Genomic DNA, 576163 nt, shown 5'->3' with positions numbered 1-576163 from the left:
TTTAAAACCTAGTCAAAAACCAGACACACTGACCTCCCTCAACTCCAGGACTAGTAGGCATCCCCATGCCGGACAAGTGCCTAGTCCGTGATTATGGATGCCTGCTCCCAGATCACACCTTGTTTTCCCCTCATGTCCTGTAAACATTTTTTAAAGCATCAAAGTGCACAACACCTGCCTCAAAAACAGCTTCTCTCCAAAGACCCACTTGGATCCAGGCCCTCTCTAGATTCATGATTTAGAAAATGCGTGCAACACCAATGCTGCAAAAAGGCATGTAACGATGATTTTCAAAGCTTATTTCCAACACTAACATGAACACAGCTTTAGACTGGTATCTATTTCAGCTATTAATTCCTGCCATTTCCACCTCACTTGTTATGTGCACAGGAAAACTTTTATAAGTGTTGATTTACTGTACACAACATTAGCAGAACTTCAGAATGATAAACAATTCTTTGTGTTGCAGAACAGACTGATTTTTTCTCTTCAAATACACCCGACTAAAACAAAGAAAAGGAACGGAGACAACTAATTCTTCACATGCTCTGGATCAGCCATTGTTGGAGGCTGTGAGAAAACGTAGAAGTAAAATTAGATCTTTCAGGTCTCATCTGAGAGGATTTGACAACAGGTGTTAGAGTGGAAACATGGAGGTTGCAGGAATGATCTGATCTGTCACTGATCCCTTTGTTTTCTCCATCGATCCTTAAGCAAATCAGCCCTTATTCCTTCCGGGTGCCAAAGTCTGGCAATTAAGGGATGTTTACAGAGGTCAGCAAGGTCAGATTACCTAAACATCCACAGGGGAGGGAAGTCTAGGACAGCCGGCCAGTGGCCAAAGATTAATATGGCCATAGCAATGAATCTGTGTTTGGTCTGTCGACCCATTGGTTTGTTTGCATGGCTCCGAAGTCGAGGAAATACGGAACAGTCAGTCTGAATCCAAAAGCATTCAGAGAATGCCTGTGAAGTTCTTCAGGCTGAATTACTGCCATTGAGACTCTGATTCAATTAATTTCCTTCAGGCCTGTGGAGAATGGAAAGTAAACCATGTCAAAAATGAGCCGTAAAAGGCGGATTATTAAAAGAGTCGATAAAAGGCTGTGTTCATTAGCAGCGAGAGGGCTTTTCTTTGACCTAGAACATGTGGACTGTTGCTCTGACATGTCAGAATAGCCTTTGGGGATGCAAAATTGATGCCTGACACGGGTACGTTCACTCTCTTTAGAGCAGAGTTAGGAAAAAAGGAGGAAAATAAAAATGTCTTGAAGGCATGCGGGCTGTCAAAGCAGACCTGCCCCCACCCATGTGCCGCTTAGACCACCCGGACTCCAGGAAGACGGCACGTCAATCAGATCGCATATATACACACTGATTTCAGAGACTAAACTGTAGGAAATAAAGATAGAACAAACCTTGCTAGCGCACATACATTAGACCATAGAATCTATTTATCTATCTATGTATATATGTATATATATCTATGTATCTATGTATATATGTGCATATATATATATATTGCTGTGGAAATAATGTACACATATGACTCAAGTAAATCTCTTTTTTTCAGCACACTTCACATCCCTTTTGGCTGCAAGAAGGTCTGGGGACCGTGAGGTTGCTCTAATCTTTCTGTCAGTGACCACACCTTGGGCTGGCGCAAATCACGTCCTGTCGCCCAGTGCCCCTCCTCTCACTGGAGCCCAGCAACAGAGCCTCAGGGCTCAGTGTAATCCTGCTAGCACTAATAACACCTCCAGTGCAGCACCAGCGCCCACCAAGGGGCCCAGCGCCTCCCCTACAGACCCACAACAAAGGCCGACGCGCTGACTGCTTCATATTAGTGTTTAATTAAGTTAAACAGCTCGCCCCTCTCTCCACAGAGCAGTAACCCAATTGAAGTCGTTTATTCTTTCATGGCTCTGAGCTGGCATTCCGATGGACTGCCATCACTGCGGTCCTGCAGAGGCAGAGTCTGCTGTAGCCTCTGGTCACAGAGCTGATCTCTCACTCATGTGATTAATTCAATAAAACCATTAAGTCGGACCCCCTCCCTCTCTAAAGATACACACACACACCCATACATATACATACATGTGGAAGCACACACACTTACAAGCTTGTTTTTGTACAATGTCAGGACACGGGGTCATACATTATATATCATCAAAGAAAAAGCAAATGAACAAAAAAAAACATGCATTCTTATTTTTTCGTTTACATGATTTTACACAGCAGCTGTCCTTCACATTGTAATTATTTTTAATAGCTGTAGCAGTTAATAATTGTGTAAAGGAATGTAATAGTAACATTATGATATACTAAATAGATGTAGTATTAGTTAAAGTAATGCATAATAAACACTTTGTGGAGACCTTGTTAAGCAAATTTTTGAGGCTAAAAAGTGCTAAACAAGTGAATTTTTGTCCTAAATTCTAAAGTAAAGACTACTTCATGACTTGGTAGCCAAAAACATACAAGCCTGTAATACTGTAAGTTACTTTTAACCAATTTTAACTACCAAATGCAGATAAATTGTGGAACTCTTCCAATTATTCAAATTTTCTTCCTTTTTTCTGTCAAAAGATCAAGGATAAGTTTTTTGAACTTATTTGTGATATCATTTGAATCATTGAAAATCTGTTCAGCACTTTTTAGTCTCTAATTAGTGATGACTAAATCTCTACTTTAAAGTACAGAACACATTGCACAAGTCAAGAATTAGAGACTTATTAAACTCTTTTTAGCTCTTCAAAAGCCACTCGGAACCTATAGGAATAAAATGTTACAATATTATTGATTTTAGATGATGACTTCTTGCTCAGTAATTTGCATATCAAGCTTTTAACAAAGTCTATATTGTGCATTATTGCAACTAATAAAGCAATTATTAGTGATTTTCACATAGCAGACCTCTAATTATGCACTAACACAAGTCATAATGAAAATGTTACATGAAAACGTTAAATTAGAGATGATTTACTGAACAAATAACAACACCTTAATAAACTTCTGTGCTCCTTAAAAAGTGTTATCATTATAGTAATATATACACAATACATGATCGTACAAATTAGTAAAATAGTACAATCTATACCTAACCCTGACCTTGACCTCAGTGATCAAAAAGCTATGTTTTTGTCCTTTCAGCTAGAAAAAGGTAATGAAACATGGGGCTTTTGTTTAACTTTATACAACATAATAGCATAGGTTCTCACTGTGTTTTTTTTTTTCTGGTTTTCCTATAAAGTCGGGACATTTTAGTCCTGTAAATGTATAAAAACAAATACCCCCTACACACATGCAAATGCATGCACACCCACACACACACACACACACACACACACACACACTCCACCACACTCCCTCAGGCATTCTCACACTGACAGATCTCTGCTTAGCACCTTCATACATTACAGATAACCTTTTTAGCGCTGACTAAACAGAGCCAGACCTGCTCTCCTGAGGTCCGCTCTGAACCCTGAGGATGGAGAGGGTGGGAGTGGGGTGGGGAGGGGGTCAGATATAATCTCTTTTAAACTCAATTTCTGCTTATTTTACAAGTGCTAAATAAAAGAAGGAGATCACCATATGCAATCTGCCTGCAAGCATTCTCTCTCTTTCCCAGTTTATGCATGTGAAAAATGGCTGTTTTAAGCCTCTTGAGTTACGTTTTATCTGGCTAATGTGCCGTATGTTCATAAATCTATCTCTAAGCTGTAAAAATGACTTGATTCAATTACGCTGCCTTGGCATTATTTTCTTTTTATTGCTTACAAATATTAACATGAGCAAAAGTCTTTTTCGAATGAAAAACAATTTAAATCTATCATTCATCACTCCACTGTTAAAGCCCCTTAAATGTCTGGTTTTATTTTGGCTCTTTGGTGTTTCATTACAGCCTCATTTGAAATCTTGTAACAATATCAGGAGAAACCGCGATGTTTGTACAATGACATGAATCCCTCTCCTGCCTGCGGTGTGCAGTGAGGAGGGGGTTAACTGTCCCGCTCTTACTCAGGGCGCACTCCACTGGGGTCCTCCCTGGGCAGAATGCCACAAAACAGCAGGAGGCCTCATTCTAGGGGTGCCTTGTGCACTGCCTGAATGGAATATGAATTACAGTGGGTTGCCTCTTTGGCTGTATCGTATGATAGCGTCGTGTGTCTGCACTGTAAAAATAAAGCGTGTGTGACACCACCGCTGCTTTCGCTTCATCCGTCGGGCCACTTGTGGGACATTTTTCCGAGGTTGGATAAGAGTATCTGTTTCATCACCTCAGAGACACAGGAAATGGATACATCCAATATCACTTGTAAAAAAAAAAGAGAAGAAAAATTAAAACAGAGAAGAAAGAGATGGAGAAGATGAGAAAATGAAAATGCAGCAGTGTGAATTGTTTGCGTTAGGCACTGTGAAATAATCTGAAGATAAGTGAAGATAAGAGAGGGAGAAGATGGATAGGGGAAGAAAAAAGGTGAACAACGTTTAATATACAAATACATAGTTTAAAAGAGGACACAACCAAAACACTCAAATGATGGGATGATAAGGAGAAAGAGAAGGTTTCCCCTCCTAATTGGAGGTTATTTATCATGTCATTGCCATGGATTTGAGTTACAACTCTTCCAGACAGGACAGCGTTAATATTTTCTCTCGCTGTGCCATGAAACTCTGCCTGAGGAGCGTGAGGACAGCTTGATGGGCTTCTGCACATATTTATTACTGCACTCATTAGCATTGTTACCATTTAGCCTTATTCACCCTTCATCAAAATAACTCATCTCGCATGGATAGTGAACTCTGACAGGCCCAAATTCTCCCCGTATTTCTTTCCCCAGATCCTTCCCATATTTCAGCATCTCGGTAAATCTGTGGAAGAGGAGAGGAGGGCTTCAGTGACCAAGGCCTTTGGCTGACATTTGGACTTTAGTGTGGACCTTAACCCCACATAGCTCCAAGCATTGCACCACAGTGTGTGGATACAAAGGGTGGGAGGAAAAATGGATACAACATAGATACATAATACTTTGAATGAAAAATGATATCAACACATAGAGGTCCAAGTATTGATATTTCATTATTTAACCATCAATATAAGGTAATGTTACATTTGCCTACCAAATATAAATCACCTATCACTCAAACTTTCTTAGATAAAGCAAAAGGCTGATTTTGAAGGCATAATTTGTGGTAAAAAGTAATAAATCACAGTATATGTCAGCTACAACAATTATCATTTCTTTAAAAATCTCAATACAATCATATTGTGCAAACCTCAAAAGGTTGGACAGTATGTGAAATGCAAATAAAAACAGAAAGCATTTAAGATGAACATCCAGGAACAGCCTAGTCCTTTATGAGCAAGAAAGCATATAAAGGGTGCTTTCAAAAATGGCCTAGTCCTTTATGAGCAAGGATGGGTTGAGGCTCACCACTTTGCCAAAAAATGTCAGCCAGTAATCCAAAAGTTTAAAAGCAGCCTCTCTCAACAAGTGATTGCAAGGATTGAGGTGTTTCACCCTCTGCAGTACATAAAGTCCCCAGAATATTCAGGGAATTTGGAGAAATCTCTGCACAAAGAGCGAAGCCGAAAAGCACAACTGAATGGCTGCAACATTCAATCCCTCAGATGGCACTGCATTAAAAATCAGCTTTCGTCTGTGATGCATATCACCACATTTACATAAAAATGATTCATTTCATAAAGTCCATAAAAGATGAAATATCATATTTTTGTACTTTTTTTTTAAATAATATGGGTCAGGCTGAACTTTTTTGAAATTAAGGTTTGTATTGAGTAAGGTTTCAACGTCTGTTAGTTTGACTTTTTTTTTCCTGAACATATGTGGCTTAGAGTATACTTGTCAACTCACAGTTGATGACTATGAAACATTTCCCATGGAGTGAACAGTAGCCATTTTGTCTCTAGGAGCTGATTTTCCACTATGTGTGTGTCCCCTGACTGAAAATTCAACAGTCTTTAAACCTCCTGCTAAAAGATTGATTGGTTCCTCTTTAGGAATAATGATGAGGTTTGCTGATGTCTGAGTTGTACCTTGGAGTTCTCACACATCACCCACACTGTTCAGGCCCTGTGCAATCCAACTCCAGCACACATGGTCAGCCCCAGTCTTGTAAAACACATATATTAAGCACCTGATAATTTGATGGCAAGCAACAGAAAAAGTGGGGAGTTGGATGAGATGCCTAAAATCCAGCCCTTGGTTTATTTGTGGAGCAATTTTATATGATGCTGGAGCTACTGCTGGAGGTTGCAAAGGTGGACTTTTATGTGCTGGTGGTTAGTTATGGCACTGTTCTTTTTTCATTCTGTTAGATTGAGGATTCCATTGAGGTTGGGTCACACTTCTGTTTTCCCTCAATTTTAGTAAAACTTTGGTAAAAGTAATAATGGTGACTGAACATAAACCTGAGCTTGACTTGACAGCTAACAACATGTGCTGATTCAATTGAAAGCCTTGGCTGCTTAAAGGTCTTCCTCCCCAACATTCATATACTGGACCTTAATTGCTTCTGTCATTTAAAATCGCTGGACGAAGAAAACTCACCAGTACTGATGAAGAAAGCAAATACAAAAGCACTGAGCTGAACATCAGTTAAACATGCTCAGCAAGTAAAAAGTCCAGAAGAAGGTTTCAGGACTGCATCATTTATAAGGCAAACAATGAGAGAGTTTACTGTCCTCTCTGTGGAGGGAATTAGGCAGACCACTAATGCCCAGTGCTGAGCCATAAATTTCCACTGGCATGAAATACAAGATGGCTTCCCAGCAAGACTGGGAGGTTTTTCATCACTGAAGCTTTTTAGTGGCCTTCGCCACGACGGCTGCTTGTTGCTAAAGAAGAGGGCTATGTGTGTAGGTGTGCTAATGTGTATGTGTCTGTGTATAACCATCCATCCCTTCATTCATTTATTCATTCATTTATTCATTTATTCATGTACTGTATGTATGCATGTACACTCAATACACATGAGCATTTATGTGTAAAGAATTACATAGATGTGTATATTTCTATGCACAGATGTAAAAGCAGAAACTAGTGGGAATAGGAGGAGAATAAAGCAGGGAGTAAGGAGGTGAGAAAAGGGTCATAAATTTGACAGAGGCCTGAGCTGGGAGTGGTTTTGATGTAAGGAAAAAAAAGACCCTTGGAAATTTCGCTGACAAGATTAATATGCAGTTGATTGGAAGGTTTTCACGACAGGGTGCCAACAAATAAACACAATTCAGAGATGCCACATGCCCCATGGGGTGGCTCCCTTCAATGGATCCTCACCATTCCCAGGATTCCACAAGGATGATCCAGTGTCAGGTGGTCCCAGTCCCTCTCGTTCGCCCTCCAGAGACAGAAAGGTTATTCTATTCTCTGAGAAACCCCAATATTGAGGCATGATAAAGTTTACTGTGGCAGCTGGACACTAATCTCTTGTCCATACCAATCAAAAACAGAACCATACACAGAATTGAGACAGGCCGTATGATACCAGAATGCAAGTACTGCAAAAATGGACAATTGTTTAACAGACTTATTTCTGTAATACACTATCAAATAACATTCCAAAAAGAATTTAGGTGACTTATTTTGTGGTGCATTATACAAGTACAAGGTCTGTCATTCTATACTTCAGCTGTGGTTTCACAATCAGACTAAGATGGAAGCAAACAAAAGGCCATTGCCATTCATGTCATGCCCTGTCCCAATAGCTTGTGTCAGTCCACAGCATGCAGGCCACTTAGGGTACAGTTAATGAGCTGGTAGTCAAAAGCTGGCTTATGTCTTGTCTATATCCAAGGGGGTCAAAACAAAGAGTCACAGCTTGGATCACGCCAATTTTACAACCCAGAAGCCACTAGTGTGCTGGCGGTCTGTCACGTTTCGGCTCAGAACTGAGACACTTTTATGACCTGGTAGCCATCCCTGAGCTCAGCCACAGTCACGAAGCTCGGATGCCATCGAGCCATCTGAAGGCCTGCCATGAAATCCCTCCTGACTAATTTAGTCAAGTGGAGAATGACGACTTCACATTATCTCTGACCAAGACTTAAAGCTGAACCCACAATGGATTTAAAGCAAGGGTTTGGCTTTTGTCACCAAGATTATACTGAGTTTTATTCATGGACCACCACTTCACAGCTGAGACATGAATCACCTAAAACGAGGCACTAATTTTCATTCGCCACATGATGATGATGTAAATTTGCAGTCCTAAAAATAACAAAGGTGCCGAAACAGTTCTTTACTCAATGCTATAGAAGAACCACTTTTAGTTCCATAAAAAACTTTCAATGGATGATTCTTTAGAGAAACAATTGTGTAAATATGATGAAGAACTTTTACAAACAGGCAAAGAGAACCTCTGCATAATGTAATGGCTCTAGGAAGAATCCCTAAACTGGTTTTGAAACTGCAAAGGCTCTGTAAATCAGGGTAAGTCTGAATAATTCTAATACGTGAGTGTTTGATCTGACATTTGTATTGAGTTCTCTCTTTAGTATTTATGATCTTTAGGCTTTTCACATGGCCATTTAAGTAAAAGAGTGCAGACGTCTAAAAAATCATGGGACCACTTTAAATTATTGGACAGTACGAAAAATGCTCAGAGCAAATGTGAAATAAGTGGCCAGTATACCACCAAGGTATGACAAGTTTGATCAGTCACCTCAAATATGTAGTACATATCTGAGTATTACTAGGTGAGGGTAATGCTAAACAACGCTAAAACCTGGAAAGCTTGGAGTCTCGAATCTGTTTGTTGTAGTGAGTTCTGGCAGTTCTGAAGGAGGGGAACACTGGTGCTGCTGGTGTTGTGGATGTTCTCAGGCAGATGACTCTGGGGAGATATTAACTTTAGTCACTTTAGCCAGTGACTGTTTAGGCCGTGACCTCAACCCTGCTATGACTGGGCTCAACCCTGTTTTGAATGAGCTAAACCCGGTTATGACAGAGCTAAATCTGGCTATGAATGCCCTGCCCAATTATGAATGAGCCAAATCTGGCTATGACTAAGGTAAACCTGTCTTTGACTGAGCTAAACTGAGTTAAACCCAGTTATGACTGAACCCAGTTAGGACTGAACTAAATCTGGTTATGAGAGCCCAGTTATGAATTAGCTAAACCTGGCTATGACTGAGCTAAACCCAGCTATGACTGAGTTCAACCTGGCTATGACTGAGCTAAACCTGGCTAAGACTAAGTTAAACCCAGTTATGAGGGAGCTAAACTATAAACATTACTGTGCTGTAAACCTTTAAAAACCTCACAAAATCTCCATATCAGACATGGTTCTTTAGAGAAACAAAAGTGGTTTTCCATGGCAATGCACAAAGAACCCTTTGTGTTTTTTTTTTTAAAGCATGTACTTTCAACCTTGAAAATACTACCCAAGGAAAAAAAAATTATAACCTTTTAGAACCTTTCATAGGTATAATAGTACTTCAGTATGACACATGTCTACAGTGTTGTTTTCTAAAAGTATGCCATTTAAATAGCGACTGCTCGTGCTCATTTGAGCAATATATCTTTTGAACACTGCTGTATGCTCACTATTTGCTGTCCTGCAAACATAAAGCTGTTCAAACACCTACTTAGCATGTGATGTGGTTAGCCACCCCGGTGTGTGTACACTATTTGATTTACAAGGTGGCTTGTATTGGCCACTGCACTATAGGGGGTCCACACAGTGCAGAGTTTTGTAAGAAGGGAAGGCATGCTGAAGTCCTGAAGGATGTGCGATCACACAGCCAAAGCCCAGTGATGGACAGTAGCACTCGGCTTTGGACAGGTTCAGCACGCAGAGAGCTCATCACTTTCTTCTTACGTCTCAGATCACGGCGAAACATCTCCAAGTGCACACTCAATCCCTGCGTTTAAATTTACCCCAAGGACTGGAGGGCCTGGCCTGTCAGAGCTGTCACCGTGCTCCTCTCATCTGTCTGCTCTTTCTCATGACCTGCTGTCTTCCCATACGCTCCCGCTCGCTAGGCTTTCTTCATCTCCTCATACTCCTCATTTCTGCACCTCCGATCTGTTTCTCCAGCCTTTCTCCAGGCCTAGTGACCAGTTCATACAGCTATTTTTACTGTGCTCTTCGTTTGTTTCGCTCTCTGCTCCTCAAATGTAATTACATATTTAATTACACTACGTTATGCAGTGGATTATGCTTCAGTTCTGTATTGACAGGGTTGAGTCTGCACTTCTGACTTTTTTTTTTATGTCAAGGAATTACAAAAAAATTAAAATTTCATGGATGTTTTCTTTCTGCAAAAAAAAAAAAAATAGTTTGTACACACAACAACTTAAAATAGCTCCTCTGCTAATTTCAAAAACTTGCTGCGTCTAAGTTAGGTTTATAAAATACGGGGTTGAGTTTCCTCCTTTCAGACTTCTGATTGCAGAGGACTGAAGCATCACCGGGATTCAAAATCATGATCTTTTGTCTGCTGATGATAAGGCAATAAGTCACATCACTCTGAAGCTTTGAAATTACAGATGTTTCTAATAACACAATAAAAAAAAATTTCAACACTTTACCAACTTGACTAAACTATTTAAGCACAGATCATGCTGCTCTGAGTTAGTTCACCTTTTCAGTCTTTCTTGGAGACAGAAATTTCAGTAACTTTGAGGCTCTTGAGTGGTGCTACTGTCTAACTGCATCACCATCATGATAAATGAATGAGTTTAAATCCCAGTGATGCCACAGTCCTCCATGGCCAGTAGTCTGAAAAGACGGAACACCTCACTCTGCAAGCTGGTGGCACCGTGTGAGGAGAAATCAGGAATGACTAAATTTAGGAGAAGAAATGAGCAAAAATCAAGCCAAAAATGTAATTAATTTCAGCTGAAAGGAGTTCAAATTAACCTATTTTGTTGATCTAACTGAGAATAAACAAGAAGTTCTAAGTTGCAAAAATTACCAAAAAGGAAAAAGAAAAAAAGAAAAGATGGTTGACTAGAAGTTTGACTTACAATTTAGGTTGACTCACCTTTAAATGTTGACAGTGTAATGTTGCTCAATGCAAAAATTTTTAATGAGGTTTCTGAGAGACTGACTGACGTGATGGAGAGGACACTGAAAAGACACTGTTAGATGTAAATGAAGTTGTTTGGGCTGTCTGTCCTGCATCTGACTCATATATCCTTGCAATAGGACCCAATAACCTACTGACCCCTGCGAAAGGAGAAGACCACCATGCTGCTTCTTGTGTGTGTGGTAGATTGCACGTTTCCACACTCACACGTAGCATAGTTCTCCCTAACTATCCACCCAGGACTTCATACTGAAGATCGCAAAGCTCTGTTGTTGAGCAGACAAAATTAACACCCTCCCTCACTCCTCAGGGTGCCTCGATGACATTAGCACTCGCTCTCTTTCCCTCTCTTTCTGCCTCACTCTCTCACATGTACACATGAGGTCATGAGGACCATTGTTGCATTATCACATTGCACTAAATTTAAGAGGTCATAGTGTTCAACCCTTATCTAGCCTAGCAGCTGTACGTTAGCATGCGGAGACCTTCTTTAAACATTAGGTTATATCAAAAATGCATTAACAGATGGTATCGACACACAGCGTACACACGGTCGTAAACATGTGTCCACTAGTGAATTCTAAAAGTAACAAGTATTTGGGGGCAGTCAGAGGATAATGTTCAGTGCTGGCTCCAAGGTCACACTCCCCACTCCCCCTCCCCTCACAGAGAGGATTGTAATAGCTGTGCTGACAGACATGTCTGACCAGCTGGGACTATCAGCACTAACGCATGTTAACCCTTTAAGGACAGATGACTAAAGCATAGGCCTTAGAATCTGAGCTCCAGCCAACAAGGAATAAACCCCTTTGGGATGAAATATTTGTGTATAAAACAGTTACGACAATGAAATAAAACACTGTACATTGTTCTACAAATTGTGGAAATGTAAGACCAGGTTAACCCCTTAAACCCTATGCTATGTGAACCCTATGTTAATGTGAAACAGATCCGTTGTTTTCAGAGCTGTGTGGACATGCAAATCTGATCTTTTTTAAATTAGATCCTGCTCTAATAATGAACAGCTGAGAGCTATTCAGAGCTAATGAAGGCTTCTGCTGGTTAATTTGTTTGTTGTTCATAATGCACGTGGTGCATTCATGTGATGTTATTGATTAGGATTTGCGCATGCAGGCCATTTCAGGACACAGTTTCATTCACATAGATTTGAGTCACACTAATGTGAACCATCAAGTTAGAAAAATTAGATCTGAGCAAAAAATCAGAATTGAGCAATTTGGTTTTTAATATCAACATAACCTAAAAATTCCTTTTGTGGGTTTGTAGAGCTACTCTTCAATTTCTCAAATTTTCTTGATTTTTAAATAAAAGAATTTGATGTAATATACAAGCATCCTTAAAGTTTCAAAACATGCCATTCACTCTTCATTCCATACATGTAAATTTAGCTGCAAAAACAACTTATTTTGAATTAATAGTTTTTGTGATGTCACCGTCATCTCGTTTACATATCTCCCCACACTTATCCTACAGCAGTTTAACCCTGCCCATTCACACTGAAGTGTATCAGCTCTGCTTTTTAAATTAGGTACAATTAAAGGCAGCCAATCAGGACAGAGGTCATTTTCATATATCAGTGTTAAAAGGATAATTCCACCAACTTTTTAAAAATTCTGCATGATTACATGTGTGAGATATGAATAAAGTCATTCAGAGTTGTTTGATGTGAAATGCTCTGTTCTAGAGAAACTTACCAAGTTAGAATTGTCCACAGTGGGGGTGATAGGAACCAGTGAAGTGTCTTTAAAAATAGGAACCAGTGAAGAGTCTCTAAAAGCTACTTCACATGAAGTTTTATGATTATATGATTATATTGGTTGTGAATACACTGTCTGATACCTCAGACATTGTTTTACGAAAGTTTTCAAACATTTATTTATTATTAGTTTATGGCAGAAGTGCACATGCAGGACATTATGGAGCAAAACAGTCCCCAAAGAGAAGTTTGTCATTAAAATGTCATAAGTGAACATCAGGGTCAAAAATAAAATGCAAAAAATGTAGGACAAGGGCCCTTTAATAAATTACTAATAAGCACCCTTTAAAAAGTGGTTCTTCAAGGGTTCTTCAGTGAAGGCGAGGTTAATATATAAAATTGTGACAACTCAAAAAATAGTTCTTCTCTGTGATGGAAAACCTGTTGTGTGATGTTCTTTAACTAATCTTTTAACATATAGAAGCAAAAAGGGTTCTGCCACTGTTACCAGTGAAAGAACCTTTGATTTCTTACTATACAGAACCATTTTTTCTTCAGCAGACATATGAGGCTACATATAGGCAATCTGGGTGACTGGAAAAAGAGCGGTAATCGAAACAGGTGTACTGTGGGATGTATTTGGATGTGCAGGTAAAATAATCTTAAAGACATCTCTGCCTCCCTTGAGTTCTTGGGTCACAGAGTGGAAAGGATGTAAACCTAACCATGAGAGAAACAAACAGGGATGTGAGAGAGAGTCTTTATTGTAATCGTGCTCTGGTGCTAGCAAAGGCCACTTGGGGGCTCTCACTGATCTGAGAACAGCTGGAGAAACACAAGTCACACGGGACCGGGCTTTCCCTCCAAACAGCTGGGAAAACAAACCGTCTGGCCTCAGCCACCTCAGGCCTGCTGCATGATCACACACACATACTGCTACTTCAGCCATGGCCTACACAGTCATTAAAGCAGGGCACTGGAAAACAACATCAAACAGCACACAAAGCAGTCCTTTAAACACTCCACACACCTTCCCAAAGCTCTACACAAACCTCGGCCTGCACATGTGCTGCAGCTTATACAGAGCAACACACAGCTTCCAGCAAACACTAAACAGATCTAATCCACATTCACACATGAGGGGAAGCCTATGGCCCTCAACACCACATCAGCCCACCCGTTCCTAAACATATTAACAGCTCTCGGTGGTTTCATAGCAATATAAGTCCAGCAGAATCCAAACAGAGTGGTCACACATGCAGTGCAGGAACCAGCTGCGAAAGACTCACACAGAGCATTCATTTACTCCTGTTTGAGACAGTATCCATACTCTGTGAAGGTGCTATGACTGAATGCACTAGTTGCATTTAGCTCTATAAACTGAGAGAGAAAGATCACGGAACATACGCCCCTCCAGACTGAATGAACAACCATTGCCCCCCACCTCAGGGGATTTATAGACTGTAAAAACTTGTCATAAACTGAACATAACTGTGATGGATGCCAGAGCTTAAACGATGCTGTGAATTGATGGCATTTCACAGAATGACAGTGAAAGAATACCATAGGCCTATACTGATGCAATGAAACCTCTCATCTCCAAAATGGGACCTTAATAGGAAAGAAAAAACAACTTCTTAACCTTAAAAGGCCCGTGTGCTATATTCTCCTTGTATTTTATTGGTTCACTTGCAATATTTGTGGTTTAATGTACCAAAAAGCTGTCATAATTTGTTTTTACATGGCCATTTACAACTCTCTGAATCCCACAGAATTAAACAGGCTGTTTTGTTACTGTATCTTTAAGTAAACTTTTTCCAAAGAGACTGAATTATGCCTCATTCAAAAAGCAGCCCATGCTGAAACACTCCTTATACTTATAGGTGGAGATAACCTGTAGACTGAATAGGTGGATATATTTAAATGTGTTGGTTTTTGTGACATCACAAAAACAGAGTGTTTATGCAGCTTAGTTACATATATTGACTGAATGAACTGGAGAGTGACTGTTATGTATGTTGAAGAATTGAAATTACATCAAACCCTTTTAATTTTAAAAAAGTGAAGGACATTCAGTTTTCCATGACATGGGCCCTTTAATGTACCTTAATGTAAAGACAAAATTTCCATTGGTCCATTCATCATGAATTACTCATAAAATATCAAGTGCAGCTGGTGCTTTGAAATGAATAAAAAGTGTAAAAAAATAGTTACAAGGTTTTTTTTTTATTGCAACAGCAATGGTATCTATCTGGTGATATACAAGCAGTGAGAAGATGAACGAGTGCTAGGAGGGAATATGTATTGGAGGAAAAGAATATGAGTGAATTAAATCACTCTGGAATAAGTAAGGGGAAAATATCTAGAAACAATACACCTCTGTCATCTTTGAAGATCACCAACATAGTAGGTACATTTCCTTCACCCCAACTGGATAAATAATGTGTCATGTTCCAGCACCTCCCTGGGCCTCCATAACCTGCATACACTGTGAAGGAACTCTCCCTGAGAGCAGAACCCCATGAAGACATTGCCTGTGTGAGAGATACTCCAGAATAGCACTCAATAGACTGTAGCAGTCCCTCTTTTGATCCTGCTCATCCGCCAGCCCTCCTAGCCACATGTCGACGTCTGTGAGTTACGGCCTTCTCTCTCTCTCTGTCTCTCACTCTCTTTGGAAAAAGTGAAATTTGAGCTCCCGTCCTCTCTATATACCAGAGGTACATCTACAGCCGTATGCAAAAGTTTGAACACTCCTGGTCAAATTACATTTTGTTGTTTTTCTAATGAAAATACATTAATACATCAAAAAAAAAACATTTTAGTTCACATTTACAATTTTTATGTATATACAATATAAAACGTGCCAAAACTTCTGCACAGGCCACATTTTATGTTTGTTTGTTTTTTTTTTATCCAGTATGTTAAATTTAGCAAATAAACAACTGTCATGCATTAAAATGTGCAGAAGTTCAACAAAACATTTTGCATGAGACTACATAATCACAAAAAGTATGTTTTTTTGTTTTTGTTCAGAGAGATGACCATGATCATTCTGCTCTGGAAAAGGGGATTTAAAGGGCATTTAAAAGGTACAAAATAGTGCTTTTATACCAGTGTCCATAGAGCACCTTAATTAGACACTATGTACCCCTACCAGTAGCACTTTCTACTCTTCATTTCTGGACCCTTCGTTGGTCCTGTGAAGTAAAATGAGTGCTGGTTTAATTTGAGTAGGGATGCTCCGCCACTGGGGACATAAGGTGAAGTGGGTGGTACTGCTGTCATCCATCATCTTTCTGTGGTGTGGATCATTAGCGCGCAACAACATTGTTCACAGCTTATCAGAAAGTTCATCTGTCTCACAGGAATGTCCACAGCTACAGGAGCCCGACGGATCGTCCAACCAGACAAAGACGGATGAAAGCAGAAAGTCAGCTGGGTGCAGGGGTCTGGGGACATGGGCTGGGCTGGGTGGGGATCCAGGGGAGAGCTCAAGGGGAACTGGGTGGGACGATAGGCGCAGGGTGGCATGAAGGAGCCCAGCTATCTTCTTTCTCTTTGTACTATAGGTAATAAACTGTAATGGGCAGCGGGACAGGATGAAAAACACACTTTGTTGTTGAACAACCTGGCATGTTCAAAGTCCCGGTGCGTGCTTCAGATTAGAGGAGATCAGTGTAGATCCAGAGCGGGGCATTGTCATTCCATTCAAAATGGGAAATACTAAGAACCCGATTGTTAGCCTGGCATGTCAATATATAGCACCCCCACCCCCTTGGTTCCTGTAATTGATTTGATGTGTAACATTACCCGCTGAATCCAAACACGGTTCCCCTGCCAGGTCAGCCTCCAGCTGTCAGACCCTCGCTGTCCCATCCCCCAATTTTCATCATTCCCTCACCCACCCCACATACCCCTCTCCCTCTGTACCCCTCTCTCCATCCCTGTCACACTACACCCTGCCAAATCTGGACTACAAAATTCACCTGCTAAGTATAAGCAAAGCTTGCCTACCTCATCATGTGTGCACTCTTGCAATCCTTCTACAGATCCAGGCCTCCTCTGCTGTAACCTTTCACATTTACACTGCTTTCAGCCACTATAGGTGGGTTATGACTAAAATTGTTGTAAAAAAAAAAAAGGTTGATGTACAGTACAGTGTAAGAGTCAGAACCCACTTTTCATTTATTTAATTTCCAATCAAAATGGACATAAAGTACAAATTAATGCATGAGAAGATTAGATATAAAACAATTCATTTATATAAGGAAGGGGAAATTCAGAAAATTAGCCTCTCAAAAGTTTTATTACACACTTCTATAACCCAATAGCTTCACCAGTTGCATTGTAGTCAGTGTAGTTACTAAATAACAAGCTTCAGCATGCAGCCTAGGATTTTAGAGGTTAGGTGAAAAAAATATTGAACAAAGAAGCTGCTGCTATTCTCAGAACAATGGATTGACCACCCCAGAGTCCAGACTTCAACATCAGATATAAATATTTATGGACATTCGCCTATTCAGTTTACAGCAATTTAACCCTGCCCATTCTCATTGAAGTTATGAGTGTTTCAGCTTGGAAGGACTGTTTCTTGAATGAGGCACAATATAGGGCAGCCAATCAGAACAGAGAACATTTACATATATCGTACAGTAATAAAACAGCATGTTTAACGTTTGGAAAGATAAAGAGATGTTAAAAATGGTAATGACAAAAATGACTTTTCCACTCAAATGTCTTAAATGGACCTCAGGGAAAAACTAAAAATGCAAGAAAAATGTAACAATTCAGGATATATTTCCTTGTGATTTTTTTTTACATTTATGACATTTATTATTTTCTTTTTTTCAAATCTTCAACATCTGTGAGCTCAGAAATAACGCATGGATTTTTCAGAGTAAACCATGCTGTTGCCCTGCCCAGGAGCACTGAGCTTTCATCAGCTCCAAATGATTTACATTTACGTCCACAGACGTTTGTTTTCTGTCAGTCTCCATATCCAAACACAGCCTGACACGAGCCCATGTTTAAGAGGGCAGAGGTCAAACAAGTTTAAACCCATTACAAGCTGAAACAAGAGTAGCATTATTTTCCTTCAGCTAAGAGGAGCTCCTCTTCTAGTCCAATTAACATAATCCGCATGAATTACAGGAACTCTTCACTAATGATACGTCAAAAAGACATCTATAGTGCATATTTAAGCCCACAGTAATATGGTAACAGTCTATTTAACAGCCATGTCTAAGCCCTCCAGACATGGGCAAATTACATGAATCAAAACAAAAGCATTCTGGAGCTATTAGTCTCGTTTCATGTATTTTCTATAACAAAAAAGTCCACTTAACCTCGGCCCCTGACATCCCCCCCTCATGTTCCGTTAACAAGTAATGAATTAATTAAAGTGGCACTTTCAAAACATTGTGTGTGATCGTTAGTGTGTGTGTGGCTAGCCTGGACATTGGCATGCAGGCTGTTCCTGCTGGCCAGATGTGCTGTTGAGAGATGACTTCACCCATGGACAGCAACATGGCATTAAAGGCTGGAGAATGACATGGATCCTGGCAGGAACCTGGCCTACCATGCCCTCTCCAACACACACTGTGTTTAATGTTTAAACACACGTGTGCCGAGCACACAACCTTCAGCTTTCACATGTGTTTAATGTTTTGAACATGAGACAGTGTGAATGCCATCGCGGTACAAAGTAACAAAGTAATTACTTTATACTGTAATGCATTACATTACATCATTACAGAAAAAAGCAATCGCTTTGTTACTTTGTACCGTGTTACCCCTCACAGTGGCATTCACACTGTCCCATGTTTGAAAATGTGTGCCAATCACATAACCCTAGCTTTTACATGTGTTTAATGTTTCAAACATGGGACAGTGTGAATGCCACTGTGAGGGGTAATGCGGTACAAAGTAACAAAGCGATTGCTTTTTTCTGTAACAATGTAGTGTAACGCATTACAGTATACTTTGGGCCTCATTCGCCATTATGTTCCTAAGTTCTGTCTATGTCAGATTCAGCTTGTGTTCTTAAACTGCAGAATTGTTCACACCTTTGTGCTCTTGATTGTGTGTAGATTTTGTTCTTACCTAAAAACAAATCCCAAAAAAGAAAAAGTTGGTGAATCTCAGAATTTTCCTAAAAACTGCATAAGTAGGTTTTAAGAAGAAATTTCTTCTTAAGAACAGTTGGTGAATGAGGTCCTTTGTTACTTGTGTTACTCGTATTTCCTATACGCATGCCCATAGAAAGAAAAAAGAGATCACCTTAATTAACTTCTCTATACTTTTAATTAGACAACAATGAGATCAGATAGACCTCAGTAATCTCACGTCTCCTCTTGAGTTTTAGTAGAGATTTCAATAAAGTCTCACATTGTGCTTAGATTTGCCAAGACAATAACATGCATCTTAAACTGAAACTGAACTCTCATCTCTCCTTTATCTCTCTGGCATCTAATGTCTCTTTTTTGTCTAGCACTATTTCCCCTAAGGAATTTCAGGAGAATCACATAAAGAGCAACATTTGAGCATTAGAAGTTTCCTCAGGGTGCATGCACATGTACTGCAGCATCAGCTGACTGCATGATTTGATTCTGAATTTAATCACACTAATATGAAACTGATTACAACTGCCATACTAAAGAAGAGTGAGACCCAACTTCGCCTACACAGATCAGACTCAGTTTTGGTTCTGCAAGCTTTATATTTGATTCACAAAGATTTTATTTCAAATGAGCTTTTTTTAATGTATCTAAAAGCTAGTTACTTGATTTGCCAACAGATTCTGCCATTATAATTTTAATCAGCATATCTGGCTGTGGCCTGTTTAAAGGCAGCGACATTGGCATGCCTTGAGTAACTACCCCAACACTGGTGAATGCACACAACACATTACATTTTATAAAAGTGAATGACAGTGAAAGAAATTGTTTTATCATTTGTACATGTGGAGGCTTTCATTAAACCGTTTACTTTCTTCATAGGAAGAAAGGCAGACCCTGTCTCTCACTTCAACTGGCCAACACTTGCATTGTGTTTTTGGGAGCACCTTCTGGTTGAGCCAACAAGTTACACATTGATGAGGAAAGTGCTATTTATCCTATGTTTAGTCAACCGATGCTTGTACTTCTATCCCAATGATTCATTAATATCTTTTAGAGGATTGTTTTGCTTGAGGTATAATTAAGTGATGGCCATTCTCACTCACAGTGATATTGGTTATCCTAGATTTAATCAACTCTTTTGGAGAATGAATGGTAATCTAATACTTTAGAGGCAGAGATCTTTCTCACTCAGGGTGCCGGAAAAGATTTGAGTAATATTGTATGTATTATTTATTCATTTTATTTCTATCATTTTTCATATTTAATTTTCTATTTTACATTCTATTTAAATGTTCTTTGTGTATGAAATATGCCATATTAGATACAGTTTCTTTGCCTTGGTTTTGAGGTTCTTTAAAGGTTGGACTAAACTTCATCTTCTTTGGTATGAAGAGCAGGTTTTGCCTAAATAATGATTTGACAGTTTTATATTCCAAACTATTGTTAAAAGCACAGGTTGGCTCTTTTGGCTCAAAGGTGATTAAACACCTGACAGGTATGGAGTATAACATTATTCCTAATGTAGTGCTTTTGATCCTTCTGGCATCAAAATATGGTTTTAGTTACTATGTTTAGTTAGTGCAAACCAGCAAAGACAGTATGATTGAGGCTAAGGGTTGAGTCAAGCACAAATCTATCCCAAATCAACCCCAACCCCAACCCAACCCCACCCCATTTAAAGGAGGAATGAGACAGAGCTGACTGAGGCATGGGGGTAGAGAAATGTAAAGAGGAAAATAGATACAGAGTCCCACAGTAGCACAGTGTCCCATCCTGTGAGGTAAACGATTCTACCTTCAGCTCCTCAGCTGTCTTACTGAACCCCACCACCAAAACAATATATTTAAGTAAAAGCTATGAGTGACAGACAGAGAGTGGGGCAGAGAGAGAAACATACTGAGATAGAGGGACAGAGACAGACAGAGATAGAATGAGAGAGTTACAGATAGATAGATAGATAGATAGATGATACATAGATAGATAGATACATAGATAGATACATAGATAGATCAACAGAGAAGGAGTGTGAGGGGAGGAGACAGAGAAAAAAACAGATAGATAAATAGAGAGAGGAATCGACAGACAGAGATAGAGAGAAAGGAGGCGCAAAGAGAGAGAGAGATAGAAAGAGAGAAAGAGAGAGATAGAGAAAGAGAGAGAGAGGGAGAGAGAGAGAGAGAGAGAGAGAGAGAGAGATTGAGTGCTGCTGTAACTGTGTTTAACAGTGCAGGGTGGGGGTGAAGAGAGCTCGACTGATGGATTTACCAGAGCACAGTAGTTTTGTAATGTAGGCAGTGTGATACTCAAAGTATCACATTTTAAGAGAAGAATACATAAAAGCATAATTTATATAATGTGTTTGACCTGCCTGAGTGTGGGAGTCCATTCCTGCCATTCAAATCTCCTTAAATTTACATGAACTGAAGGCGTGAAAATCGCACAATTACAACATGACACAAGAGCTAACTGTGTAAGCTCCCCTGATATCATACAAATGTCTGGAGGTCTAACCATATCTATTAAACTTTGCTCTCTCTGCCTACAACAAATTCTTCTGAGGCTGCTGAGGGTGCACAGGCCAGCAGGGTGAGTGCGTGTCCTCTCCGGGCCGTGTTCTGTCTCCCCGCTTCTTCACAAAGGCCTTTGGGATATTTACAGCATGCAGACATGGTGAAGGTCAGAGGCGTAAAGCAGGATGATGACTTTCACAAATGGCGACTTGCTTTAAAAGCTCATTGGCTGCTGCTGGACCGGGCCTATACAGCGCTGACTGTGACTCAACAGCGTCTCAATACGTCAGCCCAAAAGCTGTTGTAAATCAGAGGCTTAAAACGGATCCACTGACGTTTCTGAGCGATAATTAAACTATTGGGTTGGGCTGCGGGGCTGCTGGGGGGAGCGGGGCGCAGACAGTCCCCTGACGTAGGAAAAAATGGGGCGGAAACTCATTCTGAGAGCAGGGGGTTAAGAGCCGTAAAGGGATGTCTGGGGCCCAGCAGTCATGTCCACCGAATATTTCAACTTGAAAAGTTTTTTCCTCCCTAATTTTCTGTCTGGCAGCCCTTTCCCCTTTGCATAATTTAAAGACTGCTCCTCGGGAGCCGTGGGCACCAGTATGAATCAGCCACAGAGTCAGCACTGTTACATTACTGTAAAAATACACAAAGGCCTGGTGTAAACGTCTATTATCATTTAGGTGGAGAAACACCTACAATTAAAATATCATTGACCTACATACCTTTCAGTGCTGAAGTGACTTAAAGCGTGTGGAGGGCTTGACTTACAGCTTTGTGTTCTAACTGTTACCCAGTTTGTTATTTTCTATTTCACAGCTCTCAGCACATTCCAGAAACAGACCAGCGGGCGCTGTGTAGAGGTTATGAGATGCCATTGTTTTACCCACCTGCCCTCCCAGCTGGGTGGTCGTCTGACTTCCTCAGGTCAGGTGTTACTGGCATTTATAAAAACTTATTTAGACATGGCACAGTGTTTCTCTTGTTTGACTGTTGTGACCCGTTCAAGTAGATTCTGCTCAATTCACTTCAGTTAACGAAGTTGGTCTTTTGTTATTCTGATTAACCAGTGGTAAGTGGGTATATTTTGCACCATTTAATGTTTACCAAAGTGTCTTAGAGAACAGGTCTTGAAGAGATTGTGATAGAGACTTTCAGAGTTTGGGAGCTGTTGCACTGGAGTTCATTCACGAGAGTCTTGCAAAGAACAGCAAGAAGTCCTGTGCCAGGAAAAACAGGCAGAATGTCACGTACTTGTTCAAATGGATAGTTCTTTTTTTGTTTATTTATCAAAAAACTCTTAAAAGCTAGATGTCTCCAAACTTCTGAAGGGAAGTGTAGGTTGAACAGGCTCCTATAGGGCAGGGGTCACTAATCTTTTCTACAAAGGGCTGGTGTGGCTGCAGGTCATCATTCCAATCAAACAAAGGCACATCTGATTCCACTTGTTTAAACTGTTGGTCTCAGTCTTCACACAAGTGATCAGTTTTATAAAGTGTGCCTCTGATTTGTTCTAATAATAACCTGCAGCCACACTGGCCCTTTGAGGATAAGGTTTGTGACCCCTGCTTTTCTGAACCTGTGACTGATTTCACCTGAGAGTTGGGTACATTTGGATGCATATGAAACCAGGTGCAGCCTAGAGAACCTAAACTGAAGCATTGGCCCTATCATTGCGACTTCGATCCCCAGTGATGCTATAGCCATCCGAGGACTTGACTCTCCATGTTTGACACTCCCCCCCATCACTAGCCAACTCGGGCATCTATTAGCTGACAAAACAGAATTGTCAATTAGTGCTCTCCTCCAAGCATGTTGAGCTGTTCCATGATGCTGCATTAGTGCCAGTTCAAATTGGATTAGATTGGAACTAAACTCTGCATGAAGGTAGATCTCCGGGGGAGGATGGGTGACCACTGGTCTACTGTTTTGGAAAAAGGTGATATATGGAACTGTGCAGTCATTCTACAGTTTGGAGGAAATTCTCCTCTGTGAAAACAACCCTGTGATAATGAGTCTTTCACCAATCAAGGCCAGAATTGATCCCAAGTGCAGACTTCAGGCCATGTGAAAACATCCTTTGTGTGATACTGCTATCCTTATGTTGGCTACAATGTCTGAGTGCTGAAATGAGCAATGTTTTTATTGAGCAGGATTACATTATCATACAGGTAAACTCCAGATAAGTAGAGTAATCATGTTCTTTCCTATTAGACTGACCACTAGAAGCCTGCACAGTGAGCTGAACAGGGTCTGAAAAAAATTGCTGTGGCTTCTGCTCTTCCATCCCCAGGATTGCCTTACAGCAGTGCAGCCACCTGGCCATAGAGACAGCTCACACATGAGGCTAGTAGTGTAGCGCAGTGATGAAGGAAAGCAGACATGTGCTTGTGCTCATACTGTAAGTGTACCAAAAATGCACACACAGACGACATCACAGAGCTCTCTCTCTCTCTCTCTTTCTCTCTCTTTCTCTCTCTCTCTCTCTCTCTCTCTCCCCCTCCCTCTCTCTCTCTCTCTCTCAGTCACAGATGATTGTTTTAGCATATCAGGTCCAGCTTTAGCTTTCTTGAGTCCAAACTTTCCTGCGGGACTCTTGAAATAGATATCACGGAGCCGGAGTGTGTGAGGCAAAGCTGTCAGAGCCAATCACTCAGCTTCTCAGTTTTACTCAAATTCTTCAATCACGTTTTATTACTGCCACCTCAAATGCTGGAGGCAGTATAAACGGCCTTCTACATTACATTAGAGTCAATACGTTCACCATCTTTTTCTCTTCAAGTGTATCTGGGCCCTTTTTTTTTGCTGTGATATTTGAAACATGTATCGTAGCCTCAGTTCCCCAGGCAGATTTAGCTCATCAACCAAATAACGATTAATAACAATTAAATAAATGGAGTCTCTATATACTGAACTTTTGCACAGTACTAGACATTGTGGATTTGTGTTAATATAACTGGCTTTCAATGCATTTAACTGTGTATGTGTAATGTGAGAGTGAAATGTGTGATGTGGGAGTCTCAACATAGGGACATCATGATGACATGAGGAATAAGCACGTCCTGTTGTCTAGTACAATAAGCCACTCTCTGTTCATCGGCCTCACACCTTCTCACCAAAGCAGCCGGACCATTACAGGCTTATAGTGTGATTTGCTTAACAATGTTACAGTAGCTACCGCACCCAGAGAATTTAATTGGGTGCTTCCTCTGGCAGTGCAGCACCCAGTAGGTTTGCTTTTGCAGTTCTTATGACACCATAGCACCCAGTGGGTTTGAATTTGCAGTTCTACTGACAGTGTAGTGCCCAAGCTGTTTAACAGGTGCCTGAACGCCTCTCCCGTTCATTCTCCTGCCATGACTACATCACACCCTACTCCACTGACCAGTTGTCACCAGGCCATAGATATTGTGAGGATAGAGGAACAAATGGCAACAGCAGCAATGTGTGTGTGTGTATGTGTGAATATACATAAACTAGAATTGTCCTTGGCAAACTGTACATTCCACTGTACAAGTCACTCATAAGTCCTGTATGTGAAATACCTGAGACGAGTGTCATGTTTTAGCTGATTCAGTATGTGAGGACTCTTAGCTCCTAAACCTAAAACATACACTTCCTTTGACTCCTTTGTGTGTATGCGTGTGTTAGACCCCACTGAAACAAGAGCCATGTCCAATCTGCTGGCATTCAGTTTGTCTCCCTTTCCCTTTGGCTGTCTGCAGGCCATACTTCTCAGTACTAACAATGGGACTTCTGTTATATTATAGTCTCCACTCTAACGCTGCCACATGCCACACACCAAACATACAGCTGCATCAGATCACACAGACACAGCATCTTCTAATTGAAGTGACTTTCTCTTATAAATGCTGATATGCTTATTATAACACTTAAAGGACCCATCATGAAACAATGAATATCCATACATTTTAAAATATATTTCAATTGACCTATATCAGCCTTAAAGGCACAGTAACAAAAACAACCTTTAAATTATAAAAGAATAGAGTGAGGCTATAAAATGGTCATTACAACTATTTTGGTATGTACTCTTAGAGTAACATCATTTATGGACCTAGGAGAAAAAGAAATAGAATACTAATCAGTATCAGGATTAAATCAGTAAAGCTGCAGAATGCATGCACACCATACAATGAGTGCATTTAGGTTATACTGACATTACAAACTTTATCTCTTCAGTTTTTTGATGTTTTTGTGATGTTTCACAAAATCACTGTTCATATTTATTTGTGTATGCAAGTGATCCATATCTGTCACTAGTGTGAATAAAACAAAACAGAACAAAACACACATCATATATTGACATGTGGATGCACATGTTGTTGATGTTGCCAACATACACATTGTCGCTGCCAAAAAAAAGAAACAAAACATAAAGTATCTCCAAAATTGTAACTTTACAAGCAACAAAAGGCAAAAACATTCTTTACTTTTAATGTAAGTTAATATATTAATGAATTAAAGCAATACATTTATTACATAATAGAGTTACTACATAAAGCAACTTTAGAGCATTTCTGTTGGTCCATTCATCATGAAACTTTTACACAATGTAAAGGGCAGCTGCTGTGATCATGTGGACAGCAACAATATGTATGTTGGGAAAATAATAAATGTTGTATGCATCCAGAATTCCACTTGTAACGCTTAATGATGATGACAGCGATATGCGTATGCGCAGTGAAATGTGCTATCAAAAACAAACAAAAAAGTCCAACCTGACTTTTTCCTTCTCATTACAGCTGCATAGCCAAACATCAAATATATGCCCGATTTAGGAGCAGATATAAAAGCGTCTCAAGTCTGATTTGAAAAGATCAGGTTTTGACAATAATATTTGTGTTCACACAGCTCTGAAAATATCAGATATGGGTCTCAAAATCTGATTTATGCAATTTCAACTTGTAGCCTTACACTATAAATAGTGCAACAGGGCAGAAGTTGATTTGAAGTGTTTTTTGAGGTTTAGATTGAGAAATATATGTATATATTTTATATATGTAAAATATTGCTTTTATTCCTCTAACCTGTTACTTTTGCTTTGCAAAGAGTATTTATTTCACTTGAATAAAACCAGTTAAATCACTTGTTACTACATGAAATATATTTTTTAGGTTGAATTATTTTTCAGTATAGTTTCCATGAAAAAGTAAGAACGAAACTGTCCAAGTCACGCACTGAGCTTAAACGCACACCGAATCACACATCAAGTAAAAAACCCTCTGAAGCCCAGACATTAAACCCTGCTGAGGCCAGAAGTGACACCTTAGTCCAGGGTTTAATTTTGAGCAATAGCGGGTGTTGGAGAAACACATGATGTAGCCAGTTGTTTTGGGGGCAGTTGGGACGTGATCATAAAGGCAGGTTTTATTAGCTGTTGCTTGATTTGTTCCTGCAGGCTGAGGAGTGAGCTGCTAAATCAATGTGTCCAGCTGTTCTACCCGCTCGGCCCGCTCTCTCGCTCGCGCAGCAGGTGTATGGCCTGCAACGCCTGTCACACACACCCGCTCACATAACAAATAATAACGGCCTCCACACACACGGGCCATCCATCACCGTTATGGCCTGGCCCCAGAGACTGCAGTACACACACACACAGTGAGGGAGAAACACATTCACACACTTGGTAAAGGACATAACTACACACCTAAACACTCACACAGTCCAACATGGTCACAGACACACTTACATACAGCCAGAGGAGAACATACGCACAGTACAGACCAAGAGAGTGTACACAAACACATACTCTCTCTCTCTCTCTGTCTCTCTCTCTCTCCACACATACACAGAGGGTCTATCTATCATTGTTATGGCTCAGCTCCACTCAGACTGCTTTTTTTCCCCCCTCTGTCTTACGGTGGAGCTGTAAACGGCTTAAGCCGGCAGAGAAAAATGTTCTGTGTACCACAGCAACCAAGTCTGTCCTCCTCTGCTCACCCCACCGGACACGCACTGCTGCTGGGACGTCCAGTTTAGGGAATTTTTCAAAAGGGAAGAGTAAGTGGATTATAATACATACATGTACTGGAATCCTGAAAAACACAATAGCCAGATTGTGGCAGGGTGAAAATCAATTAGTCTTCCAAACAGCAAGGGTCCACATCTGGTGTAAGTCAGCCTGGGGGCCCAATGAGTGGGAGCTGGAGATGGGGGGCAGGCGGAGGAGAGGAGAGGGGGATCCAGCAGGTGATGGCAGCAAAGCCTACATCACACACACATGGATCTGTGACAGAACCAAAAACAACTATTTAAATGCAGCAGAAAGAAAGAGGGGCAGGGTTGCCATAGCAAGAGAAAACAGAGAGGATGAAACAGTAAAATGAGGAAAATGTGGAAAACTGTAGTGAAATGCTACTGAGAATGCAGAAAAAGGCAGCAACATTCAAACTCATAGTTTACTTTCCAACAATTTAACATTGTCCCAGTGGGGATGTACATTCCAACTTAGTTTGATACTCGACTATTTGTAAGAGTTCATAAACAGATATACAGTTAACAGTGAAGAAGAAAAAAAAAAACAATGGTCAAAATGGAAATTTCGGCTGCAGTTAAATAGAGCTGTGGCTGACCTTTTTAGGTGGTGTTGCACAATAATTTAGCATCTCGCATTTCAAAACGTTTCATTATTTAAAAAATAGCTGAGGGAAACTGGCAGGTTTTCATGTTTGATGAGTAACATAACTATAACAGGCTGCAGATGAGCTAATGAGCTAAAGCTACAGCAAACCAGTTCAACACTGGATGTTGGTGGAGACGTTGTCATCTTGACTCTGAGTGGAGTACCTGTGCTTGTACCTGTGTATCTCTCTGTGCCTAGTGAATGTGTAAAGAGCACATAAATAAAACCATAAATCAGCTTTTGTCCAGTGCAGTTAGTCTGTCATTTATCTTTTGCTTATAAAAGGTAATTTCTGGGTGTTGATTTTGCATGCTAATGACCACTGCCCTCATTGAATACCTCAGTGGAGGAGTGGAGTGGATGCTATGGAGTGGGTGGGGAGTTCAGTAATGGCTGTCGTTTGGGACAGTAAAACGATGCTTTATGAACCAGGCATTCATTTACACTGAGAGCCATATACAATGATAAAATCATGAAAATGCACCAGCCAAGAATGTCACTATGTAGCTGTGTTTAATGCATAAACCTTTAAATTCACTTTATAAAAGCTTTTATTCCGCAATTAACCAACAACAATTACCCAGATATAAGTGAGGGAACATATAATCATAGCATATTTTTAACAGTGGAATTTTACTTGATGAAAGACATGAAGCATTAAACACAGGGCTGTAAACAATACTTATAATTTCAGGTACAATTCTAAGGTCTAGATTTGATCCAATTAGTGATATGTGAAATGTGCTGATTCAAGAGCTCTAATTATGTACTTCACAAATTAGTTAAAAAAATAAGAATTTTTTTTTTTTATCCACAAAGTAGCATGTCCTTCAAAAATAAAACGTTCAGAAAGTTCAAAGGAGCTATAAAGAAAAAAACAAAAATAGATTTAATTGACCCAGATGAACATGTTGTCAACACAGGTATTAATTTCAATACATGAACATTCTTTTTTTCTTTTCTTGAGACTGTACTGCAATTTTCATACCCTTATTAAAGAGAATCAGTTACATAAAGCGTCACAATGGCCTTCTCTAAGAACCACAACAGTTTGATAGTCAGAACGATGCAGAATGCGTGTAAGTAAAATAAAGACCGGCTGGAAATTGTGCACTTCAACTGATAAACAGGGAAAACAAATCACAGTCTTTCTTGTTCTCACTTTCTTGTGTAAGATCTTCACTGGGTTAGATTCCTGCAGGCGCTTTGGGTCATTAACAAATCAACTGATCTCCAACACACTTGAAAGTCATTCTCCTACCATCCTTCCCATGCTTCATCCACACCCTGTGTGTGAACGAGTGTGTATGTGACTGAACTGTCCACTAGATGATGAATCTGTGATTGAGTATGTTGTAGGCCGTAGGGACACTACAGAGGGACGTAGCTTCTGCAGTTCCAAACAGCTGGTCAGCAGTTGCTCACTATAACACATGAAAGCGACACAGTGGAAATAAGTGTGTGTACATGTGTGTTTGTGTCTGTGTGTCTGTGAGTGAGTGCGCAACATAAAAGAGGGCAGCAGCAGCAGGCATCACTGAGAAACATTCTGTGTCCAATAAATCAGTGTAATGTAGTGCATAACTTAGCCAGAGCCTGCCACAACTGTATCTGCAAGTGATTTTGTTCAGCTAGTCTCCAAGTCTTTGTGTGGGAAGGTGAAAAGGCTTGTACACAAATGGTGGGTGTATTTTGTGATCATATCATTAGCATATTATATAATAAGGACTTAATCCTCTATCTATATCATTACTGTTGTAAGACAACCTTGTCTCTAAAAAACGGTCCCTTAGAGGAGAAGAAAAAACATTCTTAACCCCTTTCTGCAGGCCCCTAGTGGCCATTCCATCAGCAGAATGAAAATTGAATATTGTATTGATATAATCAAATGAACTCTGTTATCAGATGAACTAGGACTCTCTTGGCTCTCTGTGTGTGAAATGTTGTAACTTTGTGTTGAGCTGCTAGCGAGCAATGAGGGGTGAAAGGGGAGGGGTGAGACCCCCCTGCTGTGAAACCAATTCACACCTCTCCACAAGGACGGCTGTGCTGAAATAAAACAGATATCTGCAGCTTTCATGATATCAAAATATTATGTACAGCTGCCACATTTAAAAACAATAAAAACACTTATTTATACTTACTTGTATAAATGTTGATTTACTTCCTGACTCACAAAGATGAAAGTCCAGTCCGCATCTGGTTTAATTCTCCACATTTCCATCAAAATATATTCCATGAAATTTATTAAAGAAAAAAATACTGCATAGTTCAACTGCAGGACCTCCTTCAAAATAGGTGGAAACTACAATTTATGGCTAATATGAAAAGGGATTCATTTTACAGAAGTATGCAAAAGTTTGGGTGTCCCCGGTCAAATTACATTTTTTGTTGATTTTCTATTTGTTGACGTCCTCTACAGAGAACACACGTATGCATATTTGAATGCATAATTACTGTTTATGTGCTATATTTAACATACTGGGAAAAACATAAAATGTGTCCTGTGCAAAAGTTATGGCACATTTTATATTTTGTTTATTAATTTTTAGCAACATATTAAATCATTATACTGTTCTCAGCTGGAGCCATTACTGAGTTATCCACCACTGCACAGCATCCACCCTACCCCTCCACTGAGGTATTCAACGAGGGCAGTGGTCATTAGCATGCATAATCAACATTTAGAAAATGACCTTTTCTTCATCGAAGACTAAAATGACAGGGTAAGTACACTGGGTAAAAGCTGAATTATGGTTTTGTTTTTTTGCTCTTTATACATTATCAGGGCACAGGGATTATATATTCAAGTTAATTTTTTGCACAGGATGTGCTGACTTATTTTTCCTTAAAAGATTAACAAGAATATACTTTAAGTGAGAGTGTTTAAATTTGTGCATATGACTGTAAGTCTATTATTGTGATGAGATTTTACTTGGAATAAATTTCTATTGGTCCATTACTTGGTCAATTTGTCCAATTTGTCATGAAATGGTATTAAATTAGTTTTCATACGACAGTGACAAAATGGAAAGTTGTAGTTGTTAACAAAAATTCCCAAACTGCAATATGACACAGTGATGACTCGACTCTGGGCTTTAATAGGGAGTCAAATGGAGGTGTATGGCACAAAAACAGAAGGCTCCATTCACTGCAGTACATAGGCCTTGTGTTTCTGTTGGCCAGCATTATCCCTTGTGACATGAGCACCTCGAACAGGAAATGATATAGTGTGTAAAATTATAGTAAGGGATTTCTTCTTCATTAGATTCCTCTATTAAAAATGTAGGCTATCACACCTTTGAGCATTAACACATTTCATAGATGACATTTAATTTCCTTTCTATAACAATTACACTACTGTCAACTGCATCGCTCAGTGATATGGAATATAGTGGAAGTGATGCTAGGTGTTAAAATGGTACAGAAATCTGAGAAGAAAGGGAAACATTACTGTAATGAATGAAACAGATGAATGAGTACGTGTGTGTGTGCCTGTGTGTGTAAAGGAGACAAGGCTGCACTGAGAGTGAATGCACAGAATGAACTTGGCTGTAGTTGAGTTCAAGGCCGCATGTGTGAACCAGTCTCATGTGATGGTTTTAGAGTGCTCTAGAACATAAAGCTCCGTTAGCATGTAAAACATGATGGTCTCTAGAACTCAGAGCATAATCAGAATTCGAAACTCTCCAAAAAGTCTAATAAAATCGCCAAAAAGTGAGTCTATGGCAGGACTATGAATATCATTAGAAACCTGCAGCAAGTCCACTTACACAGAGATTTCCATTAGATACCCCAGCTCAGTGAGGATATGCAACCAAACAAACACTCCAGTGCTCCTAAGTTCACAGGAGCATCTAGAGACACCTACTTCTCAGCCTGTATCTGCAGTTTCAACATTGTTCATTTTTTCTTCTCACCCTTTCGTCTGTCTTTGGGATTAGATTTTTTTCATAGCTCTTAAGCGGTTTCTTTTCCTGTAGTTAATCAAGACAATGAACCCTGCAGTCAGAGCTCTGTCTCTCTCCATTAATCTCAGGGCCCTGTTTCACACCATCGGAGAAAGAGCGGAGGTGGAGGCAACAAGAAACCAGCGTCCGCTTCACACCCTCATAAATTTCTCTCCATTAAAGAGAGAGCCGAGTGGTGGGGGTCGCTGTGGAGACCTTGAGGCCTTAACACACGGCCTCTCTTCCTCTTTCTAACGAGAGTGACAGGAGGGCAGAGGAAGCCATCAGGAAGGCCATAACTCACAGCTTCTTGAGAGAAGACAGAGGAACCAGCAGGTAGTGGACAACGGACAGCAGAGAGACAGGCCAGAGCCCCAGAGCACTACAGAGCTGCTGATGAATATCCATGGTCAGCAGTAATTCCGCAAGTGGAGAACTACTGAAGAATAGCAACACACATAAATAATGTGCTAACAATAAAAAACTAAAGGTTTGAGAGGTGCAAAAGTCAGAGGCCACTTTTTCATTTGTTCAATGTCAAGTCTTAACAGCTAATAAGCACAAGTTATTCATTTTTATAACATAAGTTTTACAGAAAATGACATGGAAGCCTCCAACACTACATGTAATATAAAATCTATCAGTATTTAATTTGTCTACCCTCCTGTCACTTTAAGTCTTCCACCCTTCCTCTCTTGAGTTACAGCTGTGTCCTCCCAACAAAAGCTGTTACCAAAAGAGTCACTAATGTTATGTTCCCCTTCAAAGAAGCACATTCACACAAGCAACTACCCACACTCACCTTAGCTGCCTTACAAATATCTTTCTCATGTGCAGGAGATATTTCTGAAGGTAGGGATAAGTCAAAGGAAAATATGTTTAAAAACTAGTTCAAAAACGTGATTTGTTTTGATTGAAGACACCTTAATATATCCTGCCATACCCTCTGGAAAATGTTTGACTGAATTGATGGATAGATAGAGAGAGATGAAAGTTTACAGATGAAATTTTAGTGCAATCCTACAATATAGACCAATCAGGCATAACATTAAGATCACTTCCTTGTTTCTATGCTCATTGCACATTTTATCAGCTCCACTTACTATATAGGTGCACTTTGTAGTTCTACAATTACAGAGTAGAGTCCATCTGTTTCTTTATTAGCCCCCTTTTACCCTGTTCTTCAGTGGTCAGGACCCCCATGGACCCTCACAGAGCAGGTACTATTTGGGTAGTGGATCATTCTCAGCACTGCAGTAACACTGACGTGGTGGTGGTGTGTTAGTGTGTGTTGTGCTGGTATGAGTGGATCAGACACAGCAGTGCTGCTGGAGTTTTTAAACACCTAGTCCACTCACTGTCCACTTTATTAAACACTCCTACCTCGTCAGTCCACCTTGTAGATGTAAAGTCAGAGACGATAGCTCATCTGCTGCTGCCCAGTTTGTATTGGTCATCTTCTAGTCCTTCATCAGTGGTCACAGGACACTGCCCACAGGATATTTTTGGTTGGTGGTTTATTCTCAGTCCAGCAGTGACACTGAGGTGTTTAAAAACTCCAGCAGCACTGCTGTGTCTGATCCACTCATACCAGCACAACACACACTAACACACCACCACCACATCAGTGTTACTGCAGTGCTGAGAATGATCCACCACCCAAATAGTACCTGCTCTGTGAGGGTCCATGGGGGTCCTGACCACTGAAGAACAGGGTTAAAGGGGGCTAACAAAGTATGAAGAGAAACAGATGGACTACAGTCTGTAGTTGTAGAACTACAAAGTGCACCTATATAGTAAGTGGAGCTGATAAAATAGACAATGAGCATAGAAACAAGGAGGTGGTCAAAATGTTATGCCTGATCAATGTATAACAATCTGTAGGTGAAACAATACTGTATTATTCTGTTTTTATTCTGTATAATTGGTCATTACAAATAGGTAATACAGACAAGGCCACTTCAGCAGTGTTCTTTCATTCAGCAGCCTCATGGCTCAACTGTACTGATACTACAGTATTGCCTTTGAAAGGAATACTTGGTCAGTGGGTCCAAACCAAATGACCAAATGAAAGCTAGCAAAAATCTAAACATATACTCAATTATTTGAAGACGTATGATGACCATGACGTATTGAATAGACATCCAGTGAAGCAGTAAATAATGCTTGGCGATCTGAGCGTGTTTAATTTTGAGGAAGCATGTGGACAGGCTTTATCACTGCAGGCCGCAGTGCGTGAAGGGTCCAGGCTGGGGTCTCTGCTCCATATGTCAGAGGAGGAAGCTGTCTGCCTGGACCCAGGCTGCAGTATATCTCTGCTGTGCTCTGGGAGCTGCTCCTTGAATCTCTGTATCTCAGGGGGCTACACTGTGATAGATGGAAGGAGCATACCGCACACCCACAGCGGGAGTGCTCAACAGGTCAAAAACACACATTTATACACAGCATACACGCATACACACAGGTGGACACACGGACACACATATGTGGACAGTCAGTCTTGACCTCTTCAGTTCTCTTTGCACTAAGACATCAAAGAGAAATGATCAAATTCAACCCCACAAACCCAAGACTACTTCTGCCTTTTAACATACACATTTTTTATTAACATGATTTCTCAATGCTGTCATTACATTCATTTAAACATGTAAAGAACATATCTACTAAGATCTAGCAAAGGCAAGAAAGTCTTAGTAGTTTAAGTCTTTGTATTTTCTGCTTCTCACAATCCAAGTAATCACAAACAGATTCAATAATGTTGATGGCCTGGGTTCTTCTCACGACAGAAGGATGGACAGAAACACCTGTGGATTGTTTCAGGTCTGGAGCAAGAGCAGAGCTTGATATTCTCCTCTCTCTCAAAGATGAAAGCTTTAAGTACTGTTTTTCGGATGGTCACAGTTTTAATGGTCTTCCAGGTCTTCCAGGAGTCCCATTTACTTTATAAATATTAATCATTTTTTGTACTTCAGTGTTGTCTTTTCACTTATTTCCCTTTGACTGTGTTCTTGCTTATGCAAGTGGGTCATCTTACATCTAATCTCCTCTTAGAATATCTCTTAAAAATTAATTCTACAGTGACAAACACTGTAGAGTATTTTTTTCATAGTCCACTTCACAAGTCATTGTTATTCCAATAAAACAAATCAACAATAAGCCTTCAGAGATCTGACCCCTGTTCTGAATGTGCACACTTGCTCAGATGTCTTGCTGTTGACATAAAGTAGTTAAAAGGGGGTTAAATATATGTGCTGGTTTCTGGATTAAACCCTTTTGATTTATTCACTATGGTACAATGTCTTCATGTAAAGCATTATCTCTCGCTCTCTCTCTCCGATTCTCATACACATTTATACACATACTCACCCACGGCTGCTCATAGTTCATATGCAGAAGCCACAGATGGACTCTGTTATCCATGGGTTTCATTTTCAAAACTGAACACCACCATCCATACACTGGTGAATGGATGATTTCACGATCGAAGCGTTACAGGATGGTGAAGGATTTGATACAGCATGCTTCATGGGGCAGTGAGGGATGGCAAAAGCGGTGGAGGACAAGAGAGCAAGGGAGGGAGAGAGAGGGGTGAGTCTAGTTGGAAACACATTCTGATTGCTCTCATGTGTGCTGGCATTATCTACTGCTCCCAGTGCCATGTACGTGCGTGTGTGCTTACCACCAATGGTTTATGCTGTGTATTTATGCTGGATTGTTATAGACATACAATGAGCCAGGCTTGTGTTTACAGATGCTGCTGGATATGGCCTTTTTGCACTAATATGTTAACAACCAGCAGCCTTGAGCAGCAGCAGCAGTGCCTGGCCCCGGGGCATGCTAAAGATATTACATTAGTTTACGACCAAACAACAGGAGGCAGCAAGGAGGAAGAGACAGGCTGGAGGAGGGAGGCCACGAACACACTCAAAGCAGACACACTGCAGGGGAGAGATGTGTTTGGGTGATCAGAGTCACTTTTAATGATCTTGCTTCTGTGCCCACTTTTCCATCCCACTCTGTCAATCTCATACACAGAGTTTCAATAAGGATGCTATTGAAGGCCTAAGTAGAGGTGGGCAATATAATATATTATCATAACTGTGATAAATTACAAAACCTATTTCTTGAAAATTTGGGACATTTTGTAAAATGCAATAAAAACAAGAATCTGTGATTTGCCAGTTCTCTTGAACCTTCATGAACTTATTTATATTTTACAAATGTAAACAAATTTTGAATTTAATTCCTGCAACACACTCAAAAAAGAGGCACGTTTAACACTGTGTTACATCACTTTTACTTTTAATTCCACTTTTTTTTTAATTATTTGGGAACTGAGGATACTAATTGTTTTGCAAGTAGAACTATTGCCCATTCTTGCTTGATACAAGTCTTCAGCTGCTCAACAGTCTGTGGTTGTCGTTGTCTGATTCTCCTCTTTATGATGCACCATACTTTTTCAATAGGAGACAGATCTGGACTGCAGGCAAAAAGGTCAAGCGCACACACGCTGTGTCTATGAAGCCGTGCTGGTGTAGCACATGCAGAATGAGGTCTGGCATTGTCTGAAATAACCATGGACTTCCCGGGAAAAGACACAGTCATCTTGATGGAAGCATAAGTCACTCTAAAATCCCAATATATGTCCCCATGTCAACAATACTTTCACACGTATGCCATGGGCACTGATGCACCCCCAAACCATGACAGATGTTGGCATTTGCACCTTGTCTGATTTTGGATGATTAAAGTCTGGATGGTCTCTTTCTTCTTTGGCATGGAAAACTTGAGATCCACTTTTCCCAACAACAAGCTGAAGCGTGGTCTCTTCTGACCACAGCACACATTTCCACTGTCCCTCGAGCCATCTGAGATGAGCTCGGGCTCAGAGAACTCTGCGTCGTTTCTGCATAGAATTGATGTATGGCTTCTTCTTGTGTCAAAGATTTTCAAGCTGCATTTGTTGATGCAGGGGCAGACTGTATGAAGAGAAGCCCATGTAGAACAACGGTTTCTCATGCAATGCCGTCTAAGGGCTCGAAGGTCACATTCAACAGTTGTTTCTGGCCTTGCCCTACATGGACTGAGATTTATCTGGATTCCCTGAATCTTTTCACAATATTATGTATAGTTCTTTGCAATCTTGCATTGATAAATGTTCTTATTGAACTGTTTGACAATCCTCTCATGAAGTCTGGCCAAAAGTGATCACCCATAATCTATCTTTGCTTACAAAGACGAGGCCTTTGTTGGATGCTCCTTATGTACCCAGTCATGATACCCTCACCTGTTACCAGTTCATCTGCTTATTGTGAAATGTTTCACAATGCTGTAAATGGATCATTCTATAAACATATCACACTTTTTTGGACTGTCCCAACTTTTTTGTGTGTGTTGGTTGCAGGCAAAATACAAACAAGTTGGTCTGGCAAAACATCACATTTTATTTCTTTATAATTTGTCAGTTGCAGGCAAAATACAAACAAGTTGGTCTGGCAAAACATCAAATTTTATTTCTTTATAATTTGTCAGTTAAAAAGGCTTGAAGAGAATTATCAAATCACAGATTCTTGTTTTTATTGCATTTTACAAAATGTTCCAACTTTACCAGAAATGGAGTTTGTACTTCACAGTATGCTTTTCCTGTGATATATGTGGAGAACTATTTATTGCATTTTTCAGCAGGGCGGTATGGTACACTACAGTACAGAATTTGTTTTTTATGTGAAGAGTCACAGACAGCAATTCTGGCTGGCTAGTGTCTTGTTTTTTTTTAATGACAGTCACCCAACTCCAGTAAAACAGCATGATGATTCTGTGATGATTGTGTTTTGCCATTACTTGGTCCACACATACATTCCAGTCAGTACACTTGGCTCCTCAGACAGAAGGGTAACCAAATTCAGCATGGGTACTCAGGTAGGGTACGGTTCACTTGGCAGTGAAAATACCTGATCCCGGATTTGTAAGTGTTCCGTTCCGCACATGGTGGAAAAATGGCATCAGTTTACTAAACAGAATCGCCTCATGAATTCAGACACTTGCTGATCACAAGATTCATTGTTTGGGTGAAGCTGAAGTTAGCTTTGAAAGTGTAGGATTATCCTCTGTAACCAAATTTGCAATCTTTGAATATAGAATATTTTTCTCATGAATATATTTCTTACACATAATGTCTATGAGGCTTGTAGTATTTTTGTTTGCTTTATGATGTTTGTTCTTTTCATGGACATCATGGTGCTTGATTATTCTTTCAGAAAGTTTTTGGTCACAGCCTTAGACAGGGGTATAAAGTTTGAAAATTGCAGGAGACAAAGTCTGAGAAAAAGAACAAAATTAGATTAGTCTAATTCTGGTCCATGATTGCAGTAAGCTACAACAGCTGCCAGTCAGTGTTTTAGAGCAGCATGATGAACAGCAGGCAGTAATCACATTAGGGTCTTGTGCACTGTAGAAGATACAGACTAGAAACCCATTTTATGACTGGACACTTGGAGAAAAATGGCAGACATATGCAATGCTGCCCTAAAACACAAACAGGGATAATTTTAGTCACAGCCTGAGTGCATCATAACCATTATTAGTACTTCTGGAACACTGAACAAAAAGATTTAGACTGATTACAAATAGCCTGTAAACAACAACTACCAATGAACAGTAACTGCAACTGCATAGTAACAAGAAGTTGATCGGATGTTGGTCAATTATGCCAATTTTTGTTTTATTTATTTCTTTAAAGCTTGTTTTTCTTCCAATTCCATCTTAATTTGTGAATTTTTGCTAAATATTAGAATAAATACAAATAAACAATACATTGTGAGAGTGGGTGTGTTGTCTTAACCATTTCCAAAGCTCTCCTTGAAAAGGTCCAGTATTTGCAGTTACCTAGTTCAGCTAATCAATCCTTCATTAAATTATTTATTAAACCATTGTACTAATAGTTTTTCATTGCCAAACCTAAATATGGTACTTTTCTGCTAATTTTAGCGCACAATTTGTATTTATTGAGTTAAACATATTGGAGAAAAAAACAGAAAATAACGTTTGCACAAGCCACAATTTCTATTTTCTTTATTTTTCAATGTGGTAAATTCAGCAAATACACGGTAACTTATTTTCCGTTACAAATCAACAAAACATGTAAATTGACCAAGGGTACCCAAACTTTTGCATACAATTGTATTATGTTTTCTAAAGGTGTAAATGTGACATAAAAGTGCCTTTGAGAGATACAGATACAGTCTGAAAATCTGATTCTACCAGCACTCAGACAGTTCTCAATTTGACCTCCATTTCAAAAAACAAACATGATTCTGTTCTTTGTGTAAACCACATCTAAGCTGATGGACTTGAGAGTGTGGGCTGAGAAAGCGTATATACAGGCGTCCAGTTTCATGTCCATAAATCCGGGCTACCCTGCAGAGGGGGATGAAACCACCTCCTATAGGGCTGGTATGGACAGGGAAAAAGCGCCTCATATATCATATCAGCACAAAGTGCTCCCTGCAGTCCAGGTTAAGAGATATATCCTCTTGTCTTACTGCGCCAGGGTCGTTACATGGTCCAGCAGAGGCCCATTCCCTCACATCTCCCACTTGTTACTGCGCTGGATCAGTGTCTGAACTACTTTAGCACCAAGTGGAAATTTTACAAGAAGTGTCATCAGCATTCATGACCTGTCCAGCCCAATACATGTACAGTCTACCTACTGCTTGCTACTGGGAAATGGAATGATATGACCACAAATGATTTTGCTCTTTGAATGAATTGTTAACAAAGATGATTGTGTCACTTTGCATGGAAAAAGAGAACTTCCACGTGTAAACGAAAGGTAAAATTAGCAATATGGATCAAACAGTCAGGAATAGTCAGCTTTGTTGCCAAAATTCATGTTCTTGTATAATCAGTACTGCATATTCACAGGCAGAGATCTAAATGAAGATGCAACAGTAATGTGGTGCAAATGTATCCAGACAGCCCTTTTAATTAGTGAATTCTGCTACTTTAGTGTACCCACTGCTAACCCAGGTGTTCACTTGCACACACAGCTTGTATAATCTCCATAGAAAAGCATTTCCAATAGAACGGGACACTTGGGAGCAGCAGCACATGAGCCTAAGGTCACCTTGTCCAACAGCAAGTATCAGAGGGACATACAGCCCCCCAGCTTTGGTCTGGTGCATTGAAAATGTGTTCTCTGGAGTGATGGAGCACCATTTAATACCTTTGGGATGAGTTGTTGCGGCATTTCTGATTAAGAACTAATCATCCAACATCAACATCTTGTACCTGAATGCAATCAAAGCCTTCTCAGAAGTGCAGCAAAGTGGGGGCAAACCCCCTGTTAATATTCTTGATTTCAGAAGAAGTGTTGAGCAAATGAGCAAATATCTATGAACCTTTGGTGATATAGTGCATGTTCAAAGGTGCAAAAATAACGAACGCTTGAGTAAATGAGGAAAGAAATCATATGAAAGCAAGTTCTTCAAATCATTGCACTGCCTGGATCAGTGTCTGAACTACTTTAGCACCAAGTGGAGATTTTACAAGAAGTGTCATCAGTATTCATGACCTGTCCAGCCTAATACATGTACAGTCTACCTACAGCTTACAGCCTGGAAATGATGTGGTGTGAGAATAATAGTAACCATTTTTACAGGCAAAAAAGTGATTATGCATTCCATAAGCCAACGCTGTTACAAATGCCAAGGAAACACATCAATCACCACTAACTGATCCAGACACGGGTAGCAATCAGGCAAAGCACTTCCAAAATTAGTCTGAGTACAAGCCAGCAGACGGACCAAACTGGACAGGTGAATTGTGGTCAGAAGGTCGACCCTGAATTTGAAAGTTCTGTAGGATTTAGTTGCTAAGAATCAACACCAACTTGCCCTCAACTCTTAAGCACTGACATTTTTCATCTACTCTTCTGCATTTGTAGCAGACATTCAGTTACCACAGACAGTAAAAACCATTATCATGAAACACACTTAAAATAGTTCTTGCATCTTTCCACTGGCTTCTATTATAAGCATGTTTAGAGTCAACAGTTTTCTGTCCGTTTCTTAGCATTACAAAATGCATCAAAATTGTTGTCCATGATGTAACAGATCGAGACTATGTAGAAAAACCTAGTCTCTTTAAAAAGAATTTTAGAAAACTAATTACAAAATACAAGCATAAATGCTCCTACATATGACATTAATTATATCTCACACACCGTTTCAAACAAATCCTGTGAAAAAACAATAAAAAGTCTGGGAGCAAATGTGCCAGTAGAACACTGTTATTTAACAGTTATTTCAGTGAAAAACCTTTCAGTGAATTAATTATTTATTTATTGGTTTTTATCCAGTTTTTCCACACTTTGGTCACGGGTAATTCCCACCACCTAATAAGGACTCCCTGGATCACACAATGCTGCTACCATGTGCTCTCTTGGACTCCAGGCCATAGATGGCATTGCCAGGATTTGAACTCACAATCTCCCAATGATGGCGTGAACCCTAGATACTTGCAATGCTCAGAAACATGAATGCTGTTATTAGGAGCTGTTAAATGTATTAACAGTTATTTAATCACTAGATATTTCTGTGAATTGACATGAAACAAGAAATAATCCTATTCAATCTTTAACCACTGTGATATGTTTTCGCAATTTATTTCTCTAATTTATAAAAAAAAGAGAAAAATCACATGAAATGTACAGCACTTTCTGACTTTTTCAGTGTAAAGTGATACATTTTTTGCTTGTAAAAGCCCAAAAAGACACATAAGCATACAACTCAAAGACCACAATCAATTGCAAGGGCTCCTCGTAATAACTAATAAAAGTGGATTTGAACAATCTGTATCAGCAGAAGGAATCAAAAACTTGGAACTCTCAGTGTGTGAAATATCTACTTTATAAGACATGCCTTTACCTTACAAAATACTTCAGTGAGAGAAGGAGAAACATGCGAAATATGCAGAAAGAAAAACAGTAAGTAGCTGTCCGAACGTCAAAATAGGAATGGGCATGGCAGGTCTTCACACCTCCGGTTTATTTTTCTTTCTCACCGTAAGCAGGGTGGGCGAGAGAGGGAGGGCGAGAGGGAAAGAGAGGGAGAGAGCACAGGAAGAGGTGATGAAAAGGGCCATCTGGCCAGGGAGCTGTTGTATATCAGCATATTAATCCTCTATCCCAGAGTGATGAGTAGGAGTGAGAGAGAGGGAACGGCGACAGAGGAAAAGAAGATTATGCATGCCTTACGCCATTGCTCTTTCAATCGCCAAGGAAACAGATCAATCACCGGTAACTGATCTAGACACAAGGCAAAGTGCTTACAAGATGAGTCTGAGTACGGTTCAACAGAGGCTCCATGGTAGAGAGGTTAATTGTGGTCACTGAGAATGTGGATTCAGAATATGCAAGTGTGGCAATGTACACCTGCATTTGTACCTTATCACACTGACATTTGATTTACTGAGACTTTGTCACAGCTCTTGTAGTTCTGACAGTTTTACGGCAACATAGTGTTTATCTTTCCTCTCAAACAATGGTAGACATAACAAGTCCAACATTTGGAGGCTGTTTTTCTAATTAGAATACATTCATGTCTCTAAGATCCTATTAAGTGTATTCTGAAGCCAGTGGCGTAGCCAGAGTTTTATTTTAGAGGGCCAGCTTACAGGTTAGCGGGCCAGCTAGCAAGCACTAAGGCCCAGAGACATCAGTATAGTGAGAATAACGGCCACCAGCCAGCCAACTTCATTATACTGAAAAACATTTTTAGGTATTAAACACAACACACAGTGGTTTACCTCACATTTATCTTGCTAACATTAGTTACTGTGACAAAGCATCCCGCAGTGGGCATTGGCTAATTAACCAGTGCTATACCTTTTACAGCACTAGATTTAGCTGTATGTGGAGAATAGTTAAAGACTGCAGTGTTATTCTTGCTTTTTCACAGTAACTTAGTTTTCTTTACCAATAACATGTACTACTTCTTGCTACCTATGCAAGTAGCCTATAGAAACAAGCACAGCTCAGCTTAGTTCCCGTAATGAGGAGAAACTGTGGAGCAGGCTAATGCTGTGTTTGCATGTTTGTGTAGAAAAAAAAGTCTCTTTCAATGCATGACAGGCTGCAGCCATGTAAACACTATCAAAGCAATAGTGTCTGCCAATAACTGATGATGTACAGAGCGCTCAGTTTCATTTATTTTTGGTGGAAAAAAGTCCAGAGAATGCAAAAAACAACCTATTTGCTCATAACAATTTCACAATTTTATCAACAGAAATCTGACAGCGCCTGGCTTTTAAGTGGGTGCCCTAGGCCCCTCAGGCCCCATGACTACACCCCTGTCTGATGCTTAGACTGAGCAGATTCATTACTAGTCACGGTGATGAGTGATTTTGATAGGTAGACATTCTCACAACAAATATTAAAAATCTTGTGAGGAAATAACTCTGATTCATTACAACCATGTTGACAATGTTTAAGCCCTTAAAATCACAGACTTATTTCATTCAAAGGCTTAATATTAAGTAAATAAACAGACTACAGTGTAGACTAGCTGAGTTATTTTTACGTTGTAGAGGTGAGTAATAAAAGTTTAGACGTGGCCATTCAAAAGGTTAAGTATATTTTTGTGTTACATACACTCTTCCCTTCTGAACTGAGGGTCTGGATAAGGGAAAATAATAGACCACTGAGGGAGGAAAAAATTGTCCACGACCACTGAAAACCACAGAAAAATTTACAAGCTGGAGACAGCCCAAGCTGCCTCAGAGGTCATATGGATGACCTCTTTGTGGCCACAAAGAGTCTGAGTGCACTTTGGACAAGGGTCAAGTCCTAGCTCTTTCTCATCCTGACATCTCTACAACCTTAGAGGTCTTTAGACAGTTAAACGGCCCTAAATTTTCTCTGAAAAATACTTTAGCTCTTTTATTTTATCCAGCAGCAGTGATGCTGTACTGCATAAATAATTACAGTATGTTACAAAGGCCAGTCAGCATTTTCCCACAGTGGAGTAAAGGGGAAAGATCATTTTGGCATCTTCTGCATCCCTGGCTCTCCAAACTCCACGTTCCACCTTCATATCACCCTGTCTCTCTTACCCGGCTTTGGCTCTAGATCCACACCAGGTCCCTCTATGATTATAAACCTGCTCAGATTTTCACCTGCTGAGACTATGAAACTTAAACTGGCAGTAAAAAAAACACAACTCAGGGTATATTACTGCAGGCCGCCCTGTAGGATGAAGCATAAAACATAAAACACGGCCCTCTGCCCTCCTACCTCACTCTCTTCTTATCAGGAGGTGATGCTGTGTGTGAGAGGGAGTCTTGGGGCAGTATTAAGCATATCCATAGCAATCTGAGTGGCCTGCCTGGACCATGCCTTATACCTCTGCAAATCTATCATCCTCCCAATTTTTTATGAGGAGAGAGAAGGATAGAGCTGTACTCTATAAAAGTTTTAAATTTTAAAAGGTTTCCCCCCCTGTCCCTGGCATGTAGGAGCTGCAGCGAAGCATGTAATCGTAACACCATGTCCGAGGCTGGAGAGAACTCACAGGCCAAATTGTCTGTGTCATCGCCCGTGCCTGGCTGTGAAATACTAGGGCTGACATCATCGCCCCTCACAGAGGGAGGCAAGAGTGGCCTGGGAGGGGGCTGCAAGACGAGGAAGAAGGCTTTGAGCGAGTGTAGTATGTGTCGGTTGCGGGAAGGTTGCAACAGAGAACGCTGGGTCTGTTCAAATCGTTACGTCGTATTCCCCTGATGGGCATTTAAAATTATTACCTGTTCCTTTTGCCCTTTAAATGTTGTTTCCACTCTCTTCCCTCCTCTCTTCTTTAGTCTTCTCCCATCTTTCTATTTGTTACTTTTATGCCACTGAGCTGTCCAGGTCTGGATGTAGCAGAAGTGTCTTAGATCTGCTTCCTTCCATTCTATATAAGGCAGTCTATAATTTCTGTATTGTTTACAGCCCAGTTGCGCTGAGCACATGCTACTTTGCAGTCTTTGTGTTTAAAAGAAAACATGCATTATTGTGAACCAAACCAATCTGTGTAGTGTATAATTAGAGCTCTGACATTTTATTTTAACACATAAAATATCACAGAAGCAAAAATGTATTGAACCTGAAAATATGTGTATTGTTACACTCCACTCACACCCTTGACCCAAAGAGTTCAGTACGTTTAGAGAAGCGATGAAAGAGAATCTGTCTCCATCTAAGATTTCATGATCCTTGAAAAGTGGACCTAAAAGTGGTAGTGGAACCGAAAGCTGATGACACTTACTATGATGGGAAGGGCCTTCTGAGGTCCCTGCTGATGGCCGCTTTCACAGGTTTGCCTTGTAGGCCGGTGTCAGCTGTGGCGGCCAAGCACCCGTGTCCATGACGACCGACTCCTTTCCCCCTTTTAAAGTCGGTGACACATAAAATATGGCTTGGATCAACTGCACCTGACCCGCTGGGAAATAGCCAGAAAGAGAAAGCATTAGACATGACCTTGACTTTCAGATGTAAATACATTTCACTGCCCAACAAACACACACAGACACACACACGCATGTGGCAGTATCTCTTTGCCACATCTCCTCCCCTATTTGAAACCTGACCAAAGGACTGACCACGTTTTGACACTCAATAAGTAATCAAATAAATTAGGATTCTATTTATACTTCTTACGCCCTACTTTATGATGAGCACGACTAAGTGGCAAACTTCTCAGACCACTGGTTAAATTTCAGCTGTCCACCAAGGTGCTGTCCAACTGGAGACGCACATCCAGCTTCATTGCTCCATGGTGTCTGTTACATTCTGGACGACCCGCTCAGCCATTGGTTCTAATTCGGACCCCCTGCTGGTCTACATAGCAGTCTAATTTTCAAAAGTGATTCCACCCTGCAGCACTCAAGCCACAGTCAAATCTCACCACCATGCTGTCTCCTCTATCCAGGAATGCAATTAAAGAGAGATTAATGAAATGTGTGAATCAGTGAAGAGAGACACAGTTGAGATAAACATCCTAATAAACTATCTTTTGAATCGGACAAGATTTTAAATGACCTAAAACCAAAACCAGTGATTCTGCCATCACGGTATCATACACTATATATCCAATGATATGTAGATGCCTCTTTATCCATTTCTTCTGAAATCAATTAATTAGGAATTAGTGAGAAAATTTTCTTCCTCTTTGCTGCAGTGAGTCTTCTGGGAAGGCTTTACGCTGGATGTTGGATCATTGCTGTGACGACTGTATTCAGTCAAAAGAGCATTAGTGGGGTCAGATACTGATGTTGGATGATTAGTTCTGAATCACAAATGCCACTCCAACTCATCCCAAAGCTATTCAGCGGTGCTCCAACACTCAAGAGTTTCACTGCTCCACAGCCCAATATGGAGGGGCTTTATACCACTCTAATTCTTGCACTGAGCAAAACTGTAAGCTCATGAAACAATTATCCTAATCTTATACAATCAATAAGACAGCTAAACCATCTGTGGTGTCTTGATTTGCTGATATTCTATGAAACTCTTTTTTAACTAATGCAAGTATCTGTCCACAAGTGAATAATGTGAATTCTATCTAGAACAAAATCTGCAGAAATATCTCTCTTTGATAAATTAGCACTAAATGTCAATTGCAGCCTTTTATATCGGCCTTATCAATCTTCTTGGGGTGAGACAAGCACATTTAACAGTGTCTCTTCCTCAACCATCATTCATCTGGCTCTTCTCTGTTCTCCTGCCTTGTTCTGACTAAGCTCTAGCCAGCTGCTCTGAATTACCTGCCAGTATTAGCAAGAGTTCCCTTGAGAATCTAAACGAGCAAGAATTTCGTGTGGGTTTCATGTTGTCTCAACTCATTTTCCTCTGCTTCACTCCACTATGATAGAATCCGCTACACATTTACGGCAATTTTCCAGAACAGTCCTAAAGCTTAGCATTACTATTGCAGGCCTGAAAAATTAGGATCTCAGTAATTATGTTGAAAAGGAATAAAATAAAATTCTTCATAGGACAAATGCATTGGTTAGTTTAGGTTGGCAAAATTCTGATTGACACACCCCTCAGCCAATCATCCCTCCTGTTACCTTCAAATTTACCAACAACTTTAATCCTTGGAGTCAATTTGACCCCCAGCAATTTAAACCTCTGCAAAATTGTTCTACTTCCACATATGTGAACTGTCAGTGGTTCTAGTGGCACTACTATAGGTATGGTTATGTTAGGTTAGGGCCCTAAAGCAGAGGGATTTTTTTGTGAAGATTAAAAAGTTGCATGTTATAGTGACTTCAATATAATCCAAAACAATCGAAACAAATTTGTTTAAAATATTAATAGTGTTATGTTTTATATAGCTAAAACAGCCTGAGGTCAAATTGATCCCAAAGAACATCATACAAAAAGTGTACAGGACATTGAACACATATTACCATGTTAATTGTACATTTACCCAGTTGTCCCCATTAAATTAGGCAGAATTATAACTTGAAGCAAAAAATGATAACTTGAAGCAAAAAATGATCAATTATTTACAACCCCATTTTCAAAAAAAAGTTGGGATGCTGTGCAAAATGTAAATAAAAACAAAATGCAATGATGTGCAAATTATTTAAACCCTATATTTAATTGAAAATAGTACAACATATCAAATGTTCAAATTTTTAATGTTTATTGAAAAATATATACCCATTTTGAATTTAATGCCAACAACACGTTCCAAAAAAGTTGGGATGGGGGCAACAAAAGGCTAGTGAAGTTGAGTAATACTAAAAAAGAACACCTGGTGGTTAATTGGCAACAGGTCAGTAACATGATTGGGTATAAAAAAGCATCCCAGAGAGGCTGAGTCTTTCAGAAGTAAAGATAGACTGCACAATCAAATAGTGCAACAATTCAAGAATAAAGTTTCTCAACATAAAATAGCAAAGAACTTTTGCTTTTCATCATCTACAGTAGATCAATATCATTAAAAGATTCATAGAATCTGAAGAAATCTTTGTATGCAAGGTACAAGGCCAAAAACCAGTATTTGCTGGCCGTGATCTTTGGGCCCTCAGGCTTTTACTGCATAAAAAACAGACATGATTCTCTAGTGGAAATCACTGTGTGGGCTCAGGAACACTTCTGAAAAACACTGTGAAAACAGTTTGTCGCTGCCTCCACAAATGCAAGTGAAAAACTTGAAAATGCAAAGACGAAACTGTATATAAGCAGGAACCAGAAACGCTGCCACCTTCTCTGGGCCTGAGCTCATTTAAAATGGACTGGGGGGAAGTGGAAAAGTGTCCTGTGGTCCGACAAATCAACATTTGAAATTCGTTTTGTAAATCATGGACACTGTGTCTTCCGGGCTGAAGACCACTCAGCCTTTTATCAGTGCACAGTTCAAAAGCCAGTATTCATGATGGTATGGGGTGCATTAGTGCACATGGTATGGGTGACATACACATCTGTGAAGGCACCATTAATGCTGAACGATATATACATGTTTTGGCAACATATGCTGCCATCCAGATGACTTCTTTTTCAGGGATGGCCTTGATTATTTCAGCAAGACAATGCCAAACCACATTCTGCATGTATTACAACAGCATGGCTCCATATTAAAAGAGTCTGGGTGCTAAGCTGGCCTGCCTGCATCTCGCCCGGTCAGCCACTGAAAACATTTGGCATATTATGAAATGAAATATATGACAAAGGAGACCCCGAACTGAGGAGCAGCTGAAATCCTATATCAAACAAGAATGGGAAAACATTTCACTTTCAAAACTACAGTAATTGGTCTCCTCAGTTCCCCAATGCTTACACAGTGTTGTTAAAAGAAGAGGTGATGAAACACAGTGGTAAACATGCCCCCGTCCCAACTTTTTTGGAATGTGTTTTTGGCATTAAATTCAAAATGGGTGTATAGTTTTCAAAAAAAAAAAAATCTCAGTTTCAACATTTGATATGTTGTCTTTGTAGTACTTCCCTTTAAATATGTAGTTTACACATACTGTTCTTTGTCTTGCTTCATTAAAGTTTGCTGAAAGACAAAGCATCCTCCTCAGCATCTAACATGGCTCTGACTATTGCAGTGGTAGCTTTAGCATTAGCTCATCTGAAGGGGAAGTTTTAATCACTAAACTGCCTCTTTATTAGACATGAAAACATAATGCTTTAATGTTGAGTGACTAAATGATTTCTTTTCGTTTAGTTGTTGATTCAGGTAAAAATGGTTCCTAGAAGTCATTTTTTGCTAGCTTTAAATTGGCCTACATGCATATTTTGTCAGTTCTTAAACATCAATGTCTGCACAGAATATCTTGCAAGTCCAGTTTGTTTTTGAATGAAAAATGTTTAAAATGTATTCCTTTACGTGTTTCTAAAGACACTTAGATTAGACCGTAGAGCTTTTTAGCAACCATACTGTATTACTGTCATTACACCCTTACCACTGCGCGGCAGTTTTCCCTTGCTGCCTGTTCAATAAAAGAGCATTTGTAAAGCGCATTGTTTCCTGTGTCTTATTCTATGCCGATGCCACAAGAAATTTGTCATGGTTAGTGTAATATATATTTAATTTGAAAACAACCATGTGATACATCCTGTACAGTCAGAGACAGACCACTACCGACGGTAGAGGTGGCTAATTGTATATGTTTTTTAGCACAGCATTAGAGTCAAAGGTCGTACCACAGACAGTACTACAGCAGATAATCTTGTTAATATTTTGCGCCAATAAAATCTGTGCAAAATTGAAAAACTGTAGAAGTCTGGAACTGTAGAAAGAGGTTGATTAGCTGTACATAATACTGAGTAATGTCCTTAGAATCAAGCAGTCATTAACACAGCATTAAGTCTCTCTCCCTGTAGTGCAAATGCTGTGGATTATACAGCCCCCTAAACTGGTCTATGTTTATTAATAAAGCTTACTTAGCATTTAGAGATATTACATTAGCAAAAATAAATTGGAAAGTTAAAAAAAGAGGAGGAAAAATTGACTAGTGTCCAAGTGTTTTAGCACCTGAAGCCTTTTGAGTGTAATAAACGTCAAGGGGATATTTATAGCGTAGTAGATGGAGAATGTCCAATTCCCCACTCCGCAATAACACATGCATCTGCTAACCGCATCAGCCTTGCCTCCTCTCTCTCTCACTCTCTTTCTCTCTCTCTCTCTTCTTCAGCAACAGTTCCTCTCTCTCTCTAAAAGGAAGGAGAACCAACAGAAAGCTGCAAAGTTTCAGCCCCTTGACCTGCCTCTCTACACTTTCTATTAACTTACACTTTAAGCTGCCCAGTGTAACCCAAGCCTAGACAACTGCAAGCTTGCAGTGCAGCGACGGACTCTGAGCGCAGGCTATATGTATATATAGCACTCACCTTTAGAGAAGCAGTCTAATGCAATCTGTGCAGCAGTTTTGGATTACTGCGGTTATTGTATAGAATTTTTTCAAACATACAGGACTGGCATCCAGCCTAATATATATATATATATTTCCACTGTTGGTCTCTTACTATTTATTTTAAACGTTTATTTTTACATTTATCTTGAACGTCTTCAAGTCCACAATTTAGACACATTCTAATCTTATCATGTGTACAAATGGACATTAAAAAAGAGAGAATTTAAACATGTTCAACTAAAAGGGGTTCTTTGAAGTACTAAACTAGAGCGGCTTTCACACATTTAAGAGGGAGGCAACCTAAAAGCCCTTGTGGAATATCACTATGGCATTACAGGGTGAGGATTTGGTGTGAAGGAGTTGTTGGGCCACTGTGACCCAGCCAGTGTATCTGACGGTATTTTTAAAGATTCATTTGTAACCACAGCTACTCTTCACAGCCAGTCTGAGCCAAACACATCGGCACAGAGGGAAAGACAGTGTGGAAGACCACCAACTGCAGCAGCTTCTGAAAATACAATTGTTTGACACTGTGTGGAGATTGACGGCATTCCTAAAAAATGGAATACAGTTGCATGTTTTCCCTTTATGTGCGTAAATGTGCAGGAGTGAGTGAGGCAGAGAGCGCATGTGTGTGTTTCTGTCCATATAAATCAATTCAGCACAGCTGCAGCCTGCTTCTCTGTTTTTCCAAAGATAAGCCTTCTCAAATCTCCTTCCGATATCATCTGGCCTTATGCTACACACAGCCAGGCCAGTTATCAAACATCTCAGGTCTGTTTATATGTGTGTATGTACATATTCACATTTGCATACACACTGCCTGCACTTGTGTATGTTAGACCTCATAACATTTCACATTTGGAAAATGCTGAACATTCTGTGACATTTTCTTTTTGAATAAAATATTTCATATTAAAATAAGTTCATTAAAAGTTCATTACTTTTTTGCCTTAAAAACCTTGGTTGCTCTCCTGTTCACAGACAAAAGTTGACCAAAAAAGTTATTTGCAAGATGATGGTTAAAAACACGTTGTTTCCTCTGCTGTCCTGTATCTCTTACTGCTGTTCAAACAAAGCCAACAATCTCCTTAGGGTTGCCAGATTGGGCAGGTACACTGGTTTTGCATTTTAATCCAAATTGCCAAATGATAATTATAATAAAAAGAAGAAGAAAATAGTTTTAAATGTCCTCGTAGGTTTTCTTTACCTTACAGAAAATTTAAAAAGTCAAGATAATATTTAATAGAAAATTTGAATTGAATATATTTGACAACAGCCCTAGTTCCCTTCCACATCGTCCCCTAGCCGCAGCCATTTCATTTCATTTTAAGAAGCGTGGTTATTACTGCACGGTTCATTCTGGTCAGTTATGGTGTGAAGTGTGAACTTTACAGAAAAACTCAGTTTATGCAAGCTTATGAAGTTGAGGAAGAGAACATGACTGCTTTACAGACGGGGGTTGGGGGTGAGTGAGAGAGACATAGGAGAGTAAGAAGAGGAGAAAACAGCAGATGGAGTTTGGATCAGACTCCTGGTGACTTGGCAGTGCGCTTTCATACTCCACATTTACTGAGTGATTATCTTACTCTGTCACACACACATGCATGCACAAGCAAATAACCCTTCACAAACACAGGCACACATGTGGACACAGGCATTATTTAACAAATTCTTATCAAGAATTAATTTACATAATAGGAATAAATAATAAGTGGGGTTAGGTAGAATGCTTTGAAAAAGTTATGACGACTGAATGCTCCATACACTGCCCTAAGTGTATGCAGTAACATATTGCATTCTAATACATAGAAAGTAACATATTCAGAATATGTTTAGAGTACATTTAGAATACATATTGACGAAGACACATAAGAAGAATATTTTTTATTTAATTTATTCTGTTCTTTGCTGTTACTGGTTGGCAGTTTTCTTCTTAAAAAATTATTTAATTAAGCAAAGTGACAAAATTCTTGACCTAATGTTTCGGTCTGTTGCTGCTTCCACAATCCAACTGCTGTCTGAACAAAGCAAACAATTTGTCATATCCCAATATCAAAATCAAAAGCAACTTTGACTAGGAGGTTGCTATGTTGCAGCGAGTTTAATTGTAAGGGATAAAAAGAGGTTGGCAAATGGCCATGTAAAAATGAACTGTTTACACATAAATGTCATAAGCGGAGAAATAAAATACAAGAAAAAGGGTAACACTTTAGTTTACTGTTCATAAGGCTACAAGACACCTACATAAGCTTATTGTGACAAATGACACAAATCTACATAAATGTTTATACATGTTTTTCCAATACATGTCATTCACTTTAAAGGTTACATTTGCCAAATTTAAAGTTAGCTAAAGTAGTCTTTATGACGTCTATGGGAATAAGAATTTAACCCCTTAACAAGCCATGGACCCGCCAGCAAGTTTTATTACACACTTCTATAACCTAAGAAAAGCTCCATTAGGTTGCCTTAAAGTCCCTGTATTTACTGAATAATAAACCTTTGAAATACACCTGGATTGTTAAGGGGTTAATAACAGAACACTCAGCTCTCTGAATATGGGATTCTGATTGAGGAAAAGTAAGCAGTCAGCAGAAGAAGAGCCTCTGCAGTGATCAGCTGCTGCTAGGCAGAACGTGTTGGGCAAGAGTGAGTGTTTTTTGGAGCCTGGCCCCTCTGCACGGCCAATATAGCGCAATAAGGCTACATTAGCCGTTACCTTCTCAGCAGAGATCTCCTTAATGAGCTGGAGACTCTACAGCAAACAGAGCCAGTACTTACACCTCAGGCAAGTGTGTGTGTGTGTGTGTGTCTTTCATAGGAACTTGTGGAGTGCAGAGGCATGAACTGCACAAAATATTCTATGCTGGGGTTTATGCCTCTGAAGGAAGCTTTAAGTGAATGATAAGTATTGGTATAGATTAAATCAGGCTAAACGATGTGCAAGGAAGATAAACGGCCTCATTTCAGACACTTAAATCACTGGACTGCAGCAGTAAAAACAGAACAAATTTTCGTGGTACGTCAACTTATCATGCAATGGCATGTAGTGCCACATCCAATCAGTGTTGTGAAAAACATAACCTTTCTATGGTTACCATTGACTACCATTAGTGTTTTTCTTGATTTAGCTGATAAAGCTCAAAGGGAATCTTTCTGCTATATTACAAACCCATATTGTAAGGCCCTGCCTACTGTGATGTTCTTCAAAAAGCACAACTATTAATGCATTAAAGCTGCCCACCCCATTCCACATCTCCCCTATCACCCATGTGAGAACACCCACTCTCTCTCTCTCTCTCTCTCTCTCTCTCTCTCTCTCTCTCTCCCACTCAACATCAGCCGGAATGCCACTGATCAGCACAAAGTCACCAGACTTATCGCCTCACATTTTTTTCTACTCTGTGCAATCGGGGCTATTTTATTCCTTCCCACAGGTGTTTGGAGTTAATGTGGTCAGCCATGTGATGGCAGAGGGATGCCGGAGATGGCTTGGGGGCTGTGAACAGAACCAGCGGCCTTCAGCTTGGTCTGGAATAACAGTGTTAACAACCTGCGATAGCATCGCAGAGCAACCACTAAAACACACACACGGCACACGATTTAACAGCAACAAACAGCCTGGGTCGAGGCCATGATCCACTGGAAAATTTCAAGCTGATATAGATAGACATTGTGCCAGTAGGTAGAGTCAATATTTTGAACATGTTGTATAAAATACTGTATATATATATATATATATATATATATATATATATATATATATATATATATATATATATATATATATATATATACACATGAGTAATGTAGTTAGCGAACTATATTAGTCTACTTCCATCATTGTAACTAACCTTCTCTAAGAAAACAATGCTAATTAAAAATATATCTCCTTCAACCAAAAAATGGTTTCTCAGGTTACAAACCCTGTAAGTCGTTACTGCCCAGGAAATGCTGAGACGCTATTAAACTCAGCTGTATGATCCTGTGGTTTAAAAACCACTTGCGATCACCACACTAGTATGATTTCCACGGTATTACTTTACTGATTGATATCAAGACCTCACAGGCTCAACAGGAACCCTAACAGCCTGTGGATTAGAGTGCAAACGGGTATGCACAATTGATTCACTTCCCTGCTAACACACATACAGTTGCATATACACAACTAGAAGGCTATCCAGTTCCTCCTGATGGCAAATTCTCACTCTGTTGGGGGTCATAATGGACTTTCCAGATTAAATTAAATAACATGTCTTAAGAAATGCAGTGTACGAAGAAGACAGAGATGGAAAGAAAGAAAGAAATGTGTCTTAGGCTCAAATTAACTTACCTCAGAACTAAAGATCAAGTTTAGGTTCTTCTCATCTTTTGACCTTCTAGATGCATGAATGCTGAATCCTACATATATGAGAGAGGGAGAGATAGAGGGAGATTTATAGTGTCACTATCATATCAAAATCTCCCAACTATTTATTTTTGTTGTTTTTATTTTTAGAAATGCCCTGTACATTGTGCTGTATTTCATGGACCAATAGAAATGGTCCAAATAAACTTAAAATCTTGTTACAATAATGTACATTAAAAATCATATAATATTTTGCTTGGTGACATGGCAAAAAATATAACATCATGATTTTTACACACACATTTTCTAAGCCGCTTATCCTTCTAGGTTGCGGGGGGAGCTGGAGCCTATCCCAGCGGTCAATGGGCGGAAGGGGCAATTTAGTGTATCCAACTGGACTAACTGCATGTCTTTGGACTGTGGGAGGAAACCCATGCAGACATGGGGAGAACATGCAAACTCCACACAGAAAGGACCCTGGTCTTGCTATGAGGCGATAGTGCTACCCACCGCACCTCCGTGCCGCCCAATAACATCATATTTCAAGATATTTTCACAATACATGATATTCATCACACCATTTAGTTTTTCTGAGATTTGATAAGATGGACAAGACAATAAAAGCCCTACGAGTGACACATTTGAAAATAGAATGCAATCAAAAACAGTACAAGAACTCAACGTTTCACACATTGTTCTGCACTAAATGCAATTAAACCGGACTAATTATGCTCTTTTTGTAATGAAACTTGCAGTTAGACAGTATTCTCTAAGTTCTGATATCCACATTATGCTCAGAAAAGCATACTGTGACACAACACAACGTAACTTATTGCAATGATAATAATAGACTAACATTTTAAAGATATGACGTTTTTTTTGAGAGTGACATTATGTGTCATGGTTGGAGGGCCTTGTCATTCCTCATTAACACAACCTTTAAAGAAGCATAGCGGCTGTTAGAGACAAAACACATTATAGGAGCAGAAACTCCACTGATTTAACATCAGTGACCCAGCGGACCCTCTGCTGTAGGGAATTGACCCCCTCTTGCCAAGGGTCAACCTTCAGCCTCATACACAGCAACAAAGACGAGGTAGTCAGTTATACACGTATAAGAGCATAGCACGGGGAGGCACCTGTTGTGACTTTCTAGTGGCCAAGATACTGAGAATTCTGAGTTCTTCTTTTAAGATCAAAATAGGCTTCAGTGTTTAAGAATTCTGAAGGCAGCTGCAGTCTCCAGTTACAGATGGAGGTGCTCTAAGCAATACAGTGCTGGTACATTCATGGAGAAAACTGAGTAATATATGAACAGCCTAGAGACTTTATTATGCATGTAGAAGCATTGAATAATGCTTTTAAAACAGCAATATTTTAGTATTTATGTACAGCTTATGACAGTATTTGCAAGATGACATAAGATGTTTTATGAAGTGAATGAGTTGTATGGGCTGTTATACTAAAGTGACAGGCATTCCTTCTATTTATAACACTGTTATAAAGCATCATTTCCAAGTACTGGAAGCCAGAGCCCTGATTATCAATGCCTTATATCCCCTAAAACTAAAGTCATTATGGAAAATATGTAAGAAATGGAGCATTTCAGGTTTGATGTGTGTGTTCCTAACCAGACATCTGCCAGGTTTCATTATTTATAAATGATTATAAATGTGTTATAAATGGAACAAATGTCACAGCACATGAGCTCTTGTGTATTATCAGAGCTCTTATGTCAATTACTTCATAAAACATCTTATATCATCTTGCAAATACTGACATGAGCTGTTCATAAACACTCATGTACTTGTTTTTTAAATAAGTTTCTCAGTGCTTATGCATGTGCTCAGTCCCTTTGTAGACAGTTTTCAAATGTCTAATGAGCTCTAAGCCTAGTAACTGATGCAATATTAACTGGAAATGTGCAGTAACAAGCAAATCGTCTTTTTTGTGAGGTTTTTATTGTGTGTGTGTTGGAGAGAAAGAAAAGAGGTTATAGGGAAGAGATATTAAGGGAGAATAAAAGCCCTTTTAATGTTGGATTCTGCTGTTTAATCGAGCACAAACCAGCTACAGCACTGAACCTCACAGAAAAGCCCTTTATTTGGGCCTTCAAGTACAAAAATGATTATTTGTTTCACAGATGGCCACCCTTTGCATGTGTCCCTATTATGTCATCTAGTCCAGAGAAAAATTAATTTCCTCTAGAAGAATGAGAAAAGCAGGAAACGGGTGTCTAAAAAAAAAAGAGAGCGCAGGGCTTCATTTACCATACTTTTCACTTGCAAAATAAGAAGGAAGTCTGCAGTAGGAATAGAGCCCAAAAACACAATAAAAGGATAAATTACAAGGCCACAAAGAATCAAGTTAGATTGGGATGGTAATACGCTTTGAACACTCCAGCAGACTGCACATTTGTTCATTTTAATAAATAAATAAATACATAAATAAATAAAATACTCATACTAAGGAACTATATAACAGATATTGTATAGTTCCAGAGAATGGCGTCTGGCGCTAAAGACACCATAACATGCCATTGTTCACACAAGCAAGAATCATGTATATATATAAACAACAAAAGAATTTTCACCATTTTCATGAAAAAAGGCACATTAAAACATTCCACAAGTAAGTTCTAACAAAAGATGTGATAATATTAAAACTATGTTGTAGGTATCAATCAGGTTAGGTACAAACTCCAAAGTACTAGATACTTACTTTGGGTGACATGAACTTCCAAGACAGTTTAACTACCCTGAAATTCCCAGGTTCTAGATATTCACTGAGGAAGTGTGAGGTGTAACGTCACAGCACTGTGTAATTATTCTAAATGAAATGATAGTAAGTATAAAGATACTCAATCAAAATTACACTGAATTAAACAGAGTATTGCTATTAAGACAATAAAGGACATAGTGAAATATCTTTCTTATTTTTTTTAAATAATAAGGAAACAAGTTGATAACTACAAACATATTCATGTTAAATTTTAATGTAATGTCACATGTTTAACTGCTTGAAATCTCAGGCTTATTACGTACTAAGGCTTATTGTTCAGTAACTACAAGGACTTCAATGCAGATTGGCCAATTCCTTATAACCTTATTCTTAGGTTGTAGAAGTGTGTAATAAAACTTTAGGCCCACTGGTGGGCCCTGACCATTTAAGAAGTTAAGCAGGAAAGCAAAAACACCTCCAAGTATTGGATTGTTATACGACATAAAATGGTGACACAAAGTACATTATGTCCTAAATTAAATAATACAGACCCTGTAAAACCAAAGGAAAAAAACATTGCTTTCTTTAACAGCCCAGATTCAGATTCATTTCTATCTAATAAACAAGCACATACTATGTAAGACTTGTACAACCTTTTACACTGTACTGTGGAGTTCGAACTTCACACAGTTAATATATAGAATCTGTTGGCCATTTCAATGTAATTTGGTTAGAACATCACTGAAAGTTTCATCAGTAATACTTCAGACTTTGTACCATACACTTAACTGGTTAACGCTTAGAACTTAAAATGCCTTTTAACTGGTTCATTTTTTTAAACAGAGGGTTTTCATGGTCTGCCACCAGGGGGTGTTTTGAGCTTCTTTTTCAGATTAAAAGAAGCTGCTGCTGAATGTCAACAGTTCTCCTCAGTGTGTGTAGGAGCACTCTAAAACTCAAAGCTTCAAGGAAAATCTTTGAATCCACTACTGTTCACAGTTCTTGAGCCCACTGAGGATATGAGTCCTTGTTCAGTAAATGAGGAAAGCTGAGGGTGGGATATATCACTGTGGCATTAAGGAGTGCTGATTCTTCAGAGAGGCCGGTGGTAAGAAGAATGCCTTAAGCCCTGCATTCAGGCCCAGAGGGAGTGAGGGTTCAGTACACCTGTTGAGCTCTGAGAGCAGCACATGCTATCAGTGAGCACAGCAAGGTCAGTTCAGATGGCACGGGCCCCTGCCTGGCTTCCGCGGACCTCCGGCGCAAATCTGCGGGGATTGCATGACACCTGTCAATCATACTACAGAGGAAAAAAAATATCTCAACCAGGTTTCTGCCGCCTTTCTGTTGCTGTAAGAGCAGTGGCAGCACATCACGCTGAGTGACATTCTCTTAGGAGCACTGTAACAAGATAATGATCTTACAATATTACACCCAGACTGAGAAAACATTTTGCACACTGGCACATAATGAAGGATAAATTCACAACATACTGCTAGATCGCCTAACTCTCCTGGTGACTTGTAGACAATTGTACACCTACTTGTAATGTCTCACAGTTACACAGCACACTCAACACCATCACACACTGATGGATGATAAAGACAAAGAGAAGCCAATGTGATTTGTCACGTTCCTGCTGAGAATGACTTGCGCACACTGAAAAGAACAGAGATACTCTGAATTTTCATAAATCAAATGTGTACATCATTTCTACTTTAATAAAATGTAATATAAAATATAATTCCATAAACACAATCATGTCTTTCGTTTTGTTGATATAAAACATTTTATTCAAGTGCAAATGATGTATGCATTTGATTCAAGTATATTCATTACTTTTTTAATTATTTACTGCAGTAATTATTGTAGTAAGTAAAAAAAATCACAGGAGCTGTGTCTATTTTGTTATATTTACTCAGTCACATATACTCAAGTAACATTTTAATGGATTTGCATTTTCTTGAGTAAATTTATAACACTTTTGCTTATGCTCAAATATATTTCTGAGGAAAAAATCTACACAGTACTCAGTGACATTTTGGTCATTAACATTTTCACCTTTTGCATAAGTCAGTATTTCATGGAAGCAAGAAAGCTTTTACTTGATTAGGTCTAGACAACTATACCCATCTCTGGTGCTGATAAAAAAAAAAAGAAAAAGAAAAGGCTCAGCTCAGGCTAGTGCTGCTGTGGGTCTGGTTTTGAAACCAGCACTGGTTTAGAGAAAAAATACTTGACATCCCAGGAAATCAGAGGCCATTCCTTCAGGGTCTGACAGGTGACCTCTCACTAGGCCAAGCTGGGGGGTAAGAGAGGATAAGGTGGAGAGCAACTCCAAGATGATTGTGTGTTGTTTCTCCATCATTCGGAATGGGTTTGAGGATTAGGCAGAAATCAAACCCCTTCTCCTTTTCTCTTTTTCTATCCTCCATTCTTCCTCCTTTTTTCTCTCATGGTACAGCAGAGCACAGCTGTCTTTTTTCCCTCTAATTTTTCTCTGTCAGATTTCAACCTATAATTAGCAGAAAGGACATCGGTGAGTCCTCACAAATGTGAGTGTGTGCCTGTGTAACCAGAACTAATGGCTCTAATCCCCCTCCTCTTGGCCAACGCAGGACTGACAGGTTCACATGTACACACTCAGTGCGGCTCTTTTTCTCAAGCTCGCAACCTTAAAGGGGAAACCCCACCACATCCCCTCACAATGCACACTGACAAAAATAATGCAATGAGCTTATCTGATTAAAATGTGAACGATTATTATATTATTCATAGCAAAATGATGCGCATATTTGAATAAAGTCAATTCAATTTATTAAATTATAGTGGATTCAGTGCCATGAATACATTGCCACACTCACACACACACAATTTGCAATTTCATGTTAAACAACGTAATTAATACAAAAAATGATTTTTTTGGCAGTGGAATTCCAGCTCTAGTACATGATAGCATTAATGCACACTTGTAAACAGATTTCTTAGCTATGATACAAGACAAGATTATGATTTCAGAGCATTTCTTCTTCTAATTAATACTCAAAGACTTAGGAGACTTAAGGCTATACATGTAATATACTTGGTTTAATTGCCTGTTATTTGTTTAGATGCAAAAAATCACAATTCAAACCACACCTGGCCTGCTTTTCTGATCATCATACAGCATTACACCATTAGAAACAAAGGCAAAGCTTTCAAACATTTTAGATATTGTTCCTAGAACACTGCACACATTTGCATACAAACACATCACTGTGCCTTTGTGGACAAACGTTGTAGAAATTGCAGATTATCCAAAAAAGCTACCCAGAAGGTCAGTGATGTGACAGAATCAGTCTGAAATCCTAGCATAACAATTTCCACTTTAAATACCAACATGTAAGTCAGCGTGAAAAATGTGACAAATGCAGCACGCATTTCATAAGCAGCAACATTTCCGCTGAAACTTGATATTTATCCCTGTGTAAACCATGTGGTTTATGATATTACAAAGTCATTCTTATTCCCCTTGTTTCTCACACTTCATTTGGGCATTATGCAGGGTTACGCTGGCTTTGGACGGTTCCGCACACTTTGTGTGCTCTGGTTTCTCCTGGAGCTTTAGGCCTCAGCTAGCCAGGCTAAATTTCACATTTCAGATGCCATTGTCTACCATGAAGACCACTGGTCGCCATTCACATGTGTTTTCCCACTATAGAGACAATTTTACTTATTACTGACTATTGGCTACTTTATGGCTTTATGAATAGTTTTTTTAGCATATTAATCTAACAAAACTAAAAGTTTATTGCATTGTAATTTTGTATTGATTAGCTCCTGTGTAACCATGGTGGTTGTTGTAAGAGCTGGGAGCTCATGGTTTAATTCAGGTTGCTATAATTAGTAAGGAACGGTTGTAAACAGATAAAGGATCCCCCTCCACTGGTCACAAAAGCAATGCCACCGACCGAGCAAAAAATAAACACATATAGAGTGAAAGATAAGAAAGAAAAAATATATCAGGCCTAGGATACTTTGAGTGACAGGTTCATATGGGGGGACCTTTACCTTGGCAACAAAACTTTGGTTGCTAGGATAACATGGGCAGATGGATGGCCGGGCTGATTTTCCACAGTGATCGGCTGGTTTTGAGGGGGGGCGGTGGGTGCAGGATGGTCTTGATTCTCCCTGCACCAGCGAGAGAGCCCCCTGAAATGACTTGGCACCGAGAAAATGTATTAGATTCAGGGGACAAATAATTAACTGACGTCAGCTGGTGGATAAGAGGAAAGGTTGAGGTACAAATATAGCCATGCTCCCCTCCTCCAATAAATCGTCTGTGGGAGGGCAAGAACGTTGGGAATGATGGAATACGTCGAGTGGAGCGGTCCAGCAGGCTGATTAATGTGACATAGGGGTCTTTTAAGTCGACTCCGAAATAGAACATCAAACTCTGATCTAAAACAGCAAATCATTCTGCTCTCTGTGAGAGAGTGTAATGTGAACACCACACACAGGCTTTATTTGTGTGTCACACTTCAGATACATAATGGCACAGGTCTAATCCTTTCAAAATACTTCTGCTGGAAAAGTTCCTTCCTCTCAGTAATGGTCCACATGAACATGATCATTATTGTGCTATAGGCATGAATGGGGTTGAAATGGTATATTAAAAATTATCTATTTCACTAAGAAATAGCTGTACTTCCTACATAAACAGTGCAACAGGTGACATATTTAGTACCTAGGATCTTTGGATCAGGGGGTTCAGCCACCTCAGAGAGGAACTTGGGAGAAAAATATATATACATAAAAATCCCCGAACTACAGCACCGAAAACATTTAGCATATCCACGGGTTTAAGCTGTCCAATGCTGTAAAATTAGCACCTTTATGGAAAGACGGTGAGTGTCTGGACAGGAACCAGCCAATGCACTGGGGGATATTTTGGCACCTGCCAAAGCAGTGGTTAATGATGGAGCTGATAATATTTCTGTTTTATTGACCTGTCAGTTCTTATCAGGGACTTTCTCTAAAAACAGCCTTCAGCTTACCCTGGCTAGATGTTGAACGACAACGCCAGGGGTTGAGGTCCAGTTGAATTGTTCTAAACCAGCCATCGACGAGACGACTAAAACAGAAGAGAAATGTACAAATCCCAATCAGGGCCAATCTTTTATTTCCAAAGAATTAAGGGGCTAGACCATCGAAACCATCGAAAGAAAAACAGTGTTTGTGACAATGCGGTTTTTCTGCTCTATGCAAGATTAACGTCTGAATACGGAGCAAAAAAAGCCACGTAGCCGCAGCGTAAGGCTCACACACCCCATATGTAAGTTGCAAATCCTGACAACTTTGCACACAAAGTTAGGTTCAATTTTAGCCTCCAAAGTAAACCATCATTCCTTGGCCGGGCCTTGGACTTCACAAAGGCCCAGTGTAGTTATCACCTTAAGTGTGAACACACTGCTCGCTCTGTTTTTATAAACAACAGGACACCGCCAAATAAAACATACATAATTTCACGTATTTCTTTGAAAGATTTAATCTCTTTTGGTTGATATCTATAATTGTGTTGTATTTTTTTGCCAAAATAATAAAAAAGTAGATGTTTTAATTTACTCCTTTACTTTGCAACTCACCCCATTTTCTCCTGTGCATCAGCATTTATAGTCGGCCTACAGTTATTTCCAGTGTTTGCAGGGATAAGATGTTATAACAAAGGTAGGATATTTCAGCCCTTTGATGAATGAGTAATAATAAGAAGAAACATACATAATAAAAAAAATATTCAAATGCCCATCCTGTACCAGTCCTCCATCAATGATACTTTGAACTCAATAAGTGGCTTATTTATGTATTTATTCATTCATTCATTTAATATTTATTTGTTGTTGCTTTGTTTGTTTCTAGCTTGGCATAACTTCACTGACATGAGATGAACTGGAGCAAAAATACTGCTGTTTGGTGCAGCTATAAACCAGCCATGGTCAGTTATTCATAAAATTTACACCTGAACCACAAAAAAATCATTCTTTGATAAGCATGTGCAAGCAAATATTTTTGGCACTTTTACTACCACTGCACCCAACAGATTCCCCTCAGCCTTATGACCCATCTCATCTCTTTGTCTCACAGCCAGGGCACAACAGTAAATCAACCGGCAGAGAGATTGATGTATGCAGTGTGGAATCTTCATGTGATGTGACGATATCTGGAACACGTACATTCAATGACTGCCCACCCACATGCCTAGAGAGGCCAGTGTCTCTGCTTTTAGACTGTCCCCTCACCCAGAGCTTTAATGCGAAAAGCCCCCACCACTGTAATTTGTCTGGTGAAACTGTGAGGAGATTCAGAGACAGAAAAAAAGAAAAAGTTATAGAAAGAGGTCAAGTGTGTAAAATGAGAAAGCAGGAGACAGTGGGGTACACAATATATAGGTGGCTGATATATTAATTATGTGCATGAGTACTTGAGCACTTGGTTAAGTTTAAGCTGCCAGTGTTCAAATACTGAAATCACTATCCCAATATTAGTTATAGTTTATTATGATTGTTATATAGGCTAACAATTCAGTAAAATGAAGATTTTATGTTTAAATAGGGCTGTAAAATAGTTTTAAAAGAGTTTTGCTCAAATTTTTAAGAAAGCAAATGGCATGTGTGCTATACTTTGCTATTATGAAATGAGTGCCTTAATATGAGAGTATTGCCAAGGATGCATTATCAAGGACGAGACTGAGAAAGCATTTATAGTCTCCATTAGACATCAGACACAAAAACCTACTCAGCTATATCTAAATAAACATGTTCAAATGTATTCCTCTGCATGCTGCTAATGTTTTGTGGTACTGAATATAACCTCCCTAACACCAGTGCAATCATTTCAAAAATGTAAGCCTTATGTTAGTTTTTTTAGTTAGTTTTTCTGTGTACTTATACCTGTGAAGTCACAAGTGGTGAAAAATTCCATTCTTCTAAAAGGACAACTGCAGAATGGATAACATCACTGCCCAACACATAGGAGACTGGGATTTAATTTCCCTCTCCATGAAAGTACACCAATACTACACCATAGAGTGTCTGGAAAGACTTCTAATGCTACTTTCACTTACCATTTTTAAAGGCTCAAGTGTCTTTTAATTGCTTAGTATCTGCTAAATGATGACTTGAAAAAAATAAGATACATGTTGACAATAACTTTAATGTCCAAGACATGGTTATGTGAAATGAATCAAAGATCCACCCTTACCTGTCTTGTACTCATTGCACTTTATGTATTAATTTGTGCAAAGTTTTTAAAATTAATAAATCAATAATCTACTGACATTGGTGTTATTTTTTTCAGTTATAATGTCGGCCTAGAAATTCCATATATATGCATCCTTGATACAAAATTTTGGCTGAAATGTCATGGAACAAATCTGTAAGTGAAAATATAAAAAAAGAAACAAAAAATACTGCACTCTGTCGTGCATGTTTCTATTTAATAAATTATAATTTAATTATTTTGTAAATCATTAAACACAGCAAACTTCCTGACAATCAATGCCTTTACGCTCTACAAACATCTTTAGCAAATCATTTATGGTTTCTTTCAGAGCACTCTCAGTGTCTCATGGCAGGACAAACAGAAGGATTTGAACTGTCCAAATTATCATTTTAGAGACTATTTAAGTAATATTACAATATTAATGTAAGTGTATCTCCAGTCACAATTCTGAGCTTTATATTAAAAAAGTTTGATGAACAATACTTGCAATATACTGAGAACTCCAGCAACTCAGCTGTCAACAAACCAAAAAAAAATGACAACTGATAAGCTTCCTACTCATACTGACCACTTACACTCACCATTAGCCCCCAGACCCTGATGACTGGGTCATGGTGACCACAGCTCAACACCCACCGCTGCTCCAAAGTCATCACTCCACAGCTCTCATCACCACAGAGTTGTGAGTAGACTGCAGTCTGAGAGCATACAGGCTTAGATCACAGGTACTGTAGGTCGACTGAGTATCTAAATCAAGGGTCGTGCCAGTACCATAAGTTCTAGGAACAGCAGTGGAGTCATATTTAAACTACATGTAGCATTGGGAGAATTCCTCATTTTGAAAACCATGCTGGCCTCTATGTCCACTCTGTTCAGAGTCTATTCTGACTTTTGATACTTAGCATTTGATAATTCACGGTAGGTTAATCATTTTTAAAAGTCTCATGTCAACGGCCCAAGTAAGATCTCCATTGGTTGATGAACATGTTTCCTGTGATATTTTGATATTCAGAAGTGCAAAATACATTAATTAAACAGAGTGTCATCAGATTGGTGCCATCTGAAATAAATGTAACGACCTGGTGACACACGAGTGGTGTAAACTATCAGATACGTGGCACCAGGACAGAGAGAAAGATATCCCTCTGCTATTAGATTACATTAGCTTGCTCTAAAGTGAAGCAGTGGTCACATGCTTGTGTGTGAGTGAAGTGACACTGCAGTGGTCCTCACTATCTGCACTACTACAGAGGGGAGGTTGTTGGGCATAAGGAGCTATGGGCTGTCTTGCTTTAATTAGGGCTTATGCTCTATCAGGGAATACGGAGGCTATGTTCCCCTGTAATGTTATCTATGCTAAAGTGATTAAAAAATACCCAGGCCAGCAGTAATATGGAGACCACCAGAATGTTCCACTTAATCACCCAGAACATACCAAGTCAGAACAGGAGAGTATTTGGATTTCACTGTTCCACGAAGGAGTACTCTTCTCTGTAATTTGTTTACTGTGTACAACAGTACACAGTATAATCTGTGTTTTGGTTATTTTTACCAATGAGAATGGCACAACACAATTAAGTAACACATATCCATCAATATCTTTCAAACAACTGCAATCTGATATATTATGCACCCGGAGGTCACAGTCACATTCTCTTTTGATAGATAACACAGATGGCCTAACAGTGTTAACACCAGCATCTCTTATTTGCTCCAGCATCAATAGGCACGTCTAAGAGCTTAAACTGCAACTGGACAATTGGTATAATTTATATTCATCTTCATATTCTCACTTTGCCACTTGCATTTCCACAGCTTGTCCTCTCAAGCTCAGTTTGTGTGTAGATCTACACTGATTACTTCATATATATATATATATATATATATATATATATATATGTATAAAATGTTCGGAACAGAAATACATTAAAAAACATTGACTGATCAGGAGCACTATTTAGCTCAGCAAACTCAGGCTTTGTCTAAGCTAATGATGGGACATCAACTGTTTTTCCAGCACCACTGGTGCTGAAATTAAGCACGCTAAAACAAAGCCTTGATTTATTAAAGTACTAATTGCCGGTGTGAATGTCTTTGCTCTAGACTGGACTGGATTACTGACAGTGTCTGTTGAGTGTGAGCTTTTAGCAGCAGGCAAATTCATGGGACGAACCCCTGCTAGGGACAGAATATTTTTTAAAAGTTGCAAAGTTGTTGCCACCACTTGAAAATCACCCCTCACATCCTCAGGGGGTATTGTTTGTTTTTTCCACCTCCAACAGGCCAGAGATTGATGAGAAGGGGCTGTCAGAGGAATGAACTGAGAGACAGGGGTGCGAAGAGAGAGACAGACAGAGAGAGAGAGAGAGAGAGAGAGAGAGAGAGAGAGAGAGAGAGAGAGAGAGAGAGCAGACAACAGTACAGAGAGCAGGATGGAAAGAGTGAGGGAGAGGGAGAGTTAGGCCTAAAATAAGTCTGGTCTGGCCTGGGGTCGGTCAGGGCTGCTCCCAGGTTGACAGTGGAGGTGTGTTCCTGGGCCATCACACAGACCGCATGACTAGGATGGCAGGCAATCGTGGGGAGCCCAAAAAAAGCATGCAGGGCAGGACTATTTACAGAGCAGAAATTCAGCCATGGACACACGCTGTCAGCTCATGATGGATCATGGTGTGGGGGTACAGGGGTGGTGTTAGGGGAAGGCTGTCCTTATTGCAACACTGGGGTATTCGGGACAACATTTCACCATCCATGCACCTGGTTTCCCTTGTTCACTGGTGGACAAACAGCAGCCCATGAGCTGACTGTCTGTGCTGGTCAAACACACCTGCTCCTAGCTCAACATTGTGCTTAAGTCTACCATCAACTCCGTTCAGTGAAATTTTTCATTAGATTTCGTTAAAAGAGACGATTGCTTGTGAGCTGCTTTTTTTTTTTAGTTCTGGTTATGCATCACTGATACATGCCACAACATGCTTAGAGAAGAACACTAAGCACCTAAATGTGCCACATGATCATGGAGACACCTGATTTCCTGTCATGTCATAAAAAGCGGGGAAAGCATCCTTGTGCTATTACTTCTCAGTGTGGATGCTGAGATACATTGTCAGCTGACAATACTGAATCCCATCTGTACACCAACAATTTTACTGGGTGCTTCTTCAGAGGATATGTATCTATGATAGATCATTTTAATTCTCACTGAAACCAGGTAAGGAAACATAAAGACAGAATAAGTATAATAAAAATAATTCTATAAGCTAGCATATGTTTAGCAAATGGAAATAAACCCATGCTCTCTTATCTTTACAAGCACAGTCTAGAACAAAGTGAGGCCTAGAATTACCGCCATACCATGACAGTAATAAGTACAGGTCCTATTCCCATCAGAATACGGTATCATTAGAGAGTCCTTTTCCCTGCAGCTGCAGTAGAGGGCTGAGCATGTTTGACACGAATGGACCAGGTTTGGAATAGCAGTGGTGACCCTGGGGCGAAAGTCTGCAGATCCCGTTTCGTCCCCACTTCCCACCCTGTCCTATGATTTATATATCTGCTCAGAATTTACAGCTTGTGAAATACTCTCAGTTAACAACACAAAGTAAGATGCAGCACAGGGGGGCAAACTGAACAATAGTGTCCGGCACGAATGGCCAGGAGAGACTCAAGAGAATGTAAGCAGTTGATTGCTGGTTGTGGGTGTGAGTGGAAATGTGCATTTGAGAGTAATATTATTGCGAGTGTGTGTATTTAATCATGTCCGATGCACCTGACTCGAGGAGGAGAATATAAATCCAGTGGTTAAGGAGGAGGGGACGTGTCAAATAACTGGGTGTCATTTTTTTAAGATGTGAGAAAACACCACTCGGCTTGATTTCTTTTTTGAAATACAGCAATAGTGGAAATGCTGGTTTGATGAGGTGCAAAAATGTTTTATGGATGAGGCAGGGCCTTACTGTGCTTTTTTCTTCAGATCAATAAAGTGTCACTGGACAAAGTGACCTATTCAACAAAGTTTTGTTTAGGTTTCACCAATATAATAGCTGCTGTCTGATTTCAGAAGACTTTAAAAGACTTTAAAAGACTTGTTTTCAACAAGTGTTTTTAAAGGTTTCACCATATAATAACTATTCCATGGTTTTATATATTTTTTCTGCTCCAAATTTACATTTATGCTAGTCATTCATTTTCTTTTCTTCAGTAAACTGATTTCTTGCTTTCAAATATTACTAAAGGGTAAAGCCCCAGTCTCTTAGGCACACTGACTTGAAGGTGTGCCTGTGCAGCTCTTGTATAATTTCTCCTCTGCATAGCAGCTCTTCCCTGTCCTCTCTGGTATCACTGACATTCCCTGTTAAAACCATGCTTTGCTTTTATGTGCTACATTAATTGGTTGTCAGGATAAATGTTGTAATAAGCAACTGATTATTAGACAAGATGGTAATATGAGTGATCTGTCCAACACAGATCAACAAAAAGGGAACATCAGGTGATTACACTCTGCTCTTTTGTGAAGGACATGAGTTAAATGTTTCTGTTGGTCTTTCTAAGTCTCCGCATTGCTCAGGCCAAAGGTCATAAAGACTTTTTCCTCATAAACGTCTTCTCGATTCTTCTCGCTTTAGGTCATGAGCTCACTGTGGAAGGGGGGGCTGACAGCATCCATTTATTTCATTATAGAGTCCTGCTGACAAATATTTGTCTTTATGTGCTCTTTGACCCTGAAGAGACAGTCGAACAACCATCAGGGGATAAGGAATTTTGGGTTCAATGCTGGCTTGTGCTCTCAGTAGCGAAATATTATCTTTGCTTGTTGGCATGAAGTGATTCTTCATCTTCTAAATTCTGTAAAGATCTAGCTGTAGGCATTTTGTGCTAACTTAAGACTAGGACTAACTTTGAAGTCACCCCTCAAATAGAAGATGGTCACCAGGCAATATAGTGCACAGGCGCTCATTACCAAAAATTAGAGAGAAACAACCTTTCTGGTGAAAGTAAGAGGTAAACAAACAACTCCCCCCTCCAAATGTCATCAACCCACTGTGAGGAGTGGATCTCGGTGGTGGTGAAGCAGGTTCTGAGGAGAGGGTGAAAGGGGGTCTAGAGGGAAACCAGGAGTGGAAATGTCATAAATCAGCCGGATTTTAGAATCTGATGACAAACCTAATTCCTGTCTGAAAAGAGCCGAGCCATCCCCTCCTGACTGTCATCGAAGCCGGCCTATAAACATCGCAGCTGTCACCCAAGCTCGCCAGACTCGCGAAGGACATGCCATCGCACCTCTCGCATGCTCTTTCCCTGGGCCAATTTTGGAATGGAGGGCTGGCAAATTCCACTTTGCATTTTGTCACATTCGACCTCCCGACTCTAACTCCATACCACCCCCTTCCTGGTTGTGTCTGACCATCTGTTGAAGGGCATTACTCCTGTAAAATCACTTTATCCTCCTATCACTCCTAAAACAGGTTGTGAAAACTTAATATGGAAATATGGGTGCGGGTTGGGTTCTGGGCAGAGGGGCAGGGACCATAGACAGGGGAGACACACCGTGCTAAATGTTGCCACTGCGAAAGGTGAGTAGAGGAGCTTTAGAGGCCATTTTCCACTCAACAAACGTTCTCCACCGCTGCCAAACACACTCACAAGCACAGACTGGGGTTATGAGATAGGCCTCTCTGTGTGTGCTCTGAACCCAATACTACTCCGGCTGGCAAGCTAAGCCTGGGCAAGAAAAAAAAAATATATAAATTACCCACAGACACTCAAGCATCCAAAGAGCATGTCTCAATGTTCCTGAGAACTAATCATAAACTTTAATCACTATGCGTCTCCATGGTCAAATGTACTGTATACTGTCTGTTACTTAAAGCATGACTAATAAAGCACAGAGAGATACAATCAGTGAAGCTGTAAAAGCAGGAAATTGGGTATAAAAAAAGCATTTAATCAGTGACTAAATATGATACATATAATTCCATGAAATTTGTTCCAATATACTTGAAACATTGCAAATAATTATATAAACATTGACTACAAACAGACTAAAATTAAAAGAAAAGACACACAGCTGAAATAAATATCCAAGCCATATTGTTTCCGTGCACAGGCCTAAGACTTCACAGAGTAACACTGTTCCCCCCTTACACATATGTAGCTTAGAGTCACGACTAATTGCAAACCTCTACAACATATAGCGGGACATAAATGCTACGAAGAATTATGGCTTGGAATAAATTTGTAACAAACTCCAAAACAGGGGGCTTCCTCCTCTGTAGCCCTTTGGCCTCGTCATTGGGCGTCACACATCATAAATAAGCAGGAGAATGTTGCAGGGTCTGCTTCCTGCCTAATTAAATAAACGTGTGCTGTGTGATGCTGTGAATGCCTAGTGTTGTGTGTGTACCCTATGCATGACAAAAAACACATCTTGTCTCAGCACATATGCTAAGCCTCGCACGCACCAACCCTGCCTCTCTCGCTCTAACTCTCTGTTTATGTCTTTCTAAATGGCCATAAAACAGTCCCCGATTTCTTAATAAAGACGACTCCCGGCAGTAATCCAGCCCCCATTTCAGTTTATTAGGGTTATACTTGACCATGTTTGGAAAGGGAAAAGGTATTTACCTGCAGGACCCACTGTGAGGCCTATGCAATCCACTCTGTACGTAGTTTCCCTCCAGTACCCATGAAAGAAAACTTCAAGGACCTATATCATGAAAAATGCAAATTTCAAAATTAAAAATGTGCCATTCACTCACCAGTTCATAAGGTAATATATGTAAACTAAGCTACCAAACCAATGCATTTTCAAAGCTTTGTTTTTGGCACGTCACACACACACCATTTACATGTCCATTCAGCATTTTAAATTTAGTCCTATCCATTCAGGATGAAGTTATAGGGAGTGTTTCAGCCCAGACTGTATTTTGAATAAGGCACAATGGCAGCTAATCAGCACAGCTCATTATAAATACCAGTCTTAAAGGCACAGTAAAGTAAGTGTTGGAAAATGGTCATGTAAAAATGCATTATGACTTTTTTTGGTACATAAACAGCACAAATGTAAATGTAAAATAAAATATATATATATATATATATATATATATATATATATATATATATATTTCCTTTTCATTTTATTTTGTAAATTTTATCTACATGTAAAGAACTTGTGAAGTGTATATATATATATATATATATATATATATATATATATATATACACACACACTTCACAAGTTTTTTATATATAGATAAAATTTACATTCTTTTCATTTTATTTTGTAAATTTTATCTACATGTAAAGAACTTGTGAAGTATATATATATATATATATATATATATATATATATATATATATACACACACACACTTCACAAGTTTTTTATATATAGATAAAATTTACAAAATAAAATGAAAAGAAAATGCAAGAAAAAGTATATTTTCTTTCATGTAGATTCACATATACTGTTATCACTATCCTGTTAGTTTGTGGAGCAATGCAAAGGACACAGCCATGTCTGTAACTCTATTGTGATCTAATTAAAGTGTAAGAAGCTGCCAGGTGGAAGAGTGAGAGAGTATATCCCTCAATCCCTCTGACCTGAAAATGGCCCCAAAACACTGAGCTCAAAAGCTTTAAATTCACAGCCCACGCTCGGAACCTGTCAGTCAGCACCTTCGCCCTCTCGCCAAAACACTAATTGTGTCCATCATCATCCGCCATGATCAAGATACTGCCGCCACACCGTCAGTTTTTCCTGAAGCGGCAGGAACGGGCAGGGCTGGAGCAAATGGCTGCCATTGTTCTCGTTCTCTCCTGTGTCGCGCTTCCATTGTCATTTTCGGGAGGGCGATCACAGTAATAGCCTTGTAATTGGTTTTAAGTGGATTAGGACCTAGGCATGGCACTGAGGTGCTGGCTTGCACACAGCTACACAGCCAGAACTGAGCACAGACTATACAGACACAGAGTCAGCCTTCAGTATAAAATGTGAAAGACTGTGTATTAGACTGAGTAGTTACTATGGAATCACCCACAGTGAAAATAAGGAACTGTGTGACTGGAGTTCAAAAAACAAATTAGGCATCACTGGCGAACCCTTCTGCCTCTGGATTTGTCTGTAATGCAGCATTACAGGCTGACTTACGATGGAAACTGTACTTCAGAAATGTTTTAGTAGAAAACAAAGAGCAGAGGGCAGTCTGGATGAGAATGAAACTCTGCGGGAACAGGCCCGAGTTTCTACATGAAAGCTTAATTTGGGAATAGTACTGCAACCCAGAGTGATGAAGACACCGTGCTGGCCCCATGCTCATGCACAGGGCTTTAAAAAAGTGGTGTGTCAGTTACCAAACAGTCATTGTAATTTTGGACCATAGAATAAAAAGACAACAGTCTAGTTGCCAGAGTTGCGTTTTCCAGAGAAAACCTTTTTTTTCACTACTACTTGAATGACTTTTTGTGAATGTACTTAGTAATTACACGCTGCATAGTCATTTTCCTATAATTACATACTGACACACATTCTGTTCTCTTCTCCTCTACCTAGAAAGCCTGAAAAAATACATTTTCAATACATTTTCATTTAGCACACTGGAAAATAAAATAAGCATGTAAGGTAATGAATAGTTTTAGTCTTAAGGGAGTTAGTTGGTCAGAATGGCTCAAATTAAATTGCTTTCAGTCCTTTCAAGTGTCTTCCTCTTTTTTTCAAGAATTAACAACATCAAAATATTGCATTAGGCTGTAGCTCAAATGCCATACTGTGTGCATAATTCTTTAGGCAACAAATCTGCAGATATTAATGTGAGGAGTGGCTCATAAAGTAGTATTTTCCCAATGTCTTTTCATGTGCCGTTTGCAGGCAAACCGCTTTTACAGTTTGGCTGGCAAAAACAACTTCACATGAGCAAAGTAACTGGAGCTACCACCCACACTTACCAGTTAACAAGTTGTGAATATAAAGCCTTTATTTGTAATATATGAATAAAGAGTATCAGGGTACTTGGGCAAGAGAAGGCCCTTCAATTAAAAAGCCCTTTTTAACTAGGCTCTCCTTACCGCAGTAAATTTAACTTGGGATTCCTTTGAATAGAGCAGGTGTTAGGGATTACTGAGCAAACCCTGTCTGAGAAAGGAGTTGGGGGTGTTCATAAGGACGCATAGTGGAAAAGGCAGACAGTTGCTGTGGGACATCTGAACTTGAACTTCATGCCATTCCAACAGTAAGGCATATTTTTTCCTCTTTTCTTTTCTACAGTGTTCTTGCCCTTACATATGACCTTGTGAGAGAAGAGAATGCGCCTCTCCTGGAAGAACAACCTTTTCGTACCCTAGAGGTAATAACCTATTAACTAATTATCAAAACCCATGTTAACTGCATCAGGCATCCACTGTAGTGCTATGATGTAGTGCTATGTGCAGATTTATGATGCAGTGGGGTCTAGCCTCAAGAGTGGTACTGTGATTAGCTGCTTGCCCCAGTCCAAATTTTCATTTTTATTAATACTCATTATGGAGCAAAGTTAGTTATGACCTATATTGGTTGCTGACATTAACATGCATTATTGGGCATTTTTAAATTGGTATGCAAACACTAGTGGTTTACAGCATGTACCTACATATCACAACCTCTGATGACAACAATTCCATAATCAAAACCCCTCTCTCTTTGAAGTACTTAAGTCTTATCCATACTGGGAGAAAGTCTCTTTTATCTATTCCAACATTCCTAGTTTTATGTATTGAGCCCACCTGCCACACTTCCCTCTGAGCTCCCTCCACCACCTGCCTTCCATACTGAGGGGACAAGTGTGCAACGTGAGGATGCTAAGCTGGCTGTAACCTTTATTGTTTCCGTTAAAAGCCCATCAGCCTGTGAAACAAAAGCTTCTCACTGAGTCCAAGCATCCAACTGCTTACCGCCACAGAGGACAACAGGTCAAAGGTTAGCCTTATGTTAACCTCTACCATAGACACACACCATGTTGAACATGTTGCCAAACATAAACCCAGACGCACACATGCATGTGCAAACATGGACAAACAAGTGCAAAAGAATGGGTTTGATGTGTTTCTTAGTGTAAGTATCACATACATTATCAACTGTCTACATTTCAGGGACTTACAGGACCTTGATCTACCTTTTGTAAGTAGAAAGCTAGCTGATAAAGTAGGCCTTCATGTACGACAAAGGGTTCTGAGACTGAGAGTTTGCAGCAATGCTGAATCCTGTCAAGGTGGGAGAAAATGGGTTGAGGCTTCCAAAGTTTTCCATAGTCAGTTCACATTGCAGTGTAGCCTGGCACAGAGTGGTGTCCAGGCATGAGCAGCAAGAGAGCTTTCAGCAGGCCTGTTACTGTGGACAAGTGCGAGACCTTTCAACAAGCCTGTTAGAGTGGATTAGAGCTGTTCTGATAGTGTTTTGTGACCAGGATAGAATGCCCAATTTATCCAAGTAATCAGTCAGAGCAGTATTTAACAGTTTGGCTTTTTCGAAAGGCTGCCGTGAAATTTCCATGAAAGCAGTGTGGGGCTTTGGCTTGGACTGCCCAGGTCCAGGTGAGGGCCACAGAAGAACGCACCGGCTGCTCTCCAAACCTGCATTCAGACACGCACCCAACACATACCTACAGGTCACTATACATAGCCTGGCAAAATAACGGCATGGCATTAGCACAGTCCGAGTCATGCACATTAGCTTTAACTTAACGGACACAGTCTTAAGCCAGCAGTCATAGTAACATTTTATGTGACAAGCATTATAAAGGTGATTTATCATACACATGTGTGTTGGCAGAATATTTCCCAGAATATTTAACTGTTGGAAGGAAGGGTGGGGGTTGTGGGTGCTCTGGATTAGCTCTGCATTTTAAAGCAACTTGAATGATGGCTGTTCATCGTCCATCTATCGAGCGTTAAACAAACTTCCTGTGAAAATAACGAGCGTAACGAATGGGGCAGCAGAATGTGAGTGCAGAGGCTTAGTCAAGGACATCGGAGGCACGCTGGATCACAGAGGAGAGAAAAGCGTGCCTCGGGCAATGTGCCGTTTTTACTGGCCTTTATTATTTATGGCATAGGGATTTACTCCATCGTCACTGTACTGTTGACAATTTCTGTTGGTCAAATGCTAACCTTGCTGGTGCAGAATCAACACAGTAAATACTTCAACCTCACAACACATTATAGGCCTAGTGTACACCCAAGAGCCAGTTAGTCAGTCATGATTACTATATACAAGACCATAACATAACAGTAACACAGCACACTATATATCATGGGGTTCTTGGCCACTTTTGTACCATATTCCTAAGACACATTTATGATATATTTAGTTAAATTCAGTTACTGTGCTTCAGTTACTGTGCTGAAAGCTATTGTTCAGCAGTAGCCAGTGGGTCTTGTGGAAAGTGCTTACGTTTTTCTTAAAACATCAATATAAGAGACTTCATCACTCTCGGGTTGTTTAGCCTGAGGGAGTCACGTCTTAGGCCAACCACCAAATAAATGAACCAAGACGGTGTCCAGAGCTTTGTGATCCTTCCTTGAGGTCCTCAGTGCTGTGTGTGATGTTGAGGCCTTTATTAACCATATATATTCATCAATAACAAAGTCAGGTAAAAACTATTCAAAAATTTGTATTTTCATATTGACTTAAGTCACAGATGTGGGAGGGTTGGGGTGCTGAGGCTCTGCGGTTAATTTCACATGTACACTTACTTGCTGCGATGAGCTAGAGAAAGACTGTTAGCTAACTGTTGACTTTTTAAACTTACATTTATAAATAATCCCCAAAATCCTAGCAACAACTACTTAATGCTAACTAGCCAAATTACTTGCATTTTAGCTAGCTTAACACTGAAGACAGCCGTCTTCACTTTGCTGCCAAATGCCGGCTACAAGATAGGCTTACTCAAATTGTTTATGGCCAAAACAAAAACTACCGGTTATAACTGTTTGCCAAGATAAAGACAAGATACTTACTTTAACCCACCTTTATATTTGGTCAAAATTTCAGTCCCACCCAGCACTGTCTGAATGTGTCTCTGCCGAATCTGCTGCTTTGTGACGCCAGTTTAAACCGCACGCCGCACAGGTTCCGGTCTCACACCTTCACCGCGCTCCTCCTCAAATGTTTTCATGAGGCTGAGCAAATTAATAATTTTGTAAAATATATGTAATTTTTAAACGTCCGATTAAAATTGGGGAGGTAATGTACACTCTGGATAAATACCATAGGACCCTCTCTAGTGGGTCGCGAGTAAAACAGTGAGCGACTGTGGTGTCACAAAGCGGCAGATTCGGCACAGATCGAGACAGGTCGGTGGGACTGAAATACAGGCAAAAATATAAAATATAAAGGTGGTTTAAATTAAATGTATTTTCTGTATCTTGGCAAAGAGCTATAACCAGCAGCTTTTGTTTTGGCCATAAATGTGTTTGTGTTATCACAAAATGTGTTTTTTGTGATATTCTGTAAAGTTTATTGTTAGCTGTATCTGCATAATCAGTTTCATAGTGATAGTTGTTATAGTATTGTATTTTGAATTAAAATGTGCTGTTACACCAGCTTTGACAGATGCTGTGTAAGTGCACTGTTTAACTGACATGTTCACCAGTCATTTCCATCTAACTTTGATTCCTCCTGCTAACTCTAATGAAGGTTTAGCACAACATACTGCTCAAAGTACAGTTGGAGATGCAGACACTGTGCTTCAGCCACGTTCTGGTGGATGTAAAGACACCTGTTTCCCTGTATTAGAATCCAACCACCCCTCCACCCCCTTCATGTAACGAACTCTTATCCCACATCTGTGTGCCATTCTCCCCCAATTCTAGACAGCCCTTTCAAGAGCAGGTCTTTCCAGGCATGTGGCTTCATAAGGTCAGAAGGCAATCAGAGACCCAAGTGAAATACCTCAGCACCCTCACACCCAGAGTACATAATCCACCCAGCAAGTCTGCTGTCCTCATACTTGGTCTCGTCAATGGTTTTTGGAGAAGTGAAGGGTCTGGTTCGGTGTTTAGTTCAAATGCAGGGTCGGTCACAGGATCTGTGGGATCTCTCCAGGCCGGACTTCTCTCATTAGAGGGGGAAGCAGCTCAATGGGGTTTCTCTGTACTCAGCAGGTTCTGATCCACAGGAGACACATGCCTGACCCAAAGCAGAGCACTTTCCCTCTGTTCTTATCGCTTTATCAGAACCATTCGCCTTAAGAGCCTCACTATCTCAAACATCTCTCCTCCTCTCTTAGAAACTCTTCATTTTTGTGTGTAACTGAGTTACACGTCAGTACAGATGTGTTTGTATTTATGACAGATTTCTCACTTTGAAACAGAAACTGCTCTGTGCATTTTTTTCCTACACTCAGTGCTTTGAATGGGTCTGCATTTGGTGGAAGACCCAACCTCAACCTCTGTTCTCCATATCCTGCTTGTTCTCTCCCTCACTGCTTCCCTGTGGAGAGAAAAGCCAAAACAACCAGTGCAGAGAAAGAAATGAAAGCATGGAAGAAGTTGTTACATAGATGGGGAATGCGGGTGGGGAAAGTTTCCTAAGGACTAAGTTTGGATTATTAGTAGCATAAAAATAGCATGTACATTTGAAGCAAGAACAGTGGACATCCAATAAAGAAGAATGACAACTAACGAGTAGAAATAATATCATACCCGTCTGCAGAAAACATTGCACCAATATGATTAAATCAAATGTGAAGTAATGCATTAGTAAATAGAAGCAGAAGGTAGATCAGTTACAATTTTGGCTGTATGCAATAACTTGACATCTGCTAATATATTACTGCTATGATATTTTTTCATTAAAATAAAATCTTGTTACTCATTGTAAAAAAGACACAAGCTGTCTGCATGTTGATGGAGATTTATACACACTTCGGAGTTTAACCGAATTGCTGTTTATTTAATATAGCAACACATGAAGAGGCTCAGCTTAAATGGACTGCTTAAGGAATCCCTGGCGAAGAAAAATATAAACACAAGAGGGCAACAGCTTACCAGAAATGTCTGTCAGCCAGCATTATATGGCCATATTTCTGTCCAGCCTTCCAGGCCATCAGAAGACATACTTCCAATTAAACAACTGTTTTATTTTTAAACTCTCTGTCTTATTGTTCCAGAATTGCAGCGCCTGAGACTGCTCAGGACGACATCTGTTCAACTTCAGAATCTGGCTCCAGCAAAGATCAGTTGCAGCACAAAGGTTTAAGGGATATCAGTCAACAGGATGTCACTCAGAATGTTTTAACAGAGTTAAGCAATGTGGAAAGCAGTGCCTTTTTAATTCTAAGAATGATTTGTAAAATACCAAAATTTGTTTGCAATCAGAAAACAGAAAAGTTTCATATTTTACTGTAGGAGATTAAAGAGCAAATACACTGAGCATTTCTGCATAACTCAATAAAGATAAACAAAGTCATTCAGAGTGGTTTGTTGTGAAGTGCTCCATTCTAGAGAAACATACTGATAAGATTTCTTTATGGTGGTCATAGGAACCAGGAGTAGAGTGCAAATGAATCTATTTACTACTCAGAATGACCTGTGAACCTACATGAGTTTTAATTTGTCATGTTGATAATGATAAAATAGTGGTAAACCTGGTAAAAGTTTTCTTTGGAACTGCATGTGTTTTTGTGAGGTAGCTTTTAGGGACGTCTGGTTCCTATCACCACCACTGTGAAGAATACTGACTCTGGACGTTTCTGTAGAATGGAGCATTTAACATCAAACTACTCTGACTTTGTTTATATGTTAACCATTTAGTAATGCAAAAATATCGAAAAATCAGTGGATTTCCCCTGTAACGACCACATTCATCATCTGAACAAAAAACAAAAATTTTGCACTTTTTAAAATGGTGCTTCACCTTAGACATTATTTTGCCTCTCACAGTACTGTCCATGTAATAGTGCCATAGTATTTTATACAGTATTCAATGTTTCAATGTTGAATTTACACATGGGACCAGTCAATTGGCAATGCTGCCAAATCCATATTCAGGGTATATCAGACCAATAAACGTGAATAATTATTGGAAATAATGTCCAGATAGATGGAGATATGCCAAATTGTGAAATCATGCGCTCTTCAACGAAACATCCAGTCATTACTAGAGCGGCATTTGGAAAACAGGTGTTTCTAATACACAGGGATGTCTCCACGGTCCTCTACCCCCTTCATTTTCTGATGACGATTCAGATCTGATATTTCATGGCTGAAACTGAGCACATGATGGGAGGTGATTTGAGAGAGCAAGAGAAAGAAAAAGAGAGAAGGAAGAGGGAAAAAAAACCCACTCACTTCTGAAGACATCCATGTAATGGATGCTGATTGTGCTTCTAAATCACTGGAGCCTGTGCCTGGATAATGAGGAGCATGGCCGAGGCAAGCAGAGTGATCATAAATACATAGCATTACTGTATTAAAACCAGACATATTAAAATGAGAAATGTAAAAATTATCCACATCCAACCAACCCAGTCTTTCCGTACTTTTCTCTGAGCAGGTGGCATATTTATAAGCATCATAAACGACAAGGTTTAATTGTCATTCACAATATATTTCTTTCTTCTTTATATTAAACAGAAACAACAGGATTTATCATTTGTTATTTATTTATTTAATTTTATGTATGTTTTTATTTTCAGATATCCATGAACTTACTCTCTTTGAAGCACATGGCTGAATAGAGACGTGTTTAAGGTAGACATTGATTTACATTCACTGTCCAGTCCAGAGAAGCAATCTCTCATTCATATAGGAAGAGCATTGCCACATCTCATGACTTTCAAACCTAAAATAGCTACTTTGATCTTTCATTATCTGCTGTAAAAGTGTCTTGTACTGCTTTAGATTCTGAGGATAGGAGCGTATTTGTGTTTTCTTAGTCTACATCCCAACAGATATGACTTTATTTAACAAAATCCTAACAAAAATGTTGTTTTAACAAATTGATTTTGTTTACAGGCTTATGACCTTGACTATTTACATTTTCTGCATATCTGCAATCAAAATGTCCACACCCTACTGGTTTATGCACTTATTTCACAATAACTGTCACATCTCACTACACAGGCTGTCCAAGAAAGGTGTAAACAATATAGATACTGTATTGAATTGTTTATTTATTGAGGTTTTGTGCTTGGCACCTGTACAGTTTTAAAGGTCTAAAAGGATATCTGCTCTCATGTGTGTTTTTTTAGGTCACCATTACCTGGCCATATAACTATATCGTCACTTAGTATTAAATACTTTGTTATCTACAGCACTCCAAAACATACTTTTATTACTCTGGTTTCCTATTTTTCCACACAACATGAAAACTTGTCTTGCGTGCACTCACCATTACTTATGTGTTTAAAAAGGTAATCCACTCAAAATACGGATAGGCAATTTCTGATAAAATAGGCAAAGAGGGTTTACCAAAAACAACAGTCCTCGAAATCCAAAAATCAGTCACTGCATGCCAGCGTCCTTCAGGTGAACTTTACAAAAGATGCACTTTCTATTGGTGTTAACTGTATGCTTAAGTTCTTTGGCATCACTGTGTTTCATCTTGTTGAACATTTCTCAGTTCTCCTTTCATCACAGTCCTTTAGGAGACATCACTGCTGACATTTGCAGTTTCCAGTTCTCTGCCACTATTTTGCAGTGAATTAAATGTAATATAACAAAGATTAAGCATAAACAAAACATAAACAAGGGCAGTTTTGAGTGTCTCTTGTGCACAAATACTACTTGAGATAAGAAATGATTCACTGAGTCCATTATTGCACCAAATCTCACTAGAATCTTTCAAGAGCACCCTCATAAGACAGAGACTTCACTTGCACCAATACAGCTCTGGATTGAGGTTGGAAATTGTGAGAGTAAGGAGGGCGGGTCAATATCAGCTTACATATATGCCTATTTGGGCATGTATCATGAAGGAAACAGACATAAATAACATATCTAAAGTCTGATTAGGGAAATTTAAGGCCTGGGCGTATTGAGATGATGAGTTCCTTTTTTTTTAAAGGACTGCTCTGTACCTTTATACATCAGAGATGAATGAAGATGGATTGGGTGTTCAACCACAGGCAAACTGCCTTGCTCTTCAAAACACAGATCAAAAATCTGGTTTAAAAAAATAACGAAATTCCATAAGAGCTGAGAATTGAATTGCTATGGTCTCTTGCTGTGATGGTGCACATTACTCTGTTTTTTTTTTCTTTCAAACCATGTGCATGGACATTTGAGAGGAGGAGCCATACTGGCGGCCATCACAGGCCGCAGCCCCCTGCTGGCTACTGGTGGGATTTCCGATCATGTGCATGCTGTCCATGCTGCTGCTGGATAGGTATTGGCGCTCAGCGAAGGCTCCGGCTGAAGAGGAAGAGCACAGCAGGCCTGCCTGAGGTTTCTCTGGGCTGGCTGCCAGGCGCGGTGAGGCTGGGAAGTTGTATCCGTACAGGTTGTAGGGATTGTGCAAGGAAAAGGCATTATACGAGCCCTGCTGCACATGATGATGGCTCCCAGTGAACATGTGGGTGGAGGAAGGTGAGGTTCCTGGGGAGGAGGAGGAGCCAGAGGCTGAGCCCGCCCCTGCCTGCATCACGTACTGCAGCTGGGAGGCAGGGAAAGATGCCAGCTGGCCTCCATAAGCGTCCATCTTACCGCCACCACCGCCTCCACTGCTACCACTGGTAGCCAGCGAGGCGTGAGTGCTACCCTGCATACCTGCTGCTATTAAAGAGGAAGTTCTTTGAGGCAGAAAGGAGTCTGAAGGCTGGCCGGACGTTACGCTGCCTCCTGCCGTTTGGAGGCGGCCATAAGAGCCTTCGGACAATCCCCCGTAGCTCTGCAGGGCGGCCATGTTGCTCCGGGCGCAGGCAGGATACTCAGACAGACCCAGGTTGCACAGCTGGCTTTCCCTGCAGCCCACATTGAAGGTGTTGGGCGCGAGATGAAAGGTGGGAGGCGAGCAGGAGGGGGACAGGAGGTGGGCGGCGCTCGATGGAGATGGTGTACCAGTGCTGGAGGTAGTGGGAGAGGTGCCAGTGCTGCCTCCTGAAAAAAGGCACAGTTAGCCAAAATAAAAAAGGTCAGTAATACAAAACATGAAACCATACAGTACAAACACAAATGCAAAAATAACACAGGATACAAAGACATACTGTATATGCACATAAGGCTTATATATAGCACATCAGAACACATCCAGAAGGAACCAGGCAATCAGAGCCAGCTCTAAAAACAGCCGTACTAGCCAACAATCATACTGAGAATGATCTCTCATTTCAATCTGGGAAAAACGAGCAGTCGCAGAGTCTCCTAAGGGCAAAGCACTGCATCCTAAACATCCTCCAGGAATAAGAGAGAGCCTGTTCAAGATTGGCAATAAATGCCACTTGGAGGCATATAATGGGTCATATATCTCCAGAGCAGTAATCTGCAAAATCTCCTCACTCATAAATAGCTGACAAATTTTCTTTAATATTCAGCTATTATCTAAGAGCTGAAATGATCTTGAAAAAATACTGTGTGGCAAATGTCGTCATGTGAATGTGGCTTGAGTTTAGAATTGGATATCTGGTCAAAGGCCGCCATATAAAAAACAGTATTCATAATGTAGGCACATGCAGTTAGAGAGAGGGAGAAAAGACGCTTGGCAGATGCATCACAAATAAGTCAAAGTCTTGGAACTGAATGATCACTGTGTTATATAAATCACATATTTCTTTATTAATGAGAATTTGGCCTGCACTCATTTTGCTGTTGTCAAAAAATAAAGAGTGTATGGTAAGGAGGGGAATCATGCATTTCAAAACAATTCAGGATTCGCAGTCTTGGCTGCGGTTTGGGCCAGCTCCATATGCCTTCGATAATCCAGCTGAGCTGTGCTGGTTCTGTTCTGCTGGCGGAGGCAGAGCAGAGCTCAGAGTGATGTCATGTTTTTCCCCCTGTTGTCGAGCAGGGCTGAGAGAGGCTTCAGAGGTGCTGGGGGAATAGCTGATTACTTAGAGAGAGCTGCCTCCATTGCTGGAGGGGCAAGACTGTGGAAGTGGGAGGGGCTCGGAGTACCAAAAGTTCATCAGTGGTGCGAGAACTTTAATTAACATTCAATCTTTTTGGAAGAGTTAGTGATGATAAACAGATGTCTACTCAGACAAAATATTGGCTTCATGTGCCTGTTACTCTGCAAGAGAGAACCAATAATATTGCATTTACAATTGCTTGCCAGGACTTTAGATATTAGCCCTGGCTAAGAAAGGGGGACAGTGACTATTACAGTGCCGTTTATCCAAGACGGGTCAAAAATTGGACAAAAATGAGATGCCATGTCAAAAGTCACAAATTTGGTTTGTAGTGCCACAAAAACTGTAAAGCATGATTGGACCCGTCTTGGATAAACGGCACTGTAATAGCCACTGTCCCGCTTTCTTAGCCAGGGCTGATATCTAAAGTCCTGGCAAGTTTGTTTGTTTTTTTACAGAATTTGAAAATGAATTTTGATGATGAATGATATGGTCCAAAATTACTTGGGGAAAAAAACAATTCAAAGTTAAAAAGGTTTTTTCTTCTGTAAAGTTAGTTTGAAGACAGCACTGCTATATTTGATCTCTGTGACAGGTAACATTATTATCATGATGACACAATAAAGGTGTTTTTTTAGAACTGTATATAAAGTAAAGCCACTTAAATGTATTGAGATCCAAATTGAAAAAGAAAAAAATGTGTTTTCCCCATGTACAAATATACACACCTTGCTGTTTCTGCATGTTAGTGAAGTCCTCAAACGTAAGCGTCCTCACAGGTGGTCTCCAAAAGGCATACGTTTCCATGATGGCCTCCAGACCAGTCCTGTGTAAAAGAATGTGACAGAGAGAATAGTGGAAATGAGGAACACTGGAAATACCGAGGAATACAGGTGCTGAAAAACTCGTGTACAAGATAAAAAAAAACAACGAAACGAGAGAGGTAAAGCAATGAGAAGAGAGGGAGGTAGAAAGACAGTGTGAAACGAGAGAAAGTGTCAAATCGTGTGCGTGAAAAAGAGAAGGCGCGATCGAGAGAAGGGGGAGAGGAAGAGGAGGAGAGAGGGAGTTAGCGGAAATCAGAGCCTGTAAAAAGGAGCAGCTTTTTACTGTGCACATAAATCTGGGTGATGTTTCATCTCGGCTCTGTACACGGCTCTCCTTCCTGTGTGATTTACTCCCGTGTGCTGCTCCCGGCCGAGGCACAGGGAGAGCGGGCCTAGCCCTGTCCCAGGCCGCCCCGGCCCACACCACACCGCTTCCCTTTAGGGGCTGTAACTCTCCACTTACTGCTGCTCGTTAGGCACACACGCTAATAACACGGACCGGCTTTGGCCACAACTGCACTCAATCACAGAGTAATCCCTCCATACCAATGGGTCAGGATCTGATTCATCAAAATAAAAAATAACATGACTGAATGCAGGCCTTCAAATTGATGGAACTGCCTGCACATTTTGGCTAAATAACAACGATTAGACAAATCTACTGGGTTTGATCCCACAAGCAGTAAAGTGTTCTTCAGTATACATGGTGTCCTGGGGATAAATGGAACTGTGGTTACTGTTACTGTGTGTCTAATCTACGTTTTTATTACCCAAGCAGGTTTTATATTTTCAAGCAATAATATGAGTTAAATAAGGATATATGTGTGAGTAAATAAATTTTCTCTGTATAAATATCTTACTCCCAAATAATCTTTTCATCTGTATTTTTCTGCAATGAAAATCTAATGCTAGTTCATAAATCAGGCCCTCTATTGTTTGAAAAATGAAAAAAGATGTCTCAAATATCTGTGCCGATAATGCTCTCCAGATGGCAGCCTGCTTTCATGTGCTGAGGGCCTGCTCCAGCCTTTCCCTCGTTATATGATAATTCAGGCTCACATCTTACAGTGATGGAGAGAAACAGAGAGTGGAGTGAGAAGCTTGCAGGAGAAGAAGGTGGAACAATACAGGAAAATGAAGAGCGGATGAATGTACAAGACACGAGGAGATGGAAATTACGAAAGAGGGTGGGGGTGGGAGGGGGAGCGAGATGGCCCTAAATCAGATGCCACTATCACAGATCAACCAAGGTTTTCTTGGCAGGCAAAGGAGCGAGTGATTTTTTTGTGGCAGGACATATGGGATTAAGAGGATTCCCTGGAGGATTATTTCCATATTAAAAGGCCCCGTTTGCAAAACCTGTTTATTTGGTCACACAGCATGGACAGTACAGTGGAGGGCTCAGTTACACTGAGAGCTCATGAAAATTTACCTATTTCTCCCTGAGTCCCGGAATCCTTTCGCAAACGGATTGCGGTCAATCTTTAGCCGGGTGATCTGCAAGAAAAGAAGAGGAAACCAAAATTAATTTACGTTTCTATTAAGGATAAAATAATATTAAGTCAGCACAGCCTGTTTCACAAAAAGGCTATCACTTTCACTTTAAATTCCTTCAAAACATTTGGTCAGGAAAGTTGCAGAAGTGCAGAAAATGCTAGCTGCAATGTTTGGAAAGTTTCTCTACACTCTTAAACGTAGAGGTTTCTAAATAGTTCTTGGCTTGGACGTATAGCTCCAGGAAAACCCTTAATTGGTATAGAATCTTTACATTATGTGGAGGTTCTTTGCACTTGCACATTGAATGGTTCTTTGGGGAACCAAAATTGGTTCTTCTATGGCTCCAAGGAATCCTTTTTTGGCACCTTAAGAGAGTACTGAAAGGTGCTATATTCTGACAGATGGATACAGACCTGTTGGTTTTGGTAAGCTGTGACTGTGGTGAAAACAGTCTCGGGGAAGCTGAAGGTTTTCACTCCCTCCCCGCTGGGCACTGGTTTTGTCGGAGAGAGCTCGCTGCTGAAGTCCTTCCGGATTACATGGACACGAGGTTGATATTTGTGCATGGAGTGTAGGATGATCTACAGGGAAAAAAAATATGATTTATGTTTCTGATATTTGTCCTATCTGTACAGTACTACGAAAAAGACCACCTTTCATTTATTTAATTTCCAGTCAAAATGGACATTAAGTAAGTTATTTTTAGGAGATACTTTTGCGAGTATTAGATATAAGATCATCTACTTGTATAAGGAAGGAGAAAGTCATAAGAAAAGAAATGAAAAAACAGAGGTTTTCAAAACTTGAATTATAAAAATATATAGAGAAAATGGAAATCAAGCTGCACTCTTGACTGAGATCTGAAAAAAAAAACAGGTGTTTCTGTCCATCATTCCACTGTGAGAAGACAACTCAACACTATGAGTCTGAAGGGATGTGTACCCTCTCAGAAAAAACTCCCTCTGGACTCTTCAGTTTTCAATTCCACTGAAATTATATATTTTAAGTATATACTTTAAACTTGTCTCCATGCTTTTGATTTCATTGTTATGTTTTAAAACATTATGTTACACAGTTAAAAAAAATAAATAAAAATTAAGGGACACGGTTAGACCTTGAAACCATTCCTGTACCTTTGAGGGTACATTTACATTGTTTGTACCTTAATGAACAAAAATTTACCCACATGGTACCTTTTTTTCTGACAGTGTAGCTGTCAAGAAGCCATTAGAAAAGGAAATAAACAAAAAAAGAAAAAATGGCAGGTAAAAAAGAAGCTGCTAATGTTCCAGAGAGAGTCCAGACCTCAACATCAGTAAATGTGTCTGGTATTACTTAGATCATGAGAAGCAGAAAATGCTGCCAACTTCTAAGACCAAACTTTGGAAGTGTGGAAAAAAATAATTCTCTGCAGATTTCTTTGAAAAGATGAAAGCAAAATTTTCAAAAAGAATAAATGCTGTAATAAAGGTAACAAGTGGACACACTAAATATTGAAAAATATTATATTTAGTGCTGGAGATGCAGTAAGTTGTGCAAATAAACATTTTCTGTTTTTTTCCTGACACTGAAAAATAAATAACTTGTACTTGATGGCTGTTTTGACTGGAAATAAAATAAATGAATGGTCGTTTCTGACTTTTGTACAGTGCTATACATTCATCTACATTTGTGTCATCATGTATCCCAATGAATATGAAGGCAAAAATGCAGAGCCCTGAGTCGACCTATACTCAGCCCACGGTGAGTATTTCACACCGCTGCACCGGCGTCAGTGGCTACAGCCTCCCCTCCAGCCTTTAGTCTGTTTTTCATTAATCCCGGTGTCAAAGGGGCTCCCCTGGGCCAGCAACAACCAAGGGGGTCAAGATAGAGAGCAGAGGGATTTGCAAAACAACTCCAAAGATTGGTGACAGTAAATGTAATGTTCCTACCCCACCGTCTTTACCTTATCCAACTGCATGGCCCAGGAGATCTTAAAGCTGCCTCGGGGTAAGACTATACCACCTAAACCCAGGGGAACCTAACTATACAGAGCCAAGAGAAGTGTGCCGAACCGCAATCAAAGCATTAAATTAGACTTGACTGAGTATAAGACATACTTCAGCAACAAGTTAAGAGCATAAGTTTCTATCTGACACAAGGTTGTGCTAGAAACCAGTAGTTGCTGTCATCATAAACCTCATCTCTGAGGTGAAGAAATCTTACACGAGACGGAAAAAACGTTGACAACATGTTATTCCAAGTAGTTTTAGACCATTTCTATTGGTCCATTTGTCATGAAGTGCTCACACAATGTAAAAAGCAACTTGCATTATCAAAAGCTAGAAAAATAATATAAAATAAAAATTAAACAACCACAAATGTTAGAGTTACAAAGTTTTGATACGACGGTGATCAAATGGAAATTTGTGCTTTTTAAAATTTTCAGAAGCTTTCATAAGATCTCCTGATCCGTTAGTACTGTCACATTTGCTGTCTTGTGTGTAGACCACAACGGCAATCGTTGTTAATCAGGACTTATCTTAAAAATACATTTATATTTGTACATGCAGTGCTCCTTAAGAGAATGGTCAGTGTGAGTATGAGGAAGAGGAGGGTAGTTGAGAAAGGGGTGGATATTCCATCATAGCGAGGTGTCCCACACAGGACGTTCCACTGTTAACTTGCACTCCGCCTCTCCGCCTCCAGGCGAACAAAAAATAAAGTCTCTTTTTACGAGGCTGTGGTCGAAGAAAAAAGGCCCTTCTCCCATTTCCAAAAAAACACCAGCCCTCTGGCGCTCTAACACCCATATGTTATTACATTTGTCAGAATGGTAGAGCGATAGCATCAGCCATTCAAACAAAAACATCTCCATATGCACAGAAGATGCCAGTGGAACTCGGCATCACCTTCGTTTCAGACAGCCATTTTAAGCGTCTAAAATGCAGAGCGAGTCTCAATCCTGGCATAAAGAATATATGCCCTGTTAGGCTCGAATTAAGAATGCAGGCCTTGAATAGATGCATCGACTGCTTCACATTTCTGAAGGCCCGATGGTCACAATAATCAAAGCAATCTGACTTCACAGACTTGAAGGAAAGCCTTAGACTATCTTTTTCCCATTGCTGTGTCAAAGCTTGTCATATTCAATCCCAGTCAAGAAAACATTCAGGAACAGAGGCCAAAGTGACTTAAAAAATAATACAGCAACTACTAACTTATTCTCTCTGTGATGAACTCTCCGCAGGCTTTGTAGCACAACACTCAATATCTTTTCTGGAACTGTGAGACAAGCTCAGGCCTTTCTGAAACCATACTGAGCCCATTAGGCATGTTCGCCTTGTGAGTGTTTCTCGCTCTCTCTTTAATGGAGTTAGATGTATCACCCCATTTTTCTACATCTCTGTCATTGTGATGATATATATCCATGACAACCCAGCAGGATGTGCTGGACATCACTGAGTGTCGTGTGATGCTCCCTCAATAAAACCGTCTCTGTGCACTCCAACAAAGGGAATCGCATGCGCAGAGCGCGCTTTATCAAATCAGGGAAAAATACTTTGGACAGTCCAAATTACAGCAAAGTTCAGTCAGTCATTCTCTAAGTCAGGTTTATGACTCAGGCCCAAGGTAATGAGATCTGGCTGGCACGCTTGAGTGCAATTCAAACACATCAGGAAAAAACATGAATATTTCTCCAAACAACACAGCAGGCCCGTACTCTGCTTTGTAGCCAGTGGTCGTTCAATTCGGACACATAGGAAGCATTTGTCAAGTGCATTCGAATCCTTCGTTTTCCATTTTTCGCCAGTCCCCCTGAGAGTAAGTTGAATAACATTTTTCTTATGGAAAGAGGATACAGATGTCAGGAGAGTCCATAAGGCATGTGATCCATCAGCTAGCGTCTGGGTTATGAATTTTGTGGTGTGGAGGTGTGTGCTAGAGCAGGTGCACAGCCAATCCCCTCTCTCCACTCACAGGTGTGAAAACATTCACCAAAGCAGAGATCCATTACACATGTGAGCAGTTTATAGGTGAGTATTTGTCCTGACAGGTACTTCGTAATGTAAACTGCAGAGCAAGCTTCATTAAAAATCATAGATCTGACTAATAAAACGTGGGAGTTTTGATTTTACTTGAGAATCATTTCATATACATACAGCATTTCCATAGCAAAGTAGTGAAAACATTAAAAACTATTCAAATAATTATGCTGAAATGCCCAAAGATGTGGAGATCTAATATTTTTTGCTGAATAAAAAGCACTTAGTACATGTTTTTATGTTTACATTATATCCTTGCAGATTCTGCAGCCTCCACATTTACAAATTTTGTATGTCGTTCTGGGTAAGTGCACTGAAAAAAAGTAATGCATTGAATTTGATTCTAATGTGCACATAATTTCCATATGAAAAAAATATATTACTAGGGTTGCACCGATATAGGAATTATGGGCTGGTGCTGATGTATGTGTTTGCTGTAACATTTATTTCTGTAAAATGAATAAAATTAATTTAGCCTAAATGTTCCGCACTTCCACGGTACAATAATTATGTCATCAAGTATTGGTTAAATCTAAACAGCTGATATTTTTTAACCACTTGTTTGCCAATTTAGACATAATTGCCATCATCGTGTACCCTACACATTACATCAAAATCACATTTATTGGCAACTATAAGTAGACTGAAAGGAAAGATGGTCTTCAAGTACACTGTAAAAAAATGGCTTGTCAGATCAACCTAAAAAAATTACTTAAGGTGGTAACAAGTATACTCACTAGTTTTATTCAACCTAAATAAATACTTTGAATGAACTATTCTTTCAATGTAATTTTTTGAGTTGAATAAAACTAGTTCAGTTGCTAGTTACTACATGAAGTCATTTTATTAGGTTGATCGGATGAGCCATTTTTACAGTGTAATATTTTAAAATATTTTTAAATACTTTCCTTGTATTATTTTTTCCCCTGATGCCCACTTACAAGAATCTCTTCATCCCTTAGAATTAAACAGGCTGTATTTTTGTTACTGCGCTTTTAAGACTGATATATGTAAATGACTTCAGTTCTGACTGTTTACCCTGTAAAATACTTCTTAGGAATACAGCTCACGTCAGCATATAGGCTTTATAGGAGGATACGTGTAAATATGTTGGATTCGTGACATTACAAAAACAATGAATTCAGGAAGGGCTGTTTTTGTAGCTTATTTTCCATATATGGAGTGTATGACCTGAGGTAGGTATGTTTTGAAACTTTAACAATGTTTACAAAAAGTGTTTAAATAAGTGAGGATATGGGCCTTTAAGTAGATATGATGTACCCATTTCAGTAAATTCAACAGATGACTCTTTTTTTAGTGTGGATCTGCTAAATGAATAACAAAACGAATGTATATGTGTTAAACTCACATGGCCTTGGTCATCCAGCTCATTGTTGGTGAGTTTGAGCTTGTCAAAGCTGACCACCTGTCTCATCCACGTGTCTCCAGAGGCCAGTGAATCCGGGTGTATATAGACACGTGGAGGCACAGGAGAGTCCGCATTTCCTGCAACCATCCACTTCGAGCTGTGATACACATACCTGTAAATGCAGAGATATGATATAAGATACAGTCATGCAGCACATTAACCAATTTGATATCCTATGACTATATAATAGACCGAATCGGAATTGATGACCATGGCAGGGACACACTGTGCCAAAAAAATCAGCTGCGTGAAGCTGATGAAAGTGCAGTGCCAGCGTCGATGTATATACACAATACCAAATACCTAAATAAGAAATCAAATGTTCTCTCACTAGAAAGTCCTAAATTAAACCTCTGTTGTAACATCGGATATGCAATTTGTAACCTTTGGGTCTGCTCCCAGCCCTCTCTGTCTAGTTGTTCTCAGTGCATTCTCCATGCTGACTGTTCTGAAGGCTCTACACTCTGCTGCCTGAGGCACAGCTGGTTGCCTTTAGTTCTGGCTATGAGCACAGTTGAAAGTGCTTAGCTGTAACGCCTTTGCCAAAGTCATCACTCAGCCCTAAAACATGGACAAAACGCTCATTTGGCCCTGTTGTTATTGCTTGGCAGCGCTAAACGTCCTCTGCGTCCCCCTTACATCCCCTTACAGCAGCCTTCAACACACTTACACACACACACGTACGCACTCCAAACGTATTCATATACATATTCAAAATATTCAATTCATATACTTTACAGTGCAAAGGTCTTAGGCACCTAATTACATTGTTTAAAATTATTTATCTTGGCAATTCGTGTGTTTTTGCCTTTACAAACACCATGTAGAATTAGAATAAATACAAATAAACAAAAGTACTGTCAAACATAGTAGTAGTTGAGCTTGTTTGAAGAACAATTCCATCACCAGCACACTTGATTTAACATAGTAGTTATCAAATAACCAAGTGTTGGACGATAACTACAATTATTACTGGGCTTCCACACAGAGATGTTTGGAACTGGTTAAATGAACACATTGATATTTCATTGCAGGAAAATTTCATGATGAATGGTTCAATAGAAATGCTCCAAAATTACTTGGAATACTTTTTTCACATTAGCTTCCATGGTAAGTTAAGAATGTTTTTTGCTTCTCTTGCAAAGTTACCGTTTTGGAGATACAAGGTTTTGTTTACACAGTGACGATATGTAAAATTATTACTTATTGTCATTCAATGTATAATGAGTTTTTCTGATCAGATAAACATTTACTACCCAGAATAATAGCCTTTTCATTGGAATTTTCTCAGGTGCCTAAAGCATTTACACAGTACTGTATATATAAACAAAAGTACAGTGATGCATCAATAATAGCGATGTATATATATATATATATATATATATATACATATATACACACATACCAACCACCACCCCCACCCCACCCCCCCACACACAGAATACCAGGCGTTTCTGTAATTTCCTGTTTGGAGTGCTGTTTAGGGTTACGCTCTGTGTAGCAGGGAAAGTGTTAAAGAAAGGGGAAACCTAAGCCCCCAAACAGCGCTGGAAATTTGATTAGTCTTCTTTCATCTTCCATAAATCTGCCATCTGGCACCAACACAATCAATAAAGATCCAACTTTATGTGACACCCTTCTGAGAGCTGTGGAGACATAGCTGTCCAGTTTAAAGCTGTATCTGCGTATAGTGTTTAAACAGGGCAATGAGCAAACTAAAAAAAAGTAATTAAAAAGAGATTGACTGTCTTGCAGTGAGTTCTTGACAGAGCTGTCTAGCATGACTATTACCCCTCTTCTCCTTGTGAATCGACACGCTTGAGTCACAAAAATAAAGGCGAGTAAGACGGAACACCAAAAGAAAGAAAGAGAGAGAGAGAGAGAGAGAGAGAAAGAGGGAGAGAGAGCTAGAGAGAGAGAGCGAAAATAGCTATATATACATTGATGAGGTCCAGAGAGAGAGATCCAAGGAGTTGGACAGTTCTGCACTTTCCTATTTGTGCTTTCGAAAGTAGACCATACTCAACTGCCACATTAAAGAGAAAAAGTAATTCAAGAAACACATAAAGGAAGATTTAACAAGTCTAGCATAAACTCAACGTTCCTTAAAAAAGGCAGTGTGCCTAAGTAAAGTGAGTAAATTCCAATAAAGGCCGCGTTTCCAGACCCAGGCCTCGAGATGGATGAAGCATTCCAGTGACAGCTCTGTGCTCCGTTTGCAAAGCCTTGTGGTAAATTCCCCAGCCAGGGAGAAAATCCCATTTAATTTTACAAGATCTTTTGGCTTCTAAAATCCTCTGCGATATTTGGGGCCTCTAAATGACTCTCTTCAGACTGTGCTGCAGTGTTTGAATGACTGTGATTCTATTTTCAGTACAAGATTAATTCAAGCATAATTTGAAACTTGAATAAAGACAACTGGCTCAAAAACACTGTCACACTGATGTGTAACAAATGTCACAAAGTCATAAATTATTTTCAAGCTACCTGCAACAGCTGTAGTGCTGTGGTGCCACATGCTTATTTCTGTCATTATCAGTCCACCCAAGTACTACACAAGTGGTGGACCATGTTTCATGCTTAAGGCACCCGTTTGGATAACATAAAGCATTTTCTACTTTGTTTAATCCTTTAAGCAACTTAAACACCATAAAGTGACAAAATGCCAATGGAACAGTGAATAATATCCTCTCTCTTATATTTCATCTATAAATGCATGAATAAAATTACGTCACTGTTCACAAGACTTAAAAAACAGCAGGAATTTCAGCCTTCCTGGTGAAGGATCTGTAGTGTGATCCTAAATCCCCTTTACTCCTCTCTAGCACATGGATGAGAGTGGATTCAGCTTTTTCTGGAACTCTGAAACTGGTATAAAAATACACGTTTGAGGCCCTGTCAAAATCAGTGTTAAAAAAATGATGTGTTTATTTTGTCATGGTTGAAAAAAGTCTTCATCATGATCTCTGAAAGCAGAAACCTCTTAAATCACCAATAAGGTCAGTTATGTGTCATTATAATATGACTGGATCAATGTGTGACTAAGGTACTTGTTTTAATCCCTTTACTTAACCTGTTCTTTTTGAAGACTGAGAACAAATGCATTATTATAAAGCCTACATGTGATCTTGGGTTCTGTTGAGATGAAATGGATCTGCTGCGAGTGTGATGGAACGTTGTCATGGTGCAGCCGTAATCACAGAGACACACTAAACCGCCCTCGCTGCTGATACAGCAACTCAGCCGTGACTGCTCTGTGTATCTACTGCTCCTGCACGCCTGCCCTCACACACACACACTAGCACACTGCAGTACAGCTCAGTCCAGTGTAGATTCATCATGTACAGCACCATGCAAAAGTCAGAGACCCCCCTTCATTTATGACATTTCCAGCCAAAATGTAAATTATGAACATATTACTGATTTTTCAGGAGATGTTTCTGAGGAAATTATATGTAAAGTAACCAGAGTTTCCAAAAGTAGAGTTCAAAAAATTATTTAAAGACATAGAGAAAATGGGACTCCAACCAACCATGCCTAACAAAGAGCTGGTAGACCACCAAACCTGTTATCCTCAGTTAAACAGTACTCAAAGCTTTCATCTTTAAAAGTGAGGAGAAAATCAAGTGTCACACTTGCATCAGATGTGAAAAAGTCCACAAGTGTTTCTGTTCATCCTTCAACTGTGAGAAGACAACTCAACACTATGAGTCTGAAAGGGTGTGTAGCTGTCAAGAAGCTGATACGGACCAAAAAAAAAAAAATTCACTAGAACACAGAAACTGGACATCTGCGATGTGGAGTAAGATTATATGAGTCTAAATATGTAATTGAGATTATTTGGGTGTTGAGAAGCAGCAAATGCAACACTGAACTTCATATACTTAAAGGCCATTTTGACTCGCAATCATATGGATAAAGGGTGATCTCAGACTTTTGCACAGAATTAACAGCAGAATTAACCAGCAAAGTAGAGTAACTCTCTCTAAAGATGAAGAACCGATGAAGACAACAGCCTCAGTATCCTTCTTTGACCATTTCCTTTCATTGTCCCTCGTTCTTTGTTCAGGCAGAAAAATCTACACATTCTCACATTCTTATATGCTCACCTGTATCTCTTGTTGTCCACAGGGACGATGTCCATGGCTATGTAATACTGCTGGTGAGGATCCAGTCCCACTATTTTAACCCTCATGGCTGGAAACATTCTCCTGTAACAGAAATGAATAAATAAATAAACGCATATACCGTAGGTCTCAGACTACACTGAAAATCTGGTATTTTTTCATTTAAACCTGTAAATAAATAACAGGAGGTTTTAGAGTTATGAAAAACTTATAATGAAGGATAGATATGACAATTAAAATGAAGAGGAAATGTTTGAAATTCTGCACTATGTTTAGGTCACTATTTAAATCGAAGCAAATTTGTGAAAGTGACCATGTTATGGCCTTTGTACAAAACAGTCGGATATCTCATTCCATCCCTTGAAGCTCAGAAGACTCTCAGGTGGATTTGATCTACTAATCAGAGGCTTTTGCATAAACTGGTGGAGTCAATGCCAGCCTGAACCCACGCTGTCACTAAAGCAAAAGAGGGACACGCCACCAAATACTTCGCAGAAACATTCAAAGATTACCTTTCACTTAAACTGGTAGGCTGATAATATCATTTCTAATAAAAAAATTACATTAGAAAGAAATACAAAATAGTAGCATTTTCACCAGTGGTCTCTGACTTTTTGGACCCCACTGTATATACATTTTAAAGTATTTGAGTGATTATTTCAGGATTATAAGAAAAGTTAAGTTTAACATATCCTAATGTGCTAGAAAATCTGCAATCTACAAAAACTCAGAATGTATATATTTTTGTACAAGATTAGAGCAGTGGTGGCAGAGATTCAGACACTTCAAATAAGACCAGCATCCCTATTATCAATAGTATTTGAATCAGATATGATTATACACTTAAACATGCCTGTAACAGTAAAATAAGGGGAATAAGGGTGAAATGAGGGGAATTGAGGATCTGAGCTGGCGCTCTTTCGCCGTTTCCACTCTCTGAAATGTCAGTAAAGTTGTAGCGAACAGTGAAGAGAAGTTGAAGAGAAGCGAAAGGCAGAGTGAACCGGCTCCACACTTTACACTTCAAAGCGCTTTTTCTTTTCATTTAAACGTCGTAAATCTCCCCGTTTATAATGAGAAAAAACTGCTGCTTTTCCTCTCTCTCCTTCTGTCTCTCTCTCTTTCTCTCTGCCTTTTACTTTCTGTTTTTCTCTATGTCTGTCTCTCTCTGTCTGTCTGTCTGTCTCTCTCTCTCTCTCTCTCTCTCTCTCTCTGTCCGTCTGTAGCTCAGAGCAGACTGAAGGTCTGAGTGGACACAGTGTTCATTGCAGCGGCGGTGTGAGTCACACAGGCGGAAGCTGTAATTAGTCTATTGTTCGTTCAGTGACACAAGCAGCTCTTTATTTCTGTGTTTAATTGTATGTAGTTTTTCCCAATAACGTCACTTCTGTTTTGCTGTCCTTCACTGATGTGTGTCAGACTCTGTGAATATGGATCTGTATTTGTGGTGAGGGTTCAATAACAGTTTGTAAAGGCAGAAATCCGCACTGGCTTGGGTGTAGACTTCTACAGCTCGCCATGTACACTGTGCTTTTATTAACAGGATATTAATAGTCACAGTAATACTGCTGTATTTTACTACGCGTGAACATGTTACAGTTAGCTTATATATATATATATATATATGTATATATATATATATATATATATATATATATATATATATATATATATATATACATAAGGCTGCAGAACAACACCCGTGTTTAACTCAGTTTGATGAAGAAAAAAGCCGTAATTTGCTCTAATTCGTCTACAGTGATTGAATATTGTGAAGAGTTATACCTTGGATGAACATGTAAAATAACTTATTATTATTATTATTATTATTGTTATTATTATTATTATTATTATTATTACGTGTACTTTTTATTCAGAATCAATTCTGTATTTCCTATTAGCAGTCACCAACACTAACCTTAATAAGATAAATTAAGTGATAAACTCATTTTCTAGCCATGCTTTGATCGTTTTGAAATATTTCTTCATATTTCTCTGTACTGAAGCGCGCGCTGGAGCTGCACTAGCTGTTTGTGTTCACACCTACATTTTATTTGAGCGTCTGAAAAAGAACTGATGCACTGAATGTGCTTCATTCACATGTGAGAAATGATTTTCTAAGTGAAAATAAGTTAACACGTCCTCTACAGAGAACACACTATTCTGCGCATTTTAATACACGGTCACTGTTTATTTGCTGAATTTAACACTTTGGGGGAAAAAAAACCCTGTAGCCTGTGCAGACGTTACGGCACAGTTTATATTTTATGTTTTATTTTTTCCAACATGTTAAACTCAACAAAGACATAAAATTTGTGCACTAAAATGAGCAGAAACAGTGCCATAAAAATGCTGTATTTTCACTCGCACTCTTGCAAGCTTTTTTTCTTTTGATGCGTAACAATAGTGGAACCTCTTTTTATTGCTGTATGGAACCATTTTAAAGGGTTCTTTAAAGAATCATATACAACGCTTTTTATTATTATTATAGAGAAGAAACATTTGACCGTGCAAAGAACCTTTTACGCATTCACCTGGCAGACTGTCGTCACTAAAAAACCCTTTGAGGACCACTGTTACCAAAGCGCATTCTGACTAGGGTGCACAAACTTTTGCGTACGACTGTACATCAACACAATTATTGCCAAAAGTAAACGAACCAAAAGACAAAACCGTGCTGATGTGATGGATGTCATTCAGAGATAATGTACAGAATGAGACAAACTCAGTGCAGCACTTATTTCAGCACACAGACAAATAAAAGCAAGCGCGGTGGACAGAGTCAGTCCGTCTGAGCGATTCTCAGCTTTAAGCAGCCTTGCTGACGGTGCGGCGCGTTTCTGGTGCTCTCCTGAAGCTCCGCTCTTCTTTCGGGCTGCGCAGTTCTTTCGGGCTCCGCAGTTTTCGCCCAAAAGAGCCGGAACAGTAAAACCATGTATTAGAGGGTTTAATGAGGAGCGGCCCAGAGTGTCCGGTGAGCTGATGTCCTGTAAGGTTCAGTCTCAGTGTCCGGAGCCCTCGAGCCCATATGCAACGCATTATCACCAGAAAACGCCCAGTTTATTTCCTAACGACAGAGGACGCGAGGTGGGTAATGTGTGTATGTGTGAGAGTGTGTCTGTGTGTCGCCCCTTTTATGCCACCGTCTGTGGGGGAGAAATATGTCTTTAATAATGTACAGCACAGTGCCAGTGTAACTGCTGGCCTCCCGCAGGAGTTTTTAAAATCTGGATTGTTTCACTTTCCAAACAGTGTGAGTTGCTCTCTTACCGTCCCGCTTTGGTGATGATCATCTCTGTGCCGATGTCGTGGAAGCGCTTCCACAGATCCGCGCACTGCAGCTCCACCTGAATCTCCTCCATAGAGGCAGCAGCTGCCGCGGGCTCGCAGCACGAGCCTGAGACCACCCCCTCACAGTCCCCCTCCGAGCCCGGACTGCCCGCCGAGTCTGAGGGAGAGAGAGAAAGAGAGACAGACAAAGAGAGAGAGTTAGAGAGAGAAGGTCGGACTCACATCATCAGCATTAAGGTCGTGGTTCGGAACTGCGGGGGTGAAATAATTATTTGTATACACTTTTACAACACAGACTGTTCATAAATATATAATATATAAAAAATAAAATATGCTTGGCCATTAAAACCATTAAAAATTAAAACCATACAAACAAAAAATAAATAAAAGTATAACAACAACAACAACAACAATAATAATAATAATAATAATAATAATAATAATAAACTGACTGAAGTTATTCCTCCGTGACGGCCGATGATTTTTTTTATTTAAACTCACGCAATGAAAAAACTGTTTTTTATGCAACAGTTTTTTTTAAGTTGCCTGAATTATTTAGATAAATAACACTTGCTAATTTAACTAATAAAAGTAAAGGATCAAACTGATTTAAAATAAGACGCTATTCTTTTTTGGAGCAGATTTACACGTCATCAGTGGCTGTTCACAGTGAGAAAAGCGCGTTAGGCGCTCAGCCGCTCATTACAACGAGATCTTTTCATCTGAAAAATCGCGAACTGAAAATTCAGCAGCATCTCTCTGAGACCCATCACACACAAGACGAGCCCTCAGACTGTCGATGAGATACAGTTAATGTGCAGGACCGAATGATTTCTGAATGAATAGAGTTGGAAATACTTACTGCGCGACACAAATGTAGCACGCGCTCTAAAAACTAAATAAATAAACCGGCTGTGTTCAAACAAACATTTCGTCCCAGTTCAAGCCCTGACAGAATTGAGTAGAATAAACTACACGTTTTTCATGTCTCATATGTTGAAATGTAACCAAAGACTCAGCATTCCAGTACAGAGGACGCGGCCTTGAGTGCAGACCAACATCCAGCCTGGTGTCTGAGGAGCGGCCGAGTTCTGCTATTGGCTGTAGGTGAGCGTTATTTATGCGCTGTATTTCTCGTCCTGCACAGAGGCTACTCACATGGGGCAGATTGTTTTGGCAGTACACACAATGCAAATGAGGCTGCACAGAGACTGGCCAACAGCCCGGGCCAGGGCTCAGTGTGTGTGTGTGGAGCCCTCTGAGGACACGTGAGTGAGAGGTACTGAAGCTCATCATCTTCATGCAGATCGTGCACTTTCCTTATCATCAGCAATGCAGGGATAACCTCTCTCTCTCTCTCTCTCTCTCTCTCTCTCTCTCTCTCTCTCTCTCTCTCTCTCTGCTCAGTATGTTCCCTCGACTCAACCTGCCTCTGATCCAACACTAGATCAAGACCAGCACAGCCAACTCGCCACACACACTAACAGCAAAAACACTGCTTAAAATCGAAAAGCATTTAATCCGAATACATACAACACCATGCAGAACAGGCGAGCTCAAACAAGCACAGGTGTGAGAGAGAAGCGAGCAGCGCTTACAAAGTGTGAATCACTTTCTTAATTAGCGAACAGGAGCTGTAAACACTGAGCGCCTTCAGACACACTCTCAGTTACACCTCAGCGCACTGTGGCTCAAATGTGCTCAGAAACATTTTGAATATTAACAATTTATTAGTAACTGTTAGTGTGTATGTGTCTTCTGCATGTCTTTAATTTACATTAACTTTAAATAAATAAATAAATAAATCAATAAGGGAGACAAAACACACAGATGACAATTATAAACCGAGTCACACATAGAAAGATCAGATCGACATGATTAGACTGACTGCGCAGTGTGAATTAATCGTAAGTAAATCAGCGCTGAAGATGCGCTCTCTCTCTCTCTCTCTCTCTCTCTCTCTTTCTCTCTTTAAAAGCAGGTAGTTTGTGGGAATGAACTGAGTCTGAATCCGCGAATTGAATTTGACTGTAATGCGGTCGAGCCGGGCTGTTTTTTTTAAACTTGGGTACGAGGAGATCTAGTGAGCATGAAATTTCAGAGTAACCCAATGCAGCAGGAACACAGACACCTGTTTCCGCTGGATTCCCTTCAATCCCGAGGAGGAGAGAGGCAGTAAAAATAAAGATTAAAACCCTTTTAGGCTGCACACATCTGTCGTCTTTCATTAGAGCCCCCTCTGTGCGGGGTCTCTAACAAAAAATACAAAAAATCAGATTTAGAACGTCCTGATGACGCCACGCTGTGATAATGTGAGGAGCCTCTTCAGGAGCGCCGTCAGAGTCCTACATCTTCATATCCCACTAGAGTAACATTAATGAAGGAATATTAGAATATTAGGATATTTAAATGATGTTAGATTTATAAAACTGTTGTTTTTATTTATTTATAATATATTTATAACGCTTTTAAATTCTGAAACATTCCATCTTAAAATATTGATATTATTTTGTAGCAGCATTAATAAATGGATTAATGAGGAACATTACAGACATGAGAAACATTTTAACAGATGAACACATAACCTAAAGAGAACTTCTTTTCCTGAGCGTAATTTAATTTTTACAGCACAATAGAAACACCACCGAAAATTAAAATTCAAGCTCATGAATAATTAAGAATTCCGATCAACATGCGCTGTAACACCGCAGCCCATACACTTAAATAAAAATGCGAATGTTTAATAAATTTGATCATGTAAATGAGACAGAGGAAGATGAATAATGACACGACAAAACTACATTTGTTCCGCCACTAATTTAGCGCCTAATATTTTCGTGCGGAGGAACTTCAGTTACACATTTCAAAGGGCGGTAAAAACGGGAGTGTGTGCGGAGTGTGTGAGCAGTTTCAGGCGCCCTGGGGAACAGATAAGATCTACTCCTCATTTTCTCTGTTCCTCGCCGTGATTCCTCCACAGCACTCGACGCTTTATTCTGCGATTCTGCTCATGGATAATAGCAGGTGATGGTTTCACTCTTTGCTCACTGCACACACCAGCGACCTCGTCTGAATCACCCACAATTAAGCTGACGCCCTGTGTGAGGGTGCAGGTCTCTTCTGCGCTTTGTTTGAAGACAGAGCAGCGAAAAACGCAGCTTCCAGAATTGAGGCGAACTTTCAGAGAGCATAGGTGAAGCTGCTCTTATCCGGCTCTGCTCTGAACACGACCCCCCTCAACATCGGATACACTCGCAACGCAAAACATTACATCCGTCTAAGAAGGTTTTAACATTTTAAAAATGTTTTTTTTTTAAAAAAGGCATATTTTAATTGCCACAGTGATTGGTGCGATAAAGGTATTAAACGGGCTGAATGTTATTATGTGTGTGGTAAAGTGTGCTGTGATGAGCTCTGAAAGGCCTGCAGTCACTCCTCACGCACAGCCCTGAAAACGCCGAGCCCGTGCTGTGACACAGCTCAGCGGAGAAGACATTCGTTAAAATAAACACATACGCAGTCCACAGTGACCGCCTCTTTTTAATTAAACGCTCCTGATTAAAATTCAATTGTAATAAAATGTAAAAAATAAACCACACTGTACACTGGGCTAATATACTTCAACTCGATTTACTTATAACGCTTATCATTTTCTTATAGCAGTGCTCATCTGTCTGTCTGTGTTTACTGAAGCAGTATATTAATCATGATACTGTTAAATCTCTGCTTTAATGAAGTGTAATTAATATCCACAGCAGTCTACTCACCTCTCTGAGAGCGCGAGCGCTAATCACCGCTCTGAAAAAATATCGCGCATTGTTTTTATTTTCAGCTTTTCCTGAGATCGATGGCCATGTTATTGTTTAAAAGCAGGCTAAACGTAGGACGTTGGTGGTGAAAAGGCTGGAGTTCAGTCTGCTGAGTGAAATCGGGATCCTACAGGAGGCGGACTGGTCATGGAGAGACTAATGAAGTGCTGACTGGAGCAGCAGCAGTTCAGCTCTACAGCTGAGATACACACAAACACACACACACACACACACACACACACACACACACACACACACACACACATGTGCATGTCCGCCTGCCTTCTTAAACACACAAGCTCAAACACACACGCACGAGGCCTAAACTCAGAAGCGACCTGAAACCTTGGACCAGGCCGAACTGGACAATGTAGAAGAGCATAAAGTGACTAGAGTGTGGGCGATGAAGATGTTTTGGCTTATTTACAACTCTGTAAAGAAGTGTCCTTCCATCTTACAGGATCTTAGACAATAACGGCCCTGTTATAGTTTTCTATGTGTTATAATTTTGAAACTAAACACGTGATTAATGGAGGTGAAGGATGGTGTAATAAAGCTCAGTGTGTCTGGAGTGAGTTCTTCAAAAACACATCGGACACTGCAGCGGTCAGCGCGATCTTACATTTAGAAATTGGACCTCTTTAATCGTAAAGAAGTATTCGTAAAAGTATTCATATTAAAGGCTTTTAGCTTGAATATAAGCTGTTATATGTGACCAGGACATTTCTACAGAACCACGTCTATTTCTATGAATTATGACTAAAACCTAATTTCTCTTCTCTCAGCATTAAAACTAAAATTAAAAATCACGTCGAGAAAGCATCCTCCCTTCATTCCCCAATCGGTGCAATTAATTCTCGCCTTTTAAACTAACATTAATCACTCAAAATGGATTTAAGTCATGGTTGCAGTGATATAAAAGCACGTGCATTAATATAAAAAAAACGTTATTACGTATTTTATGATCTAAAACGTCCGAGTAAATTACACAGTCGCTGTAATGTAACTGTCACAGTGTTGCAGTCACCGTATAGCTGCGTGCATGTGCCCCTCTGTTAGTGACTTTGTAAAACCGCGTTCAGAATTAGAGGGCCCAATACAGGCCTTTTGGGCATAATAACCATTTCTAAGATGATATTTCCATTCTCACTCAGACTAACGTGCTCTTAAACATCGACCCCCTCGCGACTCTATGTGTTCCTGTTCGGGCAGCGCGGGTGCAAATGCAGCTGAGCCGCGGTGGACTAACCGGGGTCTATGTCCAGACAGTGCGCAGGGTCCTCGGCGTCTCCCAGCTGTCCGTTGGCGGTGAGGCTGTCCATGGAGAGCTGCTGCAGCTCCTTGTCCTCCCAGCCCCGCAGCTTGCGCTTCTTGTTGGAGCCGATCAGGGCCTCCACGGAGAACGCGTGCGCTCTGGAGCTCAGCGCTGCGGCCGAGCGCCTGCGGTCACTCATCTCTCCCTCCACTCACACACTCGCGCACACACACACACACCCACTCTCTCTCACACACACACACACACACACACAAGACGCCTGCAAACTCTGAGCGCGAGCCAAACTCTCCGGCGAGCAAAGTAATCCAAAACGAGAGTCTACTTCGTACTTTGTACGCGCCTGAAAGCGTCAGAGGCCATTCCTGAAGAGCAGCGGCGCCTCCACACCTCTCCCTCTCTTTCCTCTCCTCAGTCTGGGCTTTCTCTCCTCTAGCTCGCCGCTCTGTCGCTCCGCTCGCTCTCCGTTTCTCTCTCTGTCTCCCCTTCCTCCCTCTGATTGATACTCACTGCTGCTGAAGTTTTTTTTCTTCCTCCAAGCGTTGAGCCTCTAACTCCTTGCCAGCCCCTCCGCAGCCAATCAGAAGCGCCGAGGGGGAAAGAACCAAAACACGGGGGCCAATAGGAAAAGAGGACGAGAAACTTTCATCTGCGGCTGCAGAGTCGCCCCACAGCCTGGACACGGGGAGAGCACTGTTAGAGCTCATTTAGCTTAGAAAAAGGAGTTTCAGAAAAACCAGGGACTTTACAGCAGCGACCTTAGTGCTGAATCTGATCATTTTCAAAAAAAAGGGGGGATTTCTCCGGGTTTGTGTAGTTGCCTCGTGCTAACATTCATGCTGAGCTGGATTTTCTCGCTGTCAGTGCAACATTTCTCACCTCAAATACAACGAATCGATCATTATCAACAGCTAACACGTAATAATAATTAATTAATTAATTTGCATTAATGCACCTACAGACCTCAGATTTCAAGCAGACCCTTTCTACAGCCCGTATTTAGGATCATGAGCTCCGTGGTTTTGGAGTTTGAACACAGTTGACCGTTCAGGTAAACCGTCCTCTGATTCCTACATGAACTCATTGATATTTGCACTTTAACTGCACATTAACCGACTGAAACGTGGCGTTACATGTGTTTCACATTAGTACAGAAGGATGTTTCATTCAGAAGAAAAGTGTAACGGAACGATGCGCTCAGTATTTCTGTAGATAAAAGACACACGGTTAAAATTTCGATCATGAATTAAATTGAATTTAGTGCTGATTGGTTAGTGTATTATTAACCGTGCGTTACCTTTTGTGCGGTTTCCTGTAAATAAAATATTACGTAGTGGCAAAAAGCGAGGAAAAACTACAAACAAGCAAATAAACACACACACACACACACACACACACACACACACACACACACACACACACACACATATATATATATATATATATATCAGTCGAGGTACGTTTTAATCATATTAATGACGTGTAACGGATGTGAAGGGCGGCAGGTCACTGTCTGATGATAAAACTGGACAGAAGAAACTAAGACCGCCCTCAGAGGAAAATTATTCTTATTTTAATGAAAATACATCAGGAGTAAAAACTATCTGGCCCAGAAGCGCCGCCAGTGCTTCCCCACGCAGCTGTACGCTGTACATCCGACATTTACCAGCTCCAGAAACAGAAACTGAAGTTTGCTGGACTCAAACTGATGTGAAGTTAAACGCTAAAGTGCGAACACAGGAGGCAGAGCAGGTGAAGAACTAACAGAGCAGAATGAAACAAAACACAGTGAAGAAGTCGTGAAGATTACTGCTTCATATAAATAAACATAAACAACATTATTACGCATTATTAGATGGAAACTAGGCCCACAGGTCCCAGTTCTCTGTGGAGTAAATGAGTACAAGTAAATTCTTATTGTTCAACTCTAAACTATCCGGATTGTATTTCGTTACAGAAACGCGGCTGATGATTAACAAACAAAATATAAACAATAATTAATTTGGTACTATTAATTAATTATATCCACGTGCTTCGTTGAAATAATGTAAAACAAGTAATGCCTTATTAATGAATGGCTTCTGCGACGGTCAGCGGCCTGTGAGGAGCGTCTGTAAGTCTGTTTTCCGTTCCGCTGCAGCCCACAGTCCAACACCCCACTACTGCATTTAAACAAACACGGACAGACAAATCCTGCAGCAGCTAGAATCGCTTTTGAAACGTAAAAAAATCGTTTATTTAATCGTATTATCGTTAATTTAAAAATAATTTTAAAATTAAACCCAAGCCTAAAAAAGTAAAAGCATACGCATTCATATTTTACATTAAAATTATGTACAAAATTGCATTAAGCGATCATATTTTACATTACAAGTACGCACAAAATTTCTACGCAAATTCTCATTCTATAGCATGTTATCTACAATTAAAAACTACAACCATACATACAAAACCAACCTGGATCACCTGGCAAGCAGTTTTAGACAGGCTCCTCCAACAACCAGGCAAACCCAACTTTGCAGAAAAACTACAGTTCTTACATCACTTCCGGTGTGCTACTTTTTTAACTGTCCCAAGAACAACATTCTACATTTTCAGAAAATGTAGAGGTTCCCTATTTAAATACTAATGCAAATTGAGAAATGAGAAAAAAACAAAGTGGTTTCTCACAGTAACCACTGTGCCTGAAAGGGTTAAGCGATCATATTTTACATTACAAGTGCGCACAAAATTTCTACGCGCGTTCATGGCTTATATTAAAATTACACACAAAATCAGACTATACTCTAAAAACAGAGGTGTTAAAAAAAACAACACATTCTGTCTCTAACCAGACACATCAGTGTGTTCAGTTAGAGACAAAACATTTTTGGGCTACTTTTTTTTTTAAATGTTTCTGTGCCGACTTATGCATAATACTTTTTGTGTTACTTTCAACACAGAATGTGTTGAATCAAAAAACAATATGATACAAAAAGTGTTAAAATTGCTAACACAAGTAAGAGTGTTGTTATTTAATTGATCACTTTTAGAGTGTAATTTGTACATTTATATTGCACATTAAAATGTACATTAAAAAAAAAATAGGCAAAAACCCAAAGCAGTTTGGCGTCTCTTGTTAAAGCACAAAGGCAAAAAGAAATAAAGACGAAATTCAAAATTTCTCCCCCAAATCATTGTTTAGTGTGTTTTGTTCCGGGTGTCAAATGTAAAGCAGGTCTGCTGTAGTACATCAGACTACGCAGTGCGAAGAGAATAGCTGAAGTAAATCTGTGTTTGTCTGCAGGCGGGACAGTGCAGGAGCGGCACTGAGAAAAAGAGAGAGAGAGAGCTGGACTCGGCCTTCTGCAGAACAGCAGTCACTACGAGAAACTATGAATAAGGACGGGACAGGGTTTTAGCAGTGCCCCCTGCAGTGGCCACAAGTTAGAGCCTCTACATCCCCCCGAGCTGCCTCAGAGCCTTCAGACTGCGCACACTCGCTCACACTGCCCAGGCACTTTCCTGCGGCTTTACAGAGCCGAGCTGAAGTCCTCAGGCTGGAGAGGCGCGCGGGGTTCACACTCTCCCACCCCTCACATCTCTCTGAGCGCATCTCTTACTGCAGCTCCGCACGAAGAAATGAAATCAAATGAAGATGCGCCACAATACAGACAATGCAGAGACTTTGTCCTCCTTCGCTGAATGATAAAGAAAAAACTCACATTTTTACAAAATGAGTCACAGTGAGCTGGTCAGACAGGAAAGGTGTAGAAAATATATACCATCAGGAAAAAAGATACTGTGCAGGTAGATTGTTGTGTACCCTTGAAGTCATCATTAAGGTCCAATTGTGTAAGGTCCAAATGAGCATTAAAGGTCCACGACATCCACTTCCTCAAGAAAAAAAGGGGCATAGATGGATTCAATGTAACTTAATTGCTATATATATATATATATATATATATATATATATATATATATATATATATATACTGTAATATGGTACAATTACATAATATAATTATATAATATACAGTATATTCTGAGAGTGCAGATCTGCAGGTTAGTGGTTTCTAATATGAATATTTGGCACAACGAGTACAACACCGTGATGAACGAGACTCGAAAATCCTAAACAGCTTAGAAATAAGCCCACATTACTTCTACCGCCGTTGTAGAAAGTCTAATGAAATGTGGACCATTTTTCGAACTGTAAATCACTTTAAAATGGGAAAAGGTGGGAGCGACCACAGACTCCACCGAGACACTGCAGCAAGCCCTGAACACCCATCCACCAACTTCTATTAGTGTATGCAGAGTCTCACTATGCATCACTGTAAGAAAGTGTTCGTCGGGCACATTTAATGAACCGGGCAGCATCATCTCAGAGCCAGCAGCGAGATGTCTACCACCTCAGTGCGTCACACTACATCATTATCCAGAGGAAAAACAGACAGACAAATGAATCATTCTGCCAGACTGAAAGGTAATTGCTCAGGAAGATTTACATGCCACTTGCCTAATCCTCGCATGTTTCCTGGAACCTACAAACTATCTGACTTTCCTGGCCGAGGCACTTTTTTATTTATGGAAACTATTTCAATTAGCAGTTCGAGAAATTATGGAACACATGGGCGAGCTGTAATAATGTTTACTTAAATAACTTTTAAATATATGCTTCCTTTAGTCCGTTTCAACACAAAGTGTGCACAGTGCTGATTTAGGATGGAGTTAACCAGCTAGATGTGGCTCTTCACACCCCGCAGAAAATAAAGAACCGTTGGATGAGGGTTTCATTCCTCACTAATAGCCGTGTATATTGTTAAATACATTACAACTGCTGAAATTTAACGCAGATTAATTGCTTCTGAGATTTACTACCGGCTTGGAGACCTTTTTTATATTGCAAGGAGGACTGTTTTCCAGTTGCTGGGATTGATTTATGTATGTATGTATGTATGTATGTTCAAACAACTGAACAGACAGCGTCTGCTGAAGATCATACCAACCTTTTATGGTTCCACTGAGTCCAACAGGTTTATCAGATCATCCAGAGTTGGCCACCTCAGCCCTGTAAAGTTCCTGGACACTCCGTGAGTGACTTGGTTTATTACCAAATTCAGAGGACCGATAGCTGAGCTCATAATGCAATCTAAGATAGATGTCAGTTCAGCTACAGAGCCTAATCGTTTTAGTTATCGTATTGCTGTGCTGCCTAAAACGTCAACCTGTCACTAACAGAGCACTTTTCCCAACCAACTGTCCCCACATTGAGCATAATCTGAGCCAGTTAAACCCTTTCTTTGTGTAAAGATGGCTTACTTGGAAAAAGAGGCAGGTTACACAATTACACATGAAAAATATGTGGATTCCGAGACATTTTGTGTCCGAGAAAGGAATACATTTATAACTGAACAGACAACCAACATCTAGGACAAACTCCTGGTTGCACTGTAAACCTCAACTACTTTATCAAACAAAATAAAAACATACAAACTTATTACCTCGAAAAATCAAGGTACTTAACAGGATCAAGTTTAATTAACTTTAGACAGGAGTTATAATTACTTTCTAATTTTCAGTGATCCACACTTCTGCAGCAAATAAGGTTAACTCCAACTGCCGAATCATTTTAAACGGTGTTCATTAAGCTGTGAGGGCTCTAGTTTAAGTTCTGCTTATTATTAAATTAATTAGGTTGACCTGAATCACATTCTTCCTTGTGTAACGTTTAGGCATCAATTAAAACAACTCTGTTATATTAAATTGACTGATTTTTACAGTAACGAGTAAATGGCTTAGATAAGACTAGAATCACCCATTTCTGAGGACTCTGGAGAGCTTAAGGCATTATTTTTATTGTTTCCAGGCTGAACAAGTCAAACACAAAATCATGGAGAGAATAACAAAAACAAGAAAAATGCAAAACTCAAGAGTATGACACAAAATAACATTTTGTAATGAGAATTTTTTTTAAATTAGAAAAATAAGATTTATTAACTGATCTTAACTAGATTCATCTAAGTATATCAAGTATTATACTAGAAATCATGAGTCAGTTGATTTGTATTAGCAATTTCAGTAAATAAGATAAACCAAAAAGCATTTAAGTTAGTGCAGTTGTTTAACCAGTGTAGGTAGTGACCCTAGTTGGGGTCATTACTTTACTTCTATGTTACTCTCTAAAACCCCTACAGACCTGTACCAACTGGAACATTTGAGAGAAAATCCGATAGTCATTTCAGTACTATGTTAAATGTTTAATGTGTAAACATTTCAAACGTCCGTCACTGTCCCTGTGCTGAGTAAAATGATGAATGGCTAATGCTAACAATTTGAAAACCTAAAAACTAGCCCTTCAAAAACAACTATATCAGAATAAAATAATGTAAAGCTTAAGGGCTGTTACTGAATGTCTGGTCTGTTGAGGTTATGTCAGGACTCTCTCCTCTGCAGCTGAGAATCTTCATTCATCAGTTTCACATGAACATGATTAGATATTTCGATAGCTTGTAGAGTTTACGGCGCACAGACAGGGCTATATATATGTTAAGTAAATGCATGTTTTTAAATACATTATGCATAATTAATATGGCTCTCTGAGAGACATGAGTAACGCAAATATGTAATTCTTAGTTCAGGACCTGTAATGCGACTACAAGACTGTAATGCCTTACACTGCGCTTCTTCTGTTACAGAAAAAAGTAATCACATTGCTGTAATGCATTACTTTGTGCCTTGATAGAGAGACTTTAGTGATAGGGTGTACAAAACAAACAATGTAATTAAAGTTTAAATATATTTTTGCCAAATATCAATATGAAATCATGACAATAGCCATATCCTGTTTAGTCTACACTTCTTTTTTAGTAAAGGGCTTTTCAGTCAGCAAAAAACAAAAGCCTTAAGAGGAATAGAGAGGTTTGAACCCTCAAACTGGAATGTACAGTTTGATGTTTATTTGATCTGCTAGGAAGAAAGTGGGAGAAAATGTGCCGATGAACCACAAAGCATGAAAATATTACCCTTACCACAGTTAAAATGGTTTCATTCCGTCCACATGTGTACAAAGTAAGCTGTACGATCAGAGCTTAAGAAGAGCTCCGGATACTTACTGAACCGTCATCTTCATCACTCTGGTGACAATTACATAATTGTATGCCTGTGACCAGACACAAGTATGTTATTAAGGACTGCACATTCAAAAGGAGAACCCTTATGGCTATAAAAATAAATAGAAGAAAACTGTGAAATTACTACAAGTGAGCATTCAAGTATTAAAAAACAGTGCTTTCCAGTCTCACTATGGTGTATGTCCACCTGTAACACAGATCGTTTACATGGAATGCTTCCCTCTTGACCCTTAGGAGAAGCCCACTAGTTTCCTGACCTCCTTCATTACTGGAGCAGCCAGGCTGCGGGCCTTTGCTCCTCCCTCAGCCAGCACGCTCTCCAAGTGGCCCCTGTCAGCTCTTAGTCTCTGGATCTCCAACCTGATGGGCTCCAGTCTCTGCACCACAGCCTCTGCCACCAGGTTCTTATATTTTCCAGTGTCCAGTCCTCTGGCTAGGCTGACCACGTGCTCCACAGTCTGACCAGACACAGCAGCATGCAAGGAGACCAGATTTGCCACCCCTGGCCTTCCCTCGGGGTCAAAGGTCACCTCAGAGGTGAAGTCCGTCACTGCTCGGCGGATCTTAAAGACTATGTCTTCAGGGGTGTCAGTGAGGAAGATGGTGGCTAAATTCTGAGGATCTGACTTCGACATTTTAGAGGTGGGGTCTCTCAAAGATTTAACCTTTCGTGTGGAACCTAAAAGGGAAAGAGCTAAAGTTGAAATCAGATCCATGCTATTTATAGAGCTGTCCCTGACTAAGGATTTAGGCATCATCTTCAACTAAACATCAAAATCATGTCCAATCATTTGTTTTACATTTTCTATCTGTGCTTAAATAACTACACTTTCAGTTGTAATTCACCTATAACAATAAATACAGTACTGTGTAAACCTCAGAGACCACCCTTCCTTTATTTCACTTTCAGTGTCAATATATCCACCTGGATAATAAGAGGTTTTAAAACAATAACAGCTGACATATAACACAATTTGTCAAAATAAATTTAAATAAAGGTGGAATTAATAATAATGTAGCATTAATATATCTTGCATGGGCAAAGTCCACTTCCAACAAGATTTATCATGAAAAACAACAAAAAAAAATCATGTGGTATTATGCTTTAGAATGAAACTCTTTATATATTTAACAACAAATTGCTCAAAGGTTTCAATAACTAAAAGATGCCTTTAAAGATACCATTATTTAAAGCTTCCAATTATATTTTAGGAGACTTCTTTTTCAATTTCCAAAGAAATCTGCAGAGATGCTTTTCAGTCAAAGTTTAATTTTAGAAGTTGGATGCATTTTCTGCAGTCAATAATGTTGAGGTCTGGACTCTGGGCTGGCCAGGCCATTACCCTGAAAATGAAGGGTGGTCTCTAACTTTTGTACAATACTGAAAATAAGTAAATGATATACATAAATACTACTACTACTACTACTACTACTACTACTAGTAATAATAATAATAAATAAATAAATAAATAAATAACTGACAATCTTAGAGGGGACAGCCCCAGCCATTAGTACTTAATAGTCTGTGAACCAACTAGTATTGCATTACATGCTCAATATACACTCAAAAGTGCTCTGCATTCATAAGAATCTGTTCTGAGTTACAATTTAATCAAACACTGCTACACAGTTACACACATCAACGGATGAGTCATTCCTGAGCTGAATGTTACACAGGGAAAGGCAGTCAAGGGTTCATCTGGACATAAAATGGGTTTCTGGGGGGAAACAAATGTTTTGTGTTATCCACTTCCTCATCCTAGCTGCATCAAAACACAGATGAGCAATGATTTGCGGTACTTTGATACAGTTTCGGATAGGCTGGCTAATAATTAGCATCACTTGGCTCTGGCACTGATATATATGTCCTGTTTAGTGGCAGCTTGAGATTTTATATCAAGTAAATAGAAGGAAGTGAATTATTCCAGAGTGTGCCCCTATCACTCCTGCCCCCCAAACCCAATCCTCCATCTCTGTCCTCATCTCATCCTCTCTGATGTCAGCTTGAGAAACCCCCCAATCTATTATCACTCTATTATTCAGACAGAAGAGGAATGGAACACTCCTTTAATCAAAGCACCATTGCATGCATGATTGGTTTCATATTGTGCTCTTATGATGGCGATAATTACAGAGCATGAAAGGGTGTAGCTCAAAGAAGAGCCTGACGTACTGCTGGTCCAACATGGCGGCCATGTGCGTATATGTGACTGTGTGAGTGGATACGCTGTCCCGAGAGCAACTGAGCATGTGTGAGTGTACAGATGAAACACACGCTGTTCGAGTCACTGAGGGACACAGTGAGCAGCACTTCATAGTGCTGACTGTGCATGTACATGTTCACAGAGTGAGACAGAGCGATTTGTCTTAACTGTCTCCTGTCCTGCCTTTAAGCAGCGGCGGCCTATAGACGTGCCCTTATGAGAAAAACAGGTTAGAGTAAAGTAAATAAGTATGTTATTATTCTCTGGCTGAAAACTGGCAAATGTCCACTTACTGAGCAAGGCACGAGGCTCGGGAAAGAACTCTCCGTATTTGTTGTTGAAGATTCGGGCTAAGTCCTGGGCCAGCTCCAAATGCTGGATCTGATCCTCCCCTACTGGCACATGTGTGGACCTACACATAAGAATAATAGTGAACATGAGGTGAGAATCCTCAGCACTATTTGCACAGTAAGCAGTGAACGGGACCAGCCTTACTTGTAGAGCAATATGTCTGCGGCCTGTAACACTGGGTAGGTATACAGGCCCACACTTCCTTCACTCTTCTGCTTACTCTTCATCTAAACGGAGAGATTAGCAGAGAAGGAGATTTAATAGCAATCCATGTACAGTCATATGCATAAGTTTAAACACTGGTCAAGTGGCTTGTTTTGTTGATTTTCGTAGTGAAGTTAGAATGTTGTCTACTACGAACAAAAACAGAAATTGTGCGCTAAGGTTCGCAGTAAAGTTCATTCTTATTTATTTGCTGAGTTTAACATACTTATAAAAATAAAAGAATTATAAAATGGGTCACATATTTCCCAATATGTTAAATTCTGCAAATTAAACTGTGCATCAAAATCTGCAGAAGTTTGTTCCCTGTACAGGATATTTACTTATTTTCACTTAGCAAATCAATATATTAAGTAATTTAACTGGGGATGTTCAAATATTTGCATATGACTGTAGATACAAAGTACTATTCAAAAAACTGTAGTCATTTGTCATAGTGATAATTGCTGTTATTTTATTCAATAACATGATATACAGTGTTGAATTAAACACTCTAAGCTACACATCAGAAGGAATTTGGAAACAACAAGAACAAACACTATTAGGTAATTAATAACACTGTAATTGTCTATTTGTAGTAATTTCTTGACAAATTATCTGTCTGATCACCACTTTTCAATTCCAACACACTTTGGCTGTTCATTTTATTATTACTTCATTCTTGATGATATACAGTTTTCTCAGTCATTTTACAATCACCTGCAGCTCTGTTAATCATTCTGGACACATCTAAATTTTCTTTATCTTTTACAGCTTCCTAAAGATGAATTGAGGTACATTTCAGAATCATTTTTAAATGTACCTGCAGCAATTAAAAAAAAGTTTTATACTGATGAAAGCTGTGATTCCAAACAATTTGAATGGTGATTCAAGACTTAACATAAATACATAAAATAGGAGCTGAAGTATAAAAATACATGTTAAATAAAAATTATAAACAACTAATTCATACCCATAGAGGGGATTTCACAGTTTAGCTGGGTAATCTGAGCCAAAGCAAGGGTTGTCTTTCTTTTTTCTCTTGTTGGACAGGCCTGACTTTTGGCTCAGAGAAACCCTGCTTTATGAAATATCCCCCTTGGTAAGAAGTGTCTATTTACTTCTCTGTACAACAATCTCCCTCAAAGTGTTTCAGGGCGAGTGTGCATGAAGGAATCTTCTCGCGTTAACACGTGCAGGCCGCATTCAAAGGCCATTTTCCGCCACGTTTCACATGCACTCAGCTGTTGAGTAAACAGCGAGGTGTTTTCCCTGCAGCGACGGGAGGCTGCTGGCTGAGCGCTTCTCCACACACGCGCACTATAAAACTGTACTACACTTTGGGTAAATCACAGTCATTATCACGCCCTCTCCACCGCTGCCAGGTGCGGACACATTTGTGATCAACAATACAGCAGCGCTGACGAGAACAAATACTGAGAGAGGCCCAAACATCAGAGCTCACACTGGACTGTCCTTGAGCCTTTTCATGTTTCTCATTATACAACAAAGCGAAGGCTAGCACAATGAGTCATTTGTTGGCACTTTTTTCACCAAAATAATAGAGTCATGTTTGTTAAAGGAAACTTTGCTGCAAGTAGCTCCTTTTGTTATTGTTTTGGTTTTGATGTAATACATGGTCCTTCCCCCATTACCTTCCACTGAGGTAGATGTCGTAGGCGAGGCATGCTGGTGAGGCAGCCGAGGATCCAGGACAGCTCTGCATGCTCTGAAACCTGCACACAGAGGAACATACTCAATTAGATCTCATCATAAATCCCGACCAACATGCTTTAAATGTAGTTTCATTTAGGGGTTCGTCGATCATGAATTTTCTTCAGGGCTGATTTATGATGTAGCCAGCTTGACTGATGGGTGACTTTTTTTTTCCTTGTCAATTTTTATTAGCATTTTTGTTTTTGCCATGGGTCGGCTAAATAAACATGTTGTTTAATGGGCCAAACTGGCATGTAAAATTCTTAAATAAAAAAAAGTTGGCTATTTAAATATCACACAATAATCGCATGAAGTGCTGTATCTAAAATAAGAGGAATTGGCTCTTTAACACAATGAGTCATACATAATTATGTTGTGATATTTTGGTACAAGTGTAACAGCAGCAGCAAATACAGCATGGGTGCACTTACCTGCCTCAACATATTAATTGCAACATAGATCGGTTAAAATAAAAATAACAAATTATCCGATTGTTAATTACAAGTTTGGGGCCAGTTCCGAACTTGCATCCCTAGATGCCCTCGAAGACTCTACTCAACATAATAAAGACTAAACAAGTTTATTTTGAGCTTTACAACGTCAGCAGTGTAAATATTTGTGACTGTACTACCTTATAATAATGCCACACCCCAGATGTTATAGTCACTTCTTGTGATGTCATTACTCAGCATCACTGAAACGTTCCAAGTGCTTAAACTACATTTCGGCCAAAACATTTTCAATATGTGCTTTTAACAATAGTTTGGCAAAGAAAACTACTGCCAAATAATTTGATTTGAAACAAACGGTCAAATCACTATTTAGGCAAAATCCATTCGTACTACTACAGAAGAGACTTTGAAGCTGAGTGTGGTAAAGAGCTGTCTTATGCTTGTGTAAAAGTCTGACAGGCAGCAGTGCTAGCAGGCTTGTAGTATGCAGCAGTAAGGCAGCCCCTCTATTCTCCCCAACTCCTCTGTGTAGCTGTGAGAAGAACAGCAATCTCCCCCCACACACACCCTCACACACATACCTCCTGACAGGTGCCCACAGCGGCACAGTGAGGGTCTCTCTCTCCATGCTGTCTAATAACATTAATGTCATTAAATATGACCATCATCTGGGCTTCAGCATGGCCAATTAAAGATGGTCATCCTCTGGGGCTTCAGCATGGCCAATTAAAGAGGCCTTTGCCTCACGCTACAACCATGCGAGAGAGGGAGAGAGCACTCGCGCAGGGCTCCGGGCACTCTGTTCTCTGCCAAAAACTCCAGTTGCGGAGAGGAGCACAAAAGGCGAAAAATCCTTCTGCTTCAGAGAATTAAAGTTTATGGGTGCTGGCGACGGGGCTGCCATCTCCCTCACTCACAAAAGGATTCTGAAGAGCCTGACGTAAACCGAAGCAGGAATGAACATAAAAAGCAATTTTTCGCCTTAGCGTGAAGAGAGATATTAGTTACACCCAGCTAAATCTATGTGGGAAGGTACGATAGTGGATGAAATAATGATGGGGGTGATAACTAAGAGAAAGAGTAAGGAATATGACTAGAGGTTAGGGATGAACTGAAATTTCAGTCACCGAAAAAGAAAAAGGCAGAAAATTTTGACCAAAAAGATTGATTAGGCCTACAATGAAGTCTCAAAATCTCAATAAAATCTCAAATAGACTTTATCAATAATTTTAAAGGTAATGAAAACTGGAAATGGTGATTAGATTTTCCTGTGCTGTCAGTGCAGATCTGTTCAAACAGTTAGAGCAGCAGCAGATCAACAGTAAAAATATAATCCATGTTAAAGTATTTAAAGTTTACTCTGAGAGACAAGTGATTTGTACTCACCATTCATACTGTGTATCAAGAGGGGATACAACACACAAGAACTTCTCTATTGCACTTTTGATATCTTTTAAAAATGCACTCGATACGCAGAATAAAGCAAAACAAAAGCAGAAAGGGAAGTCCCTGTGAGCACACCAGCGCCGTCTGTAGCCACAGTATTTGACATAACAAAACGACCATTCTCTGTTGTTGAAGACGCTGGATTTTGTGGCTGTACCCTAAATATTGTCATTTTAGTATGTCATTAGTTTATTTTATGCAAACTGTTTTTTACTAATTGTGAGCTTTTTCTAGCTATCAGTTTTTGGCCCAATGTGACCTGAATTTCTGTTTCGGTTTTCTTCAATGATTTTCATTATAGTGCATCACCACTAGAGGTGTACTTAAAACATGAAAATGCAAAGGTTAAAATGTTCATTCTCATCATATGGACTGAGGAGTTACATAACCTAAAGTAAAGAAGGAGTTACTAAAGATACAGCAAAATATAAATACAGAATATTCTTCAGCCGTATCAACTATTCAATAGAGTTGAGAAGCTGGCGTTATATTTGCTTAGATTTACGCAGTGGTTTCTATCATGTGAAACCACCAGAAATATTCACATAAATCTCTCTCTCTGGTGTGTGGATATTATTCCGGTAAAAGGGGTGTAACCTCAACATATCCCCAATACACACTCACACACATACACAAACATGAAGCCCCTCACTTAAGATCCGACTGATTTCAGCTTGTCACCATTTTTTCAATGAAGTCAAGTGTTTTCTTTGGGCAGCAGTTTTATTTTTACATGTGGAACAGTCTTGAGCTCGTGTGTTCAATGGGAGGTCTTCAGCCCTGCCAAGATATGTGGCATGAAGTTAAACTGGAATAAAAACAGAGGTTTGTGAGTGTGTGTGCATTAGTGCTCCAAGCAGACAGCACAAAAGCCCTACTCACCTACTACTCACTTATATTATCTTCCTCCATCTCAGTTTCTACTACAGTGCAAAAGTCAGAGACCACCCTTTATTTATTTAATTTTCAGTCAAAACAGCTACTAAGTACAAGTTTCTCATTTTTCAGTGTCATGGAAAAGAAAAGAAGCAGAAAATGTATTTAACAGAAAATTACACAGAAACCACAACTAAATATATTTTCTAATTTTTCGGTACGTCACGTGTCAATCATTTGACTTTTATAACAGCTTTAATTATAACTTTCTTTCAGTTTTGCAAGGATATTTTTCCACACCTCCAATGTTCAGTCTTAGAAGTTAGTTGCATTTCCTGCTTCTCACAATCCAAGTAAACCCAAACACATTCAGTGATGTTGAGGTCTGGGCTCTGGGGTGGCCAGTCCATTGTTCTGAGAAGACCAGCAACTTCTTTGTTTGATTTGCAAATTTTCTTATTTTTGTGTATTTCCTTTTCCCATTAATGGCTTCCTTTCAGAAACATAGTGTTGTCTTCTCACAGTGGTAGGATGGGCACAAACACCTGTAGATTTTGAAGCAAGATCTGAAGCAAGAGTGGAGCTTGACTGTCTCCTCTCTCTCAAAGATGAAAGCTTTAAGTGCTGTTTATCTGATGGTGACAGTTTTTGAGTCTACCAGGTCTTACATTGTTCCATGGATGCCCAGTTTTGGAAACTGGACTATCTTAATTACTAAAAAATGAAGGGTGGTCTCTGACTGTTGCACAGTATTGTATCATAAAGAGATACAAAAATACACCAAGTAAGAGAACCTTTTTAAGAACCTTTAGAACTCTGCAGTGAGCTGGTGAGTTACTGCATACAGTCTAAATCTATTATTATCCATCTCTTCGCTTCATGTGGCTTTCTTTTGAAGATGGAAATGAATCTGAGTGTTTTCACTGACCAGAGAATTTGTAGAGCTCACAGTGGAGATAGAGATCAGCTCAGTAAAATAAGCATTTGAAGCAAACCTCGATTAAATAAACATTTAGCGATGGCAACGATTCCAGCTGACTCTTGATTGTTCAGCATGATAAATCAACCTCAGGCCATTTTAGACAGACACTTAAAAGCTGTCTGTCCATTCCTTGCTGACTCAAATAAATTTAATAAGGTAAAAATTCTTCAGGTCTGATGTCTCTGCCATTTTTGTTCTACTCCTGTACATTCTGCAGTGAGTTTTGTGTTCATTTATTAATGTTAAAACATCCTATAATCTCTGTGGAATGCATTTAGACATAGCCATACTGCATGTTAACTGTCTGACTGCACCTTGCCTTCTTTTAAAGTTTATAATTACTGAGTAATCTTTCAGCCTGAATAATGACTGGACAGACTTATTTTCCAAACTATGACTTTGACCCTGACCCTGAAAAGTGCTGATGAGTGGTTAATGATGGCATTAATCTCAAGGAAGTACTGTCACAAATACTGTCACAATTTTTTACATGATTTTGTTCACCTTAAAATAAATCTGGTTTGCCTTTATATGTTCATATGTTTAATATATCGTTGTAAACCAACTCATTTGTATATGCTGTATTTCAGTAGGTATCTTAGTATAATGTAAGTGAAAGGTAATGAGTGTGGATCAACACTGGTGTGACTGACCACAGATTGCTGGAACAGGACGGAGCGTGTGGGGTCGATGCCGCAGGCCAACAGACTGGCTGCCATGTCCAGGATGTTATCGCGGAGCAGCTGAGGGTCCTGAGGCTGGGTGATGGAGTGCAGGTCCACGATGCTGTACAGAACAGAGCTGTACTCATTCTGCATGGACACCCAGCTCTCCAGAGCACCCAGATAGTTCCCCAGGTGAGGCACCCCCGTGGGCTGTATGCCAGAGAACACTCGTGACCCTAAGGGGTCCTACAGAGAGACAGAGAGAGAGAGAGAGAGAGGGAGAGAGAGTTGGTTAAACCTTCAATCAACACCACATTTATGTTTGTAGTTCATGAAAAGTAGGAGTGTCACAATTACTTCATTAAACTCGATTACTCAAAAAATACTGATTACAATTTGCTAAATCTTGATAAACTGACAACGATTTATTAGGCAATTTGCATGATAACAATGCATATTTTAAATTCTCCTACATACAGACTTGTTTCGCAAGTTAAAAAAAAAAAAAACGACACAGGACATCAGAATACAAAAATGTAGAACTGCAGACTCAAACTCTTTGATACTGAACATAAATCTAATACAATAAGCAACACAATAACTCTAGACCTCCAGAGTTGATGGATATCAACCATACATATACTATAAAGCATAAGGGACTGAGAATACTCCTAGAGGACCGAGATAAGGGAGATAAAAATGACAGAAGAGCTGAAAGCGCAGGAAGATAATAAGAGACAGAGAGAGGGAAAGTGAGTGAGGCACCTGCAGTTACTCTAGCTAATAGTGAGGAGGCAGGAGAGGGAAGAGGAGGTCTGCACAAAGTTTTATGGCTGTTATCAAAACGATAAATCTGAAGCATGTCTCACACTTCAGAGTGTCCCGCAGGGTGAGGGAGCACTAGAGCGGAATCACTCCCCGGCCAATGAAAACACTCCACACTCCACCACCAGCCAATGAGAACGTTTTAAGAGCTACACAGTGGAGGGCTAACAGTCACAGTAGCAGTCCTGCCCAAAGCAATGAAAGAGAGAAATCGGCAGCACAAACATCGTAAACCCATCACGCATATCAGAGAATTAGGAGAAGTAAAACAAAAGCCTTATTTTAAAAGCCATGGACTGGGAAAGGAGTTCCCTCTTTTCTCCTATTTCAGAGAACGAGAGAAACCGCTCCTCACTCATGGATCCCTGGGCAAATATTGTGTTACCAGTGAGGCTGGCTGCAGTGAGCGCTGGCAGCAGTTACTGAGAGAGTGCCAGGCCGTGCAGCAGCTCAAACATAGCCGTCTGTGGCACCCAGCCCATACTTCAGCACAGAGAGGTGAGGGGTGCACAGGGACAACGAGAGGGCACACAGGCAACTGGAGATCTAGGCCTAATTGAAGACTGAAGTGCATTCAGGACTAATTTTATATTGTTATTATATATATATATATATATATATATATATACATATATATATATACATATATACATATATATATATATATATATATATATATATATATATATATATATATATATATAAATAAAATTCTTCATGACATAGATTTTACAATATGTTGAAAACATTCCTTTGAGATTCTGGTCCATACTGACATGACTGCATCATGCGAAATAGGCTGTGGCATTCAAGTGATGATTGATTGGCATTAAAGCGCCCAAACTGAACGTTCTGAGATGCTTTTGTGCTCACCACAGTTGTACAGAGTGGTTATCTGAATTACCATAGCCTTTCTGTCAGCTCAAACCAGCCACTGACCTCTCTCATCAACAAAAAAATTCTGTCCACAGAAATACCGCTCACCTTTTCACGATTTCTTTATTGCACCATTCTAAGTAAACTCTAGCGACTGTTGCGCTTGAAAATCCCAGATCAGCAGTTATAGAAATAATCAGAGTAGTACATCTGGTACCACCAATCATGCCACCATCAAAATTACAGAGATCACATTTTTCCGCGTTCTGCTGTTTGATGTGAACATTCACTGAAGCTGCTGGCACATATCTGCATGATTTTATGTACTGCACTGCTGCCACACGATTGGTCGATTAGTTACCTGCATGAATAAGCAGGTGTAAAAGTGTTCCCAATAAAGTGCTTGTGTGTGTGTGTGTGTGTATATATATATATATATATATATATATATATATATATATATATATATATATATATATATATATTACTGAGTTCAGGTGTTTCAGCCACACCCATTGCTACCAGATGTATAAAATCAAGCACATGGACATGAAGAGCTTACTGACTTTAAACGTGGCACTGTCATAGGATGCCACTTTTGCCAAGTCACTTCGTAAAAAACCTGCCCTGCTACATCTACCCCTGTTACCCATAAGTCCTATTATTGAAATGGAAACATCTGAGATCAATAATGGCTCAGCCACAAAGTGGTAGACCATGAAAACTCACAGAGGAGAGCTGCCAACAGCTGAAGCTTGTAGCATGTAATAATCACCTGTCTTCTGTGGCATCACTTACTAGTTCCAAACTGCCTCTGGAAGCAACATCAGCACAAGAAATGTGCATCAGAAGCTTCTTGAAATGGGTTTCCATGGCCGAGCAGCTGCGCAATGCCAAGCGTTGGCTGGAGTGGTGTAAAGCACACCGCCACTGGACTGTGGAGGAGTGGAAATACGTTGTCTGGAGTGATGAATCATGCTTCACGGTCTGGCAGTCTGATGGATGAATCTGGGTTTGGCAGATGCCAGGAGACTGCTACCTACCAGAATAAATAGTGCCAACAGTAAAAACTGATGGAGGAGGGAAAATGTTCTGGGGCTCATATATACATACGTTTCAAAAACACCTTTAAAAAACGATGAATTGAACTGTTTTTATTTAACGTTTCACATACTGACATACTGCACTTCACTAAATCCAGTTAAAACAGGACTAATTATACTCTTTCTGTAATGAAACATGCAGTTGGTCAGCGTTCTTGAAGTACTGACAGTATCCACAATATTATCATACTGTCCACCCCCATCATACAGTGTAAAACATATAAGCATTATTTAACAACTCAATGTGGTTTGAGGCCAGTGTGTTTTGATTTAGGTGTGCAATTTCCATGATGCCAAACTGGTAAACTGATAGCTAAGCTTTCATTCAGAACTAAAATGCAGAAGTAAAGAAGCCAACTTCAGACAACAAATGTGCCTAAGCAGACCGGCTACATTTAGGGTAAGCAGAAAACTGTGTAAATTTGATTTTGCCAAACCATTGCTTTAAGTTTCAATCCATGAATCTATCCATAATCACAAGTTCTCCTCTTTGACATATTCTTACATTATACTCCTGGGAAAGTAAGACTATGTCTAATCACTGGAACAGAACAGCTACATGATTCTGCATTAAATGATAAGTTGTGGGCCCCGTCCTAAGAGCGAGATTACTGTCTGATCTGAAGTCAGTTTGGCTCAAGGCTAGTCTACGTCTCTCAGCATATATCAACTGAGGCAGAGTTATTAACAGGCTGGCCTGTAGGAAGGAACAAGGTATTTATGCCATGACGGAGTGAGTAATGATTGCACAGTGGCCCGGATGCAGAGGGCCTCCCTGAGGTGTCAGCGGTGATTTTAGGGCACAGAGTCTGAGTCTGGCTCATGTGTGTTCTCACCTCGCTCTGACACACCAAACGCATGTTCCCCTTTCCCCTTCAGGCAGCCATTACCCTCTCAGACATGCTAATGGTGTCATTCGAGACAATCGCACATTAGCTTTAACAACGTAAACCCCAACCACCAAAGGAATAATCAAACTGTCACACATTGCATCTGCCAGCACTGAGGAATGTCTTAACTGGTGAAAAAAGTTAACGTTTTTTTCTAAAAAGCTGAGCATTTTGTCACAGTGTCACTGTTATTTATATCGCTGACTAGACTTAGGACATTGGAGAATCTGCTAGGCAAACTGACAATGACTGAAAAGTATCTCCAAAATAGTAACGATAATGTAAAGAGATTTTCTTCCAGTTTTAAAGCAATATTATATATTGGTCCTTTTATCATGACATTTTCACAGAAAATAAAGGCCAGCTGCTGTGCACAAATGGCACAGAAAACAAAAATGGAGATGTTTGTTTTTCTTGGATAGCAATGAAATGGAAACTCACACTCCCTCAGAAAAATCTTTCTCAACTCAACTTTCTCAAGCTCAATCACATTTACAATATCTTTCTCCATTACCTGGAGGTCTTCAAATCCAAACCTTGAATGCAGTTTCCAGTCCTGTATTTTGCAATCACTGGTAGTCAACTGGCCTGTTGATGTAAGTGATTGGCCACCTAGTGTCATGCCTACCAGTGACCGAAAAATTCAGAAACCAAATTCAAGGTCCAGATTTAAAGACCTCTGCCACAAAGTGTCAGAGCTTATCACAATACTGCTCCTTAAGCCCACCTGAATAATTAGAATAAACACTACCTACCAAGGATCAGTCAGTGATGTGATGTTAAGCTTTCTGCATGTCAGCATCTAGACTAAAGAACAATAATGAACTACCACTCAACAAAATTACCACAGAAGGAGAAACTATAGAAGAGATAAGACACACAACCTTTAACAATCATGCACAAATGATTATCTTCAGCATAACATAACATCTGCAACCCCAATCATCATCTTGGAGAACCCCTACCCTGCATATTTGTTCTCTCTGCTCAAACATATCTGACCAATCTAACAAATCAATTAATCAACAAGCCCTTCCTGAGTTGACATGACTGAGTTGGAGCAGGGAAAACATTCAAATATGCAGGACAGTGGTGCAATACACTCTTAAAAAGCGGGTCCTTCACGGGTTCGTTAGTAAAGAAAATGCTTCTATAGATCCATGAACACTCAAAGAACCCTTTGCATGATTAAAGGGTTCTTTTCATCATGAAAGGGCGCTTAAGAATGTGCTGTAGATGGTTCCATATAGAATGTTTCTGAAAAGGGTTCTATATAGCAACAAAAAGCGTTCTTTTATTGTTACAATGTCAAGTTTGTTACAATAGAAGAGGTTCTATATAGAACCATCTACAGCACATTGTCCATCAATCTGATAAACCCTTTCATGATGCAAAGAACTCTTTAATCATGTAAAGGGTTTATGGATCTATATATTCATTTTCATTACTAAAGAATCCTTGAAGAACCATCTTTTTTAAGTGTGTAGGACCAGGGTTGGGCTCCACTGGAAGCCCAGAAGAGCCAGTTTTAGTGAGATGATCTGGCAATATGGTGATACCAAAATAAATTATGTCAAATAAGCTTTTCTACTGCACTGACAGAACTTCTAAGAACACTGACTGAAAGTTTCATTAAAAAGACATTTAGCAGTGGCCCAAGATTTTGCCAATTTGTTGAGAGATCACAAGTTCAAATCCTGACAATTAGACTTGATCCCACTGACAAGAGCATCAATCAAGTAGAACGGTTGAAAGCTGTGAACAACGTATTTTCAATGTCAAAAGTACACTTTTCACAGCTTTAAGATGGACAAAAGTAATTACATTTCTCTAGCAATCTATTTTCTTTTAACAAATTTGCTTTTCATGTGTAATGTTAGTCCAAGTCCTGAATCAGCCCTGATATGTTGTCTGGCTTTGAAACGTACTGTAGCAGCGCAGGGTAGGTCTTTATTTTCTTATCCGTGGTCATACTTGTTAAACTGATAAAACCATGCAGCAGCCTTCGACACACAAACTGGCTTTCCTCATGAAATATGAAGAAGGGCTTCAAGAAGATTTAGACATTGTAATAACATCAGTTATTAAAAATAAAAAATATGCATAGCTGCAACAACAGTAACCTTTAGGCTACTTTACACGGTGAAGTTTTAGCCGTTATTAAAACAAAGTTAGCTACAAAGTTTCTGAGCCGAAAACATGTTTATTTTTTTCCTGTTTGAACAGGCCTGGCTGGAAAGATGGTGTTACTACATAACAAGCCACATGAAATGGGTTACAGGAGAAAAGCTCTGACAATGTTCTGGTGAAAGCAGCTATTTTGGTATTTTTTTTCTTTTCTAAATATGTAAGGACAGTAAAATCATTATAAAAACATTTTCAAGCATCGTGACATTAGATTTTTGCCATATCGCCCACCCCTACTGACATACCCGGACAAGTTTAAATGGCAACTTTTTTTTCAATATCTACTAGGAATGCACCGATATGGGAATTGTGTCCCATTCAAACATCTAATATTTTTCCTGTACATACCTTCCAATGCAGATATATAAAAAAGTAGGAAATGTAGAAACTGAGAATAAATCTACATGGATCTCCATTACGGAGAAATGTAGCACTTGTTTGTAGAGGGTTAAAAATGCAGTAAAATTAATTCAATTAATAAAATGCATATTTTTGTGCTGTAGACTTGCATCACCTAAACGTTCTGCTCTTCTGAAGAACAATAAATAGTTTAGCAAATCTCAGTTTGAAATATTGGTAAAATTTAAACAGTCTGAGGCCGATATTTGTTTTCTGAGGCAAATATCTGCTATTACTGATGTGATTCTGAGATCACTGTGCATCCCTAAAGTTAACCCATCTTTCTGTCTGACCTTGTGACTACATGAGACACTTTCTTCCTCTTTGCTGGTTCCTGATGACGCACAGCAGGAGCAGTAACTTTGTGTGTTCTCTCATCATATTTTACACTGACAGCCACAACATTGCTGTACCACAGAGCAGAGGAGGTGACGAAAGCTTTCTTCATCCACATCTACCATATGGCGTATACATTAGCCTACACAATGCATGTGCGTGTGACACTAATGCTAACAGCTCTGAAGGTTACATACACTTTAAAGACGTTTTCACACTCATGTATACTATATTTTGTCTGTCTGTGTAATACAAGTTGCATGTACATTTGCCTACTGTAGAGAGACCTCACAGGAGCCAGTATCTTGCAACAATTTTGTCTCTGGTCAGTCCAATGCCCTCAATTTCCAATGATCTAGAGTCTACCTTCAAGTCCAGAGGACACTGCAGAGCTTTGATTTCATCACACCACTCCACCTCTCCACACGAAGAAGGCACTGTGGATGGAAACATCAGCAAAAGGAACGGAAAAACAGAATCAGGTTCACCATGATACAAATGATTTTGAAGCAGCAGAATGAGGCTCCCATTACCCCCAGTAACACTAGGTTCCTCAACTACTTCAGATTGAGATAGTTAGGAAAATGGTTTCAAATCTTTTGGTTACAACATTAAAAAAGATTTCCATTCCCAAAAAAACATAGTACATTTTGAAGGAAGAACATGAGTTCCTCTGGCTTTTGAGATGTGTCAGCTAACTGAAAGCCTCCACTGAAAATGTTTGTTTTAACACCAGCACAAAGACTCATTTTCAGATCATTAACCACCCAACAAGAGCTGAGTTTAGACTGATGTGTAAATGTCTACATATGAATAAATGCCCTGTAATGAGTCAAAGAAATTGAAGGGCTTTTAAAATTAAACCCTGCTTCTTGTCCAGTACAGTATTGTGCAAACTTCAGACACCACTCTTTCATTTATTTCATTTCCAGCCACAACAGACATTAAGTACAAGTTGTTGTTTTTTTCAGCATCAGGAAAAAAAAAACAGAAAAAGCACACTATATGGCTAAAAGCATGTGGACAGCCCTCTTAACTACTGAGTTCAGGTGTTTCAGCTACACTCATAGCCATATAATCACCACAGAAAAACACTGGCAGTAGAATGGGTCATATTGTGCTCCATACAGTGACTTTAAATGTGGACCTGTCATTGGACGCCACCTTTGCTAGAAGTGTGTAAAAAATATACTCTGCAATGCCAAGCATCAGCTGGAGTGGTGTTAAAGACACTGGCAGTCCCCTTTCTAGCAGTCTGATGAATGAATCTGGGTTTGGTGGAGACTACTTATCGGAATGCAAAGTGCCAACAGTAAAGTTTGGTGGAGGAGGGACAATGGTCTTGGACTGTTATTTAGAGTTTGAGCTCTGCCCCTTAGTTCCGGTGAGGGATAATGTTAATGCTACAGCATACAAAGACATTTTAGACAATTATATGCTTCCAACTTTGGAGCAACAGTTTTGGGAAAGGCCTTTTCCTGTTCCTGGATGACTGTGAAAAAAGTAAAGCCCATAAAGACATAGTGTGACCTTTTGCTGTTGAGGAACTCGAGTGAACTGCAGAGAGCTCTAAACTCAACCCCATAGAACACCTCTGGGTTCTGAATGAACTGGATCATTGCCTGCGAGACAGGCCTTCTCATCCAACATCAGTACCTGGCCTCACAAATGCTCTTTTGAATGAAGGGGCACAAATTCCCACAGACACACTCCAAAATCTTCCCAAAAGAGTGAAAGTCCTCCCAGAAAAGTGGAGGCTGTTATAGCGGCAAATGGAGGGCACCTCTATATTAATGCACATGGTTTGGAATGGGACGTCCAACAAGCTCATATAGGTGAGATAGTCAGGTGTCCACATAACTTTTGGCCATATAGCGTATACTTACAAGAAAATTACAAAGAAGCCAAACAGATAAATATAATATTTTTTTTCAGTATTCAGTGTGCCCACTCTTTGACTTTAATAAAGTTTTCTGTCAGACTTTCTTTCAGTTTTTCAAAGAAATCCGCAGTGATATTTTTCCACACCTCCAAAGTTCAGTCTTAAAAGTTGAGATCCGGAGATTTCGCAGACCACTGCCAGTCCCAAGGTTGCCAGGCCTTTGTTCTCAGAACACCAGCAGCTTCTTTGAACTGCAATTGTACCTTTCCCTTCTACTTTTTTTGTCTATTTTTTTTTCTCAGTAACAGCTACACATCCTTTCAGACTCATAGTGCTGAGTGTCTTCTCACAGTAGAAGGATGGACAAACACCTATGGATTTTTCAGATCTGAAGTAAGAGTGGAGCTTGATTTTCTCCTCTCTCTCAAAGATAAAAACTTTAAGTACTGTTTATCTGATGGTGACAGTTTTGGTCTACCAGGTCTTGCAAGGTCCATTTTCTCTACATGATAACTTTTCAAACTACACCTTTTATTACCACTTTTATATTTCATATTTATTTTCCTTTGAAATTCCCCTTCCCTATGCAAATGGATTGTCCTACAGCAAATCAAACAGACTATCTCCTGGAAAAAAGAAACAATTGTACATAATGGCAGTTTTGACAGGAAATTAAATAAATGAAGGGTGGTCTCTGAATTTTGCACAGTACTGTAAGTGCAAAATGAAATTACAATGATGAAAGAGTGTAAACAAGCTGAAAAATCCTGAAAAGACAAACAGTATCCAGACTACAAAGTGGCATAAGAAATGTACATGAGAGAGTGCAACCAATTTAACCACTTTTCGTAAAGCAAATCAAAACTAGCAAGGGTCTGACTTTCTGGACAGCCTGGGGTGGACTTCAGCATTCCGACCAAGACAGCAAGCCAATTTCAACACTTCCCCACGCCACCTTCCACGCCTGTCCATCTCTGCAGGGGATCCTTAGAGAGAGAGACAGACAGAGAGACAGACAGAAAGAGAGCAAGAGCGAGAGAGCGAGAGAGAGAGAGAGAGAGAAAGAGGGAGAGGGAGAGGGAGAGGGAGGGAGAGAGGGAGAGAGAGAGGGGGAGAGAGAGAGATAGGGAGAGAGAGAGAGAGAGAGAGAGAGTGAGAGAAAGAGGGAGAGGGAGGGAGAGAGAGAGAGAGGGAGAGAGAGAGAGGGAGAGTCTGAACGGCACCACTGACATTGCCGCTACAATCCATCTGTCCCCCAGCAAGCCTCAAACACACAGAACCCACTGTTAGCGCGTCCGTCAGTGCAGCCCCACGCACCCTATTAAAACAGACATCACGCTGAACAGCAGAAACACGGGCCTCCGACCTGCCACTTCTGTACCCCCCTCTCTCTACCTCACTCTCTCACTCGTTCTCTACCTTGCTCTCTCACTCGGCCTGTTAAACCGGGCTACCAGCGGGGCCCTGCTTTAGTGAGGTATTGAGCAGGAAATCATGTTTAGTGTACCTACTCCTGCTTTTAAAAGGGGTGATACGGTGGGGATTGTGTGTTTTCTCTGTATTGAAATACACTCAGCTTGAAGCAAAGTGCGAATGACCTAAAATAAAAACAGAGTGGCTAGAATGAAAGAGAACCGACCTGAAAAGACGAAAAAAGAGGCAAAGAAAGCACAAGCGGCGAGGCCGAAAAGCGGCGGCCAAATGAGGGAGACTGGAGGTATTTTAGAGGAAAGGAGGACGGCGCTCTGAAGGTGGTGGGGGAGGGAGGGGTGTGCGGGAGACGGAGCATTTGATTAAATCTGCGGTTGACGTTTCGGACAGGTGAGATTGATGAGGTTCCTCTACGCTTCACACTGTGCAGAGAGTGAAGGCAGAGGAACAGAAACGTGCAGTGTGGAGAGCCAGGGCTGGGGGCCCTCTCACACCGTGGGGTCCCCGGCCTGATTAATGGCGCTGGAGTCCCTTCAAAAACAGCGCTCCCAGCGCAACAGGACGGCTAGCCCTCCAAAAATAACCAGGCCAGGACAGGCGCAACCAGTACACACCACTGCTCCACAAACCCACAAGGCCAAAGCCCTAATGCAAAGTTTCGAACTGTTTAGCACCAGCGACTTTTATTACTATAACATTCACCCAGCACTGGTCACTCTACAATAGCCATGAAAGAAATGCACTTACTACATATACATATATATATGTGAATACAGAAATATCATCATTAAATCAACAATAAAGAGCTGTGGAACAGACAATACAGTTTAATGATACAGCAGACCTGTAAAAACAGTACATAGGACAATTTGTAAGTGACCTGTAAACTAGGGATGTATCAATATAGGAATTAGGGGCCGGTGCCGACATCTGACATAGAATAGTTGACTAATTGACTAATAAATCCACCAGGCAGCACAGTGGGCAGTAATTGACTAGTTGAGCACAGGGACTGAAACATGGTTGAGCTTAAAAAATATTACAGTGAACCAGCAGGAGTAGACGACAGTTGTCTGTTAAACACAAAGCCCAAAGTACTTAATTTCTGTGGAAATATAGCACAAAATGAAAACAACTCCACTGCAAGCTGTGTAAAACTTCTGAAATCTGCTGAAATACAGGCTCGAAGCCTGACTGGGTACCAGAACCAGCATCTCCGATAGGAAAGGGCTATTTGACTGACATGCAAAAGGACCAATTACAGACAGTTTAGCTCGGCGTTGCCATGGCACATGACATAAAAATTCATGTTTGTGGAGTTCTGGCCGCGACACGCACAAGGACATCTCGTTTTTTCACTACTTTTGGCTTCAAATAAAATTTTGGAATAACTTCCTAAAATGGGATAGCGTTAATGTTTTCTGGTTTAGCAATTAGGCCTGTCGCTCTGAAAGGCTTGTGAGTGAGCGCAGATGCAACTGCTTGCTACTAGCACTTAGCTTGAGTTTCCCAGAGGACTACAAGTAATGCCAGTGAATGGAAGCAAGGATAACCAGATCCACTTTAAATTCTCTATAAGGCAAGATACTGGGAGCTGTGGGGATTTTAGCGAGCAGCTTAAACTAGACAGTCAGTGTAGTATTGCGAGCAGAGTGCCTGAAACTGAAAGTTACTGAAATACCTAAATAAATAAATAAATAAATAAACAAACAAACAAACAAACAAACCAGTCCACTACTTTTTTGAATGATTAGTAAAAATTAATAGTTATGCTATACCTTGCTGATGATGATGATACTTACCTATCTTTATATATATTATATATTAATTATATATTAAATATAGAAAATTGGACTAGTTCCATCAGTTCCATCATCAGCAAGGGATTGTACAATTAGCATTACAGCGAAAAGTAGCACTTCTATAGAACATTTTCATACATATTTTATTGTAGTAGCCCAGCGTCACCTAAACTTCATCTGCTCTTCCTAAGTAAGAAAAAAGTGACATCAAATATTGGTTTTAAACATGACAATATTTTCTTTCTTTGCCTCCAATATCATTGTCCATCCTTACTGTAAACAATGTACATCAGAAAATGTAATCACTGAATATTTCTACCCATGTCAGCTGACTTTTCTTTTTTAACTTTAACGGGAAAAGGCTGAGGTGCTAGCCTAATAATAACACATTAACCACATAAAACTCACAACGAAGCAGAAATAACTTGCACACACCTCATAAATTTATCAATATATATAAATAATTATGGTCACTCTCAGGCATGGCTCTGGCCAGCATTCTTGCTCTCTCTCTTCCCCACTGCTCACTCCTTCACTCCCTCTAATTTCCTCCAGCACAAGCAGTAACTGTTGACTTGAGTCCAGCTCAAAAGTTAGCCTACTTCAATTTAATTAAAAACGTCAGCTTTTCTGAAAGTGTAAGTCTGACGCAACTCACGACCAACACTCCACAGGAGCTCAGAGCCAAGACACCAAGCCCAAAAAATCCAAAAACATAATGAGCCCCCTGAAAAGTCTAAGGATGTTTTTTAAGGCAATGGCTTCATTCATTCTTCAGCGTGATGAACCTAATAACACCAGACTAGTGTGAATTAAAGTGCTTAACTGACAACTAAAAATAAATTGTGTAATAAGTTAATATAATAAGACCTGGCGCATATGCCTCCCTTCCGCTTGTTACCTCTCCTGTGTGGTGCTGGGAGTTGGGTTAATGGCTTTAGCCGACATGAGAGCGAGTGCATTTGGAGCTCATGGAGAATTAAGAGCCGCTTCCTCTTTGTGAAGGCACAAGGCTGGGATGACTGATATCAGCCATTAAGACCACAGGCGATTAAGGGCCGGATAGGGAACATCATGTTTTATCACACAGTCAGAGGCCTGAGCCTGCTGAGGCCCACCGTCATACAACACAAGGGCAACGTGAACAGTCAAGTATTTACTGGGTACAAAAATTAGCCCATCTCATTATTATTGTATTAAGGGGCCCATTTCCCACATTTTTCCTTACATGTTATTGTTTTCCTTCATGTCCACTTATGATGTCTTTGTAGATTTATGTATCAAAGCCTTAACAATTTTTACATGACCATTTTCAAGCCTCTTTTAATTTATTAGGATTAAACAGGCTGTTTTGTTACAGTGCTTTTAAGACTGATATGTCAATGACTTCTGCTCTGATTGGCTGTCCTGTTTTGCTCCTCATTCAGCAGTCCTGACTGAAACACTCCTTACTTCAATGTTAATGGGCAGAACTAACCTGCTGTACGAGACAACAGGCATTTATATACATTTATGTATACAAATATTTTTGTGACAGTGTTTATATGCTACATCCAACTCTTTCATTTCAAACAACTAAGGAAAATCAGTTTTCCATAATATGGGCCCTTTAAAAACCGTACATAAAAGGGGTGTTTCAGCAATTCCCTCACACCCAACACTGTTTTTCTCAAATAACTGGACTTTAACAACCAAACGTAAGGAAATCTAACCAAAATAGTCATTATTGACTTTAAAAACAAGATCAAGTCATTACAGACTTTACACCTTCACAAGAGAATCTATGTCGCTGCCACTTATGTTGCATGCTTGTGAACACAACTGAACATTCTTTTTGCAAATAAATGTTTATTTACATCAGAGGTTTTGTTACATCAAATTTCCAGTATTGCACTCTCAGACACAAGAAGCACTGCTCACCTTAATATTAGTCCACCAAGGCTAAAATGTCTTTTCATAAACGTTCCACGCCAAGAATATGCTCAATGTTTTGACGCACATCACACCTTGGGGCATTGTGAATGTTCACGTTTGTGCTCAGTCGCTCACATTCGGAGAAAATTAAAACAAATGAAAACCAACACCTCATTCCTAATGTTGTTGCTGGTAATGAAGGGGTGCCGAGACGGTTTGGAGGTTTTACTATTACTTGCCACTAGATCCATGAAGCCTTCACCCCTGCCGTCACGGCACACACCTCTCCGCCGTCCCTGGTGACACCGCTGCCTTTAGCTAACAAAACACAGACGGGCTGGCGGTCAGCACACATTCCATCGCGCCAAGCATGAGGCAGCCATCAGCTCACTCAGCTCGTCAATCACACACCAAGGGACAGGGCAGAGCAGCAGAGGTGGACTTTAAACGCCCCATAGCACACTTGTGGTTCAGTAATTAAGGGTCATTGTTGTACTTAGTCACAGTTGCGATTGTTACAGGTGTCTAGGGAGCTATAGGTCTAATTAACAGTTTATTAACGTACCCAAGACACCCTGTGCATGGAGGTGTATGGCATTTTAAGACAGAAATTAGGCATAATGTACTGGAGTCTGCTGACAACACACTTTTAACCCAGTAACATACTTCAACTGTTAAAAAATAGGTTTAGATCAGCTCAGCATGATGAGAAGGTCATGAGATCACTCTGAGATTAAATGGGCTGGGCTGATCCATTTTGAAGTTAGCATTGTAGTACTCAAGTCTGATCTCGGTATCAGGGAGTGGCACGCCACACACTGCTTAAGTTCATACAATCAAAAATGATATAGAAGAGTCACAGTTACCAAGACAACTCTGTATTTGCTCACTGTCTTTGTGAAACCTTGCTGACTGCTTGGAGGCCTTTTCTTTACCTTCTTTTTGGCAGATCTAATATTTACATCTTCTTATGTTTTTCATGTTAGTCTTTGTATATCTCTTTCTCTGTCTAAGTAAACACTGCAGGACTTTAATACTACAAAAAAGGTCCAAGGGGTTCTTTGGGTGATGCCATAGAAGAAACGATTTTGGTTCTCAAACTGGTACTCGGGGACCCTCAGACGGTCCACATTTCTGCCGTGTTTTGAGTTGCATTAGAGCACAAATCTGGAGCTTCTTGGGCTCCCCAAAGACCAGTTTGAGATCCACTGCTCTAAAGAACCATGACTGAAAAAGAAAATGTGAAGAACTTTTCAAAGGCTTAAAGAATCTTCACATTATGTAAAGGTTCTGTATCAATTTAAGGGTTCTTTCTAGAACCTTTACATGATATAGAGGTTCTTTAAACTTTAAAAAGCTTTTTCTCACATACACATCTCATTTACAAAAATGGTTCTTTAAAGAACCACCCACTACAAGGTTCTTTAGAGAACCAAAAGTGGTTCTTCTATGGTATTGTGCAAAGAATCCTTTTTGGCACCTTTACTTTTAAGAGTGAAGTTGTCAGTATTATGCCCAATGTAATATTTCCTATTTCAACTTCAAACAAACAAAAGAAAACACAAAAATCACGTCTGCCCACAATCTTATTGTTATGATTAACACGGCACCCAGATTTGTACAATAGTGTTGTGATGGTGGATAAGTAAGACGGCAACAGAACTATCTCTAGATTCAGAGGTCAGTGTCCTTGGAATATATTGTTGTAGTCTTGTTTAAATAAACAAACCTTAATAATTATAAACCTTACAAATATGGACTCTAACACTGCGCACAGTCTGATTAAGTATACATCTTACATACATCTTCTAAACCGCTTATCCTTCTTATCCTGGGGTGCTGGAGCCCATCCCAGCTGTCATTGGGCGGCAGTCCATCGCAGGGCAGACAGACAGACATACACAGTCACACACTCACTCACACCTAGGGGCAATTCAGCATGTCCAATCAGCCTGACTGCATGTTTTTGGACTGTGGGAGGAAACCGGAGTACCCGGAGGAAACCCACGCAGACACGGGGAGAACATGCAAACTCCACACAGAAATGACCCCAGTCGCCCGGCCGGGAATCGAACCCAGGCCATTCTTGCTGTGAGGCGACAGCGCTCTTTTAGTTTATCAATATACCAAATTACTACGTCTAAACTACTACAATGAATTAAATTTAACCTTTCAAAAGGGCAATGTCCAAAAGGACAATATGAACTTATAACATCCATATGATATTTCTGGTGACAGGTGGACACAACAGTAACGGTTTAAAAGGAAAAACTTACCTTTTTTTAAAAAGGCTTTTTGCCTCTAGTAATTCACAAGTCTCACACAGACTATGAAGACTGGAGGAGAGTGATGTCTGTTAGATGTTTGTCAGGTTGCACAAGCCAATACGTTTGCATATAAATGAAAACCCATAACATAATTTACAAATTAAAAAAATACTGTTGGCAACTGCTGTTAAACAGATAAGACATGGAGTACGAGGAAGGAAACTTTTTGTTTAAACCACTGCTTTAAGTTTGTTTCAGAAACAACGATAACATAAGGAAAGTAAACCCAATTTCATCACATCTCTGAAAACCGCTGACATGCCGGCAAAGGTTTCTTTCTTAAACTGGAGAGCTGATTTCGTAAACATCCCCTACATTAACATTACTGACAAGACGTTGCAAGTGAGATATATTCAGTGTAGAATCTAACACGTGAATTATTTGTGCTGTTACAACTTAAACTCATGTTATTCATGTCCAGCCAAACTCCCTCTCCTCAGTGACCGATCCTTCGGTACAGAATACGTACACCATGTGACAGTATTTGCCCGGGATATTTAGCGTTAGCAAAGAAGCTTTCCTGGATCTTTCCAGAACATTCCTTCATACATCCTAGTTTTCTATTCATGGTGCAGGTACCATAGTTGAGGACAAAAATGCAAAAACAATGCACAGATACACAAATCTACATTTAGACGCTAAACATCTTTGCAGCAGCTACTTTATAAGTTTGCAAGCTTGTTATGTTTTGGTCTGAATCTGGCGGTTAGCTATCTAGTTACCGACAAGAAGAATATTTTGCAACATGAGCAACAGAAAATACACTTAATCTACAGTATCTAATCCTCTGAATCCTCTCCCTCTGAAGGACGAAGCTGAAGTTAGCTTCTTGTTCGAATTTTCCCGTCCCACCTTAAATGGTGTGGCAGTTTCATTCTGGCGCCTTGGATCAGAATGTGACTTCTGCACTATTTAAGGTGAAACGGGAACATTAGAACAAGAAGCTGGCTAGAAGGAAGTCCACTGAAGGTGAATCACCGCCGCTTCTTTAACGCGTTAAACAAAAATGACACCTAAACAAAAACACGACTAAGTTAAAGTGAATGCATACCTTCGTTTTCGGCAGCTTCTCGTTGCAGAATAATCTTTTTTGCAGAGAGTTTTTTTGAATGAAGCATAAAAGACACTTCACGTTTCTCCTTATGGAGAGCGCCATGTTGAATTCACAAGCACAACATCTATGGTGGCCCATGAGGTCCAAACCGTTGCTACCTCAAAAGTCACAACAGAATTTACCTCGTTTCAAAACGTTTGCAAACCATTTTCTCATTTTCGGTATCATATTTGTATGATATTACATTTATATATGTACAGGTTTGTTTATATTTTACTCGTTTAATTCTCATGTAACTCATATAATAAGCCCAAAGCTAAAAACAGGCTTTCTATAGAACCAGACTCCAATATTTGTTAGGCCTGCATTCAAAGCTTGGTGACAGTTTATTTTGAGGTGTCCTGTTTAGATCTCAGTAATGTCAGTAACATATCAACAGCATAGTAATAATCTGAATACATTCAGTAAATTAACAAGAGTCTTTTAATAAACTGCATAAATAAATTTAATTTATAATCTGCTGAATTAAATAGTTTTTCACTTTATTTGTAGTGTCCAAGTTCATATGAGGGTAAGGGTTAGGATTACGTTTTGAGTCAAGGTTAGGATTAGGGCCAGGGTTAGGGTTAGGTTTTAGGTAAGGATGGGTTAGGTTGGGTTTTCCTTAATAGAAGAAACAAAATAAGTCTACTTTATGTAACATAACAATACATCTACTTAACGTAAGTAATGTATCAACAGTACATCTTCAAGATATTTACTTCAGTGTATCCAGATGCTTCACTACTGCTACATCACTGATATGTTGTTGATGTGTCTGTTAAGAGTTTATTAATCACTTACGAAGGACCACTTAAATTAAGTGTTACCCAAAGCTTTAATACATTTTATGGAACAAAACCCCCAAAACCCCACAGCAACAATTCAGTCACACAATGAATTTGCCCCTCGTTGATCGAAAGGTGTTGTGCTCAGACTTGGCCCTCCTCGGCTGCTTCACGGTCCACCGCCCAACTGTTCGCTCAGCCCTATTGGATTATCCACCATCCCGGATTGTTTTACACATGTTTAGAAGGCTGCAGAGTTCAGGCCCTGCTTCACCCCCTTCACCCACATCTGCTGCTGGTTTCTCCCACTTTGCATCTGGTTGTATTTGCACAAATATAATTCCATATTCAGAATCATCTCCCGCGGCAGTCAGCACTGTATTTCATGAAACCCTGAGCAAGAGCTTTCTAACATCTGTGTGTGAATATACCAGTGGACCTGCCTGTTTGTGCCCCCTCCAACCCCCTCACCCAGTCCTACAGCCTCTGGGCTCTGTTTCCTGGCCACCCAGTAGAGATTCTTCACTTTGCACCTCCATCATGAGAATTTTTTCATGAAAGTGTGTGCTATTTTTCTTTCCTTCATCTGTCCAGAATAGGTGGTTTTATTCCAACCTCTCCTCATATTCCCCATGCTTCTATCTTTAACCTGCTATTACAGCCCAGGGTGCCTGGAAGAGACTGTTTTTGTGCAGTGGTAAATGCTGAAATTATTTGTGTGTGTGTGTGTGTGTGAGAGAGAGAGAGAGAGAGAGAGAGAGAGAGAGAGAGAGAGAGAAAGAGAAAGAGAGAGAGAGAGGGTGGGAATGCATACATGTCATCTGGCTGTGATAGATTTAAGGATAAATATGTGGATAATCTGTGTGTGTGAGCGTGTGTTTTGGAATGTTTGTTCATGTTTGCATGAGAGTGTGTGTTTATGTGTGTGTTATGTATGTGTGTGGTCCATTTGAATTGCATCCTTCTACAAACTAATTTTAGGTGATGTAGTCTGCATTTACATGCATGCATGCATATGCTTGTTACATCAAATATTATAGAAAGTCGGGTGTTGGGTGCTTCTAGTGAATCTATGTTTTTTGGCTATAAGGCTCATATAATAAGTCTCTTAATCTGCACTTTAAATAGGCATTCTGGCCTAAAACTAGAGTTTAATATACTATTTGTCATGGGTCATCAATGTTCTCTCATACAAAAACCAGCATGCATTACACTAGTACATCATACAACCACTTGGAATCCCTGTGGTGTCACCCAATCTTGACTGCAAACCTATGATTTTATTTTTACTGAAATGGACAGAAGAGATATGTTTTTTACAGTTTCTTTCAGATAGAAATAAAGAAAGCAAAACTTAAAGTAAAGTATCTAGATAGCTGAGAAGCTACTTTGCTCCTCAAAAGCCATTTCTGCCATTTGAGAAATGCATTCTCTCCATTGTTATGATCATTTGAAGACATTTACTACAGTTAAATGGCTGCAATAGAAAATTCAGCTTCCTAGCAGTAACATTACCTTGCTGCCTTCTGTTTGCATTCACTAGCTAATGAAAAAATAAAAAACATTTCAGAACAACCTGCCTGCAAAAAGCATCCCAAAGCAGTTGAAGTTTTTCAGCACCTTCAAAATACAACTTTCTCAGTCTTTAAACCAGAAAATCTCACCCAAGAGATGGAGTGTCCCTCTAAGTCGATTAATTCTACTATACTCTCACAAATAACCATGCTGCAATAAGCATGATATGTGGCGTTTTGATTTATGTTTGTTCTACACAGGCTAAAGGAATCTGAATAGTCGTTTAAAACAATTCTAATATGAATGACTTTAATCACATGTTTGTCTGTGTGGCGAAGAAGTAGTCCGCTATAGGAAACAACATCCCTTCACCTACTCCAACTGCATGCAGAAAAACGAAACTCTGTCCGTCTACCAAATGAAAGTTTTCATCACCCTCCATGGTCACTAATTGTTCATCTCCTCACCACAGATCAATCTGCGTGGCCACCCTTGTGGTTCTCTCATCTCTTCTGAAAGCACCTATGAGGTCTCCTTCTTATTCCTCGCCGGAGTGTATTGAGATCAGGGCCTATTGACCGCTCCTCCTGTGCTGAGGAGAGAATAGGCTGGTTGGTGGTGACCGACAGTCCACCTGTGATAATAGAGACAGGCAGGGGGCCCGGGGAGCGCTGGGGCCGGGAACTGGGCCTCAGCCTGCATCAACGACTCCCTGATCCGCCTCCATCCTGACACTGACAGACAGGCCGTCCCCTCTGACACCACGGCCCGCCGAGCCCATGGGGCGCCTGCCACCCAAGTGGATGGATGGATGAATGGATGGGAAGACGGATGGATCAACTGCTTAGATAGATGCACAGTTCCATCTAATTGAAAATTTTGAGGAGTGAGAGCCTAGGGAAATTTCCATAGATTTAACCTTTTTTTGCTCCTATTTCAGTGTGAAAGTCTGTTAAGGAAAATAAACACTTGGAGAAAAGTATTTTGTGTAAAGCAATGTTTGCTTCTCAGAGGAGAGTCTGGTTTTCATTATAGCCGTGCCATGTCTGGCTAGCCTGTAGCCCAGAGCCAGAAACCCAAATGAGCACAAGGCTCAGGGCTAAAGGTGGCCTATAATGGAGTTATGTCCATGCTACACTCACTACAACTAAGAACAGAACTGACTTCATGCTCCATCCAGAAATGCGTCCTTTTGTAGCAACTATTGCAAAATTGCACAAGCTTTATAGAACATTAGCAAAAATTCCATTCAAAATAACGAAAAGATGTATTGCTTTTTGTTTATGTCTGGTACTTAAAGTTGAGTTTTCAGTTTAAAATGCTGTGCTACTACACCAGACAATGTTGTTCTAGCTAATCAAAACTAGAAAGGATGGATATGACAATGATGAGTATGCTAATGTTAGCTCAACTGCACAACAAAAAAACATCTGATCTATACATCTGATCTATCCTAACAAATTACCATTTTTACATGCACACAATAGCCCAACTAAAGCCATGTTTCCAAATAAGTTGGGACACTGTGCAAAATGTAATTGAAAACAGAATGAATTGATGTGCAAATCATTTAAACCCAATATTGAACTGAAAATAGTACAAAAACAATGCTGAAACAGAGAAATTTGATTATTTTTTGAAAAATATATGCCCATTTGGGAAAAGTTGGTACAGGAGCAACAAAAGGTAAAGTTGTGTAATGCTAAAGCAAAACCTGGTGGAACATCTCACAACTAATTATGTTAATTGGCGACAGGTCAGTAACATGATTGGATGTAAAAAGAGCATCTCAGAGAGGCTGAGTATTTCAGAAGTTGGGGAGGGGTTCAGTACTCTGTGAATGACTGTGAAGGCAAATAATGTAACAATTCAAGAATAACATTCTTCACCATAAAATAGCAAAGAACTCAGGGATTTCATCATCTACAGTACATATCATTCGAAGATTCAGAGAATCTGGAGAAATCTCTGTAGGCAAGGGTCAAGGCCAAAACCAATAATAACTGGCCGTGATCTTTGGGCCCTCAGGTGGATTAAAAACAAACATGATTTTGAAGTGAAAATCACTGCCATGGCTCAGGAACACTTCTAAAACCACTGTCTGTGAGCACAGTTTGTCGCTGCATCCACAAATGCAAGTTAAAACTCTATCATGCAAAGAAGAAACCATATGTGAAAAGGATCCACAGAAATCCTGCCAACTTCTCTGGGCCAGAGCTCATTTAAGATGGACTGAGGAGAAATGGAAAAGTGTGCTGTGTCCAACAAATCAAAATTTGAAATTCTTTTTAAAGATCATGGAAGCTGCATCCTCCAGGTTAAAAAGGAGAGGAACCATCCATCTTATTATCACAGTTCAAAAGCCAGCATCTGTGATGGTGTAGGGGTGCATTAAGACATATGACAAGGTGACTTGCACATCTGTAAGGACACCATTAATGCTGAATGATATATTCAGATTTTGTAGCAACATATGCTGCCATCCAGACAACGTCTTTCTCGGGGAAGGCTTTGTTTATTTCAGCATGTATTACGACAGCATGGCTCCATGGTAAAAGTGTCCAGGTGCTTAACTAGCCTGCCTGCAGCCCAGATCTGTTACCCATTGAAAACATGTGGTGCATTATGAAAGGAAAGGAGAACCTGAACTATTGAGCAGCTGAAATCTTATATTAAGCAAGAATGGGAAAACATTTCACTTTCAAAACTACAGCAATTGTTCTCCTCAGTTCCCGAACACTTACAGAGCTGTTAAAAGGAGAGGTGATGAAACACAATAGTAAACATGCCTCTGTCACAACTTTTTTTTTAAACATGTATAAAATTTCTCAGTTTCAACATTTGATATGTTGTCTTTGTACTATTTCAATTAAAAATAGGGTCTTGAATGATTTGCACATCATTACATTCTTTTTTTATTTACATTTTCCAAAGCATCCCCACTTTTTTGGAATCAGAGTTGTAAGTTTTTACTTAGTCTAAGAAACTACACAGAATACTAACATGTTCAAAAGACCAGTCCATTCATAGCCACATTCACATGCAAACTAGGGGTGGTATAGACTAATCGACTAGTCAACTAGTTGAGTAATAAATCCACTAGTCGGCACTTGACTAGTTGAGGACAGTGCCTAAACACAGCAGTGGTAAAAACGGAAGTGAACAAGGAGGAGAGAACAGAAATCAGTTTTTCTTCTAAACACAAAGCCCAAAGTACTTTATAAGTACTAACTCTGAAAGGTTTGCTTGTGAGTAGATGCAAGTGCTCGCTACTAACATTTCACTTGATAAACAGTCTTTTGTTTCAGACCAGTGGACAGACCAGAGCCAGTTTAAATTCTTTGTAAAGTGAGATTCTGAGAGCTGAGGTGATTTTAGCATGCAGCTTACATCAAACAGTCTAAGGGAAGAATGCCTGAGGCTGAAATTTACTAAAATACAATAAAAACTGTTCTGCATTGCTCATCTCACTTAACTGCAACATGAAACGCCTCCTTTATGATGAGCCTACATTTATACGTATGAGACATCTCACAATGTCTGTTTCTGACAAAATATTTAACATGAGGGACATCACTTCTTCCACCAAAATGCAGACTGCTTCCAATTTTTGTGACTTGTCTTGGTGTCATAAAGCCAAAATCACACATGTTGTACTGCAGAAAGTGCTGAAATATGTTGAGTCAGAGGAGCGACCTAAACATTTTGATGTCCAAATCTATAGAATTATCTCTGGCTAACATCAGCCTGGAACGCTTGTGTTAACCACGCCAAAATTAGGTCACTAAGACCTTAGACCACGACAACTGAATCGTTTACAGGATCTTATCATATATAGATTAACAGTCTTAGCTATACCAGTATGGAACCACTGGAGTACATGTAAATGTAAAGTGAGGTCAAAAAGTCTGAATTTTGAGTGAAAAGTTAAATGTTTTAGATTTTTTAAATATTTGATGTGTCTCCCTTTTGCTTTAATGGCAGGGTTCACTTGAGCTGATTCCGTAGATTGAATCCTCATAAGAGTCATCTGAACACAAGCTTCAATGGAAGGACTAGACTATTTTGTTCAAAGGCCTTTACATGGTCAATGTCACAAATTTGCTTAGATTTGAATAGTGACTTCGAAATGCAGTGAAGAATCCTGAATATTTCTTCTTTATTTTTTGACAATATCTCATTATGTTCGATGGGATCTTTGCCGGCGCTCTGTAAAGCTTGTCCTACCTGGCAACAGTTGCTAGGAAAGAATGTATTGCATGCTGTGGGCCGCCATGGTCCTAATATCTGACAGCAGCAGATGTGTGTGTGTGTTTTCAACAGGCAGGGAAACAGACAGCTATGTGTGTGTGTGTGTGTATATGGTGAGTTGGGGGGGGGTGTCCCTCAGGAGAGATGTGTTTCAGCACCTTGTCTCTTTTTCTGTTATAGCGCTGACAGAACAGGAGGGAAGGAGTGCGGGAGGGAGGAGTGCATTCGGTTCTCTCACTCTCCTCCCTTGTCTTCACTCTCCCTCCATCATAAAGCCGGTAATGAGGAAGGTTAAAGGTGGTGGTCAGGGGCTGAGACCAGGGAGCCGTCAAGCCACTTGTCATTTACTATAATTCCAAACCAGGCCTACAGGGACTCGAACTCACTCTCTGTCCAATTTACACACACTCGCAAGACTAAGAAGACATATCATTGAAGATAGTGTATCTGCACCATAGCAGACTACAGGTGTAGAGAGAGTTTCTTTTTAAAAAGAGTTCTCTCACAGACAGAAAGAATACACTTATAGCATGTCTCTTCTTTGACAACAGTATAGTTTTGGAAAGAATATTCGATGGAAAGAGCATTTATCAAACACAATAAAAAAATCTTCCACAAACTCTATTCCACATTTTACTGCATGTCACTTTACTGCATGCCATAGCTCGGAGTAATGGAAGCAAACCAATTCTTTGAAAACAAAGTTCTGTGGTTTATCAGAGAACTGATACTGAGAAAATGAGACCTCTTCTAATTTGACCACAAAGGAACCAGCCCTAGACGGGCTGACATGATTCATTTGGTTCATTTCGTTTGAAGGAAAGAAACAGTCATTATCTTTCTGAATTGGCCGCCAACTTCCTTCGGTGAATTCTGCAGAATAGGGCCAAACTTCATTTTTGATGCAATTATCCCTTTCGTTTTTCTCTGTTTATGTGTAGTTTCCCCCACCACCTTTATTTTCCTCTGATGACCTCAAAAAAACAAAAAAAGAAAAAGAAATGTGCACTCGTTCTGCTGTGGAAATGATGCACTCCACCACTTCCACAAGTCTTTAAACATTATTGTTATTACTGATATAACATTATAGCTCTTCAGATTGTAAATAACAATAAGGAACTATGCTTGAAAAAAAGTTATCTCTGCCAATGCTTGCATCTAGAACCCCATAATCCTCACAATTCCACTTCAAATCCTATAAGGACTTTTCCGAGTAAACGCACATACATACACAGGTCATCAGTTCCTGACTGTGCAAAGAGGGGCAATGGGGTCCCAGTTGGACTGCAGAGAATGAGTTTACTTTGGCCAAATGTGTGGCTGAATGATGATTAAATCATTTATTAGTTCAGGCTATCATTACCCAGCATCAGCACATGTTAGACACCACTAATGACTGCTCCATCTCCCAGCCCACGCAGCAACGTGATGACTGATAGACTGCCAGAACACAGTAAGAACCCTAAGAACTCAACATTCAAGTGTCAATAGCCTAGTGTGTGGGAGTGAGAAAGAGAGAGAGAGAGAGAGAGTTAGCAAGCTGAATTGGAAGATGAAGGTCTACTTGCATGAAAAAAATAAGTAAAAAAAAAAACAACTGGAATTTAAAAAATGCTTAAAAGATATAGAAAAAAATGAGCCTCCTAACAACCATGTAAAACCTAGCAGACCACTAAAACTGCCTCCATCAGATAAACAGCACTTAAAGGTTTCACCTTTGAGAGAGAGGAGAAAAATCAAGCTTCACTTTTGCTTCAGATCTGAAAAATTCCACAGGTGTTTCTGTCCATCCTTCTAGTGTGAGAAGACAACTCAACACAATGAGTATGAAAGGATGTGACAACAAGCTGCAAACTAAGAAAAGTAAAGGTATGAAAAAAATAAAATTTCCAAATATAACAAAGAATCAACTGGTGTTCTCAGAACAGTGGACTGACCACATCCAGTCCAGACCTCAACATCACTGAATGTGTTTGTGGGAAAGGAGGTGTGGAAATATATTGCTGCAGATTTCTGTAAAAACTGAAAAGAATGTAAACTGTAATCAAGGCAAAGAGTGGAGACACTAAGTACTGAAAATCTTGACATTATATTTACTTGTTGAAGCTTCAATGTAATTTTCTGTTAAATATGTTTTCTGCTTTTCCGAACGCTCAAAATGAATAACTTGAACTTAATGGCTGTTTTGACTAGAAATTAAATAAATGAAGAGTGGAAATGAAACAGGAACCAAGCCTGTGTTCTTCTAACCAAAATATGAACTAAAATATTCTCTTGGTAACTTTTTTAAAACAAAAAAATACTGTTATTTTTCTTCATCTGCATTTATTCTAATGTTACATAGTGCTTTTATGGGCAAAAAACACACTTGCTTACAAAATACATAGATTTAAACAATTTTCATGGCTGCCAAGTACTTTTTTACTGTACATGCAAAGTAAATTTCATTAGATACTTTTGTGATACAGTCAACAACCAAAGGCATTTGATGTTATGCAAAGTTTGAGAATGACAAAGTAAACCCACAGCAGAGCGAGGTTATAGGACAGAAGTGATGATACACCAGAGAGCGAGAGAATGAGAGATGGAGGGCAAGTAGCCCCCCAAGCAGGACAGTGATGATAACCAGATAAAGCTGCTGGGCTTGAGGCCTGATTTCATCACTGTGCATCATTACAAACTCACCCTTCTCCCAAATTTACTCTCCTCTTTTTCCTTTCTTCCTTACAGTATCTCGTACACACTGCAAGTGCTGCACATAATGTATGCCGTATGTATGGAAAGTGTGTGTGTGCACGTGTGTGCCCCCTTTAGGCTCTACTGCTGTCAGCACGCTACTCTTCAGCATCTCTAAAGGGTATCGCTTTACATTGAAGTCATAGGCCTGGAACCTCCTCCCTTTCTCTGCACCAAACCCTGTAATTTCAATTTGCATTTCATTCCAGTGTAATCTCTTTACATTCTCCGTGGTAAACACAAACCTGGTGCTGGTGAGCACAGGGAGCAGATCCAGGCCACTTTGCTTCCAGAGATTCCGGGATGGGTCTCGAAATTTGCAGGAGAACATTAAGTGTTCACAATGTCTCCACTTTATTTTTCATACATGACCTGTATTTCAAAATAATGGCCAATAAATTTAGTTAGGGAACAGAAGTGCCACTCATTACAGTTTCATGATAAATTTGTGTTAAATTATCCTTTTATGTCCCATTATGTCTCTGAAGCGTTTCTGGGAGATACAGTTTGTGGCTGTTTCTAGAATGTTAAGAGGATAAACTTCCCAGGAAAGTGCAGAGCTTCAAAAGACATATAAACGTGGCTTCATAATCACTGCTTGAAAAAGTCCAGTTGATGTTGAAATCTGTGTATATAAAATCATGGTTGCTGCAAACAGATTTATTTGGTTTACACTTTCTACACTATATTCTCTGTAAGAATTAACTGGATATATTCTGGCCATTAAAGTAGGCTGAGCAAGTAAGTAGAAAGCTAAAAGCTAACGCTAACACTAACGCTCTAATTAATAAAAGACAAACTTTGAGTTCAAGCCTTCGTAGAAAGAGTTACTGACAAATACATACAGTATAAAGAACGGTATTTACATGCCTGGTTCGAGCTTAAAATGTCTTGATTTAAACTACAGCTGACATCAAAATCCAACATAATGCTGTGCTAACCCTGTTAACTTGAAGCTAATATGCCATTCAAGGAGCATTTAGCACTGGTTTAAGAAAAATAGGTAAATTAGCACATTTTTACATGAGTACATTGATATGTAATGGCACAGCTTTTTGCCTGTACTTGAGATTGTGAACAACATTAAGAGGTTGAAATGAAGTGATTTTATCAGCATAAGTAATTTAGGTCGGCGCTACGTAGAACCTTCTGACTAAAGTGTTTTTCTCACACAGGTTCAGGTTTCTTGACAGATTTATTAGAAACATTGGTACAAAAGCAGATAAGTATCTCAATGACGAATATTATTTACATTTGTATTTATTCCCACATTTCTATCGTGTTAGAATGTTGTTAGCATTTAACAAATATAGACGGTTTGCACTTCGCAGGAAGTTCTGTCCATAAGCCACTCAAAGCATCATGGGGCATAGGAATAAGGTGGATAGGGTCGTCAAAGCACAACATCAGTGGCCAACATGATGATTCAGTGCATATAAAGACATATGAATGTTGAAAATTAAAATTAAAGTTCAATTTAAGATGTCTTAAGTACTACCCAGTTGAAGAGCCTATGGCAATGTGATTCAGAGCTGACAAACAAAGACAGCAATTAGAAGTTTAACATACAGTAGTTCCATAGGCATAATGATAATGCCTCCTCAAAATAGGCATGTAAAGAATCTTATGGCTCATAACCCACTAAGCCACTGAAGACACCCATTCCAGTCATATGTGCATATGTGAGGTTCCTGTCGACTTAACAAATTACTGTTTTGTACGTCTGCAAGGCAGGCATGGAATCTCTCTTGTCCTCTGTAATCCTGTGCCATCATGAAACTGACAAACTCACAGGGACTCCAGAAAATTAGATGGTTCAGTGGCAAAAACACGGCCAACAACAAAAATTTCCTTGAACATTTGCATGTAATTAAGGACGTAATTAAAGTGCACAATAGATGGCTTGGAGACGGGCAGGATCTGCTGGCTGCTTTTATGGCCTGTTGCTTTGCAGCTCTGTTCCTGAATAACGAAGCGGAGAGAAGCTCAGGCATACCCATCACAGCTGGAATCTCTTCTCATATCCTAAATATGGCTGCCCGGAGATTAACAGCTTTTTAAAACAAACCATAAACGTTTCAGATGGATTACTACGTGATCATTAGTGGTGACTGAAGTGGCAGGACTAGGTGATGTATGCTTAGCAAGTATAGTGTTAACATTGCTGTTTACGTTGAATTTTCACACTTTGTTTTTCATATAACCTTCACATTTTTTGGTGAACTGTACAAATTTCATGTTTTCAGATTTTTGTCAGTGGTGTGAACTTAAAACCCAAGTTCAAAGCGGGAAGAAAAATATGCAAAATGAGACTTTTTTTTTTTTTTACCAGTAAAGCATTAACTTTGTTAAACATACTGTGGTTTAAAGTAGTAACAATTCAATGAGTTTTCCAAAACAGTAATACCTTGGAATATTCTTACAATTTTAAATGGAATATAGTACTAATAATAATTTTAGTATATTTTTGTTTTCAGAACAATAGTTTCTTGTCTTGGATAAACAGAAAGAGCAGAAGAGAAATAGAAGGCAATGTCGCTAGGATATAAAGTTTGAGATGAATATAATAAAAGTGATAAAACTTTGTGATTGGGACTGAGCTTGTTGAATTAACATAAACACAGATGCCTTTCAGTGTAGGTAAATGAGCATGACCTATACTTACAACTACTTGCCATAGGGGTCTGAAACAGAAACAACAGATGGGAAGAATTACTTTAAGCTATTTACTCTCACCCTTTAAATACCAAAAGCTTTAACCACTGAGCATTGTATAGAAGATGATCTCTATTTACAAAAACTCACTTTTATTGTTCTGCTAAACTGTCTGACTACGGATGCATTTAATGTAGTGGGGGACTGAGAGTATACTACAAATAAACACCACTAACAAACACTGGATTAGAGATATATTCTGAAGTATAATGGATTTACAAGGCAGGCAATTTTCTCTTCACAAATTTCTGTTAAACTGTTAAACTAATGCTGCCTCCTACTTTTTACAGCGTTCATCAAACTGGAAACCATAGATGAGACTGATTTCTTTTAGCGGTCTGCATTATGGGTTTTTACTAGCCTTAAAAAACCTCAAAAGCTTTATCTTCACAGCCTGTAAAAGGAGATGAGCACACATTTCTCAAACTGATTATATTTAATTTGGTTATAATTGATCATCTAGGTAGCCAACAATGTTCTCAAAAATAACATCTGTCTTAAATTCAGTAAAGGCATTAAAAATGGTGGTTAGCAGCACAGAATATCAAAATCATGATTTGAGATTTTCCACAAGGATATTGGAAAATATATATCACATATTGGCTCAGATATATTTTTTTATAAATATAAATTTTGACAGAACCAAAACTTTAGCTACAAATCAAAATGCTTGTTAGACCCTCTACTGTCTACTGTGTCAGTTCTTTTTACAGCTGGTTGGACTGAGGACAAACTGCACAGTTAGGGGTCCTTGTGCCGCTATCAAGAGATATAAAGTACATCAAGTATATCAAGATGATATCAAGATATCAAGTATGCTCATGCTGCAAAACATGTGTGGGCCCATATCACTGAAAATTGAAATTTCCTCACTTTTTTGAAGAAAACTTTGATGTAGTATCTAAACACTTTTAAAGTTTCAAGACTTATCATTCACTGCCCAATATTTATATGGAAACTTAGCTGCAAAACAGCCCATTTCATATTTTTTGTTTTTGAAATGTCATGAAAATCAACACCTTTACATTTCCATCTATTCAGCCTACATTTATGCTGAACTTATAATGACTTTTTCATTTTGAATCCTCTACAGAGAAGACATTTCTGCACATTTCAATGCACAAGTACTGTTTATTTGCTGAGTTTAGTATATGGGAAAACAAAATAAAAGATACACAGCCTGTGCAAAAGTTATGGCACATGTTATATTTTATGTTTTATTTTTTCCTATGTAAAATTCAGCAAATAAATAGAAATTGCACACTAAAATTTGCAGATGAAGGCCATATTTAAGTTTCTTCCCTGTAGAGGATGTGTTTCAACTTAGAAAATCAACTAAATATATAACTTCACCAGGAGTTTTCAAACTTTTGCATATGACTATATAACAATCTAAAAGGCACTGGAACAAAAACTGCCTGTTTACTTTTTAATTATTTTTCTACATCTTTTGACACGGTGGGTGGCCTTTACATTGTATCAAAACTTCATAATAAATGGACCAATAAAAATGCTCTAAAATCATTTGGAATAAAACTTCTTTATGTGACTTCCATTAAAAGTAAAGAATTAAAGTTCAATTGCTATTTTGGAGATACTTGTTTTTCTTTGGACAGCAACAATTTGCTATGAAGTACTTAAACTTTCTCAGTGGTGCAAGTTATTCCAAAAGTAACAGCAGATTTCTCCTTAATAGGTATTTGTAAAGCCAGGTCAAAAGAACATAGTCCACCAGGGCCAAAAAGTTCATGGGTTAGGCCGGGATTCCTGAGCACAGGCCACCCTCTAGTGGAGAGTCTCTAGAGTGGCTTTAAGGAAGGTCACTTTCATCAAGGTTTACCATGAACAGAACAGACAGATAGAAACAATTAGGCATAATGAAGTAAGCTAACCATCCGTACCCAGGCTAAGACAACCGGAGCGTTATGAATCAGACCGAAACCACACTGCATGGGTGAGTGATGCTGCAGTGCGCTGGCCTAATGGAAATGATAGGAGTGATTAGCCTTTAATGTGCACTGCATGATGATATCAGATATCATAGGCAATGTGTAGGCCCTATTTCTCCAACATGGGGAGGTGCACTTTTAAGGCATCAGCACACCAATGGAAACGATCATCATTCCTGCATAATCATCCTGATGTTAAAAAAATACTACCTCAACAACAGAGTAAGTGTGCAGCATTATAAAAGTGGAGACGCTGTTGCTGTGGGGACTGAATGTAAATAACATGATCTTTCAGTGCCGTCTGGAAAATATCCTGGGTGTCTTTGTTTCCTTTTGCCTGATATTTGAGGGCCTCCATTATCGTATTTATTTGTGATGCTAAACTCTCAGTCCATGGCTTGGATTATGTAGTGGGGGATTGAGACTATATCCTAAACAAACAGAACTATTAAAGCTGGATTTTGGATATATCCTGAACAATAATGGATTTACAAGGCAAAACGGTTTTTTCTCTCTTTCACAACTTCTTCATTTTCCAGATATTGAAACCAGACTGAAGGGGTTAGTGCGCGTGGGGGTGGGACCTGGCTGGCTTCTCTACCATCACTTTAAAAGGCCAGTATGCAAGGGAATGGGGGACACAGAGAGGCAGAGAGTGGCCAAGGCTCTGGCTCATTATACTTACAGATACATAGCCAGAGACAGACAGGAGACAGCCAGAGACAGACTGGGGGACACTGCACCGAAGAGACTGTACAAACGAGAGTTTAAGAGTTTCTTGGTCCAAATCATTACATTGACATCACTTTCTGTTCTTGCTGCTTTCTCCTCTTGTGTCTCTTAATGAATCTCTGGTGACTCTCGTCCGGCTGTTGCTCTCCTCTTTCTGAATGTGACCTACGACATTTCTCCCCTTGTCTTCCTCTGTTAATTGCTGAGCAATGTTTGTATCTTCCCTCACTTGCTTTGAGAAGGAAAAACCTACAAAACCCAGAGCGCCGTGTCGATTCCATGTCAAGTGTACGTCTTGATTAAGTGGAGGATCCCTCTGCGGGGACTAGCAGCTGGAAAGAACCCAGAGCAAAGTTGAGGACTGACAGCAGCCCTGTGAGTGAATCCACAGTGAGCACTGTTTCTCCACACAGCCCCACTGTCTGCTTTTCCCATTCAAGCCTCCTCACAACTGTCTGTCCATCACGCCTCTTTTCTCTCATTCCCTTTCTCTCTCTACTCTCCTTTTTATGCTCCAGGTAGTTAACTGATATACTTTTAAAGCAGTCTGCTGCCATTGTGGTTTTGTTTTGTTGAGTAAAAATTATCTGCATGTCATTCTGTATAAACGGCAGCACTAAATGTAGGGAGTGAGTCAAAAGTCAGGAACCACTGAAATACCTATAAATATGGTTATTAGTGCATAAGGAAGGGGAAAGGAAAAGAAATTTAAAAACTGCAACCAATTTCTGTTAAGTATATGTTTTCTCCTTTTTTGTCCTGATGCTGAAAAATTAACAACTAAATACTAAAATGCTTAATGTCCATTTTGGCTGAAAATGAAGGGAAGTCTCTGACTTTTACACAGTACTGTAGATACTGAATGATTGAGTGTATTGTGTGTTAGTGTGTGTGTGTGTGTGTGTGTGTGTGTGTGTGTGCGCATTTTTGTGTGTGTGCAAGAGTTTAGGGAGACCACAGGAATCCACTCAGTGCGTAGTTTTTAAAGCTCAGTGGCTAGATCCTGTTGCTGTTGAGGGAGTTTGAATGAGAAAACGTTCAGATGTCTTAATGTGAGACTGGAGGCTGAGGGTCGACTCTGGCTCTGAGTGCTATTACTGTGCTGTTGTATTTATTTATCCTAAAGCACTTCTGGGCCAGGAGAAGGAACCTCTTCTCTGTTCAGGTTGCAGGATCAAATCTCACAGTCTTACATCACTGACGCTCCAAGGCTGCTTCTTCTGCTCCAAGATATGGACTTGCATTCGAATTTCTCAAAATGGCTGTACTTTAACTTCACATCTAAAAGCACATATCTGCTCATATTCTTGTTTTTTTACTGCATGGCTCTTGCAGAATATAAACCACTGAAAAACGTTTGTCAAACTAGATTGAATTAGAAATGGAAAGCTTTTGAACAAACTTTAAGTTGGCCCAACAAAGCCAGCTAATAATGTTGAAGCAATTGCAGAACACTGTTGATTGTTTTTGGTAACTTATTTGGGTTTATATAGTAATTCTATGTAGTTGTTCCAGCTTGTTGTTAGGGAATTGCTTGGTGGTTGTTAAGGTGTTGTTAGGCCATTGCTATGGTAACCTAGGTGTTTACTTTAGATGTTGCTAGGCTGTTGCTATGGTATATCAGGTAGTTGCTAAGGTGTTGCTAGACTGTTGATGTGCTATTCCAGGTGGATTTCTAAGGTGTTGTTTGGCTATTGCTGTGGTGTCCCAGGTGGTTGCTAAGGTGTTGCTATGCTGTTGTTATGGTATGCCAGGTGGTTGTTAAGGTGTTGTTAGGTCATTGCTATGGTATCCTAAGTGTGTGCTTTAGGTGTTGTTTGGCTATTGCTGTGGTTTGCCAGGTGGTTGTTAAGGTGTTGTTGGGCCATTGCTATTGTATCCCAGGTGGTTGCTAAGATGTTGCTAGCATTCTTGTATGATGGTGTCATAAGAGGAGTGTCCAAAAACGTTTGACTATAAAAAAGCATACTGGCTGTGGTGGAAAAAAGGCAGAGGCATAAGCAATTTTATTTTAAGTTTCATGATTCTAGCTCACACCGCGACCCAGAAGGATAAGCGGTTTAGATGATGGATGGATGGATTCTAGCTCAAAATTTGTGGAGGGAGTGACGTTGCAAATTTTTTGACTGGACAATAATAACAAACCAAGTTAATTGCCTTACATTCACTGTGGCTGATGTTCTGGATGAAATCATTGTTTTCTTGTGATGTGTTTTAAAGTTACATTAAACCAAATGTGATTTTTACTGAAAAACAAGATCCCAAATTGGGACGATTAAGTTTCTAACTAAAATTTTCTGTCAGGCTGTCAGACACAGGCAATGAAACACAGACATAAAACAAGCTTTTGAAATCATCCCATACTGCGTTCATTGATCTGCTGCCCACTTGAGGAAACACTGCTCTTGCTGGTCATGAGAGGACACCACAAGTCTGTGTTTATGGACCCTTGGCCTGTGCTGAAGGTAATAGTTTTCTGTCATAGAAAGCCAGGGCTCTGAATAGTGTCATCTGTTATTCAGTCTCAGTACATTTTGAGCCAATAAATACCAGGTGATGGACTGGAGAGCAGAGAGAAGCCAGGAGCCCCACTGACACGCTGACACGTCACTCAGATCGCACAGGAGAGATAAGAGAGTGATCGATGGAGGTTGGACATAAGCACCTGCTCTAGCTGAAAGGTCCCATTCAATCAGCAGTTAACTGCTAAGCATTCACAGGCTATTCAAATTAGTCATAATGATGTCCTCTGAGACAACTCAGAGTCTTCTTAACAGCTGAGACTGCTTAAGTAGATTGTTGCGTCAAAACAATCAGTCTAACGAGGACGAAGGTATGATGTCTACTTGGATGTCTACTTAGAATCATAATCTAAATGTGTTTTCTTCTTGGTAACTATCGCTCCCTCTCTCTTCCTCCCTCTCTCTCTCTGTCATCATTCATCTGGTATTGATTTCTCTCCGTTCTCAGCCTCCTTACCCTGGAACTCTTCCATACTCTTCCATGGTAAGAAGAGCGGAGAGAAGCAAAAAGAGGAAGGAGGATGGAAAGAGGCAGGGGGTGAAGAAAAGGAGAAGAGCAGACAGAATGTAAGAGGAGAAAGGGGAGACACAAAGTGGAGAGGAGAGCCTGCGCTAATTAGGCCTCCTCCACAAAGCCAAGAGGAAGTGGGCCTGCCAGCTCCTCTTTCCCCCACGATCGCTCACCCCGGCTGGGCCGAAAAGTGCCTGGGGCTGGGCTCCCCCCCACTGGAGCTCTCAGAGTGTGAGGTGCCAAGTCCAATATCCCCGATTTCTCTTCACTGCTTTTGGAGTCCTGCTCTGTGCTGGGGGACAGCAGGGTTCCCACACTGATGTTTCTCCCCTCCTCCGTCTAAATGAGCCGAGATTACAGTCCTGTCTTGAGTTACGTGCTGACTTGTTAATCGGACTTCCTTTCATAGAGGCAAGGAGAAGGTGCTAGAGGCAACAATTGCAACATTTACTCATTTTACGTCTGTGTTCAAACCAGTAACTTTCCAGTTCCATTTATCATTTTTGATTAACCTATGATATACATACCGTGGCTGCCCAAAAAAAGTACCTCCAAAATAGTAACTTTACAGGAGAATGTAAAACTGTTCTTTACGTGTAATGCAAGTTAATGTAAAGAGATTTTATTACAGTATTTCTACTGGCCCATTCATCCTGCAATTTTCAACCAACGTTAAAGGCAGGTTTTTTGGACAGTAATGAAATGCATATGTTTGGGACAGATGGATGCTGTGGCTTCTATTTTCCTTCGATAATAGCAAACACTTTCCTTAGAGCCTGACATACCTGCATATCAGTTATTACAGCATAATAAGACAGCATATCATCTAAAGTTTTTCATGTATGTAGCAAAAACTAATTAAATCTAGCTAGCCATCTACCCTTGGCACTGCATTAACTTGCTAACTAGCTGCCACATATATCAAGCATCTTTCTGCAGGCCCTCTAGTGGCCATTCCACTGACAGACATGACTATAACAATTGACATGAATATTTTTCATTGACATAATCGTATAAAAATCTGTTACTGGACTACCTAGAGCACTGTTTGCTCCCTGTGTCCAAAATATTGTTTCTATAGCATTTTACAGTGAAAAGGGGCTACACAACCTAAGCAAAACAATTGCTAGTTAGCTATTATCTAGCTAACACACTTTGCTGCAAGATATTGAAATTGTTTATGGCAAAAACACTCAGCGCAGGTTCAAACCCTTTGTCAAGTTAAAGAATATTCACTTTATTTAACCCACCTTCATATTTTGTCTGTATTTTGGACCCACCATAAATGACCTGTTTTGGCCGAATCACAAATGTGCTCTTCTGGGTTCTGTGCTGCACAACAGGGCAGAATCAGATCTCGCCATGATTGCCATGACTGCTGTCAATCTGAAATGAGAGGAAATCAGTTATTTAATAAATAATACATTGTCCTTCCAATACAAAATGGGATCCACAGCACAGCTTCTCTGTGATATATTGTGTATACTGAATATATACTGTTTTTCTCCATGAGCACATTTCTTCAGAATTCCTGTCTTGACTTGCTAATTTGACTTCCTTTCACAGAGCCAAGTAGAAGGAGCTAGAGGCAACAGCACATTTTCTCATATTTTAAAATAAGTCTACGTGTGAGCATCTGTATGTGTATAAATGCACCCAGAGGGTGGTGTTGTGGTTGGCAGCCATGCAGGAATTTTATCAGAACAGTACGAAAGTACTGAAAACCAACATGCAGATACATACAAACAGACACCTGCCAGATGTCTATATGCAGAGTATCACATAACATCAAGTCCCGTCCACATGTAGATACTATAGGCTAGTGCATGGTGCATGCTCTTGTAAGTGCGTTCAATAATATGAAAAATAAAGTAATCTGATCACAAAGCGTACGCACATGTCTGACAGATCGCTGCCCTTCTATTTCAGAGCACCTATGCTCTGTGTGCAATCTGCAGTGCAGATGTGAGCCTGAGTTACAGTCCCTCTCTGAGTGGTGTTCACATTTTTATCTGAGAGCATTAAAAAACAGATAAAAGCAACAGCCTGCTTTAACTGCTTCAGCTGACAGGTTTGTGAGGTTTGCTGTAAAGCGCTCAGAAGGAAATAAAGGATGAGAGGCAGAGAGGGACAAAGTTAACACCTCAGAAGACCTATACGCTGGCCCCTCTGAACTGCTGATGGCTTTAAAGTATGGATACAATAAAGAAAATAATTTTTTTCTTAAAGCGAGCACATGTATGAGTCTGTGCTCTTGAATGGTCAGTCACTCGTCCCAATATTACATTCAGCAATGTCAAATGACTCTCGCTGTCTGACTCTACAGTACTGTCTTAATGACACCATCTTTTCCATCCAGTCTGCAGCTCTTTCATTCTTTCAACTCAATTCGAGCAGTTATTAAAGGCAGTTTCAAAAACAATTCTGTATCTGTTTCAGCTGCCCTGTCTCAGTAGCAGTGCTGCAGACCAGTTGGCAGGACAACAGATACAGGCATTCAGGCTACATGCTGAACAACACAAACACTACCCAATCAGCCGAACCGATCAGACCTATTAATATATCTCTTGTGTATTGTTTTTTTCTTGCTAAGATTTGCTGATAATACCTGCTTTTCCCCTTTGTGCTGGGTAAGATGGAAAAGAGACAGGAATGTCCATTTTCTTGGAGGAATATGGGCTAAGGGCTCTGCTCAATGCCTAGCAGAGGTGGTCAGAGGAACAAAGAAGGGAGGGCACAGCAGATCTTGCATTATTAATGATTTAAACCAGTAACTTTCCATTTCCTTTTATATCTTTTACTCCTAGTGTTGTGGAATATATACTGTTTATCTCTGACCACACATTACCACCTTCCATAAAAATAGCACTGACCAGAAAAAACACAGATAAACACAAGCGTCTGGCTGATCAACCATACCTGTGTTTGATTATAGTAAGACTCTGAATATAGAATATGCATTTATTGTGCTCAAAGCTTTCTGTGGATGGTCTGTGGATGTGGATTAAAGTCCAAACAAAGAACCATTTTGAGTCACTGAAGAAGCATGTTTACTGCAACATAAACAAAATAATAGAATTTAAAAAGTGGCCATTTATATAGTACATAATCTTTTGAGCCATGATAACCTTCTAAATCTTTTTTTATGGTTTTAATTGTACATTTAAAAAATATTTTCATGAATTCCCTTACATGGACTAAAGGAGCCAAAAAGGCTATAGCAGAACGATGAGTTCTTCTTCCCTGAAGAATGTTTCAGTGGAGAGTTTTTTTAAACTATTTGAATGAAAGCTTCTTTAAGGACTAACCCTTTTGACACTTTGATTTTTAAGTCATGTGCAAAAGTTTTGCACCCCTAGTTAAATTACATAGGTTGTTCATTTAACTGAAAATAAATACACACTTCTGCACATTTTAATGCACAGTTACTGTTTATTTGCTGAATATAACATACTAGGGATAATATAACATACTATGTGGTCTGTGCAAAAGTTATGGCACATTTTATATTTTCTTTTTCTTTTTTTCAAATATGTTAACTCAGCAAATAAATACATTTGCAGAAAATTATGACTAAAATTATGCCTTATTTAGGGGTGTTCCCTGTAGAGGATGTGTTAGCTTGTTTTCACTTAGAAAGTGAAATAATCAATAAAATGTACAGTTTGGGTATTCAAACTTTTGCATATGACCACATTAATATTAATATAAGGTTTAGAAGGGCACTACAGGAATAGCCACATTTATTTATTTGTTCATTTTTATTATATGAACAATACCACATGGATATTTTACTTGGGAAACCTAAGTTTGACTTGAAATAAAACAATGGGTCCACAATTTGTGTATATGTCCACTTACACCCCCACCCCTACACCACACACACTCACACACACACACACATACATACCAGGACCAGGCCTGCACTGCAGAGTCAGGCTGATCGAGTGTTTTATATTGGCTCAGACTGGGGTAACACATTAAGTCCATAGCTGTCCCTTTAGCTCCCCCAGCTGGAAGCGTCATCCTAAAATTGCCATAGTGGATGTGGGCTGAAGTTAAAGTCTGCACAAAGTTCTCACAGCTCCATGTGTGTGACGAGACTTTGGAGATTTTTGGAGGTTTGTGAGAAAAGCAGACCAAGATAAGAAGGCCAGGAACACAAGTACATGTGATTGAGAAGGCCAGAGCAGAGTCACTTTATCAAAGGCCTTTTCCTTCCTCTCATAAATACCACATCGATGAATAATAGCCCCACTCCGCATGGTGGCCACTCTCTCCAGCTCACAGATCTGCTCAACACATGATCTCCTCTCTCTCTCTCACACTGTGCTGAAGAGGAGCTCTCCACAGCGTGTACAATATACACAGAACATATACAGGACACACTCCGAAATATAAATAGTTGTGTGAATGTAATTTAACAATACCATCATGAATGAAGGAAGTGGGGTTGCTGAGGCTGCTGCAGCACTCCCACATCTCAGGATTGCAACTGCTAAAAATAAGAATAATGAAATGTTCTGAACTTTATAATAATGTGAGCATGTAATGACACACATTCATTTGACCATACTTGCCAACAACTTCTAATTATTTTATTGTGTTTTACTGTTTTTAATTACCTTGTTTACCTCAAACAGGTCCTTCATTTTCATTATAAAATACACATTTTAGAGCATTTTAAGGGTTTAAATTGCTTATTTGGATGTAGGAACCATATATTCTACTGGATTATCTCTTTCTAGTGTGTATGTATGTCACAGATATTTTATTTGTGTTGATGACATCACATTCTGAATAAATTCACAAATTCTATGTTATGGGTCTAAGTTGATCCTTACAAATAAAACCAAAAGAGTTTTATTAATCTTTCCTGAAGATCTTGTGGGATCTGGGGTCAATCGGATCATACTTTGAGGTGCCATTGTATCCAGAATGATGCACATCAGTTTCCTCGTCAGAAAAGAACTCCTTGTGCTCTGAATAGATTTTAACATTCTCCTCTGTTTCTGATGCCTCTTCTTCTATTTCAGTATACATATTTAGCCGTTACGATGGGTAGACCTTTCAGAGCATGGGTAGACAAAAGTACATGTGCGCTCTCGTACATGTTAAAATTTACAGCATCGTTCCATCACAACCTCTGACCACACTGACAATGACATGCAGTGTCATACAATGAACTCTGTGTGATAAGTCCTAAGAAGCCTCAATGTATTTCTTTGAAACAACAGCAGCGACTAAACTGCAGGCGCATCTAGTGCAGAATATGATGGATTGTTTTGGGGAAACTGGGTCTGTAAAATGCAGCTACAGAAACTCAGACCAATTTATTACTTCTCCTACATCTATTTCAATTATATAAGTTGAAAGTTGGCTTTGACAGTTGGCAGCTGAGGTTTGGTCTGCTATTTCCCAGAAGGCTTTAAAAAGATTTGGTCTATCTCAGTGGGATTTAAGAGAGATTCCTAAAGATTCATCTCAACCAAAAACCTCAGCCATAAACAGCTCATACAAGGACTTCATGTGTGCATGTGTGATTGAGAGAGAGAGAGAGAGAGAGAGAGAGAGAGAGAGAGAGAGAGAGGACAAAACTGTTCAGTTGGTGAGCTAAAACGTCAAATGTTTTAATCACAGATCTAATGCATGAGCATAGAGAAAGCTCTGGTTCTTTAAATGTTCTTTCTGCACTAAGAGAAGTCACATGTCACCTGTGTCTGCACTCTCAGTTTGCTGATGTTCAGTTTTGTCCCTTACAGAATTAATTAATTACATAATGAGATTTTTTCCATTTTCACATGATGCACATTTTTATTTTCCATTTGTGATTTTCTCAAATCATGATTCATTCATTTACTTTTCACTGGTGTAATTTCATGGTATCACATGTGGTCACTTATTATTCACATAATGTCACATGCCTACTTGACAATGTTTTTAGAAACTTCACATGTGATAAAATTCATGTGATATTTCTGTGATGGGTGTGTGTGTGTGTGCGCAAAAACAGGATTAGTAGGGATTTATTTATTTATGTATTGGCTTATTTGCTTCTCTTCTCTTTTTTCCTAAATTAGTGTTCCTTTTCATATTTTTGGATTAGCTTATTTGATACTTTCCTTCTTTCTTTCTTTCTTTTTTTCTTTCTTTCTTTCTTTCTTTCTTTGTTTTGTAAGTAAAAGTGACACTTCTTACATCTCTTCAATGGTAATCCCACCATTTTTTTCCAATTTAATTAACATAATTAAATAGTTGACATGTAAATAAAGTCATTCAGGGTGGTTTAATGTGAAACGCTCTGTTCTAGAGAAACTTACAGCTTCAGAATTGTTCACAGTGGTGGTGATGGGAACCAGACGTCTGAGGAATTTAATGCCCTCTCAGAAAAGTTAATACAGGAAATGGTTATGAATATGCAGCCTGGTGCCTGAGACATTGTTTTACAGTACTTTTAAATTCTGGGTTACAGATTTTTTAATCTATTCATGGTGGAGGGGTACATGCAGTGTGTTTTGAGGCAAAATAGTCCCCAAAGAAAACTTATTCTTAGATTTCACATTGTTTTACCATCATAAATATTATATACAAAAACTCAGAAGACAGATGTTGGTTCACTGGTGGTTTTGGGTGGTAAATAAAACTTGCATTGGGACCCCTGATTCCTCTCACCCCTACTGTGGAGAAGAGTGAGAAAGTTTCTGTACAGTGAAGTCCTTTATATCACACCACTCTGAATGACTTTGTTTACATCTCAACAACTGAATCATACAGAAACATGGAGAGATAGAGAGAGAAAGAGAGAGAGAGAGAGAGAGAGAGAGAGAGAGAGAGAGAGAAAGTTAGCATGTTCACTCTAGTTAGCGTAACTGTGGGTCATCTGTGTGTCAGGAAAAGCTGAGCACAATGGTTAGGAGTCGTCACTCATCCTCATCCTTGTACAGAAATGCCATGTCCTCTTTCAATGTGGCACACATTCTTTCTATCTCTCTGTCTCTTCTTCTGTGTTTTTCACCCCTTAGTTCTCCCCCTAATCAGAGCCATAGAGCAGCTCATGCCATCCACAGACTTTCCCTCTGCCCCATTCTGAGCTCTGTATGTGTGTGAGAGAGAGAGAGGGAGACAGAGAGAGAGAGAGAGAGAGAGAGATAGAGAGAGAGACTGCAGTGGTGAGTGCTGTGACTGTATCCTAGCGCAGGCCTTTCCCCTCCTCACTGATCGCTCCTGTTTTCCATTTGCCATCTGATAGTGCTGATTTTTGCAGCATTTCATGCTTTGTTTAATAAAACAAAGAAATTGTGTAAAGCTAATGTGGCGCCACTCTTCATTCAGCTAATATGCTTTTGTCTCTGTTGCCCTGTGATTCCGCTTTAAAGTGCTTGCTGATTGGCACAGCCAGCGTCGTGTGCATGGGGCAATGGAACTGGGACTCTGGCTAGTGTGTGCAGCATGTGTGGTGAGCAGGGTTTGTTTTGAAAGCAGTAGAGCTGAAGAAGAGATTAACAAATCTTTGTGAAAGCAAGAAAACAAAATTCAGTTCAACATCACTCACATGTACCCAGACACACATACAGCGGGCCCAAAAAGTATTTGGACACTTTAACCATTTAATCACTGGTATTGTAACTGTAATGAAGTTCTGTATGTTACATCATAAAGTGACACTTAGGTCTGGAGAAGAATTCCAACCAGATAGCACTGATGGTTCTGTCAAGCTAAGAGGTGGAAACGTCAAAGTCTGGGACTGTTTTTCTTATAATGGAGTCGGAGTTGTGGAATGGTCTGTTTAAAATAAATGCCACTTGGTTTGACATTTGGTCTCCTAACACAATAATCCTATTACATTCTTAACTATGGCACATATGTCCAAATATTTCTGGGGCCACTGTACACATGTTGCTTATCTAGTGGCTTCAAAAAACAACAATGATTACATATTTAGACTCTGAAGTCTTTCTCCAGTTGTGTGTTCAGCAGAACAGCAAATTCAGACACCACCCTTCATTTATTTAATTTACCTGTGGATTTTTTCAGATCTGAATCAAGAGTGGAGCTTGATTTCCCCCCCCCTCTCGAAGATGAAAGCTGCTGTTTATCTGATGGGCACAGTTTTGGTGGTCTACCAGGTCTTGTACGGCTGTTAGAAGTCTCATTTTTTTAACTTAAATCTTTTTCCACATATTTTTTCGACTTCCTCTTTCTTAAGGAAAGTGGATTATCATATACCGGTCTCCTCAGAAACTACTCGCTGTACTTCATGGCGGTTTTGACTGGAAAATAAATAAATGAAGGTTGTCCCTGACATTTGGTGTAGTGTAGTACTGTAGTTCTATCATATTAATAGCAAACTGAACTGACATAAATGTAGAGAAAAGAGGCTCACAGAGTTACATCTGAGCTAAAATCAAAATGCAGGGGGGTTTCCCCTTTTCACACCCTCTCTCTTACTTTCTAACAGACACACACAGCACACATCTGCTCTGTATCATTAAATAAAAAAGCTCAATAAAAACACTGACTTCTCTCTGCTCTTTGAGCCATATATATATAGCCAGAGAGGTTTGAGTGACTGGGGCTCTAAAGAAATGCCGTTCCTCTCTCTCTATGTGCAGCTGTAACAAATTGAGTGTCTGATTTTGATCAGTAGTGTTCCCTAAGCTCTGCAATGCATTATGATCACACATCATCCCTGCGAAAGCACACAGGAGATGGATGCATCAAGACCAAGCATGCCAGCCTCAAAAACTAATGAAAAAACAAAACATTTACAAACATGAACAAAGTAAACACAAGCCTGTTACTGAATAAACCTCAGAAGTATTACATTTCCATGAATCCAGAAAGAACCAGAATTTTAGTGCTAGCCGACAGTGATTATGTGGCATTTTTCCATTTAGAAATGAAGAACAGAAAAAGAATGGAGTACTGAACACTTCTCCTGCGGAGGGTGTGAGGTAGGGAGCTGGAAAGCTGAGATGAATTTAGATCGGTTTGGAAGCTGAAAGTAGAGCATGAGAGTTCTCTGCCAGCAAACACACACACACGCAGAACAAGACTCAGCTTTCTCCCTCTGTAACACACACACATATACACACACACAATCTTGTTTTTGTATATTTTGGGGCCATTACATATATTTCTATTTATTTCCTAGAGACATACTCAAACCTTAACCAGAACTACTGCTAGCCTAATGCTAACTCTAACCCTAACCTTAACCTTACCCTCATCTTTAAATTTAATGATTTACATAGTGGGGACCACAAGCTTATGGTCCCCACTATGTAAATCATTAAATTTTAAGAAAGGTCTCCACAATGTGAGTGTATGAACAGGTTTTGGTCCCCCCCAGTGTGGTATAAACTCGTGTCCACACACACACACACACACACACACACACACACACACACACACACACACATGCACACACACAAACACACACACACAAACACACACACAACATACATACACACACACACAAACACACACAAAGGTTTGTACATATAAACTTAAAGAGAAAAGATTCCTGAACGAGATCCTGTACAAAACATGCACAACTCTAGGTTTCAGGGCATGATGATAACCTTTTTGTGCATAATTTATTTAAAAAAAATAAACAAAATAAAAGATGTTTTTGAAATTTTTATTTCTCAAAACAGTTGTTCGCTTGTTTTTTGTGATATGCAGCCCTTTTTGTGTCGTCACAAAAGAATATATTTGTGCAAAAAAAAAACAACAAAATAAAAACAAATAAACAAATAATAAATTTCTTTGTGTCAGTGTGTTTCCAAAGCTCTCCCTGAGGTAGTCCAGTATTTACAGTTACCATCCAATATCTTATCAATCTTTCATTACATTAACTCAGGTGTGCAGCTGATAGAATTTATCAAATTGAATTTATAAAGTTTTCAAAAGAAAAAAGTTACTGTATTGATGTTTATTAGCACTTATTCTATACCCTTAAAGAGGTCCTACAAAGAGACACCATAGAAGAACCACATTTGCATTTTTCCTACTGCCTAAATTTTGGAATTAGATTTGTGTATTTGTGTTCTCTGGCTAAACTCTCTATTGGCTTAGTTGCAGCAGGAATAATAAGTGTTGATTAGATATGGCCATTGTAATGTGCAGGGATTGAGTCCTTCCTTCTTCCAAATCTGTCAGGTCAAAAGAACTGAACATAAGGATTGGGCACACACACACACACACACACACACACACACACACAGAGATGACTAATAGTGACCTCATTCTCATGTTCACTACACCACTTGCACTGGAGCTTACATGCTCCAGAGCTTCCTTTCCAGATTACTCCGGATGCAGTACGATTTTTTTAATAAGAGAAAAGTTCATTCTCTCCACTCCCCCTTTTCCCTATAGATCTACATCCAAATTTTCTGTCTTCTGATCAGAAAACGTATCTCTGATTTCACTTGAGCAAGGGCCATACAGCACAGAAACACCTGGCCTTGGGGTCTAATGACTTTGAATTGGACCCTGGCAGTTCTAACAAGGAAAGACACAAACTCAATCCAAGTATGAATGTGGGATGAGGCTGGAGATGCTCCTTTGATGGTAAAATCATCTGGACTCACTTCTAAAATTCAGTTAATTTGCAATATGTTTTCCATGGACAGAATTTACAAAGCTGTACGTAGGGCATTGAACACTAACAATCTCAAGCCTGGCCACCAAACACCTGCAAAATCAACAACTGACTACTACACCTATAAAAATAAAAGGTTCTTAATGGTTTTGATATGAACATATATTTCAAGGAGAAACTGTTAATTGGTGCAGGCAAGGTTGCACAGTTGCACATCTCATTTTTCAAAAATGCTTTTAATGAACCATCCATTGAAAGGTTCTTTGGGGAATCAAAAGTGGTTCCTCTGTAGCAGTGGTAACCAACGCTTCTCCTGAACATCTACCGTCCTGCACACTTTAGCACCAACCCTAATACATCCCACCTGATGCAACCAATTACTGCCTTCAGATGTCCTTGATTAGCTCAATAAGGTGCTTTAGTTTTGGGTTAGAGGTGAAACCCGCAGGAAGGTAGAGAGTTTCTGATCTCTGTTCTGGTCAGAAACCCTCACGGCTTCACAGAACAGTATGGCTGGCTTTTGGGCGTACCAGCCATTCTGCAACACTCACATGGCCCAACTAGGCATGCTGGGCTAGAAAGACTATATTTATCAGGGTGATAGGTTTTGTCTCTACTTCAAAAAGTCTCAACAGTTGCTTTTGTACTCAAATGAAGAAATATTGAAATTTAGTTAACATTATTGCACATCACTGTGCATCTTTTTAAAGTGTCTTATTTAATACCTTAAAAGTGTTTAAGGTAAATCATGCTCCTTGCGAACCACAGCACTGCACAGCTCAACTTTATGAGCTTAATCAGACTCAATGCACCTGATTCAGCTCACAAAGGGCCCAATAATCAGTTGATGAACTGAATCAGATCAGTCTTGACTCAAGGAGTACTTGAAACCGTGCAGTGCTCTGGGGTCAACAGGAGCAGGATTAAAAAAACGCTGTCCAGAGTGCTGAACCACCACTAATAATGCTAATTTTAGCATTTCGGTACGTTTTGGATGCTCCAGTAGAGTAATGAGTAAAATCACCTAGATGGGGTCTGTGGTAGATTATTTCATAGACATTATTTCATACTGCACATTTCTGTCCACTTGTTTCCAAACACATTATGAGCTGAAACAATGTAGACTAGATAGTGAGATTGGGACCAATTTCCAAAGGTATACAGACACTCCTGGTAATTAGTGAATTCAGCTACATTCAGGTGCACTTATTGTTGATACAGGCATTGAACTGCACACACAGAGCTTATATAATCCTGACTGGCAATAATAATAATTGCCAAAAGAATGGGATGCTCTGGAGCAGCTGCACATGAGCATAAGGTCAGTACTTCAAGCTCTAGCAGCCAAATGCAATCAAATCTTTACAACAACGTTCCAATATCTAGTGTAAAGCCTTCCCAGAAGAGTAGAGGCTGATAGAGAAGCAAAGAGAGAACAAACTCTGTATTAATGTCCTTAATTTCAGAAGAAATGTTAGATTAGCAGACGTCTACTAACTTTTGGACATATAAGCAGTTTTTGCTGTATAAGCAGTTTTATGGACTTGATGTCACCCATCTAATATAACATATGTCACCCATATCTAATATAACATCATGAACCTCTACTAAAGAACCCTTGAAGAACCATATACATACACACGCACACATATATTTCTTTAGTAAAGAAAATGGTTCTATATAGAAATATTCAAAGGACCCTCTGCATGGGTGCATCATGAAAAAGCTCTTTAGATTGATGGAAAATCATTTTTAAAAAAGGTTCTATGTAGCACCTAAGATTTCTGGGGGTAATTTTAGTGGCGAAATCTCTTACGATAGAAAATTGTTAATGTCAAAACATTTTTTTTGAAATAGTGTTCAGGGCTTTTTTGCTTTTTTTTTCATTTCTTTACAACACTTGCATGAATCACTCCCTCTTGTGTTATGTTTATAAATATACTTCTGCCTCTGAATCACCATAACAACACATGGCTTGGCTTGTTGATGGGTTGGCTAAGCTGAGCAGCTAATGTTGCTGAGAGACAGCAGAGTAAAGTGTGCGAGTGCTGAAGTAAGGTCTGATCGCTAGTGTAGACTGTGGTGAGTGTGTCTCTTCACACAGGCACAACATCAAAGAACTATATATCCATCAGTGTCCCAGAGTGTCTCAGTCTCAGATTTATGATTCCAGAAAGTGACAGTCTGACAGTGACAGATTGGGAGGGATGGGAGAGGCTCTATTAGTGTATTTTATCTGACAGCCTCTAAATTCTTAGACAATGAAATAGCAGCGCAGTGAAAGCCAAGACGCCACTGTTGGACAATGACAACAAGAAGATTTATAAAAGTTTGGAAGTTGATGATGTGGATGTGTCTGTTGTATGAGAATTACGATGAAAAATATCAGATAATTATCTTAAATAATAATAATAATAATAATAATAGCCCTCTCACTAAGAAGTACAGGAGCTCAAAAAAACCTTATGCAAAGAGACATAATAATTTCTTAGGCACACAGATTAATTTAAGTCTAATCTCCCTAACCTTTGGCTATTTTCAGACATACTCTCTTACAGCAGTGTGTGATAAGAGATCTTATGTGTGACGAACCCAGTCGATGTTTAACAGAATGTCGTGTTTTTGATTAAGTGGGTATATTGTGACCAGGAGCCAGTGTTATTTTGGCTCAGAATGATGTGGAACAAAAGAGCTAAAGTGAAAAACATTCAACCGTCCAAACTGGACTAAATCTACTTTTAATAGTGTGTGTGTGTGTGTGTGTGTGTGTGTGTGTGTGTCTGTGTCTGTGTCTGTGTCTGTGTGTGTGTGGTTGAGTCAAAGACAAAAGAGATTGACCAGGGCAGGAGAACACCCCTTCAATCCAACACACATGTTGTGGGCTAACGGTGTCGTAGCCTGAGGCCAGAGACAGCAGCAGCATGAGAAACATTTAAGATGTAGAATTTTTTAAAAAAGCACTCTGTATCAGCTTTGAGAGAAAGAAGAGAGAAAGTCCGTGTTTGTGTGTGTGGGGGGGGTGATAGGGAAAGAAAAAGAGACACAGAAAGAAAGAAAAAGAGTTGGGGAGAGAAGGACAGAAAGAGAGGGGGTAGTGAGACAGAGATAGAGGGAGAGATAGAGGCAGGAGAAGAGAGAGAGACTGAAATAAAAGAGATGAAAGACAGAAAGCAAGAGAGAGACAGAAGAAAAAAGGAGATGGAGTCAGATAAAAAGAGAAAGGAAACAGAGAGGAAAAACAGATTAAAACAGACAGAGAAGAAAGCGAGAAAAAGATGGAGAAGGTCAGAAAGAAAGAGGGAGAAGTAGCAAGAGAGAGAGAGAGAGAGTGAGAGAGAGAGGGAGAGAGAGAGAGAGAGAGAGAGAGAGAGAGAGAGAGAGACGGACTAAAAGGAAAGATAAAGCATAACAGAAAGCAAGATAGAGACAGAGAAGGAGACAAAAAGAAAAAAGAGACAGAGATGGACAGAGAGAGGGGGTGGGGGGAGGGTGGTGGTAAGATATGATCAACATCAGAGCCAGCTGTGGATTAACCCAATTTCCACCTCAGTGAGAGGAGGACCATCAGCACTGCTGCACGTTTTTCTGAGGAGCAGGCCATCAAAACTGCTCCTCTGGACCTGCACACTGCCCTCAGCTCACTGCTAACCAAAACAAAACAAAACCAAACCACATTCACACACAAATGTGTGGAGGGATACCCCCAGCGACCAGAGCGGTCAGATGTAAGCTGATTTAAACTGAATAAATAGAATAAAAACTGTAATGAAATAAAAAGAGAAAATCTAATTTAGCTTCACAACAACCACTGCATGAAGAGTGTCGAGAGTTTTGTTACAACCTTGTTTACATTCAGTGAAACCCCACACACGCACAACACATGCTGAACCAAATCTGATCAGCTGTTCACTTTGAAATGACCTAGCCAGAAGAAAAAGATCTGAGCATCCAGATCCCACAAGTGCTCAAACTGTTTTTATGTATCAAATCATGGATGTCAACCAACAACCACAGTGTTTCTACTGTGCACCTCCCAACCATGAATACTACCCTTGCTGACAGTGATAGATTATTAATGTAATGCATGGTCTTCACATCTTCTTACAATGAAAGTACTCCTTAATCTCTGTATCTTCATACAGAAGTAGTCTACATGTGAAGTGCTGGACAAACTACAAGCCTAGATCATTCAAAGCTTTTAAAAGATTTCACCTTTGAACTCTAAGCATTTGTTTCACCATCACGGATTAAGAGTAGTCCTGGACTCTATTTTCCTTTCAATGGAGAATCTCAATTCAGAATGCTGAGTAGTCTAGGACTTGGCTTGACCCATGTCCAGGTAACTGACCCCTAAAGGTATATAACTTTGGCTTCACAAGTACATATCTCAATTGGTAATTTTATAGTAGTTTACCCTTTGAACATTAGGCTTATTTTTTCAGTTACTACTGATTGACCAATGTGCAACAATATTGTTTTCAGATTATTATTATTATTATTATTATTATTATTATTAATAGTAGTAGTAGTAGTGATTGCGTCCATGTGCTCCACTTCTGCTTGACCAAAAGACACCATTTCACATATACTATCTCAGGGCAGGCCCGAGCACAAATTCAATGTTGTTCTGACCCGCACTCATCTGTTTGTCTTTTTTTCTCATCCCTTGTTTCTCCCATATATATATATATATAAATAAATATATATATATATATATATATATATATATATATATATATATATATATATATATCCCATTCATTTTTGCCCCCACACAAGGAGCAAGTTTTTTCATCCATTGAGCCATGAACACTCAAAGAACCCTTTGCATGATTAAAGGTTTCTTTGCATCAAGAAAGTTTGATGGAGAATGTGTTGTGGATGGTTCTATATAGAACCTTGTTGAAAATAATTTTATATGGGACCAAAAAGGGTTCTTCTATTGAAACAAGCTTGATATCGTCACAATAGAAAAACACTTTTTGGTGCCTTTTCAAAAAAGTTCTATATAGAACCACCTACAGTACATTCATTATCATTCTGAAGAACCCTTTCACGATGCAAATAACCCTTTAATCACACAAAAGGTTCTATATAGAACCGTTTTCTTTACAAAAGAACCCTTGAAGAGCCATTTTTTTAATTGTGTAGCAGCAACCTACTAAGAACTTAGCAACCATTTGGCCATAACCTAGCAACGATCCAGAATACCATAGAAACCAACTACCAACAGCCTTGCACCCACATTGAATACCACAGTCATCACCTAGCATTCTCCTGGCAACCACCTGGAACACCATCATGACCATCTAACAAGACCCTAGCAATGTTGGGTACTGCTTAAGCTGTGCAATAACTCTGAATATTCTTCAGGAAATGTATTTTTCTAGTCAGTCTTGAGACTTACGTTTCAGAAATTACTATGAATTATTCTGTAACTAGTATGACAGTAATTTATCAATTAATACATAGTTATTCAAGTGATGAAGTGTGACTGACCCTTTAGGATTTAAGGGATTAATGTAATAATTAATAGCAGTTTTTGAATAATAAATCTTAAGATTATATGAAGCCTGTAGTTTAAGGGGTTAAAGACCCACCAAAACTGTGCCAAAAACAGCCCGCCAACATACTTAGGGGGTCATGACTGGGATACGTTTTGAACACAATTGAGACAATAAAGGTAACCAATGGCCCTTTTTTCAGCCATGTACAATGTGAGGACCCACACTACTGACAATGGAGCTTAGATTCTGTGTGTGTGTGTGTATGTGTGTGTGTGTGTGTGTGTGTGTGTGTGTGTGTGTGTGTGGGAAGCCAATTCCGGTAGGGGGTTTGGGCTGCTGTGGTAGGACCCTACCTACACACATTTCCCAGGAGAAGTGGACAGGCCACAGGAGCAAAGCAGAAGCATCAACGACCAGGTAGGACCATCTAACATCATACACCTGCTACACTTTCACTCACCCTCATTAACACTGTGAACAGAGATTACATTACATTCATATATCATCACTGTCAAAAAAATCTGAGCATTTCCATTTTTGGTGATTTTTAGTTCCCTGCACAGCAGCTGCCCTTACATTGTGTGAAGATTTCATGGTGATTGGACCAACATTGTGATGAGACAGAGAGAGAGATGAGACATGATTGGACCAATTATCTTTACATTCACTTACATTAAAAGTAAAGAACGTTTTGGCCTTCTCCTGTTAACTATTTTGGAGATACTTGTTTTTCTTTGGATACTGAATAAGGTATTACTCAAATATGCAGAATCAATGAAACACTCTTAAGTTTAACAAACAATGGCTAAAGATAAGCGATCATCTTCTCCAACATTTTCTCCAAAATCATTTGTAGGTTTTTTTTTTTATTTTTCCATCCTTTGTAAACGGTCTCCCTTCTGGAAATGTACCTCAACAATGTGCCTTTAAAAGTGAGTGAATGCCACTAAATGGTGTCTGTGCAAAGCACCGTAGTTGGGTGCCCTCACCATTCACATGCTGCTGACAGCTCACAAAGCCACATTAACTCAACTTCACCTCCGTCTGACACAGGACTGATACAGCAACACCAAAGAACTTCATTTTGAGTTTTTCTTAAGAAAATAAATTAAGAAATACTTGCCGGGTTAAATAGCAGTGATTACGTTTTACTAGCAGCTATTTAAATGTTGGTTGAAAAAAAATGCTCAAAGTACAAGCAAGTAGAAGTAGAATAAGAATGACAAACAAACATTTTTACATGAACAACATTTAAGGTTTAGCTACATGAAACAGACTCTACTTATGATCATAGTTAAAATAGAAGTAGAGGAAGCCCAGCAAGGTTTTCAACTTGTTTTGGATCTGAGTATTCCAGGCTGCATATGTTTAGAATGCAGGTTTAGTGGTTTAAGCATCCTAAACCCATATTAAAAGAATTATTATTTCTGCGAAAGAATGATTAAGAACAAGTAAAAGTATCTTTACAAACAATAGGAATCTTGAGTAGAAATACACTATAAAAAATGGTCCTTCAAGGGTTCTAGTAAAGACAATTGTTCTATATATAACCATAAACACTCAAAATAAATTTTATGCTTAAATATGTTTTGCATGGTGAAATGGTCCTTCAGACTGATAGACAATGTGTTGTAGATGGTTCTATATACAACCTTTTTAAAAAAGTTCTACATAGCACCTAAAAGGGTTCTGCTATTTTTACGATGTCAAGCTTGTAACATGTAGCATTTTTGGTGCTATGTAGAACGCTTTTCAAAAATGTTCTGTATAGAACCATATACAAGAGCTTAGAACATCCAGCATCCATCAGTTTAGGTGCAGAATTTTGATATGCCCTATTCTTCTATTTTTATTCACTTAAAATAAAATGAAAAAACTCAAAACTCAGATGTTTGACCCATCGCGAAAAGTACAGATACTGTCAGCAACATAACATCATGACATTCAACAGAACAGAGGCAATTATAAGTAAATATTAATGAGTAAAAAAGTGTATTACCTTCCTCAAGAATCTACTTTAGAAGTAAAAATATTATGAATTGAAAATACTCAAGAAAGCACAGCATAATAGTTTGAGAGATTCATTAATTGCTTAACAACACGCAGGAAGTGATTTCAAATCATTCACCACTGCACAAATATAAAGTGTGTCTACTGGGGAAAAAAAGAAACAACAGAGACAGTCAAATGTGCTTTCTGCTTTCTTTCACAGACTCAAAGTCTTTGGAGAAGTTCTTTCTCCTGAGAAGCATTTTTTTTTCCTCATATGAAGAAGGGAACATCAACACAATTGTTTTTCTTGCTTCCTCTACTGCCACCCAGTGTCCTGAGATATTGCTGTACTGTTGCATTTGTAATGTTGGCCTCACAGGACAGTGTATTTTAGCTACCTGGATAGGTCTATTTTATTATTTCATTTCTTCAGTAACAACTCATGTAAAATCTCTCCCTAAACTGTTATTTTTATTGTTGTTTTTCTTTATTTTATCAAGCAGTAACTTATGCAGAATCTGTTCTGGAAGAATGGCCACTCAGTGCTGCAAACGGTAGGTGCCATCTGCTTGAATTACAAAACAATAAATGGTATCATAGTTAGAGAGACTCAAAAAGTGTTCTTAAAGGCAAATTTGAATCACCCTGAATGAATCACTCTAACATGATTTTCAAAGATGCCACCAGACAAACACAGAGATGGAGTAACTCTTGATTTGTCAAGCATGTTGAATGTATTCTGTGACATAAGCCTGAAAATGCCTCTCAGTGCTGAACTAATCAAGCAGCTAAAACCATACAATAAAGCAAAAAGTGAAATATTCCTGTAAACAGTGATGTATTGTAGGTTTATTCAAGTTCAGAATTAGAAATGGGTGTTCATTTTATTTCTGAAAGCACAGTGGATTATAAAGGACCCAGAAAGGGAAGCAGACAAAAAAGTGGGATGTGTATGGACAAAATACATGGTACAGATCAGTTTGATTACTTAGACTCCTACGTATTCAGTTGAATCATAGTAATGTGTCTTGTTGGCCTCTTTTTCAATGTCTCCAAGTGCATGATGAGAGCCGTTGACAGAGTTAGAAAAAAAAGTTAAATTTAAAAAAGCTCTACTTCTTACAGATGGTACAGAATTTTTTTAGGTAAAAATCTGGTGCGTTTCAGATACAATGTAATGAGCATCCAATACTATCAGATGCACACTAGATATTATGTGTACAATGTTTTAGGTGCTCATCACGTAGTATATGGTGCACACCTAATAGTATCTGGTGCGCACCAGTTTTTTACCTAAAAAAAATACAACCCCAGTTCCAAAAAGGTTGGGATGCTGTGCATGTAAATAAAAAAAATAGAATGCAGGGATATGCAAATCATGTGAACCATATTATTAAAGGAAAATACTACAAAGACAACTTATCAAATGTTGAAACTGAGAAATTAGATTGTTTTTAGAAAAATATATTCCCATTTCAAATTTGATGCCAACAACACATTCCAAAAAAGTTGGGATGGGGGCATGTTGACCACTGTTTTTCATCACCTCTCCTTTTAACAACACTCTATAAGTGTTTAGGAACTGAGGAGACCAACTGCTGTAGTTTTGAAAGTGAAATGTTATTCCATTCTTGTTTGATATAGGATTTTAGCTGCTCAACTGTTCAGGGTCTCTTGTCGTATTTTACATTTCATAACCCTCCGAATTTGAAGCCATGCTGTTGTAATACATGCACAATGTGGTTTTACATTGTATTGCTGAAATAAGCAAGGCTTTCTCTGACAAAGACGTCATCTGGATGGCAGCATATGCGGTCAAAACTAGTATATATCGTTCAGCATTAATGGTGCCTTCACAGATGTGCACATCACCCATGCCATTTGCACTAATGCACCCCTATACCATCATGAATACTGGCTTTTGAACTGTGCACTGATAACAAGCTGAGTGGTCTTTAGCCCGGAGGACACAGTGTCCATGATTTCCAAAAAGAATTTTAAATGTTGATTTGTCGGACTACAGGACACTTTTCCACTTTGCCTCAGTCCATTTTAAATGAGCTCGGGCCCAGAGAAGGTGGCAGCATTTCTGGATCCTGCTTATATATAGTTTCTTCTTTGCATTTTAGAGTTTTAACTTGCATTTGTGAAGGCAGTGACTAACTATTTTCACAGACAGAGCCCATGCAGTGATTTCCACTACAGAATTATGTCTGTTTTTAATGCAGTGCTGCCAGAGGGTCCAAAGAACATGGCCAGCCAATACTGTTTTTTGGCCTTGTCCCTTACATACAGAGATTTCTGCAGACTCTCTTAATCTTTTAATGTCATTATGCATGGTAGATGATGAAAAGCAAAAGTTCTTTGCTAATTTATGTTGAGAAACTTTATTCTTGAACTGTTGCACTATTTGCTCGTGCAGTCTTTCACAGAGTGGTGAACCCCTCCTCATCTTTACTTCTGAAAGACTCAGCCTCTCTGGGATGCTTTTTTATACCCAATCATGTTACTGACCTGTTGCCAATAAACCACCAGGTGTTTTTTTGGATTACACAACTTTACCAGCCTTTTGATGCCTCTCCCAGCTTTTTTGAAACATGTTGTTGGCATCAAATTCAAAATGGGCATATATTTTTCAAAAAACAATCAAATTTCTCAGTTTCAGTTAAATGATCTGCATGTCATTGCATTTTGTTTTTATTTACATTTTGCACAGCGTCCCAACTTTTTTGGAAATGAGGTTGTACACCACATGCCTTCAGACTCACCACATAGCATCCAGTGTGCACCTCATAGTGTTGGGCGGTCACCACATAGCATCTGGTGCACACCTGATAGTATGTGGTGCACACCAGCGTTTTACCTTTAAAAAAAAATACATCACGTCCCTTCATGGGATCCATACAGATGGCAATGCTGATTTTCAGGAAATCAGAAATATGTTTTTTTTAATATATAAGCGGCTAAGCACCTAACTGTTACAATTGAAAATTTGTGAAAATGCTTGAAATTTTGACATTTTTGAAAATGTTTTGAGCATTTTCAAATTGTACCACTTCTACCTTTCATATGTCACCACAACACAGACAGTAGAAAAAGTACAACTTGAAAGTCAAAGTACCTCAGCAGGTGGATAAAGTCATCCCTGCAAAGAATCAATATGACTGAAAACTCTGGGGATTTGGTTACATCTAAACTGGGAAACTGAACACATGCCAACTGATTCCAGCTAAATCTCAAATGGCTCCCTACCCTCTACATAGTGTATTGCATGGGTCATAAAACTGTGGCTTCTACACCCAGATAGTGCTTTAAATGGCAGTTGTGCAGCGAACGGCTTACTTGAAATGGCTTTTTATTCACCACATAAAGCACAATTCGCCCTGTGTAGAGAACAGGGAGCCATTTGAGATTCAGCCATAGTCTTTTTTGTCTAAGTGAATGTGCCCACATATGCTCACAGTATAATTCCTATAAATGAGTGCATGTCCGCAGCAAGACTCTATTGAAACAATCATACACAGAAATCTTGAGGCCTGTGTATAGGAAACAGGAGTCAATGAGCCGATTCAGAGCCAAGAGAACCGAATCTTCCCTGTCCATTACTATTAAGTCAGCTGCTGCCACCTATTGTTATAAATCACTCATGACAAGACAAGCAGATTTAATGGCTCTGTGATTCACAAAGCCCAACTTACCTGTCCTGTTTAGTCTTTACTTAAACTATCCTCAACACATTGTGGTGCCCAGAAACAGCGAAACAGCCCATATCTGAGGAGATATGTCCCTTATGGTGCAGTTTTGAGTTATATAAAAACAGCGATACAGTAATTTAGCAGACAGTATTCCGGGGTAAATGGCAGCCGCGCCGCTCTGTGTTGAAGTTGTCCAAAGCGAGCCCCTCCTGTTCACCACACCAGCGCAGTGATCCAGTAGCTACTGCTGGAGCACAACGGATTTTACAGCGAGCGCAGTGACTCAGTCAGCAGAGTTAGCACAGTTAGTTAGCCTTCTGATTCAAAACCAAGGGTACTGTGGATACACGGGGCGTCTGGAAACAACGGAGAAGTTTTTAAGAAGTAGAAACCGCGATTCCCTCAGCTAAACAAGTAAGTACTATAATTAGCTAGTTAAAGTGAGTTTAACTCAACAGGCCTAAATGACGGAAGATAAAATGATGTATACACACATACAGAATCGTGTGTTGGCGGGGGGGTTAAGTGGTATGTAATCTTTAGTATTTATCATCCTTATCCTTTTGTATATATGACTGGACAGAGATTATGAAACCATTTTCCTACTCTGATGTGTACGACGTGTTTCGTGTTGAGTCTTTATTTTTACGGGACAGTGTGATGGGATTGATGGACTTAGTGTCCAGAGTCAGTGTTTTGACCAGCAGTCCACATCGACGGGACCCGCTGTCCTACAGTAACAGCACTAACAGGCTTAAAACCGTTGAAACCAAAAAATCAAGGTGATGGAAGAACTGCTGTAGGTACAAGAAGGCTTGAAAGACTGAAAAGATAAAAACTTAATCACATTAATCATTGTCCCATTAACTATACCATTGTACACTACATGTAGCTACCAATTCTTCTTGTGAAATTGCTTTAGGCCCTAGAGCAAAAATAATGTGGTTTCTTGACCATTTCAAACAAAAGTAGTACAAATGCATAAAATATAAGGATAAAATCGAGAGTGCAAAATAACGTGTCCAGTGTCCATATGATTAATGTTTAGATGGTGTGCACTTTGCACTAGACCTGCATGATAGAGGCAGATTTTGCGGAGTCATTTTGGAGACATGAACACACACAAGCAAACACACATGCCGCACAAAGATGGACTCAACAATCAGCACATTTCCAGTCAAAATAAAAAAAACAATAAACACAATAAAAGCAGAAGTCACCCTGAGGCCACGTTCACTGTTAGTGTTAATCTCTGCTTTAGTTTTATCCGACACAAAAGCTGTGTGTCACAAAGAAGACTGAGATTAAGCTGTCAGTATGTACTCTAGTGAGTAATTCATTAAGCAGATCAAAATTACTTTGTTTGGGTAAAATGCCTGTAGGAATAGACTGTTGGAAATGAATCCTGTTTGGAAAAGTTAATATATGTTAGAGTTCATAGTGCAGATGGTTTCTGGCGAAGCCTGCTGTGTTTTTATGACCCCTTGACTATTGACTTTTTGAAGGACCAAATGTAACTGGATCTTCTTAAAAATGTTCATTTAATCTTTTTTAAAATATACATTGTCATTTTGTCATTTTAAAAAGATACATTAATACAATATAAAGTAGTGCAAATATAAATTCCATTCATATGCATACTGTACCTTCCTAGCTGTACCTTGCTACTTTGGTAATGTTTAAAGACTGTTGATCTTGACCTACTTTTATTCTACAGCATTCATCCATGATGTAACTATAAAAAATTTCATCACGTTAGATCAGTTAGAACAAGTTCAGCTTTTTCCTCACCAGACTAAATTTAGTTGTTTGTCATGAATGAGTAAAGATAACACTTATGTACTAATGGTATACCCTGTTTTGTCTTTAATTAATGATATAGCGTATTACTGTTCACCGAGAGTGCAAAATAATGTGTCCAGTATCCATGTGATTAATGTTTTCACATACCAGATACACTTTGTGTGGTATAAGAACAATAAAATGGTGATTCTATAAACCTATTGGTGTGAAACTCCTATTAAACAAATAAACAGAACGTTACAAGAAACCTGTGAGTAGGCCTGTCACGATCATGACATTTTAGCTGATGATTAAGTGCTATATGAATAATAATTTTTTTTCATTGTATGCAACCATTAAGGTAAAGTCTAAAGTGGCCAAATTGGCTGACCAACTGATGAAACACACACATCTTGAACTCAAATAAACAAACATCAGTCACTGCTGCCCTCTAAATATTAAAGAACCAGCCAGGACAAGTTTTGTTTTTTGTAACAACCTTGATGTGTCTTATTAAATGCATTTTCTGCTTTGTTTACATGCTTTTGCCTCAAAATAAAACAAAACAAGTATCACAATATTATATTTTTGCCATATCGCCCACCTCTAGCAGTCAGCGTAAATAACTGTGATCAGCTGATTATGTAATAATTGTGACCTACCTGTAAGAAGTGAAAGTGGCTTGTATTGTCTGTTGTTTCATTGTCTTGACAAATCCATGTGTAGCTTTAAAAAAACAAATTTTAGATTAGAGTGATGGTGATTTTTACTGTTTTGCTCTGCAGAGACCGAGCCCTCTGTGGAGAGATGGCTATGGTATGTCTGACCGACTTTGAGGAGTATGCCAAACGGCATCTCTCCAAGGCTACCTGGGATTACTATGCAGCTGGAGCAGATGAGTGCTGCACCAGAGATGACAATCTTCTGGCCTATAAAAGGTGACGTGCCTGCTCCCTTTTTGGTACGCTTCACTATGACAAAATTGCAAAATTATGCATATGATGTCTGTACAGTCGCCATATAGAAAACTAAGCTGCAAAAACAGTCCATTTTGAAATGTGATATCACAAAAACACATTTACATACACTATGTAGACACCCCTCCTAATTATTGACTTCAGGTGTTTCAGCCATACCCATTGCCAACAGGTTTATAAAAGCACATAACAATGCAATCTCCATAGACAAACATTGGCCGTAGAATGGGTTGTTTTGAAGAGCTCAGTGAATTTAAACATGGCATTGTTGTAGAATGTCACCTTGGCACACAATTCAGTTTTTGCCCTGCTAGATCTGCCCCAGTCAACTGTAAGTGCTATGATTGTGAAATGGAAGCATGTAGGGGCAACAACAATTCCGCCACAAAGCGGTAGACCACGCAAACTTACAGAGCAGGGCTGCCATGTGCTGAACTATGTATTGCATAAAAATCACCCACAATTCCAAACCAGCTGTAGAAGCAGCGTCTACACAAGAACTGTGCATTAAAGCCAAAAGACAAAGCCTATGATTTATATCCTCACGCTGAACGAAAATGCTTGGTCTAATTGATCTGCTGTATGAAACGCAGCCTCAACAGACAGCTTTGTCTATGATCAATTTTCACAAAAGCTGTTTCATTCAAAATAACATATGGCACGCCCAAGTACCAAGCAGAACTGAGCCACAGCAGCTCAGCTAACCACACTGTGCTGTGTCTCCACCCATATTGGGGAAGCGGTTGTATTTGGGTTTGTGTGTGGTTAAAAATAGGCTAACATCACACAGTGCAGGTCTAGTGGGAATTTGCCAAGGCGGAATGTTTTACGTGACTAACAACATTGCGTTCGACTGCCACAGTCGAGTAGCACTTCTCTTTGCAAGCAGACCTTTGTTCACTGTCAGCTTCAGTACTTGTTCATTAGCACAGCAGCGTACACTAGGCTTATGTCACATGTCAGGTCTTAAGTGGTTTCAGATGTTAGTATTGGTGCATTTTTATGAGTACAAGAAAATGAGCATGGCATTGGGCTGATACCCAAAACCAGTATATCAATGCCTCCCTAGTGCAGGAAGTAAAGTTTGGTGCAGGAGGGATAATGGTCTAGGACTATTTTTTTGGGCTTGTCCCCTTAGTTCTCCTAAAGGGTAGTGTTAATGATACAGCATATAAAGACATTTTAGACAATTATATGCATCCAATTTTGTGGCAACAGTTTGGGGAAGGCCCTTTCCTGCGCCCCTGTGTAGAAAGCAAGGTCCATACAGACGTGGTTTGATGAGTTTGGTGTGAAGAAACTCCAGTGGCCTGCACAGAGTTCTGATCACGACCCCCCTAAACACATTTTGGGATAAATTGGAAACATTTCTGTCTGACCTCACAAATGCTCTTTTGACTAAATGGGCACAGATTCCCACAGGCTCACGCCGAAATCTTGCTGTTATAGTGGCAAAGAGGGGGGAGCCAACTCTATATTAATTCCCATGGTTTGGAATGAGATGTCCGAGCTCATGTAGATATGATGGTCATGGTGTCCACATACCTTTGGACGTAAACTGTATATTTGGCTGTTCAGCCTACAGCAGTTTAATCCCATCCATTATTTTAGAAGAAGGCACAGTACAGGGCAGCCAATAAAAACAGAAGTCATTTGCATATATCAGGCATAAAAGTGCACAGCAACACATGCAAACCCTGTAAATGTTAAAAATGTAGAATATGGGCCTTTAAGAGATTGTCATCAAATATTATCGATATATTGCCTGTCAATAAAGCAATAAAAATCAGCTGTATGACAAAAAAGTCAAACTCTGTCTTTTTCTCTGCTGAAATCACTTCCAGGATCCGACTAAGGCCGCGGATCTTACGGGATGTGTCAGTGAGTGACATTCGGACTACTGTTCTGGGTACAGAAATCAGCTTCCCTGTTGGTATTGCACCCACCGCCTTTCACTGTCTGGCCTGGCACGAAGGAGAGCTGGCCACTGCCAGAGGTAAGTGTGGAATTAGGCACTCTTTCACATGAAGCCACAAGTGCTTTACAGTGAAATATGAGTTAAAAACAGTGTACACTGGTACATGCTCGTGGAACTTCTGATTAATGTATTAAAAGTGAAGTTTATTAATTCAAAGTCAAATGTATTAATGTTTAAAATGGTCTTGTGGGGGCATCGTAGCAATGTAAGTTCTTTGGAACTTTGCTAATGTGCAAGACTTACCTTCAGACAGTAAACTTTAGCCACTAGATGGGGATGTGGTGACATTTTCTATTGAAACACTATTTTTTGCTTAGCCCAAATGTAATCAATATGGAACTACAAGTTAGCATAGCTAATGAGTAACAGAAGCTTGCAACCACCATATATCGCAAACTGCATGCCTAAATAATCACATGCTTGTGTCAAATCATGTTGAGTTGCTAAGTAATCCCAAATGCACTTGATTTAATGGGTTTTGTCACTGTGATGTTATTTTTGAAAAGGGACAAAAGTGTGGACACAGTCTAGTTTTTGAGATAGATAAAAACAATTGAAGCTGCTATGAGGTGTACTTTTGTCCATTTTTACAGAGGACAATATGATTTAGGCTTGCAGTTTGCATGATAGAAAATGCTGGGGTATAAGTTTCCATTCCTTTTTAGCTAAATTAAACTTGTTTTTCTAGTGCAAAACTAAGGGTGACGTTGTGTAAATTTGATTATTCTCTTCTCTTCTTTTCTCACTTTCATTTTCTCACTCCTACTCTCTATACATTCCCCCAGCCACAGAGGCGATGAACACCTGTTACATCACCAGCACCTACTCTACATGTTCAGTGGAGGAGATTTGTGCTGCAGCACCAAACGGTTACCGCTGGTTCCAGCTGTATGTGTACCGTGACCGTAAAATCTCAGAGCAGATTGTGCACAGGGTGGAAGCGCTTGGCTACAAAGCCTTGGTGCTCACTGTGGATGTGCCGTATACTGGCAAACGCCGTGATGACATCCGCAACCAGTTTAAGCTCCCACCGCACCTGAAGGTGAAGAACTTTGATGGGACCTTTCAGGTAATTATGGGGAGGTGGGATGAAATGTAACGATTATGTTAAAATGGGATAAAATATACTCGGGTGCCCAATATACTTCTGGGGTTAGTAAAGTAATTCTGAGTAGACCTGGAACACTCTCTGAATACAATTTATGTCTTGTTTATTTATTATTATCATTTATTCATTTATATCTCTCAGAAAAGTTACAACAACAAGCAGTAACAAGCAGCTTTACTGAAATTATCCCCGTAGTTAATTAAAAACTTAAGTAAGACAAGTAAGAGTACTCAAACATAAGTGGAAGAAACATTAGTGTCTCATTCCTAGTTGAAATCCTCTAGATTGTACAACTAGTGCTCAACTTGGCTTGTTGAATTTTGTCTTTTAGTTGGCCAGAGTGTGGCAGGTTTTGAGCATTTAGTGTCTCTTTCCACCACTTCAGTACATTTTTCACTCCTGACTGTGTAATTTTCAATGTAATCTTCAATCATTCTCACAGACAGTTTGTTCCCAAGAGACAATATTTAAGTTTTATCAGTCAGTATCTTTCAAAATGCAACAACATTGTAACATTGAAGATCTTTGGTGAGCATGACGTTTGTGCGTATTTTTGTGTCCCACAAAAATTTTTTTTAGAAGTAAAATGAGGGGTTAGGGGAAAGTTTTCTAGTTTGCTATTGTCCAGTTGGACCAAAAGTATTGATAAGTTATAATATAGCCTACGGTCATCCATGGCTGGGCGTCCAAGAGAGCACAATTGGCCTCATTCTCTCTGGGTGGGTGAGATGGCTCCCTTATCTCCTCCAATCACTCGGCGAAATGCTAGCCAGCGCAGGTGTCTGTTAGCTGATGTAACAGAGCTGGCGGTTGGCTCTTTCCTCTGAGCGTCTTCAGCTGTCCAGTAACGTTACGTTAGCGGCAGTTCGAAAAGTTGTGGTGGCGCTTCTCAGTTCTCAGAGGAACGCTGTGCTAACTTTTGCCTGCCTAGCGCTGGTGGTATAGTGTGACTGGGGGAGTCCTAACTAGTGCTTGGAATTAGATAGGTCAAAATTGTGAAAAAGTAGTTATTATATAGCTCAAATATTTGAAATACTTTTGTATATGGTAAAGCACAATTCCCATAATAATTCTAAAAAATAATAATAATGATGGGTGTCCTAAGACTTTTAAGCACCATAACAATGAGTAAAACTCTTGACGACAATTTGACACACAGTTTGAGTCCACTTTATTCACAATACCACATCAATGTAGTGTTAGTCTATCAAATTATTATGAAAAAATTGCAGTTACTGATTGTTATAAAGTACACAGGTTGTGATGTCAGAACAGTAATGTAGTTCTATATTCTTCTTTGTGCTATAACTGATACCAATACTGAGTAATGATATGATACCAGTACTCTGTTATGGCGCTCGTATTCTGTAGTAGCAAAGTACATAAACATAGACATAGGGTAAAGTTTAATATACCATAATTGAAATGGTAGTACACCAAAATTCTTTTTAGAACGCAAATCGAAGTATTAACTTTTGATTGTGTAACACTGTGTGACTTGATCCTCCTACAGGACTCTACAGGTCCTGAAGAGTATGGATTCCCTGCCCACACTTTGGACCCATCCATCAGTTGGAAAGATGTGCGCTGGCTGCAGTCTCTCACTCACCTGCCCATTATTATCAAAGGCATCCTGACTAAAGAGGACGCAGAGCTGGCTGTGGAGCACGGAGTCCAGGGGATCATCGTGTCCAACCATGGAGGACGACAACTGGATGGGGGACCGGCTACAGTGAGAAACAAAAGTGTTCTTACAATCTAAAAATCAGTTTGCTTTTTTGTTCTCCATTTTAACTGTCTTTATCTTGTTCCCTCACTCACACTCTCTCCCTGTGTCCTTGTCCCTTGTTCCTGCACACAGATTGACTGTCTATCTGAGATAGTGGACACAGTGCAAGGCCGGATTGAGGTGTACATGGACGGCGGGATTCGCACAGGCAGTGACGTGCTAAAGGCCTTGGCTCTGGGGGCAAAGTGTGTGTTTATCGGAAGACCAGCAATCTGGGGCCTTGCTTACAAGGTAACTGAGGGAGTGAGTGTGAGAATTTATCAGTCAGTGTACAACTTGAAAAGCAAATTGAAATGCTTCATAGAGTAACTTCAGTTATTGATAGTGTAGTTTTAAGTTTTGACAGTCATGAAAAACAGAATTTTCCTAATTTTTGTAAGTAAAAAAGTTTGGTATTTACATACAATAGCATTTTTGTTTCAAAACATACAGAATCACTCTCTGGTCCAAAAAGTCTATGTTTTTGTAGTGTCACAAAATTCAATGTATTTACATCCAGCCGCATGCACACTCAAGGTCGGTTTCCACAAAAAAAGCACATGTATCAAGTTCCAGTCATTGCAGGCCAAACACTGGAATCTTCAGCACACACTGCCTCATTAAACACACCTGATTCAGCTCATCAGCTAATTAGCAAGGCCCCCATTAACTGAATTCAGACCGGTAGATGAGGGTAAACACTAATCTCCATAGCACTTTGGCCCATTTTGATGTGCCTGCTCTACAGAGAACACAGTTCTGCACATTTTAGTTTACAAATAGTGTTTGTTTTCTGAATTTAGCATATTGGGTAAAAATAAAACATTAACAGTGGCAGCCGTATTTAAGGTTTCCTGCTGAGGACACGTTAACTTATTTTCACTTTTGCATAAAACAAAAGCAGTTTAGCCCCACCCTTTCACACTGAAGTAATAAGAAGTGTTTCAGCTCGGATGAAGTACAATATCAGGCAGCCAATCAGAACAGAGTGCATTTACATATATCAGCCTTAAAGGCACAATAACAAAGACAGTCTGTTTAATTTTAAAGCATTAGGAGAGGTCGTAAAATGGTCATGTAAAAATAAGTTGTGACTGGTTTTGGTATATCATAGGTGAAGCTCAGAGAAAAGTTAAAATAAAAAATACAAAGAAAGAGTAGGATCCCTTTAAAGGCCCATCCCTTTAAAGGCCTTCAGCAATTTATTGGCAGTGACATGGATTTCTCTTTCGGTCAGGGTGAGGAGGGAGTGAGGGAAGTCCTCCAAATTCTAAGTGATGAGTTTCGTTTGTCCATGGCCTTATCAGGTATGTTCCAGACACATTCTTGTTCTCACTAATAAAAACAGTTACTATATATCACATCATCTTTTTCAGTTAATCTTCCATTCTCTTTTATTTTATCAGGTTGCAGAAATGTGGCCGAGATTAACAGGAACCTCATTCAGTTCTCTAAACTTTGACAAAAGAGCAGAAAATAACAGCATGAATAGCATCTGAAGATGGGCTTTACTCACCCAATGTGCCAGCAAAGTTCCGTCACACAAAAATGTATTTCATGGCTGTTATCCTACACAGATCAACATGCGGGTCTAAAGGAGGATATGGTTAAGAATCGTTCACTGAATACTAGAATCACAAATGAATCATATACACAGGCAGCAGAAACTCTAAAGATTATACAATATTTCATATTTATGCTATATAATAGAGACTTGTTTTAAAAAAAGAGTTATAAGATTAGAAAAATATTGTCACAATAAGCCTAAATTGGCAAGCTTGCTCTCTGTAAGATCTAGCAATTCTAAATCTATGTGTGATAATGTTTCAAGACTGAGGCACTGGTTAGCCCCAGGGCGTGTTAAAGTGCGAGATTGGTGAAAGTGGCTTTAAGATTGCAGACAGCAAACTATTAGGCTAAGACACAGGTTTGCATCCGACAGTTATTTTTAACATTTTTATCTCTAGTTGTGCAGTGTATTGTGACTAGAGGGAGAGGTTTGGTAAAAAAGAAAGTGTAGTCAGAGGATAAAATAGTGCTTAGTGGGGAACCAGTATTCAATACCTGCTAGTGTGTAGTAATTTAAATCAAACGTCAATTAATTCAGCGTAATAAACACTTACTTGTATAGCTGCCTCTAGTCAATGTCCTGAGTCGTCTTGAGCTTATATATTTTAAGCAGCAAAGCTAGTTTTGGTAAAGATCAGGGTTATTACGCAAGAATAAGAATCTTACAAAACCAGAGCACACACTCTGTTTTGCATGATTTTTTTCATATGTATCAAGATAAAACCAAAATCATATAATAAAGAAATCTCTTTTAAATGTATTGCTCGACTGCATTCTTCTTACACTAGCTATTTGAAGTCAACTTTAAACTTTGGTGTGGTCTGTCACTGTGTGCAGTTAAAAGTGCTTCACTAAGAGCAACATTGAAAGCAAGAGATCAAAAAGTAGGGAAACACCTAAGATAAGACACATAGGAGGTCTGTGTCCCATACACACACACACACACACGTTTGTCTTACATTACTTGTAAGGACTTTCAGTGACTACTGTTGAATTTTGTACTAGTTTTGCCAAGTAATACTTCACCTTCAACTAAACCTAACCCTAACCTCAGTATCCAAAAAGGCTCTTTACTTTTAAAACTTAATTTGTGGTGAAAATAACATGTGCTCAAGTGAGGACCAGCAAAGTGTCACCACTTGGGCAAAATGGTCATGTTGTCTTATCAATGTGAGGACATGGACAAACACACACGCACGCAGAGTACATCACTGTGCAAAAATCAGAGACCACCTATCCATTTCCAGTCAAAACAGCCATTAAGTACAAGTTGTTCATTTTTGGAGTTAACTATTTAGCAGAAAATTACACAGAAGCCTCAACAACAAGTATAATACATTGTTCAGTAGTGTTCAACCTTTGTCTTTTTGGGTGCCTTGCTTTTAGTTTTTCAAAGTTTTGTTAGGGATATTTTTTATGCCTCCAAAATTCAGTCTTAGAAGTTGGTTACATTTTCTGCTTCGCTGCTTTTTGACAGCTACACATCCTTTCAGACTCACGGTGTTGAGTTGTCTTCTTGCAGTGGAAGGATGAACAGTAATACCCGTGGATTTTTTCTAGATCTGAAGCAAGAGTGGAGCTTGATTTTCTCCTCTCTCTCAAAGTTGAAAGCTCTAACTACTGTTTATCTGATGGTGACAGTTTTGGTGGTCTGTCAGGTCTTGCACAGTTGTTAGGTGTCCCATTTTCTCTGTACCTTGTCACAGTTTTTGACCTTCAACACCTGTTTTTGCACTTATTTCATGTGACTTTCCTCTTCCATCATATGCAAGTGGGCTATCTTATATCTAATCTACTTAGAAATATCTCCTTCAGGCATTTTAGATTCACATGAGAAAGAAATTTGCAGGGCTGCTAAGGTGTGTTTGGGTAGTTGCTTGTGTAAATGTGAATGAACGTCTCTTTGAAAGGTAACAAAATGTCAGTGAGAGCTTTGAGTCTTGCTGGGAGAACACAGTAACATGAAGATAAATAAATAAATGCATGGTCTTTTGCACTTCTGCATGGCCTGTATATTAGTCATATTTTATTTTGGGAGTCCCCTATAGATCATCTACAGATGCTTTAATTGTAAACCATCCGGTGAGATCAGCAATGTTAAAATTAGGTTTTAGGTTGAAGGTTTAGGATTAGATTTATAAGAATTTATTACATTATGTTTAGAGTTTAGATGTATTTATGGATGCATCTGTAATCTAATAGATATTGCATCTATTTCTAATAAGTAGTTGAATGTTACTTAAAGACAAGCATCTACAGTGGACTCTCAAAATAAAGTGTTAGCAATATAACTAAATAGGTATGAGCCTTGTTTTGCATGGCACATTAGGAAAGAGGACCATGCTTCCTTTTTTGCCACTATTAATAGTTGTACCACTGAAGTGCATGCACAGAATTCATATGACAAAACTGATGCTTTCATCAAAAGCGTAATGTAAAAAATTGTATGCAACTGTGCATTTGACAGCTGTGAGACTGTCGGTGTGTGTGCGTGTATTTGTGAGAGAGACAGACAAAGATCGAGAAGGAGAAGTGACACAGGAAGTCAAGAGGCTTGCGGTAAACAGCTCATATGCCTCAATTTAAAGAAGCGGTTTGCAGTGCAATGCTCAGTGCTGTGATGAAAGGAAGACTTTGAAGCTCCACAGAACAGATCAGTGTTCGGTAAGCACCCTTTATAGGGAACCCTTATTTCTTACGTTTTCACCAAATTCTATGATATATAAAAGTAGCTGCGTTACCTTCGTAACATGCTTGTTGAGCAGAGAATGTGCCGTGATATGTTGAGTAACTCATAAGTATTTGGGAAAGACTTAATTGTCAGGAATGTGAGGATATGAGGTGTGATCCATGTGCGTGTGTAGTTCTGTAGAAAAGAGTGATGTGTTAGTCTGTGAAAGGGGAATGTTTTAAAATCTACTTCTGCTGTCTGTATCTGCCATGTTTAGTTTGGGAAAGGCCCATATCCTGTGTGTGCACGCATGTCATAAAAAATAACACCTGTTACTGGGGCTTCTTCGTGTGGGGTGCTCATGCTAACCTCCTTTCATTTCCTTTTTCAGACACGTTGTTGCTGTGTGAAAGTGTTTTCTGGGTCATGCCTATAGAATCGCAATAAGGGGAACGACGTTTGAACATCGTATGTGTGCCTGGATTTCTTTGAAAAGGAGTATTTACGACAAAAAAGACTTCATAAACATGGGGTAAGATTAGTTTCTCTTTATTTTGTTCATTATAAGGCATCAGACCAGCTGTTTTGACAGGATAGCTTTTAAGGAATTGACATAAGTTAATAGTCTATTACTGAACTGCAACAGCAGTTTATTAACACCTACAGCTAAAATAAACAGGAACATGTGCAGATGATCTTACTGTGATACCATGGTTTAGAACCTCAGGTTGGGGAAATAATTGCAATGTGCCTTTTTTGAAATAAAATAATCTTCTTTTTCAACTTTATTATTATTATTATTATTATTATTATTAATAATTGTTTTTCCCCATATTATGAGAATATGATCTCACTTGTAGATACTATATTTTCTTGGCATTTTTTCTTACCTTTAGGGAGCCAGTAATTACAGAGAAGACTTTAAGGCAGGGATGACCCAAAGTATGGCCCGCTAGCTTGTGAGCCACATTTGATTTTGTCCACCAGAAAGTTACCTTAACTACCGCTTCCTCACCTAATGAGAGACCATCTGTATTTTTATACTATAAATTTATGAATACTATAGAATTTTTAAAAATGTATTTTTCCTTTTTTTCAAAAACAGTCTTTTTAAGTATTTTAGTAACAAGATATAGTGTAACATTATAGAATACATTTTAAAAACTTTCCTTCTTTATTTGTATATTGTTTTGGGGTTTTTTGGCCCTCAGCCATCACAAACATTGCACTTTGGCCCCCCTAAGACAAAAATTTTGAGGACCCCTGCTTTAAGCTACTGCTTCCTTAAACATTGAGTGGTTTTGTTAATAATTTAATCATTTTCTTTTCACATTTGCATTTGCATGAAAATGTAATACACTGCTATATGTTGATTGTGTAATTTAAACTCCCTATGGAATATATTGTAAAATGTGCTGCATGAATGGCTTGATAAATCGATAACAGCATGGTGTATTAGTGAAGGCAAACACAAAAATATGTGATGTGTACAGCTTCTGGAATGGGAATTGAAAAGAAATGTAAAAAAGTATGAAATGGACTCAATTTGCTTTCTTTCAGAAACAGTGGAGAGGAGGGGAAACTGCACCGGAGACTGTCCCGCATAGGGAGCAGAGGACAGCGAGAACCTCCGAGACCCCCACCCCAAGCAGATAAACCCCCAACCCCTGCCCCACCAGCTGCCACAGCAAGACCACCTGAACCTGCTCCAAAACCCCCAGAAGCAAGCGCTAAACCTTTAGAACCTGCTCCCAAACCCCTGGTAGTCACTCCAAAGCCCCCTGAGGCTGCTCCAAAACCCAGTATTCCTCCCAAACCCTACATACAGGTGTTTAACAGCACAGAGCATGGAAACACCATGCTTCAGGTAAAGTTTTTATTAATGGAGGCATGAAACTCATTAAACTGCTGACGTACATTATTTATTTTGAAGACTTGTTATTTGTTAGCTGCTATAAATGTGTTATATGTTACAGTAGATATCTTTGGTATCCAGTTTGAAATTAGTATGTCAGCTGTATAGTTATGAATGAGGAATCCAAATGTGGACCCTAGCACTTTAAGGGGTTAAAAAAAACTCACTGTCTGAACAAAAAACATATATCTACATTTTTTTTTCTAGCTGCTGTTTACACGGTTCAAATTTAATAATGAATAGACGATAGAACTGGTCACAATGACTGAGAATACAATCTTGTTACATTAACAAACGTAACAAAGTTTTATTACACACTTCTTTAACCTAATAATACTTCAAGCAGTTTGCATTGAAGTCCCTGTTAACCCCAGGCTTTCTACATACTAAGGCTTATTATTCAGTAGCTACAGGGACTCCAACGCAAACTGGTTGAACTATTCTTAGTGTAATAAAACTTTAAAAAAAACTGGTCTTTTAAGGGTTTAAGGGTTGTTTTCCTTCTCCTGTAAAGTTTCTTTTTTGGAGATACAGGGTTTCATTCTGACTGCAACAAAATAAATGTTTTTCATTACATTTACTGGAACTAAACTGTCCAGTCCAGTTAATGGCCATGGCGATGCTTTCTCAGGGGCTTGATCAGTTTCGCTCTGATAAGACGTTGTGTGATGTCACTCTGGTGCCTGGAGACAGCAGCGAAACCTTTCCAGTTCACAGGGTGATCATGGCTTCATCCAGTGATTACTTCAAGGCCATGTTCACAGGTGAGTCTTGAACATGTAATTAGTACTAAAAGTATTAAAATGGACTGAGCAATGCTGAGATTTACCACTCCAAATGCATAGCACTGCTGCCTCCTGATAATGCATTTACTTGCCTTTGTTTGTAAAAACAATTTTAATTTGTTGCTTATAACAATAATAAATGTGAAGCTTTTCTCAGTCATCCTTCACTCAGTCATCCAGTACAAATCTCTCTGTAGGCGGGATGAAAGAGCAGGAGCTGGAGGAAATAAAGCTGCATGGAGTGAGCACCACAGGCTTGAAGAACATTATTGAGTTCATTTATACATCTCATCTGAGTCTGAACTTAAGCACCCTCCAGGACACTCTAGAGGCTGCCAGTTTCCTCCAAGTGCTTCCAGTCCTCAACTTTTGCAACCAGCTACTAAGCAGTGAGGTACGTGAGCTTCACAGGGGCTATCCATACTTGCTGACTTTAACATGGGGAAAAAAAAATCCAATATATTAAACAATTGTGCACTGAATTTGCATAGAAAGGCTGTATTTAAGTTTATTCTTCCGTAGACAATCTGTTAACGTATTTTCCCTTAGAAACAACAAAATGTCATTTCACCAAAGTGTCCAAACTTTTGCATATGACATTAAACATGTTATAATCACTTGTCATGTTAATGACTTTTAGCTCATTTTATAATAATGCAATAATGTATTTTTAGCTGTTCTATTTTTTTCAAAATGTATTTTTAGCTGTTTTATTTAATGTTATATAATAATAAATGATACAATGTAATAGTTGTTTTTTTCAGAACAACAAGATGTTATTAAATGATAAATACTGCTGTAATTATTCATTTATAGTATTTTCTTTCCTTGAGATTTCATCATTACTTTTTAAATAAAATACATTCTTAGTATTAATTGTATACTTAATTCTCCACCCCATACAGTTTTCTCAACCACCTTAAAATCATCTACACCTCTGTTCATTATTCTGTTCATTAATCTGGACATTATTCTGGATATCATTTATTCTTTAGTTTGTTATTTTGCTGCAGTGTCCTAAAAATTATTTGGAACCTTTTGAAGTTTCTCTGTACGCAAATCATATCAGAATCATTTTATACATGTGTATGCGTATGCCATATTTGTTAATAAAATATTATTAACAAAATAGTTTCCAGATATTTAAACAGTAGTGCACATGCCTGGAAGAGCTGGTGTGTATGGGTCTTCAAATAAGCCATTGTGTCTTTTCCATATGGCAGGTCACCATAGAAAACTGTGCAGAAGTTGAGCGCATTGCGAGTGATCTTCTCCTGGAGGACGTTCAGACCCACGTATATAACTTTGTGTGCCAGAACTTCGCTGCTCTGGTGCAAAGTGGACGCTTCCTGCAGCTGTCTGAGGCCACCATAGCATATGCCCTGTCCAGTGATTCTCTGAAAGGATTCTCTGAAATGGAGCTCTATCGCGCTGCCCGTGCTTGGCTGGCTCACAAGCCCAGTGAACGTCGACCTGCTGCATATTCCTTGATGCGCCACATCCGCTTCCCCCTGATGACCCCCGCTGAACTGCTGCAGATATCTCAGGAGGACCAGACAGATGTGGGCAGTGATGGGGAAAAGAAAGCAGAAGAGCCCTTCATGCGTTCCGACACCGCCTGTGTAAACCTTCTTTTAGAGGCCAGCAACTACCAGATGCTGCCGTTCCTTCAGCCGGCACTGCAGACCGAGCGGACATGCATTAGGTCAGACACCACGCACCTGCTGGCTCTGGGCGGGGTGATGAGACAGCAGCTGGTGGTCAGCAAGGAGTTAAGGCTGTATGATGAGGAAGGAGGAGGCACGTGGAGAGCTCTCCAGCCCATGGAGGTTCCTCGCTACCAGCATGGAGTGGCCCTTTTGGGAGGGTTTCTGTACATCGTAGGGGGACAGAGCACTTATGATACAAAGGGTAAGACGGCAGTGGACAGCGCTTACAGGTACGACCCTCGTTTTGACCGCTGGCTACAGGTGGCCTCCCTAAATGAGAAGAGGACGTTCTTTCATCTGAGCGCTTTGAAAGGGAAGCTCTACGCCGTTGGAGGGAGGAACGCCACAGGCGAGATTGGTAAGTTCCAAAATTTTTAGGTAAAAAAGGTTGTAGTTGTCATTCTTACTGCTTCACTGAATGTCATCTCTATTTCCATCATTTTTAATTTTTTTTACTGAATTTAAAAATGCCAGCTGCCCTTGACCTGTGTCCATTTCATGAGGAATGGACCAATAGAAATGGTCCAAAATTACTTTGAATAAAATGTTTTTACATTATCTTCCATCTTGTAAAGTTACCTTATTGGGGATACAATGACGAGATACAATGACAATAAGCAGCATTTACTCTCTAGGATTGGTGCTGTTGTAAAGCAATGTAGGTGAAAATGAAAATACTTAAACACTTGCCACTTAAATAAAAATGCCGCTTGTTCTAATCATACTAATCAACTTCACAGTGGTATAACAATACATAATCAAGGTCAATAGAATTGTCACCCTGTAATTTTTGTATTATCCTACCTACAGACACAGTGGAGTGTTACAACCTGAGCAAAAACGAGTGGACCTTCGTTTCGGCCATGAGTGAACCTCATTACGGCCATGCTGGTACAGTGCATGGAGGGCTGATGTATGTGTCAGGTAAGTGTCAGGGCTTTCTAAAATTAAAAAATAAATACTTACGTTTTCTAATTACTAATGTGCAATGTTGGATATAAAAGCCAAAAAAATCATGCAACTTCCAGTCCGGGGAGAAAAAGAAGTAATGTGAATAGGTAACTTCATAAGCTTATTAGGTCAGATTCCCAACATTTGCTGTGTTGACATGTTTCACTTCTCCACAGCGAGTTTAACAGAGGACCCAACACTGTTATTGTTCAGGCAACAGTAATGCCTGCAGTCTAGCAACCCTAAAAGTGAAACTCATGTTCTCAGAGTGAGAATTAAGAGAAGTAGCAGGGCCTGCTGAAAGTCAGGAAGCACATTAGTGTTAGTAGCATTGCTCTGAGCCCATCTCAGTTTAGTCAGTTATGTCAGGCCTATTCATGAATATTTGATCTGTGATTGCCACTGAAACAGCACAGGTACACAAATTAAACACTGTGACAGATCAGGAGGACTAAGGTCAGACATGGGAAGTTTCATTTCACATGAATATGTTTTACTGTTTCTTTTCATTGTACTGGCCTTTATTCAGAAAGTGTGTTAAAACTAGAACAAACCCCTGAGTGGGTGGGGGCACTTATTGTTTTGGCGATTAGGTCAGGTCCTTCAGTTCCCTCTTCTCACCACATCCTTCCTGCTAGCAGTTACTACCAGTTTGTGCTGTATATTCTCATGCCAGTACGCTGAGCATGTTTGCTACCTGCGCATAACGTGAAACTGTGACAATAGACGAAAACATTTGGAAAGCAACTAAGACAATGCAAACCAATTAATAAGCAAAATATTGGTGCATTGAATAATTAAATAGTTTTTTGAGCTACCAGACATGTCCTCAGTGCCCTGCAGTTCTTTTAGCACAGGTGCAGCATGTTTTAACTCCTTAAATTCTTAGGCCTATTACATCCTAAAGCTTATTATTCTGTAACTACATGGACTAGGCAAAATTGGCAGAGTTATTCTTAGGTTATTGAAGTGTGCAGTAAAAGTTTGGACTCAAGTTAAATTTCTCCTTCCTTCACCAGGTGGAATAACGAGAGATGCTTTCCAGAAAGAGCTGTCATGCTACGACCCAGACACAGACTCATGGAGTCGTCGAGCAGACATGATGGAGCTCCGTGGCCTGCACTGCATGTGCACTGTGGGCGACCGTCTCTATGTTATGGGTGGAAACCACTTCCGTGGAACCAACGACTATGATGACGTGCTCAGTTGTGAATACTACAGCCCTGCGACTGACCAGTGGACACTGGTGGCTCCGATGCCCAGGGGTCAGAGCGACGTTGGTGTGGCTGTGTTTAAGGAGAAGATCTATGTGGTGGGGGGTTATTCTTGGAACAGCCGGTGTATGGTGGATATTGTTCAATGCTATGACCCTGAAAAGGATGAGTGGGAGAGGGTGTTTAACGTGTTGGAGCCTCTAGGAGGCATAAGAGCCTGCACCATGACTGTCCATCGTCCAGAAGGCTCTGTAGATGAAGCTCAAATACAGGAATGTCCCCTCCCAACAGCTAAGAACTGAAATGGAGGACAGATTTTTTATTTTTTTTGGTGGCTACAGAAAAAAGGGCACTGGTAATACACCCTTAAAAATGGTTCTTTAAGGGTTTTTAAGTAAAGAAAATGGTTCTGTATAAGACCGTGAACACTCAAAGAACCCATGATTAAAGGGTTCTTCAGTTTGATGGAGAATGTGCTGTATATAGTTTTATATCGCTGCTGTCTGAACAAAACCTTGTATCTCCATTTTTGTTGTCTTTCAGTTTTTGACATAATTTGAAAATACCTGTTGCCCTTTACATTGTGTGTAAATTTTCATGATCATTGGACAAAACAAAATGGCCCAAAATTATTGTAACAAAAAGTCTGGTTCCATTGACTTACATTAAAAGTAAAGTATATTTTTCTTTCTCCTATATTTTGTAGACACTAGTTTTTGTTCCAACAGAAGTGATACAGAACCCTAGAAGGTTCTATATAGCACGAAGAAGGATTCTTCTGTTGTTACAAACTTAACATCGTAGCAATAGAAAAATCCTTTTTTGATGCTATATAGAGTCATTTTCAAATTTTCACATATAACACGTTCTCCATCAATCTGAAGAACCATTTTATGATGCAAAGAACCTTTTAATCCTGCAAAGCATTCTTTGAGTATTCACGGTTCTACATAGAACTATTTTCTTCACTAAAGAACATTTAAAGAACCATCTTTTTTAAGAGTGTAGGCCTTGAAAACATGGCAGAAGTTAATTAGAATTGAGAAGAACTGTGTTAGTTGCTCTGTATATTTTGGAAAACACATTTTGAATTGTGCTTGAAAAAGTCTCGGGTCCTCGGGAAGTGCAAAACATAATCTGCCTAATCAATTCCTACTAAATTATAATTTGCCTTTGTACCTTGCACTGGTAAAAATGATGTACTTGTACTTTTAGAAGGACGTTGGGAACAAGATGTGCAACAGTGAATATTCTGTGGATTATCATTTTTACATTTTTGTATTGCATTAATGGCAGTGTTCTGGTTATGATACATTTTTGAACTGTGCAGTCTGAGCTGTATTTTCCTACCGAGATACAATACATTGTACCATCTATGTCTTATTTCTCCACTGAAACTACAACTGTGAAAATCAAGAAGAAACAACGGCTATTGTGGTGCGCACTAAACCATCACATTCTTTCCTGAAACCTTGAACACTGATCAGATAAGATGTAAGACAGACTCAGAAAGCCAGAACCAAGGTCTGTACTGTATAAACATGAACATACTGACACAAGCCCTAATTAAAGTAAGTATCTTTCATTAGAAAGAAAAAAATGTTTAAAAAAACTATAGAATCTTAGGTAATGGATGTATAAATCACACCTCTTATTCTGCACTTGAAACATTGTATTAGTTAGGCCTTTGTTAGCTAATTGTATCATTATGATGTTTTGGGGTTTTTCTGTTTTATTTCTTGTAGTTATTTAGATGTTTTGTATGTAAATGTGCCTTCATGTCTGTTATTGTTTTAATAATTTTATAGTGTTCCTTTTTACTCCCTCTTCGTTTATTTCTGGAAGCACTTCTAGTTGTATTTTATGTATAAATAAATAAAGTTTTTCTGATGTCATTGTTGTTGTTGCACAGTAGATTATTAGTTTGTTCAACAAACACGCAAGGCCACAGCATAAAATACGTCATCATGACTGTCTCTTCAGACAAATGTGCTCAGCTCTAACCTTGATCTGTTAGCTGTCACAGGCTGCTTTTGGATTCCTGAGGTGGCAATGGGCTTGTCCTTGGCAGCTAGCTTAAAAAGGTGCCTCCCTTCTGGTCTGTGCGCCAGCCTTTAGATGACATCCTTTCCCCTCTCACAGCAGAGTGTCTCTGCAGACTTCTCCTGCTTTTCTCTGGAACATTCTGAGTGGCATACAGACAGAGTGGTAGAAACCTTGGCTATGTCTCTCAGTGGAGATATATGTGTGGTAACAGGAGCATGTGGCTTTCTTGGGGAGAAGCTGATCAGGCTGCTGCTGGAGGACGAAAAGCTTACAGAGATTCGACTGCTGGACAGAAATATCCGACCTGGCTTTATACAGTCTCTTGAAGGTAAATATCCACCTTAACATTTCAGTTTGAAGTATTGATCCATGGTGCTACACTATTTTTGCTACACATTTCTTGACATTCTACAACACAAATATAGCCATTTTATTTGTTGTCCAGAAATCACCAGTGAACCTACATGTGTCTTCTGGGTTTTTATATGCAATATTTCTGATGGTAAAAAAGTGAAAAACATGACAAAAATAAGTCTTCTTCGGGGACTATTTTGCCTTATGATGCCCTACATGTATCCCCCCACCACGAATGGATTAAAAGAAATCGATCAACGTTTTAGGCCAAAACCATCATGAAATAATGTTTCAGGCAACAGGAAGTGTATTTATAACTATTTCATGTATTAATGTTTTGTGAGGGAGCTTTTAGAGACATTAAATTCATTTTACATCAAACTACCCTGAATGACTTTATTTACACCTTAACCATTTATTTATGTAGAATTTTTGAAAAATTGGTGGAGTTTCCCTTTAAGAACCTTTCAATGTGCAGTTCTTTAAAGAACCATTTCAGTGAATGTGAACATTTTTAAAGTTTAAAAACCTTCTACATAATGTAAAGAATGTCTTAACTATTACAGTCATGCAAAAGTTCTTTTGATTTTCTAATTAAACCAATTTACTGCATCCCCTACAGGGAACAAACTTAAATTTATTACACTTTTTTGCTGAAAGTTTTTTTTTAATGTTTTTTATGCATAGGTTTGGGCACAAGCCATAGTTTAGGCTTTATCTTTTTGAAGTATGTTAAATTCAGCAAATAAATAGAAATTGCACACTGAAAATTGCAGAAAATGTAATATTTAAGTGTGTTCTCTCTAGAGGATGTGTTAACTTATTTTCACTTAGAAATCACCAGGGGTGCTCAAATTTTTCCACAAGTGTCCTAAAGGATTTTTTAACTTCAAGAACTGTACATTCGACTCTAATGACATTTAAGAACCTTTCTTTTTAAGAGTGTATGACTTTGGCGAGATCAACGGTAGAAAGCAGGATTCTGATGAATGGAACTTTGTTTCCAGTCTTGAGAGAAATCTTTAAAGAATCCAACAGATTCTGTACGTTAAACGGTTGTTTACAACTTTTAACACTTGCTTCATGGTTGTTGTTATTAGGTTGCAGGGGTGAGACAAAACTGAGTGAGTTTGGGGGTGACATCAGGGACCGTGAGCTGCTGACGAGAGCCTGTAGAGGAGCAACAGTCATCTTCCACACTGCGTCTCTCATAGACGTCATCGGAGCTATAGACTACAGCGAACTGCATGGGGTCAATGTCAAAGGTAAGAGGTCATCAAACTGTAACATGCTTTGTCTGACCTGTAATTGTTTAGAAATTCATCATGAAAATAAAGCTACTGAATTATATTCAGTCAATAATCTAAGAACTTAACTCTTAACCACATAACTTATATAGTATTTACTGAATAATTTATTATGCTTACTGATTAATAAAAGAATAATAAGCGTGCAGTTTAAATGAACATACCAGCATTTTTCAGCTCAATCTCAATCTGCTGTATCTGTAGTATATTAATGATTATCACAAACAATAAGTTCTCTGGACTTTGAAATCAATGGGCAGGTGCTGAAATCTTCACATTAATTGCTATTATAAGTGTGTTTTAAGTGGATCGGTTTTCTGTTCTTTTACCAAGTGCAATTACATGCATCAAAATGACTGTCCATGGTGAACTACTGCACACTACAGATGCAACAGATATTAGGTTACAAAATACTACAACATTCCTTTAAGGATAAACTTCTAAGAAAATAACTTCAGTAGATCAAGAAACTTGTTAACAGATGACATTTATCTGATACTAACAATAACATTAGTCACATGTAGCCAAAGTTTGTGTAATACTGGGCCACAAAAGGACCTCATTTAAAGCTACACTTAAGATGTAGGGATTTTAAGACCTCTCTGGTTGAAATGTGTAACTGCAAGCAATGTGCAGAAGAACGTTCTGTAATGTTGGTTGTGGGTTCCAAACCCTTTCCCTAAGCAGATGATTGTGAGCGTGTTGAAAAAGCATTCAAAGAGAAATAAAAACTTGGTGAAGGACGTGTGTTCTGAGGATGTAAGTGAATTATCGGCAAGTCTTCATTAGTATAATGTTAATTTTGCTTTTGAGGCCTAAACATTGATCCAGACCTTCTTTATGAGCCTGTGCATATGATGTTAATATGTAAAGATATCTGATGTGGCCCGAAAAACATAAAACAGAGGGCTCTTTAAGGGTTCTTTAGTAAAGAAAAGGATTCTATATAGAACCATGAACACTCAAAGAACCTTTTGCATGGTTAAAAGGGTCTTTGTATCATGAAAGGGTCTTCAGATTGACAGACAATGTGCATGAATGTGCTATAGAACCTTGAAAATGGTTCTATATAGCACCCAAAAGGGTTTTTCTACTGTTATAACCTTGACATCGCAGCAATAGAAGAACCCTTTTTGGTGCTATGTAGAACCCTTTTCAAAAAAGGTTCTATTTAGAACCGTCTACAGCACGTTCTCGGCCAATCTAAGAAACCGTTCATGATGCAAAGAACCCTTTAATCATGCAAAGGGTTCTTTGAGTGTTCATGGTTATATGTAGAATCATTTTCTTTACTAAAGAATCTTTAAGGTACCATCTTTTTTAAGAGTGTACTTCTTTCAGTTTTAACAAAACTGTAGCTTTAACTGATGTGTATCATTGCTATTCAAAGAAAAACAAGCATCTCCAACATACAGCTTTACAGGAGATGTAATTTTGGAGATTTCTTTTGGTCCAGTCATCATGTAATGATCAGCTGTTGTGTGTTAATAATGAAGAAAAACCAAAAAAATGCAAAAAACTGAGATACTTTGGGGTTTTTTTTTGGACGGCGACTATGCAACATGGCTTGGAGAGACTGAATGCTACAAAACATGTGATTTCTCTTTTTTGCCAGGCACCCAGCTGCTCCTAGAGACATGTATCCAAGAGAATGTGCCTTCATTCATATACACCAGCAGCATTGAGGTTGCTGGTCCAAATCCTCGTGGAGAACCTATCATCAATGGTAACGAGGACACAGCGTACACTTTGTGCTTGAAGTTTCCCTACAGCCAAACTAAAAAGGAAGCTGAACAGCTTTGCCTCAGTGCCCAGGGAGAGGTGCTTAAAAACGGTGCTCGACTTGCTACATGTGTTCTGAGGCCAATGTACATTTATGGCGAAGGCTGCCGTTTTACTTTAGGCCATATGCGGGATGGCATCCGGAACAGTGATGTGTTACTGCGGACTTCCCGTCGTGAGGCTAAAGTGAATCCTGTGTATGTGGGAAATGTTGCTCTGGCACATCTGCAGGCCGCTCGAGCTCTGAAAAATCCGCAAAAGAGAGCTGTGGTTGGTGGAAACTTTTACTACATCTCGGACAACACGCCACCTGTCAGCTACTCCGACTTCAACCATGCCGTTCTGTCTCCTTTAGGCTTTGGCATACAGGACAAACCCACCCTACCTTTCCCTGTTCTCTACCTCATCTCCTTCCTCATGGAAATGCTCCAAGCAGTGCTCCGCCCCTTCCTGCGCTTTACCCCGCCCCTCAATCGACAGCTTCTGATCATGCTGAACACGCCCTTCAGCTTCTCGTATCAAAAGGCCCACAGAGATCTGGGATACACGCCTCGTTATGAGTGGGCAGAAGCACGCCAGCGAACTACTGACTGGCTGGCATCTGTCTTAGCCAGAGAAAGGGAACAAATTAATGTGAAGTGAAAGCCTACAGCACTGTGTTTTATGTTCTACTGACAGACTTCAACAAAATTTGGCTGCTTTTATAGTTGCATACATTGTACATTGTTTCAGTTCTCATTTTAACATGTCCTCGTCAACTGTGCTTGCCAGGGGAATCTCTGACGCACCCTAAGAGCAGTTCCATAGCTTTAGCATCAGAAGTGGCCAGAAATCACTGCAATCTGACGTATTTCTCTTTTCGACCCCTCAAAAATGGCATGTTTATAAGCAATAGCAATAAAATAATTGAAAATGGTTAAATATCTCAACAGCTTCAACATTCTGTAGCTTGCTGGGTAGCAAGCTAAAGTGTGGACAGGCAGAAACGCAGAAAGAAACACAATACACCATGGTTTTAAACCGAAGCTTATAGCGTGGCAAAGCAATTACTCACTAAATGTATGCATGTTATGTTCGGACTTCTCCAAAAAAATGTTTTGCATTACAAAGTTTGCATGGTTAGCTAATTAGCTCACTGAGGTTAACCTTGCAGAGGGTGTGCACGTAGCCTTGTGCTGGCCACTTGTAGATACGCTATACTTAGAGTGTTAAGTTGAGGTTGACGAGTGCAGGTTAAAAAAAAATATTGTCTGTAAAAAGTCAAGGGCCTGTAAAGGGAAAGATGAGAGAATTGTAAGAAGTGGAGCAACACCAGGGTTTTAGATGTTTGTCCAACTGTCTCCTTCCCTTACTATGTCAGTTACAAACATCTATAAATGCCAATGATTACAAAAACACACATTTTTAGCCCGTTGTGTTAAGACCATTGATTCTTATGTTATTTTACTTCTCTTAAACAAAGTTGCTTAAAGCAATGCACTGCATGAATTAATGATTACTGAGCCTGTTACATGGTACACCTCATGTTTACTGGCTTTTTCTTTTTAAAATGAGGTAAAACTAAAAAAAAAATACTAACATTAATATTGACTGTTAATGAGCATCATGAGTTAACGAGCATGTCAATAAAAATAAAAAGTTATTCTCAAAATTGTGTCTTTTTTGTAATTCTGACTTGAGTACATCAGCCCTTAGTACTTAGGTATGCCTCCAATGCAATGGAGATTAAACAGGTATGTACTTTATCTGTGGGTCAAGAGGTCAATCAATTGTCAACACTAAAACACCAACCCCCAACAGAAGTAATTCTCAGAGGCACAGAGTAAATACTGCCAAGGGCCAGAGTCCAGCGGCTGGATACAAACAAACATTTAAGCCCAGTGAGGTCATGGATTCACAGCCAGCTGCAGCACAATGAACACAGATCATTTGTTTCACATTGCTTGAGTTAGAGCCTTCGTGACCAGCTGCAAGTTTGTCTTCTCAGAAGCACCCAATGGATGCAGGGGTTTAATACCACACAAGTAATGCTGTAGGTTATAAAAGCACAGCAGGACTGAAGATGAGAGCTTGCCAAAAGCTCCCTCATCTCATTTAATCGGATATTGTAACACTTTTTTCAGTGCCAAGCACTGTGAGGCAGCTTGTTACTTGCTGTAAATTCCACTAATAAGAGGATTCCAGAGCTGCCTTGTAGCGCTGGTTCAAAGAAAAGGACAGAATGAGGTTTGGCCAAATGTAGAAGGAGGGACTAGAGTTTGGCAGAATGTAGAAAGTGGAAAGTTTATTCACACGTACAACAGAAAAGAATCGAATAGCTGTATTTTAACTTGTCTGAAAGGCATACCTTTACTCTGTGGAGAAATGACCTGGAGATGGATTAAACTCTGCACACTTCTTTCACTCTGTACCACTTCAGTGACTGGTAAGTGCACTTATATTCCATAGACTACAAACAAATGAAGCCTAAACTGCTGAAAATCAGCTGATACTAACTTTAAAAACTATGCCAAATGTGGCTAATTACTGTTAGTTTAATGTCAGTTTCACACTTCTCAAAATACTATATAATGCTAATTTAAAAAACAGATATTCTGGCGATATACATAGTGTGATAATCAGAACCTTCTTTACATCATTATCAACTGTTTACCAGAACAAAAGAGCACAACTTAAGCACAACTTAAGTCCCCTACCTATGAGTTCATGTGATGAGTTGATTGGCCTTCATCAAGAGAACTACCATGTGTGATATGATAATGATAAAGTTAAACTGGTCAACTTTATTCAGTTTCAGGGACAATGCACATTAATGAACATTGCTGTAAATAAGCCAGTTCTGCTAACTTGGCTAACCCTCAACTTTCTTCTTTCAAAGCTTATGAATGTGATGCAATAGGGTGACTTTTTCCAAAATGGGAAATATCACAGTGAATCTTGTCTGTTGATAACTGAAACTCCTACAAGTATTTTTTGTGTTGAAAGTTTAGATATGCAAATGGGATGTCATCTACTAAAAAAAAAATGTCTTGAATTTAATTGTTTATATTTCATTATTAAGAAACATTTGAGAAAGTATTCTACAGAACAGATTATTGAAATCTGATTCTTATTGTTTAATTAAGAAAATACCATCCACTTTATTTAAAAACTTTTTTTCCAGGTCATTTTGTAGTATAATATCTAGCATAAATCCAGCTATGAGCAATAGATTACACTATAAAAAGTGTCTCATCAGATCTACTTAAAAATTACTTCATGTGGTAACAAGTAAATTAACTAGTTTTATTCACCCTAAATAAATACTTTGAATGAACGATTCTTTCAGTGTAGTTTTTTTTTTTTTAAGTTGAATAAAACTACTTCAATTGCTTGTTTCCACATAAAGTAATCTTTTAAGTAGATCTGACGAGGAACTTTTTAAAGTGGAAATCCTTTGTAATATTCTTCTAAATATGGTTAGAAATGTATATATACATTTTCATGAATGCAGGTATTCTACAAACCAACATTTTTGGATTCTGAATGCAGATAAGTGTGACAGAGCTTACAGTAAGACATGGTCTGACCAAACACACTGAAATAATCATTTCTTTTTCTATTTCTATTTCTGTTGAGCTATTACAGATTAAGAAAAGACATGTTATAGATGGAAAAAAAATTATATATGCAAAAAAAAATATTGACTGAACTAAAACCGTCATTTCTGTCTGCGCTGTCTTGCCTTAAGGATTTTTTTTTAAATTTCAGCATACTGAATGGTGCAATGATATGTACAAAGTGAGACAGTTTTTGTCAGTTTTAGGACTAAATGTTTCAGTTTCTGCCCGTTCTTTCAGATAATATTCCTCATGAAAGTGTTTACTTTATGCACTATATGTCTGAAAGTTTGTAGACACCTGGTCTCATCCAACATGTCTTCTGAAATCAAAGATATTAATATGGAGTTTTGCAGTAACAGTATGCTCTTCTAGGAAGGCTTTACACTAGATGTTGGAACATTGCTGTGAGGATTTAATTGTATTTGGCCATTACAGCATTAGTGAGGTCAGCTACTGATGTTGGATGATAATAATAATAATAATAATAATAATAATAATAATAATAATAATATAATTTTTCATAGAGCACTTTTCATATCAGCGGTAGCTCAAAGTACTTTACAGACTGATGAAGCTCAGCAGTAGAAGGAACTTTAGAAGTATTAATTTAAAATTGTATAAGGCAATGTCACAGATCAAATCAAAAACACTGGACCTCATTCACCAACAGTTCTTAAGATGAAATTTCTTCTTAAAACCCACTTACTCAGTTTTCACAAAGATTCTGACCTTCGTTAATGTTTTCTTATTCAGGATTTGTTCTTAGGTAAGAACAGAATCAACACACACTCAAAAGCACGAAGGTGTGAACAATTCTGCAGTTTAAGAACACATAATGAATCTGATGTAAACTTTTTCTTAGGACATTTTCTCAATACCAAATTTAAGAAAAACTTGAAGAAAATATTGGTGAATGAGGCCCAATGATACCCAAAGAGGCATAGAATTTTGATAAAACACAAAGTTAAAGAGATATTTTCAAATGTTTCTTAACAGTGTGCTCTGAGCTCTGTCTAATAAAAGGTGGAACTAAGTTCCACAGTTTAGAAGCATAATAACAGAAAGAGGCCTGTCCACATTTCCTTGATTATACAGAAAGTGTTTGCAAAAGGTCAGGATCTGCAGATCTGAGATCACATGTTGGTACATAGACTGACATTCTGTGATGTAAGTGGGTGCTAGGTCATTTAGAACCTTAAAAACAAGAACTTAAAAATCTATCCTAAAAGATACTGGTAGCTAGTGCAGTTCTCTTAAACGGGGTAATTTGAGGTCTCCCTTCTGTTTTTTATTAGGATCTCTGATGCTGCATTTTGTACAAGTTGTAGAGTATAGATTGCTTTTCTTATGAATCCCAGTAAAAAAGATTTACAGAAATTACAGATGATTACTTCTGCAATGTAAGTGTCAAGATTTTTGAAGGTGCCCCATTATTCCAGAGAAATCGGTTCGACTGCTCCATAGCACAATTTTTTTACATCCCTCTATCTGCTGACCCCCCTCTTCTAACTCCCCTTTGTGTGCATGCCCATCATATGGCCATAAGGATGCTACAGATTATGTTCATGCTTCATGCTTTCTAAATAACTATTCATCTTTAATTTTCAAACTGAGGACATACTGTATGTTTTATAGATACAACAGAAATCAAATGTAATCTAGCATCCACATGTTTTGTGTGATGAGTGTGCATGTGACAGCCCTGTGGATGCTGGTATGCTAGTCAGCAGCAATGGAAGCTGTGAGGCTGATCACCACCATAACTAGCATATGTTGTGTTTTGGACACTGGTATGTTGTTTTTTTTTAGCAGAGAGGAAGTAGCTGCTCCTGGTGTTCAGCTACACAGTGACGTTTCGTTCATTTTTATAGCTCACAGTAAGTCATGTGTCCTAAACCACACAGACAAGTATGCATGTCCTTGATGAAGACCTAGATGATGTTTGTGTGGGTTGACAGAAGTTTCAGGGATGTATTTACAGAAAGAATTTGGGTGACTATTGACATCTAGTGTTTGTTAGCAACATTAGCCTCATTGCTACAGCGCAAAATTGTGTAAACTCACTCATCTTGTATATCATTAAACCTCTACTGAGTGCACTATTCCCCTTTCTCACCTGATATGTCGTGTATATGCTCACAGTGAGTGATGAAGTACCCACAGCAAAGTGTGCTGATTTTAACAACACCACCTGGCGAGAATACAAGCAAAGAACCAAGGTGCGGGTCCAGTACCTGCTTCTAACCCGAAAGAATGCAGACTGCGCGAGCCTCTTCACCCAGGACTGTCTCAACCACACTCAGCAACATACCGCATACTTCAACTCCACACTTCCCACTAAAGTCATTGTTCATGGGTACAGGTAAGACACATGACCACATAATCTGCACTCTGGTAATGCTTACAATTACAATTAATGCAATGTTAACTCTGACTCTTCCTTACAAATAATTCACTCTTTGTTCCAATAAATTTACTGCCATCTCTTTTAGGGCTATAGGCACTAAGCCATCATGGGTGAGTGGATTAGCCCAAGCTTTGTTACAGAAGGAGGATGTGAATGTCTTGGTTGTAGACTGGGTCCTTCGGGCGTCCTTTGCCTACAACCTAGTGGTGGAGAACTACAAGGAAGTGGCCTTGCAGATATCAATTCTTATTAATCAGCTGACAGTAAGAGTGCTATAAGATATATTGTATCTTTCTATACTGTCAATATAGTGGACATTTTTCATCACTGAGTCACCATAGAGATTTAATAGTGCCATTTTGTCCATGCAGACCTATGGTAGTACTCTGGAATCATTCCATTTAATTGGGGTGAGCCTAGGAGCTCATGTGGCAGGATTTGTGGGGACTCTATTTAAAGGCAAATTGGGACGAATTACAGGTAAGGAACAAATGTATGCACCACTTAGTAAAGCCAAATTAAAGACTATATGCCAAGTGACTTTCTGAAGTGTATATAATAAGTGAAAATAAACATGATATACCTTATCACTGAGATTGTGTACAAGATTGGCATCTCTGAAGAAGCTTTACAGGGTCTTATCTGTCCAGGATCCAGATAGATGGTCACAATGAATCAGACTGTTTACAAAAACCCTAGACACACAGTGCCTCAGTGCAACTGTTTGAATGGGGCTTTCAGATGGAGTGAGAAAGAGCACTCCAAAAACACAACACTGCATTGACACAACTACCCGGATTTCAAAAGCAGATGTTTGTGTTAGGAGGACAGGCTAATTAAGGACAGCACAACACAGTCTGCTAATGTATTATCCCTGTTGCTTGAGAAAAGCAGAGGACCTAGAGGAAAGTTTTATTGCTCACATGTTAATCCTTGATGAGAAAATTATAATAGTTACTCTTTTAGTCCTAGATGAGTCCTTTAGAGAAGGCTGTTAGGATGAGACAAGGTTGAGTTCATATTAAGATTTTTGTCTTAAGTTCAGTTACAGATAAACATGGGCAGAATTGTAGGATCAGTAAAGTACACAACATATGACAAATGACGCCTACTATATTATAAATTTATAATCCTTGACCTTCTAGCAAGCATCAGGTTTTCTAGATTAGTTAAAACTCAATAAAACATTAGGCTTTCATTGTGAGTGGTTACACTATGATACTTTCACTTATTCATTAATGTGCTTAGGCTTGAGCCCTCTTTCACAATGTATTTCCACAGGTCTGGACCCAGCAGGCCCCATGTTCAAGAACGCTGATCCGTTCAATCGTCTGGATCCCTCAGACGCCATGTTTGTTGAGGCCATACACACTGACTCTGACTGTGAGAAAGAAACAAGACTTTACCTTCCATGACTTTATACATTCCTGCAGTGAAATGAGGATAAAGACAGATTATACAATGCTGCTTTTCCTGCTTATATAATTTTTTACTGAAAGAAATTTGTAAACCAACCAACCAACCACACAATATGTGTATCCTGCTATTTATTCATTGGTTCTATACTTGTTTTAATAATTTGCCTACATTTGGCAGGTTTTGGCATCTCTATTCCTGTTGGACACGTGGATTTTTTCTTAAATGGTGGCAAGGACCAAACGGGATGTGCACAGTCAAGGTTTGCGTCAAGTATGTAGACAAACTATTGAGAGCAAAGACAGCAGCTTAACTGACTAAGAATGTCCTGTCAGAAGTCTTGGGAATGGGCAAGCTAGTTTCCAGCACTAATGGACTGTCACAGTAGAATTAAAATCACTAAACTGTACATTACTAATAGTCACTTATGAGGAAGGGTTTGATTGGGCCTTTAAAACCTCACAAACCTAACAGGTTATTACTAAATACAGCTTTAAAATGACTAATAATATTAATGAACTCATGCATCTGAAGTTTAGGTGCTAGAGGGGTGTCCAGCTCCAGGCCTAGAGGCCCACAGTCTGGCACATTTGAATGATTTCTCTGCTCAAACACTCCTGATTCAACTCAGCAGTTATTTACTAGGTTTATTTGGTACACTATTTGGACAAAAGTATTGGGACACCTACAGGAGCTTTTATGACTTCCCATTCTAAATCCATAGGCATTAACACAGAGTTGGTTCTCTTTTTGTCCACTCTTCTGGGAAGGATTTCTACAGATTTTGGAGTGTATCTGTGGGAATTTTTGCCCATTCATTCAGAATAGCATTTATGAGGACAGACACTGATGTTGGACGAGAGGGCCTGGCTTGCAATCTCTGTTCTAGTTCATCCCAAAGGTGTAAGGCGGGGTTGAGGTCTCTTTGAGGACCAGTCAAGTTTTTTGTACAACAGACTCACCCAGCCTTGTCTTTATGGACATTGCTTTGTGCACTGGGGCACAGTCATGCTGGAACAGAAAAGGGCCTTCCCCAAACTTTTCGCACAAAGTTGGAAGCATACAGTTGTCCAAAATGTCTTGGTATGCTGAAGCATTAAGATTTCACTTCACTGGAACTAAGGGGCCTAGGCCAACCCCTGAAAAACAAGCCCATAGCATTATCCCTCCTCCACCAAACTTTACAGTTCGCACAATGCAGTCAGGCAGGAAATGCTCACCTGTCATTTGCCAGACCCAGACTGGTCCATCAGACTTCCAGATAGAGAAGCATGATTCATCACAGAATACATTTCCACTGTTCCACAGACCAGTAGTGGGGTGCTTTACACCACTCCCCCCACAACGCTTGGCATTGTGCATTTTAACTATAGGCTTGTGTGTAGCTTTCTACTGCCAGTGTTTGTCTATCAAGAATGCAAGGCTATGTGCTTAATTTTATCCACCTGTTGGCAGTGGGTGCGACTGAAACATCTGAACTCAATAATTAGGAGGCGCGTCCCAATAGTTTTGTTCATATAGTGTATGTGCAGAGAAAAGAACTGTGCCCCAGCCCTCCACCCCTGCTCTATAGGATTAATGCTAAAATACATTAGCACTCGGTTAGCTAAGAATGTCTATGTTTTTGAAATCTTATTTATTTTGCCAAGTATCTGCGTTAAAGGGAATTTAGTCAATATGTTTAAAGGGGAAATGCAGTAGAGGGAACATTAGCAGCAGTGTTTAGCTGAGAATCCCTGTTTGCTGTCAGTTCTTATTTACTTTCCAGTGTATGGCTATGTGATCTGCGACCACATGAGGGCACTGCATGTGTATGTAAGCATGCTGAATGGCCCCTGTACCCTGACTGGATTCCCCTGCTCCAGTTATGAGGACTTTCTAGCAGGCCAGTGCACCAGCTGTGATAAAGCATTCAACGGTGCCTGCCCTCAAATAGGTAAGACAACATTTAGAGCCCATCAATGTCCAGCCATGTGTTTATAATGGACACTCTTCACAGTATATATAAGCATATACATTTAGATATCCTGTTGACCTATTAGGCTGATTTTGGTGTATTATGCTATAAAAATAAATCTATATTATATATTAAAATGCATTCAACTCCAAAGAAAATCCAGAAACACTTTGGGAGTCTGCTATTTTTGTGCTGGTCCCAAGCTAAATAATTGCAATCAGATGCTAATAAACTGAGCTCATCTCAGTTTAGGTTATAGGGACACTTTGGCCAAAATGAACGGTTGTAAATATGCTTACTCGCATTACAGTGGTACCACAGTAGTGGAGTTTTTTTTTTCTGAAGATTTTTTTCTGAAGATGATCCATCTTGAGGGTGGAAGAAAGTTTTTTAAAAGCTACAACTGCTTTGGGGTGCCATTTAATTTTTTTTCTGGCTGCTGAATGCAGAAGAAAACCATATAACTAATAGTACTACTAAGAAGCTGAATATCCTTTTGCTGTCATATAACATTATGAAGAAGAAAATGGATTACTTAAATGACAGAAATTCCCTGTCAGATGAGGTTGAGAACAAACTAGCAAGTGAAAGCTAAAGTAAGCGAGATGCTATACCTCAATTTGTCCTCTTTTCTCAGGCATCCATTTTATACTGAATTAGGATAGAATCAATTTTTTCTTTACGAGGTATGATTTACAGTAGTGCTAGCTTGATCCAGTGAGCAGTAGCTAAAGAGATCAGGATTGGTTGACACCTCAGGGATTCCTAAAGGTTGTATCATGTATTTGCACCATGCATGCTGGGTATTGTAGTGAGAAAACACTAATGAATGAAAACATGAAAAAATGTGAAAAAAAAAAAAAAAATTGTGTCAAACAGATGATGGGAAGGCATATGGCGCTGGACTACAGAATACTACTGACCACAACAAATAACATGTTAAACTCTACTTTTAGGCCAGAATGCCCTTTTAACAGAATTGGCAGTGGCCTATGTGAGCACTGGTGCATCCAGTACATCTAATCTTTTAATGGAGCGTAATAAAAATAATTATAGTTTTAGTTAACAGATGCTGCTACTTGTCTGTTTATGTGTCAGGCTTGCTGAAGAACAGTGGGATAACGGTATCACCTCTCCCCAAACAAGAGAAAGTCTACCTCCTGACTACATCTGAAGCTCCTTTCTGTGGTGGGTTATAGACACATGTAGTCTGATCTCAACATGCTATTTTGTGGCTTACATAAAAAGGATCTTTCAGCTTTTCACCTTTGTCTTCACTCTTAGCTCAACACATCCTGATTGAGCTGAAGGTATCTCCACTGGAGAAGAGTGCTGAGGTGCAGGTCACCCTGATCTCCATGAGCGTTGCTGAGACAGAGCAGAGACTCAGGCTGTGTGTGCCACCGGCCTTCAAACAGCTCTCTTTTATCCAACCACTACCACATATTATTGGCTAATAAACTCATGTTATTGACTAAATTTGTGTTATATACTTATAAATGTTTTCTGTGTACACATTTCAGACAGACAGACAAAACTGTTTATAAAAAAGTAGTGGGACATCCAGAGGCCCTCTGTAAGATTGATGCTATTCAAGTGAAGAATACTGGAGCCCTATTATACAGACAAGGGAACATTCACTTTGAATACATCTGTATCTCTGAGATCCCTAAAATGAGGTAAAGATCAGCCTTTCGATCTCTTCCTGAGCTTTCTTTGCATTCCTTACCTCTGACTTCTATAGTACTGTGCAAAAGACAGAGACCACCATTCATTTATTTCATGTCCAGTCAAAACACACAATAAGTACAAGGACAGAAAAAATAGAACATGTCCTCACTGTCCAAAGAAAAACATCTCCAAAATAATAAAATAGTAACTTTACAGGAGACCACAAAAACTGTCTGAATTGGATGCAAGTTAATGTAAAGAGTCCAAATGCTTATAGAGCTTTTATATTGGTCAATTTATCATGAAATTTTCACACAATGTAAAGGGCAGCTGCTGTGCTAAAATGATGCAGAAAAATAAAAAAATCGGCAGAACTGGAAATACATGTGGTTTTTTGGACAGCGATGATATATAGCGGAAAATTCCATGGAAGCACGACCAAATGTAATATCAAATCTTTTGGTATTTAGTATGTCCACTCTTTGCTTTCTGTTACAGCTTTCATTCATTTCAGGAGACTTGCCTTCAGGCTTTAAAAGAAATGTATTTTTCTGAAGTTCATTTTTAGAAGTTGGTTGCATTTTCTATTTGTCACGATCAGGCCTGCACGAAGAAATGACTAGGCCCTGAAAAATTGTGTTGGCTGGACTCCTCCCGCACCTCTACTCAAAGACCCTCCCTGTAAAGGATGTAAAAACAGCTGCTGTATTCAAATAATTCCAGTTAAAATAATAAATGACAAAAATGTGCTGTTTTTTTGCAAAGTGTTATTATGCATAATGTGACAATGTTTTTTTGAATTACCATTTTATAGTCTAATAACCATTTAAAATGAAATTAGATAATGCCAGTTTAAAGTAAATGTAAATGTGGATTTAAACTGGGATTTCAGAGGTGGGTAGTCCTACTTTTTTTCCATGGGTGTCACCAACATACAAAGACTATAGTTCAATTTATGTTTTATTCTCAGCACTGATATCATAAAAATATGATTGCAACTAATAGCCTACTATGTTTCGGTCTTTGGATTTACTTTGGTGTTTTCAGCATTCATTGTTTGTCCGTTTTGGCCTCAAAACTACGTCAAGTGTCATGCTGAAGACGCTGAAAAAGCCAAATAATTATGACCCATCTGACATCAAGAACTTTTTATTTCCCTTTAACTGTGTACTTGGAGAAGCTGTCCTCAGTTGTTCACTGTTTTAGATACAGCACCAAACAGACTATACAGTTATTCCAGAAAACTTGTGAAATCCTTTGTGTGATAATTTCACAGGTTTTGATGTAATGATGCAAGTAATCTTTAACACATTCAGTTATGTTTAGGCCAGTGCACTGTTCTAAAAGCACCAGCAGCTTCTATGATTTGCAAATTTTCTGCACTATCCTCCATTTCCTTTTCTTAGTAACAGCTTCTTGGCAGCTGAGCTTTCAGACTCATAGTGTTGAGCTGTTTTGTCACATTGGGAGGATGGACAGAAACAATTTTGTATTTTTCAGATCTGAAGCAAGAGTGGATCTTGATTTTCTCCTCTCTCTCAAAGATGAAAGCTTTAGGTACTGTTTCACTGATGGTGTCACTTTTGGTGGTCTACTAGGTTTTGCACAGTTGTTTTTTCTATATCTTTTAATCATTTTTTAATTATAGTTTTAGAAACTCCTGTGTTGTTTACTTATTTACTCTGACTTTCACTTTCCTCATGCAAGTGAATTATCTTATTTTTAATTGCACCAAAATATTCTCCTGAAAAGTCAATGACTTGTACATAATGGCTGTTTTGACTGGAAGTGAAATAAGTTTAGCAAAAAGGACAAATCATTTATATTTCTTAAGTACACAGAGTGTATGACATTAACTTATTAATATCTTTAAATATACAATGTATGACAGACTCATTGCGGGTGTTATGTCAACATGTATGTACTTGTGTGTGCTTCTGTTCTTTCATGTGCTTACAGGAGGACCGATCCATTGTGTGTGGAGAACATAAACATTGGAAGGGGAGCACCATGGTCACATGACTTTGTCCAGTTGTGCTGAACTTACTAAGGGAGACAGAATCTCCTGCACAGTGGACAGAACCTACAGAAGCAAGGTGTCAGAATGTCCACTTTTATGTACACTCATATAGAAATTCTAGCAAGGGGAAAAGGGTCCACGTATATGTGCACATGATCATATAATTGTATTCGCTTCATGCTTCAGCAAAAAAACAAATGAACAAACATGCACAATAGGCAGCAGTTCTATAACTTGGAAGAAAACTGACGCACAAACAACACACAATGGAAGTGCTACACTTCAAGCCGTGTAATGTCAAGAGCATTTATTAAAGTGTTCTATTAACATCTCATATTTTACATGTATAATGTGTGAAATACCATGTACAAATGCATTAGTTGTCAATATCGCTTGTCTGCAATTAAATATCACAGAGTAGTACTTAGGACATTTACCACTGGTAAATTACTGGAGCTCAGTTTTGTTGGTTTCTTCTGTTTAATCTCAAATATTGCAACATGGTTAACATGAACACTAACTGTTAATGTGTCAGTAGCTGTTTCTTACATATTGGATTATTCTAACGAGATACCATATACAGTGGCTATATTTAAACCTATATATTGTGCCTACAGAACATTCTGTAATTAAAAAGTATAAAACTGTGCCAAATTATTGACACGTCTGGTGAAGATGAGCAAAAAATGCTATGAAAAGACCATTTTTATTGTTTAACAGTTTAGCAGCTGGATCACACACTTTATCAATTTTATAAGGAAAAAATACCCAAGACAAGTATTAAATATTTGGTTGATGATGTTGTATATCCTTAACAATATTCCCTGGGACCCTGAGCTCCACAGCATCATGCATCCACCACCATACTTCATTTGGGATCAGATTCTTTTCTACCTTGACTCTTTATATGTCAAAGCTTACTTCATATATTTGTTGCAAAAATGCATTTTTTCTCATCTATGGCCATAGAACCCAGATCCAGTTTCGAGTTCGGCAAATTCCAAACTCCCCATGCTTACACCTGTGGTTTGACAACAATAGTTTGTTGGTATACATTTTTATGGTTAAAAGAAATAATTATGCTTTTGAGAAAGACTCATAGATCTGTTTTATTTTAATATTTTCTTTTTTACTGAAAAGTTAGATTTCTCTGATGTTCCCAGTACAAGATTAAGCTGCTAAAACACAAAGATATATTTATTTATAAACATATTTTCCATAGCCTTTCTTGGTAGTCTTTTTTAAGGGTGTCCATAATTCTTGGCAAGGGGCAATGTAAGGCCTTATCTACTGCAGGCAATGAAACTGCAGACTGTGATGTGTATTTATTAAAGAAAATTGGCCCCAAGAAAATACAGTGATTTAATGTGGTAAAATAAAGACAGTGTAAGTCAGTGTATGCTGTTGTAGTGTTTGCTTTCCGCTCATGATTTATCATATGTTGTAAATAAAATGCAAAAGCACACAGTGTGATGTGAGGAAAGGAAGAAGCACAGTGACTTCTAAGCATGTGTAATGTGAAGTGAAACATCACAAGTGAAATAAAGCTACAGTGTCTACAGACCTAACAACAATGAGCAAAAATAGTTGACAATAACAAAAAATACTGTAATGGTAGCATATGGAATTGGCTGTAACAAAACTTTTTGGCTTTGTTGAGCTCGACCAGGAGAAGGGATTATTTATGCTTTACTAGTATCCTCAAATAGTTAAATCCTTTTAAAACCTTCCTGCACTGTCCATTCAATGTGCTTGTACTTGTCCCCATTTAAACATAACCTATGACAACAGAGGAAATGAGGCACTGGTAGTGGATTAAGTGAGGCTTTAGTTCTGCTGCAGACCATGGTATGCTTTGTTTATGGATTAGACTATTTTTAGAGCCTCGGGGTGTCCGTGGGAGCCAGTGGAGCCCGTCCTCTTTGGAATCGATGTGGAAACCTTCCAGGAGTATCACCTTCTGTTAGATTTATGAAGAAAATCAAAAAGGTAAGTGGACATTTACAGTCTTAAATAGATTAAATAGATGCCTATTCATTATATGAGCAATACTGTGGCATATAATAAGATTGTCTCATCGCTTTAATTCAAGTTACCGCCTGATATAACTACCCCTTTCTACTCTATGGTGCATGCTATGACTCCACCCAAACCCATATCTCTCATTCCTCCACAGACCTTGTCAAGGTCAGCATTTCAATGACAGTGGAGCCCTCCTACTCCCTGCAGCTGTCCTGCTATCCAACACCACCCTTTCCTCCCCTTCATGAAATGCAATTCCAGCCGCAGTTGGTGCAGGCATGCCTTTGGAAAGAAGGCAGTGCCGAGTTAATGGAGCTTTGGATCTTTGGGTACGGAGGGTATGCCTTGACTTTCCAGCCTTTAAACAAGTCTCACACACACACAAATGTGTACCTTGGGAGAATGACAAAACTTTTTGCACTCTGCAAATGTAACTAACACAAGAAACAATCCTAATCAAGAAATATCTGAAACCTAACTGCATTTATGTCGAAATAATGGTCTATTGTGCTAATTAGTCATATCTGAGGTAACAGTAATCCTCTGATCCCTCTCCCTCAAATAAACAGTGATAGACCAGGATAAGTTCAGTTCTTTAAATGATCACATATCATTAGATATGTGCAAAGACCGTGACATTAGACTAATACAGAAAAAAACTAATGTGACATTCGACATTGTTCCAAAGCAAATTCCATTTCCACATTTGCCCATTCTCTCAGTTAGTCAAGTGCTCAATGCCAAATTAGTGCAAATGTGCCACTTCAAGCAAAACACACACCTCTCCCCGCTGTACCATTCCCACCCTGCTCAGTTGTGTGTACTTACATGTAACTTAAGAAGTGGCCCAGTGTGTTAGCTTCAGCACCCCATTTTCTACTTCAAATAATCCCTCTCACTCCCATAGTCCACTAGAGAGCCTATCATATCAGCAAAGTCCTCCAGGACTAGGCTGGTTGAGTCCTCACCAGAGGGCATCTCAGTGTCCGAGGGCCAGGGCTGTCGCTGAGATGCCTGAGGTTTGGGCACCGGGTCTTTCTCCTGGCCTTGCTGGGAAGATGGTGCATCTACATGCTGGTTGGCAGGTATTGGCTCCATGGTCCCAGTCATCTGATCCCCATGGCTCCCCCTGGGTGGGGAACTGGCACTGTCCCTCTCACTGCTTGGCGGAGAGGGTGCAAGAACATGGTAGAGGCTCGGCAGGCGGATGTCGAGACGTACACCACTCTTGGCAAAGAGTTTGTCGTTGAGTGAGTACAGCTTGTCTGCAATATCACTACCCAGCATTACCGAGAAGAGACGAGCGATGTAGCGATCCTTAGACAGAAGGAGATAAAGGCGCCGCCGACGCCAGGAGATGTAACGGCAATTTGTCTCTGCAGTCAGGGTCACCTGAGGGGAGATTTGAGGTTTTAAGATATGTCAATATTAAATGCTGGAGATAAATAAAGTTGCCAAACAGGTTCTTTGAAAGTGATTCCATACAAGAAACACTTCTGGGTTGCTAAAAAACATTTCAATTGATGGTTCTTTAAAGAAGCACTGTCATAAATGAGATAAACAAATTTGAAAAAACGCAAAGAACCTCTACATAATCTAAAGGTTCTATACTGCGGTGTCAACTTGGTCCGCGATTCAGTTCAATTCATGATACTAAGTTTATGATTCTGTATACTTATGACAGTTTGAACAAAATTCGAATGACATAAAATGCATACTAGTGCTGGGAGGCAAGTGGAGCTGCTGACCATTTGCAAACTTCGGCTTCAAAATAATGCAGTTGCTTTAGATCACATCTCCAAATGAATACTGTCGTAGTTTTGAATTGCTATATCACAAAGTCACAATGCATTTTTACACTCACATTCAATATCAATTGAAATTGCTTTCCTAAAACCATTTGTTCAAGCCAAGAACCATTTAGGAACCCTTATTTTTATAAGTAAAAAGTGGATATGGAAAACATTTTGATTATACTACACATTAAAGTAGTAAGGCAAAGCTTAGGGAAGGTCTAAAGGGCTTAGGGAAAACATCTATTCTGGCACCTGGAAATTCCCCTCCTCTGTTGGTCTGAGGGATTCCCACTCTGGAGAATCAAGGAACTGGTGAGGGAAGATGTAATGAAGGAACTGCCCTTCTAAAGACACTCGAATCCTACAAATGAGAGAAAGAGAACAGGGTTTGATTTGTAGCTGAAAAGCTTGTGGCTGCGATTGTGATTCTAATTAAGCAAATGAATAAAGCAAGTGAGTAAATAAACACACACACCCACACACACACACACACACACAAATCTTCTAAACCATTTATCCTTCTGCATTATGTTATATGTTTTGTTTATGTTTGCATAAATTCTTCCAAGTTTTGTGAGTTATGTGAGAATAAGACAGCTCTGAAACCAATAATTAGATGATATATATCATCAAAATCAGTCATTTCAGCTATTGAACATCTGACTTTGAGATGTGTAACAGCTGAATATGTCCTGTCTTGGGTAAATGCCTAACTAAAACATAGCATTTGTTAAAAACAAGACAAAGTTTGTGTAATATACAGTTTGGGTATATCTAGTAGTAAAATAATATAAGTAAATAGGTAAGTAAGTAAGTAAGTAAATAAATAAATATTTTAAAAAATCAATGGTGGTGGTAGGTTTTAACAAATGGAGGCAAGGATTGGGGTACATCCAAGCTGTGTAAATCTCAAATATGAATGGAATTGAATTATATAGTAGACTATAGTAGGTCATATTACATAACAACAATATTTTTTGTCTTCTCTTTTTTAACAAATTGAGCCCTGTCTATGTCACACAGTAAAACAATCTTACTGACCTTCCAGAGAGCAGAAAGGAGAGCTGGTCAATAGGTGTTTTTCCCTCTACAGCGTAGGTCTCTTCAGCCTCCAGAGAGAGCACTTTGTTCTCACAGCCCGCAGTTATCTCTTTGAACACCTGCACAGGCACATCCAGTGGCAGATAGACTGCAGAGTAGAGGGCAGAAAGCTCCTCGCTGGCCAAACCATCCTGCATCAGCCGAAATATCAGGTGGCACACCTGGACCAGGCACTGCAGCATCAGCACCAGGTTCCAGATGAAGACATCAAGGCCACACACTGACATCCAGCCCCACAGGGCTAGACAGAGGAAAGCAGGAGCCAGGAAACTGAAAATGTAAAGTGCTCCATAAGCTCCACTTCCACCCATGTACCCCAAAAACAGGATAGTGTTACCCAGGTGGTACATGGCACCTTCTGTGCTGTTGGACCATCCTTCACATGGTGGGTGACCATAGATTATGGTATCGAACACGGTTAAGTTGTCGTCACTCATTTTGCGTATGCTGTGCTCTCAGAACATCCAGTCACGAGAGCTTCACTCAGTATGACTCCAAAACAGGTCTTCAGATGACTGCTCTTGTTTGCTGCATCCTGGAAAAACCCCTTTAAGTAAAGCCAAGGCGTTTGCAAAGAATGCAAAATCAAATACAGGTCAAAGGATTGTTTCCTTATGCCTTCTTGTTCACAGAGAAGGAACTTTTTGCTCCTTATTCCCTTTATCCACAATCAAAAACACAACTGGAATGTAGCTGCTTTCATTCTCTGAGCTTCTCCATCTTTCTTGCACCCTCTCCACCTTTATAATTTTCACTATATCTCCTACTATGTCCTCCTTCTGTCTCTCTGCCGTGTCTCTTCTACAGTGGACTGAGCACTGCTGGCAACACAGGGCAAGAGAGCTGGGGGGAGAGGGGGGTGAGACACCTCTAGTAGGATAACCATGTTTGGAATTGAAACCCAAGGAGGAAAGAGCCAGAGACAGAAAGCAGAGCAGCTACTTAACATAACACACCAGAGCAGGGAGAGAGACGAGGGACGATAACAAGTGACAGCAGGAAAAGTTTCCAAGAGTGCCACACAAATTTTTCAAAGTTGCAGCAGGTTTCACCAGATTTGAGTCTTTCACTCACAAAAAGGTTTTCTTCTCGGCACATTTGGGCAGTGTAAGGGCAGAATCTTGGCATGGAGACTGTGATATGGGTAGTTTTACAGAGGTCATGTTACACTGTTTACTGCCCTCTCTCTGACACTCCCTTCTCATATCTTGGCCCAACAGCTACTATCAGAGGGCTGCACCATTTTACTCCTCAGCAGGGGTTTAGTAGCTTGCTATGATGTTCAGATAATCAAACCTCTGCTGTCTTAGTTGTAGTGTGGGAAACATGCAATACAAGCCATGTCCACACAGTGTGGTGTTTTATAATGTGGAATGTGTAACTGTGTGAAAACAAGGTGATTTCAAATTATTTTAGATAGTATTACATCAATGTAACATCTATTGCTCCTATTTTTAATGTGTGATTAAAGAATATTCCAGTGTTTTTCAACTTAATTGCTATCTGCCACATTTGTGGTATACAACTGATGACCACAAACAATAATTTCCTTTAGAACAGAAAAGAAAATTGACTTAAAACAGGCATCTGTTCATCAGCTTCTACTGTACGTGTGCTCTTAAGCAGGTTTTCTGTTCTTTTTCTAAGTACAAAGAAACATCAACAAGTGTTCCAGGCGTGGCAGACAAACATTAAAAATTACTTACATATTCCATTAATGAGAGTTTATAGTTATTGTTCTGAAATATGAAACCCATACTAGTTTATATAACATGCAGGGTTTAAATAGCAGCTGCCAGCTGGCCATATTTTATCTACCAAAAGAGTATTCATGAACATCCTTAAGAAACACAAATATATGTATGTTTTATGTAACTTGTGAATGCAGACACTTTTGCATATGACTCACTCATAAATTCATCATACTTCACAAGAAAAACAAAATCCAGTACACTTTTTACAAAGAAAGTATATACAACAGGATGTTCTCACTTGAACTGCTTTTCTCCTCACCTACAAGCAATAATCTAGTCACTTTCACTTTGACCATGCAAACACATCTCAGCTCTTCCTGAACATTCTGGAGTATTACTACTTCTGTCAAAACAGTTGTCTGCATACAAGTCCCTCCTGTGGAAGAGTCAAACAGCAAAGGTTACACTTCAGAGCAGTTGAGTGCCTCATCCATACAAGGCACTGCGCCAGAGAGAATGCTAGGGCACACGAGTTTTACACTGCAGTTGAATATGGCACATTAATGTGCCAATGTTTTTGTATAGCTGTGAAAAAAGAATTTTTTTGCATGAACAGAAAGCCCTTTAAGTTGTGCCTATAGGGCTTTTACATTGTAGTTGTCTGTTTCTTACACTGAATCGTGACAAACTAAGCCCTTTTGATTTCTCAAAACATTTTCATGTTTATTTTTTTCTACAGATAATGTATATTGAATTAAGTTCATTTATGAAGTCCACCTAGGGAGTATAAAACTCTTACAGTTCTTTATTGCAGTGGTATACTTCAAAATGAAACAGTGGTGGTGCTTTGTCCCCTCAGAGGTGATTTTCATACTGTACAAAGGAAAGCTGTCCTGTGATCTGATTTTTCCCTTATTCATTATGATCCTAATCACAAAAGCAGATCATATTCCAGCACACGTACAATGAAACACATCCAGCCCAGGTCACTGTACAATGCAGCACAACTGTTGTGAGGAGAATTCAGATAAGCTGAGAGCAGGCCTGGGTGCAGCAACTCTATTTTGGGCATGTGTGCACTGTTAAGAGGAACAGCTGCCAGCAGCCAAACTCTGTGGAAAAGTATCGAAAAAAATCTGCAAACTAGACACTTTCACACTTTCACTGTGTATTTTGCTGTGATACAGGCAGTTTTTTTTTTATTTGTCTCACCTTAAACACTCAATCATTTCTAAGGCAATCTAACACACTAATACTTTCAGCCAGGCCTGAAGTTTTCACAAGTTTGTGAACATTTTACAGAAAAGAAAGTTCTTGCACGATGCGGATACTACCTAGAGCAAATTTATCAGCCTTGTCTTAACCTAAGCACCAAGAACATAAATTAAGTGCTGAAGACTCTCCTTGATATTTAGGTTTAAAACTCACGACCGTGGGCAAAAGTTTATGTTAAAAAAATTCACCCAGGGGTGGAAAATACATCCGTGATTGTACCTAGTTACTAAAGTATTACTTTGAAAGATTTTACTGTACTCAAGGATTATTGAAATTGAATATTACTTGTACTTTTATTTAATTACTCAGTTACTTCTTACATTTTCATTTAGACCTTCCAAGTCCTCATTGCAAATCTCAAAGAGTGTAGGATTTCTTTTCCGAGTCAAGTTACCATGCATTTGAACATTTTCCCACAACTATGCTAACTTATCTTTGTGCAAGGACATGCCGTGCAGTAGTCACTCAACACATTTATTCCCAGCACCGTAGAGCAAAATGGAATATCATGTATGCATGTAAAGTTGGTCTAGTGTTTAAATGTGATTGTTACATTATAGACATTTAAGAGACTGTCAAAAGTGTTAAGACAAGGCAGACAAGTTAGAAGAGTGATCAGCTCATGCCAAGCATTGCATTTTAAGTTAATTTAACATGAAAATAAAGCATCATTCTTAATTATCTCTTGAAACATTTGCTGTTTTACTTTACCATACTGGTGTTTGTTTAAATGATACTTTTTGACTTTTTAGCTCCATTCGTAGGATACCATTCTACACAGTTGCATAGGATCTTTATTCAGTGTCATTTACAGCAATATCCAAACAAAAGGCAGAATAAGAAATTACATTTTCCAGAAACAATCTTCCCTCTGTAGAATAAATAAAAGTACTCCAGATCCCCATCCACAGCCAGCCCCGTCCTGCAAAAGCCAAGATATTTATTAACCAAAGACCAGCAGCTGTCAGAACAGAATGCAGGCAAACTGGACAAAATTAACAGTAGCCTGAACAGGTGGCAGCAAATAAGCTGGCATTGCACTTAACTGCAAAGAATACTGTGGTAAGCAGACAATAAAGGCCAAAATCTAAAGACATTAAAGCCCAACTAGTACTGAGTAGCAATTTACTTCTAAGCCTTCACACTTAAATATTGTTCAAGTGTTCTTCAAGAGTAGTAAAGAAAGTAAAGAAAATGGTTCTATATAGAACCATGAACATTCCAAGAACCCTTTGCATGATTAAAGGATTCTTTGCAGGGTGAAAGAGTTCTTCAGACTGATGAGAAATGTCCTGTAGGTTCTATATAGAACCTTTACGAAAAAGTTCAAGAACCCTTGGAGAACCATCATTTTTAAGTGTGTATGCATAAGCTTTGCATCTGTACTACAAACTACAGAAGCATATGAGTTATAGTAATAGACAACTGAAGTCTTGCATCATTTTGTAGTCTGTGTTATGCCCATATTTGGAACTCCGGGTCTAAGCTTGATTTCTCTATGGCCAAAATGAATGGGGTTTTTTTTCGAAAAATTGCATGGATTGCACCCTGTGGTAAATAAAAATGTTTAGAACCCAGTAAGTTTTTCCTATGTACATTTTTCTCCCACGTATCACTGAACCCACTGAATTATGAAGCCATTAAAGAGTAAGGCAAGTGTTCTGACTACTTTGTCAAAATGTTCTATCAAAGCACATATTTACAGGTAGCTTCATACATAAAACATCTAGGTATGATATTTTGCTAACTTAAAACACCTTATAAAATAATGAAAATACTACTGGCATTAAAACTACAAAGGTGAATTTAGAATTTTCCTGTTAATGATGTAGCAGTTATTATAACGCTTCAGGAGCCAGAACAGAAAAACTGCGCCATTTAAAGTGGAACAAGAAAATTTAAGCAAGAAGCTGGCGCTTATCGGAAAATGTTTCCAGCATGAAAAGAATACTTAGCATATTATGATAGCCTAAATCACCTTTTCAGGGGGTAAGTATTAATACAAAGCTGAGTCTGTACTGAATTAAAATTAAAAACTAAATAAAATGTTTAAAACGCTGTGTTACTACACTGTACTAATGACATTTGCATACTCAGGAGGACTGCTCGATGGGTAAGATGAACTGTAAGAAGACTGGCTATAGCGGTCGTATAACTTTGTAGTTTGTCAGCCTTCTTCAAGGGTGACCAGAATGAGCACTAATAGGTGAAAACCACTTTCAGTCTGCTCATGTTGAGCAGTGTATCCTGAGAGCAGGTCAGTGTAGCCTGAGAGCTTGTAGGGCTACCACACCGGCACTAACACACAGTGCTGTTTTGTGCATTTTTTTAAATGAGTCTGCCTATCTAATGACATTGATTCAGCGCACAGTAACATTAGCTTAATTGTAGCAATATTCATATTTCGACTCTTTAACCACCTCATAAGGATCCAGTGATATTCGACAGAAAAATGTTCATAGGGTAAAACATATCAGCTTTGGAACAGTTTTAATTACCACAGGATGCAACTGAGGCAATTGTTCACTAAATTCTATAGATTTTCCCCATAGAGAAATTACTTTCAGACCCAGAGTTTCTTGTATGGGCATAAAACTACAGCTGCCAACTACAGAGTGATGACACGACTACAGTGGTCTACAGGTCCCACATTTATCAACTATGCACATCGCCTAATATAACTGCTTTGTATAGCATTATTTGATCAAATTTAAGGATCACCATGTAAATATCTTTATAACACCGTCAGCATCATATCAGCTTTATCAATATCAGGTTTCTGTGCTTTCCTCTCCTAGTATCAAAACCACAAAACAGCTTCCAGTAATTACTGGCTCCGTTCCAGAGAACAAACCTAGCTCTCACCCAAAAAGAATGATTGAGTCTAAGGTTAGGCTTAATTTGGAAATCTGGAAAACCAGCCCAAAGAGAGCCAAAAACATAACATGATGACGTTTTTGCGATGATAAATACAGATAACACACTCTTTTACAAAAAAAGACTACACAAGTTCTAAACCAGGGGCGGCACGGTGGCGCAGTGGGTAGCGCTGTCGCCTCACAGCAAGAAGGGCCTGGGTTCGATTCCCGGCTGGACGACCAGGGTCCTTTCTGTGTGAGTGTGTGTGTGTGATTGTGTATGTATGTCTGTCTGTCTGCCCTGCGATGGACTGGCAACCTGTCCAGGGTGTATTCTGCCTTCTGCCCAATGACAGCTGGAATAGGCTCCAGCGACCCATAAGGATAAGCGGTTTAGATGATGTATGTATGTATGTATGTAAGTTCTAAACTGAGACAAGGGCTTATTTAAACAGTAAAATGCTTTAACAAATAAAGCCTTGGACTCATCACTTGCAGGTTTCAATGAATCCCAATATTTTACCCCGAATTATGTACCCATATTTCAGTGTTGATAAATGAGGATGGCAAGCTACATTTTCAGATCTTCTAGCTTTTCATGCTGGTTATTTTGTATTTTTTTAAAATATCAAAAACATAATATTCATTTATGTTTTGCACACAAGGATGTACCTTTATGCATCACATCACCTGAGAGTGGAAGTGAAGCGAATTGGCAAAACTGCTTGTATTTAAAGACACAGCTGCTTTCTGAAGCAGTTTTGTGGAGAACAGTCAAGAGCCCGGTTGAGTTCAGTAAGCAACATGGAAATTTTCTTTTATAACATAACGGTAAAATGAAACATGGTAACATAAAGCCATGTATGCTGTTTTCTTTATATGTAATGGAAACAATTTAGTTGCTGCATCATAGCTATATCATACTTGACTCATATACCAAAGTACATACACTATATATCCAAAACTTTGTAGACACCAGTTCACCCCAAGTTCACACAGGCACATGTTAATGCCAAGTGCACATGAGGCCTTAGGGAGGTCAGGTACTAAGTTTGGATGATTAGTTCTTGATCACAAACACCACATCAACTAATCCCACAGGTACTGGTATGGTGACATTAGGCTCATGTGTAGCTGCTCCAGAGCATCCCATTCTACTGTCATTGCTTTTCCATGGAAACCACACAAGCTGTGTGTGCACAATTCATCACCTGTGTCAGCAGTGAGTGCACCTTAAAGTAGCTAAATTTAGTAAGGCAAGGTAGGTGTCTGGATAGTTTTAGACATAAAGTGTATCTTATGGAAACAATTTCCTAAACTGTCTGGAAACCGTAGGGGTGCTAAAGGAGCTGTTCAAAAACACAGATTTGTGAAATGTGCTAGTTCCCCAAGTGTGGTTGATTTGGAAGGACAGTTCCTGCTGTACTTTGTCAGTTTTCCACTGGAGCTACTTAAGCAACCTATCTGATGAAAGTTTACAGTCATGCAAAAGTTTGGGCACCCCTGGTCAAATTACAGTATTGTTGATTTTCTCCTCTACAGAGAACACACTTCTGCACGTTAATGCAAGTTTACTGTACAGCACAACAGCACTAAAGTTATGGCACACCGTTTATGCTTGAGGTTTTCACCAAATTACTCCTTTAACCTGCATCAGACATTAGTATAACACTATCTAATGACAAATAATACTTACAATTTAATTTCACGCCTTTATATCTTGAAACCAAGTGCCCTCATACACTCCTTGTGAGCTTCAATAAGATCTGTGCAACGTTCTTCACCCTTTTCAATGATGCTGCAAACAAACATTAACACAAACAGCAAGAAAACAAAATTACACAAACAATCTGTGGACAGATACAAATGCTTTGTTGGAACACCTAGCTAATACAAAATGTCTACCGAAGGTAAATGCACTCATTAAATTGGGCCTGCAGTTTTTTCAAAGGTTGATGGACTTTTAAAATAATAAATATGATGAGCATGACTCTCTTTAACAGTGAATAACCACATTATAATGAATTTTGTGGTTTTACAGCACTACAGAAGCATGGCAAGTGTAATGAACTTTATAAAGGGCCTACTAGTACAAGTTCAATTTATTATCCCATTCGTGTGAATTGTGAATCTGCAGTTGTTCACATGTATTTCTTACTGCTATATTTGATGTAAACACTTGACAACAACTGTTAGAAACATCACATGGAATAATGTAGCCCAGGCTTGTATGCAAATACACTAATTGATATCTACAGATAGTACTCATGGGGGGCTTGGACCTGGATTTAGTTCCTTACGTCTATACATGGACTCCTTTTTTCTTTTGATAACACTTCCTTCTATAAACTGTTCTTCTATAAAGCTGCTTTGAGACAACACTGGTTGTAAAAAGCGCTATATAAATAAATGTTGTTGTTATACTCTTCTACAAGATCTCCGTACCAAGCATCCCTTGCTTTTTTTGTTTCGGGGCATGCACAGCATGGTTTCAGAGGCTTCTTTTCTTGTGCCCCCTCGATTGCAGGTGTGGCCTCTACACTGGCAGCCGATATGGTTGACATTATTTTGCAGGAGCAGCTGTAAAAGCAAAGCAAAGCAAAATTATAATAGGAATTGTATAAACACAAAGCCGGTTCAAAGCTGGTCCACAATCATGTCAACATTTACAATTGCATTTACATTTACAACTACATTTAATCCAAGCCCTTTAAGGTGCATAGCTCATAAAATGTCCTAAAGCATTTAAGCCCCACACTGATGGGATTCATTCATTCATAAACTGTAATGTAAATATCAAAAGCCCCTACTGTTTTAAATGAGCATTTTCTAAAATAGCACTATGTTTTAAAACTGTAACAGTCAGCATTGTTAAATAAGAAAAAAAAAACAAGTTTATGGTGTGTGTATGTGTGTGTGTGTACACTGCAGCAAGTCACCTTGTAAACCTTGAAATAATGATTTAAAAGTTATAGGTGTCAGGTCAGATTTTGGGTAGTAGTTTTCATTTGTCAGGAAGAACCAGTTCTCAAATGCAAAATCAACATTACGCTGATGAAGATATCACGACAATAGTAACAACAGTCAATTAAGTCCTTGGAAGACAAGTCCTTCACCATGTTTTGACCTGCTTGGGGCGCAAAGCACAACCAACATCAAAGCCAAATGAGCACCCAAATGACAACAGAGGCCAGAAATAATATTTGTCAGTAGGAAGACAAATACTGCCTTCCTCCTGCCTTCAGTTAACAACTAAGGTTTCTAATGAATTTAAGGCAAAAATTACAGACTACACTGAGTAGCTCACTGGGTTTCACACTTTTGGGTCCACCTATTTTTACCTACATTCTTTGGAAAATTAATTAGAAACCTAGCAAACAGGTAGACTTTGTAGCCTTACAGTTACACATTATAACCCATTTGTAGCTACACTGTTTGTTTATTTATTTATTCTTTCATACATTTATTTCGTAAGTCTTTCTTATTTATTTATTGTACTGTACTGTCTCGCACTTCCCGTGTTGCACCATGTTCCTGGAGGAATGTTGTTTCGCTTCACGGTGTACTTGTATATAGCGGACATGACAAAGCCTGACTTGACTTTTTTACTGTATGTCAGCACACTGCGGCACCCAGTGTCAGAATTAAAAAAAATCTCAACATCTAAGCCAATTGTGCAATTGTGTATATCACTTTGAAAGTATTTCTACAGATTCTTCCCTTAACAAAGAACTACAACTAAGAACCAAAGGCAACTGAATAAAGAGAATGATTTGTCAGCAAGCAGGTTATTCTAATTCTAACGTGTCACAAATAACGTTGAACTTATCACAAACAACAGTCAGCAAGCGAGTTTACCACCAAAGCACGTCATGTATCGACAAAAATACAGTGTTTTATCAAAACACAGCTAAAAGATAACAAACCCCTTAAATAAGAAGATACCTAACATGAGGAAGTTAACCTCTAGCACACAGCGGCTAACGCGGAATCGAGCTGTCTGTCTGCCGTTCAGGTTCAACTCGCTTCGCAGCTCACTAACTCTGTTTCTGGGCTTGACCAGGTGAGAGAACCTGAAGTAACTGTGTTTACAACATTTATGAAATGTGTTTATAACAGTTATGAATTCAGAGACCATTTGGAAAAGGTGGTACTTGTCAGACTTACAGAAGGAGCAGCAGAAAGTTAAGGTCAGGTTCGTCCTTCCTCTCACAGCGTGGTGGAAACCAGACAGAACAACACGCGCTTATGTAAAACATCCGGGGCGTACGTAAAACAACGTCAAAATAAAAGTCTGAAGCAGGACGTTAGAATAGGAAACGATAAAATTGAAATAATCTCTGGATTTATTTATCCAGCCTGCTTTCTCGCCTCTACAACATTATTAAAAATAAAGTAATGAAAAATAATTTTAATTATATCAGGAGGAGTAAATGTCAGTCTACCGTATTTGCTTTATAACGCACTAACCTAGGTAAGTTATAAAACTTTGGGTTCTACACACAAATAGTGCACGTTGTGTCCAGTAGGGATAATCAGAAAAGAAAGATAATAGGTTCTTATGTATTTAAAAGTGTTAATATCAAATTCTCCCCAAATATGATAATGTTTAATTATCTTAGGGTAGCATTTTCCAGTTAAGATATATGTATTGTTACACTGTACATCCTGAATTTTATATTGACAAATACATCACGATAATGATAGAATAACAGAATCTTAAAAACGGTTGGTGATTTAGGCTCCTTGTTAAACCATAAATATTAAGTAAAATAAAAAGGATGTTTTCCACAGACAAAATAACTTCAACCCAGAGACCTATAAACTAGTAGTACCAGCTTTACCAGGAACGTTATTAAAGAGAATTGCCACACTAGAATACTTTGTAGAACGATGGCTCAAAATAATTCTATCACAAGACTGATTTATCTAAAACTGTCATCTCAACATCTGGCCTGGACTGTGTTTCCTGCAGAAGAATGCAATCTGAACCTTTGCAGAACAGGAAGATAACTTTTTGTTTTGCAGCATTTTAAACACAGATATACTAGATGTTGCACTGGGTTCAGCCAGGCACGTCAATACAGCTGTCAGACTGCATCCAATTACAGAGCAGCAGTTTAAGAAAGGTACTGTCCAAAATTTCATTAGCATAGAACTCAGGACAGTGCCTTCTACAAATACTCGCTCCCTGGTAAACATCAGCAAAATAGGCTATAAAAATATTCTTTATTCATTATTCTTTTGTGCAATGATTGAAAGAAAAAAAAAAACTGTATCTTGTTGTGAAATAAATCTATCTGGGCCACAATTGTTGGCACACCTTCATTTAATGCTTTGTGCAGCCTCCCATTCCTCCATACAGAACCTCTCTAGATCCTTCAGATTCCAAGGTCCATGCTGTGGACTCTCCTCTTCAGCTCATCCCACAGGTTTTCTGTGGGGTTTAGGTCAGGGAGCTAGGATGTCTATGGCAAAACCTTGATTCTGTGGTCCATTTTGTGTTGATTTTCAGGTATGCTTTGGATCAATGTCCTGCTGGAAGATCCGGCCATGGCCTAGTTCGAGCATCCTGGCTGAGGCTGTCAGATTTGGTTTAATTTCTTAATGAAGTCCATGATACAGCATATGCAAAAAGGTTTTCCAGGGACTTTGGAAGAAAACCACCCCCATGCATTACATATCCACCACCATACTTCACAGTGGGGATGAGGTACTTTTCTGCATAGCTACATTTGTGTTCACGCCAAACTCACCTCTCGTGCTTGTTGATGAAAAGCTCTACTTTGGTCTCATCTGACCGTAGAACACAGTCACACCTAAAGTTCTAGTAACATCTGTCAAACTATAGGCACCTGAGTTTGTTGGTCCTTGACAGCAGAGCCTTTTATCTGGAGGGCACTGTGTGTAACCATGTAATGTGCAGTGATTGATGTATAGATCTGGCCATGTGGTTGGTAAAGCACAGAGAACTTGTTGGTGTAATTGTTCTTCATCTAGTTTTAGATTAGCACCTTCTTACTGTGTCTTGGGTGTTTGCATTTATCTGTGTGTGTAGTTTAGAAGTGATTCATATATTCATATATAGATTTGCTGTCTGTTGTCTGTTGTTTGTAGTAAAATTAAAAGCTGGATGATGTTATGCGAAAATTCAATCTATACTGAGACATTCATTCACAGATTTGCTAAAGCTCAGAAGTTGTGATGTTTTTTCAAAGTGACGTATTTTGTAATTCGCAAAAAGCGCACAAGCACTCGTTATGACCACCACAAATGCGCAGATAGACGTCTCTGTGAAGCAGAAGATTCAGCCTTTGCTTTAATGCAGCTTAGTACCAGAAAAAATAGTACTAGTAGGAATTACATTTTAGCATGTAACTTATCACTTTGACTTAAATTAGCTAGTAAGAATTCATGGCTTTTCCCAAGCCAGTATAATGATTAAGTTTCTCACATTTTAAAAATTCAATTATATTTTTATATGTTAAAATTCTAGTTACTGCATGCTGAAATTTCTTGTTACTAAAGATTGATTTTTTTTTTCCTTTAACACAGAATTGAATTTGCACATACAATACATTACATGTAATAAATAATGTAATAAACTATATTTTCACTAGTGATTTTCACTAGTAGTAAATCAACTCTAACAGAGCTGCAACATGGGATTTTTTAATTTTACATTTACTTGTTGCATTTAGATTAACACATGTTAAAAGTTTGTTCATACTGGAAAAAATCCAATAACTGTGGGATGAGTTAATGTGGCGTTTGTGATTCAGAACTAATCATCCAGCATCAGCAACTGAAGGCACTAATGCTGTGGTGATTGAAGGCAATCAAATCCTCACAGCAATGTTCAAACGTGGAAGCCTTCCCAGAAGAGTATGAGGCTGTTACTGCAGCAAAGGGGGATAAACTGCCCTTTAAAGGAGAATTTCACTGATTTTTCAAAATCTCTGCATAACTACATGGCTAACATATAAACAAAGTAACTTAGAGTGCTTTGATGCAAAATGCTCCATTCTAGAGAAATTTACGGTCAGAATTATTCACAGTGGTGGTGACAGGAACCAGACGTCTGAAGAGTTTAATGCTTCTAAAAGCTCCCTCACAGAAAGTTATTAACAGTTATAAATACACTGCCTGTTGTCTGAGACTTTGTTTTATGATAGTTTTGTGATAAGATTTTGCCTTTAGCTGTAAGATGTAATTGCATCTGGTTCCTATCACCACCACTGTAAAGACAATCAGTGTTAGTACATTTCTCTACAGTGACCCATTTTCGCACCAACCCACTCTGCATAATGCAGAATTTTTGAAAAATAACAGAAAGGACTTCCAATTGTTCACGCGCCGGGAATCCACTAACGGTCACTGAAAAACAGACGAAGGGCAGAACGTCTCGGTCTGATTAAGTTAGCTTTGCGAGCCAGCGAGCTGTCGAAATGGATTAATTTAATGCCGAAATACGAGAACCAGCACCCCATCAACCCGGAGGAAAACAAACACCGAAAGTCCCCAACAGCACGCTGAGAACCCTACTGGATCTGCAAACGCTGGCAGAGAAGAGAACGGGTTTTCATACAGTGTACTGAAAAGTCTGCAATTTCCACAAGTTAACAAGATTACTCTGCATATATTTAGAAGTAAAGCCGCAAAGTAAAGAGCGTGCTCGTCAGAAAAAGACCGGGAAGTGGGTTTTACATCCTCTGAGCCCCCTGAGGTAACCTTATCATTGGCTAAGTAACGTTAGCTTAGCTATCTAAGCTAGCCGTTAGCTCTAACTCTGACTAGGCCTTTGACTCACTGTCCCGGCAACGCGACGGGGAGCTGAGCCAACTTCAGATGAGCGGATAGGGCAAATAAAACAGCTCGTAGACGTCTAGATAAAGTATGGTTTCGGTTAGCTTTGCGTAAGTTATACACAGCTACTTAATTTTAAGTTTCTGTTTTAGCTAGTTGGATACAGACAACCAAGAAAGTAACAAAAAACAACAAAAATATCACTCGGTTGATATTGAGTCACCTTAACGTTACCTCTAAAGTTAGAATTCGATATATTTGTACCTAACACTAACATCACTAAATGTAAACCAAATGACATATGATGATGAAAATAAATGAATTTTAAAAGGTAAACGTAACACAAATTTAATGATTTATCTCGCTTCCTTGATTGACTAATGATCGGTATGGATTTTACTTCACAGTTAAATGTGTCTATTTTATATTTCTTCTTAACTAAACAGTTAAAAGTTAACAGTGTTGTAAAGTTTCAGCTGTCTGATTTAGTATTTATTTTGATCTTTCAATGTGATCCAGTCCTTTTCCGTTCTTTTGTTAGTAGTAGTATTTACCTAGACTGATATTGATCCAGTGCAAAGTCATTAAGCCAAGCCATCATGAGTATTCACTGGAGATGCACACCTGCTCAAAACGTACGAGTCTTTCCACACCAACTCACCTAAACTCTTATAGGTCACAAAATTGACTTTAATGAAAAAAATCAAGTAAAAAATGCATGTAATTTAATTTATGCAACCATTGAATAAGTTAGAAGTTATGCTCAAAATATTATTTTTTAAAGTTTCCCCCAGCAAGCTCTAAATCACATTGTTGCTATCATGCAAAAATCCTTGCATCTCCATTTTTGTCCATTTTTACTTTTTTGCATATTTTAAAGCTCCACTTACTCTTTGCAATGTGTTAAAATTTCACTGTGAATAAATCATTAGAAATGCTCCAAAATGAACAAAAAAATATTGTTCCATTAACTTCTCATAAAAATGAAGATATTTTCCTTCTCCTCTAAAGTTGCCATTTTGGAGGTTTAGTTCCAACAGTGACAACATGATAATGTTTAGTTTAACTGCCTACAAAATGACAGGAGTGAGGTGAAGTATTAACTGAGTGCCTGAGGTCATGGGGTCAGAATGTCTCTCAAACTACAATCAAAGACCACCTATATAACCACAAGTTGTTTTTCTTCTGGGTTGCCTGAAGAAAACCTCTACTGTCAAGGACCGACAAACTTAAGCACCTACAGTTTGTCAAACATTACTGGAACTTTAAGTGGGACCATGTTCTATGGTTAGATGAGACCAAAGTAGAGGGTTTTGGTAACAAACACCAGAGATGAGTTTGGCATGAACACAAAGGTAGCCATGCAGAAAATTACCCCATCCTCACTATGAAGTATGGTGGTGGATCTGTGATGTTGTGGGACAGTTTATTCAGATACATAGTATCACAGACTCTATCAAGTACCAGCAAAAATAAAACCAAAAGCTGACTCCCTCTAGCCAGGAAGCTTAAACTGGTGCAAAGTTTGGATTTTCTAGCAGGACAGTGATCCAAAGCATGCCTCAAAATGTCTCACTGACCACAGAATTAAGGTTATGTCGTGGCCACCCCAGTCCCCTGAACTAAACCCTATAGAAAACCTGTGGAATGAGCTGAAAAGGAGAGTCCACAGTGTGGACCTCAGATCTGAAGGATCTGGAGAAATTCTGTTATCCTCATGCCAATATTTGTGGAGGGCACTGTATGCATATGCATATGTGACATCATGCATACTGTAAATAAAAACAATGCAATGATGTGCAAATAATTTAAATCCCATATTTAATTGAAAATAGTACAAAGACAACATATCAAATGTTGAAACTGAGAAATTTTATTGTTTTTTTTAACCATATATGCTCATTTTGAATTTGATGCCAGCAACACGTTCAGACAAGTTAGGACAGGGGAAATAAAAAACTGGTAAAGGCTGAGTCTTTCAGGAGTAAAGATGCGACATATTCAATAATACAATTCAATAATTCAATGTGAAATAGCAAAAAACGTGGGGATTTCATCATCTACAGTACTTAATATCATTAAAAGATTGAGAGGATCCAGAGAAATCTCTATATGCAAGGGACAAGGCTGAAAACCAATATCGGATATTGTTCCTATCCAAACTTCTTTGAAATGTGCTGCATGCCTAAATTTGAAAAGTTAAATGTTTTTGTTCAAATACAGGTCAAAGTAGATTTATAAATCACTGCTTTCTGTTTTGGCGGCACGGTGGCGCAGTGGGTAGCGCTGTTGCCTCACAGCAAGAATGGCCTGGGTTCGATTCCCGGCTGGGCGACCAGGGTCCTTTCTGTGTGGAGTTTGCATGTTCTCCCCGTGTCCGCGTTCGTTTCCTCCGGGTACTCCGGTTTCCTCCCACAGTCCAAAAACATGCAGTCAGGCCAATTGGATGTGCTAAATTGCCCCTAGGTGTGAGTGTGTGTGTGAATGTATGTGTATGTCTGTCTGCCCTGCGATGGACTGGTGACCTGTCCAGGGTGTATCCTGCCTTCCGCCCAATGACAGCTGGGATAGGCTCCAGCACCCCACCGCGACCCAGAAGGATAAGCGGTTTAGATGATGGATGGATGGATGAATATGTGAAGCTATATGAGTTTAAAGCGACATCACAACTAAAAATCCATTTTTGAGACCTTTTGCCATATATACAAAACCAATTCCAAAACCATTGGGACAAGGCAGGTAAAATGCAAATAAAACAGAAAGCATACATACATCATCTAAACCGCTTATCTTTCTAGGTCGCGGTGGGGTGCTGGAGCCTATCCCAGCTGTCATTGGGCGGAAGGCAGGATACACCCTGGACAGGTCGCCAGTCCATCGCAGGGCAGACAGACAGACATACACATTCACACACACACACTTAGGGGCAATTCAGCATGTCCAATTGGCCTGACTGCATGTTTTTGGACCGTGGGAGGAAACCGGAGTACCCGGAGGAAACCCACGCAGACACAGGGAGAACAGGCAAACTCTACACAGAAATGGCCCTGGCCGCCCGGCCGGGAATCGAACCCGGGCGACAGCGCTACCCACTGCGCCACCGTGCCGCCCGCTTCACATATTGTATGCAGAAATTAAAGTAAAAAAGGAAAGCCTTTTCCTTCCATACTGTGATGTCTTTCACAGTGAAACATGGTTTTGGTGAGGTTCTCTGGTGAGTTTAATGTATGTGCTTGATGGTGGGTGGGGGTTGTGGGAGGGTGGAATGAAATGTGATATTATTGGTTAATATTATTTTTGGTTTGGATTTTTTCCACTGAGGCACAGTGATGGAATCAGACAGTCATTTTCGAGCAGAAGTCATTACACCTCAATTGAAGATTATGAGAAAGCAAGAATTTTTTCTTTAAAATGGGATGATATCATGAATTGTGCTTAATATGACTACAGACATTAACTTGAAAGGTAGAAAAGGGTCATTTTTGCAATTTTGATTGATTTGTTTGATAACATTTTAGAAATACTAAAATAAATGACTAACTGACTCAAGGAACCAAACACAAACAGTTTGACATTTTGTGACAAAAATGTATCTTCAAAACATGAATCTGTTGTAGAGTTATATTATCTTTAAACTATGTTATTTAAAGTGATTTTTTTTTCTTAGTGTTGGATTTATATCCAGTTCATATTTCAGGTCAGTCCTATCATTCTGTAGTTAAAATGAGTACTTAAATTTGTAACTTGCCAGAGTGAACTTCAAAAATTCAAAAGTTGAATATTAAAAAGAAAGATGTAAATAGACTGGCCCTAGGTGAGTTGGCAATATCCAAATATGCTTTAACTGTCTGTAAAACTGAATCTGTGTGTAAGAAGGTCAAAGGAGTACACAGCCAAAACAAAAACATCTCTGTCCAAATACTTGTAAGTGAGTGATAAATGCAAGTGAGTGATTAGTAATTGTGCTTAAATTGTACTATTCTCTTCTATTGCTTATTCCACAGGCACTACTATGTCATGTTTATACTGCTCTTGACAGTCACAAACCTTTTCTCTGTCCCACAGGAGCTGGCATTCTCTGAGGAAGCACAAGGTGTGGTTTATGATCTTTGGCTGGCCTTTAATTTGTTTTCTGACACCCTGTTTGCAATTGATGTTGGACTTAATTTTCGAATGGGCATTCTCAGAGATGAGAATGAGGTAAGAATGTTTCTCCTCTCAAGTCTTGTAGCAAAATATTACATATTTTTTAGAAACAGATATATGGTATTAGCATTTAAAAAAAAAATGTTAGGACTTATGCTAACTTATTTGTAGAGGTCTGAGTGTTTTGAGTATACTGTGCACTAAGATGTTGTGTATACGCATAATCAGCAAGGGTGAGATAAAACTCACCAGGAGCTACGCAATTTGCTATGAATGTATAGGTCAGTACATTTTTTCAAAGAAAATAAACCCATTTTTCTTTAAAACGTTTTGGCTTCCTCAAAATTTTCATGAATAAAATACTAAATGCAGTGCTAGACATGACACTTGTTTATGAATTTGAATTTCTGTTATTCATTGAAAGGTTAACTTTTTCTTTCTCTTCGTGTAAGATCAAGTTGATAAACAACAAACATTTTTTGCTGATCTTTACCAAGAATGCCAATATTTGTTCAGGGCACTGTGGTGGATGTCTGGATGCACATCACGCCTTGCACCAGTTAGTACATCTTCTATTTTTTGTCTGTGAAATGTATTTAGTAAGTGCTGGTGCAAGGTGAAGCGCTAAATGAAGTCCAGTGAGCTGGTTTCACTCGCAGTCATACATGCTCCTGCCAACATGTATCACAGATGAGATGGTAGATCGTGAGCAGTTATCTTTTTCTAAACTTTTCTGAAGTTAATCTCATATTTCCATAATGCTTTGCCCAGAACTTTACAGTTTTATGTACTTTCTTGCCAACTGTTATGATATTACTCTATCCTAGAGGGCTTAAAGATTCCTTTTTTGTATCGAAGTAACAATTGAAAAGACTGAAGTTTTCAAATTGCAAGAACTATAATTTTCATTATAGCCTGCGTTATCAAGAAGTATTAAGGGGAGAAATTTAATTCAATAGCACGTGAACTGCCTGTCAGACCAATCAGAAGCAACCAAACACCCGTGGGCTATGTACATAACAACAGAACTAAGTAGCAATCTGATGCACTATGTTCAGTGTTTAATGGCCGCTTACCAGTGGTGTGCATCCTGTGCTAAACCCTCTGAAGCAATGTTGGTGTATTCTTCTCTTCATCTTCTTTTTATGGTAGAGTTTAGTTTATCTTACATCCTGGATAGTTCAGAAAATGCATACCCTTTAAATAAATCAGAATGTTTGCACTTTAACTTCAGTGCAGAGCCAAAGATTAATTAGGGAGCAATACAGACCAATAAAACAAGTTTTTTTAATAAATTGTGGGCCTACCTGTCAACATTTTGGGAGAAATACAGGTTATCTGAAGATAAGACTAATACCTCCAGAAATGTAGTTGCAGAACAAGGTTAAGCTTTAGTCATAAATACCATTTCAAAACATGTGAACATTCACTACATATACTTTATATTTTTGTGTCTCATTTTCAGTCTGACAAATGTACATTCTCTTATGAACTACAGGAAGTTTGGGTTAGGACAATGAGAACTAATGTAAAGTGCAGCATTCCAAAACATCAGCAATGGCTGATTCAGCCACAGAAAGAATTTTGCTCACTGGGTGCTTGGAATACCCAAGTGCCCAAAAATTGCAAACGTCCAGATTCACCACTTACTATATTTGCAGTATTGCAAAGTTACAATATATTGTATTTAGCCCTGACCTTTGCCATTTTTATTTGGCTGAGGAATATTTTTGACATTGCTTTACATGAAATGCATCTGTCTCTCTGTAGGTGGCTATTCTTGACCTGAAGGTAATAAGGAACAAATATCTGAAGACTTGGTTTATACCAGATGTACTGTCTTCTCTCTCCTTTGATTTGATCATCATTTTAATGGTAAGAATAATACGAATGTTTAATTATCGAACACAGAACAGCTTTCTTGAGATCTGAGAAAAGATTTGTAAAACTATGTATCTGGGCAGTAAGAGTTTGTTAACAAAGCGCTTACATTAGGATAAATACATGAACAATATGTGTGTCAATATGTTAAATTAACCATTTACAAATCTCTTCTCGAGGAAATCCAGTATTTAATTTTACTATCCAAAACCTGCTTCTGATGTGTGCTGTTGATGGAATTTACAAACCCAATTCCAAAAAAGTTGAGACAGCAGGAAAAATAAATCAGAATGTTTGCACTTTATATAAACAGACAGCAATGATTTGCAGATCCTTTTTGAAAACTATAAAAATCCAAAATATTTAATGTTTCAGCTAATCTTCATTATTTTTTGTATATATCCATTTATTTTAAATTTGATGCCTCCAAAAGCATTAAAACAAGGGCATGTTTACCTCTATGTTACATTACTTTTCATTTATTACAGTGTTCAGTAATCGTTTTTAAACTAAGAACACAGATTTTTGTAGTGAAAGTGGTATTGTTTTTTCCCATTCTTGGTACAACACTTCAGCTGCTCAACAGTCTGGACTCTCCATTGTTAAATATTGTGCTTCATAATGCGCCACTTGTTTTTAATGTGAGACAGGTCTGGACAGCAGGCAGTCCAGTTTACCACCTGTACTGTTTTACTGCAAAGCCGTACCATTATAACGTGTGCAGAATTTGGCTTGGCATTGTCTTACTGAAAGAAACAGGGACGTCCCTGAAAAAGACGTTGTCTTGATGGCAGCATTTCGTCGCTGTCCAAAGAAAAACAAGTTTGTCCAAAGTAGTAACTTTACAGGAGAGGGCGAAAATGGGGTTCTTTACTTTCAATGTAAGAGATTTTAAAAATGCATATATCTTTTTTGTTTTTTCTTTTTTGGACTGCAACAATATCTTGAAAGTATGAATGTCCTCAGTATTCATAGTGCCTTCACAGATGTGCAAGGCTACCCCTATGATTCGCATTAACACACTCCCATACCATGACAGATGCTGGCTTTTGAACTAACAATCAGGATGGTCCTTTTTCTCTTTGACCTGGAGAACACCTGAAGGTCCATTATTTCCAAAAACATGAAGATGGATTTGTCAGACCACATGCTTCCACTTTACATCAGTCCATTTCAGATGAGCCTTAGCCCAGAGAAGACAGCTGTGTTTCTGCATGTTGTTGATATATGGCTTCTGCATTGCGTAGTAGGGTAAATTGCATTTATAGATGCAGCGAACTGCGCTTACTGACAAGGGTTTTCCAAAGTACACCAGAACCCATGTGGTTATAGTCATTACAGAAGCATGCCGATTTGAGGTACTGAAGGTCACAGGCACTCAGTATTGGTTTTCTGCCTTGTCCTTTATGCACATTCGTCTGGATTCTCTGAACCCCCTGAACTGTAGATAGTGAAATCCATAAATTCAATCGTGCATTAAGAAATGTAGTTCTTAAACTGTTGTGAATTTTTACTCACATAGTTTTTCACCTTTTTCGACTAATCTTTCCGTAAATGTTCCTTTTATATCCAGTCATGATAGCATCACCTGTTACATGTGGAAAGTTACAAAACAGATGTTTGTGATCATTCCATAAACTTCCTAGTCTTACATCTCCCTATCCTAGCTTTTTTAAAATGCTATTATATTAATTTCTGAATTAACGATAAAATATTAAATATCATTTTTGTGCTTTCTATTAAATAACTGTAAAAGACAGTTTACAGAGCACTGATTTTTGTTTTTATTTGCTTTTTACTTGCTGTCCTTTTACTGTATTTATGTTTATTTTATTTATTCTAGTATTATTTAGCATTGGTATGAAAAAAACACACTGAGATAAAAATTGCTGAGATAAAAAAAAAGTTTACAGCACAGCACTGTTTCTAAAATGAAATGTAATGGAAGTGTTTTAAGTGTTCTCAGAAAGCGTATCACCAAAGCATCACAGCTACAGTAGCAGCTGGAAAAATTCTGAGGATTGTTATGTTTGTGAGAGTGCTAAGTGTCATCCGTCTCCTCCGCTTGCAGAAGCTAGTGAGGTTTTATCTTGAATTTGAGCGAGTAAGTATTTTCTCCCATTCATCACTGTGAAACATCAATGCCAAATTTAGTTGCAAGTCTCCTCAACAACTGCCATGTTACACGGTTATTAATGGAATTATGAAAAAGTTAATTAAACCAAGTTAACTGATTCCCAGCAAATCAGCTGCAGTTATTATTTCTTTAAGAATTTTAAAAGGAGAATTTTGCCTGCACATTTTATGTAACCACGCTTGAATCAGGTCTTGCATTTTGGAAAAGAATAATTATTGTATTTCTTCAGTATGATGACGAGGACTGATTTATTACTAAAAGCCAAGGCCTTTTCAGTCAGTTTTACTTGTATAACACAATGAAAGTTTATCCCAATCCCATATACCCCTTATTTAATAAGTATACACTGATCAGCTGTAACATTAAAACCACCATCTAGTTTCTATACTCGTTGTCCATTTCATCAGCTCCACTTAATATATACGTGCACTTTGTAGTTCTACAATTACAGACTGTAGTCCATCTGTTTCTCTGCATACTTAATTCGCCCCCTTTCACCCTGTTCTTCAATGGTCAGGATGCCCACAGGACTACCACAGAGCAGGTGGTATTTGGGTGGTGGATCATTTTCAGCACTGCAGTGACACTGACGTGGTGGTGGTGTGTTAGTGTGTGTTGTGTTGGTCTGAGTGGATCAGACACGGCAGTGTTGCTGGAGTTTTTAAACACCTCAGTGTCACTGCTGGACTTGGAGTGTAGAAACAAGGATGTGGATGTATTGTTATGGCTGATCACGGTGTCTGAGACCACATGTGAAAATGATTCTATTGTGCATTCTTCTCTGCTTTAATACAGTGTTATTCATCACAAATTATATTATCAGCATAACAATTTCAGTGACAAGTAGGGTATTTGAAATATTTACATGAATTTTAGTATTTCTTAGTGTTTGGTACAATAAATGCTTCTTTTACCGCACACTCAAGCTGGCAGTGGACTCCACATGTTTGTGCAAAAGCCTCAGATGAGTTTATCTAATCCACCTGAGACTTGTCTGAACACGAGCTTCAGTGGAAGAGATACACAAAAAATGTGACCTTTTTGTACGAAGACTATATCCTGGTCAGTGTCACAAATTTGCCATAATTTGAATAGTGACCTTGATATAGTGCAGAATCTTTTATATTTCCTCTTCGTTTTACATCCCATAACTTTTTTTGTTGTTGTTTTGCTTGTTTGTTGTTGCTTATTTCCAGGTTTTGAATGAAAAAGAAAAAACATAAAAAGATTTTCAATGTGGTCTCAGACTTTTGGACAGCATTGTTTTTGTGTCTACATATATATATATAATCCTCCCTCTTTTGTTCCTTTGCAGATTTCAGATGGGAACCTTGTGAAATTTAATATTTTTTTCAGAATTGTACAAATATGGCTGGCTATGTTTTTAATAAGCCATTGGAATGATTGTATGCAGTACTTTTTGTTTTACCTCGAAGGATTTCCCCCAGACTGCTGGGTTGTAAAAGAGAAGCTTTTGGTAAGTAGTGTTTGTGCTGTGCTATTATTTGAGTTCTTGTTTTCAAAGAATGCAAATGTAGGGATATATGGACAGACTATTCTACTCACTTTCATAATGTCAGCTCAGGTTATGTGAGGTTGCATGTGCACATTTTTGTTTTTTTTTGTGTATTACAGAATGCCACAGTTGGGGAAAAATACTCATTGTGTGTTTTTCGAGGGCTGTCTCATACGATCACAATATCCTATGGATCAGACAACCTTCCTACAAGTACGTCAGGGGTCGTAACTTAATTTGCCTGGGAAGCCTGTAGGCCTCTGCCTCTGGCTTGAGTAGAAAACATGCAAATCACTCTTGAGTCAGTTCATTGTTGGTACAATTTATAATGTATGAGTTAGCAAGTAAAAAGTCAGGAATGCAGGTTTACAGAACAAATGGCATAGAATCCCATTTTGCATTTTGAAACAGTACTACAGTGTAAAGCCATGGCTCAAAGCTCAAATAGACCATGACACTCTTAAAACTCTTTCAGATGAGAATGAGATGTGGATTGTTATGACCAGTGTGTTTTCTGGAGTCTTAATGTATGCAATGTTAGCTTGCAACGTTGCTGCAATGATCACCAGCCTTGATGGGCCACAAAAAGCATACAAAAGCAAGGTATGTAGTGCTGCAGTCTTTGCAAAAGCAGTGGAATTAAAAGGCTTTCCATCTTGTTCCATTATTTTAAAACTCTTATAAGAGTTTCATAAGAAAGTAGAGAACACCAATCACGACTGAATCACTGTGTCTGAAATTTCTGAAGGCCACCTGCCCTGCTCTCTCTAGTGGTAACACTTGCCTAATTACTTTCACAAAACTTGCGATTGTAGTAAAGAGTCATGCTCTCAAGCAAAATTCAGTTCCAGCTGTAGAATTTAGTAGTATTCTTACTGATGTTTTTGCACTGGAGTGTAGATTTAGAATCTACGCTCACAAAATAACAAGTGAATGTAATACCGTGCCATGGCCTCTGCCTTATAGTTGGACCAAGTAGAGGAATACATGAACTACAGAAAGCTTCCTAAAGCATTGTGCCTTCGCATCATTGAGTATTACCAGGCTCGCTATGGAGGAAAATGGTTTGATAATGATATCCTCAGTCTGGTGTCAAAGTCTTTGAAAGAGGTATTAATAAATGTTGATTGAAAACTGAAAATTCTTTCTGGATTATTTTTCTATGATATTGAAAATTAGATTATTTTTCCTTTATATTATGTCCTTCTAAAAAAAATCAATTTTTTCTACTCCATAGGAAATTCTGACAGCCACCTGTGGACAATTGCTAAGAAATTCTCCACTGTTCCAGAATTGTGATGTAAACTTCATCAATGTGATTCTTCCAAAACTGCAATATGAAGTTTTCCTGGAAAAGGACATTATCATCCATCAAAGTGCCCCTATTGACCGTATGTTCTTCATCCAACGTGGAGAGGTCATCGTGGAGACAGAGTCTTTTCAGAAACAACTATGTGATGGCAAGTACTTTGGAGGTTAGTCATTGTATAGTAAGACAGGCATGCTACAACTTTACTTGAAGATGTTAAGAATCACAGGAGCAGCTGGTGTTGTTTAAATGGCCCAAATCTTGCATTTTTCTTTTTCTTTTTTTCCTTGAGGTCTCCTTATGAGGTTTATGTACCAGAAACAGGAGTAATTCGTTTTTACATGACCATTTTAAAACCTCTCTTTATCTCAGGGTTCGTACGGGTGCTTGAAATCCTTGAAAATGCTTGAATTTTAATGTTGTATTTTCCAGGTTTGAAAAGTGGTGGAATTTTGGATAAAGTGCTTGAAAATGCTTGAAATTGTACCTGTATTCCTTTCATGACAAATAGCTATCTGACTGAATAGTTTGGTTATTAAATAGAGAAATAAAATAAGTCGCAGCCTAAAATGAAAAACTGCTCCACCTGGGCTCGCTTGCGCATCTGTGTGTGTGATAGTGATGGGAATTTCGTCTGTTGTTGGTGAACCAAGATCATTTGGCTTGGCTCACCCAGAAGTGCCAAGTCTTTTGGCTCCCAAATGGCTCTTCATTATACCACCACGAAGAGGATCACCCTAACATTCTGCCTTATATTAAGTTACAAAAAAGAAAGAAAGAAAGAAAAATGGCTCTTGGACGGGAGCCGGCTCCCATTGTTCTTTTAAAACAGGGGTCGGCAACATGCGGCTCTTTTACTGCACTGTTGCGGCTTCACAGCAGAATTAGATTTTTAGGTAAAAATAAAATATTTATAAGCGCTCCAGTTGGTTTCTGGATATGTTTAATCTGCAACGAGAAACTGTCAAACACTAAAAAGTCGCGAAGCTGATTCAGATTCTTGTTAGAATTGTCCCGTTCCACCTTAAACAGTGCAGCAGTTGTATTCTGGCGCCTCATGCACCATTTAAGGTGCAACAGAAAAATTCGAACAAGAAGCTGGCGAATGAGAAGCTGAATTCAGCCTTGTAAGAAGTTGAAAGTTAAGAGATATTTTACAAGAAACTATTCTACTTTTGTTGAAGAGTTTCCTGCCTAAGATGCGAGAAGCATGGCTATAGCTAAGCTTAGGCTTAAAGCAAATTAAGTCTGTGTTTTGTATTATATATTTTTTAGCCTGTACTAGTACCTTAGCACATACTGAGTCATATTTACAGCCAAGATGTTAAAATGGACATGAAATATTTGATTTTTGTTGAAAGGACACTATGGCTCTTTTAAACATTTGGGTTGGCTCTGACTTAAAAGACCTGGCTCAAAGAGCTTGCTTGCGACCCATACACCGCTGGCTAGTGTGTGACTGCGATCTGCCAGTCTGGTTTTAAGTTGTAACAAGCCACTATTCCTATTGTTTTGATTTGCACAAGACTGTGGGAAAAGGTTATAGAGCTGATTGACTGCCTACCACAAAGGTGATAGTTGTTATTTTTGACATTTTCAGTAAATAGTATTTGTTGGAAGTGAAGTTATTTGTTGAGTGATTTTTTGGGATAATTGTTTTATCTTGACTCAGCAAGGTTAAATAGCAAGGAAAGTCTGCTTACAAACAGGTGACACATTTTGAAACATAAAACGTATGTGTTTTTCAATTATTTCTTATCCTTCTGCTATTACCAAACACAGTTCTGGTTGTTTATAGCATAATACCATCTCTTTTAATGTGATAAAAAGTGAATGAACTATTTTGAGTGTGTATGTATTTGTATAAATGTGTAATTTACTACAGCTGTAAGGTGCTGGAAAAGCTTGAAAATGGACATTGAAAGTGCTTGAAAAGTGCTTGAATTTGACCTTGGAAAAAGTGTATGAAGCCTCTATCTTTATAAATTAGACCACAAAAAATAATCTATGTTGAATGATAAATTGTTTGATGTTTTTATGTATTATTGAAATGCCCAGAAGATGCAAGACTGTGCAAACTGTAAATACCCCCTTGCTGCCCTGTTTCTTGAGCCTGGTGGCTTTGCATGAGTGCTGAGGCAACAGGTTGAGGAGTTCTCTCTGTCTCTCTCGGCTCAGGTGCTCATGCTGTCTTTAATGAGAGCCAGCTGACACTGGTTTGGCATCAGCAGTGCTTCCCTGGCTGTCATTGGCGCTTGGGCCTGGCCTCATGTTGCCTCTTGTGGCTCTTGTCGGCGCCTGGCAAATCCTCTCATTAACATATTTTAGTATGTTGAACCATGATAGGTTCAAGCTCATTTGTGACATACAATACTAGGCTGCTTCGTAGTCCCCATAAATAGAATTTTTCACATGTACTGAGAAAGTCTGTTCTGTTACAACCACTGAATGCAGTCTAACTGGCAATTGGCATATATATATATATATATATATATATATATATATATATATATATATATATATATATATGTGTGTGTGTGTTGTGTGTATATGAACAGTACATTTTGAAACTTCAGCAATGTTTATATACTATATCAAGCTGTCTTATTTTAAAATTTTAAATTGCAACTTTAAATTGCAGCAAATTAAATTGAACTGTTATTTTTGCAGAAATTGCTCTCCTGACCAGAGGAAAGAGACTGGCCCTTGCCATGTCTTTTCCTTGTCTGGGAATAACTTTAGACAGGTTCTGCAGGAGTTCCCTGATGCCATGATGGAAATTGAGAAAACATGGCAAGGAGATCTAGGGGGAAAGTTTTAGGCGACTTGCAACTAAGAGAATTTTAATATTAAAAAGGGAAGTCAATAGTGCTATTGATCAGTGGTGTTCCTAATTTTCTTTTTTAAAATGTTTGTTTTTTGAAACAAATATTTCTGACAAATCTCTGTTTGACAATTTTCAGCTTCAACATGGGCAATATAAATCTATAAAGCTTCACCATATTTTTGCTTTTATGTAGTCTAATTTCTTTACAAAAATAAAAAAAGATGAAAGGACTAGACAGAAGACCTCTGCAAAAAAATGTAAATTGCCAAGACACATATGTTGATCTTTGCTACACAGCAGAAGCTTTGGTGCTAGAAAAAGTCAGACAGTGCTGGAAGTCACACAGGCCCTGAGATTTAACGTTTAACAGCGTAAAAAGTGCCCCATGTGATTATTCAGAATTCACTCTGGTCTTTCATCCATGTAACAGACTGGCTTTGAATGCACAATGCTGAACATCTCTGGTGATTCAGAATGTGTATGTTAAAACTGTCTAACTGCCTGTGATATAGTGGCTGTGTGACTTGGAAGTTCAGAACTTCACTAATCAACAATTCACCTCAACTGCACTGTCAGAGATTTATTGACAAGTGAACTGTGAGCATGAGCAGTAAGACCTTGCATTTGTAAAATGAAAGTTATTCAGTCAGCCTCAAGTTACCATACCTACTTGTAGTCTTAAAATACTTTTTAATCTTTAATCTTTACTGTGCAATATTAAAGATTCACATAGAATGTGGCAGTGCCTGCTACAAACCTTTCTGAATGTGATGAGCTTTTACTTTGCTTTGCACTGCAGATTTAAAAATGAATGTGGCATGTTTGTTTTTTTATTGAAGATGCTGGGTTGTAAGATAATGCTTTCCCACCTGATGCTGACCTAGAAGGAAAATGCTGAACTACAGGGATGGCGCTGAACTAGAGAGATGATGTGATGGAGGGGGAAATATCTGAACTGCTAAAGTGGTATTTTTTTGTTAAATTAAAAGATAGTTATGCTGCTGTAAAAGGGACATGTTTGTTGTTTGTTGTATTTTCAGAGTTCATATAATTTACTCGCAACCTGTGATTTATTATTATTTGCAAATAATAAATAACTTCAATTATTTCAAGCAGTGTCTGATTTCTCAGCAACACTAAATGATGTTTATAACCCTCAGAAAATTAAAGATCAGTTACCCATTACATTATTTTGAATGCCACACTGAAACTTGGCCTTGTATCATGACACCCAGAACATTTACTGGGAGAATAGAGATGCAACATCAAGTCTGTAATTTAACACTGTAAAAAAAAAAAGCTAGAGAATCAGTGACCTGCATCTGTAGTGCAGTAAAGCACAGTATATTTTCCTGCATTATGTATGTTATGGAAATCTAAATTCTTTCACAAAAATACTATAAAAATATTTTTTTTTATCTTTTTGATGAAACAAAAACTAAAAATACTGTTTTGTACAGATTTTTAAAGATTTTTGTGTCTTTGTTTATCCGTTTTCATGAATATTTCCAAACATGCATGCTTTACTGTGTAGGAAAAGTATAATTCACCCGAGCATCAGACTTGTAGGTGTTTACTTGTCAGAATCACCTGTCTGGTTCAGATAACATGTGATCATGATATTCAAAACCACCCATTGTGATGGTGAGCCAGTCTACATTTCAGACGTGCCTCATTCATGTGTGCATGAAGCAGAGAGGCTGAATAGTTGATGAGACTGTCGAGGGAGAATGACAGTAATGAGGTGAAGGAGATTAGAAAGTCTGGCACTTGATATCTCTTTGCCACCCTGTTTGAACAGGGCAGGAGAACTATACTGGAAAATTACTGTGTGTGTGTGTGTGTGTGTTTGTGTGTGTGTGCGTGAGAGAGAGAGAACAAGTGAGAGAGTGTAAGGGAGAGAAAGAGAAGATCAGCATAAAAGAAGTCCCGAAATAAAGTTGTCAGGGCGGCACAATGATGTTAAAAGTGGCTCCCTGATCACAGTGCTTAGTCAGGGAGTAGAGATGGAGAGGGCAGCACCTGGAGGCAGGGAACGCTTCAGCTGGGATGGCTGGAAAAATTTGCTGCTGCCCCAGTTAAACAGACAGTCTCTTTATGTGTACGGCAGTGAAGTGGCTGTGGAGAGGGAGTGCATCAGACAAAGAGAAAGAGGAGTCTTCGTGATCCATCCCTTCAGTCCTTTAAGGTACTGTATGCTTCTAAATGTTTTTTGAAAGTTACATTAATAAGAAGATGCTGTAAAACAGCTCTAACTCTTGCTTATTCAGGAGCTACTACACGATGTGCATGGTTGCCATCACTTTTCTGAACCTGATTGGGATCCCGATAGAGATTGCCTTTTTAGATGGCCAGACAGGAGTTGGCTGGGAGGGTTTCAATGTCTTCTCAGACACACTGTTCTTGATTGACGTTGGGCTCAACTTTCGGATGGGCATAATTGCAGAGGACAGTGAGGTAACCATATCAACTCAAGACCCTCACTAGCAGCTACAGAAATATTCCACATGTTCCTGTCCAGAATGAATTAACACATTCTCTCCATCATCCAGGCAGCAATTCTTGATCTAAAGTGCATTCGACAAAATTATTTAAAGAGCTGGTTTATACCAGATGTGATAGCAGCATTTCCAGTTGGTTACATAATACTAATTGCGGTAAGGTCATATTCCTTTATCTATGGCCAGTACCCAAAAAACACTAGAACTTTTTGTAGTTTTGAGTGTTTTTCATGTAGTTTTGAATGCTTTTCAGGACCTACAGTATCACAGTGACTCTTCCAAAGCCAGTAAAATGGTACGTATCCTCATGTTTGTGAGAATCCTCAGCCTTGTCCGTCTGCTGCGTGTATCCCGGCTCGTCAGGTTTTTTAATGAAGTTGAGAAAGTAAGTACTTTTTGGAATAATACCTGTAATCTCATTGCACAAATGTGCACTCTTCTTTGCACTGCTGAACTTTCATGAAGCGACTGTATATTTTTGTGTTCTGTTGTATCCTGATCGTTTTTTATGTTGGATTTTGTTGCTCAATAGGTTTCAAATGCAAATCTGGAGGTGGTTCGAGTGTTCTTTAGAATTTTGTCTTTGTTTATGATGATTTTTCTCCTGTGCCACTGGAACGGCTGTGTGCAGTATTTTGTTCCAATGCTGGAAGAATTCCCTTCAGACTGCTGGGTGCGGCGTGAAAATCTTATGGTACTTAGTTATGCAATGTCACAGCATGTCTAATGTGCCAGCAGCGTTGGAACTAGATAGATGTTTGCTAGAAGTATTTAAAACATCTTTTAGGTTCATTTACTTGCTTCTTATGTCCACAGTTGAGCCTTTTAGTAAGTCATAATAATGAGAAAGACTCAATATCTCATAATTATGAGTAATTATGAGAACATAATTGTGTGACGTTTTCTCATTATTATGAGATAATGAGCCATAATTCTGAGAAATCTTTTTATAATTACTAAATTGATTCATTTATTATTTTCTAAGTTACATTTTGTTGAAATGGGCTTCCATACCTTGTTGTTTTAATATACAGTGCCCTCCGCAAGTATTAGCACCCACTGGTAAACATGAGCAAAGCAGGCTGTAAAAAACATGCTTTATTGCTTATTCTTTTGATCCTTCATTCAAAATATTAACAAAAATCTAACTTTATTGAAGTGCAATGATTGACAAAAAAACTCAAATCTTATCAGGAAGTAGATATTTTTCTCAAATCTGTGTGCAGAATGTCCTCTTCCCAGTAAATGCTTACCATCTCCAGTTGTTTAAAGCTTTTTGATCATCGACCTGATAGTGTTAAAGGGCCTATTCAACTGTTCAGATGTTTTCTTGTAGCCATTTCCTGATTTGTGTAGCTCAACAACCTTTTGTCACACATCAGTGCTGTTTTATCTGGTATTTCTCTAAATGATGGATGACTGAAGGAATTTGGCCTGTGTTTCATCTCATATATATTTCCCAGTGATTCAGGACGTCATGACTGACCATCTAAACGTTCCTAATCACTCAGGTGAACTTAAAGACATAAAATATGAATGGGAATATACTTCAGTTGGATTTCACTCTTAAGAATTTCTAGGGGTGCCAATAATTGTGGCACACAAAGATTTAAGAGAAATATTTTTTTCATGAAAATATATTTTTTCTTTCAATCATTATATCTTAAATAAACGTAGGATTTTTGCCAGTATGTTGAATGATAGATCAAAAGAATAAGTAATTTTTTTACAGCTCATTTCACTCATGATTTCCAGGGGTGCCAATATTTGTGGAGGGCACTGTATTCAACAACGTTAATGAAAAAGTAAAACATAAGTCTGTTTTGCAGAATGCCACAGTGGGGGAGAAGTATTCATTTGGCATCTTTCGTGCACTCTCACATATGACTGCAATATCCTATGGTTCCTCTGAGACACCAACAAGTAAACATCATAATTCTAATCAGTCAATAAGTACTTGGCTTGGTTTGTTTTAAACTACTGTGTAATAAGTATCTTATGTAATATCTTTTTTGTTCTTATTGCTTTAGATGAGGTGGAGCTGTGGATTGTCATGACTAGCATTGTGTCAGGGGCACTTATGTATACAGTCCTGGTTGCCAACACTGTTGCCCTATTGACTGATGCAGACATCCCAGCAAGAATATATAAGAGCAAGGTACAGGAAAACACAGTCCATCAGAGATGGATAGATATCTATCCATGTCCTGGAATGCTGTTTGTACATGATTTTTTAATCTTCCATTGTAGATGAATCATCTGGAAGACTATATGGTCTTCATGAAGCTTCCTAAAGCCTTGCGTCTTCGCATAAGCAATTACTTTCAGGCTCGCTATCAGGGGAAGTGGTATGAAGAGAAGGATGTTCTAAATTGGGTGTCTTCATCACTTAGAGAGGTACCATTTCATGAATAGTGAGCGTTTAAAATCATATTTATTTCACATTGAATGAGTTCTTTCAACTTGTGTTAATTTTTAAAGGAAATTTTGATGACCATGTGCTCGGGCCTTGTGAGAAAAGTTCCCCTGTTCCAGAACTGTGATGTGAACTTCATCAGCTCGATTGTCTCAGAACTACAGTATGAGGTTTTCCAGGAGGGTGATGTCATCATGTGTCAGAACACTCCGGGTGATCGCATGTTCTTCATTGAGCATGGACAGGTAGTTTTGGAGACAGACTCTTTTCAGCAGGAGCTGTGTGATGGTGACTATTTTGGAGGTATGATATAAGACAGATTGTCTTTTCAAATGTAGAGACTTCAGAATAAGATGCTGTATGTTTTGAATTAACACATTAAACTGAAAAGCTCTGTATATTAGTTTCATAGGAATTACTAATTAATACATCTTAAGACTAAAAACTGTTGAGATGATGGTGCTGATAAAACAAAGATAATGATAAAAATGATGATGAAAAATGATCATTTGTGCTTCATGAATGTTGTTTCTTGCCTTTCCCAGAGACTTGTCTCCTGACCAGAGGAAGGCGTTTGTCTACAGTTCAAGCACAGACCATATGTCAACTCTTCTCTCTGTGTGTGGATAGTTTTTATAGAGTCCTTCGTAATTACCCAGAGGTTATGACAGATATCTACAGAGAACACCTCAGTGGCGATTGAACTTTGGGCTCCCAACCTCAAGACCATAATTCATAATTCCTGAGGCCAAAGGACATGACATGTACATAAAGCATGTACAATGCTCTTCAAAAGTCAGAGACCACCTTTCATTTATTTGATTTTATATCAAAATGGCCATCAAGTGCAAGTTATTAATTTTTCAGCATCAGGACAATGCAGACAACATATTGTTACTGTCCAAAGAAAATCATTTTCTGCAGATTTTGATTGTATAATTTGTAATTTGTAAAATGTTTTCTACATAATTTGAGCTCAGCAGCCACACTTCACCAGACTGGACCAATAGAAATGTTTCAAAATTGCTTGAAGAAATACTCTATACATTAACTTATATTGTAAGTAAAAGCTGTTTTTGCAGATAGTTTTTTTTTTGTTTTGTTTTTTTTTTGAACAGCGACAATTTACTTATCAGAAAATTAAAAAGGGGCCTCAACAACTAAATATAACTATTTTCAGTATTTTGTTTGTCCACCCTTTGCTTTAAATACAGCTTCCATGCTTGTCAGGAGACTTGCTTTCAGCGAATTCTGCAGGAATATTTTTCTGTATCTCTGAAGTTCAGTTTTGGAAGTTTTTTTTGCTTATTACTATTCAGGTAATCCCAAACACATTCATGGCTGGGTTGGCCAGTCCATTCTTCTGAGAACAACAAACCATTTTTCCCCAAACTTTCTTCTTCATATTAGATTTTATTTATAATTAATCTCTTCAGAAATATCTTATTTATAAGATCACTTGTACTTAATGCCCTTTGTGACTGCAAATTAAGTAAATGAAGGGTGGTTTCTGACTTTTGTACAGTACTGTGTAGACATATAATAAATGAAATCTCAATTTAACACTCAGATTCCTCAGGGACTTTTAGTATGATAATTTGTAGTGGAGTGCATTCTAAATAGAAAACTGCCATAGTCACCACAGTCATAATTCTAATGCACTTATCAGTCTGTGGTAAATGAACATTTGGAAATGTTTAGTTTAAACAATTACACAATACTTTTTTGGATGTTCAGCATGATTTACTTTAATTAAGTGTATTACTTATTTTTGCACACAAGTTTAAAGTAACATACATAGGAATTGTGTTCCAAACTGTTATAGTATCCGGTAATAGTTCATACAACATCTAGCCCACTATATATATATTTTTTTGAGCAATACAGAGATACACTTACATTCAGGGAATTCATTACTTGATGTAAATACTCATTTGAATGTAACATGAATCAATTCTGGTGATTTACCCAAATACACAAATTGTTCCAGAGGCCAGCCTGTGCTTGTATTCATATTGGTAATATGAGGCCTGAGGAAAATTGCACTTCATCTCCATTTTACCTGGTACAACATGGATAGCAACACCTGCGCCAAGCCCTTCCTGCAGCTTTTTTAACATTCGATTGGCTAGGTAGAGTCTAGCCTTGCCTGGATCTTCTTCTATTGCTGCATAGATTTCGGGTGGGGGGTTTGGAATCTTCCACTCCAGGTCCACTATCAGCTGATGGATGCGAGCTTTATCCAGCGAGGAAGGGGTGTCCCTGTAGCAGGCGACTATATTGGAATTGGGTACTTCTGAGCAAACAGAGATGAAGTTCTCAGAGGCCAGACTGAGTTGATTGCTTTGCTGTTCAGTTCCCTCCTTGGCTTCATCTGCTGCCTCCTTCCAGGAGCCCACAGGGGGGTGTACCATCACAGCCCAGTGCAGCCAGTCATAATTTCGCTCTAAAGTTTTTAGGATCTCTGCTGCTTGCTCCTCAGGCGTGTGTGTGTTCCACCGAATCTCCAGGATCTGCTTCCTGACATCCTCTTCTGCCTGCTCGCGGAAGTATCCAGAACAGAGCCCTCCAGTGTTTTTCATTTTCCTGTACAGGGCAGCCATCCTATCTGACCAGCTCTTTATGAGAAGGGCCTGATCTCTGCCTGTCAAAGAGGACTCTACAAAAAGACACAGCAGACCTGTTCCAAGAACAAAATTCACCTGTAATGAAAAAGTCCAGATTTATATGAATGAATGAATGAATGAGAGAAATTATTACATTTGTCAACATATGAAATTATATTATTGTTACACAATAATTATTTCATTGTAATGCTATAGGCAGTGCTTATTCACTGGCATTAAAAGATAAAGGTCAATGCAGTTCCTGAATAAACAGCCAAGAGTTATCAGCTGTCATTGGCTTGTCCTTGGTATGTAAGCACTGAAATGTACTTTACTTGTATGCATATCAAGGTCAGCATGCATCTTGGAAATAATCTTGCCTATCAAAGGTGCCTAATTAATTGTCCATTAACACGTTCCTAACTTTCTAACTGCTTACATTAGCCAGCAGTCCCTCTGAAGCAACATGAGATTAAGTGCCTTGCTCAAGGGCATGGTGGGGGCACCATCAGCTGAGAATGGAGCCATGACTTCTTGAGTCATAGCCAAGTGCTCAGCTACCACCACCCAGAAACTGAAGTTTATTTCACTGTAGAGATTAATTTTATACAAACGCCCATGCACACAAACTTGAAGTACATACAGTGCACTGACCTTGACACAAAACTCCTTAACCTGCCAGCGTTTTGGTTTACGGTTTCGCACAAGCTCTTCTAACAGGGTGGGCTGATCAGTCAGGACAGAAATGCCCATCATACGACTGTACAATGCTGTCAGCTGCCTCTCCAGACGATACTCCTGAACATAACTCAAAAACACTTCCTTTTCCCGCTTTGTAAACTCTGGCTGGGCTCTCACAGATGCGCCTAGCTGATTGTACACCACAACCAAGTCATATTCAAGACGGTGAACCTCCTGATCGGTGAGCAGGCCTGGTCCAAAGGAGCTAAGCTGATTATCAATGTGATCCAAGTTCTTCTTCACCAGGTCCATATCATCAGATGTAGCACTGCCACTTAGATAAGTGCAGATTCCCTCAACTAGTACACGCATGGACTGCATGAAGCCGACAGGTTCCAGAACTTTCCCAAAGAGCGCCATGGTTTGGACCAAAAGGATATTAAAGAACTGACCTGGAGATCAAAGCAGGCAAAAGAAACAAAGTAAACATTTACATTAAATAATTGATCATATACATAAATAAAACAGACACAGATTAACAAAAGGGATGTAACTCTGACAGAAATGCATAGAAGCTCACCGAAGTGCAGAGGAAGTGGGGTTTATGTCACCTTCACTTTGGCTCTAGAATTTATACTCACGCACCAGAGCAAATAAGGGTTTGATAACATTTTTCCCTTAGATGCCCTTGAAATAACATTTACAGCCTGAACAATAGCATTGTGGTATTTGCTGGGAGATTAAGTGAACTAACATGTTCACAGTCTTGGTCATTTCATTCTGTCAGTGATGAGTTTTGTTACAAAAAAATGCTGGTCATGAATAGCTCACCCTCACATAGAGGATCAGACAGGAAAAAATCAGTGCTTAAGAGCAAACAGAAAGGAAGACGAAAATCCCCTTATTTTACATTTACCCAACACATACAAATGAACGAACATGCAACACGGTGGTTCAAATAAACGAATAAATAAATAAATAATCACACAAACCATCACTGCACAACTGCACTTTGAATTCTTCAAATCTTAATCTTTGAATGCTTCTATGGGAAAGCTGCGTGTGAACTGAACACAACTGAACGCCTACATCAGCAATGGGTGCACCTTAACATGGCTGAATTCAAGGTATCTGGATACTGTGGCATTGGTGTAAAACGAGACAAGGGAGAAGCCACTGTTTCTGCCACAAGAAGCACCCTTTTATTTACACCAGCAGAAAAGGCACATACAAACACAGTTGGTGACTTCTAGCCATAAGTTTTCTTCCAATTATAGGCACACAAACTCACCACTATCTCACCACACCCCAACACGACATAGCACAAACAACACATCACTGTTGTCGGAAGAAAACCTTATATCTCCAAAATGGTAACTTTACAGGAGAAGGAAAAAACATACCTTACTGTTAATGTAAGTCAATGGAACCAGACTTTTTTCCCCAAATAATTTTAGGTAATTTCTTTTAATCCATTCATCATGAAATGTATATACAATGTAAAGGCCAGCAGATATTTTCAAATTTTGTCAAAAACTGAAAAACATTAAAAATGAAGCTACAAGGTTTTCTTCTGACAACTGTGACATACAACATATGTTAAAGCAAAAAATAACAACAACAGCAACAATTCCCCCTTCAAGGAGGGGGAGACAGGGCAACCCGAAGCAAGTGGCAGCTGCCACAATACTTTTGGACATACAGAATGAAGGCTGTTAATGGATTAGAAGGGAACCGTACGCACAAATAAAATAGTCTTTGTGCCCTTATTTCAAAGTGAATTTTTTCAGTTACATACTAAAGAACGGACATAATGCAGCATTCACCGCTATTAAAGGAGACACAGCTTTCGCACAAGTCGTGGTGCTTTGTTTATCAGCTGTTGAGGCCACAGCCACATCGTACATAAGCACAATGTTCTCTAAAGCTGTGGCCCAAATGCCACACTACTGTACTATACATACTAATGAATGGACTTCTAGTCGCACTACAATGTAAGTCATCTTATCTCACTCTCTCAGCCATTAGCGCTGGACTGACTCTCAGTTTTTACTCTACACATAAACACTACAATAGTCCAGTGAATTAATGCTGTAGAACAAATAACCTAGAATTGACATGTCAACAACATTTCTTGAACATGCCATAAACAATGAGCAACAACAACAACAACAATAATAATAACTTTAAAAATCAGTTGCACATATTTTAGGATACTGTATTAATACTTTATACATATTAAAAACACACAACACATTCTGTGTAGATAGTGGTAATTGCTTGTTCAAAATAAAATAAAGAAGTTGCTTATTGTTAAATCTACTTTTGTGAATTTGAAATTTTGAGAAACGCATAATGTTAAAACTCTTCATATTTCATATGTTGCTCACGTTGATCGGAGCGGAAAAGAAGTCCAAAGCCGATTGGTTGAATTTGCATTTCGACATTTCCGCCAAATCGCGGAAGCGCCGAATTTGAAACGTCTCTCCTGAAGACTGAGCGGTAACTTACAGCACCATAGACCTCCATTTCACACGTGATAGAGCATTTGAGTTCATTTTTATACATTTAATCTGGTAATATCAAAACAGAGGTGTGACTGTCAGCTACATTAACTCTTGTTTGTAGTACGTATCTGCGCTTTTGCTAACGTTGTTTAGCATTCGCTGCTAACTGGCCATAAACATACGCAGGTAGCCAACCGTGTAAACTGATTACGCTGTTGCATTTAATGTGTTCTGAATTGCTATTTCAGAAATTACCGTTATCAGTGAGTTATTTCTTTCACCCAGTGTGGATCTTCTGGGTATAGCTAGATGTCTACAATGGATACATCCATACGGTTCTTCGCAAAGCTGCGGAGCCTGGCTGTGCGCTTAGAGACGGAGAGAGCAAACCTGGAGCAGACTGCCAGCCAGAAACTGAACGAGGAGGACGGTACCTGATGTTATATTCTTCTTTACGTGCCCTGTTTACAAAGTAGTCGTTTATAGGGAATATTCTGAAACGATTAAAATGAGAAGAGCTTAATGTAACAAAACAATGACAAAGGATTTCTCTTATGCCAAAATAATGAAGCTGTAATCCAAACAAGGTGATCATTTTTTTTTCTTTATTGAAACACATTATTAGGAGAAAGTTCAACGTGCCATAATGTAATGAAACAATGATCTGGGAATAACACCTTAATAGTCATAAACATTTGCTACGAAATGCACTCTTATTGTAAAGAGATTTTTAAGAAATATGTTATTACATTATGCTTTTCTGATTTCATTATAATAGGTTTTAACGGAGAGGGAAAACTTAACGTAAAAATTTGTGCTTTGTCCTGACATTACAGCATCATCTCTTTGGCAGTTGGTGTTGGACCAGTAAGATGTGAGAGAAGTTTGATTTCTTTCGGTCACTTGGTTGTTTTAATAAATTTGGCTAACATTTTTATAAATTAAGAATTTCAGAATGCCCCACACACAGCATATCAAAGCGGCCCTTTGATGTGCTGTGTGGGGCATTAGCACTTGTCATATTAAGCTATTTTAAATGTATGACTTACAGTTTTAATGTTTTCGATTTGCTGCCTTTTTATAGACGAGACAGAGAGTGGACCTGTCCGAGCACTACATGAACTACATTCTGAGGTTAGAGGACTTAAGGTAAGCAATTGATTGAGGGCTCTTTGATTATTTTACTTTGGTCAAGAAGCTTGTTGGAAATATCTCAGTTAATCATGCTAATAACTGACTGATAAATGACATCTGCTGTTTCTACAGTGACCTAACAATGACCGTCTTGTATTTGCAGAGACAGCTTCATGGCCAGGTGGCATCTCAAGAGGGTGGGAGTGGTGAGCTGAGGAGCTTCATTAAAGCCTGTATGGTGCTGAAACAGCGGACCACAGAGGACATTGAAAGAATTAGGAGACACTATGAAAAATATGGGTACAGACCACGCAAAGCCTTCCAGAAAAACTCAGGTGCAAATCTGTCACGACTGTAGTGTTTTCAATATAAGTGCATTGATCGTAAGTCCCTAAAGTGGAAAAAAATCTACAATTTGTTTTTTTTATTATTTAATATAATTTCAAAACAAACCCAAAATCTGCTGACTTGGGCTCATTTATGGTTTACCTTGTTTTCTAGAAGTAACTGGTCAGGCTGAAGCAGAGACCAAGCCTATCATTGAAAAACAACCAGAGAGAGAGCTGGCTGTCGAGATGGCAGAAGATGGAGAGGAAGCGGAAGTTCAGGAATCTAAAACACCTGAGAGAATGCCACTTCCAGCTGTTGACCAAATGCGTACTCCGCAGCTCGCAGATTTTGGCCTGTCTGCACTCCACCTGCAGATGGTGCTTTGCAATGCAGAACTGTCTGCATGTGAAGTACCTCCTATCCCAGCTGTGGCTCTCTCACCACCACCACCACCACCACTTGTAATGACCATGCAGCCATCCCTGCCAAAGACACCCAGATGCTCTCTGGTTATGGATGAGGATGCTCCTACCCCTCGATTGGAAGACTTTGGTATTACAGAGCACACAATGTGCTTGAATAATGATTTCACCATGGACTTGTTCCGCAAGAAACCGCCAAGGAACAGGCAGACTCACAGGTAGTCACACATCATTAGTGTGCTACAGAGTGTGTACTTGTGGAATCATATGTGTATATATGAGAACACTGCAGCTCTTTACAATCTAGTACAAAATATTTGCATTGATTTCATGTTTTTTGCGTCTTTATAAGTGCAACAGAAGAGACTTCTCAGAGATCTCCTCCAAATAATTCTACTCCACCATCTTGTATCCCTCAAGAGAAGCTAAATGGTAAAAACTATATTTCTTATATATAATTTTGACATTCAAGCTAGACTTTAAGTTACTAGAATTTGGTAGTACTCTTGAGTTCGCCCAATAGATTCTTCAGTTTGCATGACAAATACATAAATTATTTTTTAATGATTATTATTTGAGGCTAAAGTGCAGAACTGTGTGTGCTTCACCTGCTTGTAGATGATGGCATTTTTGTGGAATTGTACTTGACTTTTCCCCAGTGCTAGGCTCCCTCTAGTGGACAAAACTGAACTTGAGCATCTTTTTAAGGAGAAATGTTACTCATAATTCCATTGATCAGATTTTCCATTAATTTACAGATTTTTTTTAACTTACCTGTAAGTTAAACCCATGTCTTGCCCAAGATAAGCCATAAATGCTTGTTTATTAGCACCAACAATTCTCTCCTGACTAATTGGCCATCGCGTGTTATTCTATTATGTTACGCAGAGAGCATGGAGTCCCCAGAACTGCCTGCGTTTTGTACACTGGATCTTAAGATGAATAAACAGCTGGTCTCGTCCTCTGCTCAGCCAAGCAGTCCTCATTCCCCCCCTCACCCTGGAAATGCTGCTGCTACGCCTGAGCTTCCAACGTTTGAGACGCCTTTCATCAGCAAGCTGATTAGCGCAAGAAAGGTGTGTGTCTTAGATTCAGATGTTTGACATTTAACAACACAACAGTATGGGCCAGAAGTGTAGTCTACAGTTTAGGCCTGTGAGCAAAGACTAATAAAGTAGTGAGCTAGGGAGTGTTTGACAAAGCAGGGTTTCTCAGTTAACCAGATAACTTTAAAGTTGAGGATCGGATCCAGTAGGAATATTCTTTTTGTTTTGATGAGCTTGACTTTAGCTTGGCTTTAGTTATTTGGCTAAACAGAGAAATCATATTTTGTGAAATACTCTTCTGGTGAGTGTGCATGTATGTTATCACAGTGATTATAGTGATGCCACCAGTGATCCACTATACCTTTCTTAGGAGACCAGACAGGATGAGCAGGATGGTCTCACAAGATCACTGAATAGCATGTCCAACTCTTCAGAATGCCCAACAGTCAGAGTTTCATCGTCTGACATGCCACAGATGTCAGCCAGCATGTATCAGACAGAAGAGAGTACTCCTGAAATGCCAAAACTACAATCTTTTCTCGGCCGTTCTTTACCTTGTGTAAGTAGATATCATCTACCTTAGAATCACTTTTTAACAATTTTTAAGCACGCAATAAAACCAGATCTGCTCACCCCATGATTGACTTCATGGGATGTAGATGGGAGGAAATAAGCAGTCAGGAATAACTGAGCCTCCACCCACCGTATTACACCCGAATGATGACCACACTGAGGACTGGTGTCTAGCCACCCCTCGTGTCCGGATGGAGTTCCAAGTAGAGCCGCGCACACCAGAGATGCCTGATATGAGTTCCATTACCCAGGATATCCTTAAAGTAAGATACCTTTGTTACTTTTGCACTCACTATGACGCTGTCCTGAGGTGTGCTACAATAAAGAGAAGCCGTGCATATTTCTGCTTTGAGTATACTTATTTAATCGAGTGGGTGACCACTGTTTTACAGCATAGAAGTTCATCAAACGTGTTTAACATACACAAAAGTATTAGAACAGTGTTCAGGAAATTGAAAAATGCTTTCAAAGCTAGGATGTCTCTGAATAGCCACTCTTTGCCCTAATAATATGTTCCAACACATGCCATTTAGCTCACAATTTTTGTAAAGGAATTACTAGGGTTAGGGCCACATACTGATTTAGCGATAATTATTGATAAAATTGGCGTTCTATGCTCCAATCTGAGATCTGAAACTCCAGTTCTGGTTTTGCTTTGTTTATGCACGCAGGAGTATGTTGTCTTTGAGCCATCGCATGAATGCAAGTCACTGGTGTGCTGCCACACTGGGAAAAAGAAGCAGTATTTTATGGTATTGATTTTTGTCGTGAGGTCTTTTCATACCAAGACAGTTTTTATGGATGATAAAACAGGATGTAGTTTTTAACTCACTGAAACCTTTGCGTGAATTCTGATATGCTTCAGTTATTAAACAAATACCCTGAAATGGATCCTTTGAGTTGTAACGGCAACAAACTTAGCATTTTTTGACTCAAGCAGGCGCTGGATAATGGGCCATTCTGCTAAAAATATCTAGCAGCACAGGGAGTTGTGCTGATTTAACTGACTTGAACTACATTGCAGTTTTGTCTAACCATGTAATTGAAAGGTACAATATTTTCTCATTTGCTTATTATGATATGCTTATATAAGAATGCACAAATAATGATTATTACATGATTATAAGCATGTTTATACAATTTAAAGCACACACACACACATATTCATATTCATTCTTAACCATTAATTTAGTGTGTAAAAATGTATTCATATTTTTTTGTCATTGGCAGATGTTTATCTTTTTTTCCTGTATGAACTAGTAGTTTGAGTTATCCACACTTAATGAATGTTTTGTATTTATTTCTAAAGCTTGTATCTCAGGGTAATTGCAAACCACTTCCCTCTGCATCAGTGCAACAGGGCTCAAAAATGAGTTTGCAGACAGTGGCAGCTGGGAAAGAGAACAGGTAAGAGCATTTTACTAGACTAATCCTGACTTTTATTTCCATCCAAATAGTAGTCTTGCTTTATACATTATGCTCTCGACTGAACTGCCCAGACTGGTTTGAACTATTACCTATGGCTTTAAATAAACTATTGTTGCTTTTTGTTGACAAGAGCTCAGGTTCTCAATCACGTGTCTGAGAAAGAGTTTCATGGACTGGCCTCTTACATGAAACAGATCCCCCTCACCAGTCTGAACCAAGCGATCAATAAAATTAACCTCGTGGTTGAGGAGCGACACAGAGGTCAGTGGAAACTCAGCCTTTATAGCTCACATTAACAATTAACCAGAACCTCTTTTTGCCATTCTTTGTTATACTACATTAGAATAATAAACCTTCACAACAGCTTAAATATTTAACTTTGCCCTTTGTGACAGATGGTGACTCTAACTCTGAAGCATTTCATATGGAAGATTTGAGGAAGATATTGGACGTGGGGCCTCAGGCACCAATGTACATCTTGTCTCTTGTTGAACTGAAAAGGTTGGAGAATGTGCAGGGGTTTGGGAGAAATGCAACTTTCAAGATCCTGACTAACACATAAGAGAGACTTTTTAACAGTACTTGATGTCATTTGTTGTGTAAATACAGATTTTGTATTTTGCTAGAAATTTGTCATACTACTTTTTAGAAGGTGCTAATATTTGTGTTTCACTTGCACAAAGTTTGGCATCATCAGAATAGGAAGAACAACCCAACCACCTGGCTTTATTTTTTTGCTTTTCATTAACTTGTAGTGGAACAATTATTTAATTATTCTGCCTTTTAAGTGAAACATGCACATTGTTTTGACAATAAACTGTACTTTATATAAATTGTATAGAAATTACTCCTCTTACACTTTTTTAATTTATTGTTGTCTATTATTTTATGCATCAAGCTAAGGAAGTGGTCAGTAATGTATGTTTATACATAATGGTCCAGATATACAAATTAATAGTAACTAATAGTGACTAAATGGCATTTTAAAGTCTGATTCCATTCTTTGTAAATTGCTTTTGCCAGAAGAAATTTTGTTAAAACAATGTTTTGTAGTGTGGTTAAATACTTAAAGTTAGTAAATTGCAAATCAGTGTCACATTTGTGTTAAAGAGGAAAGGTCTTGTTGCCAATATCTTTGAGTCTTAATTACATCATGAAGTTGACAGACAACGTCTAGGGAAAAACAACTTTATTCATCAATAAGTGTACATGGTGGTGTTAAGTCTTAAACTCAAAGCCAATGAATGTGATAAAAAAAAAATTAAAAAAAAAATCTGTGAAGAAACTGACAACAACAAAATGTAATCATGTAGACAAGACTGTGCAGGCACCCAGGGTTCTAGTGTGGAGAGGGTCAGTAGGGTCTCATGCGGCCTTGCAAAGGCGGAGCACGGTTTGGAGGAGTGATGGCGATGTCCAGGTAGTCTCCTATCTGAAAGCGCTGAGACTGCAGGGTCATGGAGTCATCTGCACCCTTACGGCCTGATATTGTGTTCCCAATGTCTTTTACTCTAACAAAACAAATGTATGGGATGAAGTAAGTATGCATGTAGTAAAATGCAACTTTTCCCCCTGTCCATTTTCCTAACTTTGCCTGACCTGAAAGCCACAAAGATACAAATGCTAATCTGCTTAGCCAATGTACGCTACATGTTCAAATGTCTGTAGATACCTGATCATTCGACACTGCTTCTGAAATCACATGTATTAATTGGGAGTTTGTCCTGTGCTACAGTAACAGACTACTCTTTCATTAAAGCTTTACACTAAATGTTGGAACGCTGGATTTGACTCCATTCAGCCATAAAAGCATTAGTTAGGTCAGATAGTGATGCTGGATGATTAGCTCTGAATCACAAATGCCACTCTGACACATCGCAAAGATATTTGTTGGAGCTCCATCACTTCAGGTAATGCAGAGTCACCGCTCCACAGTCCACTGCTGGGGGCTTTAATTCCTGACACTCAGTATTGGCCATGGTAACCTTGGGTTCATGTGCAACTACATTATATTGGCAGTGCTTTTATATGGAATATGTACACAATGGGTATGAGCAAAGGAGCAACCTTAAAGTAGCCGAACTGACTATTTAGAAGGGTCTGCATGCTTTTGTTCATGAGGCCATGGGCTACAGATCAGGCATAATTAAAGAAAAGCAAATAAGAAGTAAAGTTTCATGCAACTGTTTGGACATGGACAACTTACTAACGTGTATTGGACTGAGAAGAGAGATATTCTACGTTACCTGTAGCCTTGCCGCTTGGGGTCTGGGTACACAATGGCAAAGCCGAAATGCGTGCCTTTTTTTCGAGCCTCAGGATAAACCTCCTTCACCAGGCTGGTCAGCTCTTTCAGGGTGGCGTCCATCCTATTACACATAAAAATACATCAACATGTAACGCTAGCTATCATATTTCCAATCCACAGAAGACATGAGAAGTGGAAGAGCCAGTGAAGTAACATTACCAAGTGTAAATCTGAAGCTCGCTCGACGGTACATTTCCCCGGGCAAACTCATCCATTCGGTGATGCCTGCCATTATTTGTGGTGAAAACTCTAAGCAGCAGCGGACATGTCTGCAACAGAAATACAGCACATGTCCAACAACATTCTCCATCAATCTGAAGAACCATTTCACTATGCAAAGTACCCTTAAGTATTAAATGCTTCTATTTATAACTCATGGTTCTAAACAGAACCATTCCCTTTACTAAAGATCCCTTGAAGAACCATTTTGAACGTAAGTATAACGTTGTTTGGTTAGCTAACAGGCTAAGCTACTTTTTTTTCTCCACCATTTACGGAGCTACTATCAGTGTAACGTTAACTGATGATCAGAACGAGATCAAAACTTCGACAGTGTTTCAGCACCAACGACAGATGGTTAAATTTACCCACAGATACGAAAAAAGCTTTACTCATAAACGTCAGCTAGTATGTTAGATAACAGACTGTGTAGTTAGCGTTAGCTTAACACGTTCGCTACTGCTAGGAAACCAAAGAAATAACCGGTGTAGCTACCTTTTCTCTATCAACTGGCTTCTCTGGCTCTTTCTTGATTTCCTCCTGAGTAACTCTCGATTCGACGGCCATCGCAATCCCTTTTTCTTCGAGTGAAAATACGGACTTAATCTCCACAAGACGCTGCTTTCGCCGACCTAAAGAAATCTTGTCCAGCAGGCGCATTAGGGTGACGTCACATGTAGCGGTTGTGCGAGTCGACCAATCGCGGCTCTCAAAACGTATCCCAACTGATGACGCGCTCTGGAGCCGTCCATGCATTTCTATGGCAGTTTCCCCCACCGCCATTTTGGGAGTCAGAATATTAACAGTGGCAGTGAGGGGCTGAAGACGTACATGCTTTTGGTGTCTTTAATATGGTTCACACGTGTGTGGTGGCAGGTTGTCGGAACAGGAGGACTCCCGGCACCGCCTTATCCTTCTACAGGTTCCCGCGGGACCCGGAGAGAAAGCAGCGCTGGATCGCTGCTGTGAATCGTGAGGGCTGGATGCCAAATGAGGGCAGCAGACTCTGCAGCACTCACTTCATTTCAGGTAACGGCTGTCTTCGTTAAAAAAGTTATATAACATTAATATACCATCCACAGAATGTGATGGACCAGTCGTCATGTAGTAGCTGACCATCAGTAAGCTTACATGGAGGGAGGAACCAGGCAGGAATGGTCTCAGTATATTTATTTATTTATTTTATTTTCTTTCACTGAGCTTGTTCATAACTCTGTCCATTTCTTGCCCATGTCACAGGTAGACAAGTGAAGAATCCTAGGTCTCCAGACTATGTTCCTTCGGTTTTCACCTCTGCTCCCCTCTCCTCAAATATAAAAGAACCCAATCACTTTGAGCCTTATGACAAACAAGAAGCACAAGTGGAGGCTGCCAATGCATTGCTTTTCCTACAAGGCCAGGCACGTTTGAATGCAGACCTTAGCCATAACCACTGTCAAGGAGATCTTGAAAGTGCAACCTCCTCCCTAAACAGTGATGACGAAGAGGATGATGATGACAATGATGACGACGACGACGACGACGATGATGATGAAGTAGAGGAAGAAAGTCTAACGGAAACTGAAGACCGGAACAAAGAGATGCCACTCAGAAACAGTTCCACACAGTTAGTTAACTATGAGGCCAGTCTCAATGCCCTGAAAAAGGAGAACATGGAACTAAGGGAATCGTTAGAGAAGATGTCTCTCACTGAAGCCTCTTTCAGGAATGATCCAGAAAAAGTTCAGTTCTATACCGGATTGCCAAACTATTTTGTGTTTGAGACAGTAATGTGGCTGCTCGTGCCCCACATGAAGGGGGACAGAAATGCCAAGCTTTCAAAGTTCCAACAGTTACTTCTGACATTAATGAGACTTCGACTTGATCTTAGGAATCAGGACTTGGCCTACCGCTTTGGAGTTAAAGTTACCACGGTAACCAGAACTGTTCATCGAATCATCAACATAATGTTTACCACTCTTGTACCCACTGCTGTGTATTGGCCATCTAGAGTGGAACTCCGGAAAAACCTTCCTGCAGCTGTGAAGTGCTCACATCCAGACTGTGCCGTGATTATAGACTGCTTTACGGTGTCCCTTGAAAAAGCAGTCAGTGTAGATGTAAATCCTCAAGGTGCCACATCAACAGCAGAGATGGTCACTCAGTCACCACACCCAGCTTCTGTCAGTGAGCTCAAATATGTGATTGGTGTTGCCCCCCAAGGTGTTGTCATGTTTGTCTCCAGGGGGTCACCTGGTAATGTTAGCGACAAGACTCTAGTACAGAGTTGTGGTCTTCTTTGCAAACTCCTTCCTGGGGATGTGGTACTAGCTGAGCGAGATTTTGACATTGGGGACTTGGTGGGCGCTCGCAGAGCTGAGCTCAAAATCACTAGTAGTGATCATGGTGAGATTGGCCGAAGTGACCAGAGTATGAGAGAGCAGGCCTCACTGGTCACTGCAGAAAGAATGAATGTGTATAAGCATGTGGGGAGGGTCATACAAATGGTCAAAAAAAGATACTCTATGCTGACTGGACCTGTGGAGAGCCCTTTTACTGTCGTAGACCGTAGCTCGGATGTGACCACTTTTGACAAGATAGTACAGGTTGCCTGTGCCTTAAACAACCTGTGTATTTCTGCTGTCCCACTAGAGTGATTTGCATCATAGAGCATGTGAAATACCTGGATGATGGGTAATGACACTGAAGGGATTACACTTAATAGGCCTTGTTATGCTTGTATTGCGCTCATGCATTTTTTCCATATATTTCAAGCCTATTATTTTTTCATACCCAGTTCAGTTGGTTCTATTCACATTAAGTCTCTCAGCATCCTTTGATATAATTACTTTAGGAGAATGAAGGCTGCACATGCTCCAGTTCTCCAGGGTGTCTTGTCATTTTCCTTATCAAAAAAAAAAGAAAAATTACAACATGGTGAACTGTATGTTCTGTTCTCTGAATCACAGACAACAAGGTGCAGCTGAGGGGCCCTCAAGTGGTGCAACCATCCAGGTGTTGGCCCTATCGTTAGGAGATTGTGGGTTTGATCCCAGGTGATGCTATAGCCATCCGTGGCCGGGAGTCCAAGAGCACAATTGGCCTTGCATTCTCTCACCTCATCACTAAGCGCAGAGGTAGCCAGTGCAGGTGTCTGTTAGCTGACACAACGGAATTGGCAGTTAATGTTCTTCAAGTGCGTTCAGCTGTCCACTGACGTTGCGTTAGAAAAGGTGCGGTGGCTGGCTTGTACCTGACCTCACAAATGCTCTTTGTGAATTCTTGAATTTGTCAATACTTTGGTTTGAAATGGAACATTCCATGCATACTTTGTTTTTAATGTGTTGTATCGATGGTAAGATCTTATAACCCAACATTACCTCCATGCTACAGAACAAGCCCTTTAGTCAGAGATGGTGTTAGCTGTCCTCATGTCTTAGTGCCTTAGCCTATACAAAGGCAATACAGTGGTGTCAAAACAGCTGTTTTTTTGTGTAGGTCCATTTTACTTGGACCTGACTGACAGTCTTGTCATTCAACTGTAATGACTATTGGTTCTATTGTTTCATAACAAGTTGCCATTCTGTGTTAGTGCCATAAAGTTATAAGACAAAGGCATAATAAGTTATTATTTTTTATTATACCCTGTATCAACACTAGTAACCTCTTGCATGCTGTATTTACTTCTAGCTGTAGTATTTTTATATGTTTGTCTCTCAGCATATGCTGAGTTTGGGCATTATGCGCAAATAAGCTGTAGGAGCGTCCACCTTTTCACATTGCTGGTGTTTCTCACTCTTCTGACGTAATACCTGTTGCTGCATTTGGCTGTGTTTGTACATGACTGCTGGAAAATGATATATGGTGCATTCAAATACACTAACTGTACACAGACATGTGCAGTTTTGGGGATCTAATTATTGTTGCCTGGAATTACTGCATATGTGATGTGTAGATTGTAGGATTTGCACAAAGTCTGCATTGCTCAAAGACATCTTAGTCCTTCTTTTTTTAGTCCTGCTTTACAGATGTGAGCTTGTATGGAGATACTGCTATTCTTCAATGTAGCATCCTGTTCATTAAATATACCCTATGGATACCCTATGGCCACAGAGTGATACTCATTTGAAGTCCTGTTTTTTTCTACTGCTTCTGTGTGGATTCAGATTTTTCCACTCTTTAAGGTCCAAGTTATGAATTTGTACATTTTCAGGAACAGATCTTTGTCATTTTGTTCAAGTCTTAATTAAAGTCATATCAGTGTGTCAAAATACATCTGAGAGGGGAAGCCATGTGCAGAATGTTGCACAGGAATAAATAGTGAAATCAGATCATCACAAGTGGGCTATTCTGTGTCATTTGGTTTAAAAACTGAATGTGTAGTCAATGACATTGATAAGCTGAAGAACATCTGTTGTGTTAAATATTGTGTTTCTAAAACATTTATACAATAATATTGTCATGAAGGTATTATTTTTATATCATTTATACAATATTATGTTCTCAGAAGACCAGAAAATCTGATAAGAAAAGGAAAGTTAGGAATGGTCAGTAAACTTCATAAGATAATCATGCCTACCATTTTTCTTATGACACTGGGTAAGCTGCTTAAAATAAAGAAACAGGAAAATACATTTTATCCATGTTATAATGTCTTAAAAATAAAATGTGCAGTTTATACTTCCTTATTGAAATGGAGTCTGGCTTAAAACTGAATGCAGTGATGCCATTTGTAAATCAGTTTTTTTATAAATCAGAAGTTTATTTGTTTATTTAATTATTTAAATACCACAATACATGCCTCACACTACAAACATAATAGAAGTGTACTGAAAATACATGGCATACAAGTTTCAAAGAAAGATCTTTCATTTTGTTGAAGAATGTATCTGTTTAAAACAGAAATGGTTTAAACTTACAAAGGTTGTACAATGTTTTGCTCTGAAACTTGGACGGTTATAACCACCTGATTTTTCTACTTGTGATAAAAAAAAAACAAAACATCATTTTTATGTTCTGAACTTTGTGACTGAGAACATTTTAGAGCCTAGAAATCAAGAAGACCTGATTCCCAGTCCAGAAACGCCCACTGCCTGTGCTCCAACACACTTCATCCCACTTATCGGTTAATTATCAAGCTCTTCCTGAGCAGAAGTGGGTGTGTTAGAGCCAGGAAAACACTAAAGCATGCAGGGCAGGACTGCTCCTCCAGGGCTGGGAACCTGTGTACGACGGCAAACGACAGCACCCTAAACAGCTGACTTAATCGGGCTAATGAAGAACATAAGTTCATTTTGGACTGGTTTCTCTTATTCCCTCTGCTGGGGTAGCAGTAGTGCCCGCTGCCCAGCCTGCCCTCAGCAGTGCTGCTGAATAGCGTTGTAAATGGAGGAAGCCCCGCCCAGACTATGTGCAGTGCTGACGTGCGTCGGTGCCTCACGTGACTCCTGTGGAATGTTAACAATGCAGTAAGTGTCCAACTTTGTACTGCATTTCTAAATCTGCCGAGAGGAGCAAGAAGAAAATGGAGGACGGGCTCAGCACATTTAAAGTGTGCTTTTTATGAGACGAATCAGCTCTTCGGCACTCAAGTAACCGATGTTGAAAGTCCACAACTCCACTTTATTCCCTGTACAGGATTTACATCTCTTTCACATGGTAAGTACCTCAAAAGCTTTGTCACTTTTCAAGAGGTTGGAAAAGGAAAGCGAGTGAAGACGAAATGTTCGTGTTAGTTTTTTCTCCGTCGTGTTTTTGTGTGTGTGTGTGTAGATTTGGCATTAGAGCTGTGGTCGGTCTGTGAGCGCAGCAGGCTGTAGTTTCTCCCTCAGCTGGAATGTCGAGCTGCTTCAGCGGATCTGCGCTCCTCTCGCTCCATTCGGCCACAGAGCTCAGACTGCAGGCTTCAGGAACAGGCCTTTAACCAGCTCTCTCTCCGCTCAGACCTCTGCACTACCTGCAGTGTTGGAGAACCACTTTAGTTGTAATTAAAAGCCGTTTGTGATTTTTTCTGATTTAATGATAATTCAATGCTTTCACGCCTCTGTATATCAGCTGCCAAAGAGTTTGAGATTTTTCACTTCAGTTTGGCAGTAATAGACTCAGTTTAGTGAAGTTTGTTGTAGTTGTACTACTGTATATGTAGGGAATTGTGAAATACTTGTCCCTCCATCTGAAGTAAAGTTTTTGAGAGTTGTGGTTTTACTCAATGCTTGTGTTTCATGTATTTCTTAAACTTATTAACTAAATATGTCATAAAGGGTGTAATAAATGAACTGCTTAACAGTTAAAATCAGGTTAGGGGTTGCTACTAAAATGGGGCTGTATGTTGAAACCCTAAACCATATTAGGTGTAGAACAGACATTATTATTGTTATTAGTGTTATTATTATTATTATTATTATTATTAACAATAATAATAACAACAACAATAATAATGTTTTAAAATAATAATGCTACATACTTTATGCCTAATAAAGTCCAGGTTTGGGGGTCTTATTTGCAATCCCCCAACTAACAGTGTAGCATAATAACAATAATAATAATAGTAATAATGGTGTTATTATCACAGCATTTTCTGGGAATGCAGAGTCCTCCATAAAGAGTGTTTCATGTGTGGAGGGTCTCATTTGTGCTACTTAAGGCGATTACATGCTGAACTGTATTAACAAATGAGTAATGGCGTGTAAATACTGTGTTATTCTTTAATAAACACTTCGTGGTGTGCTTACAATATTATAGCACTTTATAGCACAACCCAGTGCACCTCAGTATTACTTTATTCTGGATGGAATTTGTCTGCCTTACCTAGTGAAACTAATGTAATACTGTTATTTCCACTTTCTACCAGTTATTTGTTGTGCAGGCTGTTTCAGCCCTTGTTGTTTTCCACATTGGTTTAGATTCAGCTTAAGTGTAGGATATATTTCTCATGGTGAATTTCATGGCTTTGGGTGCTGACTGATGTTACCACTGAGTAAATGGTAGCTCTTGTGCAAAGTGAGTCTTCCTGTGCTCACTGCCCAGAGAAACATGATTAGTAAAACGACATAGAGTAATGTTTTTAGTCTTTGTTTTGTGAAAATACGTCGTGAGGTCTTACAGTAATATATTAATATTCTCAAAAAGGGAGAGTTTTTTCCAGCAAGTAAATATTGCCCTTGTTGTAAAACAGAGTTTTTAGGTGGACTGGGATTTGATGAGCCTTTTTCAGTGAATTGTGGTCATTTGATTGTAGTCCTTGTATTTGTTTGAAGTTCTCACCTCAGCTCCGTCTTGTTTTGAATTGATTGAGTTGCATTATATAGAGTTGTACATAGCTTGTATTATTGAATGGCACACCTGATTCTACATGGCTTGTCTTCGTATCCATTAAAGTGGTCAAGAGATGGTCAACGTTGATATTATACCTTTTGTATATTTCTGGTGACGCCTGAGGATCTTAACATCATCTCAGTCATGAGAATGATCATGATGATGAGAGCCAGGTTGAGGCCTGAGTTTTTTCAGACTGGTATGCCTGTTTGTGGCTATCCAGCAGCCACTTTTTGAAGGCTGCAAGCAATGTTATGTTTTGGAGAATAAAATGATATCATTTATTGATTCCAGATGGAAAAACATGAGTTTTCAAGACGTTTTTCAAGACACCAAGACGTTTTTGACATTTTTTAAAGGTCTCGGTTACACAACTTGAAATAAGTTACTAGACGTTACTAGAAGATGGTGCTTTGTGAGTTTGATACTTTTGAAGAGAATAACTTTGTCACACCTGATGAGATTATTTGGATCTTGTTGTAACTCGGATACATTTGAGATCATGTATACTGTACATGCTTCATAAAGCTCTCTTTGAGCTTTGGTTCATTACTATACATACAGCCATATGGACATTTTGGCACCCCAGGTTAAATGACACTTACGCACACTTAAATGCACACTTACTGTTTATTTGTTGAATGTGACATTTTGGGAAAAATATTAAAAATGTAACCCGTGCACATTTTGCAGAATTTGTTCTTTGTAAAGGATTAACTTACTTTCACTCAGCAAAACATGTCATTTGACTGGGGGAGTGTTCAAACTTTTGCTTGCGGCTGCACTTAGCTTACAATGACTTGAAAGGATTGGTCACAGCTTTATGGGAGCAACTCAGCAATCTTGAGTGAAGTATACTGGACTACTTTTGTGTGTCAAAGCAGTGAAGCATTCAACTACAGATGGTGTATATGTGATCATATATGACAAGTCCAGAAGGAGAATGCATTCAAATCAGCTAGTCGTGGTGAGCGATGTACACAACTAAGTATGATCAGCAAGGTTTTATGATTCTAGTACATTTAGTGATTTATGGCATAGTTTTCACGGTCACAGTTGAAGTCAATTAATTGTCAATTCAACTTCAGTTATAGCTTTGTGAGGAGACATGCTGATGCAGTGAATTACTCACTACAGTCTCAGTCATCAAGATGAATGTCTGGGACAAACTGCCGCATGCCACAGAAGATAATGTCTTGGTATTTAAAAAATAAAGTGAAGTGAATGGTTGTTCACTTCCTTGTGATTGAGATTTCTCTGAAATGTGTTTATTTATTGGTTTATTTTGGGATGCTGGTCTTGTGATGAAATGGTATGGGTTTTCATGTTGTTACTTGTGGAATGGAATGTTTTGTATTTTTACCCAGTCCTGGAAGCATCACAAGAATGGGAGCTTAGGATAAAGATCCTGGAGATTGAGCAACGTGCTTGCATCGTGGAGCAAAGCACCACCATCATGCTTGTTTCAAAACCTGTTTGTGCTTACACTGTTCTGCATTTTTGTTATCAGTTAACCAGACTTTTTACCAAAGGTCTGATGCACAACAAACACATTTGCTATTTTTAACAGAATCAGCAACAGATTACACCTAGTTTTTCAGTATAAAGTGATTAACACTAATTTAAGATGAAGGTTAGACCAAGGCTAGGCAATATATATGTGATAATGAAATACTGTAATATTGTTTTTCAGTTTTGAGTGATATTTTTAGCAGTGTATTTGACAGATAATGTCCATTATGTCTGTGATATAAAGCCATCTCTGTTGCCAAGCATTTTTTATTTATTTGCTATTCTTTTTTGTACACATGGTATTAAAGATCTAACATTTAACTGTAACGTATATCATTTAATGGTTGCTTCAGATTGTGTGAAAAGAACACTTTAAAATCCCTAAAACTAAATAAACACCTTTTCTCTCTGGAAATACTTAATGTTCCTCCTTAAAGGTGTAATTTTAAGAGAAGCAATGCCAAGTTTTTAGGACATTATTTTAGCAAAATGTAGTAGTGCTCTGGACATAAGGGTTCATTAACTGTATTATTGCTAACTGAAATATTATAAACATCAGACAATATAATATTGTATTTTTATTAGTACTGTTCAGATTGGACTTTAAAGGTGCAGTCCGGTGGAGACACTAATTTGAAAGGGAGCAGGCAAGGTGGAACTGATTTTACTGATAGTTGATATAATCAAAAGGATATGTCATTAGAATGATGCCTTGCCAAATAAAACATAGTTATGTCACAGATTATGTCTGTTTTGTTATGCACCGTCTGGATGATATATTCTGTTCAGGCACTGTTTGTTTTACAATTTTTTATTGTCTTGCTGTCCGTCATGCTAAAGACTAGTTTCTGTAAGCCTCTAAATGTCCACCAATTACTAATCCTTTTATAATATTGATCTGTATGATTAGTGTAGCTGTTTTGTGTCATGTTATGCCTGCTTGTGTTTTACAGACATGATTCGATTATGAATAATCAATGTAGTTTATCTCTTTTGGCATGAAGCTCTGCTTGCGTCAGAAAGACATGTGCCTTTCCCCCTCATCCTCCTATCCTCCGCCTCAGGAGAGTAGCAATGCAGTGCTGGAATGCACAAAATGTTCTTTGAAATAACCAGTGCAGAGGTGCTAATTTCTGACCAGTCTCGGGTATTTTGCACAATGAAAGGAGTAAAGTGTTGAATTTACTTTCAAGTGTGAACAGTTTTGTCTTTCAGTGTGAAAATGATATAATTTTGATATGTAATCAAGTAAATTCAAAGGATCACATGTAGGGATGGAGGAGAACTGTACTGTACCACACATCCTGAGCCTTTATCTCACCTATATTTACCTGCTCTTCCTCCACAGGCAAAGATGCAAACCAGGACAGAATGGAACCAGCCCTCTTGTATGACCCCTTTCATGTTGTGGGAGGAAGGGGAGTGTGACCCCTAAAAGGGGGCGATGTGATCCAGTAGGAGGCAGAGCTGGACAAAGAAGATCTGCTACAAATTTCCAAAAGAGTCCCAATCTCCTCTCAGATCTACCCCACTGCAGAGCCTTATCTATTTAGGTCAGACCCATTCATAGCTGAGCTTTGTGTGTGTGTTTGTGTTTGCTGTGTGTTTTTGTAGGGGTCTTTGATTTTATTATTTTTGCTCATACACTTGAGATGTGTAAGTGAGTACATGTGGAGTAAATTTGCCGTTGTGCAGTATTGGGGATTGCTTGTGAGTCAGTGTTAGCAGCCCAGTTGATCAGGTTAGATCCACTCATGAGGCCAAAAACCTTCCCCGCTGCCCCGTATGTGGGCAACACGCGTCAGCGCCTGCAAGAGATCAAGGAGGGACTGAAGCAGCCAGCTAAGCTTGTGAGCCAGGCACTACATGGGGGGAGTTCTCGAGGAGAAGGGGGCAGAGGTGGGGACTGTAAAAGTAAAGATCAAGCTGGAAGACAGCAGCAACTCCGACAGCCACAGAAGTTCAACAACTACCAGAACGCCCTGCGAGAAATCCGCAAATCTTTGATGCCTTTCGCCAATGAGTCTGGTCCGGCATCAAGCTCAGCACACCCCAGCGGAGATGTCAACAGACAGATGCTGCAGGAGCTGGTCAAAGCTGGATGTGATCAAGTAAGATGTGTGCGTGTGTGCATGTGTGATTGTTTTTATTAAAAATGTATTGAATTTGTAGGAAAAGCAGAGGAAAACACTAACCACCATATGATCTGGACTGAAACCAATACTTAGATCCAATTTTTGACTCAAAGGTCAAGATTTGATTCTATTTTCTATGTTGTAGGTGTTAAAAATGTCTTGCTTCTGCAGAACTCTATGAATTTGCACCAGCCCTCTGACAAAGTAACTAAATTTTTGGCACCAGAAAACTCAACTGTGGTTGTTGTTTTAGCGCATTCCTCCAGGTAAAAAGTCACCAAACACTATTAAATGACAAATAAGCACAAGAATGTAAACTAAAATGCTGTGATGTGTCAATTTTTATAATTATTACTTTTATAATTAGTTGGCTAAGAAGACATGAGCCAGTCTGGAAGCTAGCGCTAATGCTATGAGTTTTTATGCTGGCAGTCACAGAACAAAAATTTTTGTTTAGATTTTCACACTTGACAGAAAACAGTATGAGCTTTGCTTGATTTTGCACATGATGTAAATTAGTAAATGTAAATTGGATATTTTTGCGAGTGTGTAGGCGCAGAACAGTGCAGCATGTTGTTTCATAGCAGCCAAGCAAGATAGCAAATTAGCCAAATTTGACGCTATAAAGTGGTTATGGTTGTTCCAGCTGTCTCTCAGCAAGGTGGGAAATTAGCTAGAACTAGAACTGTATGTTCTGCTGGTTTCTGTTTGGTTCAGTTCTTGTTTTTGATTGTGTGATGGAAAAACACCCAAAACAAGCCTTAAGAATCGCAATCCGTAGAATTCATCAGTGACTTCTAGGAAAACAGCTCAGTTATTTGAGCATATAGTATGAGTGCATATAGTAAGCCCCTCCCCACTCCCCTCCTACTTTACTCTGATTATGTTTACCCAGATGCCTAGTTTGAATTGTTGATGGTGGTTTCGACAGTAAATGAGAGACCCTCGGAGGAAAACGGGACAAATTCATAATATAGGTTTAAATTTCATTCAATTGATTTTTTACTATTGTCGATATCGCTACATGTGTATGACTTCATGTCCTGACAGCCCATAAAAACAAAAATGTGTGTGTGTGTGCGCGCTGTTTCTGTCTTTCAGATGTCACACAGCGGAACGAACATTCATTTAGTTCCAGTTGCTCTGTTTTTTTTAGTTTAAATGTGTTGTTAATGTATGTGGCAAGAAAACCATTTGTGTCAACAGGTGGTGTCTGTGGACTGTTTTAAGCATATGCAGTATGTGCTATAGCAGCACACATATAGACACTATAATATTAGCAGTGTACTGTACAGTACTATGGGTAGACAAAATAATGAGCCTGCATCCCCTTGAAGTGACAAAATCAAAGTGTTTCTTCTTGTTATGTTAATAGTAATATAAACATGAGTGTTTCTGTTGACGAAGACATTTTGAAAACAGTATTTTAAGTTTTTTACATTTTTGTAGAAGATTATAAAACATATAACTAGCAGTGCCCCGATATGGAAACTTTGGGCTGAGGTTGATATCTGAAACATTGTATGTATTCTCATATATAACATTTAAAATATTTACAATTTGGGACTTCCATCTTCTTGATTATCATTACAGAGAAATAGAGCATATTTCTTTAGTGTGTCAAAAGCAGTAAAATTTATAAAATTCAGAAATTTTGTGCAACAGCCCAGTGTAGCCTGAACATTCTGGTCACATTCTGGAAATATTGGTCACATCTAAACATCTGTACAATGCAGATGTTGTTTTTTTTTTTACATTCGTCTGCCAGTAGAGAACAGAATGATCTAATATATAATGATCTAATACACATTTTCAAAGCTGGATGAGGTTTTAATATGGAGAGGGCCTTCAACCCACATTGTTCCCTACCATTTGATATTATGTTTTTTTGATGAAGGCTTGTAGTAGCGGCATTTCTGGAACAGTAGACACTTACTTCTTAAGAATGTATTATTTTATATTGACTAGCATTCACATTCTTCATGTCTGCCTATAGTATGTTGAAATCACAACCTCTCAAAAGGCCTTTGAAATCGGACATGAGTACAGTGCTGTGAACTCTTCTTAGTTTAATTTGTAACATACAGTGGACATTCAACACAATGAATCTGCTCTTTGCCAAGTTTGAATCTGTTACATAATATTGACTACAGAAATGTTGAAATGGCAGTCGGATTTCACAATCTACCTGGCATTTCTTTTCTTTGGGAGTTTTGTGGAACATCTCCACCCCAGAGACAAGAGGAGGATAAGGAATGTTTCCGACAGGAAGTGAAGCCAATCACCTTTCCCCTTGAAAAGCAAAAACGTTTGGGCATATGTGCTTTTGCTTATTGTGAGTATTGAACTAAATAATGAGGCACCACCAGTTAAACCACCACTATTTATGTACAGTAAGGATGTTGTGGCACTTTATATATAGTAAAAGAGTTTGTGTTTAGTAGTAAGTTTAGATTTGAGGGCCTAGACATTTGCCCTGGCCCGTATTTGTTCTTCAGGAGTTTATGTTGTGCTTCATACTGTATTACAGACTTTCTGAAACAGGCCTGTGAGCAGATCGCTATGGCATTGCTTAGCACTGAGGCCGTATGTCTAAAGTGGCGCTACAGGCCTGAGAGCAGCCCTGTGATTGTGAGGCATGTGAGGAATGCTGTGCTCAAGCCCATGCACAACACCACTGAGAAATCCACCACCGCACAGTGGAATTATGAGGCCTAGCCTGAGGGAGCCAAGTTGCCTCTGTGACAGGCTTTATGACATGGCTAAATGGAGACTGGAATGGGTCTTTTTCATTCTCCAAGATTTAAAACATACTATCAGATGGCTTGTAGTCTGAAGTCAGACTTGATTTGGATGAAGACGTCTGGATATATTCTGTCCTTAGCTGCAGTCTTATTTTTATGTCTTACCATGGTGCTTATCGTCCAGATGCAGAACTTTCTTTGAATTTTGAAATCTAATGTTTGAATTTTATTTAACTCCTCATATGTTATGTTATAAATAAGATAAACAATACTTAAAGCTTTCATCTTTGAGAGAGGAGAAAATCAAGCTCCACTCTTGCTATAGATCTGAAAAAATCCACAGGTGTTTCTGTCCATCCTTCCACTGTGAGAGGACAACACTAGTCTGAAAGGACTATAGAAGCTATTACTTAGAAAAAGAAAAAGATGAAAAAGAAAGAATAATTGCAAATTAAACAAAGAAGCTGCTGGAGTTCTCAGGACAATGAACTGCCCACGCTGGAGTCCAGACTTCATCACTGAATGTGTTTGCGATTACTTGGATCTTGAGAAACAGAATCCAGCCAACTTCTCAGACTGAACTTCGGGGTTGTGGAAAAATGCAGCAATATAGAAAAAGGCTAGATACACTAAGTACTGAAAAAATGATATTGTGTTAAGTGGTTGAGGCTTTTTTGTATTTTTCTATTAAATATGTAGTACTGTGCAAAAGTATTGGGCACCTGAGAAAATTACAGTGAAAAAGATGTTTATCTGGGCAGCAGGCATTCATTTACTCAGAAAACACTAACATTAGAAAATATACAAATAACATTAATAAATAATACAAATAGTAGTGATTTTATGCATGTCATTTGATCAATTTGATTGTTTAACCCTTTCCAACCCTCTCCTCTTTGCAGCCCTGTATTATCTGTTGTAATTGTCCAATACCTGATTCAACTAATCAGTATTTCATTAGGTTAAATCTAGTGTGCTAGTGATGAATTTAAACAAATCCATGTGATGGCTGAGGATGTCCAGTGGACATCTGGAGAAATCTTGTGAACTAGTGTGAAAGAGTTATCAACTACTTTTTTCAAAATAAGAAATTCTCATTACTTGTTATTGTATTTCTGTTTACTTGTTTCTATTCTAATTATATATTGTGGTTTTACTGGCAAAAACACATTATTGCCAAGATAAATGGTTTTAAACAGTATAATTAGGTGCCAAGGACTTTTGCACAGCACTCTGTGTTCTCTGCTTTTTCCCTGAAGGTGAAAAAGCAGTGGTCAGTTTTCGGACATTCTAAGTTTTGTGTAGGTTTTTAGAAGCTGATTTATAGACACTGTTATGTGTTTGGTGGTCACTCAGAAGGCTCTGGCATGGTGTTACTTCATAGAGACAGCTGAGAGAATTCTTTATTGGGAAAGCTGGAGACTGACTGGCTTATACGTCCTCCCTGCGTGTGGGTAAGGATGAATTGGGACAGTCTGGACACACACAGGAAGTATCTCCATTCAATAGCGGCTGGGTGGAACAGTTTCCCCAGTGGGCGTGGCACATAGCCGCCTGGGACAGCACACTCTCTGTGACTGTGTATGTCTTTCTTTTGTCCCTGTATTTGTAATGGTCAGCCTTTTATGTAATGTTTCCATACTTCAGGCACCTATCAAGCCCTCTGTCTGTTATGTTTTTAAGCTTAACCTCTTTAATCCTAGGCCCATCATAAGTGATTAACCTTACGGCCTATTATTTAGTAACTCCTATAAATTGTTTACTATGATACCATGAATCAAATGTGTAAGTTGTTTTAAGAGCAAGGAACTGAGAGTTTAAGTGGGTAATGATAGTTTCCCCATATAATATTGATACTACAGACCTATCAGCCAAATGCAGAGCATACATTCAACAAGCTTCGCTGTTATTAGTGATAATCATTATTATGTAAAGACTCAGCCGTGGTGTGTGACTTGGTATTTTTAGTTTTCTCTTTTACTGGAGCATATGGACTTCTATTTTTTACGGCACATTCCAGGAAAGTAATGGCTGCCTGTGCTGCCCCGGGTCCTTTCCTGGGCTCCTTTGGCCTGATCTTTATCACGGCTCCTTGCTCCATGAGTTACACAGCGATGAAGCGGTGAGTTACATAATCACCTTTAAGGAGGAAATGTTTTGCTGGGGGAGGAGGGGGGGGGGTTAAATGAGGAGATGAAGAGCACTTTAAACCCCATCCTTCTTTTGACTCTCTGCCAGATGTAGATGAGTTACAACATGTTTGCTCTGTTTATATATTTTTTGAATTATGAGGCATGAAGAGCTGCTTTGGCCATGTGCATGGCATTTGTTTGTCTGTTTGAATGTCTGTTTGTCTGTTTTGCTGAAATACAGCTTTAAGATCAAGAGCAGTTTAATGTGAAATGGTTCATTGTGTCTCTCATTTATTTAGAGTGGTGGTGATAGGAACCAGGGGTCATAATGTCTACAGGGCAGATACTGTCATTTTACTATTTTACCTTTACGGTTCAGAATGATCAGTTTTATATGTAATGTTAATAATAGCAAAATAAGGGTAAATCTGAAAAAAAAAAAAACGTTCTTTTGGGACTATTTTTGCCTTTCAGTGCCTTTCAAAAATTACATTTTAGGCTGAAAGCTTCACTATCATGAAACAGTTACTCTGACATCAAGCATTATATGCGTAACTCTTTAATGAAGTAGCTGTAAGAGGCATTAAATGCTTCAGATGCCTGGTTCCTATCACTACCGCTGTGAACAATTCTGACTGGATGAGAACAGAACAGATCATTTTACATCAAGCCACTCTGAATGACTTTGTTTACATCAATATTTCCACTTACAGTTGAATCAGCTGTAATTTTTCATTACATGCATTTTGGTACAAAGCCATTTGACTATTGTCAGTAAAGTTCCAGTGTACAGAAGCATAAGCAGAGCAGATGTAAAGTCAAAGCCTCCAAGCACTTGCAAATAATGACTTTCCCATAATTGATGTTTACTGTGAAGTGGCATGTGACAATAAATTGTTTTGCTTATTTTTGTTTCCACTTTCGACAATGTCTGTCTTTCAGTACATCCATTTGCACACATCTCTGAGGGTCCTCCATATGGCTTTCATTTTCACATGCTATGGAGGAATGTGATTCAGAATCAGGTCAAAGTGAAAGCTCATATAAGAAAACAGGCTTTAACACTGACTCACGGCAGCGTATCCAACAATAGTTATGTCACTCCAGCCATGGAGACAGTTTGTTTTTATAAATATTCACTCAAGTTGAGAGGACTGCTCGCCCCGGTCAGGAATGCGCATGTGTGACTGTCATTGCAGTACGAGATGGCTGACTAAATGTCTGCTGTTGCAATGAGACGTGTGGCGGTGACTATTATGACTGGAATATGAATGTGAATGTGGATATTTTGGGCACAGCCCATATGAGAATATGTGGTACAGAAAGAAATAAAGCAAGAATAAACAAGGCAAGTTGAATTGACAGATGTAGTACTGTGCGAAAGTCAGAGACTGTCCTTTTTGTTTATTCAATTTCCAGTCAAAATCAGCACTGAGTACAAGTTATTAAATTTTCTGTGTGATAAAAAAGCAGGAGACATACGTTTAACAGAAAATTACACAGAACCTAACTAAATATATCAAATCTATCAGTATTTTATTTGTCCACTCTTTACTTTAGTGCACCTACGGCCCTTTTATCGCTTCCATCCTTCCACTCTTAAAACCAACGAGTTCTAGCAAGGTGAAAATGAAAATAACTTCTAAGACTGAACTTTGGAGGTGTGGAAAAATATCCATGCAGATTTTTTTTGAAAAAACGAAAGCGAGTCTCCTGAATGTAAAAAGTAAAAAAATGTAAATTATATTTAGTTATTTAGACTTCTATGTAACCGCGACCCAGAAGAATAAGCGGTTTAGATGATGGATGGATGGATGGATGGATGGACTTCTATGTAATTTTCTGTTAAATGTATGTTTTATTCTTTTTTCTGATTCAGAAAAGTTAATGTCTGTTTACGGCCGTTTTGACTGGAAATGAAATAAGTGAGATAGTGATCTCTGACTTTTGCGCAGTACTGTCTAAGTACAGATTTTCACATAGCTGGAATTTTTCCTTCTTGGCTTTTGGAATGTCCTGAACATCTGTCGCCATGACAGCAGAGGTCAGGACTGTAACTCTCTTGGTCAAACCAGATCCAACCTCTGTTTAAGGGTTGAGTGTGTGTTTTTGTATGGCGCCTTTAAATCTCAAGAGGGAACTAGAAGGCACACCGCCTTTGAGTAGGCAACCCTGGAATTTAATCCATAACCCCTGAAGTTTTCAGAACAATAGAGATGGACAGACAAGAGTATTTCCCTCATATATGTGTGTGTGTGAGAGAGAGAGAGAGAGAGGGAGGGAGGGAGTGTGAGCTGTGTGTGTGCCTGGAGAATCTACCACAAGTGTGAATCACACACATACACACGAACACACACACACACACACAAACAAGAGGTGTTCTTGATCAGTAACTCAGTCACACTGAGGGAATGTGTGGAATTTTTGTGGCTGTGGCACATGTTTCAGTTTGAACTGTGTGCCTTGTGTGCCCACATTTGCTCTGGCTGCCAGTTCATTTCTACACTTACCTTCTTGTAATCCCTCCAAGACAACCACTGGACCTTTGAAGCTGTTTAAAGTTAGATTCACATGTTGTTATGGAAAGGCTGTCAATGCACAGTATCATAAGCATCAAAAACTAAAAAATATATATATTTTTTCTGTGGCATTCCATGTGCAATATCTTTTCTGGCCACAAGAGGCAGTGTGAGGTAAAAAACTTGATTTGTCTTGGTAGAATGAGGTTTAGGCAGAATGTCTTCTGAATGAGGTCATATGCCATTTGGGGGATTTCCTCATATAGGTGTGGGTCGCAGAGTTGTTTTTTATTTAGAGCACTTAAGTTACAGATTATGACAGGGTATACTTCATTCCTGTCTTCATTCTAAATAAAGCTCTCAAGTTGCTTGGTTTTTGGTGCACGTCTGTCGGGAGGATAGTGAATAGTGAAAGAATAGTGCGTTTATATATGTTACAGTTTGAACCCAGGTTTCTAGGCCTCTTTATGCAAAATGTATTACTATGTATTTGTTGTAGTGTTGCCTGCTGGGCTGAAAGCACAATATGTTCTATGAGGAGCTAGCTTTTGTTTGTGTGCTGGCACAGGAAGGAGCTGGTCCATGACCTGCAGAGGAAGCAGGTGCATGGAATGTTATCTTTACAATTACCTGCTGTGTGTGTGAATATGTGTGTGTGTGCTCTATGCCTGGTTGGGGGAGTGGGAGGTGTAGCTCTGTTTAACTAAATACATGCCCACTGAAGTTCTAAATGCCTGACATAGAAAAAAAGAAGTAAAACAAAAATACGATTTCAACATTTCAGTCCCCATGGTTTCCCTGTGCATCCTTTCAACTTCTGTTTTTTCCATTGTGAAACAGGAAATGGCGATACGGGCACTGAAACAAACTGGCAGTCGTAACATAGAGGCAGCATTGGAGTATATCAGTAAGATGGGCTACCTAGACCCTCGCAATGAGCAGATTGTACGCGTCATCAAACAGACCTCCCCAGGTCAGTCAAGTGCATTCTGTGCTACTGTGCTATAGACAAATAAGACTAGTTTTTCAGTTAAGCACATTAAGCATGTTTTGTGATATAAATAGCTATTCATTGCTAAATAACATGTTTATTCCGCCATTGCAGGTAAAGGTGGCATGCCCAATTCAATAGACCACAGACCACCGATGGAGCCCTCCAATGAAGGAGCAATGCCTCCTTACCACCAGATGGGAACACCGCTGTATGAGGGAGCTGGCTATGGGGCAGAGGGGGAGATGGCACGTCCCTACATGGGCGGTCCACCTGTCATGAATTTCATGATGCCGCCCACCAGCTCTGCACAGGGTCCTGCAATGGGGAACCCCATGGGTCGTCCTCCCAGCATGGGTGCCTATCCTTCGGGCATGACTTCTCAAAATGCCCAAGGTACACCCATGTACCCCTCTGGCCCTGCCCAGCAGAAAGGGTATGCAGGGGGCATGGATCAGGCCATAATGGGCTACAGTGTGCCTGGTCCACCCATGCAGCTTCAGTCCCAGTCACCAGGAGGGCCCAGCCCTCATTATGACTACAGACCTCATATAATGGAGCCAAGCAGCTATAGTATCAAACGGAGTGCTTCCTTCCAGAACAAGATGCCCCCTCTGGCACCAGACAACTACGTCAATATGCAAGGCAAAGGGGCAATGGGCCAAAATGGTGGCGGCTTCCCTCCTAACCTTTACTTACCTCCCCACTCACACCCCCGTCAGGCCAGCCCAACCTCACACCAGGTCCACATGATGTCACGCTCCCCCGGAGCAGCTGCAGCAGCTATGGGTGCTGAGTTCTCAGATATCCCCCAAGGTCTTCTTACGCCTTCCAGGGCCAGCCTCAACCTTGACCTATACGACCACCACTGGGCAGGAGCTCAGGGCCCAGAGGCAGCGCCTCCAGCCAGGCAACCACAGGGGCCCTTCAGGGGGGAGGTACGTGTCCCCAGCAGGACCAACTCTTTCAACAACCACCAAAAGGTCAATGTAAGACAGGCCATGCCTGCTGCTACCAGTGTAGCTGGCAAACAGGAGGCTGGCATGGGCCCACCAAACACCATCACTGCAGTGACGTCTCCACCGATCCAGCAGCCTGTTAAGAGCATGAGAGTAATGAGACCAGAGCCCAAGACTGCAGTTGGCCCGTGCCACCCAGGCTGGCTAACTGCACAAGCCCAGGATGCTCCTGAGACTCATGGGTACTTGCCTGATGAAAGCTTTACCTTGGAACACACCCAAGAGCTCCGGTGTCCACCACCACCATACCCCAAAACACTGCTCCTGTCTGGAGCCACAGCAGGACCAGAAACAGCACCTTTGGAAGGTGGGGCTATACCCGCAGCTTCAGACCACAGTGCCCCAGGCAGGCCCGCCCCGAATGCTGCAACAGTAAAGCAAGAAGAGCCTCTCACCAAAGACAAATCTAAGCCAGGAAAAGGAGAGAAAGCTGTGAAAGATAAGAAGCAGATTCAGACCTCACCAGTACCGGTGCGGAAGAATGCCCGTGATGAGGAGAAGAGAGAGTCACGCATCAAGAGCTATTCTCCTTTTGCCTTCAAGTTTTACATGGAGCAGCATGTAGAAAATGTTATGAAGACCTACCAACAGAAGCTCAATCGCAGGCTGCAGCTGGAGCAGGAGATGTCCAAGGTAAGAGATTCTTTACCTGCTCAACCGTGAAATATCTGAAACCACTGATCTGCAATTCTAACTTAAGGCAAATCCCAAATCAATAAATGAATACAAAATTAGTGTTAAATTAAATTAGCATATTAATTGCCTTATTTTTTTTCCCTGTTCTTGCATTCTCTTACACCATTTGCTTTCTTATCTTTTTTATTAGGCTGGTCTATCTGAAGCAGAGCAGGAGCAGATGAGAAAGATGCTGAACCAGAAAGAGTCCAACTACAACCGACTGCGCCGTGCCAAGATGGACAAGTCTATGTTTGTGAAAATTAAAACACTTGGAATTGGAGCCTTTGGTGAGGTATGTCTGACCCGTAAGGTGGACACAGGAGCTTTGTATGCCATGAAGACTCTCAGAAAGAAAGACGTCCTGAACCGCAACCAGGTGGCTCATGTTAAAGCAGAACGAGATATTTTAGCAGAGGCTGATAACGAGTGGGTGGTCCGGCTGTACTACTCATTTCAGGACCGGGACAGCTTGTATTTCGTTATGGAATACATTCCTGGGGGAGACATGATGAGCCTGCTGATCCGTATGGGGGTTTTTCCTGAGCCGCTAGCCAGGTTCTATGTGGCTGAGCTCACGCTAGCCATTGAGAGCGTGCATAAGATGGGCTTTATCCATAGAGACATCAAGCCTGACAACATCCTCATTGACCTGGATGGACATATCAAGCTGACTGATTTCGGCTTGTGCACAGGGTTCCGTTGGACACACAACTCAAAGTATTACCAGAAAGGTGAGAAAGATAAATGGTAGTTTATACCTAGGGTAGATACCTTTTGTGTAATCAGGCTGCAGTAATTAAGAACTGATCAGTCAGATTTTAGATGTGTTTTAGAATCCTACAAAGAAGCGGATCTTTTTTCTTTCATTTAACTTTTTTTTGTCTCATTCTACTTCAATAGGGAACCATATTCGGCAGGATAGTATGGAACCAAGTGACTTCTGGGATGATGTGTCAAACTGTCGCTGTGGTGATCGGTTGATAACACTGGAACAGCGGGCAGCCCGTCAGCATCAGCGTTGCCTTGCACATTCTCTGGTGGGCACTCCCAACTACATTGCACCTGAAGTGCTACTGCGGAAAGGTACCAGAAATATTGCTTTTTACATTGTGTCTACTTTAGTGTCTCCAGCATTTCTCTATCTATATAATGTCATGTTATATGTATGCAGGATACACCCAGCTATGTGACTGGTGGAGTGTGGGAGTGATTCTGTTTGAGATGCTGGTGGGCCAACCCCCCTTCCTTGCTCCAACCCCTACAGAGACACAAATCAAGGTCAGCAAAATTTCACAGAATAAAAACACATCTTGAAAGAAACCAAGTATATATTGGAATGCATTGCAATTCTCTTGCCTAAATTTCAAGACTGTATCAGTGTTGTGTTATTTTAGCCATTAGTTGTGTAATGCTGGTCATCAAAGCACAAATGTTGTTAGGGATGAAGATCTTGGTTAAGCTATACACTCACCGAGCCCTGTATTAGGAACACTATGTTAACACTTTGTAGGGTCTCCCTTTGCTCTCAAAACAGCCTTAATTCTTCACAGCATTTTTTCCACCAGATTTTAGAAACATTTTTCTGAGATTCTGGTCCATGTTGACATAATTTTTTCAGGTGCACTTTCATGCTGCAAATCTCCTGTTCTACCACAAGTTTGTCAAGAAAACATTCCCCACACCATTACACCACCTCCACCATTCCCCACACCATTCCACCACCTCCACCATTCCCCACACCAAAACACCACCTCCACCAGCCTTTTGTTGAGCTTATGCCCACTGCAGCCTCAAGTTTTCTGTTCTTGGCTGACAGAAGTCTTCTGCTGTTGTAGTCCATCTACCTAAAGGTTTGACGTGTTGTGTATTCTGAGATGCTTTTCTGCTCACTACTACATTTGTACAGAGTTATCGGAGTTACCATAGTCTTTTCTGTCAGCTCAAACCAGTCTGGCTGTTCTCTGTTGACCTCTCTCATGTACAAGGCCTTTCCCTCTAAACTCCCACTCATTGGATGTAATTTCTTTATTACTCTACAGACTGTTGTGTGATGGTTAATGTGAACATTACCTGAAGCTGCAGTACCGTATTTGCATGATTTTATGCACTGCATTGGTATCACATGATTGGCTGCCCTAGAAACATTGCTGAAGGCCTGGAGATTAGCTATGCACTGTTGAAGTGCTATATAACCTACACTACATTCTTAGACTAATCTCATTATACTGTTTGTGAAAAATGTGCAATATGATTTCTTACCATGCTTTTAGTTAGTAAAGATCTATTCTTGGGGCAGCTGCAGTGCTGCTGCAGTAGATCTTGATTGGGCCTTACACAGCAACTGCATCTGATTTGTCTGCTGTCCAAGGGACACTCAGAGCAGGATTGCAGAATAGAACTGCAGGCACTTACTCAAGCCTGGACTTCAGGGATTAGACAGTAGAGCACAGATTTTCTGTAATTTTGTTTTAACATGACATTGTCTCTTTATTCTCAGGTGATCAATTGGGAGAGCACGCTGCAGGTTCCCCCGCAAGTGAAACTCAGTCCCGAGGCTGTTGACATCATCGGACGTCTCTGCTGCTCGGCGGAGGAGCGTCTGGGGGGTAATGGTGCTGGAGAGATCAAGGCCCACCCTTTCTTTGTCCAGGTGGACTTCTCCAGTAACCTTCGCACTCAGCTCGCTCCTTACCGGCCTAAGATCACCCACCCAATGGATACTTCCAACTTTGACCCTGTGGAGGAGGAGGGAGCTCCGGGGGCATGGAGTGACAGTGGAGACAGCACTCGCGCTTGGGATACCCTCTGCTCTCCAAACGGCAAACACCCTGAACATGCCTTCTATGAGTTCACCTTCCGCAGGTTCTTCGATGATAACGGCTGTCCGTTCCGCTATCCTAAACCCCCTGAAGAGATACAGGGACCCCCGGGCAGTAGTGCGGCAAGCAGCGTGGGCCCTGAAGAGGAGGAGGAGGAAGATGAGGAGGACGAAGAAGAAGAACAAGGAGAGGGCTGTGAGCCTGTGTATGTGTAGATGTGGAGAGAGGGTCCACATGCTGCTTTAGCATTACCCAGTGTAGACTTCAATAGATAACACACAGGCCATTGTGCTTTTTCTCCATGGTGTGCATTTATGGTGTGGATGAAAAGAAGAGATGACAAAAACACCAGACGAAATGCATTTTATTACTCTAACACAATCCTGCAGGATCTTTTACTTGTTCAAGGATTTATGCTTCTAACTGAAACTGCAATCTGGGACCAAGAAAGCACGTCACATAGTCTAGGGACATGGATTAATGAATCTGATTCTACAGATAGCAGAGACATGCCATCTGTGGATATCAGTCAAAGCACTCCATTCTTATGGTCTACTGTGTCCCATTCCTTGATTCTTCAGCCCTATGTGTGGGCTGAGACAGCTCCAGTGTGGCATAGGATGCTAACGCTTCCTCCTTGTCTCTGAGCCTGGTGATGCCAACACAGCCATTCCTAATTCCAGAGGAGCAACTGTGATCATGTCACTGGAAACAGTACAAGGCTGAAATTGCGATGGTTGTGTGTTATTAGGTTGATAATTATTAACTCATATGACCAGACAGTTTCAACAAAATCCAACTACCCTGCTTAATCTAAAACCATATGAGCCCACATATTTATAGATATAGTTCCTGTTGTCATGTTTAGCCATGTCAACACAAAAGCCTAGGAGATCTAATAAAAAGTCTCTATGGAGCCTTCCTAATAACAAAAGCAACAATATACATGCATTAAAATAAGATATGGCTCAGGTTATTTCCCTCTTTGTTGTGAGGAAAACTAAAAAGTACAGAAATATCTTGATTCAGAAATGATTTTCTGATGCCTCCTAGTGGTTTCAAAACCACAGTTACAATGAAACACTGACGCTTGATGCTTTTGAACGTCCATCAGCAGAATTGGTGCCATCAGATGTTCTTAAGGCACAAAATCCTAAAGTTAGAAAAGCAATGAAATTCATAGGGTAATACATTAATATTGTAACAGATCATAAAATGTTCTCAGCAGAGAACCAATCAAAGAGTTTTTTTCAGCTGTTTGCTATATGTTTGTGCTATATATTCAAATATGGATGCTTTTATCTGCATCTCACACTTTTCTCAGATATTGGTTCTGAACTCAGTTCTGTCTCTGTCTCCAGTTACCTTTAAAAGTAATAACTGCTTTTCACATCCAGCATGTATTAGTACTAAGCATCAAAGAATCTGGGCCTGTCCTGTTGCTTAATATCAGCACCTGGGCATGTTCTGCATGCCAGCTTAAATACTTTTCATCAAGTTATTTGCTTTATGGTTCAAGGTAATGTATTTAGTTGAATAAGGAGGTCTTAAGAATCAGGGGATTTATTGTTCACCTTTCTGGGAATATGTCTACCCAAAAAAGTAACCTATTCAACATATGAAATGTTGAATATTCAACAGTAACCTATTTAACATGTGAAATGATGTTGGCAACCTCGGCGAAATTTGAAGTCACTGCACCATCGTAACACATATCCACACACATACACTACACAGTATTATACACAGGCAGTCTTTGACTGAAGTACGAACAGTATCTTATCAGGCAGTAATGGAAAGGGTAATGGACAACAGTGAAACAAAGTGGCAGAGGAAATAAAGAAATGTATGTGATGGTATGACTATGTGCAATACAGAAAATACATAATATAGTTTTCTAATCACACAGATAGCCTGTTCCACTTTAATACTGAGATACACTACATAAAAGTAAATATATATCAGTTTATGTATTTTCAGTATAGTTAACTGACCCAATGCTGCTCATTGTTATTGATGTTACAAAGTACATTATCCTCATACTTTCATATATGCTTTTTCATTTTTTTCTACTCTTTTTTTTTTTTTTAAAGTGTGGTATTGGTTGACAGTGTAATTGTTGTGGGATGTGACAAACTGTGTGCCTTCTAATGAATGTGTGGGTGTGTCCACCACATGCTGATCAGTATTGAGGATGAGATGGAAACGTGCCTTCTGCCTTCACTCAGGCTGGTCCTGAATGTTTGGGAGAGGGCATTTAGAAGAGAGTGAGGAAATGAACGAGATAATAAGATTGGAATGAAAATGAGTTATGAAATGAGTTTTTCACATGTTGAAGGAGTTGTAAGAGGATGAGGAGAGGGTGATGATTAACAAATTTAAGTGCTTGTTTTTAATCTTGTGTAAGATAATGAGGTGGTGGCCATATTGAATTGTATTAATAATGTCCATTTGATTTGATCAGTGATAAACCAATTTGCAGTGAGTAACTGTACAAAACGTTCTATATACCAGCATTAACTTTTATGCTAATTGACAATCGTTGATATACTTAACCGTCTAATTTGTTCAGACCAAGGAGTTACATCAACCATCCTTTACGGTATCTGATACACTGACTGGAAGAACCCAAGTCTACAATCCATGATGGCCTCTTATATATTGTCAAGAGTATATTTAAGTACAAATCTTAGTGACAATTTACAACAAATTGTCTTCTATGTGTTATTTAATATTGACATCATACCTTTGGTTCAAGTGAAACTAATTTGTGGACTTTGAAAACTGAAGTGCTTTGTAGAGCTTGACAGCAAATGTGGCAGATGTTCTGCTTGCCCATATTCATCAGGATGGACCACTCAGTGAAGAATTTAGCGTTTTAGGAGACAGTCCTCATAGAGTCAGTTTTAGAGGTCATGTGTGAGTGTTTGTGTGATGTTTTGGATGGATTTTCTGTACTTTACTTTTGAAAGTGCTGGCTGACAATCTTCGATTGACTATTATGTAATCTGATAATGGGACTTTTTCTTTTGTGTGCCTTTTTTTGTATTTCAGTGCTTGAGTGGGGTGGGACTTCTTTATGACTTCTGTGATCTTCCTTAATGTATTATATAATACAGTTACTATTGGATATATATAAATATATATTTATACAGATATACATATTTTTTGTATCTATTATTTTTCATTTTTCTGAGCTAACTTTTGAACTTCCGTGTCTACAGTATTACAGACAATAAACATTTGGATTCATATCTTTTTTTTACATATATGTATGAACCAAGAATTTGTTAAAAATGCTTTCACTGTTCTCACGTGTAAATGTATATGTCTAAATTAAATTAAATAAATCATCCGGTTGTTTTCATTATTGCTTAATATGAGCTTACCCATAAGAACTTACCTTTGCAAATGGATTCTTCTGGAATGGAGGGTTTACATCAATGTTCTGGTATCAGTTTTCACCTGTGCTCCATTTAAACCATCAAAATAAAGACACATGGTAGATGCAGATTTCAGGGGAGAGCGAGCGTAGATTATAGAGCACCTCATTAGTTATTAATAATGCTATAGAACCTTTCATACATAGAAATGAGTTTGATGAAAGTGTGCAAATATTAATGAAAGGAAAAGAAAAAAGGCAAAACTACTTGAAAGCTAAGGTGAACACAATAAGAGTTGAAAGTACTTGCTTTTAAATAAATGTCTATTGATAGTAGATTTTAGATGTGTCTCATTTATTGCTCCAGCTGTTTGACTCAAGTTGAACTCCACCCATTACGAGATGTTCATATCCTCTTTAAAGGGCTGATATCCTAGATTTTTCTTGAATTTTATATTTCCCCCCTGAGGCCCACTGATGATATTTGCATGGATTTATGTGCAAATAACAGTCATAATTTAATTTTACATGACCATTTTTCATTCTCTCTTTCTTTCCATTATCTCTTAGTATTTTGTTGTTGTGCCTTTAAGACTGATATATGTAAATGTAAACGTGTAGTGTGGCTTATTCGAAAAGCGGTCCAGGCTGAAACACTCTTTATAACTTAAGCATTAATGGGCAGGGGTAAAATGTTATAGGCTGAATAGCGTTGTGACATCACAAAAACAGTTCATTCAAAACGGGCTGCTTTGATATAGAGATTAAACCTACTGGGCAGTGAAAGGTACGATTTACCTTTCACATTGTTTGTGTACCATATCAAACTCTTCACTTCGTGAAAGTGGGGAAAATTGGATTTTTATTTACATGGACCCTTTAAGCAGATGCCGCTATTTGTGGGAAAACAAATAGCAATATATTTCCACATTTCAGCATAAATCGTAGATACGAAGCTACTATCAGTTGAGGGCTGTTGATGGACTGTTGTGATGTTTGCCACTTTGTTTGAAGGCTCTCTGTTCTCTTACATAAACTCAGAGGCTGCAGCTGAACTCATTGGCCTGCGTTGCTGCTTCATCCCAGCATGCAGCGCATGGCGCGTCATTGAAGAGAGACCATGATGGCGGCGGTCGGTGCACCAGAAGTGATTTCACAGCTGGAAAGCGCTGCCAAAGTTTTAATGGTGAGAAATAATGGCGCTGTTTTTTCGTCCGTGGTACTTTAATGTTGTCTGTCGTTAGCCTGGTCATGAATGGCGGAGGTGTGAGGCTGTTTAGTGAGGAAGGCTGGCGGCTGGAGAGCGATGCGTGGCGGACTGCTGTGTGCTCTCCAGCCCGCAGAAACGGCTCAGCCGCCCGCGGTCCCTCCACCGAGAGCCTTAATGGAGGGGGACCTGCCTAGTGAGAAGAAGAAACACACCAAAAACTACGTTCCTGAGCCTCCGTGGCCCGTGTTTACCACCAGCCGTACTCGATATCGACACGAACGGCTCATGAGAAATGTGTAAAGTGAGTAAAGCAGTTTAGGAGGAGCATCCGTGGCTGGTCGGCTAGCGCAGTGGCGGCACGCTGTTGATTCAGTCCCGGGCTCGTTCATGAGTGCGACGAGGCTGAAGTTGGATTTTTATTCGCCAGCTACTTGTTCGAATTTTCCCGTTCCACCTTAAATGGGAAGCAGTTACATTCTGGCGCCATTTAAGGTGGAACGGGAAAATTCGAACAAGTAGGTTAGCTGACTTAAGCTTCGTATGATTGCGCATGTTTTTAACGCAAAGAGTAACCTGGTTCAAACTAGCCAGTGAAAGATAACTCATAATCGCCATAATGTGTCCGATGAACTTCACTGTATGTTGGAAAGGCTCGTTAATTCTCCAGCGGCTGATATAAACACTGGAAAGCTACAGCTAAGTTAGCTGAAAAGTTGGGAGCCGAACAGCGTGGATAGTTGTAGCGTTGCTAACAAAACCAGTGACATGAGCCGCTAGCCTGGAGCTGAGGCTCAGATCAGCTTTCTCTCCTCATGTGATCTTGGTCGATTCCCGCCGTAGATTCTGTACGAGAAACACGTCGTTTATGTAGGTATGATTAACCTCCGAGATCATTATAGTCACTTTGGTTTTGTGAACTGAAGCCCGTCTGTGGTTCTCTGCTCCCTCCATATCGAGCCACAGATGAGGCTTGCTCATACCAGTTTAGGCCCACCATGTTCAAATCAGACCCTTTTTACATCGCAGGTTACTTTGCTAATTAAGAAGCATTGTGCACCTCCCTAAACATTGTTTATAGGGGTGTTTTCGTTCCTCATTGTGGCAAATGAAGGTAAATGTGATACAAATCACTGAACCGATATGTGATTTTACAAAAATATAGTCTACTCCCTCACTAAATGGTCCATTACATTGCATTAAACTTTGATGACGAGTTAAAAGTCTTGAGTAATGCAGACAAAGCCAAACATGCCCGCTCACTACCAGCCATGGCAAAATGTGTACCTGTACCTGAACACTGGTGCTATTTTTTTTTAAACCTTCAAGTATGTAGAGCTCCTATGATGAGTGTTTGGCTTTAAGATCCTCTAGACAGGTGAAATTGTTGCAGAGATTGTTTTGCTGTATGTGATTTGCCATTGGGATTTTGTTTGAATAGCTTTATGTGGATATGTGGACAGTAAGTGTAATTTCTTGTGCTTGTAAAGCTGGAAGAGGATGTATCAAAGCTTAAAAAGGCGATTAATGTAACACTGGCTAAATGATCATTCGGATGATTTTGACTTGGGCCGAATTTGTTCTAAATTACATTCCACTCGTTCTCCTCAGTGGGCTGTTCATAGGGTGTGCTCTATTATAGGGTTTCATGACTGGGTTATTAAAGTGTTTTGTTTTGTTTTTTTTTCTTTACCAAAGCCCAGTAAAAGCTGCAGTGTGACTCTTCCCTTCTTTCCACTTTAATTTTCTTGAAGGTTGTAAACAGTGCATGAAATGCCACAATACCACTTTTTTTCTGATACTGATCCATTTTTTTTTATATTGCTTTAAAATAATTTGCTTTAAAATAAACCTTTTAAGCACTTACGTTAAGATAAGCTTCTAAAAATAGTTTGTCAACTCACTACTTGAACACTACAAAACTGTTTCAGGATAGAATTTTTTTTCTCAGCTGTCTGGTCCTGCGTTTTCTGCTGATATTGGCCCAATACCATCTCAGTACCCAAAAATACCCATACGCCATCTTAAAATAAATAAATAATTAAATAGTTTTTGTTAATACACTGTTTATTAAGGATGCACCATAATATCAGAATATCAGTACCTGCAGATATTTGCTTAAAAAAATACCAGGACAAATGTTTAGATTTGATCAATATATAAAACCAGTTTCTGATGACAGATTTATTGTACTTCAGAAAAGCAGAATGTTTAGGCAACGCTGTGTTACTGTGCTAAAATATCTACTTTATTATTATTAATTGTAACCCTCTAATAAGTATTACATTTATCTGTAATGCTCATCTAGGTGTACCTGGTTCCAGTGTTTACAGTTTACAAATGTTTGTTTATTGGTATCAGCATTGACCAATATGTAAAGAAAAAAAAAAAAATCAAATATCTGTATCGGCTCACAATTCCCATATCGATGTGTCTGTACTATTTAGGCAATATACGCACAAGACGTTGTGTGTTGCTTTTATACAACAGTTCTGCAAAATAAAGAAAAAAGTAAAGCAAAGAGTTCCTGAACAGTGCAGCGGATGCTTTAATATTGGCAGTTCTTTCCAGGAAAAGAGCATTTTACCGTACAGATAAAACTATCGCAATATCATGTTCAACTCACCTTTCTCAGTTCAGCCTGTCTGTAGAATGCCTGTATATTTTATCGTTAAACCTAGCTGTTGTATTTACATTTCACTTAATGCTTATGTAAATGTTGTTAACATAACTTATTGAATAATTATTGCTCCTTAGTGTGTGTATCTGTAAAGATGGACCATTGTTCAACATTATACAGCTAAGATGTTTTTTAACAAATTAAATTAACTTTATTTTCTCTGACGATTTAAAATGATTTAGAGGACACTTTTATTTAGTCATTCACAACAGTAAGTGAATATAACCCTTGATCAAGGACTTTCGTTGTGGCGTGCTCTTACTGGTATAGCTGTGGTGTGCTTGCCTGGAGGAGGAATGGAACATCTCTCTCTTGTGTGTCATGGTAATGTTGTCCATTATTTTCCGTTTGTGTGAGTTTAAAACAAGGGAAATCCCCACTACTGGTGACTACCCATGTAGGACTCTTAATTAATGGCAGAAACATCAGCTGCTGATGTATTGCGCAACCCTAGAAATGATGAGCGTTTGGGAGTGTCAGTGACAGGAAACCCAGAGATGCAGCTGAAACTAGCCATATTTTCTTAACATAATACTGACAGGTGGGTGGGGATTGAAAAACCAACATAAATTGTCTTAGTAAGCAGTTGAACAGCCAAAACAGTTTTAGTGCACCTTGACGTGTATTCTGTAGCTTTTTGGGACTGTACTGGTGGTATGGAGACCATCCTTCCTAAAAATACTGTTTCAGTATTAAAACCATCCCTAGGTGTTCAGTTGAGTTGAGATGTGGTGACTACAAAGGCCAATGTATATGATTGACATCATTTTCATATTCATCAAAACCATTTGGTGACCATTTGTGCCCTGTGAATGAGTGCATTGTTATCCTGGAAGATACCACTCACATCAAGATGGAAATGTTTGATCATAGGATAAAGCTGATCAGTCATAATAATTTTGTATTGATTTGCACATCTAAGGGGACAAGTAAACCCAAACTGTGCAAGCAAATACTCCCCACTGCATAATCGAGGCACCAGACCACCTCACTGTTGGGGTTAAACATTCAGGCCTGTACCATTCTCTTGGTGAATGCCACACATGCGTGGTAAAGAATGAAGAATGATGTTTCTCCACTTATTTATTTTAGTTCTACCTTTAATTTTTCACTTGTCTGTATGTGAAAAGTAAGATTTGATTTAATCAGATCACAGGTTGTCATGCACAGATCATCTATTAGATCCTATGAAAGATTACATGATGACCGGTGTCTTCTTGGTATGTATTTGCCACCTAGCATCAGGGTTTCTATCATGCTGAACTGGGCTTAACTCTTCACAATGTGTATGTGTCTTCAGGTCTGCTGGAGGTTTACGGTGTTTGCACAGTTTAATGTAGCCGTGCACCAAGCTGGACTATAAAGGTTTGATTTGTACAGAGGAAATGTGGTACGTTCCTGTGGTTGGAGTTTGGCTTGGTGTATCTGTCTAGTGGTCAGGTGAAGAGTGTGTCTGTGTGTAGAATTTAAGGGAGAGAGATTTTCACTAATTCACTGAGAGACAGTATGTTGCTGGGTTTTTAATTTGGGGTGGAATGTATTTCTTCCCTACAGCGTGGTAGACTATACTGTCAGTACTCTTCAGTGTTTAAAACTAAACTTTTATTGTAAAACCTGCCGTGTGTATTTGTTTTAATGTTACCTGTATGTTCATGCATGTGTCCTCTGGTTGTTTCAGGCACCGCCGTCCATGGTCAGTACAGAACAGAGGCAACACGCAGAGCACATATTCCTCTCCTTCCGGAAGTCCAAATCACCTTTTGGTGTCTGTAAGCACATTCTTGGTAAGTGTTAGTGGTCAGCTTAAAACATTTCAGATCTGTTTGCAGAGTTTCCCTTTTCAAGGTGTCTCAAGGGATATACTAAACGTAGTCAGGTTGAAATCTGGTTTCACACCGTTGAAACTAGTGATGCACCGAATGAAAATTCTTGATTGAAACTGAAATTCAGGACGCACTCAGCCGAAAAGTGAAACTGAAAACTGAAAGAAAGGGCTCTTTTATATGAAATTTGCCATTTTATTTATGCTTTAAAATTATGTTGGTGCAGCTTCAAAGAGGATATTTCACATGTTGGGAAAGAGATCTGACAGAGAACTAGAAAACTAATTACATTTTAAATAGCTCACTAAATGATAAAAGCTGGAGAATTATGAAAATGTAACAATTCATGGTTTTCCAATGGAATCTAAAACAGCGGAAAACACCTTGGTTTTTTTTTTTAATTATATGAAGCATGCGGCTTGGGAATTCCTGTCTAGCAGGCCGAAGTTTCTCCAGCAGGCAAGTCGCCTTCACTTTAGTGTTCATCATTTAGAAAAGAAACAGCCATAAACCTCAACAGGATCTGGCAAACGCATATATTGCAGGAAAAACTTTCAAATCAAGAGGTGAAACAGTCCATCACCAAAAGATACTGAGTTACTTGGTATGATTTATGTGATTTCTGAGTCTTGTTAAAGCAGGCTAAAAGGTATTTAATTTAAAGACTGAATAAAATACAGCTGACCGTGCCTGTTCAGTTTTTGCTGCAAATAAAAAACGACACTTGCATTACTTGGTCAATGCACACAACAGTTCTGCCCAGCTGCTTAAATCGTGCTGGCACTTCCTTTCAATTTTCTGTTTCATGTATTTGTTATGACTCTTCCTACTAAATTAACAAAATCAGGTATGTTAATTATGTGAATAAAAGAGTAAAGGAAAATATTTTTTCATGTGTAATTTGGTATGGACTGGCAACCTGTCCAGGGTGTATCCTGCCTTCCGCCCAGTGACAGCTGGGAAAGGCTCCAGCACCCCACCGCGACCCAGAAGGATAAGCGGTTTAGATGATGGATGGATGGATGGATGTGTAATTTGGTATCATTGCTATAATCAAGTCACCTGGCATTTTCTCTCCAGTTTTTTTTTGTTTAAGATGAACCAGTCTTTTCTCAATTTCTTGAGTTGAACTACACCATGATTTGCAGCAGTACACATTAGTTGAAGAGATTAAGTTGCTGTAGTATTTTAACATAAACAGAGTTCAATCTAGAGTTAGTTCTCTAACCCAAGAAGTGCTGTCTTTGACTCTGAAATATCACATAGCCTGATAGAATCCATGGGAATTTTTTTTTTTTGCTTCTACAAGTGAGATTTCACTTTTTAACAGGAAGGGGTTTCAGCAGGGTGGTGGATCGAGTTACGAGAAGGGCCTCAGTTGAGACGCATGCATAGATGTTTTGTAGGTTGAAAACTGTCTTGGGTTGGGATCAAATGGAGGAGAATTTAATTGTAATGCTGGAGTGTATATACTGTAATGTCATTTCTTGTAAGTTGTGGGCAGGGATAATACCAGTTTGCTCATGCAGTCAATTTTCTAGAGAAATGCAAAAGAGGAATCAAAACAAAAAGCTCCTTTGTTTCTTAGAGCTGTGTTGTTTTAGGTTCCTAATTCATTGTCCTTTGTGGCTCAGAAAAGTGATAATTTGCGCCCAACGTGGTTTAGAATTTTTATGCATTTTTTTGACAGGGAAAACTGAAACGGTCTGGCTTGAGTGGAAAGGGTGCTGTAGTGCAGATTAAATTATGTATAGAGGCGCAACAGTGCACAAATGTGATACAATGTGTATAACCTAATAGAAAACTTTTAATACAATGGTAAAAATGAAATGGCAATGTTCATATTACAGTAGCTGAAACAAGTGTATATGTCTATCATAAATATTGTTTATAGGATCTGCATATTGCTTTGCAATGCCTGAACATGCGTATCTTGAGCTATGTGTTAACTTAATGCACCTCAGTAGTTCATTTGACTAATGAACTGGTCTGACTCTCTCTCTTTCCCAGAGACCAGTAAAGTGGACTATGTGCTGTTCCAGGCTGCCACAGCCATAATGGAAGCTGTGGTCAGAGAGTGGGTTCTGCTGGAGAAAAACAGTATCGAGTCTCTCCGAACATTCCTCCTCACCTATGTCTTACAGAGACCCAAGTAAGTGCACTGATGCGCGTGAAAACTGATTGTTTCGACTAGCAGGTGCTCACTGGGTCATTGGCTTTACTCTTGAGTTATTCATGTTTTCTTTAAAATGTGCTCATCACCTCTCCTGTGCTTTCTGCTGCTGCAGTCTACAGAAGTATGTTCGAGAGCAGATCTTATTGGCAGTTGCAGTCATAGTGAAGCGTGGCTCCTTGGATAAATCCATCAACTGTAAGAGTATTTTCCACGAGGTCAGCCAGCTCATCAGCAGTGGCAATCCTACTGTGGTAAGAGAGATAAATTCAACCTCTGTAATTACATTCAAGAGAGCATAACGTGTAAAAGTGCTGCAGATTTGACTGATACAGCAGTAATGGAAGTGTGGAAAGTGGAAACTGACTGTTCTGTCCACTAGAGGGTGCCGTGTGTTTGCTAATTGTTGGATGAGTAGCAGTTATTATGCTTTACAGAAGCATTACCGTCCACAGGGGCTTGTAGAACCTTGTCAGTTATTGATGTTTGTAGGGTAAGAGCCCTTTTGGACTTTAATTGTGAATTATGTCAAAAATGGTAGCACTTGCTCCCGAGTGGCGCAACCGTCTAAGCGTTGGCCGTGTCATCAGGAGATCGCAAGTTCGATCCCTGGTGATGCTACAGCCATCCGTAGCCGGGAGTCCGTGAGAGCACAGTAGGCCTCGCTCTCTCTGGGTGGGTAGGATGGCTCCTCTTTCTCCCCCCATCACTTAACGTGATGCTAGTCAGCGCAGGCGTCTATTAGTTGACGTAACAGATCTGGCGGTTGGCGCTTTCCTCCGAGCGCGTTCGGCTATCCAATGACGTTGCGTGAGCGGCAGTTCGAAAAGATGAGGTGGCGCTTCACAGGTCTCGGAGGAAGCCTGTGCTAACCTTCGCCTTCCTAGCGTTGATGGTATCGTGTGATTGGGGGAGTCCTAACTAGCGGGTGGAATTGGAGACGACTAAATTTGGGGAGAAAATTGGGTAAAAATCCAAAAAAAAAAAGAAATGGTAGCACTTAGAAAAATGCTGTGAATTACATTCCAATAAACAGATATTTACTGTGAGTTGAGCCAATATCTTTTAATTTTGAGAGTTATGTCCATGTGGAGAGACAAGTCACCATGAAAACTTTGCTTTAAAAGAAGGTCTTAGAAAGAAACTCTTTTAAAGCCCCTGTCTGCTCATTTTTATGAGTTTCTTCTAACTATTATCTATAGCTTTTGTGATGTCTTTACAGCGAGCTGGCAGAGAAAGAATGCTGCTTTTCTGTTGAGAGATTTTTTTTTTAACTAATAAACCACACTCAGTAAAACAGAACAGTGTTTAAACTTTTGAAGTGACTTTTTCACTTTAGCAAACGCTGGCGTGCTCCATCCTGACAGCTCTGTTAAGTGAGTTCTCCAGCTCCAATAAGACCAGTAACATTGGCCTCAGCATGGAATTCCATGGCAGCTGCAAGCGTGTCTTTCAGGTCAGTCAGCTCTTCTGTTTCCTAATTTCCTGATTAATACTTTGTGTGTATTACGTTAATGTAATATATGTGTGAATTTGTTGTAGGAAGATGACCTCAGGCAGATCTTTGTACTCACCATGGAGGTTTTGCAGGAGTTCAGTCGCAGGGAAAACCTCAATGCCCAGATGTCGTCTGTATTCCAGCGTTACCTAGCACTGGCCAATCAAGTGCTGAGCTGGAACTTTCTCCCACCCAATCATATCCTTTTTCTGAGAAGATAGCAGCTGCTGCTCATCATTCCGTCGACCCTGAAAGTCCCGCCTCCCTTACTGTTGCTTTGTCAATCAGACTTTCAGCTCAGGTCTTGTGCTAACAGACTTAGAAGTTACATAGCAGTAAAAGTTAGTAATCCAGGTAAATCTTTGTCACTGCCTGTTAAAGAGTCATGTTTCCCTTTTAAATGAGTTAATACTAGAGCTACGTGTTGCAGCTTTGTATGCTGAGGACATCATGTGTTGTACCTGAGATTATAGCAAACCTCAGTGATGGCATTGCAAGCAATGGCATTAATAGTTACAGTGCTCAAAGGTAGTCTTGACACACTCTCTGAATACCATTTGTATCTTGATAATTTATTACTTTCAGATAAATTTATTATGTATTCATTCTTGTTCATCAGAAATGTTTTAACGACCAGCAATAACCACGTTTACTTACTGACGTTCAAACTTATCGCAGAAAGTAACTAAAAATTTAAGAAAGGCTAGTGAAAGTATTAAGACATTAGAGGTACAGGTATTAGTTTATTTTATTTAGGTTAACATTTTGTTACAGATCCTTTCTTTTGGATGGCAGCTTAAGGTCTTCTAGGCATAGTTTGCATGAGTTTGAACACCTGATAATCAGCCAGACTTTTTGGGTGTTCTCTTTTGGGTGGTCATTATGTAGCAGATTTTTAACACTTCTATCTCTTCCCAAGATATTAGTGCATTTTTCACTCTTGATTTTGGAAATTTTAGCATGTCTGTAATCTTTGTTACAGACATGCTATTACCAAGAGACACTTTATATCAGATTAATTCAACTGTGTTCTCTAAGTTTTCTTAGTTTTCTGATGTTTCAGAATGAAATTTACCCAGCAGTCAGGTGTGTTGAATGGTACGTTGGGGATCTCTGGTTTGAACATGTGTGCATTTGAATTAGTGTCCCAACATTTATTTTGAAGTAAACTGGGGGGGTTAGATGAATGTTTTCTAGCTTGCTATTGCTCAGTTGGGCTCAAAGTATTGATTTAGTAATTATAATAAAACATAGGATAGCAGTTTCCTAAACCTGCTTTTGAGCATTGTATGTGCATTTATGTATCATTAATGCACAGTTAAAGCTGGACAGCCCTTGCTTCAGGATTTCAAAAAAATTACCCCATACCGGGGCCGTGTTTAATTAAATGCTTACAAGTAACAACTCTTAGCATAATAAATTCTGACTAATTTACTTCCGCTGCCATTCTAACGGCAAGTTTGTTCTGAAAAGATGTGTCCCGTTACTTGTTACTTCTGTCTTGTATGACAGAACAGTCTTTATGCTCATGATTGTGTGCGAGTGGGTGTGTGTTAGCTCTCTGAGGTGCTAATCCCACTCAGGCTGGCCGTGTGCCTTTCTGTCTGTTTACAGGGATCTGGGCTGGCGTCTGTGCCAACCAGGGTCACATATCACTTTCAAAGAAGAACTACGCCTGTGTCCTTATCACTCCCAATAAGTGTGCCTTCAAACGGCCAAGTCGTTGAGTATCTACTGAGAATGTTGAGCAGGGGCATATGTGTCAGTGTGTTTGTGTAGACAGACTGAGATCACAGTAATTGCTGCCTTGGTGGTATGTAGAGGAGATCCTCCTTTGGGACAACGAGCAGATTCATTAAGGACAGTGGTGGGGGGGATAGTATGCGTTTTGTGTGTCTGTTCGTGTGCATGCACATATGTTGACTTGAAGGTCTGTGCTTAAAATTGCGTTCCTGACAGCCGCTTCTGCTTTACTCCTCTCAAAGTGCCGCTGTGTGTCTGTATCCTCTGCTTTGGCATGTAGATCATCTGTCTCCACCCCACCTCCCCCTCCTCAGCTTCTGGTGTGTGCGCGTGTCATGTGTGCAAGGCCAAACATGCGCTTACCCTGCTTCATTACCACTACGACTGAAACCAAACCACTCCCTACTCCCTTTGTAGTGAACTACCTAGGCCATACAACAAGAGTTTCTTCCAGTGGCGGCTGATGCTTTCTGTCACAGAGGAAGCAGAGATGGCGATAATCTAATGGAGTAAATTGAGTATAGAATCGATTGTCATGTTAAGTTGGTGTTATTTTATATTCAGTAATTTGCTTATTTTTCTAAATAAGTATGTAGATTCAAATATAGACCAGACAACGAAAGGTATTTAACTTGTTAAACTCAACATTGAAAATATTATTCCTTAATGTAATTTCATCTGTTGAGTTATCTGCCTCGACATTTGATCACCACTTGTGACATGACAATTTTTTTTCTTCTAGATTAATTTTTAATGATCATTTGAAACCTGTGAAGGCATTGACGGTATTAGCAGTATCTGTCATGCTACTTCGAAAAAAGCTATATATGCAAAATTACACACAAACGCTACTTAATACTTTACTGTTAACTTGGCAAGCAAAAGAATCACAATTCAAAACTATATTTATAATTTATTATTTTCCAAATGGCAATGAAGAAAGACCATGAAAAACCTTCAAATTATATTGAACCAGCAATTGTAATGCTAGTTTTCGAAAGACTCCCCTGCAGCTCTGAGCATGTGTTCAACACCTGCCTATTTAGTTTAAGTCGTTGTCGGTCATGCGCATTACAATGTCTGTATTGGCAGGTTGTTTTTACATACTGAGTTTATGAGTCAGGCAGTAATCGGATTGCTTCTTTGAATCCGACCAATAAACTCACAGAATAAAACATAATTTAAATGTAATGTAAAACACGAGCTTCATGCAGCAGTTTTTTTTTTTGTAACACATCACGCCCCTTTACCTGAAAAAATGAACGTACATCTTCTAGAAGATGAAGAATGTTTAAGTCCTTCATTTCATCATGCATGTAGTTTGTTTCAGTGTTGCTGTGTTAATCACTGCTTGTTTATTTCCGCTACTGCGGTCCATTTTTGCATATGTGAGGACTGAGAAATCCGAAAGAAATCAGAGTAAGAGTATACATGCGCTGAGAAATCCAATTACTGAGATAAAATCCAGCACTCTTGATTGGATTTCCTAATTGGATTTCTAGATCTTACTCTGATCTAAGGGATCAGAGTATGGTATTTACATGACTATTTGAATAATCAGATAACTGCTTATGCTCGTGCATTAGCACATACTGAGACATATTTACAGCCAAAGTGGTAAAATGGACGTAAAACGTTGAGCTGTCCAAGGTGGTTTTATGTTTGTTGAAGGCACAAAATGGGTCTTCTTAACATTTGGGTTGCCGACCTCTGCTATAGGCTGTGCTTCCATGTGCACTTTCAAGTAGACAGACACAGCTTACATTAAAAAAACAGCGTCAGAGTGTAGTGGTGTGGGGTAGCTATTTCACATTTTTGTATTTACTAAAAATATTGAATTGCAGTATGAGTGAACAGTTATATAGGCATGTTAACTGTATTATATATTATTTTAGGGAAGCCATATTTCCTGTGCAATTGTAAAACAACTGACACTGATTTTATCACTCTCATATGGCAGTATGCTTACAAATGGAAGCCAGCTAGCTATTGGCTGTAAGCTGGCCAGCTCCTCTTTTCCTATGAATTGCCCTACATAATTCATGAAATAATGACCTGAAGCAGTGATCTATAGACCTACAAGGCTGCCTTTTGAGATTCATCCCAGGTCTCTACAGCTTTAGCCACTTTAAAGCAGGTCATGACAGGACCTTGAGCTGATCAGGTGCTCTGAATGGTTGAGGGGGTTGACAGACAACTGAAATACTGCCCTCTGTTTCGCTCTCAATACTAAAGAAGTGTTTTTTTTACCGGGGCATGTGTCCTTGGTTCATAGGGGCAGAGGCTAGTGTGTAGAGTGGGGGAAGAAAGGGCATTCCCGGAGAGTTACAGTGCACATGCTGGACCATTGAGAGAGTTTTAAAGGGAAGGATGTGATGCTTAAACCCCCTCTAATGGCCTGCACATATATCTTGACTATCTGGCGTTGAGCCCCACTCGGCACTCTTATAACCATTATGCTAACTAAATGCTCCCTCAGTGTTTGCAACACTTAATCTTTCCTAGAGCCCATATTCAGCGTGAACTTAATTACCCACCAAAGTAACCACATACTTCCTCTTCAGCCCAGTCCCACACCACTCCTACTGCTAGATAAGAGACTTTATATTTAACACATAATACATCCTCAAAATATATCTCACCCACTTTCTCCTCATAATCATAGTTGCACACTAATTCTGTCATGGCTTGTTCTGCGGGCATCCGCTTTGTCACCACTTAGCTTATCCAATGTTTGCTAGGAGAGGGAATCTTGTTTGGTGAATTTAGACCTTCCTCTAAAACTGCCTACGCAGTCAAATACTCTGTCTGGTCTTGCACTGTTCTTTAGTCCGTAAATATTGCTGTACCGTCATCTATGTCCGTAGACTCTATAAATCAGGCCCTTAAAGACTTTCACACCCCCCCCTCTTCCCCAACCTTGCAGCCTTAAACCTACATCACATAACCTACATTACCTTTTTTAATCTGTTTCTTGATTGTCAATAAATCTGTATTTGCTCTCTCATATTCTCATTCGCTAGATTGTTCTCAAAGTGTAAATCCATCTTAAGCGTCTTCCTCTGTATGTACACCCTGCATGTAGCTCCACACCCTTTCTGTTATCCTTTTATCTAAACTTAGAGTTGTCTGTTCAGCAGCTAGAGGGTATGAGATATGAGGTTGTATGACTTATGCCCAGTGCTGCTGCAAATAAGAGTCATGAATCTCCAAGCTGCCTCTGATATAATGACAGTATATTCTTAACGTTGACCTACTGTTTCTTTTCTTTGATGATCTGGTGTCTTTTTCATTACTAGCTCACATTAATTTGTATGTTTTATGTAAACTTATTAGTGATTTTGTGATGTAGAACTAGTCTAGAATTCTCCTTTTCTAGAATTTCTGTGCTTGTTTCTCCCATTTAGTCAACATCGTGTTCAGAAGTAAACTTTGTTTTCTAAATGATTCTTGATTGGGCTGTCAAACAAGTGGGTAAAGGAAGTGGTGGATTGAAAAGCTACTTGATTGCTAGGTCTTCAGTTGTTCTGATACATGTTACTAGTTGTAAATGCCAAGTATGAGACCGGTAGTAACGTTCCCACCAGGACGAATGGGAGCAGATAAAAATGCTGCTGGAGAATGTGTGTGCATTGCATATCCCTCTCTGATACTGGAGTTTTCTACTTCCATGCCTCTGTGTGTAGACACAAACGTGTGTGTGTGTGTGTGTGTGTGTGTGTGTGTGTGTGTGTGTGTGTGGGCTTTGCAATGTTGTGTTTACTTGTGGTGGCTCACGTGAACATTTTATGACGGCTGTAGATGAAACATTAAGGCTGCAAGAAATATTCCATAATACTCAATAAATTAGAAAAGAAAAGCCATTTGAATAACTGACACATTCACCATTTTTATGAACCCAGGCACTACTGTGGGGAAATAAATATTTATAAAGCCAATCTTTATAACTTTATAACTTGCTCAGGCAATGTGCGTGTACAGTTGCTTATTTAGGTCAACAGAAAGAGAGAGTATTAGAGTGCGCTTAATGTGGATAAAATCAATATTAGGGAAAATGAAGATTAATATACTTTCCTGTTTTCAGAATCAGTGTGTGTATATATAGAAACACTACATTACTAAACACCACTCTCCATACCTCTCAAACACTGGCATCCGCTCTAAGTGATCTTCTCATCCATTTTAAAAGCTCCTCCCTGTGTCCCAGTGCAGCTAACCTCTGAGTGGTTTGTTTGCGTTTGTCTGTCTCCCCTGTTCTCGTACAGGACGCAGTGGTGCTGTGTATGTGTGTCTGTGTGGCTCCAGGCTGCTGCTGGCGGTCAGGCATCGGCTCCAGGCTCACTTCTCCTCCCTGAGTGGCCTCCACTCTCGTTCCCCTCCTTAACTCAGGTCATACAGAGTTCCGCAGCGCCAGAGCTATTTTTAAAAGGCCATAAAGCCAAGCCTGTTTAACGGGGGGAGACAAGAAAGAGGGGTGTGCACACACCACACACGTGTTTGTCTCTCACTCACACTCACAGTCTGTCTTTATCTGACTTAGTAACACATTCATTGTTCTTGAACTGGCAACTATCTGTGTGCATCAGTGCTTGTGTTGTGGTATTGTACAGTATATTTTGTATTACATCGCATGGCTTGTTACAGTATTTGTGTAGTAGATTTGCATTTATAGGGGTGGGAAAAGTAATGAATTCTTGTGACTTTTACATAGGGTTATGCATAAATTGTTTGCTGTAAATGGCCCATATAGAACAGTTTTCTTAATTTTTTCACCATTTTCCATCCTCACTTTAACCCATATGGTTAAACAGGCTGTTTTTGTGCCTAAGAAAGGCCCATGTTCTGTTTTTGGTAGGTGTGTGTTTTTGTTTCATTTGTTTCATTTTCTCATAATGATTATGTTCCTAATCCATCATTTACGACCATTTCCAACATCTCTTTATTCCTTAAAGTTAAACAGTTTTTGTTACTGTGCCTTTAAGACTTCAAAAAAAACAGTCCAGGCTAAAACACTCTTTATAGTTTCACCATTAATGGAATGGGCTGAAAAAAAAGATTTTCCATGATATGCACCCTTTAAGACTAATATATGTAAGTGACCTCTGTTGGCTGTGCTGTTTTGTGCCTTGTTTAATAATAATAAAAAAAGGCTGCCCTTTAACAGCATGAATGGGTGGGGCTAAATGGTTGTAGGCAGTTGTATATAAATTATTTGGTTTCATGACATGACAAAACCAGTAAATTCAAAACAGCTTGTTTTTGCAGCTTAGTTTCCACATATTTAAAGTGTATGGTCTGGGGAGTGAACAGTAGATTTTAAAACTTTTGAAACAAGTGATGAAAATTCAGCTTTTAATGCTGTGGGCCATTTAGTTGACATGAGTCAAAAGTACCAGAAGTTTCTGATAAAAAAAGTAAACACTCTAGACTCGTGCTTATAACACCTAGAATCATAACAAGCGTGGTTTGTTGGCCGCATTCAAAGTCAAGTAAGCTAACCGTACTTGTTAAGGTAGATAAGGAGGGAAAAAAGGCAGTTGGATCGAATTTTGAGATACAGCCCTACTTACGATGATGTGATGAATTAGTTTTAGTCTGTGTGCCTGCATGTGTGCTTGTGTCTGTCTGCAGGGAGTGACTGTAGGTCCAGCCCAGAGGAATGTTTGGCCTTTGCCGGTAACTGGCCTTGATCACACATTCCTGTGGGAGTCTCTCTCTCTCGCTCTTCTGTCTTACTGTTGCTCTTGCTCTCTTGCGCGCTCTCTCTCTCTCTCTCTCTCTCTCTCTCTCTCTCTCTGTCTCTGTCTCTGTCTCTCTCTCTCTGTCTCTGTCTCTCTGTCTGTCTCTCTGTCTTTCTTTGTGTCTCTTTCTTCTCAGTGGGTTGTTAAGTGAGTGACCTTGAGGTTCAGATGAGGTGGGAGGGGACAGTTGGGCTTAACTGTAGTAACTCTCTGTGAGGGACAGAAGGAGGCAGAGGAAAGTGGGAGTGAATTATAGCAACTTTCCGCTGCAAAAAGGGAGGAATTGTGACAGACAGAACAAACATTTGAGAGGCACAGAAGGCGAAACTATTGAGGTTAGAGGAGAGGAAAGTTGACATTTTAGCACCGGTGCCTGTCTGCATGATGATGCTGCTGACCTTAACTGAGACGTCACTGGGCAGACACTACATTGCCATGTTCGAAGCTACTCAGAACGTCATGCTGAAGCCTACTGAGTCATGGAGGGAAGCCCTTCTAGACCACAGAGTGATGGACCTCTTCTTTACTGTGAGTACAGAATCTTTATCTCCATCTCTCTCACTGTGTGTGTGTGTGTGTGTGTGTGTGTGTGTGTGTGTGTGTGTATTTTTCACTCCTGTTTCCCTCTGGAAAGATGCTGATTCTGTTGTCAGTTGATTGGCCTGTAGAGGAACCCTAAGAGATTTTTTAGGTGTATTCAGACATGCTGCAAAGACATAATTTAGTGTCTTGCTTAATATGTAAATTGCTAAGAACAATTAAAGATAGCAAAACTGGATGCTTTAATTAGGATAGTGATTGGCATAGAATGAGAGAACAATTGCTTCTTCAAAGTGCTTATACAGTGATGCATTTATACCTGTTTTCTGGTATTTCCATACCCAGGAGGAAAAATGGCTTTGTGTGTGTGCGTTATTTCCATATAATAAGTAAACCTGGATAAAGAGCAGGACATATTTAATCTTACAGTCTAACTCACCTAGCATTGCTATTGGTTTGTATTCATGTTCATGTAGAATAGGCAGTTAAATTTATTTTTTTCTACATCCATTAAAGTACTCCACCGTAATTTATGCCAGGTGCGTCAAAGTGGGTTACTTCCAGGTCACAGCTCTGCAGAGATTACCGTTTTCCCTCCTCTAGCACTGAAGAGTTAAACTCAAGAAGGCCTTGCTTGTAAGTTGATTAGGTTGAATCAGGTGTGTATTTAATGAGGAACGATGCTAAATTCTGCATGGCTGTGACCTGGAACAACTCACTTTGCATGCATGAATGTGTGCCATGTTTGTACACTTTTACCTAAATTACCTCCCCAGTGTGACCAGAAGAGATCTAGTTTTATTTTCCTTTTTTAGTTTTGCTAAAAAAAACCCTACATCACCTTGTACGATAGAAATTGACAAGCTTGGTTTGGACCCTTTCATCGGCCCAGAGTGTAAGGAAGCATTTGGTTTGGGGATAAATCCAGCCTTGTGTATCTAGCATCCATTGTTTATCATCTCCCTTGCTAGCTTTCAGCAGACACATTTCCACTCACGTAAATTTATGTTAATATAGAAAACATTCCATTTATGCTTGTCTTGAATGTGGTCAAGATTCGTCTCTGGCAACATCTAAGTGTGGTTTCAGTGATCTCATCATAGTCCTGTGTTTACACCTGGCTCTTCATGCAGTTCGGAGAGTAAGATAACGAAGTGTGATCTGAGTACTTCAATTACAAGTTGATGCAAGCTGTAAACAGCCTCTTTGACATCCCCAATATATTCGATAACCTGAGGTGTTGAATTGTCGTTGATTGGCTGCAGTTTTATGCCCCATGGAGATCTATAGGAGGTTGTTTGTGCATTATGTCTTGAATCACTAAGAAAAATGAGAAACTAGTACAAAAATGTTTGAGGAGAAAGATTTGGCTACTCTTGTAGGATGGATGAAAAGTTAGATGTAGTTCAAGATAAGTTAGTTAAACAGAGAATGCTGAGTGCTCTGAATAAAAACGTATAATGAGGAAACCACTCACTATGATGAAGTTGCCAGACCTATCAAACTAAATGAGACAGTGAAAGTTTGAGAGTTTTAGGATAGCCGTTTTAGGGTAGAAACCATAGGCAGCCTTGGCTGATCAGAGAGAGATCTTGATGTGTGGAACAAATCAGTCAACTTTCCTTCACCGTGCAGAGCATAGCTGCCAAATACTGCTCCACTTTCTTCCATTACATATGCATAGTCTACTTGTACCATCTGCTGCCAGATACTGCTCTCCTTTCTCCATCAGTACCAGCGGATTCTGCTTTTCTTTCCTTATGGGCTCCTGAAGAATTTTGTCTACGAGCTGCCAGGGTGTCACTGTGTTATTGTGCATCACCTCTGAGGAGCAGCTGTTAACCAGAGGCTCCTGATTAACACTGCTCCTGTCTTTTAAGTGGGACTGTTGGAGGGTCACTCTGCTCACCCCCAGGGTCAAGATGGGTCAACAGAATCATTAAGTATCGTGGGGTAACCTGTTTAAAGCCCGTTGCAGCATTGTGGAATTTGTGCTCTGCTGTTGGTATTTGAGTTTGACATATCTATTCATCATGCCACCATGGACATGTAAGGGCTCATTGAGAATCTGGCTTTGTCTGGGTGGTATATGATGGCATTTACCGTGGATGGGGAGATTGTTTTTGTTGGGTTAAAGTGTAGTCAGCTGTCTTTCTGTATATCTTGGTGTGTGGTGTGTTTTTCTGTGTGTGTGTATGGACCCATCAGCTGCTTGCCCTCACTCTTCAGCTGTGATGGGGGCAGGTGAGGCATGCAGCCATGCGCTGCAGGGGTCAGAAGTGACTGTGGTCGAGTGGCTGGATTAGACCCTGGCCCTGGATTAGGAGTCCGTGTTAACAGCCACTAATCCCTCGGCCTGTCGGTCAGGGACTCAAGCAGGCAGACATGAGGCTCTCCCTTGTGCCCTGGAGGTTTAGAAAGAGACAACAGAGTCAGAGAATGAAACACAGCCGAAAATAAATCCCCTCTCTTCTATTCACACCTAATAAAGCCATGGCTACGCTAACATTTTCCTACTCAAACCCAACTGAGGAGTGTTTTTGTTTGTGGTTTAGGTTTTTTACATACACATGCGCACACACACAATCCTCTCGTTCTGCCCCATATGTTTATATATATTTCTAACAGATACATACATATAGTTGACAAATGATGGTTATGTGATTTATTTATTGGTTTGTTTTTTTTTATTTATTTTTCTCTTTTTTGTTTATTTATTTATTTATTTTAAACCCTTCGCCTCAAAAGCTGGTGGTTAATGCTGGAATCAGATCAGTTTGTGTTCTGTCCCATTATGCACATGTTGTATGTTTAGGATCTAAATGCATTGTGCAGTTGTTATGGAAGATTTGGCTTGATTTTATACTGATGACTCTTTGCGTTAGTAACTGGACCTGAGTGAAGGTAGTGATGGAGAGATGAAGTGACCAAGAACAAAAGGCAGGAGAAGATCTGATCTGCCCAGGAGACACACAAGGCTTTGTCTTCCTCCTAAAAATACTCTCTCTCTCTCTCTCTCTCTCTCTCTCTCTCTCTCTCTCTCTCTCTCTCTCTCACACTCTCTCACTCTCTCTCTCACATTTTCATTTAGATGCCCCCTTGCCAGTCTCTAACTATAGCTGGACTCGAGGCAGTTGGAATAGTTTGCGTCGTGCGGATGTTCTTCGGCGCAGCTGTTTTTACAGAGCGTGCTGCTCACGTAACTTTGGCCTTGCGCTTGCCTTTCGCTCTCTCTCGCGCTCTCTGTTTAGCTCTATCTTATTCTGTCTGTGTCTCATCTACCTCTCAATCCCCTCCTCCCACTTCATGTCCTCCCTCCCTTCTTTCTCAGCTCAGAGAATGATTTCACACTGTGGAAAGAGCTCAGTTCTCCGGTAGTCCTGGCCTATATTACAGCATGTAAGAGAGAGTGAGTTAGTCCCGAGGTGGTGGATCGTCTGTCTAGCTGGAGGAGATGGAAAGTAGTGGCTGGGTTGAGGCTCTAGACCCAGCCTTAATGCACCAGCGTTTCTGTCTTTTCCTTTTTGCATCTTGCCAGAACGTTTAGACACAGTATGTGAGCAAGAGAAAGCAAGAGATTGAGCCGAGAAAAAGAGAGGCAGTGAGCAGGGAAGAGGACTATGTGCCAAACATCCGCTCTGCAGTGGAACCACATGTGCTTCTGGTAGGGGAGAGCAGGAGTCAAGTCTGGACTACACACACACGCTGTTAGCCATGGTGCCGTGCCACTAAGGCCAGGCATCCCGTGCTTGTCCCAACTTTACTGGGTCTTGGCTCTTGTGAGCGTTTCCTTGAGACTGAATCTTTTGATTGACTAGGACCTGATTTATGCTTTGGATCGGATTGTGGTGGCATTCTTGCTCTGCTTTTTGCATCTGGAAAGTGACCATAAGGACGTGACATTTTCACTTTTTTTGCTGGCTCGTCAGTTAAAGGTGAGCAACTTCTAACTTTAAATCTCCCTGCTTCGTACCTGTTAACCTTTCAAAGCCTTCTCATACTTGCGTGAGCTGCAAAATCAAAGACAGATTCATCTGTACGAGCAAGGGTGAGAGGAGGAGACGGGCTAGTGTAGAAGGAAGAATGTGTATTTGTGTGTGTGAGAGAGAGAGGCTTCTCTGCGTAATTCAGAAAGACTGTGAGAGCTCCCCAGCCGTGTGTTTGGTCAGCTGCCAGTGAGCCAGTCTGCAGTTCCTGCTGGACTCTTTGAGGGGGCCTGTTTGGCTGTATCACTACAGAAAAGACTAACGGGCTATATGCCCTCGCACGTTCATTCGCTTTGTTTCTGTCTTTTGTTGTGTCCTCCATTGCACTGTCTTGAATATCATGCCGCCTGATGTAGGAGGTTTCAGGCTCTTGGTGGGGCAAGAGCATTCTTTGTATCTTTTTTTTTGTCTTCTTAAATTGGAGACTATGTAGAGATCAAACAATATTGTATATGTAGTCTTTTTGCATACTTGATTTTATATATATATATATATATATATATATAAGTTCATGTCATGTGTGTTAATTTTCTTAAGTGGCCCGTTGGCCAGTATAAGACCTCACATGTAGATAGATTTCATATTATGGATTAACTGGTTGCCCATACAAAATTTGCTTGCTTATGACTCAGGATATGCAATTTGTTTGTGTTCTAATTGACAGACCGTCTCTCTCTGTGGCTTCCTCAGGTACACAGGAAGATCCGGGAAGACTCTGACATGGCCCAGGACTCGCTGCAGTGCCTGGCCCAGCTGGCCTCCATGCACGGGCCCATCTTTCCTGACGAGACTGCTCAGGTCACCTACTTGGCCCACATGGTAGAAGGGCTGCTCAACATGATCAATGGGTGAGTGAGAAGCTGATTATAATGCTCTTACTAAGACTTTTAGTACAAAGGTATTCTAATCAAGTTTGTCGCTGTTAAACAAATGAATGATTTGAATGATGAATGAATGATACACATGTTTTGTGCAGTTGAAGTAGTTCCTTATCTAATTGTAGAACAACTGCACCATGTTTTGGGTGCTCATGTTTTTAGGTGTTGGAAATGACATGGTGTTCTCACTTTTGAGCATGTTGTAGAGGTGTCTGAGGTTTTATGTTAAAGACAGAAAGACGGCTTTGTCATTTAAAATAACACATGCAGCCCCTCTTCTGAAATTCAATGCGATGTAGGTGGAGTCATTAGGGTCTTTCTCCATCTCTATCCCTCCCTTTCCCTCTCTGCCTCTCTCACCACTCTGTAATCACCTATTCTTGGAGCTTTTTTCCAGTTGCATCATCGGAAAACCATGCGGCAGGTCCGCCAATCTGTCGTGATTGAACTGTTCTGCTTGCAATTTAAATCCATCTGATATGGGTTAGAACCTCAGTAGGGAGCATAAGGGAAGCAGACCTTGAGTGCTCCTCCAGCGCTCCTGAGGGGAAGCATTCCGAGAATCCAGGTGGTGTTCCAGCACTGTGCTGTGTGCGTTTAAAGTGATAATTGTTCCAGATATTTCCTTGCCTCTTTGGCCATTTGCATGTACACTTGAAAACACTGGAATTTAAATAAATATGGATTGAAGTTCTCTTGATTAAAGCTTTTCCTGGAGTATTGCTGGTTCACTCAAGGTTTCCAGCCTCTGGGACAGATTTTAGAAGAGCTTTGTGGGCAAGAAAAACTACACCACTGGCCTTGAATTTTGTATGAGCATATCATGTGAACGTATTGTTCTACCATACTAATATTAGCTGTAACCTTTAGGAAAGGCAAGGTGGTTACTAATTTCATTCTAGGGGATCAAACGCAACAGTTGAATAATCAAGACTAGCTCACTGGACGCTGCAACTTTATGATGGAACCCATGCATCTCTCTTATTCAATTTATAGAGCATACTTTTAGTAGGATTAAATTTTGGGAGGAGGTGATGATAAATAAAGCAGGCTGTGTGGTCTTTTTCCACAATGTTTTGCTTGTTTCTTTTTGTGTAATTCATACTGACTGTGCTGGTGGATGATTGTCCAGAGATAATACTGTTTCTGTCTTTTAAAGGATTGAGATTGAAGACTCTGAGGCAGTGGGCATCTCCAATATCATCAGTAACCTGATCACCACTTTCCCCCGAAGCGTTCTTACAGCTCTCCCCAGCGAGCTCTTCTCCTCCTTCATAAACTGCCTCACACTGCTCACCTGTTCCTTTGGCCGCAGTGCTGCCCTTGAGGAGGTGGTGAGTAGAAGAGCTTGACTAAATGTGTTTATCTGTATAAACCTTAAGGGCTGTTCACACTTTACTGTGGAAGTCTAGTAATACTGCATCCTGAAATTAGTCTAGAGTCACAAGGAGCATCATAGCAGTTTCACTGTCCTATAGAATTAAAATATCCACATCTAGTGGACAGCTGCTTGACATGCAAATATGCTTAGAAGTTGAAGGGGCAGTGTTTCCTTACCCTGGTCCCCCTGCCTTGCTCGTTTTAGTGTTTTTCCTACTCCAACACATCCATTTTAATTGAGAGGATTTATTAATTAGCTGATATTAACGGATAGTAATTAGCTTCAGTGTTTTAGTCACTTTATAAAACAGGAACGAGGCTTGTTTTCTTGTTGGATCCACCGTGTGTGTTTCTTAGCATGCATGTCAGCTCATTCAAAGCACAGTTGGAATCATTAAGCGCTTATTATTAATTTGTTTAAACAGAGTAACAAAGTGTGACTGTGACTTTTCCTAATCATGGGTTTACTTGTTTAAAAGGTAGTTCTTAGAATTTAAATTTGTTAGATCACATTCTTTAAATTGCAAATAAACGCTATTACAATACTGGAGAATCGCATGATTAACAGAGAAAAGCAAATTAAATGGCAGAAATCATATTGGTTTCTTACCGGTTTCTCACCACCCAGCCCTGCCTCCCCACACACACCAGTATACAAATTAAAGAAATTGCCGAAGAATAATCAAATAGTAAGTTTACTCAAATACTAGGCCTGCATTCCTTAGCACTTTGCCACAAACCACAAATCTTTAGCCTGATGCTGAAAAATGCTTCAGTAGTAGTCTGTGAAGACTCTCCCTCAGTAACAAGCTCACATAGAAATTTGACATTAGCCTGTCTTCCATGGCCTGCCTGTAGGTAGAGCCATTCAGCAGAGCTTGTATGCACTTGACAGAATTGTTTTTTCTGTGTTTGACAAGGTACATGTCCTATAGCATGACTCTTGCGATCCCCCTGGGACCATGTTGTGACCGTCAAGTCAGTGTTGACTATGGGCATTTTTGCTGTATGCCCTTAGCTCTTACACTTTGATATGGGGCATATATGTGCTTTTTCTTATAAAGTATACTCAAAAGTGCACTGAAAGGTATGGCAGTATGAGCTGTCCTTTAAAATCATGCTTCATTTTATACAGCTGGATAAGGATGACATGGTGTATATGGAGGCATATGACAAGCTGCTGGAATCGTGGCTGACGCTGGTGCAGGAGGATGAGCACTTCCCTCGTGGCTGCTTCGTCCAGCCAGCTGTGCAGGTCTTCAACTCCTACATTCAGTGTCACCTTGCAGCCCCTGATGGCACCAGAAACCTGGTCAGAGCAACTCCACACATCTGTCCACAAACTACATTTAAGACCATTTTTCCATTTGTCTTATGACCGTTCCTTTCAGACATTTCCATTGAAATATGCCTGTTATCTCTTTCCACATGCAAATCTGTCAGATGTCAGTGACTATCCCCCCATCAGTTTTACTATAAGCATCTCCCAGTTGTGACTTTTTTTTGTATCTGTAGACTGCAAATGGTGTGGCATCTCATGACGAGGAGGAGATAAATGAGTTACAGGAGGACGACAGAGAACTGTTTTCAGATCAGTTAGCCAGTGTTGGCATGTTGGGGCGCATTGCAGCAGAACACTGTATCCCTTTGCTCACAAGGTATAAACACATACTTGCTCAACACTTTTAGAGTATGTTATATGAAGAAATCAATTTTAACCACTGATGTGTGTTGCTGTTAGCTTACTGGAAGACAGGGTCACACGGCTTCATGGGCAGCTCCAGAGACACCAGCAGCACCTCATGGCCTCCTCAGATCCTGACTCAGTCGACCGGAAAGTACTAGACGACCTCTATGAAGACATTCATTGGCTCATATTAGTCTCAGGTTAGTCTTAAAAAAGATCCATAGTGGAAAAAATGAATTTTAGATTTAGTTTAGATATGTATGTATGTATTTTCAGTTGTTTTACTGTTGAAATTACATAAATTTGTTTTTCTGTTTTTCTGCTTTTGAGCTCAATGTAAAACAAGAGCACGCAACCTTGCTCACCAAGTCTAGCTGTATAAAGGGTTGATAATGTTCAAGTGGTTGTATGGGGAAAAACAGTCTCCCTTTTTGGGTGTTTGGACAGGCTACCTCTTAGCAGATGACCCTCAGGGTGAGACACCACTGATTCCCTCTGAGGTGATGGAGTACTCCATAAAGCACTCCACAGAAGTGGACATCAACACCACCCTGCAGATCCTCGGCTCACCTGGAGAAAAAGCCACCTCCATCCCAGGCTGCAACAGGACGGACTCCGTCATCAGGTGAAAAGACTGCAAGCATGGGTTTGTAGAGCATGAGGGAATTTGAAGATGAGATACTAGAGATGTTAAGATATGCATGTTAATGATAAAAAAATATTATGCTCCTTTTGAGTGCTCATAATTTTATTTTTGGGATCTATTAAAATAGATTTACATGCTTCAGTGTTTCCGAAAACAAATTTTTCTCATGTTGTACATCTCTATTCATTCTTTGTTTGAAACGCTCTGTTAGAGCTCCTGTGTCTTTAAACCTGGCCTCCCGATGAGCCCAGTGTGCTCTGATTGGTCAGCTTACCCACTATGTTCTGATTGGTCAACTGCTAGAGCAGTTCTGTCCCTACAAGTTTTATCCCTGACTTGCAGTCTGCAGACAGACCCTTCCCTCCCGAGCAGATGTAAACACCACTCTGGCTATTTTTCCACTGACATCGATTTTGCCATATCAGTTTGAGCCAGAGTCCGATCCTGAAAGTCAGGGCAGCATCTTCTCAACATGGCTACAAAACTGAACAGGCTCTCCTGGCCTTCAGTGGTTGCTGTGTGTTGTGTGAGGGTGTGTCAAGCTTTTATTTTTATTTTGGCCAATTTGTTTCAGTGTGACCCTGATACGTGTGTATTTAAGTGTGTGTGTGTGTGTGTGTGTGTGTGTGTGCGTGTGTGTGTGTGTGTTACAGAGCAAATAATGCTGTTGTTTGTTGCAACTGTGACTAAGTGTTCGTGTGTTTCATGTGTTTCTTTAGCCGACAGTATGAGCTTCATGTGTTAAGAAAAAGAAAAATAAATAAATAAAAAATTGGCCAATTTAGCTGTATAAAAATTTAAATTAACCGCAAAACTCTTAAACGGTGACTTGTGTTAAGTATGCTTTCACCTGGTGCTGGCGTCTTGCTTTGGCATTTGTTCTTTGACCAAATGTTGGCTTTTCTTTCTTTTTTTTTGTATTGAAAATCATGGTGTCATGCTTCAAAAAACATGAGAAATGTGTGTATGGCTGCAGCCTTATGAGTAAATACTTAGATTTGGCAGATTGTGACTGGCTCTGCATTCTCAAGGAAAGGTGGAGTACATGATGTCTGGATAGTGTGTCAGGCACGTATGTCTTTCAGACTGAATTAAGATTTTTAAGAAGTTGTGTTTTCTTCAGTGTGTAGACCAGCGTGATGTCTTTCGTGGAATGTATATGTGCATAGAGCTTAAATGCACATAGTGTGACCTGACTTAAGTGCAACCGGTGTGTAGCTGTCAGCAGCTTAACTATCTCTGTAATGTCAGATGAATGCTATTTTCATGCCAGACAGAGTCTCTAGTGATCAGCTGTTGTGCAGTGGGATTGCTACGGCTGGCTCTTCGCTTGACTTTGTGGTCCACAGAAGCGGCCAGTAAAGTATGCTGTAAGCCTCTGGTTACTTGAGATTTGCCGCGTTCAAAGTCCAGCAGCGGGAAATGGGTCCTGTGTGAGCAGGCGTGGTGCAGCGCGGAGTGTGTGATCCTCCCTGGTAGCCGCAGCTTCTTTGCCCAGCGGGGAATGTCCTGGCCCTGCACCAGCCAGAGCGGCCACGCGAACAGCAGCCCGAGCCTGGCGCCAGCCAAGGCTTTAATGCCACACCCCGCACATTATTCAATTAGAGCCAGGCCAGGTGCTACTCAGAGCTACAGGCAGGGGATAGGAAGAAGTTTGTGAATGGAGGGTAGAGAGGGTTTGTTAGTGTTAAGGGAGATGGTTGAATGATTGATGTTAAATTTTAACAAATCTGGACAGTGAAACACTGTTTAAATGTAACTACATAATTGTATTACTGTAATTATGTGATATAAATACATAATTGCATTTTAAACTTGATATGCATTCTCCTTTGACAGGTTTGGTCCTGCACTTTTGACTTTTTCTGTTTGAAGATCAGTTCTTGCAAAATATCTTGCACACCAACTTTTTTTTTATTTTTTTTATCAAATTCAGGTAATTAAATAATACATGAAAAAACAGGAGTGTATTGTTTGCAATATCACCGCTCTTTAAAAAAATTTTACAATATCACAATATTTATTTTTTTCTGATAAGGTGAAATGGACAAAAAAGTACCAGTGGTGCCACATTCAAAACATACTATTGAAAACTCAGTACATATTATTTTTATTGAACGTCACACACTGCGCTGCACTAAATCCAGTTGAACAGGACTCTCTTTATAATAGATTATGCAATTAGTCAGTGTCCTAACAGTACTAAAATATTTGATATGCTCAGAAAAGTGTATTGTGACAAAATGTGATATCATTTATCACAATAACGATAAATATTGTCCAACCCTATGAAAAAATATCCTCTATCTCTTGTGCAAAGGCAAATGTGACATCTGTTGATCTATTAAAATTTTACAATCTGTACTTCCAGTTTGAGAATTTATCTGCTTGTTCCAATGACCTAGGGGTTAAAATAATTTATATAAATTAAATGCAATTTATTTAAATTAATTAAATGATATATATAATTGTAAATGAATAAAGTAAGAATGATAGTCACTGATGTAAATTGAATCAGCAAGGATAGCTATGATGTCTAAGGATTAAATTTCTTTCTGAGGTTTTTCTTTTTTTGTTTAAGTTGTAAGAAAATAATGGGCTATTTAATAGTTATTAAAATGGCAGGAGACCTTTGTCAAACATCTCAGTATATGTTTTATATTATTTCACATACAGTCAGAAACTGTCAGAGTGATGGTTTTGTTGGAATAGCAGCATAACTGTAGCTTAAGAGTTTCAAAAGATCGATGGAGATGAAGTGTAAATGTGGTGGATGAGTATTGCTGAGTTAGTTGGCTATATTCTGATAGGGCTCCACAAAGGTCTCAGGGCTTTATGTGCAGACCTTTCTGACAGTGTCATAAACAGAGGGGGCAGAACATGGCGTTCTATTATAGGAGAGGATATGGAGGTTGGAGCTCAGACATTGAGAGGATGCCGTGTTGATGAGTTCATGATGGGTTAGGGAATAGGAGAGCTTTTAGAGACAGTAGGAGGACAGGAGAGGGGTGAAGGATTTGGAGAGACAGTAGGTTGGTGGAGGGGGAAGGGGGGGGCTTGGGGTTGGATGGAGGTTAGAGGATTTGGAAAGACAGTGGGCTGAGGGATTGAGTTTCCTAATAACAATGTCCGACCCCGCAGCTCTGAAATGTCAATGGGGTTTTGTTTTTGCAAACAATGTGAAACATTCGGCTGCACTGTGCTGGCCCCACAGTGAAGGGATATCTGTCTTACAGGCCAGTAATCTGCAGTAATCCCTTTCTTGTGTATCCTTCTGTTCTTTCCACTGGAGGTGTGGAAGAACGAAAGAATTTGTTAATGTGGGATTTTGTTGAGTCTTTGAGCATGCAGAAAGAACTGCTGTGGATTCTGTTCCATATCCTCCTCCTGCTGTTTCTTCCTACCTTTCAGGCTTTCTCCTTACTTATTTCCTCTGCACATTAGCCCATCTTCAGAAGTCAGACCACCATATCCCATCCACTAAAAGGGAAAAGAAACCCCACTTTATTAAGACAAGCACTTCACGTTTGTCCTTGTTATTGGTGCCTGTTCTATCCGTTGAGCTGTGCTATGCGACTAGCAAAATTAATTTAAACATGTAATCTGGTCTGTTGTCAAAACCACAGCTTCCATCGTCAGGTAAAAAGACTCTGTAGGCACAAGAGACCATCTGCTAGCATGAGAGAGTTTGAAAATGATAGATCAGGAGTCTTATGAGACACACTGACTGGCTACTTCTTTAAGTGCACCTATCTTGTATCTACACTTTGTCCACTTTTCAACTGCTAGAAAAAATGTGGAATCACCACATGTTGTGGATGTTCCCCCAGGCTTTTACTTTATAGCAAATAAACAAATCACAAAAATTACGTAAAATATTTTCTGTTTAATAGCTGAACTTTCTGGCTTTGTGAAACATGCGTCAAATAAATGAAATACATTTTATTTTAATTAATGACACATTTTTTTCCAGATCATGTAGAGGAAAAAATTATGGTATCACTCAATGTTGAGGGGGAAAAAATATGGAATTACCTTGTAATTTGCATTTCTAAAACAAATACAGACAGAAGTCTAAAAAGCAAATCTGTTTGTGGTGAAAAGGGAGTGTTTACAGACTTTAGAGCTGTTGGACTTGGTTAATTGAAAGAACACATGGCTTCAACAAGTGTCTAAAATTTGGTGCAAGTGTAAACAAAACGGCAAAATGCCTTGAAAATAGAAAAAGCACAACAAAACATGGGCAGAAACAGGAGTCAGTGTTTGTGACAGAACTGTAAGAAATTGGCTGAATGAAATGGGATTTGCATATAGACAAGTCAAACACAAACCAGCACCAACACCTAAACAGAAGACAGAGAGAAGCAATCAGTGTAGATGATTGGATGAAAGTGATATTCAGTAATGGATTATGAATCTGCCTTGGCCACGAAGATGATGCTGGAACTTTTATCTGGTGCTGTTCTAATGAAATGTGTAAAGATGACTGCCTGAATAAAAAATAAATAAATAAATAAAAAATCTAATTTTGCCACTCTTATGATATGGGGTTGCATGTCAGGTTAAGGACCAGTGGAGATGGCAATCATTACCTCAACAGTTAATGCGCAGGTGTGAACTGAAAATTAGAAATTTCTCATTCCTCATTCTTATTCAATACTTTTCTATAACATTATGACCACCTCCTTTTTTCTACGCTCATTGTCCATTTTATCAGCTCCACTTACTATACAGGAGCACTTTGTAGTTCTACAATTACAGACTGTAGTCCATCTGTTTCTCTGCATACTTTGTTAGCCCCCTTTTACTCTGTTCTTCAGTGGTCAGGACCCCCATGGACCCTCACAGAGCAGGTACTGTTTGGGTCCAGCAGCACTGCTGTGTCTGATCCACTCAGACCAGCACAACACACACTAACACACCACTACCACATCAGTGTTACTGCAGTGCTGAGAATGATCCACCACCCAAATAGTACCTGCTCTGTGAGGGTCCATGGGGGTCTTGACCCCTGAAGAACAGGGTAAAAGGGGGCTACAAAGTATGCAGAGAAACAGATGGACTACAGTCTGTAATTCCAGAACTACAAAGTGCACCTATATAGTAAGTGGAGCTGATAGAATGGACAGTGAGCATAGAAACAAGGAGGTTGTCATAATGTTATGCCTAACAGGTGTGATTTATAAAATATATGGATGCGCCTTAAAGAATTCAGGCTGTCATAAAAGCCCGAGGAGGAGCAACAAAGTACCAACTGTGCTTATTTGTTGATGACCCCATCATTTTTTCCTCAACATTGAGCGATTCCATAAATATTTCTTCTACTTAATCTGGCAGACGATATGCTATTAATTAGAGTAATTTCATTTGCAGTGACACTGACAGCAGCACTGCTGTGTCTGATCCACTCGTACCAGTGCAGCACACACTAATACACCACCACCACATCAGAGTCACTGCAGTGCTGAAAATGATCCACCACGCAAATAATACCTGCTCTGTGGTGGTCTTGAGGCAGATTGACCATTGAATGTATGCAGACAAACAGATGGACCACAGTCCATAGTTGTAAAGCTACAAAGTAAATGGACAATGAGTGTAGATGCACATATATGTGTATGAGTGTTGAAGCCAGGTTGTAACTGTACTGAAGCCTCAAACTGCCTATTTAAATATGCTGACTGCTACTGTGCGTGGCAGAATAAGGAATGATGCGGATTGAGTCCTACTTCCACACTAGAGCTTATGAAGATTCTATGCATTTTGCAGCACTTTGTCAGTCCAGTAAATGGGGAGATGGAGTTCAGTTGGAAATACCTGAATATTTGACACAGGAAAAAGATGTTAAACAGTTTATGGAATAGTTAAAACTAGTGTAACTAGCTCCATATGGACAATGTGTCATTTTGCTACTTGCACTGGAAAGAAATGAGGCTGTATTGTCTTCAAAAAGACCTGTATACAACGGTAAAGTAAATTTTAAACAGTAAATTTTTTCCTTTCGTTTCGTTTTTCTTTTCTTTCTTTCTTTTTTTTCTCACTTTCTCACTCCTCTCTCTCTCTCAGATTATTATCTGCAGTGTTGAGGACGTCTGAGGTGGAGTCTCGGGCAACGCGGGCAAGTCTAATTGAGCTTTTGAGTCCTCAGATGGGCAAAGACATTGTGTGGTTTCTGCGACGCTGGGCCAAAACATACCTGTTGGTGGACGAGAAACTGTATAGCCAGGTGAGCGCATAATACTAACACTGTACCAAAAAGGGAGAACACTGATTTTTTGGCAGTACGTATATAGTCATATGCAAAAGTTTGGCACCCAAGTCAAATTGCATGTTTTTGAAAGTACACATCCATGAAGAACCCAATTCTGCACAACTGCTGTTTATTTGCTGAATTTAACATATATTTGGGGGAAAAACATCAAATCCAGCCTGTGTTGTGCCAATACAATGTGTTCTTGTAATCATGATGATTTATGTCGTGAATCACATCTGAGTGTTTTATTTATGTGTCATAAAAAGACCATTGTATAGTAAAGTAACTGACTGATAGTTGTTTGGGGGTCATGTCCTGATCTTATTTAATTTAAACTGTTTATTTTTGCAAACTTTTAATAAAAAGTATATAGCTTTTTTTTTAATGCGGCACTGTTTGCTAGTTCATTTTATATGGTAATGCAGCTCGTGAAGGTCTGTTACCCACCCTTTATGGTGAACTTTTTTCTGTTGTGCTCAGTTTCTGAATTTTCACCTTTTTCACTTCATGCATTCAGATCAGTATGCCACTAAGCACAGCGTTTGGTGCAGACACTGAGGGGGCACAGTGGATTGTGGGGTATCTGCTGGAGAAAGTGATCAATAATCTTTCAGTATGGAGTTCTGAGCCTGAGTTAGCCAATGACACAGTGGAACTACTGGTCACTCTGGTGGAAAAGAGAGAAAGGTAGGTGTTTTGAGTACTTGAGTGGAGGAGGTTGAGTACTTGAGTGGAGGAGGAATGTGTGATAATTATGTGGCTAACTGGTCAACAGTTCCATAAAGCTGTTAGTTACTAAAAAACAGGTTGTCTGTTGAAATGTTTGAGACTTCAGTTGATGGAGTGTTTTCTTTTTGCACCACCTGTTGGTGAACTGGTGGTATTGCTCTGAAGAGCATTAGTGAAAACCAAATCAAAAATCTCTGCCATCCTTCTGTTCCTTTGTCCATCAGTTTACTTGTTCATGAAATGCTGTACTAAATTTGAATTGAGGCTTCTAGTGGTTATAGTAGTTCCAAAGAGCTTGGCTGTGGAGACTGAGAGGTTCAGAAAATACTGTGTAACCTGGGCTGCATGCACTGCAACAAATATCTAAAAATATTAAAATTAGATATCTAAAATGTAAAACATGTTTGATGGTGTTATTGATTGATTGGTAAATTCATTGCAGTTGCCCTTGTGTAAGAACAGAAAAATATACATTTCATTCGATTTATACAAGTTTCAAGGTTCACGGTTCATGTGAGGAGTGCTTTTACTCATTAAATCCTCCAGATTGACAAACTCCTTTTCCAGTCGGCTAGGAAATGAGTTAGCTGTTTCTGTTGTTCACACAAACAATAGCTTTTTTTTTGGAATGTTTTATTACAATTGACAGAACCTGAGCCATGTTATACCAGTGAGCATATACGTACAGCCAGAAAGAACCATTTACAAGTTTTACAAAAATGTAACATCTTGTGACATTAAACTGCTGTAGTTGATTTACTGGCAGCTTGAAGAACACCTCATGTATGATCTCTAAACAAAAGTGGTTACATTTAAAGAACATTTTGAATGTGTGTGAGTACCTCATACCTGTAATGTAGTTGGGGTAATTAAAGAAAATGATGGCGCATATGATCTTCCTCATTCTGCCATGTTCAGTAATGTTATTTAGCTTTATTTTTAACAAAGCTTTGTGAATCACCTGGTCACGTATTCAAACTTATGTCTTCTGTTTCTGTCCAATCAGGGCAAACATTGTGGTACAGTGTGAGAATTGGTGGAATCTGGCCAAGCAGTTTGCAAGCCGAAGTCCTCCCCTTCACCTGCTGTCCAGCCCCATCCAGCGCACCCTAATGAAGGCCCTGGTTCTTGGAGGTTTTGCACACATGGACTCCGATACGAAACAGCAGTACTGGGCAGAGGTGTGCATACCAGCTCTCTGGCATTCTGCTTTAAAGTGTGTGATGCCTGGGTACCGTGTGGTCAGATTAAACATTATAAAATGAGACCCAGTAATCAAACCAACCAAACCAGTCACGAGCAACAGAAAGGTTTTCCCTAATTCTGTTTCTGGACCTGCCTCTTTTCTGTCCCAGGTGTTGCACCCACTCCAGCAGCGCTTCCTGAACCTTATAAACCAGGAGAACTTTGCTCAGATCTGTCAGGAGGAGGCAGTGAAGCAGGAGATTGTGGCCACTCTAGAAGCACTTTGTGGCATTGCAGAGGCTACACAGATAGATAACGTGGGCTCCCTCTTCAGCTTTCTCATGGATTTTCTGTCTAGCTGCATTGGCCTTATGGAGGTCTACCAGAACTCTCCAGAAACCGTAAACCTCATCATTGAGGTGTTTGTGGAGGTGGCCCATAAGCAAATCTGTTACCTGGGAGAGGTGTGTTACATTAGATTATGAGTGTAAAATTTGCAGATGCTTGAATATCATACAATGTCTGTAACTGAGAGATCCTAAATAGCTATGTGTGTCTCTTCCCCTCCAGACTAAGTCTATGAAACTGTATGAGGTGTGTCTGACGCTGCTGCAGGTCTATTCTAAGAATAACCTGGGCCGTAAGAGGCTTGACGTGGCGGCAGAGGAAGACCAGTATCAGGACCTGCTGCTTATCATGGAGCTCCTCACCAACCTCCTTTCCAAAGAGTTCATTGACTTCAGTGACACAGGTAAGAGCATTAAGGAAGGGTATGAAACACTCATAGATTATCTTTCAGTGCAGGAATGTTTCATGTTACCAGCATGTTTACATGAGCTGAGGTGCCTGTGTTTGTGAATTAGATGAGGTGTTTCGGGGGCAGGAGCAGAGTTCTGGAGCTGGTCGCACGGTATCAGCTGCTGATGTAGTGCTGTTTGGGGTTAATATTGTGCTACCCCTCATGTCTCAGGACCTTCTAAAAGTAAGTCTGTGACCTCACATCAATAACAATTTTGGTCTGTGATTTGACATTTTTCCATAGACACATCATGTTAAAAAGTATGTAGACACCTGCTCGTCCAATGTTTCTTGTGGAATAAACAGTATAATAGATATATCCTTTTGTTTTCTAATATACATCATGCGTGTGTCCGATGATTATAACTTAACTGCTGTTCACATCCTGAAACAAGTGTTGTTGACCACATGAAATTATGAGGACACATGCTTTTTTTCAATTAATTTACATTGTAATCAGTGAACTTCAAGATTTTCTTGTTTTTTTTTTCCTGGTGACAAAGTTACAGAGACAATATTTTATAGTTGCGAGTATTTTGCAGTTGTGTTTTGCTTGCTGTTGTTTTATGGCTAATAGTGTTTAATGAATTAGAATTGGGCATTGTGAATTGTGCCACTGTTCAGTCTATGACCAAAGGTTTGTAATTTATTATTTGTTGGCCAATATTTCAGTGCATCCAGATAAATTACACTATTAAGCTAACATTACACTGTTCTGTTTTTGTACATAACTTTTTGCTTGTGTTATTTCAGAAATGCTTAAGTATAGACTTACACTCCAAAAAAGTATGACTGTATAAAATCTCTTTTGCAGTTCCCTTCCCTGTGTAACCAGTACTATAAGCTCATCACATTCATCTGTGAGATTTTCCCTGAGAAGATCCCACAGCTACCAGAGGAGCTCTTCAAGAGCTTAATGTTCTCTTTGGAATTGGGCATGACCTCGTATCCTCTCACTAATTAGTAGAGAACCTTCACTTCTACTTCTGACCAACTGTTAATAATTGAAGCCTTGCTGCACTGCCTGTTAAGTAGTGGGTTGCTGCATGTGGAGGACTTGGGGAATGTTTGAGTGTGATGTGCCTATATATGATAGTGTCTGGGGAGAGCGTGACAGATGGTGGATTGCCATTGTTATTTATTGTTGATATTAATTACAGTTAATGGTTTGGTGATGATGCTGTCAGAAGATTTTGGTCGTTTTGTAGCTTTTACCTTAACATATGTTGCGCAGGATGAGCTCAGAGATTAGCCAGTTGTGTCTGGAAGCTCTGTCCCCATTGGCTGAGCAGTGTGCAAAGACACAGGAGAAGGACACCCCCTTATTTATTGCTACTCGACATTTCCTCAAGGTGAGCGTCTTTTAATCATCACCCTTGAAGTCTTACTATGTTGTAGTCGTCAGAAACTTGTACCCCTTTTTCTCTCTCTACTGCTTCATCTCCAGCTGGTGTTTGATATGCTGGTACTGCAGAAACATAACACTGAAATGACTGTGGCAGCTGGAGAAGCCCTCTACACCCTTGTGTGCCTGCATCAAGTAAGTGTTGCAGTTGAACAGAGACTCATATACCACTTAACTAAAATGAACCATCAGAATTTGCAAATAGTTTGTCGAGCTTTAATAGAATTAAGTGAAAATCAGCATAGGCACATGCTGTCCAAAAGTTTGTAGCTATCTGCTTGTCCAGCGTTTCTTTTGAAATACATCCTTTGTGTGTCCAATGATTATAACTTAACTGCTGTTCACATCCTGAAACAAGTGTTGCTGACCACATGAAGTTATGAGGACACATGCTTTTTCATTTAGATTTATGAATTTCCATAGTAATCAGTGAATTCTGTGATTTTCAGAGGTTCCCCACCACCAAGCTGTGGGTCGTTTGATACTGGGCTAACAGTGCAGTGGTGAACAGAGGGAGTTAGTAGTTCAGTAACTGTCGAGCTCTGCTATTTCTATTAACATTGTATTTTATTTAATTCTTTCTAGTATTTTACTGTAATTAATAAATAGGCCCAAATATGCCTGTGACACATCTCTATGTGAAGAAGTCAATACAAAGAAACTGACATCATTTGCAAAATTTTTATTGGGGCTGCCAACCACAGAAAAACTCCAATGGAGGCTAGAATGAAAATGATACAAAGATGAGGGGAAAAATTATCAAAAAATAAGGCTATTGGGACATAAAAGACTGGCTTATTATCACTGTGGAGGCTAGTCCGAAATCAGCAAGAAGTGAATGGGCTGATGAAGTTGTTTGTTTTCTTTGTCATTTGGAAACAAAACATTCCTTGATAACAGCAAAACATAGGCTAATTGTACACTCCCCTCCATTCCCCTGTCAGTCCATCCAAAACATTGTGGACTGTGGTTCGGTCCACATTGTTAGTAAGGCTGGGAACCCCTGAACTAGATAACATTGTATTGTGCAGAAGAACTGTTTTGAGTCTCTTGTTCTGTGTGTCAGGCGGAATACTCTGAGCTGGTGGAGACTCTGCTCTCCAGTCAGAGAGATGCTGTGATCTACCAGCGCCTCGCCGATGCCTTTAACACCCTCACCGCCAGCAGCACTCCTCCAACAATGGACCGCAAACAGAAAGTGGCCTTCTTGAAGAGCTTGGAGGAGTTCGTGGCCAATGTCGGAGGGTTGCTATGTGTCAAATAACCACTGCCTCCAACTTCCTCTCCTCGCTGCCTCCTCATTCCCACCTCTCTACCGCCTATGGAGAAGCCCAGCAGAACTGCACTGTTGGAGCAGAGCACTGATATCAGGTCATCTGAGATGTTGCTCTCATTCTCTCTTGTCCTGGGCCTCCTAGCACACATGCCTGTTGGAAGCAGAGGAGGGGGACGTTGGGGAAAGCAGAGAGGGAATGACTCCTTCATATTCATCTCAGTCCAAGCTGATCAGCATTTGCTTTGCCAGTGGGAGGTCCTCAGATGAACTTATAAAGGTTAGGGGGGTAACCTTTTTGACAGATTCTCCTCCTCTCTCGACAAACACTCACTTAATGCCTCTCCTTGAGTGCCTTTGTATTTTGTTTGTCATGTCTCAGATCCAGCTGTCTGTACGGCAATGAGTAGAACTGTCTTAACTGCAAAGCCTATACTCACATCAAGTGTTGGCTCTTCTAGCTGTCACCGCCTTTGCTGTAGGACTCTTGATAATTTACTCATTTACATGGGAGCAGTTCTTTCATTTCAGTGAAACGCTTGAATACGGGTAGCGATCAGCAAGAAAATAGGATGACAAGTTGGACTGAAAACATGCTCTGGTCATATGGTCATTAAAAAAACTCATTTAGGCTTTAAATAGACCTTTTTTTAAAAAAAAAAATATATATATATATATATATATATAACTTCTGTACCGGTGTCTGCAGCCCCAAGACAGTACTGAAGATGTTCAGGTGAGAAGTTCAAGACCGGGGTCTTCCAATACCATGCCATTTTAATGTGCCAGCATGGTCTTAAATGCTTAGGTTATACCATTGCTTATTTTTTACCATAAAAAAGCAGAAGTGAAAGCAGTTGAGGTGCAATCCCTATAAGTGGGTAAATTATCTAGAACCCTGTAGAAGGTGTAGCTAGAGAAGCCTTAGGAGATCTAGACTAGTAAATACTTTGAGCGCTGATCGTCATTGCCTGATGTGAGAAGCCTTTCTTGCTCCTAAAATGTGGGAAAGCAGTCACAGAGAAAAACCAAATCATTTTGTGTTTATTAAGGGTGTACATATATTTTCAAAAAGAAAAAATGGAAAAATGTATGTTTCAAAACAAAAAGGACTGAAGTTTTATAAAATTGTAGATTACAGACATTGCAGCTTTTTATGACTTCACCTGAAGGTAAAAGGGGCTGTTTGTTCTTTATGATCACTTTGTAGTTTTACTCTTTGCCATCATTTCTGCCCATCATAGTCATTCTAAAAAACCTTTACAGAAATCTGTAGGTCTGATGAAATTTTGATAGACATTTCCAACAAACACATGGGGCCACGTTTGCCCCCTTGCTTTTATTTTTCTACTCTTGTATTCTTTTGGTGCAACACACACAAACTAGCACATGCACACACCCAAAACAATTGTTAAGCAGCAGAGTGGGCTAACATTGCTGTAGCAATAAAATACCAAAAATTACAGAAGTCAGTTTTTTTTTCCTCAGTTGTTTAGCACTAATCCTGATTTTTTGTTTTTTTTTTTGTTTTGTTTTGTTTTTTTTGGGGTTTTTTTGGGGGGGAATGCCTAAAATGTAATGTAAAATGTACATAAACTTATTATATAAAACATGTCTTGTGTCTTGTATTTTCTTTCACCTCTTCAGACTGTTCCTCTGGCCAACTCTGATTTATGAAAGGTTTTGTAGCAGTGCAGTGTATCTGTATGTATGTTTGGTGAAATATGTAAATGAAGTTAGGCTGTAGCTGTTATGAAACTGTTGCGTTTTAAAATGTGTCTGTGTAAATTACCTTACATTGGATTGAGCTAGGTCAGTTTGACGTCAAGTGAAAGTCTGTGTCATATAACTTACCCAGACATTGTGTTTATAGTATGTTCTAATATACTTACCTTTAAAATAGATTTTGTCCTAAAGGTGGTGGAGGGACTGTGCTCAGACTGTCAATCGCTTTCAGTGGGTATTTTCAAGTATGTATTCCTGCAGGCTAGACCAACTCCAAATAGGTGGGACTTAGAATGGGTCGGTCTGAGCACCAAATGGGTCTGCTCCCCCTATCAGTTTGGCTCTCCTAAAAATAAAGATTCCCCTGGACAAAAAAGACGAAATTAAGGCTACAGAACAGAATGACTAAACTACACTCAGACGTGCCCCGACGCCACAATGTAAATAGTTTTATATACATCAAGTATGAAACATTATGCTTGAAATTGCAGTATTTTCTGATGTAAAAACGAGTCTTGTCTGATCTTTTCCATCTTTGATGTGACTTACAACTCGTCTAGGTGAGAGGTAGTGTGGCATGATGAATAAAAAATGTTATGATCTCACGAGCTCTTTGTTGACCGGGGCTAAAGGATTAATTTAATGAAATAATATGAAAAAAAAAATTGCTGTCGGTGAAACATGAATTTGTTTCTGATGAATGACAAGAGAAACATATCGGCATCGCGTCATCACGCAGCTTAGACCCTCATCTATAAATGATTAACTTATTGTAACGTTACTTACTTTTTGTCTGAAAAAAATCCTAAGAGGAAAGAATGATATTAAGCTATGGATCAGACTCGGATGTAGCCCATTTAATTGCTCTACGTTTCAGATTATTTAAAAAATCAAATGGTCATCGCGATTTGTTCATGTATTTCGTGCACAGACGATACAAAACATACATTAATCAGCAGCTGTTTTAGAGCCTGCAGGAGCACCGGATTTGTGCCACAGAAATCACAACAAACTTCTCAACAACCCAATCGCGAAGCACTCCGAGTTATGCCCCGTCCATTTTGAGATATGCCCCCCCCCCAATTTGGAGATATGCCCCTCCCTTTGGAAGGTCTTCCAGTATGCAGTAATACGCTACTCGGTATTCTCACTGTTATGTCCTATGAAGCGATAAAACAGTCAGAACCCTCAGCAAAGCGAATCATAGCTGATTAATGCCAAATTAAACATACAGGCTGTTGGACTCGACTGATGACGTTTTTGGGGCTGATGGGTTCCGCAGCTTTCAGCAGAGCTCACTGTAGAGTTGACTTTCACTGGTAGAGTCGATTTTCACTGTACAGTCGACTTTCACTGGTAGAGTCGTTTTTCACTGGTAGAGTCGATTTTCACTGGTAGAGTCGACTTTCACTGTAGAGTCGACTTTCACTGGTAGAGTCGATTTTCACTGTAGAGTCGACTTTCACTGGGAGAGACGATTTTCCGATTCCAGACGTTTTGGGAATCGAGTATGGAGTTAGTTTTGTGCCAAATGTTTGAGAGAAGATCCTGATATTTGAGAGAGGAATGTTCCGGTTTGAGAGGACAGCGCTGCTCTGAGCGCAGCTAATGAACTTGAACGCACTTGTCAGCACGAAGTTCGCAGGTAAACGTCCTCGGATTTGCTCAACAAAACACTGGTTTCATTCAGAACTTGAAAATCTGCACGTGCGCACAAATCATTTCTGCTCTCAGCTCCGCAGCGCGCGCTCAACTTTCACATCTGCTCGCTGTAAAATGTCTGAATGTTTGTGCCAAAACTCCAGCCAATCAGAGCTGCCGAGGGGCGGTTCCTGCCAGCGCACCAATCATGGCGTCTTTTCTTAAGCAGCTTTATGCCAATTGGTGCGTTCGTGGATGTGGTATTGAGTCGGCTAGTGTGCTTGTAGCCTCGACATTAGATAGATGGTTTATGGCTTTCTAGTATCAAATTCATAGAAATGATTTATCAGTAATACTCATCATAAATAATAACGTATTAATATAACTAACATTGGTAGCTCGGCCATTTGTTCCCTACCAGAGGCTTAACGGTAGCTAACTTCAAATAGCTTAACATTAATCGACTAAGCTGACGTTAGCAAGCTTCCTTTGACTGTAGCTAACAGTGTCCAACTGTGTTCTACTGAACTCTCTTATAGCGCTTGTCTTCATAGGCTCATCTTGTTAATCCTGTATATTTATCTTCTATAGTGGCGTCATCAAAAAAACAATACTGATGTCGTACAGTTTTATATGCGCGAGAACAGACAGTGGATGTCGCGAGATGGCAGCGAAACACTTTTGGAGAGGCGCTGAAACCAAACACGAAACAAAGGATTTGAATATTCTTCATCTTCTAAATGGTTTTTGTTCATATTTTCAGGTAAAGTGGTGCGATGTTTTAAAAAAAAAACAACACCGCATAAAGTTTGAGTTACGTTTACGTTATGTTTACGTCACGTCTTCTGTAAGTTTATTGGTTGATTGTAAAGCAGATATCTGATTACTTCACCACAGACACGACTCAGAAATCTGAAGTACTGTTAACTCCGTACAGCTAGACTAGCCGTGATAGCTGAAGTTAGAAAAGATCCAGACAAGCCAACCTCTCCTTCATTCACTGAGCAGAAAATAACCTATGGGGCTTATATCTTACGGAACAGAGAATCAAGACCGTTATTACAGGAATCGACTTAAGAAGGTCTGTCACTGAGCAGCTCTGCTCGCGCAGACACTCGGAGCGCACGTGGGAATTTTCACTACGAGAGTTTGTCCCTTAACGTCTGCCGTAGTTGACAAAACGTGCAAGACTGAAAACTGGCTAACTGCTAGTTACCGTTCCTGATGCCCAGACTGTGACAGTTGCCTGGGGCAGGCGTATTTGTTTTATATTACGGTAAGCTGTATTTCAATGTCCATTTAAATTTCTCCCAATTTCCACACTGACATTAGTTTATTAATCAGGGCAGAGCTGTGATGCCTTAGCCAGTCTTGCTAACTTCGAGATTCAGCACTGAATTTTCGCTTCAAGTCCACACAGAGCTGAGAGTCACATTGTATCTCCAAAAATATCCAGACTCTCCTTCTAATCGGTGAATTCAGTTACTTTAATTCGCTCTCATTACTGACACAGGCGTCCAACTGCCCACACACAGTTTGTATAATCGCCATAGAAAAGCATCGCCAATAGAATGAGACGCTCTGGAGCAGCAGCACATAAACCTAAGTTCTCCGTCCAGTACCTTTGGGATGAGTTGGAGTGGGGTTTGTGATCCAGAACTAATCATCCAACATCAGTATCTGACCTCACTAATGCACTTGTGGCTGAATTCAATCATATCCTCACAGCAATGTTCCCATATCTAGTGTAAAGTCTTCTCAGAAGAGCAGAGGCTGTCACTACATCAAAGAGGGTCAAGCTCTCTATTAATACTATTGATTTTAGAAGAAAGGTGGAATTAGCAGGTGTCTACAAACTTTTGGACATGTAGTATACTTGCTGTGCTGTCTCTGAAATGTTTATCTGCTCTCTGTAGAGTTTCTCCTTACCATGAGTGACAGCGACGATGACGTCCCTCAGCTTTCAGCTGCTACTCTTGCAGCTCTGCAGGAGTTTTATGCTGAGAGAATGACTGAAACAAAGCAGGAACAGCCAGCAGTGACGGACAGCTACACCGTCGGTTCCGTCAAAGAGGACTGGGTACATGCATGCTGTTTAATGTCTTTAGTGTTTAAGTTCAGTAGGTGGCTAAAGAGCTTATATTAGTGATTACTAATTGACTGACTAAACTAGCCGTTTGTTGTCACCATAACCAGCATATGAGCCAGTTTTGGTACAGTGATGAAACAGCTGCCCGCTTAGCTGAGGAAGCCATCCGGCAAGCAGGAAAACAAGGGAGGTTGGTTATTTTTACAGAATTTCTCTTTTGAGTATGATCTGTGTGCAGTACTGTTCTCTACTAGGCAGTGACTTATAACCTAATTTATTTCATTCAGATCTGCTCATCTAGAATAGTGGTCTTCACTTCCAGTCCTTAAATTCATCTTCCAGTCCTGGATTTTATGATTACTGATAGCTATGACACCAGGTGGCCAATCATTTACAGTTCACTACCAGTGATTACAAAATCCAGGGCTGGATTCAAGATCCAGAGACCCCTAATCTAGAGTGTACCATCCTAATCAACATACATTTCTGTTTGCTCTAACCTGCAGGATAGCCTGTGTCAGCACACCTAGTGTGTATCAGAAGCTGAAGCAGCTGGAGTCCCAGAGAGAAGATGAGTCACACTGCGTATCATCCGTCCTCTTTGAATTTGACCGTCGATTCGCAGCTTATGGCAACGAGTTTGTCTTCTATGACTACAACAACCCACTGTGTTTACCTGAACACGTCCTTCCACAGAGCTTTGATGTTGTGATTGCAGACCCTCCCTACCTGTCAGAAGAGTGCCTCAGCAAGGTGGCACTGACTGTGAAATACTTGACCAAGGGCAAAATCCTGCTTTGTACAGGTTGGTGGAAGCCACAATACGCAACAAAAAATCCATATTTTCATATTTCATTATTGCTATTACCTTAATGTCTTTGGAGATGTACATTGTTGGTGATACATACGTTGGTGGTACATTTTTTGGTGATTAAAAATGGTACCTTGACATTTTGAAACTACATTTCTGTGATGTGTTATTTGTGTGAAGGTGGGAAAAAGTGGCAAGTTTAGATATAGTGAATTTTAAAGACTCACACAAAGTCAGAAAATTCATTGTCTGATTCATGCTTTGTGTTTGTCTGATTTCAGGGGCTATCATGGAGGAACATGCAGGGATACTCATGGGCTTGAAGATATGCAGTTATCTACCAAAACACAGTCACAACCTTGCCAATGAATTCCGATGCTATGTTAACTATGAGTCAAGCCTCCTCTCCTAAGGGGTAGGTTTGGAATAGGACCTTAAAACATTTAGGGTGTGATTACAGAGTTACTCTACACATGTGGAATGAACAGCATGCAGACAAATTGGTCATTTATTCGCAATGGATGATTTTGTCTGGAATATCATATCTATTTTTAATGATTTTTCTTCCAAACTATATGGAGCTGCTTTTGTCTTTATTGGTTATTCATAACTTGTACATATTTAAAAAAAAATGGCTTTTGTAAACAGTCTACACTGTATGCAAGCAAATAAAGTTATTATACATAATACAGATATTTAGGCCATCACTGGGAAAATAAATTGCTACTGCATTTTTGCTTTTTATGCAATAATTAAATAATACACATCAAGAGCCTACCTTTATCCTGCAAGGATAAAACACTATATAAATTCTTTAGCAGCACAATACTAGGAATGTCAAAATAGATTAGATCACAACTGAACAAAGGTATCCCACAGGAGACCACATGCTCTGCACAGTTTAAAGCCACATCATTCACTTAATGATCTAGTTCTTGGACTGAATCCTGTGCGTCTGGAGTTGGGAAAACACTGTAGGGGCTTCCAGGATAGGAGTTGCAAAATATTACTTTAAATGTTTGGCCTAGAAGCACCACAGGCTTTATTGGTTTAGTCATTTCAGTTTGTCCGTTTCTTGGCCTTGCTCTGTTTACTGCTGAGGCTGTGTGTGTCTTGCAGTGCTGGCACACAGGTGCAGCCCACTGGCACAGACACGTAGCTCTCGATGTAGGAGTGTCGCCCCCCCAAACAGGAGCCTGTTCGCTTCAGAACTGCTGTGGGGATGTAGACTGGCACACTGCGGAACTGCTCACTCTCTTCACCGTTCGGACCAGTCAGGCAACCCCTACACAGACAGTAGGCCTCTGGGAGAGACCGGGGATACCTCGCTGGGTCATGGTTGATCCTTCAATCAAAGAAAATGGAATTTAATCACCTTCTAATAAATACAGTTCTGTGACTTGGTTGGATTCAGGCATTCTAGGACATTAGATCATGTGAAATGAAATGTGTTATGTGGTAAAATATCAGAATCATTTTATACAGCCCTATGTGTCCAGTACAGGAAATAGTTTTGGCATACACTACAGCAGGGATGTCCAATCTTATCCACAAAGGGCCGGTGTGGCTGCAGGTTTTCACTCAAAACAAGCTGGAGCACACCTGATTCTGTTTGTTTAATGCTGGACTCCAGCCCTCCAGGACCAGAACCGAATACCCCTGGTACAGATGCTGAACAATAAAGCCTTTTTTTCCTCCTTTAATTTACCACTAAAATTACTTTGGTAGGCTTTTGGTAGTCTGTCAGCTGAAAGTGGAACAAATAAGCTTTATATTACCTGATGGCCTAAAATAGCTGAATCCAACCTGTAATGAGGTGATTTGGACAGGCTGGTATAGGAATGCTGAAGGGGGGTTGCACTATATGACCAAAAGTTAGTAGACACCTCTTCATTTTACGTTTCGTTTGAATCAGCTGTATTAATGGGACCCACTGGCTGCAGCAACAGCCTCTACCCTTCTAAGAAGGTTTAACACTAGATGTTTGAACATTGTTGTGAGAATTTGATTGCATTCAGTCACAAGTGCATTAGTGAGGTTTGATACTGATGTTGGATTACGAACGGCTCTCCATCCCAGAGCTATTCAGTGGTGCTGAATTATAACTCCAGAGCACACAATTCCACTGCTCCACAGCCCAGTGCTGGTGGGTTTTATACCTTTCTAGCAATTGGTATTGGGCATGGTAAACTTAGGCTGCTGCATAGTGTCCCTTTCTTCTCACAGTTCTTCAAGCCGAGCGCGCAGCTCATCGCCGGTGTCGGCTACAGCTGCAATTGGCGCATCTTAAAGTAGCTGATCTCACTAATTAGAAGGGGTGTCTAGATACTTTTGGACATGCAGTGTATTTTCATGTCTGCGTAGTACCTGTACGCCCACGGAGAAAGGCTGAGGAGATTGACGGGAGTGCGCGAGACTCCGTTAGGACTCCGGCGTGCCGTTGAAGGGCAGCTCAGGTTCTGAGTACCCGGGACGAGCTGCAGTGTGTGACTGAAAGCGCTCAGGACCCCCACCGACATGCGCCCAAACATCTGCTCCAGAAGCTCCTCGGGCAGGCCAGCGCACGGACGTGTCCTCCACGCTCTCCTCCTCACCTTCATCCCATTCAGTCCCTCCGCGCTCCACACCAACACCAGCAGCAACAGCGACAGCGAGACGAAGCGGCCAGCGCGCATATTCACTCAGAGTCCCAGATCGAGGGATCGCAGCTGTAAGCAATAGTTAACGCAACTCACGCAAGCTCTTCTCCTCCAGATGTTGCACAAAGCTTTTACTTCGCTCGTCGGCCTGTGGGTCGGTAGCCTGCATTAGATACTATGATAATTATTGAATGAATGCTGTCTATTAATGCTGTATGGAGTGTCCTTTTCCAAAGCCTGTGCTCGTATGGCTGTGGGAAAATTCCCCACACTCCTGTGAGTTTGTGTGGGTGGCGTCATCTGCGATGATCAGGCCAAGTATTTAAGGGAAAGTTTAGAGAGCGACGGAGAATCCTGGATCCTCTTGGTTACTGTCTGTTCACAAACACACTGAGAAAACGGGCTGTGCACTAATGTAATTAAACTTTAATCTTGTGAATCAAAACATTAACGTTTCAAATAACACAAAGCAAAATAAATGAAGACAGAGGAGGAATTCAACTGTATAGCATTTATTTAAAATACAGTAGTATATTACAGTATATAGTACACTAGAGTGTGTGTGGTGTGTTTAAATATTTAAAAAGTATATTGTATGTTTTGTAGTTTTTCAAATAGGCCATATGTCTGCGGGTGTTCCACACAATCATATGGAAAAACATTTCCATGTGAAATCATATGAATAAAATACCCCAGAACTACATATGGAATCTGTATTAGTCAACGGTGTGTTCAGGTGAGCTGGAAGCACAAAATGCTCCCTGTAAGATTCTGGCCTCATAAGAGCTACATATATTATACTTACAGATTTACCACAGAAAAAAGTGTATGGAATGTTGAGAGAATTCAAGAAAAATGGGTAATCACTCTGGCAGTAAGTCATCCCCCAGCTCTTCATCTGCAAACTCGTCTTCCTCTGTGCGCTTCTTCGCTGCAGTCTTTGGTCTCTCCATTTGCGGTCCCAAGGGATCAACATAAGAAGCATCTGAAAAGATAATAACAGAAGAGTCTTTTTGGCCCATTTAACAAAGAGCAGCACTGCTCTGGAGTGAGGTGTTTTTCCACATCACACCTAACCTGTGAAAAACTTGCAGACACATGTTAACAGAACGATGCGATTTTTAAAATGTGACATTGTAAGAAGGAATGTGTCACGCTCGGGTCAGAATCAGCACTGTGACAGGCTCTCACAGCAAACAAAGCTGTGACTACAGCACAACTCGTATACTTTTATGATAAGACACAGAGGATTTACAGACAGCTGGGATATGAAATGACTGAACAGTACAGCACTCATGTAAAATCTAGCGGTGTCACAATACACAAATTTCACAGTAAGATACATATATTGTTCTTGAATCAAAATACATTTTTGATATAGAATTAGAAATGTTTAACATTTAATTTCCACTGTTGCCTCTAAAACAGGGGTGCCCAATCCTGGTCTTGGAGATCTACCATCCTTCACAGTTCAGCTCCAACACACTTGGAGCTCTAATGTTCAGATGCCCCTGAAGGCCTTCACTACCGGGAACAGATGTGTTAGATTAGGATTGAAGGTAAACTCTGCAGGGTGGTAGATCTCCAGGACCTGGATTTTGCACTCCTGCTCTAAAGGATAACAGTGCTTGCTGAAGGGGTAACTAGCACGTGTCATTTTCTTAGAAGATATAAAGAAAAAACAGCAGCTACGGTGGTAGTGAGTTCATTCCAAATTTGTAAAATATTCTGTAAAAAAACAAATGTGTTATACTCACTAATGTTTTCATTTGTTAGCGTTAGTAAGAATGGTGTAGTATGTTAATATTTTGTGTACTAACCTGTCAAGCTCTTACTATTAAGATTAGTACGCAGTATATACACTGTATAGTATTAGTGTGTGGTACATAATTGGGATGCAGCCAAGGTGAATAAAACAGTAACTTACAAGCTAAAGTTGTTCTCAGTGGAAAGTCCACTCAGTATCCGTTTTTCAGGCTCATGTGTGGAGTCACACCTTATTATTCAGTCAAACTAGGTCATATTACCAACTATGAGTTTAATGAAATTGAAATGACTCATAAACGGTTAAAAAAAAAAAGTGTGTTTGGGAACCACACAGGTTTACCACACAAAGTTTATTTGTGGCTTTAGAGACGGGTAGAAAACTAAACCCACCACTCTGTCATGATATGGGGTGTCTTACAGTCATACAGACTCTTCTCTTGACCAAAATACAAATGTACATGCTGAAAAGCTGCTAGCAACGATTGCTAAGCAGTGATTAAAGAGATGAGGAAAATGGGGTGGGTCTAGAAATTGTCTGATTGGCTCAGCCCCTAAAGCTGGCAGGCTAGTCGCGACCCTGCCCTGTTGTACAACACACGGCTTGTGTCACATACTGGATGCTATCCATTATATTAGTGATGAAGAGTAGCATGCAGTATTCAGAACTGATGCAGTATGCAGTATATAGTACGCAGTATGCCATTTCGAATACAGCCAATCACTGAGCACTTTATTAGGAACAACTGCATACCTACTTATGACCGTGGCACTGTTGATGCCAGACAGGCTGGTTTAAGTATTTCTATAAAAAATCATCCAGTGAGTGGTAGTTCTGTGGATGGAAATAGCTTGTTGATGAGAGGTCAACAGAGAATGGCTAGACTGGTTTAATCTGGCAGAAAGGCTACCATAGCTCAGACCATTCAATACGACTGTGGTAAGCAAGTCTTCTTCTATCTTGTGATGCACAACATAGCCTGGTCTAATGAATCTCAGTTTCTGCTAAGGCACATAGATGATTACACTCTCAGAAATAAAGGTACAAAATTGTGAATGGGGCAGTACCCCTCACGTCACTGGGGTGGTACCCTCAAGGGTACATCTCAGTACCTTTGGTCAGGGACCAATATTGTATCATAATCCATTGAAATTATATTTTCACACCCCGTCTCGTCGCCAGGCTTGTTATTTTATTGTTCTGTTTTAAAACATTAGGTTACGAAAAGAAACAAATACATACTTTTTACCTGGAAAAACTTTTTTACGGTACACAGTTGGACCTTAAAACTCCTGTTGTACCTTTCAGGGAACATTTACACTGTTTGTACCTTGATGAATGAAAAATGTACCTGCACAGAACCTTTATTCCAGTGTAGGGTCAGAATTTGGCACCAACAGCATGAATCCTGGGACACAATAGTGTGTCAGCAGTCCAAGCTGGTGGAGTTGGTGTTATGGTGTGGGAAATGTTTTCTTGGCAAGCTTTGAGCCCGTTAATACCAATAAATCACTCCTCGAAAGCCATGGCCTATTTCAGTATTGCTACTGACAATGTGCATCCCTTCATGGCCACAATGTACCCATCTTCTATTGGCTACTTCCAGCATGATAGTAAAGGAATGTTTCCAACATCTTGTGGAAACCATGCCACAAAGAATTACGGCTGTTTTGAGAGCAAAGGGAGGCCCTACTCGTGTAGAGGTGGAGTACAATGTTTGACTTAGTTGATTAGGATTTTATTGCACAAACTGTATATTTAAGATGACTTGAAAGTCTCTTTTCCTTCATTTTCATGCATTCGGTTGATTTATATTTGTGTGTAATTCATCTAAACATGACAACCACTCTTTATCTCTTAGAATTAACCAGGTTGTTTTTGTTACTGTGCGTTTATTTATAAATGACCTCTATTCTGTATTGTGCTGCATTCAGAAAGTAGTCTGGGCCGAACCACACCTTATATGGATGGATATATGTAATTGTGTTGGTTTTAATGAAATCACAAAACCAATAAATTCAGAACATGCTGGATTCAGAACATACCAAATTAATTCAGAACATACTTACCGAGCCTTTTATTAGGAACACTACACTAATATTGGTTAGAGGCTCTAAAAGTGCTGCTGCTCACCTAAATCTCTTTGGGAGCTTGCTTCATATGGTTCATTGGATCCTGGAAGTGACCTCAGCTTCACACTCAGCCGCTCACCCTTGGCACTGGCACCATGACTGCTCTGTCCACTGTCTGAAAAGCACAACCACAGATGATGATGTTAGAAGCATGACCATTTTCAATTTTACATCATTTTAGAATGGGAATATATGAGTCTCAAGAAGTATTCAAGATTTTGTTTATATAACTCCAGCTTCAACTAAATCACAAGAAAATAGTTCGATCTACAATGATAAAAGAATCAAGCAAGTCCAGGAATGCAGCAGCTTCAATTTCTACTGCTGGGCACATGTAGTTATACAACAAAGATATCCCCCTTAATGTATTATGACAAGACTTTGAACAGTGTCCAGGGTGGTTTCTGTGTTTTTATGGAATTCATGAGGCAACATCATAAAGTTTGTCATGCAGCTGTATTTCACCTCTTGGCTACACTATAATGACACTACCAGAACACAGTGGACAGATGTGAGACTAGACCCACCATCTAGTAGCCAGGTAACCATGGAAACCTTCAAAAGTCCCCAAAACAATAAAAACATGGCGAGTAGTAAAATAAAAAATCTTATCTCCCCACTGCACAGTAAACATTCCAAAAATAATCGGACAGCCTCTTTCCCTAAATCAAGTTCTTGTAACCTGTTATGATCAGTATCTTCCAACCAGAATTCTGTAAATCACACTGTTTGAATATTCATAGTCTTTTGAAATGAAAATCTACACTCACTGAGCACTTTATTAAGAACACCTCCTTGTTTCTACACTCACCGTCCATTTTATCAACTCCACTTGCCCTAGATGTACAGTGTCATTGTAGTGCTGAGAATGATCCACCACCCAAGTAATACCTGCTCTGTGGTGGTCTTGTGCGGGTCCTGACCTTTGAAGTACAGGATGTGATGGAGCTAACGAAGTATGCAGAGAAACAGATGGACTACAGCCTGTAATTGTAGAACTACAAAGTGCTCTGTTTGTTAAGGGGAGCTGATAAAATGGACAATTAGTGTTCACATCAAGATATTAACCAATGAATTGAATTTCTGTTGCAGATTTCAGTTATACTGTTACCTTATACAGGACGCAGCTGCACTCAGTTCTGTGCAAACATTACATAAGCGTCGAGGCAAACAAGTGTTTCACACATTTTTTCATTTTGGCAGCAGCTGCAAATCATGTCTGCATCTCATTTTGACATGATTGAGTTTATGGGTACTGTCATATTAAAAGCTAAACTAGGCCATGCCTCTGAGATGATGTTTATGCTTAATTTCACTTCAAGCTTTTCAGAGCACGATTTGACAGGGTGGGTTAAGAAGCTTTAGTTTATTTGTATGCACTGTGCCATGGATTGCTCCTATTCAGTGACTGGGAAGCTCAGTGCACAATGTGCAGCACAGCACATACCTCTAGCCCGCTCCAGTGCAGGGCTGCGGTTCATCTCAGAGTGAGAGACTGCAGGCCAAATGGAGAGTATGTAAACAGGGAGAGGATACATAGAGGATAAGTAGAGAATAGCAATGAGGAAAAAGTCTGCATAGAGATTCTGAGGATGGTAAAGTGCCCTAGGTACTACATGCTCAACCAACTAGGCAGGTTTAACCCCCTGAACCCTAGGCTTATTATTCAGCTATTAATCCTAATTATTATTCTGTAACTACTATGAATTGACAACTACAATAAAACAAATATGTATGTTTTGTAGTTATGAGTGAGAAAGCAAAATGCAGGCCCACATCCAGGCCCATAGGGTTTAAGGGGTTAAGTCATACAAATCCTCTTTTTGTAATTATCCGTCACTGAACCTGCTACACTTGCTGCAAAAACACGTTTAGACTCTAAGTTTTTTTTTTTGCTGCAGATGTATTCATACCGCTGCTTTTCATAGGTGGAGTATTAATGGGGCTTGAGATGCTCCCTGGGAATTTCACAGCCATGTTCAAAGCACAGAGAGATCAATGAAAGATGGGAAAAAAGTGTTTAAAAGACAACAAGATTGGAAGGATATATAGATATTTGTACAAAGTAATGCACAAGTGATGCTTAGGTGCACAATGTGTTCTCTCACTTCATAATCTGAGATGAGAACACTTTAAAGCAGAAAGAATTTAATGTCAGAAGAATAGTCAGCGCTATAACTAACAAAACAATATAAGCATCTACATATAAAAATCTCCAAGTGGTTTCTCCATGTTTATATAGTATGTACTCACTGGAATTAAACATTTTTATATTCTCTTTATTATGTACTCAAGAAAAGCTGTAGATGGAAAATGAGACGTGATCTTAAAAAACAATCAAAACAACTTGTGAAAGCTAGTTTCTGGCTTTGACAGCACCACTCTGTTTTCTACAACTCCTATGATATTCATAACTAAGGTAAAAGCAGGGCTACCAAAAACATTAATGATGTATCTGTTTACACATAAGTCTTTCATTTGCCCCTCTCAGATAATGACCACATGAACAAATGTAATACATTTTGCTCTGTGAGTGTACATGTGTATAACACACACTACTCTACTACCAGGCTGTTTGGGAAAAAACAGACTCTCTGCAATCTTTTGGTACACACTCTACACAATGGCACACACTTGATTACATTCCTGCATGGTCACCAAAGTTACATTAAGGTTATACTACTATTTGTTTGCTGTGGTGCTCCTGGAGGATGAGTATTGGTTTTCTATGCTGGTCATCATAAAATCAAACCAATCACCTTTTCACTTTTCCACTCAGAATAATCCTTCTAAGAAACAGGCTAAGGGTGATGTATAAATTCCCTTCCATGAGCATCATAGCATCTCTACTCTGTTCTATTATGAGAAGTAGAGTCATACCATTTGGCTTCTTTGGGGGTGTCTGGATAGGGCTTGAGCTGCTTCCTAACATACCGGCACAGAGTGCAGGAATGATACAATAACAGAAGATACACTGATACTGTATGTTAAGTATGATGCTAGATATGGCATACAGGGTCTGACATCTGACAGCCTGCTAATACTGAATTACTGGACGTTTATCTAAAACTTTCGCACATCATCACATCTGATGTCCCATGTGGAGTGAAAAATTATAAAATTACTATTTCCCAGTGTCTACAAACCTAATTCCAAAAAAAGTGTGACAACAGGTAAAATAAAAAAAAGAAAGCAATGACTTGTCTTTTACATGTATTTAACTGAAAACACCACAAAGGGGAGAAATTAGTATTTTACCTTTTCAACTTGCAAATGTACTGTAATTCCAAATTTGATGCCTGCAACGCATTCCAAAAAAAAATGGGACTGTGGGAATTGTAAGACTGGGAATGACCAAAAACACCTGTTTTAGAACTTTCCAGAGGTAAAGAGATAAAAAGGTAACATGTGATGCTTACGCTAGCCTGAGGTGCCAGAATGTAACTGCTGCACCATTTAAGGTGGAACAAAAAATACAAAACAAGAAGCTGGCGAAAAATAAACTAACTTAAATTTCATTGAGAGCTGAAAGGCATGAAAAGGGATGAGGAGGTCGCTATATATCTGCTTGAAAGGTGGGTAACCTTTAGGTCAGAACTGGATGGGAAAATGTAGGACTGCAGAATAAGAAAGTGATGGCAGCAAAAGCAGCAATTGTAGCGACAGTTTGCTACATTGCAACATAGCTAACTTTAGTTACATTACTTACGGTGTCATTGTTCACTCCAACATTATACTGTGGTGTTTGTCGGTACAATGTTTGCAACAGGTTTTACAGCCATGAAGATCTAAACAAAAGTGTTGTTTGCACATCCATGAAAGCTTCTGAAGGAGCACTGATGGGAGAAGTGTACTTGTTTTGCTGTTGAGTTCGAATGTCAACAATCATTCTACAGAGTCTCTTACTGTGCGTTTAAATGTGGCATCCAGCCACGGCCTCAATCAGTATCGATGATCCTACTAAAAGGCAGCCTGCGATCGGTATCAGCCCCAAAAACACTGTCATCAGTCCATCTCTGTACAAATAACCCAGTGAAAAACACACCCCTGTTCCAATTTTCTTGTAACATGTCACAGGCATCAAATGTAGAATACATGTATTTATTCAGAAAAACAGAAAAAAGTTTTAAAAAATTAACATTAAATATCTTTTGTCTTTGTACAGTTCTGAATTGAATGAGTCAAAAAGAAAAATGCAAATCATTCCTGTCTGTTTTTATTTACATTTTTACTACTGTCTCAGCTTTTCTAGAATTGGGTTTGTAATAACATATTCTAATTCATTCCTCTGAAAACTCTCTGATTCTTATTAGAGAGAAAGATCAGTAAAAATGATTAGTTTTCATTCCCCTGTCTCCTAACTTGGATACTGAATAAGATGTGCTCTTCTTCAAAGAAAAATACAGGAGAAACGGGAAATACTGGACTGTCGTTTCAGCATTTGAAAGGGAATGAACGGAATGTTTATGTACTAACTTTGATTATGATCTAAGGTGAAACTGCCCCACAGCCATTTTCAGGGAGGGTTCTGGCAGAAGCATATCTCAGATAAAAATAGATTCAGGAGGTGGGGAATGATGAATTAATCATTTTTGAAGACCCTCATCAAGTTCCAAAAGCACTAGATGAAGACTACAGCTACTTCTTTACAACTGATTCTAGAGGACCGCTGTGTCTGTTTTAATTATGAAGTTTTATTTACATGGGCTGTTGTATGTTTTATTTTTGATCTTGACCAATCATGCCATGTAAACAACCACCACAGCTAATGTTGACATTGTCAGCGCTTCAGGAGCTATACTAATGAAGGTGTAATGATCATACCACTGGGTTTGTAAGGTGGAGTGTGTATGGGGTTTGGGCTACCACCTTTTTGATACATTGCCAGGGTCAGCAGATGGGGAAAATCAAAGAGTAAAGTGAGACATGGTTAAACCTGCACATTATCGTTTAGATACTGACAAGTATGGATAAAGTATAGTCCACTCACCACTGCTGGCACTGCCTTCTCTCCGACCTCGAGCACTGCTTTCTCTCCCCGACTTCACCCTCTACAATATGGGCAAGATGCAGGACAAAAAGAATGAGCTGAATGTAACATGAGCCAGACAGAATAATGGAAGCATGATTCTGGACTAATATCACAGAGAGTCAGACGAAAATGTCAGCCTGACATTAATGAACCAACATTTCTTTAACTCATGACTTCTAACACTTGCAGTTAAATCTTCAATGCTTCACGGAAAGCAAGCCGTTAGTAAAACATCTGGTAGCTCACACAATAATTTTTTATTTATGTCTGATGCAAAGTTTCCAAACAAGACGAGCATAAAACAGCGATACAGCAAGACAGAGAAAAAGATTGTTCAGCAGGAAAGGGGCTGATACAGGGAATAATTCCTGTCTCTTCAGTTATTTCAGTTACTGATCCAAGAGCCCCTCTTGATTTAGAAACAGCTGTTTCTTATTGAAATACAGGCTCTTTGTTTCTTGCTTGCTTTCTCCCTCTCTAGCTAGACAAGTCAGTACTGAAGTATTATCCTATCGTAAAATCCAGTGTAATCAAGACAGAATGAATAGACAATTTACCTGCTCTCTGATCTCCTTCATTTTTTCCACTTTCTTCAGTTTGGTGGCATAATCCTGCACCTCCTTTAAGCCCATATCTGTGCATAATCTCACAAGGAATCGAAGACCTAACCAACACAAAAACATGCATGAAATAATGCCATTAAATAACTGATACAAAAGTGAAAAGCAAAGAGAGAGAAATCATCCAAATCGTGAACATTACATTCTACATTTTCCGGGAATTTCCGATGAATGTCCTTATACGTCTCAAGTGCTTTCTGATAATTTCCTAAAAGAGACCATAAATATTACATTATACTATATATGTTGTATTTGTTTACAGTAAAATAGAATTGGAAAATGTACTTTAACAACAATAATAAATCACTGTTAGATAATTAAAAATATAAATTTTCATACCACTCCTCCTGTAGCAGCTAGCTACCATCAGCTGCCATACAACGTGGTTGGGCCTGGAATTCAAATTAACATAAATTTACTTATTCACAAAATAATCATTCACCTCTTTATGTCCACACATGGATCCAACAGTGATGTCAAAATGAGATAACTACTAACTTACTGTATGAGCGTTGCTCTCTCAAAGTACTGAATTGCCTTTTCACAGAACTGCGTATCAATATAATATGCTCCCAACCATTCAATGACCTCAATGTTTGAGGGAAAATATCTAAAAGACTAAGAAGAAACATGACTTCAGTAAATGTTACCAACATGGGGTGGTGCACAATAAATATGTGGAAATGAAATGTAATACATTTAAATGTGCCATATAAATGTGACAAATACATTCACTGTTCACTGATAAGATTATTAAATAGTATTAAGTACAGAGGACGTGCCTCATAATAGTACTGAAAGGCTTGTGACTTATCGCCCTCGTTGTCATACAACTCTCCCAGTTTCGCCAGCACATGAGGATCAGTGGGAGTGACACTGATGAGCTGCATGAGCCATTCGATAGCCTGGTGAGGGTCCTCCAACATCTCATATCTACATGCTGCTTAAGGAGCACATATTACGAAACATAAACCTACTGTCTGTTCATGTTTCTTCATTATTACATGACATCTAATGTGACATAACATGTAATATAACAAATTCACCAGTTACCTCATACTGTGCTCAGTTTATAATAATATTAATTACTGACCTACTGATTTGAGTAACTGTGAGAAAGGATACAGGTTGGCCAGCTGATACATGACTTGAGCACTGTTCCTAAGTATGGCGTGGAGCTTCAGAAAGCAGTCCAGGGCTTCTTCCAGCCGTCCCAGTCTCTTATAGGTCAATCCTAAAGGAACATACCAGGGCACTAATCAACAGGATGCGACCCATAACACAGAGACCAACATACAATGAAAGCAGGTGTCTGAGGAAGAAATTTGTTTTAATTTTTACAAAATTTCGATATTTTCCTATAAGGTCTAAAAAAACCTATAAGGCATAAATAATTATATGGTCAGGTCCTCTGATCACTAATGGCTGACCTAAGTTATAGAGAGCCTCTGTGCAGGAAGAGTCATTCCGCAAAGCTTCTTTATAGAACTCAGCTGCTTTCTCATAGTCCTCCTTCACAAATACTGTGTTGCCTTTGTTAATAAGTGCAGCAGGGTTGTAGCGGTCAGCATTCATGGCCAGATCTGCATAGCGGTCAGCTTGATCATAGTCTTTCTCCTGAAAAAAAAAAACAATAGCAACAAACTACATGTTTAGTTGTGAAAATAATTTAACACATCCTCTACAGAACTCAGATAAACTCATATCATCCTGAAAAAATAAAACATAAAACAAATAATGCATCATAACTTTTATTCTTTCTTTTATTCCTGTAGATGTGTACTTATTTTTACTCAGAAAATCAACAAATCATGTAATTTGAAGGGCTGCCCAAACTTTTGCATATGACTGTATATGTGTATAATCTAATCAATGTCCAAGTCAAATGCACAAGAAGCAATTCAATATTTTCATGTACTAATTACATCTGCTTATATGTGTATGCAAATATAATTTAAAATCAGTCAAGTTACGTTTAAGCTTTCAAGATACAGAGTGCAATGTGAGATTGGGTTTTATGATTTTTCGCCTTAAAAGTGAATCCCAGATTTTTCAAACTTTTTGCATAATTCAATTGTTTACATGTAAACAAAATCATTCAGAGTGATTTGATGTTAAATGGTGCATTGTAAAGAAACTAATTTAAAATTCTTTATAATAGTGGTAATGGGAACCAGGGGTTGTCAAGAATGCAAATATAGCCATGCTATTTGCTATTGCTATCCAAAACAATCACTGAACACACGGATGAATTTTGAGTTATTACACATATACACAGATAATGGTAAAATAGCAGTAAATATGGGAAAAAAATATTTGGGTACTATTTTGCTTTACAATGTCCTGCGTATACCTTTCTGCCATAAAATGCTTTTAAAAAATATTTTTAAGGACAAAAGCTAATCTCAAAACTATCATAAAACAGGCAACAGTATTCATACCCATTTCATGTCATGTCTTTTTGTGAAGTAGCTTTTAGAAAAATTAAACTCTTTGGACATCTGTTTCCTACCAACACCACCATAAACAATACTGACTCAGATAAGGATTTCTAAATAAGGATTTAACTGGCTGAAATTTTGAAATTTCACCCTGCATGGCACTCATACTCACCAAAAAGTAGAGGAAGGAAAGGTTAGTAGCAGCAGCGCTCTTCACCCGGCTGTCTTTCTTCTCAAAAGTCTTTAGCGTCTCCACAGCCTACAGCAGACATTTGGTGCATTTCTTAAGGCTGCTCAGTCTGAAGCCTTTATGTGCTATCTATTCAACCCTGTAAGCACTGTGCTTACATATTTCAAGAATCTTAAGGGGAAAAGTTTTAAAAATACATTTCAAAGACCATGATACTACGATACTGGGCAAAACTAAAGTGTAGTGAGAGAATTTCTGAAACAAATGTTGCACTTGGGACACCATGACAGTACATCTTCACCTTCTATTTGTCTTGATAAGGCCTGTCCAGCACATTTTCATGTTTTTCCCTGTTGTAACACATTCACTTCAACTCAGGAAGGCTTTGTTAATTAGCTGATTAGTTTGATGTGTTTCTGTTACAGCAGTGGGTTAAAAAAACAGCAATTTATGCAGAGCAGAAAGACTCCAGGACTAAGGTTGAGAACTGCTGCCTTAAAAGACAGTAACAGTGAAAGAGACACAATAATCAACATAAAGATCACTCATTCAAAGGTATAAGCTGTGACAGGACACACATACCTCAGCCTCACGAGGCAAGCAGATGGAAATGTGGACAAAGAACATGGAACATGAATTTGTGAAACATTAAGGTGACAGACAAAAGGGGAATATGAAAATACAAAACCAAGGGCAAAACAAAACATTCACATGCTTTGTAGGTAAGCACACAAAATATGTCAAAAGCAATATGCCAGAAGTGCATTAGGATTTGCCTCACCTGGTTGAACTCCTTCTGTCTCAGATAGGTGATTGCTTTGTTGATCTCTAGATCATTCGCCAGCTCCACATACTGTGAACTTTTAACCATATCTACACACCTGCAACAGTGGCACTACTTTCAGGATTCACTACCAAATGAATTGTGTTTTGTTCATTTGGCAGTAACTGTCTCTTTGCATTTCACATTTATTTAATTCCTTGTGAATTAATACAAGCTTAAAATGTTATATTTGGCAATACATCTCTGTATTCTATGTGCAATGGAAACCCACCAGTCAAATCCAGCTGCAAAAGTGGACTCAATGGCTGGGGCAATAAGCTTTGCTGAGGTCATGATGTACTTCTCAGCTAATGCTTTCCTACAGTAAAGAGAGAAACATGTTACATTTGGGAGGTTGGGGGGAGTGATATTTTCATTACAAAAAATGACCCCTGTTTAACTGGATTTAGTGCGGTGCAGTATATGAAGAGTTTTTCTTTTTTTTATGCATTTATTTTCATTTTAAAATTAGTAACAGGAGGATTACATCGTACAGGAGGAGGAAAAAAAAAAATCTTACAATCCAGGGTGTAAGCTTTTAAACATACAATTACATACAACAACAGGTATCTCACAAGTTGAACCAGGTTAGTCTTGGTCCTTTGTCTGTTCCAACTTATCAATTTTCAGAAAAATGCTTAACATGTACGTGAAAATGTCTTAAAGTACTGTAATGTTATGTTATTGTCATATCACCCACCTATTGTCACACTGCAATAATCACACTTAAGATCATATGAAGTGTTCATTTGCAAATGAGATATCTCCATTTTAATGAATTTTCATAAATCATGTTTTTTTATTATGCATTCCAGTTTATATCAATCAAACTGCAGTTGGGTTGTTCTGACTAAGTAAAAATAACTCAATAAAACAGAGGTGACTTACAAAATTAAACTTTATTGAAAAATCTTTTTTTTATTTAAATTTGTTTTTTTTTGGCAAAAGCAGATAACTCCAATGGTCATTTCATGTTTCTGAGTTAGACAAAGCCATGTAATAGATACAAGTTCCTTTTAAGTGCAATATTTAAAATTCTTTAACATAAAACAAGTAGGTAAAATTCTAAAAATTGTAACAAAAACACACCATTAATGAGCAATATTAAACATTTATAAGATCAGACCTCAGAAAATACTAAGGCTGAATCTCAAATGGCTCACTGCTCTCTATATAGTGCACTATGTAAGCTATAAAAGTTTGGCTTTTACACCCAAATATTGCACTTTATGACCAGTATAAATTGTGCACACATAGCTGAATCCAAAGTGCTTCTTTGTTAGACTGTGCACTTGAAATGCCTTGACAGTGGACAAGAACGTTTTTGTGACAAAACAAAAGGAATAACTCATAACAGGCAGCTTATTTTTTTAAAGGATAGCGTTTATCATTTTTTGCAAATGAACTCTTCATATATTCTGCAGTTTTATCTTAAATGATACCTTTCTCGCTCCATTTGGTGCAGCTGATCATTCTTGATGGCTTCTATCAATAAGTTTGCATGAGGGTCATCCTGTACAAATGTTTAATCAGTCTGTTAGCCACAAATTTGTGAGATCTTGGTGAAAATTCTCTTCTTTCAAGTACAAGGCTGAGCTATATATTCCCTTTAAACTCACATTTGGAGAGATATACTTGTCTTCCTCATCAATTCCAAGAGGTACACAAATCAGTTTCTGGAAAGATTTCTTCATCCTCTCACGATCTCCAATGGCACAGTAGCAGAGGATTAGGTTGAAGCCTGTCTTTATGTTGGGGCTCTCACTCATAATATGATCAAAGGAGGTAATGGCATCTGAGTACTGGCCCATTCGTATAAAAGAAACACCGATGTTCTGCATGATCTTGATCCTAACACAAGACAACGACTATCAACAAACCAGAATTTTGAAAAATGTGCTATTTATTCACTTGGTATTACGAAATATAGATGCCACAGCAGGAAGTAAATTAAACTTACCTCATCTCTGTGTGTGCATTGGAGATTTGGTCTAAAGCCATACGGTAAAATTTAATTGCCTTTGGATAGTTTTTCTGTTTAAAGTAGATGTTACCCATGTTGACTTTCAACCGTCCTACATTTTAAAAAGAGCATAAAAACAAAAACTATTATTTCTGAACAAATATACTCCACATCACCTGTGGACAAGAGGAGTACAGTATATTCCAAAATACAGTAAATCAAGCTTTCTACATAAACCACCAGTATTTTAACTGGGGGCTTCAGCAGTTGACTGCTACACTGTGTGGCCCAAAGTTCGAAGACATCTGCTCATCCAATGTGTCTTCTTAAATCAAGGTTATTAATACAGACTTTAATCCCCATTTACTGCAGCAACAGCCTTTTCTCTTCTAGGGACTTGATTCTTTGCTGTGAGGATCCAATTCTTTTCAATTAAGAGTGCTCACATATCAACCACCATAAAATCTATAATGTCTGTGACATAACAGTACCTGCATTATTGAACATCTTGTTCTTCACAATGACCTGGTAAGTGTTCAAGGCCTCTGTGTTCATGTCATTATTGGCATACTGGTTTGCCAGATTAAACAGCACCTGAAAAACAAAAAATGTATCACTCAATAAATAATCAACAAATAAATAAAAATATTGACTTTGACAGGCTCTGTGGTTATTTGATAAAAATGGACTCACTGAATAGGTCAGATCCAAAGTGATATGGTCTGCAGTACCAGTTTGTTCTCTTTGTCTCACCAATGCCCGCTCTTTTCTACCTGCTTCTTTGGCCTTTTCTAGAGCCTGAGTGAGTAAACCAACATGAAGACACCAAAAACCAAAAACAGAAGGTGAGACCAATGTACATAATCACAAGCTTAAGTTAAATTCCACCTTCACAGTACACAGGACCAAAGTAGGATTCTCTTTAACAGCTAATCAATTTGAATTAATAATTCAATGCTTGCACTTCTTTACATTTACAGAGATCACAGGGCATAAGAGCATTTGACTCACCAGTTGCAGATCCCCATTTCCTTGGGCTAAGCAACTTTCTTCTATCAAATCATTCACCTTCTTTTCCAGAATCTTAATCTTCTCCTCTGGACTGAAACACAAATTAAAAAAAAACAAAAAAAAACAAAAAACAACAACAACAAAAAAAAACACAATACTTGTGGTTGAAAAAATGAGTCGGTAAAGTCAACGAATTTTGGACTGTACGTGTGATGTATAAAATTCACGTGTTATTAGGAACATACGTGTCTTCATTTTTTGCTTCTAATGGAGGAGCTGGTCCTCTTGATTGACCAAGTGGATCAAATGTTGAACCTGACAAAAAAGTTACATGAGAAATGTACATATCTTTGAATAGTAATCAATAAATGAACTACTGTTACACCACAACATGACTACAATGACAAGGGACAATTTGTCTTTATAATGGCTGAGAAACAAGTTACATAAAAGCTGTAAGCTGTCCCCAGATCAGCATTTTTGTTCTAAGAAGTTTAATAAATATGGGCCAAGGAATGGACGTATGTCTCATGCACACTTACCTCTGGTCAAAGAGGAGGAATATCCTGCTGCCCGCACTGCAGTCATAGGACGAGCAGCCCCATCCTTTCAAAAATACAAAAGAAACAAACACAAACCACACATAGACAGATAAATTCACATTATTACTTTGTCATATTGTCACGGTCATATCAAAAGCTTAGTTTGTGATGGCATTTGAAGACACCAGCTGTCCTTTACATGAATATTTAATGAGGAATGGACCAATTAGATGCAACATTTTGTTACTACAGCAAATATGCAGACAGATGACAAATTAAAAGGAACAAAAAAAGTGAGTGGACAAACATAAGCGCAGATGCTTACAGACAAGTGTACCACACGATACTACTAAGCAATTAACATCCTACCATGATCTGTGGCATGCCTAAAAATGCTAAGTAGACTCTGACCTTGATGTTGGACAAAGATGGCAGGAGGAAAAGGTCTCAGTGACTTTAATTGGCTTATTATTAGGGCATGGATGGCAGAAGCTTTTATCACTGCTCAAATGGCTAAAGTTTCACTAGGAACAGTAACTAAAGTGAAATTTGCATTTAGATTTATGGAAAAGACATCAGTAAATAGGGTTGGGCATCAGTAAACTGGTAGTTGAAAGCATACATTCAATAACCATGATGCTCAGGCATTAGTGCGATATGTAAGAAAAAACAAGTGCAACTGCTTCTCATGTGACTGAGAATGTCAGTGCTGGACGTAATCAGAATGCGTCAGCAAGAACATTCTGTCCACAACTACATAGAGAGGGATATTATAGTAGGGCTGCAGAGCATAAACCCCTCATTATCAAGATGTAACATACTGTTTATTTACACAACTGTACAAATGTTCATTGTGTAGTACACTGTATATACTATTTTTGTAGTATATTTTCTAGTATATATCTGCTCAGACCTGCCTATGTACAGACATTCATATCGGCATACGTACAGATATCCACATGTCTTTAGCTCCTTTCTCATGGTCCTTCTTTATTATTTATTCTATTTTATTGTATTTTCCTCTTAGTTAAATACTTGTTATAGGTCTGTTTAGTATGCTACATGTGATACATGTGTACGCTCACCAAGACAAATTCTTTGTATGTGCGACACACTTGCCAAAATAAAGCAATTCTGATTCTAACATGTGAGTTCAGTTGTGCAAAAAACATTGATGTACATAGGTGTACATCTCTGTAAACACTGATGTACAGAGATGAGGAAAAAGAGGTATGGCCAGATGAGTCATTCTTTACCATTCTCTACAAGTAAGTGAGTGCATGTTTGCCATTCACCAAGAGAACAGTATGCTGAATGCTTGACCCCTACACTGAGGTGGTCCAGTGACTCTGTTATGCTGTGGGGGGGGGTTTGCTAGCATGGTTTGGGTCTATTTCCCTTAGAACAAAGGGTCACCGCAAAGCAATACAATGTTATTCTAACTAATCGCCTTAATCTTATGATGAAACACTTCTATCCTGATGGGAATGGTATCTTCCAGGATGGCAATGCCCCCATTCACAGGGCACAAGCGGTCACTGAATAGGTGAATGGGTACAAAATTATGTAAATCATATGTTATTACCTTCACAGTCAACACATTTCAACTTAACTGAACACCTATAGGAAACTGAGCAAATATATTTTGGAAAGATGGTGTTCCAAACCTCCAGTACAGTTCCAGACTTTTAAAATCTATGCCAAGGCACACTGAAGCTGTTCTGGCAGTTACTGATCTTACTAGGATACTCATGTTTTTTCCTTTAATTGGTCACTCATCTGTTTATTTCCCAATGTGTGGTCATTAAAGGGAAAAACATCATTACAATTCATTACTTACCTTTTTAATCATTTTAAGACAAAAGGGAAAAACATCTTACCTGTACTGCTCCAGTTGTAGGTCTTCCCATTGAAGAGCCCATGGGCATCCGTGACTAAAGGACAAAAAATAATTCACTGAGACATCCTATGAGCTGCTATGACCTAGTATTACATAGGCAGTTATTCATATTCATTTAGCAAATTAAATTATGCTTCTTCCCCATTTTGTCTGCTATTCAGTACGTATACAGTCTAGAACATAACAGCATTTGCAAACCTTTGGGAGTCTGCTACCAACCTTGCCCTGACTGCTCTCTCTCAGAGTTTTTGAAACAGCAAAAAGCTACAACACTCCACTCTCTTTTTTCTCTCTGTCTGCAATAGATCCACCTGTCACCATTTTGTGTTTAAAATGAAGCGGTTAATATGGGTTCAAATGCACTACATACACCAAAAGAGGTTCCTATGGGTCTTCCACCAACGGCAGTGCCAGGAAACCTTGCAGTCATCTACGAAGAAAAAGAGAGCAGTTATGTTCAACATTTTTAAAAAGAATCTGAAACTAATTTTTCCAGTAAACTGTGTACTATCTATTTGTTCTGTTGCTTAATGTGCTGCATCTTACTGGAGGTCGTCTGCCATGACTGGTCCTGACGGCTTGCTGAAAGCCAACATCATTGTCCAGCTCCTGCACACGAAGAGAGTGATGAATGGTAATGTTAAGAGGTTCACATTTTCAGGGTGTTCCTGCTGACAGTGTAGGTCACACGTACCTCTGAGTCAAATGTTGGATTGTAGTCATTGTAACCCGAGTACAAGTCATCTTCGTCTTCTGCGGCAAGATGAACGTTTTCCATCCTTTACCTTTTCAAAAGAACATACAACCAAAACGATATGATCCGAGTCCAAAACATGCATGATATTCAACAGGTGCTAAAACACTTCTTACAGGATACGGTTCGGTGATTCTTACGCTGTAGTTAGCTCAAAGTACCTTTTTGTAACTTACAAGTATTAAGTATTGAAAAGTAAAGTACATATGGTCAGTAGCCATTGGTTAGCAAGTCACGAAGCTGAAGTCAGGTTCTTATTAGCTAGTCAACTTGTTGTTCGACTTTTCCAGTTCCACCTTAAATGGTGCAGCACTTAAATACTGACGAGAACGCAACTCCTGCACCATTTAAGGTGGAACGGGAAAATGCGAACAAGAAGCTGGCGAATAAGAATCTGACCTCGGTCTCGGAGTCTATGCATTGTCAAATTAGCTATGAAGTAAACAAGGTTACCAGCGTTAGATATTATGTACGTTATCTAGTTATATGTGAATAGCCTGGCTAGTCTAGTCTAGTTTAGCTTGCTAATAACAAACATTAACTAGCTTTTTACCCACCACAGCTACATTAAACATTGCATAAAACAACTAGATTGCAAGCTGAACTGCAGCATTGACTGTTGACACTACGGTAGTTTTTTGGTAATGGGAGAAATCGCTTTACCAAGAGCTTTATCGGTTCTTATAGTTCGCAAAACGAACGTACCTTGCAACCGTAAACCGATGCTAGGCTAACACAGTAAAGCTGCGTCGCCAACACGGCCGTTGCTAGGATACAGAATGTGTGGAGCTTCGGCCCTCTGTTTATTCCGCTACGTTAGCGTTACCCCCAACTTTTAAAGTCTTCCGTTCATGCAGACATTTTAAACTGCACTTACAAATATTACCGCGCCAAACAATGACCCGAAAAACGGGTTCTATTTTTTCGGACGCTAACAGTAAGCCTAAGCGCCTCTTCCTAAACTAAGCTAGTTTGATATGTGTAGGCTGCCGTAGCTGCCTGAATCTCCGCCCTTTCTGCGCATGTTTTTTCCAAGTTCAGCCTGTGTTTAGGATTCTTTGGCTTCAAATGAATTGCGAGTAATTTTTTGGGTTCGTGGTAGCAGAACACCACAATGGCTTCGTCTAAAGGGAAAATAATTACAATTGTAGGAAGGTGAGCAGATTTGTGGCATTTAATCTATCTACACGAGTAACAGTTAAATACAGCTTTCAGCTAACGGTGCAGGCAGAGTACAAACTGCTGGACTCGGATTCTCTACGGTTCTGCCTGGCAGTTACTACGACCTTTGATATATAGTAGAGATTTTAGCATCTGGCTAACAACACAGGGCAGCATTTCAGGCGTTGTTCAACTAATGTTTTAAGGTTTAATGTTTCAGCACTTTCTTATGGGAGTCGATTAGAAATTCCACAAGTTTGCACTCTTCCCCTTTCACACCTTTCTGTCTGCATCAGCATTATGTAACTTAGGTTGTCTGATTTTTTCGACTGTACTGACACACTGTCACTTGACAGCGTAGCTCTAAGCAAATAACGTTACTGTAAGATACATATTCATAAGGGTTCTTATGTGTAGCCTCAGGATTATCTAATATCTCTGTGTTCAGTACGGTCTAAAGAGCTTATACATCTTTAGCTATAGACCATTAACGTCTAGTGATAAAGGTTTTATTTTCATAACATGATGCTTCATTATTTTTTTCTCTTTTAGTGGCCTTATTGGACGTTCCTGGGCCATGGTGTTCTTGAGTGGAGGATATAAGGTTAAAATCTATGACAACCAACCGGGACAAGCATTAAGGGCCATCACAGATATCAGGTCTGTGAAAAATTCAGAACTAGCCCAGTTACTTATAGTTGCTTCTAATGTTGTTTCTTTTAGGGCCCGCAACTCAAATGGTCTCCTGTAAAATGGCAGAATATAGCCAACACAGACTGTGTAATCATTGACATCCTGCTTATGTTGAATGCGATTATATATTGTCTATTTTTTACTTACATAAAATTTTTTTTTGTTACCCCTCTGGCCCTTTTCCTTTAATGTTATTGGTATGCAGAGAATGTTGATTGTATGTTAACTACGGGAAAAAAAATAAAAAGTTAATAACAAAAAAAAATATATATAGCTAAGCTCATTTTCAGTTGAAAGACCAACAGACTAACAGTTTAACAGAAGGCGATTTGAATTAATGTTTTACTTTACTTAATATGTAAATTACCAGCCTTTTGATCAGAAACTTGCTTTCATTCTGTAGACTGTCCAGATTCTCCAGTCTAGTACCTCTAGTGTGTGCAAAATATTGTGTTTGGTTGCAAACTTGAGGTATGAGTCACTTCTATTCACTGCAAAATAATGTACTCTGAAATCAGTTTGAATCGTAACTGAACAACCAGATTCTCAGCCATTAACCTCACCCTGCCCTGTCACTCAGCATGTTCACAAAATGCCATTCATGAGTAGCTGAGTGTATCTGTTGAATTCAGCTTTCTGTCAGTAGAGGGGGTTACAGGACATTTTGTCACTTGAATGTGATTCATCTTGCTCATTGTGGCAAAAGATCATTACAGGCCTTAGATTAGAGTGGTCCAAAGTATGACTTAAAAGCTTATAGCAAGGGGTGAAGTTAAAATGTAGAATCAGTTTGGATAAGTATTGTCATATTCATAGATACTCAGTAATCCAGTATCTTAAAACAGACAGATTATATACACAATAGTATAATATTTTAAAAATGCTGAATGAAATGTTCAGGAGCTCATGTCGTGAGTATTTGAGATTGGAAGTATAAACTCTTTGTATTTGTGTTTGAGCAGGAAACAAGTTGAGGAGCTCCAGGAAGCCCAAATGCTCAGAGGAAAGCTCAGTGCCGCAGAGCAGCTGAGTCTGCTCAGCAGTCATGATGACCTTTCCCAGGCACTAGAGGGTGCATTTTTTGTTCAGGTTGAGTATTGGCTCAAAACAGCAAGCTGTGTTTGAAGTACAGGTTTGCTGGCCTTGTAGTTTTATAATTTCAAACCTTGTAATCTATAAGATAATATAAAATAACTTTTATGTGTGTCTTGGATTTGTGCTCTCGTTTGAAGTATAGTTTTCACTTTTCTTTCCACTATTTGTGTTCTTTTACAATGGATCCAAGAGTATAATTGGTCATCCAGGCAAAGACACCACAGTGACACCCTTTAGTTTGAGAACAGTTAGAACAGTTGTTTTCATGCTCACAAACTCAAATATTGGGTTTTTTAATACAAATTATATTATCAAATTACCAATTTGAATGAAAAGTAAAATCTTTGAACATGAATTTCTTAGTATTTTGGTGTGTACACTTTTTACATTAATGATGTTGTGCACTCAAGCTGGCATGAACTCCACAAGTTTGTACAAAAGCTTCTGATGAGTAGATCAGATCTACCTGAGAGTCATCTGAACATGTGCTTCAAAGGAAGAAACAAGACTAAAAAAACAACTGACCCTTTTTACAAAGGCCTTAACATAGTCAATAGCAAAAATTGCTTAAATTTTGTCACAACCTAATAATAAAAAATATGAGACTTTTCATTTCAAAATTCGAAACTTTTTTGTTGCTGATTTCCAGGTTTACGTGGGTCCTGCAACGGATCAATTAATGTGGTCTCACTGTATGTTCAGGTCATCACATCCTACATTAATTATTATAGTGAGCTTCTCACTGTTGAGGAAAAGTGGTGTTTTATATGAAACGTTTCATTCAGTCATTCTGGTCTGGGTGCAGTATCACCACTGTTGGTTCTGTGGGGAAAACCTACCTCATAGTTTCCTGTCCAGATAGGAAATCTGTCAAAATGATTACATCAGCAGTGGCATGTCACCACTCTGGTTTGTGTAGTGTCATAATTAACATGTTAAACATTCAGAGAAGAGCTCAGGAAAATTAGGCCCTTATGTTTTTTTGAGCTTGTGACAGTAATTTATAAAACTGTGGAAATTACTGCCTCAGATACTAAAACATTCAAAACCTAACAAAATTAGACTTAAATGTCTTATTAGAATTTCATAATTGTGAATTTAATCTTTAATAGTACTGTTAAAATACGTTGCACTGGTGATTAAAAATCATATATTTACACTGTTCCTCTGAATTATTGACACCTTCTGTTAATATCAATATGAAATGCTGGGTAAAATTCATGTTATTGTTCACCAAATGTCTTTTAGCACCTTGATAAAGCACAAAAGTGATTTTGTTCTTATAAGCACAAAACCATTATACAAGCATAACAGTTATTACTTTCCAAATTTTAAAGGGCCTATTTCATGGAAAACTGATTTTTCCTCACTTTTTTGAAATAAAAAACACTGCTAAAGTTTCAGAACATACCATTCACTCCCAACTCCATACAGTCTATATATGGAAAATCATCTGTGAAAACAGCCTGTTTTTATTTTCTTTGTTTCAGTACATTTACATCTGCCTATTTAGCCTACAGCAGTTTAGCCCCACCCTTTCATGTTGAAGTTATAAGGAGTGTTTCAGCTTGGACTGATTTTTAAATGAGGCACAACGTAGGACAGCCAGTCAGAGCAGAGCTGATTTACGTATATCAATCTTAGAGGCACAGTCACAAAAACAGCCTGTTTAATTCTAAGGGACAAAGAAAGGTTGAAACATGGCAGTGTAAAAATGAATAATGATTGTTTTGTGGTGTTTTGCAGCAGTACAAAGTACGTATATAAATAGAAGAATTTCAATAAAGTGATCTATCTGGCTATAAATACTCACATAAATGTTATAAGTGGACCTCAGGCAGAGAAATAAAATATAAAAAAAGTTTAGGATATGGGCCCTTTAAACATACCTACAGCTTATTCCATAACCTTTAATGTGCTAAGAGTCCTAGATATGTTTTACCCAATTGTGTCTTAAGGTCATCTATTCACAATGTTATCTAGAAGCTGGTTATCTAATTATGAATTTTCTTTATCTCTGTATGAATTTGATTGACAGGAATGTGTGTTTGAGGAGCTGGAGGCCAAGAAGAGTGTTTTTCAGGCAGTGGAAAAACTTGTGAGTGAGGATGTCGTCCTCAGTAGCTCCACCTCCTGTTTGATGCCCAGCAACGTCTTCTCTCTTGTCCAGAACCGCACTCGCTGCATTATATCCCACCCGGTTAGTGAGGCTTGTGTTGTGATTTTAACTGTTGTATAATTTATTCAGTATAAATGAGACACAAATCATTGTGTTTGCTCCTGATCCTATTTCCACCAGTTTGAATTTACTTGGGATTGGCAAAAAGATATTTAAGTATTTATAATTCTGATCCTGATATTTCCTTTTGAGACTCAATCCTTGCATTAAAATATCATTACCAAGTGTTTTCTTGAAACAGTTATTTCATAATGGTCATTTACTTTAATTAAATGAAATGTGCATTTGATACTGAAAATATTATTCACACATTATCCAGGTAATAAAAAACGGGCCTAATATTAGGCTATTTTAAACATTTAAGGCATGTATTTTTTTCTGTAGTGCAATTTTACAATAATGTGTCAGTGAATAGACATACAGGCTAAGAAAGGGAAGTTTATTTCAGTTTACTGATGTGAGAGCTTTCAGGGTGACACGGTGACGCAGTGGGTAGCGCTGTTGCCTCACAGCAAGAAGGGCCTGGGTTCGATTCCCGGCTGGGCAGCCAGGGTCCTTTCTGTGTGTGCGTGTTCTCCGCATGTCTGCGTGGGTTTTCTCCGGGTTCTCTGGTTTCCTTCCCGAGTCCAAAGACATGCAATCAGGCCAATTGGACAAGCTAAATTGCCCCTGGGTGTGAATGTGTGTGTGAATATACATGTCTGTCTGCCTGCCCTGCGATGGACTGGCAACCTGTCCAGGGTGTATTCTGCCTCCCGCCCACTGACTGCTGGGATAGGCTCCAGGTGTGGAAGATGTGTGTGTGTGTGCGTGCGTGTGTGGAGTTATTAATTTGCATTGTATAAGTCAAAGATTTCCTTTTTATGTGACGAAGAAGACATTCAAAAGTATTGCCACTGGCATAGGATACTAGCCTTGGTCTTCTTTTGTATTGGATTGTATCACCCATCCCTGGAGTTTACTACTGAAATATATGTCTTTTCTTGAATTTGAGGAATAGTTTCTAGAAGATTCATGCAAAATATGTTTCTGCCTGTGTGCACTTGTTAGCTAGCTGGATTTTGTTGGCATTTTGAGAAGAATCAGTGTGGTATAACGTGGTAGAAAAATGCAGAGCAGTGGAGTGGCAGGACCAGGCACAATGGGGGGAAGTTTAAGATTGGACTTTGACTCCATCTTTTGCCCCTTAGAGTAGAAATTATTGTCCTATCACATGAGCAGTGAGGTCTTTTTTTCTGCCCATTCCGCTGGCCTTCACTTGCTCATAGTGAATGGTTGACTGTTACTTGTGCACTGGGTAAATGTTTAATCCCTAATACCAAATATTAGGGACCAGCAAGGCCTTAAAACTGCAGGAGGGGAAAGACATCAGCATCTTATCTGTAGCGCAGCAGGTAAACACCAGTGTATGAAATGTAGCCTTTTCCCTGAGTGAAGTCATGGGGAAATTTTGATGTGATTAATACACACAGGTGAACCCACCCTACTATGTGCGTTTGGTGGAGCTAGTTCCTCACCCTGAAACCCTTCCTGTGGTTATGGACTTGGCGTATGAACTAATGACTGAGGTGGGACAGGCTCCTGTACGCATCAGGAAGGAGATTGATGGCTTTGCACTGAATCGAGTCCAGTATGCTATCATAGCTGAGTGCTGGAGGCTTGTTAAGGTGAGTTAAACTAGAATTGTGAACATTAGATCACTTCTGTATGCTATTTTAGGTTTATACATTGTTTATTACCTCCAAAAACAAAAATCTTGTCAAAAGGTTATACCATCTGTGTAGAAAAACTTTAGGCCTAACCCACTGTATTATATTCATGTTATATTCAATGATGCTGATAGATTCATATCTGGAGGTACATTACACGGATGTCATTGACAATTCTGTCATGTATTTAACAAACATTTAAACATTGCCAAATCCTTTAGTGTACCAAGCTCCTTTTTGCCCTTCTGCTGCTCATGTTACAAATGAGGAGCTTAGTTATGCATGAAAGATCCTGTCATGGGTTCCTGGACGTACAAACTGGCTGCAGTTTTGGGCTTATGTCCATCAGTGTGTTCTGCTATCTCAAAGGATGAAAGAGAAAAAGAGTAAGACAACTCTTACAGAGTAAGTTCAGACTCTCCAGTATTTGTTGCAAAGCACACAAGTGTATCATTGTACACCAAGAGATGATAGATACCACAACGTCTTTTCACTGTTTTTCTCTTGTTATATTTGCCAAGCTTTCGGCCTTTCTTATTTGCACATTTTTTGTTCAGGTTGAGTATTGGCTCAAAACAGCAAGCTGTGTTTGAAGTACAGGTTTGCTGGCCTTGTAGTTTTATAATTTCAAACCTTGTAATCTATAAGATAATATAAAATAACTTTTATGTGTGTCTTGGATTTGTGCTCTCGTTTGAAGTATAGTTTTCACTTTTCTTTCCACTATTTGTGTTCTTTTACAATGGATCCAAGAGTATAATTGGTCATCCAGGCAAAGACACCACAGTGACACCCTTTAGTTTGAGAACAGTTAGAACAGTTGTTTTCATGCTCACAAACTCAAATATTGGGTTTTTTAATACAAATTATATTATCAAATTACCAATTTGAATGAAAAGTAAAATCTTTGAACATGAATTTCTTAGTATTTTGGTGTGTACACTTTTTACATTAATGATGTTGTGCACTCAAGCTGGCATGAACTCCACAAGTTTGTACAAAAGCTTCTGATGAGTAGATCAGATCTACCTGAGAGTCATCTGAACATGTGCTTCAAAGGAAGAAACAAGACTAAAAAAACAACTGACCCTTTTTACAAAGGCCTTAACATAGTCAATAGCAAAAATTGCTTAAATTTTGTCACAACCTAATAATAAAAAATATGAGACTTTTCATTTCAAAATTCGAAACTTTTTTGTTGCTGATTTCCAGGTTTACGTGGGTCCTGCAACGGATCAATTAATGTGGTCTCACTGTATGTTCAGGTCATCACATCCTACATTAATTATTATAGTGAGCTTCTCACTGTTGAGGAAAAGTGGTGTTTTATATGAAACGTTTCATTCAGTCATTCTGGTCTGGGTGCAGTATCACCACTGTTGGTTCTGTGGGGAAAACCTACCTCATAGTTTCCTGTCCAGATAGGAAATCTGTCAAAATGATTACATCAGCAGTGGCATGTCACCACTCTGGTTTGTGTAGTGTCATAATTAACATGTTAAACATTCAGAGAAGAGCTCAGGAAAATTAGGCCCTTATGTTTTTTTGAGCTTGTGACAGTAATTTATAAAACTGTGGAAATTACTGCCTCAGATACTAAAACATTCAAAACCTAACAAAATTAGACTTAAATGTCTTATTAGCATTTCATAATTGTGAATTTAATCTTTAATAGTACTGTTAAAATACGTTGCACTGGTGATTAAAAATCATATATTTACACTGTTCCTCTGAATTATTGACACCTTCTGTTAATATCAATATGAAATGCTGGGTAAAATTCATGTTATTGTTCACCAAATGTCTTTTAGCACCTTGATAAAGCACAAAAGTGATTTTGTTCTTATAAGCACAAAACCATTATACAAGCATAACAGTTATTACTTTCCAAATTTTAAAGGGCCTATTTCATGGAAAACTGATTTTTCCTCACTTTTTTGAAATAAAAAACACTGCTAAAGTTTCAGAACATACCATTCACTCCCAACTCCATACAGTCTATATATGGAAAATCATCTGTGAAAACAGCCTGTTTTTATTTTCTTTGTTTCAGTACATTTACATCTGCCTATTTAGCCTACAGCAGTTTAGCCCCACCCTTTCATGTTGAAGTTATAAGGAGTGTTTCAGCTTGGACTGATTTTTAAATGAGGCACAACGTAGGACAGCCAGTCAGAGCAGAGCTGATTTACGTATATCAATCTTAGAGGCACAGTCACAAAAACAGCCTGTTTAATTCTAAGGGACAAAGAAAGGTTGAAACATGGCAGAGTACAAGATTCCCATGAGACATTTGTGTTGTTGTCCTTGAGACTGTATTAATTGTTACTTGAAGCATTTTATGTATTACTTGTAATCATGAGTAATAAAAAAAATTGCAGCCAGTGTGCTCTGCCAACAACACGTTCCAAAAAAGGTGGGACGGGGGCAACAAAAGGCTGGTAAAGTTGTGTAATGCTAAAAAAAACACCTGTTGGTTAATTGGCAACAGATAAGTAACATGACTGTGTATAAAAAAGCATCCCAAAGAGGCTTAGACTTTCAGAAGTAAAGATCAGGAGGGGTTCACCACTCTGTGAAAGACTGCATGAGCCAATAACGCAACAATTCAAGAATGAGTCAAGAATGTTTCTCAGTGTAAAACAGCAAAGAACTTTTGCTTTTCATCATCTACAATACGTGATATCATTAAAAGATTCAGAGAATCTGGAGAAATCTCTGTACGCAAGGGACAGGGTCAAAAAACAGTATTTGCTGGCCATGATCTTTGGGCCTTCAGGCAGCACTGCCTTAAAAAACAGACATGATTCTTTAGAGAAAATCACAGCATTGGCTCAGGAACACTTATGAAAACCACTGTCTGTGAACACAGACAGTTAAAACTCTAAAACCTAAGAAGAAACCATATATAAACATGATCCAGAAATGCTGCTACTTTTTTTGGGCCCGAGCTCATTTAAAATGGACTGAGGCAAAGTGGAAAAGTGTCCTGTGGTCCGACAAATCAACATTTAAAATTCTTTTTGGAAATCATGGACACTGTCCTCTGGGCTAAAGACCACTCAGCTAGTTATCAGTGCACAGTTCAAAAGCCAGTATTCATGATGGTATAGGGGTGCATTAGTGCAAATGGCATGGGTGATGTGCACATCTGTAAAGGCACCATTAATGCTGAACCATATATACATGTTTTGGCAACATATGTTGCCATCCAGATGACGTCTTTGTCAGGGAAGGCCTTGCTTATTTCAGCAAGACAATGTAAAACCACATTCTGCATGTATTACAACAACATTGCTCTGTATTAAAAGAGTCTGGGTGCTAAACTGACCTGCCTGCAGTCCAGAGCTGTCACCCACTGAAAACATTTGGAGAGTTATGAAATGAAAAATACGACAAATTAGCCCCCAAACTGTCGAGCAGCTGAAATCCTATGTTAAGTAAGAATGGGAAAACATTTCACTTTTAAAACTACAGCAATTGGTCTCCTCAGTTCCCAAACACTTACAGTGTTGTTAAAAGAAGAGGTGATGAAACACAGTCCAATTTTTTTGGAACGTGTTGTTGGCATCAAATTCAAAATGGGCATATATTTTTTAAAAAACAATAACATTTCTCAGTTTCAACATTTGATATGTTGTCTTTGTAGTATTTTATGGTTTACATGACTTGCATATCATTGCATTCTGTTTTTATTAACTTTTTTGGAAATGGGGTTGTAGTTCTGGATCAAAAGCGCTACTCTGGCTCACCCCAAAAGTATTAGATAGTGCTCCATCACTCAAAAGTTCCACTGCTCCACAGCCCAGTACTGGGGGCTTTACACCCCTCTCCTTGATGCTTGCCATTAGGCACAGTGATGTTAGGTTCATGTGCTGCTGCTCTGAATGCCTGGGTAAATGTTTTAAATTGACGAATTAGAAGGGGTGTCTGGATACTTTTTGATATTTTTAATCCTTTTAGGAATTCATCGTGTGTAAAACCCATGAGAAATGTGATGGTGTCCTAGCACTTTTCTTGTTGTGGTTTGTACAGTGAATGCATATATCTTGATATGGTTTTGAAAATTTAATGCAAATCAAAACAATCATATGATGCTAATTGAAAAATGAAGCAACAGCATCCCTTCTTTGATAATTGTACATTGTACATAATTGTCATTTTTATCTGATTGTATTTCACTGACAAAGTCGTAGTAGGACTATGTTTATTGGACATACTCATCATGATTTCTTTGAAGAAAGAACCCTTGCCCTAAAAAATCTAAACTTCAAGTGTTGTTAACCCCCAGTGGATCTTTCTCTTTCTCTTTCTCTTTCACTCTCCTTTCACAGTGAGTCAGCACTAGTCTAGCAAACCATGCGGGGAAGAAAAATCTTGTTTTGCTCGTAGCACTATTAATGCATACAATGGCTCTGCTTCACTGTAAGCATTTTGCGGGCTTTCATGGTAAAACACGTCTCAATTACCTGCACTGGGATATAAGTGTTTCACAGGTCTTCTGAGTACATGCTATTTGTCTTTGTGACATTGGCATTGGACATTTAATGGTCCAGTTAAGTGTTTACATTACTTGGTTATTTTGATTACTTACTGTCTTTCTAGAAATATTTTGGGAATATGTTCTGAATTTCTTTAAAATTTGGTTAATCATAACTAGAAAAAGTATGGGAGTTTTTCCATGGTTGTGCTTTTTTAACTAAACAAAAAACAACTGAATGTACTCCTCTTGTAATTTTGCTGTCCAGGAACTAGTGACTTCCTAAGTGATAAACTAAAATCATTGCCATGACCTCAATGGAACATGAGCCTATGTTTGAATGCCAGTAGCTCCATTTAGAAGTTCAGATGTGGATTATCCAAAGTTTACCCTTTCAGCAGGCTTTTGTCAGGTGCCAGGAAAGATGTGTTCCTGTGCTTGTTTATGAGACTGTAGACTATGTTTTTTTTTTTTTCTTGTTGCTTTTAGTGTAGCATCCTAATGTGTAGTTGTAAATGTTATTTTACCTTTGGAAAGCATATGATTTTACTGAAGGGTATCAAAGGAAATCAGATAACACTTTACTGAAGGGTAGCATTCGCAAGGCTAAACGACATTTATATGTCTTTCATGACAAAATAAACATTTATAAAGGCTTATTTCAACAAGTATCAGTTGTCATAAAGGCTGTTTTTGTCAATATTGATTAAAAAAACCTCAGTATGTGGTATGATAACTGACACTTATCGGAATAAGCCTGTATAAATATCTATATAGATCAGTCAGTTGTCGAGAAAAGTGTTATGTAGGTGTCGTGTAGTCTAATGAATGCTGCCCTTCATTAAAGTGTTACTGGAAATTAAAGTATGGATGTCCTTCAGCCACCCAATGTTTTTAGTATGCGTGCACGATTGAAATCGCTCTGAACATGTTATCAGCAATTGGCACATTTCATTTTTCCCAATCTGTTTTGCAATATTATGATATAAATAATGTGAACCAGCTAAGTAGAAGTGTGTGAAGAGCCTGTGGGTTTCATATCATTGTATTTGTTTTGCTGGCTTTGTGAAAAGAGCAAATAAATAATGTTATTGTCTTTGTTGCCTGTTGCTTGAATAAAAAACTTGGCTAATAAGTATTGGCTTGGCCAAAAAACATAAATTATCATGCAGTTTAGCTGTAAAGAAGTCAATTCAGGCATAAAAGTTTATCCGCTCCGCACATGTTTTATGATGAGCTGTATTTGGATGTTCTAAGTGTAACAGATGGCAGACACTGTTTGAAGGAAGCCCAATTATAGTGATACTGATCAACTTAGAAAGTGACAGAAAGCTGAAAGGTAGAAAAAGTGAAATAACTGACACACCCAGGCTGAATTAGCTTCTAGGCATATGCTGAGAATGTAGTTCAACTGGATGGTGAAGAAGATTCCACATTTTTGAAGTCGTAATGCAGTGGACAGACCTGCAACACAGGAATGTGTTGGTTAAAAGACACTGTGGTCAAATGTGAAGAATGAGTTAAATGTGGGGTCATTTTCTTTATTCTTTATTTCTTTATCTGTCTTTTGAATGCTTTGCCTTTTTACCTCTTGAACAAGTTCTCATTTAAAGCAAATCTTCAACTTTGCCTTCCTTCCACAAATAGCTGGTCACATGCGTTATTAGTCAGAAAAAAAGTCTAATTCAAAACAGTTTCAGTTAGGGATGAACTGATACCACTTTTCCCTTCTGATACCTGATATACAGTTACACTTTTTAAATTTTGTCAAAACCTGTCACAAATACATACAACAAAAAAAGCTTGCATATTAAACATATATAACTATTGTTATATATGTATATATTGTTATATAATAGTTATTGACTGTAACTATTACAGTCGTTCACACTGTCAGTAGCAGCAGTTTTTCCACTTTGGTTAAAGCAACAGGCTGAGAGACCCCGCTGTCCTGTCATACAGTCTGTCATTATCCGAGATCACAGGATATCATTATCCAAGAGAACCAGCAGTTCCTTACGAATGTCTCAGCCATTCAGGAAAAGAGATACCATTAGCATAATTTATACTGTGTCTACATTGTTAACTGGCTTCTTTGTGGCACTAGTGAAACGATTGCCTTAGGACGAATTCCTACTGGTCTGTCGCCCACTACCACTGTCTTCCCACTGCCTTACACATTCTGGCATGAGCATTTTTACTGCTGGTAATTGACCCACACTGCGAGTGTATTGTTCAGTTCCGTCTGCTGGCACACATGCGCGTCATAAATGGCTTCGTGCTATTGGTATCGTTCTTGGGAATGCCAATACCACCGATACGTTTTAAGTGCCAGTATCAGTGCCGATACTGATACAGGATCAGTATCGATGCAACACTAGTTTCATTTGACTGTAACTGACTGCATGTGTCTACTGCAAGTCAGTTACATTAAAATGCTCAAAAACATGCAAACAATGAAAATACACATTTTTGCTTACCTTAATTTGTTCACCAAATTGTCTTTTGTAAATCAACAGCAAAATATGACAGAATAAAACTAATTAATTAAACTAAAAAACTGCTCAGTTAAGTATATTAACTTTTTGCCATTGTATTTGCCATTATTATAATACCATTGTACAGTACCAGTGTTTCTAAGAGTATTAAAGTGTGGTTTGGTGTATACAGTATTTTTTATTTGAACATTGCTGTAAGTAAGCATTGTTGGCTTCTGTGATGTCATTAAGTAAAGCAATAAGCAGTTATGTAACAGCCTTAATTTTTTTTTCAGCACCACTTGAACAAACTCGCACACACTGGCTGGACTTACAGCTCGAAATACACACACCATCACTCACACTCAGAGTTCAGGTAGGGCCGTTGAGAGAGAGCCAGTGCTGGAAAGCGGAGCAGCTGAGAAAGCTGCTGCTTGCCTCCGGTGATTACCGCAGAGGAAAGGCCTCTTTTCAAAACTCCCGCAGCCAGTGCGCCGCCCGGGCCACGGCCAGATAACGGCCTCGTTGTTGCCCACAGGAAACGAACAAAGACCACCCTGTCCCCCTCCCTGTCTCTCCCCTTCTACCAGGTCTGTGTCCAAGCTTTGATTTCAGGCCGGTCAGGTACTAGGTATCTGTAGCCTGAGGTAATGTGAGTGCAGAGTGGGCCCAAAGCCTGGCACTACCAGCCCAACCCCCCATACCGTCCCATTGTTCCCAGGGCACAGTATTGGATGATGAGGGAAATCCAATACAGTGGGAGCAGTTTTAACGCTCTTCTCCTGGGATGAAAGGGAAAGACTGTCACTGTTTTCTGCTCAATCTAGAAAACCAACCTGAATGTGTTGGACAGAGAAAATAGCAGGAAGCTCTTATTTTAGGATGTAATCCTGGATAAAAACAGGAAGTCACTAAAACAAGTCAGCACTAAACTAAGGATGTGCATTCTGATTAATTTTGATGTTTGAGTATCCGCAAGAGTTTGAAAGAGTGAAAGGATATTCAGTTAACTGCAGGGGGGCAAAAAGGACAATTCAGGATACCATTTTAAAAAATGGTTCTCCAAGCGTTCTTTAGGTAAAGCAATAGGAACGTGAAAACTCATAGAACCATTGGAATGCTTAAATGGTTCTTTGAATGGTTCTACTCTATGATGGGAAAACCTGTTGTTCTTTTAGGAATCTTTTCCAAAATTGTTCTGTGTGGCACCAAAAAGGGTTCCACTATTTTGTATATTTTCCCTGACAGATGAGGCAATGTAACACAGTATTTTAGCATTCATACTGGCATTTACCAGCACCTAGAACAGTTAACTGAGTATTTGATAACCCACTACACTGAACTACTCTTGATCACACATTATTTCATTAAAAGAAGTTTGTGGTATCTGTGTTTCTTCAGGACGGAGTGATCTCTGTGAAGGACATTGATCTGGTGATGTCAGAGGGTCTGGGCATGCGCTACGCTTTCATCGGCCCCATTGAAACTATGCATCTCAACGCGCCAGAGGGCAAGTCACTATTTATTTATTTATGTATTGTAATTTTGTCATGAAAAAAGTTACTCTCGTGTGCATTTGGAATGGCCAGATCAGAATAGGGATGGGTTTCTCAAAAGCATTCAAATGTTTAGATCATTACTTTAGATAGTGATGATATGCAGTATGATATGGTTTTGTGGATAAGCTGCCTTCTGGTCAGTATGTTCAACCAGCCTTTTAGAGCATATGACTGTTAGCATTGTGTACCTCAAATGACCTGTGTTGATAAATGTCTATGTGTGAAATAGAAAGTGAGAGAAAGTGTGTGTGTTGAGGAGGCCTCATGTTCATGGTGAATATCAGGAGGCAGTGTGAAATCTGTGGCACGGTCCTGCTCTGTAAGGTTATGTGAAAACAAGGCTCTCATTTGATGCCTACAAATGATTTACTGTTTTTGCTGCAATTGCCCAGTTCTTGAGAGCTTCTAATACACTGTCTTAAAAAGGGTACTGTACCAGTAAATTTTAGGCCCCCAAGGTATAAACGTTGTAAGTGTACCCTCAAAGGCCTAACATTGGTCCTTAAGGTCCAACTGTTTGGCTTTAATGAGCTTTAAAGGCACACTGCATTCACTGTCCCAGGGGGAGTGCACATATGTGTACCTTTTTATAACTAAGTCAATGCAACCTAAAAAAATGAAAATAATTTCAACAGGATCTGGTACAGTTATGTTGCATAACTAAAGGCACTGAAGATATATTTTTGAAGGTACCACCACGGTGACATTGTACCCTAAAAATACAATTTATTTTTTATAAGAGTGTAAGTATTTGATATCCATTTTTTATATGAGGCTAAATATTACCAATAATGCCATTGTGGAATAAAGTCAATTGTTGTTTAAGCTTTAAGTGTCACATGCTATTTGTGAGGGCTGATGTTTTTGCTCTTGCTGTTGCCCATTGCCTCTCTGTGAGAGGCTCTAGAGAGCACCCATGCCTATCTGACACAAAACCACTTAAGTTACACTTCAAGGCTCTGACCATAAACTGAAGAAAACAAGGCACTAAATACTTTACTCTGAATAACAGTAGTGCCATCTTGGACGTAAGTGAGTCCAAGGTGACTGACAAGCCAAAGCCTTTTTGTCAAACCTGCTTGGGATGTTAGGAATTCAAAGTGTTTTAGTAAAATGGCTACCACAAGAACTGTATAACAATAAAAAGCTAGTCAGTTGGCTAAGTAAGTCTTTGTATGCATATGCTGATAAAGATGGCCAGATATGCTTATGCACAGTAACACCTGATATAGCATATAGGCATTTAGACTCATATGTGTGAAAACTGTGTCTTCTCAGGTCTAGAAGACTACCTAAGACGCTACCAGGAGGGCATGAAAAGAGTGCTGTCTAGTTTCGGGCCTGTTCCTGAGTTTGATGGAGAGGCGGCAGCTAGAATCAATAAAGTATGTCAGTCTATTTGTGTCAAATTTTGGAATGCCATAGAAAGTTCATAGATGTATGCAACTTACACAAAAATTGCATGTAATTATTTATTTATTTTTAATCATAAAAAATATATATAATGGTATATAATAGAAAGAATAAAAGTATATACCATGAAACATGGGTGGGTAAAAGTTAGTTTTACATTTCTTACCACTATAGGAGATCTGTGAGCTCATCCCCAATGACCAGGAGCATCTCTCTGCCAGGAGAGAGAGAAGGGATCAGCTGCTGATGGGACTGGCTAAACTGAAGAAATGAACCACTCCTCCCCCAACACATGCACAGCCTGAGCTGGAGGAGCATGGATCATCAGAACTGAGCCTGAGCTGCAGCTGTGGTTCAGAAAACAGAGTACAGGCTAATCCTTGTTGCTCAGGAATGATGTTTTGACACTGGAATATCTGTACTTTTTCAAGCAATAGGGCCTCTGGCTAAAATGAATACAGATTTATAAATGTTTAATTAATTCATTAGGGACAGTGATTTTCAGAATTTCTGAGTGAATGAACTGAAACTGTGTTTTATAACCTCAGATATGAAATTGAGTTTTGTTAAAATGACATTTACATGGCCCAACAGATTGAGCTCACAATTAAAGGGAAATAAATGGGAATTAGAATCAGTTGGTAAAGTGTTTTTGTCCTTTGTACTCCATGGTGGGTTAGACTCAACATAATGGAATGTCAAGGTAATGACCCTCAGTTAGCTATAGTTTATCTCTTTTCACTTGTGACTGCCACATGATTCATTTGTGGGCTACAGTCAAGAACCAGAACATCAATACCACAGTTACATCCTGATAGATGATTAAGCTAAAAGGAATGTTAAAGGATGCACTATTATTATATATACTACAGCTGTTGTATTTGGTGCTATTTAGGCAAATCTGTCAAAAATAAACACATTCAAAACCAGTTATTCCTCGAAGTAATCTTCAGTAGTCAGAGGGTTTGTCTACAAGTTGTCTACAAGCAAATACATCAGAAAGGTGTGCAGACAAACTACAAAATAGTTTAGCATAGAATAGCCAAAGTACTACTTAAAATGGTGACAGTAAAACAGTAAAAATTGTAGAAAGGTCATACTAATAATATTTGAATGTAGAAACTTGAGGTCAGTAATAGTGTAATTGGCATTAGTCAAATTTATGGTGGTTAAAGATGTTAAATCTCTCCCAGCAAATGGTTAAATAAGCATATGTGCTTTGATACACAAACTTGATATCTTGTAGAAGAAAGGCTGGGATAAGTCTATTTGTGTGATGACAGGACATGACGTGCTTTTTCTCCTGAGCTCAGAGTTGTGTTTTAAAAGGAGGATTAGGAGTGTGCGCGGCTGGAAGTGAGTGTACACCTGCCAGAGGAAGGTCCAGAGTTGATTGTGGCTCCACCCTGAAGAGCAGGTACAGCCTCCAGAGTCAGTAAGGCAAAATCTCACTTAGCAGCTCGCCTCACTTCTACATTCTTCATTCCACAGTGCAGAGAAACAGAAACGCTACACACAGGTTACAGGTTTCACTTTAACGAAATATGACGAAGTCGTTTAGGTGCTCATAACCTAGCTATAGATGCGTCCTGCTTAATCCTGTAATAAGAGGTAAGTTGAGATTTATTAAGCACTTTGTGAGTCGTGTTCACTCCCTCCACACTTTCTACATTATCAAGTCTTATTCTCAGCTGCTAATGAAAAACCTAAGCGCTTTATCGGTGAACGATCTTACAAGCGTTTTATGTGGCGCCTTTTTTCTTCTTTTTTTTTTTTATTTTAAGCTGATTTTTTATCTGAATCTCGCTACTGAATAGTGTTTGGTGTTTTCAGTTGTTTTTTTGTGGAGTTAATTGGTGCTCATTTTTTGGTCGTTGTGCTACGTTTAAAAACTGAATTAGGCTGTGTGGGCCTGTATTTTAAAAGTGTTTGATCTTTCCAGATTTTTTATAATTTTTAAAAAATTGCTCATAATAATAATAATGATCATAATTTTGTTATAAACTCAAAATTTTGTAAAGTTATTTACTGACTCGTGAAAAAAAAGAAAATTAAAGGGGAACATTAAATGGTTGAGATGTAAAGTCACTCAGAGTGGTTTGATGTGAAGCGCTCCGTTCTAGAGAAACTTACGAGTTAGAATTGTTCACGGTGTTGGTGATGCGAACCAGATGTCTGAGGAATTTAATTCCTCTAAAAGCTGCATCACAGAAAGTTATTACATTAAATGGTTATGAATATGCTGTCTGATACCTGACACATTGTTTTAAGGTAGTTTTGTGTTAAAGTTTTGGTCTAAAATGTCCTGTTAATCCATTTATTTTAATCCATTCATGGCAGAGGGGTACACGCCGGGCATTGTAAGGCAAAATACTCCGCAAAGAAAACTTATTTCTTTCAGATGTATCACTATTTTACCATCATCAACATTACATATAAAACACAGAAGATACGTGTATGTGCACTGGTGGTTTTGGATGGTAAATAAAATAGTTATATTTGTGTTGTAGACCTCGGGACCCCTGGTTCCTATCACCACCAATGTAAAGAAATCAGAGTCGGTAAGTCTCTCTTCAACAAACCACTTTACGTGACACCACTCTGAGTGACTTTGTTTAGATCTCAACCACCGAATCATACAGGATTTTTGAAAAATCAGTAGCGTTATGATTTGAAGTAATTTAGTAGTAGCCAACTCCACTGCATGTACAGCCAAAGAAATTAATAAATAAATTTAAAGAATTTTAAAATTGTTTTCTGTGTGCCTCATTCTAGGAAAAGTCACATTATGTGCTTGTATGTAGGGGGGTAACGATACACCCAGTCCGCACTGGATTTGATTCACAGTGCCAGGTTCTCAATTAAGTATTCTCATAATATTTCGAAAAAAATTCTAAATATAATCACTTTGCCCATCTTACTAATGACACTAGAGCTGGGAGGCAGGAGGGGTGTTGGAGTGAGTTGTTGATTGGCGCTGATAGTGTTTAAACAATGCTGTTATATTAGATGACAGAAGTAACAATGTCAGTTTTCTGCAATGCGTTGTCTCATCTTCAAAATGCACAGTATCACAATATCACAGTTTATTATTACACTACCAGCAGGGCAGCACATATATGAGCACGACTGTGATCTTTTTTTTGGCTACTTATCCTGGGACACATTAACTTCGTTGGAAAATTCTACTTCTATTATTATTCATTTTATCTGTCAATTAATTAATTAATTAATTAATTAAAGGTGGGGTGATTGCACAGTTACTGGAGTTGACTACATACTAGATATCTTTATTGCAGTGCAGAAAGACTCAGTTCTGTCAGTGCTTGAACTGGTTTTGCTTTTCCCTCTGGTTTGCAGGTGCTGTTATCAGCAGTAGGCAGGATGAGTTGGGGAGCGCTATACGCCCAGCTGGGAGGAGTGAACAAACACTCTACCAGCCTGGGAAAGATCTGGCTGTCTGTTCTCTTCATCTTCCGCATCACCATCCTGGTATTGGCTGCAGAGAGTGTCTGGGGGGATGAGCAGTCAGACTTCACCTGCAACACACAACAGCCCGGCTGCAAAAATGTCTGTTATGACCACTTCTTCCCCGTCTCACACATCCGCTTCTGGTGCTTGCAGCTCATCTTCGTGTCCACCCCAGCTCTTCTGGTGGCCATGCATGTGGCATATCGCAAGCGTGGTGTCAAGAGAGACCTCATTGCGACTAGGGGTGACAAAGCAAACGAGGAGGACCTGGAGAGTCTGAAGAAGAAGCGCTTGCCTATTACAGGCTCACTGTGGTGGACATACACCTGTAGCCTGTTCTTCCGGCTCCTTTTTGAGGGTGGCTTCATGTACGCTCTCTACTTTGTTTATGATGGTTTCCAGATGCCGCGTCTTGTCAAATGTGAGCAGTGGCCCTGTCCAAATAAAGTCGACTGCTTCATTTCACGACCAACAGAGAAGACGGTTTTCACCATTTTCATGGTGGCATCTTCTTCCCTCTGCATTGTTCTCAATGTGGCAGAGCTGGCCTACTTAATCGCTAAAGCATTAATGAGATGTTCAGCTAGAACCAAGCGAAGGCACTCGTACGCACATCCAGACCATATGTCTAAAGACAAAACTTATATGCAGAACAAAAAGAATGAGATGTTACTATCACCAGCCTCTGATTCCTCAACTAGCAAGTCTGTATAGGACATCCAGTGCTGTATGATTATCAGTAAAGACCCCTGAGGACATTTTATGTTTTCAGTTAACTTGTTTTATGTTGCCTATGATGATATATATACACATGGTATTGGTCATAAATGCCTAAAAACAGACCGCAGTTGTAAAAATGGCATTGTTTCTCACATTCCACACTTCATTAGTTTTCTAGTTCAGGCTAGAAAGACCAATGGTGACACCTAGTGGTCAAAACAAATAAATGTTCATGTTGACTTTGTTCTCGAATGTAATGTAATTGATCTGTTCTGTTTATGGGCTACCTGACTGACATTCCTTTTGCATTGTCACATAAGGCAGATGCCTATGGTTATGCTGGTGCTTTAAGATGTTTTTATCAATACAGCCAGTCACTTTCACTTTAGTCTAGCCTACCTTACACTGTCTGTAGACTACTAAGGATGTGATTGCATATATCGGTTGCGCAGGCCTCTGTTGGTTCCTCCTTGTCTTCATCTTTTTAAATAAACTTCTTTGCGTTTTAGCTTTTTGAATAAATATTTTTGATTCATTGAGTGATATTCTGTTTATGGTGGATCCATGTTATGTCCTAATCATTTTGCTTGTGTCAGATCATGTAAAAGGAATTGTCAGCCCATTCCAGCCTACAGAGTGCCTTACTAAACTGACTTTGTCAAAGTTGGTGTTGCTTTAGCCTGCAATTATGTACTAAAATGTTTAAATACCAGAGAATAATTTTGCACATCCTGTTCTAATGATCAAGAAATCCAGCTTCTCTTGGTGTTGTTCTGTGTAAGCAAAAGTTACTGACTGCTGCTCCACTGTCTAGTTTTAGCAATGCCCTTGCACCGACCCCTACAGGACATGTCATAGCTATCGGTTTACGACTGTGCCTTATTATAGTTTGTGAATTTGCCTCCCTGTTCTCTGTTAATGGTGAAGCTTTAAGATGTTTTAAGCTTTAAGATGTAGTATAATGTGATGCAAATGTCTTGAGCATTCAAAAGTCAACATGGGGCCCTGAGGGTCAGCCTACCTGTGGACAGGTGAGAGTGAGCAATAGGGCACATAGTTAGCTCTTCTGTTGCACGTTCTTTTTCACCACCATTTGAGGTCACTCAGAAACGTCTTTGTACATGTTCTGCATTTTTTGTACAATTAGATTGCAGGAGAAAATTAGCTGATACCTTTATATTTTGCCAAAATTGAGTGTCATTTGCACAATTGTGTTCTTGTAGTCTATGTTTAACACCATAATAAATTCTTACACACTAGATTTTTGTGGGTGTGATTATGTTTTATTGTTTCAGCTGGGAAGCGCTGGTGTTCTGCCTGTGGAAAGCCGAAGGAGGGCGGTGCGTTTCCATGCTATTTTGGGGAAGGGCTTCATCAACATTTAGCCTGCTGGTAACTTTTTGAATTTATGTATAGTTGGTCGGGCTATAGGCGTGTCTGTCAATCAATCAATAAATGAGTGAAATACTGGCGGATAGGACTGTAGATGATTCGGCTGTGAGTTTTGGGGGGTTTCTGAAAGCTGGCGGACTGCGTGTTAGCCCTGGGTGCTAGGCAGTGAGTGTGTGAAGGCCCGTGTGAAGCTGAGTGATGGGCAGAGAGGGGCGTGGCGAGCAGCGTCCTAAATCCGCTCCTGCATGGCCACACAGAGGGAGAGTGGCGATGGCTGGGATTGGGAGAGAGCTGCGCCTCGCCACAGCCGGTCTCCACGTCCGAACCGAATAACTAGCTGTTTTCCCGCAAACGGCAAAAGGTCGCCCTCGGGTCCACGTGTGAAGAAGTTTTTTGTGCATGAATAAGTTGGCTGGCTGCTTTCAAAAGAGTTTGGTAAGCTGGCAGAGCTGCCAGGATTTGGGGACGGGGGGAGAGGGGAGGGCTCCTGCTGCCTTGGGAGGTCTGTATCCAGCGCACTCAACTTATGGCAGCAATGGCCGCTGGACATTACTTTCTGTAACTATGTTTGGCATCTCCAGTCTAAGGTATGCTTAAAGCTAGGTTGTTACCAATACCATCTTTAACCAATTTCACAAATCCTGGATGAATTAAGGTCTGGTTGCCTCAACTTGGAATTCCTACAGGTTTTCCACTCTGATGTGTTGGAATATCACTGGTTAGTATTGATAACTAACTAACACTGTAGGCATCTTTCACACCTACTTCTGTTAGGTCCATAAAGGACGGGACAACCAGCAGAGGTACAAAAGGAAATCTGGCACCTTCCCTATTATCACACAGGCTGTCATCTCACCTAACCTGAGACAAGATTTTCTCTGCACTCTTGACATTTTTATATTTTAACCTATCATTTTAGCAACAAGTAAAAAGAAGCATTGTGTAGCTAATCGACTTGGTGGATTTACAGTTAAAGAAAGAATATCAAAACATTTATGTATTTATGTAATAATAAGGAATAACCATTTGCAATACAATAGTAAATGTAATAGAAATTTCAACTATATTGAATCATTTTCCCACACTAGAATCAGCCTCAGTTATTCAGTTATTTGCCCAGTGGGACCCACATATTTGGGGATGAACAGATTCACATTATTTAGAGAAAAATATTCAGGAGAATTACTGAATCTGAGTTGCCTAATGTATATTTGCAAGTATTTTTATAAGGATATTTCCATTTAGGAACCATTTAAGAATGTTGTGTATATGTTACCATTTGTACTAATAGAGGCTAAGCACAACAAGACGTTTAACTTTCCTCTGTTTTATCCGTTCAATTGAAATACTAACTATACCTTTACAAGCTCTAATTAAACTACACTGATTCTAATTTTAAAAGTATGAGCTCTAATTGCACTATAATGCTTCTAAATTTCTTTTTTTTTTTCTTCAGGTGTCATAAATAGCGAACCTTAGTCGATGGATTTACCACTCTCAATACAAGAACATTTTAGTAAGTAACATTTTTTCACCTCTGGTTATGAATAAATGCATGTTTTTCTTGCTCTTTTGCTAACTTGTTTCATGTACTGACAAATAAGTTTACTGCTGTTCCTTAGAAATTTGTGTTTTACATACAATGTTCAAAAGCCCAGAGCAATATTCAATTAGTCATTAATGGCAATGGTGTTAATGGTTACATATGTGGTGTGGAAAAAAAGTATTCCTAATTAAAATGGACAAGTGCAGAACTAAAGCAAATCATGTTTGTGCACCTGCTAAAACTGTTCATTTTAAATGCCGATGGGGAGATATTACCCATGAATTTATTTCTGGAATGAAATAGTGGCCTTAAGTGACAGTAGGTTGCGTCATTGTCATTATTTAAATGAAATCTCCATATTCTTCTCTTAAATGTTCTTAATTTGGCTCCATTAGTAGGCCTAACTATGGGAACAGGGTACATCAGGGCCCTCGACATCAGTGTCCACTCAATGCTCTCGGCTGTTTTTGAACATTATAATGTTGATCTCAGCACATGCCTGCTGGGCAGTGGAGCGAACAGGTGAGAGAGAAAGAGACTGCGTGTATGAGTGTGGTGATACAGTGTGTATGAGTGTATGCGTGAGTGTGAGGGGAGTGAGAGAAAGAGTGTGAGAGAAAGAGAGTGAGAGAGAGTTTGCTTACACTGTGCATGCCAGGTTCATAGCAGCCAGTTAGATGACTAAATAGAAAGGGCCAAAACATCTCTATAAAGTTTACAGTTAAGGACGATAACCTACGAAGCTCATATATCAGTATTTGTTTAGTCCTTTTTTTGTTCTCATCATTTGTTTGATTGTTCTGAACGACGGCTGCTTGATCAGTGCTGGGTGACTGGATTTTCCTCAGAGACGTGAAATGCTGTGTGAGTTAGTGTGGGATGGTTGTAAAAGTCAAGCTTGTTCAGTGTATTTTAGCTGTATTGCCATAATCGGTTCAGTTTAAATGTGCCTCCGAGTTGCGAGTCAAGGCAGGCACCACCGTTTGGATTGTTTTGTTGGTGATGCTCCAAACAGCTGTTGCTCACTGTGTCCTGTTGGTAGTTTGTGTTTCTAGTAGTACTTTTACGACAAGACCTCTGATCATGTCCTTTTTCTCCTTCTTCCTCATCTGTTTTTCCCCCTCTCCCTGGCTACATGCCCCTCCAGACTGTACTTTCTCCCTAGGCTAGAAATCGTGAAGCATGGGTGACTGGAGCTTTCTTGGGCGGCTGTTGGAGAATGCACAGGAACACTCGACAGTGATCGGCAAGGTCTGGCTGACTGTCCTCTTCATCTTTAGGATCCTGGTGTTGGGAGCGGCGGCGGAGGAAGTGTGGGGTGATGAGCAGTCGGACTTCACCTGCAACACGCAGCAGCCCGGTTGTGAGAACGTCTGCTACGACGAGGCTTTCCCCATCTCGCACATCCGCTTCTGGGTCCTGCAGATCATCTTCGTGTCCACGCCCACTCTCATTTACCTGGGTCACGTACTGCACATTGTCCGCATGGAGGAGAAGCGCAAAGAGAGGGAGGAGGAACTGCGAAAGGCCAGCAGACTCCAGGAGGAGAAAGAACTCCTGTATAGAAACGGAGGGGGAGGGGAGGTTGGCAGAGGAGGAGGAGGAGGTGGGGGAGGCGGCGGCGGCAAAAAGGAGAAACCGCCAATCAGAGACGAGCACGGCAAAATCCGCATCAGGGGAGCCCTGTTGCGTACCTACGTGTTCAACATCATTTTCAAGACCCTCTTTGAGGTGGGCTTCATTTTAGGTCAGTATTTTCTCTATGGCTTCCAACTCAGGCCGCTGTACAAGTGCGCGCGGTGGCCCTGCCCCAACACCGTGGACTGCTTCATCTCTAGGCCCACGGAAAAGACCATCTTCATCATATTTATGCTTGTGGTGGCTTGCGTGTCTCTTTTGCTGAATCTGTTGGAGATCTATCACCTTGGATGGAAGAAGGTCAAACAGGGCATGACCAACGAATGTGTCCCTGACCACGAGTCGCTAGACCACACTGAGGCGGTGGAGACAGAGTCCATGACCACTGCCCCCAGAACTGCCCCTCCCACCCTTAGCTACCCACCCAACTACAGCGAGGCCACGGCCGAGTTCAAGATGGATCCTCTGCACCAAGAGCTTCAGGAGCCCTCCCCTTTCTACATTAGCAACAACAACCACAGGCTTGCTGCTGAGCAGAACTGGGCTAACCTGGCCACCGAGCAGCAGACTCGGGAGATGAAGGCCACTGCTCCCTCTCCCTCCTCTTCCTCCTCCTCTTCCTCCTCCATGTCCTCCTCCTCTGATAACAAGCACCAGCCCAGAGAAGATGCTCCCCCCACCAGTGTTCCCAGCTCGAGTGGTGGCAGCTTGAATGGCGGAAAGTGTGAGTTTGAGGAAGGAAACGTCACAACTGTGGAGATGCACGAGCCACCTAACACGCTCACTGACCTCCGGCGGCTGAGCAGGGCTAGCAAAGCGAGCAGTGTAAGAGCAAGGCACAATGATCTGGCTGTCTAGTGACCCTACTCACAGCTCAGATTTTTATATATATTAAAACATAAACAGGAGAGTTTAAATGGGAGGAAATGAGAGGCAGGTTGCTGGATATAATTGGGGAATTAAATAAAAAAAAGTACCCTGACAGCTGTGCAGTCAGTGAGTTGTAGTATTGTAGTATTGTAGTATTGAGGTTCAGCACGTGAATGGTGTCTGATGTTAGGTGGTAGTTGAGTGGATGGATAAAAAGTGAATCTGTTCAGATGTTAAGTGTTTAAATGTATTTCACAGTATGACTGAAGGCCTGTCTGTACTTAATATTTAATAAAAAACATATTAAGTGCCTGACAAAATAGATAAAAATCTATTCTATTACAAAGAGCGTTCATAGGTTGCCACTGTATGAGCATTAAAGTTCCTAGATTGTTACATGTAGATACTATGTGGACAGTAGCCTTTGTATCATAAAGCTGTCTTGACTGAACTGTCCTATTAGTGAAGTTAGTTTGTAATTTCTTTATTTTTAGCTCCATCAGAGTACACTGTATCATTTAAATTTCATGGTACTAATTGTTTGTATGCATCTTAGGTTTAATGTTTACTTTGTGTTCAGGAAAAATAATAGAAAACACAAAAAAATACTGATGCACATGCCAAATGCACATCCTCAGATGAGAGAAATCAAACTGTGAAATACTGAAGCACAGTGAAATATGTCTTGTTTGATATATTTCCAATCAATATTATTACTTACATTAGTATAAATACAAATACAGATGTTATTCAGAGGCTATAGCTTTTAGCTAATGGGGACTGACATACAGGAACTACAATTCACTGATTCACAGCTTATTTCTTTGACCTGGTTACCCGCTGCTCAGTCTGAAACTGAAATCTCCCCTGAAATTGTAAGAGATTGCTTTTCAAGGTGGGAAAATGGAACAGGGGAGGCATTTCATTTTGAAATAGTGGTCAGAAAACACTGCATATGCAATGAAGCTTCCTGTCTCTCCTTTTTTGAATTACATCCCAATATACTATCTTAAATGTACTTTTAATTGCCATGATTCCAGCTCCTGCCTCTACATTTGACTCACCCAGAGTGAAAAAATTGCATATAGGAAGAACAGTGAAAGGTTTTTCTACTCAAGTTAAAAAGCACATTGCCAAAGCACCAACGTCATCATGAAATATATAGAATCCTCAAAAAAGCAGAAACCTAAAAAAAAGCTCATCAGTTGAGTTTTTTTAATCTTACAGGTTGGCTGATGCAGAGATTTTGGTTCACGATCTGAACTTATTCCCACAGGCCCCTTGATTTCAACTTTACACTCCTAGATTAGATTTGAGAGTTTTTAATATATAACTATGTTTCATTTTGCCATCAGATACACAAGATCACTTTTTAATCAATTTAATGTAGACAGTAATGTGAATAGGAAAGTACTGACTCTCACTACATGTGCTATTGGAAATTTCTATTAGTTCTATTTCTAAAAGGGCTGCTTTTTAAGGAATTGGTTGATAACTAAAACAAAATCAGTGCTTTACTGTAGTCAGTTTGTGATTACCAAAATGATGTATTTGCTTTTAATACATCAAGGATACCACAAGTGTCTTTATGCCATTATGAAGACTATCCCATCTTTCCTTCTTGTCCACTTTCAAGTTACTATTGAGGCCCTTACCATTACTGACTACTACAGCTGGAATAGGCAAGAGAACGCTCAGTCCTTTGTATGAAATACAGCAAAAATAGGCCAGCCTTATAAATCACACAAAATCAATGCAAAACAACTACTCTAAAGACCAACAAGCTTTCAGACATACCACACCAATCAAAGGCCAGAAGATGCGCTTTTACCCCCGAAGCTGAGCAGACGTTTGCTTGTGACAGCACTAAAAATATTTTACCTTTATCAAAACACAGTATTTAAAGATGTATGTTATTTATTTTCTGCTATTTTAATGTACTCAAAACAAAAGCGTGTTGTCATTTTTGGTTCTTAAAGTTTACATTTTAGTAAATAGATGAAGATTTGCACATTTAGGCAAAACATGCTGTTCAGTTAATTACATATTGGTAGAAAAGAGGAAAAAAAAAGACTCTGCTTTGATATTTTTGATCCTTAAAGGAAAATGTCTTAATGCTAAAATAGTGACTCTTTGTGTTAAAGACAGTATTATTCAAATAAAATGACATCAAATGTGATTTGTAAACCCACCTTGTAGGGTACAGGAATAGGCTTCCCATGTTTGGATTTTAAGACTGTTAACTTTTAAGCCTGAATGGAATGCAGAAAGGTTGGACATGTATAAAAATATTTCATCAGTGTTGAAAGAACTGTACTTCTAGACCCATGAGTAATGTTCTTAGTTGCAGCCTTTTACCTTACTGTAACACTCATCTCTTGAACTACTGATTTATCTCATGCAGAGCAAGACTACTCTGACCAATCAGGGAAATGAACCATCTACATATGCTCAGAACAGCAGCCTGTTTAAATGCTGTCTTAAGAGAAGTGCCTTGTGTATTAAATTTTGTAAAAACACGTTGATGTAAATGTTCATTTACCTCAAATGTTTACAAAACTGTTACTAAATAAACATTTTGTACCATAAAACCATTTTTCAATTTGGTCTGTGAGATTTATCTATTGTAAAGGAACACTGCCTCCCGGTGATATTCGTTTTAGAGATTACGGCTTTTCAGCACTGAGCTCCAGACCTACTAGGAATCCACTCTCACATGGAGACAGAACATATCAGCTAACTTTTCAGTGCATACAAAGTGTGAGATGAACCAAGCCAGAAGAGTCCAAAAAGTGCTCAGGGCAAACAACTACGTAGTTGGCACGTGATATGCATAATCTTTTGAGATGCTCTCCATTTTACCTCACGTTTCCACAATGAGCTATATATGCTAAGAAAAGCAACGGCCAACAATACCTACAGAGATTTCTACAAAGAACATACACTTAAGGACCTATGACCTTTGAACTTATCACTACCTGACAGTAAATTCCTCATGGGGGTGTGAAGATGTGATAGTGAGCTGGGAAGAGGCAAATATGACACTTCACTCACACTTCACGACAGCATGCACATATGCCAGCAAACAATTCAAGTGAAACCAAACAGTGATATTTTCATCCTCAAATGACAAAAGTTGACTGTGAATACCTCACAAAAACAATCTCTAACATGTTGGCAGCAAGCTCAAAATATCAGGTGAACCTCCAGCCCTACATCCCTTTCCCTGAAAATAGTAATGCTGTTACTAAGTTTGATGAATTTTACCAAAAATTTAACACATGCTGCAAATGCATTGCGATTCTGTACATTTTTGTTATGACTTTGTGCTGCCCTCACTAGCGACAAGGTCAGCAGACACACAGCTTAGCTAACAGGCCAATACAAGCTCCCCCAAGATAGAATTTTAATTCCCAAGAGTCATTATAGAAGTTCAGCATAAAAGTACAAAAATACTACCTGAACGTTACAAACCTCAAATGTCTATGTTTAAGTTAGAGCTTCCATAAAATGTAAATATAAAATACTGCTAACTTGATGCTAGCACAACACTGCACAACAGAAATTACCCTTAGCATTATGCTAGCAGCGGTAATTAGATTTTAAAAAAGGCTATAAAGAGAATTAAGGTCTCTGCTTTAAACATTGTAATGTAATGACATACACAGTATGTATCTTTATCAGGAGTGTATCTTTATCATTATGACAGTATCTGGCATTCAGTGAAACAAAACATCCCACACTTTGCCTCCTTCACCATCTACCAGTTAGCTCTAGTGCTAGCTCCTCTCAAAGAGCAGCCTTTGTCACTCAAACCTTCAGAGCCTCAAACACAAAAACCAACACACAAAAATCACCAGTGATTGTCTAATTACATTTCCTCAGTTACATGTAACTTGATGGTCTCTTTTTTTGTTTACTTTCATTGTGTTTTGTAGCAGTATGTGTACTACGTTGCAGTTGCTCACATCTCTGACGTTTAAGTTTTATCATTTTATGATGATAAAACTAAGTATTTAAGACGTTTGTTTGACCTGTTATTTTTGCATTTCTACTCAAGTTGTTTTTTGGAAAGGTACTTTTACTTTAATCATTTCACTGAAGAAACAATACTTACATGAGTATGGGTTTTGGGTACTCTACCTCTGCTTACTGCTTTGCACTTGAATATGAAGCACGCTTGACTATCATGTGTTTAACACTAACCCAGTTTTCCCAATTAAGTTTTCAGCTCCGCTGTTTCTTAAAAGTAGGCAGAATAACCATTGCAATGACAAACAGCTTTACTAACATAACCCCAAATTAATTTTAAATTGATTCAATGCTATTACAGATATTTTAAAATTTATCTTAATGTAAGGTTATGCTGTGTTTTTTCTTATAGAAAATTATAAGACTTGTATAATCTAATATACTGTAGTATAATCTACAGGGCTGCCCAAACTGTGGCACATGAGGACATATGTTTTGGCCTGCCAAAAAGTTATCCTAATTCCAACCCGCTCAATCAGTGACAGAACAAACATATTTTTAATGATATATCCTATATTACATTAGTTTTCTTTTTAAAAATAGATCTGTGATGGAAATATATATCTTGGAAAAACACATTGTGTTGCTAATAAATACATTTTAAAAACTTGGTTTGAAACCTTCCCTCTTTATTTGTATATTTTACACTTTGGCCCCCCAAGCCAAAACAGCAACCCTGAATGATACAGACCTTCCATTCTAAGTACTTCTAATGACGTTACACTGCCCTCTTACCCTATAATATTTTTTAAAATACAGTGAGATAATTTCTAGATCTGCTTGCCTGGACCATTTAATATTTCACTCTTAAAAATAAAGGTGCCAAAATGGCAATGCCATAGAAGAACCTCTTGTGGTTCCCCACAGAACCTTTCAACAATGGTCTTCTAAAGACCTATTTTTGTAAATGAGATATGTGAGTGTAAATAATCCCTAATAAAGTTTGAAGTACATCCACATAATGTAAAAGTTCTACACCAGATAAACTTTTTTCTAGCATCTAAAAGACTTAGCCATGTCAGATCAGCCTGAGCAATAGGCTCTTACTCGTGTTTCATGTGGACCGTGTCTAGGAAAGGACAAGGGTGTTGGGTTATTTTCGGAGTGAGGGATTAGGAGAACAATGTCTGTATTACACAGACAAACTTCCTGTCATAGTCATGAATGTTTGCTCTCCTAAAAGCTCATCTTCATGTTTTGAATTCCAGAATTTTGAGCAACAAGAAAGAAAACTAGAAAAGCAAAGAAGAAGGAAAACGGACATCACTGAAACAAAAGAGCTCATTGTGGAAGAGAGCAGTGGAGCAGGAAGCATGGAGGGTGGGGGGAAGGAGCTGAGCTGTGGTGAGGAGATGATAGGAGAGGATAGGTGGTTGGTGTTGGATCCACTGGCTGCAGTGTGTCATGAGATGGCCTGTCTGCTGGCAGAGGGCTCCAGTGCTAGCTGTGAAGGGCAGGTCTGTGTGGGGCCCAGCAACATCAGCTCAGAGGTGGAAAACACACAGGCGGTTATTTATAGCCTTTAATCACCTAGCAAATTCACCCCGGCCCCTGAATGCCTCTGTTTCCCAGTGTTTAGTCCAGGGGAGCCTTTCAATGTATTCAACCCATTTACCGATCTAAAGCAAATGTTTTACGCAGCCATGAAAATAGTTAAAACAGTTTATCTCTGTAGTAAGTGTTTTTGCCAGTAAAACACTATATAACATTAATGAATACAAATAAACAAATAATAGTAAAACACTTTCCTTTTTTCAAATATCTTTGTTAGATGACTACAGTTAGAAGATCACAAATTTTGTTCCTTACTTCTCTGCACTTCAGCTACTGTAGGAATTTTAGCTCCATTAGCAGCACACCTGATATAATATAATGAAATGAGTTTGTTGATGGAAACCTCAAAGCAAGGGTATCGTTCCAAAATACATTATCAAACACAGGAGAATTTTCTTCTTTTTATGATGTACATCTTTACACATACAAGAAATACATATGCTAATATGATCAACATCACCCTTATTAGAAATTAAAATATGTTTTCCAGTATGTATCAGCTCAAACTTGTTATATCCAAAATGGTAATAATTGAATAGACAGAATTTTGGCCTAAAACTTTTGTATAACACTGTATATTGGCATCCTAGGCCAATTTAGTTGAAACATACAGTTTAATGCAGACTTAGCCTTCTTTTTACTAAGTACCCGGTCTAATGATTATTGTCTCATTCTAAAGAAAGATGGTTAAGATTGTATTTAGGTAAAAACAAGCGAAGATATCTACTGAGGTGCTGTGGCAAACCCCAGAGGCCAGCGTCAATGAGCGGAAGAGCCATGTGAGTGAAACGGGTGTACACTACAGTGACACCAACAGGTTTGGTGGACAGTAATCCATTAGATAATGGTCACTTCTATATCTATGTATGTATGTATATATATATATATATATATATATATATGTGTGTGTGTGTGTGTGTGTGTGTGTGTGTGTGTGTGTGTGTACAATCAGTCTGGATTTTCCCCTTTAATAAACTGGATTAACTAAGCATGTTTCAGTTTGAACTAAAATCTTACATACACTAACATCTTTTGCAATTTGATCAGTGAACACCCAGTGGCTAGTTATGTTTGTATGGCATTGAGAAATTACTCACACAGCTAAACAGTCTGTTAAAACAGACATTTATGGCATTTATCTTATCCTATTTAACTTAATCTACAACAGACAAACATTGAGGCAATCATGTATAGTATGATAAATTATACCCTCTTTTTTAAATAGAGTTATTAATTAAAGTTTTCTGAGATACATCTCACACTAAACAATCACATCTCCAAACACACATGAACTGCCATAAAAGAACTGCCAAAAAGGGGTCCAAATGTGGGTTGTAACAAAAAAAAATGTGAGAAATGCAGTTGTCATCCATTCTGGTGCCCCTCTATACTGTGCAGCTGGACACTCTGCTCCCCATCCAACACACACTGGCACTGCCCCTCCCCCTCCCTCACCCACCTCTCTGTTGTTTTATAATTAAATGGTGACATTAGTTCATATCATGTGATTCTGAAGGGATTCATCAGACATTAGAGAGCCTAATCGCCACCTATAGTCTGCCCCTCGCCTCTGCCACGGCTCTATCCCAGATGACCCTGCTGAGGGCAGCACTTTCTTTATGCGTCCTGAAAGGCCTGGGGATTGAGCCCAAACAAAAAAACCCACGAGGGTGAAAAAATGTTTTTACATCCGCCTGCCCCTCTCACTAGGCCGACTGTGTGTGTGCTCAGGGTTGTTTTAACTTTAGATCAATGGGACAAGTTATTGGAGTCTGGCCAACTTTAAGGGATAGAAAAGAAAGAAAAAAGCTGTCTCTTCAAAAAAAAGAGGGTTTGTCATACTTGCACAAATGCTCCTAAAACAGCCTGCTATTTCTCCCCACTCGATAACAAATTCAAAGATTCAACTGTAAGCACACCAACTTTAAACAGAATATTTCTCCCTAAATACTAGAGCAAACAGAACACACACATACATAGGTAACACACACACAGTGAGGCTCTCGGGTCCATAGGCACTCTGACACATAGATGGGCTCAGCTCTGGGCTCATACATGTCAGAGGAAAAAACACAGCAGCCACTGCTCCGCTCTCCAAACCTGCAGTACACAGCCCAGCCACCATCGAAATGATGGGTAGTTATCATAAGACAGACAAGTAGGCATAAATGTTAATGAATTTAATACCACTGTTCCATCCCAGTCCCACCCCTGTATGATCACAGTGCCCATATCCACACCTGGCAAAGAGCGCCCCCTGACGGACACATACAGATGCCATTCTTTTAACGGATGCCTTTCTAATTGTATGTAGACAACTATATAAAATCTGCTTATTTATCAGCATTGTATAACTATTTAATATTAAGACATTAAGACATTTACTGCAGATTATGCAGCCAAAAAATGATCACAATGTAAATATTTCATTTGAGTTTAATTCAATAATGCTGTTTATCCATTTGTAACAATTTTGGATATACCAGAAGGAATAACAGCTCACATATAATGGAAAACACATTTTTCTTTCTCTTCATATGAGATGTGTACACCCAGTTTACAGTGTAAGTAATTGGAGAGTAATCAACACTTGCTCTGGTTCTGTGTTCCACCACATTAAATCAAAAGTCAGAATAAAGTTATGATTGAATTTACTTAGCTTTCATATCAGGTGAACTGTCTGTTTTTATATATATATATATATATATATATATATTTCTTGGCCAGCTCTATTGTTGCATCATTAGTTCATGTACAGGAAAGATAACAAGAGGTCTAGAGCTGATGTTAGATGTGTCATTGCCAATTGGAGACTGTTACTGTTGTCTCTCCAATTTAGAACTAAGGAAAGACCAATGCGAATAAAGCAGTTCGTTATAAGAAAAAAATCGAAATAAATCAATTAGAGACTTAAATAAAATTTCAGGCATGGCAAAATTAGCTGTTCGGTATGCAGGGAAGGAGATTTAGGAGAGGAAATATGGGAAGGGGAGGTCCCAACGTAATATATTATGGAGAAGAATTTTGTGTAATTATTACATTACAACAAATATAGATCTTTAACTCTGTTACACTCACCCAATTGGGGCAATGTGTGGCTGGGGAATATCTAGGACTCCATGAGTCACTGTGACTCCAATATTCAGACTCATCTTCTGACAGACGAGCAGCTCTATTCTGTTTTGTGGACCAAGAGGAAGTCCAGCTGTCAGTTAGGCTATCAACTATGGACAAAGCCCAGGCTATTAAAGTTGAAGCTGCCGCTCTGGGAAGAACTGAATTATAATCATGTTCACAGCCAGGAATACTTGTACATATGGGTTGGCTTTCGACACTATCACTGGCTGGAGACTTCACTCCGCGGCTTGTCTATGGGGAGAAAATTGACTGGTAGAAGTAATTTCCATCTTGATCCCAAACTTTGTTAATGTGTAGCGATGGCTTGCAAGACACAAAAGTGTAGACACATGGCTTCCACTTATCAGTGAGTTTGCATTTCCCTCTGCACCCTTTGTTAGTCACAAGGACTTGATCACCAACAGACAGAGGGAGATCTTTGGCCTTTTTGTTATATTGCTAAGCCTGGTGCTCTTGTTCTAGAGCTGAGTTTTTCTGTGCTAATAGCATGACTGACTAAAAAGTCATATAGGAGTCATAGTTTTAGACCCTCTTGTCTTAGAGCACATTCTTAAACATCAAGTCATGAAGTATTCTGGGCACTCTGCCAAACATCAAATAGAAGGGTGCAAAACTGGTGGTGTCATGCCCAATACAATTGTACTCAATTGTTAATGTTTGAATCATTTGGGGCCACTTCTGCCATGATGGAGGCAAGGATCTTGTTGCCCAGTGTACTATTAAACCTCTCTGTGCTTCCATTGCCCAAGAGGTGGTATGGGGAGTTCCTGAACAACGCCAGCCAACTCATGAAGCTCAGTGATGAATTTGCTTTTAAAGTTTGCAGTTGTCCCAGAGCTTTTTCACTATGTTCTTGGCTGTTAGGTCCCAGCAGAGAAAAGCATGTTCTAACTTAGCTACGTTTTCTGTGAATACCAAGACATCTACTGTATTGTTGTTGTTGCCTTCAGCTAACCAAAGATCTATATAGAACAGTTCCAGTGGAGCAGTGGTTTTAATATTCTCCAATGGGGCTCTTGCTGCAGGCTCTGGAATCCTGCTGAAAACACACTTCTGACAGAACTTATCATTTCTGGTGTCTTTCTCAGGCAAGAAAAAGCATACATGGCTGACCCTGGTGTCCAGCCACAACCTGGCCCGAATTTGTGGCTGACATGACAGATGGAAAACATTCATCCTCTTCTCTGCATGCCTGGTCTAACAGTGTACTGTAAGGCTCTGACAAAAGTCTGCTGTCTAAAATCTACACTACATTCTGTGTACCTGGAACATGCTTGATCTCGAAGCAGTATGGAGCGAGTTTGGAAATCCACTGCAACTTGCATGCATCCAGTTTTGCTTTGGTCATGATATATGTGAGTGGGTTGTGGTTTATCCAAACCATGAATCTGTGACCTGTGAACCAGTGACTAAACTTGTCACATACAGACCACATAAGCCTCAGATACTCCAATATATGTGTTGGGTAATTAGACTCATGTTATATTAGAAATTTACTAGCAACTGCTAATGGCCTAGCTCTGTCTTCGCCATCTGGAACTTGTGATAAAACCATGCTGAGACCATCAAGAGATGCAGCTATGGAAAGGATAAAAGGCTTTTAAAGATTTGGATGGGCCTACACTTCACAACACTTCATATAAGTGCTCTCTTCAGTCCCTCAAATGCTGCCTCACAAGCTGGTGTCCAATCGTCAGGGTCAAGCTCACTGAAGGTTCCTGGTCTCTTGCAACCTCTATCGCATTTACCTTTGTGCTTTTGTAGTTAGGGTGAACAAAGGGTTTTGCAATTGATGGACAACTTTAAGATGTTTCAATGCCTCATCCCCAAAGGTGCCATCAAAAGCAAGTCATCTAACTAGCACAAAAGAGTAGAAAAATTCAGGTCTCCAAATATGGAGAGCATCATCATGCACTTCTCTCAACTTGTGATAGTGAGTAGGAGGAACCCTGTGATAAGGAAGTCTAACAAGGAACAATCAACAGAGCAACAAATCTGATGTAAAAAATCTTTTGTCTCGCCACAGCCCAGCTTGCCTTTAGTAAAGACATCTTGGAATCTCACCAGCAGCTCAGCCAGCTTAGCTTTCCAGTTTCCTGAAACTTTGCACGCATCAATGTCACAGTCACCCAATACACAATCCAGCTGCTTAGTGTCAGAGGGTGACACTCTTTTTTGCCGGTAAAAGGTATGAAGGGTCAGAGTGACTTTGAGATAAACCCTGAGTGATTTGTAGGTCTTCGACCACAAGACAAATAGACACATCGGCCAACTTGGAGTTGCATCACAGCTTGATACATGAGCGCTGTGACTCTACCCACCAAAATGTCACTAGGACATACTCTAGAAGATAGGCTCAACCATGACAGTGGTTCCTGGTGACACAGTGACCATGTGTTGCGCAAGACATAGAACCTGAATCCAACAGTCCTTTTAATGTAGCATGGCCACTGACTGTCACAGAGGTTCACTGGCTCCTTTGTGTTTCTGTGAACCTACACAAAGTTCTGTCTTCTCTGCTGGTAAACGTACACAGCTGTTAACATAGATTGATTCCCAGTCTGACTTAATGAAGTAGCAGTAACTCTGCCCATGTTTTCTCTCTCACCACATGGGCTAATTAGTCCAAATGACAGTTAGAAGTCTGCACATTGTTGACCTGGGGCTAGGCAGTGTTTGTATACTCAATCTTGAAATGGCCTGGCTGTGGGCAGTGGCCACAAAGTCAGTGAAGTTTACAATAATCATATTTTAAGTGTTATTGTTTTCCACACACTCAACAAGGCTGGTGGGTTTGTGCCTGAGAGCTATAGGGTTGCTTGTGTCGCTCCTGACATGCAGAGAGATAAAGTAGAATCAGAAGATGGGGTTAACTGCACCAGTGAAGCAACGTAGGGTTATGAATGACTAGGGGTTTAGACAGGTTGTTGAGACTCCTGTCTGATAACAGCTTGGGTGATTGGTTTAAGGCCCATCTGACATACTGTTAGGCTGATGCCTGTGAAGCATGTGCTGTACCTTTTCTTACATCCAGTTTCTTATGAACTTGAAAGAGAAAGACAAAGCAAGATCAGGGTCTGGGAATTGAGAGATAAGCACATGATAACTTCAGCACTTGGGTCCTCCAGACCCTTACCTCACCTCCTCAAACACTGGTACACCATCTGGTACATCTATGGCGTTTTTGAGATGAATCCATTAATCTATAGCAATAATCCATATCAGGCACAGGAACAGTGTTATAAAAATCTCTCATTGGCATATTGAAGTGTGTTAGCTTACTGAAATGCCTCTTCAGAATGTTAAATTACCAGTAAGACTACTGAGCTGTGAATTATTGCGCATTCCTCAGCATGGTTTACAGGGTGGAGATAGCTCATCATCATGTCTTCTTGCTCATGGACTGAAATGATATAAATATCTGATAGTTTCATTGTTAACAGATGTAATTTAATTGATTAATTCAAAATTAAGGGCAAGTTATGTTGGAAAAAAAAAGTAGTCTGACTCGAGTCACATTAAGAAAAAACCTTCACAGAATAAATCACTGTTCCACAGATATAAGCACATAACATGGCTACTTGAATAATTTACAAAGTTAACTTGAAGCATAGTAGAGAAAATCTGTTAACAGCACAGGCTCACTCTCACACACACCACATGGTGAGAAGGGTCAAACTGCAGAGCCACAGTAGCGCACTCTCAGAACCAGGCTGTCAGACCCAAACTCTCAGCTCCGGATACAATGTAATACAGTGGTTAAGGCTAAGTGACTACCTGGTTTTGTGTTTTATTACATGTAGGGCATAGAAGGCAGCATTAGTGCACAACTTTTTCAAAAACCCTCAAATTCTATGGCTGAATCACAAATGGTTCCCTACTTCCTACATAGTGTAGGGAAGAGGCATAATCTGGTACCCAGCACCCAGTGGAAGAACAAAGAATACTTTCAATAATTAAATGAATATTTTAATCTGTTAAGCAGATCAAGAAAATAATGTATGTGGACATACAGGATGTAGGCATATACAGTGCCTTGCAAATATTTTACCACCTTAAGTCACCAGATTCATCTGGATTACAAGGCTTAGTATTTTTTACAAGAGGTAAGTATTTTTATTGCAAACCAGTAAGTTCTTAAAGTTAATTTTTAAAGCCAAAATTCAATGTCAGCAGATCTTAAAAAAAGAAAGAAGAAAAAATGCTGCTTGCATAAGTATTCAAACCCTTCAGACTAGTACTTGGGACAACCACATTTTGATGCAATAACAGCTTTACGTCTGTTGGAGTAGGTTTCTACCACCTTTGCACACTTTTTAGGAGAGATTTTCACCCGTTCTTTCTGGCAGATTTGTTCCAGATTGTTCAGGTTGGTTTGTGGACTGCAATTTTTGAATAATGCCACAGTTTTTTGATTGGAGTGGACTTGGCTATTATAGAACATTGCCTGTTATTTAACCACCTATCTGTCCTTCAGTTTTTACAAGATGCCCAATCTCTGCTGAGGAAAAGCATTCTCACAACATGATGCTGACAGTCCTATACTTCAGTGTTGGGATGGTGTTTGCTGAATGGGCAGTGTTAGGTTTGCGACATACACAGTGTTTTGAATTTTGTCAGAAAATGTCTATTTTTGTCACAACTGACCACAAAACCTTATTCCACATTTTAGTTGGAACACTTGCTTTCTGGCAAACTTCAGGCACGCTTTGATGTGTTTTTTCTATAGTAATGGCTTCTTTCTTGCCACCATCACATACAGGCCAGTTGTATATAGAGCTCTTGATATCGTTGACTGGTGCACCTTCATTCCAGTTTCAGCCCCTAAATTCTGTAGCTCCTTCAAAGGTTGTTGTCCTCTCTGTGGCTTACCTTTTTGCTCTCATGCTGAGGTTTGCGGGACAGCCTTGTCTAGGCAGTGTCTGGGCAGTATGATGCTGCTTCTATTGATCCAGCAGTGCTCACTGGGACATCCAATACTTGGTTTTTGTTTTATAGCCTCTTCCTATCTTGTTCATGTCTACAACTTTTTCCTCTAATTTTCTTCCTCCTTTAAGCATTTTCACAGCTTTCCTTCAAATTCACAGTCTGGCTAATGGTACTAGAATTAAGGGAGTCTTTCATCCAGAAAAACTTTTTTAATGATTCTCAAGTAGAGGCCAACTGTAAGTCAATTGTGTCCTTATTAGGGCAAAATCTTTTATCTGTGCAAACTTGGAGCTTTCACAGCACAGGGGTTGAATACTTATGCATTTTTCAGGTAGTAATTTTTGTTACAGAATATTGTCTTATATAAAACCAGTATAACTTAAAATGAACTCATTTTAAGGGTCAATCTTTTATAAACAAATATGACACAGCACAAAATATCAAAGTGTCATTTGTAATCCAGATAATCTGATGACCTTGGGGTTGAATACTTTTGCAAGGCATTGTATGTGTTAAAGACTATCATACAGAGAATACACCAGCATGACCTCAAAGGGTTTACAACAGAAGAACCACTGGCACTGCTCAAGAACCGAGAGGCCAGGTGACGGCTTCTTAAAATATACAAATATGTTCTGGGACAAAATCTTACAGGCAGATGAGACAAAAAATAACTTGTGATGGAAACAGGACAGTGTGGAGAAAAAAGGAACAGCTCGATTTAAAGCACAGTACAGTAAAGTACAGTGCTTAATTTAATTGATTTCCAATCAAAACAGTCATTAAGTTATACTTTGTTCAGTGTTATTACCTTTTTTTGAAGGACTGCAGGGATCTTTTTCCAAACTTCAGTCTTATGAGTTGGTTATATTTACTACTTCTCATAATCCAAATAGACACATTCAGTGATGTTGAGGTCTGGACTCTGGAGTGGTCAGTTGACTGCAGTGAGACCACCAGCAGCTTCTCTGTTTGATTTGCCAATGTTCTTCTTTTTGTTTGTTTCCTTTTCTCAGTAACAGCTTGCTGAGAGCTATACATCCTTTCAGACCCATATCATTGTCATCATCTTACAGTGGAAGGACGGACAGATCTCAGATCTGTTTCTTGTTTCAGATTTCAGATCTCTCAATAATGAAAGCTTTACATGCTGTTTTTCTGTTGATATCAGTTTTGGTGGTCTACCCGGACTTGCACAGTTGTAAAAAGTCTCAATTTCTCTATACTGAAAAATAAACTTTTAAAAAATTATTTATTATTTTTCTTTTCCCTGTTCGTATGCAAGTGTATTATCTTATATATAAATACTCTGAAATTTCTCTTGAAAATTAATACCTTGTATTTAAAGGACTAGAAATTAAATAAATGAAAGGTGTTCTTGGATTTTTGCACAGTACTGTACATCATCATGCCAATCAAACAGAATCACTTTTTGCATTACTTTATTACCTAAGGCAGCAGCAGCATGAATTCTGAAAGTGTAGGCAGAGAACATCTCCAAACAAGCAGGAAATCAACAATGGCTGTGTTACAGGCCTGGCAGAACATCACCAGTGAAGATACCCAGCATCTAGTGATCTTAAGGAGTCCTGGACTTTACGCAGTCATCAAAGGACAAGCAGCCAAGTGCTAAACATGAAGAATGTTGTCCAACTACTTGTAGCTTTAAAAAATTTAAGAATCTATTTACAACCCTGTTCCCTAAAAAGTTGGGACACTGTACAAAATGCATTAATGTGCAAATAATTTAAACCCTATATTTAATTGAAAATAGTACAAAGACAACATATCAAATGTTGAAACTGAGAAATTTTATTGTTTTTTGAAAAAATATCTAGTCATTTTGAATTTAATGCCAGCAACACCTTTCAAAAAAGTTGGCACAGGGGCATGTTTACCACTGTGATTTATCACCACTTTTAACAACACTGCAAGCATTTGGAAACTGAGGAATTGCTCTAAATGTGAAATGTTTTCCTGTTCTTGCTTGATATAAGATTTCAGGTGCTCAACAGTTCGAGGCCTCTTTGTTGTACTTTTCATTTCATAATGCTCCAAATATTTTTAATGGGTGACAGGTCTGGACTGCAAGCCAGTTTAGCACCTGGACTCTTTGGGGCCATGCTGCTGTAATATGTTCAGAATGTGGTTTGACATTGTCTTGCTGAAATAAACAAGGCCTTCCCTGAAAAGGACGTTGTCTGGATGGCAGCATATGTTGCTCCAAATCCTGTATATATCATTCAGCATTAATGGTGCTTTCACAGATGTGCAAATGCACTAATGCACCCCCATACCATCACGGATGCTGGCTTTGGAACTGTGTGCTGTTATCAAGCCGGATGTTCCCTCTCCTCTTTAGCCCAGAGGACGTGGCGTTCATGATTTCCAAAAAGAATTTAAAATTTTGATTTGTTGGACTACAAGACACTTTTCCTCTTTGCCTCAGTCCATCTCAAGTGAGCTTGGGCCCAGAGAAGGCAGTGGCGTTTCTGGATCCTGTTTATATGTGGTTTCTGCTTTGCATGGTGGAGTTTTAACTTGCATTTGTAGATGGAGCAATGGACTGAGTTCACAGAAAGTGGTTTTTGGAAGTGTTCCTGAGCCCATGCAGTGATTTTCACTACAGAATTGTGTCCATTCAATGCAGTGCCACCTGAGAACCTGAAGATCATGGCCAGTGCTTTGCATACAGAGATTTATCTTTATTTGCTGAATCCTTTAATGGCATTATGTACCGGAGATGATGAAATCCCTAAGTTCTTTGCTATTTTATGTTAAGAAATGTTATTCTTGAATTGTTGCACAGTCTTTCACGGAGTGGTGAACCCCTCCCCATCTTTACTTTTGTAATACTCAACCTCTCTGGGATGCTCTTTTCATACCACTAACTAGTTGTGAAATGTTCCACTAGGTGTCTTTTTTTTATTATTGTACAACTTTACCAGTCTTTTATTACTCTTGTCCCAACATTTTTGAAATGTGTTGCTGGCATCAAATTCAACATTTGATATGTTGTCTTTGTATTGTTTTAATTAAATATAGAGTGTAAATGATTCGCACATCACTGCACTTTTTTATTGACACTGCACAGCGTCCCAACTTTTTTTAGAAATTCCTGTGTGGCTCACTTATAATATCCTGAATTATAGCTGACATTCTGCACTTTACTGTTATACTTACTTCAAAATCTAGTGTGTTGGAGTACAGACCTAAATCGCTGTTTACAATACACTGTTCATTAGTGAACCCTGAAGTGACCATTTTAGTGTTGAGTTCAAGTGCATGTTCAATATGTGTGGGATGTGATGGAGTGCTAAAGAGATTCAGTATGGTATCTCACACCTGCACTGTTCGCACACTGACCAGGACCTATCTGGTTTCTAACTCATCATTGCTGTCTGTGATCAGCATTCCAGATGTCAAAGACTTATGCCAGTCTTCCACTCTCTTAACATTCAGTCAAGAGGAAAAATAAGGTTACATTTGAAGATAAAACTGTTGTTGGAATAAAGAAGGGCTGTTGGAAAGGCTATGACAAAACCAAGTTAGGAGTCAATGTGTTGTAGAGCTTACCATAAAAGAACAGCTTCCCTTCAATAAATGGTGTCAGAGGGGTTCAACAGTTCATAAAGATGAACAACGCAAAATGTTTTTTGTCCTTTTAGTGTGAAGAGATCTCTCACAATAAAGTCTCAAAAGTCACTCACACCACTTCAAGGTCACATACCAGCACAAGCACGTCCACACCTCCTTCCCTTTTTTTGCTCACACACTTCAGCAGACTATGAAGATCTATAAATAACCCAATACATATCACAGCTTGCATGTAAACCAAAGAGGTGGATGTGTGGCTCATGCCAAACCCCCCAGAAACAAACCAAAAAAAAAAACCCCCAAAAAACAAAAAAAAAACAAAAACAAACAAACAAACAAAATAAAACAAAAAAACAACAATGGTTGGGCTTTGTGAGATGAAGAAATTATCTTTGCATTTTTATTGGTAAAAAAAGACAAATAAAATAAAATAAACAGCCAAAACGCCCAAGAAAACATAAAAACACTTCTGTCATGCTATGTCATGTCATAAAGCTGCTCATACCTTGCATAATCTGTTAGGATACTACTCTTACTGAAGAGCCGCACTGTCCTTTGCAGCCCCACAACGAATTCCAAATGTTAAAATTTGACGTGCTCTACCAAAAACAGAACGTGACTGTGGAATCAACACTGCACTTTTTGAGAAGTGCTTTGTTTATTTCAAATGAAATAAAGAAACAGCCAAAAGTCAAAAAGAGGGAGGGAAAAATAAAACACATTGGGAATAAAAATAAAAACTGACTGATAAATGACTGTTGAAAGGAACAGCTTAACACTAGGAGGTTCAACACCAACAAAAAACCCTGCTTCATATAAACCTGATCTGCAGTCCACCCAAACTCCAAAAGACCGAAGCAGAAGAGAGAGACAGACAGACACGGATGGGCGATCCAGGGCTGCAGCAGGTTTTAATGCTCTTCAAGAAGGTGAGAGAAATGGCACAGCGTCCACATACACACACACATACGCACACACACATACGCACACACACATACGCACACACTGTCCTCTCAAAAAGGACTCGACAATCAATCACAATCCGCAATAAATAAATATTTTATCTTAAGAAGGCTTTCATGGGTTTGTGTCCAGGATGATTTTTTCCTTTTTGTTTATTTATAGTATTTCAGCTTGTTGTTAACGCACACACTCTCCACTTCTCTCTAACCCACTACTTTCAGAAATATTTACAAACCACAGCAGCCCAATCTGGGCATAGTAAGTAATGCTACATCACATACACGCAATTCCTAACAAATGAAATGAAAAGAAAAAAAAACAAAAAAACAAAAGCAGCAGTCTATGGGTCGCTCTTCATGTAAAGCACCGCTTCCATCGTCCTAGGACTTCTGGAACCACTGATGTAGAAATCAGCATTAGGCCTTAAACCTCTTCAAGACCTGACGTACAGTATTCTCTTTGCTTATAGCTGTACTGGGATCAGTGTGTTTAAAGGGACAGTGAAGTTATGTAATGCAGAGGGTGCTATGGTGGCGTAGGAGTCCTCAGTTCATCCAGCCTTAAATACCCTCCTCTTCACGGACGCTCTCTCTGTAGATGTCTTTCACTAGGAGGACTTGAGTTAGAAGGCCCTCTAGGACACACTTTTCTAGAGGAGTTGAGCTGAACCACAAGGGACTGTCTGATGTGGAGGAGACGTCTGGCTTCACATAGAAAAAATCTGTCCTTTGCCTCACAGACTCCGGGCTGAAAGGAAAGAACAAGAAATGTATTATTCAATGATACTCATGAGTTGCAGGACCAATTAAAATGGGTACTGCTTTTCTATAACGACCATGCACTGTTTCCCAGAATTAAGGCGAAATGGAGTTGGTTTTAGGCAACTCACCACTTAGACAGGTATAACTCATACAAGCGACACTCTGGTTTCTTAACAGGACAGCGAGTGGGGCCTCCCGAACCATCGTCCAGCTCAAAGTTTGAATCGCTACCCTCTTTACGTCTTCTCTTACTTCCTGTTGATTCTGTTAATACAGATGGAGAGAGAGAGAATTATCCATTAGATGGTAGACAGTAGGGAGGCCAAAATTAATGGTAGGTAAACCACAAAGAGGTCATGGGGTATCAGGGGCAGAGGCCAATTCATCTAACAGCTAGCTTTCTCATCCATGTTCGATTCTCTCAGAACAAATTTCACTGTTCATTACAAATACAAATAAGGGTGTCAAAAAGGGTTCTTTAGGGCATTGGCATAAAAAAGAATTCATCACATTGAAAGGATGTTTTGATCAAACATTGTGAGATAGTAACCCTGGCACTTTAGGTCAATAATACGGATTTATGGATGTTAGGTTTTCCATTCTGTAAGGTAAAATGCTCAATTTACAAAATAATCAAGACTTTAAGATTTTAAGAGAGCAACCCTGTTTAAAAATTGAATTAAACACTGAACTGGAATTCTCCTTCAAACTTAAATATGCAAAATATTCTGCTACTATATTTAAGAGCTCAACACAGTAAGCTGTGGGGAAAAAAAAAAAACCTTACAAGGCAGTATATATGATCTAAGAGCTCCAGTGATTCTCAAAGCAGATGTTTCATGTGGATGGAGCAGAACGTACCATGCTGATCCTGTGAGATGGAGGGGATGCGTATACAGACGGTGGTCTCGTGACTGTGAGGTTTGGAAGTGCTGGGGCCGTAGACATTGCCAAAAGAGAGGCGCAAGTGCTGCTCGACAGTGCGCAGGCCAAAGTATTTAGTGTTGAGATAGACGAGCGAGCGCAGAAGAACGGAAGCGGAATGCTCTCCCAGCTGCCGGCTGCTCCACAGGCACAGCTCTTCTACGCGACCCCACAAAGAACCTACACATGGAATCAGCACCATGAAATTTTCTTGGTAAAAATTGCAAGTGAAGCGAAAATGAAAGTCATGACAGACATTAAACATTAATAGTAAGCAATGAAATCATCAATGATTAGTTTCTCAAATAACAAACGAATAAATGATAAACAATATGAATGTGTCCTCATAATTGAATTGAGTCATCACCTTTTGTTCAGAATGTGAACAGCAATAATTATAATCATTGGACACTTTCAAACACAAACAATAAAAAAGTACACAAACAATAACTACATAACTGCTGAAACAGAAAGCATTTTTACCATCAGGAAGAACACTGGGTTGCCAGTCTTTCAGAACCTTATTAAGCTCTTCTCCAAACATTTGGTAGCAGGAGTCATTGAAGAGGTCATCTGTTCTTCCTTTGTCCTGCAAATGCTTTAAACAAACCAAGACAATTTTAGAAAAGACAAATACAAAAAGGTCTGTACCACTCTGAAAACGCTGCTGATTATGTACAAATGTGTAAAAAAAAAAAACTGAGGCGATGAATTCTTGGCCTTTCTCTTCTTCCCTTTCATCTTCTGTCTCTTTCTATCTGCTCCTCTGACTCTCCCTTAAGAGCCAGCTTTCTGAGAACTAAAGGAGTCTCCTTCCTAGGAGCATCCACTTCATGCCACAGTCTGGAGCCAGACTTCAATCAGAGCAGCCATTACATGCCAGTGATGAATGCCAGAGCTGACTAGCAGCATATGACTATGAATGCAAGTCTGTGCACTTGAGCACAAATAACAATGCTTCCCAAGCCTGAATGAAATGTAAATAAAAGACCCAAATGACAAAGTGCTACACCAAATTAAAAAAGCATTAGCAGAAAGAAAGAAAAAAAGACAACAAAAAAACAAATACACAAAAGGGACATGAACAGTCCTGAACAGTTTGACTAACCTTCTGGATGCCAAGGCAAAGGTAGAGAATGCTATCTGGAGCATAGCGCTCCCCATTGGGCCGACGCACTTCTTTGACAAATTTAGCCAGAGCCTGGTTCAGCTCTGCTGAGCTCAGAGAGAGGAGACTGCCTTTCAAGCGAGCTGGAGTCACTGCACAGACACAAATGAAAAAGTTCTAAATAAACTCTACTATTTTATGCTTAACAGAAGCAATCAATAGAGATTAAGCCTACAAATATTACTTTCACAATTATATTGATACACAATATTTCCAAAAGTATCCACACACCCCCTCTAATTAGTGAATTCACAGCACAATGCAGTAGAACTGCATTCTCTGGAGTGATGGAGCATCATCAAATACCTTTGGGATGAGCTGGTGGTAGTACCTGACCTCACTAATGCTCTTGAGGCCAAATACAGTCAGTCAAAGCAAGGTTTGTACAGTTAGTCTAAAGCTTTCCCAGAAGGGACTTTAGCAAAGGGATGACAAACACCCTATTGATACACTTGATTTTAAAAGAAACTTTGGATGAGCAGATGTCTACTGGACATATCGTTTCCAAAGCACAAAAGACCCTGATTACAATGCAAAGTCATTGATCAAAAGGAAATAACAGGTGTCCTCATAACTTCATGTGGTCAACAACACTTGTTTCAGAATGTGAACAGCAGTTAAGTTATAATCATTGGACACGTGCGTTGTATTTGCAAAACTTATTGTCACACTGTAAGATACTTTTCAAACAAAAACTAAAAGTGGTTGTAATAGGGTCCATCATGATTTGGTGAAAGCTCTCACCTTGTTTGAGGGAGTCTTTCCCTTTCAGGCCAGTGGGCTGTGCAGCTGATGATGCTGTCCACCTTCTCCAGGCGTTAAGGCTATACCTAGAAGTGAGGGGGAAGGAGCCATCCGCTGCAGTGGGGTCTGCTGATAAGGAGGAAGCTGGTGAGGACTCCTCTTCCACAGCTCGTCGCTTGTTGCCCTAAGCCATTATTAAAACGCAGAAATCATTAATGTTAGGATTAATCGGATCCAAGTTAGATTTCAGTCTTATAAGTCTATAAGCATAAACATTAAATTGTGTTTAAAGGTGACCATAACGACGTGTAATGTCCTCATATAGAACCTTAGCAATCACTTCAGATCAGCATGTGAACAGCATAGTGTTTATAATCATAGGACAGCTTTTAAGGTTAATGTTTAAAATGGTCATGGCATGTTCTGAGTACCCTTCTCCTGGTTCTGGGGCGGGGGGTCTCCTCTTTCTCTTCAGCAAGGACAGGGGGAAGCGTGAAGCCCATCTCTGCATCCAGCCCCTCCAGCACAGGTACAGGCTCTGAGGCTGGGGAAACATATAATTAAAAGAGTTAGAGAGTGCACTTGCTGCTTCACTGTTCAACAGATTCACTAGATTATAATTGCCTACTTGTTACTCAAAAGGGGATTAATTATTATTACACAGGCTTGTTTGAATTACAGGAGAATGGCAGCCTCATAAACCAATTCATTTCTCATGCTCACATACAGACTCACACAGACACACACACGTCCCACTGCATGACTGACAGGGTAACGACCACAAATAGCCAAAGAAGAATTTAAATCCAAGTTGCTCTACTCTGTAGTTTTCTATATATACACGTACACATCATCCATGTGATCGTAACATTATGCAACATTCAATGACAAGCAAGAAAAGATAGCAACACAAGTAACACATGTGAAGACACCAATCCAAAATGGAATGTAAACAGTGAGCCAAATCAACAGTAATCCTTCATAACTAAGTTACTGTTCTGTCACTGCTACTTTAAGGATTATGGGCCTGACAAGGAGAACATGATCAGAACGTTGCACAACTGACATTTGTACTGCACATGTTCTGTGTTATAACGGCTCACAGTGTACTACCTAGAGGAAAGTCGTTTTCCAGGTCCAGGTCTGGCTCGTATTTATCTTCCTCTTCTTCCTCTTCTTCTGAACTGCTGCCACCACTCTCACTCTTTACTCTCTCTCTTTTCACTGCACCACTCTTTTCACATTTGATATCTGAGAGGAAAAAATAGACATCACAGTAAAATGTTATTTTTGGAATGTTGATCAAAGAACAGAAAAAAAGATTTTTGGATCAAAAGTCTGGATCAACAAACTGTACTAACTGTATTAATAAAACCCAAAACAACAAACCATGTGACAAAAACATAATGAATTTAAATGTTTTCTATAAAATCCTGAACTATTTTAAAAAGGTTAGATTTTGTTTCCCAATATTTAGGAGACGTTATTCTGACAAAATTGTCAATGATAGTATTTCAGACTTGTTCCACTTTGCTACATCATGTATGAAATACTAAATTTATTGCTTAAGTTTATTATTTATTTAGAGACTGAGGTATTGCCAACTGGTGCTAGATCGACTAAAATGGAGAAAACAAACCTACAGACCTGTAAGATTCTTTAATCTTTGCTGGAATTAGGCTCCATTAAGATTAAAACACAACAAAATGCAGAGAGGACAGAGGTCCACAACAAGGTCCTCTAAAATAAGTGTTGACTTGCATTCAGAAAGAGTAAAAATATTACTAACATTCCTATAAGTAAAGATCTGTTAAATCTTCTGACAGAAATTACTCAAAACAACAACTTGCTAACTTGATAAAATAAATGGTTTCTAAAAGGAGCTTCGCACCAGAGCAGTCAGGTTTCTTTTCATCCTCTGTGATCATTTCAGCCATAGCTAGTAAGTCAGCCTCCAGAGGATCAGGGGGGAAATTAGCTTTGAGCTCATTGATGGTCTTGACAATCTGCTCAGCACTCTGTAGTGTAGTGGGCAGGAACACTGGCACAGGCACCTGAGAACAGAACAGGGATGGCACAATTCACCTTCATTTCATCAGGTAACATTAGTATATATCAGCAGGGCGATCTTGTCTGTACTAAATGGTATTAGATAATCCAATAAAAGCCATTTCAACAGCAGGGGGAGTCTTGCCTGATACAGTGTCAGTGATTGAGATGAAATCTCTTACCGGTACAGGTACTGGAACAGGTGTGGGTGTGGCCTGAGCATAGAGATTCATGGGTAATGGGACATAAACAGGAACAGGTATTGGGACAGGGACGTACTCCTTCACCAAGCCCTCTAAACCTTCCTCTTCTGTGGAAACACAATATAACAACTGTATCAGTCTGTGTACACAATATTATAGGACATGGTGTATGTGCGCTTCTCACAGTAAGAAATGCTTTACCTGTCTGCAGTGGTTTGCTCTGCATATGAGGCTTGCAATAGGTGGCCTTGGTCATAGTGAGGGGTTTACAAAGCACAGCTTTGTTCTTCACATCTTTAGGGATCCCTCCTCCAGCATATGACACAGGTCCCTGATTAATTAACTGCATGAAAAGAGAAATAGGAATTTATAGTAAAGAAAGTCAATAAAATAGAGCAGATCATTCTGACTGTTGATGGGATTGTTTCTCTTGTTTTCCATCCATATTAAATAATACACCATAAAACTTACTCACCGTAAGCTTAGATGGATGGGTCTGTCCTCCAAGTCCTATTATTAGACAAAATGACATTTATAAATAATCTTAAAATGTACATATTCTAATATTCAAAAGGAATCCACATTTCCTGACTTTGTTAGCATCGCATCTTACCTACAGCTGCGTTTTCAGGGCCTTTCTGTGTTGCCATATTTGGCTGATTTTGTTGGCAATAAAAGCGGAGGAGACACTGCTGATCACAGAAGTGCTTCATCTCTGCACGCCACTGCACAGACTCTGTTAGGTTCCCCTGTACCTTACAGCAGTCGCAGCGCGCCGCCTAGTGGACAAACAAGAGAAGCACAGATTTTACACATTTGAAGTCACTCCCAATACAACTGGACTATGTCACTTCTAACACAACTGGACTTATATATATTGAAAACTGGCAGTGCACAGATCCCAATTTTTGTGTCCTCATACAATAAAAAGGTATCAACATGATGGTTCAGAATGTGAACAGCAAATAAATTATAATCACAGGACACTTTGGAAACAGAAACTCTGTTAGCACTACTGCAAAGAAATGAATATGAATTGCAGACCTTGTAGTACCACTCGTGAAACTTCTTTGCACAAGCCTCACTGCAGAAGTCCCTGCTGACCCCGTCTATCTGTTTGGTAATAGATTTCTTGCACATCTGGGTGCAGTGGTTACAGGTAACACACTTCAGGCCTAGACGGCGTGCAAAGTCCTGCTTGAACAATAGCTTGCAACCTGTGCAAAGAAGGTAATGGGCAAGCAGGATTAGACTGTAATTCCATCACACTTGCAATACAACCACTGATCTGACCCTACAATAAATAACAAAACTAGCTTACAAGCCTAATATAAACTACAACCCCATTTCTTAAAAAAGTTGCAACACTGTGCAAAATGTGAATAAAAACAAAATGCAATGATGTACAAATAATTTACACTCTATATTCAACTAAAAATAGTACAAAGACAACATATGAAACACAAACTGAAAAATTTCATTGTTTTCAAAAAACAAAATCACTTTGAATTTGATACCAGCAACAAAAAAAGTTGGGACATGGGCAACAAAAAACTGGTAAAGTTGTGTAATGCTAAAAAACACCTGGTGGAACATCTCACAACTAATTAGGTTAATTGGCAACAGGTCAGTAGCATGACTGTGTGTAAACAGAGTCTTTTAGAAGTAATGATGAGGAGGGGTTCACCACTCTATGAAAGACTGCATGGGCAAACAGTGCAACAATTCAAGAATAACGTTTCTCAACGTAAAACAGCAAAGAACTTGGGGATTTAATTGTCTATAGTACATAAGATCATTAAAAATTCACAGAATCAAGATAAATCTCTGTATACAAGGAACAAGGCTGAAAATCACCACTTGCTGTCTGCGATCTTTGGGCCCTCAGGTGGCAGTGCATTAAAAACAAACCTGATTCTGTAGTAGGAAATCACTACATGGGCTCAGGAACACTTCCGAAAAGCCACTGTCTGAACGCAGCTTGTCACTGTATCTTAACTGTAGTTAAAACTCTACTATATGCAAAGAAGCAACTGCATATAAACAGAATCCAGAAATACTGCTGCCGCCTTCTCTGGGCCCGAGCTCAATTAAGATGGACTGAGGTAAAGTGGAAAAGTGCCCTGTGGTCTGATGAATCAAAACGTGAAATTCTTTTCAAAGATCACAGACGCTATGTCCTCCATGCTAAAGAGGAGAGGAAGCCTTCAACTTGTTATCAAAGCACAGTTCAAAAGCCAGCATCCATGATGGTTTGGGGGTTTAGTACACATGGCATAAGTGAACTGCATATCTGTGGAGGCACCATTAATGCTAAACGATATATTCAGGTTTTGGAGCAACATATGCTGCCATCCAGACGACGTCCTTTTCAGGGAAGGCCTTGTTTATTTCAGCAAGACAATGTCAAACCACATTCTGCACGTATTACAACAGCATGATTCCATAGTAAAAGAGTCCAGGTGCTAAACTGACCTGCCTGCAGTCCAGACCTATCACCACTGAAAAGATTTGGCATATTATGAAACGAAAAATATGACAAAGGAGACCTTAAACTGTTGGGCAGCGGAAATCCTTGATTAAGCAAGAATAGGAAAACATTGCATTTTCAGAACTACAGCAATTGGTCTCTTCAGTTCCCAAACTCTTACAGAGTGTTGTTAAAAGAAGAGGTAATGTGATACAGTGGTAAACATGCCCCTGTCCCAATTTTTTTTAAACGTGTTCCTGGCATCAAATTCAAAATGGACATATATTTAAAAAATACAATTTCTCAGTTTCAACATCTGATATGTTGTCTTTGTACTAGATTCAATTAAATATAGAGTTCAAAATTATTTGTATATAATTGTATTCTGTTTTTTTCCACATTTTGCACAGTGTCCCAACTTTTTGGAAACAGGGTTGTAGTAGCTTTCACCTCTAAAGATAATTAAATGGCCTTATTTAAAAACGGCAGTGGAGTTCTAATCACAGGACAGAAAGAATTAGAAAAATGACAAAAGTACCTTCACTACAGAAGGGTCTTTTGACCCCTGAGAATTTAACCGTCTCATGAAGCGTTTTCTCCTCCTGACAATACTCGCAGAAGGTGACAATGCAGTGGAGCTTCTTATAATCCTCACAACATGTCTTACTGCAGAACTGGTACACTTTATCCTGAAAAGAATGAACAAAGTCATATTTGAACCTACTTTTATGAGTTTGATCAAATGTAAAATAAATGCCACATTAACTGTATAAACTATCCACATGATGAAACAGTAATGATTAAAAATCATGATCAAACACATTTAGTGAACAGAGAAACAACTCAGTTTTTTTAGTCCTCACCTCCCACTCCAGAATCTCTGGCTTTAGACTGAAAGAGCCACGGCAGTAGTTGCATTTCAGCTGTACGCTGGAAGCTGAGGCAGGAAGCTGACCATTGGCTGATGTTTGAATAGTGGCACTCTAAAACAGAAAAATGTGTGTGGCTATCACAATCTCTAATTGTAAATGGAACCAAAAGAGCCTGAAAATGGCTTAAAGATTCTTGTATTTGTGATAACAAATGCAAATTTACTCAAATCAAAAAACTTTATAGGTTGTTTTAAGTTTATATACTGAGAAGTAACTACATACTCAGTTACATATACACAGGGATGTTGTTGTAGTGCATGTACCTGGAATTTAGTGACACACTGAGAGCTGCAGAAGTTTAAGACTTTCCCTTCAGGCAGTGTTGCCTGATACTGAGGTAATGCATTTCTTTTACAGAAATGACAGGAGGGCTCAGCAACTACAAAAAAAAAAGTTAGAGGTAGAATCAACATAAGTTAAATACATTCCAAACACTGCAGTCAAGTAGCCATGTTTGACTATGACACCGTTTCTAAAACACTGCTACTATCTAAAGAAAATCATCTGCACTCTTTACCTGACATGAAAACAAACGGTGTAGTGTCTGGCATGGTATGCTAATGTATATCATAGGAAAGTCTGCATAGTTGAAGGCAGCACAAGTTGCTGTTTTTAGGTCATGTACTGAGAGTGAGTCAGCACAGCTGTTTATGGATAACTCCATATGAATGATAAACACATAGTTTAAATTTTTTTGAAAAAAGGGGAAAAAATGGCATTTTTTTTTTATATTTGCAATGGGCAAAAGCAAAAAATTGGCATACAGATTTCAAGTGGTTCCCCTTTAATAATTTCAAAATCATGATTTAGACTCGACCAACCTTACATCTGCAAGGACTGATCTCCAGACACTGTTAATTTAACATTCAGGGACATTCAGCTGAGACCAATGTCTTATTCACAGTGGGGCCTTACGAATATCACATAAAATAAACACGAAAATGACAAATTTCAAAAGAATTGCAATACAAGTAATAAAATTCATCAACCTTCATACATGTTTAGTCTTAACCAGCATCTGAAAAAAACAAAACCTTCTATATCTTTCATGGTATAGAGTATATAATTTTAATTCATATATTTACTAAAATGATTATGCTAATGCAATTTATTCATGTCTGAACACTGAAAGCACTAAATACACGTTTTCATCGAAGTGCTCAAACATAACAGCTTCATTTCCTTCTGTACATTCTGGTGCAATAAGCAGTACAACAGCTGGTGTCAAAACATCCTTATTCTTTGTTTTTCTGGAATTGCTAGTGTAGTATCACTGGGCACTTATACATCTATGCAACCAGAAAATGTACACCAAGTTAGTGTATTCATGGTAAAACCTGCAGTTCTTTTCATATGGACACCACTACAGTTACCTTACTGAATAGCATTCATTTTAAGAGATTAAGAAAAACCACATACATATACAAAACACTGGCTTTATTATGCATCCCAAAACACACACTACACCCTCAGCACGATCACAAGGCTGCTCTGTGCACACCGACAGGGAGATCACTATGTGTACTGACTATGAGATGGAAGCAGCGGAGTTAGATCTTGTATCAGTACTTACTCTGAGCAACAGCGGCGACTTTGCTTTTAGTCAGACAAGCTGCAGAACAATAAGGCTCCATGATTCCACTGGGTCCAATTCCATGAGTGACATCAAACGACCTGCACATCACTTTACAACCACTACACTGCGTCATCTTTCCATGCGTCTGGGGTAAACACAAACATTTAATTCAGCTTAGCAATTAAAATTTAAGGGGTTCAGTCTTAAACCCTGTTGAAGGAAAATCACTGCCTGCCTGACCCTGACAAAATGAAAGACAATGGTGAACTGCATGGTGGGAATAAAGGGCCCATATCATAAAAAAACTGAACTACCCTCCCTTTTTTTGTAAATACCAAAGTTTGACGTAGCATGTAAACACTGTTAAAGTTTCAAAGCATACCCTTCACTCCCCAGTCCATACATAGAACTAAGCTGGAAAGACAGTCTGTTTTGCATTGTTTCTGTGATGTCACATAACTGCATGTCTATATCTGTATTTATTCTACAGCAGTTTAGCTCCTCCAATTCACACTCAAGTTACAAGAAGCGTTTCCGTCATCATCACAGAGGTCATTTACATATATCAGCCATAGAGGAAACAAACCAACCAGTTTAAATCTAAGGGGTTGGAAAGTGGTCATGTAAAAATTAATGTTTTGGTGCCTTAAACCACATAAACATAAGAGGATCTCAAGGGAAACTTTAAATACAAGAAAATGTAGAACATGAACACATAACTGCATGTTCTACTTTGTCCAAATCACAGCTAAGAAATGTATGAAGTAAATGATGCAGCCTTTTAATTCATGCTAAACTGACAGTTTCTGGACTCTGAATATTCACAAGGAATCTAATTTAAACACGTTTTCATGGATAATATCAGCAACACTACTATTCAATAGGCACATTTTGGTAGACTAACTTACCTGCTTGTAGTCCCTGACACAGTTTTGACAGCAGAACCGCTTCTGCTGCCCATCAATTAGTAAGAAGTGATTTGCTGTAGCACGACTGGGCAGGTAGTTCCCACACTGCTCACAGCAGTTCATGATGAGCCCGTTAGCCATACGGTAACGGTTAAAGCAGGCGTCACTGCAGATCTTATGGGTGACGTTTTTGAAGCTAACCTCATGTCGAATCTGAAGATGATATAAATGAGACAAAGCTGTTTTAAGGTTACACAGCATTGATTATATTATAATTATATATTTACACTGCCCAAGTACAAGCTGAGAGTTGATAAGAGAAACTACAATGTTTTAAAATAACTAAAAATGTGTGTATTAAAAGGGGAACTCCACCGATTGTTTGAAATTTCTCCATATTGAAATGGTTAAGATGTAAACAGAGCCATTCAGAGTGGCATCTATATAGCACCAAAAACAGCTCTTCTATTGTTACAAGCTTGACATTGCAACAATAGAAGAACCCTTTTTGGTGCTATACAGAACCATTTTCAGAAAGGTTCCACACAGAACCATTCACAGCACATTCGCCATCAATCTGAAAACCATTTCACCATACAAAGAACCTTTTAAACATGAAACGGTTCTACATAGAACTCATGGTTCCTTTATAAAGAACCATAAATGGACCATCTTTTTTAAGTATGTACATCATATACAAGGTGCTGCAAGGCAAACTAGTACCAAAATAATTTTTTTTTTTATTTTCTTTTTTACGTAACATTATATTTAAAAACAATGTAAGACATTGTGTGCTCTAGTTTCTATCACAAGTACAACTAACCATTTCACAAACACTCTAAACGACTTTGTCTACATCTGGATGATTAAATTATGCAGAATCATCAAAAGTAAAAAATCATGCAATTCATGCAATACAGTATAAATCTCATCCTTAGAGATGTACAAAAAAAACAAAAATCATGCAAAACTAGGGATGCATCAATACCTATACCGTGCTCATTTACTCCTATTTGACTTTGCAAATATCCAGATACCAACATCCTATACCAGCTGAAGCCATGTGACATAAGCATACACCGCCACACTAATGAACAGACGACCGAAGCTAGCAGTGAACGAGGGTCTGTGCACACACTGAAGTGTTACTGACTGTGTGGCGGTCGGACACAAAGCCATCAGTCACATTCCGCTTTGGCGTTATATTCCCACCAGGAATACACTGTGCAATTTTAGCTCGTTTTAAACACTCACAAACATAATCACAACCACTTCACCAATTTGGGTGGAAACACATAGGCTAGCAAAATGGAGGAGGCTGACATTTGTGGTATTAAATCAGGACGTGCTGTCTTTACTCTGTTTGACTGAATAGAACATAAACGTTAATACAGTGATAATTTTTATGTAAAATAGGCTGCAGAAAGACTGTAAAGTCCTACTGTCTATATTTCTCTGCACAGTACGGTCAGCCGAGCTGCTGTAGCTGAGTTTCTGAGCGTGTTTCCTCAGTAGTCTGTGCTAAGCGTGTTATTTCGAATTACACAGCTTCCTTGATAATTTGCTCGTAGACAGAGCTGTATGTAGAGGTTGTGTTTTGTGTGGCAGGTCAGTTGGACAGAACGTTTTCATTTAGTGTGAATATATAAATTGTAGGCTTTGTCCATATATGATGGTCTATTCAAACATACAATGCGAGTTACCAGATAGGATTTCTAAAACACAGTGCATGTCTGGCTTTAGAGGACATTCCACTACAGCTCATCCAGCTAAACAAAAGGCTTCAACATTCACGTAAAACTCTAAGTGAGCTCCTTGGATACATTTGCCTTAGATGCGATTCCAGCTACAGAGGCTGTGGTTGAAAGAGACAGATGAGGAGCACAAGAACAAAACTATGAAACGCACTTACAGCTGTACAGAAGCTCTTTTCTGGCGCAGAACAAAATTCACTCTTCTCCTCTGAAATACTACTTGATCCAAGATACTCAGTTTAACAAAGCTAGCTAATGCACATTATTTAAAATCAGCTAGATTTTAAAGATTTAATTATTAAGGTACATTGCACTCGCACACTAACGACTACTTAATTCCAAATTGGTTAAGCTTAGGGTACGGTATGGGGTTCGTTACTACTTGGTCTGAAAAAAAAAAATGGTATTGATGCATCACTATACATAGAAAAAAAACCCAAACACATCAAATTAAAACCGTTAAGACCTGCTACACTCTGACCTCTGTGAGCTTTCCGCAGACAGTGCACTTGGTTTTGAGAGCGTTCTTCGGGGGGTTCTGTTTATTTTCATATGCAGCCAGGCAGCCGGTGCTGCAAAACTCCTGAAATGATTCACTCGAGTCCACCTGAGCCACAATTGTTCCTTTCATACTAGTTATGTCCCTGGTTTAAAGGAAAAATTATAACTAATTAAATTAAGCATGTTGGAATCACAGCAGTCAGTTAAGAGAATACATTCAAAGACAAAAAATTTCACATTTCAGATCTTACTTCTTGCACATGGTGCAGCTCTTCCTGGGCGTGGGCTTATGGGAGAAGGCAGAGAGGCAGGTGGTGGAGCAAAACAGGTGGGAGGAGCCTTTGCGCTGATAGGCCGTTTGGCCTTTCTTTAAAGGCTTCTTACAGTTGGCGCAGGTGACCTTCATGGTACGTGTGGGTTGTTGGGACCCTGTGGAGGACTGACCAGGAGGTTTGGGAAGAGAGGCTGCAGGAGAGGGAGAGTCCACCCCTGGCTGTTTCTGATTGCGAGGAAAAGATGCTGACTGGGAGATCCAAGAATCTGAGGAAAAATTCAAATGAAGTTTAACTGTAATTTTTTTTCTCCCTATTCGAGAAGGTGCAATTCCCTAAAGACATCACAACTACTTATAAAGTTCAGTGAACTTCAAGAAACAAAGAGCAATTTTTCAGTTTCACACTACAAAGACAATATAATTAAGGGAGTATAACAATGAAGAGCAAACTGAAAAAGTATGAAATCTAAAATTGTCTACTTATTCTGAACAAAAAAATCTGAAACATGTTCAGTTTTATATTTGCCTACTCTGGTTGCCTATTCTAGTTAAGTTAGCAAATACGAACACTCCCAGTAGATGATCTACTGATCTTTCCATGTGACTACTGAACCTCATTTGGATATAAATATTTTAGAGTACATATGAGCTTCAAATAAAACAGGTTCAGCACATTTCAAGCAGCACAAACAATAAACAAAAATGATGACAAAAACCAAAAATGGTGTCCTGTGCTCAAAAATGCCTTTGCTTTGGGAACATATGCTCTTCATTAATGTATTATTATAGCAGCACTAAACCAATAAGCAGGTTTAAATCAATAATCTTCCAACATCAAAGTGACAGACACCCTCCATTTCCAGTGACTGCAGGGCTTTGCTAGAAAACAGCTATAAAAATTGCAAAAAGCCAAAAACACAAGTAATTAACATAATTTACCACAGCACAGAGAGAGTGAGATAAACCAACATTACCAGATCTCTGGTGGGTCCCCGTCTCTCCATTTTGAACTGGCTGGGCGGCTGAGCTAACCCGTCCTGGGTTAAAAGTGGGTGAAGGTCTGCTGGCTGATCCTTGGCTCTGCTGGGCCTCTAGGTTCAGGCTGAATGCACTGCTGATCTGTAAGCCGTTTTCTGCTGTCTCCACCTCTTCCATGCCAGAGTCTGCTCCACCATCCCCCTTCAACGATGTCACACTTGTGATCTTTAGGTTCATACCCTCCTGTGTACACGGGGCTACGGACGTTACTGTTGATGTTGACATGGCAACCTCTGATGAACATGCCACTCCTAATGTGGTAACGCTGGCAATTTTGATTTCTGAGTCAGGTTCTGTGCTACTCAAGGCACCCCTGGTCTGACTGACCACCAGTGAGGAAGATCCTCTGTGTTCAGAATCTTCCTCATCGTCTATAACAATGGGCTCACTCTGGCTTTTGAGCGCCGTGGTAACGGCTGCCGCAGAGGCAGCAGCAGCTGCAGAGGAGGGAGGAGTGGGAGCTTTGGAGGATGCTGTTGCTGTGGTAGCTGACTCCACACAGTCTGTGGTTTTGGCAGCAGCGAGGGTCTCGACAGGTGTGGGGGTGTCGGAGGGGGTTGGCGGCTGCGTTCCCCCTTGAGAATGTGCAGGAGGCCCCTCTACTAGCACAACATCATCATCATTATCCTCTGGAGCTTTGGGCAGGTCTGTTGTCATGGCACCAGCTCCACCTTGATGCTGCCCATCTGAGGACGGATCTGTTGAAGGTGTGGTTTCCATGGGCTCCTCCTCCTTCCTTAAGGCCTCCTCTGCATCTGCTCTGGGTTCCAACTCCCCATCCATCACTTAGGTAACCACCTGTTGGCACAAAGACAAGTGAGGAGAATGACTAGAAAAAAATGCTTGTCTGTAAGAATAAAAATGGTCCACACAAAATCCAGTTATTATGATAAAGCCCAACTTATCCACACCTCGTGAGAAGAACTCAAGTTCCAATTTGACAGCAGCCATTTTCTTTAGCATCAAGTGCTAAATTTCTGCAAAATAATATTATTGCTAAGGTGGTTAATAGGGCTGTACGACAGGTCATAATTTTATTGTTATTGCAATACGACTTTTTTTTAAGATTAAGAGACACTTATTAGTCCCACAATGGGGGAAATTTCACCTCCACATTTAACCCATCCGTGCAGTGAAACACCACATACACGCTAGAACACACAAACTAGTGGGCAGTGAGCACACTTGCCCGGAGCGGTGGGCAGGCCTATCCGCAGCGCCCCAGGAGCAGTTGGGGGTTAGGTGCCTTGCTCAAGGGCACTTCAGTCACGTACTGTCAGCTCAGGGGATCGAACTGGTGACCTTCTGGTCACAGGGCTGATTCCCTAACCTCCATCATTACAGCAGCGATGCAGAACATATCAAATGACCTCATACACGCAGCTCTAGAGAGACGCCATTACATTGCTGGCACAAACTGTTAAAAGCCTAATAAGTGCTTCCCTGTGCTGGGATTAAACGCAGTTCTCCCATGCGGGGAACTTGTAACTTAACTATTTGGCTATAGAACCCATTACAAAGCACACACGTGCACACCTTAAAAACTGCTCTATTCTGAACTACAGCTGGTAAAAAGCTAAAACCCAGAGAAAAACAAACAGATCCAAGCTAGTCTGTGTGCCTTAGTATAAATCAGGCCTGACAAATGTGTAGTTTAGACGAGCAGTTTAAACCAAGAGTTTCAAAGTGCATCTTTGTCCAGCCACTGCTGCTTATTCGCTCTGCTAAACTAAAACAGAATTAGCTAAGGAGCAGACAGAGATGCACTTTTTGACTGCGATTTTAATGAAATATTAGTGTCTAAACATGCCGAGTTGTGAGTAGTGTTTTTTCTCTCCTATACTTGCACCTGACTGTGGCGCTGCCTGCTGGGCTTGGTTTTACATATCACACAGGAAACCGTCTTCTTAGACAACTGTTTTTATAGTTTAGATTTTTTTTGTTTTTTGCATGATCTGGTAACATCCCGCTATCTGTATTTCCCTCTTTCAGTCACGATGTAAAGGAAGAACAAATGTCATCAGGCCAAATAATCGATAACTTGATTCACTGTCAATTTTTTTTTTATTATCAATGTTATTGATAATGTAGACAGCAACCTTGGTTACTTGGCACCTGTGGTAATAAATGCATCAAGAGGGAACCCTTCAAAAGACTATAAGCCTAACTTTACTATGGAACACAAGTCATATGAGTAATATATGCTAGATACACAAGGCTGACCATCTGTACTGATCTGTGAGATGTACTCATGATTACTGAATGATTACTATCATCTATCAAATCTGGTCACAAATCAAAGAAACAAAGGCAGTTTCAATGCAAAGTGCTCGATAAAGAAAATCAGAATTTAGCATTATAATATGCCTCAGTGCATGAACACTGGATTGATATATGCATTGATCAGAATTAATATATATATATATATATATATATATATATTTTATTATTACTCCTCAGCTGCTGAAAAACAATCACAATCATACAAGACACTGACATATACACACACGCCATCAGCCATGGAATGGTTGGTCATCCAAGTAAATGAATTCCACTAGTTATACTTTATACTTTGGCAATATCATTTGTGAATTTCTTTTGGTCATTTCATATACTGTGGCTACAGATGGCCCTGGCACGCTCAATGGAATTTGCTTTCTGCTTCTGTTTTGCTGTATTCTACACATTGAGCCTGATGTGTTTTCAAATGGTATCAGACCTGTACTGGAAAAGTTACTGGGTGCTGTACCCGTCTTAATACTTGACATGAACAGAAACAGTAAATATCTTATCTAATATTCCTTATAGAAACCACAAAATAGTTCCAGGTGGCCAAAATTTTTACTCTCACTCTCATTTGAACACGTCTACAGTGACCGACAAGAACAGAACAAACGTTTTTAATCACTGTTTCTCATTTTCATTAACATTAAAATTATCTGTAAAGTCCTACATTTTGACATCATTGTTCTTGGTCAACATTCAGGTGAAAACTGAAAGTGTCATTTTTGATCATTTCTGCCAGAAATCTTCCAGTGCTATCATGCTACAATCCTAACTCATTACAAGACAGCTAGGGTTGCATGATGAATATCGCCCACAACAACAAACCGCCAAATTATTTCACATTGTAGACTTGTGAATGACAGATTAGAAGAGAGAACTGAGAGGCAGTGAGCTACAAAGAGAACACATATGAACAAATAACTATGCCAGGTTCTCTTAACCCACATTTTTGTTGACATTATTACACTCCATCTTCTCGATTTCATAACTCAGGAATAGCTTATTGCACAGAATTAAAACGCACCCAGTAACAATCGGTAACACTTACCCTTTCTAAATATGGCAGTGGCATCATCATGTAGCAAAGCATCTGTAAATAATGTGGTTTAGAAAAAGAGACCAATGTTCAGCATTGCTTCAAAGCACATGTACACGTGTGTGCGCGCACAGTGGAGCAGAAAGAAAAGAAAGAAGGATTAGTGCTTGGCGACAATGATAAAATTCAATATTATAATATTTTCCAAATTTATCTCATACCACAATATCCAGTTCATTTTAGTTTGCATTAAAAAAAGTCATCAGTAAGAAACTCATGCCTCCTGAGTACTGATACTAAAAGATTGTCTTGTAATTGTGAAATATTCCGACTAGATTATTTTGTATTTGTCACACAAATGCTGGTTTTACACAGTGAAACTTTCATGCAACTTAAGTCAAACCTACATGACACTAAACAGCATAAGTCGCATAACAAAGCGCCCTGCAACACACTTGAAGCTCAGCTGCAATAGCTGCAAGCATCTCAACTTTGTGAAACAAGTTTCACGAAACAGCAACATCACGCTGACACATACTTCAAAACAACCAATTTTACAGAACAGACAAGAAAATAAAACAGAAGATAGTTTATTGAATTAGTGAATGAAAGCCCCCCCCCCCCCAAAAAAATGACTCAAAGTTGGTAGTCTTTAATTTTGTCAGTTATCTGATCTATGACCATGAGATTCTCAATGCTAATGTATCTGTAAACAGCTGCATTAACTAACCAGCAAACAGTAAGAGCTGTTTAAATGGCTCATTGCACCACCATTTATTCTTCTTTGTTAGCTTGCTGTTGTCATGATGTACGTATCTAGACTCATTCACAACAGATGGAAAATTATATATATATATATATATATATATATATATATATATATATATATATATATATATATATATATATATATATATATATATATATATATATATATATTGTAAGGACCCTGGGTAGACAGACAGACAGACTACCTAGGGTCCTATGTACCCTATATATAACGATTCTACAAATCTGCAGTTCAGTTCAGACCTTCACTTTTGAGCAACCGTTCGGTTTCATGCCTTGTTTTTTTTTTGTTCATTTTTGGGGGGTGGAGGTGGGAAGTAAATAAGAAAAAAACCAAAAAAAAAACAGGAAAACCAGCATTTATCAAATCGCCAACAATTTGGAACACGATTCTCCAAATCCACAATTTAGAAACATCCAAACAAAACAGTGATAACACTAAAGAACACTAAGGAACTAAGGCTTTCTAAACATAACGCCATTCTTTAAGTGAATTCCCCAATGACTAACAAACATCTTTAAGTGATGCATAACTCTGAAAAGCTTAGAATAACTTCTCAGACTTAAAGCTAGTGTGTCTATTCAATTTGAAATAATATTGTCATCATGGCTCGTAAAAGTCTGTTAACCATGTTTTCACACCATCATGCAACACCTAATGCACCTTTTAAAATGAGACTAATGTGCTTACTGAAGGGTTTATTGTAGTGTTGCACTAATACCGATACTGGAACTTAAACACAGTATCAGTATTGGCGATGGCGATAATGATACCTTTGACTGACACCACGGAGCAGTTCCTGACCTGAACGGCTGAGCTGCTTCTTTCAGTAATCACTCATCTGCCACTGCGTGGTCACTTACAGTCTGAGTTAATGTTCCTGATAGCGGAAGGAACCGCCTGATTCTAGGTGTAATGATAGCCTTTAGTCTCGATTTAGCATTTAGCATAGCAGCCCTCTAGCCGGGCCTGTGAGTCCAATAGCCCCACCTGCGGTGTACCTCCATTGGACAGCTGCATCGCTCAGCAGCGGGGACTCGTGGCCCGTCGTTTTAACCAAACCAGAAAAACACCGAAAGTCGCTAATCCTGACAGCGTGAACGACTGAGATATTTACTGAACTGACTCTATAATCCAACAAGTAAATGTCATCTAGCCAAACTGAGTGTGTTTTATTTGTGACGCAGAACACAGATTTGCCCAAAACAAAATATTTAAAAAAATGTAATTGTGTAAATATCAGGACTATCTGTAAGTGAGTTTGATTAGATAGAGTTAGTATCGGTACTCAATATTGGCCCATACTAAAGGATCAGGTATCGGTATTGGAAGAGAAAAAGTGGTATCGGTGCATCAACAAGACCTACTAGTAGAAGGCTGCAAAGAGTCCTGCAAATATCATTGCCAGTCACACCCCAAAAAAAAACAAACAAACAAAAAACAACAAAACTAAAGGACTCTGATCTAGAAGCCCAATCTTTCCTAACTGTTACTCAATTACTAAAAGCTTCTTTATAGCTATATACATCTATTGATGCAGCATAAGCAACGACTCCTGGTGGCAAACTTAAGGCCTTGAAGACACAGGCCCACTAGAAAAAAGCTCTGCAGTCTCTGGCCTTTCGCACATCCTCGGGCTGAAGAGGAGATAAACTCTGGCCCTGTGAGCGGAGTATCATAGACTCATGAAGGCAATATAAGCACATGCGCCATGCGCCTACAGTCTCGATGCATGTGCTAATGGAGGTGACTGGCAGGCAACCCAGAATGAGTCTACCAATACGGAGAAATGCGTACATTTCACACAGTCAGCGAAGTATGGCAGTACGGTTATTGATGAAAAAACGCAGATGTTCAGGCTGTACCGAGTTCTTTAATTCATGATGCGGTCGAGCAATTCTAGAAAATGGTACCAACACAGGCTGTATGGACTCAGGAGAACCAGGGCTGTGTCCTTGACTATATACTCGAGTAAAACTTGCTCAATTTCATACTGGACCACACAGGCTCCTCTTACTGCTGTCCAGGGACCCGGAGCACGACGTCAACACAGCTTTCCATTTTTAACTTCATTCTGAAAACTTGGGGCTAACTTACTTCGCCCTGAAAGCACAACCTGCGACACACGGAATCAACGTAAGCCTATAGACGGAGAAAGACTGCAATTTAAAAGCAAGAACTATGAAGGTGTTCAGTGTGATCCCTGTTCCCACCCCTGGCCTCTCTTGCGCATGCAGCCATTGGATTAGCGTCGAACTGGAGGGAGGAGAGCCTACCAGACTGCGCCATTGTTATTACAGGAAAAAAAAATGTCGCAAGTTATTCACAAATAATCGTCTCACCGATACAGCTGATCAAGTCCACAACAACACCATGAAAGAGCAAGTCCAAGGACTTCCATTTTCATAAACCATGACAAATTTAAACTCTTTTTTTCATGGTACTGAGGCCACATTAGTAGCCAACCAATCAATGCTACAAAACCATAACAGCACTCTTATTCCTCACATTGTGCATTTTACATTACTTCAGATTGAGTTAGCTGTGTTCTTACACTTGAGTGAACGTTTAATTGGGAAGTTACCCCAGAGCTTTTACCCCAGGCAATCAAAAGTCCATACACGTGGCTACCTGAGGGGGCGCTATACAGCTTAGAGCATCAACTATAACGCCTAGCTACATAAATTTACCAAACGGTCAAAGCATTCTCAGCAATATTGAGTCGAGGAGGCATAAAAACAGTACACAACAGTCAACAGCAAAGGAAAATAAAGGCTGCTAACAGAGCAGAAAATTGCCCCTCAGTGAGTAGCACTGCCTCACGTCCGCCATTAGAGAGCGAGCGAAACAATACGCGAAAGCAGAGGAGGCAGCAGCACCCAGCCTGCCACGGCGGAGAGCGAGCGAGAGAGAGACACAGAGAGCGAGACAGAGAGAGAGAGAGGGGGAGAAAATCTCAGGCGGGGTAAAACTGCCTGCCTCTCTCCCCCGGTTAAATTAGACCCGAGAACAACGCAGGTGACTCAAATCATTCCTTTAGGACCGGCTACAGAGTGCAGGCAGTTGTGGAAACTTTGGCCAATTAAGCAGAGTATAGCATCAAAACGCCAGTGAATTTCTTACCGGAGTAGAGCTGGAAACGGTAGAGCGCCAGTTTTGTGCCTTGACATAAATTCAGAGGCGCATGCGCGAAAACGTACAGACGTTCCAGGCGCGTGGGAGGAGGACCGTGCCCGCGAGGGCCCTCGCTATCGCGCACGCGCACTGGGTCCGATCAACTTAAAAATTGAAACCCCACAACTGGATATATAAGTGTAGCCTGTCTAATGTGTTTCTAGTGCGCTACAGGCACACACTGTTATTATTATCAAAGATTTCATCACCACCACAAATCAGCCGAGTCCAATTACAGCTCCAGTTTGTTTTACCTGTAGGTTATAACACAAAATTAGACTTAACTCAAATCGAGCCTTCACTTTTAAGTGTTATACTGTTATTTAGTGCGCTCTAGCAGCCGATGATCAGCAGCCTTCTGCTGAGACACAAACCTCTGGAACAGCATTAGTTAAGTGTTTGTTTGTTTATTTATATATTTATTTAACAGAAAGAAGCTACTGCTGAAGTGCACTACTTGCGATCAGCACTTGATCAGAAAATGCTAAAAATATCTTTCTTTGAAACACACTAGCATCTATCATGAAAGCACGAATAGTCAACATGACTAACTACCTGACTAACCAAAGTCTCACATCTCAATAAGATTTTAATCTACTGAATGGTGCTGAGAGAGGAAAACCAACGTGCACGTGCACTCAACCACTAAACTGTAAGGGGGTGTCAAAACATGGCGACTGAGGTGCAAAACTGTGAAAGAGGTTAAAGTAAACACGAAGCTGAAATCGGCTTCCTATTGCCCAGCTTCTTGTTCGAATTTTCCCGTTCCACCTTAAATGGCGCAGCAGTCGGTCTGGCGCCTCTATGTAACTACTGGCGCCAGACTGTAACTGCTGCGCCATTTAAGGTGGAACGGGGAAATTCGAACAAGAAGCTGGAGAATAGGAAGCCGACTTCAGCCTCGTAGAGTAAACGGATTTAGCGAGTCTTTCACGTCAGACACTGTTTTGTATTACACGTACATACCTTATAGTTTTCTCTAAAAACGATGGGAGGTGCCTCAAGGATGAAATCTCTCACGTTCAACAGGCTGTAAGACTTTCACTCCAAACCGAACTGTCGCAAAATCATTAATCAAACCTGACGAGCAGTCACGGACACTAACGAGAAGCTCACTTTGTGGTTATATGACAATTCAAAGACGGTTCAATGCCGTCTTTTTGATGGAAATAAGAGTAGCCTACCGTCTCTGTACAATATTTTTTACATGCTACATTGTACTTTTGCCCTTCTCCGACTTAACCACGAGATTAATACTTGCCACCCGTTTTCACTTAATTACGCTATATTGTCTATTTATAGGCCTATATGCGTATATAGCCTATGTTAATCGCCAACACATCAACACCAGTATCGTTTAATCAGTCATATGGTTTGGGACTTTTATTTTGACGACGCAAAGGCTCATTCACGGAGTGTGTCGAAGTGGTTTTGAACGGCTCCTTGAACTTAACAATTAGAGCCGATTCATTCGGAAAGAGCGGTTCAGTTCTTAAATCACCTAGTTTGGAAGGCTTTGTTGATGACTACCAGATTTTTTTACTTTGCTATCTGTGGTGATGGTTTCTAGTAACGCCAGTTTAATCTGTGCGTTTTCTTGTCTGCACAGGTTGCTGTTTTGCGTTGATTCAAGCTTCTAATGTTACTACTTCCACATATGCCTTTGCGAGAGAAAAGGAAGCTGAATGTCCGATGTTCTCGGTATACAAGATAGGTTAAGTGTCATTTGTAAATCTCAGTTTTGGATACGAATATAGCGTGTACAGAAAACACACACACATGCACACATTTACTAAACCGCTTATCTATACAGAAAACAGTCGTGTTCAGAATCACTGAACATTTTCTGGGAAAGAGGCTAATGTCGGCACACCGTTTATATAATCTTGTTTGTCTAAGTATGCTGATTTTTGATTAATAGTAGCAAATACTGCACACATGCTCAGAGTAGACGAGAAAAAAATGGAGGGAAACATGCACTGCAATTTGGGCCTCAAAGAGTCGACTCAGAGCCGAAAGAACCGACTCTTTTGACTCCCCCATGAATAACCAGCGCTACTGCACGGAGCAACGCAGGCCTTTCTTCTTCTCTGTGTCAGACTCAAGGCTGTGAGCTCTACTGCCACCTACAGTACCGATCAACCATACAATCATCTAAAACGAGTCCCTTCAGCATGGCATACAAAGAACTGGTGAAGATAACGTACAGTACGAGATTTTAGACTTCTCTTTTCCTAATCCCTCCAAAATGATGGCGAGCGAGAAAGAGATCACACCAGTCTTTGATGTATTGCTGTCTTTCTACCGCGTGGAGCTTTGCAACTTAGTAGGCTAGCAGCCTACAAGAGCAAAGGCCTGCGACCACCATTTTGATGAAACAGATTTTCCTGGTGCCTGTTGCATATTTATTAACTTATTAAGTTAGTTACATTTCACAATTAATCAAAATTAAAACACCGCTCTAAATGCGCATCAATTTAACTGTTATTACATTGCAATATCCAATTAATTCATTCTGTACCAAAGGCGTGCTACAACCTGAACATGCACGTAATGGATGCTTTCCATCATTACATCTCCTTCATTTGGAGATTCAGCACAGGTGCCCAAATTTCCAGGCTGTTACTGATATGAGCCATGATTGTAAGTTTTATTTGGACTTAGATTTACTTGTTTAAGCTAAGACAAATTAGTTTTACCCTCTCTATGATATATATATATATATATATATATATATACATACATGGGCATTACTTTACCAATGCACATTACTGCTACGTGGATGGCCTGAGTTTATATCCCTTATATCACCTCTTATCTGGATGGACAATAATCTGTTCATTCATAGCATTTCAACTGCAGTTCAACTGAACATTTTCCACACTTCTATTGTTTTGTTCTTTAAGATCCCTTCTATAACCTGTCAAATTATTTTAATGCATTGCCTTAATTTCCAAAGATTTCCAAAGATTTCTAGGAGTATAACAATGCATCCTGACATTACAGTGCAAATTGGTGGCATGTCTACTGCAAATGTACCAGTTTGTAAACAGTTAGCACAAATTAACAACTCACTCCAGAAGTACTCCTGCCTCCCAGCTCTAGGCTAGCAAGTTGTGCAACGTTTAAATTTTGGTCAAGATGTTGTGAGAATATCTAATTATAAATCAAATCAAATTATGGACTGAGTGAATCGTTACAGGGAAAACAGTGTTACTGTTTCGTTTATTGACTGTAATCAGGATGCCCCCTTTTGTCTAATAAATCTTAAGTCTCTTCTGTCTGTGCTTGTGCTGTTGTGAGGTGTGCTGGGGAAGTTTAACTGAACATTTAATTGAGAACAAGAAATAAGAGAGAAAGTGTAGGGCTCATGACTCTGAGTAGCACCTTCATATCAAAAGAGCTGAAGGGTCTACATAGAGTACTGTCACTTCGATAAGAATTCAAAGTCTTTTGTTTTTCTTGGGGATGCTTCAGATGATCACACCCACTTGTCCATTTTAGTATCCAGTAAACTTCCACAGAGTCAGCGATGCTGATACTAATGTTCTAAATTTAAACGTACAGTCATATGAACACCCCAGTTTGAACACCCCTGGACAAATTACATGTATGTTGATATTCTATGTGAAGTTAACACATCATCTACAGGTAACAAACAAGTGTTGCATGTTTCTTCAGTTTCTCTAGTGCACAATTTTTATTTATTAGCTAAGTTTAATATATTGAGAAAAAAATATATAAAATGTGCCGTAACTTTTGCACAAGCCACGTTTTATGTTTTATTTTTTCCCACCAATATGCTACATTCAGCAACAATATAAACTGTGTATTAAAATGTGCAGAAGTGTGTTCTGTGTAGAGGATGTTTTCAGCAATACTTGTAATTTGGTGCTAAAATGTTTGCATATGACTATAAACAGGGCCAACTTCAACAGGTCCAGGACAGCTAACTCAATACAAAGACACATAATTTGCCTGATCCAGCCAAATTATGATAATTCCACATCTGTGCTTCATATTCCATATTTTATTTGGAATAATATAGCACAATATTAATAAATTGTATAATGTAGTGTGTGATATTGTGAGGGCTGCACATCTTCAGAGGCATATTATCATCATTCTGTTCTTTTCATTGACAGCCATAAGATCAGGCATGTGCTAGTCTCATCGCTCATGGACGAATTTAGGTGAGATAATATTTGGTTGTGTCCAAATATAACACCACCAGACCCCTGATAGCTGTGACCAGTAGAGCGCTGTATCTCAACTGCAGTCCTACAGAGCCCCTTCTTAGCACAGTTTCAGCTATTCTATACCCAACACACTTAATTCAACTCACAAAAGGCTTGATAATTACCTAATGGGCTGTATCAGGTGTAAACAAGAACTGGAGTTGAGAACCACTGCAATGGAGAAACCAGTCTTACCTTTTCCTAGATTAGCACTTTTACTTAGAGAAATGTTATAAATATTAGTCAAAGCCCACCAAATGTCCTGACCACAACATGGCAATTACATTAGACTCTGTTAAGATTTGTTTGCAAAGTGTGTCACTTATATATCATAGAAATACATTAACAAATTCTGGTGTAAGATGATATAAAACATCTACTAATATACCCTCTCACATTTGCCATGTTGGTACCAGCATTAAATTCTTCCAAAGAGCACCCACAGTAAAATCTCACATTTTAAAATAAGCATCATTTCCAAACTCAGTTTTAATGCAAACTCAAACATCTTAACATGTGTAACATCAGATTAAAAACAGGTAATGAACATCGCAGGATTGCTTGTACAATCTAGGGATCTCTCACCTCACACACTTTATCCAAACTATAAATGATTGTCATACTTAAGAATTTAAACATTTCTTTTGAGAAGCAGGATCATATTCATAGCTCCTGCCTTAATTCCTGCCTCTATAGAGAGAGTGGGAGATGAGGCCACAGAAATCCTACCCACATCACACAGAGAACCCCTACTGTATTGAATCCTTTGGTCTGGCGGTGTGCCAGCCAGTCTAGATCCACAACTCCTCTCACCTCTTTCACTGTTGAGTGTCCAGTATACAAAGGTCTTGCATAATGTTCAGTTTAATAATATAAAAGTAAGATGCAGATCTGCACTATTCAAGTAGTAACTGTGAGAAGAAATCCATCAATACACATCAGTGAAGACATTTTCTTGTGACAGTTCAGATTTTTTATCATCCTAAGAAATTACGCAACAAAATCACTTAAGTGTTATGGAAACATATGTACAGTTTATTTGAAGAGGAAGCCAAGCTACGTGCATACTCTCACTCTTTCACGTTATCACACACAGGCCATATTGTAAAGACAACGAGAGAGGTGAAGGAAAAACAACAAAAAAAAAAAACAAAACAGGAATGAAGTTAAAGCGATAATGGTAAAAGGATATGCTGAGCAGCATACTGATTCCAGATGGATTTCTGGTAGAGTAACAAACCTGACTATAATCTTAGCTGATAGCTAGGAAATGAGGGGGGAAAAGTGATGACCTGTTATCTATACAACCAAACTACCTGAGCCGATAGACTATATTCTCTCCTCTCTGTCTGATCAGCCACCAACATGACCAATCATGCCATTCAAACAGATGACACAAAAAAGGCAGCACTGAGAAATGTGCATGAAGGAGGAAAAAGAATATCACTTCATAAATCAACACCGATGGATATTATGATCTCAATGGGGATGAAGTTGTTCATTTCTAAACAAATTGCATCTTTAGACATGGTTCCTCTCTCCTCTCAGCAGATACTAGCCCTTAAAATAGATATCCCAAACACACGTACACTTCACCCGTAATGTTGAACAAATCCAGGATTCATAGGTATATTAATATCCTACACAAACAAACCTACACAGACTGCCCAAGAGATCTATGAAGTTCAGTGTAAAATAGCAGAAGATTCAAAAAAGGCGAAAACAATGGGCAGGACTAAAGAATCAACCGTGATGGTTAAAAGGGCTTAGGTCCTGTAACATCCTGGTCCCACAAATACAAATCAACAGAGGGGCATAAACTAATTTCTCTCATCCTTTCTCACACACTCCTGCTCTCTTTCTCTCTCACACATACATACAGCACATGAGGCAAGTCCATGGTGATAAGCGCCAATAACACAAGAAGAACTACAGGTGAATCTGGAGTGATAAATTATTCTATTTAAAAAGAAGAAAAACCTTTACAAACAACATTTACAAATGACCCTTAGATCAATAATCAATATTGACTCCTCCCACCTTTTTTTTCTACATCTGCAGGAGTTATCCAAAATGTTTTGGACAAAAACAGATTTTTTTTCAAACTAATAAAACATTTCTGACACTTTTGCTGAACATGTACCCAAACTCTCCATAGTTTGCTATGAAAGACTGTGTAGTGTCTTTGGGCCTTCATTTCGAGGCAATAAAACGGAGCAGACACTGTACATAAACCGCCTCTTCTGCCTGGCATGCCTTGTGACACAGAGAGTACAGGTTTGAGAAATGACTCTCTCAGTTCTTAGAGTGGCTGAGATTCTGCGCTGAACTTTGACCTGTACAGGAGCTCTGGGCATCACTGTTGCTGGACTCTATATGCACAGATGAGAAGTTTAACCTGTGGAGATACAGAAAGACACAGTCTCTGATTAACACAAAGCATCTGCAGTAGGGATTAGAATCTCTAGGAACCTCATAATTTAATCTGGGGTGCAATTATAAAACAATTCTTTATGTAACTGTGATTCGTAATTTCTATAAAATGTCAGGTCTTCAAACCCAGAACTTGAATCAAGTTTGCAGCCCTGTTTTTTTCTAATCACTGGTAGTTAACTGAACTGCTGGTGTAAGTAACTCTACTGCCATACCTACCAGTGATTAGAAAATCCAGGACCAAAAAAAAAAAAAGGATTCAAGGTCTGGATTTGAAGATCTCTGGCCTATATTATGTTTATTTCTTTTACCTTCATTTATCAAACTAAGTAGTGGTAGCTGAGTTTACTCCAAATGTAGCTTACACACAAGAACCACACTTGTTATATCTACAAGACTACATCTTTCACCATCAAACAGATCTGAACTAAAAACTAAACTAAAAACTCTGGGGGGGTTAGTTGATATTTTTGGTCCACACATCACACAGAGGTCTTAATTCTGTAACCCCCCCACATCTATTCTATAGCGTGTGCATCCAAGTTACATGTGATCGGCATCTCCCCACCAGTACAGCTCCCTCACCTTAGCTGTGGGTGACTCAGCCAGACGAATAAAGAGTTTGTTGGCTCCTGGAACAGGGCTGAAGGAATAAATAAAGTGGCTATCCTGTTAAGAGAAGAGCACAGGCAGGTGAATGGAAGATTTTGGAGCAGCTCACTATTACTATAGAGCTAATCAGAGCAAGCACAGAAGCAAAAAAAGGGAGCAATGTAATGGCCACAGTATACTTGACTAACCACATGTATGCATGCACAAAGATGGCCTCTTATCCTGCATTCATTTGAAGCGTAGTTTGTGCGCGTCTTCAGAAACTAACATAATGCAATGCACTGTGATGTGAGGTCAGCAGCAGACAGAAACCATGACTACTTTCTGCTGTTTTCTCACGTAAAACCAGTTGCAGTGTATCTTATCAGCTAAAAGCCGTTGTGGCTGTGGATTTTCTTTCCACCAGTGCAAGAGCACACATGATCAATTGTTTGAAGACAAAGACTAAATTAATCAACAAGTACAATCAGGTGTGCCTCTGTCTTTTTTCAATGTAAACCTGGAGCCACATCCACCCTTTGCAGATGAGTTTGGACACTCCTGCGTTAAACAATAACACAGTCTGCTCAGTGGTTATGCTTCTCATTGTTAACTTTGTTGCGCTACATGAGAGAAAGTAATTATGGAAGATATACTTGTGCCAGCACGGGATGTTTTATACTTGACTTGCCCTCTAGTGGATGTAGCTTTTAGTCGCCCAGATAGACAAAAGGTACGCAGACTAGTATGAGAACATTGTTGCTCAAATAGCCACTGAGTACACATACATATGCATGTGATTACAATTAAGTATACTGTGGCAGTGGAAAAACCCTTTAGTGATCATATGCTCAAAGAATAAGGTCTGAGTCTTACAAGGAAGATGGGCAGCTGGAACTTGTCATTAAGGATGACAGCATGGACGCTACAAGGCCCGCAGAGTCTGGCTGTGATCTCACTCATAAAGTTAGCATGGAAGATAAAGAGCAGGATACCTGATCCTGGGACATGAAACAGAAAACACCAGCACTCAGAGGTGCACAATATATTGGCAGCTGATATACTTCTCACTGATAAGTGGGAATATCAAATTATTGTTTCGATATTAGAATTACAGCGATATTACACCTGATAACTTGGCATTATTTGAGATAACAAATGCACTGACGCATGGATGAATAGTTCCACCACCTGTCTTTACTTGTTTTAGTATAGTGATTTCTTTAAGCTGTTAGTGATTTGTGTCTTACCTTCTCCAGGTGTGGGTTGTGGAGGTTTGTAATTGAATTCCAGTGAAAAATCTGGTCCCTCACACAGGCGATGGCAGGCCAGAGGAAACACCGGCTCCAGCAGAGCCAACCGTGACTCAAAATACGCTCTGATCGTCTCCTCCGCCACTGTTGATAACCTGCAGACAATTAAGTTCACAAGGTTTTCCACAATGAAAACATCATGAATGCTTAAACATTTGTCTAGTTTCAAGCAATATTTGCATAAAATCTAAATCTAATGGTTTATGCTGTGGAGTCAGAGTCTCTTTTAAAGGGCACTCACGTCTGGATATGGTCTTTGATGAGGTCATATACCATGAGGTTGTTGCTGAGCTTGGCAAAGTGCAAGGCTGTGTTCTTGTGCTTAGAGAGGATGTTGCAGTCAGCTCCATATTCCAGCAGGAGGCGAACTACATCCGCATTTCCCCTTTTACATGCCTAACACAGAAGAAGCAATCAGCATTCATGGCAATTGAGCATTAAAATGACCAATCCATAAAAGACAGTGGAATTAAAACACAAACACTGAGATTTGCCTTTCCTCACCTTCATAAGGGCTGTCTCCCCACCCACTGTTTGAGCATTTAGGCACGATCCTGCCTCAAGGAGAATGGCCACCGTGGTCAGGAAATTCTGGATAGAATAAAGTAAAAGGTTGATGCAGACCATATTTTTACAACCATATTATCGTAACATTGAGTGAATGACATGAATGGATGTCTTGTGTAAGGCGAGTCTGAAGGACTGCTTCATCAGTGTGACGCTAATTACCTTCTCAGCAGCGTGCATAAGGGCCGTGGTACCATTCTTCTGCCTTCCATTCACCTTCACTCCCTTCTTAATCAGCAGCCGGAGAATGTCATCCTGTCCGCTTGCAGCAGCCAGCATGGAGAGGGACATACCACTGGAATCCTGCAGAGGGCAGACCATTCCCATGTACACAAGCACGCATGGAAAGCAAAATGCAAGTGGATGAAACACACAAGCGTAGTGTGTTGAAGTTTTTTGGATCAACAGCATGATTACAGTTGCAGGCTACTTTTTATACTATGAACAGCAACAAGAATTAACATATACTAACAATTACAAGCAGTAAACTTAAAGCTAGTACAATGGCTGCTTTGGTACTGTTTCAGCAGGTACTGATTGAGGTTAAATTGACAAAAGCAACACTTATCACCCAATACTGAAATACAGAAACCAGGCAGAGATGGCGCATACCTCCTGATCCAGATTGTAGTCCTCTTTGGAACTGAGTGCACGTTTCACAGCCATGTAATTCCCATTTTTTACAGCTTCCCGTAGTTCACCTGTGTTTGTGAACATTTGTGAAAGTTTTTGTTATTATTAATGTGAGAGGGTTAGTGTAAAAATAAATAAATAAATATATAAATAAAAAAAAACCCTCACCAGGAGTTAAGGCTAGTGGAGAAAGATTCTCATCCTCTCCATTCAAGTGTTTTTGGAAGTCCTCCAGCGTCATCCAGTCCAGCTTCAGTTCCACCCCAAGGTTGAGAGAAGGCGGCCCCCTGTCTGCTAGACATACAACCACAGCGTTTAAGTATGGCTGCAGCGACCTCTTTTTGTGTGCTGACTCTACTATTTCACATTTGTTTGATCATTACACCGTAAAGCATGGTTAATGAAAACATCTGAAAACAATGTTATCCCATCAAGACAAGAAATGAGTATGTGAAAATACATTAGGTCAGCTGGTGAATTTATTGAAATTATGTGAGTAACTAATGAAACTGATAGAAAATGCACTGGCATTTTGAGGCAGTTTGATTTGAGGCTTACACTGTGCTCGTATTTTAAAGCATCATCTGACCAGATTCCATCCACACAAAAACCCAGTTTAAAATGGCTGTACAGAAAAGTAATGTATGTCTACACAGCAACTGCATTATAATAAATTAAAAAAAATGTAACAAAAAAAGCAAAAAGAAAATGTGACAAGCATCTCTGTTGAAGGCAATACAAACCAGGAGTTTTATCAGAGCGTTCCAGGGGGTCCTGAGAGTCCTGATTGTCATCACAGGCAATGAGGAGGCGTGACTCACTGTCCTCTCGCCTTCTCCTTCTCCTCTCCTTCCACCTCGAGTCCTCTGTAGACTCAGGTGATGCCATAGCCTCCACCACAGACCTCCGGTCCAGACGATCTAACCGTGCCTCCTCTGACAATCTCTGTCTCTCTCTCTGTGCCTCCTCTGCCAATCTCTGCCTCTCTCTCTGCACCTCCTCCATCCTCGCTTTTCTTTCTCTCTGGGCTTCCTCAATCCTCTCCTTCCTCTTTCTCTCCTCCTCCTCAATCCTCTCTTTCCTTCTTCGTTGCTCCTCTTCTTTCTGTTCACGCTGTATCTCCTCCTTTGTCTTGGTGGGAGGCTCATCTGACCTGTCACTCCTCTCCGACTCTGGTGTGGCTTTTTCCTGTTTCTCCTCTGCCTCGAAAGAAACAGGACTCTGACTAGCTCTTGGGCCTGGAAATGAACAGAAATTGGAGAAACATTAACACTGTCAAACTAACAGGCAAAACAATTATATAAATAAAAAGGGAAGAAATCGGTTAGGAGCTCAAACAAAACTACAACTGGATAAATCACTAAAACACACACACAAAAAGATTCCTCACCCTCCTTTGCCTTTTCTGACTTGTCCAACTCAGTCTTCTGTACTGGAGACTCCTTTGTCAGCTTCATCTTTTTATCAGTCTTGCCTGAATTCTGAAACAGGACACAAAATCAACACATTTTCAATCAAATCTGATTGAAAAATCTGATTGAAAAATGGGCACTCCCATATTTCACTGACAATGTTGTGATTCATCAATTTAATCTTTGACAGATCTGTATGATCAAACTTGAGTCTGGTAGGATTGTGTGTAAATTAACAACCTGAAAAAAATGCTTGACTTGTGTTTAACCAGCCAAATCAGTATCATTTATAATAACCAATAAGAACAGAAATACAAAATAACAATAATATCAATAATTTATGCACATGGCAATGTAGATGTACTTATTTCACATGTGCATTAGTATGAATAATTGCTGCTATTCCATGTTCCATTTTATTACATTGTGTTTTTTTATACTACAGACATTGCCAAAAAAATAAAAACCACAGCTAGTGCAGTAGCATCCGATATACTGCGATACTACAGTGTTATTCTAGGAAAATAATGACATTACACACTCACATCATTCTGCCTTCTTAAAACAACTAAGACATTTTGTTTATTTCACATTTTATTCTTTCCAGACGTTGTAATTTTAACACCATAAAGTCTGTTTGGTAGGGGGAGCAGTGCGCTCACTGCTTGAGTACAGATGTGGTGACTTGTACCTTTGGTGTTGTGTGAACAGCCTGCTTCCTGGGTACACGGTCCTTGGCTTCACATGTCAGCAAGAACTTTTCAAAGAGATTGTTGGGGTTCCCCCCTTTCTCCCCAGCTTCATCCTTTGGCTCCTCCTCTCTGGACTTGTTGGAAGGAGCTAAAGCTAAAGTGGACGAAGAAGATGAAGACACAGAATCCTTCTGAGGAGGACAATTTGATTCCTGGCCTTTGCCCTTAGTTTTTGGTTTTGCCGAGGCTCCCGTATCACCAGAGTCAGGGTCATCCTCACTACGAGATGACTTACTGCTGCTCTTACTGCTAGTCAGACTCTTCAGCTTGTTTAGGCCGCTCTCTTTGAGTAGGGGAACTGGGCTGTCTGTCTTTTTGGGCTTTTTGTCCTGAATAAGATCTTTGATACCTTGCAACTTCAGTTCAGATTTTTTATTCTTCTGTTTTGCCTTGGAATTATCACCACCAGAAGACTTCTCTGTTGATTTCGGGGTTGTCAGTTTTGCTGCAGTGCTGTTGAGGTTGTCTGTAGCTGTTGTGTCGTCAGTGTGTGACTCTGATGGTACGTCGCTCTTGTCTGTCTCGTCCTCCGAGGACTCGATCTCCTTTTTTGACTTAGCCTTTTTTTTCTTTCGCTCTTCAACACTTTCCTTTTTTTGTTTTCCTCCATCTTTAGCTTTGCCATCCTTCTTGTGTTTCTTGGCTAAAGCTGGACCATCATCGTCATCGTCATCATCATCGCTTTCAATGGCTCTCTTTTTTGCATCTGGGGTCTTCTCTTTTTTGGGAGGTGGTGGTGTAGAAACACGATCTTCCTCTTCTTCTGACTCAGGAGCAGGCAGTGGTTTGTCCTCCTTCCATTTCTTGTCCTTCTTCTTTTTCTTCTTTTCTTTTACTGACTTTTCATCTTCTGATTCCTCAGCGTGCTTCCTCTTCTTTTTCTTCTTCTTAATAGGTGACTCTTTTGACCTGTCTTTGTCACTGTCACTCTCAGAGTTTGCATCGAACAGGTCACTCTTCATAGGCAGCTTCTGGGAATTAAAAACAACTGCTATTAACCACACACTGGTCACATGGTCTGCAGTGCCTAGCTACTATCACCCCAGCCGACTGGCTGTTAGCATCCCTGGCTATCCTGAACCAACTCGGATATGCCTGGACGCTAGTCCTGACTGAATCTGGCCTTCGCTGTGATCTGTTTCACAGAGCAACACAGTATAATAATGCGACCTCTCTCTTGCCTTTGTGTATTGTCCTATGGTCTGCCAATGCATCTATTAAATGCCCTGATATTGCTGCTAGCTACTCCAGTGTTCCCTGGTTTAGTTTGTCCCTACCCATCTATGGAACCCCCGTTTTAGTCACACAATCCGTCTTACACCGCAACAGAACTGCATAAATATAGTCACTCCTATCGACTTCCCAAAATTAGTGCAATAGTGGCCAGTAGAGCTGGTATTCCCTGTCGACGTTATATTTACTCTGAAGGTACCAACATTTGTTCTTTTTGGACTTGCTCTCGCGTTTCAGTTCACCCTTTTATCCACTCCTCTAACCTCAGTAACCTGCGCTTTCTTGCTCCTGCTCCTTCATGTTCGCTCTCTTTCTAACAAATCTTCTCTGTTTCAAGAACTAGTATTGCCTACTGATTTGCTTTTCTTAACCGAAACATAGCAGCAAGCTGGTGACTACTATGCAATTAACCAAGGTACTCCAGTCAATTTTAATTATGTTTGTAAGACTCGCCCTTCTGGTTGTGGGGTTGGCTTGGCAATAATCAACAACAAATTAAGCATTACTGAACCTAAGTTTTCATCTCCGGTTTCCTACAAATATCTTGTTATCAAACTACTTTCCATCATTAACTGGTCATTATCTTCTGGCCATGTTCCATCGATGTACAAAATTACCGCAGTTACTCCAGTCCTTAAAAACCTGGCCTTGATCAATCTAGCTTTAATAACTTTCTTCCCATCTCAAATCTTCCATTCTTATCGAAAGTTCTTGAGCATGTTGATGCAACCCATCTCAAAGCTTATTTGGAAACAAGTAATCTTCTAGATCCCTTCCAGTCTAGTTTAAAGCAATATCATTGCACTGAAACAGCTCTGGCTAACGTTGTCAATGATCTGCTGGTGACAGCTGATGCTGGTGCCATTAGCATTCTCGTGCTACTCGATTTAAGCACTGCCTTTGACAGTTAACCATTCCGTCCTCCTCTCTAGACTGAGTGAGCTGGGTTGTAGGCTCTGCTCTCGACTGGTCCATTTCCTATCTAACAGATCGTAAACAATTTGTTACTCTCTCTGGGAATCATTCCTCCACTTCCACTGTCACTCAAGGGGTCCCGCAAGGGTCTGTACTTGGACCTTTATATTCATTATTTACATGCTCCCTCTTGGCAAGACTTTCTCATTGGTTCTAAATCTGCTCTCAATAAAACCGGCCCCCTCACTCTTTCAGTTGATTTTCTCGCTCCTGTGGTCCGTAATCTAGGGGTCATCCTTGACTCTTCACTTAAACTCGACTCATGTCAGCTCCCTTGTTAAAACCTCCTTCTTTCACTTGCGCAATACAGCTAAAATCCGACCATCTCTCTCCCAGTCAGCTGCTGAAACTCTTATTCATGCTTTCATTTCTAGCCTTTTAGATTATTGCAATTCTCTTCCTGCAGGCATCAGCTCATCACTTCATAAACTTCAAATGGTTCAAAATTCTGCTGCTCGTCTCCTGACTTACACCCACTCACATCACCACATTATACATATTCTCCAAACCTCCACTGGCTTCCCATAAATTACCGTATTCAGTTTAAGATCCTTCTCCTCACTTACAAACCTCTCAACAATCTTGCTCCTTCCTATCTCTCTGACCTTCTCCAATCCTACAAGCCTATGCCCATTCTTTGTTCTTCTACTACTGGTCTGCTCACCATTCCCTCCTCTAACCTCCATAGCTTTTGTGATCATGCATTTTCCAGAGTAGCTCCGCACCTCTGGAACTCTCTCCCTTCTATATTCAGCAGTCAAATTCTCTGTCCTCAATCAAATCCAACCTTAAAACACTTCTATTCTGTCTTGCATTCAATCTTCCTCTATCCTAAACTATTATAGTTCATGTCAGTTCATCACCTGAGCTGTGATTTTATTATTATTATTCTTATTCTTATTATTATTATTATCATCATCATCATCATCATTACATGATGTAAAAGTCACTCATGGTTTTTCTCTGTTACTCTTAAGATACAGATTAATCTCATGATGGGCATTTTGCTGACTGAACTCAATCTGCTGGGGCTGTCTCACCATGCCGGAGTCTTTCTTAGGTTTTCTTTCAGCCAGGGCCCTCTCATAGGCCAGCAGCACCTCACTACAGTCCTCAAGGTGGGCCTTGGGCTCCCAAGTGTCATCATCCGATGAGTAGTTCTTCCACCGCACACGGTACAGCACTTCTCCCTAAAGGGACCAAAAGACAAGGTCAGTTCACTGACATGCTTACATTTCTTTCCAGCAAACAAATAGCATGTGTGGCACAGGACACAGCAGCTGCAAAAGAGACTGCCAGAATGAACCTGACTTCAGCGCTCTTGATGTGAAAATGTTATCAAAGGGTACTTCAGTGTTGCACTTTTGATTGGCACCATTCATTAGTAGAATTAATACTCAGTGGACAGTTTTTGAGAGGCACAGGTGAATTTCACGGATGCTCATTATTCACCATGTTGCTAAGTAACAGTAACAAATGGAACTGCCTGTCTGCCTGTGTTTCTTGGCAGCACTTAAATAATCACAGACTCTGAACACAATGATCTGCATTCATCTAGATCAGAGCGGGTGGGACTTCTTCCCTGTCCATCACTCTGCTGTTTCCTCTTTCTGCTTATCACTCCAGCCCATGTTCAAAATGGTGATTCAATCTTTGCTTTAATAATACCCTTCATAATCTTCTCCTTGAATATCAAAGGTAGGCCCCAGCATCTGCCGTCAGCTGAAACCAATATAAGCTTACAGATCAGTGCTATGCTTGCTAACAGTGCGCATGCTGTGTTGCGCGTATGCAGACATCACTCTGTCAGAGAGCGCCAAAGTTAAGTACTAAACACAGTCTGTCTATCACACTCAGAGTGACTGAACTGGCTCGCAGCCCATACTGGCTGTCTCCTGTTTCATCACTCGAAACACACAGACACACACACGCAAGTGCAAGAGAAGACTCTGATAGGAAGGTGGCTGTCACATGGGATACCTACTGATTTTCTATCATGACAGGCCTTCCTGAAGGCTTTGCTAAACCAGCACTATCACTGTAACTCACACAGAAGAGTCCATGCGTACTCTTAATCTGTGTCAGCGATTAAGGCCATGTTACGGCACCTGAAATTTCACTACCCACCGAATAAGACGATTCAAGTATACCAATATAAAATCTCTTCTAATCAAATTAAGGGTCTTTGGTAGCATTGTGTCATATATGGTAGAAGTTAGGGTTAAACTATTTGACAAATGTTGAATTGTGATTTTTCTGACCAATGTTGTGACTGTGACTTAAACTGCGATTACTTTCTAGAAATTAAACTGTTTTTGGTCCTGAAAACCAGCATATCCATTTTCTCCAGCCTGAGGCTTGAATGGTGAACACAGCGTGCCAGACTGCCAGTTAGTTGTGGTTGTGTTGGCATGTACACAGCACATGTGTGTTTGGATGATTGTGAATGGTCTAACTCATTTACTGGCAGTTCACAAACTCGGTGTCAAGTTAAATTTCCTCCCTTAAAAATTGTTAATAACGGTGTTGATACTGTAAGCTATAAGAATTGCAGCCCTTTAAATTTGTGATTTCAATTCTAAAACGATTAATCTTGCAGCCCCAGTATAAGTATACCTTGACATGGGCTCGGTGGTGAGATGTCTATGCCTAAAAGACATGTGTAAGTCAGATGTAATCAGTGTAGACAGACAAACATTTGCACTGGCCTCTTGGGCCACTAAGCCAACAATAAGTGTGGCCAAAATTAAGATTTTTTTTTTTTTGGAAGAATTACAGAAACACGTTCATTAAATACATGTTGTGGGGGGTTCATATCCTACAAAACAGGCCCTTGATCTCGTGTGGGATTGTAAAAAGAAGTTATTATTTTATTGTTAAGTGGTGGATATTTATGTATGTGTGAAAATTCAACATGTGAACCCTGGCCACATGGATGTCTCAAATTACTGAAGGAAAAAAGAAAGAAGTCCACAACAAAATGACAAAATGACCACAAATGAGTAATGTGAGATGTTCTGTCAGTTACCTTAAAAAAATGTATTGTAATCCTCCAGAAGTCCAAAATTACATAATAGCAAAAGTAGCCAAACACACACATGCAGACATGCACAGTCATGCATGCCTAGACACAAACTCACAGTCAATGCATGAGAATGGACAGTTGTTAAAAAGACAGTTCACTGACTAGCAGCACTGCTGTAGATAGACTATTGGGTTTTACTGTCACTGTACCTTATCTCTCACAGCACACAGCTCTAAAGCACAAATGCTACTGCGGCAGGAATCGGTGGAGCTGGAGCCCACACATGATAAGAGAGGTAACGCTTTTATCTCCAGCAAAGAGCTTCTTCCTCATTTACACTCCTCTTGCCTCTTGCTTGCACTGTCATTTACTCACTCAAGCATTTGATCTACTCTGACCACATTTTACGCTCTTTCCTCTAGCTGTCTGCCACTCCTCTTCCTTTTCCCTGTTCCTCTTCATATCTCTTACTCCTTTATAGTAAACCTCTTTGATACAGCACCTGTGCATGGCGATCCTCCAGATAGGCACAGGCTAAAACAGTGGACCTCCTACAACACTCATGACATGCTCAGCAGCAGCTCCTAATGCACATGACTTTACGACACCAAGCCTGCACTCTGTTACTAGACAGTAACAGAGACAGACTATAATAATCCGACAGCAATACAAAAGGCAGCTATACATTATCAAACTGTTAACAGCGCAGACTGAATGCACCTGTGCAAGAACAAGGCTGGATTCAAAGGAGCACGCAGACCCACAGCAATCTGTCTGCATTTTAGCACCGCTGTAGTAAACAGAGCACTTCAGGTCTGCACGATGATGTCATCAAGCTGTAATGTAATAGCCCTCTATTCACCTCCCAGGGGCGCCTGCATGAAGCCAGACACAGTTCATAAAGCTCCACAGCAGAAAGAGATTCTGACAGGAGCCGGATCACAACACGCCTACTCAAAACAACGACAGGCTACACCACGAGCTTCTGAAACGGTTTCCACTATTGCAAAGCTCAGTGAAACAGCTCCCTCTTACACAAACAGACCTCCCTGTTTAAGTGCAATTGTGGCTTTTCTTAAGCTAAAATGCTGATTCACTGCTAAGCAGCGCTTAAGAAAAAAGTTTACTCGTCCACTTGGAAATGTTTCGCGCTGATCTCTGATGCATGAGTCCGAGTGGTCTCTGAATGAATCCCACCTGCTGCTGGTTTATCCCTGTGTGCTCCGATCAGCGCTCCTTTCTCATCAGTGATACAGCAGCTAAGGCTGTTCTGCGTGTTTGTCATCGCACATCTCAAACACACGAGGACTGAAAACAAATCTGAGTAAGGGAAGGTGGGCGGCTTATGATCAGGCGGCAGGGAGCACCTACGACGGATACTGCAAAGGTTAACCTCAGAATAACAGCCAATTATTAATCGAAATCCTAAAACTTTTCCTGACAACTTCGCCAGTAAGTGACTGAGGCGCCGGTCGGAGTGGAGACTGCTTGACTGCGGCCTGATTTCTAATGTCAACAGTTCAGTGAAAGCTGGAGGCGCCTGGATAGTTTCCCCCCAGTTAGTTCAGGATAGTTCCTCCCAGTTAGCTCAGATAAAACAACTATTTTTCCAATAGTGTCTATAAATAAAAAAACGGAGTACACTGCATGTTTTAAACTACGTAACCTACGTCCAGCAACAGCGACACAGCTGGCTCCGTAGTAACAGCGCTAGCTTAGCTTGTTCGCTAACCCAGCAGAGACGTGACCCAGCTAGCAGCTAGCCAGCGGCTAACGAGAGGAAAGTTAACCTAGCTAGCTAAGCTAACTTGTTACCCTTTTAGCACGCGTTAGGAGTGCTGTGCATGGGAGAAAGCGGGCTCGCGAGCCTTTTCTCGCCATTTTAACAGCTTGCTCGGCGAACGCACGTGCGGACAGTTCATCCACTTTTGATTTCGAAACGGCTACGTGGCTAACATTAGCTTTGCTAACAAGATGGCATCCCAGCTTGTCTGATACAGATAGCCGACTAGCAACCCCCTCCACCACACTCACATCTTCCACTCGCATGTCAATGATCTTCTCCACTTCGTACACGTCCTCTTCTTCATCTTGCTCGCTGTCACCGGGCTCCGCTCTCTCGGCACCCGAAGCCATCTGTACGTGTACAAGGCGCAAACTTTAGTTTTCTAACTCAGGATAATTTCAAGCATTGCACGAAAGGCCTGGCGCAAGAAAAACTGGTCCGGAGCTGCAGCGGGCTGTTCTGGTTAAGGTGGAGGGAGCGCTGGGCGGGTCACGGTGGGAGGAGAAACGTGTTAGCGCCTCTACACAGAAATCAAAGGTTACACAGGGACGACCCCAGTTCACCCACGCTCGCCCGCCAAGATTAGTCGGACAACAAAGCACAAACTCGTGAATGAAATAGATGTTTGGAAATCCACAAACGCAGCTTACTATTGTTTTTTTAACCTTACCCCCAATTCGTTGTGTATTTTTGTCATGTCCACTCATTGTTGTGTAGGTTACACACAACAGTGCAGGTAGTTAGTTGTCTATATTTGGTCCAGTTTTTCAATAATCCTACTGGATTTCTTCTCATGAATTGGATTACATTTCTGTAAATAATAGGATTGTAGGATTCCATCCTCCCGGAAGAACCTTTTAAAGCCTTGTCTTTTGAACAATTCATTTAGGGCTACTATAAAAAACTGCAGAGATTTTTGTTTACAGCTGGCAGTGCATTACATTTTTTATTAATTTTTATATCAGTGCCATGGACTATACACAAATGGAGTCAGCTGGTCAACATGAACTAAATGGGTATTTTTAATTTAAGGATAGTGAAGGAAACATTGTTACCGATGTCAATTTCAATGTGAAATGACACATACTGAGTGGAGTTGCCTTTAGATCTATAGCGTTACTCTAACCATTATTATATAAATCTGTTAAGAGTCCACACTTTCATAAGAAGTCTTGCACAGATTTCACACAGTGCAGTTTGCTGACTACATAAAGAGCACCACCACTGCATGCACAATAAAATGACAGACCACACATGGTTGCACAAAAACCTTTATAAAAAATCAGTGTTACAAACACACATTGACCACATTTACAGTGCATTTAAAAGACATTATAAATGCACTGATAAAAAGTTACAAAAATATGAAAACTTAAAAGAGTGTCCTGATCACATTTGTGTCATTTGTTGGCGAGCTACTGGAATAAAACACTTCACTATGGTATGTGAATGATATGAAGTATAAAAAAGGAAGAATGAATCATCTTTTATAAAACAAATGTGGCACGTTTGGCAAAATAACTTGTGTACAGAAGTAAAACAGTGTGAAATCATTATAGACATCCTTACTGTCTTACTGCTTAAATACAGAGAACAAGTCTCCACAGCCTTCTGCTTTAACTATGGGTTGAATGGGTTGAACTATGGATTATGTGAAAGAGCTTGTACACATGAAAAGGTTCCCTAATGCCTCTTAAGTGTGACAAGGAAAGGTTAGCAAGAACAGCAGCTCTTTTACCAAATCCACTATAGCCTCTGAAGTCTTCTGGCATAGTGTTTCCTAGCTCCATTCCTTTAGTCCACCTGCTCTACAGTTTTATGTTTTCTCTGCATCCGAGTCTGATTCAGAAAGTCCTTCTTGAGCTGAATCAGAGCAGATACAACATGAAGCTGTGCATTGCTTGTGGGCCTCTAGACCCGGAGGTATGAAACACTATTCTATCATACTGTGCACATGTGACTTTTGTCCAGGTGGAGGACAGCGTAAATGCTAAAACCAGATGCATAGAAAACTGAATGACTTTTGAGTTCCCGTTGGCTGGTAAATCTGATTGTAGGGCAATGTCCAGGTTACAGCATGTAGTACAGTAGAATCCTGAAACACCATGTCAAGGCAGTGGCTGAGCGTGAAACTTAAGACAAATTGGCACTGATCCGTATCCACTGCAGTCCCTGTCTGGTGTACTGGACTATATGGGCCATACTGCTGTGTAGAGTCAATGGTCCAGTCAGTGTGTTCAAGTAGTTAAAGAACTCTAGTTAGAAAGAGAGCGAGAGAGAGACAGATAGAGAGAGAGAGATGTACATTGTTCAGTTGAAATTTAACATTTTTGAGCATACTAAGCGCATCATTGTATAGTGGTGTTGTACAAATATAATGAAAATACTAAGGTTATGTTATTTTCAAGCATTTACTATTCTGTGAACAAAGGTGGCACACAAGAAAAGAGTCAAAGAACTAAGAACCAAACACATAAGGCCATGATAGACTAGTCCAACATCTGCCAACAATCAATGGCATTCTAATGCTGGCAGTCAGCTTTATAGTACTTCAGAATAAGAACTGATAAGCCAAACGAACCAGAGTGAAAGGGACATACTAAAACAGTGTGAATGTGAATGCAGGGAGAACCCTCTAAAACATTGGGAATGGAGAGGACATTGTGAAATGCTGTGAATGTGGAGAAAACACTCTAGAACAGTGGGAATGGGGAGAACATTCTAGAACAGAAAGCACGTGGGGAGAACAATCTAGAACAGCGTGTACATGGTAGAACATTCTAGAACATCTAAATGTTAAGAGCATTTTAGAACAGTGTGAAAGGTAGAGAACACTCTAGAACAGTGTGAAAGAAAGAGAACATTTTAGAACAGAGTGCATGTGGCAAGAACATTCTAGAACATTGTGACAGGGGTAGAACATTCCAGAATACTGAATAGGGAGAACATTTTATAACAGTGTGACAGGAAGAGAACATTCAACAACATAGTGCATATGGAAAGAACATTCTGGAAAAACGAGAAAAGAGAGGAACATTAAAGAACAGGGAAAGTGAGAGAACATTTTAGAACAGTGTGAAAGCAGAGAACAGTGAAGAACAATGTGAACTGCAGATAACACTGAAGAATAGTGTGAATGAGGGGAGAACATCACACCAACGCAGTGTGTTTAATGTTTGTTGAAGAACACTGGGTTAGTGTACTCTGGCCTTTGGAGAGACCCCGAACACTGCGGTTTTACTGACCTTTGTTTTCCCTGGCCAAGGAGTCAGCCAACTCCCAGTACTCATAACTGTACAGCACACTGTTGGTGATATTGAGGTGGTTTGCTGCCATCTGGTGGATGCGATTGGGAATATTAATAAAAAGGGAGGTGGGAGAGCCGCCAAGGTGGGACCCTATGAAACCAACAGGGGATATGCAAGTAGGAGGTACATTTCCCCTAGAGAAACACACACATACACAGTGAATTTAGCATCAGCTTGATCTTTTATACAAGCACTTATTCAGTGTCTGAATATAATTAAGCTTTACTTTGTGGTATTGTTCCAGGAAGGCGCTGTGTGAGGCACTTTTGGGGAACTCTGCAAGAACATTCAAGCAAATATAAGTAAAATGTAAACAAAATAGTGGGCTTCTGTGTTTTGAATCATACTCTGCGCAACTGAGGTGATGACTGGTAGAGCAGCAAATTCAAACAAATATCTCTCTTCAGTGACACTTCACCAACTTTCATAAAGTGTGGCTGTCATTACTGTTTATCATTTTTGTGATTAATCGAGTCGCTAAGATTTTAAAAAGGCCGAACAATTAAATGGACTTAACTGAACAGTAACAAATCATGTGTAGCATTTCAAACATTCCAAAATATATTACGGAAAAAGGCTAAACAAGGAAGCCTCTAAAACGACTGCATTAAAAATATACAGACACTTAGAGACTATGCTGAAGACTGATATAAATGGGTGTGTCCATTAGGCTCTGTTTCACACCGTGATTAACTTTAAGAAATGCCAATCTAATTTACACAATTTTCCACTTACCCTGATTCAGTTTATTAGCCAAGGCATATTTGGTGTTCAAATTGTATTTCTTTGGCTTAGCAATGGAGCTATGGGGCTAATGTTGTTAAACAACACTACAAATAAAGTGTCACCCAAATCTTTTCTGTAAAATATATCCTCAAAACCTCTCTCAACCCACTCAAACCACACCCAAGTCTTCAGTATGACTTACTGTGAGCTATAAAAATGAACAAATCTTCACTGTGTAGATGGACACAATGGGCAACCACTTGAAAGTGGTTGATGTTGAAAGTGGCTGCAAACAGCATTCAGCTAAAGTGTAAAGTTTTATTTATTTTTATAGCTCAAAGTAAGTCATAATTTTCCTAAACTACATTGACAAGTCTTAGCGACCTTAATAAAGACAGCATGTAGCACAGTAGAATCCTCCAGTTTAAAACTAAAGAAGCTACATTTAGACACCAAATGTGTCTCAGCTGATTGACTAAATCTGGGGTAAGCAAAAAAATGTAAATTAGATTGTTTGCCAAACCAGTCCTGTAAAATGTTGTCGCTGTTGTGCATAAACCTTGTTTTATGATGAACAGACCAATTAAAATGGTCCAAAATTTAAAAAAATGGAAAACATGTTTTGGTTACATTAACTTCCATTACATGTTAATAATGTTTTTCCTTCTCTTTTAAAGTTATCATTTTCAAAATACAAGGTTTTGCTCCAACAGTGACATGAGTTATCAGCATATAAATTGACTAATCATTGCCAATTTTATTAGAGAAAATACGTTTTAATCAGTGATTTCCTAAAACATTTAGTAATCAATTCTTATCAAGCAATTGTGACAGCTCTATGTGTTACATTTCATGAATGTTTCTTCTAGCTTTGAATGTTTCCAGATGTAAGGACATACCTTGAAGTAGTCCTGCAGGGCTTTGGAGTATTTCAGAGCGTTGTCTTTTTTCAGTCTGAACATTTGCCAATACAGAAGAGCAAGACAACGGAAACTATAGTGCAAAGACACAAAGACATTCATTGCTTTTAATCATGTCTACAGTGCAGACGTTTTGTAACCAGTTCTTCATTTATTCACAAGCATGCCCTGAGTAGCTCATTAAGTTAAGGTGTTGCTTCCAGGGAAGACAGCACATCAATGGATCCTAAGGCTGAGCAGATATCACAGATAGATGGTGCTGTTGTGCAACTGATTAACCCTAACTACTAGTTTCAAAAAGGTTTTCTAATGAATATTCTGCTAAGTACACTCAGATGGTTACAGAGTGATATTTACCAAAGCACAGCAAGCTGCTGGTCCTCCTGCCTGGCTCCAGAACCTGTGTGACTCTTTAGCCTCATGGCGTATCTGTCAAAAACACAGAATAGGCCTATATCAGCAAGAAATTAGTGCCTGCACTACAGCGTGTACTATATGTGTGTGTGCTGGGGGGAAACGGCTTTAAAATAAACAGAAGAAAGGGAAAAAAGATAAAGATGGGGGATATAGGAGCACAATGAAAGAGAAAGAACACATAAGCACCTTATCAGCTCCACAGTTTCTGCATACATGGCATAAGGGGACTTGGCCTCCAGAGGTCCTTCCTCCATGGCTTTGCCACACTCCATAAAGGACAGAGCAGCATCCACATAATTCACAGCTTTCCCTAGTTTATCCACCTGAGAGCAAGCAGGGAAAGCACGGGCATACGCAGGTAAAAGCTCTGAATGGAATGAAGATGCATTGTTTAAAGAAACAGTGTGGTGTCACATGGTTAATTGGAAAGCATTCTCTTTAGATTGCTTACTTATCTTCTTAGCAAAAGGGGTTCTATATAGTACCAAAAAAGATTCTATGACTTGTAACAACACACATTTATTACACATAAGTTCTTTAGTAAAGAAAATCATTCTATATGGAACCATGAACACTCAAAGAACCCTTTGCATGATTAAAGGGTTCTTTGCAGCATTAAATGGTTCTTCAGATTGGGGGAGAATGTGCCGTAGATGCTTCTGTACAGAACTTTTTTGAAAAGGGTTCTATACAGCTGTCAAAGCCTGTAAAAATAGAAGAACCCTTTTTGGTGCTATATAGAGCCCTTTTCAATAAGGTTCTATTTAGAACCATACAAAACACATTCTCCAATAATCTGAACTCTTTCATGATGCAAAGAACCCTTTAGTCATGCAAAAGGTTCTATAAGTGTCCGTGGTTCTATATAGAACCATTTCCTTTACTAACTAAACTTAAAAAACATTTTTTCCGAACTGCAAATAACTATGTAAGCATTCAGATGGATCTTTTAATTGTCATGGTTTTATATAAAACCGCTGCATTTACTAAAAAAGACTTTAATGAAGTGTAGGCATGTCTTAATCTTTAAAAGTACCCCAACAGCAATAAAAAGTTCATGCTACCGTTCAAAAGTTTGGAATCCATGTTTTCAATCATTTAAAACCAATTTGGTTGCAGATAAATGTATAAAATAAGACTCATCCAGTGCAACTTCACTGGTTTCAAACTATTAAAAGGAAACTAGGAAGCTGTGAATAAAAATAAAGAAATTTTAGATGTGCGCAGAATGATGAATGGTGCCATAGGATATTATAGAAGGACTAAGTAAAAATAAAAACAGTCATATTTTTAGTTATAGTGGCAATAAAATATCATAAAAATTGGTGTAAATAAATTATTATAGTATATTAACATTAATTAGTGTTGTCACTTCTTGTTTACAAAATTCTTAAAATATTAAATAGTCTCATGTTGTATACATTTTTGAAATTGTGCATGAAAAAAACTAAATTATTAAAATGGCAAGTGATCCCAAGCTTTTGAACAGTAGTATTGTTATCACAGTGTCTGTGTTAGCACTGCTGACATACCATAGCATCTGCTCGATGTTTCAGTCTTTTCGCCTCGTGCATGTAGTATTCAGCATGGTGTGAACTGAAGTAAGAAAGGGTGGAAACTGTGAGGGAGCTTTTACGGGACATGAAAGGCATTTTCTAGGTCCTGATATAGATATTTGCATGAATACAACAGTTAACTCACACATCAGTGTAAGGCACGGTTCCTCTGTAGTATGCTGGCTGTTTGGTAGATGGAACCCAGGACCCAGAGGGAGGCTTAGTGTTTCCTGATGCTCCAGCACACTCTGCCTCTATCTTAGGTTGAGTTCTCTGTATCTATTATAGGTGAGGGTGGACATTGTGATAAAAACATGAAATCACAACACACGATTTAATATAAATAAAATAAGGACATTCTAGTCAGACAGTCAATCAGCTACTTGTTACATACACTGTATGCTGTAAAATGGCTGTTGTTGTGAACAGTCTCTCTATAATTAACCTAAATATGTCTTATCTATGATACATGCTGCTATACAATATCCAGGATACACTTAAAGAAGTATAATATGAAGTAATTTACAGCAAGAACAATATTAATACTGCCATAATGCCAACCCATAATTACAGGTTACCTTGTAGTTGCATTTATGAAAGTTAAGATTTTAACTTTTTCTTAATGGAAAAATGATTTACATTTCTAAAATACCACAAGAGCTATGAAACACCTCTAAAATGGGCATAACACCACTTCAGAGGGTGTACAGCTATGGAGTCAGTAAAACCCTAAAACCTCAAACTAATGAAATGAAGCCTTAGTGGAGAGTATGGTTATTACACCAAAAGTGAGAGACAACTGAGGCATGGCCTACTATGTCTGTCTTTTAGTCTGTGATAACATTTATTGTTTCTGCTAAAGCTGTTCTGTCCTATTTTCCGAGCGCACAGATGTTTCTGTGTTTCCTTTGTGGTAGTGTGCAATGTAACTGCATAGAGTGCTTTGTGTACCTGTGTTTTTTTCACTGCAGAGTCTCTGTCTTTCTGTGGGTGTGGGTGCTGCTGGTCTGAATGATGCATCTTCACGGCAGATGGAGGAGAGAGTGGCGACAGTGGTCTCTTGGTGTAAAAATAGTCCTCATGATGTCTGAATATAAAGTAACCAAAAACAAGAATTGCTCATCATGATAGAACTGTACATTGAATGTCCAAAAGTTTGTAGACACCTGCTCATCCAGCATTTCCTCTGAAATCAAGGGTACTGACAAGGAATTTGTCCTCCTTTTGCTGCAATAACAGCCTCTACTCTTCTAGGAAGGCTTTACACTAGATGTTGGCTCATTGCTGTGAGGATTTGATTGCATTCATAAGTGAGGTCAGTTTCTGATGTTGGATGCTTGGTTCTGGATCACAAACACCACTTCGACTCATCCCTAAGGTAGTCGATGGTGCTCAATTTCTAAAGAGAACGCAGTTACATACTCTTAGAAATAAAGGTGTCAAAAAGGTTTCTTTGCATGATGCCACAGAAGAACCACTTTTCATTCAGTGGATGTTTTTTATAAAAAATGAAATGTGTAACTGTGAAGAACTGATTTAAAGTTTAAAGAACCTCCACATAATGTAACGATTCAAAGAAGAATCCATAAATCAATGAAGAACCTTTACTTTTTATGTGAAGGATTTTTAAACCCTTAAAATGTTTAGACATGGATCTTTATGCAACTAAAAGCGATTCTTCTATGGCATCATAGAAGCCCATAAGAGCCCATAAAATACAATTGCCACAACTGCAGTAACTCTGCTCAAAATCTACAGATAACCAGTCAATGAATGAACACATGAACACATTATTATCTTTCATGAACAGAAACTTCCTAAATACACCATATTCTGTTATGCTTGCAGCTTAATTGTAAATCAGAACTAATATGATTTAGGAATTTTGATAAACACAGGTGCATCTGACAGAAAATGTTAAATAATGGAAAAATGTTTCAAATTGAGACACATGAGGTGGTAGGTAAATATCCAGGCCACGCATTTACAGTTCAAACAATCAATGTTTATAAACCATAAAGTGCAAATAATCAGTAAGACACTTTTACTTTTACTGCCACGAATTAAATATACATGTGATCCATGTAAAAAAAAACATATACTAGCATACAATACTATTTTAAAGCTTGGAATCACTTGTCATATTAACATTTATGCTATTTTATATGCAATAAAAATTACAGAATGTGGAAAAACATAAATAACATACAAATATTTTTAGATGTCTTATTTAATATTTCAAGAATTCTGTGAACAAGAAATAAATAAAACTATAAATACTGTCTTGTAATTATTTACACACATTATTTGTTCAGGTTTTCTGCTTTGAGATTTGATCTTCATTTTTGAAATATGGTGAATTCTGAATATTAACTTTATTATAATATCTTTCTCGATACTATACAACTTTCTCAGTCATTTTAGAATCCCAATTATCAACTGGCACTTAGTACAAATTTGTTTACAATAAAAGAGTTTTGTTCAGTGTTAATGTCTTGTCTTTTCACTAATCCTTTGGCAGAAATACTGGAACTGAAAATAGTAAATGAGGGTTTGTGTTCAAACATACTCATTCTGTTTGTTGCTGGAGTGGCTTTCTTTATTGTCACTGCTGGCTGAGTGTGAGGGAGGTGGGAGCTTTTCTGTGTGAAAATGGCTTCTCTTGCTCTCTCTTTGAGTCTCTCCATTCTCAGCCTGATTGAACACAAAAACACACACTTTAGAGAGCCAGTAGAGGCAAATTCTGTGCAAAACCTCTTTTTATTCTTATGTTCTCACCTTCCGTTTACTCCTTGCGTCTCCAGGCTCTTGCTCTTGGTGGTACTGATGTTTCATGGAAGGCTTTTCTTTAGTTTTAGCTGACAGTGAAGAAGAGGATGAAGATGAAGACCGTCTCTGTGAGACCTCGCTTGCACTTGGAACTCTGGCTAGAAGAGAGAGGTCTATCTTCACCACCAGGTTCCTCAGTCCTCGGTGGGAGACAGCAGTAGACTTCTCGGTGCGGCCAAAAGGCACCAGGGTGTAGAGTTTGTGTTTACCTCGACGCTGTTGCCCTTCGTCTGGAGATGTTACATCTGACCTGGAGGGTTGTGTTACTCCAGACCTCGGCTCTGTGGGTCTCCCATGTTGTCTCTGCTTTTCTGCTGGCCGCTGGCTGGATGTAGAGTCTGCGGGGACTTTGGCAACGTTCAGGGGCCGACTGGGCTCCGAGTCCGATTCTGAAGAAGATGATGAAGAAGAAGAAGAGGAGGAAGAAGAGGATGAAGAGGAAGGAGATGGCCTTATGGGACAGACGACAGGAGTGGGAGAGGGTGGAGAGAGTGGAGGAGAAGGGTTGGAGTCTATCACTCCAGCGTGGGAGGATTCCTCACTGCTCCTCCTTTTCTTTTTCCTCCTCTGCTCCTCACGCTCTGGTCCGCTGCGTTCGCTTCGTGTATGATGCTGGCTGTTGGTGTGGGGTCTCTGCTTGGGCTGTACTGCCTGCCATTCAGTGTTTGGCTCCTTCCTCCTCCTCCTCTTCCTCTCCCTCTCTTCTCCCTCTCTCCTCCTTCTTCTCTCCTCTTCCTCGTCCTCTTCTTCAGAGCTGCGGACCCAGCGGCGCCTGATCAGCTGCTCCTCCGCCAGCCTCCCCTGTTTCTGAGCTTCTGCAGCCTGGACCAGGGGTCCTCCCTGTGCCTTCCTACGGCTATGACCCTCCTGCTCTCTTTCTCTAGGCTTCTGCTCAGACGGCCTGTTGCTGGGTACCTCCCTGGATTTTGCTTTGGGTTTCGAGCTGGGGCTGAGTCTAGAGCTAGGCTTTGAAATTGGCCTAGATGAAGTCTGTGGGTCAGGCTGAGGTGGAGGTCTAGAGCCAGAACTGTGGAAGGAGCCACTGCTTGATTCAGTGGGGGCTAAGTGCTTGGATTTGGACGTGGGGCTGTGCTTTGGTTTGGAGTTTAAACTCTGGTTAAATTTGCTCCTAGGATCACCTGGCCTGTGGTTTCCCTCAGTGCTGGGGTTAGTGAAAGACAAATGCCTGGGTTTTGCTTTAGGGCTGAGGTTTGGTTTGGATCTGGACTGAGACTGATGGTGAGGACTTGATCCAGTGGGACTGGACCTGGATTTGGACCTTGAGTCAACGCTCTGGGCTTTGGGCCTGCGTGGAGTCTCTTTGTGTTTAGAATGATGTTGCGAGAGGCCAGGTGGTCTAGAGTCTTTGAGTCGAGAGTCATTAATACGTTCAGTGTTTTGGTTTGGAGGCACCCATGGCCTTACTTTAGGCTGACGCACAGGACTGGAGGTAAGCTTTGGTTGTGTAGGACGCCTGGGGCTTTCCTGGTGGTGAGCAGAAACCTGAGGATAAGAAGTGAGTCTTGGAGAAGCAGAAGCAGGGACAAGGCTAGGGCTAGGGCTTTTGGGTGGATGGAGGGGTAAAGGACTTGGGGTTCGGCTTACTCTTAGGCTGGCACCTGGGCTGGGGCAAACACTTGGCACTGGGCTTGGCACAGGGCTAATTCCTGGGCTTGGATAAGGGCTATATGCAGGACTAGACGGAGGACTATGCCTGGGGCTGTAGTCAAACCTAGGGCTAGGAACAGGGCTGTGGCTTGGGCTGTGGTCCCGTCTCGTCACAAGGCTGGAATCTCTCTCCCAGTATCGTCCCGGAGATGGTCCTCGGCCAGAGTCAAAAGTCACACTAGAGTTCTGACCTCCTCCTGGGTCATGATCCACTGATTGTTGGTTCCTACGAACAAGCCACTTGTCCAGCTGCCAGTGCGTGAAGGATGGGTCCTGGTAGTGGAGAGGCTAAGTGAGTGAACACAGATGTCCAATTTTAAGATTAGAGCATATATTATGGTTTCTTATCATACTGTTACATTAGTTACATGTAATATGTTGAATTCACTCAACTACTTTTAAGAGAAGTGATAAGGATAGCACAGCACTTCCATGCTTCAATCCAGAATTGTTTTAACTGATACTTAAAGTTTTAGTTCAGCGGTCACCAACCCTGCTCCTGGAAATCTCCCTTTCCACCATACCTGCTCCAGATAAATAATTTTTCAATGCCTTGATTGGCTGGATTGGATGCAATAGTGTTTGTATGTGGAAGGGCATGTTAGATGTAGGAACTACAATGTGCAGGAAAGTAGATTTTTAGGATAAAGTTTGGTGAAAATTGATTTAGTAGCAAAGATACGAAACATAAGAAAAGAGAAATTTGTCAAAGGTTGAGAAAACTGGAGCATCCATACTATTGTTCGATTGTATAGTTTAAAATGGCACCACAGACTATTATGACATTAAACACTTCTCAAACACTTGAGACAATCATGAAGCTAATTCAAAATCTGGAACAAGAACTTTATTTTATATTGATTAAAAAGTACAATTTTTTTATACTCTGTAAAATATCTGTAAAATAAAAACAAAATCTGTTAACAGTAAAAGTATGTTTTGGTAATAATGGTACAAATCTGTAAAACTGGAGTCATTTAATTTGCTAGAAATACTGCCTTTTACTATCATTCATCAGTTTCACTAGTTCAACTAGTTGTTCTGACATACAGTATTTTACAGTAGTAATAACAGTATCACTTATTAAAATAAATGTTTGTGAAATAAAAGTGGTAATTTGTTTTTGTGTATTTACATTCTTTTTGTGTAAATTAGCAATAGCAGTGTTCAAATGCAGTATATGTGTGGTTCATTTACACACACTTAACCTTTTTTTCAAAAAACAGGAATTGACCATTACATTTTACAATACTTTGAGAGTAAAAATATCTTTCTTTTTTTACAATATAGGCTAGACGTTTTGTGACCTACACTGAGAGTAAAAAAATTAGGAAGAATGTGGGTGAGTGGACTAAAATGAGACTATTGACAAAACAGCATGGGCTTTAGAGAGGCTGACTGAAAGAGAGCAAAATGGACCTGAGTTTGAACAGATAAGATTAAGATTGAAAGAGACAAGAGGGAATTGAGTAAACAGTTGGTGTGGGACAGAGAGAGAGAGAGAGAGAGAGAGAGAGAGAGAGAGAGAGAGAGAGAGAGAGAGAGAGGGGGGAGAGAATCTGGGGAATCCACCTTGACATAAACATCACTCACCCACCCCTTTCATCACCCTCTTTAAGTAACACATCAAAACAAGGCCTTTACACTAATACAACAGCATTCATCATACAAGATTCCATACGCCAATTTTCCAAATCTAAACCTATTGTTCACAGGCTCTACTAAGTTAATGATTCAAAATTTTACACATTTCTACACAAATTTTAACATCTGAACTAAATGAAGATAATGGGAGAATACTCACTTGCAGGCATATATAGGAATGAGGGCAGTCTACTTTTCCCTGCTTTCTCTCTGCTAGCTGACCAGTGCTAATTTAAACCTCCACTCCTCTACTCAAACATCCCCCCCTTCCCCATCCCTCTCTCTTTCCAGAGAAGACACTGCATCTCTTGTGCCCTCTCTCTCTCCCTCCCCTCCTCTCCCTCTCTCCCACCCCTCCACTCCAACACCCCTCTCCCCACCACATCTCTACCTGGAACTGTGCACTCTTTCCAAGCTTTCCTCCTCAGAGACACTTCCACGGCTGCACATAGATGAAAAACACATGGTGCTCCCTCCTCCCCACTCCACAGGCTGCCTTATACTGCATGTTCAGTAGTAAAGCCAGCTATGTCACACAGGCACCTTCATTCATACAGTACTGCGGGTCTCCGCCAGCGGAGCATGCGAAAGCCAAGCCTCCTGCCTTCCCCCACTTTCTCTGACAATTACACTCCCCTCCTCCTTAAATAAAGACCTATTCCACTCAAAAGCACTACACGTCAGCTTAAAGTGAGATGAAAACAAATCTACTGTGTATTGGGATGGGTGATATGGCCAAAATATAATATCCTAATAACTGAAGTCATTTGTGTGATTCTTGAAATGTGTCACAATATTAAATTTTTTCTGAACAAACACAATGCACGGCAAAACATTCATTCATTCATTCATTCATTCATTCATCTTCTAAGCCACCTATCCTCCTGGGGGTGCTGAAGGCCTATCCCAGTGGTCAATGGGCATAAGGCAGGAAACACACTGGATAGGCAGCCAGTCCATCGCAGGGCAGATAGCAGTAATGTTGCATTTCAAAACAAAGTGAGCTGATTTTTAAGTTGTCTTATTTGACTTATTTTTTACATTTATTTTATCATATAACACTGTGCTTCAAAAAAAAAAAACATAAAAGTATACATTTTTCTGATTATTATTTTTATACTTCGTTTGAGCAGAGTGGCTGTTCCTTACATTGTGTGGAAATTTGACGGTGAATGGACCAATAGAAATGCTCCAAAATTGCTTGGGATTAAATATCTTTACATTAACTGACTTTAAATATGAAGAAGGTTCTTTCTTCATATGTGGAATGACATTGTTGGGATTCAAACTCATGAACTCCTGACAACAAAGCGCCAGTGTTCTTTAAGTACTGATGACATGTTCAGAAAAGCTCAAAGAAATAATTATCATAATAATGATATCATATTGTGATATTGGCCTCCCTACACTGTGCATAGATTTTATTCAAGTCATTTAGATTTATAGTAAACAACTGCTGGAGATTCAGAAATTTCAGTAAGTTTGATCTTGAAGAGACCACCACATATTCTGTTTATTGGACCACTACTGCTTCCTATCAATTTGGTCCACAGGGAGTCCGCATGTTGAGGTGACACTGAAACTCTAAATTCTCAGTGGCCTGCAGACCCCCCCCCCTTCACACGCATTCCTAATCCCCCACACACTCCTCCTCCCAGTGCTTCCTCCTCCACTCTCCACCAAACCGCTACACCTCCTATTCAACAACAACCACCAGGAGTTTCCCCAACAATCAAGGGAAAGCAGAGAGAGACATGATGAACAGTGGAGAAACTGAAGTGCAAAGGTGAAGATGTACCTCTTTGCTGCAGAAGCTGGGCTGTGCCTGGCTGGCTGCCCCAGGCTGGGAGTGCGTCCGTGGACTCGGGCTGAGCGACCGCTGGCTACTGCTCTCTGACTCGCTAGAGGAATCAGATCCTGAGGAGCCCGAGCTGGAATGTCTCGCCCTCCCGCCATGTGTGTGTGTGCGCTGCCCCGACAGGCTGTCAGTTAATGTCCGCACACACACACACACACACACGCACAGACACACACACACACACACACACACACACACACACACACACACATACACATACATAAATACATATACACACATCAGTTATGGATCAACACAAGGACACATGCACATGAGTTTCATGTGTACATATAAGTAAGATACATGTACACAGACAAATGAAACATATTAACCAGATAGAACAGGATAAAAAAATAATAAACCTTGAAGGATGGAAAAATATCAAAACCTACACTATAAAAAAGGTTTGTCAGTTCAACCTAAAAACATCCATATCATAGCCAAATATTCCTTGCTTCCTTGAAGTAAAAGAGTTTAATGTAGTATGTAAACACTTTTGAAGTTTTAAAATGTCTTATTCCTTACACTCCATCTATGGAAACAGTCCGTTTTGAACTTACTGGTTTTGTGATTTCATGAAAAGCAATACATTTATATAACCATGCAACATTGTATATGCTGCTCTTTGGAGGGAACAAAAGTTTACACACAGGCAACAGGCCTAAACTGGATTCAGAAGACTACTGAACTAAGCTCACATGGGTTGCACTGCTGGCACGATAGTCTGCACCAACACTGGTTATTTGGGGATTCTATGGGGAAGTTTCTGCACCCTCAGCTGAGCTTTGGGGTAAACACATTTAGGCAGTCTAACATGTACCTGAGACCAGTGCTGTAGTTTCAGATAACTTTTTAGGCATGTAAAATGGCTTCAGTACACTCTTTATAAAAGTTCTAAAGAGTTCTTTAGCAAGGAAAATTGTTCTATTAAAACCCATGAGTTTTATATAGAACCATCTCATGCTTAAATGGTTCTTTGCATGGTGAAATGTTCTTTAGACTGATGGAGTATATGTTGCATATGGTTCTATATAGAACATCTTTGAAAAATGTTCTATATAGCAAAAAAAGGGTTCTTCTGTTGTTACACGCACATTCTCCATCAATATGAAGAACCATATCATCAAGCAAAGAACCAATTCCTTTACTAAATATCTTTAGAACCTTTTTAAGAGTGTACTATATTGTGTAGTCTTACTGTAGTGTATTATGAAGACTACATAATGCTTACAGCTATGATAAAGTATATAGTGAAAGCATTAACAGTAACACTTTCTGTGAATGTCATGTCTATGAAAAACTATGAATACATTTGTGACACATTATAATTTATTCATATGACATTCTAAATTGTTAACGTAAGTTGTTCTAAGTAGTATTCATAACATGTTATGTTGTGAAAACTCAGTCCCAACTTGCAGAGTGCATTCTAATAAACCTGACTAGTCATAATTGTCTCTTAAATATTAGCAATGAATTTACCTCCCAGTAGGTGTTCTTATTTTTTTAGTTTTAGCTAAAGTACTACTTTACTTTGCTACTTGGATTGTAAATTTCCTTTACTCTATATGTAAATAGATTGGAGTAATATGTCATATGCAACGGTTTAAAGCAACCCCCAATCAAATTACATGTTTGTTGAATTTCTAAGTGAAAGTGAAACTCCTCAGTTAAAACTGAATTTTCCTCATTTGTTTTTTAAATAAAATTGATGTAGCATGTAAAAATTATTAAATTTAAACATGTGCCATTCACTCCCCAGTCCATGCAGTCCATATATGGAAATCAAGTGGTAAAAACAGCCTGTTTTAATTCCACTGCTTTCATGATGTCACTAAAACTAACGTGTTTACATATATCCACCGATTCAGCCTGCAGCAAGAGCTAGGAGTGTTTCAGCCCACACTGCTTTTTGAATCAAGCAGAATACAGGGCAACCAATCAGAAGAGTTGTCATATATAGTTACATATATCAGTCTTAAAGGCAGAGTAACTAAAACAGCCTGTTTAATTCACATTAAAGTGATAAACAGAGGCTAGAAAACGGTCATGTAAAAATAAAACCACACAAGTGTGGACCTCAGGGAAAATAAATACATGGAAAAAAAGTAGAATATGGGCTTTTAAGCCCATCTTCTACAGGGAACAAACTTAAATATGGCATTTTTCTGAAAATTATGCTGCACAATTTCTAATTATTTGCTAAATTTAACAAATTGGAAACATTTAAACATAAAATATAAAATGTACCACAACTTTTGCACAGACCACATTTTAGGTTATAAGTTTTTCCATGGGACATTCAACAAATAGCAGGTAATTGTGAATTTTCTTTATCTATAAGAACAAGTATAATACTTTATTATAACTACTTTATTATACTTTAGCACATTACAATACATTAAAATGACAAAAACTAATATTCAATTTCAGATAAATAAAATTCATAAATTGTTAAAAGAAATTAAGGCATGGCTCAGCATGACTAGGCAGGTTATTCACAATACACTATGCAAGTTGGGAGTTTTTTCGGCACTGACAATATAATGGATTATGAATACTAATAAATCATTATGTTAACAATCCATAATGCATAACAAACACGTGTATAAAGTGTAATGCATTTTAATGGACGTTTACAGTCATTACAGCCTTTGCTCCTTATGAATACACTATGATGTTATAAATATGTTTGTGGTTTCTTATTGTCATGATAGTCATGGCATACATAGAAAGTGTTACAACATTAACATCTCTGTCACACATACACTGTTCACTCTCACATGCTAACTATAAGATGGCATATGTAGTCTTACAGACACACAGGAGCAGCATGTTTGTTTATTAATCCAGTACAATATTAACATACACATGCACAAACATGCATACTTACTTGTGATGATCAGCCCAGGATGCCAGCTGATGCCCCTTTTGAGAAGATAAAAACAAATAACTGAGTTTTAAAGGTTTTCAACCAGATGTCCATCACAAGCAACACACAGTCAGACGTACACTGAACGCAGCAGCACAACAACTTCAGATATACTGGTACAGAAAGGTCATGAGCTCAGAGAATAATACAGCTGTGACTCAACCTGCTATGACTCATAAACAAGAAGCCCGACAGCGAGCTAAAGACACTCATATACATACGTAAAAAAGCCCACACACGTTCACGAAGAGCTGATTTTCTTTGTACTGCCTCAACAGTCTGACTCAACTATTAGACTCGAATAATTACCTCAAGATGTCCAGTTCACACACACATATACACACACCCATGGAATGAACATTACACAGCCCAGAAGAGGAGAGTTAATAGCTCTGCTTTAAAACTAATCAGCCACGTTGTTATAGACTGAGAAGGACTTTTAATGAAAGATGAGAGGAAGTCGTGTACATGCTCTCCAAGAACTAGGTCAAGGCTGAGAGGTGAACACGTGTGTATGAAAGCACATTTGAGGCTGGTCATATGCATGTCTGCACAAAGGATGCCGTTTATGTCTCACAGACAGTCCATAGAATTCCTGCAGCTGAACTCCTATTGACCTCACGCAGGCCGAAGGGAGGCACTCTGTGTTCACACAGTCACACACGCACACACTCCCCACTTGTGGGCATGTGAGCAAGATCAACTGAAGCCTGAGCAATCACAAATAAACATGCACAAACAGCAGGACAGAAGAGGTGGGTGACCACCAAGGTGGCAATACTTGATATGGGTGAAATGACACACAGATCTTTTTTGACCGGTTTTTATTAGAGTTTTTTTTTTATTCGAACCTCACACTATGTGGGGAAAATGAACATGTGGAACACCCTAGCACATTTCCAGCACCTTCTATTAGCCAAAGTACACAACATTACTTGCTCACATTTGCTCAAAATATTTACGTCATAAAATTGCAACACAGACCTGACGAAATAAAAACAATAAATTGGCCGACTGCCAGTTGCATGCCACGCCACCCTCTAACAAAACAAACCCCCAAAATCACAACCCTTAGAATTCATAAGCTCCTTAGAACCAAAGCCCATACATTTGAGTCTGTGTGTTTCCATTGCATAAGCCCCGTCCTCTCTGCTTACTACACTCTGATAGGATGAACCCAGATGCCTAATTTTGATCATCAGTTTATGCCACGAAAGACAGTAAATGAGAGAAGAGAAGCCTTAAGAGTCTCCTAGGAAGCCTTGGATGAGAAGCCTTAAGAGTGTTAATACTTGGCTACTTGAATTCTGTTTGTATGGAATCATGGAGGACTTCATAGGCCCTTTATGAAAATGTAATTTCTATATTTAAAACCTACATAATGTACATAATTTCTCTCTCTCATTAGTGAGTCTAGTATCTGAACTACTGATCCAGTATGACCACTAGTATCACATGCGCTTTTTTAAATACTAGAATCGGAGTACAAACCCAATTTCAGAGAAGTTAAGACAGTAGGTAAAATGCAAATAGAAATAGAAAGCTGTGATTTATAAATCTACTTTGTCCTGTATTTGAACAAAACAGTACAAAGACAAGATATATAATATTTTACCTTATCAACTTCTTTGTTTTTGTAAATATATGCTCATTCTGTAATTAGATGGGGTAATGTAAGACTAGAAACCCTGCGAAATGTTCAGAAAAGATCTTAAACAGGTGATGCAATTATGCTTGGAAATAAAAGGAGCATCCAGGAAAGGCCTAATCTTTTATAAGCAAGTATGGGTCGAGGCTCGCCACTATGCCAAAAATACACGAGATTGAAAGAATTCTAGGTATTTCATCATCTACAGTATATAATATTATCAAAAGATTCAGGGAATCCTGAGAGATCTCCATGCGTAAAGTAAAAAGCCAAACACCACAACTGAAAGCCTGTGACCTTTGACCCTCAGAAGACAGTGCATCAAAAACCAGCATGCTTCTCTGATGGATCTTACCATATCGGTTTGGGAATACTTTGATAAACCACCACCTGTCCATCCACAAATGCAAGTTATGTACTATGCATAGTGGACGTTATATGCCAACAACGTCCAGAAACGCTTCCGACTCATCTCAAATGGACTGATGTACACTGCAATTGTGTATTGTGGTCTGATGAGTCAACGCTTCAGATTGTTTATGGAAATAATGGATGAGCCAAAGAAGAAAAGGACCATCCATATTGCTACCAGTGTAAAGTTCAAAAGTCAGGGTCTGTCATGGCATGGGGGGCCATTAGCGGGTCACCTGCACATCTGTAAAACCACCATTAATGCTGAACACATTTCGGAGCAACATTTGCTGCCTTTCAGATGTTGTTTTTTTCAGAGACACCAATGTTTATTTCAACATGACAACATTAAGCCACATTCTGCATGTGTAAAAACAGCATGACTGCCTAATCACTGCTTTCGGGTTTTATTAGCATTTCACATACTGACCCATACAGCATTTCACATACTGTTTACAAAACTGGGTTTGTATTTTCTACTATACAAATTGTATGTACTTCATGAGTACATGCACACAAACACATAGTAGAGGCGTATGTATCAGAGCTGAGGTGAAAATACACCATAATTCTTTTTAGGACTTTGCACATTTTAAATGATATTGTCCTTGAATGTTTATATAATTACACTTTTATAGTTTTATACAAACTGCAAGTGTAAGAAACAGTGTTGAATAGTAGTGGTAAAAATAAATGATGCTTGGATGCACTGTTTTTCTCTCTTGAAAGACTCAATTCACAAAACATTGTAATCAGATTGTTTTATAGGCTCTGTATCTCCATTAATGTAAATAAACTCCTGCACACCCAGAGAATTTATCAAGTAGAATCCTTTGGCACAGCTCAGCTTGGAAGAGAAAAGGCTGATCCAAAAATATTTCAAGGTAGGTTCTACATAGTAGCAAAAATGGTTGTTCTATTGTTACAATGTCAAACTTGTAACAATAGAAGACCCTGTTTCGGTGCTATATAGAACCATTTTCAAAAAGGTTCTATGTAGAACCATATACAACACATTCTCCATCAGTGTGAAAAAACATTTCACCATGCAAAGAACCATTTAAGCATGAAATGGTTCTTATAGAACTCATGGTTCTAAATAGAACCGTTCTCTTTACTAAAGAACCCTTGAAGAACCATCTTTTTAAAGAGTGGACTGTAATAAAAACATACAGATTCAAATCACAGAAAATAAAGGATCCTGAAAAAGATTTAAACAGAATTTGTGACAAAAATAAAACTTCACAGGGCCCTACTTAACCAGAGGCTAAGTTCATGTAGATGACTTTATTACTGAACTGTTCTAGAAGGTTCTGAAAAGCGTTCGTACCTTGTCGCCATCGTCTTCATCACTGCTGAGCTTCAGGTCATCAGCGAGCATGCTGGAAAGTCAAAATGGAGAGCAGGAATGATGAAGCCTGAATATTGAACCATGTCACACACACTCAGTCAGACAGCAGAATATCACTATGTGAGTGTGTGTGTGTGAGGTGGTGAAGTAAACAGTGCATGCTCCGTTAGTTCTATACCAAAACACACTCATAAACACACCCTTCAGAAGCAGAACGGCAGTGTGGTTTGATTGTCGTGCGGAGCTGAGCTCTCTCTGGTTGTGTTAATTTCCTTTTTAATTGGACGCTAACTCCATGAAGTTTATGGACTTAATGAAGTGTGCGTGGAGCGAGGGAGGACACAGCCAGAGAGAATGCCCCAACCCTCCGTATCAACTCAGCCTTAAAACAGCAGTAGGGCTGAAGTTGTAAAATTCTAGCTCTCCTCCTCCTCCTCTCTCTCTCTCCCTTGCTCTCTGTCTCTCTCTCTCTCTCTCTTTCTCTCTCTCCCCCTCTATCTCTCTCTCTCTCTCTCTCTCTCTCTCTCTCTCTATTATATTCACTTCTTTACTCCATCTCTCCACCATGTACCTTATACAGTCGCCTCAATGCATTTGGATGTTTGTGCCGTATTTAAAAATGTATTAAGTTAATTACACAGTTATTTTAAACAGAACATTCCAAGTCTGTGTTCCTCTTTTAGGTTAAGTGTCAAAAGGAGGCTGGTGTGTTTCAAATTTTGTTGTATGACACATTTCTTTGCAGACTTCTGCAGGTTTGGATCCAAAATGCCTGTGTACACTTCTGAGTTCCTGATCCATCAATGAACAAAACCATTATTACAAACAGTCCCAGACTTTGTTGTATCCTCCTCTGTGCTTTACAGTATAGTCTGTTTGGATTTGTGGAAAGCCAAATGATGTTCAGTGATGCTCTAATGCAGTGATATACTTCATTTAAACATTCAATCATTTCCACATTAATGAAATATATTACATTGGCACAGTTATTGCCAAAAGTAAAATGAGATACACAATTGTATTAATGTAATGTACAATACTGTGTAAAAGTTAGAGATCACTTTTACAGTAAGTAAAAGTCATTAATTTTTCAGGAGATATTGCTGAAGAGATTAGATATAAGATAATTCACTTGCATAAGGAAAGTCAAAAGAACTTTAATGAAAAAAACAGGTGTTTCCAAAACCTAAATTAAAAAAATTATTAATATCATTCCTAATAACATTGCAAGACCTGGTAGACCACCCAATCTGTCACCATCAGATAAACAGTACTTAAAGCTTTCGTCTTTAAGAGAGAGGAGAAAATCAAGCTCCACTGTTCCTTCATATCTGAAAAAAATTCACAAGTGTTTGTGTTCACAGAATAATGGACTGACCACCCCAGAGTCCAGACCTCAACATCAATAAATGGGTTTGGAATAAGAAGAAAATGCAACCAACTTCTAATACTGAACTTTGGAGGTGTGGAAAAATGTCCCTTCCAGTCTTCTGGAAAGAATAAAAGGTGTAAAAAGGCAAAGGGTGGACACACCAAATATTGAACATTCTGATATTATACTTAGATGTTGAGGCTTCTGTGTAATTTTCTGCTTTTTCCCTGATGCTGAAAATCAATAACTTATAATAACTAAGGTCTTAATAGTCGTTTGGACTAGAAATTAAATATATGAAGGGTGGTCTCTGACTTTTGCACAGTACTGTATTTTATTCATTGATTTACATACACCACGCAGAGAAATTGTGTACACATTTGAATCAAGCAAATTCAGTTGCTTTTTTCAGTGCTGGTTTCAGTGCTGGTTTATACAAAACCAATTATCATCTAAACAACTTAATATCTGACAATCACACTGACATGTCCACTAATGGTAATCCAGCACAAATCTAAGCAGTTGAACCCAGAGGGGTGTGCGTGACTATGTGTGTGTGTGTGTCTGTGTGAGCCGCTCTTTAATAAAGCTCACAGTCAGAGGCAGTCCAGGCATCTACTGCTGGTGCCTGGTTACCACTAACAGATCAGGTGTCATGCGTCCCACTTACGATTTGTGAGGGGCCACACGTGGCATCCTCATAGAGGCATCATCCCTCACTGTTTCAGAAAAAAAGAGAGAAAGAATGAGAGAATTAGAGTCAGAAAAGACGTAATGTTACGGAACATCTGAACATTTTATATTAAAGTGAACAACAAGATATAAAGACATACTCTCTAATCACACATACATGCACATCCACACAGATACACACACATAAAAAAACCAAAGCGTACATCTTTACATGAAGCTGTGTGCAGCATTACCATGTTTGTGCTGAGAGCTGTGTCGTTTCCCCTCCTGCAGCAGACACACAGAATCAAACCCATCAATCACTCTGCAGGTAGCTAAATAAACACTATTTCTTCTGGTATAAAAATGAGCTGAGTTTTGTACCCACTGGCGCTGGCTCATTTGTTCGTGCTTCTGACAACCCATCATGTCCCTTGTACTCACCTTGGAATCTGAATACAGGAACCTCTCAGTGCCCCCTCCCCCTGGGGGCTGCTGGGAAGGCCAGGAGTGGGTCATATCCTGAAGGGAGTGAGAGAAAAGATTGAAGGTTAAGGGTGGAAGGTCAAAGAGATTTAAGGATTCAGTTTGGAATACATGCAGAGTGGAAATGCAAGAGTTTCACTGTTTGAGGCGAGGCACTGTTTGGGGCGAGATGCCCTCTGACATTACATACTTCTTTTATGGTTTGCATGTCTCAGGTCATGTTCACTTACACCATGCCATTATGGTTGCTGGCCACTAGGGGCCCCATCAGGTGGTTTGAATTACAATCCCGAACTTTTCACAGACTCATTTTGAGCAGAGAGGCTGTGATGAGGTTTGAATTAATGACACTTGACTTTATTGGAATTATAGAGTTCTGTGCTAATTCTGTACTGCACCTGCAATTGGGCATGCTCTTCAGTTCCTTAGTCTCTGAACTACATGACTTTAATGGTCAGGATTTAATAACTGAACAGGGAGCCTGCAGTTTAAGGGGTTAACACGTACTTCAAATTTGCTCATGGTCAAGAAAAAATAAGTGACTAACCAGACCTCCATCATGGACCTCTAAGAACAGGGCTATATACTCTTAGAAAAAAAATATAGTTTTCAGTGTACAAACAATGTCACTGGGGGAGAGGGGGTATCGTCAAGAGTACATCTTCAGTAGCTTTAGTTGTTAATCATAATTGTGCCATAGTCCATTAGAGTTATATTATTTAAGTTGCATTGATTCCATACACCTTGCCTGAAAAGGTACAAGTATGCAGGTTCCCCTGGGAAAGTGAATGTAGTGCACTGTTAAAACTCTTTTAATTGGAACTTAAGGACCATTTTGTACATTTGAGGGTACATTTACATGTTTTGTACCTTGAGGGACTAAAATATAACTGAATATGACCATTTATTGTGACCGTGTAGCTTCAAATGACTAGAGGCCTACAATTGGCTTTTAAAATCCCATGGTGCAAAGCTTATATTTCTTACATTGAGGTATACTACATAAGTTGATGCACATTTTTGGTCACATGAAGTTTAGTTGAATTTAATAAACATTTATTTGAATGCCAATTCAAGGCGAATATCTATTAAGCATTCACAGCACACTATCAAAAAAAGGGTTTTTTTTGGATGTCATCCATTCATCCATACATACATTCACTAATATATCATATTCCCAGAATGTGACTACGTTAAGACTTATAAGCAGACTCAAAATTAGAGTATGAAATTGTTTATTTGAATCATATTATGCTCCCTATAATGGCGTTCTATATAGTGCTCCTGTTTTCCCAATGTTAGGAACAGTGATTAGAACCAACTTCAGGCTACAAGTACAAAGCTATTTTAATGCAGTCAACCAAAGAATCTTACATGCTTTTCACAGTTAAAAGAGGATATTTGAATATTTTCATGCAATCTTCCATAGCACTGCTGACTAAAGAAAAACATGTATCTCCAAATTAGTAACTTTACAGGAGAAGAAATAAATATTCTAAACTTTTAATATAAGTTTATGTAAAGAGATTTATTCCAAGTGATTTTGGAACATTTCTATTGGTCCATATGTTCAAATTTACCACAGGATGATTGAGATAAAAAAAAAAACACCTATTAATCATTTCTGTGATGCGATATATAGTTTGAATTTTAAAAGTCAAATAGATTACAAAATTTGACTATGACAAATGATTTCAGAATTACACGAAAAAGGAAACATAATTAAAACACAATGTAAATGACAACTGCCATGTTCAAATGATGCAGAAAAATAAAAATCAACAAAAATGTAGATACGGTTTCCTTTGGAAGGCAACAATATGCTTTCCTCAGTTCTCATAAAATAAAAACTGACAAATGCTGCACAGATTCTAAAAAGCAGCAGTTACTGATTTCATGTTAAAGACAGGCGATATTTAGATGTCCTGAAGTTTGATTAGTTAAAATAGACAAAAAGCAGTAGGAATTACACATTAAAAGAAATACTATCAAAGACTGTGAATACAGTTATTTTTATTCACATATGGTACTGCACTAGATACAATGAAACAAGACTAATTATGTTCTCTTTGAAGATGCAGTTGGTCAGTTCTTTTGTGACATAATTTATCATAACAATAAATTTCATCATGCTGTGCACCCCTACTCCATGTGTCATGCTCTACCTCATGTCTGACACTGACGTTAATGCAATAAGTAGAATAAATTTAGGAGAGAAATTTCAAGGGCTTTTTAAGTGGAGCTTACGGGATATGTAAGTGTGTGTCAGTGTGTTCTGGTATGTGTCTCAGCAGATTAGCCTAAAAGAGTTTAGTGTTGTCTGTGACTGATGCTCCGTGTGTATGTGTACATGTGTGTGTATGCGTGTGTGTGTAATGAACAGGAAGCAGTCTGCAGTAAAGGTCATGTGTTATCTGCTGTGACGGTTGTAGGCTGTCAGAGGAACAGATGAGGATGTGTGATAGGGCAGACTAGGATGGAATGTTGTCTGTGGCAAATGCCTGAAATCTAATCACAGAGAACACGAGGGATACTCACTATGACGAGCAGCAGGTCGTTGTCATGCTATTTAGCCAGACATGACACAGACGTGCACGTAAATGCAAATGCAAATGCACACAGAAGTACACACGTACATTCTGCATTCGCATCCTTGATACTTGATTGCTTGATACTGTTGTTAGTGCTTTGCATGATTTATTAAAAATAGAGCATAGTTAGTTATAGTTTAGTATAGTAGTTTAATTGGATTTAGTGCAGTACAGTATGTGAGCAATAGGTGACCAATATACACATTTAGTCTTTAAATATACTGATTGATAATTATTTTTTCGGACCATCTCAAAAGAAGGTGAAGGTCGATGTTTAGGTCTCAAATACAAAATCAACATTATATGGATGAAGATATGATGACAACAGATAATTCACTTATATCCCCGGAAGACAAAGTTTTCACCAAGTTTTGACTGAGTTCTCTCTGAATGCTCTTTCAATGCGCTCACAATCATCGGATTCATCCACTCAGTGAAGGGGGTCCGCACATAAAGTGCAGTTATAATTTTCTACTAGAGAAGTCTCCAAATCCACAAGTCTTACTAGTGTAGCTTTAAGGATGTAAGGATATAGCCAGTTTTGACTATTGTTTGTCTACTTCACAAATAAATTCCCACTCATAGTTGACCTCATAGTACTGTGATAACAATGTATCATGGGGCCCAGGATTCCCACTCATAGTTGAACTCTAATTAAAAACAAATTAAAAAATGTTTATCAGTAAAATAAACATCAGTGTCAAAGACAAGAACACTTGTTTTAAACACTGGTATTTAGATGATGTTACAGTCATGGTTTTCAGCAATTGGATCTATACTGTAACTTACTGTATAAGGCGTTATTTTGCTACTACAAAAAAATGATGACCTTAACAGAACACTGGTGTCGAGTCTGTACTCAATATGGCTGATATCAGTGTATCAGAGCTCAGACATCAGAATCAGTGTTGGGAGAGAAAAGTTGAATCTGTGCATCTCTCCCAGGATCACCACTTTCAATATTACTCCTAGTTAAGACAAACCATTTCACCCCTTTAATAATCTCTATCTTACACCCTACATCTCTATCTCTCTATCCTCCGGCCATCTCTTTCTCACAAACACACTTCTCCCTACGGAGCATAAGCTTCCCTCTTTCCACCCGTCCTCTGGCTTCATTATATCTCTCTCCTCTCTCAGTCACTAAGGACTTGAGCTCATCCCTCTCTTCCAACAACAAGACTTCCCAGGTGAGCCTGCTGCTATCTGCTGTGTGTCTTATTCTCTCTCTCTCTGTCTCTCTCTCTCTCTTCATATCTCTCTGTGCCTTGCTTGCACAAACAACGCTCCACATCCTAGCATGACTGCGTGGCCTACTTATCGTCCACCCTTACAGTCTTACCTAATATATTTGTTTCAATGATATGATGAAGCCAGAAGAGCAGTCGAAAGGGGGATTGCCAACTGGAGTATATCTATAAATGTAAAGCACATATATGGCATCAGAATATTCTTTGTAATTCTATTGTGCTCATTTATCTGTACGTGTGTATTTATAAATATAAATAAAAAAATACTTAAATGACAACACAGTGGTAGAAAATTGCATTGCAATGCACACTGAAACCGCTACAAGGAAATAATCTCAGTCTAGTGCTGGTTAGTATCGATAAAATTTGGTATCACTATATTTTCTAAATGTTTTCAGAGCATTAAAAGATATTTGAGTTTGCATTCAGAAAGTTAATGAATGCACTGCTACTCTATGCTAAAATAATGTCTTGCAAACTTGATATATACTTGATTACTTGATTTTACTTGATTTCACTTAGTAAAGACATTCTGTGTATTGAAGTTAACTGCATACCATGAACACAGTGTACAAAATAGAATTAAACAGCTAAAAGCAAACTGCCTGGCAACAGAGAAAATACTAATTGCTGGACATTAAATCATGGATTATCTATCAAATATATTGCTAAAATTAGTCTCCAGAATAGTATGTTTATAAGAAAAGGCAAAAACATTCTTAAATTACAATGATTACAATGTAAGTTATTGTAACAAGATTTTATTTCTACTTGTAGACAACTATCTTAAGTGATGTCCTTTAATTGAAATAACTTGATTTAAAGATTTGAATTTTTTACCCAATTTTCTCCCAAATTTAGCCACTCGCTAGCTAGGTGTCCCCCAGTCACATGATGCTACAAAGTTGGGAGGTGAAGGGCAGCACATTCATCCTCCATGAGGAAGCACCACCGCATCTTTTCGACTGCTGCTAACACAGCGTCATTAGACACCCTTGAAGAACACTAACAGCCATGTTCATGTTAGCTTGCATTGTGCTGAGTGATGAAAGGAGAGGGTCAGCCATCCTACCCACACAGAGAAAGGGGGGCCAATTATGCTCTCCTGGACTTCTGGCCATGGATGGCTGTGGCATCGCCAGGTATCAAACTTGCAATCTACTAATGATGGTGCCAATGCTAACACAGTATTTTTAAAAGAAAAAATTTTGGTTGGTATAGACTGATGCTCACTTTTTCAGAATCAGTCTGAGGAAAAGTAGCATCATGCCGTCTTTACTAAAAAGATTATTAAAACTGAAAAGCAATATCATGCTATGCCAGTATTGCTGTATACTAGTACAGACAATACATTGCTAAGCCCCCATCTCTCTCACACACACACACATCATGAAATAGACGTTCCTAATTTTGCACTTACTACCAAAATATTCTCATTTTACCTGTGTGAACAACACAGTAAGAGACTTAATTAACAGAGCTTTTGTACACATACACACACACAAAGTCACACACAGTGTGTACAAAACCACAAGTTCACACACACATGCAGCTGAGTAACAGAGATGTGTGTGCAAGGTGAGTGCTGGTTAGTGGTAGCAGTGTGTGTGTTTGTGAAAGAGGTGATAAGCACATGCGTACAGTACCAATGCAGCACCCACGCAGCCTGAAACCACATCCAGCACACTTATAGCTCAGCATCTTATCACCATTCAAAGCTATAGCTATAAGTTCCTGAAGCATTTTCTCTGTTGAACTTCACACTCCTCACTGAGGGTTGAGGGGAGGTGGCACGAAGACTAAACTGGGCTGGGCTTACATTTCAAATCATCCACTCATCAGCTGTTGTGATCACATGTCCTGTCTATACGTTCTCTTAAAGTGAACGCACAGCAAGCAGCCACCTATTTGTAGAAGCAGGTGCCTCTGCATAAGTAAGAAAGTTTGAAATCATAAGATTATTTAATAATGTTGAAGAATGGTGGTGATAGGATCCAGGGGTCACATGGTCTACAACACAAATATGGCCATTTTATTTACTATCCAAAACTACCAGCCAAATCTGAAAAAAGTTTTCTGTGAGGACTATTTTGCATTACAATGCCCTGTATGTACCTCTCCACCATGTACCATGTACCTTTTAACAGCACATTTTTGACTAAAACCTTATCGCAAAAGTATTGTAAAACAATGTCTCAGGCATCAGGAAGTGTATTCATAACTATTTCATGTAATAACTTTCAGTGAGGGGGCTTTTAGAGGTGTTAAATGCTTTGGATGTCTGGTTCCCACCACTGCAAACAATTCTAACTGTAAGTTTCTCTAGAACAGAACATTTCATGTCAAACTGCTCTCAATGACCGTTTACGTCTTAGCAATTTAAGGTCCTACGCCTGGCATTTAAGGTCCTACTTTGTATTACTGTGCATTTACTTAATAAATATTGATGTTTTACAAATTAAGAGCCATACCAGAGTACACTAGAGATGCAGTATACTACAACAGAGTATACACAGAAGATAGCTCACAGACAGCGCGTGTGTGTATAACATACAAAAACATACACTGTTCAACAATGATAGGAATGAAGCTTAGTTCAAAGCCTAATTCAACACACCTCACTCATATGTCTGAAGACACTGCTTCACTGAATGTAATATGAAATATTAGATTTGATTAGATTACTGCAAGGCAACAGGATAATTTAACCTGACCCACTGGTAAAAAGGTTTGAAATGTACGGTTAACTTCCTAGTTCATACAGTACTTATTTGGAAGCTAAGCTGCAAAAAAACAGCCCATTTTGAATTCTTTGTTTTTGTGATGTCACAAAGAACAAGTTTAAACATTTACACACTACCCTGTTCAGTGTACAGCTGTTCTTCCCCACCCATCATGCTGAAGGTATAAGGAGTGTTTCATCCTGTGCTGCTTTTTGAATGAGGCACAATTTAGGGCAGCCAATCAGAACATAGACCATTTACACATACCAGTCTTAAAACACAGTAACAAAAACAGCCTATTTAATACTTAAGCATAAAGAGAGGTTGGAAAATGGCCATGTAAAAATACATTACTTATTTTTAGTACATACACGAAACATGTTATGACTTGTTACTTCCTGTGGTGTCTGTTTAAATCTGTCCTGATGTTGACAATCACATTAAAGGTCCAAAGAGCACACTACATTGAATAACTAGCCCATATCTACCACCACCATCTCTTCATTCAGTCAATCTGTGCTTATCTACTATAAACACACCAGCGAGTCACACATCATGCACAGCAGTGGTAAAAAAAAGCTGAAAGCAGGCCGACTGCAATTCAAGCAATAACAACAGATGATGAACCTCATAATGAGGAAGTTAATCATAATATTTTTGGGCACTGCAGTGTCTCTCCTAGCGTCTTGCTACAAGTGTGCCAAGCATGCTGATATACACTCATCTTGTTCCCTCTCTCTTACACACCTCCAACAGCTGTCTTTGTCCTTCTCTGTATCTTTTCCTGTCTGAAAGAATGACTCATCTGTCTTGGTGTCACTACAGTTGTGAATGTGTATGTGTGAGAGAGTGAGAGACAGAGAGGGGGAGAGAGAGACAGAGAGAGAGAAAGAGGGAGAGATAAATATGCATTGCATTTACTTGATTCACATCATTTGAATAAAGTTTGTTAAATCAACACAATTTTGTCTTTCAGTTCTCTCACTTTGGGCAAAAATTGTGTTGATGTAACATATTATTCAGTATGGAAATGATGCCTCTTTCAGTGTGCATTAAACTCAGGGTCTTTTGGTCACTCACTCATTCAAGCAGGTCCTTTTCAGGAGTGATGGTGTGATCCAGCACCTTTCGCACCCTTCTTCAGCTTCTTCTTCAGCTTCCTCTCACTCCAGCCAGCGCCTGCCTGCATATCCAGCTGTCCACATCAGCCTGAGCAAACTTCCAGTCCAGTCAAGTCCAGTCCAGAGCGCAGAAAGTTGCTCTGCAGCCCGGGCTCTCTATGGTAAGGTCCAGACTCAGGCCAGGCCAGGCCGCTAGCGCGCTGCACTGCTGCTCATGATGTAACCCCTCGAGCTGGGGCTCATAACGGCGCACACTGAAGCAGCCCTGCGCACGCACAGCAGAGGAAGTCTCAGTTTGAATATTGTGATTTGAATATTTCGCGCATGGCCACAAAAGCAAAACCGAAAAGACTGAGGCTGCAGCGACCGGAAAACGGTTCAACTGCCAAACCCAGCAGCGACACTTCAGCCCCCCCAGACGACAATCACGCAGCCCCATTCACCATCAGCACAATCAAGCACTCAAGCACTTCTGTTGAGCTTTACGCAAGTTAAAAATGAAGCAACTGGTGTTACGTCAGCGCTCTGATGTAAATGATATTTAACGCACGGGGAAAGTGCAAGACTAATAAATGCCATAATCAATAACTACATGTTCTAAAATAACCAAGTCATTTCAGTCTCAGCAGCCAAAAAAGGTAGTCGAACTACAGTGAAGTAAAAGAAGTTCTGCGCTTACCTGGTTCGGGTATGAAAACATGTAAAAGAGCTTTTCCTTTTCTTCCAGCAGCAGCGCGCATGATGCTGTTAGTGCCTTTACTTCTCCATCGCGGTGCGTAAAGGCGCTCCAGGGCAAAGAGCAGCAGCGGAGCGCGCGATGGGCGGAGGCATCTCCTATTAACTCCAATCACTTCCAACCACCTCCTCAACTCCTCTTAACTCATCACCTCCTCCAGCTTCTATCAGCTCCTCCTATCTCCTCCACTCCTGAGAGAATCCTGCACCGTCAGAGCGACAGGACTGTAGCAAATAGAGCTGGAGGGGAGGAGGCACTGTTGGGTAGCGTCCTCCTCTCTTCTTATAATTAGAAAAAAAAACAAAACAATATTCAGTCAGGAAAGTATGGCTTACTTTTTAAGATACATGTGAACAAATTCTATTAAATATTAGTAAAACTAGAAATTTCATGAAAAAATTTCATTTAAGTTGGTTTGACAAAGCCAGCCAATAACGCTTCAAAAGTTAAAGCAGCTGCAGAACACTGTTGATTGCTTTTGATGACTAAATTGGGGTTTATGTAGTAATTCCAGGTAGCTGCTATAGTGTTGCTATGAGGTTGCTATGATATTCCAGCTTGTTGTTAAGGTGTGGTTTTAGGTGGTTGCTAAGGTGTTGCTAAGCCATTGCCACTGTAATCCAGGTGGTTGCTAAGGTGTTGCCAAGCCATTGCAACTGTATCCCAGGTAGTTGCAAAGGTGTTGCTAGGCCATTGCTAGCACAACTTAAGAGGAGTGTCTAAAAACATTTGGCTCCAGAGTGTATTCTGACTGTGGTCAAATAAGAGTTACAGGTATAGGTATTTTATAATAAATAAGTAGAATGACTCACTACTAAACCACTAAAATAATATGATAGGTATATATTCTTTTTTTTAAAAAACAAGATAATATACAATCAGGGAAGTAGGGCAAAGGAGTACAGACAATACATGGATACGTTAATATGGCACATAAGAATAATGATAATAATGTGTGTTTGTATGTCCAAGATTGTATAGGTGCCTGCTCATCCAAAGTTTTTTTCTGCAATCAAGGGTATGGATGATTAGTTCTGGACCACATACACCACTCCAGCTCATCCCAAAGCTATTAGATGGAGCGCCATCACTTCAGAGAATGCACTTCCACTGCTCAACAGTCCACCATTGGGGTTCTTTATGCCCCTCTAGCTGATGTTGTCATTGGCATCATGACCCAAGACTCATGTGCGTCACATTCTATTGTGAATGCATTTCTATGGAGATTATACAAACTGTACTAATACAATTGAACACTTGAATCAGCATTTTAAAGCAGCTGAATTCACTAATTAGACGAGTGTCTTGATACTCATGGACATAAAGTGCATCTAGGAATCAGTGGGATTTACAATAATGTCGCTTTGCATAAAAGCATCTCCTAAATGCTGTGAATGTAAATGTAATGTAATGCGAAAAGTTAAAGAATTTAAAGAAAACTAGGAAAATATAAAGTAAGAAAAGTAAGTAAAAATGAGCAAGATATTCATGGGAATGCAGATAAGATGGTCAGAATCTCACACCTCAGTGAGGTAATTTAGAAAACTGTTCAGATACTCTCACATTGTTCTGGGTGTCTCAACAACTCACCAGATCTGTTGCTCATTGCATCCTCTAAATATGGCAACAACTTTCAGCTTCAGAGCTCTTGTAAAAATGACCCAATAGGAAACAGGCTGCCAGTTACAGAAAAACAGAAAATAAACCTGAGAGAAGGGGATGGACAAGAACTAATCTTCTGTAGAGTGCATACAATTTATGTCAAAAGTATCCAGGCATCTCTGCTGTTTAATGATTTCTACTTTGAGGTGCATCCCGTTGCTGACTGTTCATTTGCACACATGGCTTGTGTAATCTTTACAGAAAAGCAACGCCAACAGAATGGGATGCTCTGAAGCAGCCACACATGACCTGACATCACCGTGCCCAATGCCAAGTGCCGGATAGAGGGGTATAAAGCCCCTGAGCTTTGGGCTGTGGAGGAGTGCAATAGTGTTCTCTGGAGTGATGGAGCTCAATCCAGTACTTTTGAGATGAACTGGAGTGGCATTTTTGATGCAGGACTAATCACCCAGCATCAGTACCATATCCTCACTAATGCTCTTGTGCAATCAAATCCAAGAGGCTGTTACTACAGCAAGGGGCTCCCTATTAATAACCTTGATTTCAGGAGAAACATTGGATGAGCAAGTGTTTACAAACTGTTGCACATATAGTGCCTATGCAAGTACTTGAAGAGTCTTCTGGTCTATGGGATGTTGTCAGGCATTACATGTATACTGTAACTCAAATGGAAAAAGAAAAACAAGTAGCAAACAGAATACTAATGCCTGGAGCATATAAATGTGTCAGGAGAGGCTGCAGAGGATTTATAGAGATACTGTCTGAGACACAACTTGCTTGTCTGTGTATTGATTTCTCACTGACTCAGAGTGAAGCTGAAGAGGAGTGGGACAGTGTGAGCCAGTGTGAGTCCTGGGAGATGTTAAATTCAACATAACACCCCACAGGACAACAAAATAAGGAGAATATGAACAGTTGATCCCAAATTTCCCCTTTTCTGCTTGACATCTTCATTTCACTCTTATTTTCTCTGGAAATCACTCTGGAAAAGTGATGCTTTTTTGATGATTATGAATTGATTCCATCTGAATGAGCACTGGTGCCTTGACCTGTTTATACTACTGTTGTCATGGTGCCATGATGGCTTACTATTGAAGACACTTGTGAACAAGTTCTATTAAATATTATTAATAACTAGAAAAGGAAAGTGCATGAACAAACTTTGTCAGGTTGGCTTGACAAAGACAGCTAATAACACTTCAAAGGTTAAAGCAAATGTAGAACATTGTTGATTGTTTTTGATGACTAAATTATGTATGTATACAGTAATTCCAGGTAGTTGCGATGGTGTTGCTATGAGGTTGCTATGGTATTCCAGCTTGTTGTTAAGGTGTTACTTGATGGTTAAGGTGTTGTTAGGCCTAACCTATGGTACCCCAGGTAGTTGCTAAGCTGTTGCTAAGCCATTGCAGTTGTATCCCAGGTGGTTGCTAAGGTGTTGCTAGGCCATTGCTATGCTATCCGAGGTGGAATATATGTGGTATGACTCACTACTAAACCATGAAAATATGATAGGTATGTAGTTATGAGACTGAGCAATAGTACAGTTCCTAGAAGTTAAATGACTTAATCAAACCAAACCACCTTAATCTGAATACATTCACTTCTACTACATCACATTTCATGCAATAACTATGAAATTACAGGAAGAATAGTTTCATTTTTACAGTTAACCTTAATACACTGATGTGAGTGAGATGCTAGAATTCTATCCCAGAACTCAAGCAGGAGCATGCGTGATTTTCTCGCCATTACCCAACCTAATTGTACAGATGTTATGTTACAATGTTCCCCTTCTCTTTGGCAGGGTTTCATAATTCAAATACAGGTTCAAATAGAGCATATGCTGCTTTTGACCTCAGAGGCATTATTCACACTGCTGAGCACAGAAGAGAGCCACACCTGGGGAGGAAAAAAATCACATAGTGAAACCAAGAAACTGTGGTCAAAAATGATTAGAGATAAAGAGAGAGAAAGCTCTCAGAGAGACCATATGAATCTATGAGAATGGTAGAAGAGTGTTGAGACTTGAGTAAAGCAGCTTATTTGAATGCAAAGCGAGTTTGCAGGATGACACATCTACACCAGAGAGACTGCATCAAGCCCCTGACACTGTGTTAGTGTTCGTGTTTAATGGTGCATGCAGGTTTATATGTGTATTTGTTTATGGGAGTCAGTAGGAGATTTTGAGTTATGGTGTTATTACATCTCCTACACATGGTGCAGAAGTGGGGCACATGCATACTGCATTATGATAAATCAGAGAGAAGAGCAGTCATAAAGTAGTGCTAAAAATCAATACCGATGCTCACACCCTCTCAGAGGCTTTTACAAATGGACATGTGCCCACATCACATTAAATCACAGAAAAAAGTACATTCTTAAAAATAAAGGTTCCTAACTGCACTGAAAGGTGATTGGTGCTTTGAATTCATATGATTCAAACATGTCGAGATTATTAAAAAACTTATAATCTGCTATAGAACCTTTACATTACGTGGAGGTTTTTTAAACTTTGAAGAGGATGTTTACACTGGCACATCACATTTACAAATGTGATTCTTAGAAGAATCTTCAGTTAAAAGGTTCTTTAGAGAACTATAGGTAGTTCTTAATTTCAAAATGACCTCCTTATTTTTAAGAGTGTAGGCTCCTGCTAAAGTATTAGCTACTTCCCACCCATAGGCTTGTCACTGTTATAACAGAAATAGATGATCACAATTATTTGAACTGATAGCAGTCTCCACAGTTATTAGCTTTCACAGTCATATGTTTATGACACAACAAACAGAATGTGTCATCCATTGCGTTGAGGCAAAAGGCTGTAAGTGGAAAAAAATAGAAGAAAATGTAATTAATTACAACACAACATGGATCTCATGAAAACAGTTCTAACTACTGACTGATGCTATAAAACCTTTAACATTGAGTAATGTTTGTTTATTTGTGCTCAAGCTGTGTCTGTAAGCACTGACAGCTAGAAAGCACACAGCTAATCAGTCAATTTGCCCATTTTACACTTGTAATTCAGTAGTTCAACCATAAAAAGATAGACAAATGCATTTGCATTTATTTATATACCGAATAATCATCGGCTAAAATTTAATGATTGTGACAAGCCTACTTACACACAACCAGAGTAAATGCATGCATTCATTACTGATACTCAACTAACAAAACATTCAAATACAGTCACAAATACAGTCCAACTATGTAGGAATAACAGAATATATAAAAAGGGGTGTGACTGCTCTTTAATAGCAAGGCAGACATATGTTAATGAGTTAGTAGATGAGGTTAAACAGTGAATATGACAGGAAGCTTCTCGAGCATACACGAAGAGGAAGTCTTTGCAGGAGCGCTCTTGGTTACAGCTCCTGGTGATGACTGACCTGAGGGATTGTGGGTTGTCCCATGGCAGGCCTGTTAACACATGATGTTCTGCATTGCCAGCCTCCGGAGTGCAAGCTCTCCCACCTCAACACCCCAGAGATTCTCCTTGAACCTCCACTGGTATCCATGGTGACCCGCTGGGACCTTAGATTCCTCTAGGTAGCTGGTCAGGTGATGCTGTGCACTGAAAAAAGTAATGCACTGTATTTGCTTGATTCAAACTTCATCTTCACACAAATACAATATTACATCATTATGACTTACTTTGGGCAATCATTTTGTAGTTGTAATACAGTTAAGTATATTTTATGTGGAATCGGTGTATACATTTGGATAAAGTAAATTATTTATTATGCACTTCATTCACTTTTCTCATCTTAGAATCAAATTTACATCAAACCGAGAGTGCTAGTTTGCAGACTCCTTTCAAGGATATAGTGTGAAAGGGAATTCCAATGATTTTTCAAAACTTCTGCATCATTAAATGTAAACAGAGTCATTCAGAGCAGATTGATGTGAAACGCTCAGTTCTAGAGTCAGAACTGTTGACAGTGGTGGTGATAGGAACCAGGCGTCTAAAAAGTTTAATGCCTCTAAATGCCCCCTCACAGACAGCTATTAAATGAAATATTCACAAATATGCTGCATGGGCCTGAGATTTTTTTTTTGTTTCAGTTTTGAGATAAAGTTTTGGCCTAAAAGCAATTTTTTTGTCCTTTCATGGTGGAGAGGAGTTGTAAGGCAAAATAGCCCCTAATGTAAAATCACTGGTTGTTCTGTGTAGCATGTAAATTACACTATATAGTAAACAAATGGCTGTATTTGTGTTGCAGACATCGTTCCTATCACCACCACTGTAAAGAAATCTGAGTCAGTAAGTTTCTCTACAGTGAACTATTTCACATCAAACCACTCTGAACGACTTTTTAATTTTTTAAATCCCTTTTAATTATTTTCTTTAAGTAATAGATTCAATCACCATTCAGCCTATGTCCAGGTTGATTTGAGATTTAAGCAGGTATTGTCCGTAGACTCAGTGGCATAAACTGTACTGAAAGGGATTTTCTCAGGCATTGATTCCATGACGCTTTTATGGATGTTTTTCACTTAAAAACGCCTCAGCCTGTTACATTCAACACAGCACATTTAGCATTAGACAATTTGCTGCTGTTCAACACAAAATAAAGCTAATCGAAATAATATTTATGACCGCATGCCTAGTGTCTAATGTCCCAGTATATAATAGTAGGTTACACAGCACCACCTTGCGGACAGCTGTCGAAGTGCAGAAGGATCAATAAAAGAAAAACAAAAAAGACCTGTATAATAAGGGCAGGAAGAGTGAATCTGTTTATTCTGGTAGGCCTATACTTGTTCGCTCTGTTTATTAATTAATTAATTAATTAATTTTAATTATAGGGCCAGTTTTGCATCCGGGCTGCTGTGCAGTGGACACGAATACTAGCCCGTAGCTTGACAGGTGTTTTCTTCAGCCCGCACCAGCAGACTGTTCATCACGTCTGTCTTTGTCGTGTGAATAGACTGTAGGTGTGAAATCCTGAACACTGAGGCTGTGAACATGCAGACGTGCCTCCAGAGCGGAGTGGTCGAGCAGGCCGGCCTGTGGGAGTGATGTCATCTGCCGGAAGATGCGAAGTGGCAGACGATGCAGGTCGAGTGCAGCGCAGTGGTGGGTTTCCCGTGAGCGGCGGACTGACAGCAGCGAAAACGAGAGCGTCAATCTGCTTTAGACACGGCGAAGGAACAGGCAGCCGGAGACAGGCTGCAGCCCGGCGGCACTGCGGCGCCTTCTCACTGATGGAGGAAGAACATGGTGCTTCATTCAGCGGCTACTGGCTGATACACCGCGGCTTCCATTTTCCATAGGAAAAAAAAAGAAAAACACACGGCTGGAGGAGAAACCGACGAGTGCGAGCATGAATCCAGCGGAGCAGACGGTGACATGGCTCATCACGCTCGGGGTCTTGGAGTCGCCCAAAAAGACGGTGTCGGACCCCGACGGGTTTCTGCAGAGCGCGCTAAAGGACGGGGTCGTGCTGTGCCGGTTACTGGAGCGCCTGCGCCCGGGCTCCACCGAGAAAGTAAGCGCCTCCGCTCCATCTTTCTCTCTCTCTCTCTCTCTCTCTCTCTCTCTCTCTCTCTCTCTCTCTCTCTCATTATAACCTAACGCTTAGACAACACGAAGCGCCCATGGCACATTGTCTCACATCTGGCCAGTGTATTGGACCTTTTATGGGCTAACCCGCCTCACATTTGGTCCATAACATTGACAGCGAACAGCGCGCGCTCGTCGTGTGTTGTGCGCGCTATATTAACGCTGTATTACCAGCAGCGGCGGCGAAAACACACGCACGCTGATAAGCCGCGTCCTGCAGGCCTGTATGTGCTTCTGCTTACGTTTCTGTTATGAAAAATAGGCCTCTGTGTGTTGACCGCCAGGTAGGCCGGCTGGGCAACGATAGATTAACCTACATTATCCTGTCTAGTTATAGAAGAACGACATGCTAGAAAATCGCATTATGAACATCGCGGACATCTGTTACTGATGATCGTAGTTATTTATCCCGCTTGAGGAAGAGAACCGTCGTTAAACTGCAAAGCGACCGAAAAGAACAGGTGCAGCGAATAATTAAAAACGCATATTGTATAGATCGAGCTGTGTATGATCTGTGTGCTGGAAGTGGCGATATATTAAAAGCCGATCTCTGGTGTTTTGTGAGTGTTTGAAGGAGCTCGTGCTAAGGCTGAGGCTGAACTGACACCTTATTAAGTGTGTGTATTGCTGTGGTGTCGCTAATCTGTTTAACCACTACACTGCAGCACGAGGAGCACAAAGGAGCACTGAGACACCAGCGCGCAAACAGGGTACATTCTGAAAATCTGGAGGCCCTACGTGATCTACACCCCCCCAACTTACCCTTCACTTTTAGCAAAAAAGGGTTCCATATAGTGCTTAAGAAAGGTTCGTTGATTCATAACAATACACCCTTTTTGGTCCTCTCACCAAGCACTTTATTAGGAACACCTGTACACCTACCCATTCATGCAGTTATCTGTTCAGCCAATCGTGTGGCAGCAGTGCAGTGCATAAAATCATGCAGATATGGGACAGCAGCTTCAGGCAATGCTCACATTAACCACCAGAATGGGGAAAAATGTGATTTTGACTGTGGCATGTTGTTGGTGTCAGATGAGCTGGTTTGAGTATTTCTGTTGCTGCTGACCTCCTGAGACTTTCACACAAAACAGTCTCCAGAGTTTACTCAGAATGGTGCAATAAAGAAAAAACATCCGGCGAGCGGCACTTCTGTGGACAGAAACACCTTGTTGATCAGAGAGGTCAACAGAGAATGGCCAGACTGTTTGAGAATAGACAGAAAAGCTATGTTAACTCAGATAATCACTCTGTACAACTGTGGTGAGCAGAAAAGCATTTCAGACTGCGCAACACGTCAAATCTTGAAGTGGATGGGCTACAACAGCACAATGTCGGATTCCTCTTCCGTCAGCCAAGAACAGCTGTGGTGGGCACAGGCTCACCAAAACTGGACAGTTGAAGACCGGAAAAACGTAGCCTGGTCTGATGAATCTCGATTTCTGCTGAGGCACACAGATAGCAGGCCTAGAATTTGGCCAGGCTGGTGGAGGTAGTGTAATGGTGTATGGAATGTTTTCTTGGCACACTTTGAGCCTGTTAACACCAATCAATCATCGATTTAATGCCCTAGCTAATTTGAGTATTGTTGCTGTGCATGTGCATCCCTTCATGGCCACAATTTACCTATCTTCTAATGGCTACTTTCAGCATGATAATGCACCATGTCACAAAGCAAAAGGTCGTTTCAAACTGGCTTCATGAACATGACAATGAGTTCAGTGTTCTTCATTGGCCTTCACAGTCACCGAATCTGAATCCAATTTGGGATGTGGTAGAACGAGAGATTCACAGCATGAAAGCTCACCTGAAAAATCTGCAGGAATTGCCCTGATGCAGTCATGTCAAGATGGAACAGAATCTCAAAGGAATGTTTTCAACATCTTGTGGAATCCCTACCACAAAGAATTAAGGCTGTTTTGAGAGCAAAGTGAGGCCCTACCCAGTATTAGTGTAGTGTTTCTGATAAAGCGTTCGGTGAGTGTATATAAGAGGTTCTAGGAATGGAAAAGAATTAATACTTCATTAATTTTGATGAGGGAAAAAATATAATAAATGCTAAAGTTAAAAAAATAGTGAATCTAATGAAGAAATAGAAAAAAACACATGAATACCACATGTGCATAAACACGTGGTTTTTCTACACTCAAAATGCAAAAATGTTACAAATGTGTTATCACGTGAAAAAATGTGATCACCTGTTAAATTGTGTGCAAAGGTAAAAAAATTGTGCAATCACTTGCAAACACATGCAAAAAGCACACTTCACTTGTGAAGTATATGTGACTATATATATGTGAAGGGCTATTATATAGAACAACTGAAGTGTCTATTTAAATAAATAAAAATAAATAAAGAAAGAAACACAAATAAAAATATATGTTTTTCTGCTACTATCTTAGACACAAACATTTGAATTGCATTGATTTGTTTTGCTAACCAAGGAAATTCAAATTCATAGACAGGACTCTAGAAACTGCTTCCTGACTAACAATCCACCAACAGTCTCTAAATGATTCATCCACTAAATGTTTTGTTCATATAGTTTGTATAACAAATGGATTTCAGTGGCCTGATTTTCCTCCTTAATGAAAAAGAAGTAATATTACAGGATTTTTACAGGATTCCTATAAGAATCCTATAGTAGATAAAAATACTATTGTTTACTACATGAACCCACAAATCTATAATGGATTAATAAAACAGTACTACAAGATTATATGAAGGTATTATGTAATTATATGTAATTATTATTGTTTTTCATAAAGGTAAGATGTATTATTGAAGTCATCCTGAAGGCTTACAATTGCTAATACTTCATTATTTTTTTAATTGGCCTGTTACTACAATCTACTACTACAATCTGAAAAAGTAAGTAACAGTGTTGTTTTTTGACAGATTCACTAGCTTAACTATCTAAAATTTATAACTTTATTTGGAGAACAGGTGTTCATTCCTAAATATAGACAAGGCTAATATGCAGGAATTTATACCAACACAATAATATCTATCTATCTATATATATATATATATATATATATATATATATATATATATATATATATATATTTTGGAAGACTACAGCCTACAGCGTATCTAAATCTTAATCCACCATCTTACAGTGAATGATTTATCAAATCTTATCACAGTGAAGCAAAACAGACACCAGCCACTGTCCTCCTGCACTAAGAGGACTTCTAGTGAACATTTAGGCTAATGAGCTAAACGCAGGGTCCACACATCTTTCTAAAGAGATACTGTGATCAAAAACAAATTATTTAACCATTCCTACATCTGTTGTAAACATGCTTGCCCGCTACAATAATCTCACAAGTGTTAAAGACTAGCGCCATGTCCGAAATGGTCCCCTAATCACTACCCTCTACATTCTAAAATCTGGATCACTATTTAGAGCACTATTATAGGGAACAGACATGTGTGATTGTGGTTAATGAGTTTTGACACTAGGCTACGTCATACAGGTTTGCCCATTACTGTTTTGGACACCACTACAAAAAGGCTGAACCCCAAAATAATGTTAGTGCAATATAGTGAATAAGGCACAGTTTTGAACACAGATTAGGACTCCCTTCTGATAATGTATCTTGAAGGTGGGAAGAGCCTTTAAAAAACTACAAGTGATTTGGGGCAGATACTTGAGGGCAGACATTTATTTATTTTTTATTTTTTTGGTATTTTTTGCTTTCTGGAGAATGCAAACTGAAGACAGATAGCTTTAAAGTTACTGCTAGAAAGCTGACCATCACACTTATATATGAATAGAATTCGAGTGGATTATTTTATGGCTGCGGGGGGTGTATGACGTACTTGCGTAATGCATTTTGGGTATTGTAGTGAGAGAACACTGACAAACAAACACACGATAAAACGATATAAATCCTGAATTCTGTCAGGCTGATGAGTCTGAGGGGTTCCGTCTCTCTGCGCTAAAGGATACTGCCTTACATAACAGCATATCAAATTATTTAGGCCATTTAGCAGGCCGTTAAATGCTCCTTTAATTGCCGAGTCTAGTTTAGAGACTGCTTATTGACCAGAGAAATCCTACCAGTGTTTTTATTTTGCCCGCCAGATCAGCGGTGCCCTGCGCCCACTCTTGGTCGTCATTTCCGGTCTCTGCTGCTCTCTCTTCCCGCGGTGTGTGTGTGTGTGTGTGTGTGTGTGTGTGTGTGTGTGTGTGTGTGTGTGTGTGTGTGTGTGTGTGTGTGTGTTTGGTTCAGGCTGAAGCTGCTGGTCGGGCTCTGGGCAGCTCGCCTCCTTACACTCATGTCCAGCCAGTGTTCAGACTCCTCATTCCGCAGAAGCTAAAGAGGGAGAAAGGCTCGACCTCGGCTTACTCGCTCGCCCACTCCCCTCACTGTGTTGTTGTTTCTCCCTCTCAGATTTTTCACGACCCCAAAAGCGACAGCGAGTGCCTGAGCAACATAAAGGAGTTTCTGAAGGGCTGCGCTGCGTTTCGTGTCGAGGTAAGCTGATGCTCTTATACACACTAAAAGCAATAAAGTGCCACTCAGGCCTGCTTTTTTGCAACTTTAAGAAGACAAACGGGCGAATGGTGCTCTGTGGAAAAACAATCAACAAAGGAGACTTAAGACTGACTGACTGACTGACTGTAGGAGGCTCAACCGTTACGCTTAGCATGTCGCTACGAAAAGCAACTACAAAACTATAGTTTTACAACAGAAACGTGTAGAGATCGTATATTAAGTCATTACAAATTGGTGAAGTGCTCTTACATTTTGTTAAGATATTTTCACCTCACTGTTGTTATTGTTATTATTGAAGTTGATAATGTCTTGGTTATGAACAGCCGTGCTTTGTTCATTCATGTGATGCTTTGTCCCTCTGATACGGATTTGATATGATATGTGGACTCTGTAGCAGCCTCCTTTAAAACCTGGCTTCTTCTGGTTCATCTGGTTCACCATAGTTACGCTTCTGCTTCTGTGATCGTGATTTGTCGTCAAATAACAACAGATATCTTCCTAAATCAGAGTATTGACGTCCCTGTCAACATACTTACAAAAGCCCATTAACAGTGACTCTCCAGAAAGGCTGCACCTTCCATGTCTTTCAGATTTAGCTTGTTGTTTAATAAAGAGCTCTTTTGGGGTTATTTTGTACTGCTCAGAATATCCTCCTAAGTGCAGAAACACCAATAATAATAGTCTGCTGCAGACATTGGCTGATGCATTTATTTTCACAGATGTGGTAACATTGACATTTTAATAACTAGCTGGACCTACTCCATTTACTTAGGTAGAGTTTGTGTAATTAGATATTGTGAAATATACCTGCAGTCTGTTATATGAAATCCTTTCCCAGTGTTTGTTTGGATATAGGACGCCTAAAAATTTCATGGTGAAATACAAAGGGCCAGATTGGAGTATACTGAATTATGCGCATTTATTATGGAGCCAGATGGTTTTGGATGAAGCCCAGCTATAGGAGGCAAGTGCACTGAGAAGAGAATTCGTCTAGTGTGTGAGCACATGTGGGATATCCTGTGCTAGCTGTGTAATGACCACAAAAGCAAGTGGTGAATTTATTTTTTGGTGGCTTTCAGCAAAAACACTTTGAATGCTTTTTATGGAAATTAATTGATAGCTTGCATAATTTCTTTAGTAATGCAGGCATTGCTTTGTTTTTTCATCCTTCTCTTAATGAGTAACTTTTAGTCACAGTGACACTCTACAAATGTATATTTGTAGGCCCATTGATTCTGATTGTGCCTCCTCTGTGTAGCTGCTACATTTTTAACTGTGCAGCATGTGAGTAAGATACTGCAGTATTCTCCTCACATCCTACAGTAGAGTGCTCACAGAAAGATGCCCTGGCATTGCCCATGTCCAGCTGGGACATGCCTGCACAAGCCCCTCTTTGTCCACTCTGAAGACCGTGTTTGAGGGGCTAGTGCATTGGGCTTTGCATGATTGCTGCTGTGTTAGATCCCAGCTGAGCACAGTTAACAGTCCAGCTAGTGAAAACTGCTGCTGCCATCACTACCATAGTCTGTTCACTCTGATGCAAAAAGCTTTTTAAACAGTTGTTTCTGAGTATATCCAAGATTATCTCTCTAAACACTTACCATAACATAGTTCTGGTCCTCAGGTAAGGTGTCTGGCATGGCTAGTTACTTTCTTTGTTCATTTGGGCCTGACATTGCTCTGTACTGTTCATCCTACTTGCATATCACTTTGTCAGTCAGTATTAGTCAGTATTTCAGTATTCTGTTTCTGTATTTTGAATTCTTATTTTCATACACATGACTGCTTGAGCCCTGGTGCCAAAAGCTGCTTATTCTCTGGCGTATAAAATTGTAATTTATCCAGGACAGCTTACTAATCTTCTCAAACAGCAGTTACTCCACTTTACAAACCTCCTAATGCAGAAACATGGAGCAACTGCATTTTAATTTTAACTCTCAGATATGTCAACTATGCTATCCGGTGAAGTTTGTGTTGGAGTTAATTATTTTATCCAAGTTACTAGATTAACTGACTTTGCTTGTTGTTGCTTGTTTGCTTGTTGTTGCTTTCTGCTGCATGTCTTTATTGGCTTTCTGTAGTGCAGATTCAGACCAATTGATTGTCTGATTTGGTGCAGTACATTTTTGAGTGATTTTGCTGGCCTGGATGACCACTGGAAGTTAACTTGGAAGCTAATGTAATGTAATTGTGTAACTGGGGCAACACCGATGAACACACACAGAATAGCAGACACACTGGCTGGTAATGCAGACATACATGTGTATGTGTACATGCACACAGCTCACTCATTCTCCCCAGGCATATCTGTAATCAGAGCGGAAAGTAAAAGGGAAGTGCTCTGGGACTTGTCCATGGTAATCACTGCCCTTTCAAAACTAGCCATTATTTTCCATCTAATCAACAGTCAATACTGGCAAAAGAACAGAAATATTAGATTTTTCCTTTATAACCAATGAGACATGGAGCATAACGCCTAGCTTTACAAACCCAGGTTTGTGGTTGCACAATAAAATCGTTCTTATTAGATTTTGTAGATGAAGTGCCTGTAATGCAGGAAATGCTGTTACTGAGATTTAAAAGATCAGTGACTGACTCCTAGCAGTTGGTTGCTAGTTAAATTGACAGCAGTGACCGGTGATTAACACACAGCCTAGCCAGCTTGGCTCTGGAGTATGATATGAATGTGACATAGTGAAATTACACTGCTGGTAAGAGCGCTGAAATAGCCACAGCAGACAGTGAGTGGGCTGGCTGGTGTATGACGAAACTAACTAATCTTTATAAAGTCCACATCCCACATTTTGCTCATACACCTCTGTAAAATAGAATTCTTGCAAATTGGTTGTGTGCTTTATGAGTCATTGAAACTGCTGAGAACCTGTACACATTGGTTTAAATAACTGAAGTAATTGAATTGCATTGTGTTTTCTTTCAAATGGATTAGTTTTGTGTTGTTGAATTTTGTTTTGTTTGAATTTTCTACAATGCTGTGCAAAAGTCAGAGACTCTTTTAATTTCCAGTCAAAACAGCCACAAAGCACAATTATTCATTTTTCAGCGTCAGGGAAGAGACAGAAAACATACATTTAACTGAAAATTACACAGAAGCAAGGAATTTGCAGTGTTTTTGTCTCCACCGTTTGCCTTATTACAGCTTCTTTGAGGAGACTAGCTTTCAGTTTTTCAATAAAATCTGCAGGGATATTTTTCCACACTTTCAATATCAATCTTACAATTTGGTTGCATTTTTTGCTTCTCACGATCTAAGCAGTCTCAGTAATCCCCTAGGATGGTCAGTTCATTGTTCTGAGTACACCAGCAGCTTGTTTGTTTTGTTTGTTTTTGTCTATTTCCTTTTTTCAGTAACAGCTTCTTGACAGCTACACGTTCTTTAAGACCCATATTCTTGAGTTATCTTGGACAGGAACACTTGTGGATTTTTTTAGATCTGAAGTAAGAGTGGAGCATGATTCTCTCCTCTTTCCCAAAGAAGAAAGCTTTAAGTACTGTTTTTCTGGTGGTGACAGTTTTGATGACCCACCAAGTGTATTAGGAGTCCTATTTTTTCTATATCTTGTAATATTTCTTTTAACTACCAGAGTTTTCAGAAACTCCTGCTTTTTCATGTATTTTACTTTGACTTTCCTCTTCCGTATACAAACGCATTATCTTATATCTAATCTCCTCAGAAAGATCTCCTAAAATATAGCAATAACTTATTAGAATATAATAACTTGTACTTAATGGCTATTTTGACTAAAAATTAAATAAACAGTGGGTGACCTCTTTTTTGCACTTTTGCACAGTACTACGTATGACTTGAATTCAGTATACTGTGTGTGGACTTGATGTGAATTTCTTTTCTGTGTGAAGGTTAAAAGACTCATATTAATACAGATTTGTTTCTCCTTTCTCTGTAGCCGTTTGAGCCTACTGACCTACTCCAAGGCCAGAATTTTAGCAAAGTCCTCACTACACTGGTTGCACTGAACAAAGTGACTGCAGGTGAGCTAAACAGAGAAATGCAGGATAGGCAAACATTCTTCAAGGATGGAGAACTTCTACTATTTAAATATTTTATTGCCTGCCGGCCACTGAAAGGAACTGTCAGATGTTAGCAGTGTGAACTTTGGTAGCAGGTTGACTGCGCACTAACATCACAGGCATCCTGTTGCTAGAAACCACCTGAGTAACTTCAGCTGTTATATTTTAAAATATAGCTTATTTGAACTGTTAGTAAGTACTCGACCATCGCTATTTAACTTTTAATAATTTTAGAGGATTATGATGTATTGTTAAATTAAAGTGTTTTATTCACTGTTAAGTACATGGTACATGTGCTGTAGTCAGCACCTTTCACTATGTCTGAGTCTCTCTTGTTTTCCTGCACTGGTAAAGATATCGGCGTTGGCAGTGACTCTGTATGCACGCGCCACTCTTCTGCCCACCGCATCAAGTCTTTCGAATCCCTGGTGTCCCAGACCTCACTGGGCCGATCATCTAAACTGCTCCATAACCAGTTCCGAAGCCTGGTGGGTAGCAGAAGTCAGGATAAAGCTTTGATATCATTATCAGTAGAACTGCATCTTAAAACAACTTTACACTTTGTATTAAAGGTAACAGCAATTAAAATGTCTTTGTTTATAACAGAAACGTTAAAGTTTGTCTTGTCTTTTGCTTTAGGATATGACCGAGAACAGTAACGCCCAGTTGGTGGTGAAAGCTCGCTTCAACTTCCAGCAGACCAATGAGGATGAGCTCTCCTTCAACAAGGGTGACATCATTAATGTCACCCGCACGGAGGAGGGGGGATGGTGGGAGGGTTCCCTCAATGGAAAGACAGGATGGTTTCCAAGCAACTACGTCAGAGAGGTCAAAGGTTGTGGCAAGTGTCAGTCATGTGAAAACAGCCTAAATGCTTTTTTCTTCAACAAAGTTTTATAGTTCTTGAACTAGAACATGTAGCTGACTGTTGATTTGCTTAGATAAATTTTGAGCTCACTTTGAAGACCTGATTGTGTTCTTTTGCTTAATCGCAGACAAACAAGTCTCTCCCAAATCTGGAACACTTAAAAGTCCCCCGAAAGGCTTTGATACAACTGCTCTCAGCAAGACATACTACAACCTGGTGAGAATTATTTCCTTTGTTACTTGCAAACTTTCACAACTAATTATGTTAATATTTAAATTTTGTTGTTATTGTTTTCATGAAAGTTGAATTTGCAACCTGATTAATATTATTATATTGTCGAGTGAGTGAAATAGGGAATATTAAAACCAGCCTAAATACAGGCTTTTCAAGAGCAGAGTTTGTGATATGTAGGTAGCTGACTGTTCTAATGGTGAAGTTTCACTTGCCTAAGGGCTTTGATGGACATTTATGTAAGCTTGTCCTAGTTCTGTCTGGCTAAGATTTTTTCTGGGCATTTTAATGTGTGCCTCTGCTCCTGGTTGTTGAAAAAAGAAAGTGCCAGCTCTTCACTTTGGGAGGTGGATATTAAATGGAGTGATATATATATATATATATATATATATATATATATATATATATATATATATATATATATATATATATATATATATATATATATAATAATATATATATATATATATCTCCATTTAATATCTGCTATATTCTGTGCACTTCTTACAGATTTATTATTGTTTGTGTGTTTATTCCTAGAGTCTTTGTAGGTAAATGAGTCGGTGTAATGTCTTGTGATTGAAATTTAAACTGACGTCAGGCTAGGCATGATGTGCATGATTGCATTTTTTTCAGTGTAATCTTGAGTTTTTGTGAGAAACACATCGCAAAGGGCTGCCATGACAAAACTGTTGTGTTTTGAGTACATATGAATGTTTCTCAGCACAAATGCAGTTTGGGTTATTTATAGCAGCAGTGACTTTTTAACTGTTACCTCTTTCACAGTCTTTCAGCTGTGTGTGATAAAGGCTGATTTTTTTCATGTGCTCCTTTCAACAGCATAAGTTGGCATACTGACTACTGAAAATAAAAACTTTTGTTAATTCCACAGAAATGGAAATTACCTGGCTGAACAGTCCATTGTATATGATGGGTTCTAAAAGAGCCACTCCCCCACTAGCTGTAACAATCTAAATGAACACTGGGAGATGTAGGAATCAAGTTTTATAGATTCTTTAATATAAAAGCTCAATAGCTCTAGAAGCATATCCCAAAATGTGATGATTTTTGTGCTGTTTATTTATTTAGAGAGCTGGAAAATTGATGAAGACTGTTTGACAGTGTGACTGTTCCACTTTTTAAGCAGTAGTTAAGGCATGAGAATGACTGAGGTCAGCTACCAAAGGCGATTCATGTCTGCCCTGGTTATTACTTTCATTTGTCTTGACTTTGCTGAGCTTTAAAATGGCATGAAAAATGCAAAACACAAAAACGCAGGTCACAAAATTCAAAACCATTCAAATATATTTACCTATTAAGTACATTAAGATTAGGCCAGAGCATTCAGGTTGAGGTAAGGACTGTTTTAGTGACTTTTACTACTTTTAACTACTTTTTCAATGAGGCACAATACAGGGTAGCCAATCAGAATAGAGGTCATTTACATATATTAGTCTTAAAAGCACAGTACAAAGGATAAAGAGAGGTTGGAAATGTTTGTGTGGCATGAATTGCAACTAATTTCGGTATAAGAAACCACAAAAATATCATAGTGCTTTGAAAAAGTATTTGCACCTCACCTTATTTCTTCTATTTTTGCTAATTTGTCACATTTAAATGTTTCAGATTGTCCAGCTAATTTTAATGTAGGAAAAAGACAACACAAGTAAACACAAAATGCAGCTTTTAAATGATCATTGTATTTATTGAAAATAAAAATGTAATCAAAACCTAAATCACCCATGTATTGCCCCCCCTATACTTAACAACTGTTTGCGCCACCCTTGGCAGTAACAACTGCAGTCAGACGTTTGCAGTAACTAGCAGTGAGTCTTTTACATCACTGTGGAGGAATTTTGGCCCACTCTGCTTTGCAGAATTGTCTTAATTAGGCTACACTGGAGAGTTTTTTGAACATGAACTGCCTGTTTAAGGTCTTGCCACAACATCTTAGTGGGATTCAAGTCAGGACTTTGACTCAGCCAATCCAAAACCTTAATTTTGTTTCTTTTGAGCCATTCAGAGGTGGACTTGCTTCTGTGCTTTAGATCATTATCCTGCTGCATAACCCAACTGTGCTTGAACTTTTGGTCATAAACTGCCAGGCAGACATTCTCCTTCAGGATTTTCTGATCGGAGCAGAATTAATGGTGCCGTCAATTATGAGAAATCGTCTAGATCCTGCAGAAGCAAAGCAGCCCCAGACCATCACACTACCACGCCATATTTGACTGTTGGTATGATGTTCTTATGGTGGAATATGGTGTTAGCTTTACGCCAGATGTAACAGGAAGCATGTCTTCCAAGAAGTTCCACCTTTGACTTATCAGTGTACAGAATATTAGTCCTGGAGGTCATCTAGGTGTTTTTTGGTAAATGCGAGACAAGTCTTTGTGTTCTTTTTGGTCAGCAGTGATTTGCAAAATCATATACATTGACCTTAACTGAGGCAAGTGAGGCCTGCAGTTCTTTAGATGTTCGTTTGTGTTCATTTGTGACCTCTTGGATGAGTCATCAGTGAGCTCTTGGTGAAACTTTGGTAGGCCGACCACTCCTGGAAGGGTTCACCACTGTGCCAGGTTTTCTACGTTTGTGAATAATGGCTGATTCGCGAATCCCAGAGCCTTAGCAATGGCTTTGTATCCCTTTTCCAGACTAGTAGATTTCAATGTCATGTGTATTTGAATCTCTTTAGAATGTAGCATCATGTGCTGCCTTTTAAGAGCTTCTAGCCTGCTTCACATTGCCAGATAGGTTCTATTTAAATGATGTTTAGATTCAACAGGTCTGGCAGCAATCATGCCTGGGTGTCGCCAGTGAAATTGAACCCATTAGTCAATTCAGTTTGGTTAACCGGTTGATTTAGTAGCTAAGGGAGCAGTTACTTTTTCACATAGGGATAGGTAGGGCTGAACAGCATTTTTCCTTCAATAAATGAAATCATAATTTACAAACAGCATTTTGGGTTATCTTTGGCTATTATTAAAAGTAGTTTGAAAACATTCAAGTGTGACAACTATGCAAAAATAGAAACTGAGAAGCGGCAAATATTTTTTCACAGCACTGTAAGTGGACCTTGTCTAAGGTATAAAATACAAAAAAATAGCTTTTGTCTGTTTGTCCTTACAACAGGTGCTACAAAACATTTTAGAAACAGAAACGGAGTACTCGAAGGATCTTCAGAATCTACTGTCAATCTACCTGAGACCACTACAGAACACAGAGAAGTAAGCCATTCTGTTATCCCTCCCCACCTCCTTTTTGTGTCAGCTGTTTTAATGATCCCTCATGTACTGATGGAAATTGAATGCATACAGGATTTTATAATGCCCTTTCTTATTGCCTGTACTATGATCTGTATTTACACGTAATTAGAATGTGGAGGAGGCATTTGAATATTGTTTGAATTCACATGGTTTACATGACATTCTCTCACAGTTGATTGTAGGATGGCAGATGGCTGTTAATTAGAGCTTAGCTAGAGCAAACGCAAATAATAGATCTGCCATGTATATTACCGATCTTGTGTAATCCTGGATTATCTTGTTATAATTGGTTTACCCACAATTATCTATAACTCTCTCTCTCGCTCTCTCTCTCTCTATTTCTCTCTCTCTCTCTATTTCTCTCTATTTTTTATCACTCCTGCTGGGAATCCCTCATTCCACCTTAGACTTAGCCCTGCAGATATCAGTGTCATTCTGGGGAACCTGGAGGAAATCAGCACCTTCCAGCAAACCCTTGTCCAGTCACTGGAGGACTGCACCAAGTAAGTGTTAATAATCAGCTCTTAACATCCATTGATAATTTATGACTGAAGTGCTAAAACACTTGGCTCAAATAAAGCTCATAAGTTTGGGTACCTCTACTCAAATTACATGTTTTGTTGTTTTTGTAAGTAAAAAGAAGTTGGTACATCCTCTACAGAGAACACGCTTTTGCATATTTAATGCACAACTACTGTTTATTTGCTGAATGTAATATAATGGAAAACAATAAAACATAAAATTGGTCAGGTTTTATATTTCATGTTTTTTCCATTGTGTTAAACTCAGCAAATACATAGAAATTGTGCACTGAAATTTTCAGAAAATCCCACATTTAAGTGTTTTGTCTGCAGAGGATGTGTTAACTTATTCTTGCTTAGAAAATCATGAAAGGATGTCATTTGACCAGGGGTGTTCAAACTTTTCCATGCAATTGTATATGTTGAACTAACGATTTGATGATAGCTATAGACGAGGTCAGCTAAATGCATGTGAGGTCTGTATTGTGTTAAAAAGGCTAGCATTCTGAGAGCTTTGTTGTGCTTATACTGACCTCTACAGGAAAACAGTTCAGTAGGTTTGGAATTCTGCTCTATCTGTACGCTAAAAATGTATGTAGGCCTAAATAGTCAGGACCACTGCAGTGAAGTTTGGGGAAGAACAAGCATGTTCTTGTTGCAAATCAAGTTGTCAGAAATGAAAAAATGAGGGCCTTGACTATCTTGTTCCTTTGCTGAAGATAGTGGCAAGTTCCTTTGCTGTTTAGTAGTGAAATTGTGTTGGTCATTGTGTATGCTCTGACACCTTGGACTCTTGTGAACACTATACTGACTTACATGGTTCCTCTTATTACCTCCACATCTACCACAAGTGCCTAGCAATGTTTTAGTGAAACTTTGAGTGACAAAAGGAAATTGTGAGAATTGAGACCTAATCAAACGCTTTCTCTCTGTGTTCAGACTACCTGAGCTGCAGCAGAAAGTAGGAGGCTTCTTCCTGAACCTCATGCCCAAAATGAGAGCTCTGTATATGGGTTATTGCTCCAACCATCCATCAGCTGTCAACATTCTGACTGATCACAGGTACACCACTGCTGTCTGCGCTACGTGTATGTCAAAAAATTCCACAAGTATTCCTTAAACAGCATTTCTTGTGTGTATCTGTTTAATAGTGAGGATCTAGGAGAGTTTATGGAGGGGAGAGGGGCCAGTTCTCCAGGCATCATCACTCTGACGACAGGCCTTAGCAAACCTTTCATGAGACTAGACAAATACCCTACACTGCTGAAAGAGCTAGAGAGACACATGGAGGTAAGAAAGAAACTCAGTACTCTATTACATCTTCATGATCATGATTGATCATCTTCATGATTGTGTATTTATTATTTATGTGGTAAGCATTAAAGTGGGTGCTATTGTATTCTTCGTTTGGTTCTCCACAGGAAGGTCACCCAGATCGGACAGAAATTCAGAAGTGTATGACTGCATTCAAGAATCTTTCTGTGAGTTAGAAATTGAAGTGGCCTCTATGCTACAGCTTTTACTGTGAACTCCTTGTTAGTATGCTACGTAGTGCTCCCTGTATCTCTGCTCACACACTGACGCCTTGGTGCTCTGCCTTGCCAGTCAGGTGTGGACCATTCCCATGGTAACCAGCCTGTTTTTCACACTGTGTTTCCATGGTTACAGGCCCAGTGTCAGGAGGTGCGGAAGCGTAAGGAGCTGGAGCTTCAGATTCTCACTGAGTCCATTCGGCTGTGGGAGGGGGAGGACATCAAGACTCTGGGCTCTGTGCTCTACATGAGTCAGGCCATGGTACAGAACCATGGTTGTGAGGTAAGACTGCACTATCTCTCCCATACAGTCTTGTGAAATAGTCTCCAAAGCTGCCCTTGTATTGGTTATATTGGCAGTAATTTGTGCTCATGAATTATGCATTCTCTTAAGTAGGGCTGGGATGATAAACAGTTTTGAAAAATCAATGAATCAGGACAAAATTATCAATAAATATTGTTGTCTTTTTTAAAACCATGGATGTATTACAGTTGTGTTCAGTATATCTAGGACAGTTTCCAGGTGACAAAGCCTTAATAAGGCCTCTGTTATACGTGTGCAGCCGTAGTGCAGAATGAGCTATAATACGACTGCAGCATGCCCCCCACAATGCGCCTGAATTTAACGTTCAGTATACACAGCTTATTGTGCGAAGTGTGTGCGGCCCCTTCCACTAACAGCGCTCTTTTGAGGTGCAGGGAAAAGCCGCTGTGAAATAATGCATTAGTCAACAAAAAGAGACAAAAGAGAAACTGAAAGTTCAGTCATGAAGAGATAGCGATCTTAATAAATAAAGATCTTTTCCATCCAAACATTCTGAAGAACTGGTCTTGTGACACATGGTCTATGCACTGGGTAGTGGTACAGTTACAGACTGTAGTCCAGCTGTTTCTCTTCATATATTGATAGCCCCCTTTCACCCTGTTCTTCAGTGGTCAGGACCCCCAGAAGACCAACACTGAGCAGGTATTATTTGGGGGTTGAATCATTATTATCACTGCATTGATGCTGACATGATGGTGGCGTGTTAGTGTGTGTTGTGCTGGTATGAGTGGATTACTGTCTGCTCTGTGGTGGTCCTGAGGAGGTCCTGACCATTGAAGAACAGGGTGTACCTATATGGTAAGTGGAGCTGACAAAATGGACAATGAGTGTAGATACAAGTGTAGAGTGTACCTAATAATGTGACGTGTGTGTGTGTGTGTGTGTGTGTGTGTGGTTAGTCATGTATGGAAAAAGTCTAATGGCAGCGATGAATGTTTTTCAGGAGAGGAACGAACGTTATCTTATGCTCTTCCCACATGTTCTACTTATTCTCTCGGCTAGCCCAAGAATGAGTGGCTTCATCTACCAGGTCAGCAAATAAGCACCTTCAAAAACATACTACAACATGTTCAAATAAGCAGTGATATCGCAAATCCACTCATAGCCTTGCTATTCATCATAGACATTAAAGGTCCTTGCTTGCTTTGTGTAAAGACAAAATGTCCTTTTTTTTTTTCTTTTTCTTTCCCTTTTTTTTCTCAGGGCAAGCTACCTTTGAGCGGCATGACAGTAACTCCATTAGAGGACTGTGAAAGCCACAAAAATGCTTTTGAGCTCTCGGGTGAGAACAAACCTGCACTATTTCTTTTATTTTAAGTTAAGATAGCAGGGAGGTTTTTAATGTGTTTATATGACTGAAATGAATGCAGGAACTGAGCTGGTTTGTTTAGTGTGTTTTATTCATCCTTGCAGGAAGCATGTTTGAAAGGCTGCAGGTTGTCTGCTTTAACAAGCAGGATCAGCAGGACTGGCTGGAGCACCTGAACCGTCAGACCAAACACACCACCATGACAGCGCCCAGCATGAAGCCTCTCACAGTGCCCTGCCACACGGTGAGTGTTTGATTAGACAAACTCTATTAAGGGCTGTGGTGGTCATGTGTGGTGTTTTTTTTTTTTTTTTTTTTTTTTTTTTTTTTTTCCCTGCCCAATTTGGGCATATCCATTTCCACTTGCTAGTTAGTGGACTGCCCCGATTGCCACAAATGCTAGGAGGTCAAAGACAAACACAAGCTTCTTCGGAGTCACGTGAAGCCAGCCACCGCACCTTTTGAACTGCCGCCAACATCATTAGACAGCTAAACTTGCTTGGAGGAGAATGCTAACTGCCAGTTCTGTTACGTCAGCTAAGAGATGCCTGCGCTGGCTAGCATTGCACTGAGTGATGGGGGGAGATGGGAGAGTCATCCTGCTCACCCAGAGAGAGCGAGGCCAATTGTGCTCTCTTGGATTCCTGGCCATGGATGGCTGTAGTATCACCAGGGATTGAACTCGTAATCTTCTGATGATCGGCCCAACGCTTAGACAGTTAGGCCACTCAGGATCCCCTCAGTTCAGTGGGTTATCTACTAAGAACGTTTGTGCACATGAACTCAGGTACATCATTGTTGTTGATATAAATCCCAGGTTTACTTGTCTTTTCTTTGTATGGAAACCAGGTAGGAGGAAAATAATAGTTTTTGTAATTTTTTTCCCCTCTGTTTCTAGCAGTATGTTATGTTGAAAATTTGACTTTGAATCTCAGAATAACAGTCTTTCTCAAAATAATCTCTTCTTGAGATTTTGATTTGGTATAACGAAATAATTTGTTATTAAGAATTATTACTTTTCAAGAAAGTATCATTTATTTTGACGAGTTAATATTTTTACAAAAGACATTATTTTAATATACTAAGTCGAAATATATTGTAATAAGTCATTATTTTGCCTTAATAATAAAAAAAAAAAACAATCAAGAATTTTACACACTGCTGCCACAATCAGGGGAAAAAAACAACTAAGCAACAAAGACAGTCAAAAATAGGACAAGCTTTTTACAGGTGTTAAATAGGACACATAATTATCAAGTCAGTGTTTACTTTCAGCCTTGGTAAATTGGAGTAGGTGGTTTGCGATGGTGCACAACAGTAGATCTGCCTCTTCACTTTTTGTGCTACGTTTTAGGTGAAACACATTTTGTCCAAAATGGCATACGTTTTGTATTGAATTTACCAAAACAGTTGCTCCTGTGCTTAAGATAACACTTCTTTCTCATTACTGTAATCCTCCAGCTCCCATCTCACCCTCTTACACCGTCCAGACACGCAGAGAGCCGGGGACTGACTGTGGCTCCTGCCTACCACACCCTCCCCCACCCCTCCTCTCATGGAGCCCCGCACAGCACCATGATGTGGGGTCCCCTGGAGCCGCCCAAAACCCAGAAGCCTTGGAGCCTTAGCTGCCTGCGACCTGCGCCTCCACTCAGACCATCAGCTGCACTTTGCTATAAAGAGGTCAGTGTATGTTCTACTCAAGGAATTATCTTAAACCACTGCACCTTTAAAAATTTCTTCAGTTGAAGTGGGTGTATTTAGAGCACGGTAAATACTCACATTTACAGGACATAGTTCATTCAGAACTAGATTTGAAAACCACTGCCTTAAATAGTCTTCTTCATTCATAGTATCTCCCTCTCCCTCACACTCACCCACTTTCTCTGTTTCTCTTACTATTCTTTCAGGACCTCAGTAAAAGTCCTAAAAGTATGAAGAAGCTGCTACCGAAGCGAAAGCCTGAGAGGAAGCCGTCTGATGAGGAGTTTGCACTGAGGAAGAGTAAGTTTGCCTGTTTGCTGATGCTAGTGATAGTAAGAATTACTGTGGAGACGCTCCTCTAATGCTCTCTAACTGGAACAGGTACTGTAGCTTTGGAGGAAGATGCTCAGATCCTGAAAGTGATCGAAGCCTACTGTACGAGTGCCAAAACCAGACAGACTCTAAACTCAAGTAAGATTACTCACATGCTCTCTTATTAGATGTTCTTTCTATATGTCTCTAATGCTGCATAAACCTGGGTCTACTTGATCTTAACAGTATCATTCTTTGGGCTGTGGTAACAATATCCTCTCTTTCTCTTTCCTCTTCACTCATTTTTGTTTTTTGGCGTCATTCGTTTATTCATCCTTAATCCCCTGCTCATTTATCTAATCCTCTTTTGGGTACTTTCACCACTGCGCATTCGTATGTATACCTTTTCCCATTTCCATAATACATTTCCATGATTTCTCCCACTTGGTTATTGTTTTTTTTATACCCCCCCCCCCTTCTCTTTTTATTCATACGGTTTATCACCCTGCAAACACACGCCCGTGTCTTGTGGGGAAATCGCCCACTGTTCATTCATGATTGGACTATCATCTCCTGCTGTGACCGGCCTGCCCTTCACCTGTATCAGCATGGCAGGGTACTGACCTGATGCATAACCACGTGTTGGATCAGTCCAGCGTGGACTCTCTGGGTCGCCGCAGCAGCATTTCACGGCCTGAGGCCACATCGGATCTATCAGAAGACTCGGACTATGACAGTATATGGACAGCCCATTCTTACAGGATGGGCTCCGTTACCCGTAAGAGCTGCAGCTCGTACATCTCCCACCAGAACTAAACTCCCCCCCCACTGCTATTTAACTTCATTCAGTTTACTTTATTTATTAATTTTTTATTTATGTATTTATTTATATTTTCTATTTATTGTATTTATTTATCTGTTTGTTCACATGCCTGTATTGAACCTCACTCCTGGCTCAGTTTTTTTTGTCCTTTTTGTGCACTTATCCAAAGCAGTTCCTTGTTGCCTTGACAACTTCAAGCCCCTTTTTGCCTGTGTTTTTGATGTCCCCTCATGTAATAATTGGGGAACATGCCTTTCTCTCCCTCTATGCTAACTAGTATTTCATCATTAAGAGTAATAAGAAGTAATTTGTGGATCTTTTGAATCAATCTCGATTTCGTCCTGCTAAAAACTGTAAAATCTCAGACTTTGTAAATATTGTAGCATTGTCATTTATTTTAGATGTGAAGTATTATTGAAAAATGGCTTTGTTTACTTAGGACAAGCGTCGGGCACAAAAATTCCATTTTCAGTGTTTAAAGGATGCAAGACAATAGAAGAGTTAAATGTCATGAAAAAAAAGCTTTGGTGAAAAACTAGATCATGAGTTATTACTTTGGACAGTATTAGTGGATTATTCTGTATCTCTGTCTTATATTTATGTATTTATTTTTAGGTTGTACAGAACATGCATTTTGAATTTATTTTGACATTTAAAAGCTTATATATAACATGTATGTTCATAAAAAGTGTCTACATATGGTATGAATGTCTGCCAAAAGTTGTTGAATTTTAATGTCAGTTCATGAATTCCTTTGAATGAGTTTAAATCAGGTATGTTGTTGGAACTGAAGGCTTCTTTGCAACTAATATGAGGCGCCGTGAATACCAGTAGTGTTTAAGTAAAGATGAACTTTTCCTCTTTTATGTATGAGGTGTTTAGGTAAAAAGAGAAAAAGAGTGTTCAGGTAAAAGAGAAATCTGTCTTGCCAATTACAATGTTAGTACCTGAACAAAAAAACAAGACTATAACTCTTCATGTTGTGTAGTATTCCTTGTGACCAAGTTCTATTCTGTGGTTAAAACAAAAAATAGACAAGAAAACATGAACCAAATGGACGAACTTACTGCCCTTTTGTCTGTTGTACTGTGCAGGTATTCCAGCTCTCTGTATAAATCAGAAGTCAGTGATGTTTACGTGGTTTGAAATGAAGATATTACTGATGTGTTATATATATATATATATAAATATAAATGCAGATCACACTCATTGTAATATACATTTTCAATAAATCTTGGCTTTGTTAGACTTTTTTTGTACAATATTTTGTCCTTTCTGGGGCAGTACCTGTGTAATAATTTAATGTGAATATGTAATATTCTTATTCTTTAAATATAATTTATATCACCTCTGCCTTTTTGTTACATCTGTAACTAGAATTTGCTGTTTTTCACATAGAATGAAAGTGTAATAAGGAACTTTTTGTTGGTCCTCTCTCTTTTGTCTTCGATGTTCCCTCTCTGCATGACAAACTTGTCTCACTCCTGTCTCATGCACAGTTCTTTGGACGTCTGATCCAGTCAAATCACTGTTTCTTAGCATCTTTGTCTCTTTAACTGATCTTACCAGTCAGTCCAACACATGGCGATGTGCAGAAACCAAACTGCAGGGCTTTGGCTTTTCTTTCGGAACAGGACAGCGGCGAGACACTGCTCCAGCACTGATCGTTCCGGCTGAGGAGAAAATGATTGTGGAGGAGATGAAGAGCAACGGGCAGACAGTTATGGAGGAGAAGTAAGAATAAATGCTTTATTTCTCACTTGTTCTTAAAACTTATTCAACTGATCAAGGTATACTAAATCTTGTTGTAGGGGTATTTTTAACATTCATATACTGTGAAGTATATTTTTATGGTATCTTCCATTGTAATTCATATTACAGGACTCTGGTAGATGTTGTTTATGCTCTGAGAGATGAAGTGCAAGAGCTTAAACAGGTAAGTGCTGGAAATATTTTCCTCAGTGGACTTCTCTGCCTCTCCCATACATTTTTGAATGTACATTAATCTCTTATTATATATATGTATCCATGTAGTCATATGATTTCATCTACAAACAGGACAATAAGAAAATGAAACGATCTCTTGAAGAGGAGCAGAGAGCTCGCAAAGACTTGGAAAGGATTGTACGGAAAGTTTTAAAGAATATGAATGACCCCTCCTGGGATGAGACCAATTTATGAGATCGCTATGACTTGTTTTTATATCTGTACGTGTTTCACTGTGTGACTGATTTTGAAAACAAATTTGATGGGTTGATGATGATGATGATGATGATGATGATTTATTTTTATTATTATTATTATTATTATTATTATTATTAATTTTTAAAGACTGATTTCTTTGATTTCAAATATATGATTTGTGGGGCTTGGTCAAGTTTCACATATCTATAATATGACTCACTGTTGACTCCTCATGAAACCTTTCAGGTACTGAGGTACGTGCCCCCCCCCTTCTTTGCTCATGCTGAATTATTTTTTATTTATTTATTATTTTTGATCACAGAGAGAAATCGAAATCTTATAGCATGAAGTCTCATCAGATTTATCATATACTCCAGCATTATTTATTTCTGAGAACACTACCTAATTAAAGCATTCCAATGTTATGCTTTGTTATTTTCATAACCAATTAACAATCAGTGATGTAGAAATGGATGTGTTAATGCATTTTTTGTGATTTCTATTTAGTTTCTAATAGAAATTCAAGTTATTTCTGAAGGGCAGAATTTACCAGCGTTCCTTTTTAACATGATTTCAATATGATTTGATTGAATTAACTGAAACACTGTTGTACTGTTGAATGAATACATAATACTTAGTTGTTGAACTGTTGAATCATAGAATCATGCAAATTGTAAGCTGAAATATTTTGAAGATTCTTTTTTTAACCCTTAAATCTGTAGTCACCTTCTAAGAGACCATGCAACCTCATGACTAACATGACCAAGCAATTTTACGCTGGGAGAGAACTTATTGTGTTACAGTTTTACCCTAATAGGAGGTGAATTGTCCTCTCAGTCTTTAGATCTCCCTGGTGGTGGTATAGTAAGAAGCCTAAAGGAACCATCCCTGGTTCACTTTAGCTTCTGCAATGAAACAGGAGAAGTCTTTGTATTTTACTATTCTGCATTATTTTAATTGTGAACGTTTATTCAGAAATACTACATACGGTACCACTGTTGTACAGAAACATGTACATTGTGAATAGCAGAGAGATATGGGCCTCAGCAATTGTTCTTTTTTCCCTTTGTTATCCACAAAATAAGCTGCAGTTTTGCACATAATGACTTATTCAGTTATATTTCAAAGCAAGTCTCATGCTGACAACTTAAATATAGATATGAATCAAATGTCACATTGAATAACAAACAAATCTTTGGTGACAGTTTTGTGAATATTTGTGTTGACCTTGCTTCAACTTGCCATATTTTTAACATGTGGAAAATTCAATTTTGCCATGCCCTGTATGTTGTAGTGTAGTTGCACTAGAGCATGTAAAGACAAGACAAATGCAAAATCCTTATTTATGGACTGATCTTTCTGTAAGTGCTCACTGAGGACTGTGATCTGCATCTAACTGACTTTCCTACAAGAATAACCTCATCAGAACTCTGTAGGTATTCATTAAGGAGTCTCCTTGACCTCCAGATGGCTGCCCTTGTACAATGTTGCCAATGTTACCACAAATTAATTATGTAAATAAAGATATCTGCTTGTTATTTTCTTCTTTGTGTGTGTGTTTAGGATTTTTGGAGAATGTATTGCAGTCTAGAATCTTAGCAGCAAACTCCAGATGATCTGCATTGTCACTGTGTGAGCTGCAGCATGTCAAAAATAAGGCCAAATTTTAAGCTGGAAAAATTCCAACGTTTGTTCCTGTAAGAGAGGCTGATGATGAGGATGACTTTGTGCCCTTGTCTTTCTTCCCCTTGCAGCAGTGCTGCATGAAGGTTGCGCATGCACCAGGACCTATTACAGTGACAAGGCAATCTAGGCCCTTTGTGGGCGATGATTCTACTTCATTGATTTACAATGGAAAGGATATAATTTTGCTGGTGTTGGCAAAAAGCTCAAATGTCAGCCTTTTCAGAATGCCAGCATTGCCTTGTTCGCGGATGAATAAGGAGAAAGTCACCTTTTGTCTCCCGTTAAATATTCCTGCATAAATACAAAGGGGCATAATGACCTCCAGATAAAAGGAAGCCCTGATTTATCCCAATTTATCCTTTAGCGTATAGATAAAACCCACAGATAAATGCCAGGCTGGCCTTTTCATTTTTGTGCACTTCTATTCTTTTCTCTGTTTTTTTTCCCCCCAACCTTATTGAGTTTAGAAGACAGCAGCACTGCTTTCATTTGAGATGCTGACATTATGTAGAAGACAACTGTCTGCATCACCCATCGCCAAGAACCACTGAATGTCTTTGGGGAAAAAAACTGCAAACAATATGTGGACCCTTTGAACAGCTGAACAATACAAATGATCTGTTCACATCCTTTTTTTGCAACATTGGATCCTTTCCTATTCTCCCGTAAACCGTGCTGGTTTTTGGGGCTCAGGGCCGAGTCGTCAGGGAAGTAGACAGTTTGGGCCAAAGCTAATCACACCTGTAGAGTGTAATGGTCCTCTATTTGACTCCAAGTGTCAGGCCAGGTATTAATACCTCCTCCACTGTTACTGACAGTGAAGTATAATAGCTGTCTTTGAAGGCCCGAGTGAAAGGGACAGCAGGACTCTGTGGACATTGAATCAATTAGCTTTTGACCAACCTATACACACACACTCATGCACATACGCACACACTCCTCTAAGACCCTGTCTTTTCCTTTCTTCCCCTGGGTCTATTCAGTAGCCTGTGATCATTTAGATTTGACATGCATTGTGGCTGAGCTTGTCTCTCTCTTTCTCTTTTGCTCTCTCTCCCTCTTTTGCTACTGTCTGTCATTAATTTCCAGGCTTTACAATTTGCCAAAAAGAAAGAGAAAGGAGAGTGAGGGATGGATGGAAGGATAAGAGCTCAGTGTCCTTTTGAAGGGGTTTGTTATTGCACAAAAAAACAGCCGCCCAATAATTTTTCGTCAATGTTTAACTCTAAAAGCTTTTCCCCGTCAGCTTTTGAAAAGAAGAGCAATAAAGCCCTATTGAAAAGGATTGAATAAAAACAGTCCTCTGGGGCTTTGACCGAAGGGCTTCTTTTCTTCTGCCTCTAATCAAATAGGAACTGAAATGAATTAGAGTTTTCTTATGAAAATAGCCTTTGTTGGCAGGGAGGCCAGTAATTCATAAACAATAAGCAGCGTCATTGTGTGCATAGTAATATATTCATGCTGTGGAGAGGCTAGAAGGCAGTGCTATGGCTGTGTGGATGAAGAGAGGGATGGATTGCCTCTGGACTCTTTAGAAACAGCCTCAGCTCAGTGAGCGCTTCTCTTCCTAGGGAGCTGAGCCTTTCTTTCTCATCTTCTCTCTGTTGCATTTGTACCTTTTTGCTTTTTTCATTTTCTACTTTCTCTTTTTTCTCCTTCACTTTCTCTCATCTGCTTCATTTCCTTTCCTTTCTATCATTTTCTCACTTTTATCTCCTCCAGATGTGTCTTTTGGATGTCACAGTGATTTTCCTGGGACGATGGACCTTACTCTTTATCCTCCGCCCTCCTTTCCTCTCCCAGAGTCAGTGGATCTGTTCTTCACTCCAGTGGAAGTTAGACACAGTGCTGGATTTGGCTCTGCACTCGCTTTTCAATTTCTGTCTATCCTCCCTTGGGGAAACTAATGGACTAATAGGATCGTGCGGTTGGGAGACAGTGACTGGTGAGCTGAAGGGCTATTTGATGTCTGTCATCACGGTGCAGGCGGAACATGAGGAAGGAGAGCATATGGGAGAAATCAAAGAAGGAAAGGATATTTTTTACCTCTGTGCCTTAATACCTGTAGGAAAAGGAGTCAAAGTTGGGGAAATGTATGAAACTATGTTGCTGTACAAGAACTCGTGAAGGAACTACTTGACTAGGTGCAACCAGCAGTCTTTTTCTTCAGCATCTCCATCAAAAAGTGACCAAAATCTTTTGCCAAGTGTGCTGTTGCTCACATCTCAGTGCATTTTCTTACCCACAGCTTTTCCTTCATCTGCTCTTTAGAGTGTGCAAATCTTTCGGATCACATTGGATTTATCAGTTTCCTGCTACCTTGATGTCCTACTTTCTCATGGAAACTTTTAAACTTCATTGTTGACCTTGTGGAACCAACCAGAGAAGATAACATTAAAGATTTTTTAATATTTTAATATTGCCCTTGGGAATTGTCATCACAAGCTTTTTCTAAGGATCATCAACATCTACTCTTCAGTTATATCTAATGAGTTTTGGTGGTATTGTCTAAGCAGCTGACAGTAAGTACTATATCAGCTACAAGTTTAGGCTTCACAAGCAGTCCAGTCTATAAGGAAGAAAAGAGCTCCCAAGAAAGACTTCCGTGCTGGAAATAAGCTACTGTTTTAATGAAAAAAACCTGTTGGAGCAGTGATGCGTCACTGGTAAATAACCAAGTAAGTGTGTTTCTTATTGAATAGAGTCCGTTTGGGAAATGCCCCTGTTTTATAGCTGTTTAAGTGTTTTTATTGCAGAAGACCCATGTGCAAACATCTAATCACAGGCAAATACTGTTGCATGGTTTGTTTTTGCTAGTTTTCAAAGAAGTTGATTATTTCTGTAAGAAATGGTCATTAGGAACGCTTCAAAAGTTAGTCATTACTTCATTACAGGTGTATAGTTGTCAAGTTATTAGAGGCCTGTGCTGGGGGTCAACAGGAACAACTGATTTTTCATTTTGAAAGAGGTATATAGCTGTTTCATATAAGGTATATCATTTCATAGAAATATGTGTACTTTATGTATTGCAATGTGCTTTAAATTGCAGTCTTAAAAGTGAGACATTTCTTAGACCATAAAACTAGAGGAAAAATAGGGCAGAGCCTTTAAGCTTTGATGTTCTGTAGCCTTCATATTTTGGTTTTTATGGTAGATGAGTGCATCTGTGCTTCATTAGCATTTAAAGTTGCATAAAAACTCAACTGCAGCAATATCAACACTATGTTTGTCATAATGTGACATTTATAGTGCTGGAATGTTATGTTTAAAGCTGGTAATAAGCAGTGAGGTGGATTAGGAGCACTGTGTAGTGCATCATCCCAGCTTTTGCTACAAATAATAACACTGCTGTAGTGATAATTGTAATTCTTATTCAAATTCTAATTCTCTTTCTTCTGAATTCAATGCTATTAATAGGGAGTTTGCTGCAATAACAGCCTCTACTCTTCTGGAAAGGCTTTACACTAAATGTTGGAACATTGTTGATTTAATTGCATTAAGCCACAAGAGCATTAGTGAGGTCAGGTGCTGATGTTGGAAGATTAGTTTTGGATCACAAACGCCACTTCAACTCATTGATGGTGCTCCATCACTCCAGACAACACAGATTGTTCCACAGACCAGTTCTGGGGGCTTTATACCCCTCCAGCGGACGTGGTATTGGTGTTGGTGACCTGTGGCTGTTCCAAATAGTTCCATTCTATTAACAACGCTTTACTGTGGAGCAAGTTGGATATGAGCAGTAGACGCTTCGCTAAACCCCGCCCCTAAATACCAACTGTTCAATCACAGCTAAGCAACTGTAATACCGCCCAGACTTCTCGGCCAAGATTTCAGAACTGTACAGTACAGCGTTGTGTGGGCGGTAACTTATAAACTGACACCCCATATCAAGAGTCTGGAGGGGGAGTGACATTTTAATCGTTTCCTAAAGCACACAAAAAAAGGCATAGGCATAGGATCTGGATTAAACGGTGTGAAGACCGCATTCCCAGTTCAAATTGTCAAAAATCACAAAAAACGCACCTACAGCAAGGTAAGTTACGTTGCTAGCTAAGTTAGTTTACTAGCACGTCTGACTCTTTTTTGTTATTCTCTTTAAATTTAGAATAATGTTAAAACTAAAGACAAGTTTTAATAGAACATATCATTGCAGCACTTTGTGAATTTGCTGTAGTATACAAAACCATGTTTTCATTAGTGTATAATCACCTGTAACTACGAATCATTGTGGTTACGTTAGCTTAGAATGAGCCCTTCGTATCCACGTAGGGAGCGGATCCTCTTCCAACAGAGCCCACTGTTTCTAAAATAGTCCAGACAAACCAAACACTGGCTCTAAAGAGATCCTTACACGGCTTTACTTTAAAGCAGCAGCTTGAATCTGGTGGCTCTGTAGCACCGTTTAGAAGATGTAGAAAGAAGACGAGTTTTTTTACGTCTTTCTGCTGAATCTTTCTGCTGGTGCTGGCTAACCATTTTGTGTAATGAGAGGTTTGAGAACAACTGACAAATAGAGGGTCATACCTAATATTTAGCACAAGTAAAAGCATGGGAGGATGAATGCTCGTTGTCAAAGAAGTGAAAACATGACAGCCACTGGAGTTTTTACTACATGCTTGGAAAGGAAAGGGTGATGGAGGGGTATTCAATTGGTTGCAATCTGTAACCTCACCACTAGATGCCACTAAATCTCACACAATACACCTTTAACAAGACAGTGGGATGCACACTTAAATATGTAGTCTGTATGTGCCTACCTCACAGTACAGAAACAATGCTACTCTTTTATTTTCGACTCTTATAACATGACATGGCTCACTAGCTGATGAGGCTTCTCTCTTTTTGACCTTTCTGATCTGTAGCTTTTAACTTATCTTTATCGTTTTAGTGCTGCTGCCAAAAGGTCACTGTGTTATGTAAGTCCTTCAGATACAGAAAGGAGCCTTTTTGTCTTCTGATTTCTGACATTTTGGATGTTTTACAGGGCGATGAGGCTTAGTGAAGGGTTTTCCTGTTCAAGCACCATAACAGGCCTATATCGTACATTTATGTACCATAAACAGTCACAATGTTTTTACATGACAACTTTCCAATCTCTTGTTGTCCCTTAAAATCCCAGGCTTATTACATACTAAGGCTTGTTATTCAGTAACTACAGTGACTTCAGTGCAAACTGGCTAAGCTATTCTTAGGTTATGGAAGTGTGTAATAAAACTTTGGACCCATTGAGGGGCCCTGGCCACTTAAGGGGTCAAACAGACTATTTTTGTTACTGTGCTTTTTTTTTTGAGACTGATTTTGTGTAAACAACATCTGTTCTGGTTGGCTGTCCTGTATTGTGCAGTCCAGGCTGAAACACTCCATATAACTTCAGCATGAGTGGGCAGGGCTAAACTACCATTAGTTAGCTACCATGGGTTAGTTTCCATATATGTATTTTATATACCGGGGAATTGAATGGTACATTTTGAAACTTTAACAATGTTTAAATACTGCATCAAACTCTTTTAAAGTAAGAAAAATTCAGGTTTTCATAATATGGGCCCTTTTCAGTAGCTTAGTAGTTCACTAATCATAAATAATTAGTCTGGATTCTTCTGGACAAAAAGTGGACTTTCCCATAGGTCATAACTGACCTAAAGCGCTGAAGTGTCTGTTTTAGGAAGCAGCTCTGTGAGTACTGAGCACTATGGCTACATGTAAGGATACATGTACCTGAGCTTCGGTTACTCTTACAAGCTAATTTAAAGTCTTAAGGTAGTAGGTTGTTTTGTATCCCACTTTTGAGTAATGGCATAGACTAACACAGGGTCTCCCAATTCCAGACCCCACACTATGCACGTTTTTTGTGCTTTAACAAACCTGAGTCAGTTAATCAGTTAATTTACAAACTCCTGGTGTGATGGATTAGGAGCATAAGAGTAGGAAAAACATAGAAATGTGCAGAGTATGGGTGTCGCCAGGACTGACTTAGGGAACCAGGTAAACACTGAGGCAGCGTTTCTAAGGAAATGGATGGGAAAGTGGAAAATTGGTAGCAGTGTAAGCATCTGAACAGCAGAGGGCAGTGTTGTTCTGAAGAAAAAGTGGGGAGGACGAAAAAGGAAAAAGAAAGAGAAAACTGAGCGCACCCTAAGAGCAAATTCAGAAAAAATTGTCTTTATGAACATAAACGCATATGATGCACAGAAATCAAAAATTACAAATGGGCTATCACGCCGTGGACGCTGTGTTAAAAGCAGAATCTCAAATGGCCTCTAATCCCTAATTTAGTGCACTACGTAAGGCTTAAACACCCAAATAGTGCACTAAATATTAAATAGGGAGAGTCGTATATCCTGTGGCTGAATCTCCAATGGCTTTCTTTTTGACACATAATGCACTGTTTGGGCGTGGAAGGTCTTATTTTATAATCTACATTGTGCATTACATTAGGGATCAGGCAGCTATTTAAGATTCAGCCAAAGATTTCCAAATATTTCGTACTTAAATAACTAAATCTAAAAACACCGGCTTAGAATGAAAAATAGGACAATATTGGGTTGGTCTATGTGAGCCGGACATTTACTGTAGTCAGCCTCTAGATGGCGCTTTTGGTGCACTTTCGTCTTACAGTCTGCACACAGTACGTCCTATAACCTGTGCGCGTAGAGAACTATGGATAACATGAAGACAGAGGCCTATATATTGCGAATCTCAGTTATACAAGTAATTTTGTATTGGAAACTCTTCAAGCGGTGATGAACAGGTATGGCCTGGCGCAGCATAGTGACTAATTTATTATAAAGTAAATGTAACTGTTTGCAGAATTTACACCTACATCTGTGTGCTTAATTTCTCTTCTACTTCCTTTCCATGCGTTCTGTCGTGTGCAAGCAAGTGCAGCTGATCAAGGCAGCAACAGGCTAGTCAGTGTGTGTCTTTGGCTCATAAGAACTACTTAGCTGGGCACTTAGCTAATGTGTCATGGTGGCACAAGTCTGAGAGCAACATGATCCCAGCTTATCCCTGAACTGACACAAATAGGAGAGAGGATCCAAATTTTTAAGTCGAGGCTGCTAGGCACACTCTAAATGAGGCTTAAAACAGTGTACTTCATGTCACGCTTTATGATCTTGTAGTTTCTGTTTGTTTGGTTAGATTCTTGCCTGTGGAGTCTAAAGGCATTGGGTTCAGAAGTGAAACAAAGGCTGTACTCATGATCAGGAAATAACCTGGCTATTGTTTTCAGTAATGCACATCCGGTGGCCTTTAGAACAATTGGTACCTTCGATTAGCATGAGCAAAAGTTCCTAGATTAAATTTCTCACAAAAGATGCCTATAATTTGACAGTATACACTCATTGGTACACATACAGACGTGCATTTGAACAAACAGATCAATATAACTCGAAAACCATATTGCACGCAGGTTTCTAGAGGAAGGAGCAGTCGGTCAGGAAGTAAAGATTTTGAGCAGCTGCCCTTTTCTCCTTACCTGGCTTTGCACTTCACCGGCAGAGCAGCGCTGACTGGGCATCACACCTCGCACAGCGGTCTGAATAGGGAAGCAGGGCCTTTTCCTTTCATTTTAAGCAGCAAGCCAGCAAGCTGTGCTTTTACTCCAGCTGTATCCATGACGACAACATCCCCTTGCCCTCTCTCAGGCTCAGTTATTGAGTATTTGATTGACAGGTGTCCAGATGTCACCCCCAGGTAAGCAGTCCTGCAGATAACACATTTGTGAATATTTTTTATTTTCTCTTTCTCCCGCTTCCTTTCTTTTTCCGTGCGTATTGGAGGGCCAGTATGCAGTTTTAGGATGTGTGTGCTTGTGTAGGCTTTCACCCTTCCACTTCATCTCAGTCCTGATTGCTTTCTTATGCATTTACTTATCTAATGCTCTTTTATAACTGATACACATTACCAACGACAGGCTTTCTGTGCGGTGGCCAATGGCAGAGATGGCAGACCATCAGTTTCATCTTAAAGAGTCTATTAATCCATCTATCTGCTCAGCCCAAGTGGAGTACTGTACCTGAGTTTCTGCCATATGCGGACATCACAGCAGAGATTCAATCAGAGTAATGGTCAGAGTCTCACAGTGCATTTGTATCGATCCTTGGGACATTGTATTGGCTGCTTTAGTGAAAAGGAAATTGAGTGCTATTTTCTAGTCGTCACAGTCTATTTGTCATTTAGAATTTGGACATCTACGTCTGTATTTTAAATATGAATTGTAAGGTCAGCCTTGTTCGTATCCTTGCACACCAGATCCCATTTGTATGCCTATATTGCCAGTGCACTGTGATATATAGTTTGGACTTGAGGTTTGTAGAGATGTTTAAAATTCTGTCATGAAATATTCAGGAGAGACAGAGGGAATGCGTTCCTGCAGGTCTCTTGATTTTCAAAATAAATTAAATAATGGGAAGTTATGAGGCATAGACGGTTACTAAAATGTGTGTGGAATCTTGATCTCAGTCTGCTAATCAAAGAAAAAAGTTCTCAATTCTAGCATGTTCCTGTTTGTTTAAGGCAGCCCATCTTAAACGAAAGATTATTTATTGCTTCATAGTGTTAATTTGGAAATATACAATACTGTGTAAAAGTCACCCTTCATTGATTTAATTTTCAGTCTAAACTGCCATTACGTACAAGCTATTCATTTTTCAGCATCAGGAAAAAAGCAAAAATATATAAAGGGTTTCATTCTGAAACACACGACCACTTTATAGAATTTTAATTTTTTTCATGATCTACATACAAGAAATATCAGTGATGTATTATAATTAATACAACTTTTATTACAAAAATAAAAATATGTTTTCCATTATATATGTTCTTCTTTTCGAAAACATGTTATATCCAGAAATGTTAGAAATGGAAAGGTAACATTTTGGAATGACACCCTTCATATATTTAACAGAAAATTACAAAGCAGCCTTGATAACTAAACATAATATTTTTTGCAGTATTTATTGTGTCCACCCATTACTTTTATGACAGGTTCCATTCTTTTCAGGAGACTTAAGGTTTTTCAAAGAAATCTGCAAGGACATTTTTCCGCAGTTCAGTCCTAGAAGTTGGTTTTCTGCTTCCGATGATCCAAATAATCTCAAATTATTCCCATGTTCAGGTCTGGATTCTGGAGTGGTCAGTTCATTGTTCTGAGAACAACAGCAGCTTCTTTGTATGCACATTTTCTTTTCTTAGTAATGGCTTTTTCGCAGCTATACATCCTTTCAGACTCATAGCAGTGAATTATCTTCTCACAGTGGAAGGATGGACAGAAACGTGAATTTTTTCAGACATCAAAAATATCTCCTGAAAAATGAAGAGCTTGTACTTAATGGCTATTTTGGAAATTAAGTAAATGAAAGATGAATAACGTGTACTTAATGGCTATATTGGAAATTAAATAAACAATGTTCTTTGACTTTTGCATAGTACTGTACACTTTATTCTGTTATTTTATATTTGTACGTTATAATTCTATATTCTATATTCTAATATTAGTAATATTCTATATTTTTTGTTCAATGTATTTTTTTGTTTTAAAGCAATAGGAGAGAAAATATGAAGGAACAACACATACAAATCCTTTTGTTGTGAACCATTATTAGGGTTATAAATTTTTTTTTTATCTCCATCTCTGATAATCCATTCATGATCTAGCCATAAAGAATTTGATAGGCTAATTGAATAGGGCTTGGCCTCACACTTTTGTAATAGGCCATTATGCATCAGGAGCGAAGGTGACAGGGAGACAAAAGCTTGTGTTTTAGGGCGAGACCCCCACCCCTTTCTGCTTTCGACTTTACAATAAGTTTTGCAGCTTTTGACTGTGAGGGAGTGTTACCCTCATGCATCGATTGTGCTCTTGCTACCCCTTTCTGTTCTCTTTCACGTAAGGAGAGAGTAATGGCTCTATTGAGGGCCATGATACAGAGCCCTAGCTCTTATCTAGATCCTTCATGTGCTGCAGGGACATGTGGGCCATTAACCTCCGTTTGTTTTATCTAACGCTAGTGATTAGTGCCGAGACCTACAGTCCTATTTGTGCGTATGTGTGTGCATGTCATTGTGTGTGGTGTAATCTGGTTTGTGTGTGAGTTCGTGTGAAATTGCTCTTAATCTCTGTAAATTTCTGTACTTGTTTGGATTTCAGACAACGTGATGATGCTGGAGTGCCGATGCATAGTGAGCTTAGTAGAATATAAATTCTATTAAGCTCCGTAAGTGCATAGTTTTATTACAAATTCACATGTTCTCTGAGGCATTATCAAATACCACTAGACAAAGCATTTTATATGACCTGTTTGTTTGTGATATGTAAATATATTTAACAGCCTTAAGCAGTCTACCAAAGAAATGGACCCAAACTAGCACGCTTGCCCTGGAGTTTTGAATGATACTTGCCTTTTGTATTGTCATCATCTTTTTCAAGGACAGTAAGATTGTAAGAGCTCAAAAGAAAAAAAACGAAAATAGTTTTCCTGTTCATTCATGCTATTCTTCACTGTCATAATGTGTTCTCCTCCTGGGAAATGCCCATAATTCAAAAAAATGATGAGGTTGAGGGAATAGAGGTGATGAATGTGTTGATGGGGTGACTTTTTGGGTATTATTATAAAAATAAAACATACTTTTATTGTTGACTTTTAACTTGTGCTTTCAGTCTATCACTATCAATCGAATGGAACAGCAAATTGTGCTGTAGTGATTTTCCCAAACTGTGGAATTTGCTATTGACTGATGCTCCATAGGGCCATCATGTTTAAATTACAGCCAATTAATTATTCCTGATGATGCTAATGATTGTTAAAACTAATCAATAAATCTGATAAAAGTGGTCTATTTATAGCGATTCTGACCCCTAAAGCCTGAAATCAAAGTGTATTAGCGTGACTTAGCATTTTACATTTTAAAACAACTAAAAACGATCTTCTAACAATTAGGCGTAACATAACATAAACGTCCCAGCTTGTTCTTATTCCAAGCCCTTCTTTCTTATTACCTTTTAAGCCACACTTAAGCTTCAATGCCAACTCAGGTTGCTTTATTTTTTCCAATCCTTTGATTTGTCCAGAGGTGGGTAGAATATCTTAAATCTAAGCTTAGGTAAAAGTGGAATAATGACATGGATAAAAGTAGAAGTACCTTTCCAATAAACAACTTGAGCATAAAAGCAGGTCAAAAAACAACTTAAGTACTGATTAACTCAGATAGCTATAGTGAAACTTCATAGTACATCCAGCATCTATTTGCGCAGTGAAGCTTGTTATGAGCTGTTCTTCTCTGTTTGATGTACTTTTGGTGTAAAATAAAATGATAAACCTCAAAGGTCTTGAAAGAGTATCACCAGTGTAACATATTGACATTAAACAGAACAAAATGATTAGTAACTAAAAGCAAAGGACTAAAACGTTCTTCTCTTCATAAATATGTTTGAGTAGAAGTTTTAGCAATAAAAATACTTAAGAAAATACAAGTGCATCACAGTTGTGCCTGAACACATGTAACTGAGTAAACAGCACTGGTAACTAGTCCCCCCTCTGGTTTCCTTTACATACGCATTAAGTGTCCTTGAACCTAACTTGTTTAAAATACCAAGAACTCCTTCTTGTACATTTCCAGGCTAAAGCCATCAAACTTAGTATTTAAATAATGCATAACTTGGCTATGTATATATTTTAAAGTTGTATTTTTTCTTCTGCTTTTTCATAGTAATATCCGTATTGCCGGCTTTTATGTTTGGCTTTGTTCATTTATGTGCTCATACGTCTTTGTCCATTCCTCCTTTTCCTTCCAATAATACATTTTAAATCATTCTTCTTTCAACTCCATTTACTGCTTCCATTTCCAAACTTCAGTTATGATGTTTAGTGTTAGGCTGTGCAAATGGTGTATGGATGACCTACATTTCTGTGATTATACTCTTCTCTTCTTTGTATTCAGATTTTATATTAATCTAGTTTTCACCTTTCCGTCCTCCACATGCAGCGTCCTTTTCCTTTTTTCCTCTTTTTATCTCCCATATGCATGCATAGTGTAGAGTCATCTAACAGGCCAAATATGCTAACTGTATTTATCCTCATATTTCTTATTTCACCTTACTCTGGTGCTGTGTCGTAGTTTGTCCTACATACTCAGAATGATTGGAGAAAACTGTGGACTGTTAATTAGGCTGGAGTAGGCATACTTATTTTTTTATTCCAGTGGCAAAAATATGTATGTGTTGTTAAAATATGTACTGCTAATATTGACTTATGAGCAAATTGCACCTTAAATGATTTTGTCTTATTTATAATTGCATGCAGAGGTAATTAAAGCCCTTTAAAATCTTTTTTGGTATTAAAATTGGTGTTAGTGTTCAAATGTTGAATAATTAAAGAGGGGATTTGTTTTTTTTTCTTTTTTAATATCCCCCCGAAATTAGGGATGAGAATTTGCCAGGTATTTTGGTTCAGCTGGAAGTAGCCAATTCTTGACCCTTAACCCCAGGGCTGGCTTTGTGTTTTGGGGGGCCCCCATCTTGCTAGCTGATGTACTGTAATTGTAAACTGCTAACAAATAACAATAACCACCACAAGCTGTCTAAATGATTTACATTTATAACTGGCTACTTTGTGTACTGCCGATGATTGGGTGCTCATTTGGAGTTCTAATAAATTACAGTTTAAATTACAGATAACCTTCTCAGCATTCTGGATCCAGGGGTCTGTCTCAGCATGCAGTATTTCTTGGTTACCCACCTGACCTGACTTGACCCTGGTGGCGGTGGTGACTGTGTTGCTTTTTTATTGTTATTAATGCTTTACTTTCTACATATTTAGGTAGTCTAATTATTTTTTCTTATTTGGTAATGGCTTCTTATTTTTCATGCAAGTTGCTGTTCAAACATGCTATTTAATAATAGATTTAAAAGAGAAAGTGCTGTACAAGGGAAAAGAAAACTAGTCTGTGCAGCAGTACTCTGTTCAGAATTTTTAAATAGAAAGAAATAGCCAATTACAGTAAACATTATTTAATAGACATGTCAGGATCACTGCCTGTGCTTTGAAGAGTACCAGTTATACTTGATTAAAATCATAAAGGACTAATGCTGAAAACCGGCCGGTGGTAACAGTTTGAAAACAGTTGCCTCAAAATACAGTCTTTATGAATATTATATAAATGTTCCAGAGGTGTTTCTGAGCAAACATTGAGTCTGGTCTGTTTAGGTGGTTTTGCCCATGTTTTGCTGCACAAAGAGTATACAAAGAGGGTAATCTATACAGAGAAAATCTATATTGAAGACATTTATTTATTTAATTACTTTTGAATGCATTGAAGTTGTTATCTTTTAAACACAAGTAACATGATTAAAGTCATTCACAAATGTGATTACAAGAATTCTGTAGTGTAAGGCGTTACACTTCTTCACATTATCAGTATCACATTACTGTACTGCATTACTTTGTACCGTGTTACACCCAACCTTTAGCCCCACTTCAACCCCATTTATGTGTGAAAATGACATCACATGCTGTTCTGTATCGCAATTAGCTGTTTCTCCTGGATTTTACTGAAGTGTTTTGTTTCGACTCAGCGTGGTCCGTCCAGCTCACTTTTTTACACATATTTATGCACCCACATATATATACACACACACACGTACTACACTGCACTAATATTTATGTACTTTATCTGCAGTGGTGTTTTAGTGTGCTCTTGAGCGCTGAGTGTTGTTGACAGAGGGAGTGGAGGTGTGTGCTGCTATCACTCTACCTGTCAGAGAGAATACACACACACACAAACCTGTCGGAGAGGACGCTCCAAGTCAATAGTGCTGCATGGAGAGGCTGGTAATGGCGTCTATTTCGGCAGAAGTGCGGCTCTCTTCAATTGAGTGACACTTACTAATGTGTCATCACCGTCACCGGAAAACGGTCAGCATCATTTATGTGATTTGGTTGTTTTAAGGATTTTTGTTTGTTTGTTTGTTTGTTTTGTAATGTGAAGTCTAAAATATTCAGGTTTGTTGCACGTCTTCTTACAGCCAAAGGACTTTAAGTGCTGAAACGAAAGAAATATAGTCCCGACACTGTCCCTCACCTTGGAGCTGTTTCGCTCTAAACACTTTTTCATTTTACATTAGCTTCATCTACATCATATCATAGAGTAAACCACTAGCATGGGTCACTGCTGTGTGCACAGCCTAGCTTTGGGCTCTGAATTCATCATTATATTTCTTGTTGGCATGGATAGTGAACATGGCCATGACAATAAGGGCCTGAGGCAGTTCTCTTTTTTGTGTATAGGTGGCGCTTTGGCTATTCACTAGAGCTTGAAAAGCATTTATAATTCACTCCATTATAGAACATAATCTAACCCTCAACCAACTGAAATCTAATTTTGAGTAGGCCTTAATTTCAGTCAGGTTTTTTTGTCCTTACCCCGGATCATATTTTCTCCCTATTGTTTGTGCAGATGTAGTTATTTCCACTGGTCCTCAATTTTTTTAAGTGAATCAAATTCAATTTGGACGTCAAAGAAGCAATGCACTTTTTAATGTAGGCTTTTTTTCCTTTCTCTTTTTCTTTCACTCTCATTTTCTTCCGCTTTTTCTCTCCCTGGTTCCTTTCGGTTGCGTAGGTGTGTGTGTGTGTCCTGGGTGTACGCAAATGTAGGAACACATGCGCATGTATGTTGCTTGTATGTGTGCGCAATATGCATGATTTTGGCAATTGCTGAAGTGGAATGTGGAACTCATCTTACTTAGCAGAGAATGGGCCAATTAAGGCCTAGCAGGGAATGAGTAGTGGTGCAGGAAGCCCACTGAATGTTCCATTGATTAGCAATGTTAGCTTAATCACAGAGTGTCATAAGCTCATATGCTCCAGTCAGCAGGGGCTCGCTTGCTGCTCTCCTCTAAGAGGGCAAGGTTTGGGTGGCAAAGTGGAGGTGAAACAGGCCAATGATTGCACTTCCGTCGCCTCAAAGACGTCAGGATGTCATCCAGAAAAATGAGCGGCGATTAGTGCCTGCAACTTTTCCTGCTCCATGAAAAATTTCCCACTTTACAGGAAACGGGAAGATTCAGATGACTGGAAGGTCTGAATGTGAGCTAATGTTGGTGTGCGTGTGTTCTTTATTTATCATGCTTAATGGATGGTGTGAAATATCAGTTCATATTCATTTTCATTCACATAAACTCCCGCTTAGCCTTTTTTATCCCTGCCTAAATTTTTGCAAATTGAAAAGCGATAGAGAAGCAGACTCGTCTAATAAGCATTACTTATCATATTAATTAAAATCGGATGGCACAATATGGCTGACAGCTGTGGGTTTTGATTTGTTGTGTTGCTAATGTGACACTCATTATACAGGTCATGGTAAGACAAAGCCGCAGGGGTAGCCGTGGTAACATGCAGATGCGGAGACTGAGGCCTGCTACACAAACACGGGGGGCTCGCCTAAACGGCCCATAATTACCCTAGCGCACAGCCCCACAGTAACCATGGAGAGGTGAACAGCAGTTATGACCTCAGACATGGGACACGGATTCAGATGTGTAATTGTTTTTAAAATGGAATTAGTTTTAGCTGTGGAGATGATCCGTATTTCTCGGCAATAGCTTGTATTCAAAGGCAGGGCCATTTAAATGAATAGTGAACTCAAGATGTGTCTTTTTGTCCTGCCTAGCTCTCTCTCTCTCTCCCTCTCTCTCTCTCTCTCTCCCTCTCTCGGTCGCTGTCTCTCAGCGAGATCTGTTGTGTATATGGAACAGAACAGTGCTTTGACCCCCAAGGTTACTGTATTCCACTGTTTTGCACCTTTCCTTTTATTCTCTTTTTGCTATTCATAATGAATATTTAATAAAGAATATGTAGGACAGAGTTATTGCTCTGAGTATGTGTGTGTGCATGTGCGTGCATGACTAAGTTGTGCTGTTGGGGACTATGTTGGGGGGTGTCATTCTGAGTTTGAGTGAAAGCTGAATGAGGACTGTGTGATCTGTTCTCTCTCTCTTCATGCTCTGAGCATGGCCGTCTCAGCATGGTCACTGCCATAACTTCTAAAATATACCGCAGCATTCTGGGCAAAGCACTGACCTACTTACACTATGTGTTGTCGCTGTGGGACAACTCTGCATCTCTAAAATAGTAACTTATAAAAGAAAGAAAAAATGTTCTTGAATTTAATGTACATTGATGTAACATGTTTTCATTCCAAGTACTTTTGGATCTTTTCTCTTGGCTCGTTCATCATGAAATTTTCAGGCAATGCAAAGAACAGCTGGTGTTGATTTTAATGATCAATAAAAATGATAATGGAGTTTTTGGTTGACAGGCAAAATCCTTTGTTAATGCATTCTGATTATTAACATTTCAAGACTAATGTTACTGCTTTATGGATACCCAATGCAACAAATTAATTCATTATTGCAGTTCACAAAACATTTAGTGGACTTGGTTTGGTTGCTTTGTCTGGAAGATGTAATATATATGCACACACAGTACTGTACAGAAGCCACCCTTCATTTATTTAAGTTCCAGTCAAAACAACCATGAATTACAAGTTATTAATTTTTTCTGTCTAGAAAAACAGCAAAAAACAAAAAATTATACAGAAGTCTCAACGAGTAAATATCATTTTTTCAGTATTTAGTGTGTCTACACTTTGCCTTTATTACAGCTTCCATTCTTTTCAGGAGACTTGTTTTCAGTTTTTCTTTGAAATCTGCAAGGTTATTTTTCTACACCTTTAAAGATTAGTCTTAGAAGCTGGTTTTACTTTCTTCTTCTCACTATTCAACTAATCCCAAATACATTTAATGATGTTGAGGACTGGGTTCAGTCTCATTGTTCTGAGAATACCAACAGCTTCTTTGTTTGATTAGCAAATTATCTTCTTATTTCTACACATCCTTTCAGTCTCATAGTGTTAAGTTCTCTTCTCACAGTTGAAGGATGGACAGAAACACCTGTAGATTTTTTCAGATATGAAGCAAGAGTGGAGATTGATTTTCTCCTCTCTCTCAAAGATGAAAATTTTAAGTCCTGTTTATCTGACCGTGACAGGTTTGGTGATCTACCACATTTTGCACGGTTCCAGTTTTGGAAATCCCTGTTTTTTCCCCTTATTTTTCTTTGACTTTTCCCTTCTTGTGTGTCTCCTTTCTCTATTATATCTAATCATCTCAGAACCGTCTCATGAAAATGAATGAAACTTGTGCTTAATGGCAGTTTTGACTGGAAATGATGAATGGTCTCTGACTTTTGCACAGTACCATGCATATTAATATACATCCACACAAATTACTTCAGTATGTGTTTCAGTGTGATATTTTCTTCTTAGCAGAGAGACAGAGACATCTTTGTGTGTGAGAGAGAGACTGACTGTGACTGGGGGTTATGGAGATTTGGCTGGCAACAGAGAGGAGCAGGGTGAAATGCGGGGTCAGAATTGGTCGTCCCGAATGCTCACCCCAACACCAGAGGGCACAGAAAGTGGGGCGTCGCTGTGGTAGGGTCAGCGCAGGGGTGATCCAATTCCCCCTGGCTGCAGCGCGGCTAGATTGGGCTAGATTGTGTGCAGGTCCTTTTGAACCCACTCCATGCAAAGGTCAACAAAATAAGATGAAGAATCATAACACGGAGAACAACGCTTGTGTACACCAGCATGCTGTGTCTGTGTTCTGAATTGCGCGTGCGCGTACACATTGGTGTATGCGTGGCTGTGCTTTTGATGCCACGTTAGTGTTTGTGGCAGCAAATCTGAATGACATTGACAGGGCCAGACTGTAATTAGTGGTCTGATCGGAGGCTCTCAGGAAGCAATGCATTGTGGGATGTTTCCTCTGACACTGAGCATTTACCAACAGCTGCCTGTCAATGTGATCTCCCTCTCTCTGAGAGAGGACGCTTTAATTAGTTAGAATCCCAAGAGGAGCCTCTCATTTACAGTCGTGGCCATCTTCATTTAAATCAGCCCCTATCTCTCAATCCCACATCGCTTTTTCTTTTTATCCATCTTTTTTCCCCTCCGTCGCTCCAATGGCGATTCACCTTCATATCGAGTTCTGTTTTCCCCAACACACCTGTCTATTCTTCTCTGAAGTTCATTCATTGTCTCTGCCTTCTTGTCCTCTGTACCTCCACCCACTCTCCTCAGTCATCCATGATGTTCTGTTTTTCTTCTTTCTGATAGCTGCTCTTTTTAATGTCATCTCACCCACCATATACAGTCTTCATTTTCTTTTCTTTCTCGCTAGTGTGCTAATTCTGTTTTCCTGCGCCCCCTCATTCCCCTCCTGGCTGTTTCATTCGTGCAGTGTGTCGGTCAGGCTGATACTTTTTGCTGACCACTGCGAATGTTCTTGTGTGGTGATGACATTGTCCTCTGACACTCAGGAGGCTCGTCCGTTTTGACCGCTTTCTTCCTCTCTCTCTCTGTCTCTCTCTTTCTCTATCTCTTTGTTTTACAATAGGACACTATATGTCTCTCTCCATCATGGCACGCCCCAGCTCACGAGAAGCTTTTTCACCTTGAGTTACTGTTCACGAGAGCCATGTTTGCGTTCACCACATCCATGCTCATTCTCGAGAAATACAGGTCAGCTAGGGGTCAGCGGGCTTCTAATGGCCATCTTTAAAGGCTCCTTATGCCGCACTGGGAATCTTTAACTGAAAAGTGTCCTGCCTGCGGACAGATAATCAACACTTATGGCTGTCTTGTTGAAAAGTACTGTTGCCTTCGCTCATTTGCTACCTTGGTTACTACCCTGAGATGTTTTCCTGTTTTTTTTTCCGTTTTTTGTGCTCTGTCAATTTTATTCCATTGTTCATGTTCCTTTGTGAGCTCTGTGAATGGAACAACACACTGTTACTTGTTGCCTGTCAGTCATGTTCGTTTGAAAGGATTGGGGGGACTCAGTGTCTGTTGGATGTTGTAGTGCTGTCAGAGCTGGCTGTCTATCTATGTCAACCAGTGAAGTTGTCATTTCAGATGTCATTGTGACATGAGGATAATCAGACGAGGCAAACTGGCTGTGGAGTTCTGTTCCTGCTCTTCTACTGTTCCACTACTACATGGAGCGCTTTGCAGCTTTTAGCTCACTGCCTCTTTTCCTGCTTCAGTGGTAAGCTGTCTTGGCAGTGAACAGATACCAGACTAAGAGGCAAACTTCAGCAGTATATCAGATCTAACTTCCTATCTAAGAGTGATTTTGGGCTGGCAATTACAACACTGTTGCTAGATCTGTAAATTATTTCATTTATACCAAATCTGGACAGTATGCTTTTGGAAATAAAGGTTCCAAAAGAGTTAACCCAAAGAACCACTTTTGGTTCCTTAAAGAAGCTTACATTGGATTTTTTTTAATGAACTGTATTGAGGCTGTCGGAAGAAAACCTCCTTTCTCCATTTTTGTTGTTTTTCAGTTTTTGACATCATTTAAAAAAGCCTGTTGCCCTTTAAATTGTATGTAAATTTCATGATGAATGGACCAAAAGAAATGGCCCAAAAGTATGTCCAAAAAAGTTCCGGTTACAATGACTAGGATGTTTTTTCCTTCTCCTGTAAAGTTATAATTTTGGACATACAAGGTTTGAGTTTGAAGAACATTTTTGAAGTTTGGAAAACCCCCATATAATGTAACCCTTTCAAAGAGAAATGTTGTTTTTTGGAGGTTTTTGGACACTTGTTATTTTTATGTTATTTCACACATAAATGTAAGAAACAAATGATTGTGTGAAAAATGCTAAAAAATGTGTGATTGCGTGCAGTCAGTGTGTGACAAATGTGATCATGTATTACTCACATGTGTTTACTTGTGATCACATGTGGTATTTAGACACATTGTGTATGAAATATATGTAATTTTTCTTTTAAGGAAAGCTTCTGTATTAGTTTTTGGTAAACCATACATTGAAGTCAAGAAACCTTTAGGATCCTTTATTTTTAAGAATGTACATCTCTGTGTACTTGTCCCACCACAAACATTAGCTGTGTCTACTATGCTTCTCCTCCCTGTCTTTTTAAAAATTCATCTCATGCTGCAGAGTTAGATGCTCTGTAATGATATATAATTATCCCATTTAGTGTGTCTGGCCCTGTTGCCAGAGCGAGTCAGTCTCACTGTCTGTCTTTCTGCTCTTCCATTTCTCTCATTACCTGCACTAGGGTAGTGCCAAGACAAATGCCAGTAGCCATGCCAAGCGAGTGAACACTTTGGACGCTCGTGTTATGTGTCCACTCTCCTCTCCAGCCCATAGAATTGGCCAAATTAGAAAGATCGCCACCTTTTCACAAGTGGCATTTTTCAAGTGGTGTCCATTTTGGCTCCTCTTGGTAGTGTAATAAGCTTGAAATCAGTGCATCATTGACAGGATGACATGGAGGCTGACTCCAGATCATCTCTAATGGGCTTTGATAACATGGAGGAGAGACTGTCTGACTCATACAAAAGATAGCCTTCTCAGTTACATTATAGTACCGCCATACCATGCAATTACTGGACTAGGGTCAGCTTTACTCAAAGAGTTTTAAGAGACGTCCCTCTAGGCTGTGGGGACAGAGGTGGAAGGTGACATACAGAGTGTTTTTTTTATCCTTCTGAGCTACAGTAGACTCTTCATCTTCAGACTTCAGCTTAGAGCTTGTCCGGTTTGGCTGCCTGAGGGATTATTGTCTGCGTTTAGTTTTGTTATGCCTCCTTGATCCCTGTTTTTGTTCTGAAGTGTCCCCCTGAGCCTTGTGTCAGATGTCTGAGAGTAATGGAAACGGACCACATTTTTATTGATATTAACGCTCTAAATTTGGCGACAGAATCCACTGACTTAATCACCTCTGACTGGGTGAGTCAAGCAAAGGCCCTCAAACCAATCATTCAAAAACATTGGCACATTATAGATAGTGACCCTGTTCTTAAGAGCTGTTTACAAAAGGCCTCTACACATGGTTTACAAGAGACCTCCTAATCTGCGAGATACGCAAGTGAAAGCAGATTTTCCTTCTCCCACAACTCAGAGTTTGTTTAGTGAAGTTCTTTTTGGGAGCTATCCTGTTGCTTACTTTCAACAATGTCATTTTACATATGAAACCAAAACCCTTAATCATCCACACATTGGGAGGATTTAAAAGATTAAAATAATCATCACTGACAATGTGATTCACACCCTTAAATATGAATGAAGATGCCAAACAGGGTTCTTTGGAGCGATTCTTCTGGTAACCTAAAGAACCTTGTTGTAGGTGGTTCTTTAAAGAGACGTTTTTGTAATTTAAATGAAGAGTATAATGTAAAGGTTCTATAGAAAAAAGTTTTTTTGGTCTAGAAGAATCTTTTTTAATCTGTTTTTAAGAGTGCACACGTTCTTTTGACTATGTATAAATTAGACAACATTGCAACTTTTAACAAGCATTTCAGAGTGGAGAAGTGCAGACATCTTTGTTAGAAAGAAGAAGGTAATGGCACACGTCATTGAAGTCCAGCATCCAGTTTCCTCTCTGATTTACACTGTCTGTCCAAAAGTTGGTAGACACCTGCTCAACCAGTGTTTCTTCTGAAATCAAAGGTATTGCTGCACTGACAGTCACTACTCTTTTGGGAAGGGTTTACACTAGATATTGGAACATTGCTATAAGGATTTGATTGCATTCAGCCAAAAAAAGCATTATTGAAGTATTGATGATTGATGGTTAGTTCTGGATCACAAATGGCACTCAATTCCATGTTGAGCACTGGGCATGGTGACCTTAGGTTTGGGCGCAGCCGCTCCAGAGTGTGCCATTCTGTTGGCAGTGCTTTTCTGTGAAGATTATACAAGCTGTGTGTATAGCTGAATGTCTGTGTCAGTAAGCACTTATAGCAAGTGGTGTACCTTAAAGTGGCTGAATTCTCTAATTTGAAGAGGTGTCTACAAATGTTTGGCCACACAGTGTATGTAGGTATTAAATCCATAAAATATACACAAAGATAATAACCTGTTCTTTAGTAGGGATGAGTCAGAATGTTGGAATATTCAAAGAGTCATGAAAGAATCAAATAGTAAATTAGGATTTTCAACATGCAAGCTTGTCTCTAATGTTATACATTCTCATAATAACCATAAGATTTCTGAAACCTGTATTCCATTGTAGTTGAAGAGGCTGTGTCTCACATTTTGGTCAGAGTTTCTCATCTGTTTACTCCAAACATAGAAGCTTAGAAAGGTGCTGTCTGGCACTGGGTAGGAGACAGCATAGGAAGCGATGCAGAAAAGATTAAACACAATAAAATAGTTAAACACAATAAAAAACACTTTTATAGATTTTGACTTACTTACTTACCTGTAAAGAAGAAAATTAAGGTTTGCGTCCAGTTTTGTAAATCATTTCCATCAAAGTATAATCCATCAGTCTTATAGAAGAAACAAATGCATAGTTCAACTGATGAACTTCTAGAATGGGTTAAAATTGCATTTCATTGCTATTGTGCAAAAAGCTTAGCAAGACATGTCCTCTAGTAATACATTTAGGAGTTTCATCTTTCTCTACTATGATATTCATATGTCTTTTGTATTGTCACACAACCTTGTATCTTCAAAATGGAAAAAAAAAAAAGACGGAAAAAGTATATTAATGTAACAAGACCATATTCAAGATGTTATTTTCAGTCCATTCATCATAAAATGTCCATTTTGAAATAGTGGATATAGCAGTGCGAATATATATATATGTATATATATATTTTTTTTTCTTATTTTACAGTCTGGGGTTCTTTCATGGGTTCTTTGGGTCTGTGGGGATTCAGGGGTATTTAAGGACATTTTTTTTTTCCTTTGTGCAGGATTACATTTCAGTTTTTGAAAGTTACAGACAGTGGACAGATCTTATTTTGTGCACCAGTCAGAGCCTTGAGTGCTCCTTTTGGCATGTAATGGTTGAGTATAAAGAGGAGAGATGTCTAAGGTCAGCTGAAACAGAATGTTTTTCTTGGAAAGATAACTGAAGGTTTGTCACAGAAATAGTGTGTGTGGATACGTGAGTGTGTGTGTGTGTGTGTGTGTGTGTGATTCTTTGCTGTGAGGTTGGGTGTTGTTGGATGTTGTCCAGTGTTGCCAGCTGGAGGTGACGGGCTGAAGGCCTTAGAGTGACATCATGTCCCCCTCTGTCATCCCCAGCTGCATGGCTGTGCCCCCACCTGTCTCAGCCATCACAGGCTGATGGCTGCTTGTTACTAAGCCACAGAATTCTCCTTATCAGTCTCTTATGAGGTCAACTCCATTTCACTTCACTTAAACCAGTTTCATTTGAGCCATTTCAAACGACTGTCTGAAGTTCAAGTCATAATTAACTCTGTTTTAAAAGATACAGTTTTAGGCAGAACAATCAAGCTGTCTTTGACAGCTGTATTTGTTGCAGTTTTTAAACATTTATTAAACTTAAAAAAATACAGTTCCACTAAACTGGTTCGAAGTCAGAGTTGAAAACACATTCCAGACTTTTAACTTGGACTTTAGACTAAAATCTGTTTGCTTTGAATGACCCTACACCTTAATGATGTATATTGTATTAAAATAAATGATTAAACATTCCATTTTGTCACAAGCAATACGATTATAACACCTCAGAAATTGTACAGAATGTTTCAGTAGTGATAATCTTAGATAATTTTGAACAGAAGCGACTACCTAGCCACTACCTGACAAGCAAACACAGCAGGACTGACCTTGGTGTAATTTAATGGCCCCAAAATGTTTGGTCATCATGAACTTTTCGTGTAGCATTAGGTGGGGAATGTATCAAAAAATTGCTGTTTGATCAAAATGGCACACGGAAAATCTGCTTCTTTATAGTGTATTAAGCACAGATCTTTTACGACTTAAATATTGTATCTGTCCACTTACACACATCACAGATCAAACAGGTATTAAGGTCAAGCAATGCTGCCTCCTCTCTCTTAGATAAACTGCAGGTCCTAAATATTCAAATACACAGATTATAGATTAGTACAGTCTCACTGTTTGTGCCACATGATAGAATGTGATTTTATTCTGTAGTTCTTACATGTTTAATAGTCTAGTTGACATGGTCACAGTGACTTTTCACAGCTCAAAAATGATACTTTCTCATTTTGTTTTTATTTAGTCTCACAAATGATGATATATTAAGGGAAAAACATTTCTACAAATTCAGTATTAATTTTAACTGAAAGCATCAGCAACACACTTGCTTTTTAGTTAATTACTGATCTTTATTAGACCTGCTCCTTCAGCTCTGTTGGTCTCCTTTAGCTTCTTTCTCTTGCTCTCCTTGCCTGTGTTTAGTAATATATAATTTTATTAAACTCGGGTTTACAAGAACTCAAGGATCAATGAGTTCATTTTTTGTTTGAACTGGCAAAAATCTTCTCACCTGACTGCCACCTCTTAATTACTTCCTACAGATTGAGGAGTTCAGGGATATAAAACTGTGTCACGATCAACGCAACACCACCATTAGCTATGTAGATAGTAATAATACATAACTATTACTGATGTGATTGTTTCAAAATACTTAACAGAAATGTAATAACAAATAATCTGTGAAGAATCTTTGAAGATCTTCAACTAGCTAATGTTCATGCTTTATGGGTAAAACCCTGTTTTTCCCTTCATTTTCATATGCTTTTAGCTAAGATCCTGTCACAACTTTAGTGGTTGCTGACTTACATTACTTTGCAGTGGGAGCAGCACCAGAGCCCCTCACCCAGGTCTGATATGATTGGCTTACAACTTACAAGGTCCAATATGATTGGCTGAGCTGGCATTACACTTTTTCCCAAGTCTTGCAGTTTCCTGTTGTTTTGTTAAAAAATCTCTGGTGGTGGATTAGAGCAGCAGCCCTTCTATTATTATCATACTGCTGATGATTTGAACTAATAACTACATTGAACTACATTCATTTTGGAGGCTAAATTATATTCAGAAATAAAACTGGTATAGTGACACCCTGGAAACACAGCTTTGAACAGTTATACATACATGTTATCATAATGTTTTTTATTAAAACATGAAAGAGTTTGCATAATTGCAGAAAATGTATTTCGATAGTGACAGTTCTTAAGGTTGATTTTCAGATTTTGGGATACAGTTTCTTCAAAACAATGGGATCTAACTGCTCACAATGTGGCCATGAGAGACAGGGATGCAGTCTCATTATAAATGACGATTAAAATTTAACATTTATTACTACCTCAATTACTGCCTTGAGTTTAAATAGATCATAACGTAATCTTTGTAAATATCTAAGGTCTAAATAATGTTTTTTGAAAAGCCTTTATACTGTGGGACTGCAGTTTGGATTATTTTGGTTGAATAGTCCATACAGACATTTATAAGGGTTTATTAGAAAAGGTGTCAGTTGTCAACACTTGCTGAGGTGATTTGACATCAACATTGACAAAAGCAGCCTTTAAGACAACTGATGCTTGTGGAAATAAGCATTAATAAATGTTTTTGTAGGTTTGTGTCAGATGTCATGAAAGAATTATGTAGGTGTCATATAGCCTTATGAATGCTGCTCTTCAGTACAGTGTTACCTGTTCTGCTTATATTTTAAACACATCTCCACACACTTCAGGTGGAAGTTTGCAGTGATGCAGTGGACCCAGGCAAACATGGCCAGTGCAGTCCACTTGCCCTGCATATACATACAGTTGAATAAAAATCATTATGTTTGTTTTAAGTCTAGGAGTAAATAGTGTTTTTTAGGAGTCTGCAGAGTTTTTTTCAGTCTGGGCAATGTTTAAGTAGATTAATCTGTTATCTTGCTTAAGATGATCCAAGATTCCTTAAGACATTATAGTGATTGTTGATGTATGTGTTTGAACCCTTGGAGAAATAAAAGCTCTTGCAGACTTTTTGACCCCACTGTTGAGACCTTGAATTGTGATATACTCCCTCCCTGCATATAGGCTCTTGCACATGCTTTGCTGTCTTTGTCCAGTTTAGTCTGTGTAAGAGCTGCAGAAAGCTGTTGCTGAAACACTGCGCTGTTCCAGAGAATGGTATATCTGCATAATCTGTTAAATTGCTGGGTTGTTTAGCGCTGATGTCCTCTGGGCTTCTGTACCAAGCCGTTGCGCAGATGAGATGGCTTTATTTCTTTGCCCTGCTAAGTCATTTTTAATCAACCCTCTGTTTGCATGGGGATGGCCCAGGGGAATGGGATGAGGGGCTGTGATTGAGATGCTGGGCCCTTTCTGGGGAGGGGAGGGGGTGGGATTAACCCATGTCTGAGCTGGAGGGAGAGTTATATTTGTTTTAAATTTTTAAAGATTTACTGACCGAACAGTTAAACTTGTCGGAAAGCATAAGATTTCCTGTAGCTGAATGCTGCAGTCATACATTTTAGATAACAAATGTTGTGCTGAATTCTGCCCCCATTCATGTGAATGCACTTCACACAGACAAGTGGATGCTACAAATTATGATGTTTGAGATTTGTGTTGTTTCTTTCAGTAAATAACTGTTAATTGACTTCTGTTGACTTTTAGTGTTTATTAGCAATGTTATGGCACCCTCATAGGACCAGCGCTAAACTAAGAAAAAGCAAAATATGGACAAAGCAAAATATGGACAACAAACATATTTAAGCTGATTGACTTTAAGTGGAAAATTGTGTAAATTTGATATTTTGCTAAACCATTTCTTTAATAGTGAGAAGATGGGTTTACTACTTTAATGCACAGTGCCATGTAAAAAAAATAATTTTATTATGCTAACATATTGTTGTCAAAACAAAACTTCATATCTCTAAAATGGTTTTCATGAGAAGGAAACATAACTTTGAGCAAAGTGATTTTATACCATCTCTGCTGGAATGTTTGTCATGAATTGTTCAGACAATGTAAAGAACCAGCAGAAGCAGTTTTAGGTTACAGGTTTAAGTCTTATTGTTCAGTAACTACAGGGACTTTAATGCAAACTGGCTGTTTATTCTACCTATTCTTAGGTTATAGAAACGTGTAATAAAACTTTGGGCCTGCTGATGGGTCCTGGCCATTTTAGGGGGTTAATGAACACCATCATGTACAAAGCAAATTTTCTAATGCTAACATGCCATTGCTTTTGGAACAAAACCCTGTATCTCTTCAATGCAGAACTCCTTGTTTCAAGCTATACTATGGGTAGTGTTCGGGGATTGTGAGACCTCTTTGATGGAAACATTTTGTAACATTGGTTATGCTTCAGACCTCTTCACCAAGTGGATTAATCTGATGAGTGTGAGTGTGTTGAGAGAGTATTCAGTGAGAACTCAGTCAAAACTTGGTGAAGAACTTGTTTTTTGAGCATGTCAGTGAATTACCTACTATTGTCATCATCCTTATCTGTTTAATTCAGAGCTGGACCTTTTTTTTGGAGCTTATGTGTGTGTTGTTCATACGTGAAGATGACGTAAAGTAAATAATACAAGTTAGGTTACATCTGTACGTATGTCTATTTATGCCCCATATAGCATTACAGGAAGGCTGATTTTTTATAGCCAGCCTTTTAAAAGCTCGTGTCAACTTAACAATCAACATCAGTATAAAATAATTACTTTTTAAGTTACTGTTTAAATCACAATTAGTCACAATTTGCTGTTTAAAACATTTATTGATCAAAAATGACATCCGGCATGGCATGGTCCAATAAACTCCCGTAAAATCCATCTGACTTTCAAGTTATTCTTTTAGACTTTACAAGGTGACTTAGCAGTGCACAGAGCACTGGTCTGAAGTCTGATATGTCAACATTCTTGAAGGCCTTGTGGACAGATGCTACTTTCTTACTCACTAAGTGACAAACATAACCTCTGTGGGAAAGAAGAGGTGACTGTATTTCATTTTTTCCTTCAATTCAACTGTAGTTAAACACTCAGGCAGACATTATCAAGGGCCTGTTTGTGAGTGTGTGAAGGTGTGTGTGTGTGCAGGGATGTGTGGGTGAGAGAGGAGATGAGGGCCAGCGCTCTTTCGTCTCACTCTATTGTGCCGCATGCGCTCAATACACTCAACTGACCAAACCCACATGTTCCCCTCTCACAGACGAGCAAATATAAACCGCAGAGGCTCCTGTGTGAGGTTGAATGCAGGAGTGGTGGTGGTTGCTGTTCTCTGAAGGACCTTGAGTTCATTGTGTAAGGGGACACTTATACGTTTGCGTCTGGCTCCATTATGATGTGCCGGCCTCAAGATATAGTGCCGGATAGAGTGACATTTAAGAGAAGTTCTCAAGTTACACATACACAGTTATATATGTTATACACCTACTCTTTTGTCCAGGTTCAAAATGCCTGATTCGTCCACATTCTAGAGGCAGTACAGTGAATTGCATGCACACCTAGCGCTCGTACTGTCACTCCTGCCTGTGCGGAAACTCTCTTGCACGCATGGGCTCACGAATGCACACTGCACACGCTCAAAGACAGCAGCAGTGAGATAACTTCTAACTTTGTTTTGACACTTTTGATTAAGGACCATTGAAGGGACACCTGTACTGTGGCGGTGAACAATAGCCAGGCCCCAGGAGAGATTGATTTTCTGCATGAGAAAAGGAGTCTTTGTCTAAAGCCACACGCTCCTTTCTTATGCTAACGAGTCGTGGAAGATTTCCAATTCAATTTCACCTGAGCGCTGGTCAGCTCTCCGCTCTTTTGTGTGCTGTCCCTCGAGCCCCTCTAACACACACGCTCAGACACACACATACACACACACACTCTCTTCTACTCCCCCATCTTTTAAACTCCAATTTAGCAGTGATGGGTGGGTAGTCCAGGGGGAGGTAGATGGAAGATTGACAGGTGGTGGGGAGCTTCCTCTGTGATATCTCTGAGGCTCACCGCCACACAGGAAAAGAGTGGGGTATGTATGTCTACTTCATAGAAAAGGCCAGTAGGGCCGTGCCTTAAAAAGAAGATCAAACTGAGCTAGAGGATGATCTTAAATGTTCTTATCCTTATAGAATAATGCATAGAATTGTGCATCTGTGTCTCTCAGTTTTATTTAACAGAGGTATTAATGTTGATTCAGATTTAGCACTATCCACTCTGATCTGTGCCTCCTTTTTAAGCCAGATGATCCTGGAATTCAAACAGATATTCAGAAGCAAATAAAAAAATGCTATTTGCATATTTTTGACTTCTCTGTACATTTGGAATGCGATATTTGCAAGCTTTTGCATGCATAGGTACAGTGATTTTTTGCTGTGACAGTGTAAATTAGTGCTGAGATGCTTTTGGTTGCTTTCTTTATGCATGTTTACAAACCAAATGCCATCCCCTTATTCCAGACTCACAAATCAGATGAATGATGTCTGTAAAAAAGTAAAGGTCTGTAAATGTATCTTGGCTTGGATGTAAAGTTCTAATGAAAATGCTAATCGGTGTAGAAGCTTTACATTTCAAAGAGCCTTGAAAAAGGTTTAGGGCTGTCAGTATCAAGTACAATAGTGATTGAATAATCTACTGATTATTTTAACAATCAACCAGTCTTTGTTTTTTTAAGCCAAACATTAAATAGAGGCTTAACTGAACATATCATTTCAAAGATTCCAAAGCACTTTGCTGAGAAAGATATAGAAAGGAAGGAAGCCTTTGTCCATACAGCCCTGTTTCTTACCGTAAGAAATGCTAGTAGCAAGTGCTATTTTAAATAAGATTAATAATAATGATAAAAACTTTATTTAAGTTTTCAGATGGCAGCGACGATTCAAATTGACACAAGTGAGGTTTTATCTGTATGTATGTGTATTTGTGCTCTGTACAACTTCACAATACAACTATAGCCCAAACACATAGACAGGCTATATGAAAGCACATAACTAAACCACAAAAGTCTGTGCAAACAAATGTCTAAATCTCTTTTGAGCTGCTGTTTCCTATTTTGAGTGCAGGGTCAGAGCTCTGGCCTGATGTCTGATATGTGACCACTCTTAAAGGCCTTGTGGACTGATGCTACTTCCTTACTCACTAAATGACCTTTACTTTACTGAGGTTACTGTGTTTCATTTTTGTTTTCAATTCGACTGTAGTTAAACACACAGGCAGACATTGGGAATGGCCTCTGTGTGTTTGGGTGAGAGAGAGGAGATGAGTACCAGTGCTCTTTGTTTCATTCTGTTGTAAGGCTTTATTTATTTTAATACTTTGAGTAATTTTAATGTCAAACTCTGAGAAATTTTAAGAAATCATTAATGCTGCTTTAGTCCACCTGTGATAAATCTCTTCTATGGGAATGTCCATGTTATGTTGGTTCCACGCTTTCACTACCTCACTACTTCAGCCCACTTTAAACATGGACATTTGAAGCATTTAAAGCTTGTAACAGACATTTGGCATTCTTTACTTTGTATGTTGCAGTTTTCCTTTGGTAAAACTGTGTTGAGCTGTTCATCTTAGACCTAATTGAACAATGCCTTTTAATTCATGTACACACCATTTTTGACAGCAAACATGTAATTTTAATCATATATATGCAGTTTGTAACTATAAACATATTGTATTCCTGAAATCTTGCTGTTGTGGGTTTCCTCTTTTTCAGTGATGCACAAAAATGACTTGATCACTAATAGCTTCCCCTTGTGGAGAATGTTGACACTGCTGAACACAGCTTTATAATGACCTGCGGATACTCTGTTTATCATTCAATAGGCAAATTAATTACTAAACCAATTAATTGAGGATATACATTTTAATTGATAATTTTTTTTAAATAGAGTAATTCATTTTAATTGAGGAATCATGACAAGGGTCATAAAGAGGTTCATAACAAGGTCCTAAAAAGATTCACCACACTACACATCTCATTTACAAACATGATTCTTTAAAAAGCCATCCATTGGCAGGTTCTTCTTGGAACCAAAAAAGGTTAGTCTGTGGCACCACACTAAAGAACTGTTTTTGAACCTTAAGGAGTGTAAAAGGATTCACACGCTAAACAACACCATGTCTCAGTATGGTGCAGCTTTCACCAGACTTGGTATTGTGGTGTCTGAAATATGTATTAGCGCCCAGTGAAAGATATAAGGCGTTAAAGTGTACTGAGGAATTAGCTGAAAAGAACAGATGTTCTTATTCTCCTTGCATATTATATGTATAGTCCTGTCCACCCAGAGGCTAGATCTTCACATTATAGCTCACGTTTTGTTCTGCATCTTTTTTAAATGTTTATCAACAAAGCCTGGGCAAGCATAGGCCCTTCATTAGCCTGATTAAGCTAGATTGACTCGCCTGCTAAAGCTAGATTGGTAAACTGTATATTAATTAGAACAGTTGCAGGGCTGGGTTGTTTCACTTTCAAATGACTGTTGTGGTTGATTTAAAACTTGATTTTTTCAAAAAGAGCAGAATTGTATTTCATCACATTAGATGTTCAGCATTCTGAAGACACACAATGACAGAACATTAACTGTAGCATCCTACTTCCATAACTAAATTTCTTAGTGGGTTCTGTGCCCTCTTAAATGAATAGGTCTCCTCATAAAGCTGACCATAATTGAAATAACATAATTGAAATTGCAGTGAAGGCGTTATGCAAGCAAATGCTGTAATATTTTATTAAGATTATTCTAATGATTTGAGTATAGGCATAATATGGAGAGAAAGTGCTGATACTAACACAATGCAAGCACTAAATCCAAAAATGAATAAGTGAGATGAAATACTTGAATAAGCTTTTATTAGGCCCACTTTATAGCTGTATTATTTCTATGGAAATTCACCAGAGATTCATGCTGTGTAGTTCAATAAAGCAAATAGCACTTAATTAATTTCACTCATTAATGAAGTTGATAGAAAACCATACAAAAGTAAATGAGCAAAACTGCTTAAACAAATAAGCCGTAGTCTTTTGCAGTTCTTCATTTTGGGTTTACAGAGACAAAGAGTTGTCTGCTGGACTGATGCTGAACGGCACCAAAGAAGCAGAAAATTGGCTACTCAGATAAACCAAATGGCATCATGCTGCAGATATAGTCACTGTATGATGGAAAATCTGCTCTATTTTTCTTCAAGCTCAGCTAATATGTAGTTGTGATCAAATTTGAGTCGTTTCTTCTGAGGTGGTCTAGAGCTGATGGTCCCGACTCAGCTTACATGACCCTTTTGACTGTATCGTGTGTGTAAGTGTGTCATCAGGGAATCAGGTCATGTGATTTTGATGTGTGTGGTTTCAAAACAAGTTCTGAAACATTACACTTTCAGTTAGCCTTAAATCACTTGGCAAACCATTTGACCTTAAAGGGCTTACATGGTTGATGATGCTGGCAAAACAGGAGATTTGATGCAATAATTTGCAATTATGTTGCTACAGCACGCAAGAGTGAGTCAGCCATTGAGAAATTTCACTCTGACGCATTGCTAATTTTTAATTAATTTGTCATTTATCTAAGCTTATGAGGAGCCGTTTTTGTTTTAGATCACACGTCTTTATTAGGTAATGTGGTGCCTCTGTACAGGCATCACGTAATCTTGGCCTGAGGAACTGATATATTTAGTGGCGAGGGTATTGTACAGGATGTTATAGTAAATATGAAAAATAATTAAGGTTGTTTGATCCTGAATCAGTGCATGACTGTTCTTTGAGCTGTGCTTTCTTTAGACTCAGACTGTAAAATCGTTTGAGTGCTGTCTCCTGTGGCTCTCTGTTCCTTCCTCTGAACTGAATCTGTGACATGCTCACCTCTAGCAGATACATAGCCCCGCAGGCTCCTCTCAGTGCAAAAGCACAGGGAAATTATTTAAAACAATAAAAAAAAAACAAAAAAACAAATACTCTTCCTCCTGGGTTTACTGTTTTTGGTAAGGACCCAAATCCCTTAAGATTTTTTTTTTATCCAATGCCGATTCTACGCTTGCCAATCTCAAGAACAGGATTTCCTTGGTCAGCTTCCCATATCTCCCCTTCTCTTCCTCTCCCTCTGTTTCTCCATACTGCTGGAGGCATGATTAGGGGTGTCCAAATTCTGCCCCCACATGTTGGTTACAAGGCGCACCCCCTCCCCAAAGCCTTCCGACGCAACACCCTCTAACACACATCAACAACCTACATTTATCACTTTTGAAACCAGCAGACCTTATTTTTCTTTTTGCAATGCAGGGATTCCAGTGCAGCCTGTCATTTTTAGCCATAAGAATATCCTCCTTCCTTCTCCATCATCTACCAGATCAGCCAGAAGATTTCTGTTCTCAGAACTATGAGATGCGGTTGAGTTTGGAGCTGCACTCAGTGGTGCCAGAAGAGTAGGCATGCTGAAAATGAACAAAAAAAGGAGGAGGTTAATTTATCATTTGAGATATTCTGTGTGCAGCAACCTGAGAAAAATTCAACAATTTTATTCTGACACAATTTCTCACCATCCTTGGTCCTCACTTGTGGTCTGCTCTCTTGGCCTACTTTATAGATTTCCTGTGGTTCTGTGGTTTGGGGGGGATAGCCATTGTAAAAGCTTAATTAGCTTGATTTTTTTGGGGGGGGGTGGGGGATTACTGGGCCCTTCTTGGTGGAAGATCCAACAATGATGTGATTTTACATTCTGGTAGACAGGTAGATGTTCCATTTTGAACTGTGCCGTATAATTATCCCGAGGAACCAGGGCCTTTAGAAGTTAAATGGCTCTGCAACATCACATCCACTACCATACTTCACTGGGCTAGTTAATGTGTGTTTTCTTCTTGCTTAACCATAGAATATGGTTACACTGAGCTCTCCCAAGCAGCTTTTTGGCCTAGATCTGCCATCTTAACATAGTTTTGGACAATCCAGATGTGCATCCAACATCTGCAGTTATTGTGATTCCTGCAGACCGTCGTGCAAAACCAATATGTGGCCATCAATGCACATCTATTGTTTTTAAATTCTTGATTATTAACCTAACAGTACCTGAGTACGTGAGTAGACATAATTGTAGATGTATTAAGACATTGTATAGCCATGATTATGAAGCTTAGACAATTTTGCAGGTTTTATTTTACTGAGTTCATCATGTTAGACAGATGACCTGTCCAAGGCTCTTTTTGCCACATTTAAGGCTTTAATATTTGCTGAAGCTCTCTTAGACTGCTACTGATGTTCTCCAAAGTCAGATACCTTAACCATTCATTTTCCTTTGATCTCTGGCAGATGGATGTACAGCTGATATGTGATCCCCCTCAAGTTCATGTCTAAGGTCAGTAGTTACCTGAAGGTCTACCTGAGAGTGAGTATTATGAAGACAGGTCAGGTAGAGTTACACCTGCTCCTGTTCGAGGTTTCACCCCTACCTCAGGCATGACTATGTATCCAGACCTCTATAACCCTGCTGGCATTTATGCTTTAGATGCTATAATCCAAGAGGTTTTGATTTTGCTACGTCTTCATGGCATATGCGAAGCACTGTATGAGAATATTGCTGATAAATTACAGTTAAATTTGTTTTACTTTTCTCTTTTACATGCTGTTCAGGTAACATAATAATTTACTTTTGCAATATCAAGAAAAAGGCAATTCTATCCATGGTCAGTCATATTCTGTGTTATTCTTTGTTAGTCAGGAACAACTGAGTGTACTGTGCTGAGAAGAAGTATTTGCCTCTTCCTGTTATTTTCTATTATTGCTCATTTGTCACAGTGAGTGCTTTTAGATCTTTAAACACACTATAATATTAGACAAAGAGAACATGTTCAAACATAAAATAGTGTAACTTTTTGGACAGTCCCTATCAGCTGTAAAACAAGTTCTGCATTTCACAATAAGGACATCATACCAGCACTCAGATATGGTGGTGGTAATGGGAAAGGTGTGAGGATGTTTGGCTGCTTTGTGATCTGGATGGTTATTGAAATCTTGCTGTTATTGAAGGAACTATGAATTCGGTTCTCCGTCAGAGAGTTCTTGAGGACAACGTTTGCTCATCTGTCCATGAGCTGAAGCTGAAACATAATCGGGTTATGCAGAAAGACAGCGATCCAAAACAGAAAAGCAAATCCACATCTGAATGACTGAAAAGAAGCAAAATTAATATTTTGGAGTGGCCTTGTTGAAATCCTGACTTAAACCCAGTAAAGATGCTGTGACAGGGCCTTAGAAGCGCAGTTCACACTTGAAAACCTAATAAAATATCTCAATTAAAGCAGTTCTATAAAGGAGAGTGGGTTCACATTCCTCCACAAAAATGTAACAGGCTCATATTATATTATAAAAAAATGTTGATTACAATTGTTGCTGCTACTGTCCATGAAACAAGCGATTTATATTAAGGGGTTTCTTTTTCACATGGGATGTCCTTGTTGCTCTCTGGTAACTGCTGATAAGTTAATATAACTAGAACTGATGCCAGTAAGATGATAAAATAATGTAATTCTTTCACTGGTTGTACACTAGAAGAGTCTTAATGACAACGTTTCCTGACACAGTAATATACAATGTCAAACAATTAACATTACTGAGACTTACTTTTATAATAGGATTCATTGTACTAAAAATGTAAACTCTGGAGTGAAGGGAGGTGTGAATGTGGCATGTTAACATTCATCTTTTATTTGTTTAGTTTTATATTTGTATTGTTTTATTGAATTATTAACATACATCTAAATTTATTTTAATTCATTCTAATTGTCCATTTGTGAATTAAAATTGGATTTGTTTCTCTACGTTTTTTGGTTTTGTACTTCTTTGCTCATTCAAAGACTAGTGAAGCATAGCCATATCACACTTCACAGTGTAGAGTTCAGTGGAATTATGTAACGTTATGCATGTGGTTGGTCCTCTACAGTGAAATGTGCTTGCTTTGTGTGTTGAACATGTATTGCAGAAGGTTTGGTTAGTTATGTGCAATGAATATGAATGGGCTTGTAGTGTGTAAATGGTATGCTAGTATTATGTGCTGATGGGGGGGTTTGAAGTTCTGTTGTGGAGTGTAGTGTGTTATATTGGGTCTGTGGGAGTTGTGTATTGCTGCATTGTGTTGTAATGGTGCACTGTAGCGTTTGTGTGTATTGGCGTTGGGGTGTTTATTGGCGTGTAATGAGATCATCCCTCTGTGCTGTTGGATATCAGAGAACACCATCAGTGGAGAGAGTGGATGATCCATAGGGAGATGAGAGGCCTAATCCTCCTTCTCCCTCTCTCTCTCTCTCTCTCTCTCTCTCTCTCTCTCTCTCTCTCCTTCTCTCTCTCTCTCCCCCTCTTGCTGTCTTTTTCTGCTTCAGGGGAACTAACTAACTCTTTCTCACTCTCTCTCCGTGCCTCTCTCTCTCTCATTCTGCATTATTATCTGCTGCTTGGCGTCCTTCCTCTGCTTCTGCCAGTGCCAGTTAGTGGGAAGAGGAGGCATCAGGGGAATTTAGAGTCTAAATATACTCACCGTGGGTAAACATGTCCGCTCACACTGAGAGAGAGCAAAATAATCCTAGAGGCCTGAGAGAGATTAGAGATTTTCATTTATAATCCACTCTCCCCCTCCTTCAGGTTGGCTCGAACAGTGAAGGGACTGTGCTGCTTGTCATGTTCTTTTTTTCCTCACAGGAAAAAGCTCTTTTGTATAGTTTGATATTTTACAGTTAACAGCATGACTTAAGATAGACCGTCTCCACCGGTGATAGTTTCCATTGATGTTGAATTGGCACTCTATGATATCATGAGTGCATTTCTCAAAAGATAGTTGACAGATTTCTCAACAGATAGTGGCCATTAAAAGAAAAGATTCCATTGATCAATAGATATGCAGTGCATTCCATGAGCATTGAGGCAATGTCAAATATTAACTAAACTTTCAGCTGCTCCCCAATAAAAACAGTAAAGCTACAGCAAAACTAATTTTAGAATTAATTGGCCACTCTAAAGTGCCTCACAATATTCTATCGTTAACAAACTAGGTAGAAACTTTTTGGTGGTGGCATCACCAGGATGTGAGCTTGCGATCTCCCGACAACAGTGTGAAACCTTGTGCCACTGGGGAACCTGACATGAGACACTCCCCTAAAACTAAATGACAGCAACACAGGCTGAACAGCTAAATTTTAATATACAGTTAACAATAAAATGTAAAATGTATCCAGAATAACATAACACAAAAAAACTTTTTCTATGAAGAGAAGAGATAAAAACTAAGAAAAAATAAGGGGTCATTTACTGAAACCAAAAGAAATGTGGCTACTGAGAACTGGCAGTTATATTTGATGATTCACTGTAGACCATCATATCTGTCAATAAAGCACGGTTTATCTTGTTAGAGCAAGTAACAATAAACTGTTAGAACATAAATATGACATTTGATATATAAATATAAAAGGATTTAATAATAATTTAATCAGATTTTGTAATCTCTTAAAGGGGAATTCTGGTTATTTTTAAAAATTTGTTCGTAATTAAAGGGCCCATGTATGTATGTGTGTATGTATGTATGTATTTATTTATTTATTTATGTCCCAAGGTCCACTTACAACATTTATGTGGTCTATGTACAAAAAAAACAGATATTTTTCTTATGACCAATTTTAAATCCTTCTTTATCCTTTAGAATTAAACAGATTGATTTTGTTAATGTGCATTTAGGGCTGATATGTAAATGACCTTTGCTCTTTAACACTGTTTACATACAATAACTGTTTTACTTAAAAAAAATATATATATATAAATTTGGTTTTCTGTATTATGTGTGAAGTATTCAGAGTGGTCTAATATAAAATATAAATTTTATACAGCCTATAAAAGTTACCCCACAGAATGCTGTTGCATGAACTGGCTAAGAATGCACTGCCTGATGTTTGAGACATTTTTGATAGCAGAGAGGTTCATGCAGGGCATTGTTAGGCAAAATATTATATATATTTTGGATTTACCATTATTTTAGCATCACTGACATTGCATATTAAATAAAATGTCTGTATTTGCACTATAGACATTGTAACACTTGGTTCCAGTCACCACCAGTTGGTAAGTTTCTCAACCATTTCACATGAACCCACCCTGAATGCCTTTGTTTACATCTCAAGAATTGAATTATGTGGAAATTTTGAAAAATTTGTGAAATTCTTCTTTAAAATAGGTTTCATATTAACCACAAAATGCTTGTATTGGTTGAGCCTTACTCTGAAGGTGTACTTTATGAGAAAGAATACTACATCTTACTGAGTAACATTTGAATAGATCCTTTACATCATGTGGACTTTTAGAAGGCTATCATTCTCATACAGCTCATTTACAAAAATGGTTCCTCGAAGAAGCAAAAAAGTTTCTGTAGTGAACCAAAAGTGGAGGTTCTCTGGCACTGCTCCAGAGAATTCTTTTTGGCACCTTTATTTTTTTTAAGAATGAAGTTGTTCATGCCCAGGATTTGACCACTGAAAATGAAAGCCTGGAGTTCAGTGCTGTTGTTTACCTGATGGACTTTACAGTTTCAGCTATAAATGCTTCTCTGAATTTATCTCATGTGGCAGCTTTTGATGCAGTGCCATTTAATCTAGATCAAGAGCCACTGTACAAAGTGGAGGAGACAGAAGGGAGACCCTCTGCAATATCACACAATCTGTACTATACTCACAATGTGGCTGCTTATGTTTGCTTTTATTTTAATTTAAGTAGATTTTTATAAATGTGATAAAAGTTCATCTAAGGACAGGTCTTACAAACAAACAAAAACACTTCAGAATAATAATAATAATTTACAATATAGTGCAATTTTATTACAGCCTACCACTGCTATTTTAGTGCTTATTTTTCTTTGTGCCTGTATCTTGTTCATGTCCACTAATAAGTATATTTAGTTTTATGAGGCAAATTTCCACAGAACTTGTTCTGCTAGGTCTACATATAATTTTTACGCTTATATTTACAATCAAATTTTTATTTCCTGTTGTTTTCTGAGAAATCACAAGACCCATTTTTTAGCTATACAGTTTGACTGATTTGAAGATTTGTGCTCAGAGAACAAATGAACCAAATAAATGAGAAATTTCATATGTGGACATTAATGAATTAATAACTACTAAAACCAAACCTGAGGTATGAAATTATGCAGTTTACACTTAAGTCTCAGTGAGAGAATAGAGTTGTGTGTTTGTATCTCTGTGTTGTTCGAACGGCGGTGTCTCCACAGCTGAGCTCCACCGTCCCTGTTTTCACGCAGCCACTGATTAGTTTACTGTCGCCTGATTAGAAATTAATTAAAATGATGAAACAGACTCCAGAGGGGGGGCAGAGGGACGCTTTTTAGGAGGATGTGGCTGATGACTTTCATGCAACCATTATGCCTCAGTCCGAAGGGATGTGTGTGGACGCGTGTGTGTTTGTGTGTATGGTAATCATACGACCATTTGTGCATTTTGGAGTGGGGATAAAGACTGGGGGTGCCTCATAGAGTCCCCTCCCCCATCGCTCGTTTTCACTGCTGTCTCTTTCCCACTGTCTTCAACAACAGTTCCTCAGCCACCCTCTTCATTACTCCATCTCTTCTGCATGCTGTCCTTCAAACCTCCTTCAGCTCTTTCCCTCTTTTTTTGCCCTCATAGATCGATGCTCTACATTATTCCCCCACATCTCTTTGTGTGTTCTTCACCTGTGCTTGGTAGGCACACTTAACTATTAAAACTTCAGTTCAAAATCTATGTGCACATGCACACTGCCTTAGGGCCATCACAGTTACTCTATATAAAAAGAGTCAATTAAAACTTATCATAGTTGGCAGTTTGTATTGTTATAATGTATGTTTTACATTCTTTTACTGGTCTCTCTAATAAAAAGAAACAGGCCTGATAAACACATCCATTTTTATGCATATTTGCCCATTTTATTCACATTTTACCACATATTTTGTGCCATATATCCATCTTATTCCACCCAGTGATGCTTTGAGTGGCTTATGGACAGAACTGCCTGTGACATCTAAACAGGTTATGTATGTTTTATATATATATATATATATATATATATATATATATATATATATATATATATATATATATATATATAGATAGATAGATAGATAGATAGATAGATAGATGCAAGTGTTTTTCTGACAGCAGCAATATATATTGTGGTGGGTAACACATCTGGCCTCCCTGCCACAGGCTGGAATTCGTTCTCCCGCCCAGGCAAGCACTGTACTCTATACCAATAAGAGTCCTTGGGCAAGACTCCTAACATGCCTACCTCTATAAAATGATCAAATTGTAAGTTGCTATGGATAAGACCATCTGCCAGATGTTAAATGCTAATAACATCCTGACAAAATAGAAATAGGGAATAACTAATGGTCCGTTCTAGATTAAATACAGACATTTTAAGCCTGTATTAGGCATGTACCATTTTCATTACTTTATTTGTCACAACTTTTAAGTAACTCCTTCTGTGAAGGCTTAAAGTCAAAGTCTTTTATTATTGCAGTACTATTAGCTCTCTGCCTTTCTGTTAGCATTCTGCTAACCTACTGAGCCAATATAATAGTGAAAGCAGAAGATATCTACTTACACAAAACATAGTATGCTAACCAGTTAAGGAGTGTCTGTTCGCAGCAACCTGTGATGTTTATCTGCCAGTTCTTCATTTGGTTAGATTTTATGGTCATGGATTTCAACAGTAACAACTGGGATTTTTCAAGCAGTGCCACATTTTGTACTCGTAACACTGCTGCTCTTGCCATACTTTCACTCTGCTGTAGTGATATATGCTGTAGCTGTAAAATGTGTGTCGTCCCAGAATGGCTCAGAGACATTTTTACAGGGGCATAAAGCGATGATTTAACAAAGAAGCATACATTCCTTTACTTGGTATAAACAGTAATAAATGACACTTCTGTTCTAAACCAGCTATTTTTTCCATAATGTTTGACCATAAGTGGTCACAAGAAAAATAAAATGCATATGTGTTTATTTTACAATTAATTATGTCTTTTAAAGGCTTCATAGTTTTCCTTTTTCGGTAAAATATTTTGGATTTGTTAAAGGGCTGCACAGGGTTTGTTATTGCTCACTTAATTTGATTTATATTATCTGGGATTTTTTAAAAGCTTGAATTACTTGATTAATCATCAAAGTAGTCTGTGGATTGTTCATTTACTAATTTACACTGGCTCCAATAAGTAATGGGATATTTTAACCATTAAGACATTGGTACACTTCTTTGGTAAAAAATTTTTAGGTTCATAAAATAGTGAAAATAGTTATATTTGTTTTAAACAAACAAATATTAGCACAACATCAGACCAGTAGCAGTGCCAGGGTGGTCTTTTTGGACTGGGGGGTGGGATACAACAAAAACAAAATATAACCATAACTGAGATGTTCGGTAAGTTTCAGTCAAAAACTTTTTTAAAAGGAGACACTAATATTCTAGTCTACCAGAGCACAAACCTGGAGCTCATAATAGAACACAAATAACTGCCTTGCTTTGCTCACAGGAGCAGTAATGACCAAAATAACTACAATATGCTAGAGAAGATGAACTGTTTGATGATTGTGTCATGGTCAGAGATCTGTTTGTAGTTATTCTGTTTATCTAATACTATAAGGTTTGCTTGAATATTTTGTACCTAAAACAAGTCGTGTCCATCCACTCCCAATCCTTACATCTACGTTATGGTCCTCCCCACATTTATCTTGGAAATGTTGACAGCATCACTATCAATACAGGACAGTATAAACTCTTTCAAATTTTCATACCAGCATGATGTAAAGCTCCTTGATTAATTGCTGAAAACTACAGGTGTTTAATTGAGAGGGTGTTGGCGGCTGAGGACTGTTTAACAAACCCTCCCAGTTATTGTTATTGGTTAAACTGGGATTTTGTTTGGTTTATGTCAAAAATTAAATGAAGTGAAATGAAATGAAAATGAAAGCAAATGTCTTCTTAAGAAATGTACTTCTTAAGATTTTAATATTGAAAGTAAATCTGCTCTGTTGTTTTGGGTGGACCAGTGATAAAAGTGGGTGCCACAGCATCAAACTTCGTTGAGAAATCCTGGAGAAGAAGTCCAGCCAGACTGCACTAGGAGTAAAACACAAAGTCTCAGGCTGTTTTTCTTACAATGGTGTGGATCTTTCAGTAAGATAATGACCTCAAACACACCAGCCACTTTTTAAAAGGATGGAATGATCTTTTTAAAGTAAACATCACTTGGTTTGGCAATGTACTTTCTAACACTGCAAACTTAATACATTTTTAAATAAGCACAGTTGTCCAAATACTTTTCGGGGCCACTGTAATTGATAGTGACAACCCTTAAGTGCATATGTAGGAAGAGAATATGTACATTGTTGAATGTCTAAATCCACATTGCTCACAGGAGAAGGGGAATTGGCATCCCTGCAGCAGTGCTTAAAAAATGAACTGAAATTAATTACCTGAATTGTTGTAGACAGCACAGTTAGCATTATGTAATGATAAATGCTATGTCGTATTAGGGCCTGATAACATCAGCCTTATGGATAGCGGGCAAATTGCTACTCCGTAAGCGGTTTATACAGCTGTTGCATTTCTGCGTTTCACAGCTGAATGAACCTGTAATTGGAGCCTAATGAAGCCCAGAGGGGCTGGGTGGTGGCGAGCGAACACGGCGGTATTTATTTAACTGTGGACTCTTCAGATTAAAAGGCTTCAGTGTTTACCCCATGGCTCAGTGGATCATCTTTTCAATTTAGCCTGACAAGCGCTGAACAGCAATCCCTCAGAGGCACACTCAATTTCAAATAGGTGAAGAGAGAGAGAGCATGTGAGTGTGTGCAGAGAGTGTGCCATGGAGAGGCAGAGAGGAATAGAGGCAGGGATGAGGGATGCAAAGTCGTGAGCTGTAGTATTTGACAAGATTATTGTTGATTGAAATACGTTAAGCATTGTTTTAATGTTAATGTTGTATAACAAAGTTTTTTCAGACAGTAAACATTCGGGACTTTACACCCACCAACACGCACACACACACACACACACACACACACAAGCATATATATATATATATATATATATATATATATATATACATACATACATACACTATATTGCCAAAAGTATTCACTCACCTGTCCAAATCATTCCAATCACTTTCATGGCCACAGGTGTATAAAACCAAGCACCTAGGCATGCAGACTGCTTCTACAAACATTTGTGAAAGAATCGCTCACTCTCAGGAGCTCAGTGATACTAAATACTAAATACTAAATATTTCACGGTCAACTGTCAGTGGTATTACAACAAAGTGGAAGCGATTGGGAACGACAGCAACTCAGCCACAAAGTGGTAGGCTACGTAAATTGACAGAGCGGGGTCAGCAGATGCTGAGGTGCATAGTGCGCAGAGGTTGGCAACTTTCTGCAGAGTCAATTGCTACAGACCTCCAAACTTCATGTGGCCTTCAGATTAGCTCAAGAACAGCGTAGAGAGCTTCATGGAATGGGTTTCCTTGGCCGAGCAGCTGCATCCAAGCCTTACATCACCAAGCGCAATGCAAAGCGTCGAATGCAGTGGTGTAAAGCGCTGCCACTGGACTTCAGAGCAGTGGAGACGTGTTCTCTGGAGTGACGAATCATGCTTCTCCGTTTCGCAATCCAATTGCCAATCCAACGAGTCTGGATTTGGCGGTTGCCAGGAGAACGGTACTTGTCTGACTGCATTGTGCCAAGTTTGCTTGAGGGGGGATTTTGGTGTGGGGTTGTTTTTCAGGAGTTGGGCTCGGCCCCTTAGTTCCAGTGAAAGGAACTCTTAATGCTTCAGCAGACCAAGAGATTTTGGACAATTTCATGCTCCCAACTTTGTGGGAACAGTTTAGGGATGGCCCCTTCCTGTTCCAACATGACTGCACACCAGTACACAAAGCAAGGTCCATAAAGACATGGATGAGCGAGTTTGGTGTGGCCTGCACAGAGTCCTGACCTCAACCTGATAGAACACCTTTGGGATGAATTAGAGCGGAGACTGTGAGCCAGGACTTCTTGTCCAACATCAGTGTCTGACCTCACAAATGCGCTTCTGGACGAATGGTCAAAAATTCCCATAAACTGCTGAGTTGAAGCTGTTATAGCTGCAAAGGGTGGGCCGACATCATATTAAACCCTATGGATTAAGAATGAGATGTCACTCAAGTTCCTATGCGTGTGAAGGCAGACGAGCGAATACTTTTGGCAATATAGTGTGTATATATGTATATATATATATATATATATATATATATATATGACTACTTATTTGTAATAATAATGGCTCATATGTATTGTATTTATGTAACCACCTACATTTATATATTCCAAAAAAGCTGCGATGCTGTGCAAAATGTAAATAAAAACAAAATGCAATGATGTGCAAATCATTTAAACCCTATATTTATTTGAAAATAGTACAAGGACAATATATCAAATGCTAAAACTGAGAAATTTGTTTTTTGAAGAATGTATGCCCATTTTTAATTTGATGGCAGGAACACATTCCAAAAAAGTTGGGACGGGGGCATGTTTACCACTGTGTTTCATCACGTCTTCTTTTAACAACACTCTGTAAGTGTTTGGAACCTGAGGAGACCAAGTGCTGTAGTTTTGAAAGTGATATGTTTTCCCATTCTTACTTGATGTAGAATTTCAGCTGCTCAACAGTTCAGGGTCTCTTTTGTCGTATTTCTTATTTCATAAACTACCATATGTTTTCAGTGGGTGACAGATCTGGACTGCAGGCAGGTCAGTGTACACCTTCTTAATATGGAGCTGTGCTCTTGTAATATGTGCAGAATGTGGTTTTACATTGTCTTGCTGAAATAAGCAAGACCTGGTATAGGAGGTATATTGTTGGCCCTGATATTGTAGATTGTTATTTCTACAAAATGATGGACATTATACCCTAAGAGGTTCTAAGGCACAGTTCAGCTAAAACTGCTCTGCACTGGCCAACAACAAAGCAACCTAATTCTCTGCTAGATGTTTATTTGTTTATCCTTGCTGATATTTCTGTTTGTGGAAATTTTTTCCATTCTGAGTAGATGTATCACTGGGGAAGAGGCTGGTGGATTTAAGGTTGCTGCCCAACGCAGGCATGAAATTGGATTTCAATAAAGCACTTGCAACCAACTTGATTATGACCTCCTCTATGACTGTACACACACACACACTCCCACGGTACGTTATGCATGGTGGTCTAACCAAACGAGCATGTGCAGGCTAATTGGAAAATGCTTTAAATAATTTCTAATTAGAACAAGTGTGATAGTAATTGGCTTGGTAATCTCAGGATTAATTAGTGTTTCTGTGCACTGAATCTGTGTGTGTGTGTACGTGTGTGTGTGTGTGTGTTCGAGTGAATGAGTGAATGAGTGAATGGCTCCTGCAGGTTTCGTATGGACCTTGAGCCACTCGAAGGGGTCTTTGGGGGTGCAGACAGAAGCATCTTTGTTTGGTTTGTCATTCTGTGGGTGGCCCCTCTGCATGGAGAAAGACACATTTGTTTCCAAGCAGATAATGAAATAAACAGAATCTATTAAACAGGCTGTCCACCCTCATGCCCTCATCGACCACAGCCCCCAGCTCCCCCATCCCATACCCTCTGCACTCTCTCCTTTTCTAATAGACCTAACAGTGTGTTATGTGGGTCCATCAAAAATGCTGTCACCGTACCAGACTGTAACTGAAAGGCAGCTGTCCACAAATAATTTCCCTTTACCCTTCTTTCTCTCATCCTGTTTCTCACTAGTCTCCCCAGCTTGTCAGCTGCACTTCACTTACACACTCTTTCTCATCTCTTTGGTCTTTCTTATGCCTGCTTCCTCTCTCTCTTTCTGTCTGGCTCCCTCTCTCCCTCTCTCCCTCTCCCTTCCATGTCCTCCTGCCCATTGCCATGCTAAGTGGTCTCTCATACCGGGAAGGGAGGAAGTGAGGTGTGTTCTGACTCTTTACACTGACCTGCCCTCTCATTACTCTATTCTTACTCCAGTAAAAAAAGAGGGAGTGAGTGAGAAAGACAGAGAGAGGGAGAATGAGGGGGAGAGACAGCGGGAGAGAGGGAATGAGAGATAGCTTGTGGGTCTTTCAAGGACGTGGACTACGAAAGAGTATGATTTTCTATATTTAATGTGATGTTATTTGTGTTCAAAATGCACTCGCTGCTTTTTTGGTTCAAATGCCACACTTCATTCATTTTCCCATTTTGTACACAATGATGGACGTTATGTCCTAAGAGGTTCTGAGGCTAAATTCAGCTAAAACTGCTCCACTCCTGAGAACAGATTTTGTTAATGTTTCTGCATAGCTATTTTCCATTCAAACGATTTCATCAATTTGGCTTAAGGACTGTGCTCTTATTTGAAAAGATTTCATGGCTAACTCCTTAGGCTGCAGGTTTATTATTCAGTTATTAACCTTATGACTTATTATTCAGTAACTTGAATAAATTATTTGTTCTCTAGTATGAAGCTACTGTGTAAGTTAGGTAGTAGGAGGAATGAAAGTGTGGGCCGACATACAGGCCATTACAGGGCCCTTAATGGGCTGAGCAACAGCTTTCATATGAGATTTTAAATGGTATAAGCTAAATTTATATATAAATATTTAAATTATTTTTATTGTATTGAATTAATGAAAAGCAGCAATGTAATATCTGTATCCTGTATAGTGGGTTCCACTGCCCTAACCTGTATTCTCAGTGATAACTGATGGAGGACGTCTGTGGCCATGTTTCGTCCCTCCGTTGCCCTCGTTGGTCCTGACCTGGATTCTTTGTTCTAAATTCTAATGTATATAAGGGTATGGCTGGTCCCATGGCCTTTTCGCTGACATTTATTGGGCCTGTGCAAGGACATGCCCTTTTCTCCGTCTCCCCCATTCCTCCCCGTTAATCAGGGGGGTCTGAAAAGCAGGCAGATAAGGCCATTGTTTGGCCTGACAATGTCCTGATGATACGGCCAGAGAGGATCGCTAGCCTGCGCCTTCCCCTTTCAGAGCTAGCCTGCCACCAGAGAGAACTCATTACTACAGAGCAACCAGGTTAATTAGCTCAGAGAGAGAGAGAGAGAGAGAGAGAGAGAGAGAGAGAGAGAGAGAGAGAAGAAGATGAAGAAGAAGAGATCGACATCTGTATTTATTCCAGAGAAAGTTTTTTTTTAATGGCTTTTCCGATGGTTTGGGAATGAGGAGGAAGCCACCAGCAACAGTGCAGTCATTTCTGTCTGTCATCTCACCTTTTATATCAATGTTTATTACAGTTAAAGATGCAACTATTTCAGTACAGTATCAAAAAAAAGTAAACAAGGGTGTTTGCTTGAACTTTTGGAATAAAGTGGCCATGTAAGACCTAGATATTTTACTGGGACACTGCCTAAAAACACTAAATAAAATAGTGTTGCTCTATTAAAATGACATGAAAAGTGGTATGTTGGTTTTTCTGTGAAGATAACTAAAGTAGTCCATCATTTCCACATGAATAAAATATTAAATCAATACAACTATTGCCAAAAGATAACAGAAAGGCAAAACTGGTGTGACATATTTTAGTCATTCGTGAGGAAATTATATATTTGAATCAAGTAAATTCAATCCATCACTTTTTATAGTGCACAATGTTAACTTTAAGAAAAACATTTCATATGGACAGGCCATAGAAGTTATTAATTTAGGTTGCATTCATTACAGGTTATACATCTAATTAGAAAGCTCAGCACTGTAAAAGTTAACTACAACACATGCATGTATTCACCTGTAAAAAGAGATTAGTTAGCCTGACAAACGAATATAGCTGACTTTTGATTGCATTGCCTACTTCATAATATGGCATACAGAGCAGCCCTGCTGAAGGGAGCCAGCGCACATTCATTCGCCTGTTTGCTGAGCAAATTACTCTATCACAGCAGATACACTCATTATTAAAAGCAGCATCATCAGACCTTTACAACTGATTGGTAACTGATTGGCAGATTTTTACCATAAAGCATAATTGATGCTTTATTGATGATGGCTGACTGATGATGGCTGACTTTTACTAACTAGTCTGTGCTTCATTCCAGGAAGGCACTGACCACCTCTGGCCACCCCTACATTTAAACCTCACTGATTGTTAGTCTCTGGGTTCATTCTATCTATTTTGTATAGTAATTAATTGTACTTTATTAATAAAACCACTGTTTTACGCAAGGAAAAGCTATTTTGCTCGCTCAGAAAACATAGAACTGGCTCTTGAGCATGTTGAGAAAATAAATCAAGTTGATATTAATTGACTTGACCTATTTTTAAAATGTACTTCCCAAATGTGCATTCTCTAAATAAACTAAGTCTGTTACATAGTATAAATCCAATATATCTAACTGAACTCTTGGCTCTATCAGTTTGGATATTTGGTGTGCCTTTCTGTTTGTTGTACTTACCATCTCTGTGTTGTCTTTCCTCAGAGGCTATGTTCCCTCAGGTGTATGCTTATATTCTATATCTAAGTTAATTGCCAAGCTTCATTGTTGTTGGTGATGCCACATTCTCTATTACTGAGTGTGGTTCTAAACCCCCTAGGCATTACAATGACTGCTTTTAAACCAACTGTTGTAAAATAAGTTGCATAAACATAATTTGAATAAATACCATTAAATCAAGTTCAACAACATTTAATGAATTGAGTTAGAAATGTGGGAGCAGATTAAGTCAATTTAAGTAAATTATAATGAGCAAAAAACTGCCTTATCTTGATAGAAAAGTATGTAATTGTGTGGAAATACTTGCCATAATTCAATTAAGTTCAGGTAAATAATGTTTTTTTTATGCAGCGGGAACAATCTGTGCAGTATATAATTAGAGCTCTGAAAAATCACATGTTAATACCTCATATATCAGAAATCAAATGAAATCCTAACCTCAGTGTTAAAATTTGAGAAATGTGCATCATTACCCCCTACACATTTCTTAAGAAATTACAATGTATTTCCTTAGGAAAAAGCCAGGTAGGTGGATCATAAATATTGGTCAAACTGGTCAACAGGGGGAGCTCTACAACCCTGCAACTCTCAGTTCCCAATGCCATGACTGATTTGATTGGAAAATGCATTAGATGATATTTTGGAGCTCTGTACTGCAGCAGTGTGAGTGTCACTCTGTGCATTTTGGGCTTAGGTGTTTGTACCCATGCTAATAGTAGTTTTGGTGGTCCTTTGACTAAAAAAGGTTTTATATATGGTGGTTTGTGTCCTCCTACAACAGAACAATGATTCATGTTTTTGTTATAAGGCATAGAAGTCCTGTCATATCTGCCGTGTTGAAGCAGCTGTGTGGTAAGTGTTGCATGTCTTCACTAGCTGTTCTGTAAGACAGCTGAAAGTGAGGCTGGGGTGGAGATGGTGACAGTCAAACCTGTTTTTGTAGCTTATCCCTTTGTGCGGTTTACCACTGAAACTTTATACTCTGGCTGTAGGCGGCTGGACCGATCTGTATGTGTGTGTGTGTGTGTGAGTGTGCATGGCCACATATTTTCTTTTTCCTATTTAATGTGGGTTTGATATCAATGCTGCTGAATTTCAGTATTTCCGCAGTGCTCTGGTTCCTGTGAGCCTTTAGCCTTGTCATTCAGGTAACAGTGGGAAGGGCCCCTTTCAGTCCAGTCACCTTTTAGCCTGCATTAGAGTACATCTCTGAAATATGGCACCATGAGGGGCACCTGTTCAAGTACTCTGTAATCTTCATCAGATTGACTCTAGCCTCCCTCTCTTATACAGCGTGATCAAGATGAGAGAGATCCAGAGGAGTTCTCCTATATCATTACCGGCTCATTTCTGATGGGCCTGTGATCTTCTTAAGCTCAGCTAGAGATCTGACACGGAGTCAGAGCCGCTGCAGATGGAGGGGTGACAGGGCTGCCAAGCTCTTTTCTGATTTCTAGCTTTTACAAACCATTAGCTTTTATAACCCACAGTCAAAAAATAATCTTAAAATGCTCCAAGATGCAACGCATGTTAGACTATACTCTTAAAAATAAAAGTGCTGAAAAGGTGGTAGAAGAACCATGTTTGGTTCCCTGAAGAACCTTTCAGAAGATGGTGAAAAAGATCAGCTAAAAGGTTTTTAGGGAACCAAAAAAGTAGTTCTCTTATGGCATCACTGCTAATAAGAAAGTGGCATCTGACATTAAACGATGATGAAGGTGATGCTCTGTTGGTGTGAGTATTAGGACCACTTGTTTGAGTCTGTTTGTTTGAGCTTTTTAAATGGAAAATGAGCTTCTGAAATCCAAGGCTTATGTGCGTGTTTGTGTTTACCATAACTACATCAGTATCATACAGTGGTTAAGTTACAGGTTTGGCTGATCTCAACTCTTCCTCCCTCTCTTCCACCCTTCTGCCCTCCATCGTTTCCACCCTCCCTCCATCACACCATCACTCCCTCCCTTCCTCCCTCCGCTGTCTCTTCATTTTCCCTTTTCTTTAGAAAGAGCGAGAGGAGATGAGCAGAGCGAGAGAATCCGCGGCTATTGTGTGTCAATCACAGTGTGTGTCATGGTCTCTCCCCCTCCTGGTGATTAGCTCTCTTAGTGCAGCTCTGCAGTATCTCCCCAACAAATAAACCCAGCCTGCAGCCAGCTGCTGAGCCCTTGGGCATGAGTTCACACACACACACACACACACACACACACACACACTCACACTCACACTCACACTCACGTACACACTCACGTACACACAATCCAATTACTCACCCCCTTTGTCACACCCAGCTAACGCTATACAACACGCTTACTGTGCTATAAATGATATTACTGTGAGCTACTGCTATGGTGATATAACATTTCCACAGTTGATGGCTATGAAGTGAAGAAATAAAATATTATGACTTAAAAATATTGTGGTATTTACGCAGAAGCCTCAGCAACTTTATAGAGTATCAATTTTCAGTATTAGTGTGTCCACATTTTGCCTTTATTACAGCTTCCATTCTTTTCAGGAGACTTGTTTTCAGTGTTTCAGTGAAATCTTCAGGGATATTCTTCCACACCTCCAAAGTTCAGTCTTAGAAGTTGGTTGCATTTTTTGCTCCTCACTATCTGAGTAATCCAAAATACATTCAGTAATTTTGAGGTCTGGACTCTGGGGTGGACAGTCCATTAATCTGGGAACATCAGCAGTTTTGTTTGCAAATTTTCTTCCTTTTCGTCTATTTCTTTTTTGACAACTGCACATCCTTTCAGACTCATAGCACTGAATTGTCTTCTCACAGTTAAAGGATGGACAGAAACACCTGTGGATTTTTTTCAGATATGAAGGAACAGTGGAGCTTGATGTTCTCCCCTCTCTCAAAGATGAAGCTTTAAGTACTGTTTATCTGATGGTGACAGTTCTGGTGGTCTTGAATGCTTGTTAGGACTCCCATGTTCTCTATGTATTTTAGTAATTTTTTAAACTCCAGTTTTGGAAACTCATTTTCATTCTTATTTTTTTCAGTTATTTTCTTTTGACTTCCCTCTTTTATAGCAAGTGGGTGATCTCATATCGAATCTTCTCGCAAATATCTCTGCAAAAGTAAATACTTGTATTTAATGGCCATTTTGACTGGAAATTAAATAGATGAAGGTCTGTCTCTGACTTAGGCACCTGTGCCTAAAACTTAAAAATAAAAAGCCATTTATTTTAAAAAGCAAATTATTTGCACAGAAAACACTAATATTAGAACAAATGCAAATAATAATAAATATAAAATAAATATAGTGATTTTACATATGTAAATGCGTTTAACCAGTTCTAAAGCTTTCCTCTTGGTAGCCCAGTATTAGCTGTAATTATTATCCAACATCTGGTTTACCTAATCAGATAACTTAATTAAATAAATCAGGTATACTTGGGGGCATCCAAGAGACATCTGGAATCAAACTTTCTTCTTCAGACTAGCTCAAATTCTTGTCCTTTTTACTGTATTCATATATATGCATTCATATATATGCTTGGTAGACAGTATGTAAGACAGTACAGTACTGTGTATACTTACTGCTTTTGCTCCATATTATCTTCTTGTAAGATGAACCATGCCTCATGATAGATGTATGTAGGGAATTCATTATTATTTTTGTTATTTATTTCACTGTATGTCATTAATACTTCGTTTGGAACCATGTGTAGATAATCTTTTAAATATCTGCTGTCATTAAATATTATAACATATTGTTATTTTTCTAATTTTACTGTGACATTTTACTGTAACAATAAGTTTGTATCAAACATAACTTCTACTATAACAGTAAAGTGCACAAGATGTTACTGTAAGAAACCACACAGTTAAAACACTGTACATTTCTGTGCTGAGAGAGACATTGTGAATACAAGACAGCACAGACCATGTAGTGAAGCACACATTCTGGGAGCATGCCCAATAGCATGTACCTTAAGGGATACGAAGCAAAGTGAAAACACAATCCATATATTGTTTATTTTGCTGATCACATAAAACAGCATAAATAAAGTGTAACGTAATGTTTTCTTTAGGAAAACAGGCACAAAACACTGATTGAAATTTCAAATTATATGCTGGTCAAGACATAATGTGCTGTTGTAAAAGCCCATTTTAATGTTTTCCATGCTTCTTTTTCAGGCTAAAGAACATACTGGATCGACTTATGTTTATATGTTGCATTCACTCATTAAGTGATTATACATATAGCACTTTTTTTTTACTATTTGAACATATCTGGACATGCACCTGGACATTTATATGGAAAATTACACTTTTTTAAATTACTTTTAATGCAGGCTGCCTCTGCTGGCATGTTAGCAACACATGGCAAAGAGCTACATTTCTGTTTTGACCGGTGCATAATAAGGCAAACACATGTACTGTTCAACCTTCATCCCTCTAATCTGAGCTTAGTCTTCTCTCAGTATGTGCTGGAGCTGTTGTAGTCTTCAGTAGCTGTTTTCTGTAAGACAGCTGGATGAGATACTGGGGTGGAGATGGTGTCAGTGGAACCTGTTTCTGTAGCTCGCTCCTTTGTGTGGTTTGTCATTGAAACTTTACTGTACACTCTCGCTGTAGGCAACTGGAATGTATCCTGGTCCCCGGCAGGAAGGGGAGAAACAACGGAAACGTTAAACGGGTCCCACTGAATCAGTGCTGAGGGTGGGTGGAAAGAGGTGATTCTTTCTGAGAAGGTGACGGATGTGGAGGATGTGATGGAAGAAGCCAGGCTTGATCTTGTACCTCGTTGTCTTCTTGTTGTTTCATAGTAAAAGAGACAATGTATGTAGCATTTCTATGCACAAGCAATTAAAGTCACCAGAGACGATTACCAACATCAAATCAGAGTAAAACGTATCACCTATTGTCAGGTATTACCTAAAACACTGAAATTCATTTACTGTATGCAACTGGCCAAAATCAAAGAACAATGAAAAGGTTTGCTTGAATGTTTTAAAATGAACAGTCCTTACAGCTTCGTCCAGAGGGCATCATTCTCAAAATGAAATGAGTTGCTTCAACTCCATCTTGAGTTCAAGTGCAGCTTTTTTCTTTACCTAAACCTTTTTATTATTAAGTAATAGAAACATATTAACAACAAGGAGGGAAATACAATTACACTGAATCTTTGAGGTGATTATCCTATGGCTTTAATGTGGTGGGTTACCCTCTATGTTTCTGAAAAGTACCACTTTGATCATTTTTTCACTTCATCTTTCTGAAGCCTACATGCTACATTTGTGTTGCTCTTCATTCTCCTCGGGTCATAAGATGGAGAAAGCAGCCAACCTTACCTGAACATTTCAGAAAAAAAGAATTAGTGTGAGGAATGTGAAGAATTAAGAAAAATATCTGAATAACTTTCTGGCCAAATTTAGAAATTTTTTAATCATAGAATTATTTAAAAATTCAATTATGGACATAAAACCATTGTTTGTACTGCAGTGTTTCAGAAGTTTTGTCATAGACTTCATGTGGACAGTGATCTCTCTGGTAGAGAGCACTTCTGCACTTCGGCTGTTGTTTGTTGGCAACTGGAGTTGAAATCCATATAGTAATCAGGACCTGGGGCGAGCATTCCCACGCCCGCTTCAGTGCCATCTTACCAAATAACATTTCAGGGAAGAGGATCTTCTTTTGTTCTGGGCTGATCTCTATCTCTGTGGACTGCATTGGGCAAAACTCACAGAAATGTTTACGAAGAGAACAAGAGGTACACCGACAGCAGAGACGTTTCCAGGTTCATGTGTTTGCAACTGTCAGTAGAAATAAAGCCTTTACCATAAACTACTAGACATTCTTCTCAGATATGAATTACAATATTTATTACAAAATGTTTTGACTCTATGGTATTGAAAAGACACTCATGCAAACTATGAATGAACTGAATTTAATAATACAATAAATAAAGCATGGAAAATAAATAAAACTCAATTAAAATCCAATTCCTTTATAATTTTTCCTTATTTCCTTATTTATCAGTGTTTTTGATTGACAGCTGCAGTTATGAGACTAGCTGCATTTTATATTGTATTTTATGAGTAAATATAGAATTTGCTGCTTCGACACTGAGTGTTCTTATTTAATTTTTCTATGTTAAAGCAGCTGTTAATTAGCTGTTTTCTATATTCCTTCCCTTTTAAACTGTTGATTTGATTCCTAAATATCGTGTTTTTTCCTTTTGTATTTTTGATAGTTATTTTTTTCTCTCATTAAAAACAATATATTCTATTTTTTAAAACACAGTTTTTTTCTGTTTAAGCTGTTGTCGATTTTTACATTTCCTAAAGCTCATTTTTTTTCCATTAAACGAGTAATTTTTTATTGCCTCAGAATAAAAGAAGACGCTCGGTGTTTGTAAAGGTTCCTCCTCAGTGTGCAGTGTGGAAGTGTCGGTGCTGTGGCTGATGAAGGGCTCGCAGTGTAAATATCTCAGTAGTAAAGTTGCCTCTCTATGCCGCTTTACTCTTTTTGAACGTCGCTGATACTGAAAGGCTCTCGCGGCTCGCGCGCCTGGTGTTCGGGCTACGGCGGCGGCGCCGGAGGCACTTCAGGGGTCCGCGCGCGCCTAATGTGTGTCATTTTATTGCAGGGTTTGTCTATCCTGAAATTACTGCGGCAGTGTCTTTGTGCGCGCTGTGATTTCCCTCCGCGCTTTTCCTCTTGCCCTGATTGAAGTGAAATGGAGGCTAGTGGCGCGCGGGTTTGCTCTTTAGTAGAAAGAACAGACTCCCTCCTCTCAGAGCTGCTCTCTCTCTCGTTCTGCTCTCAATCACCTCTGTACAGGTCAAAAAGGGGGGCACCGTATACGTAAAACAAACTGAAAGCAAAACGTAAGGCTTTCAGGACGCTGTATATATACACGTATATATATATATATATATATATATATATATATATATATATATATATATAAATGCTTTTATGTGATTTATGATGAAAAATAATTTTTTGTGGATTCACATTTATTTATATTGTATGATAAGGTACTAAATGCTGAATATTAAATAAGGTACTCAACACAGGATACCAAATAAAACAACACTAAATACTAAATAAAATGCTGAATGCCGTCTTTAGGTTCTGTTAATTAGTTGTAAATTTGTAGTAATGTCAGTGTCAGATACATTATTCAAACTTTAAAGGTGGTGTGTTTGAAAGAGAGGGAGACAATTTGTCTTTTTGTCTCTGTGATGAATTAGTCTTGCATTCTCTGTTTAAAAAAATCTTCACATTGCTTATAAATACTGTATCCTCAGAGATTAGTATAATCACATGCCATTACAACATGCACTCAACTTATGGGTTTTCTATGAATCGGTGTACGCGTGCTTGAGTGTTTAAGATGATTTATCCTGTAAAAAAAATAATGGTATACATTTGTCCTGATTGTAGCCAAACTGTTAAAGCCTGTTCAGGGTCTGAAAAGGGGCTGTGACAAAATGCTCTGCTGTTTACCATGGAGACAAGGGTAGCACACTCTCCGTTTCTCTGGTAACCGAGGCCTTTCTCCGCGGCGACGGCTATTGAGCTCCCACGGAGAGACAAAAGAGCGGCCTGCGCTGGTAATTTCTTATCTGGAAAAAAAGCCCATTAGTGCCTGGGTTTAACTAGAGCCCACACAAAAGTAAGGAGAAATCATTGCCATGCAGCCCCACTGATGGGGTGGGGGTGGGGGGTGAGGGGGCTGTTCAGGGGTGTGTGTGTATGTGTGTGTGTGTGGTGGTCTCCAACCCCTTGCTGTCCCTTCTGTGTACCAGAGATGTAAATAAACATGCAGGTTGCTACACTTGAATAAATGGCCTATGGAAGCAGTATTAGCCCAATGACTATGCTTCAAACATGTTATTATTGTGCTTGAAGAATTAAGCAGCTGCACAGTTTCAGCTTTTTCCATGTTGTTAGTTCTGGCTTGGGTTCGTTGTTCTGTAAAACTGTTTGATGGCCATATTCACTGACATTCGACTGTCAATGTTGATTTAAAAAACAATAAAGGCACAAATACTTCACACAAACCCTGTACAAGCTTTTTCCATAAACCATTAAGTATTTTACTTTGTGCCCAGTCTGCTGGCATTTTTACAAAGGCAAAATAAAAGTCTAACTTTTTTTCTTTCAGTAAATGAAACTGATCTACAGAAACCTGTGGCTGTATTGGAGAAACAGAGACAGAGATGATCCAGATTGTTTGTATCATGGATTGAACTTCTATTGATCTGTGCCTCCCGGTTCTCTACAGACTTCCGATAAAGACATGAAGAAGTAGGAAGAGAGGGAGGCTGCAAAGGAGAGAGGTAAGTCAAGTGACCGTGGAGAAGAGATATCGACCTCTCTCTAAATCCCCCACAGGAACCTAGTGACCCCCTTGCTTAAATGCCACAACCCTCCCTCTCTCTAGCTCTGGATTGATGTGACATTTGACATAATTGTTAGCACAATCTCTTTTTCTCTCCCTCTTTTTTTTCTTTCTCTCTCGTCCACTTGTGTGTGCTCTCTCTGCTTTCGTCCCCTCCCCTATCACATAGCACATAATTTAAGGTTATTCCTGTACAAACACAGTACTCAGGCAAGGCAAGACAGTCTTGATCCACAGCAGACCGTCTTGTTGCTCTAGCTCTTAATCAGTGCTCATGTGTAATAGAGCCTGTTTCAGAGAAGAGGTGAGCTGTGGTCCAATGGCAAAGGATGGAAGACTTTATGACTTCTGTTTCATGAGTGTGATTCCCTTCCTCTTGGCATAACTCGGTGTGTAGAGTTTGTGTTGGTGCAATAACAACATACCTACAAAGTACTTACCAACTCTACCTACATGCATTTGTATGTCAAAGTTTAAACACTCTCAGTTAAATTACATGTTGATAGTCTAAGTGAAAATAAGTAAATGCATCCTCTACAAGGAACAAAGGTAAATATGGTATGTTTCTGAAAAATTTAGTGTGTAATTATTAGTTTAACATATTGAAAAAATAAAGCATACAATATAAAATGTGCCATAACGTTTGCACAGACCACATTTTAGTTTTTTTTCCCCCAATGTGTTAAATTCTGCAAATAAGCAGAAGTGTGTTCTCTATAGAGGATGTATACGTATTTTCACAAGTCAACAATACATGCCATTTTAACCAGGAGTGCAAAAACCTTTGCACACGACTGTATATTATAGACACCTGCTCCTCCAGCATTTCTTCTAAAATCGAGGCTATAAATAGGGAATTTGTTCCCCTTTTTCTGCAGTAACAGCCTCTACTCGTGTAGGAAGGCTTTACACTACATGTTGGAATATTGCTGTGAGGATTTGACTGCATTCAGCCACGAGAGCATTTGTGAGGCCAGCTACTGATGTCAGATGATTAGTTCTGGATCATAAACACCACTCCAAATTATTCCAAATGTTTTGGATTGTGCTCCATCACTCCAGAGAACACAGGTCCACAGCTCCACAGCCCAGTGCTTTAGCCCATACTTGACATTGGACATGGTGACCTTAGGCTCAAGTGTGGCTGCTCCAGAGTGTCCCATTTATTTGGCAGTGCCTTGCAGTGGAGACTATACAAACTGTTTTTGCGCAACTGGCTGCCTGTGTCAGCAATGGGTGCACTTTACAGTAGCTAATTTCACTAATTAGACAGAGTGTCTTGATATTTTTTGACATATAATGTAGCTTGTGGTGGCTAATTCCAGATTCACTGAACCTTGCCACTGTTTTTTTTACACATATGGAGGCTGTAAATTGGTCAAGTACACTTGCATGTACTTGGTTGAACTGGTGCACACGTAAAGGGACACTACAGAATACAAATGGTAAACAAATACTAATGAATTGATTATTAGTATGTTTAACATGCATTTTTGCATATTTGCAGCTTTTTGATTTCTTTGCATTATGCTATGCTCTTCCTTTCATGTGTGCCAGTCTGTAGACGAATGTTTGTTTATGTTTGGCCTGTTCTGAATGTTAGGTGTGTCTAGTAATCTAATACCACCAGCTCCCCCTCCTCAAAATTTTCCCAAAGTGTATCATTGCGCATTCTTATCAAAGTCCCACAACCCCTCTCATTAATATGTAGTCCAGACTGCTGACTCCTATGCATCATTGTCTAGCTGTAGGAGGCAGGCTAATCACTCAGCTCCTATCAGCCGGCCGACAGAAGGCAAGCAATCGCGCCTGTCAGCCAGCCGGGAATCATGGGAGATCAGGAGAGGTTAAACAAGGCTGACAGACGTGATAATGACGACTCGGCTATAAATTAAGATGTGGCTATGATAAAGAAAGAAGAGCGGGCCAAAAAAAAATCCCTGCCCCAGAGTGCTGTTTTAGGGCGTGAGGGAAAGAGAAAGAGAGAGAGATGGAGAGAGGGTGTGTGAGTGATTTTGAGTGTTGCACCATCATCATTTTGCTGTCTGCGCATGACCAGTGGTGTTTCGTTTTCGTTACTGGGTGACTGAATGAAACTGTCCTGAATCAGCTGCCACATCTGATAACACGTCCAGCGAGTTTCTGCTATCTGACAGGAGTCTCCTCTCTGACAAGGGACGGGAAGGGAATTAGGAAAGAAAGGAGGCCGAGGAAAAGAGAGATTGAGAGGTTAGGGGGAAGAAAGGCCTCCGTAATATGTTGTAATGAGTAGGGCACCATTTCTGATTGCTGCGGGTCCAGACACCACACTATCTTCCTCTTGGATATAGAAACAGGCAGCTGCAACTTCTTCCTGAGCAGGAAGAGATGGACCCTTATCTGATGGGAAGTTTTTTTTTCCAGCATTTCTGTGTAATTCCAGATAAAGTGGATACACAACTGACATATTCCCTCTGTAGCTAAAGAGATTAGCATTGGAGGACCTTTAGTGGAAGCTGACAGGGAATTAGGAAAAGCCGGGAAAAGTAATCCATCTTTTATTTTCCTTTTGTTGTGTGATGGTGTGTTTGATCATGGCTGTGGGTACATCTGAGCCATGTGGGCTTTTAAGATGCTCTTCTGTAATTGATAAGCTTCCTGAGGCACAGAGAATTTCGCTCTGGGCTTGATTACATCACTTAGGCTGTATGAGAGGGTTGTAGCTCTATATTTTTTCCTTCTCTCTCTAAAATTTCCATTTTTTTTGTCTCAGCCTCTCTATACTGAGTGTGTGTAGTGCATGATTGTGTGTATCTGTGTATGTATTTATGTATGTGTGTGTGTGTGTGTGTGTGTGTGTGTGTGTCAGAGGTTATTCCCATTTCCTGTACTTCAAATCTTGTCTTAGGCTTGATCAAAGGTTAAAGGGACAGCATTGTGTCCAGCCCCTTCCCATCCTCCATCTGACAGTAAATACCCTTAGTTCACTCTTCCGCACCAACACACTCCTCATACACACACTGCAGCTGACTCAGGGCCTTGGAATGAATGCACACGAACATGCACACAAATAGGCCAAGTCAAACTACAAAATAATCCAGGACGTTTCAGTCTTGTTTCTGTTGACATATTGCCCTTTTTTTGGTTCTACCGCAGTGAGCCACTAGGACCGGACTGTAATCACACTTACGCAGACTGGCACCAATTAAGGGGGTGGGCGGAGTTGACATGCCCCTCTTCCCCTCACTTTTTGAAATTATAATAAATTTGTTGGTTCTTGATGATTGTCTCATAAGATACATAGCCTATAGCCTTATTGATGATCTTTTTGAGACTGACGTTTCCCTAAAATTTCCCACACCAGTGGTCTTGCATTGTCTCCAACACAGAGCTAAAACAGAGCGGCGGTGTAAAAGAAGATTCACCACATGCCCACTGAGGTGTAAAACATTAACTGTCTTACCAGCAAGCCTCTACCATTTACTTCTTAAGTGTTTACTGTCTATCTACACTGCAAACGTCCACATTTAGATTGTTGCCTTGTCAGAAAAGGTCAGCCATTCAGTTACCTTTAAGAAGAATGCATTTCTGCCTGTTGTTGCCATTACTCAGTTTATGTTTGTCTACTGACACATTTGCTAGTGTTGGAAAAAGCTGTCAGATTTTTTAAATATTCCCCAAAACAGTCACAGACACTGTTGTGTTGTTTAGTTACAGTGTGTTTGGAAGTCGTTGTTTAATGATTTTTTTCCTGGAGAGTCGAGGGAATGTGAACCTCAAACTATGTTTTGGGGGGTTGTGGCTCTGAGGAGTTTAAGCGAATCAAGGAGTTTTAGTCCTGCACATCATGAACAGCATGAGTCTGATTGGCTAATGATGCTCCTTCATTGTGACTCACTGTTATGAAGCTCATCAAAATTGAACTAAACATTTTTATGTGCATTATATACAATACAATACAAAAATGAAGCACTGATCTGACCTAGCTCACTAAAGTACATTGCTATTTACTATTTACTATTGCACTGTATACACTGAAAAAAAGGTAAAGTAATTGCACACAAAGAAAATATTATATCAACACAATTGTTTTCTAAGTTTGTACAATTATTATATTTATGTAATACATTTTATTCATGTGCAACCACTTAATAGATTTCAGTCATGTCAATTCGAAGTGCTGTTATTTTCAGTATCATAATTAATGGCCGATTTAGTTCTTTATTTATAGCCCTATTAGTATATTTCCTCATCACATCATTATCAAAGTATTTTTCTAAAATATGTTTTTGCCAAATGCAGATCACATGAAGAATTTATTGTATTTCAGTATTTTTTAACAAAAAAAAAGATCAACATCTGCCGCAAAAGGCACACAAACTAATATACTGACTATGTGTCAGCAAATACATGATGTATTCCTGTTGATATTATTGCTTGATTTTTGTTTTTTTCATATTGATTTTGATGGTAACTCTAACTGCAGCTGTACTTTTTCACTTACTTTTACGTTGAAATTGCTTTATGTAGAGATCAGCTTCCCAGTGTTGCCCCCTTCCCATGTGTCAGACCAAATTTGTGCCCCTGCATACACAGGTGTTTCCTGAGAAGTGGCAGAAAGACACACAGAGAGTGAGACCCAAAAAAGATACACTGTGTGTGTGTGTGTGTGTGTGGTGATTCAGTGGGGGTTTGGTGGGGGTTGTAATCACACCTACAAAGATGAGAATCGGTCAAATTCAATGCAAACTAATGTGCTTCCAGCAATTATGGGATTAATAATTTTGATTCTATTACGCTGCCACCGAGAACGGCAGTGAAGGAGGAGGTGCTGATGTGTGTGCGCATGTGTGTGTGTGTTTTGTCGGAGACCGCAGATGAGCAAATCTCCAGTTGTAGTGCATTTTTAAATGCCTGTTTAAGGTTGCGAACAGGGTTCAAGAAACTTAATTACAGTGTAACGCAGGAGAAATTGTGAAGTGATAAAACGAAACATTCAGATGGATTCTGTAGGAAATTATTGCTTTAATACCGTTGCCAAAAGCCTGAATCTTACATACAATACCACAGATTCCCATCCAAGAAAGGCCACTGCAAGGGCTCTCAGTAATAACTAATATATATATATATATATATATATATATATATATATATATATATATATATATGAGAAATTACCTCCTTTACAAAACCATGGCACTTTGCATTTTGCCAGTCTTATCTGTTCTTGTGAATGGAAATATGTAATGACATTACTGATGATTCTTTTCTGGTTCTCTAAATATGACATGCTGGAGATATTTTGTGTATGTAGGCATGTGTGCTGACACACCAACTTTCCTATTTTCTGGTCTTTTTTTGTAAGAGTGCAAATCAGTAATGAGGAAATAGGACATCATATTTTGTTACAGGGCAGTATTTTGGTTATATAGTAGGAAAGCTTTGATAAAATCATATTTTCTGCAGAATCCATTTCATTTCAGCCTGTTTGCGGTTTGACTGAAAGTCACCAGTCTTGTTCTACATTACTGAACTACCTATGTAGTTTATATTATTTAGAAATGAGTGTGACTTTATCTGAAACATATGATCATTACCCTGAAAGATTAAAGTTGACTCTCTAAAAGCATATAAAAGTAATTTAATTAAATGCCCCACTTGTTGCACTAGCAACCTTTTTGTTCAGACCATGAATTTAATTAAGACTTTTGGAAAGTCCAGATACCCTGCTATGGCTGACACAATACACTCATCAGCTACAGCAACGCCTTACAGGAGAAATATCTGTGAATTGTAATGTCACGTAAGCATCTTTATACCACTAATGATATTAGCATAATAGAAGTGATTAATTGAATACAATGTAATCTATATCTTAAAAAGAATTCCTTCAGCACTGTTGCCGACCTACACATGTGCTCTGAGATTCAGTTTAAATTCTGGAGTGTAAGAGACGTCATGCTGAACAAGACTGCTTAGCAAAGCATGGTAGGCCCCCAGTGAGGGCTGGGAATATGGTATTAATTAGGAAGTTGAATGTGAATGGATACTTAAAGGATTGCATAAAGAAAAAGTATAAGTGAACTAGCGCACATGGCCTATAGGATGACTTCACTGACTTTCTATTAACACTTTCCATCTCAATTTTCACTGGTTACAAATAAAGGATAAGGCTGTAAATTTGGTATTGGACTTTGCCTTTGCAAAGTCTGTTTATCGGCATGTTCATCGCCACTGATGTAAAAGTTCCCTAATAAAATAAAAGAACTCGCTTCTTCCTTGAGTTGAGCATTTAATCTGCACTTTATGTACTCCTGTGTAATATGCTGTTGTTGTGTGTTAGACCAAGGGGACTGAATGACATTGTTTTCCAGTGTTCCAAAGTTATACTGAGGAATGACAATAAAGACTTGGCTTAAGGTAAATATTTTGAGTTTTGAAACAAGTCATTTTGCCATCCACCTCTCTGTGTTGTTGCAGTAATGCAATGACCTGTTGGGGAGGCACAAGTGATTTAATGTTTGTAATCGACTCTTTTGTGATTAGTTAAGTGTACTCTAACTCTGTCAGTCTGTCTCATTCAGAGTGGTGCACAGGTCAGATATAATCTAAATGATTTAAATGCTGCTTTCTGAAAAGCATCATAGCGCTAAGCTTCTGATTATATGGTAAAACCATTATTTAGGCATTTTCTAACAGTTAAGGTGATTGTAAGACTGTGAACATGTAAACAAACACATTAATGCATTTAATTAAACACTACACTGTTTGGAGGAGCTTATAATTTTCAAGAAGGCTCATTCACAGAGCCTCCAGCACTTTAAATGTTTTGCATGTTTTTTTTGTCTCATACATTAAACAAAGTGCTGACGTAAATGTATAAATGTACATCATTTGCACATAAGGATAACATACCGCATCAACACTTCTTTAAGTTGATGTACTTTTGGCAACATGTGTATTGATGTGTAAAATATTTGATTAGAGTGGAAATGGTGTATTTCAATCACAGTCAATATGATGCATCACTTTTCAGTATGTTTCTGCCAGTTTAATCATAACCATTTCACAGATTGGTGGTTTACTCTTAAATCTAATCAGTGTTGAGAAGCAAAAGTAGAAACCCTAAGAGACCCTTCCTTACGTTCCAGTTTCATTGTGGATCCCTGAACATAGGCACCACAAGACATAAATTCCATCAGTAAGGTTGACCCTCACTAAGCACTGTTTGTAGTGGATGCACTATTTGGGCAACATATTTCCCAAGACTGGAAGAGCAATTGTTTTGGTTCAGTGTATGCACACTCAAAAAATAAACTGCTCCTTTTACTGAAAGGCACAAGAAATGTAATGATTAATTACTGTTTATTGCCATGGGTTGAACTTTGGAGTTTGCTGTAAATTAGTAAATTGTACACCTCCATCAGTTAGTCTTTTGGAATAGTTCTTACTAGTGTACATAACATTTTATGTGTTGTTAATTGAAAAAGATGCCCAAAGACATTACAGTTAACTGATCCACACTGCATTGCAGTGTGAGATTTTGTTTCACTTTGTTACACAGTTAACAATATGTGTACTGATTCTCTCTCTAGCTTGGTTGTGTATGCTGTAGTGGATAGGCCTATAAAGGATGAAAGTAATGAGATAACAAATGAATACATTTAATTAAGGCTTGTGCCATATGTTACCATGGTGCAGTTAGCCCCATTGGCAGCATTGATGAACAGAGGTCTATTATTGGTGATTGATTGTAAGTTATTCTAATCAAAGGGTAATTACACTCCTAAATCCAGTGAGGAATCAATGATCAGTGCACATCTAAAGCTCACTCCCTGTTCACTGTACTGGATTTTCTCTAAGTAGCAGAGGAGTGACAGATGCTCTGTCCTTTTGCTGCTCAGGCTAAACCACTCTTAATCAATTTGATTGATTCAATTACATACAGAAGAACAACAGGACACAGTGAATGTATCTAGACTCAGTCAGCAAACAGAATAAGCTGTCAGTCCTAATCCCACAACACTGGTCTTTGGACAAAGAGTATCAGAGCCAGGGGACCAGCTGAGAAGGCAGCCATAGAGAAGTCAATCAGTACAAATGAAGTTAATGACAATATGCTTACATTAAAATGATGTGAGAATCCTTTGCAGAAATTCAGTGTTTAGCAAAGGTTATGTATACTATCCTTTCCAGAAATGTATCATAGGGATCCAAGCACCAAAAGTGCTGCAACCTTGTTGTTTTGTTTGAAAGAGGTTTTGGTAAAACTTTAATATAGGGCAGTGTTCATGAGGCTATGTGACACCTACATAAGCCCTTCATGACAACTAGTATAGACCTACAGATCACACTTTAATTGGCACTTATTTTAATCATTTGTCAGAAACATTTGCCAACTTTGATGTCAAGTTGACAGACCACCTTGATCAGGTAACATGGATTTTTGTGCTATGTATGACACTGTCTGGGATGAAATGACAGACTTCGTAGCTTGGTGTATGTCAGTGATATAGTGCTTATTATATTGTGAGGGGAGCATTTTCTGACCAGATCCCTATCATTTTTGTGTCCCTTGGGTAAAGTGAGTTCAATCTTACCATGTATAAGATTTAAGCATCAGATTAGAGATATGCCGTCCAACTAATTTTGCCATTCAAAAATCCTTTAAGTTCATGAACGGATAACCAGTAAACTACAGGGAAGGAAATAGCAAAATCAACAAATAAAAAAGAGCTGACAAGTGTCACATTGAATGCTGATGAGGACTTAATATCTTGTACAGAAAATATTTTCTCTTCAGTAGGCAGTGTGCCGATATATTATTTTGTCAGAGTAATGTATTTTCTTTGTTTCTGGACCTAGCTCACGTCAGCTAGAATAGCTAGCCAAGTAAGTGATACAGTTGCGTTATATCTGTGTTCTTAACAAAGCATCCCTGGCAATGTGTTCACATTTAGAGTAGCAAGGTATAACATAACATACTCACAAATATGAGCAAACCCATCTTGTTTCACTGAATAATTGGTCTGTATATATTTGCTCTGTCTTCCCGCAATGAAATGTAGTGAATACCTGAATAGTGATTTCAGTATTCGAACACTGGCATCTCGAACATACTTCATATCTTTACTCAAGTATGCATGTACCTACATTAAATATTAGCTGTGTCTGAAATAGGGTTGTGCAATATGACAATATTTTATTATTATCATGATAAATTATGTCACAGTACACTTTTTTGTGCATACCGTGGTTTTCATCAGTACTTAAAAATCACTGCATCACTAACTACATTTTTCATTAGTGAGCATAATTAGGCCAGTTAAATTAGATTTAGAGCAGTGCAGTTTGCGAAACATTTAATAAAAATCATTGTACTTGTAGGTTTGTTATTTTTAAATGTAGCACTACAGGTTCTATTTCTATTTTGTCTCTTCCAATTTATTAAATCTTTGCCATGTCATCCACTTCTAATCGGAAATGTAACAAATGCAACAAGCACCAGAGGTGAGTTCAGTGTAGACATAAAGACAGCTATGCAGAAAAGTACCTCATTGCCACTGTAAAATATGGTGGTGGATCTGTGATGCTGTTGGGCTGTTTTTTCCCAAAGGCCCTGGGCAACTCTTGTTCGGATATGTGGTATCATAACAGGTATTGAATATTGAAACCTGAATGCCTCAGCCAGGAATTTTAAACTGGGCCATAGTTTGGATCACCTCAAAATCAACACAAAAATGGTTCAGTGACCACAGAATTAAAGTTTTGGCATGGCCATCCCAGTCCCCTGACCTAAACCCTGTAAAAACCTGCGGAATGAGCTGAAGAGGAGAGTCCACAAGCATGGACCTCAGAATTTGAAGGAAGCTCAGATCCTTTGCCATGTGTTCTCCATTAAGCATTATAGAAGAAGACTCAGAGCTGTTGTGTTTTCGTATAGGATGCACAAAGTATTATATGAAGGGGAATCAACAATTGTGGCACACAGATTGGAGAAAAATATTTATTTCTGATAAGATTTAGTTTTTTTTAAATAATTGTCAAGCAAAGCTTAGTTTTTGGTTAATATTTTGGATGAAAGATCCAAAGGATAAGCAAAACAGAATGTTTATTATAGCTTGTTTAGCTCATGTTTATGAGAGGTGCCAATATTTGTGGAAGACACTGTCTACTAATCTTAGCGAGACAGCTAGAGTGTGCTATGCCATTTCACCCGGAAAAGTGTCATGGCAATTCAATATCAGAAAAAATCGGTCACCCAAAACAGAGGCTACAGCAGTTTGACATCAAAGTTGACAAAAGTTGACAACCTTTATGACAGACGTGCTTGCTGGAATTAACCTTTATAAATGTTAATATACGTTTATGTCTGTTGTCATTGCAAGCTTATGTAGGTGTCATGTAGCCAGCTTGTGCTTGCGTTTAAGAAAAGTTGAGTGTCGTGCAGTATTATAAATAGTTAACCATTGTAGGCATTTTATTTTTTCCATATTTGGCTCACTGTATTGAATTTTCTTATCAGCTTCTTATCTGCATTATTGTGTCATTTTTACTGAAAGTGGAGGAGAAAAGGGTTGTGAAGAGGAGAGAATGTAAGAACAAGGCAGCACAGCCAAGAGAGACAGTGAGAGCTTGGGGAATGAAATGCTAAGAGAAATTCATGAGCAAGAGAATGTTCATGAGCGAGAGAGCGTGAGAGAGAGGGAGATTGAAAGAGGGGGAGCAGAGGGGGAAATATGAGTGGAATCTGACAGAAGCACACCCTCAGCAGCCCCAGGTGTCACTTGGTGAAAAAGGGAAGATTCAAATTAGAAAAATTAATAACAGTGTGCTGGATGAAGAAAAAAAATGCATATTTTGGAATACAGCTGTGACAAGAGCAGAGGAATTAGTCCAATTTATGGTGGTAATTGCTTTGCTAATTCCTCTGTTAATTTCTCTTTCGCTCTAACTAAGGATGATAGCATAATAGCCTGAGACTCACATTTAACCCTTTGAGAGGACCCCTCTGTCTCTTTCTCTCTCTTTCTCTTCTACCTATTAACCCCTCCCAGCCTCTCTGAATTGCTGGTAGTATATTATGTAGAAAATGCCCACTTTCGTTGCCTCCTTTTATTGTTGATTTAGGTTATATTCTACATCTCTACAACATGGGCAAATTTGAAAAAGAGACACTACTAAACTGCAATTTCCTACCACTTACAGAAACTACGCATTCAATAACCCAGCATCAAAACCGGCCATTGTAGAACACATAGAGAGACTGAATGCACAGAAATGTCTTTCTCCAGCAGATATCTATTGAAAAGACAAACACGCATGTGTTCAGTCTTCATGTGGAACAATTTTGGAACAACACACGGCACAGCACAGTTATGTGGCCTTGAACACAATACCTGAGCATGCTCATCTTGAGTGATTTTCAGACAGTGGGCTGACAAAAAATGTGTAGAGAAAAAAAAAACCTCCCTCAGCATGCTTCCAGTTCATATTCTGTTCACATACCTTTTCCATGGTTCGGCATTGACTTTGTGCGAGGCATCTGGGGTTTGGAGGACACTGCTTTTCGAATTGTTCCTTCTGAATATGTAATTCCATTATATACCAACACCATGATATTCATCATCAACAAGCAGCAAAATAACAGCTGTTAAATATTTTGAGCTATGATAAATGAACATTTGATTGATATGATAGGATTCCATGTAATATCTTCTCCGAGAGCATCTTTCTTTCTATGAAAACCAAAAGACTTTCATAGAACAAAACTTGAGCTGCATGATGCTTGATATGTATCTAATCTTTTCCTTAAAGTCGGAACAGCAGAGAGTTATTACTAGATCAGTTTAATTCAGATTCAGTCCTCATTCACATACTGATGCAGTCATTGTTATTTGAGTAATGGAAAAAAAATAAGCTAATTGGATTAGACCATTCTACTCTGCTGTCTAAAGCTACAGTGTTTATAGTGAGTTCCATTGTTTATCAAGAACAATGATTATTCCAGTTGCAAAGATTTGTGTGGTTGTCTGTTTTAGCTTCTATTTCAGTGCTGTAATGTCTTGTGTTCTTTTATGTTGTTTTGTGTAATGGTTTGCAGCGCTTGTGTTCTTATACAAGAGCTAAATTGTAGATGGATGTTATCCGCTATAAATTAAAATAAATAATTAGAAACCATTGCGTTTATAAGATAGTTTAATCTCAAAACTAAAGGTCACTAAAATCTTTCTGATCTTTTTTTTTTTTACTAAAGATTAGGCTTTATTTGGAGGCTACCTACACAGGGACTTCATAACACATGCATAAGCATTAAATAGCATATTTATTAAGCTATACTTAGATGTTTACAAGCTGCTTATGCCTGCAATCTCTAGAGAGTTTTATGAAGTATAGAATATCACATTGACATAAGGGGCCTTGAACTAAAGTAACAGACTTTAGTTTCATTTATAACACTGTTATGAAGTGTCATTTCCATGTAGTAGAACCTATACGGCAGAGGCCTAGTTAAGATATGAGTTCAATGTAAGACTTTAATGTCCTTGATAAATGTACACAAAAGAATTGCAGGTATTGCAGATAGCTAAATGATAAAATGCAGCTGGGCTCCTAATTGACTAACTAAAACTACCTTTCATGTCATGCTTATAACATGTCTCTATAAACCTATCAGTGAACAATGTCAATGTTTGTTTTGACTTGTTTTTCAGCCACAGGTAGCAAACTTTGTTAGCTAACATCTCTGAAGAGTGTCAGGCTGTTTTCATACCCAGTTTATTTTCTGAAGTCTGCACCAGAGTTTGGGTTTTTGTAATATTGCTTATTTTTCATTTGGTTTGGTTGGTTTCACACTGCAGTGACTAAAGTGGAATAAAGTACACATGTGGGGTTTTGTTTATTGGTTGGAAATTTTACAGGGATCTAAGATCTGTTACTCTCACATTCCCCACCATCAAAATAGATAAATAGAAAATAGAGACACTTCACGTCTGTGTGAACAACAGTTAGTAATAGATTGAGAGATAGATAGAGAGTCATAACAATAACCCTTACTTGATGTCTGCTTCTTTATGATTGGTTTACCAGTTTGAATATAACCAATCGGGTCACTGATGCTTGGCTAAAAATAGGTTCCGCGATCCATGTGTCAAAATTAAATGCAGATGTTCGCTGTTATTTTACTGCTCGTCTGTTGTTCTTAACAGCAGCTCATGCTGCAAGAATGATATATGTAAAGAATAAAATGTTAAAACTGTCAGATTGCGCAGACAGTACAGCAGTGATGTGCACTGAGAAGAGCACACACGGTGTTGTGTTGAGCTCTCTTGTCATAAAATGCATTCCCACCAGCAGCAAATTAAAGTAAGGATCACTAGAAGCAGACTGAGCCCCAGGGTTTTTCTAAATGTTTGCATTTCAAAATGCAAAAAAAAAAAGTTTGATAGGTCCGCATCAAACAAGGTGTGAAAGTGACCTTAGTTTAGTGCAGTCGCAGCAAGAAAT

At 39.2% G+C, this 576163-nt stretch overlaps 26 protein-coding genes across 54 annotated transcripts; 15 read left to right on the top strand and 11 right to left on the bottom strand.

Annotated features, from left to right (window-relative positions):
- Positions 1–81739: 81739 nt before the first annotated feature.
- On the bottom strand, positions 81740–104537 carry tbx15 (T-box transcription factor 15). 2 transcript variants are annotated; one of them, XM_036560710.1, is made up of 8 exons: positions 104030–104537; positions 98951–99128; positions 95663–95764; positions 91494–91665; positions 86510–86677; positions 86032–86096; positions 84501–84598; positions 81740–82804 (listed from the first exon to the last, which is right to left on the bottom strand). In XM_036560710.1, exons 1-8 carry the CDS (start codon positions 104232–104234, stop codon positions 81969–81971), a joined length of 1824 nt encoding a protein of 607 aa, XP_036416603.1. In that variant the 5' UTR covers positions 104235–104537; the 3' UTR covers positions 81740–81968. The 2 variants fall into 2 exon arrangements, with proteins under 2 accessions (XP_036416603.1, XP_036416678.1); XM_036560785.1 differs by lacking the exon at positions 104030–104537 and adding an exon at positions 102739–103015.
- Positions 104538–111299: 6762 nt separating this feature from the next.
- wars2 (tryptophanyl tRNA synthetase 2, mitochondrial) lies at positions 111300–137323 on the bottom strand. Of its 3 annotated transcripts, XM_036560534.1 has the most exons (8): positions 137085–137323; positions 129440–129545; positions 127044–127114; positions 120050–120307; positions 115580–115660; positions 113868–113950; positions 113666–113784; positions 111300–111847 (listed from the first exon to the last, which is right to left on the bottom strand). In XM_036560534.1, exons 2-8 carry the CDS (start codon positions 129468–129470, stop codon positions 111399–111401), a joined length of 1092 nt encoding a protein of 363 aa, XP_036416427.1. In that variant the 5' UTR covers positions 129471–129545; positions 137085–137323; the 3' UTR covers positions 111300–111398. The 3 variants fall into 3 exon arrangements, with proteins under 3 accessions (XP_036416427.1, XP_036416376.1, XP_036416495.1); XM_036560483.1 differs by lacking the exons at positions 127044–127114; positions 129440–129545 and having other exon boundaries at positions 137085–137281; XM_036560602.1 differs by lacking the exons at positions 129440–129545; positions 137085–137323 and having other exon boundaries at positions 126944–127049.
- A 39328-nt stretch (positions 137324–176651) lies between these two features.
- hao2 (hydroxyacid oxidase 2 (long chain)) lies at positions 176652–186586 on the top strand. The gene is made up of 8 exons (XM_036560384.1): positions 176652–177062; positions 179216–179368; positions 181252–181403; positions 182171–182454; positions 184007–184225; positions 184355–184513; positions 185499–185568; positions 185668–186586. The coding sequence occupies exons 2-8, from the start codon at positions 179238–179240 to the stop codon at positions 185721–185723; spliced, it is 1071 nt and encodes a 356-aa protein (XP_036416277.1). The 5' UTR covers positions 176652–177062; positions 179216–179237; the 3' UTR covers positions 185724–186586.
- Positions 186587–186767: 181 nt separating this feature from the next.
- On the top strand, positions 186768–196970 carry si:rp71-68n21.9 (kelch-like protein 9). 2 transcript variants are annotated; one of them, XM_036560188.1, is made up of 8 exons: positions 186768–188494; positions 188893–189033; positions 190068–190368; positions 191048–191180; positions 191399–191595; positions 192425–193268; positions 193721–193834; positions 194881–196970. In XM_036560188.1, exons 2-8 carry the CDS (start codon positions 188972–188974, stop codon positions 195375–195377), a joined length of 2148 nt encoding a protein of 715 aa, XP_036416081.1. In that variant the 5' UTR covers positions 186768–188494; positions 188893–188971; the 3' UTR covers positions 195378–196970. The 2 variants fall into 2 exon arrangements, with proteins under 2 accessions (XP_036416081.1, XP_036416020.1); XM_036560127.1 differs by having other exon boundaries at positions 190062–190368.
- hsd3b1 (hydroxy-delta-5-steroid dehydrogenase, 3 beta- and steroid delta-isomerase 1) lies at positions 196970–201244 on the top strand. The gene is made up of 3 exons (XM_036560285.1): positions 196970–197449; positions 198576–198740; positions 200398–201244. The coding sequence occupies exons 1-3, from the start codon at positions 197194–197196 to the stop codon at positions 201204–201206; spliced, it is 1230 nt and encodes a 409-aa protein (XP_036416178.1). The 5' UTR covers positions 196970–197193; the 3' UTR covers positions 201207–201244.
- Positions 201245–202448: 1204 nt separating this feature from the next.
- On the top strand, positions 202449–215031 carry pla1a (phospholipase A1 member A). 3 transcript variants are annotated; one of them, XM_036559694.1, is made up of 12 exons: positions 202449–202989; positions 205976–206043; positions 206309–206528; positions 206659–206836; positions 206945–207053; positions 207855–207956; positions 208170–208262; positions 209740–209925; positions 211045–211134; positions 211231–211339; positions 211470–211625; positions 213577–215031. In XM_036559694.1, coding segments are annotated over exons 2-12 (1326 nt in total). In that variant the 5' UTR covers positions 202449–202989; positions 205976–206042; the 3' UTR covers positions 213659–215031. The 3 variants fall into 3 exon arrangements, with proteins under 3 accessions (XP_036415587.1, XP_036415433.1, XP_036415511.1); XM_036559540.1 differs by lacking the exon at positions 205976–206043 and having other exon boundaries at positions 202452–202989; XM_036559618.1 differs by lacking the exon at positions 205976–206043 and having other exon boundaries at positions 202453–202989; positions 209758–209925.
- On the bottom strand, positions 213930–220207 carry popdc2 (popeye domain containing 2). 2 transcript variants are annotated; one of them, XM_036559894.1, is made up of 4 exons: positions 218497–220207; positions 217708–217816; positions 216628–217051; positions 213930–215597 (listed from the first exon to the last, which is right to left on the bottom strand). In XM_036559894.1, the coding sequence occupies exons 1-4, from the start codon at positions 218991–218993 to the stop codon at positions 215515–215517; spliced, it is 1113 nt and encodes a 370-aa protein (XP_036415787.1). In that variant the 5' UTR covers positions 218994–220207; the 3' UTR covers positions 213930–215514. The 2 variants fall into 2 exon arrangements, with proteins under 2 accessions (XP_036415787.1, XP_036415706.1); XM_036559813.1 differs by having other exon boundaries at positions 216488–217051; positions 218497–220206.
- A 2084-nt stretch (positions 220208–222291) lies between these two features.
- LOC118799882 (cytochrome c oxidase copper chaperone) lies at positions 222292–228652 on the bottom strand. Its single transcript, XM_036560003.1, has 4 exons — positions 228551–228652; positions 226829–226963; positions 226080–226181; positions 222292–222447 (listed from the first exon to the last, which is right to left on the bottom strand). Exons 1-3 carry the CDS (start codon positions 228640–228642, stop codon positions 226097–226099), a joined length of 312 nt encoding a protein of 103 aa, XP_036415896.1. The 5' UTR covers positions 228643–228652; the 3' UTR covers positions 222292–222447; positions 226080–226096.
- Positions 228653–248011: 19359 nt separating this feature from the next.
- Positions 248012–251625, top strand: LOC118809472 (potassium/sodium hyperpolarization-activated cyclic nucleotide-gated channel 1-like). The gene is made up of 9 exons (XM_036572826.1): positions 248012–248200; positions 248283–248462; positions 248558–248662; positions 248760–248891; positions 249039–249186; positions 250537–250664; positions 250757–250903; positions 250988–251225; positions 251468–251625. The coding sequence occupies exons 1-9, from the start codon at positions 248012–248014 to the stop codon at positions 251623–251625; spliced, it is 1425 nt and encodes a 474-aa protein (XP_036428719.1).
- On the top strand, positions 250368–250992 carry LOC118810080 (potassium/sodium hyperpolarization-activated cyclic nucleotide-gated channel 1-like). The gene is made up of 3 exons (XM_036573609.1): positions 250368–250429; positions 250537–250664; positions 250757–250992. Exons 1-3 carry the CDS (start codon positions 250390–250392, stop codon positions 250919–250921), a joined length of 333 nt encoding a protein of 110 aa, XP_036429502.1. The 5' UTR covers positions 250368–250389; the 3' UTR covers positions 250922–250992.
- Positions 251626–252886: 1261 nt separating the features above from the next.
- LOC118809464 lies at positions 252887–254809 on the bottom strand. Its single transcript, XM_036572817.1, has 3 exons — positions 254790–254809; positions 254183–254661; positions 252887–253624 (listed from the first exon to the last, which is right to left on the bottom strand). Exons 2-3 carry the CDS (start codon positions 254627–254629, stop codon positions 252887–252889), a joined length of 1185 nt encoding a protein of 394 aa, XP_036428710.1. The 5' UTR covers positions 254630–254661; positions 254790–254809.
- Positions 254810–256667: 1858 nt separating this feature from the next.
- Positions 256668–262924, top strand: ska3 (spindle and kinetochore associated complex subunit 3). Of its 3 annotated transcripts, none has more exons than XM_036559124.1 (12): positions 256668–256711; positions 257002–257146; positions 257801–257865; positions 258014–258185; positions 258352–258820; positions 258955–259034; positions 259491–259678; positions 260019–260207; positions 260308–260484; positions 261531–261628; positions 261780–261910; positions 262045–262924. In XM_036559124.1, the coding sequence occupies exons 2-12, from the start codon at positions 257026–257028 to the stop codon at positions 262209–262211; spliced, it is 1857 nt and encodes a 618-aa protein (XP_036415017.1). In that variant the 5' UTR covers positions 256668–256711; positions 257002–257025; the 3' UTR covers positions 262212–262924. The 3 variants fall into 3 exon arrangements, with proteins under 3 accessions (XP_036415017.1, XP_036415104.1, XP_036415182.1); XM_036559211.1 differs by having other exon boundaries at positions 256677–256711; positions 257022–257146; XM_036559289.1 differs by having other exon boundaries at positions 256684–256902; positions 257022–257146.
- sap18 (Sin3A-associated protein) lies at positions 262822–264845 on the bottom strand. The gene is made up of 4 exons (XM_036559421.1): positions 264672–264845; positions 264117–264226; positions 263896–264018; positions 262822–263160 (listed from the first exon to the last, which is right to left on the bottom strand). The coding sequence occupies exons 1-4, from the start codon at positions 264834–264836 to the stop codon at positions 263004–263006; spliced, it is 555 nt and encodes a 184-aa protein (XP_036415314.1). The 5' UTR covers positions 264837–264845; the 3' UTR covers positions 262822–263003.
- Positions 264846–264968: 123 nt separating this feature from the next.
- LOC118810072 lies at positions 264969–267795 on the top strand. The gene is made up of 2 exons (XM_036573598.1): positions 264969–265205; positions 265416–267795. The coding sequence occupies exons 1-2, from the start codon at positions 265028–265030 to the stop codon at positions 266810–266812; spliced, it is 1575 nt and encodes a 524-aa protein (XP_036429491.1). The 5' UTR covers positions 264969–265027; the 3' UTR covers positions 266813–267795.
- A 1571-nt stretch (positions 267796–269366) lies between these two features.
- lats2 (large tumor suppressor kinase 2) lies at positions 269367–291378 on the top strand. The gene is made up of 8 exons (XM_036559000.1): positions 269367–269813; positions 274330–275092; positions 283352–283484; positions 283617–285154; positions 285348–285930; positions 286100–286282; positions 286371–286477; positions 287697–291378. The coding sequence occupies exons 2-8, from the start codon at positions 274736–274738 to the stop codon at positions 288231–288233; spliced, it is 3438 nt and encodes a 1145-aa protein (XP_036414893.1). The 5' UTR covers positions 269367–269813; positions 274330–274735; the 3' UTR covers positions 288234–291378.
- A 1106-nt stretch (positions 291379–292484) lies between these two features.
- On the top strand, positions 292485–329016 carry xpo4 (exportin 4). The gene is made up of 23 exons (XM_036558893.1): positions 292485–292586; positions 296966–297071; positions 299121–299262; positions 299399–299537; positions 300623–300739; positions 300826–300979; positions 308681–308793; positions 313482–313639; positions 314829–315003; positions 316185–316361; positions 316565–316707; positions 316791–316936; positions 317184–317361; positions 323449–323608; positions 324153–324322; positions 325371–325545; positions 325720–326013; positions 326120–326300; positions 326413–326531; positions 327162–327292; positions 327582–327699; positions 327795–327887; positions 328819–329016. Exons 1-23 carry the CDS (start codon positions 292521–292523, stop codon positions 329014–329016), a joined length of 3453 nt encoding a protein of 1150 aa, XP_036414786.1. The 5' UTR covers positions 292485–292520.
- Positions 329017–333295: 4279 nt separating this feature from the next.
- eef1akmt1 (EEF1A lysine methyltransferase 1) lies at positions 333296–335984 on the top strand. The gene is made up of 5 exons (XM_036558665.1): positions 333296–333667; positions 334308–334471; positions 334588–334670; positions 334987–335285; positions 335573–335984. Exons 2-5 carry the CDS (start codon positions 334322–334324, stop codon positions 335701–335703), a joined length of 663 nt encoding a protein of 220 aa, XP_036414558.1. The 5' UTR covers positions 333296–333667; positions 334308–334321; the 3' UTR covers positions 335704–335984.
- A 75-nt stretch (positions 335985–336059) lies between these two features.
- il17d (interleukin 17d) lies at positions 336060–338275 on the bottom strand. Its single transcript, XM_036558783.1, has 2 exons — positions 337659–338275; positions 336060–336636 (listed from the first exon to the last, which is right to left on the bottom strand). Exons 1-2 carry the CDS (start codon positions 337964–337966, stop codon positions 336351–336353), a joined length of 594 nt encoding a protein of 197 aa, XP_036414676.1. The 5' UTR covers positions 337967–338275; the 3' UTR covers positions 336060–336350.
- A 151-nt stretch (positions 338276–338426) lies between these two features.
- Positions 338427–358062, bottom strand: ift88 (intraflagellar transport 88 homolog). The gene is made up of 26 exons (XM_036557869.1): positions 357809–358062; positions 357044–357134; positions 356896–356958; positions 356720–356779; positions 356330–356383; positions 354450–354513; positions 354153–354222; positions 353908–353998; positions 353590–353694; positions 353388–353490; positions 352894–353008; positions 352553–352784; positions 352376–352446; positions 351166–351252; positions 350892–350991; positions 350093–350179; positions 348910–349096; positions 348605–348713; positions 348262–348412; positions 347982–348097; positions 347819–347871; positions 347622–347687; positions 347417–347523; positions 346818–346878; positions 341829–341942; positions 338427–338915 (listed from the first exon to the last, which is right to left on the bottom strand). The coding sequence occupies exons 2-26, from the start codon at positions 357125–357127 to the stop codon at positions 338794–338796; spliced, it is 2472 nt and encodes an 823-aa protein (XP_036413762.1). The 5' UTR covers positions 357128–357134; positions 357809–358062; the 3' UTR covers positions 338427–338793.
- Positions 358063–358108: 46 nt separating this feature from the next.
- On the top strand, positions 358109–374507 carry cryl1 (crystallin, lambda 1). Its single transcript, XM_036558174.1, has 8 exons — positions 358109–358258; positions 358817–358924; positions 359920–360046; positions 362091–362252; positions 363704–363898; positions 372299–372407; positions 373735–373841; positions 374044–374507. Exons 1-8 carry the CDS (start codon positions 358218–358220, stop codon positions 374140–374142), a joined length of 948 nt encoding a protein of 315 aa, XP_036414067.1. The 5' UTR covers positions 358109–358217; the 3' UTR covers positions 374143–374507.
- Positions 374508–375072: 565 nt separating this feature from the next.
- gjb8 (gap junction protein beta 8) lies at positions 375073–379319 on the top strand. 4 transcript variants are annotated; one of them, XM_036558379.1, is made up of 3 exons: positions 375334–375480; positions 376380–376430; positions 377230–379319. In XM_036558379.1, the coding sequence occupies exon 3, from the start codon at positions 377254–377256 to the stop codon at positions 378052–378054; it is 801 nt and encodes a 266-aa protein (XP_036414272.1). In that variant the 5' UTR covers positions 375334–375480; positions 376380–376430; positions 377230–377253; the 3' UTR covers positions 378055–379319. The 4 variants fall into 4 exon arrangements, with proteins under 4 accessions (XP_036414437.1, XP_036414356.1, XP_036414272.1 ...); XM_036558544.1 differs by lacking the exons at positions 375334–375480; positions 376380–376430 and adding an exon at positions 375073–375286; XM_036558463.1 differs by lacking the exons at positions 375334–375480; positions 376380–376430 and adding an exon at positions 375231–375304.
- Positions 379320–379846: 527 nt separating this feature from the next.
- gja3 (gap junction protein, alpha 3) lies at positions 379847–383533 on the top strand. 2 transcript variants are annotated; one of them, XM_036558044.1, is made up of 3 exons: positions 379847–379887; positions 380909–380968; positions 382146–383533. In XM_036558044.1, the coding sequence occupies exon 3, from the start codon at positions 382181–382183 to the stop codon at positions 383492–383494; it is 1314 nt and encodes a 437-aa protein (XP_036413937.1). In that variant the 5' UTR covers positions 379847–379887; positions 380909–380968; positions 382146–382180; the 3' UTR covers positions 383495–383533. The 2 variants fall into 2 exon arrangements, with proteins under 2 accessions (XP_036413937.1, XP_036413852.1); XM_036557959.1 differs by having other exon boundaries at positions 379858–380039.
- Positions 383534–401383: 17850 nt separating this feature from the next.
- On the bottom strand, positions 401384–425692 carry zmym2 (zinc finger, MYM-type 2). 7 transcript variants are annotated; one of them, XM_036557674.1, is made up of 25 exons: positions 425274–425692; positions 420356–420397; positions 417933–417998; positions 416958–417819; positions 415961–416249; positions 415690–415852; positions 413455–413667; positions 412544–412691; positions 411234–411349; positions 410902–411021; positions 410577–410727; positions 408613–408785; positions 408182–408347; positions 408044–408078; positions 407770–407911; positions 407548–407675; positions 407208–407370; positions 406430–406567; positions 405748–405860; positions 405317–405500; positions 404513–404664; positions 403888–404002; positions 403342–403584; positions 402609–402744; positions 401384–402466 (listed from the first exon to the last, which is right to left on the bottom strand). In XM_036557674.1, the coding sequence occupies exons 4-25, from the start codon at positions 417802–417804 to the stop codon at positions 402280–402282; spliced, it is 4122 nt and encodes a 1373-aa protein (XP_036413567.1). In that variant the 5' UTR covers positions 417805–417819; positions 417933–417998; positions 420356–420397; positions 425274–425692; the 3' UTR covers positions 401384–402279. The 7 variants fall into 7 exon arrangements, 6 of the variants coding, with proteins under 6 accessions (XP_036413567.1, XP_036413485.1, XP_036413409.1 ...); XM_036557592.1 differs by lacking the exon at positions 417933–417998; XM_036557516.1 differs by lacking the exons at positions 417933–417998; positions 425274–425692 and adding an exon at positions 424257–424323.
- Positions 425693–429016: 3324 nt separating this feature from the next.
- On the bottom strand, positions 429017–443747 carry mphosph8 (M-phase phosphoprotein 8). 4 transcript variants are annotated; one of them, XM_036557037.1, is made up of 14 exons: positions 443514–443747; positions 439495–439644; positions 436186–437217; positions 435473–435563; positions 434826–435320; positions 434251–434376; positions 434062–434150; positions 433612–433752; positions 433387–433473; positions 433124–433278; positions 432820–432977; positions 432446–432570; positions 431564–431647; positions 429017–430943 (listed from the first exon to the last, which is right to left on the bottom strand). In XM_036557037.1, the coding sequence occupies exons 1-14, from the start codon at positions 443613–443615 to the stop codon at positions 430902–430904; spliced, it is 2877 nt and encodes a 958-aa protein (XP_036412930.1). In that variant the 5' UTR covers positions 443616–443747; the 3' UTR covers positions 429017–430901. The 4 variants fall into 4 exon arrangements, with proteins under 4 accessions (XP_036412930.1, XP_036413081.1, XP_036413005.1 ...); XM_036557188.1 differs by having other exon boundaries at positions 434251–434373; XM_036557112.1 differs by having other exon boundaries at positions 436186–437214.
- Positions 443748–444577: 830 nt separating this feature from the next.
- Positions 444578–475660, bottom strand: aff3 (AF4/FMR2 family, member 3). Its single transcript, XM_036556945.1, has 18 exons — positions 475428–475660; positions 467022–467099; positions 466832–466865; positions 466576–466624; positions 464513–464564; positions 461085–461119; positions 458132–458315; positions 452971–454977; positions 452762–452886; positions 451144–451279; positions 450338–450471; positions 450169–450232; positions 448823–448959; positions 448577–448648; positions 448199–448292; positions 446800–446849; positions 446511–446707; positions 444578–445520 (listed from the first exon to the last, which is right to left on the bottom strand). Exons 1-18 carry the CDS (start codon positions 475446–475448, stop codon positions 445399–445401), a joined length of 3591 nt encoding a protein of 1196 aa, XP_036412838.1. The 5' UTR covers positions 475449–475660; the 3' UTR covers positions 444578–445398.
- Positions 475661–482170: 6510 nt separating this feature from the next.
- Positions 482171–505829, top strand: arhgef7a (Rho guanine nucleotide exchange factor (GEF) 7a). 7 transcript variants are annotated; one of them, XM_036556900.1, is made up of 22 exons: positions 482171–482602; positions 487080–487163; positions 491108–491192; positions 491586–491719; positions 491871–492072; positions 492227–492315; positions 495463–495557; positions 496004–496099; positions 497057–497179; positions 497269–497407; positions 497539–497598; positions 497786–497932; positions 498918–499004; positions 499178–499256; positions 499388–499527; positions 500745–500966; positions 501194–501287; positions 501369–501458; positions 501907–502077; positions 503757–503856; positions 504004–504058; positions 504181–505829. In XM_036556900.1, exons 1-22 carry the CDS (start codon positions 482438–482440, stop codon positions 504301–504303), a joined length of 2580 nt encoding a protein of 859 aa, XP_036412793.1. In that variant the 5' UTR covers positions 482171–482437; the 3' UTR covers positions 504304–505829. The 7 variants fall into 7 exon arrangements, with proteins under 7 accessions (XP_036412793.1, XP_036412734.1, XP_036412424.1 ...); XM_036556841.1 differs by having other exon boundaries at positions 491871–492078; XM_036556531.1 differs by lacking the exon at positions 501907–502077 and having other exon boundaries at positions 491871–492066; positions 504157–505829.
- Positions 505830–576163: the final 70334 nt, after the last annotated feature.

The sequence above is a fragment of the Colossoma macropomum genome, unplaced genomic scaffold, assembly GCF_904425465.1.
Source record: "Colossoma macropomum unplaced genomic scaffold, Colossoma_macropomum, whole genome shotgun sequence".
NCBI lineage: Eukaryota > Metazoa > Chordata > Actinopteri > Characiformes > Serrasalmidae > Colossoma > Colossoma macropomum.
The sequence above is the reverse complement of the archived record's forward strand: the minus strand, read 5'-3'. Positions and strand labels throughout refer to the sequence as shown.

What these genes read in the sequence shown, in the direction of transcription:
- popdc2 (XM_036559813.1), bottom strand. Translation starts at nt 218,993, where the DNA reads ATGAGTGACGACAACTTAACCGTGTTCGATACCATAATCTATGGTCAC. An exon ending in TCCTTTCTGCTCTCTGGAAG is followed by an intron (nt 217,817 to 218,496) that starts GTCAGTAAGATT and finishes TCTCATTTGTAG; the next exon opens with GATTCGAGTGTCTTTAGAAG. An exon ending in CAGAGGAGGGGAATTTCCAG is followed by an intron (nt 217,052 to 217,707) that starts GTGCCAGAATAG and finishes ATCTCCCCTCAG; the next exon opens with GTGACCCTGACTGCAGAGAC.
- zmym2 (XM_036557674.1), bottom strand. Translation starts at nt 417,804, where the DNA reads ATGGATGGGGAGTTGGAACCCAGAGCAGATGCAGAGGAGGCCTTAAGG. An exon ending in AGTGTGTCACTAAATTCCAG is followed by an intron (nt 411,022 to 411,233) that starts GTACATGCACTA and finishes TTTCTGTTTTAG; the next exon opens with AGTGCCACTATTCAAACATC. An exon ending in ACCCAGTGTTCTTCCTGATG is followed by an intron (nt 403,585 to 403,887) that starts GTAAAAATGCTT and finishes TTCCATGTGTAG; the next exon opens with GTTCTTTGTGGGGTCGCGTA.
- LOC118810080 (XM_036573609.1), top strand. Translation starts at nt 250,390, where the DNA reads ATGACTGCAATATCCTATGGTTCCTCTGAGACACCAACAA. An exon ending in TTCCTCTGAGACACCAACAA is followed by an intron (nt 250,430 to 250,536) that starts GTAAACATCATA and finishes TTATTGCTTTAG; the next exon opens with ATGAGGTGGAGCTGTGGATT. An exon ending in CAAGAATATATAAGAGCAAG is followed by an intron (nt 250,665 to 250,756) that starts GTACAGGAAAAC and finishes CTTCCATTGTAG; the next exon opens with ATGAATCATCTGGAAGACTA.
- arhgef7a (XM_036556841.1), top strand. Translation starts at nt 482,438, where the DNA reads ATGAATCCAGCGGAGCAGACGGTGACATGGCTCATCACGCTCGGGGTC. An exon ending in GCCCGGGCTCCACCGAGAAA is followed by an intron (nt 482,603 to 487,079) that starts GTAAGCGCCTCC and finishes TCTCCCTCTCAG; the next exon opens with ATTTTTCACGACCCCAAAAG. An exon ending in CAGGATGGGCTCCGTTACCC is followed by an intron (nt 502,078 to 503,756) that starts GTAAGAGCTGCA and finishes CTTTCGGAACAG; the next exon opens with GACAGCGGCGAGACACTGCT.
- gja3 (XM_036558044.1), top strand. Translation starts at nt 382,181, where the DNA reads ATGGGTGACTGGAGCTTTCTTGGGCGGCTGTTGGAGAATGCACAGGAA.
- si:rp71-68n21.9 (XM_036560127.1), top strand. Translation starts at nt 188,972, where the DNA reads ATGTGTGCCTGGATTTCTTTGAAAAGGAGTATTTACGACAAAAAAGAC. An exon ending in ATGGAAACACCATGCTTCAG is followed by an intron (nt 190,369 to 191,047) that starts GTAAAGTTTTTA and finishes ATGCTTTCTCAG; the next exon opens with GGGCTTGATCAGTTTCGCTC. An exon ending in GAACGCCACAGGCGAGATTG is followed by an intron (nt 193,269 to 193,720) that starts GTAAGTTCCAAA and finishes TCCTACCTACAG; the next exon opens with ACACAGTGGAGTGTTACAAC.
- wars2 (XM_036560483.1), bottom strand. Translation starts at nt 137,225, where the DNA reads ATGGGCCACCATAGATGTTGTGCTTGTGAATTCAACATGGCGCTCTCC. An exon ending in AGAAGCTGCCGAAAACGAAG is followed by an intron (nt 120,308 to 137,084) that starts GTATGCATTCAC and finishes GTCTCTCTGTAG; the next exon opens with GACCCCTTAGGGTCACGAGT. An exon ending in GCAGACATATTGCTCTACAA is followed by an intron (nt 113,785 to 113,867) that starts GTAAGGCTGGTC and finishes TCTTATGTGTAG; the next exon opens with GTCCACACATGTGCCAGTAG.
- hsd3b1 (XM_036560285.1), top strand. Translation starts at nt 197,194, where the DNA reads ATGACATCCTTTCCCCTCTCACAGCAGAGTGTCTCTGCAGACTTCTCC. An exon ending in CTTTATACAGTCTCTTGAAG is followed by an intron (nt 197,450 to 198,575) that starts GTAAATATCCAC and finishes TGTTGTTATTAG; the next exon opens with GTTGCAGGGGTGAGACAAAA. An exon ending in GCATGGGGTCAATGTCAAAG is followed by an intron (nt 198,741 to 200,397) that starts GTAAGAGGTCAT and finishes CTTTTTTGCCAG; the next exon opens with GCACCCAGCTGCTCCTAGAG.
- sap18 (XM_036559421.1), bottom strand. Translation starts at nt 264,836, where the DNA reads ATGCGCCTGCTGGACAAGATTTCTTTAGGTCGGCGAAAGCAGCGTCTT. An exon ending in GAGCTTCAGATTTACACTTG is followed by an intron (nt 264,019 to 264,116) that starts GTAATGTTACTT and finishes TATGTGTAATAG; the next exon opens with GATGGACGCCACCCTGAAAG. An exon ending in CCCAAGCGGCAAGGCTACAG is followed by an intron (nt 263,161 to 263,895) that starts GTAACGTAGAAT and finishes TTGTTTTGTTAG; the next exon opens with AGTAAAAGACATTGGGAACA.
- LOC118809464 (XM_036572817.1), bottom strand. Translation starts at nt 254,629, where the DNA reads ATGGCGCTCTTTGGGAAAGTTCTGGAACCTGTCGGCTTCATGCAGTCC. An exon ending in TTAAGGAGTTTTGTGTCAAG is followed by an intron (nt 253,625 to 254,182) that starts GTCAGTGCACTG and finishes TTTTCATTACAG; the next exon opens with GTGAATTTTGTTCTTGGAAC.
- LOC118809472 (XM_036572826.1), top strand. Translation starts at nt 248,012, where the DNA reads ATGGAGAGGGCAGCACCTGGAGGCAGGGAACGCTTCAGCTGGGATGGC. An exon ending in TAATTGCAGAGGACAGTGAG is followed by an intron (nt 248,463 to 248,557) that starts GTAACCATATCA and finishes TCCATCATCCAG; the next exon opens with GCAGCAATTCTTGATCTAAA. An exon ending in GTTACATAATACTAATTGCG is followed by an intron (nt 248,663 to 248,759) that starts GTAAGGTCATAT and finishes AATGCTTTTCAG; the next exon opens with GACCTACAGTATCACAGTGA.
- pla1a (XM_036559540.1), top strand. Translation starts at nt 202,929, where the DNA reads ATGACCTGGAGATGGATTAAACTCTGCACACTTCTTTCACTCTGTACC. An exon ending in ATCTGAAGCTCCTTTCTGTG is followed by an intron (nt 211,135 to 211,230) that starts GTGGGTTATAGA and finishes CTTCACTCTTAG; the next exon opens with CTCAACACATCCTGATTGAG. An exon ending in TCTGAGATCCCTAAAATGAG is followed by an intron (nt 211,626 to 213,576) that starts GTAAAGATCAGC and finishes ATGTGCTTACAG; the next exon opens with GAGGACCGATCCATTGTGTG.
- ska3 (XM_036559124.1), top strand. Translation starts at nt 257,026, where the DNA reads ATGTCTACAATGGATACATCCATACGGTTCTTCGCAAAGCTGCGGAGC. An exon ending in CTGAGGTTAGAGGACTTAAG is followed by an intron (nt 257,866 to 258,013) that starts GTAAGCAATTGA and finishes TTGTATTTGCAG; the next exon opens with AGACAGCTTCATGGCCAGGT. An exon ending in AGGAACAGGCAGACTCACAG is followed by an intron (nt 258,821 to 258,954) that starts GTAGTCACACAT and finishes CGTCTTTATAAG; the next exon opens with TGCAACAGAAGAGACTTCTC.
- hao2 (XM_036560384.1), top strand. Translation starts at nt 179,238, where the DNA reads ATGGCTATGGTATGTCTGACCGACTTTGAGGAGTATGCCAAACGGCAT. An exon ending in AGAGCTGGCCACTGCCAGAG is followed by an intron (nt 181,404 to 182,170) that starts GTAAGTGTGGAA and finishes ACATTCCCCCAG; the next exon opens with CCACAGAGGCGATGAACACC. An exon ending in TCTGGGGCCTTGCTTACAAG is followed by an intron (nt 184,514 to 185,498) that starts GTAACTGAGGGA and finishes TCTTTCGGTCAG; the next exon opens with GGTGAGGAGGGAGTGAGGGA.
- eef1akmt1 (XM_036558665.1), top strand. Translation starts at nt 334,322, where the DNA reads ATGAGTGACAGCGACGATGACGTCCCTCAGCTTTCAGCTGCTACTCTT. An exon ending in GTTCCGTCAAAGAGGACTGG is followed by an intron (nt 334,472 to 334,587) that starts GTACATGCATGC and finishes CACCATAACCAG; the next exon opens with CATATGAGCCAGTTTTGGTA. An exon ending in CAAGCAGGAAAACAAGGGAG is followed by an intron (nt 334,671 to 334,986) that starts GTTGGTTATTTT and finishes TCTAACCTGCAG; the next exon opens with GATAGCCTGTGTCAGCACAC.
- tbx15 (XM_036560710.1), bottom strand. Translation starts at nt 104,234, where the DNA reads ATGAGTGACCGCAGGCGCTCGGCCGCAGCGCTGAGCTCCAGAGCGCAC. An exon ending in ATCATCACCAAAGCGGGACG is followed by an intron (nt 95,765 to 98,950) that starts GTAAGAGAGCAA and finishes TTTCTGTTACAG; the next exon opens with GAGAATGTTTCCAGCCATGA. An exon ending in CGGGACTCAGGGAGAAATAG is followed by an intron (nt 84,599 to 86,031) that starts GTAAATTTTCAT and finishes TCTTTTACACAG; the next exon opens with GACTGGTCTGGAGGCCATCA.
- mphosph8 (XM_036557037.1), bottom strand. Translation starts at nt 443,615, where the DNA reads ATGGCTTCGGGTGCCGAGAGAGCGGAGCCCGGTGACAGCGAGCAAGAT. An exon ending in TTATGCACGCTGCTGAGAAG is followed by an intron (nt 433,474 to 433,611) that starts GTAATTAGCGTC and finishes TATTCTATCCAG; the next exon opens with AATTTCCTGACCACGGTGGC. An exon ending in CTGAGTCACCCACAGCTAAG is followed by an intron (nt 430,944 to 431,563) that starts GTGAGGGAGCTG and finishes GTATCTCCACAG; the next exon opens with GTTAAACTTCTCATCTGTGC.
- lats2 (XM_036559000.1), top strand. Translation starts at nt 274,736, where the DNA reads ATGAGGCCAAAAACCTTCCCCGCTGCCCCGTATGTGGGCAACACGCGT. An exon ending in CATCAAACAGACCTCCCCAG is followed by an intron (nt 283,485 to 283,616) that starts GTCAGTCAAGTG and finishes CCGCCATTGCAG; the next exon opens with GTAAAGGTGGCATGCCCAAT. An exon ending in TGAAGTGCTACTGCGGAAAG is followed by an intron (nt 286,283 to 286,370) that starts GTACCAGAAATA and finishes ATATGTATGCAG; the next exon opens with GATACACCCAGCTATGTGAC.
- il17d (XM_036558783.1), bottom strand. Translation starts at nt 337,966, where the DNA reads ATGCGCGCTGGCCGCTTCGTCTCGCTGTCGCTGTTGCTGCTGGTGTTG. An exon ending in CTTTCTCCGTGGGCGTACAG is followed by an intron (nt 336,637 to 337,658) that starts GTACTACGCAGA and finishes CTTTGATTGAAG; the next exon opens with GATCAACCATGACCCAGCGA.
- cryl1 (XM_036558174.1), top strand. Translation starts at nt 358,218, where the DNA reads ATGGCTTCGTCTAAAGGGAAAATAATTACAATTGTAGGAAG. An exon ending in AGGGCCATCACAGATATCAG is followed by an intron (nt 358,925 to 359,919) that starts GTCTGTGAAAAA and finishes GTGTTTGAGCAG; the next exon opens with GAAACAAGTTGAGGAGCTCC. An exon ending in AGTGCTGGAGGCTTGTTAAG is followed by an intron (nt 363,899 to 372,298) that starts GTGAGTTAAACT and finishes GTGTTTCTTCAG; the next exon opens with GACGGAGTGATCTCTGTGAA.
- ift88 (XM_036557869.1), bottom strand. Translation starts at nt 357,127, where the DNA reads ATGGAAAACGTTCATCTTGCCGCAGAAGACGAAGATGACTTGTACTCG. An exon ending in ATTCCCGGAAAATGTAGAAT is followed by an intron (nt 347,524 to 347,621) that starts GTAATGTTCACG and finishes TGTGTTGGTTAG; the next exon opens with GTCTTCGATTCCTTGTGAGA. An exon ending in TGAAGGAGATCAGAGAGCAG is followed by an intron (nt 346,879 to 347,416) that starts GTAAATTGTCTA and finishes CCCATATTGTAG; the next exon opens with AGGGTGAAGTCGGGGAGAGA.
- aff3 (XM_036556945.1), bottom strand. Translation starts at nt 475,448, where the DNA reads ATGTTTTCATACCCGAACCAG. An exon ending in CGTGTGGCCCCTCACAAATC is followed by an intron (nt 464,565 to 466,575) that starts GTAAGTGGGACG and finishes TTGACTTTCCAG; the next exon opens with CATGCTCGCTGATGACCTGA. An exon ending in AACATCGAGCAGATGCTATG is followed by an intron (nt 448,960 to 450,168) that starts GTATGTCAGCAG and finishes GCTTGCTCTCAG; the next exon opens with GTGGATAAACTAGGGAAAGC.
- LOC118810072 (XM_036573598.1), top strand. Translation starts at nt 265,028, where the DNA reads ATGGTTCACACGTGTGTGGTGGCAGGTTGTCGGAACAGGAGGACTCCC. An exon ending in CAGCACTCACTTCATTTCAG is followed by an intron (nt 265,206 to 265,415) that starts GTAACGGCTGTC and finishes CCCATGTCACAG; the next exon opens with GTAGACAAGTGAAGAATCCT.
- gjb8 (XM_036558544.1), top strand. Translation starts at nt 377,254, where the DNA reads ATGAGTTGGGGAGCGCTATACGCCCAGCTGGGAGGAGTGAACAAACAC.
- xpo4 (XM_036558893.1), top strand. Translation starts at nt 292,521, where the DNA reads ATGATGGCGGCGGTCGGTGCACCAGAAGTGATTTCACAGCTGGAAAGC. An exon ending in ACGAGAAACTGTATAGCCAG is followed by an intron (nt 323,609 to 324,152) that starts GTGAGCGCATAA and finishes TCATGCATTCAG; the next exon opens with ATCAGTATGCCACTAAGCAC. An exon ending in CTGGTGGAAAAGAGAGAAAG is followed by an intron (nt 324,323 to 325,370) that starts GTAGGTGTTTTG and finishes CTGTCCAATCAG; the next exon opens with GGCAAACATTGTGGTACAGT.
- LOC118799882 (XM_036560003.1), bottom strand. Translation starts at nt 228,642, where the DNA reads ATGTTTTACATAAGCGCGTGTTGTTCTGTCTGGTTTCCACCACGCTGT. An exon ending in AACTTTCTGCTGCTCCTTCT is followed by an intron (nt 226,964 to 228,550) that starts GTAAGTCTGACA and finishes TTGCTTTTACAG; the next exon opens with CTGCTCCTGCAAAATAATGT. An exon ending in AAAAAAGCAAGGGATGCTTG is followed by an intron (nt 226,182 to 226,828) that starts GTACGGAGATCT and finishes GTTTGTTTGCAG; the next exon opens with CATCATTGAAAAGGGTGAAG.